The 575,831-nt window shown below is 40.0% G+C and overlaps 24 protein-coding genes, 1 long non-coding RNA gene and 1 other non-coding gene across 71 annotated transcripts in view; 11 read left to right on the forward strand and 15 right to left on the reverse strand.

The window, feature by feature from the left end:
- The window catches only part of celf5a (cugbp, Elav-like family member 5a), a 271,078-nt gene extending 172,365 nt beyond the window's left edge, over nt 1–98,713 (reverse strand). For 7 of the 8 annotated variants that reach the window (XM_077583355.1, XM_077583350.1, XM_077583353.1 and 4 more), the window contains exons 1-2: nt 98,200–98,713; nt 79,528–79,610 (exon numbers count right to left, since the gene is read on the reverse strand). In XM_077583355.1, the coding sequence (XP_077439481.1) occupies nt 79,528–79,610; nt 98,200–98,659 (543 nt within the window). In that variant the 5' untranslated portion in view covers nt 98,660–98,713. The remainder of the gene's footprint in view (nt 1–79,527; nt 79,611–98,199) is intronic. The other variant, XM_077583357.1, reaches the window with a different exon arrangement.
- An 18,132-nt stretch (nt 98,714–116,845) lies between these two features.
- Nucleotides 116,846–127,995, forward strand: creb3l3a (cAMP responsive element binding protein 3-like 3a). 2 transcript variants are annotated; one of them, XM_077584495.1, is made up of 10 exons: nt 116,846–116,988; nt 119,001–119,120; nt 119,228–119,471; nt 119,632–119,765; nt 121,307–121,417; nt 121,491–121,597; nt 123,921–123,989; nt 124,162–124,246; nt 124,885–124,978; nt 127,329–127,995. In XM_077584495.1, the coding sequence occupies exons 1-10, from the start codon at nt 116,968–116,970 to the stop codon at nt 127,631–127,633; spliced, it is 1,290 nt and encodes a 429-aa protein (XP_077440621.1). In that variant the 5' UTR covers nt 116,846–116,967; the 3' UTR covers nt 127,634–127,995. The 2 variants fall into 2 exon arrangements, with proteins under 2 accessions (XP_077440621.1, XP_077440619.1); XM_077584493.1 differs by having other exon boundaries at nt 116,851–116,988; nt 118,998–119,120.
- Nucleotides 127,996–139,590: 11,595 nt separating this feature from the next.
- rxfp3.2b (relaxin family peptide receptor 3.2b) lies at nt 139,591–141,906 on the forward strand. The gene has a single exon (XM_077584324.1). The coding sequence runs from the start codon at nt 139,847–139,849 to the stop codon at nt 141,038–141,040; it is 1,194 nt and encodes a 397-aa protein (XP_077440450.1). The 5' UTR covers nt 139,591–139,846; the 3' UTR covers nt 141,041–141,906.
- A 22,508-nt stretch (nt 141,907–164,414) lies between these two features.
- LOC144062245 (elongation factor 2b-like) lies at nt 164,415–171,587 on the forward strand. The gene is made up of 13 exons (XM_077583407.1): nt 164,415–164,581; nt 165,847–166,061; nt 166,955–167,136; nt 167,388–167,596; nt 167,805–167,983; nt 168,840–168,945; nt 169,151–169,403; nt 169,506–169,701; nt 169,787–170,153; nt 170,294–170,647; nt 170,725–170,907; nt 171,015–171,147; nt 171,223–171,587. The coding sequence occupies exons 1-13, from the start codon at nt 164,579–164,581 to the stop codon at nt 171,414–171,416; spliced, it is 2,574 nt and encodes an 857-aa protein (XP_077439533.1). The 5' UTR covers nt 164,415–164,578; the 3' UTR covers nt 171,417–171,587.
- Nucleotides 169,001–169,073, forward strand: LOC144063243 (small nucleolar RNA SNORD37). Its single transcript, XR_013296552.1, has one exon. It is a non-coding gene; the product is annotated as a small nucleolar RNA SNORD37 (small nucleolar RNA).
- Nucleotides 171,588–172,145: 558 nt separating the features above from the next.
- hmg20b (high mobility group 20B) lies at nt 172,146–178,509 on the forward strand. 2 transcript variants are annotated; one of them, XM_077583409.1, is made up of 9 exons: nt 172,146–172,298; nt 173,106–173,245; nt 174,419–174,619; nt 174,828–174,948; nt 175,029–175,075; nt 176,094–176,160; nt 176,532–176,747; nt 177,512–177,644; nt 178,010–178,509. In XM_077583409.1, exons 2-9 carry the CDS (start codon nt 173,165–173,167, stop codon nt 178,020–178,022), a joined length of 879 nt encoding a protein of 292 aa, XP_077439535.1. In that variant the 5' UTR covers nt 172,146–172,298; nt 173,106–173,164; the 3' UTR covers nt 178,023–178,509. The 2 variants fall into 2 exon arrangements, with proteins under 2 accessions (XP_077439535.1, XP_077439534.1); XM_077583408.1 differs by lacking the exon at nt 172,146–172,298 and adding an exon at nt 172,654–172,814.
- Nucleotides 178,510–179,465: 956 nt separating this feature from the next.
- Nucleotides 179,466–228,816, forward strand: unc13a (unc-13 homolog A (C. elegans)). The gene is made up of 42 exons (XM_077583317.1): nt 179,466–179,813; nt 188,746–188,775; nt 188,873–188,972; nt 190,682–190,799; nt 190,904–191,027; nt 191,129–191,199; nt 191,794–191,848; nt 192,361–192,390; nt 192,556–192,751; nt 197,164–197,994; nt 198,655–198,748; nt 199,215–199,261; nt 199,327–199,405; nt 200,503–200,508; nt 200,667–200,741; nt 200,875–201,094; nt 201,875–202,102; nt 202,181–202,322; nt 203,521–203,690; nt 203,767–203,882; nt 204,015–204,178; nt 204,265–204,418; nt 205,221–205,289; nt 205,479–205,568; nt 205,648–205,782; nt 206,583–206,716; nt 206,802–206,887; nt 207,942–208,068; nt 208,141–208,237; nt 209,236–209,379; nt 209,983–210,060; nt 210,156–210,233; nt 210,834–210,922; nt 210,993–211,139; nt 211,559–211,682; nt 216,889–216,945; nt 218,146–218,226; nt 218,792–218,939; nt 219,596–219,652; nt 223,077–223,169; nt 224,316–224,475; nt 224,559–228,816. The coding sequence occupies exons 1-42, from the start codon at nt 179,792–179,794 to the stop codon at nt 224,845–224,847; spliced, it is 5,355 nt and encodes a 1,784-aa protein (XP_077439443.1). The 5' UTR covers nt 179,466–179,791; the 3' UTR covers nt 224,848–228,816.
- On the reverse strand, nt 227,963–247,665 carry LOC144062212 (unconventional myosin-Va). Its single transcript, XM_077583316.1, has 35 exons — nt 247,474–247,665; nt 246,484–246,594; nt 246,253–246,421; nt 245,155–245,299; nt 244,927–245,083; nt 244,713–244,856; nt 244,249–244,330; nt 243,745–243,852; nt 243,551–243,663; nt 243,153–243,421; nt 243,009–243,090; nt 242,316–242,456; nt 242,095–242,226; nt 241,940–242,023; nt 241,756–241,872; nt 241,581–241,678; nt 241,428–241,514; nt 239,982–240,302; nt 239,701–239,857; nt 239,396–239,635; nt 237,909–238,127; nt 237,745–237,838; nt 237,417–237,565; nt 235,882–236,076; nt 235,681–235,781; nt 234,690–234,798; nt 234,460–234,556; nt 234,243–234,365; nt 234,006–234,157; nt 233,851–233,940; nt 232,752–232,884; nt 232,420–232,681; nt 230,814–230,988; nt 229,737–229,814; nt 227,963–229,016 (listed from the first exon to the last, which is right to left on the reverse strand). The coding sequence occupies exons 1-35, from the start codon at nt 247,498–247,500 to the stop codon at nt 228,855–228,857; spliced, it is 4,923 nt and encodes a 1,640-aa protein (XP_077439442.1). The 5' UTR covers nt 247,501–247,665; the 3' UTR covers nt 227,963–228,854.
- Nucleotides 247,666–248,055: 390 nt separating this feature from the next.
- mbd3b (methyl-CpG binding domain protein 3b) lies at nt 248,056–254,776 on the reverse strand. 5 transcript variants are annotated; one of them, XM_077584667.1, is made up of 7 exons: nt 254,630–254,667; nt 252,370–252,438; nt 251,240–251,399; nt 249,879–250,016; nt 249,710–249,800; nt 249,084–249,261; nt 248,056–248,928 (listed from the first exon to the last, which is right to left on the reverse strand). In XM_077584667.1, exons 1-7 carry the CDS (start codon nt 254,641–254,643, stop codon nt 248,775–248,777), a joined length of 804 nt encoding a protein of 267 aa, XP_077440793.1. In that variant the 5' UTR covers nt 254,644–254,667; the 3' UTR covers nt 248,056–248,774. The 5 variants fall into 5 exon arrangements, with proteins under 5 accessions (XP_077440793.1, XP_077440795.1, XP_077440797.1 ...); XM_077584669.1 differs by having other exon boundaries at nt 252,409–252,438; nt 254,630–254,658; XM_077584671.1 differs by lacking the exon at nt 254,630–254,667 and adding an exon at nt 252,637–254,623 and having other exon boundaries at nt 252,370–252,473.
- A 142-nt stretch (nt 254,777–254,918) lies between these two features.
- LOC144062678 (cytochrome b-c1 complex subunit 10-like) lies at nt 254,919–256,846 on the reverse strand. The gene is made up of 3 exons (XM_077584294.1): nt 256,755–256,846; nt 255,397–255,536; nt 254,919–255,092 (listed from the first exon to the last, which is right to left on the reverse strand). Exons 1-2 carry the CDS (start codon nt 256,802–256,804, stop codon nt 255,416–255,418), a joined length of 171 nt encoding a protein of 56 aa, XP_077440420.1. The 5' UTR covers nt 256,805–256,846; the 3' UTR covers nt 254,919–255,092; nt 255,397–255,415.
- A 201-nt stretch (nt 256,847–257,047) lies between these two features.
- On the reverse strand, nt 257,048–299,336 carry tcf3b (transcription factor 3b). Of its 9 annotated transcripts, none has more exons than XM_077585150.1 (21): nt 299,193–299,336; nt 278,889–278,985; nt 277,590–277,662; nt 269,785–269,858; nt 269,184–269,256; nt 268,769–268,809; nt 268,060–268,192; nt 267,675–267,721; nt 264,457–264,556; nt 264,271–264,371; nt 264,025–264,118; nt 263,885–263,946; nt 263,662–263,737; nt 263,359–263,420; nt 263,100–263,297; nt 261,536–261,644; nt 261,317–261,464; nt 261,056–261,109; nt 260,445–260,716; nt 260,208–260,359; nt 257,048–259,886 (listed from the first exon to the last, which is right to left on the reverse strand). In XM_077585150.1, the coding sequence occupies exons 2-20, from the start codon at nt 278,961–278,963 to the stop codon at nt 260,214–260,216; spliced, it is 1,938 nt and encodes a 645-aa protein (XP_077441276.1). In that variant the 5' UTR covers nt 278,964–278,985; nt 299,193–299,336; the 3' UTR covers nt 257,048–259,886; nt 260,208–260,213. The 9 variants fall into 9 exon arrangements, with proteins under 9 accessions (XP_077441276.1, XP_077441278.1, XP_077441277.1 ...); XM_077585152.1 differs by lacking the exon at nt 299,193–299,336 and adding an exon at nt 283,027–283,600 and having other exon boundaries at nt 263,885–263,943; XM_077585151.1 differs by lacking the exon at nt 299,193–299,336 and adding an exon at nt 283,027–283,600 and having other exon boundaries at nt 263,100–263,294.
- A 975-nt stretch (nt 299,337–300,311) lies between these two features.
- Nucleotides 300,312–328,285, reverse strand: zbtb7a (zinc finger and BTB domain containing 7a). 6 transcript variants are annotated; one of them, XM_077585159.1, is made up of 5 exons: nt 328,161–328,285; nt 327,601–327,639; nt 312,575–313,129; nt 309,125–309,993; nt 300,312–306,945 (listed from the first exon to the last, which is right to left on the reverse strand). In XM_077585159.1, the coding sequence occupies exons 3-5, from the start codon at nt 313,049–313,051 to the stop codon at nt 306,534–306,536; spliced, it is 1,758 nt and encodes a 585-aa protein (XP_077441285.1). In that variant the 5' UTR covers nt 313,052–313,129; nt 327,601–327,639; nt 328,161–328,285; the 3' UTR covers nt 300,312–306,533. The 6 variants fall into 6 exon arrangements, with proteins under 6 accessions (XP_077441285.1, XP_077441288.1, XP_077441284.1 ...); XM_077585162.1 differs by lacking the exons at nt 327,601–327,639; nt 328,161–328,285 and adding an exon at nt 326,031–326,221 and having other exon boundaries at nt 312,575–313,125; XM_077585158.1 differs by lacking the exons at nt 327,601–327,639; nt 328,161–328,285 and adding an exon at nt 326,031–326,221.
- Nucleotides 328,286–328,797: 512 nt separating this feature from the next.
- On the reverse strand, nt 328,798–340,282 carry map2k2a (mitogen-activated protein kinase kinase 2a). 2 transcript variants are annotated; one of them, XM_077585181.1, is made up of 11 exons: nt 339,446–340,282; nt 337,908–338,118; nt 336,761–336,907; nt 336,609–336,686; nt 336,436–336,487; nt 334,401–334,525; nt 332,117–332,315; nt 331,950–332,014; nt 331,486–331,547; nt 330,532–330,577; nt 328,798–330,451 (listed from the first exon to the last, which is right to left on the reverse strand). In XM_077585181.1, exons 1-11 carry the CDS (start codon nt 339,532–339,534, stop codon nt 330,341–330,343), a joined length of 1,185 nt encoding a protein of 394 aa, XP_077441307.1. In that variant the 5' UTR covers nt 339,535–340,282; the 3' UTR covers nt 328,798–330,340. The 2 variants fall into 2 exon arrangements, with proteins under 2 accessions (XP_077441307.1, XP_077441306.1); XM_077585180.1 differs by lacking the exon at nt 339,446–340,282 and having other exon boundaries at nt 337,908–339,424.
- Nucleotides 340,283–341,512: 1,230 nt separating this feature from the next.
- On the reverse strand, nt 341,513–349,567 carry pias4a (protein inhibitor of activated STAT, 4a). Of its 4 annotated transcripts, none has more exons than XM_077585175.1 (11): nt 349,440–349,567; nt 347,225–347,606; nt 347,007–347,091; nt 346,877–346,918; nt 346,642–346,732; nt 346,311–346,439; nt 346,108–346,213; nt 345,947–346,020; nt 345,072–345,232; nt 344,705–344,856; nt 341,513–343,707 (listed from the first exon to the last, which is right to left on the reverse strand). In XM_077585175.1, exons 1-11 carry the CDS (start codon nt 349,464–349,466, stop codon nt 343,436–343,438), a joined length of 1,521 nt encoding a protein of 506 aa, XP_077441301.1. In that variant the 5' UTR covers nt 349,467–349,567; the 3' UTR covers nt 341,513–343,435. The 4 variants fall into 4 exon arrangements, with proteins under 4 accessions (XP_077441301.1, XP_077441300.1, XP_077441303.1 ...); XM_077585174.1 differs by lacking the exon at nt 349,440–349,567 and adding an exon at nt 349,152–349,429; XM_077585177.1 differs by lacking the exon at nt 349,440–349,567 and adding an exon at nt 348,575–348,882.
- Nucleotides 349,095–354,584, forward strand: foxq2 (forkhead box Q2). The gene is made up of 3 exons (XM_077585182.1): nt 349,095–350,251; nt 351,873–352,395; nt 353,217–354,584. Exons 2-3 carry the CDS (start codon nt 351,991–351,993, stop codon nt 353,580–353,582), a joined length of 771 nt encoding a protein of 256 aa, XP_077441308.1. The 5' UTR covers nt 349,095–350,251; nt 351,873–351,990; the 3' UTR covers nt 353,583–354,584.
- On the reverse strand, nt 352,685–414,809 carry LOC144063165 (uncharacterized). 4 transcript variants are annotated; one of them, XR_013296506.1, is made up of 6 exons: nt 414,544–414,809; nt 373,241–373,364; nt 365,161–365,217; nt 364,938–364,978; nt 359,677–359,793; nt 352,685–355,016 (listed from the first exon to the last, which is right to left on the reverse strand). XR_013296506.1 is itself a non-coding variant. In XM_077585183.1 (6 exons), the coding sequence occupies exons 1-6, from the start codon at nt 414,703–414,705 to the stop codon at nt 354,962–354,964; spliced, it is 531 nt and encodes a 176-aa protein (XP_077441309.1). In that variant the 5' UTR covers nt 414,706–414,809; the 3' UTR covers nt 352,685–354,961. The 4 variants fall into 4 exon arrangements, 1 of the variants encoding a protein (XP_077441309.1); XM_077585183.1 differs by having other exon boundaries at nt 359,702–359,793; XR_013296505.1 differs by lacking the exon at nt 352,685–355,016 and having other exon boundaries at nt 359,199–359,793; nt 414,540–414,809.
- Nucleotides 390,930–417,346, forward strand: onecut3a (one cut homeobox 3a). Its single transcript, XM_077585178.1, has 2 exons — nt 390,930–392,196; nt 410,652–417,346. The coding sequence occupies exons 1-2, from the start codon at nt 391,140–391,142 to the stop codon at nt 410,942–410,944; spliced, it is 1,350 nt and encodes a 449-aa protein (XP_077441304.1). The 5' UTR covers nt 390,930–391,139; the 3' UTR covers nt 410,945–417,346.
- A 3,110-nt stretch (nt 417,347–420,456) lies between these two features.
- atp8b3 (ATPase phospholipid transporting 8B3) lies at nt 420,457–444,000 on the reverse strand. 2 transcript variants are annotated; one of them, XM_077583961.1, is made up of 28 exons: nt 443,700–444,000; nt 442,629–442,697; nt 440,386–440,477; nt 440,206–440,319; nt 439,813–439,911; nt 438,245–438,306; nt 436,498–436,570; nt 436,262–436,332; nt 433,587–433,678; nt 433,282–433,440; nt 431,208–431,296; nt 430,081–430,274; nt 429,793–430,001; nt 429,270–429,301; nt 429,012–429,168; nt 428,286–428,474; nt 428,067–428,179; nt 427,671–427,838; nt 427,383–427,494; nt 427,236–427,311; nt 427,030–427,153; nt 425,871–426,057; nt 425,562–425,785; nt 425,231–425,314; nt 422,821–423,045; nt 422,595–422,733; nt 421,831–421,961; nt 420,457–421,091 (listed from the first exon to the last, which is right to left on the reverse strand). In XM_077583961.1, the coding sequence occupies exons 2-28, from the start codon at nt 442,651–442,653 to the stop codon at nt 420,987–420,989; spliced, it is 3,345 nt and encodes a 1,114-aa protein (XP_077440087.1). In that variant the 5' UTR covers nt 442,654–442,697; nt 443,700–444,000; the 3' UTR covers nt 420,457–420,986. The 2 variants fall into 2 exon arrangements, with proteins under 2 accessions (XP_077440087.1, XP_077440088.1); XM_077583962.1 differs by lacking the exon at nt 439,813–439,911.
- A 4,266-nt stretch (nt 444,001–448,266) lies between these two features.
- LOC144062801 (uncharacterized) lies at nt 448,267–450,976 on the forward strand. The gene is made up of 3 exons (XM_077584518.1): nt 448,267–448,280; nt 448,721–448,765; nt 450,415–450,976. Exons 1-3 carry the CDS (start codon nt 448,267–448,269, stop codon nt 450,974–450,976), a joined length of 621 nt encoding a protein of 206 aa, XP_077440644.1.
- Nucleotides 450,977–451,251: 275 nt separating this feature from the next.
- On the reverse strand, nt 451,252–488,511 carry lingo3a (leucine rich repeat and Ig domain containing 3a). Its single transcript, XM_077585043.1, has 2 exons — nt 488,110–488,511; nt 451,252–456,926 (listed from the first exon to the last, which is right to left on the reverse strand). Exon 2 carries the CDS (start codon nt 456,864–456,866, stop codon nt 455,034–455,036), a length of 1,833 nt encoding a protein of 610 aa, XP_077441169.1. The 5' UTR covers nt 456,867–456,926; nt 488,110–488,511; the 3' UTR covers nt 451,252–455,033.
- A 29,584-nt stretch (nt 488,512–518,095) lies between these two features.
- Nucleotides 518,096–522,152, forward strand: LOC144062895 (uncharacterized). 2 transcript variants are annotated; one of them, XR_013296472.1, is made up of 3 exons: nt 518,096–518,251; nt 520,312–520,449; nt 520,613–522,152. It is a non-coding gene; the product is annotated as an uncharacterized LOC144062895 (long non-coding RNA). The 2 variants fall into 2 exon arrangements; XR_013296473.1 differs by having other exon boundaries at nt 518,096–518,235.
- Nucleotides 522,153–523,250: 1,098 nt separating this feature from the next.
- On the reverse strand, nt 523,251–526,046 carry org (oogenesis-related gene). The gene is made up of 6 exons (XM_077584257.1): nt 525,879–526,046; nt 525,698–525,772; nt 524,852–525,074; nt 523,775–523,935; nt 523,451–523,558; nt 523,251–523,356 (listed from the first exon to the last, which is right to left on the reverse strand). The coding sequence occupies exons 1-6, from the start codon at nt 525,933–525,935 to the stop codon at nt 523,309–523,311; spliced, it is 672 nt and encodes a 223-aa protein (XP_077440383.1). The 5' UTR covers nt 525,936–526,046; the 3' UTR covers nt 523,251–523,308.
- A 3,618-nt stretch (nt 526,047–529,664) lies between these two features.
- Nucleotides 529,665–535,959, reverse strand: oaz1a (ornithine decarboxylase antizyme 1a). The gene is given in 6 exon segments (XM_077584352.1): nt 529,665–530,163; nt 530,246–530,331; nt 530,409–530,584; nt 531,461–531,547; nt 531,549–531,615; nt 535,740–535,959. Coding segments are annotated over 6 exon segments (684 nt in total). The 5' UTR covers nt 535,859–535,959; the 3' UTR covers nt 529,665–530,014.
- Nucleotides 535,960–537,103: 1,144 nt separating this feature from the next.
- LOC144062113 (uncharacterized) lies at nt 537,104–539,234 on the forward strand. 2 transcript variants are annotated; one of them, XM_077583078.1, is made up of 5 exons: nt 537,104–537,196; nt 537,326–537,359; nt 537,452–537,586; nt 538,026–538,102; nt 538,875–539,234. In XM_077583078.1, coding segments are annotated over exons 2-5 (333 nt in total). In that variant the 5' UTR covers nt 537,104–537,196; nt 537,326–537,358; the 3' UTR covers nt 538,995–539,234. The 2 variants fall into 2 exon arrangements, with proteins under 2 accessions (XP_077439204.1, XP_077439205.1); XM_077583079.1 differs by having other exon boundaries at nt 537,145–537,586.
- Nucleotides 539,235–539,552: 318 nt separating this feature from the next.
- On the reverse strand, nt 539,553–548,503 carry amh (anti-Mullerian hormone). 2 transcript variants are annotated; one of them, XM_077583077.1, is made up of 8 exons: nt 548,352–548,503; nt 544,919–545,060; nt 543,316–543,612; nt 543,067–543,242; nt 542,885–542,990; nt 541,805–541,895; nt 541,314–541,723; nt 539,553–540,217 (listed from the first exon to the last, which is right to left on the reverse strand). In XM_077583077.1, exons 2-8 carry the CDS (start codon nt 545,058–545,060, stop codon nt 539,817–539,819), a joined length of 1,623 nt encoding a protein of 540 aa, XP_077439203.1. In that variant the 5' UTR covers nt 548,352–548,503; the 3' UTR covers nt 539,553–539,816. The 2 variants fall into 2 exon arrangements, with proteins under 2 accessions (XP_077439203.1, XP_077439202.1); XM_077583076.1 differs by lacking the exon at nt 548,352–548,503 and adding an exon at nt 546,344–548,342.
- Nucleotides 548,504–548,656: 153 nt separating this feature from the next.
- dot1l (DOT1-like histone H3K79 methyltransferase) lies at nt 548,657–574,025 on the reverse strand. 9 transcript variants are annotated; one of them, XM_077583072.1, is made up of 29 exons: nt 573,645–574,025; nt 566,034–566,077; nt 565,852–565,926; nt 565,574–565,637; nt 565,181–565,409; nt 564,992–565,086; nt 564,015–564,077; nt 563,884–563,939; nt 563,714–563,793; nt 563,259–563,327; nt 563,055–563,161; nt 562,722–562,763; nt 562,535–562,630; nt 562,060–562,273; nt 561,841–561,954; nt 561,677–561,768; nt 561,180–561,281; nt 560,744–560,881; nt 560,174–560,299; nt 559,642–560,072; nt 559,470–559,569; nt 559,255–559,404; nt 559,138–559,180; nt 557,233–557,846; nt 556,959–557,164; nt 556,110–556,183; nt 555,149–555,811; nt 553,233–553,894; nt 548,657–553,069 (listed from the first exon to the last, which is right to left on the reverse strand). In XM_077583072.1, the coding sequence occupies exons 1-28, from the start codon at nt 573,723–573,725 to the stop codon at nt 553,332–553,334; spliced, it is 4,731 nt and encodes a 1,576-aa protein (XP_077439198.1). In that variant the 5' UTR covers nt 573,726–574,025; the 3' UTR covers nt 548,657–553,069; nt 553,233–553,331. The 9 variants fall into 9 exon arrangements, with proteins under 9 accessions (XP_077439198.1, XP_077439196.1, XP_077439195.1 ...); XM_077583070.1 differs by having other exon boundaries at nt 562,060–562,276; XM_077583069.1 differs by lacking the exon at nt 573,645–574,025 and adding an exon at nt 568,026–568,307 and having other exon boundaries at nt 556,959–557,146; nt 562,060–562,276.
- Nucleotides 574,026–575,831: the final 1,806 nt, after the last annotated feature.

The raw sequence follows: 575,831 nt of genomic DNA on the forward strand, positions 1-575,831 counted from the left end.
GGAGCGGGCTATTTGTCTGGATCATTGTTTATACTCCCCGTCCCCCCCCCCCAACACCACCACGCTTTCTCGTCCCTCCCGCCTCCCCTCAGCCTCTAAAAGCAGCAGGTTTGCATTGGGATTTGAGCTGTAATTAAATTCAATAAATAGGCGAAGGTGAAGAAATAAATCAAGCGGAAACTGATGAACAACAGGAGATTAAATGCCACTGGGGTGTGCAAACAAATATTTCAATAGTGCTTGCAACAGAGGGCACTCAGGGCTCCTTCACAAACTTTTCAACGGGGACATATCAAAAAATGACTTTTTAATAGCTTATTTTACACATATTTAGTCTCTTGGGTACTTGCTCAACCAACAAGAGTCAGGCAAGTAAAACTAGTATTTTATTTTTTGTGAACAAGCTGTTAAAATAGTCTTTTTGAAGCAAGCCACTACAATTTTGGCCCTACCGTCATACTAACTTAAAGCGCTCAAAAGCTAGCCACGCCAGCATATGAAGTTCTGGTTATATTGTACTTTTTAAAAATAAAAATTCATACTTGCTCGATCTTCTGCCTTTCTCTGGGTGACGTGCGTGCACTCACAGCAAACACAGAGGCACTCTGAAACGGCCATTACAGCAGACTATCCGAAGGGATGATGCGGTTTCACGGTGTGGTCATAGCTAGCTAGCTAACTCCATGTCGCGATGTTGATCCGAACAAAGGCACTTATGATCTTATGTACTGGGGGAGGGTATGATATCTAATGTCTTAATGTTACGACTTTATTATGTTACAACTTTATTTATAAAAAAAGAGATCAAATAAATTGTTCCCTTTCCAAAGAAATGGCTTGACTTCCAGGTCACAGATGTGCTACGTCTCTGCTATTATACTAGCGTATACTATCGAAGCTAAACGTTCCTGTTTTATCTGATATATTCTGCCTACTTTCCATCACAACACTGTCTCCAATTGTCTAAATTTAAAACAATTTGTTTGGGAAACGTACTCCTTCTTGCATTGCTACGGTGCATCACTACCAGAAACTAGCTAATGCTACTAGCGCTCCCAGTTGCCAGATTCAGCCGTCAAAACAATACCTACTACTGGACTTCTACCGTTGCCACGACCATGACTGTGTTTTTTGTTTTTCATTACCAATTTCTATTTTATTTTTTTAAAGGAAATACAAATTACTGTGTAGCCTAGATGATACAGTACTCCATTTTTTTTAGCTTGGATAGCCGCAATTTTGAAAGCCGCATTATATGTAGGTGAAAGGATAATCCTGCTATGAGAGGGCGATTTTAGGGGTGCATATTAGATTTGTGCATTTCACTTGAAAAATTATGGTACCACATAGTTCTGTCTTTGCACATTTTCAGTATTTCGATACAAAAACGAAGGCATAGATTAGTACTAGCTAACGGCGTTTGCGGTAACTAGCATAGCCATGTAAGAAAAACCTGTATGAACTTTTCTGTGGCAGCCATTAGAGAGATCAACATCCCGAATGCAAAAAAAAAAAAACAGCCTGCTCTCAACACACTTTCAAAATATGAAATCTAATATTTTGTATTAAAGACAATTTGTGGCAAAATGGCATAATAAGTCTCATTGAAAAGTGAAAGGCAACTCCTCTCAGCTACCTAATACACAATTATTAGTCTGCCATTATCCCCACAGTTTTACTCGGCAGAACACAATCGGTGAATAAATAATCTTTTGAAAGACATGCTTTCTCACCTTAGCATCCTCCCGCCACGCATCATCGCTGATTCAGAGCCAAATCTTTATTAATGACTATTGAAATAACAATTAATGCTGCATAATACATGAAGTACAGCTGTGCAAATTTGAATAAATTCTGATCCGGTGCAAACACTTGAGAGGATTGAGGAAATACTGTACTGCTGGCGCATATTAATGCCGCCATAAAAAGGGGGAGTTTGTTTTTATTTTGCAAACTCGGGTCATACTTTCAACAACAACAATAAAAAATTGTTAGAATTTAGAATGAATGCTCCCCATAGGAAATAATATCAGTTTTGGGGTCAAACAGTCACCATTACCTTTTATAATATAACTTTTATTAGCTGCACGATGGGAAATTTGATACTTAATTTAAATTGAATACATTTGTAACTTGTACTGGCAATGTTGTAAAGGAAAAAAAGGACACTTTTTAATGGTTCGAATATAAATGGTTGGGTTTCTAGAGTGACTGCCTACCAAATTAAAAATGTGCCTCTTAACAATCATTTTTGTACTTGAAGAAATGTTGGAATTGGCAGTTTAAAACATCGAATTCATATTGACTTGAGCTTTACTTTCAAGCCTATAGTGCCAGAGACACTCAAAGGGTAGGGAGGTCATATAGTGGACATCCTCTCGTGAGTCATGGTGGCTCCGTCCCGCTTCACACTGCACTCAAGGGCCTGGCACGTGCGCAACATCACCGGAATGCAAATGAGTTTTTTTCCATTCTTTTTTGACAGGCACCCTGCAAGGCCACCCTCAATGTGCTGAAACCAACCATGTCAACCGCTTTATGAATTAATGAAGGATCCTGCTCAGTCCATCTCCGATTCACGCTTTGCATTCGCAGGCGTCACATGGCCCAGCAAATCTCATATATTGCGCCGTCTTTCTCGATCCATCTTCTTGATTGAGGGATGTTGTCCAAGCGCATGTGAACATGACAAAGACGGAATTCTTTTTGAGGATTTTCTTTTTTTAAATAAAAGAACAAAAGCTCTATATATGTACATCCAATGCTTCCTCCCCTCCTCACATCCACTTTCTTTCCCATCATTTCTGCTCTTTCGCCTCTCAATAAATCTTTAATTCCTAAAAATACAGCCTCTCGTCTTTCTACAATCTCTCCCTCACACTTTTACCCGCTTTCATTTCATTTCCCCATTTGTCCTCTTTTGAACAGCTGCTCTGCCTTTATTATGTTAGGCTCCCTCTCCCTGTCTGGCCTTTCACTCTAATCCTCCAAAGGCCTTTCACATGCACAATATTTCCTTCGGAGCCCTCCCACCCCTCCAGTCCTCTGACAGGTTTTCTCATATTTGCTTATTTATTTATTTACTCCAAACTATTGTCTCTGAAACTTTTGCCAACTTGATCTTCTCCAACCCGAAAAAGCTCCTGACCGTAATTTGGCGCTTTTTGCTGTCCCTCGGAACCAACACGGCGTCACATACCAATTTGGCACTTGTGCGCTGGCCTGCAATCATTCTTTGGTGCCAGTTTTTGCAGAGTGCTTTTTGAACACTGCGTCTAATGGAGGCGTGCCGCATTTTGCGGGTTCGCAATCACTCCCCGGTCAAAGAGAGACACGGCCGAGTAGGAAATTGGTTGCGCGGTCGCCCATTAAGCCGGCCACCGGCACCTCGGTCTAATTGTGGTAATGAAGTCCAGGCTGACCCGGATAATGCAAGGTCCACGCACGTTGCCGTCCTGACGCTTTTATGGACCTGACCTGAGTTATGGTCCTCCCTGTGATGGAGAGGGGTGGGAGGGGCTGAGGCGGCGTGGCTTGCTGATAGCGAGAGACTGTTAAAAAGTCATGCAATGACAGCAACCCAGGAAGAGGTTTCCATTAAATCATTTTAATGAAATGAGTCATTTACCTAGAGGACGGCGTAGGTCCGAGAGAACTATCTATCCTGGCCCGGCCGTACCCTTCAGCGTTGCCCCTTTGGCCCATTAGCCCTGGGGCCACCCTATACATTCAGGCCCAATCAGGAATCAATAGCCATGTCACAAGGCACCCGTGCTACCTTGACATCAAAAAAAAAAAGTCCATTACATTGCAGTTATCTCTATTAGTGCCCTGAAACTTGGCGTCTGAGAGGCAGATAGCAGGACTAAAGGAAATCAGTAAGGGTGGTGATGGTGCCAAAGTCTCATTCGGGATCCACATTATGCTTTTGGACTCCTAAATGAGCAGTTAAGTGAGTTTTAGCTTAAATGAAACTCAAAGATGGGAAATGGCAAATGGACTGTTCTGCGCTTTACGATGCCTCACATTCACCCTTCGGGGTTCAGCGTCTTGCTCAAGGACACTTGGACATGGTTACCAGGGGGTAAGGATCGAACCCACATCCTCACAGATGGGATACCACTCTGCCATTGAGCCATGCTGCCCCTGATGATGCCATACATTATAACTATTTGAATGAATGCATCCTCTGCGAAGGTAAAAAATAAAATGGAAAACCTAAGTCTTTTGAAGTCTTACTTGATAAATAAATAAATAATGATAATGTTCTATGCTCAACCTTTTTTACTCCTGCTATCTGCTTTTTTTTTTTTTTTTTTTTTTTTTTTTTTAAATGGAGGCTATGTGGATTGAACCCCAGCGGCGACCACATATCCAGTTTGGGAGCGTAAAACGCTACCAGGGAGCTAAAATTCTGGACCGCCAACACAACTTATTTTAACTCTCAGGATGTGAGGCACCGTTCATAAAAAGATGACCTTTTTTCTTTTTTTAAAGTACTTTTTAAAATATAACAATAATAACATGCACATGTCTGGGCAAAAGAGGACATTTGGTCACTCTAGTTTACCATCATTTACCTGCAAAATTAATGCCGGAAATATTGTAAACGGTGTCAATCCAAGTGAAAAAAACAACAAAGCAGGGCTGGTGAAAAAAAGTCGGCTAACTCGGTTAATTCAACCACAAAAAAATGGTCGACATAAAATTATGACTCAAAACTATAATTAATCATTTTAAAATAATATTTGCAATGCCTAGAATGAATGTTTGGCCCGCTTCCGGCGACATGCTAATACTAATGCTAATGCACAGGGCACAGTTGTCATGTCACATGTACATGTCATTACTGCAAAGCTGGGGTCGCTTGGAGTCGGGAGTCATGGGAACAAGGGAACGTACACACGTCAGCTGACCGGCCACCACTGCCCTACGATGGGTAGGAAGGTAGGATGAATTTATTTATTTATTTCTTTTACCTATTAGATAATGTAATCTATACCATAGCTAGTTACAGCATAAAACACTCTTTAAAAAGAAAAAAAAAAAAAAGAAAAAAGCATGTTCTATAAATTTTAAGTCTGGAGATTGGCTTGGACATTTGATTGAATGTTGACAATTAAAAACCCTGCAAGATGGAGCTGTCCATCGTTTCCAAAAAATGGATTCAGAATGCAAACACTTCAAAGGTCAACCTGCATTCCTGATTGGACAGCATTTAATCTTGGAGGTCGTTATTTATTTATTTTTTACTAGCATTTACAACCTAGCTATCAGTTTTCTGTTCTATTCACACCAAACTCATTTTTGGTGCTTGTCTGAAGATGACTCTGAGAAATATAGAAAAAGTCTTGTTTTTTTTTTCATTATTTGAGCAAGATCAATGTTGACATTTTTTCTGTCTGCGGTAGGGAGGAACCATAAAGCAATGTGACACTGTTCACTGGGCTTCACCTTGGCCCAGTATCCTTGATCAGTCAGGACATCAGTCAGTGTTTAATTGCTCAAATTTTATGTGCAGGACAGGGGGTGGGATGGGTCGGTCCATTCGGTGGTGGGACGAGGGAGGTGCTGGGACCTCCCGTAGCTGGACCTTGTTTCCTTGTTTGCCTGATTAGCTAAACAAACTTGCCCGCATGAACCTTGTGCTCTGTGCTCACGTGGACTGTTCCCGCTCGGGATGAACAATGTGCACGCTAGAACGTAATCAGCAATAAAAGTGCTCGTAAATCATCGCTGGCTCTGAATCAGCAAACGGTTGCATTAATCACTTGCTTTTTGCGCAGATACTGTACGATTAATGTAATCTATTTATCTTCATTTAATGTATATACATGGGGTGAGCATTGTAACGTATGGTCGGCAAACACCTCAGTAATGCATTTATCCCCGGTTCAATGTGAACTTGAACGATTGCATGTTTTCATCTGGCGCTTTTGTGCGCGCCTAGGGTATGCAAATGAGCCTTAAGACCCGCCCACTGTCCGAGAACGCCGGCGTAGCGTTTATCTTAAAATACAGCCTTTGATGCACGGCGCTTCCTCGGTAATGAAAGCAATAGGTCTCTGTGAGTGTAGATTGCTTCTGCGGAGCTTCATTTTACAGCCAGCCGGCCGTTCCAACGGGCTCCTCTGGCAACTCTTCCTGAATGTTTCATCACAAGAGCAGATCCCAGGGGTTGCTCATCACACATACATACGAGCAGGCCTCGCATCATGCGTGCGCCGGAATATACGAGTCAACTGGATGCCATTTCATCTGCTGGGGGAGCCATGTGATTGCATATTCAAAGTGGGTGGAAGCAAACATGATAGAATGTCAAGCGAGGCAGTAATCGGAGCCGCAGTCGCCACCTCGGTGTGTCGCAGGCGGCTTTTGGAGGTGTCACATGTGGCCAAAGTGGAACGCTTGAAATGCAGTTGACAAGTGGCGGCTCACATATGGTGGCGCTTGGGAGAAGACGCACACTTCTAAATTTGGGGCGGGAGGAAAAACTCACAATAAGATATCCAAGGGATGATTGCACTGGGGAACAATTTGAAAAAAAAAACTGTTTAGTTTGAGTTGTATGCTGGCTAAAACAAAAATTGGCATGCTGATTTCAAAATTGCAATCATTTTTTCCGCCCTAGCATGTCGAGTTTTTTTTTTTTTTTACAAATAAGCAAAATTCCACTGATTAGCTGTAGAAAGACTGTAGCAAGAAGAGCTGATTACCATTGGACTCATCAACAGCTACGTCGCAACTTATCCTTCTAACGACGCTTTATGCTGTTTTTTTAAGGTTTTCAAAGCTAGCAACAATTCCATTTTAACTCATTCACTCTCAGTCATTTTCACTGAAACAACCCCCTTTGTTCTCGATGTTTTACAGGCTTTTCACGTCACCACTATCATCTCAATCAATGTATGTTTCCCGTGTTTCTAGTTTTTTACAAGTTTTGCCTTTTTCTCTTACTCCGATACTACGATGTCTTGCAGCATATTTTCATTATCATAAAGCAAGTTACCATGCAATTCTTTTGGAAAGACAAAGCAGATCCCCACAAACATTTGTCATTGTCTATAATCACGGCCTTCATAGATGCTGGCGTCTAGCAATAGAATACCAGATGGTTGATTAAGGGATCGTGATTGTACACAAAAAAAAAGAAATATAGATCTGTCCTTTGAAACATTTGAAACCACCTACAGTACTTGTGTGTGTGTTCAGAAACTGTACATTTGAGCGTGTTTGTATTAGAGTCTTGTTAGCTTTGTGCAATGCATAAAAAAACAAAACGACTGCGTGGGCACTGAAGGGATTGATGGTTAGCGAGATGGAAACACGTGTATGTGTCCGCCTCTCTGGATTGAGAGTGACTGTACGTTGCCATTAATAAACACAAATACGCACATTGTAAAGTGAGGTTACTGTTTGAGGTCACTGTTTTAGTATGCGTTTGCAATTGTGTATGTTGTCAAGGGGAATATGGTGGAAAATTTGATTATTTTTTTTTAACAATGTAAATGAGCTCTGAGTTGTAAACCAAATATCAGAATTATGATGTATTTTACACTATAAAGTCATATTTTTTTTCTCATGCAATTTAGCATACTACAGCCAATAAAATCAAAAAATATTGTTCGATACCACTTTTTTATTACTCAACGCTAGAGTAGTCACCGATACCAAGTCCCGAATACCACTAGTACTTTTGATACATAACATTAAAAAAATAATAATAAAAAAAAAAAAGTACAGATAATTTTAAAGACCCTATATATTTCAACCAATGGCAATTTTCTAATCTTGAATCTGATGGTAAAATGGTCACAAGAGGGTGATACAAGTAACCATTTCAAGTACCCATACCTTGATATAAGGCCAGGTATCGGCCCGATCCCGATTGCTGGTGTTGGTACTTGCCCAGCTCTTCAAAAATACCGGCTCCCTCCCATCATCACCAACACATTGAGCAATTAAATCATTTGCTCCCAAGAACGTATAAATACATTCTATTTTAAATATTACCAGTGTCCCAAAAACATATTTATACTTTTTTAAATGTTTTCTATGCTAGAGCATACAAAAGGCTTTGATGCAGCCTCTCAACTGAAGAGAACGGTTGAAGTAATGGTAGTTATTACAAAAACGGCCAGCTGGTGGCAGCAGAGTATAAGAGATCAACTAGGGCCATATTGCAGAAAAGGCTGTTTTCCCCACAGTTTTAAACTAATTTGTTGGTTGGTGTGTAGTGGTTATGTAAATTAGCCTCAAATTTGTTACGCAACAACTTTCACTGACTTACAAATTTGCATACGAACAATAAAATTTAAAATTTTTATATTGTCCAGTTTAGATGTAAATATTTATCTATCAGATGCTAAAAGATAAATATATTTCATATACAGAACACTTATATTATTATTTTTAAAAAAAATAAGCATGCACAGTACAGTATTTGCATGTGGGATTGAATGGAAGGAATTGATGCTAGGATGCAAAAAAGACCCTGATGCTTCAAACATACGAAGACAATAAAGGGGCAAAAAGCGCTGAGCTTTTAATTAGCATTAGCCATATCAGCGTGCAGTCATTTGAAATTGTCTTCAGACTACAGAAGGCGAGCTGGAGACTTTAAAGCAATAAGCTCAGCTGATAAACCAGTCAGAGGCGTTGCTATCTCGCAATAATTTCATCTCTTTTGCTCTGTATTTTGCTTCTTAAAAAAATGGCAGGAAAAAAAAACACACGGTGCTTTCCTTCCTACGCCATATCCTTTTGATGCGCACCCTTTTGTTTCCACATTTCTCCTTCTTAAAAGCCTTCTCTTGTTTTTTTCCCGCCATTCTTTTTCTAGTGTTCTTTTTTTCTTCTTGCTCTCAGCTTTCTCTCTCCCCCTCTCTCTCTCTCTCTCTCTCCTAGCTTTTATCTGCACTTCATACGGAATAACTGTGCAACTGGGTGAGTATAATGAGGCGCTTTCTCTACCAACTTCAAAACGTCCGCATCACCCGTTTGCCGGGGCCTGGAAAAGCATATTCGGAACAAATATTTTGACATTCAGACACAGGCAACGACGAGTTCCTACTATTTGATTCATCACTTACCCTCTCCGAAAAAAGAGAAAATCCTCCCAAAAATGTTCTAGACTAAATGAGAAGCCAATCAAATCTGTGTAGTTCTTTTGTCTTGTTTTTAAAACTCCGATATTGTCTGCCCACTGTGGCGTTAGTAAGCGTGATTGTCAAGTTATTTACAGTGAAAGTCATTAAAGCCAAGCACAGGCCTTAAACGTGATGCTCTAAACGACTTAGTGTTGTCATGTATCACAGTAAATTGGTGTGGGCAGCTTATTGTGTAGCTCCAGAGTCAATGTAGCATGTTGGGGGACTGAAATTGCTCCAAATGAAACACCCCTGGTACCACATCGCATGTAAAGTTGATGATGACGCTGATTAGATCAGTGTAAAAAGCCCGTGCTCAGTATCGCAAATGCTATTATTGCCTGTTGAAAGCGTTGCACTGAAAGGCAGGTAGGAATTTTGCAGATGCTACATGTATGATCAGATAATGATGCCTTAAGGTGTTCTTGTGGTGAAGCAGCATGTGGCTCTTTGCCCAAGGTTATTTTTGTACGCTCTGTTCAAAGTAACTTAAACTAATTAGATTACACGATTTGCTAATGTGGTGTCTTTCAAAACACCTTGTGTACTGCATTCGGTGTGTCTGAGCTATGAAATCTCTAATCTTGTTGCAGGAAAAATACAACTTTAAAGGGACATTTAGTGATCCCTAGCGCCATCTATGGGTGAACTAATAATTTATTCATTTTTAAAAAATGCCAATAGTATGCAAAAAATATATGTTGTATCGCATAAACATATATTTTTTTATATAATCGTAGGTCTAGTAATCACTAATTATATGACCGGTACATGGCTGTAGTCTCGCCTCACTAGAGCTGCCATGTTTCGCCGCCATCTTCCTGCTACGGATGCCCAAAGGACAACTTCGCGAATGTAGTTATTAGATCGAGTGTCGGACCCAATGGGTCAACCGCAGGTTACATTTCACAGATGGGGCCTGTAGGTGGTCGTCATTAACTACGCTGATTCGGGCACTTTCTGTTTCGCAAGATTTTATTAGCTTTTTTTTTTCGCTAGCCGCTCCAGCCTATTGCTGCATTGGAGGATGGTTGGAAATCGGATATATCTGAGTAGTTTTTTACCAGTTCCAACCTGAAAGCGTTCGAGACGAAAGTAAACAACCAAATAGCGGACGGATAGTGATAAATTTTTTATTTAGGTTCTGAAAAATCATTTTGACCTCCAGGAAATGTGCCTTCTCTCAATGTTGCTTCATTTATTGTTTTTATCTTTTTTCATAAGCATTCCATGCAGTTCAGTAGTTCACTGTATAATGTCAAGCAGGGTGATAGCGGCATACTGTTACGTCCGTTGTGTTGTGTGAAGCGTCAAATATTTATGAATGAAGAAAGCGATCTAGTTTTATACTCGAGTAAATGCAAACGTCGCTAGTTGACAGTACATTATGAGTAGTTTTTTTTGGTATGGTTATACAGTGGTTGAATGAATCTTTTCCTAAAAAAAAAATTGCAGTTTAAAAAGGTATTATTATTGTGACATTTTCAGCCTGGAACAAATTAATTCACTTTTTTTTTTATATGAAATAAGAACAACTTGGAAGTCAGCCAACGTCACGGTTAGTGAACAAAATTAATCTTAGGAAAAAAATGTAACTTTCTTCCCATTGTGATGATAATCATTTGTCTTGCTCTACTATTAGTTTTTCTTCTTTGCTGATGAGTGTGGTAAAAGCAAGCAAAGTGGTTCAAGGCAGCGGGACGGTGGGCAAACGGGGGAGGCGGCCAGCTGATGAGCCTTGAGCTGCCCCGAGCAGTAATGAGGAAGCCGTAAAAGAAAAAGGAAAGGGGGCGAGGAGGAGACGGCATTGTGTTGTACTTTTGGGCACTTCATCTTGAAAATGAATAGTCCCCGATGGACCAGGTGGTTAATGCCATTTATTAATAGACAGACAGGGCCAGCAGTTTGGGCCGTGGCCCTCGGAGAGCCTTTAGTCAGGATGGAGAGCGAGAGAGTGTGTGTGTGTCAGTGACGGGGAGGTAAAAAGAACAATGGTGGTGGGGTGGCGGGTGTCTGTGACTGAGCTAATGAAAGAAAGAGCAGCGATTATGTTGAGTCTATTGATTGCAAGATTCAGCGAGAACAGTATTAGGAACTCTGAGATTAGCTTCAAGCATTTGTTTTTTTTCCATTAATAAGTAATCAAGAGAGGCTCAACTGGCATGATCAGTGCAAGGTTTCCGCTCAGTGAAAATACAAGAAGTCGTTCCCAATAATTCTACAGCAATTCATTAGATATTATTAATAAATTATATAATACAATCTATGCCAGATACTTATAGTGACAGGCAAAACAGTTAAGTGGTCTTCCACTAGAGGGCAGAAGGAACAATTAACCTGTGTATCCACATGTTGCCATTCATGCATCTGTGTTGAACTACCAAAGTAGGTATTTTGCTACAAGGTTAAGGAGTCCCAAACCAGCAGGCCGCAGACATCTATGAGGCTGGTACCGGGCTACATAGAGCGCCAAAAGAAAAAAAATAATTGATCGCCCTCTCTCTGAATATCAAAAACCTCATCTGGGTCACGTATGTGTGTGTGGTTGGGGAGGGGGGGGGGGGAAGTAACCCGCAAACCAGGAAAAAAAAAAATTACAAAAAAGGTCAGATGAAGATTTTAAGAAGGGAGTACAAAAGCTTTTTTTTCAAGATTTTCATTCTCTTGTTAAAATACAAGTGGGCAAACATGGTTACCAAATACATAATACACATGTGGTTGTATCTTTTAGTTACAGATACAGTAGTAAGTAATTTTCTAAAGATCAAATATAATAATAATATATAATAAACAGTTAAAGGAGTATGGAAGATGAGTCATAGATTTATGTTGAGGTAATTTTCTGCCACTAGGTGGCATTGGTGTTTCATGTTGGACATTGCTGACAAGAGCAGTACATTTTTCTTTTCAAATTCAGAGAAATTGGTACGTATTTGGAACATGGACTCCAGGCCATTTTGTTTATTGTAAATTATAACTAGTCACCAGCCCCCGCAAATACATATTTTTATCACATTATTATTGCTAAATTGTGTTATAATGACTCTTTTGTATAACTTTGTATGTAAAATATAGCATGAACATCAATGTTACTTATTATATCAACTTTATTTAACTCGTTAGTGCCTCTATACATTTTATTTAATGTTTTTTTTAATGCCATTTAAGGTCTTAATTTCAACCAAATCCATTTCCTTACTTTCAATAACCTGCAAAAACCCTGTAACTTAATTTACCTGTGTCTTAATAGAGGTTCTATGATGACAAGAGCGTCAACCTGGAACATATGAATTTAATGACCATTATTTCCTGTTGTCAAAATGGGTCCCAGAAGGAATTGTGTTCAACGTTAGCGGTAGCACTCTATATAAAAAACATTAGCGCATACGTGCCCATTATGTCCTAAGCATTGAGATGTATATGTACAGCGTTGCGCCCATGTGACCTGGCCTACTAACGAACCAACAGGCGTTACCTCCCTGTTAGCCCGCCCAATGCCCCACCATTTGTCATAAAGTGCGAGAGGGAGGGAGGCGAGGTGTCGCGAGGGGAACGCGCCACACCTGCCCGGGCTTGCTCTCGCCAAACGTCCTTCATTACACAGGAAGTATCGCTCTTGATGAAAGATCCAAACAAAAAAGCACGCGAGGTGGATTTAGTGCGGCGCTCCGGCGGGGCTCTGATAATATTGTCGGCGCCGGGCGTGAAATATCACAGCCGCTATTTGCACACATCTAAATCTCTGAGTGGAGACGGTGTCAGTGTGCTGCTAGCTACAGGCCATATTGCTATTGATTGGAGGAATGATAGAACAATTTCTTACCTGATGTTGGAGATGCATCAGAGACAGCGGCATGCAGAGAGAGAGAGAGAGAGAAAAAGGAGAGAGAATTTGATTAGTGTACTGTACACACAACGCGCTCAGTAGGGAAATACTGAGGCGAGACGCACTGTGTCATTACATGGCGGCAATCGAAGTGCAGCAAACGCCACCCTGAAAATCAATTCAACATTTTCTCTGTGGTTTCACCTAATTGGCGAAGTGATTGAAAAACATTTACCACGAGCACAAAATGACACAGGCGGTGATGGCTTAGTGTTTGCATGTCAAGTTTACCTTAGGAGGTAAATTGTACACAACATGATGTGGTTTAAAAAAAGGGGCCTCTGTAGGCTACTTTCTTGCACATCTTGTGTGGATGATTATGTGGAATTGATTCATCGTCCACTATTTGACTGCAACCAGCAGTAGGTTTAGTCTAAAATTGTTTTCTGCCTAAAGAAGGATGGCATGTGAACAACTTTTGCAAGTTGAGCTCTATCCAATATGGTACGCACAAAAGTGAGGGCACCCTTGAAATATCATCTCATGGAGAAACACGAAAACAAATGGCACTTATATAATGAAAAGTAGCCAGTGTACAGTTAATACAAAAGTGTAAATGTATTTTTCATTCGAAATACAGCTATAAATAGTTAAAAGGCAACCACTATGGGAAAATGTCAATATTTTGAGCAGCCATCATTATTTTCCAGCACTGCCTCGTACTTACTTTTGTGAGAATATTATGTGAGAGAACCCTACAATATAAATGTATGAATGAATTTTTGAAGAAGTCTTTTGTGGCAAATTCATCGCCTAAAGAACGCCATACGTACAGTGTAGGATGGTGGTGTTGGCAGCAACATGTTTTGGCGCTATATGAATTCAGCGAGAGCTGGGCCCTTCGAAAAAAAGCGAAGGAAATCTCAACAGTTCGAAATAGCAGTCAGTGTTGGCATAAACCATTCAGGCTTCTGCTAGAAAGCATAAATGAAAAAGGCAGGCAAAGCCTACTAGAACATCTGAATTTTGGTCGTAATCAGAGTACAGATTATAAATTACAATAATGGGAGATTAGGTTTTCTTCTTTTTTTTTTTTTTACATCAGCAAAACCTGGCATTTGTACAGGGGTGTGTAAACTTTTTATATCCATTTCCCCAAAAATTTTTGCTGTGATTTATCTAAATGAATCATGGCTAATTAGCCATGACGCTTGACCATGTCTTACGATACGATACGATATACTTTTATTTTCCCCGTGGGGAACTTTTTCCTGGACTGCGTCCAGCTGCAGTTTACAGCAAGGAAAAAACAACAGAATAGAAAGAGATAAAATCAAAATTAAATAAGAAGTGCAGCAGTAGTTTACAGTAAGAAAAACAACAGAATAGAGAGATAATTAAAATAAATAATAAATAAAATAAATATATAAAAAATAAATAATACACACACACTCCTATATATATATATATTGCACCACTTAGTTAAGACAAAGACATTATATGATCACATGTAGCAGCCTGCTCTGGTAAATTTCCATTAAAATGTTCCTTTAAAAAAAAAAATGAATAAAATAAAGGTTGACTGCCTGCTCAGTTTTACATTAAATGTGCGCTGTTTAATCATGCTCCAGTTGCGGTGATGAAGACAAAGACATTTTAAGCCATAAAGCCATCTGAATAGAAACCCTCATCCCTATAAGCCACACTCCAATAACCCCTGACACTCACTAAGGCTCCGAGTCCGAGCCTTGCCGGCCGATCCGCGGGAGCGCGAGTACGCTTTAAACACATCAATATTCACTGGCGTTGCACGTGAAAACACTTCCCATACTGGATGTCAAGCAACCATCTGCATTGGCTGAATTGGAGCCTGAGAGCGAAGCGCCATCCCCACCGACCTTCTACTTCGTATACATAAGTGGGAGTCCGGCCCGAGCCCAATCCGAGCAAGAGCAACCTACACTTGGCAGCTGATATGGCGGAAAAGCAAAGCTCGACATACAGTGGCTTTTTTTTTTCTGAATGTGGAAGGTTTAGTGGGCGTGTGACTTTTATGCTAGTTGTTAGCGATGCCTCCGCACGTTTTATAGTCAGGGGGATTGCTTGTGTTTTGCTGCTCTTTAACCGAAAAATTACACAAAATCAGTTTCAAATCAGTTAATTACCGGTGATGTCATGCCACCATTGCCATGCCCCAAACAATACATATATTGTTCTCCCAAGTTTGAGTCTTCTGGGAAATAGTGTTGTCTATTTCAAGGTTAATGTTTACCTCTTGATATCCTGAATATGATTTCATGCAGAAATGACTCACAATATTACAACTGTCCAGTCTGGTGCGCGGAAAAACAACATGTGCAGAACATCAGTTCCAGTTACTGAGCCTCGCATTTCAATAATTAATGGGAGCCGTTTTCGCTGTGCCACGTAAGTAAAACGGGCACAGCATGCCCTCAAATTCAAAGATGTCTTTATTGACCAAACTGCTGCTTCTTGAGTGCTAGCCAAGCGCGGGCTAAATACCTTACATATAAAAGGTGTGGTCAACAAAAAGAGGAACTGTATTCATATCCCAATTTTTGACCCCCCAATTTTTGACAATATGTTCTATGCAGCCCCACTAGTCTAAATATGTTAATTTTGTGTTATTGGAATATACGTTACGCAGCAAATTCCAGCTGTTATTATCCACCTCAGGGGGCGGCCATTTTGCCACTTGCTGTCGACTGAAGATGACAACAATGTTGCTCAGGTCTCAGGCAACGGCCAATCACAGCTCACCTGTTTTCTGAAGCTGAGCTGTGATTGGTTGTTACCTGAGCCCTGGGCAACTGTGATGTCATCTTCAGTCGATAGCAAGTGGCAAAATGGCCGCCCCCTGAGATGGACAACAATGACTGGATTTTGCTTCATAACTCATATTCCACAAATGTAATGTTTAGACTAGTGAGGTCACATATATTATTGTCAAAAAAGGTTTAAAGTTGACTTCCACTTTACAAATGTAGTTTAAAGCGTATTTAGCTGCAGAAAGGTGCAACTTCTATGTAAATACTTTTAGTGTAGGAGCCGGCTACATAGCCTTCCAGTGCCAATGTTACATAACCATTGGCTCGAAACTTGATTGGCTCAACTTTGGATGAATTGAGACAAGTTCAGCGGATTCTCCCTTGCTTTTTTTCCTTACCCAGATGCAGAACTTTTATGCTATTTTGATGCCATTTAAGGTTGAATTTGAGTTATTTTATAAAAGGGGAAGTCAACCCTCAACCCTCAACCACCAGACCCCCCCCCCCCCCGCCTATTTTTATTTATATTGCATTAGTGGAATATGAGTTAAGCAGCAAAATCCTGCCGTTTTGATCCATCTCAGGGGGCGGCCATTTTGCCACTTGCTGTCGACTGAAGATGACATCACAGTTGCTCAGGTCTCAGGTAACAACCACTCACAGCTAAGCTTCAGAAAACAGGTGAGCTGTGATTGGTTGTTGCCTGAGCCCTGAGCAATTATGTCATCATCAGTCAACAGCAAATGGCAAAATGGCCGCCTCCTGAGATAGATAATAAAAAAAAATGGCTGGATTTTGCTTCATAACTCATATTCCACCAATGTAATATTAATCAGAATGTCATGTTTAGTCTAGTGAGGTCACATATAACATATTATTGTCAAGAAATGTTTTAGGTTGACTTTACCATTTTATGTGCTATACTGCCCCCAGTGGACAAGTTACAGAAATTTGTATATTAGTGAGTTTGTGTCTATGGAGGGGCGAAACAAAATGTTTGGGATCCCCTGCACGAGAGAGATACTCAGTTTGCTAAAAGAATCCCCCACCCCCTACCAAAGATTACATTAGGCTTAAAGCAGCCATGAATACACACTCAAGATGATCGGCGCTATACGTTATCCAGCCGGCCCTAAGGAGGGGTTAAAACGAATTATTTAAAGGCCCTGTATTATAGAGCAGAGAAGGCAGGAATGGGTGGTGGGGGAGGGTTTTGGGGGTTGATTTTAAGCGCCAACGCAACTCCATGATGTGTGCGACTCCCGTATTTGCTGCAAGGTTGCAGTCGTCCACAACTAACAGTTGGCTCCTGGATGAAGGATGAAGGGGCTCCCTCAACCGACAACACCAACCACTACACGCACGTACGCAAGCATGCACGCACACACACTAAACAGCTGCTAATTCTGATGCAACAACCTGGAGCTAAAAATGCTCCGATGATGATAAACAAACAACATTTTGGATAGGGGAGGGACGCATAGAGGGCTGTGAGGAAAGGAATGCTGGGAAAATAAGACTCACTGTCTTTTTTTTTTCTTTTTAATTCCAACCCCTTCCCCCAACCCTGTACACGAGATTCCGTTTCAGTTCTTTTTAAATGTATGTTTGAAGTTGGGGCTCGGCTGAACGCGCTGTTTGAAAACGACTGATGCAAGAGGAGTGCGGGAGATGAGAGAGGGAGGGAGAAGCAGGGATGGGCAGGCGGGGGGGGGGGGGGGGGGGAAGCCATGAGGCGAGAGGCAGCTATAGTGAGAGAAATAAAAGGACACAAGGTTCGGTCGCGTGAAAAGAAGTGGCCTCCTGTGGTACAAGGTGCGCGCTGCAGAAAATTTAAAACCATTTGTTTGTTGTGTTTTATGAATATGAAAGCAACAATGTCATAATTTTACTACTAAGAGAAGAGCATTTTTGTTGTTGCCATGGCGACGTCAGATCACCTATTTTAGCTCTCTATAATAGTGATTCACAAACACTGCCGCTGCATGTTAGCGTAACGAGAAAAATCATTAGAATTTCACGTAACATAACGTGGATTTCAATGGATAGTTACACGACTACAATTTATAACAATGTATCTGTGTTGATCTATCTGCGTAGTAAACAGCAGTCCTACTTTTCTGCTAGCCAGGGCTTTGGTGCCATCTTGTGGTAACTTGGTGCAAAAAAAAATAATAATAAAAAATTGTCAGAGAGGTTTTTGTGCTCTTTATAAATATAGTTTATTGGCATTGATATGCCACCAAAGCGGTGTCTAATACCCATCATATTCCTGAAAGTCTTTTAAGTGGACCATCGCATAACAATCACTGCAATGAAAATCGTATTTTCTACTGAACCACAAAAACATGGCGCGATTGTCAAGGAAGAAGCGAATGGGCACGAAGAGGAGGAAACTTTCAAGCAACGGGTACATACCAAGCTACAATTGTTGCTGTTGAGTGGGCCTATGGGCTATCCAGTAATAGATACAGATCAGTGGTCGTGCTCCCAAACAGTCAAGCGGACCGCTTACCGAAGTCGCACTACGACGTTTACAGTTAAGTTCGCCTTATAGTCGTGAAAATACGGTACTCAGTACTTGAGTATTCTTTTCACTGAATACTTTTTTACTTGTACTTGAGTGATTTTTTTATGACTACTTTTTACTTTTACTTGAGTAATATTATTTTTGCTTTACTTGAGTACAATTTTTGGCTACTCTACCCACCTCTGCTCATGGTTCTAAGACCTTTGGAAAAGAGTTTCGGGAAGATGAGTGAAACACCGTTGACTTTTTTGTTGAAGTATTAAAGACTGTATCTGTTGAATCATTTGAATTAATTTATTAATTAATGTTAATGTATAAATTTAGCAATTGAACCATGATTTCGGGGTGGAGATGTGCTATATCATAGAATATAAGATCTAATACCAACTTAAAACATGTTTTTTAATTCATATAAAACTCATGAAAACTAGTTGCCGAATTAGTTACAGCCGCGTCGCTGTGGCGGGTTTGATAGAAAGGGACTACTTATCATTACTACATTTTAGCAGAGTTTTAGAAAACAGCAAATAGGTAAGTTTCTTAGCAAGTAACAAAGGCTAGTTTAAAAATGCGTGAGCGGACACTGCACAAAATGACTTTGTGAAGACAAGAGAAGCATTTAAAACACATTAATCCAAAGACATTGGATTCACTAGAATCGCATTGGTTCTGCTCGAGATGGACCCTCAGGTGGGAAGGTCAGAGATGACAGTGTTTTTTTTCCCCCTCCCACTTGTACAATCCAACAGTCTTTCTTCTTTGCACACACATACACAGAGAAACACACACAGGAACACATCCCCTTGTGCGACACTTTAATCAGAGCGTGGCATGCTCGCAGTCCAGACAAAGCCCAATCAGGGCGGTGATAATTTGGCCTCTCCTTCAATCAGCTGCACCGTAATTGCATCAGTCACAATCTCCATTTCATCTTTCATCTCTGCTTCGGGGTTTGGGGGGGGGGCAGGGGAGGCATGTGGGGGGGGGGCAGGGGAGGCATGTGGGGGGGGGGGTCAACTCATGATGGAAGGGCACACTGATGACCAAAGCTTTCATTGAAACGGACTGGCAGCATATCCAGACAAAGCAGGCATGGAGAACAAGAATAAAATTGTTGACATTTAAATAAGTCCAATTTGGCATCCTTCATCAAGGTGGCACTTGTTTTACTTCTCAGCATGGTAGCATTTAGATTACATTACAATTTGTTTCACGCTGTAATGTTAGTGCCCGTGATACGGGAAACTTGTTTAGGGACACTTTGCAGATACTGGCAGCCCATGTTTATAGAACAGCTTTAAGGACAAATTGTACGGTTTAAATTACAGTATGGAGCATTTATTCATCGTTTACTCAATTGCAGATCTGTCAAAATGAATTGATTAATTGACAAGTCATTGATTTGATAATCAATCGACAACAATTTTTTATAATTGAGTAATCGTTTGGAGCCTTTTTTTATTTTATTTAAATTGTCCAAATCCTCTGATTTCAGCATATCAACAGTAATTGTTCACTGATTATTGTAGTCCTCCACGAAATAATCAAATTATCAAAATAAGACATTTGCAAACATCTGTTTTTAATTTGGAAAACAATGACCAAACCGGTAATGTAGTACATCATCAATCCCCCCCTTTTTTTTTTTTAAATCACTATACAAATATGAAATAACCACCAATCACTGGTTAATAAACAGTAATCAAGTAAAAAAACTTGCTTTTGTAACACACTTTAATGCAAAATTAAATTGGGTCGGATGAGTCGATTGAATAATCGATTCTAAAAATATTTGATAGTGACAGCACTACTCAATTGTACCATCGGGCGGGAAGTATTAATTTATAATTAATTCCTTTTATACACTATTTGTTCATGTTTCGACAGAAAATTATACAAAACTTAGAAAATAATGTGCATTATATAGTAAAGTGAATGTATAATAGTTTACCCTGTTTGGGAATTTTGCAGGCCGACTTACCTGACAATTTGGTGACAGAAAGTGCTGTAGACTAGACTTCAGACCAGGTGAAACTAAGTCTAAGTTGTGGCGCAGGTGATATGTTTGATAAATGTCATTGTATTTCATTCATAAATAAGACAACAGCGTACATCGAACCCTGTGAATCATTGTAGAAATAAATTAATTGAATTCATTATTATTATAATTTATTTTTAATAGCACACCTCTACTGCAGGATAACTGGGGTGTGTAGTTCCTTTTAAACGTAGTTTGCTTGCACAGATCTACTGCATGGACTCCAGTGAGTCCTTTATGCTTTCACCATGCAGATGGTGCGTCTCTCCTACACTGAATTTAAAGGCAAAGAGGGGAGCCGCTTTGATTGGCCGGGAATCCAGCTGGCTGTGTTCAGTCCCACAATGGCACAAATGCAAATTTCGAAACAGTGCAGTATGCTGGAACCACCAGGAAGTGTCAATTTGACATTTATTTTTAGAAGAAGTATAGTATTCTTGGACATTCAAAAGTCACCTCATACTGCAAAAAAAACGGAAAAAGAAGTGAAGGAGGAAAGACATGGAAATTATGACTTACCCCTGCTGTTCTCCACCTTAGATATTTTGCATGTAGGCTAATGCATATGTCATGTACAAGAAACTGACCTGAGTGATTAAATGGGCCATTAATCAAATTTCACGGGGAACACGAGGCACTGAGAGGGAATCTATTAAAGTTCATAAGATGAGGATTCATGCCTGGCTCTATAAGCTGTTTCCTCCTCATCTATAGAGAATTTGCCAATATGCTAATTATTAATTAGATCAAGCTCCAGGAAAAGAAAAAAAAAAATCATCATTGAAGTCTGACTTAAAAAGAGAATGGAAACTCCTGCTTATGTAGCTTATGAGTTCAATGAGAATGCAAAAAAATGTGAAAAATTTGCTAATCACTACGCTATGCTGCATGTACGGGAATCTACTGATTTACTATTTCTACATCTTTCATTTCAATCAGTGTTAGGTTATTTTTTCTCGCTAGCATTGATGTGAGCTAGGTTGAATGCCCTCGGGCCAACTGACCTGTGATTGGCAGCTTATATCATGCAATATGTAACGCACTTTCCGATACTAAAAAGCAGGCAAGTCTATTTTTTATTTTTTTTGCCACCTTTCTGTCACACCACAAGGTGCTCGTTTGTATTAATAAGTTGAATCGTGTAACATTAGAAAACAGACGGAGCTGCTTTGCCAAGCGTTCAAACCGCACGATACCTAAGAAAATCTCTCAAACATTGATTATTTACCGTTAGGGATGAAACGATATTGGTATTATCGTGATATTGCGATATTAAAGCTGCCACAATATATCGTCGTCGTCATGTCACGATATTAAAAGCAGCACATCTGTTAAAAAAAGTCCGGTTGATTTCTAGCACCCTCTGGTGGCTAGTTTTTTTTTTTAGAGCAGTTTAATTTTTACAAGGCATGTTTTGGCCCTTCTATGTTTACAATCCACGCTAATGGTCAGATGAAGAGGAACGTAATATACAATGATGATGACATGTCAAATCGGTAAAATTACCGAATGAACAATACTGAGCTCTCCAGAAAAAAAGAAAAATAAATAAATGTAAAAAAAGGAACGTAATATGCTTGTGAACAGAGTCAATATGTGTAGGAACTCAATGTGTGCTTGCATTAGCAAGTAAGTGCCTCAATATATATATATATATATATATATATATAATATTTTTATATTTTTCATTGCTGTACAAAAGCACAATATTGTGTGTGTTTTTTAGTATGAGCTCTTTTTTTTTTTTTTTTTTTTTTTACAATATTGTGACCTTTTTTGTATTGACAACCTTCCCACAATATCGGGATAATTATCGTATCGTGACCTTCATATTGTGATAATATCATATCATGATCTTTGTATATTGTTACATCTCTATTGACCGTACACGTGCCTATGTGATGCTAGGCATATAAAACTAGCATGAATGCTACTTAGAAAAAGCGTAGCAACAAAAGTGTTACACAGCTCATCTCCGCCTGTCTCCCCTAGTCAGATATAGCTAAACAGACAACAAATAAAATATTAAACAAACACTACAAATAACTTATTTTTAGATTTCTTAGTTCTAAGAATTTTACTTAATTAAAGCATGCCCTGTACAGTTTTGTATAGTGGACCTGATCATGTCAACGTCCATTATTTCTCAGGGGATTTTTGCGGGGTGATTGTGGTTGCACTGTAACTTGATGTTAACATAAACATTGGCTCAAATTAACTACACAATTAATTATACATGTGCATGCATCACCTGCATTATAAAATCTGCTGCATCAGGTCTTTTCCGACACTACACAAGAGCAACGTGTGCCTTTCTCCAAACTCCATGCGCCTCCATGCTGGGCAGCATTGCCAAAAGCGGACAGAAGGATCAGTTTAGATGATGTATGAAAGTTATTAGTAATGACATTTATGAATATTTTATGAACGGTAGAGAATGTCATCATAAATTTTGATACAAGGAAATGAGGCAGGAATATAAAACAAACAGCATTAAACATTGAACGTGGCCCCCGTGTCAGAAAGATAATGTGCAGAATAATGGTTGCGCTAACGGGGGAGAGGGGGCCAAAAGAAAGGAAAGTGAAAACTCAATCGTCCACGCCATTTGTGCTGCTGTGCAGGGATGGGAAAAGGTCAGGCCCGTGGGCCGAGCGACCATTAGAGGCAGATCCAGGGAGCGCCATGTCGGACCTGCCTTCCGACACAGTAAAAGTCTCCATGATTTATTTATTCCTGATTTGATAGTTTACCATCACTTGTTTTGTTCCCTTAACTTAGATTAGCCTGAATTTTGAAAGAGAAAATTCAAGTCATGTCAGCACAAATACAGACTTTTCTTCAGTTTTGCTATGTGTAAACTTTTCATCGTTAATAACGCTGGGTGGATACATGCTTTTAAAAATAAATTGGCTTGTGGCCTCAGTTGTTTATGTCCTGCTTGGATGGGTATATCTGTGCATCCATTTTTCCCAAATCAAAATATTTCATAGATGTTTTTGTCTGTGAGTGTGCCAACTGCCAAGCATCTATCAAAATACTCTAAATATCAGTAATTCCAACAATCTCTAAACAGCCTTGTTAATTCATTCAAACCCAAAAACGTATAAATGTGTTTTTTAATACTTTGTCCTTCACTCCCCAAAATATATTTAGACGTTTTTTGATACATTGTCTAACATGAAAAAGACGCTTAAATCAATGGTAGTTATTACAAAAAAAACGGCTAGCAGGTGGCAGCAGAGTATAAGAGATCAACCAGGGCCATGTTGCAACAAGCTGATTTCCTCAGTGTTTTCAACAAGTTTGTGAATAATGATGAAACTTTGCTATATTCTAATGCTAATTGCTGCAAAAAGATAAAAAATATACTATTTTTCCTGATGAAAGAAGAGACTTTAATCTTTTTTTGGTAGGTTCCATGTTTTTATAGCAATAAAACGGAATATTCTGTGGCCCTTGCAAAATCTGTCAAAATCCAGTAAAACAGCAGGGAGCAAAGGGGGTTGCTTCAGTGAAAATAGCTGGGAGTGAATTAGTTAAGAACGAATTGATATGGAGGAAGTATCTTGTCTCATGGAAATGAACCACTGGTTACCCCGCCCTTACCTGTTTCCTGTTTTATGACAGGTTTCCTACAGACCAAACAAGTAACTCAATTTTAATTTATGTGACTGCTACCATATAACGTTTTATAGTAAGTGCCGTTTTATGTGCCGTTTATCATCATCAGAGCCTAACGGTTAGCTAACAACAAAAAGTGCTTAGCCTTTCATTTTGGTATATAAAGGAAAAAAGTTCATTCGTAGTTGTTCATGCCAAATGGTGCAGAAACTGTGTGAGGGCAGTATTATTTAAATCAGCTCACTTGTGATAGGAAATAGGGCAGAATCTGAACATCTTGCTGAAAGATGCATTTGGTTGTGTCTGTTCACACTTGATGAGTGGGCAGGCACTCCAGAGATGCAAATACATGTATACATGGTGTTCTGTTTCTGGGCCTATGGCGATGACGTAACTCAATTTGTATGCAAAATGGAATGTTTTAAAACCTTTCGCCAAACTACGCTAACACCGTATTAAAGTCATTATTACAGTAAATATTTGTCTGAAAATTATACCCCGCACATATAAAACTTCACAGCATGGTGCTGCATTCTTTATAGTTCATTGCCTGTCATCCCTAATCTCGGAAAATCGTATGTCAGTACCGTCGTAAACCGAGAAGCCCCTGAACAAACAACTAAAAAGTCACTTTCCCATAATATCCACCCTTTAAAGTTGTCCAACTCTGCTACTATTGGCTCTTATATTCCCAAATGTATGGCCCCCCTTTCCTCAGTACATATTTTCTCAATAGTAAATGGACCGGAGTGGGTCCTCGTGTGGATTCACATCAGATCTGCTGGGTAAAAAGTGCAACTCATCTCCGGCGCAGATGGTCTGGCAAAGGTAGAAATGAAGAGATATTGCCCATTTTCATTGGGATGGCACTCAAGCAAAGACAGTGAAATGCACTATAAATACAGGTAGGGAGGCTGACACTTTTACTCCAGACCATAGTCAAAGTGCAGCAGTCAAAATGGTAGGCACCCCTCCTCCCCCCCCAGTGGGTGTATATCACTTTAAAGAGGCTATATTTTGCCATTTAGCGCTGATGTGGGCAGATTTTGTTGGGGACAGCAGAGGCACGGAACATCTGGAGAGCGTTCGGGGCTGTTTATAAAGACAGGAAGTCCTCGCTGACCTGTTTTTCACACTTCATTTAATGCCATGGATTGATGTCAAATGTGTGTGGGTTTTGCACGCTTGTGCTTCCGTCTATGCAAAGCAGGCTCATGCAAACACATTAACATAAAGAGGGGAGGGTCAGCATGCCATAATTCACACAGGCGGGCCGACATCCAAAGTCGGAAGCAAAGATGAGCTTTACATGTGGTTTTCTTCTTTGGCTTTATTTTTTTGTGACTCCTATTTTGTGGAATAGGACACTTATTCCAAAAGAAGGGCCAGCATCAGTTGTGTCATTTCATTCCATGCCAAATCACCCCGGTGGTTTAACAAAGCAGAATTTGATTTTAATGAAACTTGGTGTACTTGTTAATAGTGATTGCACAACACTAAATCTCAAATTTTAGATCAATCGGAGCAGGGGTTTGAAAGCTACGGCCAAAAAGAGGCATGGTTGTTTCAGGAACTACTTTGTCAACATGTACCAATGTAGAAGCTATGGCTAACATATGTTTGTTTACAGTGCTAATGCTAGCTTAGCATTGCTGCCACTGCTATTTTGTTGATGCTGGCGGTGCGTTCTCAGTGACTATTTATCACTAATATGTTTGAGAATTGCACTTGTGCCTGTTAATGAGAGGCGTGACCTTTGTTGGAGACTCAATGGGGAGGAGGTATTAGTGAAGTGAGGCTACATTCAAATCTTGCTAGCAGTTTTAACAATGCAAACTCTTCCCTTAACACTACTTATTTTTATACGTGTATAACCATTTAAGTATTCCTTAAAAAAATCCTTCTAACATAAATGAAAGATTTATGATGGTGAGGCTCTAGCAAGGGATTATTTTTCATGCGAAAACTTAAGAAACTTTGAGGTTCAACTGCAAAACAAACATTCATCTGTGCCTGCCCCCGCACGAAAGCGCTACATTTCAACAACACTTGACATCCTGCAACTTGGACCGAGCGGACAGGCTAATTATTGCCACGCAGCATCCTTCCCTTCTGCCTGTGACAGTTGGCTCGTCAGAGGCCGGCCAGAAGAATAGCATGCGGCCGGCGAGGGGGAGTGGGGGAGGCGGGGGGGGTTGGGGGATTAGCGTTCACATGGCACCTGTTGCCAGCCAGTGTGCCCATGTAGGCCGGAGATAATTACAATGATTTTGTGCAGAAGAAGGGTGCAGGGGTAATTGAAGTCCTGGCACGGCGAAGCAGGCGGACGGCGCTTTCATATCGCTATCTGGTGCCACAGAACCGTATAGAAGAGAGACCCGTGCGGAACAAACAGCGGCTAAAGATGAAGAGCACATCTACATAAAAACCATAATTAAGCCGTAGATGCTACAGCAGCGTGTTTGCTGACAGATAACTGTGTGAAGCGAGTTCTTGGCAAACATTTAGAATGGTAATCAGAAGACCTAATGGCATGGATGCCTTGTGGTAGAGCAGCCAGGAATCTCAGCACGATGCCGCCATAGATCTTGGAAACAACACACATCTGCCAGTGAACACTTGTGCTCATCCACTTAGTAGCCCTGTTTTGCCATCACTTGAGCCTTTACAAATTAGGTTATTTAGAAAACGTCTACCGCGAGACCTGAGGGAACGGCAGCGGGGGCGGGAGTCGGGCAGGGTGAAGGCGACGTGTAGCATTACACCAAGTGTAAAGCTTCCGTGATTGGTGTTAAGGTTTTCATTACACAAAAAAAATGAGTAATTGCTTGTCATTGGGAGCTGACGTATCCCACAATCATCCTCACTTCTACGCCATCCATCAAGTGTTTAAGTGCCGATGACTGGGCTCACATTTAAAGCAGGCCAGCACAACCACAATGCACTTGGGGAGCTCATTGTTTGCTTCGTTACTCCTCGGAGTTCCTGGTCTTGGTGTGTGGCGTCTGCATATTTTTATTTTTATTCCTGTCAGTGAATGTATGTAAATGAGTGAAGATGAGGAAATAAGGCGGGGATATTCTGTGGTTTTCCTGCCTGCCAAATGTTTTGGGACACAGCTTTTAACTAACTAAAACATGATGCATTAATGATGAAATGAGTTGACTAAATTCCTAAAGTGGAGTACAGATGTACCAATTTTAACTCATTCAAACCCCAAAACGTATAAATATATGTTTTTTAATACTTTGTCCTTCATCCCCAAAATGTATTTATAACGTTTGATGTGTTGTTGTTTTTTTATGCTAGAACATACAGATTGGCTTTGATGCAGCTTCTAACCTGAAGAGGTTGCTTAAAGCAATGGTAGTTATTGCAAAAACTGCCCAGCAGGTGGCAGCAGAGTATAAGAGATCAGCCAAGTTGCAACAAGCTGTTTTTCCCAGTGTTTTCAACAGGTTTGTGAATAATGATTCAACTTAGCTATATTCTAATGTTAATTGTTGCAAAACGGAAACAGATGCAAATATACTTTTTTTTTCCCCCTGATTAAAGCAGAAACTTTCTTTTGGTAGGTTCCATGTTTTTATAGCAATAGAACACAATATTCTGTGGGCCATGCAAAATCTGTCAAAATCCAGTAAAACAGTTAGGAGCGAAGAGGATTACTTCAGTGAAAATGGCTGAGAGTGTATGAGTTAACAGACACAAATACATGCTTGGGGCGGCGTGGCTCAGTGGTAGAGTGGTCGTCCGCAAAAAAGTCCATAATGGAGTGGTAATGAAGTCTGAGAAAAAACTAGAAAACTAGTACTATGTAGATATTTTATAGCCAATTTGAAACATATCTTTTGTGACTCCAGTCCTGGAACCTTTCTGACCCGTAAAGACTAGTACATGGGCTTCATTTGTCCTCTGTTTTCTGTTTCTGCACCGAGGGTCATGACCAGCTTCCTGACTTTATGGAAGAGGGCCGCAAAGGACAGATTGTGACCGGCAAGGAGGAGGGAAAAGTGGAATAAGCTACAGGGATGTGATTTGACCAAAGTGAAATTATCTGAAAATTTAGCCGGGGGTCTGGGGGCCATGTATGTATGTATGTGTCATGGGTTTTCCGTGTTTTTAAGTACTTTCAATGCACTCACATGACAAAAAAATAGACAAAACAACAGCATAAATTTTCAATGTATATTGAACTATCCCATATAAAATGGCAGTTTTAGTCAACTCAAAATCAGTCACATTCAAAAACATTGGACTGCCTTTGCTTTTAAAAACTATCACTGAGAATATCATCATATCTAACTAATGTGATTACTAAGTTAACACATAAATAATGTTGAAGAGTTCAAATTTCATGAACAAATAATTGTATCATGACCAAATGAAAAGTAACTCATATTAGAGCATACCACAAATGTCTTTGTTATAGCAGAAGATGTTATCTGTCGGAGTCATGTGCATACACAATGAACTACTAAAAAAAAAAAAAAAAAAATCTGATTTTTTTTTGGGGGGGGGAGATAAAAAAAGCGGAATTCCGCAAATTAGCGGAAAAATCACATCCCTGAAGCTAACTTTTCATTGCAGCCTGAGCCATCAGCCATCTACCGCCGAACCTCATGACATTAGTCGCATGCAATGCAAAGCCAACATCGGTACGAGTCGAAGTATAACCCAATAACAGATATTGTACATACAATTTGCATCAAGATGCAAGTCTCCTCTTCCGCATGAACCAGCTCAGTCAGCATCTCGTTGCCGTTGTGTTGTGCAAGTGCTGCGAGCAAGCTGCTCCTCTTTGTCTATCTGGTTTGCACAAGAACAGAGTCATTCTGCTGCTGTGAGAATGGAGGAGAAATGCTCAGATGGACAGGCGGCATTCAAGCGAGCTCGAGAGCCCAAGGCCAGAGCAAAATAAACAGGTATTCATAGCCCATACTCGGCCAAAGCTTAGGCAGGCAGCGATCAATAGCTTAATGGAATTAGCCTGCCTTTGAAACATGACTGCCAATCATATTCACGGCAAGCTCCGTGCAGTATTGAGGTGCAGTCGGTATTTAAAAGGCTATATACAGAAGCTGACAATCTTCACTTTAACACAACGTCAGCCATCTGTATTCATTTGCCTCCAAAGCAACAGGAGCAAGATAGGAACATTTTCTATAGTAGCTTTGTGTGGTTTAAGTTATTCTCAATCTGAGAGACTTAATGCTGGTAAATAACACTTCACCTCATATGGAATACATTCTAAATGAATATTTAACAAATTCAAGGATATTGGGATACTATAACATCACAAGCCAGATTTATAATTTTGATTCACTCAAGGGAGTTCTTCACATTATCAATCTGGAACTTCACTCGGCAGATCCGTTCGGGGAAGGAGGGACTTACTGTACAATACTTCTAGCTGATTGGACAATGCGGCATCTTTGCACGTTTGTTTTGACCAATCTAGGCAACGGATGTCGTCTTCGGTCTCATGGGGGGGGGTTCTGTCGAAGCACGAACATCTTTACCAGATAAAAATGCACAAAGTGCCTCTTGCTGTTCAACATTCAACAAGGAAACGGTGAGTAGTTCTGCCAGAACAGAATTAATTGTGACGTTGATTTGTCTGTTAGGTGTGTTTGTTTCCCCCCCCGCCATCGGCGCTTCTTGGTTTCGTCCCGCCCTAAACATTGCCTGAGTGGTCAGACCTAAAAAAAAAGGTTGGTTGCAAACACATCAGCGGGAGCGGTACAAGATATATTCTCCAGAGTTTGTGAACTCACAAATACCGTGAGAATTCAGCTTGCTGGCAAGTTTAGGGATGCTATAAATCCACGAGAAAATTGGCCAGTAAGAACGGGTAGGAAAAGTTATTGTTAAAAATGAATCCATTCTTTCATTTTGTAACATTTATCCTTAGGGTCATAGAGCTTGCGTCATGATAAGTATATAAAAACCCCAAACCCAAAAGACCATGGTTTGAATTTGTACTATTCAGAGTTTTGAGACAAATGGTGCTGTAAGAGCATCGCCTGGAACGGCATTGACTGGAACGGGGGCACATGAAGAAGTCACTATGGTTGTGTTTGCATTCTGCCTACCATGCCATAGAGCCTGTTTGAAATGGCAAACTGTGTCAGTAATAGGATGATAAAACATAAAGCCATCTGTGGCGTACAGTTGGATGGACCATTGGGACAGCTGACCACTATGGACGACTGGAATGTTTGTCAGAAAGTCTGTGTCCCAAAACCTTCATCGTTTTAGGAGCAAGTCTTTCTTTCTGGATGACGCCCCTCACTCACATTTGCTACAATCTGAGTTTGAAAGTAAACAAGCAAATGTAGTTTTCTAACAGCTGATCGTCCGCTGCGGAGTTTCTTATAATAAACTTCATATCAACTCGACGCTTGCGATCCAATAAGAACCATTCCACATCAAAGTACAGTTTCCACGTAATTTACCCCAGACAGCAACCCAATAATTGGTTTCTAAAGTTACTGTACATTTTTCAAGCCTGAAACAGTGCACATGTCTTCAAGGCTATATGTGAAGGGTACAAAAGCAGTAACTTTAAAAAGACCACGACAGTGACAAGCCTTTGTAACCCTAAAGGTACAATAATGTGTTTTTTGGTCTGGAGTGTGTGTCCAGGATCTCATCAGCGAGTGAAAAGCAGCCTGCGAGCACAGTAAATCCCCCTAACCTCTGATGGGAGGCAGCAAAGGGGTGACCAACTGAGGCCCGTACTGCTCGGATATAAATACATCCCTGTGCACACATACACCATCCGACACAAAAAGCCAAGTTCACTGCAGGGGTGGTGGGTGTGGCAAGCGATTAAGGGCATGGAACAGATGCCCACCTGCTCCCCCTGAACCTGGCCGTGGCTTGGCGATGCCAGACTGCCCTCTGCTGCCCCCGGGTGCCTTAATACACTGTTTCCATCTGTTGCCTGGAAAGTGAAGGGCAGGGATGTCTAAGTACGTAGACGGCAGCAAAGCCTTCGCCTTCATCTCTGCTGCATTCATATAACAAGAACACGTTTGAAGATAAAAGCAATGGTATCGACTAAGGCTATGTTAAAAGTGAATCTTTAATGCATTTCTTGACACCACTCATTTGTCCCATATAAATTGGATGCACTCTAAAATATTTCTGTCCAACTCCTCAGTAACGTTCTTTCCCTTGTCCTTTTTTGCAGCTTTAGCTCTGAAAGCATTCCTCTTGAACACTATAAACTTCAGCTTTAAGGATGCTAAGTCGGCTATGGTATCAAAAACCAACCACAACACGTATTATGGAATATTAACTCTTTGACTGCCAAAAACGTTAAATAACGTTTAGTAAAATCCTATGGAGGAGTGCCAAAGACGTTAAAAGACGTTTGTTTCAAAACAGAGGTAACCATTTTCTATTGTTGATTACTCAAAAACGGAATAAGGTAGAAACAAACTTTTTTTTCCGATGAAAGATGAGAGTCCAGTCTTTCATTTGGTAGTATGTGTGTTTCCATAGTCCAAACACATAATTTTCTGTGGACCTTGAAAGATCAGTCAAAAGATCAGTCAAAATGCTTAAATCGGCTGGCACCCACGGCATCCCTTTTCTGAAAACGTCTGGCAGTCAAAGAGTTAATGAGGGAATTTACACCCAATGACTTGTTGACAGACAGAGGCTTCTCTGCAAGGCATCTCGATACCATGATACCATTCGTAGGCTCCAACCAGGACCATAAATAGTTGGGTTTTCCACATCAACTTAAGTGTGTAATCTTAACCAAGCCCCGCTGCATGAACGCATGAACCCTAGTCAGATGAGAACCCGAATGCTCTCTAAGCAGTCCAGTTGTGATTGATGCAATGCCCTGAGAATGAAACGACCTGCACAAATTATAATATTCACAAGCATTAGTGTATCCAATGTCATAGTAAAGGTAATACCTCATGGCACCACCTTAGGTTTTCTTTGTATCTCCTTGAGGTGAATGGGCTCTTTGCACAACTCAACTTAACTTCCTGAACTTAACACTCCTTTGTTTCCCGTCTTTCACGATTGGACAAATTGATTCATCCAGGTGTGTCTGGCCATTGTCGTCGTGGTTACGGAGGTCAGGCAAACCTGAATTAATCAGCTTGTCCACTCATGAAAGACAGGAAAGGAAGGACTTGTATTGAGTTTGGGAAGTAGTGGATTTGTGCGAAGAGCCCATTAGTTTATTCAAGAGGACACAAACGTGTTTTTTTTTTGTTTTTTTTAGGCAGGGCATCTATCAAAGTAGAGGCAACTATGTCAGGAAATTTTGAGTAGTTCCAGTCATGACTATCACTCTCTACTAAACAACTAAAATGATATTCATCTAATCTTTAATTTTCTATGCATCTTATGTTTCACATCTGTCTAGATCCATCCAAACTTCTGCTGGATCTTTTTGTTCTAAGTCTGCTATACTCACAATAATGACCAGAAGACCATATATTCTCAGTTGAGAAAAATACCAGAAAAGTTGTGTACACTGGCCCATGTAGCCTTCTCAGCAACACAGGTGTTGAAGAAGGTCTAATGTGTCCAAAATGATTCCCTTTACCACGTTGGCGACGTAGCCCAAATTTCCGCATAAGTCGGATTTTACTGCTAAGGTTGAAATTTACATCAAAATGCTTGTACAGTAATTAAAAAAAAAAACATACTTCCGCCACCTAGAAAATGCCGGAACCGATATTTTGTGTTTCCACACGGACATTTAATGCTGACAGACAGCAAAGCGAAGCTAATGGAGACTTAAACAAGGAACTGTGACGCGCTTGATGGTGAGCCAACCTACTCCATGGACGCCCGTTGCTGGAGGTAACAACAACAACACAACTTTACTATAGGAAATTAAAGAAAAAGAAGGTGATACGGACGAGGCACGGGGGTCGTAAAGTCAAAACATTGTAGGTCGCGTACATCGTAGCTCAAGTACTCCCTGTGCTGTCTTGGCCACACCCACACAGGTAGAAGCATAACCTAAACAATGTCTTTATTTTTCTCCATTGTCCTGGTCTAAGTGTGTTGAAAAGTGCAGATAATAGGAAGATGCAAGACCGTGGCGAGTAAGTTAGAGTAAAAATAGGGTAAGTATAAATCTAGTCATTAGGGTTAGCCCTAACTTTAACCCAAACACTTACAAAAATTACTAACACTCACAATCACACCTATGCGACAATTGAGAGTCTTCAATGAACCTAACATGCATGTTTTTAGAATGTGGGAGTAAGAAAATCCACCAAAGTACAGGGAGAACAAGAATTCAAGACTGAGGGCAGGATTCGAACCCCCAGACCTCCGCCCTCTGAGGTAGTTGTGCGAACCACTCTTTGACTGTGCTGCCTAATAAAAGACTAAGGATATGAAATCAATAGCGTTTGTGTGGACAAAAAGCCAAAACGTATGTAAACATATGTTGTTTGCATTTGTGTGACATATCACAACTATGAAAATCTTCCATTTTCACACTAAACAAGACAGCAGAAGGATTAAAAGTGATGGCGCGGCCCATGTGTGGAGCCTGTGAACAAACAGAATAAAACACCGTCCGTCAAGCAACAATAGTTCTCCATTGGCTCGCTCCTTTTCAGCATTTTCTTTTCTTATAATGATTATTATCAGCACAATGCCCGCCTTTACTTTAATTACCTTGCAAATAAACTTGCATGTCATTACTTTTCAAGCCAATTACAGGCTGCCTAATGGAAGCGCTTAATTAGCAGACACTCTAGCGTTAAAAAAAGAAGTAAACAGGGGGGGGGGGGAGGAAAAAAGAATGAATACAGGAGGGAAAAAAGGACAAAATGTTGGTTAGGAAAGGGACTGCATTCACCATGCAATTATACAGTCATAAGATAACCCCCCCCCCCCCCATCTCCTTTGCTGTTTGGCAGCAGCGCCGCTACAGAGGCCTGTGAGCTCCCCACCTCCCTGTGCCTGTTAAGCGGGCAGCTGACAATGGAGCACTCAGCAGGCGGTGACCCGAAACCCCTAATAGCACTGCGCCTGTCGTGGCCCTCGCAGCTGGAGGACAGGAAACAGCACAATTCAGCATGTTGGCCATCTCGCCCGCCCCCCACCGTATCCCCTACACAACGCCATACATCCGAATGAAAACAGTTCCGAGGCGCTACCGTCTTTTTTTTCTTATTACCATACAAACAGTCAGGACGGGATCTTGCATGTTTGTGATAATGGCAGGCTTTCACCTTTTATTATAATTAGAGTCCATTTACCATGACAGCGGGCTTTGTGGAGGGGAAGCATCCCTGTGTCATTAGCAGAAAATGTTCCAGGCCCCAGCCACTGCCTCCCTGAAAGGGTCGTGACTATCTGACAGAAAGAATAAAAGAGTTACCATGGCTTCCCTAAAGCCTTTTCTAACATAGCGAATATAGCAAGGGAATATAAATATGTGAAAGGGAATAGAAGATGGCACCATACGCTATATTTTGGTTGATGGAATTAACAGGGATGTGATTTGACCAAAGTGAAATTATCTGAAAATTTAGTCGGGGGTCTGGGGGCCATGTATGTATGTATGTGTCATGGGTTTTCCGTGTTTTTAAGTACTTTCAATGCACTCACATGACAAAGAAATAGACAAAACAACAGCATAAATTTTCAATGTATATTGAACTATCCCATATAAAATGGCAGTTTTAGTCAACTCAAAATCAGTCACATTCAAAAACATTGGACTGCCTTTGCTTTTAAAAACTATCACTGAGAATATCATCATATCTAACTAATGTGATTACTAAGTTAACACATAAATAATGTTGAAGAGTTCAAATTTCATGAACAAATAATTGTATCATGACCAAATGAAAAGTAACTCATATTAGAGCATACCACAAATGTCTTTGTTATAGCAGAAGATGTTATCTGTCGGAGTCATGTGCATACACAATGAACTACTACTAAAAAAAAAAAAAAAAATCTGAATTTTTTTTTTTTTGGGGGGGGGAGATAAAAAAAAGCGGAATTCCGCGAATTAGCGGAAAAATCACATCCCTGAATTAAAAATGAAGGATTCGATAATATGGCATACCAGTTCCACAATCACATTACAGATTACAAATTATGAGAGTAAGCGCGAATCGCATTAAAGAACTAGAGACAGTCATTTCTGAAGGAGTTTTGGAATTTTTGGTGGGTATTTTGATGGTGAAACTGTTGATTTTATGGTAATTTGGCATTGGTCGGGATAAGCTAAACAGTTTAAGTTCGGAATGATTTGAATCAGTCGAAAAATGTAGAAATTAGAAGAGAAGAAGAAAAAAATAATACAATTTGTGGGCATTTTAAGGGTGAAAATGTTGATTCTCTTTGGTGGGAATTTTTGGAACGTTAACATCCTTCCTAAGGTAAATCAAATGAGCTGAATGTTTTGAATTTCGAATAAGAACGATGGAAATGTGTAATGTTATGCCATTGTAACGGAATTGGGGAATTTGGTGTTGAAAAATGCAACATTTTGGAAAAAACGTGAATTTTTGGAATAAGAAAAATACAAGCTTGGAAGACGTGAATTTTTGGAACGTGTTAAAGTTGGAATTAGGTTGAACAATGTGGAAGTAGTAGCAAGACAAAAAAGTGTGAGGAATAAAATAGTTTTACTAATTTTAAGTAGAATATCGTATATGCGAGAGAAGGCCGCAGCCTTCACACAATGAAAACAGAAAACAGCTGTAACTATCTCTGAGCTGACAGGAGTGCTAGGGAGGGGAGAAAATGTTTCTTCAGTGGCGCCTGCATGGGTCCATCTGAGTGGAGGGAGCCGAGCGATAACAGCGGTGTTAAGACCCGAGCGCGAGAGAGAGAGAGCAATCTGTCACCACGGAGATTAGACAATCACAGGAAGCTAGGAATGGAGGTGTTGGCGGCGTAACGCCACCGGTGTGATACGAGAATGCGGCCAGCATAATTGCGTTTTTTTTGCCCCTTATCCACCCCTGAATCGCGCCCCGTTTGGCGACACTTTGGAGGCCCTTATCGGTTGCCATTCTCCCGCTATCCGGACCTAATCAAATTTGCTGCGGCGAGTGAGGGGAAAAGCAGAGCTGTGACAAACACAGCAACGATTAGGTCAGGGTAGCTTGTATTTCTTTCTTTTTTTGTGTACGTGTGTGTGCTTTTTTTTCTTTCTAATTTCAGATGAACAGTTTGCTTGGCGTGCTTATCTTGCTTTCATTAGTGGGCTGTCACGCTGAAGGCGGGGGCTGCAGGCAGGCGAGCAGGGAAGCTGGCAGAGAAGGACGTGGAGAAAGTACATACCTGTATGGTAGTGCACAGACAAAGCTATACATACACCTGTAGTCAGATGTTTATGTACACTCATCATGGGCACAGTCCAGTACTTTAAATTCAGCTCAATGGGTGTTCCAACAAAGCAATACTGTAATGAGATCCAAAGCAAATAGCATTGGTGCCTGTAGAATCCAAATGTAGCGCACTGGACCAGGAATAGTCGGAATTGACTTTTAATGACAACTGTGACTGTGTTCAGCAACAAACAGGTGAGTACTTTTTTTTTTTTTTTTTTTTTCTTCAGGAGAGCTCAGTATTGTTCATTCGAGTTGACATAATCATTGCTCTCCTCTTTTTTTTTTTTTTTTTTTAAAAACAACAAATCAATTAAAAAAAATTTAATAAATGTTTTTTTTTTTTTTAAATACATATACATATATATATACATATACACACATATATATATATACACTTTTTTTTTGTATGCGCGTGTGTGTGCGTGTGTGTGTGCGTGCGAGCGTGTGTGTATTCATCAGTTCACCTAAAGCCCATTAAAAAAAATCCCATACTAATAATATAATATAATAATAAATTGCCAAATGCAGAAACATCAATGTAAGTTATCACGATGTAGTGGCTCTCGCTAACAGACAGAATTAAGTAACCGGAATTAGGTTAAAAAATTCTATATACGTAGACCATGTTTCTATAAATTTTGATATTTGGTTTTTATTTGAGGCAGATATTTTTTCCATTAAAATGTGATTTATGAGGAGGTTAGACCATTGGTCGATATTCAGAGTTTGTTGCCAAACAGGTGAGTACTGACAGAGTCCCGCAATCCAAAGGTTGCAGAACCTGGAAACTTACACTTCTTTGTCGTTGTAGCAAAACACCAAGCAGCAAGCAAACATGCTAGGCTAAACTCATGGTCAGGAATAGAAGACTGAAGAGATTCTGGATTTCCTACCAAAAATCTGGCATTGAGTCAGTTATCAGGGGAGACTTCAATAGGTGGGCTTGACTGACTGGCAGAAGTGCGCGTGGCTGACGAACAGTAATGGGTGGAGAGTGCACTGGTGACTAATGATGCCAAACTGCTTCAAGAGTTGTATGCAAAAAATTTCCTTCGTTTTGATTATTGTATTTTGGTGTAAAACTTTTCAGTGGCCATTTTAGAGCACATTTGCTCCCCAAAACGTATAAATACGTTCTATTTTAGATATTGCCATGGTCCCAAAAGCATATTTATATGTTTTTTTTTTTATGTTTTTTTATGCTAGAGAATAAAGAAGGCTTTGATACAACCTCTGATCTGAAGAGGTCTCTAAAAAAATGGTAGTTATTGCAAAAAACAGCCAGCAGGTTGCAGTAGAGTATAAGAGATCAAACAGGGTTATGTTGCAACAAGCTCTTTTTCCCTGTGTTTTCAACAGGTTTGTGAATAATGATGAAACTTAAATATACTTTAATGTTAATTGCTGCAAAACGGAAACAGATAAAAATATCCTTTTTTTTTCCTGGTGAAAGAAGAGACTCTAATCTTTCCTTTGGTAGGTTTCAGGTTTTTATAGAAATAGAACACAATATTCTGTGGGCCTTTCAAAATCAGTTAAAAGAGCTGGGAGGGAAGGGTGTTGCTTCAGTGAAAATGGTTGGGGGTGAATGAGTTAAAGAAAATAAATAAATTGGTGTCATCTAAGCGGAAGGGATAAAATGTCATACTGTACCAGTGTGATTGTCAAACCAAGAAAACATGTGGACTGTAAAGTTACTCCCGTTTCACCTTCAAGTTTGACTTTTTTGTTGCCATGAGGTTTGCATAGAATAGCTGCGAACACTCCAAGCTATTCATAGCTCTCAAAGTGAGTGTGCAATTTGATGCAAGAGCACAGAAAAAAAAAATGTGCATGGCATGTTATCAACAGTGTGTCAGGGGGCAAAGCACTGCACGGATTACCGAGCGAATTCAAATGAGCTCGAAAATGAGCATGAAGTTCATTTTTGTTCCTTGGCCTGCAGTCGGACTATATTTGGGCGTAAGAACATTTAATAATGCAATCACACTGCGCAGTTGCACTTCAAAGTATTTACTGAATCATCGCCTGGGGTGAGGATTTAAATTCTGAATAAATGTGCGCGTGAATGAGGCAGGTATAGCGCCGCGTCGGATCCGACAGATTGCAAGAGAATATATGCAAGAAGCAGGTGAAGGTTAGCGTCGGCCCACAAGGCATCAATCTCCACGACGGAACACATGCAGACTGATGGAAGATGGGGAGAGTGGCGAAAGGAAAGACTGATATAGGCGGAAAAGTTGGAGCAAAGTGAAGGAGAGAGAGAATTTAAAGGAGGCCGGCTGGATCAATACGTTGCCATGACAGCAGCTCATCGACGACCATCATTCTCGAGCTTCTTCCTCCCACAAAAAAATAGGTAGAGGGCAGGGATGCTCTGAGGAAGAGCCATCTTTTTGGAGAATTGTGTATTTTCATAGATGTTCACCTACAATAAGATTCTGATAATTAGCAGAAATATACACATTTTAAATAGTTCCCAGCTGTCTGAACAGAATGCCTATCGCATGCTTTCGACAAAAATTCCCCTAGCACCAAGAATTATAGTTTGAGGTGATGGTCCTATCACTCGCCAATTAGCCACTGTTCACCTTTCTACCTCCACAATGGTGTTTGCCAAACCAATAAATCAAAACCTAATACTGTTAGCCAAGGCTTTTGGCTTTGACTTTTTTCTTAACAGCCCAGCAATTGCTTGAAGATGACGAATATTCAACCATCCGAGCTGGCAAGTCATGGGTGAAAAAATTGCTTTGGTCAAACACTATATTATGCAAATTATCCATTTTGTTTTGTCACAAACTGGCAAAATTTAGAAAACGAGGCAACAAATGATTTACAGTTGGCCCAGCATAATCGTAGATCGGCAGTCACAGGTTGGAATAGTCTGAGAATTTTTTCCAATTTTTTTTCCAGTATTTCTAAATATTTGTAAAATGTTGTTGTTTTGTTGCCCATTTCATCCCCATTTTTTTTATTGTATTCATTTTTTTTGCCTAATACATTTCAATGGCCGTCAATTATACACAGATTTTTGCTATTTGCTGGTTCCCTATCCTCCCACAAATAACAGAGATCTACTGTATTTTTACATGTGATGGGTGGGCAGGCACGTTGCATATACTGTATATATACAAGTAATTAAAACGTATATTGTCCATCATATTCCCCGTTTAAAAAAAAAAAATCTGTAGGTGAATAAATGGCTAAAACCCTCAAAAGGTTAAAAAAAAAAAGAAAAGTAATCATATTTTGTGTAATCCTGCTCGCGAACAAATACAAGGCCATTGTAGCAGATGGTAAGCATAAAGTAAACTACTACGCAAGGTTAAAGGAATTCCTAAAATTGACACATTTAAAAAGACAAAAACATTCATATTTATAAAGTTTTGAAGAAAAACATTAAGCACTTCTGGCGCAGTCCTGCTAGCTAACAAATGGCGATGAGTTGATAGAATCCTGTGATAAGCTAAAATAAATGCCTAAAATGTGTCATGTTTTGCAACCTAAAGGTGAAAAGACAACCGGATTCCTAGCAGTTTACCCTCCGCCAAGTTTTATAGTTTCTCAGCGTAATCCTGCCTGCTAACAAACAAAAGTGCAATTACGTAATCAAATCCTTAAAGCAGGTAAACAAACATGTAGAACACAAAGCACACAAGCTGACACATTTCCTAACAATGTGTCAAACCTTAACGAGATTACTGCAGATGTCCAATCCCACAACAGCGCCTAAAGACACCTTTTGTTTGTACGCCAAACAAAAACACATTTGTAAAACTAATTGAATAATGATGGAAATCAAATCTGCTCAAACTATTTATAGTAGTGAGTCTCCCAAGCAGTACTTTCTGCAGTTATTAACTACAAAGATTCATTTGGAGCGAGCGTGGCTCGACGGCGTGTACTGCGGCTGCTCTAATCGCCCTGATCTATGCGATCCATTTTTCAGCGAGAAGCTGCCGTCTTCCCCGGGCCCAGATGGTGTCATTACTGTGGTAAGGCTGAGTGATTATACGCCGCTCACACTGCGAGAAACGGCGGTTGAGGCTTCTATAGGCAGCTTTACCATCTTGCTCTTTGACTATTCCTTACACTTTTCACATTGCCTCTCTTGCAATGGACCTCCATTCCACATGCAAAGGGTTTCTACGGGGGTAAAAATGTAAGGCTTTAGGTCTGTTTAGATGTGCTATCGCTTCATTATACAGCACAGGGCTGTTGTAACTTTCCTGAAGTTTACTTCTCTAGTGCCAGGATGGTGGCTTCCATTAGAAACTGGTGAGCGGAACCATCACATTAATCTAACAAGTACAAGGCCCACATATGCGCCTGTGTGTGACTTGAGTGTGCTACGCAATTTTTCAATTTATTTCTAGTTGTTGCGTTTATTTCTAGTGTGTAAGGTGGTGGCTGTCATAAATAGCCGGGGAAAGGAACAATCAAATTAATCACGACATATAAATCCAATGTGTGGAGGTAAATGTGTGAGAGTCTTCTAGAGTTTATTTATTTCTATTGCACAAAATGATTGTTTTTGAATGTTTGATCATAACACAAACACTGCCCACGCGGTCTAAAAATGCTGTGGAATTTTTGGACTGTGGATTACTTCTCGTTCTGTTTATCTCAATTGTGCTAGATAGAAGTCATGAATAACTGATGAGAAGAATAGTCACATACAGTTGCTGCCCTTTTTTTTGTGGATAATTTAAAGCCTTAACTATCAAATTAACTTAACTTTATTCCTAGAGCACTTTAAAAACTACCATAGCTTCAAACAGACTGTTGTACATAAAACAAACATCAGAAATACAAAGACAAGACAAGACAGGAAAGGAAAGAAAAAACCCTGCCACAGATCGGCTTTAGCCACAGGTGCTTCTACTCAACTAGCAGGTAAACAAGCTCGACTCGACCTGCTAAAGCCAAACGTTTTTTAGTTTCTAGATCTGGCACCCAGGGACACCAAATATAATGAAAACAGCAGGGGCCCTAACATTGAACCCTGTGGAACTCCATAGTGAGGCAGAGTGGGACCAACCAAGGCTAACCCAAGAAGTCATGCCTCCCCAAGTACGATTAAAGCCATTATAAAAAAAAAAAAGAGAACTCTATCGTTTACCCGGTACATAGAATTTATAATAATATTTAGGTAGACTCCTGCATTTTTCATAGTCAAATGATTTTTAAAAAATTGCACGCCAAAATGTACAACAATACTGATTAACGGAGGCATCAGAATGCAAATTGCTTTGTCAGTGGTAGAATGCATTTATATTTGACCTAATTTCTTAACATAGAGATGATATGGTGATTTATCTACACAGCCGTTTCTGTGGTTGTGTTGATTGCGATAAAATATACCCAGCCTTTCATAGTCTTTTAGCATGTCAGCGTGCGAAACCGTTTTACTTTGCCAGACTGCTGCATCTTGGTAGAATTGGGAGGTACATGGATTCGCCCCATCGTGTGCCATTCCAATGCACTTGTTCCTCGTCAGTGGGCTGGAATTTCCTATTCCCAGTTTTTGTGGAATGCCGTAAAAGGTCAGGATGGTGAGAGAGCGAACTGTGACACGCCTCCGCCAAGGCGAGAGGATAGAAGATGGAGTGCAAGCGAGAAGAGAAGAGAGAGAATTGAACTTAAATAAAATAGGGGGGAAACAAAACGGTGTGGGGGGGGGGGGGTGTAAGCAGTGCCGCTGCTATATGTGATCCACAGGGAATTTCAGAGTAGGTGGATAGAGGCGAGTGAGGCTAAAGGGAGGGCAGATTTTGTTATTTTTTTCCCTTTCATGGTCTATTTGGTTTGCCAAACCATGCAGCTTAAATCCTCCCTTCAGCAGCAGTAGCAGCAGCATGTTCGAGGCCAAAGCACACAAGGAAACACACTCACACGTGTACATACACAGCACAGCGTCCCGCATGGAAACACACTTTACAGTTGCAAACCAAACATTACAGGGAGCAGTAGCGTTAAACCACTTTTTTGTCATTTTTGGTCAAACTGACAAGTAAAAATTAGACCTCTCCATCTTGTGCCTCTAATTTGTTTTAAGTTTGTACACAACTGTGCTAGCTAACTAGACTAGCTAACAGAAGAAAATACGTTTCTCATTTATTTTTTTTATTTTTAATTGATTGTACATTCCAAAAAAAATAACATTTCAAACTCATAACATTTAGTGTAATAGTAACACTCATTATGAAGAAGTCATGCTACCAACATGCTAGCTGTGGCTGATGTCGGCGTGTTTACAGTACAGTCCTAACGCTAGCTTAGCATTGTTTGCGCTGCTATTGTGTTGGATATGCTACTGAAGCTACTCGCTTTGATAATAAGCAATGAATTAAAACGACCCATTCCAAACTGTGACAGATATGAAAGCCTTATTCTTATATGTCCGCTTTAAATATTGCCAGCCCTATTTCAACTCATTAACGCTCAACTTCCCTCACCCACTTGTAATTGCTTCCTTGCTTCTGTAAGTAAATCCATCTCCTCCTCCTCCTCCTCCTCCTCCTCCTCCTCCTCCTGCGCGTCTTCGCTAGCTCCCTTCTGTTGACAGAGAGCCTCTCCCTGCAGTTCCCTAGCAGCAACATGTGATTGTATAATAACTCAAGTTTGTGTATCTGAGCAGCTACTTTGCTTCAGGTATTCCTAATTTCGTTTTGTTTGTTGTTTCCCTTTCAGAGCTTCCCTGTCTCAGCTGTTCCCACATGACATATACACGCCACATTTGTCCCTATTTGTTTGTCGGCGCTTCCTCTCTTTCTCTCATTTCAGCATCTTTTTGTATTACGGCTGTCTCTTCCTCTTTGTTATCACCTCGTCTTGTCAACGCGCAAACACACTTATTTTGCTGTCTGCGCTCGTTCTCGTTCTCTCGTTCATCTTTACACCTTCATTTCAGATGCACTCTCTTTCCCTCCCTTCCCTCCCTCAGCATGTAAGATGGGAATCGCACAATGCCGGTGGCGGGAGGGAGTGTAGGGTTTGGTTACGCAATAGTTTGAGAATATTAGAGAACTGCTGCATTACGGGTGAGAAAAATATGCAAATGTGTTTGTCACCACACTGGGCGATTATTCACTGTAATAAATATAAGTTGCTCAGAGGCTACTTTACATCTTCAAATATGAGGCAGCTCTCGCATACTTTAACCCAACAATGTGGTCATTTAACCTTAAAATAGCTTGTAATAGGAGACTGCCGCCTCATTGCCAGAACAGCCCTGGATCACCAACTTTAATGCCGGAAATTATTGGTAAGTCAGCTTCTCACAAAGTGCTAGTGCAGCGCTTGTAAAAGCTTGGTTGTACACTAAACTAGTCAGACATTGTTTATTTCATGTTATAAACAGTTGAGTTAGTGTTTAGCATGTGCAATACTGTGGTAAAGTCTGAGCCTGCCACTAGTTTATTGTTTTAATGAGCAACAATAATGCTACGACTTCCAAACACTAGCACATTGATTGCCTCTAATCAAACGGGACAATAGCAAAAAATGGAGGTCGAGGGTCTCGCGCAAGCTTTGTGTTTCCATGACTGCTGATACAAGAGAATTTCAATAAATGCTTACTTGAGTGTGTCTCTCTGCCACAACACTCGGCTGACAGTCAGTGCGATCATTATTTTATTTACTTTATTGGGCATCCTTAATTAGCAATTGAACATGATTTGGGGATGGCGTTGTGTTGATATTGGTGGCAACTGTTTGTGACGACGACAAACTGACCTCAACTACGAGTAAAAGAGACGAGCTAAGAGAGCTGCTACGCCACCACGCGTTGCCGGGAACAACATCAAAATAAAAGCAAACCAAGGCATTGCTGTTCATGTATTCAACTACGGACATCTTTGCTATTTCCTAATCGAGAATTAACTCCAGAAATATTTCAATTTCTTCGTCCCACCAAACATACCTTACTTTATCATCCACCGCCATTTTTTGTGACTACAATATCTACATGTGGCATAATATCTGGTCAAAACATTAGATGTGGTATCCGGTCCTATCATTCGCATTTTCTGTCTTTTTTTTTTTATATATACGCAACCCTCTGAGTGTAAATAGGTTTTGTGAATTTTAGACCTTTTTTTTTTATTTCTAGCCTTTCAATTCTAGTTGATTTATTTTCGCAATTCTTGACAATTTGAATCAAAATAGGTGGATGTAGGGCTGTGCAATTAATCGAAATTCAATTACAATTTCAATTACACTCCACATTTACAAAATTGGCACTTTTGTAAACAAAATAAAAGATTATTAATACTAATTTCGGGTTATGTAAATGTATATATTTGCATTTTTTTTAAATAACTCATTCAAGAAAAATCTTGGTTGTTCCAAAAAGAAGCTTGCTTAATAATTATAGTTTCAACAACAAAAAATATTTGTCTTAATATTTTTTTATGTTTAAACATTTTCTTGCACAAAAAACAAATCGCCCTAATCATGATTTCAATTATTACCTAATTAATTGTGATTAATATTTTCTTCATAATCAAGCAGGCCTAGGTGGATGGAAACCCACCTTGTGTTAATGAGTGTGTACTGCATACCCTGCATCTTCTGTCCAAAGTTGAAGATGTTAAAGAGGTAAATCAAGAAAATGCATTTCCACTATTTTCCTCCCTCATCAAGAGAATCAATTAGGAATCAAATCGGTAGGCGGCATCGAAAATATTATCGGAATGGTGACATTTTTTATCAATCCCATGCCTACTGAGTAGTAAAATAGTACAGTGAATATCTGAGTAAATTGAGATAAGATTATCATTATTTCATTAAAACTGTTTTATGACATTTTTGTTTGGCGGTGTGCCATTATATCGATTTTTTTATATAAATAAACTACCTTGGGCTCACTAAAGGTTGGGAAATGTAACTAGTGGCCACTTTTCAACTTTAAAGTAAGTCAAAATCCCCTTCCTTGCAGAAAAAAAAATCGGATTGCTTTTTTGTTGTTCTGATGAAGCAGTAGCAGAAGAAGGCACAAGCATTCTCCTTGTGCAATCATGGCCGAGTGCCTGGGTTCCTCACTTGGCTGTGCGGAGTGCGGAGGAAGAGGAGAGCGGGGGCAGAGAAAATGGTAATGCACTCCCCCAGCTTACAATGAGCCGCATGGAGAAGCCAGATAAGACAGCCTGGCCCCTGCTCCGACTGCTGGAGTAAAGCCTCTCCATCGACGCAAGCAATGACTGCGAGGCTTTGGCCCACGCCTCACTCGATCCACTCTTTCCCAGTGATGCCTCTATTACAATGGCCGCCCCACAGCTACGTGGGCCCGCGCCAGCCGCGCAGGCTTTATAATTAAAGGAACCATGAAGTGCCCTGGACACTGGCAATTGATCTGAGTGGCAGTCCAATATTTCCACCAGGGAAATAAAACTCGCTTTGCCAGTGAGGCAAAAGTGAGAATGGAAGGCAGGGAGTGATGGGAAAGTGAAGCGGTAGAAAGCTGGAGGGGTGGAGGAGGGGCGGTGGTTTGCGAAAACATTGCGCACTGGTGCACGTGAGTATGTTCGTGCACGAGATTGTGCACATGTTGGCAACCATACAAAAATTTGCTAGAAAAAGCCGGGTCTTCAGCCAGACTACATGGAAACGCCAAAGTCAACCACTTTTGACTTACTAGTGCAATTCTAGGGTTGCCTTACACAAAAATTAAAAAAAATACAAATACAAATTAAACAATATCCAAAGATAAAGCTAAATGTAGTTTGAGGACATCTTACGATATTTGGTACCATTTCACATTATGTTGGTTTGAACTCCAAGTTTTATTTGACCGTTGTTGAGGCATCATTTTCCCAAATTATTTAGCCATACAGTGACACTTCTCCATGCTGTCTGGAATGAATCCAGGTCAAACTGACTAAAGCATGGGCACGTCAATATTTTACTTGTTCGAATGCTTCCTTCCTGTTTCCTTCAAGGCTCCAGGGAGTCCTTTAGCTCAACAGCATTACTACATTTTCCACAAGCCCACAGTGAGGTCATAAGTCCCGAGAGGGAGAGAGAGGGACACAGCTGGAGAGTGAGCAAAAGAGATCATAACACTAAAAACACGATAAATATAGTCTACTTGAAGGGTGTGAAAACACAATGATCCACACACACAAAGTATCTATCTATCTATCTATCTATCTATCTATCTACCTACCTACCTATCTAGACAGCTAGACAGCTAGCCACTGTAGATAGCTAGTTACTGTACGTAGCTAGCAAAGCTATCTATTGAGACAGCTTTTTAATGTAGATAGCCACCCATACATCATCCATCCATACATCCACCTACCTATCTACCTATCTACCTACTGTACCAACCTACCTACATGTCTGTCTGTCTGTCTAGCTAGCCACTGTAAAAAGCTAGTTACTATACGTAGCTAGCTACCTAGCTAGCTAAGCTATCTATCGAGACAGTTTTCTAATGTAAATAACCATCCATCCACCTACCTACCTATCTATCTATCCAGACAGCTAGCCACTGTAGCTATCTAACTAGCTAGCTAGCTAAGCTATTTATCGAGACAGCTTTCTAATGTAAATAGCCATCCATCCATCCACCTACCTACCTACCTACCTACCTATCTATCTATCCAGACAGCTAGCCACTGTAGCTATCTAGCTAGCCAGCTAAGCTATCTATCGAGACAGCTATCTAATGTAAATAGCCATCCATCCATCCACCTACCTACCTACCTACCTATCTATCCAGACACCTAGCCACTGTAGCTAGCTAGCTAGCTATGTCTATCTATTCTGACATCTAGCTACTGTAGCTGTCCATCTAAGTATTGGTGGTTTTTATGCACCTTCTATTAGTGAATCACTTTTGTTAAATGCCCCAGAAGTTGTACAATTTGAAGATCCGCCACAATAGGGGAAATAAAATTATTCCGAAGACTCCCTTGTTTAAAAAAAAAAAAAAAAAAAAAAGTATCATTATAAAAAATATACTGCTTTTTACACTAACCTAAATGTTTTACTACTTTAAATGCTTCACCTGTGTCACTTACCGTACATGAAAGTTAAGAATATTACTTAAAACATTGCACATAAAGGCAACACATCCACTCAGATCTGCCTCTATTTGCTTAATTCATAGCAACAAAGTACGCATTTGAAGAGCATGTCTTGTCATAAAAATTGCAGTTAATCATGAAATACGTCAGCCGGGCTGCGCTATCAAAGACATCAACTTAGCAGAAAAGGCAAACGCACACAACAAATCATGAGGAGGAACACGGAGATCTATTTTAGAAGCATGGGGAAGTGAGAACACACTGGAGACACACTGTCCACAAAGGCGGCATTACCTCAAAGGTCGTTAAAAAGCGAGAGGTCCTGCTGTACACTGGCACGCTGTAGCGACGTGCAGTATAATGAGATGACATACTGTGCTGAGGGAAGGAGTATATTAAGTAAAGCAACCTTTGCTGGTAATTAAAAAGAGAAGCGGGATGGCGGTAAAAGCCAATCAGAGGTGACTTAATGAGAATCAATCAGCAATGTGAAGGCTGAAAGGTGTGCGCGAGGCTTAGGGTCTAAGCAAAGGATGATGGGAAACGCAGTTGTCAATAGATGATGTGGAGGTCTACGTTTGGTGCGATACTCAGTAAAACTTAATGCAAACAAAACTGACTTACTGGTTATAACATCCAGAACTAATTACACTGACAGACAGTAGTTCAACACCTAAAATGGAAATAGTCAACTTTGAATATATTTAAAGGGAAAAATAAATCAGTTTGTGTGTGCCTCAATGCATTGTGCAATGTACTAACAATATAATTTACTAGGGGTGTAAATCTCTCCAATCAAGACGATTCGATACGCATCTTGATACATACAAGGACGGTTCGATTTTAAAATGGAACGATTCGGTTCGGTTCAGTAGGATTACGATTCGATTCGGTTCGATTCAGTGCAACGATTATTTTATTACTTGACAACAAGTCAACTGCCAAATTCATTTATAATTATTTTTGATACTCCATTAATCGTTTGAATATCTTGTTTAATTTTAAATGATCTAAATCTCAAAACTTGCACATTTGCAAACATCTGCTTTTATTTTGGAAAACAGCGATCAACATTTTTGCATATGTAATGCTCCGACATGTTACAGACCAAATTAGTAAGCATCAGTCTTTTAAAATGCTATTTTAACATGCATGTGTCTCATAAAATGCAACACTTGTAAGTATTGATGGGCGAGTACCAGGTATCTGTGCCAATACCAGCCTTATGTTAAGGTTTTTTAATGTTTAGGCAATGTTGTTTTTTGAACATTTATTTGAGTATGATTTGAATTCAATATTTTTTCATATACTTTCGAATGTAATCATCACACTTTTATTTTCCTACATTCAAGCACAGTGTTAATGTTTGTTGCAGTGGCCTACAATAATAAATACTAGTTCATTTTAGGAATTCATCCTCTACCTAATTTTTAAGAACACTCAGCTCCGCTATGTTATTGTATTATGATGCTGGTCCAAAAGGTGATACAGTGACTTTTTATGTATTTATTTTTGTGTCTGTATACAGGCAGTTATCCCTGTATTTTCCTCATGCAATTTTATAAGAATACATATGAAAGCAATAACGTTTTGTCATGATTAATGCATTGCAACTGCAGTTGCAACTGTAATAACATTAATACGACAATCAATGACAATTATGTTACGTAAATCAGTGCTGAGTTTATATGGTGAACTATGTGTACTCAACGACACAAGAAAATACTGTACAATTAAACGGGTTCCAAAGAAGTTCATGACCACGTACCTGTTGATGTTCTACCTTCGTGCTTGTTATCCCTCCGCGATCCTGGCTGATTTACAGCTCGTGAAAGCGTCCGATTATCCTTCTTTTACACACTTTAGTTAAAATAAAGTTTGTGTATTCCTCGTCGTGTCAAAGCCAGGGGACGCTGCCAATCCATTATGATCTGACAAGGGTTGACAAGCGTCCTGGACGTCCTGCCATCTTTCGTTTCCCCACGCAACTTTCGAGCGAGCCCAGGGGGTAATTCAAGGTTGTTTTATGTGACTCGGGGGCAATATAGTTAATTTTTTTTTAGCAGAAACTGACACATTATTCCCGTTTTCATTCCTCTTCAGGTCGCGACAGAACGATTAAACAAACTGCTAATACTCGCTAGCAATAGCATGCCGCGCCGGCAAATATAATTGTAACCAATCACGTGAGTCACTGGCCGCATCGAGGCTTGTGGGATTTCTGTATGCAAATTACATATGGCCAAGTATTTTTACCCTCCTTGTCATTGGCGATGTAGCAAATGGGGAGCGCGCGCCCTGTAATTGTACCAGCAACATAAAATCGATTTATAACGTTTTGACCGAACCATCGGCCGTTTCAAGCTATTTTTAGACGGATTCGTTAGTCTGTGTACAGGCTCACTATCGTTAAAATCTAAACCGGATTTCCGGTTCAAATTGTTTTTTTGTTACACCCCTATAACTTACATATTCAGTTTATCTTCAAATTCCTTGTGGATGATGGTTTCATTTTCACAACTATTTTCAAGTAATGATTCAAAGGAAGCACTTTTACTTGTAGACATTGTATTTTGAAGACTGTGCCACGTTCACGTAGGTCCACAGATTTAAAACATATCGTCTGTACCAACAAACGTCTCTCCGCATTGATTTTCTCCATAGCATATCCAAGGGGGCTGTGACCAAGTAATAGTATCATTTTTTACAGGACATTGTGGAATTTATGACTGTCTGGCATCTCCATTTTGGCTTTTCCGGCGTTGCTACTTTCATAAAACTACCTTCCGCCTCTTTCATTGCTTACTCGTCCATTTTCCACGTCTCAATAGCGCCGCTGCTTTTCAAAGCCGCCGCGGTGACAGTAATGCACTTTTCCTTTTCATCTCCGAGCAATGGCTGCATTATCAGCGTGTGATACAATATGAATGGTTTTGTTCTTTGCTTCAGCAAAAACAAGGTAGCTGAGCAGGTATTTGGAAAAATCTATGTGGGCTGTCTCTGCTGGGTCAAGAGAGGAATGGCTTTTAGCAGCAAAGAACGCAGCCTTCCGGCGTTATTCATACAATGAGCTCTGTGTAGAAACATGCGGGCCCGACTCACCAGCCATGAACAAAGCCCAGACGCTCCACAGGATGATAAAGCTTAATGTATGCTTGGTCAGACTCTTGCGCTAAAGCAATGTTTGATGCTGACAATGCAGAATGTCTTAAAGATGAGCAATAAAGTCAACTGTAGACTTGATGTCCATGGGAACTAAGTAATGGAAAATATAGTTTGTGCCTGTTTTACCTTCTCACATGTTTGGACTGATTTTGCAAGGCCCACAGAATATTGTGTTTAATTGCTATAAAAACATGGAACTTACCAAAAGAAAGATTCGAGTCTCTTCTTTCATCAGAAAAAAAGTATATTTCTATCTGTTTCCATTTTGCAGCAATTAGCATTAGAATATAGCTAAGTTTCATCATTATTCACAAATCTGTTACAAACCGTTGGGAAAACAGCTTTTTTTGCAACATGGCCCTGGTTGATCTCTCTGCTGCCATCTGCTGGCCGCTTTTGTAATAGCTACCTTTGCTTCATGCATTCTCTTCTGTTCAGAGGCTGCATCAAAGCCTTCTGTATGCTATAGCATAAATAAATTTAAAAAACGTAAAAGTACGTCTTTGAGAGCATAGTACTATCTAAAATAGAACGTATTTATACGTTTTGGGGAGCAAATGAGTTAATTAATTATGGAACATCAGTTCATCTTAAATATTAAGAGCATGATCAAAACTCAAACAAACATTAAGAATTTTGAGTACATTTTGTGGCGGCAGTAACAGGTTAAATGATTTAGTATCTTAATGAAAGTAACATATTGCAATCAATTAAGTGTTACACAAACATTGACATCAGCAAGGATGAGATGAAAATGTTTTCATAATTCAAATTCAATAATTGTAAATATAAATTAAAAAGATTCAGAATTATCTTAAAGTGCAAATATGAGAAAATACTTTTAAATTCATGTGAACAGTAAATATAAAAAAAACAGTAAGATAAAAAAAATTGGCCTTGAAAATTCTATTTTCGTATGAATTTCTTGGAAAAAGAGATAAAATAATCGGTTTTATGAATCGATATCAGGCTCGAAAAGGAAAATCGACTTGATATCGATTATTCGATTTCTTTTCAACGCAGCCCTACTTTTTAGATTCATTTTTTCAATTTATTGATAGAAACAACATAAGTACAGCCAAAAACGGAGAAACTGCATAATAATGAAAAGAAGCAACCTCATTATGACAAATTTGCAATTGTTTGCAGATATTTGGAATAAGGTCCACAAAGTTGGAAAATGAGTCACATAATGTAAAGTCAAAGACATTATTTATTATGTGATCAGTTGTGCGTGTCCTGGTATGTTCTGTTTCATGCTACTGGAAAAACTTGTGATTATTTGGTATCAGTGACAACTCTTTCTGTTTCACATTAAGTATTTTGGTGAAGTTTTGAGGTTATTTGAGTAGATTCTTTGTCCTTTATTCATCCAATAAAACGTATCAAAAGCTTTCTGACCTAAATTCATTCAAGTTGTTCTTGCCAGCAAAAGGTATCAAGGCAAGCACATTTCTTGCTTGGTCTAATCTTTGACATAAGGCGCGACTTAGCTAAAGGAATACTGGCATTTATGGAGCGTAAAGTTTGTGCGCAAAGCAACTGGCTGTGCAGAGCATGCGGGTCTGTGTGTCAGCGGCACGGCGTGACTGAAAAGGACAGCGCTGTCTCTCCGCATCAGAAGCCAATGCGACACAAACTAAAAACTAAAAAAAGCCACTGCAGAATTTTTTTTTTAAAAAAGGAGACATTTTGGCTAGTAATATGGAACAAGTTTAATTGGAAACCACGGTGGATATTTCATATCCAAAATGCGGCTATTTTTCTCACAGTCCTATTTATGCAAATGGGAAAGGGTTAGCAAACGTACATTAATAAATTAGCTGTCCTCGCTTTGTCCATTCTTTTTAGAAACTACTTAAAGCACATGCTTACGTTCCTGCCTTGACATTTTAATAATCATTTACTGTCCAATAAATGCTGAATTCAGCTTTCTCTTCTGTAATGCACGGACGGCGCAGCTATGCAAGTGAAAGTTATTGCAAAAACACTAAACCATCATCTCTTTCCTCCTTCGCTCTCCTGTCCTGTTCTCCTCTTTCTCCCGAGAGCCTAAAATAAGACGCAACATCCCTGACTGACACGCACACACAAGCAGAGCAACACACTAGCCCGCACATCCACCCACGCATGACTATTTTTAGCACATTATCATAACAGTGACCTATTTGTTTGGCTTCTGAGCACAAGCTGGCACTTTGGAATGGACAAAAAGATCAGGAAACACCTCTTGTTTGATTTTGTGTCCCCTCTGAAAATCAATTCTTCAGCAATTTTCTGGATGAGTGGAGAAAAATTCCCCTCGACACACACTGGACAAAAAGTTTACAGAAGACGAAAACTTTCATTCGAGGGGGGGCGGGGGGAGACTTTTTAATTGCTTGTATACAAATAGTTGTGTCTGAAGTGCTTGGACACCAAACAAGTACAAAACTACAGAAATAATCCCAAATGTGTTTTTGCGTTTGAGTTTGCAGACTTTTTTGGACTCCCAGCTCAACATGCAGCCACCCCTAGTTGCCATGGTAATGAAAGCCGTACTCTGGATTGGTTCCACAGTTGAGTGGGTGGGACGAGCGTCTCATTTGCCTGAGATGAGTCGAAAAAGGCTAATTTCAGCAAGGCAAAAAAAAAAAAAGGTTTTCTAATAAAGGGAAAATAACCATTGTTTGATATGTCCTCATGTAACCTCTTATATAAGGATTTGTTGTTGTCCTGAACTGTTGTACGAATCCATTTGCCCAACAACTTGTAAACAAAGGGCGGAATCAGCCTGGGAGTGAATGCCTTGTTTATACTACAGTCTTCCCTGCTTCGCAAACAGGTTTTCGAGGGTGCCTGGGAGAGGGCTTGGCCAGCCCGGTTTCTCGCACTCACAACTTTTTGTTAACGAATAAAAGACGGAGCGGCACACGGTCCGGGCAGAGTCAGCTGTGGAATACGTACCATCGCCCAGCCGTTTTGCTGCTTAGCGTTGAAGTGTGTTGATTGCTGTTTGCGGGGAATAAAAGGCACCATTATTCTAGCAAAGTGAGGTGTGTTGATTGCTGTTTGCGGGGAATAAAAGGCACAATTATTCTAGCACAGTATATCAATCTCTGTGTATTCATTGTTACCGCCGATCACTCACGATCCTGCATAAAAATATAAAGGTGAAGTAGTGTTTTCCACAAAACATTGATATAGTTATCCTGATCCAATCGTGATCGTAAATCGTATCATATCATCATATGATTATCGATTGATTTTATTGGCTAAGAAGGATCGGATTTTTGACTTTTCAAGAATAAAATATTTTATTTGATTACTTGAGTTGAACTGCTGCTAACAAACAGATATAAAATAAGTTATTATGTTGGGATACTTTTATTTGAATAAAAAATTAAGAGAATTTAAATTTTGTCCAGAGGTGTTGATTGAGAAGGTTTTTATGTGTATACAACCATTGTCTATGAAGAGTTTATTTTTGAGTGAAAACTCAATGGGATACTTGACTCATTGAGCCATTTTCAGCTATAAGAAGTTGACATTTTGTCCAGAATTAATGTGATAAATTCATTATTTTTCATGTACAATTTATACCTTTAAAAACAAAATTTTCCACTTTCTGTTGACTGGAGATGACATCATCTGTGCTGAGGAAATAGGTAACAAGTACTAATCTAACTGACTAACTGATCCATGATTGGTCGTAACCTACTTCGTCTTGTTCAGTCGACATGAAGTGGCTAAATTCGTTTTTAAAGGTATTAATTGTTCATAAAAAATAATGAAGTTATCACATTCATTTTAGACCAAATATTTTCTTCTTACTGTTGAAAATGGTTCAACGAGTCAAATATCCCCTTAAGACCCCACCTTTAAAGTGTATAACATTTAATATGTGGTTGCATAATCCTTACTTGAAATAACCGCGTCAAGCCTGAGCCTCATTGACTTCACCAGATTGTTGAATTCTTCATTTGGAATAATTTGCCAGGCCTTTACTGCAGCCTCTTTCAGTTTTTGTTTTTTTCTGGGGGGTTTCTCTGCATGCTCTATTGGGTTACGGTCTGGAGATTTATCTTCAGTATGCAACAGAACAAAATAATTGACCTTGTTGTTCCAATACTTTTGGAGGCGAGTGTATATTTTTTCAGAACAATGTACTTGAACTTCAAATTGTACCCCTTTTGTGGTGGTTCCACTATACTTTTGTCCACCATATACTATAATCGCCCACTGCATTTCTTAACTGTCTCCCATGTCCTGAATAGAGGAAAAGATCATTCCAGAACAAGCCAGTGACACAGAATCCCGCAACTGCGCGACTGTACTTTATTTCCTGTGTGGCGCAAGAGCGAGCGTTTGTAGGCTACGCTTTGGCTCCAGGGAAGCCCGCGGCGCTCCAGCACCCATTGTCCCGAGAGGAGCTGCTGACGGAGGAGAAAAATGGCTTATAGAGGGACTGATGGAACAATGTAGAAAAGACAGGGAAGGAATGTTTAGTTTGAAAATGGGACTGTGCCTTCAGACTGCCAACAGTCGATCCCTTGCTGTTTACAGTCCTATGGGGAGGTTGCATGATGTTTTATCATCATACCACTCATTAAGCCACCTAAAAGCACATCTGTTGACACGCGAGAGTGTGTTAAAGCCGAACCCGTGAGGTAATCCGAAGCCAGGCAATACATAAATCAAAAAAGTATGCATTTTGCTGAGCTAAAATTACAGGTCAGAAAAGCAATTACTCTTTTCTGGGGCTGTCAAAGCACATAATAAATGTGTTTGGAGACAAAAGACGGAAAAGCGGGCGACTGGATGGTTGTCATCACGCGCGGCGGAATTGGCCCCAAAGCGGTGAGAATTGTTTTACCTTGCAAAAAAAAATATTTCTTTAGCATTTTTCATCACGCAGGGTCGCAAATACTAAATTGTGGGGCCACTGCTCTTCTGTTGCATATTGTTTCGCTTTCGCTCTCTCTCGCTCACACTTGTCACGACTGCACAAGGCCAGCTGCTAAATCACTAGACAAATTCATACAGTGGAACCTGTTAGGTTGAACACAATCTGATTGGAAGCAATGTTTGCTATAGGAAATAAAACAAAATTAGATTGAATTAATTTGTTTCAGGGTCAAATTGCCACCATGCCGATGGGCTATTGTATACTCTATTATTTGTTTTGCTGAAATTAGCCCATTTTCAGTGGCCAATGCCAAGTCTTGAGACTAGATCAAATTCCAGAATGTGAACGTGGGAAAAAAACGAGCACCCATAAAAGACAAAATAAACATTTTCACTCATGGATGCAGCAAATACCAGGCCACGCCTCCATGTCAAAAACATGTCAAGAACTAGTGACCTAACATTAGCTTTTATGATATTAGTAGTCCAATGGTCTTTTTTTTTTTTGCTTTGCCGAGCAAGCAAATATTTGATATATGAGAGGTAGATGGTGGCGGCGAACTTCACAACAGGCAGCAATTTTGTCAGACAGGATTGCTGTTTATTGCTGTTAATTAATCAAGGTTTCTCCGTCAAGCATTTACTTCGAGGCCCTCGGAATCCAGCCCTGCTCTCCTGTATCCCAAATCCTGTTTGTCTGTGTTTGGGTCCTAACTAGTGGTGGGCGGATTGATCCAAATATCGATATTATTGAAACCAAGTCATTATTGAGATCAAATTGATACTGGCACTATAACATCGATCTAGTAGTTTCAGTTTGGCTCTTTTATGTACTGCTGCTGTTTCGTAGGTTGAAATAAATCCACAAAAGAAGTGCAATGAAGGCAGAATTTTTTTGTTATTTTTTTGTATTTGTAGTTTCTGAACAGTATTTCATAAAGAATTCGTTTAAATTTGTTTCCCCACCCCCAAATTTTTTTTCTTCCTATGATCACTTTGTGCACTTTGTTTAAGAAGGTAAAACAAATATTTTGTTATGGTTGTAATGTTTCTGGAAAAAAAACATTGATAAAGTATTTTCTATTATCTACAAACTTTCTCCTAAATGTGTCATTTGTTTAAAAAGGAAACCACACAAAAACACTTACAGTAAATGTTGAAAATTGATTGTGATTAAGCAATTTGATGAAACAGCTACCCATCATTTATGAAAAGTATCGATATTGATATCTTTATCTGCGATGCTGACCCTGTATTTACTTGGTATCGGATCGATACCAAAATTGTCAGTATCGTACACCACTAGTCCTAACTCCACACCTCACGTGACATATATTTCCTCATAATATTAATTACAACTTAGACTCCCACTGTAAAAGAAACAGCTGCTGGCAGTTTCAGCACCACGGACAGCAGCAGTGACAGCAAGGCTAACATGGGGAGTGGAATTTGTTTTTGTTAAACCGCCAGACTGAAGTGAATGAGGCATAAAATCACAAACGATCACATTTTCAGAGTTAGGGGTGTCACGGATATTTGAGCAAGAAGCTTAAGAAGCAACATCTTATTTGCAAACTTAAGCAAACCAACAAACAAATTAAAATAGCACGCCGCAAAGGCACGTACGCGCCTGTGTTTGCAACTCCAGTTAAAGCCTCCATCTGTCGAGATGTATTCCCGAGGTGCTCCTAGAAACTGTGAACGCCCACACATACAGAAGACTCTGCCAGGAGAACAAAGACAAACATTTCAGAACCCCCGTGTACCTCTCGCACCGTGGCGCACGGAAGAAGAAATGAAGCTTTCTAAATATACGGCCTTGACGTGGGAGCGCGTGGGCTGGTGAGAAGCTCAAGACGCACCGCTTCGCCGCGCTAAGACAGCCGCGTCTCTCATCATGTTACCCCTCGCTCGGAAAGCTTCGCACGTTCCCGCAACAAGCTTTACTACCTCGCCGAGAAATCTGATGAAATTTATAGATTTCATTCCTTTTTAAAAGACAAACACTACAAAGAGATTCCTAATGAAACCGTAGTGAAATCCCACGATACAACAGATGGATACAACAGTTGAACAATAGAGCAGGTAATGTAATGGGCAAGAGGCATGGTACACCCTGTACCATGTACACCGTCTTCAATGAACCTGTGCTCATTGTGTAAGTGTAATTCAGCGGCTTGGTGATGAAGTGCTGCCACCATGAGGGAAAATTCAATTTTGAATCAACTCGCTCATTGATTTAAGACTCTGTTTCCACCCCCGATCCAATGTAACGAAAGTCATGCGCAACATATAGTTTCAGAGTAAAGGGGGGGCGGCAGTGGCTCATTTGCATAAAACAGGACCGCCTCTTCAAAATAGCCCAGTTTCACAGTTTCAGCGAGACCAAAAAAAAGGTGTTAAAGTGTGCTGTAATTGGGATTTTTTTTTTTCTTTTACGAAAAACTGTCACAGACAGTTATTGAGACACTTTGGAATTGTTTTAAATTGCACACAAAAAAAATATGCGTAATATGCCCTTCAAAATAACTTCACACTCAAAATAAAAAATGTTGGGTTGTTTTCCTAACCCACTCTCTGTGGATTTTGAGCAATTATTTTTGAACTAGCAGATTGGGTTGAAGATTGGATTTGGAAGATTAACTGCAACAATAAATAAATAAATGGGATGATTATTATTTTTGAACTAGCAGATTGGGTTGAAGATTGGATTTGGGCAGGCTAAAGAGCTCAACCTGGTAGCCATTTTAACCACCTCTATACTGATAATCTGGTAACAATTTCTTGGTAGATTTAACTCATCAGTATGGGTACTTTGTACCCCTTCCCTTGTTGGATCGAAATATTGGTTGGGTATAAAAAACCCAACATTGGCTTGGTTCATTTTGGACCAAAAACTGGGTAAGCTATTTGACCCAATTTGTGTTCCTCTTACCCAGCAGTTTTACGAGTGTAGTATGTATGCCATTGTTGGTTCCGTGGTTTAAAAAATAAAAATAAAAATAAAAATAAAAATAAAAATAAAAATAAAAATAAAAATAAAAATAAAAATAAAAATAAAAATAAATAAAAATAAAATAAAAATAAAAAAAAAATAAAAAATAAAAATAAAAATAAAAATAAAAATAAAAATAAAAATAAAAATAAAAATAAAAATAAAAATAAAAATAAAAATAAAAATAAAAAATCCAAAGAAGAAACAAAACTCTTGACTTTTGATGTAAATTATCCCAGAACCATTTAATATTGCAAATATTACGCTATGTTTTACACTGAGAGTAAACGTGGCATGTTGGCAGCCACGGCAATCACGTATCAGGACCCACTGCACCAAACAGGACAAATGGGACAACGCAGGCCCACATCAAGTGGCAGGATGAGCATTGAGTAAAAGTGACAAGCTGTGAATGACGTGACAGATTTTTATTGACAAACCTAGTAAAATGGAGGTAAACAAGAAAACAAAAGAAAAGTAAACTTAGAAGCAGTCCATAGTGGGGCAACTAGTTGACTCTTGCTAAGTTAGTAGGTAGTACAAAATGAAAACCCAGTACTGTAATTTAAAATGTAAAAACAACGCACAGATTACACACACTCTCAACTAGCTAGCTAGCGAGAAGCTAAGCTAGCAGTCTGGGTCTTCACACTGCGCACACAGATGAGACTCAAAGGGACGATGACTGGTTGATACTTTCAGCTAAGAGCTCCTATCAAGCCAAGAGGAAAAGGGAACAAAAACAGGAAGTATAACTTCCCAACCAGCGTGATAAACATGGCGTAACAGAAGCTAAACAAACCGAAGGAAACTTGAATCCAACATCCATTGCCCCAGTGTCAGTGTTTCTCTCCATAAACATTGACAAACACCTCCCAGAAAGGGGGAGGAAAAAAATCTATACAATAATAACAGCAGCTTCTGGTACATTCATATTTATAGTCCACATCAAAGCCAAGAGGCATTGCATTAGATTCCATTCGAGGGGGGAAAAACCATTTCGACACTTTCTCAACATGAGAGTAAAGCCACCCTCATTCTGTAACCCATGGCCATCACAAATAACGCTTCCACCGTGTTCTGCGGCCAAACAAAGACATTTCATTGGAGGCGAGGATCTTTAATTTGATCCGATGTGACGGACAAAAGGGCCCCTGAGGTGCAACTCTGCGGTCTTCAGAGACCCAGAACACACGGGGTCCACTTTGCGAACCTCTGCGATGGTTCACACTTGCTGTACAAGGGCAATATTATAGATTGGTAATTGATGTCACTGTCAAACCCTTCAAGAGAATAATGAATGACTAGGAGTAATTACCGGCGCTGCTTTTTTCAGCCTATTCAAAGCATGCAGCACACAATGTCCCATTTTTCACCCTTTTCTGTAAACGCTACTGAAATTATAAGATGTTGATGTTGCATAACGGGGTGTTTGCCGTCCAACTTCAGGGATGTTCGATACTACTTTTTTTCAGATTGATACCAGTATGAAGTCAAGTTCTGAGTTGTCACAGATACCGATACCAAGTACCAATACCAATTGTACTTTTGATACATAAAATTTCCTCCCCAAAAACAATGGCCGATCATTTTAAAGCTAGGCTTTTTTTTTAATTGCATGAAATTATAGGCAAATTTCTATTCATCTAATTCCTAGATCCTGATCGTAAAACGGCTACAACATTAAAATATGGCCGTGTATCGGCCCGAAGCCGATACCTGATATTGGTACTCGCTCATCCTTAATCATATCCGACATTCATATTTACATCACCAGATTGCCATGCATATATTTCAGGCTGAAGTAGTTTTAAACTGTAAACTGGAAAAGAAAAATATGAAGTTGTAATATTTTAACAATAGGTTTTTGGAGGCTGGCAATTTTTGTTTACAGGACAATATTTGTTTTAACGTTTCATTCCATAAAAAATAAAAATAAATACTTGTTTTAAGTGTTAAAAAATATGTGGGGGTCATGTTGTGGTTCTCGTCGAGTAAGCTAACGTCTTGTTAGCTTAGCCACGACTTCTAGCCATTGCCAAGCCACAGCCACAGCCACAGCCACAGCCACTCCACAGCCAGTTAAGTCAAGCCAAGTCACTCACCGTTAAGACACGTCCGATCCTGCCACGCCACGCTCAGTCCAGTCCAGTCACGTCAAGTCTAGTCAAAGTGTTGGTTTTCCTGCCCACTTGTCTTGGCAATAAATGACGCTGTGTTTACTCATTACTCTTGTCTGATCACTGAGCCTCCTCACATTTAGGTCCACATCTCTCACTCCGCGACAGTAAGATTTCATTAAGAATATGTCATGCTATCAACGTAGCAAACGTCGGCTTGGTCAAGTAAGGCTACATTCAAACCTTGCTAGCAGTTTTAAAACTGCAACTTAAACTTCAAACTTGTTGCTTTATAGAGACTTAGAATTTATTCACCTGTCAATCATTTCCACTTGCCTGACAAATATTTTCAAGTTGTTTATGGGCACTTTATTTTGTTTTGTTTACACCGTCCTGTCAGAGTAATGGATGTTCTGCTCTGTAAGTGGAATTCTAACTCTTTTATACTTTATGTAGATGTAGCAAAGTGTGATGAATAAATGATCTCTCTGTTGTTTTTGTGCGAATAATCAACAAGGCATTTGTGTTTTGAACATGACTGGCATAATACGTCAAGCAAAAGATATCATTACGACGCAAAAATAATATATGCACGTCCACCTATCGTTAAGCGTGCTATGGAGAGAAAAGCATTCACTTAGAGGACACTGGTTGGTGGGGGGTGATTTTCTCATTGTTCCGTTTGCAATTCACATGGTGACACTAAGCGATCCAATCCAGCGCGCTGTCAGAGCAAATGCATTAGTCGAACCCAAACGCCGGCACTTAGGATGTCAAACACACATGCGGCACATCATCTGTTTTTACAACAGTGTGATGGATTCAAATGGAGACGGAGAATGCCGCCTGTCTGTCTTGGAAATTGCACAAACAACCTATTCTATGGTTGGAGGGAAAATGAAAAACATGCAAGTTTAAAAAAAAAAAAAAAAAGAGGATTAAAATCTTTTTGACAGATGGAACAAAGCATGTAAACATAGTTCTATTAAAATCTTTAAATTGGTGTGCTTGAATGTTTCTAAATCCAACACCTTTTGTGAGCCAGGCTACCAGCCCACCCCCCACCTCCCCCTGCGGCTTTGTTGTTCCCCGTAATCTGAACGCTGTCACATCAAACGCAGGGACACGTTAGGTGCGACGCAGATAGTGTTAATAGAAACTTAGCCCGACGCTTGACCCCCGTGGGACCCCTCGCTTGTCTTTTTAGTTGGACGCAGACAAAGACATTGGCCAGCTTCAAAGGCCCTCCGTATCGACCACGCCGCTCCAACGCTCCTCCGGGCGTCCTATTAGAAAGGATTTGTCTTACAAGCACTGGGTGCTGCCACTCTGAAATAACACAACTTAGCGTTGGGGAGGCAAAAGATGGGATTGGGGAAAGCACGTTATTCAAGATGTGTTGTGCTGCGGTAGCCGGCTCGCTCGCGAGTGATTTCTTGTGAAATGTGCTGACCTGCTGTGCTGCGGAGTCTTATCTGACGTGGCGAGATATCACTCTATCTGCCTGACGGATCTACACGGAAGCGCCACGCAATATGTCATTGTCCCCATTTATAGCCTGTTTGTGGCATGTATTCCGCAGTCCCAGTTCGAAACATCAAATCAGCAAATCTTGCAAGACTCCGGCTCACCTGTGTCAAATGTTATTTGTATCACAGGCTACATCTCAGTTGTTTCTACTCAAAGGGCCGTAATGCCTGTGGAAATAATACAACTATCGGATTATCAACTGTCATCCTATTATCACATTTAAACAAATGTCTGTTTCATTGTTACAAATAACATTTGAAATGAACAGGGTTTCTCCCAGTGCTTTATAGGCATGGCGGCCCACCAAGAAGTACATTGCACAAAATAGAAACCAGGAAATATTGTAAGTCCATAAAATGTTCTAAAAAATAAAAAATTCTCCTTAGAAGAAGAAAAAAAAAAAAAGTAAGTCCATAAAATGTTCTAAAAAATAAAAAATTCTCCTTAGAAGAAAAAAAAAAAAAATTAAGTCCATAAAATGTGAGACATGTGACTTGAATCACTTTTTTTATTAATTATTTTATTATCAGTAGTGCTGTCACCAATATTTTTAGAATCGATTAATCTATAAATTATTAAATCGATTAATTTTGCATTAAAGTGTATTACAAAAGCATTTTTTTCCCTGATTACTGTTTATTAACCAGTGATCGGTGTTTATTTCGTACTTTGTATCCGTGTAGTGATTTAAAAAATAATAATAATGAAGGGGGGGGGGGGGGGGTTGATTGATGTACTATGTTACCGGTTCGGTCATTGTTTTCCAAAGTAAAAACAGATGTTTGCAAATGTCTTATTTTGATTAAACACATAAGATAATCAGTCTTCTTTCATGAGGAACTACAGAAATAAGTGAACAATTACTGTTGACATGCTGGAATCAGAGGATTTTTTAACAATTTTAGATTAAAAAAAATGGCTCCAAAACATTACATAACATGATTATTGACTCATTCAAAACCAAAAACGTTTTTAATACTTTGTCCTGCACTCCTAAAAACGTATTTGTACGTTGTTTTTTTTTAGGCAAAAGCATACAGAAGGCTTTGATACAGCTTCTGACATTAAGAGGTCGCTTAAAGCAATGGCAGTTATTACAAAAAACGGCCTGCAGGTGGCAGCAGGGCCATGTTGCAACAATAACTTTTTCCCAGTGTTTTCAACAGTTTGTGAATAATGATGATACTAGCTATATTCTATAGCTATATTCTAATGCTAATTGCTGCAGAACTGAAACAGATACAAACGTACTTTTTTCCTGATGAAAGAAGAGACTCTAATCTTTCTTTTGGTAGATTCCATCTTTTTATGGCAATAGAACACAATATTCTGTGGACCTTGCAAAATCAGTCAAAATCTAGTAAAACAGCCGGGAGTGAAGGGGGTTGCTTCTGCGAAAATGGCTGGGAGTGAACAAGTTAAAATAGTTGTCGATTTATTATGACAGCTCTAATTTTCAGTATCATTAAAGTAAGTGTTTCTTGCACAATTTGGATGAGGGAACGTTCCTTTTGTGAGTTGGGTTGAGTAAAGTGGGGATCTGGCAATTTAAGGAAAATATTTAATATTAGCACCTAGTTAGCACAACAACATCAAACAATTAAAAAAAAATAATATTAAGCTAGCCAGTTTTATAGTGCACTGTATGTAACCTTAGCTTTTGCATCTATATGGTACAGTATGTCCCACTTCTGGAAACCATAGCAAGTTCACTTAGAGCATCTACAATAAGGTTGAAAAAGAGTGCGGCAGTGTCAGGGAAAGAGCAAAAGAGCAAAAGAAAAGAGCTTTTATTTTCTCTTCTTTTGCCCCAATATCAAATCAAGTGAAGGCAGTGTAACTATAGCAGGGCGGCCAATACCCACAGGGCTGTGCGCTGCACATGGACACCATCATAAATCTGGCATTACCAGATTCTGGTCATTCAGCAAACTCGGCCTAAGTGCTTTTAGATGTGTCAGAGGACATGACAGACTTCCACTGGCCCACTGATGACTTCCTATTCATCTTGGCTAAAGTCAGCTAATGGCTCCCAGTAGGGTTGGAAACTGCCAACAATCATGGTTTTGTTTATACACAACATTTTTCACAAACACGCATTGTGCATCCTTAACGCTCGACAAATGCGCGGTGAGAATCTCCTACTTTCCAACCCCGAAACCATTATTGTTTCCTATTTTGAGCGTACCTGCTCATGGCTTAGTGCGCACTATGTCAGAACATGCCATACAAGCAATACAGAGTCCACTTATCAGACCTTTTTGCTTTACAGACCTCTGCACTCGTTACCCGCACGTCCGCAGGGTACCTTTAAGCCTGTCAAACGGTCAGACCGGTGAAGATTTGGAAGGAGTTGGCAGGATAAAAAAAAAAAAAAAAGGTTGTGAGAGCAGGAGGCTGGACTGACCGGGATTGGAAGAAGGCCACCAAAGTGTACGCTTTCAGGAATATATCAATAAAAGCATGCCCGCGCAAGCTGAGCCCCTCTAATTAATCTGATATACATTTGAAAGTCAATATTTAAGATGAGCTCAACTATGCTGTCACAGTCTGATAGGATTGTTGATCAAACATTAAGAAAAAAACACAGCAGCCTAAATAATAAATGATAGTAATATTTATAAATAATAATTATTAGTAGTAGTAGTAGTAGAATATTTTTTTGTAATCAGAATTACAAAATATGTTGTTGTTTGACTTTCAGCTTAGTCATATCAGACTTACTATACATAAACGTTTTATAAATTAGGCTTATGCTAATAGCATGTAACAAAACAAACCGTAAGTACAAACGGCAGGTATGAAACGTAGCCGAAATGCTGACAAGCACTGAAATAATTTTGCGTCTTCAGCTTCATCTAAATACCCCACAGATGATAACTGTGACACATGAGACTCCGCCCACCAAGTAGACCGTGAAGGCATACACAAAACGGCAGAACCGGCAGGCAGAAAAACGGGAACGGCGCATAAATAATGCCCAGGGCGTTTATTTACACAAGTGCAGGGAGGATCAGGTGGTTATTTCAAGAAAGCATCTATTCGTTTGCGCTCTGTGTCCATAGAGACAAACTAGCAACTTGGACGAGTATGACAGTAAAGAAATAAGATTGTGGAATGAAAAGTGAGAGAAATGATCAATATTCAAATGAATACCACAGTCTTGTTTTTCCGTTGTCAAGCCTCCCAAACCAATGTGGTGGCATGTCAGACTCTTTATACTTTTATTTACACTTCTACGTGCCCTGGTAGGTGCTGCTGTTTTGGTTAGCAAGTGAAGTCGAACTAAGCGTAAAAAAACAAGAGAATTACATGTTGTAGATTGAAACAAATGGCATAGATTTTGCCTTGAAGTCCATTTACTTAATGCTAACATGCAATGCTAAATGCCAAAGACGGGCTAATAAATAGCATCGGTGCAGTGGTATTACACTCAAAAGCATATATAAACACGAACCATGGGGCAACATATTTATATAGATAATATAACAATAGCCATAGGCATGCATTCCTGATCCTCCGCAAAGAACGACTAATATCACTACTGCTTACTGTAGAGCTTTGACCAGCTCTATCTACGGACATTCCCACGGAGCAGTAAAATTGGCAAATGGTAACAGGTTAAATTCTGCTCATTTATGTCATTAATGTACAAGGTGTTTTTATAAAGGCACCATTTGATTAGAAATACTTCTCACCAGTGATAATTTTGTCAACGAAAAATTTTTGTCTTATTTTTCACCACAAAATCTTTTTTTCGGACGAAAATTAAACGAAAACTAAAATAGAAGCCATTCATTGAGACGTAAGAATGAATCTCAAGAAGTGATGCGCTTTTTTTCATGTAGGTGAAAACTAAGTTAGAAGACGGCAGATTATTGTCAGTTCAACATGTTTCATTGAAACAATTAATAAAGACACCATTGTATTATACAGTTACAAGGGTGTGTTATAATTTTATGTCATTTAGTCGACTCAAATTGCTCTTTATTTCGTGGACTAAAATTGGATTAAAACTCTAATACAACCAGATGACTAAATTATGACTCAAACTTTAATTTTAGTCAAAAGACTAAAACTAAATAAAAAATTATTGTCAAAATTAACACTGCTTATTTATATATATATACATATATATATATATATATATATAATCCTTTTTTTTTAAATACTTTGTGACATTTGGTCTGAAAATGTTTTATTACTGCTTCTTTTACAAATTGGGAATAATTGCAATTACTTTTATGGTCCGTATTTTCTAGCTTTAAGAGGAATATCATGTGTCTGTCTTTTAAAAAAAGGCAACACATAGTGTTACATAATACTGTGTGAATTGTTTGCCTTGGTTATACAATATACACAGCCAACAAAGACAAAGATGTAAAAGATGATGTAATTTAACCGTTTCATACAGTATGAAGTCTTGGAGCCTTCGTCAAAACTATGCAATAATGTCGTGACAAAACCGGAGCTGTGGTTCTTAATGAAAAACAGAAACAAACCACCAAAAAAAAAGCATGTATTATCGAGGACGTGCAGAGATAAAAGCTGCATGATTGCTTCTCAAATCTTTTGTTCTTTTTGATTCTCCCCATATGATTGTAATCCTTTTTTTTTTTGCAGCCAGCCTTTGAATGCTATTCAGCTTGTCAGCGCCACACTGTCAACATAATGATTACCTCTGGGATGCCTTTGGACTTCACCGTGGGATTCTCCGAAAGACAGGGCGCAGCTGTGCTACTTTTCTCCTGATTCATATTGAAGAGGTTGAGAGAGAGAAAAAAAAAACGTGCCGATGAAGCGGTGGGGCCCTCCATCAATACTTCCCACTCTCCATTTCCCTCCGTCTCCATCTCATTTTTTAATCTTCACAACTCATTGATTCAAATATATTTCATCTATTTTTTTTCCTATCTGCTACCCCCTTTTCTAATCCACAGCTTCCCTCTTTTCCATTTTGCCTCTTCATACAAGCTAGCATCCGGTTTGAGGAAGCGCAATAACCCAACAGGGCGGTGCGACCTAAAGCCAAATCTGCAAAGCAACACGAACACACCCATTGCACATTCAGTTTGATCAATATTTCCCGAACACAAGCTTTTTAAGATGATGAATTGCACTTCCATCAACCAGTTTCATCAATATGACGCATTCAAAACTGGCACAACAGATCCCTCTTAGATAGCAAGTATATTGTCAGGTTAATGCCTCCCTGGCAACGGCATTCAAAACTGAGCATTAGCATGCTTGTATACACGCAATGCCAATAAGGATCAAGAACACCGAAGTCGGATACTTTACCCAAATGTAAACCCGCTGCCTGCAAGAATGTTGTTTTAGTTTGAATTATTGACAGCGGCTTCCCAATGCAGCCAAGACGAGAATAGTTTAAAGGCCTCGGGCTATAGCTGTTGGCATAAGACGTGCTTTCCTATTTGAAAGCTCTGAGGCCATGTCCATACAAACACAGTTTTTTTTTCTTTCTGCACAATATGGCCTTTTCGACCATATAAACCGTGTTGAATGCCAGGGTCACTTTTTAACATTTGTGTCTAAAGGTCAATCTTTTTGGAATGCAGGTTTGACTCATCCTTTCTATGATACAGCACAATGTGCTTTTACATTCATTTTGTACACCATTCAGGAGGAACCTTGTATAGATAATATCTCTTTTTGTCAGCGTTTTCACCACGAATGTGAATATTGATGAAACGTAGCTATATTCTAACGCTAATTGCTGCAAAACAGAAACAGATACAAACAAACATTTTTTCATGGTGAAAGAAGAGACTCTAATCTTTCTTTTGGTACGTTCCATGTTTTTATATCAATAGAACACAATATTCTGTGGCAGGGATGTGATTTGACCAAAGTGAAATTATCTGAAAATTTAGCCGGGGGTCTGGGGGCCGCTGGCACCCAGCTAGGTCCAGCGAAGCCCCCCGGAGCTCATGGGTTTTCCGTGTTTTTAAGTACTTTCAATGCACTCACATGACAAAGAAATAGACAAAACAACAGCATAAATTTTCAATGTATATCGAACTATCCCATATAAAATGGCAGTTTTAGTCAACTCAAAATCAGTCACATTCAAAAACATTGGACTGCCTTTGCTTTTAAAAACTTTGTTTCTTTGTTATAGCAGAAGATGTTATCTGTCTGAGTCATGTGCATACACAATGAAATACAAAAAAAAAAAAAAATCGGATTTTTTTTTTGGGGGGGAGATAAAAAAAGCGGAATTCCGCGAATTAGCGGAAAAATCACATCCCTGCTGTGGGCCTTGCAAAATCAGTCAGAATCCAGTAAAACAGCCGGGAGTGAATCGGTGAAGCGGTTGCTTCAGTGAATGAGTTGGAATTGTTGCTAGCTTTAAAAACCTAAAAAAAAACAAAGAAAAAAACAAACAGCATAAAGCGTGGTTAGAAAGGTTAAGTTGTGACGTAGCTGTAGATGAGTCCAATGGTAATCAGCTCTTCTTACTACAGTCTTTCTACAGCTAATCAGTGGAATTTTGCTTATTTGTGGAAAAAAAAAAACTTGCAATTTTGAAACCAGCACGGCAATTTTAATTTTAATCAGCATAAAACTCAAACTAAACAGTTCAAATTGTTCCCCAGTGTAATTATCTCTCGGCTATCTTGGGAGCGAATGAGTTAAGATGCATAAAGATTGATAATACAAGAACATCTCTTGATGAAAAGGCTACTCTCAATGTTCAGATTAGTTCACCAGTAAAGTTAGATTTAGTGGTAAGGGTTAAGGTTGGCTAGGGAAAGAAAAATATTTCCTAAAAACAAAGGTGAAAACTTTCCGAGTCGCGTTAGGGAAATGTTGAATGTGCATGATACGCTCGCTGCTATCTCAGCTGAAGCAGCAAAAGCCAGCGTCCCCGGTCTCCTGCGGGGCAGACGACAGAAGCCTTCACCGCGAGCGACGGCCCTGACACTGACTCCCTGAGAGAGCGCTGCTGACAGCCCTCCTCTGCAATGATAATACCCACTTCCACATGAACAGGCCCATCAGTAGCACTCCCCATGCACTTGTATTCCGTGTCATATCCCCCGGGGACCCTCGCACACACACACATTGTCCCTCTCCTCCGCCCTATGCCTCATGCTGCTTCCTTTATCCGGGTTGGGAAAGAGGGCTGGAGCTTCAAGATTGGAGGCTTCTCCTCAGGCTCTTTCCACTCACACCTCCTGTCAGTCACACTCCTCTGGTGCCCCCGAGCCATGTGTACTGTATTTCATTAGTCTTGATTTTTGCTGACAATCGGCTGGCTGTCGTGCTGTGCAAACCCCCCCCCCCCCAACATGCGCACGCATACCTTACACTCTCGACAGGCGCCCCACTAAAGGCGCCCGCATCTGCCTTACAAATGAGCCCCCTCTGGTTGCACAGTAAGTGTGCCATTTCAGTCAAGCTCAGATCGACGACGCACGCCGCGCTGGCGGCTATTTTGGCTCTGAAGGTATATGACTTCGAGCTGTCAACATGACCACATGCCCCCCTCCTCCTCGGATTTTTTTTTTTTACTTCCTCTCAAGGTCAGATGTCAGCTCCGATTAGTCGGAATGGGTGACACGTGATTGTAAGTGTACATGTTTCCTTCATTATTGCGTGAAGTTGCTTGTTCCCGAGTTACGCTTGCCTGCCAGCTAATCTGCTGGCTTGTCTGTTTGTGTGTGTGTTTTGTAGGCTAATCATTTCTCTTTCCCTACGCACACAAGGACACACACGTCCGCGCAAGGGAGACACATGCACAAGCTGCCCTTCAAGGCCAGAGTTTATCAAGCATGTCCACAATCCTCTATTGTTTTCTTTCCTTCCTTGTGCCTCCGGGCAGTGGCACACCTGTACAAGCCACTGCAGGGACCCGCTGATTAGGACCCTGCAACAAAAAAAGGGGACTCATCCTACAGGTAGCAGGTGCATGTCCAAAAAAGCGCACACCGCGCCTGTTCCACTCCGTAACCCAGATCGCGGCGGTGTCACATGATGGAATCTCACAGACAGATGGGCGAGCGGTCTCCAGCCACAACCAGAAATAGGTTAAACGGGCTAAAAATACCAAAAAACATTAATAATTCAGCCCTTTTGCTAACCTGTACCTCGGAAAAAATAGCACACTTCTCACTGTGAAGTGGCTTCGTGTGTGGGGAGGGTGTGGAGGAGATCATGTCGGCGTTTATAAAAAATGTCTTCCTCCAAATGTGGAGCATCTTAGTTTAAAGTGGAAGTCAACCTTAAACATTTATTAACAAAAATATGTTATATATGACCTCACTAGTAGAAATATGACATTCTGATTAATAATACATTTGAGGAATATGAGTTATGTAGCAAAGTCCAGCCATTTTTATGCATCTCATTGGGCGGCCATTTTGCCACTTGCTGTCCACTGAAGATGACATCAATGTTGCTCAGGGCTCAGGCAACCACCAATCACAGCTCACCTGTTTTCTGAAGCATAACAGGTGAGCTGTGATTGGTGGTTGGCTGAGCAACATTGATGTCATCTTCAGTGGACAGCAAGTGGCAAAACGGCCGCCCCTAAATAGATAAAAACGGCTAGATTTTGCTGCTTAACTCATATTCCACTAACGCATTTTTAACCAGAATACCATATTTATTTATATAGTAACTTGTGGAATTCTGCACATTTTTAAAACAGTAAAATACAACTTGACCCCAGTCTCCACAAATATATGCATTATTGTTAAATTTATTACTGCTAAATTTTGACATGGACATGTCTGCTGCGTTGCGACTGGAAATTTCCTCAGTACAGGCTTTCCAAATTAGGGGCGGTCATTAATCGCATTAAAAAAAAATGGTGGCGTTAAGGGAACTTTAAATTAGATGAAAATTAACGCACTAATTTTGACACTCCTAATTATTAGTCGAATGTATTATTAGGTAGTTTATTCTTCAAAGACAGACATTGAGTACAAATCCTTTCCTTTTTTCCCTCAAAAACACCAGGAAGCCCAATCCCAGGAGAGGGCTTCTCTAAATATGTTGCTATTCTCCTGTGTATGGCTGTGTGTATAGTGTGTGTGTTTGCCACAGTACGGTAGCAAAAGGAGCACTAGCGAGACGGACAGAAAATATTGCAACATTTTGACGGGACCAACGATTCAACATATATCTGTTGTAGTCTATTTCGAGCCGTTTCTTCGCTCCGGGGGGATGCATGTGCATGTGGATTCATCTGTTTTCCAAGGAGCACAGCAGCAGCGCATTACATCAACACGCCGCGGTCATGCCACACACACACACACACACACACACACACACATACAATAGAAGAATGGTTGTGTTTACACATTGTCACTGTTGCCACGTTGTCATACAGAGCAACACAGAGCCACCTATAAGAATCATACATCACATAGAACAGAGGAAATGTTACAGTGGCTCCCTTGCAGACTTCGCTAACATCACTGGGTCCCCCTGGCTACTAAAGTTGAATATAGGTCAGGTTACAACAACGCAGCAGAACTTTATTTGCAATACAGTGGAATCTCCAAAGTAGCTTAGTTACTTTTCTGATTACGTTCTTTTAAAAGTAATGTAGTTTCTTTCATGGAATTTATCTGCAACACAATGGAACCTCAAAAATAGTGATTACTTGCTTTAAAACGTAACCTAGTTACTTTAATGATTACTTGCTTTAAAAAGTAGAGTCGTTATTTTTCTGATTACTTTCTTATAAAAGGAACGTAGTTATAGTTACTTTCATGAACTTTATTTGCAACACAATTAAACCGCCAAAGTAGTGATTACTTGCTTTAAAACGTTTAGTTACTTTCATGATTACTTCATTTTTGCAGAAATGTATTTGCAACATAGTGGAACCTTCAAAGTTGTGATTACTTGCTTTAAAACGTAACTTAGTTACTTTTATGATTACTTCATTTTTGCAGAAAGGTATTTGCAACATAGTGGAACCTTCAAAGTTGGGATTACTTGCTTTAAAACGTAACTTAGTTACTTTACTAATTAATTGCTTTTAAAAGTTACGTAGTTACTTTACAGATTTTTTGCTTTTTGCTGAACTTTATTTGTAATACAGTGGAACCTCCAAAGTGGTGATTACTTGATTTAATATGCACCTGAGTTACTTCAATGATTAATTATTTTCAAAATGTAACTTAGTCACGTTACTGATTACTTGGTTTAAAAAGTAACTTAGTTATTTTAAAGATCATTTGCTTTAGAAAGTAACTTTACTGATACTAGATTTAAAAAAATATTTCAACTATTCCACTGTTTTTAGGCTGCTTGTAAAAAGGATAAAATATTTAAATGAAAAAACTAGAGACATCACCATGGCGGTTATGAAAAATGAAAACGTTGGGGCACTAAAGAGGGGCTTTGTGGTTTAAAAAGCAACATTATATTCCAAACACATGTACTGCTGCGAATTCAAAAGATAAATATTTTAAAGAAAAAGAAAGACCTTGCCAGGTTCCCCTTTGCCACAATCATTTTACTGATTACGAACACACGCAGACACAAACACACACACTCCTGCTTCCCAAAGGCTAAATTCTAACGAGTTCTCTCTCTAGCTACAAGGCTCAACATCCTGCCAGCACCAATTGGCTTCATGCTGACCAGTCCGCTCTATTCCCACCCCCACTCAACACAACACACACACACAATCCAAACGTACTACCTCGTACAACCTTCACACAGTGTAGCATTGAATAATTCAGCGTTTTGCAGCAGATCGGACGACACGCGGGCGAGCTTGGCTCACGAGCCGGAGAGGCAGATGGATGGCGGCGCGCATGCACGGTCACGGGCGTGCGTTTTTATAGTTTGCGCGGGCGCAAAAAGCTCCACGGCGTGTCGAGGAACAGCTCGGCGGCGAGGCTGCAAGGCCACGCTGCCCTGTCTTGTTCTGCTCTTCGCACAACCCATTATGGCCTCGCACGAGCGACTGGTGGAAGGTAACAAAGTACAAATACATATAAACATATCTGTCCTTTTCATGAGTATTTATTTTTCTGATTAGTTTATTACTTTAGGTCCTTACATTTTAATCCACTAATTGTTTTACTTCATAAAAATAGCTTTTTTCATTCAAGATGTTCCCCACCCATCGGCTTATTTGATCAAATTGCTTGATGCGTTCGACTTCAAGAATAATTTGTGATGAATATGTTGGGTCATGTTACAGCCTAAAACCCACAAGCATTCAAAAAATCTAATTCTAATTCTATTAAAAACTCTGCACAAGGAATAAAGTGTATTTTTTCTGTTGTTATCATTAGTTAATGTTTTTGATCAAGGTATTGTATACAGTGAACCTCCACCATAAATCCCAAATATAGTGAAAAGAAATAATTTGCGTCCTCCCAAATGTGTTTTTAATTGCTTATAAATGGTGTCAAAGCACCTAATGAACCCATGTTACATAAACAACTGTATTCAGTAGCAAAATTATTTAATACAAACAAAACACCTTCACATGAGCCTCATCAATAGTATTAGCTCATATATGAGCTGAAATAAGACGCTAGCACAAGCTAACATGACATCACGCATTGGCAAACAAATATGAACTTGAGCTCTTTACTGAAACTATTAAAGGAAAAGTCAAGAATATGTTATATGCACCCCCACTCCGAATGAATTTGATTACTTTATTATTTTTCTTGAAAAATGTATAAATTTAAACAATTTTTTTCTACTTGCACACTGGGTATTGCTCCTTAACTCATATTCTAAACACAATATTAAAGGGATACTTGACTCATTTAGCCATTTTCAGCAGCTAAAATTATTTTATTATTTTTATTATTATTATTATATTATATACATTATTTTACATGAACAATTAACAACTTAAAATAAAAAAAATTCCACTTGCTGTCGACTGAAGATGACATCACCTGTGCTGAGGAAGTAGGTAACGACCAATCATGGCTCACCTGTTTTCTGGGTTTGGTCCGCAAACTTGAGCCATGATTGGTCATTACCCACTCAGCGCAGGTGATGTCATCTTCAGTCGACAGCAAGTGGAAAAAATTGTATTTTAAGTTGTTAATTGTTCATGTAAAATAATGAAGTTACCAAATTCATTAGGGACAAAATATTAACTTTTTGCTGCTGAAAATGGCTCAATGAGTCAAGTATCCCTTTATTATTGTGTTTAGAATATGAGTTAAGGAGCAATACCCACCTGTTTTTATCCATCACAGGGGGCAGCCATTTTGCCACTTGCTGTCGACTGAAAATGACATCACAGTTGCACAAGGCTCAGGTAACCAATCACGAATCAGCTTGCGAATGTCACATAACCAAACTCAGGACACAGATGAACTGTGATATCATTCTCAATTGACAGTGACAAAATGGCCGCCCACTGTGATGGATAAAAAATGGGTGAATTTGGCTACTTAATGCATATTCTGAAAGCACAATATTAATCAAAATACAATGTTTACTAGTAGGGCTGCATAAAACATATAATTGTAAAGAAAGATTTTGTGTTGACTTCCCCTTTAATACATTACTTTTTGGCATTTAAACACAAAATTTCAGCAACTGTACTGTACTTTCTTTCTTTTCTTTTTTTACTTAAATAAAGATGTTGAATCAGTGCTTTACCAAAGTTTTACTTTTTCACATGTATCTGTACACAGTACCACACTTTACACACGAAAAACAGCAAATAAAAAAATGGAGTAAAAACTGAAATGGAGAAGGCAATTGAGAGGGAGGGGATTCTGCTTAGAGTGTTGACACTGCAGGAGTCCGTGTGTGTGACTGTATATGTGTGTGCGTCAGAACATAATCCCCTCGCTGCTCTCATTGGGGTTTTAATGCGGGTGCTATTTCCCATTTCCATAAACCTGCCTCCTACATCACTGCAACCCTCTCACGCTTGCACCCCCACACCCCGGGTCAAGTACAAACCCGCTAATACTAACTGTACGGAGCAGAAGCGTTAAGCGTAACGCTCAGGGCCATGTTATATCCTGCGCGATGTGGCACATGCATGCTGCAGCGAGATTACGTCGGTGTTGGATGGCCAGGATTTGCGGGAGTGGCGGTGAGGGAAAGCAGGGGATGTGTGGGTGAGATAAGCCTGGTTTTCGCCATGCGCTCTACCTTGCAATGTTTCTATGTAAATATGGTGTCGTACTATTTCCGTGCAGTTTCATACACAAAGTGGCAGGACTGGTCTCTTAGGAATGGGATCCTGAAGACCAGAGGTTGGAAACACGTTGCTGTGGATCATCATATGCACAAAAGTCAGGTGAATGCACCACTACGCCATCAGTGACATGAAATAAATCCAATAAAAGTCATTTAATCCTCCTCTCTCAACTCTAATCTACCAAAGATGAGCCGCCTTCTGACTAACATTTAATTGTAACCTCAGGCAGTAAGCAGCATGCTGCTTCACCAAGTATAAAGACAAAGACATCCGATCACATGTAGCGGCCTCTTGTCATAAATTGTGTATTACGAAAAATTACTGCAAATGAAGAATTAATGCATTCACAACCATGGGTGGTGTGGATCACAGCAGGCTACCATGTGCACATTTTTCACCGCTACCAGGAATCAACATTGGCCGCAAACAGATCCAAGCAGCGCACACCTGGCTGAACGACAGAGCTTGACGTTTTTGGCGTCCCCGAGGTTCCACATGACATCATGGCTACATTCCAGTCCGATGCGTGTTCATTAGGCCGTGCCACTCCTGTCAGCGGCTAATGTGCGACGAGATTAAAGTTAGATAAATAAGAACTCCCAGCAGGGTCCAAACATGGAATCAGAGTACGAGCTTGCCCGTCAGCAAAGTGCGGCTGGCCTCTCCGTGTTTTGGATCAAGCCGTCAAACCATCTGCGCCTCCTGTTTACCATATGGAGTGAACCGAGCAGGTATCCAGCAAATATACCATAGGACAATAAGTAAGTGTGAGACGTGATGACTTCCCTTGTTGGCGCCTACGAGGCCAGGGGTCAGCAACCTTTGGGCCAAATTAATAACCAAAAACTTGTCTAGAGCATCAAAACATTTGAACAATGTGATGAAGGAATCAGTGTGTTAGTGTTAGTCGAATGTACTGAGGGCCCAAGAGCTAGTTAGAGATGCACCACAACGCAAAAATAGCCAGTATGTAGACATCCATTTTCTTTTATCTTTCTTCCTTTGTTTTTGGATTTTTATATTTTGGGGGGTAATTTTTCACACTTCATTTTCATACATCTTTAGACTTTTCTTAATTTCTGTCAAATTTCTGACATTTTTGGCATTTTTTTGGGGACATATTGCAGTCATTTTCTGCTTCTCTTTCATTTTTGGGACATTTTAGGGCTTTAAAAAATATATTTTTTTGCATTTTTTCTGTATTTTTTGCTATCAATTTTCTGGAATTTTTGGCAATTTTTTTCTTTTGTTTTTGTACATTTTCTGGTTACTTTTTGAATGTTTTTTTCCCCCTTTTTTATTCAGTTCTTTATCATTTTTGACAATTTCATGGACATTTCGTGCTAATTTTCGGCTTTTCTTCTTCCTTTTTGGACATTTTATGGTCACTCTTTGGACAACTTTAGCTTAGTTTTTTTTTTTTTTTTTTTACTTTTTCATCCACCTTATGTATTTTTTTCGGACAACTTTGGACTCTCACATTTTTTGAATATTTAATGATTCAATTTTTGACAATTTCATGGACATTTCGTGCTAATTTTCGGCTTTTCTTCTTCCTTTTTGGACATTTTATGGTCACTCTTTGGACAATTTTAGCTTTTTTTTTTTTTTACTTTTTCATCCACCTTATGTCTTTTTTTTTGGACAACTTTGGACTCTCACATTTTTTGAATATTTAATGATTATTTTTTATTTAATCATTAATTAATTTAAATATTATTTTACCTAAAAAAAAAAGGTAAAAAAAAATATTAATTAAAATCCACAGGGAGCCACAATAAGGGGACTAAATGAGCCACATGTGGCTCCAGATCCATAGGTTGCAGACCCCTGTACTAGGCTAGGTGACATGCTATGCTATATATTATATATACTGTATATATTGATTATGAGAGTACGAACAAGGTGAACCATTTACCAGAACAGGCTGCTACATGTGATCAGAAAATGCATGTTTCTTTACACATGGTGAAGCAGCATGTGCCTCATTACTCACAGATTTCATTTTATATATTTATATATATTTATCCCCAAGTTTATATATCTATAAGTTCTAAGTAACCGTCAACAGTTACATGTTTGTGCCCAGGCTACCTCACCCCTCCTCGGACCACTGGTCCTCGCGTGCTCATGTACAAGTGAAGCCCAAGGGGAGGTAACAGTCGCCTCATACGTGAGGCCAACAGCCATCAACGTCTGCTTGTTCCATTTCTATGACATGCTCTCGCTCAGCAAGAGCCGGGTAAAAGGAGGTGGGAGTGGCGTGGGGGGTTTTAGTAGCGCGGACATGACCAAGGGAGGTTGAGGGGAATCAGCGCAAGTGGTGATAAAGCAGGATTGAAAGGGTACAAGAAAAAGGTTTTATTACAGACTCAAGTGGCAGCATGAAGGAAGGAACGTGGCATCAACTAGAAGTGACGTTTGTGTAAGCAACATGCAAAGATATGTTTGAAAACATGGCGACCTAAAAATGCCATCGCGCTAACGTTGCGAATAACATATCACATCAAAAAATGTTTTATTTAAACAGCAGGACAGACTGTCAGGAGGAGCTACAACACACTACATTACAGGATGATGACATTACATTCATTATTAATTAAAATAAAATAAATACTGCAGTTGTAAGTCGCCCCATCAACATTTTTACAGACATGCCTAAATAAATATTAATAATTTCTTTAATGGATGGGGGGGGGAAATTACAGAATGGGGTTAAATTGCCAGTTTGAAGTGCCAACAAACAATTAAAATTATATTACAATGGAAAAAGTGACACTTTTATTTTAACATTTAAGAGATTATATTTTGTAGTTTCTGTATGATTGGGGGTATCAACTCCTAAATATAGTTAAAACAGATGTCGCTGAGTAAAATCCCACTTGTGTTTTTCTTTAATAAATCATTTTTTACCAGTCTTGCCATAAGCCATGTATAAACCTGTAGACTTAAATAAATATTTTTTTAAGACTTTAATTTAGTATTGGTATGCTTCATCAGAGCAAATACATGAAGATGAATCCTTCTCATATAAGCTATCTTTTTCAGATATTAAGCCTTTAAGAACCATAGCCTTCTAAAAAGAAAAAAAAAATGATGGGGTTGATAACTGTTGCAATACTGAAACCTGAATTTGTTTTTATTTGTATTTGGGCTTGTCTTATAGAAATACTTTAAATGTTGGTCTCAACAAAAAGAAAGTCTTACAATGGTCCAAGAAACAAGATGTTTCTACATTGTATACCATGGTTAGGTACTAATGTTAAAATGCTAGCATTTAGTATGCTAACATATAGCAAGATAGCATCCTGAATACAGAAACCAGACTGAGGATAAGAATTTAACTCCATTGTCATGCTAACAATTAGCAAGTTAGCAACCTGGGTGGAATAAGGGTTGAAATACATATAGTAAGACTGTTAAATTTTTGCTTGTTCATGCATTGTATTCCAATTTGAATGACAATATGCTAACACTTGTTACGCTAACACACAGTAAGATAGCAACCTCTGTACAAAAAGCACTGAAGCAAAAATGATAAGAATGTTAAAATGTGTCCCAATGTGTCGTTTGAAAAACAAAAGCCAAATGCTAAAATATTAACTTTTGGTAGCCTATATGCAAACGGCATACGGCGACATGAGCGGAGAACGTGCCAGAGGTACCAACTGTTATGCTAACATATAGCAAAATAGCAATGTAAATAGAGGAAACGGAATAATTGGGTATTTTCTACATAATTTGTTGAGATTTTTCACTGGGAACAGTTTGTTCTCACAACCGAACTGTTTGAAATATGAATTTAATGTAGCACGGAGAAAACACAGATATGTTAATTTCCTATATGATTGAGGGAAATGGAAAAGCAGGTTCTGGACAAGAAAATAACAAAGAATAAACATCACAGCAGGCAACAGGGAAGTTCACCTACATCTACATGTGAAAATAAAATAAACTAGGTAAAATTTATTTCTATTTATTTTATGTATTTATTTTAGTGCAGACCCCAACAGCTACCAAATCGCAACAAAACTAAATAGTTTGGTGAGGATAACAATTAAAAAAGAGATTTAGACAAAAAAAGATTTTATGTGTTTTATCTGAAAGCAATGGCAGAATAAGTACAACCAATATTAATAAGCGCTAAGAATGAGGTAGCCTCTGTCCAATCAATGTGGAGAGCAAGACGGAGTGAAGCTGAGCCTTCAGAGTGTGAAGCTGCTGATTGAATTGCTTTCCTGTGTTTTTCCATCATCTCACATATTTTTTACGAGGAGTGGGATGCACATATACTGCAGCACTTACCCCTGGCAGTGTTTTCTGTTCATGGAGGGCGTTCTGGGCTTTGATGGCGGACTCTCGGGCGCAGTAGGTGAGGAACGCACAACCTGTAAAAATAGGCACGCAACGTTAGGAATAAAAGCAGGCACGCAACAAGGGTTCACACAAGAGCACTCAGTAGAGACACAGAGGCCACAAAATTGTGAAAAAATAGTGGTAATAATGCGCCGATGGTTGTACCATTTAGAATTTGAACAAAATGTGCTCTCTAAAGTCATACAAAACTATTATTAGCCTATAGCATAAATGCTTAAGTTATTTTTAATTTGGGGACACAATCGCAATAAAAAAACAAATCAAAATTTTGTTTTTGTGTAGGTTCTCAGTCACTGTCAGTCATTTATAAAAGTTAAACCGAGACTCTTTTGGATATTAAATTTGTTGTATTTTTGTTTTCCAAAAATGACTTATACTATTAGACTAAAGAAATATTAAAACCTGCATATATGACTCACATTCAGCTGTGAAGCTGTCAAAATGTGCTCTCTAAAGTCATACCAAACTATTATTAGCCTATAGCATAAATGCTTAAGTTATTTTTAATTTGCGGACACAATCTCAATTAAAAAAAACAAATCAAAATTTTGTGTAGGTTCTCAGTCACTGTCAGTCATTTACAAAAGTTAAACCGAGACTCTTTTGGATATTAAATTTGTTGTATTTTTGTTTTTCAAAAATGACTTATCATACTATTAGACTAAAGAAATATTAAAACCTGCATATATGACTCACATTCAGCTATGAAGTTGTCCCTTGACTTATCATACTATAAGATTAAAGAAATATTAAAACCTGCATACATGACTGAAATTCAGCTGTGAAGTTGTCCCTTGGAACACTTCGCTAGGACCAGTTAGCAAGTAGCATTTGTTGAATGTCTGCCACTAAACAAGCTGAAAGGCGCTGTAGCGCCACCTAGTGTAGCGGAGGCATAATGTGGCCAAGCACAGTTAAACAATGACTTGACAGATTTGTGTGAAAAGGGTGGAAAGATTTAATTATTTATCATAGTCAATATTTCTTCAAGGAAAACTTGTTCTAATGTTTTGCTATCGAAATAATATAGAAGCTTGGGACATGAGTGGACCCAAAAGGAACATGCCAGTAAAAAAACTATCCAAAAAAAAAAAAAGGCAAAGAATACCTAGTAAACAGCAAGGGGGATGTTAAAAAAAGAAAATCACTCCTGACTGTGGAGTGTGTGTGTGTGCATTCGCAAATGGCCGCCGCACTCGGGTGCGGGGCGCGCACTTCCACACAACATCTGTCAGAGGAGAGACGAGGGATGAAGAGAAAGCAGACGGAGTATTGAGGCAATCATTTTCCCCGCCACTGTCTGAATAAATAGATTTGCTTGTGTTCTATTAATGGGGTTCACACGGGTTACCGTACATCATTTTTTGCGACACTCCGACGGCGGTTTAGTGCGTTTTGGATCTCATTTCAACATCCAAATGTATTCAAAGCTGCTAGTGATGTATTGTTGTAGTAGATAATATTGTGTCTCCATGTTCCTTTTATACCAAACTTTCTCTCCAGCGACTGCTAGTGTGCCACAGCATTGGCCCTGTCAACTTTGACCCCTGTCACCCAATCTGAGTAGGGTGTCACTCCATTGTTTAACATGAAGCCATGTATGGTCTGCCCTTCTCTGCTTTAATTCTCTCTCTTCCCTCTTTGGTATACTTATTATGCATTTCATCACTTTCATCTACAATCAATTCAATGAGATACAAAATCTATATTTAACATTCTGCCCTTACAAATGCTGCATAATAATAATGTGTAGTTTTGATTCATCTCCTCAGGATGTTGGCTACAGCCTTAGTTAAACATATCATTCAATTCTGCTCCTGAATTTATTTATTAATGCATATAATCAAGTCAGTCTTTGGTTCAGTATTTAGTTTTTTCTGAAAAAAAATGACATATGCCATTTTTTGGGGAGTGACACCACGATATGTGAAAAATAAATCATTTTTTGGACCTGTCTTGTGCCTGTCATTTGATATACAATAACTGACAGAACCCGGCGGGGGGTTGATGGGGGGAAACAACCAATCAGATGGAGAAGGTGTGGCTTAAGAGGTACTATAACACTAAAGTTTTGAAAAAAAGAACTCTCCCCCCCAATAAAAAAACGAAATAAAATGCATAACTTTTAAAAGAGAATCTATAATTATCATCATGATCTTTATCACTATACTACATGCTATATCATTTTCTGGGATTGACATGTATAGTTTTTAAAATGTAAAAAATAAAACAATGCATAGCCTTAATGAGTTGTTTTATTTGTAAAACTATTTTAGGGTTGGTTTAAGTAATGTAGGTTTGGATAAAATATGTAATGCTGGTAACATATTTTAGAAATTTCATGTTAAAAGTAGTGTAAAAAATGCAAAATATGTGGAAAAAATTTAATTAAGTAAATAAAGAATAAAGTGCATCAAACTTTCATAAATATCATCATCATCTTGTTGTACAATTTTCTGTCATTAGAATTGCGTTTTTTATTAAAAAAAAAAAGAAAAAGAAAAAAGTAGTCTTTACTCAGACAAATGCAATGCTAACATTCTAATTCTAACATTAGGATAATAATTTTTTTTAATTTTTTATCTGAATTTTTTGTCACCCTCCCAAAATAATAATAATAATAATCAACCCTTCAATTGATTGGGAAATCCCATCAATTAGATCAGGTATAAAATAAATGCAATTTTATATTTCAGAGCTAGGTGAATATTGTTTTATATCGGGGGTCATTTCAGTTTTAAAATACTATACTACATGTACGACAACATTTTTAATTGTTTAATTTCATTGTTGTGAGAATTGTGTGGCAGTCCGCGTCACACGCGCTGGTGGGTCATATTATGGTCCACGAGCCTTTGGTTTGCTACACACTCTATTTCCTCTATCACCCCCACCTCGATGTGTGTGCGTGTCATAACCTTTCAGGTGACTGCCTATAAAACTCATGGCGGGTGGCCTCCACAGTGTCACTGCAACGCTAATGTAATGATTTCCAATGGCCGCCATGCAAATCACTCAATCACTCACTCCCCACTTGCACTCTGTGGTCTGCAAATGTTCAAATTCGCGTTGTTTTTTTATCTTTTTGTTTCCCCAATGGCTACGGGGTGAAAGGAATGAGAATTTACTAATATGTTCTTTTGCTGCTGACGCCGGCCGTATCTTGGATAAGAAACAAATGTGTTTTGCATTACAATCTCAACATATTTGTCAACGTGAGAATAAATTAAAAACAACGGCAAACAAAGGAGGGGGCGGGAACACGAACTCCATTTACACGAGATTCTGTGCGCTTTTAATGTATGGCTTGATAAGAATTTGCGGGCGACAGGCGAAAGTGCTTTAACGACTGCATAATTGGGAACCCAAACAGGCGCAAATTGCCAGCGCCGCGCTGCATACCAATTGTGCGAGAGAGGAAAATGATGAAATAGTTTGAAACCCGACAAAAAAAGAAAAGCCACAGCAACGGCAGCCTGCTGACAAAGCAATGGGGCAAGCCGTCCTATTGTGAAGAGATGATCCTGTGCATCATCTGATAGAAACCTTTAAGCAGCCTTATCTGCCACATTGATTTCACCTCCAAAGAGAAAGAAATACCTCCTCTGCTTTCTCTTTGTGGCTGCCAAATCTATCTTGTTCTCTTCTTTTTCCAGCGCCCCGGCTCCCATTTCCTAATGATATATTTTCAAGTGTGCGCCGTGTGTGTACTGGGAAATAGGGCCGAGTCGCTTCATCTGCACTGTGTTGAATTGCCGTGTAATTAAAATGTGAATAACTGAGTGAGACGGGAGGGAGCAGCTGAGGATGGTTTACAGCTTGGCGTCGCTGCACTTTCGCACCTGGAATATTCTGGTAATTCCATTTCAGATACAGTTAATATGTACGAAAATCGACAAGAATTTAATTCATTGTGCGATAAATTTTATGGGGGGGGAAAAGTTTGCTGTTGCTAAGTCATTGAAAGATGTAATACCAGTGTAGGGCTACAGCTATAGGTGTAACAAAAACCAGTTTGAACTGGAAAATTGTTTTTTTAATGTGAAAGATACGAGTGCACTGAACAAATCAAGATACGTATCAAATCATCTTTTATTGGAGAGATATATCTAAGAAGGAAATAGCACAACAGTTTTGTTTTGTTTTTGCTTGGTTTAACAATTATAAATACAGAAGACATAAAAACACATTTCCACATGAGCACGCACACTACGGTGGCTCAGAAAGACCACATTTCACAAGCCTACCACCAATTCTTATTTTGCGTGAACAAACGAGCATCTCGGGTGAGCGACGGTGACTTGGCAGCCGTTGTGAAGCCCGGCGAGCGACAACAAAAGACCGAGCGAGCCGGAATTAGCCGGAGCAGCTAACAAGAGCGGCTAGCGGGAGTAGCTAGTAATAAATAAAGCTAGTAAAAGCTTGCGAGAGCGGGAGTTAGTGCCGACCACCTGCAGGCCCCAGCTGTGAAAGGTAAGCTGCGGTCAACCCATTGGGTCTGACACTCGATGCAATAACTACATTTGTGACGTTGTCCTTCCGTAGCAGGAAGATGGCGGCGAAAAATGTGGCAGCTCTAGTAAGGTGAGACTATAAGCCATGTAATATTAGTGATTACTAGACCTACGATTATAAAAAAAAAAAAATGTTAATGCGATACTTTTTTTTGTTGCTGTTTTTAAAATGAATGAATTATTAGTTCACCACTAGATGGCGCTGGGGATCACTGAATGTCCCTTTAATAAAGAACAACTCCACTACTTTTCATTTTTAGATCATCAACATTTTTACTTAGTAGCACACTAATTTCCTCTCTAAAAATATTAGTGAAATTTCCCCACATAGATTTTGGTCTATGAGGCCAAGTGACGTCAGAACCACAGTAGCGATTTTGCCGGCAAAAACAGCACATTTGACTAAGCCTGCATTGTTAAAATGTGATCAGCACAGCAACTGAGTCAGGCTGTCAGCATTAAAGTGGGCACAGTTATTGACGCCTTTGAAAAGTAATCCGATAGCTCTCGCGCTTGCTTAGCGGCTAACGCTGCTAGCCGCTAACGCTGGAGCCGCCGCTAAACGCTGGCAACAGTATAACACAATGTCAGTGCCAACTTCAAAATCAAAGCGTACCAAAGCATTTATCTATATATTATTTGGTATGTTAAGGTTTCTTTTGAAGTATTATCACCACATGTTACCATCATACATAACAAGAAAAACTCTTCTCTAGTGCTTTTACTAATATTAGCATAGCATGACCATGAAGAAGAGATTACTCCACGCCATTTAGGCAACCGGCGGTTAGCATTGCAGTGGATCAATATAAAGGTGAGCACATCAATTATATATACTGCCGAGCAGATTTCACTCACTTCTTTGACCGTTTCCTTCTCGGTCTTCCTTTGCCCCTCCTGAGTACCAAGCTGCCCCGGAGTAATGAAAAAGTGTGAGCTCACTGGGGAAAGTGTGAAGCTAGCAGAAAAAGTCCCGCTCGCTCCCCTCACACGTCTTTTGTGAATGCTATCAGTGAGGCTAGATTACTTGCTTACTTCATTTACTCCCACCCCTCTTCATGTAGTGGGGGGGATGGGGGGGATCTGGGGGCGATGGACAGTCGAGGGATGTGAGCGAGGTTGGTGAAACCGAAACACACAACATCAGCACTGATACAATGTGATTATGACCTGAATCATTGGCTGGAGGGAAGGCTCTGAGGCGCAAATTGACCATGAGGGGGGTAATCAGTGTGGTCTCCAAGAAACGCTTAGAAGCACCCCCTTACCCTGGAAAAATAAAGATTCCCAATCTGCTCCCAAGAACGTCATTCAAATTCTCAGAGCGAAAGAAGGAGTTAAGGGAGGCGTAATAAAATGCTTTGACTCATCATCGTTCTGACAACAATATTCTCTCTGCCCGGGCCTAATGGCCTTGTAATGAGCGGCGTAATATAAGCAGTAGCCTAGCGTAACCTGTAAACCTTAATTAAGTCAGACAGCCACCTTAAAAGGAGGTGGATGGGAGTGGGGGGGGGTGCTCAGTCACCATCTCATCCTCATCGCAAAGCTGACTGCATCCTTCCGTCGGGCCCTCGTCAATCACTCGCGCGCCGCTCATCTTTCCAAATCCTCCCCCATTTCTCCTTTCACTGCCCCTCCCCGTCACCCCTCACCTTGTGCTACAGTCGGAATTAATGAATGCGAATGGCGGGCTCCACACTCGTGGAACGCTCCAAGTGGAATAGCATTTTTATTTCAATAGTGTCCTCCGCTCTAAAAGGCATTGTCCACTGAAATAGACATGCAAAAAAAAATAAAAAACACCACAAAATATGACTTGATTTCCCCAAAAATGCACACGTAAAGTGAACCCTGCATTTTACCAATTTGGCATTTAGCTGGTCTCAGGCCAAAACAATAAATATATTATTATTATTATTTATTATTATAATATAATTGAATTGAAAAGCTTCATGTAGAAAAATATTAGTGCAGTCTTTCTCAAATAGCGGTGTGTGACCCCAGGGAACCTTTTTTTTTTCCGTACCAGAGTAAATGTAGTATAAAAGTGTAATTGTACATCCACTACAATAGGTGGCAGTAGCGCTCTCATTGTTGTAGCGTGCACAAAGAGCATTAGCTCCTCTGCAGATATGTACTTAAAACAATTCTATAGACAAATTATATTATTTATAGTCGAAGAGTTGGTAAGGGGTGGGGGTGCAAAATGTTTTCTTCTTCCTGGGCCAGTGTAACAAAAAATAATTAAAAAGCACGGAATTGTGCGCCAAATTTGTCGTCCAGCAGTGAGCTATCTGCTGAGGAACCCATCTCAGATAACGTTTTGCTCAGCAGGTAGCTCGTGTGTGCCTCCATCTTGGGAATTCACTCCATCGCCATCAAATTTGAACCTAATATACTACATAATTTTACAAAACAAAATTGTAATAATTATGGATTTTTAAGGTAGGAGTTTGGGCCCATCTAACTCAGCTCAGCTCATCTGAAAACGTTAACTATATAGATCTCTTCCATTGTCCTAAAATGGTTAAAATTGCATTTGTAAAAATTAAGGTAACCTCTTAATAGTATGGATGGGCAAGTACCTAATATTACAAGGTATATTGTAATATAATGTCATATATGTAAGGATACCAGATACTTGTGGCTGTTTTACAAACAGGTACTAGAAATTTGAATAATAGAAAATGTCTATGAATTGTATGCAGTATTAAGAAAAAAATATTATTTTAAGATACGTAAGGTAGGGCTTCCTTTAAAATTATGTCTTTTTTTGGGGGAGAAATTTTATGGATCAGTACTAGTGGTACTTGGTGTCGTTATCTGTGACTACTCAAAAGTTGAGTACTGGCATCAGTCTGGAAAAAAAGTGGCACCGAACATCCCACCTGGCAATTAGCCTACTGTATGTCTGACTTCCGAGCAACCTCGAATGCAGCAATAGTCGTGGGACCCTCCCTGCTCTCCTCTCTGACCCCCGAGCAGGAGACCCGTACCATTGATTTGTTGCTCCTCACTCACATGGACTCCACTTGCCTCCGACGAGCAGTCAAGCAGATCCATAGGCGGCGCATCCCAAAGGAGCGCCCGTGTCGTGTACTTACACGCCATACACGTGTTGGGGTGAAGCGTGCGTGGCCTAATAAGGCTGACAAAGGCAATAAATTCTTTTTGAGATGCTCTGCGTACGCTCCAAGAAGGATCAATATTGGGGTAAAGGAGCCATCATAAAAAAGAAGGATGAACTGACACGACAAGGCGGGGAGTAATTCTCCCGATACTTAAGACTATACACTGCGGGGATAACAACATAACAGGACGGTCGGATTCCATTTCCAACAGGCTCCTAATAAAGTTGTCGGAGGATTGGCGCCGCTGTGGGAGTCGACATGACAGATTGAAGTGGGCATCCATCCCCAAGTGGGCCAGAATTCTTTCAATAGGTGACTCTGTTGGCCTTAGAGCATGCTGGAAACGTCTGCTCTGTGCTTTTTCAATAAAACTTTTTTTTTTTTTTTTTGTATACTCTCCCGGTGCGCTATCCTGCTTTTGCTATTAAAGTCGGCGCCAGAACTATAAATAAATCCAGCCACCCGCATCCCCGATGAGGAAGCTAATTGACACCGTTAATGGATGGACTTTCACAGAGCTGTAAATAATGTTGAGGTTGCCACTTAGCGCCTCCTGCTGTTTTACTTCTGGGAGGCCAAAGAGAGTGAACCTGCCAAGTCTACAACCCTGACGTGTCACTCCCTTCCTGCAAACGAGCAGGTTTTTGTTTTTTTTAGCACAAAAATCAATACACCGCACCTCCTTTTAACCCTGGCATGGAAATTCCGAAAGATGTGTCATATCTTTACTGTAATATGATGGTTCCTTGCCAGTTATTCACAATAACCAGAAATAAGCAGAATGACTACATATTATTCACTGTCACGAGAAAAAAAAAAGTCCAGGAGTGTGACATGAACCCAAAAATTAACATGTTCAAAATCAGGTAACCTTCCAGCAGTGTGCTATGAATAAATAAAGATAGTTCACTCAAAGCTACTGAACGCAGAAAATTGAATTACAAACCGCTACTGCCACCTGTGGTGGATAAATGAAAATGCATTTTCCCTCCTTCACATACACAACGCGCACATGACGTCACATCCGCAGACAGAGGGCGGGAAATTTGAACCAGAATCCGGACTGAAAGCTATCCGCCAGAGGCTTGCAGGAGTTCCCATTATGAACAACTAAGGTATTAATCTACTCATTAAAAAATGTATGTCATAAATGGTCACATAAAAAAAGGCCATTGTAAAAAATATTTTGGGGCAAATTCTGCAGCTTTAAAGAGCAGCATGAACAATTGAATTGATTTGAATATCTGGTGTGTGTACACACATATTTTTAGTTCTGTATTTCTATCGTGCAAGTCATTTTTCATTATTCATAACCAGAATCTAGGAAGTGTCCAGGTTTGTGGCTTGTGCATGAGCGTAATATATGTAAGAAAAGTCAATGCAGTCAGAAGTTATTCTGCATTCTTTGTGACTCTTCCAAACAGTCTCTCCTCATCATTACAAGAAAACGATAGCAAGACCACGCTTAATATTCCCCGGTAAAATATTATCACCCGAAATGCTATGACCACAGCGATGACAGTGAAAACAAACTGTGCATCATAAGCAGTGAGCCAACAGTGTATTCAGTTGCAAGGTAGGTTTATTAGATGTGACGCTCCTGCCGATGCTCGCCGCCTTTGAGCCGTTTAAACCTCCAAGGAAGGATCGATTGATCAGAGCGCAGGAGGCGCGATCGCGGATGACCGGCGGGCGTCAAGCTGTCTGCTAACAATCGGATCAGGTGCTCAGTCGCTTTGATTCCGCAAATTGAAAGTTACCTTTTAAAGACGACGCTTCAAAGATTGCATAGACGTGGGGGGAGTGAAGTAATAAGACTTGTGACAAAGAGGAGAGAAAAAAGTCACTAATCCTCCTGACTGTGTATCAAAAAAAATAAAAAAATCTTTTATTTATCTCATTTCATCATTGAGCTGGAGAGCAGTACTAATTAGCTCAAACGGTTGCTCTAACAAGCAGAATTCAGGGTGCTAATTGCATTGACGTATATTTCACATTCTAACAAGAGCGATCTCAAAATAAACACTGATCTGCCAATTATTTAAGAAGGATGGATGGATGGATGGATAGTGTTAGATGGAGAGTGTTTTGGGGAATGCTCGGAGCCAATCAGTGATGTCATGCCAGCAGCAGTGTAGGGACGGCAGCTTAACCCATTTTCAGAAATACCACACAATTTCTATTTATAACTGCACTGTGTAGCTTGGAGCCTTACACAGAGCTGACACTCATCTCAAATTGGGAATTTGCCTTGCTTACCTTAGTTACTCTTTTGAAGTCAGTTATATTTGGAGAACTGTCCGTACAACTCCATTAATATTAATTCAAAAACAGAAATTTACAATTTACATTCACAAAGCGCACTGAAGAATATAGCTTTGCCAAAGACGTTAGCATAGCTCGCACACAGCTAGCGAGCTTGCTAGCTAGAAGCTACGGTTTCAACTTCTGTCAAATTCCCATCTCTAGACTAACATTGCGTTCTCTTTTCTGTAGCTAACTTACCCCTAGCTGTCATCAGAAGGAAAAGAACTGAGCAGATATGTAATGTACCAACAACGTCCTGAAATGCCAAGACGCTGCACTCTGATTTGCTGTTGCTACATTTTAATGTTCTGATTGGCTAATGTGAAAACGCACACTCACTTTAAATTTCGTTATTTTAATTTACATATCAGTTTCAACATTACTACTTTAAAATAAGCACATTCTCAATGTAGAATAGTTTTCTTGTGTCAATAATATGTAAGGATTCTATCAAAATGTAGGATTTCAAACATTAATCTTCTAACCGCTCTTATTTAATGTCTAATAGTTTAGCCTGGAAATCCAGACTCACTCGTGGCTTTGCCGGACAGTGAGTCTGATCAACCGCATTTCTGAGACGAAAATAAGCTAACAAACAGTGGAATGAACCAATGAGCGAAAAGTGACTAATCGAAGTCTTTTTTTTTGGGGTAAAAATTCAACATGGCTACTAGCCGAAGAGAGACAGTAGTGAATGACATATGTGGTTGTTGCGGGGAAAACTTGAAAATTCATGGTGTCATGAGTCTGTTTTGATATTTGAACAGCGTGAGCGAAGACGACATCACGCAAATAGACAAATTGGCCGGCCAGTTTTCATCCGGTGCAGAATCGCTGTCTATGGACGCCTGTCCAGACCCACTTACTAATAATTACCCGCATCCCCTTTTGAACCGCGTTTGCCCTCACTGAGGTCATGGGTAAACCTGGAGTTTATCTCAGCTCACCCTAGACTGGTCGCCAGTTGATCACATTGCCCATACAACCTGTCACTCACATTCACGTCTATGGATAATATAGAAGTGAAGCCAAAAGAAGCCCTTTTTTGGGCAAACACGAGTGTTAGTGAGCCCTCAGAAGGCAAGGCTTTTTTTTTTTTCAAGGATTTATCGCATGACTTAAAAGTATACCACCAAACATTGCATTTAAAATCATCCCCCACTCCCCCTTGTTGCTTCATCTTCCGAAATGAATCAAGCCAAGCTCCAACATGACATTAAAGAGCTCACGCTGTTCTGGAAAAGCAGCACCCCACCCATCCTCCTCCCGCTCTGAAGGCAATGGGCCTCTCTGATAGGCCAACCATGCAAAACAGACAGGCTTCCCTTCTGTGTCGACGAAAGAAAACAGCGGTGACCTTTGAGCGTGAATGAGAATGCAGCACGCTTCTGCCAAGTCCACCTTCAGATGAGATAAGTGAACCGCCAAAAATAAGACAACCCGGCATCCTTTATGGTGGAATTAATTTGCTGTCCTTTAATAAGACACTGTGAATACATTGCAGAAGGTTATTTTTCACGCGCTGCTCACCACACTGTAAATGACAAAAAGGCACAAGCTGGGAAATGAGTCTAACTGTGAGTACTCTCTCGTTTGCACGCGATTGTCGCATAAAAAATACATCAAGCGGGCTGAATTCAAAAAAAGGGGCATGCGCATAGATGAGCCCAAGTGACACGAGACATTGATGAATGAGCCGGAGAAAATTCATTATTGAACATGTTGCTAGTGCCAAATATTCACTGGCAAGTTGTTTTGCAAATGTTTAAAGACAAGACAACGATTATGTTTGGAACACTATGCAGTTAAAAGAAAATGTTCTGGAAAAAATAAGAAGTTGACAGCATCACGTGTGACATTAGCAAATCTTATGAGACTTTAACTTGCTGTTGCTTTGCTAAGAACAGAAATAGGAAATGGAACTTGAACGGGTGTGGTTTCTATGGTCAATATGAGTGCTACAATTACATCAATAGATAGCAAATTTATACCAAGGTAGACACACATGCTCAGTAAGCTGCAGACTTGTCCCCTGGATGAAAACTACAGCGGGATGCTGGGTTGCCTAATTTTCACCGAGAAAAAAATCGAGAAAAATCGAGGCTGTCTCCACAGCAATGAGACGATATGCCTAGTGCATCTAGGTTTGGATCCGACGTTCCCTCCCCGTGACGTCACCTGAGCTGTGCCCCCCATGGAGATTTGTTGTAGTTTTACTTTTTCTTTTTCTTTTTTTATAAGGCAAGCAATATGGTACATGTGTATGCATGCATACATCTATCATATCAAACTTGATTTTCGACATGAAATTCAGCTTCATATCAACGTGTCACAAAACAGGCATGCATAAATCTTTCCGTGCATTCCTGTTTACATCCTCCATTGTTATTTGTGTTGGTTTTATTGGGAGTGGCAGCCCACAGAAAAGCTGCTATCCATCGCACTGGCTCAGAGGGGGGACAAAATAAAAAACTTGAATAAATATTTCATTAGATTATTCTATGATTTCATATGCTCCATCTTGGCTGCAGTCTAAGGCAATATCTCTGCTGGCTTTCCCTAATGCATTAAAACAACCACGGCCATCGTGGCCGTATATTGATAGCGCTTCATTTTCGCTCGGTCCATTGGACCCGTGCTGCCTGCCTGAGTGACAGCCTGGCCCATTGTCAGCCTGTCTTTCTACCCGACCGTCTGAAATGGGGCACGTGTACCTGACAAAATGACTTTGCCTTGGCCGGCATATCTAATCGGTTGATATCTATTTATTTATATTTTATTATTTTTATTATTTTTATTATTTTTATTATTTTTATTATTTTTATTATTTTTATTATTTTTTATTTGTTAATGTTTTTTAATGTATATATTTTTATATTGGTTTTATCTGTCAATATTTGCGTTCAAATATCGTTTTGTTTATCGTTAGTTTTGTTTTTGTTTTTTAACACGGCGACACCGATGCAATTAATTTGCCGTGTTTGTTAGCATTCGGCTAAAGGGGCGTAAATGTGGCTATGTGGCTGTTCTTCACTTGTAAATACCCAACATGTAATTCTCTTTCATGCTTCGCTGGCAGTGAACTTGGGGTCCCCACTGATTCTCCATCTACCGTATATAACTACCCTTATGTCTGTCTGCCTGCGCACCGGCCAACCTACCCACCTGGTGCCCTACCTGTTTGTCTGTTTGTCCCCCGGTCTGCACACGAGCCTGCTTATCTAGCTAACTGCCTGTCTGTCTTATCGTTGATCAAGAGTAGTTTGTCCCTCTCAGGAAAACCTCGTGCCTATGTGCCTTGCTATCGGCCTATATGTCGTCCTTTCAGCTGCTTGTCTCACTACCAGTGCCTGTCTAGCTTCCTGTCTGTCTTTCTGTTGTCTGTAGCTTTCCTATCTCACCCTGTTTATTGACTCTTCCTTCAAACCTGTTCCCTTTCAGTCTTTTTGTAGCCAGCTCCCTGCTTTTCTATCTGCCACCTTGGCTACCTACCTGTCTATCTTTTTGGTCTCACTTCTTCTGCTGCTGCTTATCAAAGCCTGTCTATCAACCCTTTTTGCTCATCTTCCTGTCTGACAGTAGACCCGTCTGGCTTCCTAACTGCCTGTCTATCCACCCTTGCTTGTCTGCCCACCTTGCTTCCCCGGCTTCCTGCCTGCCCATCTTCTTCTGCCTAACTGCCTGCCTAGCTACACGCCGTACCCGTCGCACACCCTGGCCTGCCTGCTACATATGAATTATATGTTACTAAGATGTGTACACATGCATGTTTATCGTAATTAATCTCCTGCGTTTAGCATGTGCGCAGATCCACTACATTCCGACAATTATAATTGGAGCCGAAGGGAGAGGTTTTCTCCCCGTCTATGATTTATTCTACATGAGGAAAGCCTTTACCTATTAATACCAATTGGGCAACAATAATTGGCAGGCCTCGGACGTCGCGGGCAGAATTATTCATCGGAGGAGGAGGAGGCAGACTAGACGGAATATTTAATTGGCAGAGGCAGCCACTGTTTAGGGAGGCAACCAGCTGAACACCCAAGGGAGCGCCGCTTCAGACAATGCACATTTGCTAATCCTCCCGAGTCAACTTATTATGGCCATGCATTATTATCGCGCTTTACAAACTAATTCCGTGTTCTCCCTCGTGGATTACCGCCGGCAAAATACACGCAAGAAAATCACAGACAAAAGGACAAGTTGGACCAAATTGCAATCAGAAGTGCAGAACTACTGCAAATTTGCTGATGCGTGCGTGTGCGCGTGTGTGTCCTTGTGAGGGTGATAGCCATTATTTTCATCAGGATCCATACCGTATAATCCATTTTGCATAATAACATTTACTGCACAAAAACACAATGTAAGAGATGGACAGCGACATGAAGGATTGATTGTGCATCATTAATTACATCAGGAAATGTAAGCCTGTAACAATAGAAAGTCACTTTGATTTGCATTCAGAAGGACCTTATTGTGCACGATTAACTTCAATTAGAGCGATTATCTATTGTACTTCGATTATATTATCCAAAATATATATCCAGAATAATATAATAAAACAATATCAAAGGTTGCTGTCATTTAAGTTTTTAAAAGACAAACTTTTTAAAAAAAAAATCTACCCCCGAATTACTTTAGAATAACTACACTAAGTGGGAATGCAGAAAGCTGAATGCTAATAGCTGAATGCTAAGATGAAATGCTTATGAAGTAAATTGAAAGATAAATTATGGGAAAATTACTAAGTATTAATTGTAGTTGAAAGATAAACGAATAAAAAGAACACACAAAGAAGCAAGTTGAAATTTATATGGAAAAGTGTTATTCGAAAGTACCCGCCATTCATTAAGATGGAAAAGTGGAACTAATGATATCCAATGGAAAAATGCAAAAAAAATAAATAAATCACACAGTAGCGCCACCTAGGCATGCAGTACCTTCCATTCATTTAGATGGAAAACTGGAACTATGATAGTCAGTTGGTATACATGTATAACCCTTAGCATAATGGCTCTATGCATATATTTGCAATGTAGAGTGGGAGGTGGGATTCGACCCCGCGACCTCCTGGTTACTGGACAATGCAATTCAACAACTCTCTTAAAGACCCTGTAAATGTTTGGCGCTGTTTCAAGTTACTCAAGTTATTAAGACTGGGTCTATTTCTACCACTACGGTGTGCAGCTAGCTAGCTAGCTAGCTACACCTGCGCCCTCAAAACGCATATTCCCTGAATGCCACAATTTATACAACAGCTTGGTGGTGTTATTTAATTGGCGGTTCCTGAGTCCGCAACCAGAATGCCGGCTGAGAACAGTCCTGGAAGCCTGTTAGCGCACAAGCTAGCTAATGGCTAGCGCTAGCGTCTCTAGTTAAGCCACTGAAAGGCCAGTGGGATATATTTTAACCACCAGATGCGTGGATGGAGTGGATGTATTTTCGCAACTCAGACTTGTAGGAATGTGTAAGACTATTTGTACACATGCAAGATATGTCTCTGACCTTGTAGATTTGAGTTATGCAACAATGGAAAGGGGGTGGGGGGTCTAATTCTTCGCAATTTAGCATCGCTTAGCTGCCTATTCTATGCGGTTCAAATTTCGTAGTGTTCAGACAAAATCTGTGGGGTCAAAAGAAATGATCAAAATGAGCCCAAAATTGTCGCTTCAAGCTAACATGGCAGACTTCCTGTGTCTTTTTGACCATGGCTTTTTAAGGCTTTGTTGTGGGTCTACTCGCGATAGACATGCCTTCCAAATTTAATTGTGCGAGGTGGAACTGGCTTCAGGGCTGGAATTTTCAAGGAATTGCAGCAATTTATAGTGGTCACGGTCACGCTATATTACTGTAATAAACTCTGAGAAACACCAAGAGTTGACTTTCTAGTGTATTCCTTGCAAGGAAGGTGAGAAATTGTAAAGAGGAGAATGCCCTAGTAAAAAAGGGCCTACATGAGCCACCTTAATCCCAAAAGTTGCTTGAAACCAATGTGGACCTCCTGTTGTGTTTGTTTTACAATGTTTATGGGTTACGTTCAAATGTTTAATCATCAAAAAATATCACAATGCAATGTTTTTAGTATTTAAAAAGCAGGCAAAGTTAAACCTTTTTTTTTTTTTGCTAGATTTTCCAAACGGGTCAATTTGACCCGCAACATAACAGGAAGGTTTTTGAGTAAGAGTGTGACCATAAAAATTAGTAAAATTAATAAGTATTGACGAGTATGGAGTATTTCCAGTTAGTTTGAACAAATTTGGGCACACTAAGTCTAAAAACATCATTATCAAATTGACATAGGTAGTATGTGCTGTTAGATGTAAAAAAAACAACACAATATGTCGTTATATCCAAATAATGTCCAACCCTTAGAGGTTTGCTTTTCAAAGCTCTATTTCCTCTCCTCTCCATCCAATCACACTTAAGAAGCTGAAGTTGGCTGGCAATGGAGCCACAATCACTCGACAGCTAAATAGTGCAATCATTACGCAACGCGGGGCAATGACACTTCTGTACGTGTTTGCACACACGCCGGCGCGCAATCACACAGCGATGAATGAATAAATGAAAAGTGTGTGAGTGCGTGTGCGTGGAATAGCAAATGCAGAACGAGGTCCTCGTGTCATCTAAGAACTTAATGAGATATAAGGCACGGAATTGGAGTCTGCTTCCGTTTTTGCTTTAGATTTGAGTGGCTTCTCCTCGGGCCTCAACCAGAACGTGAGAAAACAACAATATACTGTACGCAGGAAGTTATGTGACGTAAGCAGACGTACCGACAAGTGGGCCTGATTCGAACATTTTTCCGAAGCAAAAGCCCGATAATTGCTGTATCACTTAAACATCCCACTTAAAGGGGCATTTGCATTCTCCTCCCCTCTCCAAAATTGAATTTGTTAATTTATTTTAAAACAGTCATTATGATATTTAAGCTTGTTACCCCAGAAAAGCACTGTATTCATACTGGAATTTTACTACTATAACATAAAATGTTAACCCGAGGCCTTGTAAATCAGATCTTGGTTGTTTTTTCTCAGACATGTTGGTTTCTTGCATATCAAATTAGAGGCAGAAAAATGCGGCCAGAGACAGATGATTTAAAAAATATATGGATTTAGGGATGGGCAAGTACCGATACCCGGCCTTATTTCAAGGTATCGGTACCCGCGACAGCCATTGTTGTGGCCATTTTACCATCAGTAAAAAGAAATTATAAATAAGAATAATATAAAATTGCCGTTCATTTCAGCTTCAACTTCAAAGTACGATCTATAGATAAATAGACCTTTCTTCAAAATGATCTCTCATTGTTTTTTTGTGTGTGAAATTGTATGTACCAAAAGTGCTGGTGGTATCGGTACTTAGTATCAGTATCGGTGACTACTCAAGAATCGTGTACTTGTACGGTATCGGTCTGGAAAAAAAAAGTTGTCAAACATGACTAAATATAATATTTACTGTATCATGTTGCTATTAAGTCATTACAAAAAGTGTTATTATTATTATTTTAATATTATTATTATTTTTTTCAATCCAAGTAATTTCCCCAACACTAAAAAACTTTTTTTAAAGGGGGGGGGGGGAAGAAAAGAGAAAATGGTAATGACTGTTCACAACTCAGACATTTAACTGTTTATTTCAGCTCTGTTGCTAACCAAAACACCAGCACCAACCAACATGTGCAAACAGTTTCACAGGTGATGAAAAGTGTCAATAAGTAATTATATGTAAGTGCTTTGTACAAGTAAAAGCATGCCCCATCTGAAGTTGAGTTGAGAAAGGAAAGAAAAAACGCCTCCCAGTCATTATTTGCAGATTTGAATATCCTGCACATACAGTAAATTGTCTTTTTAATGTTGGCACCTCATACAAAAAAAAAAAATGATGATGATGGTTGCGGTGATGGAGAAGATGACAGCTACCGTGATGTGATAGACTACAAAAGGGGGTGAAGTCGTTTAATGAAAAGAACCCCCACCCGTACTCAAAGCCCCCCTTTGTTGATTTACACGCCGAGGCCTACCCTTGGTAACCAACTTCATTATGGAAGGTGGAAATTGTCAGGTGTGCGTACAGTGCAGACCCGCGTGGATTTACACCCGTGCTGCCTCCCACTCCCGCATCAGCAGCATGGGGGGGAAGGGGGGGGGGGGGGGTCCCATTCTCCGTGGAGACATCAGTCATGTTGTCACACTTTGAGGGGTGGAGGGCACCCTACTATGTGCTATATGCTTCTGAACTGAATTTAGAACTCCACTATATGGCGGGCTCGATGATGCTAAAGAACGCAAATGGATGAATAAATGATGAAAAGATGGCACTGGCTCTTTAAAAATGTATCCTTTCCAAGCGCCTCTGCCCCACTTAAGAGCGTGTTCAAAGGGGGTTTGGGGTGAGAGGGGTGGGGTGGGGGGTGGGGGGGTCAATAAAATAACACCACTCATCGCCCTCAAAAGGATATAAAAGATATAAAGGAACCGGGAAGAGCGTGCGCGTAAATTGTGCAAACGGTGCGTAACACGCCACGTACGTCACGTGATTAAACGGAAACATCTCGCTTTAAAAAAAAATGTGTAAAAGTGATATCAATGTGGTTTAAAAAGACATTTAACAAGCAAAAAGAGCTAGAGAGTCGCCCACGGTACCTTTGTGCATGCCGGTGTAGCGGTCCTTGAGAACTGTCAGTTCGTGGATCTTCCCAAACTGTTCAAAGAGGGGCTTCAGGTCCTTCTCCTCCAAGTTGCGCGGAATCTGCCCGATAAACAGCTTAATGGCATCCTGGTCCTTCATGGCGCCGCTCTCCGGATGAAGTGAAATGGGTTCCGAGCCGTTCATGGGTTTGGGCACTGTGATCTGGACGTACTGTTGCTGGTACTGGGACTGGTGGTGCGGGATCAGGAGCAGTGGTGCCGGGCTCGGTCCGCTGAGGAGCAGGCTGGAGGAGTGTGGAGCGGGATGCTGCTGAGGAGGAGGAGGAGGAAGAGGAGGAGGATGCTGCTGCTGCTGCTGCTGCTGCTGCTGCTGCCTTCTAGTTTCAGTATGAGTGAATCTGGCCATTCTCGAGCTGGGAGCAGAGTGGATAATAATGACAACACACACACACATAGACGCACGCACAAACGCGCACGAACTGTGTGAGAGAGCAAGCACTCAGCTGGAAACCAGGCTGACTTTCTATCCGGCACACACACGCGCGCGCGCGCGCACACAGCACACACATATACAGAAGAAAGCAAAGAGGAGCAGAATGGTGGAAGAGATACGCACCGAAGCGATATTAGACGCTCTTGGGCGACACCCAGTGGTCATCACTTATACTACAAATTTGGATAGAGAGATTTATGTTATCAACTATTGTTCCATTATGGCATTTATTGGTATATTTAACTTAGGGTACATGTACTACAGTAGTATGCTCTCACTAATTAAGCACAAAAGTAGAACGACTGTCTTACTAGTACAACACACACACACACACACACACACACACACACACACACACACATACACACACTATATGTTGTTCTTTTAGTTCACTAATTTGTCTTACTGGTAAGAACAAAGAAGATATTCGCATTAACATTAACATCAAGCTGGATACCAAGGATATTGACTGAGCAAATGCTCAGACAACTTTCCATTCTAGTAGTGTACAGTCATTTAAAGTAGTGTGCCGTTTTGGCTGACTAGTAACATGTAGTTGTCTCACTATAGTATGCCAATAACATACTGTTTTTGTTTTTTTTTACTCGTGAACATCCTAGTACATTACATGGACTTTATACTAGGCACATTGTCCTCACTATACTCACTAGTAGCACATTACATGTTACAAGTAAAATTGTGCTACTAGTGCTCCTAGCGACATTGTAATTTTCTACTAGTTAGCATCTACCGCTGGACTAGTTTTATTAGTAGCACACCGTGTACCATTTTGTCTCACTGATTACATGTGATTGTCCTTCTAGTATGAAGAAATGACATATAGAGGTAGAAGAAAACATTGCGGGTAAGACACAGTTTTGTTACTAGTGTGCCCATGTCGGTTGCACATTTACATGTTCCTAGTGAGGCAAACAATTCAATTAAAACAATGTATATTATATTGGGGTGTCAGGTGATTAAAATTTTTAATCGCATGACTTTAATAGTTAACTCATGATTAATCGCACATTTTATATCTGTTCTAATTGTACAATAAAATGTACAACAAAATATTATTTTTCATACTCTTGGAAAAATGCTGAACTAATAGAAATATGGCTGCATCTTTTAGTCATTGATAGTACAGTATTTTCATAATAATTCATCAAATGTTGTTAAAATTCAAAAGAAGTGTGATATTGATTTGTGTTTGTCATTTTTCTGTCACTAGGTGGCATAATTGCATTTGTAAGACAGTGACAGCTCAGTGCATTTTTCTTTTCATATTAGGAGCTATCTAGTCTTTAACATGAAGTACATTGTGGAATTCTGCACATTTTTAAAATACAACTTGACCCCAGTGTCCACAAATATATGCATTATTATGAAATTTATTATTGGTAATTTTTTTTACGTCTGCTGCGTCGAGACCGGAATTCCCCCAGTACAGGCTTTCCAATAAGGGGCAGTTAAAAAAAAATTGGTGGTGTTAAAAAAAGCTTTAAATTAACTCAAAATTAACTCACTAATTTCGACACCCCTAATAATATATGTCGGCAAACCTGTGTATGAAATGGTGACGCAACCGACTCAGTGGACAAATTGCTTGTTTTCAACCCCCCAAAAAATACAAGTTGTGTTTTTTACAGTGTAGTGCTCATGTGTCAACTAGCGCACAGTTTGGCCTCTATAGTGACATAGTTGTCCTGCTAGTATGCCAAAGTTGTCCTATACAACAAAGTCTCAGTCAGTTTGAAGAATGTTTTTCTGCTCCATTGAACGGATTGTAGAAAGACGTCAGCAGGCCGACATTGACAGTACAGTCGATACACAAGTGGTGGTCTTAGTTGTGTACGAAGGGGTGGGGGGGGGGGGGTAACTTCAATTGTAAATGTCTTCTCTTTAAATAGGAATTCCTTTAAACAGCACATTCCCAGAGAGCGCCACGCCAGACGCGCGGGCCGAATGTTCCAAACGTATTGATTAAAGGAGGCAGGCTACTCGCTCGGATGTGTCAGGCCCCTTTGTGAATGGGAGCTGGCTGGGTCGGGATGAAAGTGAAATGCGCTAAAGCGGACGGCTCAGCACGTTGGCCCGCTTACATGTGTCGAGAGCGAGCCGAGGCCCTGCGGTTGAACAAGAGCCCTGAGCTGTCATTGGCCGCGCAAGCTCTCTCTCTCTCTCTCTCTCTCGACTATTTTTAGGGAGGTGTTCTGGGGCGCGGGCGGGAAAGAACTTCCACTTCATGGTTTTTATTGACCAATGTCATTAGTGCTTTGCCGGCCGGGCCCAAGGCGGCGACAAGAAATCAATAAAGGTCACACTATTAGAGCGATGCAACTAAAAAAAAAAAAAGTTACATACAATTTGAGCAGCTGCCGTTTTATTCTGCTTGCTTGTTAACTAGCCAGTGCAAAGAAGCCTGGGTCGATCTCTTAAGCCCAGAAACACTTCAAAAACCCAATTGGGAGGCAAAGGCTGTCCTTAGGGGGGGGTCATTTTGCATCAAGTGTGCTCTGTGTGCACTTGTTGATATGCACACACTGACACCAGCTGCCTCATTTGTAAAATTATTCTATATTGTGATCAATACCAGCAATACCCGTGTAGATATCTGCAAATAGCATAACAATGGTTGTCAGTGAGGAAAGCCATGCAATATTACATCCATTCATTTACATAGCTGGAGCCTATTGTAATTTAAACACTGTTAAAATTGCTGGGTTAAAAGTAACCCAAATTAGCCCAGCACAAAGGGACACAGACATTGCAACCTGTCTTATTTATACCCAGCATATCGGGTCGACATTTTTGCTGGCAAATTCATTCAAATGTATATGCAAATACGCTTAAATGCATTTAAATACATTTGCAAGTAAGGTTGAAGTACTTATGGTCTAAATGCTAAAACCTTTTTTTCCCCATAAGGCCATGGGCATGGGCAAACCCCATTTGGAAAAAAACGATGGACAGAAATCTTACACCACAAACGTAATATAAAGCACAAAAATTCTGAATGAAGAATTTTGCTTACTTCATTTTTTAATGTATTGGTATAATGTAGACCAGATGCTTTTTTTTAATGCTAATTTATTAGTTAGCATTTAGCCTACAATTACATTTGAACGTAATTGCAAATACTTACATATTTGCAATTACGTTTGAACGTTCCTGGAAATATATTCAAACATATTTAAATGCAACGTACCTCAAAAATGTTTACTTCACATTGGCAGTTCCACGCTTTCATACACAGTAAATTCGGAGTAAATTTGACTCTATTTAGAGTGGGACCAAATAGAGACAGTTTTAGAGTAATATTTACACTTGGAACGGAGTAAAATAAAGTGGCGCGCTTAATAATAATAATAATAATAATAACATTGTTTATTTATATATTTTATCAACAAACTGAATTGGAAATCAGAAAGTCATAGAAAATGAAAAATGCAAATCTATAATAATTGTAAGCCTACACCTACTGTATTCATTTTATGTTAAAAATGGAATTTCCTGCCAAAAATAAAAAGAACAAATTAATTTACAAGTGAAACCTTTTTTTTTTATTTATGTATTTATTTAAGTGCATATTAATTGAACATTTGCATATACTGTATGCCAGACTATGGCCATGGGCTAATTTCCATGTGTAGCCCCTTGGCATGTAGATGTAACTTTTCATGTTTAAACACAATAAAAATAGAATAATAATAGGTTGTCATTGGTGGATCTCACTTTGCTTCATATATCCTTCCTTCCTTCCTTTAGTCCTTCCTCTGGTCTCTTGATGTTAAATGCACACAAAAAATAGCCGCAATTAGTTGAGTTTGACATCTATTCAGGGCCTTCAATGAATCTATCATGCATGTTTTTTGGGAATATGAGCGGAGACCACACGTAGGTTATTTCAAAAACCCGGCAATCTGGAGTGTTGAAAAGTTTTGTTGTTGTTAGATGTTAAATTAAAAAAAAAGTTCTGCGATATACTTAATGACCACGGAGCCTCGAAGTAGTGGGTTGCTCCTCACTTCAGACTTGTCTCACATCTCATCAGCATTATAAGTCAGTGGTGCATAAAGATGTCTCTGGTGGGATGAGGCGTCACGGCATCGCAGCCTCGATGTTCTCAGACGTCACCTCACAGTTGAACGGGCGTGTTTTGCAACGCTGAGCACCTCACGCTCCTCTCCAAAGGTTCACAATGATGTCATGGCGGCCCAAAGAGAGAGAGAAAGAATTGTACTTAAGTTATGCTCAAAAGGAGCAACTTTGTTCATTTAGCAAGTGTGATTTTGAAATTGAATTGAAATTTGCAAAACAGCAAACATTTATTATTTCCAGAAAACTATTTGTCCAAATAGCAAAACATGATGGTTTGCCTTCTCAAAAATAAATATTTGTGTCATTATCAACTCATTCACTGCCATGAATTCATTAAAAAAAAGAAGATTATTAAGAATTAGGAACGACAGGCGGTTAACATTTTTTATTGTAATTAATCGCATGACTTTAATTCTATATTTGTTCCAAATGTACAATAAAAAAAAAAAAAGGTTTTCATACTCTTGTTAACAAAAGTGGAAAACAATGTTAAACTAATAGAAATAGTTAAAAAGATTTTTTTTTTACGTCTATAGCCGTCAATGGCAATGAATCAATAAAAAAAAATGAAGAAGAAAACATTATAAAAAATTTGGGGCGTCAGGCGATTAAAATTTGTAAACATAATTAATCGCATTACTTCACTAGTTATCTCACAATTAATCACAAATTGTATATCTGTTCTAAATGAACAATAAAAAAATCTAGGTTTTCCTACTCTTGTTAACAAAAGTGGAAAACAATGTTAAACTAATAGAAATAGTTAAAGTTAATTTTTTTGACGTCTATATCCATCAATGGCAATGAATCAATAAAAAAAAATGAAGAAGAAAACATTATAAAAAATTTGGGGCGTCAGGCGATTAAAATTTGTAAACATAATTAATCGCATTACTTCACTAGTTAACTCACAATTAATCACAAATTGTATATCTGTTCTAAATGTGCAATAAAAAAAAATCTAGGTTTTCATACTCTTGTTAACAAAAGTGGAAAAAAATGTTAAACATATATATAAATAGTTAAAATGAATTTTTGACGTCCATAGCCGTCCATGGCAGTGAATGAGTTAAACATGTTAGTACCATCCGAGTGTCTGTGAAAGGATAACACAGACAAATTGCTTAGTCATGTTTTCAATATAACTGTACTGACGCAAACTGTCGCTTAAGCTTCGATGTCAGTATTTCTAAATTGAGAGTTTTACACCTTTCATGTATGTCGAAGATTGATTGCAAGAAATCGGGCAAGATTCACATTTCACTTTTATTGTTAGCACTGATTTGTTGACTTATTGTGATACAGAGAGGAAAAGAAAACACTGCATAGCACAAATAAATAAATAAATAAGCCAAATTTTCCAACTTCCTTTGGGCCACAACTTCTCATCCGCATCGCAACAATTATCTTCCATTGCTATGAGCTATTTCAAAAAAGTCACATTTTCCTTTGTTAGAAAAAGTCAAACGTTTTAATAAACACGACACAAGCAAGTGATATTTTGTCGTCCTTGCTCAGAAAATCAAAAGCACCATTTTGATCCTGATGGACTTTTTATTGCTATTGGAGGCAATATTGGACATTTTCCAAAATGCCATTTAACTCACCTAAGCGAAGCAAATGTATCTAAGAAAGCAATTTTCTGGCTTCTCATCCAAATGCATCCAAACAAATGCTATCACCGACTGTGACTGTTGTTTTGTTACACACGAGATAAACGGTCAGCGGGCGGCCCATTGTTGTCATCTCCTCCGGGTTACTCCTCTGAGGTGTGCGTTTCCTTCCAAACGCAATTTTCCACAAAATGTCACAGTGGACTGCTGCTGTTCGTGTGACATTAGTGTGATCTTAATCCAGATGAACACCTGCAGATGCATGATTGTTTTCCGTTTCTTATTATGTAAATCGTATGCATAGCCTATGGCTGGAAAATGGAATTAAGGAAACATACATTCATTATGTATGGTTCTCTTTTGCAAATTAATACAGAGAATATTTATTGTGCTGTTGTGAGGTGAACTGACAATTTCACCCTTCAAATTTGCCTCCTGTGTTGTAGTAAACTTTATGTTGCTATTCTCAGACCTTTATTATTTATACCATTATTACCTTACTCTTCTAATTTGTTTCCTTTCTAAACAAAGTACTGTATTCTGTTTATATTGAGGCGTCACAAATGCGATACTGAACAGGATAAGTCATACTTCAACGTTTACTTACGGGTTAAAACCACCAGGGGGCAGCAATATCCCATTATTTCATGGGTAAAAACCACCTTTCTTCATATTTGCGGTTCCCTCATACTCATAGCAACCAACAACTACAGTCCAAAAAAATTATCCACTCAGTTAACACTTTCAAGGTGGAAAACACACACGATAATAAACAAGAGCAATCAGTGAGCTATGACCTCTGCCAAGGAGATACATCGTTTTTATTGTTGTTGTTTTTTTAATGGTCATATAGGAATTTAATTAAATGTTTTATACGGAATTTAAATTTTGCATTTCACTATTAGGAAGCTAGCAAGTTTATTTGAATATACCTTTTTTTCCCTCCAAATGCCAATATCAATGTGTGGATTCCGTCCATAATTTTTGAAAGAACGGACCATGATCAAAAAAAGAACAAATGGAGGTTGATTAGTCAAACCCTGTCAAAGGTACAGAGGCGGGGGAAAAAACTGTGTTGGCTGAAAAAAAGAGGAAAAACTAGCCAATCAGAGAAATACTGTAATTACGTTTCTGGGCGATTCTACTGATTCCAACTTTTGTGTCCGGGCTTGTCATCAAGTCACATAAGGATTATGTTCATGTGGGGGAGCACCAGCTGCCTCAAACGGAGCCCAAACAAGCACTCAGGATTTGGAACAGCAAGTCATTCTGTTTGGCAGCCATCTCTCTGCCGGTAAATCCACCCAGTTGTGTTGATGTCACTCACTCTGCGAGATTTGCCACAGCGTGAGATGTCGTCGCATTTATTCCAGGAGTGTCCCGCTGGCTTTTACCAACACTAATACATTCACGACACTGTACACCTCTTAAAAAATAAAAATAAAAAGGTTATATTGTGTTCAGTGTAGACTTGGGTGTTACTGCATTCATTAGGGGCACAAATACAGCTGGTAAACACGTGTGCGTGTGTGTGTTTGGTACATGCCCATGATGCTGGATGCTGAAGAAAAATGTGTGTTTTTTTAATGTATGATTGATTTTTACTCCATGTAGGCTAGATCGCTTTCTTTGCAGCAATGGTTGTTTTATTTTATTTTATTTTATTTTATTTTATTTTATTTTATTTTATTTTATTTTATTTTATTTTATTTTATTTTATTTTATTTTATTTTATTTTTTTCTCACGGCTCTGGCTGGGTTCTGAAGTGTTCCGTTTAGGTGAACGGTATGAGATTTTTAAATAGGGTTTAGGTGAACTGATGAATACAGACTCACACTCACGCACACACGCACATGAACATACTCACCCACAAATAAAATGAAAATTAATTAAAAATATATATATATATATTAAAAAAAATAATAATAATAATAAAAAAAAGAGCAATGATGATGAGAAAATTACCGAATGAACAATACTGAGCTCTCTAGAAAAGAAAAGAAAAGCAATGGTTGTTTTATTTTATTTTATTTTATTTTATTTTATTTTATTTTATTTTACTGTATTTTATTTTATTTATTTATTCATTTATTTCTCACGGCTCTGGCTGGGTTCTGAAGTGTTCCGTTTAGGTGAACGGTGTGAGATTTTTAAATAGGTTTTAGGTGAACTGATGAATACAGACTCACACTCACGCACACACGCACATGAACATACTCACCCACATACAAAATAAAAAATTATTTAAAAAAAATATATATATTAAAAAAATAATAATAATAAAAAAAAGAGAGAGCAATGATGATGACAAAATAACCGAATGAACAATACTGAGCTCTCCAGAAAAGAAAAGAAAAGCTATGGTTGTTTTAAAGAGCACATACCAGAGTGTACACCGACGCGCTAACACAGCCACGTCAGCATACGGATAATATTTTACTTTTTAGTTTAAAATAACTTAGTTTGACCAAGTGGACCTCTGTTGCCGTGCGCTGGCTAACAGCAGAAATAAAGTTGTTCTGTTGGAGCAATTTTAAATCCATACGCTATAGCTTGCATCTGACCAGCTGCTAGCTAGCAGTAAGCTAACCTGAATTTGACTTGACTTGATACACTGCCTATTCATAATGATATAGATGTTGTTTTTTTCATTTATTTATTTTGTAACTAATTAATCGCACAATTTTCCATACTTAATCGTGATTAATCACATTTTTCTACTTCTGCTTCTATTTATTAATTTATTTTTAAAAGCTTGTAGCAGATATTTACTTGAGTAAAATCTTGGAATTCATGTAAAATCAAATAGAAAGTATATATAGAGTCAAATAATGTTATAGATTTATTTGATTCTTGAAGAAAATACATATAAAGAAATACAACTATTAAACAAAATGATCAAAACGGACTGAGCTTTTTACAGGCTATCTTTTTTTTTTCTTTGATACAATTCTCAGAACTTCTCGCTTACAGGTTTAGTTGTGCCCACCAAGTATCACACTTCAGAAGAGTTGATTTGTGAGGCCCGTAGAAGGAACTTGAGCAGGTTATTTTACTCTGAGATGAAACGGCAAAGACGTACAACTAATAAGCTATTTGAATTTGGCTTTGTAAAGTGCACAAATGACTTGAGATGCCTCCAACAAAAACGTCAAGTAAAACTAACTATAGTACGTGTTTGTCCATCTTCACGCCAGTGGCTACGTTTGGCTGCAGGTTATAGGCCGGAACAGGAAGTTAAAAAAAACAGAGTTAATTTAATTTTTTTTTTTTTACATATATGTGATGACTCACATTAAACATGCGTTTGACTGTGACTGGTTAATTGTGACCACAGCCACATCCCCCAAAATAAAAGGGTGTGCACACTTACGCAACTACATTATTTGAGGTGACACCGCCCCCCCTCCCCCCTTGATTTATGGTAAAAAAATAAAATTATATATATATATATATATATATATACAGTATATATATATATCGGGGTGCAGTAAACTTCATTGTATATATGGCCACTGTATCAAGCTTTAGAAGTTCCTCCTCATCTGCGGGAGCAGCCGTGAAAAAGGTCGAGCGGGAATTCACTGGTAGACCAAGGAAATTGGGTGCAGCAGATGAAAGTCTCATCAAGTCGACTTTGCTTTGAAAAGTGGAGCTGAGGCACCAGCTCCCGACTGACAGAAGCCAATTACAGGCCAAAAAGCCATTCCTTCATGGCGGAAACAGATCGTAGCGACTCACCTATTCATGAAGAGACCCGAGAAAAACTGGGGCGCACAAAAATGCCACTGTGGGTGGACTCTTTTAGGGAGAGTGAATCATTGCTACGGTGCACAGTGGAGGCTGGGTATTAACTCGGAATGTTTTGATTGATGCAGAATTGAATGACATTTTTCGGAAAGACCTGTGTTATATATGTTTGTAGTAACTTCGCTGTGTTTAATGGCCTCGTTTACGTTTGCCGCGCGTTTAAATAAACGTCATCGAGCTGCGGTGTTAAAAATAGAACGGTGCCGTTTACGACCCCTGCAGACGCTAATTATAGCTCTTATACGTACTACGTTGTATTTGTAATGAACGGAGAACGTAAAACAGGAAACAGAAATACAGAGCAGCCTTCCAAATTAAAAGCATGGATTTCAAAATAAGATATAACTAAACATCACACACTAAACAGTTTGAGGAATTCTTAACATAGTAGGTATTAATAAATTACTTGAAGCCCTATAGTATCGAATTGAATTTGTTGCACTTCACTTGAAAATAAGTTGTACAACCACTTATTTTGATTGGGACTTTTTATTCTGGCCACTGGATTATTAGTTTCATCTTTTTTATAAATTTTTTGGACATTCATTTTATTGTGTGCTCCATGCAAAATGACTTTTATGAGCAAATTGAAAAAATATAACTGCCAATAATTTCATTCGATTTTAAGGAAATTTGCTGCAGTTGGGATATATATGTATTTTTATATTATTTATTATCTGTCATTGTTTTGGGGGAAATTTGATGTGTCATAAGTACTAATGGTATCGGCACTTGGTATCTGTATTGGTGAGTATTGACGATTTGAAATTTCATGTATCATGAGTACGAATGGTATCGGCACTTGGTATCGGTATCGGTGAGTACTGAAGATTTGAGTATCGTTTCAGTCTAAAAAAAGTGGTATCAAACATCCCATTTAGTCATAAATTAAGCATTTTTGACAAATTATGTCATTGGTTGATCAGTTTAAAAAAGAAAGAAAAAGGTTTTGCATATAATGCAAGATATCTGTCGATACGATCCAGCAGATCACATCTGTGTTAAGTTAATACTAGTCTTGGGGAAATTAAAATTAAATGTATGTGTGTGTGCTTTTTTTTTTTATTGCGTCAATTGTCACCTAGTGAATGAAATGGAAGGATGGTCGGCTAACCATCACAAAAACACACCAATTTGACAATCATCCAACAACGCATGACTTAGTGAACTGACGTACGATTTTTTTCATTTTTTTTTTTGTACAAAGACCGGAAAGAAAATCACCTTTGAATGCCAATGACCCCACGCAAATTATCCACAAATATCCCACAAAGAGGCACAACAAAATGTAGTTTGGGTTGCTAGGTTACCCTCATGGGCAACAATGTTTCACGCGAGAACGCAGATGAGGCTCGTGTGGATTTGCTCTGGAGGACATAATGTGACAATTCTGAATGGTCAATAAAAAAATATTTATTTTTGATGACTGCATTATATATTTTTTTGTAGTGTACTGTAGTGCCGAATGAATGGAGGAAACATCATGTACTGTGGCCCAAATCAATGACACAAAACAGCTCAATACACAGCTGGGATGTGCTTGTCTTGTCTTAAAGGCAAAACCTTGCCTCCGCTCTTGTGTTTGTGCATCACTAATACGCTTAATTATGTTCAATATCCATCCATTTTCTGAACCGCTTATCATTAGTATAACTCATGATGATGAGGTCACCTCAGGTCACCACTTGCAAGTGTTTATGAAAAAACAACACGTTGTGGCAGCAGTGAGAGAAATTGCTAAAATCACTTTGCGCTATCATATATGGGTCAGCAGTTTTTGAGTCACGCCAAAAAAAGAGGGGGAAATTATATTGCCAGAATAAAGTCGCAATCTTCCAAAAACAAAGTGATTCTTATTATAAAGTTGGTCTTTTTCAAGAAATAAAAAAATAATTTTCTTATTTGAACACTAGTAAGATATATATATATATATATATTAGGGTTGTCAAAATTAACGCGTTCATTTAAAGTTCCTTTATCCCCACAATTTTTTTTAACGTGCGATGAATGACCGCCCCTTGCTTGAAAGCCTGTACAGGGAGAATTCCAGTCACAATGCAGCAGACACGTCCATGTCAAAATTTTGCAGTAATTAACCATTTATGGAGACTGGGGTCAAGTTGTATTTTACAATTTCAAAAAATCTGCAGAATTTCACGTTACATCATGAAAAAGTTTGATAGCTCTTGATATGAAAAGAAAAATGCACTGAGCTGTCACCAATGTCTTACAAATGTAATTATGCCATCTAGTGGCAGAAAAATGACCTCAACACAAATCAATATCACACTCATTTTTTACAGTACAGTACAGTGTTCCCTCGTTTTCCACTGGGGTAAGGTTCTAAAAAATACTCGCAATAAATGAAATCCGCAAAGTAGTTAGCTTTATGTTTTACATTTATTATAAAATGCCTCAGCACACAGTTTATACACTTTTCTCAGCAAGGCATTTACATTTTCTCACATTTCTCTCTTTTAAATACATTAAAAAATATATGTACATTACTGTAAAAAAAAAAAAATGCATACAAAATTGCACCCCAAAAAAAACAGCGAGACCGCGAAAAATGAACCGCGTTATAGTGAGGGAGCACTTAACTCACTTTTAGGAATTATTATGAAATTACTGTATCAGTGACTAAAAGATGCAGCCATATTTCTATTAGTCTAACATTTTTTTTCCACTTTTAACAAGAGTATGACAACTTAGAAAAAAATATAAATTTGACATTTTATTGTACATTTAGAACAGATAAAAACAACTATTGAAGTCATGCGATTAATTACAATTAAAAAAAAAATCGCCTGAAAAAAAATATATATATATATTTTTTCCTTTCTGACAGTACAAGAGTGGATCTTGACGCCGCGCCAACGCAAGAGTCTTACCGTGTGTGACATCACACATATCACAGAAGTTGCTCAGCCTTGATGTTGAGGCCAACTCACATGAGACGCTTGATGCAAATGAACCCGTGGCTTCGACCGGCCTGCACCATCTTGAACGGGCTGAATCGTGGCATGATGAACGTTACAATACCATGTTATTGTACACACCTGATATGTTTGGTAGGGAGCGGCGCAAAGTCAAAGCAGTCCGTGTTTTACCTGATTGGGTTTGCTGAGGACGTGTGGAGAGATCGCTGATGCTGATATTACAAAAGCAAAATGGGAGGATGGTTGATTAGACAAGTGTTATATGATCACGACAAGCATGCATGGCAAATGACTCACCGTGAAAAAATATGCAGTCTTGCTGATACTTTCGAGACGCATTGACACTGCTCGACACAACGAAACAAAAGAAGCTGGTGGTGGAAAATATGAATGCTATACACCGAGAGCAAAGAAAAATGTAACAGTGCATTTGCAAGAGATTGAATAAAGTGTTTGGGGGGGGGGCGGAGGGGGTGGTGGGGGGGGGGGGTGGAAAGTATATGAATAGCGCTGGAAATAATGGTGAAAATTGATCGACAGTGTTTGTGTATGTAACAGTGTCATTGTGTGTGTCTGTGTGCTTTTTAGAATCCTTCTGTTGCCCTCGCTCTTAAAAATGTCATCGTTGACGTATGTAGCTACATTTTCATTTAAGCTAGCTCGCAGCATAACACAATCGGACTCTGCGATCATATGTCTACAAGATCGATCGAATTACGGGACATGTTTTGTTCTGCCTCACACTCTGACATCTGGATTTTGGCCTGTTTTACTGCCACTTCTCCTCTCTCCTAACCTCCTCCTTTCCTGCTCGGAGAAGTGGGGCTACGTTGATGAAGAATGAAGGGAAGTTGTTGCCGTATGGATTCTGTATTGACCAACCATGACGGGTCTGGAGAATGAGGTGTTTATTTACTGAATTGCTAACGCATAGCATATGCTAGGAGTATGCCAACTTTTTTTTCTCTCGAGAAGATATATTTATTTGAGAGAATGTATTTTAAAAAATGGGTAAATAAATCCCTGAATTAAAACTACAAAGTGGTCATATTGTGGCTTCAACTTCTTTCTTTTTTTTTTTTTAATCCAGTACAGTATACAGTATTTGTTAGGTACAGTTCAGTTGTATTATAAAATGTATTAAGTACAACACAGTTGCATTTCAACATTTAGAATTGTTTATTTTCAATTTATTAAGGTCCAAATTGTATATATTTTTTAATGTGCAATACATTTGAAATCATTTACATTTTTTACAGTATGTACCTATACTTTAACTTTTAAGAAGTATTGGAGTATGTCTATGACTATTTTGATTACTTTTAGGAAGTATTACAGTAGATTTAAGTGTATTTGGGCTTTTTATTTTTATTTTTATTTTTTTTTTAAGCATTTGACTATACCTAAGAGTACTTACTGTATATGGGTAACTTTTAGAGAGCATTTTAGTAGGTTAATGTTTAGAATTTTTTTAAAGAGCATTTCCGTTCATTTAAGCACATTTAGGTAACTTAAGTAATATTATATTACATCAACTAGGAGTAGTTGGGTAACTTGGTGAGTACTTCTAAAGATTTAATATAAGCATACTTGTGTTACTTTAAAGAAGTATTTCAGTATATCTGGGAGTGTGTCGGTTACTTCTAGGTAGTATATTTGGCAGTATCAGGTAACTTTTATGAAGACATTGAATATATCTAGGAGTATTTGGGTTACTTTTATGGAGTATTTCAGTAGATTTAAGTGTATTTAAATTGCTTTTAGGGAGTATTTTATTGAATTAAGTTATAAGTTATATTATGTACATGCACAAGGAGTAGTTCAGTTGGGTAACTTGAGGAGTATTTCTCTAAATTTAAGCACAGTTCAGTAACTTTTAAGAAGTATTTGAGTATATTTGTGCGTAATTTTTTTTTTAGATATTAGTTTAGTAGATTTAAGTGTTTCGGTAACTTTATAGCATATATATGTGTATGTGTATAGTTGAATTTTTCGGTTATTTTTAGGGAATATTTTAGTAGTTTAAGAGTACTTTGGTAACTTTTAAAAAGTAATTGGGTACATCCAGAAGTGTGTCTGTCAACTGCTATGCACGTTTAGTTTAGACAAGTATGTTTTGAGGTGGTACTTGGCGTAAAACGTTTGAAAACCCCCGATAGTACTCTTGTACATCCAGATGATGTTCCAAATGACACAATGGGAATTCTCCCATCAAGGTCGCGCGGCTGAGAGGTCTTAAGAGCGCAGCACAGTTAGTCAGACTGGCATTTGGGGTATTGAATGGCATTTGGGCCTCAGCATCGCTACATCTCAGCGTGATGTTGTTTTTCAAAGGCTCCAAAAGGCTGGTTAGCATATTTAGAATTTGACCTTCATTTAACATATCAGGGATGAAACGACACGGGGAGTTGATGCTCTGATGGCGAATTGGGAGCTCACTGTCAAATGTCATATCAAGCCATCATCGACAGCTCGGCTAACAATGGAGCCATTATGCATGATCCCCCCCCCCCACTCCTTTAGCTTCCGTTAAGATTCCCTGAGGAAGTGAGACAGTATATACACTGTAAATGGTGCTGTAGGAAGTAAAAAGAAAAAATGCCCGACTGCTTCCTTCCAGACACTTTTGAATGAATATTTCACAATGCGGTCAACCTGCTGACCTTACATTTGGAAAGAAAGATCTCTCCTGAGCGTTTATGTGCGCAGGATGCAGTGTCGGATACAGCCCGGCTCACACTGTCCATGATAATGCCGCACTGATTTGAACAAGCGTTTTTTTTTTTAGAGGTTAAAATAATCATCTAAATAACATAGTTCAGCATATTTTATATTTACGAGTTGTGGAAAAAGACAAAGATAAAAATTCTGCACAGTATTGAAAAAATGATGTACTTACTCAGTATGTGTCATTTAGATGATCATATTGTTCTGTTGTATGAATGGCAACAAGGCAACACGGATGATAATTGTACCGTCTGCCATCGATGTGAATTCAATTGCACTGGCTGTCACTATACATCACTAGAATAGATTGATGAACAAAGATACAATATTCGCAGAAAATAAAATTGGATTTTCAAACAGATTAAGTTTAGTAGTAGAATTAACGCCTGATGAAAATGTGCCGCAGCTCAGTGGTTTGGAATCACTGATCTAATAGAGTAGGTGTTTATAATGGAAGCTACTTTGCTTGTTTGATGATGTTATATCGTTTATCATTAGAATCAATTAGATCAAGCCCGCAAAGGGGTTTAATCTTGCCCGTGAGACGATTTTGTAAAGTAAGAATTTCACAAGCAGTCCTCAGATGAGCAAGGCAACTTGGATTTCATTATTTCACACACAACCTAAAGTTACTGTTTGTTTAAAAAAATAAAAAATAAATCATAGACTGACATAAACGGGTTAAATTAGACACAAATTTAATTACTGGTAACACAAATACATATGACAAGGATTAACGTGTCCTTACAACTTCATTAACTGTGCCACACAATGCATTCTGGGAACAATATATATGCAAAATAGGTAGATTTAATACGTCCAGAACTCATACAGGCAAAGTGTTTCATTTGCATTTGTGTTATTTTTTGGAACAATATGATTACAGTTAAGCTCCGTAATTTAGGGCTGGCCCACAAATAGCGAAAATCTGCGTGTAATTGACGGCAATTGTTTTAACTTAGATACTATTATTTAACCAAATCCGGTCCATTTGATAATATATTTTCCTCCATGCGGCCCCTAAGCTAATATGAGTTTGACACCACACTGGATAATAAAACGCAATAAAGTTTAAAAAAAAAAATAGAAATAAATCTGCTTGATGCCTGGCAGACACAATAAATGGATACCATGTTTGTCTATTTGTTGTCTTTTAGGTGGAGGAATAACTAGCTAGCTAATAGCTTGATGATAGCTAGCTAGATAGGCTACAGTAGCTTGCTAGCTTGCTAGCTTGCTAGCTTGCCAGATAGATAGATAGATAGATAGATAGATAGATAGATAGATAGATAGATAGATAGATAGATAGATAGATAGATAGATAGATAGATAAAATAGGATAATTAAAAACAAAACTGTACTTAAATATGAGTCAATTAAAATAAATTTCACATAAAAGTTTAAATTAAATAAAAAAATCTAACCTAAACAAATGCTGCAAAACAAACAATTTAGAAAGATTAGATTTTAAAACAACAATAAAATTTAAATACCACTGAACTTTACTTCAGCAGTGATTCTTTTAGATAGTCTTACTTGTATGAATATATTCATACAGTGTGGTATACCACACTTTGATCACTGCATTAGATGCTCACTGAGTTGAAGAGTTGTGTTACTTTCTCTAATGTTTACAAATCAAGCCAGTTTGGAACACGCACCGACCTTCAATTAAACAAATAAATAAATAAATACAGCATACCGTTTATACTAAATCTCTTTTTTTTTTATACATTTTGTGCTGCAAACCGTTTTTTGCTTGAATTAAGCTTTTCATTTAAAAGCAGTGCTTTCATTTCGATGTTGTGCAGTTATTGCAGAGCCCTTTGGAACTAGCTTCCGAAAGATAATCAAGCAATTACGCAATGTTCTTTTTTGTATGGCTCAACTAGCCCAGGCATGACACTGTGACTTCTCGCTTTGTGCGGGAACATCTTCCTTATTCCCATGTTCACTTACTTGCAGGCCCAATTCTATGACCTCCATGTTCATATCATCTGGTGACACTTGCTGCCGCCTCCTACGTGTTCTGGCAACATTCTGAAGTTAAATATGGAAACACGCATTTGCTCCCTCTAAATTCTACCTCTGCCAAGGAGGTTATGTTTTTCCCGCTCCACTGTTTTGTCAGGCTGTTGATTCATCTGTTTGTCTTTTTGGAGAGATTGCAAAAAAATAGTTTGCCACTTTGTGCATGTGTGTGGCTAAAACTTTTTGCCCCCCAGCCACCACTGTGTTTTATAAAAAATATTTTGTTTTTATGTGTGTGTGTGTTGTGTTGCCGCTGCCATCTAGTTGTCGGGGTCTGAAGCACACGCATATTTCGAATTTGCTTGTATCTCAAGTAAAAAAAAAAACCTTGATTTGTGATTGTCCTTTTTTTCTGCATCACTTGTTCCTCCAAAGTCAAATCAAAATCTGCAGAGAAGCAAAGCAATTTTTCTATCTTCTAAAATCCCAGCACACTGATTATGTTGATTTACTACTTTGTGCAGCAGCTATCTTATAAGCCTCATCAACACTGATTAGCTCCATCAAAAGACACTTTGTGCTATTCCCTCAAGCTTTGCTAAAGCACAATTCTAATCAGAATCCAGTATTCTCTCAAATTGCTTTCTAAATCACTGGTGATTCGATAACTTTTACTGTTCAAAGTACTGCGGTTCACTGGAGCCATTTTTATTGCATTTCTATTGTCTGTCAAATGTATGGCAAAGGTAAAAAAAAAAAAGGCTGTATGTCAACAAGCTACCGAAATAAGAGAAGCAACAGACTTTGGTATCTACAATGTGTGATATATCCTCAAGTGGAGATACACTCCTGATGTATAGCAGTGCGGCTGTGTGCTTAGGCTACCAATCAGATCCTATCTGGTCTGGGCCAATGAGGGCCAAGCAGTCTGGCTGACTGGGCTTGGGTGTGCTGTGTTGGAGTTTCAACTTTGGACCCAACAAGAGCAGCTGAGTGATTCAATAGAAAGTCTTCATCGACAGAGCTTCTCAAAAAATCAGGCTATTGTGACCGGGATTTTTCGTCTTGGGGGGGGCCTCCTCGGTTTACCACCTGAGCAGGGAAACTATGGAGCACTACCCTGATCAGGTAAATGCTGTAATAGAATACAATATTTGCTGGTGGGTTCGATTTCTGACTGACAGTTAAGTTGTAAGAAAGAGCAAAGTCTTTAGCGTAAATATATTTACTAGTAGGTGGGACATTATACAGTACCGTTATTATGACATATATTGTTTTCTCTCCAGCTAACCATATATCAAAAAATATACATATTGTCAAGGGTCAAAAGTATGGAGAATTTCCCATGATTTTTAACACCGTAAAAGACAGATTTTTTTTTATGTCGCTCTCTTTTTTGGATCTTCTGATTGTGTGATACTATTTGTATAAAAATATCGTAGTAATAATGTTAATCTGTGATTCTAACCATGGGCAAAATATGGTGCGTAATGAATACCTGTATTTGAATTGATATGTTACAACTCTTGCATTGAAACTCTTAATATGATATAAATAAAGATGACTTGACTATTGTTGTTGTTGCACTGTGAATGGCCTAGCTGATAATTGATCAATCTAGTATTGGATCTTGTGATATTGTGCAATACTATCATTGGCAAAACAGGACAATAAGTTATCGCAATCCCACCCACCTGACATCCGTAATAAATTGTTGTTTATCTGAGAGTCAATCAAAACTGTAAATCATCACCTCTGTTAAGGAAGAATTTCAGATTCAGCTCTTGCATTGGATCTTGTGATATCTTGATATTGCTGCTATCAGTGGCAGGATATCACAACATAACACGGGTTACTCAGCAATTCCAATGACAAAGACAATAATAAACATATTAAGGTTGAGTCAGAAAAGACACATCATAATTAAAATTTTTGCTACAGTTTTTTTAATTCAGTGATACTGCGACACTGTTGACCGCATTGTCAAAATAGCACGTGACTATGGCTAAAATGTGTCAGCTGTCCTAAGACTGTTTTCTGATGAAGTGCTATACAAATATGACTTGACAATGCATCGTGAGTTACTGTCAGAATCAAACTATCACCCACACTTTGCATTTTTTCCAATGACTAAATCTCTGATACCGGCAACCAAAACTGAGCTTCAATTTTCAAATATTGGATGTAGTTCTAGGATAGGATTTCATCGCATCCCAGGTAGACAAAGTAATTTTTGATACAGTTCGTGTTCTTGTGATACCTTCATACTATTCTAGTATTATTATCAAATAGCAGGATGACATATTATAAGGTAGTTTGTGATTCTGACTTAAAAAAACAAAACAATAATAGTATTATTTGATGAATACCTATTATAGTGTCTATTTAAAATGAGCATTTTCTTTGTAATAGAATTTGAGGTATAGGATCTTGTGATATCATGATACTGTTGGTATCGTTGGCAAAACAGCACAATGAGTTACTGTGAAAGTCCAACAAACAACCACAATAAAAAAAAATGTTCAAGGATTGCCCTTCTGACAGTGTTAATCAAAGCTATTACATACTGTAAATACACCCCTTGTCCTAAATTATGCAATATCATGATACAGCTGGTATCATCACTATCATACACGAGTGACTCATTGATTCCCTACACTGATTGACTACACTACTGCAGTCACAAAAATGACAATTTGATTTTAATAATACCTTTCTGCCCTTGCATTGGACTTAGAATGTGCAGCTCATGATGACTTGAAATGGACAAAAATAATAACAAAGGTGTGTTTTTTCATGTTAATCACGAGCAGCAAACTGCAAACTTTTATTGACAATATGTTCTTTGCAGCCCCACTAGTCTAAATACGGTATTCTGGTTAATATTGTGTCAGTATTTATCAATATCAGAAGGCGGCCATTTTGCCACTTGCTGCCGCGTGAAAATGACATCACAGTTGGTCGGGTCTCAGGTAACGACCAATCACAGCTCAGTTTCAGAAAACAGGTGAGCTGTGATTGGTCGTTGCCTGATCCCTGAGCAACTGTGATGTCATCTTCAGTCGACAGAAAGTGGCAAGATGGCCGCCCCCTTAAAAAGCATGAAAGAGACAACCTAATAAATATCATGATGACAGCAGGCATATGATGACATGGAGCTACTCGATTGGCTGTTTGACCAAAATGATGGAATCCTCCGGCACGAGGAAGCGGGACAACATGGCAGCCAGCAGCACCACTGGCCTGTGCAGGAACCAAATGTGCGTAAGCCTGCCAATCATCTACAAGTAGCACTTATCTTTTAAATGCATCATCATCTCAGCAGTGTAAAAGACAAGAAAAACAATAACACCTTTCACCCCAGCAGATGCTCCAGCTGGCTGAGCAGGCGGACGCCGACTTCCTCAACGCCCTCCTGAGTGGAGGCGAATCCGTGTCGGGCTCGCCGCTCTGGTCCCCCTCGCCGAGCGACAGCGGGATCAGCGAGGACCCGCCCTCGGACCAGATGGATAGCCCCCAGCGACCTGAGAGCCCCCCCGGAGATCTTCATTGTTTGGGTCTGAGGTCACAGGCCAAAGCGGACTTGGAGGCCCAAGTGTCCATCAAACCCAGTGAGCTGCTTATTATGTCATTGATTGTGATGGAATTGTCTACAGCCCTTAGTGATGGTGTTAGGGGTATATTAAGTATAGTACATACCACTGAAGCTCTTTACATTTTCACTATTGTATCATTGTTTGTTTGTTATTTTTCTCGTGTGTGTTTGTGAAGACATGTGGGAGGGCGAGCTCCCCCCGGACAGGACGAGATATCCACAATATTCTTCAGACGTAAACAGAGCGCCACCGTGTTCCGGCTCGACTCTGACTGTTAAGGCTCTGCTGCTGAGCGGCACAACTGAGCCGGTAAGTGAGACAAATACACTTTTAAAAAGTAGCTTAGTTACTTAACTGATTAATTGCTTTTAAAAGTTAGATTACAAGATACATGAGTGCTACCAAACATCACTTAAAGGTGGAAAAATAATAACAAAATGTAAGCCCTTTAGACTTAAATCGTAGCACTCGCTAAGGCTAAGATAACATAGCACCGGATTTAGCATAGCATGCTAACACCACTTCTCATGGATACACTCCAGGCCAAGATAACTAATATAAATAACTGCGTTACTCTCAATATTGTAACTTATCGCTCTCCAGCTGCTTTACCATGATGTAATTGCAGCTATGGAGGACTGAGTAAAAGACAATAATCAATACTTGTTGTTTGTTGCCTTTGGCAGTTCCTTAGTCACCGTTCACGCAGTTATTGGACATGAATAATCTATTGTTGGAACTTTACTCATAGCATGTCCACTTTTTTTAGACAATTTAGACATTTTAGATATGTCAAGTTAAAGGTGGACAAAATAACGAAATGGGATGCCTATTTATGGACATAAATAGACACGTAGCACTCGCTAAGCTAACATAGCACCAATAGCATTCTAACTTAACAGAAATGACTTCTCATGGACACACCCACTCAGGATGTTAAAACTATGTGACTGCAAAGACAGGAGACTGCTATTAAGCAGCTTCTATAGTCACTGTTTTTGCAATTATTGTCTGGATCACAAATTATTACAATTTATTGGCTGCGGATAAGGTGCGCAACATCGCTTGGAAAGAAACAAAAAATAGTGGCATTCTTGTTTTGAATGTTTTAAGAACGACTTAACAAACCGCTCCATGTTTTGGTAGCGCAATAAGTATTCAATACTCGGAGTGAGAGAGGCAAAGTTGTTTTTGCCTCTGACAGCCAACCATGAAAGTTTTGTATTTTCCTTTGATCTAACGTTTATTACTTTTTAAATCCCCAAGTCTTACTCAGTGGCTGTTTTGCATTATTCTTCCATGTCGGATCAACATAGTAATTTTCCAGCTTGCACCATTACATCGACTGCAGCACGACTTTTCTTCAACAACACATGGACAGTTTTGCAGCGCCAACTACACTACACTATTTTTAGCCTCTGCTCATGGACTGATTAAAAGTGAACCGTCAGCCGGTCTCATCATTCACATATGAACCCCCCCCCCCCCCTTCCCCAGTAAATTTAAGTCACTGTCAAACAAAAGTATTAATCAGTAGATGCAGGCCAGTGTTTTTAATATTGGACTTATTTCAGTCCATTTTATCTTAAATTATTCAGACACGAGAATAGTCATGAAATTTCAAGTATTGATTCAAGCTTTCCAGCCCTGTTGATTAAGGCGAGTGGCAGAATGCCGCTTGGCTCGTCACACTCTAATTTTTTAGAGGGTTAGCAGCGAAATGAAAGCAATGGCGGCAAGTGCTCCTTGTGAGGCTGCAGGGAAACTGAAGGGAAGGTGTAATAGGGCGACGGCAGCAAGGATGTGTAATCAAGCGGCCTCACACATTTGCATTCCCGTCTCACCTCCAGCCTCCACAGCCTTTCCAACAGTCCATTCAAGAACTGATTCTCAATGAAGACGAGAAGAAGCTCCTCGCCAAGGAGGGCGTGACTCTGCCCAACCAACTGCCACTCACCAAGGTTTGTTATTACAGCTAAATAATTCATACCGCTTGTAACCCCTCCCCTTGGAATGTCTCTCTTTTCCTATCAGTATGAAGAAAGGATCCTGAAAAAAATACGCAGAAAGATTCGCAATAAGCAGTCGGCCCAGGAGAGCCGCAAAAAGAAGAAAGAGTATATTGATGGACTGGAGAGCAGGTAACATTTCCAATTACACATCACATTTCCATACGTTGCTGTGAGCATTTGAGCAGCAGAATTACTAAAATTCTGTTGTGCTTTTCACCGCTCCTCACTATTTGCCAATCTCCTGTATTTTCTTTTTCTTTTTTATATTTTAATCTCTGTTGGTCTCCTGAGGCAGTTACCTTGAGTAAACCCGCACAATTCACAACAGATTGAGCCTAGGCCTTGCAGAAAATAGCAAACTCAACACAAATTATTGTCGGCCGCCTCCCCACTTTCCTTTTTATTTAAATAATTGCCTAGTTTAGTGATTCTCAAAGTTGTGTGGTACAAGGACTATTTCTAGTGGTACGCAAAAGACTGAATTAAATGTTCAAACTCTGCATACAATTATAATGGCTTAAAAAAACTAAATAAAGTACAGTATACTTTCCAAGATCGGAGATGTGCACCTCCAAGAATCTGAACGAGCAAAATCTTGTGACACATTTCCTGTTATGAGTGGGAGTGGTTCAACGGCATTCTTCCTGGAGTCCAGGATGAATTCCTTTGTTTTTGTGATGTTTAATGCACAATTGTGAACTACATACATACACTCCACTTCCTCATCTCTGAGATGCCCAGGTTCTCCACCAGGATCTCAGAAAGAATAGTAATTGAAATCTATGCGTCTGCGGCTTAACCCTTGGTGGCGCGGTTTGTCCTGAAGGCAAAAAGTAAGGTTTGAAAAGTGTGATGTGCCGTTAGATTAGTCTCTCGAAGCACCTCATCATGTGTGAGTCATTGAAGATGACCACAGCTGGCTTTTTGTCGAAGAGGATTCAAATGGACTACTTCAGGCATGGAGGGACGACGGCTTGTGGCAGGAACGGGTTGAAGATTTTAGTGAAGACACCATCGTATTTGTCGGTGTATTTTCGGAGGTAACCCATCAGGACCAGGGGATTTACTAAAGTAACAGCGAGTATATTTACATGCAATCAAAACTCCTTCCACAACACGAATATTGGCAAAATTAGTTTTTTGAAAGACCATGTAAACACACGCTTAAACCCAATTATAACAATTGTGTTTCACTTTTTCAAACTGGAATTCTTGTTCATGTTAACGCTGTCAGTAAGGTGGGGGCTTTAGGACCCAGATGCGGGAAGGCAGGGCAAGGAGGCAGAGGTGCAGTCCAAAAAGACGTTTTAATATCTAATCAAAAAAAAACCTAACTTCAAAATACAAAATAAACTGAACTAACAAAACATGAAGCTAAACATGACAAAACAACTAAGGCGAGACTAACAACATGACATGGATCCTGATCAGGCGAAGAGGTCATCGTGACGTGGCAAAAGACTTACGACAGTTGCAACAGCAAAAATGAACCGACACAGACAGGAGGGAGACAACCGACTAAATACACCAACACTAATGACATGACAAGACACACCTGGCTGAGGGCATTGGATGACACATGAGGGTAATGGGGACACAGGTGGAAACAATCAGGAGTCAGGGTTGACACACACCACACGAGGAAGGGCAAGTGACCAGAAACAAGAGGAGTCAGACTTTTCACAATAAAACAGGAAATGACAAGACAAGGGGAAAACACAAGGAAAACAGAAGCTAAACATGACGGAGTAAACAAGACTGAAAATAAACATGACAAACGCATTCGGAATACCTCAATCGAATGGGGCATTGGTTTTCCTTCTGTGCATGCTCTATTCCACTTATTTCCTGGCTCAGTGTGTATTGATACGCACATTTATATGTGTCTATAAGTCCACCGGAAATACTCAAGCAGAGGTAAATAAACATGAAACACACTTTTGGAGCAAAGAGGAAACCGACTATTTTATTTAGCGCGGTGATTGACATAAATATATTCTAACGTCTATTTGTGCGTCGTGGTTTTGATCGGGTTTTCCAATTGAGCATGATGACCATGTATTCAGGAGCAACTCTGTCGACTCACGCATGCAAACGGGGTATCCCGAATGTTTCAGAATCTGGAATTTTGACCTTAACCTAAATCTTGACTTCATGTAAAGATAAACAACCAAGTTACCCACACAGCATGGCGTCAGTTCCCACAGAAGCTTGCCTCTGTCATTGGTGACGTGGGTGATGCCCTGCAATATCTTCCTCGTAAGCCTCACAATGTTGAGGTACTGTTGATTAATTGTTTGCCGTTGTCTTGGTCTCATAAAATCAATATGATGATGTGCCAATTCTAATTAAACCAGTAAATGTGTTGTTTGTGTACTTTGGCACGCCTTCCAATTTTGAGCGCAAGGGTGCGCCCAGCTTAAGCTTGTAATCTTTCTCTGTATGTTTTCAGAATGGCTGCATGCAGCGCACATAACCAGGAGCTGCAGAGGAAAGTGTCTCAGCTGGAGAAATGTAACATGTGAGAGATTTTAAAATGGGATTCTTCTTTTGCCATCTGTGTGTGAGCACTCGCGCTGTAATCCCAGAGTCATACACTTCCCAACTGCGGCTACATCTTCCTTTGCCCTCCAACATTTTTTTTAAGGTCTTGTCTTCTTTATAATTATTTTTTCATGAATTTGTCTCCACAGCTCACTAATGGAACAGTTGCGCCGGCTCCAAGCTCTGGTCATGAATACTTCTAACAAGCCGGCCCAGACTGGGACATGTGTGCTGGTATGAACTCATGTGCCAAGATGCAGCATTTTAGAAAAATAATAATAATAATAATAAGAAGAAGAAAAATCATCCCGACAGCAAGCCAAAATGTGAATGAGCCAAATAAAGGCCAATCATGACAAGACATCTCAAAAGACATAAAGGCACAACCCTCAAGTATAAAAGCTCCTTATTTGAATGGAAGCCATGTTCAGTTTTTTGATCAGCGCCGTAGCACAGCGTGGCGTGCGCCGCCCAGGGCAATGATGAGGGGAAAAATATTTGAAATTTGGGCTTTAATGAATATGGATGTGTGTCAGAGCCCAGTCACTGAATACATTATCGTGTCAACTGGGGAAGCACATGTTGCCACGGTGTTTGCTGTTGCTTATTAGGGTAATCAATTATTAGAGTAATTGATAATCCCATCATTAAATAACTACATAAACAAAGGATTCAAGTGAAGGCATTTTTAAATAAAATTCACGGAAATTTCCACAATACCACAGGAAAAATGAGGCTTCTTTGTGAGGGAGGAATTTATTTGTCTAATTAACAAATTCATGCATTTTAAGTAAAACATGCAAGCAGTGTTGTTGTTTTTTACCTCTCCGCCCCCTTTCTCCACTGCTTTTGACTTCTTTATCCCCCCTTAGGTGCTCTTGCTGTCCGTCTCCCTAATCCTCTTCCCGAGCCTCAAGCCCTACGCTGAAACCAAAGTCAGCCAAGGAGACTTCAGCCCAGTAAGAAGTGAGTAACCTTGAGTGGTAAATAGCTCCCAGCGTGCACCCACCTGACAACCGAGCCAAGCCCCCTGTGAGTGACAGCCCCCAACCCACTGCCGCCACCACCTTCCAGAGTTGACCGTTAAAGGTGACATGTGGCCCCCCCCTGGGGAAAGATTTTAAGCCGTCTGACGGTTTCCTGTCAATTTTCAAAATCGTTTACAATGTTCTGTTAAAATCCGTACTTTATTATTAGTTACTGATAATATTTTCTCAAAAAATATTATTATCAAAATTAGTGCGTTCATTTTGAGTTAAAGTTCATTTAACGCCACCATTTTTTTTTTTAACGGGCGATTAATGACCGGCCCTTGGTAAGCCTGTACTGGGGGAATTCCAGTCGCAACGCAGCAGACACGTCCACGTCAAAATTTAGCAGGAATAAAATTAATAATAATGCATATATTTGTGGATACTGGGGTCCAGTAGTATTTTACTATTTTAAAAATGTGCACAAGCTGATACTGCTCAATGGTGCATTTGGTAAATTGCCTTGTCCAGTAACCAGGAGGTCAGAGGTTCAAATCCCACCTCCAACTGTACATTGCAAATATCCATCTATCTTAACTGCTTATCCTCACAAGTGTCGTGGGGGGGCTGCTGGAGCCTATCCCAGCTGGCTTCGGGCAGTAGGCGGGGTACACCCTGAACTGGTTGCCAGCCAATCGCAGGGCACACAGAGAAGAACAACAATCCACACTCACAATCACACCTATGGACAATTTGGTGCGTGGGAGAAAACCAGAGTACCTGGAGAAAACCCACGCAAGCACGGGAAGAATATGCAAACTCCACCCAGGAAGGGCGAAGCCCAGACTCGATCTCACGTCCTCTGTACTGGGAGGCGGACGTGCTAACCAGTCAGCCACCGCGCCGCCCTATTGCAAATATATATCCGTGGCACTTATGCTAGGGGATATACATGTATATCAACTGACTGTCATAGTTCCACTTGGAGGGTACTGCATGCCTAGGTGGTGCTATTGAGTGATTTATTAATTTATTTTTTCCATTGGCTATCATTAGTTCCACTTTTTCATCTAAATGAATGGAAGGTATTTACTTCACACCTCCCGGGCTCAGGTGTTCTTTTTATAATTTTTTTTTTGTATTATTAATTATTAATTTAATTTACTACAATTATATATATAGAATTTTGTTTTAATTTTAATTATATTATAGAATTTTTTAACCTAATTCCGGTTACTTAATTCTGTCTGTTAGCGAGAGCCACTACATCGTGATAACTTACATTGATGTTTCTGCATCTGGCAATTTATTATTATATTATATTATTAGTATGGGATTTTTTTTTAATGGGCTTTAGGTGAACTGATGAATACACACACGCTCGCACGCACGCACGCACGCACGCACACACACACACACACACACACACACACGCACATACACACACTCACCCACATACAAAAAAAAAGGGCATATATATATATATATATATATATATATATATATATATATATATATGTGTGTATATGTGTATATATATATGTATATGTATTTAAAAAAAATAATAATAATTATTAAAAAAAATTTAATTGATTTGTTGGATTTTTAAAAAAAAAAAAAGGAGAGCAATGATGATGTCAAATCGAATGAACAATACTGAGCTCTCCTGTAGAAAAAAAAAATAATAATAATAATAATTTACTACAATTAATACTTTGTAATTTTCACATAATTTATCTTTCAATTTACTTCATGAGCATTCAGTTTAGCATTCAGCTATTAGCATTCAGCTATTAGCATTCAGCTTTCAGCAGAAATTGCACTTAGTCTAGCAACTACATAGTGGCCGTGACAAAGACGAGTTTGACATTCCTGTTCTAAATTGTCAGTAGGCCTGAATGTGAGTAGGAATGGTTGTGTTTCTATAGTACGTGTCCTGTGGTTGACTGGCGGCTAATCCACTTGTAGCCCATCCCTTGCCCGATGTCAGCTGGGATTGCTCTACCTCCCCCTTACCCGTGATGAGGATTCGGAACATTATTCATGTTGCTAGAATTTTTATGTGCAATATGGCGTGGAGATGGGGAAGCCTGAGGGCAAAAATAAATCTAATTGAATGAAATTTTATGCATGTCCAGGATTTTCTTTTTTCCATTTATAACTAAGGGGGAACTCGGCGGATGCAAGTGTTTCACCTTGACGGCAATTTATGCTCCACTGTGCGCTCGTTTCATTAATGTCTAATTAGAAATATATGCATTTAGTTTGCTTAACATGACGCCAGCCCAGAAACTGGAATAATCCGCTTTACCACCTGTGTTTTTTTCATCTCTACTTTTTCACAGTCCAGTCACGGTCCCTGCAGAACGTGCAGGCCTCCCGTGTGCTGCACGTTATCGATCCACCGTTGCCCGCCCAAGACGAATCCAAGTCAGCGCGCCGGCATTTCCCAAGAGATCCGGGTTTGGAAATCACCACCCTGATGGGGAACATGAAGTTGAATCGAGAACTGGATGCCATGTCTCCGAACCGGAGCCTGGAGGAGAGCCTGGGCCATTTCCACGTGGATCCGGTTAGCGGCCACATAGCCACGGTGACTTTGGATCCGAAACGCTCCGCCGGCTTGCCGCCGAACGCTGATGACATGTAAAAGTATCTTTGATTGCTTTGAATTGTCATCGAGCATTTTTTGTTTGTTTTTGTTTAATCGTGTCGTGAAGATTCTGTATCTGCAGTCTTGTTTGGTCGTTTCCTCATTTGCGATGTTCTTTTGTATCCGGGTGTGCATTTGCGATTGTTAAACTGAAATTGCCTGTCAACTTGCATCATTTCAAGTCATAAGCGATACCGGCAGTGGGAACTCACAGGGAAATTTCTTAATTATCTTTATCGTGGCGGATGTTCTCCAGACCCACACATGAAAATCAACAATATTCAAATCATATCAAACCATTTTTGTATAGTTTTACGCCTCCTATATGCTTTCAATATATTAAAACACTTTTTAAAGTATTTCTTAGCACCTTTCCTTTCTCTCACTAGCAGTTCTCCAAACAAGAAGCCAGGTGTGCTTGCTTCAAGCTGTTTATTTGTCACTCCCAGTTGAAGTTTACTGTATGATAAACTTTGAGGACAATGCGGAAGATGTTAACTCATTTACTGCCATTGACGTTTATAGACGTCAAATATTCATTTTAACTATTTCTATTAGTTTAACTTTTTTTTTTACATTTTTGTTAACAAGAGTATGAAAACCTAGAATTTTTTTATTGTACATTTAGAACAGATATAAAATTTGTGATTAATCGCAAGTTAACTCGTGAAGTCATACAATTCATTACAATAAAAAAAAAAAATCGCCCTATGCTGCTAATTTTTTATAATCTTTTCTTTTTTTTATCGCGTCAGGCGATTACAATATTTTGTTGTAATTAATCGCATAACTTTCTGATTTTCTGCTCTGACTTGCGAGCACAGACTTTAGCAAGTCGTGAACAATTCGGTAACAAATAAGTTTTAAACCGTTTAATGGCACTCTCAGTCGAACTTTACTGTCAAACGAAAAATAGAACAGAAGAATTACACCTGTATTTAAAACGGCCAAACTGCCTGAGGAAAGGACTTACTAGCTTAATGCTAACACTAACTAGCATTTATGTTAACAATTAAAGATGCAATATCATGAAGTGAGACTTTCCCCATATTTTTCCCTCCCTACTAAAATGCACATTACAACATTTTTCTTCCGTGGGAGGGCTGGAACGGATTAATGAAATTCCCATTCATTTTAATGAGAAAAGATGATTTGCGATATAGAATGAATTAAACTTTTATCTCAAGGCACCACTGTATTGTAAAACTCATAAAATATGATCACCTAAAAATCTGCAGAGCAAAATACACACATCAATATGTTTTTATCGATGATTCATGGATTGAAAAAAAAAAGGCTGAGATAAAATCACAAAATGGTACGGAGTTTAGACATTGCACCAGGCAGCATTATTTCCCCCTTTAAGCCTCAGCACTCTGAGGTTCTACCTGGAACACGCTGATCCGATTTATAGACAAGACATCTCTCAAAGGGCAAATATGTCACAAGGGACAACAGAAAAGCCGAAAACTAGGCCAAAGGTTGAATAGACAACCCCTTATCGCAAGACTTCATGCCCACTTATTGACATGTTGACATATTTACTCAATAGAAAAGGCTTGCGTATGCAGCATGACCAAGCAGCTTTGGGATAAAAGGTTTCTGGCTGCTCGCTGGATCGGAAAAAATCTTATTTCAGGTCCTAAAGGCGAAAGGAGGTTTAGGGTTGCATTGAAATGAGACAAAACGTTGTCAAATTGTGAGAAGAAAGTTCTAGCTAAGCAGGAAATAGAAGGTCACATGCAAGCTGTGGGGTGGTCTGAAACAAGGGTAGAAGGGTAAGTGAGAGGAAGACCTGAGAGAAGGTTGATGGGTTCAGTGAGGGAAGACATGAGGGCAATAGAGGAGGATGCAGGAGATAGACTTTGATGAAAAAGGATGACACGCTGTGGCGACCCCTAACAAACCAAAAGGAAAAGAAGACGGTCTTTAAGAGTAAACATCATTCACACTTGAAGCGCAAATACAATACATAACACCAGAAATGGATTCATACATCCTTAGTACATCTCATGCAAAGATTCCTTGGGAATACAAAGAACAAATTGTGTTGACCTTTTGCTAATGACAATATCGGCAAACACACAAAATCCCTACTGGGCTCCACTTAGCAACATGGTTCACCATTCAGCGCAATCATCACAGGCTGAGATTTTCTTACCTAGCGAAGGCATCTGTTAGTTTTTCATGCTGGCAAGATTTTTTCTTTATATAAATTGCCCAACAGATTTGTGTGCCAGCTGCCAGGTGATTCTATTCCACTCCAGCGCTGTAGTTGGCAGCTACATCTCATGGGTCACTAACCCACTGGACCCCAATGCAGTTGGAATGAAGCAAAAATGTGCATTTCTCGGATCAGCACCTTTTTCAATTTGTAGCAAAATCTTATAGTTTAAAATTTACAAATTCTAATCTCATGGAATCCCTATTGTAAATTACATATTTATTCCTGTTGAGATTATTATTATTATTATTTTTATTATTATTATTATTATTATTATTATTTTTTATTTTTTTTTTTTTATTTTTTTTTATTTATTTAAATAGTTTTTATTTTTTTTTAATTTTTTTTTTATTTTTTTTATTTATTTATTTTTTTTATCATTGTGTGGCCCTAAAAATCCACAGCAGTAGCCTGCAGTATTCCTGATAACTCCAGTCTTCTCCAAACCATGCATATGATATAGATTTCATCCATTTCAGCGCAATCCTTTCCATTAGATGGCAATTTTCACACCACAATGTTTGTATTGGGTCCCTTATTGCCTCAATAATGTTTCAGTCATAGGGTGTTTAAGCTCACATTTTCCATTTGGTTGGGAAAATGAATGCGGAGGAATAGAATCGATCCGGCAAAATATTATGATCATCCACAGAGATAACAGGTTCATTTTTCTATCTCTCATAGACATCTTTGTGTATCGCTATTTCTTTACTTTATCCACCCTTTTTCTTTCCGTCTTTGCCTGCTCCACCCTCCACCGTATGGCACATTGAAGAATGTTTTTTTCCCCTTCTTTTTAATCAGGGTGAAAGTGTCTCGGCCGCAAGGTTCTCCAATCAGGACCCTAACGCATTGCTTTGATTAAGCAAATTCTCCGAGGAGCTTCTCCACCCAGACGAGCACGCTCCAGGCGGGGGCGGTCCATAAGAAGAATTTTGTCCATCAAAGTGAAAAGGCCAAATCCGCTCATCTTTAATCTACAAATGGGATTAAAGTTTCAAGGTTGAGACAGTAAAAACTTGACGCTGTCTCAGTAACAACATGCCTGTTCCAATTACGTTGAGCCAAAGAGGGATTTGGAAAGAAAACAAGATGGATGACACCTGACAGAAGTGTGAAACTATTTTGAACATTTATGTTTTGCTCGCAGCAGCACAGCGGTTTTGCCCAACTTTTCAGCATAGTCGGCACAGCACTTTAGCATTTAGCATTAGCCAAATTAATACCGCAACCACCGGTCACAAGCTTGACTAGCAATGTTCAAACTTGCTAGGAGGATAACCTTCTCTTCACCGCTCAAAGCCACGCCCGTGTATCCGATATTTCGTGTCCGGTCTGAAGCTAGCATAATAGCGCTAAATCGATCAAATAAATAAACGGTACAATTAAACCATATGATGATTCATCTTAACAAAGATAATGCACTTTATAACCCGGTGTGCCTTATATATGAAAATGTATTCAAATAAACCTGTTTGTTGACATTAAGTAGGGACAGCTGCCTTGTGATTGGCTGGAGGCCACTTAAGGGTGAACACGGCCTCTCAGTTGGAATAAGCTGCAAAACGGTCCGGCGGAAGTTTGCTTGTCTGCTGCTCAAATCACACAACAAGGATTAGTTTATGCACAAGTCTCACCAGGATTTTCGATTTCAGGCTTTGGGATGTATGATGTGTAATTACGAGCTTTCAGCCCATTTGGTAATTAGACAGGATCAAGCTCATTAGTCATCCTCCGGAATTAACTTCTCCTCAATTGTCTGCCGCCTGGACGTCACTTATCGGCTTTGCTCAACTCTGTAGGCTATCCAAATATCAAACTGACCGCGTGACGTGAGACAGGAAATTAAGAAGTGACAAACTGGAAATTAATTTTGCTGGATTCTTTTAAACGGTGCCCATTTTAGGAGAGATTTGTGCATGTTACATAGTGCACACGTTGCTCTAATCAGCGAGACACATGCAGTCTTCTTGATGTCTGTGCAGTTGGCTAATATTACAACATTATTCTCATGAAAAATATTCTCATATCAGTTTAACTTTTATGTGTCTTGATTATAAATGATTAGCTCTTTTTTTGTTCTCATTAACTCATTCACTCCCAGCCATTTTCACTAAAGCAACCACCTTCACTCCGGACTGTTTTACTGGATTTTGACTGATTTTTCAAGGCCCGCAGAATATTGTGTTCTACTGCTATAAAAACATGGAACCTATCAAAAGAAACATTAGAGTCTCTTGAAAAAAAGTATTCTTCTAACGGTTTCCTTTCTGCAGCAATTAGCATTAGAATATAGCTAATATAGTTTCATCATTATTCACAAAGCTTTTTGCAACATGGCCCTGGTTGATCTCTTATACTCTGCTGCCACTTGCTGGCCATTTTTTTTTATAACTACCATTGCTTCTACCATTCTCTTCAGTTCAGAGGCTGCATCAAAGCCTTCTATATACTCTAGGATAAATAAATTTAAAAAACGTACAAATATGTCTTTGGGAACATGGTAATATTTAAAATAGAACGTATTTATACATTTTTGGGAGCAAATTAGTTAAGGTTACCACTTTGTTTGTATTATATATAGCCAAAATTATTATTATTATTATTATTATCAAATTAGCCTGTTTTTTTTTTCATGTTTGTGACTTCTAGCTGGTAATGGGAATTTTTTTTTTTTTTTAAAAAGGTAATATTAAAGTTTTTTCTACATCATGCATGCTCCACCGATGCCCGGATGAGTACGAAGAGGGGTGGAGTTTTTCTTACCTCATTTGAAGTCATGTCTTCGTTTGTCAACTGTGGTTGTCGCTTTAAGATCGTGGACGTACTCGCACGCGCACCATGAACGAGCCTGACACAGATGCTGCCGTTACGCTTTGGGCCAGAGGTGGCAGTCAAGAGTAAAAAAGTGACAAACTGCCCAAAAATGTGAAATAAAAAAGTCCTGTTCCTAATTCTGGATAAGAACTTTTTTTTTTAGCCTTGGTGTTTTCTCTTTGTTTTGAATGTGATGGAGCGTTTTTAAGAATTGTGTCTTGTACCCAGTAACGAAAAAAAAAAATAATAATCCACAGGATGCTTTAGAAAAACTTTTCAGTCTTCAAAACACCATGACCTTCAAACTAACACAATGGTTTCTCGTCTGCTCACGTGCTGAAAAGAGCCCTGCTTCAGAGCCAAAGCGTTTCAGTCTTTTTGTTCTCAGCTAAGACAAATTTCGCCAATAAAAATGGCCCCATGAAAAAAAATATAGGAATGCCCTTGCAGATTATTGTGCAGCAGAGAATGTTTTTAAAAAAAACCCTTCTGCCCTCAAAACACTATCAACATATAAAAAAAGCTGCAAAACAACTCAGCGTGTCACCGTTTTTAGTTTAAAACGGTCCAGTATCCAAGAAGAATGCTAGAGAGGCGGTGAAAAAAAAAAAACTCATCCGATGGCGCTTTTTAGTCATATGGCTTTGCAGGGACTACAATTACAGATAATGAATGTACATGCTTTCTAAACAACATTTATTACATTTTGACAGACAAACAAATGACTATTTCATGGCTCATGCTGCATCCAAGGATGAAACCCGCAGTTATTGATTTGCCAAACACAGACAAGTGCAGGCAGCTGTCCTAACAGAAATCCTGACACTAATTGGTGTGTATGGTTTGTACTTAGCATCTTAGGCCATGTATGGAAGGGAAAAAGATCTAAGTGGCTCTGTCACTAAAGTACAACAAAAGCTGAAATAAGCACAGACGGTGAATGAATGCATTCTTATTAAGGCCGCTGACAGTCTGACGATGTCTTCAAGTCACTTGAATTATTTCTGCCTCTGATCATTGTATCATAACCGTAGGCCGGATGAGACAAAATGTTATGGCAACGGATGCCGCATGGGAGTGGGAAGCGTTTTTAATCAGCTTTAGAAGCAGCCAATCGCCTTCTTAAAACATTTGGGAATGTAGACCGCATTTCTATTTAGTGTACGGTTAAACCGTGGGGGAGGTCATTTAATAGAGGTAATACTCAGATTTTGTTTTCTGTTTATTTTGCAATCAGCAGCAATATTCCAAGCACTGAAAGAGGTGAAAGATATTGTATTGCTGGTTTAAGCAAGGAAGAATTATCAAGTGCATACAACAGGATGGTCATTTTAATAATAATAATAATTATTATTATTATTATTGTTTTTTTAATATATATTTTTTTACTAATGTGCTAAACATGTTTTCCCCGTGTCTCTTTTTTATGGCTTGTCTTGCTCATTAGGTTCTCGCTTCCACCTGTTCTCGTCAGCCTTGTGTCGACCAATCAGGTCCCTCCAGCCAGCCAAGTCTTGTCCAGGTGTAGCTGGCTGTCTCGTTAGGTTGTTAGTCTTCAGGCCCCTGAAGCAAAGCCGGCTTCGTTCCTCAAACAAATCCCGTACACACAGAAGCATTTCAAGACTTGCGTGTGTCCCAAAAAAAAAAAAAAAAAAAGACACTGAGGGTGTTTAACGGCTGTAATGCATATGCCAAGTCTGGAGTGGCGCTGTAGCGGGAAACTTTATTGTAATCTACAGAACAAACGCGTATCAAAAAACATGAAAAAGACAAACACAGGAGAAATGACATTGGTGGGTGATTCAAGTTAAATACCGCTTGTTGAACGTTGGAATAAAGAAGCAAAATATTTTGCGCGAAGATCCTTTCAAGAATCAAAGAAAGCGTATAACACTTAATAGTACGTTAAAATACACAAACCTAATAAAAATCAGACAATCTAGCCTTTGTGGAATTCCTGTCTAAAAATAATGTGTTTTAAACTGCTTTTTTAAAAATATCCACTGAAAAGGAAGTGCATTGAAAAGACCGCGAGGCTCCACCACTTTAAGTTTTCAATCTCAGTTTTGAATCTTGCGTGAGGGACATGAAGTAAAAGGCAGTCGGCACACCGCAGTGACCTGGCAACATAATAAAATGGCAGCAAATGCAGCAAGTATAAAGGAGCCTGACCATTGAGGACTCTTTAAGTGAATGTCAAAAGGCCCGATGGCATATGATCCCGAGTTTGTACTGTATGTACCTTGTGATTGGCTGCTGACCAGTCAAGACTGCAGTTCACTCGTGACCCTGATGAGAACAAGTGCTATAGAAAATAGATGTACTGTATTTGCAAATGCGGTACTTTGTTTATGGAATATTGCAAAAATTAAAAAAAAAAATAAAAAAAAGCTTTCCCAACAGGACAGCATGATAATGAAGCCCCACACTCACACATACAGTATATTAATTTTGAGACTCTACAATCCGTAATGAATAATTAATAATACAATAACTTATAGTCTGTACTGAATAAAAGAACTTCCTGGTGGTATTTTGTAACTTCAACTTCCCATTCTACTCCTTTCTAGCCGCTTATATCAAAACCGATTCATCTAAATTAGTTTCCCGCCTCTGTTGGAGATCTATTGGCATCCTCTCATTCTACCGTTAAATAGGCAAGTCACGAATTGTTAACACAGAGGTTGTTTTCCATTATTGTTAATTATGATATGAAGTTAAGAAGCAAGTTGAGAGATTTCCCACAGGCCGGCAGCAGATAAGAAAAGACAGGCCTCACCTCAGTGCAGATGAAAAAGAAATGGGCTTTATCATTCTAATCAACGGTAATGAGTGGACAGGAGCTGACATGCATCCAACAACACAGCAGCTCTGCTTAATTTTTTGGGGTGATTCTGGTGTGTTTTTTTTGTAGGGCTGGTTATTGATTCTGATTTCAATTCACAAGAGTTCAATTCGATTCGATTTCAGCCAATTGTCATGTGACAATCGGGTCCAAATCTGAACAGTTTGCTTGAATAAGCATTTCCTGACAGTTTGCACAAAAACATATTTTGCAAATTTCACAGCTGGGTGGGCCGGCACGCCACAGACCAAAATATGTGTATACTGGACAAGCAATTAAAAAGTCCCTTTTTTCATAATGCAGTATTATGTTTTTTTGGGGGTCGGGGGTGTGGTGATTCGGACCGGTCTTTTTGAAACAGTGCATCGGCATTCCTGTTGTGTATATCGCATCGTTGGTTTCACCCACTGTCATAATGACATCTGTCTCCAGTGCGTTCACTGCTCTTCAAATGTGACACTTGATGTGATCAGTTATAAAGCCCCGCCCCCGCAATCCCATACTTGTCAGCAAGTGTGTCAAGTGGTTCGCTTGATAGTGAGATGATGCGGGTTAAAGTGCTTGCGGCGAGCACCTCTGGCAATTTACAAGAATTTGGCTTGGCAGCCTTTTTCCTCGGTCAGCGAACTTAAGGTGAAAAACAATGTAAAAAAATAAATAAAAATCTTGTCCTAGGACATTGTAACGCTCGCGGGCCGATCGGCTATCGGGGTCAGCAAAAAAACGGGAGAGAGCAACAAAAGGATTGGCAGTCCACGGATTCGCTTTATTAAGCCAAAAGAAAAACAATGGGCTCGGCGCCACCACGCGTTACAATGGCCGTAGCTTCCACGGCATCAAAAGAAAACATTCACCATCGAGAAAAAAGACGTGCAACAACATTATTTTCAACTTTTAAGAGCCTTTAAATGCTTCATTTGCAATGCCTTGCACCATTTCTTTCCATTTGCGCAAAATGCCACTCTCATGTAAATGACATTCAATCGAGGGTCCTACTTGCCATGCACTTGAGATAAAATCGGAGGAACAAATTGCAGGTCACACATCATAAACGGCATATGGTTACATCTGGCTCCATCCAGCCTTGTCGAAATGTCAATCACTACGGGTGCAGGTACACGAAGGGTCTATTTTAAGTGCTACCTCAAAGACCAAAGTTTCATCGACTTTTACTAATACATTTTACATTAAGATCCGTTATATTGAAAGTAATTAGCTCTAAGTTATAAAACATAGCACACCATACTCTATGCCAATCTACTTTTTGATCACAAGAGACTAGCATTAGCTAGTGTTAACATTGTTAACATTTTTAATTCTTTATTTTATATTTTAACCATTTTGAATTTAGTTATAGATGTGTAGAGCAGGTGAAATAAGGTTAAACTCAATATAACTCGACCTTAACCTATCTGTTATCTTGTTTTTGTCTAAATTCCTTTTCCCTTGTCCTTCTTGAGAAAATGCAAGATGGCATATTGAGATTCTGTTTTGGGAAGAAAGTACAAGCTGGCACACTGAGAACATGTTTTGTCTAAAATATGAAGAAAGTGCAAGCTGGCATATTGAGATTCTGTTGTGTTCTCACGTGAAAGATCAACATAGCTATGTGAGAAAGTAATCTGATTTTCGTATTTGATGGGAGGAGAAGAGGCGTTTTTTGTACAAACTAATAAAGGGCTGTGTCTCATGGGGGGGATACACACATTCTTGGATGACACTCTTTTGGTGATATTCAATTGTGTGACTGGAGATCTCTGTAATAAATCATCCTTGCAAAGACCCTTTTCACAAAAATCTCATCTTTGATTTATTTGAACACACAAAAGATTACAAATGATATTTTACGCCTTCACTTGCAAACCAGTTGGTGGCTAGCACAAGCAGCTAATGTAGCAGACTGAAAGCCACAACACCAGAGAGTCAAATCATGGTCATTTGTTAACAAAAAAAATAGTTGGTTTAAATCAAACACAAACGCAAAAACACAAAGTAGAAAATAAACAAAATAAAACCAGTGACATGGCTAGCTAGGCTTGAAAAGCTAACACAGCAATGTCCATCTTCTCCCACTGTTAAGTTCAGAGTCCGACAAAGTCATTGGGAATGGGAAGGAAATCAGTAAATAGAAAATTACTAAAAATTAAAAATTAATTTTTTTAAAAAACAGTGCCATGGCTAAACATGTTGCTAACTAGCGTGAATAGCTAACATCATTCACATAATATCTATCATTAATAAATAAACACCAAAATAAAACCAGTAAAAGGGCTTAACATGACTTCACAGAAGAAACGTTTCTACTAAATCATCAACGTCCCAGCCAGGGTGTCCTTGAAGAAAAGCCAATGGAAAAAGTTCTGTTTACTTCTAATGCTAGCTGAAAAGAGGTCGAGCGAGGCTTGTGTTGATGTTTTGAACCCCAAAATATGACGTGAACTTCAGGTTGTATTTTTCATCCAAATCTTAGTCGTGTGTTTTTCTCCAAGTTTGAAGTCAAATGAGGATAACGTTGCATCACGAAAAGCTTTGGTATTAATGCAAGCAGGTGGAAAAAACTTTAGAATACAGTCTGTGGCGTCCTTCAATATGCCATACGGTAATTGCTTTAAATTGCGTTTGAGAAGCGATTTGTATGCATCCGCTAAAATATTAACTGCTTTTACAGCTTCTGTGACTCATGAAGTAAAACCTGCCATGGCCTTAACGTCGACAAATGTTGATTTTTTACAGGTCGCTAAGATGACAAGAAATGAGTCACAATGAATGAAAGCGCAGCAAACTTAAAATGAAGGAATTCTATCCAGTAAGTGTGTGAGTTTCTTTTTTTAATGAAGAATGTCATCTGCACATGGCTTCCATTTTGGATCACGCTAAGCTTAGTTGACAAGTGTACATCCAGTTGAAGACAGCATGAAAAATATGATTTTTCAACAGCTTCTTAGCAGGCAGCATAACAACAACAAAGCTTTGAAGCAGTTTTTGGATATAATAAATTATGACATGCAACAACAAAAATCTGTAATTTTTTAATAAGACCGAGTTGCTCAGTTTTGAGTGACAATGTCAGAAAATAATTCGTTTGAAGATGATTATTATTGTGGTAATGCAATGCATCACACTGGAAAGTGTTCCTCTTGTTTGTTTGTTTCCTCTCCTTACAACCTTACATAGATAACCCTTTTTTCATTTTTTTTTTTTTTTTTTTTTTCTCAAATGCTCCATATACAGTGGGGCAAAAAAGTATTTGGCCAGTATCCCATAGACTTTGTATTGAATTTTGTATGTATATATATATATATATATATATATATATATATATATATATATATATATATACTGTATATATATATATATATATATGTTCTACTTATTTGGTAGAATTTTGGTAGGTTTTGAAAGTTGTCGTAGTGAGTGCTTAACAGAATTAGATAAACTGTCTTTCATATTAATCAATTGTTCATCTTCATTTGCCTTTATTTTAACATGGCCCAATTTATTAGACCAAAACATTTGTGTATAATAAATGTGTTTTTTTTTTGTTTGTTTTTTTTTGTAATACAGACTAATTTATCACTTTTGCTGTTCAAAAAATATATATGGGAAGAGGACTTTGAAGAAAATAATCATATATTAAATCACAATTGCGATATTGGGGGATTAGATAATTATTTTTAGATTATTTTGATATTATGTATTATAATTAAAAAATTAGTTTTATGTCCTAGTTTTTTTTTTATTTACTCCAGTGACCATTGTGTTTTCTATAATATAACAGAAGGCCATCAAATTTTCTGCCTAAATGCTATGTATCTGTGTTAAAATAGCTCAAAAGTAAGGCAAAAGTAGTGTAACTCAAAGGAATTGTGAGACAGACAACAACTCCTGTAATTACTTTCAAACAGCAAACAGATGTAAATTCTTACGTTAGTTGTCATCAGATGAGCCCCCTTTCAAAGGCACGCCCACGCAACACAAACAAAAAGCATCCGCTACCCCAATTGTTATTCCCTTATTACCCACCCCTCCCATAATGGACATGCCTGTGCACTTTGACGTAGCAATGAGACGGTGAGGAAACGAGCAGCGTCAGCGCTGGTGAGCTGTTGCGCGCTCCCCGGCAAAGCGATAAGGCGCACAGAGCGCCGAGTACACGAGGAGGAGCAGACGAAGATCACGGCAGCGGGAGGCGGCTTTCTTAACAACCTGACACGGATAAACCAACAATATGCAGTGCTTTGACGCCTTTTTGCCTCCTGTTTCCTGATCCCCGGCAGTCCAACTTTGCCCTGGCGTGGGGGGTATGTGACCAATTGGATCCGATATGAACGAGACCGGAGTTCAAACTCTGGCTCCGGAGCCATGTGAGCAGCAAATGCCGCCGGAGGACGACAGTGGCAACTGTAGCGCCAGTTCCAGCGGCAACCTGTCGCTACACTGCTGGCTGCAGCTGCTCAGCAGGGAATCCAGCGCGGAATTCCAAGGCGACAGCTCCAGCCTGGTGGTGCGGGTGATGATCGCGTGCGTCTACTCCGGCGTCTGCGCGCTGGGGCTGGTGGGGAACGTGCTGGCGCTGTATCTGCTGCACTCGCGTTACAGGCAGAAGCAATCGTCCATCAACTGCTTCGTGATGGGGCTGGCCATCACCGACCTGCAGTTCGTCCTGACCTTGCCCTTCTGGGCGGTGGACACGGCGCTGGACTTCCGTTGGCCGTTCGGCCGCGTCATGTGCAAAATCGTCAGCTCGGTGACGACCATGAACATGTACGCCAGCGTTTTCTTCCTCACGGCCATGAGCGTGGCGCGCTACTATTCCATCTCGTCGGCGCTTAAGATGCACAGCAGGAGGGCGGCGGCCACCCGGGCCAAGTGGACCAGCCTGGGGATCTGGGCCGTGTCTCTGCTGGTCACGTTGCCTCACGCTATCTACTCCACCACCGCGCAGGTGTCGGACGAGGAACTTTGTTTGGTTCGCTTCCCGGACACGGCCAACTGGGACCCGCAACTTCTTTTGGGTTTGTACCATCTGCAAAAGGTCCTGCTGGGCTTCCTCATCCCTCTTATCATCATCAGCGTCTGCTACCTACTTCTTCTGCGCCTCGTCCTCAGCCGCCGCGTTTCAGGGGCCGCCGGCCCAGAGGTGGAAGGCCGCCAAAAGCGCCGCTCCAAAGTCACCAAATCCATCGTGATTGTGGTTCTGTCCTTCTTTCTGTGCTGGCTTCCCAATCAGGCGCTGACACTGTGGGGGGTCCTCATCAAGTTTGACCTCGTGCCCTTCAGCAAGGCGTTCTACAACGCGCAGGCCTACGCCTTCCCGTTGACCGTGTGCCTGGCGCACACCAACAGCTGCCTCAATCCGGTGCTCTACTGCCTGATCCGCCGCGAGTTCCGGGCGGGTCTCAAGGAGATTGTCCTCCACACCACGCCGTCCTTCAGAGGTCTCACTCACCTGCTACGGCGTAAAGGCAAAGTGGCAGAGGCGCCACCCGTCATGGTGCTGGTCCAAATGGACGTGTGAGAGGCGGGCAGATGGACGGATAGATAGACGGCTTAGAATCCGTTTTCCAAGGGAAGGAAGCGGCTGTCAATGTTTATTCGCAAAGGATGGCCTCAGCCAGTAAATGCCAACACCTTTATTTATATTCCGCTTTTGTGAGAATAATCATCATGCCCTACGCAGCGGGAAGCGGCCCACTTTCCCCTTTTCCTCCAAGACTGTGCTGTTATATAATCACTCCTACTTTTTCTCGCCCTGTCTATTTGTCCCTCTGTGATAGACGCTTCTTCTTGTGACGGCCCCCTTGGAATGTAATCATGAATATGTATCAATGTCAATCATGAATGAGATTTTGAGAGACGCCGCACTCGGCCACTCATCCGGGATGAGCTCGAGGGTTACAACGTGTAATCCTCGCTTAACCTCTGCGAGCGGGGAGAGGTGAAGTAGCAAGATTTTTGCAGCAAAATCCCTCTGGGTTGAGGAGCGGGGATGAACAAAAAACTCAAGCAATGCAACGTTGTCCGGGTTCCTGCAATTGCGGTGTTTGTTCTTTGTCTTTCTCTGTGTTGGTGAGCATTGCTTCATGTTGTGAAATCGAGCGTTGCTTTAACATAATCAAAAGATGCTGTGGTGTGAAACGTACTAGATTTAAAGAGAATAAAAAGCAGTCAAAGTCAATGGACTTCATTCACTTAAATGTCGAGTTTATTATCAGAAACTAAGAACTTTGGAAAAGTTTAAACAAGGGCCATGAACAGTTTTTAAACATTGTAGTTCCATTCCTCTGACATCGGACAAACCGTAATTTGTACATAAATCATAATCACTCACCTACACTAAAACAGTAGTAAACTCTACTTGGACTTGAATATCCTTAATGTCCTGTGAAAAACACTTATGTCCATTTTTGTCTTTTTTTTTTTTACATGTTTACATTTATGGGATGAAACTGAATGCAGACATCCCATAAACTTGAAAAAAAAAATGGATATAAGTGTTTTAATAAGTGTTTGGGATGTCTGCATTCGGTTTCATCCCATAAATGTAAGCATGTAAAAATGTAATAATAATAATAATAATAATAATATTAAATGACAAAAATAGACATAAGTGTTTTCCACAGGACAGCAACAATATGAAATGTAAGCATGTAAAAATGTAATAATAATAATAATAATAATAATAATAATAAAAATAATAATAATTATAATAAAAATGACAAAAATAGACATAAGTGTTTTCCACAGGACAGCAACAATATGAAATGTAAGCATGTAAAAATGTAATAATAATAATAATAATAAAAATGACAAAAATAGACATAAGTGTTTTCCACAGGACAGCGACAATATGAAACAATCAAATCAACTGATCATGTTGTCTTGTGGGCTGTTTGTAGCATCAAAACCTTGTATTGAATTGCCTTACCTGAATAAACAATTGGTAAATAAATAAATAAAAGTAAAACTTCCAAAGTGTAATGCTTGATAAATAAAATTTGAGTTCAGAATGTCACCAAATCTTGTAAAACTTCAGCTCAGAATCTGAAGTTAGCTACAAATGTTTATGTTGTTTTTCTCTATTACTTTTCTGTCTGGTTTAAAGTTGCTGCTCTTTGGAACAAAAACGTGCCCAAAAATATATTTTTTACTATATGATTGAAACATCTTCTAATTAGGAGATTAACACCTTAGCTGTTCTCATTGGGTACACTTGCAAGCCTCTGGCCAAAATTTTTAGTCTTTTTTTTTTCTTTTTAATTAGTTTTTTTTTTTTGTACTACTCACATAAACACACATTCAAACGTGGTCTCCCAGTTGGGGAAGCGAAGCCACGCCACCCTGCATCGTAGGCAAGCCACCTGCAGCTCAAGCTTTTAGACTCCATTCGGGTTCGAGTTTCCCGCCCTTTTGTCTGTAGATGTGATGTGTGCATCGTGTATATGAAGAAGGGTGCAGTTTCATTTTCTGACCACAAGTGGCAGTGGCGATTTGAAATTGAATTTTCTGCGTTCAGCAGCTTTAACTACAAAAGGGTACCAGTGATGGTACTGTGGGAAAGTGTGATGATAACCAACTTACTGTATAATATGAGTGATTGTGTTAAATGCATGTCAATACATGCCAACAATAAATTTAAGAAAAACCCTGAAAGTGAATTCAGAGATGAATTACCTACCTGGCTACCTGTTTTGTGACTGGACATGGCGACGTTCACAATATGAACCCTTCGGCACTGTGATGTCATCTTCAGCTGCCAGCAAGTGGCAAACTGGCAGCCCCATGAGATGGATCATTTTGCTACTTAATTAATATGCCATAAACATAATATTGATCAGAACACCGTGTTTAGACTAGTGGGGGCACCCATAGAATAGGTTATAGATTAGAAATAAATAAATAAATAGTTACATAAATCAATCAATATTATTGTAACAAATTGAACAAAATTTTTGAGTTCAGATGAATTTGTATTTGTTGAATGGATAGGTTTTAGCTATAACGCTATAAATTGTCAAAAACCGAGTTAAAGTTAAAAAAGTTTCTCTAATGTGCTACATTATGAATAAATAAAGCTGATTATAGGTGTCTGCAAATCTGGCTGTCTGTTATAGTAATTTCACTATTGCTTTTTTTCCTCAAGCGAGCAATTAAAAAAAAAAAAAGTCAAATATGAGCTATTTCTTTGACAAACTCATTCTAAATCCACTTTCTTTGTATTTATTCATTTATTTATTCATTTGAGTGTGTGTGCAAATGTTTTACATTACACTCTTTTGTTGCTTAATTGTGTTTTTCCCAGCTAAAATATGCCCATTCACTAAATTGAAAATCACTTTGACTCAAATAAATTTACCATATAATTTTATTTCTTATTGTATTTATTTTGGTGTTGGTTAATGGAAGAAAAAAAACATTCATGTGTGATCTTTTGAATGAAAAGAGCAAATAAAAATCTTGTGTCAACATTGTGAGGCGTTATCATTGTGGACTCAGCTGCAGCCTATAGTTTGTCCGTTCTTGAGGAGGCATCGGGCTCCACTGTGCCTTGTTCAGTCAAACAAGACCCAAGGAAAAAAAGGAAAAAAAAGGAAAAAGGGTGCCGAGCTATAAAATGTGTCAGTGTTTCAGCAACACAATTCAATGTTTCCGCTTCTTTGTTATTCTGTGCAGCAAAATCCAGCGTGGGCCTTTTGATTCTACTCACGTATTACTTCTCACGACTAAAAATAATAAGGCTAATGAACGGTGCAGGGACTATCACCTAATGGGACTTTGGATTCCTCCCACATTCCAAAAATATCCGTCAGGTTAATTGAGGACTCGAAAGTGTCGATAGATGTGAATGCTTGTTTGTCATCAGCTTTTGAAAATGAATGGAAGGTTGAATTCGATTTTTTTTTTTTTATTGGATTGGCTTAATGATGTCAATATGGTGTGAAAAGTCACTGACCTTGAGCTGCATAGAGATGTGGATGGATGGATTTTCTGCATTCTTTCTTATTAAACTACATGAACAAAAAAGTAAACTGGAATCCATCTATTGAGAACTGTTACCGACAAACCTGAAATTGCGAATGTTCCACTTTATTCCGCTTTAACTGCAGTAAAATCTCCGAATATCCACATTGATTCCCGTGGGATGTGTTCTAACAGTAGCTTTCCCACCCTCGTTGATGACGTTGAACATTTTCACACATTTGCAAAAGATATCTATAACCTGACATTAAAGTGAGGGATAGGGTTTTTCTGATGGAAGTTCTGTTCATTTCGCTGTACGGGAGAATGACGAGAAGGTCATCACACGGTAAAAAGTGACACTAATGAGAGGCTGACTACATGTGTGAGGGGGAGTAGTGAATTAAGATGACACTTTTGTACTCAGATTTTGAATGACATATCATTTTCATTAATAAGACTAAAATATATATTTTTGAAGAATAACTGTAACTACATCTTATGTTAGTAAAGCTAACTGAAACTGACTATTATTACAACGAAAATGTCCTTCGTTTTCGTCTTTGTCGGTTATCATGCATGCTTGAGCTTTCAGGGTTGATTTTAAATTTGCAGAAGAATCCAGGTCAATTGTTTGAGAATTGTAATTTAATTTATTGTACAATACTTAGTGACCATTTTTTATCTTTCACTCCACAAATACTCCATATGAAAATAAAAAAACATTTTTTTTTAAAAAAGCATTTAAAAAAAAACTCATCTAAAACCATTTTTGAAAAAAGAAAAACTAAGAAACTTGCTTTGAAAGCTAATTAAAACCAACAGATTTTTTTACTACAATGAAAAATGTAGTGACCACTGTTTTGTGGAAAACACTACTTCACTTTTATATTTTTATGCAGGATCGTGAGTGATCGGCGGCAACAATGAATACACAGAGACTGATATACTGTGCTAGAATAATTGTGCCCTTTATTCCCCACAAACAGCAATCAACACATTTCAACGCTAAGCAGCATAATATAATCACATCAGCGCTTACCTTGACCTTGACACTAGACCGGAGAGCCGACGGTCCGGGTAGAGCGGGCTGCTCAACGGCTGGGCGAACGTACGCTTCCCTCAGCTGACTCTTTCCAAACCGCGTGCCGCTCCGTCTTTTATTCTTTAACAAGTAGGGATGAGCGTGAGAAGCCGGGCTGGCCAAGCCCTCTCCCAGGCACCCTCTCTATGAGTCCTGTCCTGCTTCAAAAACATGTTTTCGAAATAGGGAGGACTGCAGGTGTCCTGCCTCGAAAACATGTTCTCCAAACAGGGAGGACTGCCGTATAAACAAGGCATTCAACTTAAGAGTTCCCAGGCTCGATTCCGCCCTTGTGCTTTACAACAGTTCAGAACAACAACATATCCTTATATAAGAGGTTACATGAGGACATATCAAGCCATGGTTATTTTCCATTCAATCACTCTCCCTGAATTGTTTTAGTTGGTTTTCGTTGTTTGTTTTCACTTGCATAGAAACTGTAGCCACACCCGAGCGAAGTCACAATTTATGTTCAACATGACGACCAGGACCAGCTACCTTGCCTCTGGCATAACAGCCCAAAAGCTACAAAGAATGATCATGAATTAGTTGTGAAAAGTGGCTTAGGACTGACGTGTTTTTGCTTTTAAGTATTTACTCCCTTTGGACAATTGAATGAAAAAAGAACAAAAAAACAACTCATGTCATTACAATTGACCTGTATTTAACATGACCTCGTTATTTTTGTTTCCACGTCGACAGCCAACATGCACAAAGAGAATTTTCACATTACATTTTTTCCCTTAGCTTCCTCATATATATATATATATATATATATATATATATATATATATATATATATATATATATATATATGCGACTTGAACAAACACACTGAAGGCAGTATATAAAGTCTTCTAATTAACAGCACAGCTGCTGTCAAGAGTTGCTATACTATTGACCAAGAACAGGCACAAGCATGAAGTAAAAACTTAAGAGAAATCAATGACATAAGGCTATTTAATCAATACTCATTTAAGCTCCCCCGGGACAGGAAGCCACCATAGGAGGTAGCATGACGTCCAAGGCACTGACCTTTCTTTTCTCTGAAACCTAATGATGCGTCTAACACACATGACTGAAACATTTCATTAGTAGGACACCAAATAGGCTTTTGGATGCTGTGTTGAATTTTTCAGCTTTTGATGGAATAATTATAGCGGCAGGTGAGCATATTCATGGTAAGTCTGTCACGATCGTGTGCCCAGAATATAACCCCAATATATTTGTATTATTATTATTATTTTCCAAAGGGAGCAGGTGTGCGCCGGAGGCCCCGCCCATCCACCAGCCAGTCAGCCACAGAACATGAAAAAGTCATTTAGATCAAACAACGCATGCGGCACTTACTATATACCCTTCACATGTGAGGTGTCAAGCTGTTTGCGCTCTACGGGATGATGATGCCATGAACACGGGGAGCTTATTATAATGGATCTCTCACAGATGGCATCCACTTCCTTATTAAATCTACATTTGTTTTGTAAACTTCCTTCATGAATTCATTTGGAATGACAGCTCCCTCCCAGAGTAAAGTGCTAATCTTCTTAAATATTTTTCTTGATATCTCCCAAGGTAATACTCAATTAATCGTCGCAAGGAGCATTCAACTTTGAACCTCTATTCCCCATGATATCAAAATGTTGGACCCACAATGTAACAAAAACAAGACCACACACACACACACACACACACACACACACACACACAGGTTTGTTTTACTATATTTGTGGAGCCATCTCATAAAAATGATTCCCTGCCCCTATTCCTTACCTTAACCTCAACCATAACCAAATTCAAACCTAAACTCTAAAACCAAGTCTTGACCCTCAAAAAGAGGTCTTAACTTGTGGGGCCCAACTAAATGGCCCTACGCGGACAGGTGGGCTCCACAACTCTGTGAAATCCCGAAATGTTGGCCCCACAATGTAACAAAAACAAGACCACACACACACACAGGTTTGTTTTACTATATTTGTGGAGCCATCTCATAAAAATGGCTGCCTACCCCTATTCCTTACCTTAACCTCAACCATAACCAAATTCAAACCTAAACTCTAAAACCAAGTCTTGACCCTCAAAAAGAGGTCTTAACTTGTGGGGCCCAGCAAAATGGCCCCACGCGGACAGGTGGGCTCCACAACTCTGTGAAATCCCGAAATGTTGGCCCCACAATGTAACAAAAACAAGACCACACACACACACACACACACACAGGTTTGTTTTACTATATTTGTGGAGCCATCTCATAAAAATGGTTGCCTTCCTCTATTCCTTACCTTAACCTCAACCATAACCAAATTCAAACCTAAACTCTAAAACCAAGTCTTGACCCTCAAAAAGAGGTCTTAACTTGTGGGGCCCAACAAAATGGCCCTACGCGGACAGGTGGGCCCCACAACTCTGTGAAATCCCGAAATGTTGGCCCCACAATGTAACAAAAACAAGACCACACACACACACTTGGGAAGAAAAGTTTAAAGAGTTTCTGGCAACCGCTTGAAGCATTTTATTTTTGCACTTATACATTCACATCTTCAGCAGTGAATTACATTTTCACTGCCAGAGCCAGATAATATTCTTATCTGTGAATATAAAGAGGCCACAACACAATACTGGGCTGACTTCTCAACTTGGCTCGTATCTACTCTGATGCCACCTTCTTTCCTAAATACTGTAATAACTCCACTTGGGATGCTAATGTTCTAGTTATTTAAGATGAATTCATGCTTTCCACATCTGCATTTCCTCAGGGTGCTCATTGGTCACCCGGGTCCTCAGCAGTCTGAGCTGAGCCCTCTGCGGTCGATCGAGTGCATCCCAATTTTTGGGACCCATCTAAGCGTGGTGAACACACATGCACCAGATAAATGAACAACAACAACAATGGACCCTTATTATACAGTGTATATGGTATAATGTTACTCAACAATTAGCTTGTGATATTTATCTATTTTTTTAAACTAGACTAAAATCTTTTTAGCTTTTTGTTGACAAAAACCTATTATCACATGACTAAAATGTGACAAACAAACACTGAAACTAAGAAAAAAACTAAGATGGCTGCCAAAAACAACCCTGATCCTGAGCAACGAATGAGGTATAAAACATTAATGCTTTGACTTTGTACAGTTAAGAAATGTTTTATGATGGTGATAGTTTGGGCTCTGAGTGGGGAATAAAAAGTTTTTTCAAAGTTGATCAAATCAGACGTCAAGCAGCATCAAGCAACAGACGCTCCTCGTCCATATTTCTAACAACTATGGAGCCCAAAATCCGTTCGACACTGCTGGAAGATTCAAGATGGAATTTCCTTTTGGTCTCCTCAAGGGGATGAAACAAGTCTTTGAGAAGAGACTCCCTCACAGATACGCCATCCTCATTTATCCATCTCAGGGGGCGGCCATTTTGCCACTTGCTGTGGACTGATGATGACATCACAGTTGCTCAGAGCTCAAGCAATGACCAATCACAGCTCACCTGTTTTGTGAAACTGAGCTGTAATTGGTAGTTACCTGAAACCTGAGCAACTGTGATGTCATCATCAGTCGACAGCAAGTGGCAAAATGGCCGCCCCCTGAGATGGATAAAAATGGCTGGATTTTGCTGCACAACTCATATTCCACAAATGTAATGTTAATCACAATGTCATGTTTAGACTAGTGAGTTTACATGTAACATATTAGTGTAAAGAAATGTTTAAGGTCATTACAGTTGCTCAGAGCTCAGCCAATGACCAATCACAGCTCACCTGTTTTGTGAAACTGAGCTGTGATTGGTAGTTACCTGAGACCTGAGCAACTGTGATGTCATTTTCACACAACAGCAAGTGGCAAAATGGCCGCCTTCTGATATGGATAAAAACTGATGGATTTTGCTGCTTAACTCATATTCCACTAACACAATATTCACTAAAATACCGTATTTAGACTAGTGTGGCTACATAGAACATAGGAATTTTTATTTGGGTGGACTTCCCCTTTAAGTAGGTTAAAACTTTATTGCATCGTACATTTTTCTAAAAACATAAGAAACTTTGATGTTACACAAAATAACGTGTAAATAAATGTAAGGTTCTATTTCAATTTTTTTGTATACACTAGGAGAATCTTTAATTTATCAGAGAATTCCCTGCTAACCATTTTTAATGCTTAATTCCACATGTATTAAATGTGTTCCTGTTCACACAAAAGATAAACAATTTAATGTTCTGCATCGTATTGCCTGAATGTGAATCAAACCATTTCCTCCGTGCCGAACCAGGACTTTTGGCGTATCATTACACCCATAGTCAATTTCCTCCCAATGGCTTGCTTTCTGCTGAGTTGGATCCTCCATAGGCATACTGGTTCTATCATTGATCACATCCTGGCATTGAACTGCAGCGTTAACGAGTAGGAAAATACGCGGCAGTGGGGCTTGTTAAATCAGTTTTGTCTGAATGAAACTCTGCTGTTAGAAAGAGTGGAGTGGCCGTGCAATCCAAGAACTATCACAATAGAGTTTGTACACGTTGTCAATGGCAAGCTCAGTGTGTGAATATATTCATTTTACGACTGCATAAAAGGGAACATCAATGTTGATTAAAAACCTCCTGAGGTATTCCTCAAGGGTCAATGGCAGGGCCCATTCAGGTATTACGTTGTAAAGTTTAAGATTATTCTTCTTCCACTTTTACCTTGACACAAGTCTAACTCATGTTTCAGATTGCTACAGCCATCCATCACAAAAAAAAACTGAGGAAAACAAAAATCTACACAACTAGACACACTTACAATCCCAAACTCACAAGGGAACGTGCTTTATTTAGGAAATACACTTTTTTTTCTCCCTCTGCTGGCACATACTGTATGTTTTGCTGCTCTCCGTTGTGTGACCGCGCCCGGAGTGTTTTGTTTTATCGTCCGCTTTAGACAGTGAAAGATCAAGCAAGTGTGCCGGGATCTGTTTTGGCTGGGGAGATGCGAGAAAAATCAAGGTCAAAATGATTTGGAAGATGGATTCCGGCTATTTGCAGCAAGTTTTTTTGTTCTAAATAGACGAGGGCTCTGATTTTCTGTGTTTTCAGATTTTCACTTGATGATCTTTATTCTAATGGCATTTACAAGAGCAAGCTGTGATAATACCGCATTTATCTTTAGACTTGGAGTATTTTTTTTTACTTTATTATTATTATTGTTATTTTATTATTATTATTATTATTATTATTATTATTATTAATTGGACTTTTTTTAAATTTTAATTAATATTTTTATATCGATTCTATATTGAATGTGAGAAGTTGTTTGTTTACATGCGCCCTGAGAAGCTATAGAGCTATAGGAAGCGGATGGAAAGAGAAACTTTTTGACTGATCTCTTGGGGCTCTTTACTTTGGACTAAACTAAAGATAAAGTGCAGCAACCAAGGCGACTTTGGGCTCCTCATGCTACAATGCCTTTCTTTGACTCTCAAAGTGCAAAGTGGTGCGACAAGGCCCGCCAGCAGTTTGTTTTAAATCTTCTCACATTTAATTAGCATTGGTTTTTACTCTCCTTTTGAGCAAATCCGAAAATGAAGGCAAATTCCGCAGGAGTTAATCTATGCCGCCAAGGCTTTTAAACATTTCCCCAAATCAAGACGATTCTTGTAAATTATGGCGGTGAATTATTTGATCCAAATGAGTTGGGAAGCAGTGATTAAAGTGACTCACAAAGTAAAAGCTAAAACAAAGGATCAGCATAAAGGCAACAGACAACGTCAGATTAGGTTCTAGCGACAGATCTGAGACGTTGTTGAGGAACAAACACAAAGCAATTTGTTTCGGTTTCCGACAAATATGTGAAGACAACGCAATCAAATAAAGCTTGCTTTTGTAGTCTTGCGTGGGTGCTCTCTGCCAACAGATGATGATGAATCACATTTCGTAAAAAAACTTTGCAACAGCACAAAATATATATAGTGTTTGGCATTAATGCAGTTCTGCTTTTATTAACTTACTCCAAGAAAGCACAAAAGAAGGCCTTCGCCAACGTGTCGCCATTTTGTTGCTCACAGTATGATTGGTTTAAGTACTGCAGTAATGCTCACTCGCACATGTACACACACAAAAAATAATGAAAGTGTTCTTGTTTATAACTGGAGGAGTCTAACACTTATGGCGTTAAGAACGCTGGAAAGCGGCTAAACCAAACAAGCCAATTATCTTCATTCCAAAGGCTCATTTAATTGCTTATCACCGCAAAAGACGTGTTTGCTATTATCTCCATGTGCCTCTGTCAGTTTATGTCACATTTTAGTCTGTTTTTACAATGCAAAGTAATACCTAATAATAGAAAATGCAACAAAGCATTTTATTAAAAAAAAAATACACCACAAACAATGTATATTTTAATGACTACGTATTTGGCACGTATGCAACTATTTTGTCCATATTTATAATAGCCTTTTTGTCATACATCTGTTTATATGAAGTGTGTGTGAATCCCTGGTCTATACCATTTTGAAATAAAAGTGAAGAAATTGATTTTATATTTTTAAAACATTTTTGCTTTTGCCATTTTTAAATGGAAGTCAATCTTAAACATTTATTGACAATAATGTTATATGTGACCTTGCTAGTCTAGACATGACTTTCTTAGTTATGCAGCAAAATCCACCCATTTTTATCCATCTCAAGGGGCGGCCATTTTGCCACTTGCTGTCGACTGAAGATGACATCACAGTTGATTGTGAAGCTGAACTGTGATTGGTTGTTACCTGAGCAACTGTGATGTCATCTACAGTCGACAGCAAGTGGCAAAATGGCCGCCCCTTTTGCTTCATAATGCATATTACAAAAATGTCATATTAATCAGAATGTCATGTTTAGACTAGAGGGGTCACATATAACATATTATTGTCATGTATTAACAATGCACACGGGAAAATAAATTGCCAAAATGTGCTTGTGATTGATTGAATTGAGCACGTGTTTTTTTAAACATGTCAGCAGTAAACTTTCCGACTAAGGGTGAGAAATAAATGAATGATCCTGTTATTGTAGCACACAATTGCAAGCGTTTCATTCACTTGTCTGGAGTCCAAGCTGTCATAGCAATCATGATGGCCAATTTCCTTTGCCCCTTGACTGTGACCCTTAAAAGTCATATTTTTAATCTTTTCCCATTCAAATTCATAGCAAGGTTAATTAAATCAGTTTTGAATTGAAGGTGCCAAGGTCCTTCCATAGTTCACCTCTTCGTAGGCACACTTAATCAAGTGCTGTCATGGATCGGAGAGATCTAACAGACTATCAGCATTTATCAAAAAGCAACCTTCTAGTGGATGGAAAATCACATTTCTCACAGCCTCGCTCACTTTGCAGACGATTTTGTCCGACAACAAATGAATATAGTCGGCTCGTTACAGAATGACAGCACACAGGCATATGACACCCATCAGCAATGTCAAGGCATAATGTTGCATGTCAAATTAGACATAATTTCCCATAGGGTTGGACATAAAAAAAAATCTTACCTAACCTGGACGTAGATGTTATTTACTATTCATTGATGTGTCAGTAAAGTTATTTACAGAAAAATCCTGTCAAGGATGCGCTGACATGCTCCATAGTAGGATGAAAATTAAACCTTCTGGTTAAGATAACACTTGAGAGCGGATATCTCGTGTGTCCTTATCTTCTACCTCCCCTGTAACAACAGAACAGTGCATAGAACAGTGAATATGATGTCACCACAAACAACAGTTTTCATTATTATCATCAGACATGAGATAAAAGCTGTGTCTGTGCTAACAATCTAAGATGGTCCAAATGTCAGAGGCAAAATTAGACCTGAGGCAGAACAGGAGAATTGTTTATTCCATGATTTTCTTATTAACAATGAGTAGAAGTATTGAACCAACCATTTGGAATAAAATATTCATCATTACATGGTGAAGTAGCAAGCTATCGGTCAGACCGTAAAATTCATTCCAGCCACTTGACCAAGCTGATCTCATTGTGTCATTCGCCCATCAACCATGACAACCTCATTTTATAAACCTTGGCCTTTGTCAATTCATATCCATTTCTAGCATGAAGTGTTAAAAATGTAATCTGGCTTCTTCAAATGTCATTTTCAACTGCTCTCAGTTTGTTATCTCTGAGGATTTGAACAGTTCAGTTATTTGACTCCTACAACTTCTAAGAGTTTTGATTTTATAGTGTAGAATGGCTTACTTTAACCAGGTTGCCATGCTGCATTGTGGCCAAAGGTAGAACCCTGGTCAGTTTTTGTGCCTATTGATGCTGTACAAAATAACATTGTCGTTGTCATGGACCGTCTTCATCCTATAGCTAAGCTAGCTAGCTAGCTTAGGGCAGGCAGTCGCTCTGGGGAAAACTCCTAGTTTTGTTATTTACAAAATACATCGTCGTTGTCGTGGAACATCTTCATCCTATAGCTAAGCTAACTAGCCAACAAAGTTGTTAATGAACTCTGTGAGAGCAGGCGTTAATGTCAGCTTGTGCTGTAGCTAACGTTAATTAAACTTACCACAACACAAGCTAGGCTGCAATAGTCTAGTTGTTTAATAAATGTATTTACTGGCTTGCTGAAAACAGTATATTGATTTCCATTGTTGTTTGTCTTTTGCTTAAAATGGAGACACACATACACTAATGTCTAATCTGCTTTGCTGCAAGCTAATTGTTTGTTAATGCTGTTTATTAATTATATTTATATTGTATTTAGTATGTTCTTTCATTGTATTCTAAAGCCTTACCAGAGGCTAAGACTGAAAATTAGCTGAAGCTAGATGTCTTCTACGCATTACATTTTCCATTTTCTTTTCAAATGTAATGTATTTGTATTGGCCCTGTTAAATAAACATTAACTTAATGTTAATTTTGATTGGATGTCAATAGAACGTAACACACATTGAGCAGGCAAATTGCATTTTCTCTCCTGTAAAATCTCTGTCTGTGTCTCTCACTCTGCTTGTATCTCACTCTCAGGATCTTCTGTCTCTCTCTCCAGCTCTGTCCTCACTCTGAAAAATTCGTCTGTTACTGCTATTGTGATGCTTTCAACTGACTTCTCAAGGTCTGCCTCCTTGTTATTTGTCTTTATGGTGCCGAAAATCTCACTTTATGTTTTAACTGTATACAAAAACAGTGGAGTGACTGTCATGTTCACATTAACTCCACCCTCGACTATCTTAGTAGAATTTGCCGCCTGGTACTCATCCACTGAAGTCCAGTATGGATTGAAATATCTATTAGAGAATGCTGAACACATCCTTAACCTCCTGCGGTTTGTTTATCGAGCGACACCGCTGTTAACGTGCCTCAAAGTACAAGAAACCCCCCAACCACAACCCTTCCCCGTATTCTCCACATTGCACAAAATGAGATTTATTCATCTCTTTGCATGATCCAACCTCTCATCCTGGCGAGCAAGGCAAGGCGGTTGACTCAGTTTAGGCGAGATATAAATTTTTTGGGCTGGATTTTAAATCTTCATCTGAAGTCAGAATATTTGATATTAGTAACGGCTTAGATGGAAAACCTGCATGGCCCAGTTAAAGAAATTAGAAGTTCAAAAATAGCAACCTTCTGCGAACTATGTTGTCAAAGGAAAATATGAACCTTTTAGTAGACAGGATAGACTTTGAAAATAATGAGAGACACAAATGTATATATTTTTTCTATCAAACACCGACATTTTGCTTTGTCACCTACCAGGATCCCTATTTTCGTGCCCAGCGCAAGTCTAGCGTATGGTTGGAGGTAACTTTGTTTTACTACTTTCCTAAACAACACTCTACTGTAAAAAGAGAATTTTTGAACCAATTTAAGATTACAAATTGAATTGTTGACCAACTTAAGAAAATCACTTCAATTGGTAAAACACAATTGAATTAAGTTTGTCCAAAGTGAATATATAATGTTTAATTAATTCTGAGTTAATTAAACTTAATATAAAATGCACCTAAATTAAATTAATCTAAAGTGACTCCAATCCAAAGTATTAAGATTAATGAACTCATAATTAATTAAACTTAACATATTCACTTTGGACTAATTCAAACGTGTTTTACCAATTGAAGCGATTTTTTTTAATGCTCAACAATTCAATTTGTAATCTTAAATTGGTTGAACAATTATCTTTATAGATTGTAGCGCAGGCGATCATGCAATGCCCCTAGCCCCACACATAATACATTCATTGAATTGATTTTTCCATTTCAGAGGGATTGTCCCATATTGTTGTCATATTGATGAATGAAATACGATTACACCACCTGCGCCACAACTTAGACCTGCTTTTATTTACCCTGTCAAAATTGTAGTCTACTTCACAAACACGCTAAACTAGATTTGCCCTGGCACAAAAATGAAGATGTGCCCGGGCACCTTTTTTTGTGTGTTGATCTCCAAACAACATACCATACAGATAAGAAAGGCAACACAAGAAGAAGCCGTCACACGTCGGCTGTTCAAATATGACGAGCGTAATCAGACAGGAGGCTGTGTATGCAGAGGCACGCAAATCTCTCAGAGGTAAAGAGAGGCCAAGTCATAGAGAATCGGATTGGACGGGCTACTTTGTTGCAGAGATTTTGTTTTGAGAGATTGACTACAAAATGAGTCAGACTCAAAGGCGAGGTTTGAGGTTGGGTTTGCGAGCTATGCGCTGGAGACACAGTGCAGTTAGAGACTCATGATTTCTTTCAATTTCTTGTAACCATTTCCTCTGACTTTCTGGTACTCTATTGACACTATTGTGCTGAGGTTATGACCACACTGTCTGAGCAGTGGTGCACAACCGTAGTGTGAGGCAGTGAAGCAATATGTGCTTGTCTCTTGGACTGAACCACAAAGCCTTATCCTTAATATGTTCAAATGAAAACCAGAGTCCTTTTGACTGCATATTTACACAATAAGAGCATTTTGAAGCTTGCAAGGAAAATATTAAAAAACGTGTTGAAGTACTTTTGAATGAATGGATATTAATGCCACGCTCAAAGCGAACCAAAAAAAAAAACTATGATTAAAGTTGTTATCTTACAAGAATAAATTAATGTTTTGGAATGAACTTTACAGGGTGAAGTAAATGAATGATATCATTCATAGTGAGCAGTTGGTTTATTGTTTAAGGATGAGCAGTATGATCATCAAATTCTACTTTAGTGTAGGTTTAAAAAAAAAACGGTGAAATTACTCGATATTTTGACACATCAACATTCGATTATCATCATATCTTCTCATCATAGATGACTAGTGAATGAGTATTACCGATAATTGAAAATTGAGTGCATTATTAATGGATTTTGAAATTCACTTGTTTTAATATGACATTTAATGTACAAAACAAATACCATTTTTCTCTCAACATCTTGTAAAATTAATGACTTTTTGTCCGGAAAACATTCAATTTTATTCACGGTACATTACTATTTAAATCTAAATTTTTTTTATTTAACTCTTCTTTTTTTTTTTTTTTATCAATTTTTTCAAAATATACAATTTATAATATTATGAGTTATCTAAAGTAATACAATGAAAATATACAAAACAGTTGTATATAATTTAAAAAAATCCTACTAAACATACAACTTTATTCTTGAAAATATTCAACGCAAATTTATTTTAATAGTGTTTTTTGTTTGTTTGTTTGTTTTCCCCAATACTATTTTGTGCGTTTTAACCTCTAAAGTAGAATGCAATCTGTTCTGTGACCACTGTAAAAAAGTACGATTTTAATATTTGTACCTGTCATACAAGTAAAAAAAAAAGATTAACATTAATGATATAAATATAAATCGACACCTTCTTAAAATAATAAGTAATTTTTTCAGACACAAAAAAATAAACATTTGCATCATGAGGAGATGATTTAGGCAAAAAATAAGAATTTTAGAAAAAAATGATTTAGGCAATTATATTAAGAGGGAGATTAAATTTTTCCTTTATCGATGATGGCCTAATGTGAAGGCCTTTTTTTTTTGCATTGTAACTTGTTACGCAAACATAAAACAAACTAGTGAGTAGCAAGTTAGCAACGCAATTAACTTCAAAGTCCGGATAAAAAAGTATTTGAAGATTGGTAACGTTTTTGTGGCCAAGTCATGGAATGCTCTGTAATCCAAAGATAGCGGGACTGGAAAACTCACACTTCATTGACATGAAGCTGTTTTGGTCAGCTGCATAATTGGCTCATTCGTTAACTCTTTATTGTCTATATGTAAACAATAGTGTGTAAATAGACATTCAAAGGACGCTGTTGAATAAACCTTTCACATTTTTAAAATCACTACCATGTAAATGTAGTCACAGAAACTGAAAAATGGTTCCATTCACATTGAGGCTACAATTCATCCAAAGTAGTCCAGCACATCAAACAGCAAATCAGTCCTTTTGTGCGTAGATGAAAATAGCACCAAATTGCCAATGTGAGGTCGCCAGTCCCGCAAGGCAAACTTCTTACACGTCGAACAACAATCTCACTAACAATTCAAAAACACAGCCGGAACGCTCTGACCCACAAAGCCGCTTAGATGAGGAAAATGTGCAGCGTTTCTCCCAAATTGCTGCCGCTCTGAGGGTCTGTCGGGCTGACGATCAAATATCTAGGTTGCAAAGATTCATTCGGCATAAGCAAAAAGTGCAGCTGGCTACATTTTCAATTCGAAAACAAATTGCAGGGAAACACTTGACAGCACTGCAGTTTTTTGGGATCACCTTTTTTTTTTTTAAACATTATTATCTATACAATAGTATAAATTAAGTGATCTGTCCATTACATTAATGCCATTAATGAGTGCATTTTCTGTTTCAACTTGTTGACTAATTTTGCTGATTGTTGGCTTATTAGTCATAATCAAGGTAGCGGACATTGAGGTGTTTTCCCCTCATCTCTGCGGTATTGTTTCTGCGTATCTGGAAATCCAATCAGGCCTTTGAAATCAGACCTTCAGGTTTTAGGTGAACTAATGAATACACACACACTCACACGCACGCACGCACACACGCACGCACATACACATACTCACCCACATACAAAATAATAAATAAATAAAAATTACCGAATGAAAAATACTGAGCTCTCCAGGAAAAAAAAATTAATAAAAAAATAAATAAATAAATAAAATCAGACCTCTTCACATTTCCTTCCAGAATTATTGATTGCCACATTGTGTGTCGAAGAAGATGCTCCCAGGCGAGCGGCACACAGAAACAAATGTCTGCCAGTGGGAGTAACAGTTGGAGGTAAACTCTCCTCCTCGGTAGTTGTCAATAGCAACTCTCATTATAAAATACAAGCACCAACATGTCCCGGTGTGAAACTGCAGAAACAAGAAGGAAATCTGGGGGGGAAAAAAAGACTATAATGAACACTATTTCAAAAATCAACCTACATGGGACTGGATTCTGCAGATGCTGGCATACTGGCCTGTCTCATGCTATCGTTTCCAGGCTGTTGGCACTGTGCTGGGAGACGGAGCCATCATTCTGGCGTGCTGATGTGCTATCCGGGAGGAGCTGTTCTACTTGAGCAACATCTTTGGCCAGCGCTCCTTCCGATCCTCCATCCACAAAGGAGCAGATAGTCATCTTGTCTCCTACTCTGTCGAATGGATGTGCCATCCTGGAGAAACGATACCATTTGAACCATTCCTCCAACAAAACAGCAGGTAGGGTTGTTACCCTCCTATGGACCCCTCTGGTTCTTCTGGATTACTGGCCTGGATTCTCTTCCATACTCTTGCAACCATATGAAAAAAAAAATGTAGTTTGAGCAACTTTATTTTGTTTTTTATTTGAAAATTTTGATTCTTTGTAAAAGAGTATTTATTGGTCCTTTTGTACAAACCCCAATTATTATTCATTTTAATCAACTTCCACATATGACTTTTGATTTGTATCCTATTTGATACACCTGGTCACACTGCTTTAAATTTGTACATTTATAAAAAAAAATAAAAATAATAATAATAATAATAATAATAATAATAAACAGACATATCAAACATACGTATAAGTATTTCCAAAAACCTGAAAGAACATATGCCACTATTAATAAGTATAGGTGTCTCCCCTTTCCCATTTGGGGCCATCGTGCAAGGTCGCTGGAAAAGCCATCCTCTGGGTGATACTGCCCTCTAATGGATTTTCCGTGCACTGCACGTGTCAGATAATATACGTTTTTACAGGGTTTTAATGAGGAAAAAAAAAATTATACTAATGAAATAGAGGGCGTTTGGCTTTATAGGGTTGAGGAACAGACAGCAGTTAGGTTGTTATCCTCCCACAGCTTCTTCCAGCTATCCTGGGGTACCGGCCCGACTCCTGCTTTCAATTTTACTCTCAAAAAAAAATTCTAATAAAACGGATAGTGGCCCCGTTGCTACATCTGGCTCTTGCATCCTGGTACGTCTTCCACACTCTACTAGTGTCTCTTTCACGTTCTTAGCACTGTGCTGGAAGATGAAGCAAACATTCTGGAGTGGGATTATGGAGGAACCTGAACAATTTGAATGGCCTGTAGGTACTGCATCATGCTACCACCTCACTCCAACACACTTTTTAAGGCGAGGTTTGACCTATGCAGGCATCTTTGCGCTCACAACCATTAGCAAGAAGAAGCGGTGATTGAAGGAGGTGTGACATCAGAGAGACAGCGAACGGAAAAATGCCTGTCTGAGGACAGTAGAGCAAACTTAAAAAAAAAAACGTTTCTTTGTTTGCGTATTTGTATCAATAGAAAAGAACACAATCTGCCCTATGTATTCATATAAAGGTCAGTAATTTTGTTCCATTATCTTTCATTTCCAAATAGGAAACCAAGAATTCAGAGGAGGAAATGCCTTGTAGCACACTAACATGGTGTTCAGAGAGCTGTCGGGCTCCTATTTAGGAGGCGCACCGCAATCAAATTGTTATCGCCTTTTGCGATGATTCTATCTGTTTTGTCTCCACGTCTATTTTCTGATAACCAATGCTGCAAATGGACTGCGCACACCATTAAGTACAAGAAAAAATTCACTTTACGGGACATGATAACAATGTTGAATAAAATGGCTTCATATTCTCAGCACAGGCTACTATGCATTACGTGCAATGTCTGCAATGTTTTTATTTTACTTTGTTTTTTGTTTATGTGAATGGATTCCCATTATATATATATTTTTTTGCTTTCAGCGTTTGCTTTTAGGCCCTATTTTCATGCCTAGCGTAAGTCTAGTGCAAAAGCGCAGTCTAACTGTTCTCATGGGTGAAGTTTTCTTTCTTTTGGTATTTTCCTATAGACAAACGCAGGTGTGGTTGCGTAATTGTGGGAGGGAATGCAGCTGACTCCCGACTAATCAAAGCGGCTCCCCTCATTCTCTTTAAATAAGCAGTATGGGCGGGGGGACAACAGATGAATGATTATGCAGTATCTGATTAAGGAAAGTTAAAATGTTGATTTTAGGGATGCGCAATACAAATTTTTTTTTCAGACCGATACAGTAGGAGTGTTCAACTGTTGAGTAGTCACCCACTAGTACTGTTGATACATGCAATCCAAGCCCCCACCCCCCTAAAGACAAAGACTATTTTAAAGAATAGATAATTCCAAAAGAAAGACCCAATATAGCATTTTCACCAAAAATTGGCAGTTTTTTCATCCATCTTCTACCGCTTATCCGGGGTCGGGTCACGGGGGCATCAGCTTTAGCAGGGAAGCCCAGACTTCCCTCTCCCCAGCCACTTCAGCCAGCTCCTCCGACAGGATCCCAAGGCGTTCCCAGGCCAGCCCGAGAGAAGTAGTCTCTCCAGCGTGTCCTGGGTCGTCCCCGGGGCCTCCCGCCGGTGGGACATGCCCGGAACACCTCCCCAGGGAGGCGTCCAGGAGGCATTCCGAACCAGATGCCCGAGCCACCTCAACTGGTTCCTCTCAACGCGGAGTCCATTTTTTATTTATTTAATTTTTAATTTCTAGTTCTTGGTCGAGGTGCCGTTGTGAGTACCGATACCTGAAATAAGTCCCGGAATTGGCCCAATAACGATACCTGATATCGTTGCCATACTGCCCATCCCTAGTTGTTTTAAACATTGTCTGTTGATGAATAACAGTCATATGGCAGCAATGGTTATATTAAAACAATTGAATTTACTTGTCATTATTTCCAAATGGGGGTCCAGTCAGCATCACAAAGTGGATGTTGTTACACTTTCCGATGAGTAACTAAACTATAGTTGTTGATTTTGTTGATATTGACATTTTGAAACCTAAACTGATTCCATGATGTGCTTTGATTTTGGTAATATTAAAAGGGCTACCTTTTGCTACCAATTGAAACAAAAATTGTCCACTTTCAAATCAAATCATGTCTTCATTGATCCCAGTCACAAAATGTAATCTGCTCATAGCTTCTGTTTTTTGTTTTTTTTTTGTTTTAAAGAAGAAGAAGGTGCTATGGTATTGTAAGTATAATGAAGCACAAAAGCAGAGACAAACTTGGAGCAGAAGCCCCGCTTGGGAGCATCTACAAAGAGGAGAATGTGAGTGCGGAAGTTGTGACTACATGCAAGCATGACCTTTCAAAAAACTGGGTCAGTGGAATGTGATGGATGTTGCAGGTTGACTGTCAGTAAACACAGAGTAGCATGACACCCAAAAACACTTTCAGCACTGACAAGGTGTGTCTTAAAAGCTGCAACCAAAAGAGGAGGACGCTTGAGTGTGGGGCGTATTACATCAATGGATATTTTGCGAAAGGAAATGTGAGTATAGGTACAAAAAAATGCTGTCTGGAGGCAAAATACATGTCTATTTGTGGGTTTGCGTTTCACTTTCTGACACTCACAAATCAGGACAAAGTTGCTTTGTTATTCTTTGGCTTAAGAGCTTCTGCTACATTACAACTTGAAGGTCAAGGCAAAGTCAAACATGCCGTACACAAAAAACATCGTTTTTTTAAGCTGGCCTCCATCGTAAAAAAATTTTTGGGGAACATTATTGCAAGTAACACTTTTTTTCAACGCCGTGCTGCCATTTTTGTGCAAATGTGTTTAGAATGGTCAAAATGGCTCACTGGCTCATGTGAAGAGCTCCTAATTAAGTAGCTCCTCATGGACACTCGTGACTAATTATAGAGATGGAAATCATTTATGGTCTTTGACGTCAGAAGGTGGCATTTGTGAAAAATAGCAAGGCTCAATAAAGTCAATTGAGAGAATAGAAGAAACTCTCGAGCATAGCAAGAAAAAAATAATTAAAATCATGTGATGTGTTTGTGAATCAGATCAGACATATGTCATAATATGAATTTATAATTGCATTGTTGTTTTTGCTGTTGATTTTCTTTATTTTTAATTCAGAGGTAATTCTTGGAAAATTCCAGCTACTTTGACGTAAAATTGTATCCTTTTACTATTGTAAAAATTACATGTTTTTTTTCCCAACATCATTTTTGACTTTTTCTTATCATAGCAGGAATTAATTCTTAGCCTCATAATATTACACTAATCAAATCAAACTTTGGCACCACAATATTACAACTTCATTCTTGTAAACTTTTTGTCTATTATATTAAAACTCTATTCTCATAATGCTCCTATTTATTATTGTAAGATTACAACTTTTCTCTCATACTTCATGACTTATTATTGTATTATTGTGACTGTATTATCATTATATTGCTGCTTTATTCTTGTAATATTACAACTTATTACAACTATACTACAACTACAAAAAAATGGATCATGTAGTATTACATACATTATACCTGTAGTTTCCACCTCTCCTTCTCCTATTTATTTTTTCAGAGTGATCCTCATTAAGAATATTTGTGAATATTATATGCCATTATACATAATTTGTCCAGAGGCCATGGCTTGCAGAACAAAATATCCCTTGAAAATCATGCCATTCCAATTCATTTTTAATTACTCAGGCTGAGTTGCCTGACATTTGTCGCCGGCAATTATTCTGCATGCCATGGACAAGCACATCTGGTGTGGGGGGACATCAAATAATCATCATGAACTGATTCCTGTTTTTCTCAAGCCTTTCGCACTGTCACTTTCACACTGTTGAAGGCAATGCACCAAAAAAATCAAAACAATCAATAACTGTTTCACTGCATTGGAACCAAAACTAAATCCCATGTACTATTTTATTATTCCTTTGATTCCTTAATTACAGCAATATAGAAAATAAATGGGCAAATCACTACTAATTATTAGCATGCCATAATGTGCTTGTTTTATCGCCATGGTTACTATATTATTTACTTTGGTTTCCTTCATTGAATGGCTGGCCTGTTGCACTGTGGCCTTGAGTCACTGAACATGCAAGAGGACCTTTCTGCAGTATGATAAATAATGATAGCTTTTTTTCTTGTGTGGGTGTGTGTCCATTTCTTCTCCTCCATGTAGTCATCCATCAAACATAAAATAAAATGTAGATGCACATAATCATAATGACAACAAAAGAGCATGTCTGACATTGCATGTCTGCATATTAATGGTTGTCAATAATAAATATTATACTAAACTGACATTATTTTCATTTTCATTTCATTTATTTGTTTTTTAGCAGAACAAAAAATCTCAGCCGCCAAACAGCGCAAATGCATCAATAAACAAAAAAAAAAGATCAATGGAAAACTGATGTGCAGTATATTACATAAAAATGATAGTACATTATTTTTCAACAGTAATTGCACACCTACAATGGTAACTAATGTGTAGAATAAAGTAACTTTTCAGGCAACAAAGATGATGCAACAAACTTTTATTTGACTTGTGAAAAGGTTTTAAATTTACAGCGAGTGCTCCATCTACTGGACAAAACGATTAAGTGCCACTCTTGACAAAATCGAGAAGAGGCTCGGTGCGACTGCGCCAGAGCGTGATGACGTCACCATTTCGACGCATGTCTTATATAAACAATTCCTCTGACGTCAGCGTTCTCTTCCCTGCCTAGGCCCTCGTGTGGTGGGCAGTGTAATACTTGCTGTCGGCTTTTTTTCCACCGAGCGAATCCAAAACCATCCGTCAAAATGGTAAGTCGATTAATTTTTCGTGAGGTCTTGCGGATTATGTAAAACGGGACCGTGGTCTCACAGTTAATATTACCGCGTTGAGAGATTTTTAATGTGCTCGCGAGCGATAATGGCGTCGATTATTCACCGATGATAAATGGCAACCATTTTGTCGTAATTACCGCTTTTGAAGGTCAAGCAGTCTCGAGAAAGCTTGCCAGCTTGATCTGTTCTAAAGTTATATGAAAAGCGTTGCGCTTCCCGGCTGTGTCGCGTTCTTGTCGTCTAGGCCTGTAATTCGAGCGGCGGTTTGCTAGCGTACCGGCTCTTTCGCGTTGAATGTCGATTCTTTGTGCACTGACACAAACGGCCCAAGTAGCTGGTGGTAATAAGAAACGCCAAGCTGTCTTTAGTCGAAGTTCCGTCTATCGTGGCCGGTCGACGTACTTGTCGACCGAAATCGCTGCTGTCGTGGCTCGGTTTGAGAAGCCACCGGCCTTTTGTCATTCTCCCGTAGCCTGCGACGTTTAATTGGAATGCTAATGCTAACTCATAGCATTATGTCAAAGTCTGTACACGTGGCCTATCGCCGACATTTGATACCGAGTGACAAATGTTTGCATCTAGCGCCCCATACTTCAAGTGTAAACCCAAGGCATGTGAGGCCTACGTATCTTGATCAGGAAATGCACATTTGTATGCTTGGCATGGCGGATTCACAACGCCCTGACTAAAATAAAGGGGGAGGGAAAAAAGATGCGTCAGACCGTTTTTTCCCCCTCCCTACTGGTGAGGTGGCTTTATCTACACTACAGTGTTTAAAAATGAATGGAGAATGGCTCATCTCTTGAGCTTTATACAGAGGGAATGAGACAAGTGAAAGAAAGTCTATCTTGTTTTGTAAAGACTGACATGAAGAGATGTAACCTAGTGATCAATGATGACTAACGGACTCTTGAGAAGTTAATTTGATTTGTGTGTGTTTCACGTTTGCAAAGTCAAGCAAACGTTAGCGCTCACACTTAATGTTTTTTTTTATTTTATAGTTTGGATGCTATATTTGGGAACTGTTTTTGTGTACAGAGAATGATTTATAGGTTGTTGTTTTTATTTTTTACAAAGTTATCCAAACTCGTAGTGGGCGATAAAATTGTATTCACTATAACACTCAAGGACATTTCAGACTGTACACAGTGTGCCTACTTTAGGCCACATCTGTAAAGCTTTGGTATTAAATGTTGTTCTATGTCTGCGTATACAGCCCTAATCAGTTCTTGTCGTTGCAGGTGAACTTTACAATCGACCAGATCCGTACCATCATGGACAAGAAGGCCAACATCCGTAACATGTCCGTGATTGCGCACGTTGATCACGGAAAGTCCACCCTGACCGACTCCCTCGTGTCAAAGGCTGGCATCATCGCCTCTTCCCGCGCCGGGGAGACCCGTTTCACCGATACACGAAAGGATGAACAGGACCGGTGCATTACCATCAAATCTACGTAAGCGTTGTTGTTGTTTCTAATTTTTGAAAACAATTTGTTTAACTGTTGGCACCATAAAACCTTAGACCGGTTGGGCAATGTTGCAAGGCAAATTTTGTCTGCCATTGGGAGGTAAAACCGCACAGTTTGCAAGATGCCTGAAAGACTGGTAATTGAAAACAGGATGGTGTTTGTGGACAGGCAGTGCAAGAAACTGTATTAGGCTACGCTCACACACAGCAGACAAATGCAACCCAAATCTTTTTCTTTCTTTTTTTGCCTATATGCGACATGTTGTAGTTTTTTGCCAGTCTTAGCGGCTTGATTCAGATCTCTCGTCTCCTTTCCCTCGAATATTTGTATTTCCTTTCATATTGCTCCTCTGTAGATATGAGATAATAAAAAAGATGAGCTTCTACACGCTTTGACCAGATTTACTTCCGTAAACTAAGGTGTGATGTATTCTCTTTTGCACATGCAGGGGACACATTTAGTTCACTCAAGACAAACTGGTCACAATTATTATGCAATATGGACAATAACACAAAAATGAGTTTAATTAACCAAGATCTGAATTGAGCATTAAGACCTGCAGTCTAAACATAGCCATAGTTTCATATTCTAGGCCTGGGTATGCAGCCAGCCCGTCATAAGTCACACAGTGACGTTATTGCACTTAGCACTTTTTTCCTGTGGTTGTATCATAAACACCCTATTAAAAAAAGCACCAGAAATAACTTATTTTGGTGCTCACTCATTTGTAGTTTAGCAAATTTCTCAGGTGTCAAAGTGATACCCATTAGACCCTTGGTAAAAAAAAAAAAAAATCTGGAAAACTTTGATTGCACAAATTATACGACTGGTAGTTTTCTGTATTGCTCAGTTTGAAATTGCACGTCCCCCTTTTACAGCGCCATCTCCTTGTTCTACGAGTTAGCCGAAAATGACATGGCCTTCATCAAGCAGTCCAAGGATGGCTCTGGCTTCTTGATCAACCTGATCGACTCTCCCGGACACGTCGACTTCTCCTCTGAAGTGACGGCTGCTCTCCGTGTCACTGACGGAGCCCTGGTGGTCGTTGACTGCGTTTCTGGTAAGCATAACAACATGCAAGATGGGAGCAACTAGGAATGTAACGATATCCAAACACCATGATGTGATAATTAGCACGATATTTTGGGGAAGGTGACTATTATAAACGCTCATGATGCTAAATAAAAAGTCATGATATTGTTTTTTTTAACTCATCGGGGGAAGCACTATAATGTAAATCCCTGTACAGTGTTGTTTTTTTACAATGTTCAATAATATTTAACATCATTTGTAATTGTCTGTCCATGCAAGGTGTGTGTGTCCAAACCGAAACCGTACTCCGTCAGGCCATCTGTGAGCGCATCAAGCCTGTCCTGATGATGAACAAAATGGACCGCGCCTTGTTGGAGCTGCAGCTCGAGGCTGAGGAACTGTACAAAACTTTCCAGTGCATCATCGAGAATGTCAATGTCATCATTTCAACTTATGGTGAAGAAGATGGACCCATGGGCAACATCCAGGTGTGTGGTCTGTTTTTGTTGTGTGCTTTTTTTTCAACTCTTGTCTGTAGGCTGAATCACATGTCACCTTTCTGACAAATTGGAACATAAACATTACTATCAAATTTTTCATTTTTCCACAGCTGCAAAACTTTCAACAAAATTGGTTCAGTCACTTCAATCACTACAAATGTTTGGTAAATATTTGCTTTACTTTGCTAACTTCTAGATTGATCCAGTCATTGGCACTGTTGGCTTTGGCTCTGGCCTCCACGGATGGGCTTTCACTCTCAAGCAGTTTGCTGAGATGTATGCAGCTAAGTTTGCTGCCAAGGGCAACACCGAGATGACTGCTGCTGAGCGTGCCAAGAAGGTGGAAGACATGATGAAGAAGCTGTGGGGTGACAAGTAAAGACCCAAATTGCTTTTCAGATCAACTATGTGTAGTTTCATACACACCTATGGCTAGAAAGCAAAGCGTGTGTTGTAGTCACCAAGCCTCGCAAAAGGTTTCCGCTGTCAGCCATTTCCTCTTTATGCCAAGCCACTTTTTCGACATTTTTTTTTTTGTGGTTCGCTTTAAAGTTACACTAAAGAACTTTTCAACCTTAATAAAATATTTTCATACATCTTCTGATGAAACAACTTAAACCTAGTTGAATGGTACCTTTGCCATGGCCTGAGGGGGTCGGTATCATTATTACTGGCACCACTTTGAGGAGAATGGTAGAAACACTGCCACACAAAATACTATTATTTGTACTTGACTGCTTTATGGCATACGCCACTTCCCCTCTTAGCCATTCATTGGAGATGGAAGTTAATTTGAATGTTAACTCACAATTACTGCTTTCCTGGCAGAATCTGCTAAACAACTGAAAAGTTTTGTCTGAGAAGACAAAAAAGAAAAATGGAAGCTACCCGGATAAAAGGACAGTCAAGGATCAACATTGGCCTGGCTTTCACCTGTTGGTGTGAGCTCAAAAAACGATGCAATGCGCTTGTCATCATAACAAATCTGGTCTTCCTTCAGGCATAACATTATTGCTTTTGTCCACAATGTGCCGTCATAATCAACACAAACGGAAAGTTCTTTAGTGTTGCCTTTTTATAAAGATAAACATTGTAGAGGAGCAACGGTTAGTCGTTAAGATTTTTGTGTGTGTGTGTCAAACTCCACATTTTCAGGTTCTCAACAGTAAATAATCAAAATTTAAATATTGGAAGGCTATTTGTGGACTGAGTGCATGCTTTTCGTTTGCAGGTACTTTGACCCAGCAAGTGGCAAATTTGCCAAGTCTGCAAATGGACCTGACGGCAAGCCTTTACCTCGCAGCTTCGTCCATCTTATCCTTGATCCCATCTTCAAGGTAAAGTTTAATTGTGCACTTAATGAGGCCAGACTGCACGTCGCCACTAATACCTGCAAGTGATGACTGAACTACCATTCTTCACTTTGACCTGATGTTTAGTTGTGATGATTGTCTTGGGTCTGAGCAGGGCACAGAATGGCAATGTGTCAAGATTTTTCCTTGCAGTGTTTTGATATGGCGAGTGTGCTCTATCCCACCTCAGGTGTTTGATGCCATCATGAACTTCAAGAAAGAGGAGACTAGCAAGCTGATCCAGAAGCTGGATATCAAATTGGATACTGAGGACAAGGATAAAGAAGGCAAGCCCCTGCTGAAGGCCGTGATGCGTCGCTGGCTGCCAGCCGGAGAGGCCCTCCTTCAGATGATCACCATCCACCTGCCTTCTCCTGTCACTGCCCAGAAGTACCGTTGCGAGTTGCTCTACGAAGGACCCGACGATGATGAAGCCGCCATTGGTATGATGGAAAAAGCCCGTTGTGTAATGTAACAATTACAATTGCTTTTTTTTTTTTTTTTTTTTAGCCCTCCCTGATTGTCCAACTAATCTTTTCTTTCAGGTATCAAGACTTGTGACTCGAAGGCTCCTTTAATGATGTACATTTCTAAGATGGTACCCACCAGTGACAAGGGGCGCTTCTATGCCTTTGGCCGCGTCTTCTCTGGAACAGTTTCTACTGGTCTTAAAGTACGTATTATGGGACCAAACTACACCCCTGGAAAGAAAGAAGACCTCTACTTGAAACCTATCCAAAGGTCTGTTTTTTAACGTGGCCTGAATTTTGTTGGACCACTGTCGTTCAAATGTTAATTCATCCCCTCCCTCCCTACTTCCTTCCAGGACCATTCTGATGATGGGTCGCTACACTGAGCCCATTGAAGACGTGCCCTGTGGTAACATTGTGGGTCTGGTCGGCGTGGATCAGTTCCTGGTCAAGACCGGAACCATCACCACCTTTGATCAGGCACACAACATGAAAGTGATGAAGTTCAGCGTCAGCCCTGTGGTGAGAGTCGCTGTGGAAGCCAAAAACCCGGCTGATCTCCCAAAGTTGGTAGAGGGCTTGAAGCGTCTGTCCAAGTCCGATCCCATGGTGCAGTGCATCATTGAGGAGTCTGGAGAGCACATCGTTGCTGGAGCCGGAGAGTTGCATCTGGAGATCTGCCTCAAGGATCTTGAAGAGGACCATGCCTGCATTCCTCTCAAGGTGACTTATTTTAAAACACATTTTCAATGCTTACCATCAGAGGGCGAAATTAAAATTACCCTCCTGGTGCTTTGTTCAATGGCTGCTCGGCAGGAAGCAGTACATCAATACAATAATATATCTGGTGTCTTTCATTCTAGAAATCTGAGCCTGTAGTGTCCTACAGGGAGACCGTCAGCGCAGAGTCCTCAATCACGTGTCTGTCCAAGTCCCCAAACAAGCACAACCGTCTGTTCATGAAGGCACGGCCCATGGAGGACGGCTTGGCCGAGGACATTGAGAAGGGAGATGTCAGCGCTCGTCAGGAGCTGAAGGCTCGTGCCCGCTACCTTGCAGACAAGTACGAGTGGGAAGCCACAGATTGCAAGAAGATCTGGTGCTTTGGACCTGATGGAACTGGGCCCAACCTGCTGGTGGATGTGACCAAGGGTGTGCAGTACCTCAATGAGATCAAGGACAGCGTTGTAGCCGGCTTCCAGTGGGCTGTCAAGGAGGTATGAAAGGCAATTTGTTGAATCGGCTTTGATCAAAATGTGTATGAATTGGTGATGATCTTGATTATTGTCTTTAGGGCGTCCTCTGTGAAGAGAACATGCGTTCGGTTCGCTTTGATATCCATGATGTCACCCTGCATACAGATGCTATCCATCGTGGTGGTGGCCAGATTATGCCCACCACTCGCAGAGTTCTGTATGCATGCGAGCTCACAGCTGAGCCCAGACTGATGGAGCCTGTCTATTTGGTGGAAATCCAGGTAAGTCATTTAGAAATAAATTCATTTAGATTTGGTGCCATGGTAATTTTGGACTCTTAATATTTGGAATCACTTGGAACTAAAACACTCAATGTACTTTTGTGTAGTGTCCTGAGGCTGCGATGGGTGGAATCTATGGTGTGTTGACCAAGAGGCGTGGTCATGTGTTTGAGGAGGCCAGCGTCCTTGGTACGCCCATGCGTGTCATCAAGGCCTACTTGCCTGTCATGGAGTCATTCGGTAAGTGTTTCAGCGAAAACCCACCCGGACCCCTCGGCCTGGCCCTGATTAATCCAATTATGGCTGCGTTTGCAGGTTTCACAGCTGACCTTCGCTCCAACACTGGTGGCCAGGCCTTCCCACAGTGTGTCTTTGACCACTGGCAGATCCTCCCTGGAAACCCATTGGAACCCTCTACCAAGCCTGGTATTGTGGTCACTGATACGCGTAAACGTAAGGGTCTCAAAGAAGGTGTCCCAGCCTTGGACAACTACCTGGACAAATTGTAAAAGCCTGGACCACTATTTGCTTATTGCCTCATTCCTCACCACACATGTAATCTGCACTGTGGGACCGGACTGTACAGAACACAGTGAGCACCAAGGTTTGCCAAAAGGATTGACAATATAAATGATAAACCTAACAAAAAATTGTAAACAAATAAAAGGAAATAAAACCTATGTTGATGTGTTTGTTTTCTAACTCAAGTCACTTGATGTCACATCCTGTCCTATATAGTGTTTGCAATGTTTCTATTGATGAATAGTAGCTACCAGACCCGGACTGAGAAGGTGGACCAGCGGCATTTTTCCTGATTAGCCGCCAGGGGGGGCGCTGTTTATTTCGGGCCACGATTTGGTTTCAAAAACAGTGCAAGTGCTTTTGGTAGAGACCTAGCCAGATAAATTGGTCAGCATTTTTCCCCGCTTGGTCGGCCTGAATTGTACGCTATTTTGTGCAGAATGGGTAATATGCATTTTTTTTTTAAAGCAAGCCCCACACCCACTTACCAAAATTTATAGATGATGGCTGAAGTAAATGCAGATTTCCGCCTGAATATTAGATATTGTAATATTGTTAATATGAATGACATTAAAATTTGCGTGATTCTAAAATCCCTTTGCCAATACATTGATTTATAGAACTCCATTTTTTTATGTATGAGTTCCTGATCTGTCATTTTGAGTCCTGCCCCTAAATTAGGAAAAACAACTCTAGTTCTTTGATATGAACCATACTTCGCGACGTGTGGACAAACGCTATTACATGTATTTGCTTCTTAGGGACTGAACTGGGCATTTCTGATATTTCTACAATGTTTCAGGTCCACGGTGTATTGTATTGCTTTTGCCAGTTACTAGCATACATACCAATTTTCTAATCCAAATAAGGTAATCTTCACAATAATAAGAGAATCCTTTCACTGAGGAAAAATGTTGCATTCGTGGAAAGCAGGAAATTGGAATTATCCCACTTGGATTGTGTCAGTTCCGACTTCAGAGTCTTCGAGGCAAATGTAAATACAAGACATTTGTTAACGTGTCACAACGTGATTTGGAATGACTACATTAACCGTTAACCAGAGCAACAATTGATCGGAATCAGCCATCTTTGTTTACATTTGCCTGGAACGCTTTGATGGCTGAGCTGTGACTCCGAATGGGATAAATCCAACTTCGACCTCCTTGAATTAAGCATAAAACCGCCATTTTGAGTTGTAACGTAAACTCGTAATTAGTAATGTGCCTCAACTCGCAGATTTTTACTATCGAGAATCAGTACCTTAAAGAGGCCCGTCATTATAACCAATGAGGAGTGACTGTATTGACCAATCAGAATGAAAGGAATAGACCAATGACGCGCCAGCCTGGCTTTTCTTCCTGTTTTACAGAGCAGTTTTTTTTCCGGTGAGCGGAGTCATAATTAACCTATTGGAGTAATAATTGTATTTTATTTTTTTTTAAATAGGTTTATACAACGGTGGAAGTCCGTACGTTGGAATACACACCACTACGTCTAATTGTTTTTGTATTCGTTCTCCCCGCGTTTTTGTATTCTTCTCCCTGTTGTTTTTTTCCTTGTATATTGTCTCACTGGATGCTAGCAAGCTGTTTAGCAAGGGAGAAGCGGCGTCCATGCGGGGGACGTTGTCGCTTTCGTTTTATTTAAGTTTCGTTTGCTGCTCTTCCCTGCCACAGCACAGCGTAATTCTGACGGGATTTGCTTCGAGTACACGCCAGCAGGACTGACGGAAATCATGGGTGGCGTCAAACAGGAGCAGAATGATGCTCTGCAGCAGCCAAGAGCCTCACAATCCACAGAACAGCCTCAAGACGAGGTGGGTGCTTTGTTTTCACACACTGGAGCCTCCAACGTTCACCTGCTGGCTTCTGTTGTTTCACTTTTCCCCAACTGAAATCATGTTATTAGAATTAATTAATTCTCGCCTAAAACTGGCGCCATTATATAAGTACATTTGCAAGTATCCTCACTTTACGACGTATTCCTGTATCTACGGCGGCGAGCTAACCCCAACGTGTACGTAAAGCGGAACGCGTCGTAGTCCATCATCATTCCTACGCTTAGTCAGTAGTAAAGTCACAATTATAGTAAATATTTACATGGAAAAACACTTAAAGTGCATAAATACAAACCAATCAAATGAAAAACAGCCTTCTTGTGCAGCATGACCATAATCATGCCGCCACGTTAACTAGTACGTTACGTTAATAAAAAAATTAAGATGTTGAACTTAAGTAAAATAAATAAATAAGTAGTCTAAAAAAGCTTCAGTAATATTTGTGCAACGTGCAAAATGCAGTATAATATTGTTGACAGTGATATAATGATACATTAAATTTTAATATACATCACCCAATATGTAGGTTAGTAACGAAGTACATTTCATAAACTGTGGAAGCACATTCATTATGAGTCAATTGCCAAACATATCAGTATCGTTAAAAACTACACCGAATTCAAAGAAACAGATGTAATTTTCGGATTCAAAATTGCCCAGAAACAATTTAAATATTGTTGGCACCCTCCATTTTTTTATATATATAACTACACAGCCCTCAACTAATTAAACAGAGCTAACAAAATAAACATGACCTTAAAAATGTTTCTGTTTGGGACGTACTTGTACTTTCTAAATCTACTTGCGAATGACACTCAAATGTGTTCACAATAAATGATTTATTTGGTCTTCAATGAACTGTGAATAGTTGTTAGTGATTCCACAGCTTAAAGAATAGAAAATGATTCCTACCACTTGGGCAACACATTGCCTTGTCCGCCACCACTCTCTATAATAAAAATAAAATAATTATAATTAAATAATAATTCATTATTGCACATCATTTTTTGTTGGCCTTTGCAAGATTCAGTGTATTGCATTATTTTAGCCATGCTGTCACACTGGCAGTTTATTAATAGAAAAAGTGACGTTGCTTGACTACCACCACCACTACTACTACTACTACTACTTACCCTTCTGTTGCTTACTTAGCCTAAGAAGCGAGGATGGCCCAAGGGCAAGAAAAGGAAGAAAGTGCTGCCCAACGGCCCCAAGGCACCAGTCACCGGTTACGTCCGCTTCTTGAATGAGCGGCGGGAAGTGATGCGGGCACGGTATCCTGACCTTCCTTTCCCAGAAATCACCAAGAGGCTCGGGGCGGAATGGACACGATTAGCGCCAAATGACAAACAGGTAAATTCCAATCAATCCAAAGCCCCTTAAAGGCGATATTGACTTTTGAATTAGCCACTCCCAAAACACTCCAATTGCACAACCGGTTCCTCTACCCCCGTCCTGCGTCACTCGCATTTTCAAGACTCCTGGCAACTCTTAATGTGTGGGAAAATGCCATATTGTCTTCTTTAATGTTTAGGAAGTCATCTTGAGTGTGCATTCACAGCGTTACCTGGACGAGGCGGAGCGGGAGAAGATGCAGTATGCCCAGGAACTGAAGGAATATCATCAGACGGAGGCGTATCATATCACCAGCACGAAGATACAAGACAAGAGGATTAAGAAAGGTGGCTACAAAGTTGGCTCTGTTGCGTTACACATTTTGTTGTGCGGTGTCTCTTGTACTAATACACAATCTCTCTTTCAGAGGACACTCCGTCTGTAATCATCAGTGCCAGTTCAGGCTTGCCAAAGGTGCGTGGCACTCCCTTCACATGCCGTAGCAATCACTTTAATTATAAGTAATGCAACCTAACTGAAGCTTACTGAGACACATTTATGAGAGAGTCAAAACAACTCTGTATATACAGACGCTCCCCTACTTACGAACATTCGAGCTACGAACAACGGTACATACGAACATGTCTGCGCGTGTGTCGGAAAATGTCCGGAAAGAGATGCTGTAAGTTAGATTTTGTATTGCGCGCCTTTTTCCGAGTGTTTTCGCTCATAGATAAAGCCATCGCACTCTTCGAGCAGCAAGACCCAAATATTGAACGTTGCACAAAGGTTGCAAATCAATTGAATGATGCCATACAGTGCTACCGCATCATTTATGATGAAAAAAAGAAGGAAACTGTGCAATCGTCGTTGGATCGCTTCTTTCGGCCAGTTTCTAGTAAATCCTCCAAGGAAGATACTCATCAACCCTCATCTTCTTCTCCTCGACCCTCAACTTCTTCCTAAGTGTTCTTCCATTAAGTGTCTCTCGCTCTCTCTCTAACATACAGTACTGTACGTATTCTCTCCATTTTATTAAAAGTTTTTTTCAGTACAAACCAATGCAGGTTACTTGTACAAGCCTTAAACATACTTATATAAACCTTCAATATACTTGTATAGGCTTTAAACATAAATTATAATACAAAATTTAGCACTGAAGCAACTTACGAACGAATTCACCTTACGAACGATCGCTCGGAACGTAACTCGTTCGTAAGTTGGGGAGCGTCTGTATTTGTATTATTTATTACTATGATACAGTGTAGTTCTACATAAATGTAAAGTATAACCACAACCGTTTCAGTTAAGTATGTAAAGGAAAATTTAAAATGGCTTACCCAAGATTACCCCCCCCCCCCCATTTCAAATAACCACAAACAATGTCATGTTTGCGATTGGGAGGTGGTTCAATAATGTGGCAGCAGCTGCCGCTTTGGTCAGTCCGAGGTCCTTGTAAACTTCCATTATGAGATTTTTCTTTCCCATACAGACATCCGAGCTCCCGAGCAGGTTCGACATCCCCATCTTCACAGAGGAGTTTCTCGATCAGAACAAAGGTAAAAGAAATAACAAGTGAAACATCTGTTTTCAGGAATGATGGTAATGTAATGGTTTACATGGCTGACATTCGTTCTTCTTGAAGGGATCTGCCATTGAGTGGCGAGTCATTAAATTTGCCTTTTGCAATTTACACACAACGATGGTATTAAGTATTAGGGAATACAGGTCAATTGTACCAGCAAAGTACTACGTCTATTGAACAAAGCAAAATACTTCTCACGGTCACGTTTCATTTTTCGCAGGAGTACTTGTAATACCAGGCACTCAAATTAGAATTTTACACCAAATCCAGGCTCTATTTGTTTTCAAGACATCACGATGGTCTGTTAATTTCGATGGCATGACGATTTTCTTAATCCGACCGCAGCTCGAGAGGCGGAGTTGCGTCGACTCCGCAAGGCCAACGTGGAGTTCGAGGAGCAAAACGCGGTGCTGCAGAGGCACATCAAAGACATGTACAACGCCAAAGAGCGCCTGGAGGCGGAGCTGAGCCAGGACGAGAAGCGCACGCAGGCTCTTCACCAGCACTTGCTGGCCATTAAACACGCGCTGGTCAACAGTTTGTCCACTGTGCCGCTACCAGGTGAGCCGTCGCCTCCAAAAGCATTGGAACAGTGGAGCCAATTTCTTCATTTTTGCTGTAGACTAAGATGAATTATGGGGCAAGAGGTCAACATCAGCTTTTCTTGCCCTCGCAGCGCACAGAAAATGAATACAGCGCATACAAAAAAAAAAATAATAATCCAACCTGAGTTAGGGCTGAGAGAGAAAAAAATCAACCAAGTCAGATAAGTCACTTTAAAAATAGGTCGATTGAAAATGTCCGCCTTGAAGCGCAGCCGTTCATGTTTCTATAAAGACTTTTTTGGGGGGGAGGGGCAGACGCACGCAGTGGACACGAAGTTATTGAGCTCACTAAGAGGCAGTTCCACTCGTTACTCATGGACTATTGTTGAAGTGACTTTTAAGGCACTATTACATGTGTGTATATATAATGATGCGTGTACTAAATGGTAGTGATTCTTTACCTTAAATGGGAATCGCTAGTGCGCTAATGCTAATCGCGATTGCTAACTATTTAGCTTAGGCTAATTTTGTCGGTGTTTAAAAATGCTCATGCACAGAAGATAATAAATAGTAGATATAATGATGTATGTGTGCATATGCGTACCTCACTTTAGTCGCTACCATACAGCTTGCGTATCACCTGCTCAAGAGTAAGCAGAGTAAAACCTACAAGAATTCAAATGGGCTGTGATTAAATCCTGGAAAAGCATCGCAAAAATCTTGCTGATGTCAATTTCACGCGAGTTCCACAAGTTTTCTGTCTTCTGTGATTTAAAACAGGCACAGGCGAGACGCCGTCCCTCGCAAACCTGGATTCGTATCTCAGTCGTCTCAGCTGCGCGCTGGAAGGGAACCCACACAAGCACCGGGCCTTGCTTACGCAGCTTTGCGATGTCCTCTCTCACCTGGACAGGTAGACAATGTGGTTTTTTTTTTCTTACTGCCACACACGCACAAATACAAGAACATACTTTGAAGAAGCACTTACTATTCTGAGGTGTTAATTTGAGAGGAAGCCTTTCTTTTTCCAACTGCTTGTGTGGATGGAGCTAGCTACATTGTCACTAAATCAGCTTGTTAATGTTAATTTGAGGAGCTGCACTTTGTTGATTATGAACATCAGTGACATTTAAAGACACATGCATTTTTTTAAATAATTTAAATTAGTCCCCAAATTTTTTTACCACCCACACGCTTATACCTTTAGTTTACTAGCTCTTACGACACCTCTTATAAATTGTGATGTATTCTCCAAAAAACATGCTTTATGTTTTCAAGTGAGAAGTTGTAGGACAGTGACACGCCCCCTCCCGCCTTCCAAGTCATTCCTGCGCCAGGCGGGTGAGTTTCAGGTTGTTGGGTACAATCACCGGCATCTGGGCCGATGATCCGTCTAGAGGGATGGAAACAGCAGTGCCATGAACACAGTTTTGGTCAAAGTGTGCACCGCTCCCTCTTCTGGACAAATGTGTGAATTATTTTAAGTGTGCAGAAATTATTTTGTAATATGTACAGACAGTACCCTCTGCTTACATTGTCAGTAATGAGTTTACAAGTAATGCCATGTGGCATTGGTGGCTGGGATCATCTGATCATCTGTGTGTGTGCGCAGTGTTATTTAGGCTAACTACACATTAAATGAATTCTGCTTTTGACTTGTTCATGAAATATTGTCATATCATTTTTATTATTTGGTGTGAACTGTATTTGTATTTTTTTTCCAAAATGCTGTTTGAAACTGTGCTGAGAATATTTCCAATATAAGGTAAACAAGCTTGTCTCTTTGTCACCTTTGTTATCACTCACTCACGGGGCACTTTAGACTTTCTAATCTATTGAGATCCAATACACGATCTGTATTAAAATGGCTGCCAAGCTGTTTACAAAGATATTCAAGCTCAATTTTGGTTATTGTACTGTCACTGTTTGTAATATTTTGTCTCATAATTTAAGTATTGTAACCAAAATGTAGAGCAACCACGTCATTAATAAACATATTGCGCACACACACTATATAATTAGCTCTTGTATTGAATGTCATTAGAAACAAATAGACCCGTATAATTTTTGTCAGTTGTAATTAATGATGACTTCCAGCAGAAGGCGGTCACAATTTGGTAAAAAAAAAAAAATCACAAATCTATACTATTGGTTAGTCCACATTTTCTGAGGGTATTTCATTTTATTTTACAAATTATTGACCAATCTTTAGTGTTTTCTTGGGTTCTCCTGAAAAAAAATAAAGAAGAATTTAAGTATAATGCAGGCAAACAACACTAGTTGTGTCAATTGTGAATTTTATTAGGCACCCCCTGATTGTCCTCATGCATGTTTTTGGAATGTGGCACGAGGAAACCGGATTATCCAGAGAAAACCCACACATGAAAAAAGAAAAAAACGTAGTCAGACCGGAACCCAGATTCAAACCCCGAATTTAAGATCTGTGAAGCGGATGCGCTAACCATTTAATTACCGTGGAAAAATCATCAAAATTCGAAAATAACTCAAATCAAATCTTAAAATGTTTCCATCTGAACTTTATTCCTGCTTAAAAAAAAGAAGATATTTTAGCAATTAAACTTTTAAATAGCTTTATTCCCCAAAATTAGTGTCAGTAACACGCAGTCTAACCGGTAAGTGTAACGTTGTAAAAAATATCCGAGGGGCGGGGCTAAACATTTGACGTCCTTTCTCCCGCCACGCCGCCGTGACGTCACACCGGAGAGAGGGAGCTGTCCTTTCAGCGCTGGTTCTGAAAGCCCAACAAAGATGGCTGAGCGTTGAGGGCGACGGAGAAGACCATTTTCGCGCACCGACACCCTCATTATCTTTTAATTATCGACAGGTGGACTTCGGCGCTCGCCTTCAAGCGAAGTGCGAAGAAATTCCCACTCATGTTTTGCGTCACGACGCCCGTTGGGCCGCGGTGGTTGTGGCGGTGGTGTGGCTGCTGCTAGGCGGACGTGTCACATCTTTCTCTCCGCTTCGAAAGCGGCGTTTGACGGTCACAGGGAAAGTAGCGAAGAGGCCGAGAATTGACCCAAAAAGCCCCATCGAGAGATGTCCTTGCTGTGCGTTGGAGGTAAGACCCTCGTTTGTGATAGCGTTCTGCTGCGTTAACATGTTAGTCATGTGTGTGGAAGAACATAATTTCCAACAAAAAGGCTGTAATAGATCTCACTGCAATTATGGCAGAGCTACCAACGTTGATTTATGGAATGTATCAAACCCTCTAAAACAAGATGCAACCCACTCTCATGTCAGTCCAGGCACATAATGGAAGAACATGGCTATTATAGTCTATTATGAGTGTCCTGATTTCAACCATAAGTGGTCCAATTCACAGAAAAATCCTGCATGCCTCAAAAGTAAAAAACTCGGCAGTTCAAACGATGACGTCAGATTACCTGGTGTGATCTCAGCTCAGCGAGCATCAAAAGCAGGAGGGGGTAAAGTTTTCCACATTTGATTTTTGAAAATGGACAGATTGGCCTGTGGATGAGGTATTTAAAAAAAAAAAAATTAAACTGTTAAGTAATTTACTGCCCTTTTTATTATTATTATTATTATTATTGCTTTTTGGGCTCAATAAATTTTAACCTTAAAACTGCTGGGTCAAAATTGTACCAACACACTATCTTGGGTAATTTTCTGAGTTGTATTGTACAAATGAACCAAATTAAAAACAAATAAAAACAAAAGTTTATTAGTAGTACTGTAGAAGTGATAGTCCCCCAACTTTTCCGTCAGCTGCATTTCAAATGCGGCTCACACCCACTTTTCTTTTTTTTTTAATAGCATTGCAGTTCTGATATGGATGCAAGCTATGAAAAATTCATTTTTAGAATATGCTACGGGCCTTTAAAAAGTGGACGTCGTGCCACAAATAGCCCCCGGGCCATAGTTTGGACCCCATTTATTTTATTTTTTAAATACATTTTGCTAAATTTTATTATACAAAAAATATATATTTTTTTTAGGAATAAAAGCTCATTTTATATCTTTGATTGACTACTATAGGGATGAACCAAAAAAAAAAAAACAGAATCTGAAAATTGTTTTTTATTTAAAGATGTGAGTGCATCAAATCTAACCATATCAAAATGTTTCACTTTAAAATGTATCGAGATGTGTATTGAATCGTCTCTCATTGCAGAGACACCCCTCCCCTTATTAACTACTGTATTTTTTTTTATTGATTACGGTCATGATGGTGGTATTTCACATAAACATTTTGAGAACCACTGATGTAGTGGTTCACTTGGCTGACTTCTCTGCAGGCAGTGTGGGTTCAGCTCCCACTTAGTGACATTACCAATGTAGTGTGAATGGTACGTACCCTGTGATTGACTGGCGGCCAGTCCAGGGTGTACGTAGTCTTCCCAACAAGCTCCAGTTCCATGTGAACAGGATAAGCTGCATAGCGGCAGTGATGATGCTCTAAATGTGAAGGCCTTCAGTTCTCCGAAACCTCCAAGGAAGTATGAAGAGGCTCCTCCCCCTTTATGAAACTCTTCCATCTTCTCTACACTAGCTCCTGGTCCGCTCATTGCAGGGACATCAGGTTCGAGATTCAGCCTGGTGCCTTTACGTTGGCATGGCAACCTACTCGGCCACTCTGTGCTCCTGTGTTCTCATTAGGATGTTCTATCGTTGCCCTGCGGCTAAGCTAAATTGTGTTTTATGTTGGTCGGCTTAAGTGGCGATACGTATTGCGGCGACGGAGTTGTGACATCGCAACTCGACTTTGAGGCGATGGATTGTGTTGTCACACAAGCCGAATAAGCAGATTTCCGATGTGGACATCGCGGCTACATTAGCTGACACGGACATGAAAAAGACTCAGCATATATCCACATTAGAATGATTTTGTTTCAAGAAAAATATTGACCTATAATGGAATTTTAAGTTTGTTTTTCCCCATTGCAAAAATAATGAAGGCTGTGCACTAATTAAATAAGCTAATTTATTTTGCAAACTAGCTAACATGCTGAGTGAGAGTAACATACTTGTATTTCTACACACCAAAGTCAGTTTAGTTTTCTTTGAAGCTAAATATGACAAGAGACTTCAATAAACCTAAAAGAATTTTGTTAAAATCAAAGTCAATTTAGTCTTAAATGAACTTAATCTACATGTTGATGTAAAAGTTCACGGCATTTTGCAGTCTTAAATGAACCTAAACTATGTTTGGAGACATCAAAGTTTCAGTTTCGTGTTTGCTGAAGGTAACGTAACATGCATCAACATGGTTTTGTAATTTCAAAGGAAATGTAGTCTTTAAGGTACATAATTTGTGTTTTTGAAAAATCCATGTAGGTTTTTTTAAAATTTTATTTATAATCCTAATATACATGTTTTGATGAACAATAAAAGCAATTTTTAGAGTCTTAAATGTACCTAAAAAAAATTGGGAGACGTCTAGCTAACATACATTTTTATAAACATTAAATCCGATGTAGAAAATTTAAAGGAAATACTTTCGAAAAATCAAAGTCGGTTTTCCACGTCAAAGACAACTCAGGCTTGTAAATATCAGTCAACTTTCCTGAAGCTCATTTGTGTTTTTGCCAACTTCAAAGTCAATTTAGAGTCTGAACTGGATATAAGACACAAGATACTTTGCGTAAAACTCAAAATTACTTTTGTCTTCAATGAAGGTGACATATGTGTTTTTGTAAACTTCAAATACTTTAAAATGTTCAATGAATATCAAATTATGCTTTTTGTTTAAAAAATAATAATCTGTTATTTTTCGTCTCCTTTTGAAACCGATCTAAAAAAAAATTGTAAACATCACTTTTTTTAGGCTTTAGCGAACCTAACATACCCGTACATGATTTAAAAAAATGTAACTCACAATTGTCATCTATGACATTTCCATACTTGGTTTTGTAAACAGTAAAAACAGTTTTGAGTCTTCAAGGTGCCTTACACAAGATTTGGTAAACATGGATGCAAATTCAGTCTTCACTAAATAAAACATAATCACTTTGTTTGGGTGAAAATCACAAATTCAATTCAAATTCAAGCTTCCGATGAACATTTTGTAATAATTGAAGTCAAGTTAGTCTTGGTGGCTTGAGGATGGGCAATTTATTGTGAAAGTCCTTGTATTGGAATCCCATTAGAGTGTGCAGGAATGCTGTGATCAAGGGTTGTCCTGCAAATCTCCTCAACCTCTTTTTATTGCACATTTTCCGAGAATTTTGTAAGTGTTTTACACAACAGCAGTAATACGTCTATGCGAGAGAAGCTTTTAGTAGCTTTTAAGTGGAAGACATTACGATAGTCCAAGTAACAGGATGTAACAGTTTAAGTAGACCATATAAGGAAATATGCATTGCTTGAGCTGCCCTACATATGATTGAATTAATTTCCCCGGATTTCCTCAATTTTTTTTTCTTCCTGAAAACGGAATCAGCACATTTTTTCTGCGGAACCTATTTAGCACTCATCTCTTTTCTGCTTCCCCAGTAGTATGCCTTCCTGCGAGTGCACCCCTCACCATCATCCCCCCCCCCTCCCTCCATCCCTTTCCGGCACCCCCCAACCCTGTCACGCCGAAGTGGTTATTTTTAGACTTGGGGATGCAGCTCGCTGTGCCAGCTCACACACAGAGATTAATGGAGCACGAGAGAAAGGCAGAGGAAGGGTGCACACGTGCGCGCTCGCCACATGGCAGCAGGAGCTCGTAGGAGAGGGTGAGGAGGAGGAGGAGGAGGAGGAGGAGGGTGAGGGAGGACTAGCTTGGGGGGGGGCGAGCAGCATTTGAGGAGGAGTGTTGAAACGGGTGCAGCCCGAGTTGCATCTGCCATTTAGCGACGGTTTTCAAGGGAAGGGAAGCAAGTAAGGAGCTTCCAGGGAAAAATAAATAAATAATTTTTTATGGCTGGGTCCGCCGAGGGCGTGTGACCGCCTCGGCGGCAAATGAGCTTGTTTGTTCTCAAGAGAATTTAGGAGGAATTGCACATGAAATGTCATGTGCTGTAATTAGTAGCAACACAGCATGATGGCGTCTGGCGTTTCTTGAAAGGCTTTGCTTTTTAACCCCGCCGTGTCATTTTGCAGCCATCTCACTCTGGACTGATTTCCCGTCAATCACAAAATATTCACATCCCTACTAATTTTACGACGTATGTATAAACACTGCTTGGTCACAATATCGCTTTTCATAACATAACATTTATAATCCAGTGGATACATTCTCAAACTGTCCAGTTAAATCAACTCATTCATCTGCTGTAGCATTAAGACGAGGGCCGGGCTTCTGCTGTTGGCAACAAGCCTCAACATATCAAGACAAAGAAGCTCGTTGTGAGTCATTCTCCCAGGCGGTGACAGCGGAGTAGCATCATAATCAGTGTGGACAAACTGACTTCTTAAAATAGTCGTGTCAAGCCAGAAGGCCCCTGAGATAATAATGCCCATCAGTTTGCCCTCTGATGAATGAGTCAAGAGAGGTGGTGGAGAAAGTGCACATGCTATCATGCCTGCGGAGTTAAAAACCCTCTCTTCCTGTTGTCAAACTCAAAAGTTAAAAACAGACTATTATAGCAATGTGAGCATAGCCATGCTTAACCCTGGATAACCCACGGGGTCAAATTTGGCCCCTATAAATTCTGCTACTCAAACAACAAAGACCTTTTATTTTATTTCATTTTTTACAAATTTAACTTCAAAAGTCCAGAGTGCCACTTCTGACCCCTGCATGGGGCCATCTAGTGGATGAATATTGCACTTACATGAGCCAGAGTGGTGGTGACAAGATGGCTGGCAACATGCTGTTTTGTTGAGCTGGAAATCAATCCAAACAAAACCATCTTCTCAGCAAACCATCAGGTGGTAAAATTGTGTTTTTTTTGTTAATCTATTTCATATCATGTTGCAGAATGCCTAGGAGTATGTCATATATATATATTTTTTGATAAATTAGCAACTCTGATCTAGTTCAAAAAACAAGGGTTCAAATTGAAAAAACATATATTTTGGTGTTCAGTGAACTTACTGTTTAGCAGTCATTTAATGTATAATTCATAATTTTCCAAAGAAGAAAATGGTTCTTGGGTTCTCCAGGATTATTAAACAAACTGAGTATGTTTTAGTCTTGGCAATAAAGACAGTAAAAAAAAAACAGTACAAAAAAAATCATTCGGGTCAGGGTGTTAACACATATTATAAGACAAGTCCTGAGGGTCAAAAATATGAAAATGGAGACAGGCTTCGGGTTGCAGAGCTTCCCTTGAGAAAGCAATCACCCATGACATACTGAATCTCTTCAGTCTAAAGAGAATTTACCTCCAGGGAACTGATCCGTGTACTTCACAAACAACATTCATGACAAGAAAAGCACCACAGATGTGTGGCTGCCTCACAAAATGAAAGTTTCATTTTCAAAACAAGGCGTGTAGAGTTTGCATGGTGTCCTTGTGCTGTCATTCATTTGAAATACAACTAAATCTGACAACTAAATAGTCTTAGGGGTTTACAAAAAATATATATTTTTTTTAGATTCATTGAAGACTCTAAACTGACTTTGATGTTTTTGGAAATGTGTTATGTCAGTGAGTGTGAATGGTTGTTTATATCAGCGGTGTCAAACTCAAGGCCCAAACATGGCCCACCAAATCATTTTATGTGGCCCGCAAAAGCAAATCAAGCTTGTCAACTTCCATGATGCTTGCTAAAAAGGGATTTTCCTCTAAATTGTGGGCTGGTCTCTTGGGGTAAAGTAAAAAAAAAAAAATCAAATAAATAACATCGCATCCGTCCCAAAAGTCGCTGGCCCACCGGGCATCTGCCCGGAATGCCGGATGCCCAGTCCAGCCCTGACAATATGTTATAAAAAATTTAAAAATCAAATCTAGGGCCCAACCAATATGGCAGAAAAACAATACAATATATCCAAATAATCATATGATTAATATATATATATATATATATATATATATATATATATATATATAATAGCAGGTATCAACTGTAAATATATTGTTAAAAAAAATAACTTTTTTTTTCATATCCAGTTTTTTTTCCAGTGCAAAGGGTTTGCTTTCATAAAAATGACCAATTCAAGGACTACACAGAGCTGTTGAACAAGAGATCAACATTAAGAACTCATTTTGTACACGTTTTTTTGGGGTTGAGGTACTATGTTTGTCCTGCATATCATTCCAAATCCACAAAAAATAAAAATATTATGCCTACCCATGTTGTAGTATAGTATAACTAAGACATGTCTGCCATCTAGTGGTGGATGGTGATATTACAAATTTAAACTACAGTCATCCCCTGCATATTCGCAGTTCTGCACCCACAGATTCACATATTTGTAGATTTTTTTTTAAAAATCAATGTTTTGTTCATATTTTTATTTTTGCAGTTCTTTTATCCCCAATTCCACTCCCATTTTTCGTGGGAATCATATTTTGAATGTTCATCAGCGTTTTTTGAAAAATATTTTGGGTTTGTAAAAAAAAAAAAAAAAGCTGATTTATTTGGGTGTCTGATTTATCGGTCGGGCCCTAATAAAATCATAATTTTGATTTGAATTTATTCAGCCCTTTCTGTGACCCAAGCAAAGGACGTGTGCTGCAGAAAATGGATGGATTGACTAGAGCACAATGGCAACATAAAGATTATAGCGAGGGCCTATTTATTTCACCAGTTTATGTAACCATTTAAAAAGAAATGCTGTTATAATGTGAAGTTGCAGAGATTGAAGGCCAGTCATCCTATCACGACAATGCTGCTTGTTGTGCATGTTTGCTTGTACACTGTGTAACAGAACACAATGCCTTGTCTTGAACGTCGACGCAGCATCAAGGCTGTGAAACAAGGCAAGCAGCGGAGATGAAAAGTCAGCGCTGTGAATATTAATGCCTTACTTTTAAACGCTGGCACGCTGGTTATATGGCCACACTGCTGGATGGAATGAATAATAAATGGGCCCTTGACGTCACAGTGGTTTTAAAACGTCTGTCTGATGCCACCAGAGGTTCTTTGCGCGGGGAGTGCGCTGGATTTAAGTTCATTATACGACAAAGTTTCACCCAGCACTTGTCTCATGTCTCAGGTCGGCCATGGAAATTCGCAGACATGTGCAGGTGTTCCGCTGCTTAGTGTAGAGCTTCCTTCAATGCGACACACTGTAATTGCCAGCGCATGTAGGCTTCAAATGTGAGGAAATAATGTTTTTAGATTTAGTCGTGGTGAAGCAGCATGTGACTCATTGCTCATTGTCCAACAAGAACCAAGCAACTACTGGGTTATTTATACCTAGATATCTGGTTGAGGATTTGAAGATTTTGACCCAACGTAGGGTTAAAATTACCCAAAATGTGGTGAGCTGAATGAGTTAAAGCTACCAAGAAATGGGGTACCAGGCTATTAGTGTAGGTGTGCAGGTAAAAATAATAATAATGATAAAAATGTATTACCAACATTTTCACGGAAGAAGAAACTTTTCCTATCTTAACCCTGGAAAACCCACAGGGTCAAATTTGGCCCCTATAAATTCTGCTCCTCAAATAACAAAGACCTTTTTTTTTTTTTTTACAAATTTAACTTCAAAAGTCCAGAGTGCCACTTCTGACCCCTGCATGGGGCCATCTAGTGGATGAATATTGCACTTACATGAGCCAGAGTGGTGGTGACAAGATGGCTGGCAACATGCTGTTTTGTTGAGCTGGAAATCAATCCAAGCAAAACCATCTTCTCAGCAAACCATCAGATGGTAAAATTGTGTTTTTTTTGTTAATCTATTTCATATCATGTTGCAGAATGCCTAGGAGTATGTCATATATATATATTTTTTGATAAATTAGCAACTCTGATCTAGTTCAAAAAACAAGGGTTCAAATTGAAAAAACATATATTTTGGTGTTCAGTGAACTTACTGTTTAGCAGTCATTTAATGTATAATTCATAATTTTCCAAAGAAGAAAATGGTTCTTGGGTTCTCCAGGATTATTAAACAAACTGAGTATGTTTTAGTCTTGGCAATAAAGACAGTAAAAAAAAAAACAGTACAAAAAAAATCATTCGGGTCAGGGTGTTAACACATATTATAAGACAAGTGGAAGTAGCTGTTTGGCTGTCGGGTATGGAACCTGAGGGTCAAAAATATGAAAATTGAGACAGGCTTCGGGTTGCAGAGCTTCCCTTGAGAAAGCAATCACCCATGACATACTGAATCTCTTCAGTCTAAAGAGAATTTACCTCCAGGGAACTGATCCGTGTACTTCACAAACAACATTCATGACAAGAAAAGCACCACAGATGTGTGGCTGCCTCACAAAATGAAAGTTGCAGAATGCCTTGGAGTATGTTTTATATACTGTATATATTTTGATAAATTAGCAACTCTGAGCTAGTTAAAAAAACAAGGGTTAAAATTGAAAAATAGATAGATATATATTTTGGTGTTCAGTGAACTTATAGCAGTCATTTAATGTATAATACATAATTTTCCAAAGAAGAAAAGGGTTCTTGGGTTCTCCAGGGTTAATAATCTAACCAAACAGGCACAATCTCCGATTCTCCTTCATGCTTGTATTATGTTTATAATTGGTATGCTAGGTGCTAGCATACAACATTGCTAACGGATAGCGACTAGTCCAGCCTGCCTCTCACCCAAAGTCAACGGGGATAGGCTCCACTTCTCCTGCAATTATAATGATGACAAGCACTATGGAAAACGGCAAGATGGATAGCACCGCAAATTATGTGTTGTGTTACAAATATTCTAAAGTGTTTTTATGTAAAAAAAAAAAAAAAAAATCCTTGAAAACAGCAGTTAACGCTAAAGGTCAAAATAAAGTACAGACAACACTTGGTCATCATAAACCTCAAACACCCCAAAAAATAAATAATAATAAAACCAGACTTTGAGGAGTTACTCTTTTTTTTGGTGGTGTCACGTATTTTTTAACTTTGGTGCAGTTTTTCTGGAAAAATGTACATAAATGCAAAGAACATTTTTGGGTTTGATATTTGATTCTGTGTCTTTGCAGTGAAAAAAGCCAAGCTTGATGGACCCCAAGGTAAGATTTTTGCTCACACTACTCTAGCCGGTTTCACACGTGCCACAACTGTATGTATTTGGGATATTTATCTGTGGTCTTGTTACACATCCTGCAGAAAAATTCAACACTTACGTGACCCTGAAGGTGCAGAATGTCAAGAGCACCACCATCGCCGTGCGCGGCAGTCAGCCGTGCTGGGAGCAGGACTTTATGTTGTGAGTCTCTTTCTCTTTTGTGTAAAGCTTTATCAATATTTCGGTTTGTCCTCCCTTCTTGTGGAACCTCATCTTGACTTGCCACCCGCTATAAACTGAGCCACACGTTAGCATTGCTTGAAGCAATCATCATGTCTGTAAGGGTGACATGGAGCCGTTTATTTGGTGTTTTTTTGGCACTGGTTTCATACAGGAAATTGTCAGATTTTTATTTAGTGTCTTTCCAGTTCATATACTTGTGTGTTTTTGTTAGTGTTATGTATGGAAGTGGAAATGTCTGTAAAATATAGACAGCTTTAACACCAGATGGCAGATATAGGCATGTTGGGAAGATAAAGGGAGGGTGCTATAGATAACACAAATGTCACCCAGCGGGTAGGCTCAGCTGTGGCATTTATAAGGTATTCGTCATTAACAGCCTTTTTTTCTTCCCCATTCTTTTTTAATCATCCTACTGTTATTTATATTCACTCATTGAACTCTTTATTAGGGATACCAGCACACTCACCAAACTTGCAATCCTTTCAAGCTCACAGCAAGAAGTTTCCGCTGCACAGCATCAGTCCAAGGGCAATTTTGTCTTTTTTTTTTTTTTTTTGTGTTCAACTGCTCCTCCGTGTTCACAAACTTTGAGTAATGACTGGAAGAATGAGACGAGTGGGCGCGAGGCATTTCCTCTCGCTGGGCGGCTGTTCCTTTTGTGATTTAGCCAGTCGTGACAGTCTGTCATCAAAAGAGCTCTGGAAAGAACGCCGAGTTATGAACATGACATGACAACTTTAGGTCCATTTGTGGTTATAGCCAGAGATGTCTGCTAGGTACTAAAATGACCCATGATGGCCTGATGGAAGTCAGTTATCTTTTTTTTTTTTCTGTTTGTACCCAAATTTTGTAGCTAGTGTGTATTCATTGTTTTAGTAATACTATAAAACTATCATCTTAAATGTAAGTGATCTGCTATTTCTCGCATAGCAGATAAATAATGTAAAGTGAATTCATTCACAAGCACACACCTGTTGCCTCAAATGTATTTTTGTGTTATGAGCAGGCTTAAAACAAAAAGCAGGATATGAATATGGAAAATTCCAAAACAGTCGCTGATACATGCAAGGAGTTTAAGTAATTGAAATTTACAGAACAGCTAACAAGCTTTCTCTGTAAATACCCGACTGTGTCCTTCGCCAAACCCTCTCCTGCTCATTTTCCTCTCCACATTCCCCCTTCTTTTACGAACGGCACAGCATGCTGCTATTTACTAGATTATATCCTCAGCTTCCAAGGAAACGGAGATGCATTTTCATATCAAGGCTGCGGCTATTATTAGGATTTAGATCAGTTAAGACCGTGAGCCCGAGCCTCGGGAGGCTTGCCTGCTTGTTGACAAGGGATGTTACATGAGAAGATTTTTTCCAAATATGTACTTACCTGTCTTTGTTTCTCCATGGTGAAGCAGCATGTGACTCGATGCCCAAGGTTATTTTTCTGTACAAATAATTAATTTCAACATTGACTGTTTTGTCAACTTTGGGGGTATTCGTGCTAGCTTTTCTGGCCATTGCAGTAGAAGGAATGACTTCCCATGTGACACAATTGACCCAATCAGATCAACAGCTTTTGTGACTAGATACATCTCAAACTTAAAATATGCTTTTAAAATTTTTGATCTGTCCTTTTTAAAACGTCTCCTTCGTCCTGTCCCTGACCCATAGCGAGATAAACCGGCTGGATCTGGGCCTGACAGTGGAGGTGTGGAATAAAGGCCTGATCTGGGACACCATGGTGGGCACCTTATGGATCCCACTAAGTAGCATCCGGCAGTCCAATGAGGTATTTGGCATATTTACTATACACCCTCATATACGTTGGAAACATCAGGCAAATGGACACAAATGTGACTTTATGTGTTTACACTACTTTGCTTCCATTCCCAGGAGGGTCCGGGTCAATGGTTGACGCTGGACTCCAACGTGATCATGGCTGAGAATGAAATCTGCGGCACCAAAGATCCAACCTTTCACAGGTTGCTGCTGGACACGCGCTTCGAACTGCCACTAGGTTTGTTGTCGTTTTTTGGTCTTGATTCAAAACTCTTTGAATATTCAGTTGCCGTTCAGGTCAAATCAAGCGCATCATTGCAAATGTTACATTCACTGCAGACATTCCGGAAGAAGAGGCACAATACTGGGCCAAGAAGCTTGAGCAACTGAATGCCATGAGAGACCAAGATGTAAGAGCTTCATTTTGTGTCCGTCACTGTATTTTTCTCTGCCTGTTCATTTCTTATTCTTGCTCTCGTGTGTGAATCCTGGAAGAGAGAACATTTGCATAAAGTCTGCAAACTCAATGTCTTGGAAATCCCACTGGATCACAGAACTAAATGTGATCTCAGTGCTTATTAGTTATAAAACCATTTTTCTGCAAAGAGATTGCATGGCATTGGAATGTCTTAGCATGTACTCAGGGTCCAATCAGATTGCTCTAATGCAGAGGTCACAGGTTTTTTTTTTTAAACTGAAAGCTCCTTCTTGGGTACTGAAGGGCCACTAGTTTGATATGCACTTCTGAAATAACACATAAATCACCTTAAATTATTATGACAATTTGGTGACCGAAAGTAGACGAGACATTAGACCAGATAAAAGCAGGTCTAAATTGTGGTGCAGGTGGTGTATTGCGATTTTTGTGAATTTCAGAAAGGCACAGAAAAACAGATCCTGACGGATGATCACATTTCATTCGTTAACGTCCACGATGTGTAAACTTCTGACTACAAATGTATTCTCTATTAATCTGAGTTTTATTTTTGCATTTCAACCCTTAGTATGCCTATCAAGAGGAGCAAGAGAGGCCTCTCCAGCCACCGTCCACGCAGTGCTGTGAGTGGGAAGCATCCAGCCACTTCCTCTGCATCCAACTTGCCTTGTGGCATGTCGTGATGTCGACCCCTCCCAGGCTCATTTAGCAACTGGACAAGTGCTTGGAATTGGGCGGGAGGTGGTAATAAGGCTCAAGGGAGGGCGCTGATCAACTGAGAGCAGGCATAGTGTGACTGCTCGATGTGAAGTGACAATGAAGTGGCTCGTATAGTGTATGTATGTCTTTAGTATTCTGTCACGTAACTACTGAAGATGGCACAAACATGGAGCATTGAAGCAATTTGAAATTTCTGCTGAAATTGGCGAAGAGTAATGACAAGTTGTGCAACGCTGTGACATCAATAGATAGCCAATTGGGATTGAGTCATGATTTTAACATGAATGGCTCGAACCTTCAATCTTCTGCAGCGAGCAATTTCCATCTCATTTTTATAGTCTGGTTGTTTCTGGACTGCTGATGTACTTTGTTTATGACCCTGATGTGGTTAATGCATCCCTTTATCTCCTTGTAGGTAATTGGAGTCTGTGGGGAGATCAACAAAGTAAGTCTTTGATGCATCTGTGCTCATAAATCTGTGTTCACTGTCCCCATCTGACCTGCAAATAACGATCTCCTTTCCCCAGTATCTCTTTCTATTACTGCTTTAGAAGCCATTTGTGTTTTTTCCCCCCTGTCTACTCATCTGCATTTGTGTTTGTGTGAACAGACGACGACCCGGACAGCGCGGTGGACGACAGGGACAGCGACTACCGCAGCGAGACCAGTAACAGCATCCCGCCTCCCTTTTACACCACATCTCAGCCCAATGCCTCCATGCACCAGTATCCCATCAGGCAGCAGCACTACAGACACCCGTATGATGGTGACGTCCACGACATGGACTATGACCACGGGGACATGAGGTAGCGCATCACTGTCTGAATGAATCGAGTGCTTTTACGCGCACCCTTCAGGTTGCCATGGAGATTATCGGCAATGCTAATACAGAAAGAGAATCTACTCAGTAGGTACACCCACGCAATCTGATTAGATCTAACGCATGGACGAGAGCAACAATTGTATTCGTAAATGCACCATACAAGATGAAGCACTTTTAATTTCCTTGCACTGCCCGCACAGTGACCATGGAGACATTCTATTATTGTCTATTCTAGAATAGCACTCAATAGAGCACAGACCACCTCCAAGGCCAAACGATCCTCAATGTGCGGCACATTAATTTGATTGAAAACGGCAGGCATACTCTTTTGCTGTCCTGCAGTGTTGTGTTTTTCCATTACAGCTCCACCTGCTGGATACAGTGCATCACTGGCCCCAATGCAAGCGGACTGTAACACAAAAATAAAGAAAGAAAAATAATTTGAGCAGAGGTGGGCGTGGCAGTAAATTTTGCGGGTCCGCTAGTCATCATTCCAAGTGGCTGGACCACTTGTCCGCCATCCTCAGTCCGTCATTATTTCAAGATGAACCAAACTGTAATTGTCACTCCATCATGGTTATTTTAACTGTGCTTACATCATCGCTAAATGACAGTTTGACACCGCTATTTTAGGACTGCTGCAATAGCATCAGCCAATCAGCGTCAAGAATGTACAACTACATCACATGCATTGAGCAGCATAAAGCAGACGTAAAGCCAAATAAAGTTTTTAAATGATTTACAAAAAAAACTGACACAGTGTTGTGGAGAGCTACGACTGTAAAGGAATTTAGAGGGGAGTTGCTGGAGCATCTCATCCACACAAGCACTCAAGTTAAAAAATGTGTCCAGACTAAGTCCTAATTTAAAAGCTTCAAAAACGCCCACAGTCCGCCTGGTATTGTCTGTTATATTCCTATTCTATTCCTTCCTCACTAATATGGCCATGTGAGAGGAGCACACCATCGTAAATGCCATGAATACCACCGTGAAGGGCAAAAAGGAATCACACACTCCTTAGCTGTCAAACAACATGGCTGACGTAAGATACATGAACTGAGCGCTAAGATAATGCCTGCATAAAGTTGTCAGCTAAACGGGACTTGGATCAGTGACGGACCGATAAATCAGTTTCTTTAAGTCTCCCATCATTCGTCAGCAAAACGGGCGCCTTCCATTAGTACTGTTGGAATGCCCACCTCTGAATTTGAGCAGAGGTGGCAAATCCAGGTCCAGAAAGTAAAAACCCTGCCACAGTTTGGCTTTAGCACCAGGTACTAGCTAGCTAGCTCCCATAGTGCTTGTTTACCTGCTTGCTAGCTAGCTAGCTAAAACTGTGGCAGAGTTTTTACTTTCCGAACCTGGATTTGCCACCTCTGAATTTGAGAATATGAGCGCTGTATGGTGGCAGGGAACTCGACTCATCTCACTCACAACAAGCAGCAATTTGGTAGATAGAGAACAATTCTTCAGAAAGAGGCTCCAAGCTATTTATTCCCACTCCTAGTTGAAGTATACCTCAAAATCAAACAAGAAACAAAATGTTTCATCCAGCTCTTGCCCTGTATCTCTATAGATTGTCTTGGTGTACCTAATATTAGTGTTTGCTTTGTTCAAACACAGGAGGAACAAGCTTAGCTCATTCACTGCCAGCCCTGGTAAAATGGATCTTTGACGTCCATTGCCATTAATGGTAGTGAATGCGTTAATATGTAAAATCACAAAAACAAACACAAAAATCCCCCAAAGTATTCCTATATGAATAAGTTGCTTTGAAGTCTTCAACCATATCACCCCAAAGAGGACTTGGGCCCGGCGGCCATTTTTTGTTCCACTGTGTACATGCTTTCCCCACTGTGCTCTTCCTCCCTTAGAGAATAAGCCTCCAGGAAAAAAAAAAAAAAAAAAAAAAGACAATAAGCCTGGCTTCAGTGTATACAAGTGCGCTGGGGCGGCGGCGTGCTGCTCTTGTATACAGGTTGCGTATGAACTTGTCCCCGTCTTTTGTGTGTGTGAGTGAGTGAGGACCCTTTTTGAATCAATCCGATGTGGTTTCTTTGCCTAAATTGAGCTCTACTGATGCTCCTCTCCCACCTCTCCCCCCCCCTCCCCTTTCCCTGCTCCTCTTACCAGACCCTATGATAGTTTAGACTTGGCCACCAACGGGCGCAGCGATATCGACTCAGGCTCAGGGTCGAGCCGACGCACCAGTCGTCAGTATTCACTAGACAGTAGGCATTCGCTGTCCGATAGGTGGGTCTCTGTACCTCCTCTGAGCTCCTCCTCCTCCTCCTCCTCTTCTTCCTTCTGCTCCAGCCTGTGACTTAGTCTCGCTGTGACGTCAGTGGTGGACTTGTCCCGTCCTCCTCGCTCACTGTGCTTGCATGCATGCGCTCTTATCCTATCTCTCTGTACACACACACACACGCACGCACACACACAAATCACTATTAATGCTGATCCCGCATCTACTGTATCTTCAAGTCACTTATTCTATTCTATTCTCCATAATAAAGTGGAGTATAGCGCATGGGTGAGATGCTAATTGTGCTAAATTGCGTTCAGAATAACAACAGTGTTTTAAAAAAGGGAATAAAGATCAAAATCCTTGTAATAACTTTTATTCGCAATCTGTTTTCCAAATCATAATGTACCGTACATAAAATGTATCAGATTTGTTAATCCTTTACAAAATGTGAAGAAACGTTCAAGAGTCACAATCCTCCTCTTAAGTGCAACCTACCAGGTGTATTATTGAACGGACATGACAGTAATCAATAAGGGCAATACAATAAAGCACCAGTATGTGTCCAAGCGTAAAAAAGCACGTGTTTGTGTCAGACCTCTCTAAGACTTGGACTTGCCGCCTCGGCTCACTGCTTGCATTTTACTCGTCATGCTTTTCAGTCATACTTAAAAACAGGCTAATACAATCGTCACAATGTCCCAGGGTTGATTATCTTTTATTAACTCATCCATTGCCATTGACGGCCATAGACGTCAAAAATTTGTTTAATATTTTTTTCCAGTTTTGTTAACAAGAGTATGAAAACCTAGGGAAAAAAATATTTTACATTTAGACCAGATATAAAATTTGTGATTAATCGTGAGTTAACTATTAAAGTCATGCGATAAATTACAATTAATTGGCGACCTCATTTTTAATAATCTTTTCTTTTCTTTTTTTTAAAAAAACTTCTTTTTTTTAAAGAAAAATATATTAAAAATTAGGGCATCAGGCGATTAATTTTTTTTTATTGTAAATAATCGCATGACTTCAATAGTTAACTCACGATTAATCACAAATTTTATATCTGTTCTAAATGTACAATAAAACCTTTTTTCTAGGTTTTCATACTCTTGTTAACAAAACTGAAAAAAAAATTAAGCTAATTGAAATAGTTAAAATGAATTTTTGACGTCTAAAGCCGTCAATGGCAGTGAATGAGTTAAACAGATGTATTTGTTGCTTAGATGCGTAAACATTTTAGAACGTGAAGTTTTTTTATGACAAAAGAAAACAGCTCTGCATTAAATTGCACATACTGTACAATGCAAATCATAAGGGAAAAAATGATGGAACTAAACAACATAAATCAAGATAATTACTGTGTCTCTTCTTCCTGCACACTTTGATTTGATTTTAATTTGTCTCAAACAAGCACAGTAATAAAAACATAACAAAGGAAAGAAAAAAAGCACAATATGATAAGATGCAAGTTTGAGAAGCGGCAGAAGGTAGCAAAGCTTATCAAGTCTGTTTCCACTGCTAGGGAGTAGATTGGCTGTCTCCCAAACAGAAGTTGTGGGTTTGTTCCTCAACCCTTGAATGACTTTTTTATTTTTTTAAATTATTATTATTTTACTCTCTTCCAAGTGTAAATTGTACTCTATTTATAGTGGAACCAAATAAAATTGATTCTATAGAATTTACTGTGATAAGTTGAGTTTGCCTAGTGCTAGTTGAAAATAATAATAATTCTGCACTGATCTTAATGTTAAAAAAAAAAAAAATCAATTCTGCACTGATCCTGATGCCATTAACAGGTTTTACGTGCTGACAAAAGGATAAACGGCAGCTAGAAATGATGTCTTCATTGCAGCAGTGGGGTCCGATTTTGGTTAAGAAATCAGATTAGCCTGCAATATGAACAAGGTCGTAGATGCATTCCGAATCTAACACTTCCCACCTCCAACCTCCGCTCTCAAGCTTGCCGGCTTGTTGAAAGTCACTCCTCTCCCACTAGTAGCTAGCCATTTCCTCCTCTAGTCTCACGAGTCCCTTAAATGTCCCACAAACCACCACGTCAAGCCCTGCAAGTTTCTGGGTTCTCATCTTCAACAGATGTGTTGATATCACAGCTTTGTTTATGTTCTCCTCCTCTTCTCCCTCAGTCCAACAGACAGTCGCTACGCCTCGTCGGGCGAGCTGAGCCGAGGCAGCTCCCAGCTCAGCGAGGAGTTCGTCCCCGAGGACGGCGAGAGCTTGCGAGGCTCCGAGTTCTACGAGGAGAACGACTCGTACCACTCCTGCCACTCGTCCATCAGTTACGGCAAGGAGGACTTCCCGGGCTGGGACGGGGATGACCAGCAGGGCGTCTACAGCGACGAGGGGAGCTATGTTAAAGACGGAGGTGAGGACACAGCGCTCTTTGGCGGCGGGGAGGGCGAGATGTACGAGGAGGACGGAGAGTACAACTATGAAGATGAGGAGGACGTGCCGTACGAGGAAGACGAAGATATGTACCCAATGGACGGCGCTCACAGTGAGGAGCGGGAGCCGCCCTACCCCCCCACGAGCACCGCTGCCACCTTGGCTCCCCCGTCCGATAGCGGGTCCTCCAGCAGGCCTCCGCTGGAAAAGCAAACATCTTTACATCAGCAGCAGCAGCAGCAGCCTCCCGATCAGCTGCCACCCTTAAGCGTCGCCACGGTTCTCCCGCCGATCAAACAGGATGACACTTTGCCCACTTTCACGTCTGACTCTGACAACCTTCCCTTTGCACCCGCCCAGCAAGACTTATTTACGACCACCGCCACCTCCATCAACAGCACATCCACCACCACCTCGATATCACAGATTCCAGGATCCGATGACAAGTTCCAGGAGCCTGAGCCAAAGTCCGAGGTGCCCCTAGATGAGCCCCCACCACCGGAACAAACTCCGGCTGGGGAGAGCATCCCCACTCCCCCTGAGGAGAAAACAGAGGAGCCTCCTGTCCCCAGGTGAGTTCGTTTTGTGACGATGATGAGGTATTTTTCAGTTCAGTCCAAAGGTGAACTTGATCTGTGATGCTGGTTCAAGTTGTTCTACAATCAAAACAAACTTTCTCATAGAAAATTTGTGTATTTATTCCAAGCTCAAACTGTCACAAATTATCTTAAACTATATTACGAAGTATGGAGATGGTGAAGTTAATTGAAATGGAATTGAAATCAAATTTTATTGTCATTGCCCATGTCACAAGTACAGAGCAACAAAATTATTTTTTCTGTTTCAACCTGCTCAAAGAACATAAAAAAAGACAGTGACACTTAACTTGGAGGATAGAAAACAATGAAATGGCAAAACAAGGCTTGCCATCGACCGAAGATGACATCACAGTTGCAACAACCAATCACAGCTCCCCTGTTTTCTGAAGCTGAGCCATGATTGGTTGTTACCTGAGACTTGAACATCTGTGATGTCATTTTCACGCAATGGCAAAATGGCCGCCTTCTTATATTGTCAAAAACAGCTGGATTTTGCTGCATAACTCATATTCCACTGACACAATATGAACCAGAATACCGTAATTAGACTAGTGGGGCTGCATAGAACATATTTTTGGGGGGTGAACTTCCCTTTTAATAATATACATATTGCATCTTCAACCACATCTCCAGCTTCCCAAAGAGGGAACCCATGGAACCCGGTCCTGCCAGAGCCAAAGCCAACTGGCTGCGATTGTTCAGCAGAGTACGACTGCAGTTACAAGAGGTACGCCGTGAGTGTATGTTTGTCTATTTATGTGATTTGTTGCAATCATAAGTTTGTTTATAAGTTGTTGCATCTAGTCCTGCATGTTTTTTTTTACCAGCTTATGTGGAATGTTCCAGTGTCTCTCCTAGTTTTAACTTTTTACTTTGGATTATATTGTCCTGTGTTTTATTCAGTAGTTTGTGTTTACCCCGAGCCTTGTTTTGCCATTTCATTGTTTTCTTTTCAGTGGTTTGCCACACTCATAGCGATTTGCATGTAGTCCATTCTGACTCCTCCCTCTGGCTGGAGCAGACTCTCAGGTGGGTGTTGTGTGTTAATCCACATCATTTATTTGTAATTTGCATTTGGCCAGAGAGAAAGACATGCCTTGATAATCTTATTATTTTCGCAATTGCTCTAATGGCACCTGGCGACTTCTATACTACCTGTTTTCCCCACGTTCATCCTTTTGTCTGCTCCACAGGCCCGGGGCGAGAGCGTCGGCATCGCCTCTCTGCTGTTATCAGCGGGGTGAGTACTGGCGACCATGACGTAGAACATCTGAGTGAGTTCTCATGTGCGTGCTTTCTCTCCAGGATGGGCGGTGCTCTTTACAGCATCGACAGCATGCCAGACCTCAGGAAGAGGAAAGCGATGCCTCTGGTCAGAGATCTGGTGGGTTTAATCACTTTAAATGATCCGCTGTGCGTGTATCACTCGGCTCCAGAAGACAGGCTGGGCTTTTCTTTATCGTGTTCCATGGACACAGGGTTGGGAGGGTTACTTTTAAGATGTAATCCATTACAGTTACAAGTTACCTGCTAAAAAAAGTGTAATTAGTAACGTAATCTAAGTACCGTAATATTGAAGTAATGTAACAGGATTACTTTTGGATTACTCCAATATTGAGTATGCTCATGAAGACAAAATAAAAATAAATATCACCACAATATATATTCTATACAATGTGCCCCTGCTATTTGCGGGTGATAGGGACCCAGGCAGCCTACAAATAGCAAAAATCGGATGGATGGATAGATAGATAGATAGATAGATAGATAGATAGATAGATAGATAGATAGATAGATAGATAGATAGTCATCCAAAGAGGATGGCGATGTGTGACAACAACTGCAAAATGAACTTTTATCCCAGTCACAAGTTTAGCCGTGTATATGTTGTGTATGACGTTTAAATAGTGATTTGGTGGGAGCAAGATTTGTTTGGAAGGTGTAACACACATTATGGTTCTAGGCTAGCGGGCTAGCTAGCAATGCTAGCATGTCGCTGGACTCTCAGCTCAAACGTTTGCTCCGAGTAAGTTCCAGTGAATACCGGTGGTCGCCATTTCCTCCTCCCGTCCGTGAAGCTTTTTCAAACTGCCCGCGCGTGGAGGACACGACTAGTCAGTTTGTTCGTTCATTCCCACCTCCCCGGCATGTAGCAACTGTCCCACTCGCGCGGGCGTGCACGCGCTCTCTCTCGCTCTGTCCTTCTCTCTCTCTCTCTCTCTCTCTCTCTCTCTCTCTACCTGTAATCTGATTACATGTAACTGTAATGGAATACAATTTTAAAAAAATTGCAATCTGATTACGTAACGGCGCGTACTCCCCAAGCCAGCATGTACATCGTGGTCATGCTTCCTTAACTGAGGCACCACTAGCACATAAACACACTATAAAATCTTGTTTATGAATTTATTATTGTGCTCCTTTTTTAATTTTTTTCCCCTTATTCTCCCCTTTTATCCCGCCATCACATCAATGCCACAGGCTATGGTGAGTAATATTCTCACAAATGTAATGCAATACTTGATTAAACTCATTCGCTGCCATTGACGGATACAGACGTCAAAGATACATTTTTACTGTGTTGGCATTGAACGCGCTAATAATCACAATTTGGTTCATTATCTACTTCCTCCATTGTCAATCAGTCATTGGTCCAGAACTCCAGGAAGGCTGGCATCACCTCAGCACTGACGTCCAGCACCTTGCATAATGAAGAACTGGTCAGTATATCATTTCGATGATAATGCAGTGTGAATAGGAAAAACATTTTTTTAGTACATTTCATATTGGCAACTTATATATAATAAAGCTTTTAACTTTGCCATGACCATGTGTCCCCCTATCCCATCGCAGAAGAGTCACGTGTACAAGAAGACCCTGCAAGCTCTCATCTATCCCATCTCCTGCACCACCCCGCACAATTTCGAAGTGTGGACCGCCACCACGCCCACTTACTGCTACGAGTGCGAGGGCCTGCTTTGGGGTATCGCTCGCCAGGGCATGCGCTGCACCGAGTGTGGCGTGAAATGTCACGAGAAGTGCCAGGATCTGCTCAACGCTGACTGTCTGCAAAGTAAGAGATGATGCCCTCGCAGGCGTCCTTTTTGAATATTCACACCACACAACAAAGTCCCACGTTGCAACCCGTTCCATCACTTTGACTTTTTAATTTGCATTGTTTTCTTCTTTGAGTGGATATTAAAAGCTATTCATCTTTTCTTGCCATCCACTGCTCTTATACTCAGCATTTTCTTTTCTTTTTTTAAACGTGTCATTCATGAAATATGCTTTCATTCCCTTTGCTCTCTCTTTTTGTTGGATGTTACTCTTACAGTAGCTGGGAAATGCACTTACTCAGAGATGGGAAGTAGTTCTACTTTAGTACTGTACTTGAGTAGTTTTTTTTCACTACTTTGTACTTTCCAGAGTATTAATTTTAAAACCCTGACGTATATGATTTGGCACATGCATTGCACGGATAATCCATTAGAGGGCAGTATCACGCAGCTGATTGCTTTTCCAGCTTTTCCGCCCCAATTGAGTAAGGAGAGACACCTACCTATACTTATTAATAGTGGGAAATGTTCTTTATGATTTTTGAAAATATTAATATGTTTGATATGTCTGTTGATTGTTATATTTTTCACATTTATAGATAAATATAAAGGATTTAAAGCTCTGCGACCACATGTATCAAATATGACACAAATAAAAAGTCATATGTGGAAGTAAATTTTTCTCCCAAAACATTTTTTGTTTGTTCAAAAGGACCAATAAATACAGAATTTCCTCATATATTTCATGGTTCAGGCTTTATAAGGCTAAATGTTTCCTTCTTTTCACCGTCGTCCAGGAGCGGCGGAGAAGAGCTCTAAACACGGCGCAGAGGATCGCACCCAGAACATCATCATGGTCCTCAAAGACCGCATGAAGATCCGCGAGAGGAACAAACCGGAGATCTTTGAACTCATTCAAGAGGTCTTCTCCGTCCCCAAGGCCACACACGGCACCCAGATGAAGCAGATCAAACAGAGCGTACTCGACGGCACCTCCAAATGGTCGGCCAAGATCAGCATCACGGGTGCGTTAGACACGACGTTGGTCATCAGACTCACTCAACACCGACTTCACTTGTGTGCTCTTTGTTCCCTTTTCGTAGTGTTATGTGCCCAAGGTTTACAAGCCAAGGATAAAACTGGCTCCAGTGATCCCTATGTCACCGTCCAGGTGGGAAAGACCAAAAAGAGGACCAAAACTATCTATGGAAACCTCAATCCTGTTTGGGAGGAGACCTTCAATTTGTGAGTGGACACCCTACAACATATCCAAGCGACATGACCTGCTCTTTTAATGTTGTGGTTTTTTTTGTGCCGTCAGGCGATTACATTTATTTTTCCTTTCTTATTAATCTAATTAATTACAGGATTAGAAATGTGTTAATTTAATTAATCGATTTTAATCTCATATCTGATAAAGGTCCCCAAATAAAGAATTTGAAATCTAGGACATTACAAAGTTGTAGTGCATGATTAATCAATTAACTCATTCAATGCCATCCACGAATTAACTTGGGTTATTAAATCCAACTGTTAAATACACTGAGAAGAGAAGATTTTAAATACACATTTTATTGTTGAAGTGTGTTTCACAAATGAAATTCCAAAGAAAAAGTTTAAGCACATCAGCAAGCCAATTAGACCAGGCATTATAAAAAGATCATCTAAACTTCCTGTTTCTGGTTTACAGGTAGTTTAAGAGGGTTTTTTTTATATAGCAATATTTTTTAGAAAAATGAAAGGCAACATTTTGACACTTGCAACTTCAGAGCAATTTTTAACATTGAAAATATGATTGGACAAAATTCGCAAACGGCCAAATTTCAAATGCTTGTGCGTTGATTTACCACTCATGCGTTGATTTTCAAAGCAAGCTAATTTGCAGCGTAATTAATTAATCTAATTAACACGTTAAACTGACAGCCCGAGTTTTTTTTATGTATAATTTTGAGGTGAAAAATGAATTTAATCCATTGTGGAAAAAGGCTGTGTCTGTATCACACACTCTAAAAACTGTTGGGTCAAAAATGGACCGATCCTCTACTTTGAGTCAATAAATTGGTCTTTTAGTGTAAAACAACTCATAAATATTGGTCATATCCTTTACTTGGGCCAAAAAATTGGGTCATTTTGTATAAAACAACCCAGAAAGTTGGGTCAAATTGACCCATAAAGTGGATCTGTCCATTTTTTATCCATAATTGGGTTACTTTTGACCCAATTGTTTTTAGAGTGTAAAATTTGGAAAAAGTGAATACTTTAAGTAAATACCATACAGTGTTCCCTTGCTATAACGCCTCGCTCTATCGCGGTTTTTTTTGTGCAATTTTGCATGCATTTTCGTTTTACAGTATTGTACCTATTTTATAAATGTATGTAGGTTTGAACATTGAGAATGTTTAAACAAGAGTGAAATGTGAGAAAATGTTGATTGTGTCTTTAGTGAATGCCACAACTCTTCGGATCGCATCAAGGTGCGAGTTTGGGATGAGGACGACGACATCAAGTCCCGCGTGAAGCAAAAGTTCAAGCGGGAGTCCGACGACTTTCTCGGCCAAACCATCATCGAGGTCCGCACTCTGAGCGGAGAGATGGACGTATGGTACAACCTGGGTGAGTCGTACATCTTTACGATGTCCTCCGAGAGGCTCGGCTGACTTATTTTGAACACGTTTGTTGGACTCTTCAGACAAGCGCACGGACAAATCAGCCGTGTCCGGGGCCATCCGCATGCATATCAATGTGGAGATTAAGGGCGAGGAGACGGTCGCTCCCTATCACGTTCAGTACACCTGTTTGCATGAAGTAAGTGTTTTTTTTTTTCTATTGCACCTAATTTGGATTCATATACTCTTCAAAAAATATTCCAATATTGGTCAAAAACTGGACCATTTACCTCAACACTCGTCTCAATCAATTTGATTTTCTCTCCTGCAGAACCTCTTCCACTTTGTGACCGACATCCAGAACACGGGTGTGGTGAAGATCCCCGATGCCAAAGGAGACGATGCGTGGAAAGTGTATTACGAGGAGACGCCTCAGGAGATAGTGGACGAGTTTGCAATGCGTTACGGCGTGGAGTCCATCTACCAAGCCATGACGTATGCTCCCTTATGTTCTCAAAATGATAGTGACCATGAATGAAAGTGGTTCCAAAATGCACTTTTTTGGGGGGGGGCTCTTGCAGTCACTTTGCCTGCCTGTCGTCTAAGTACATGTGCCCGGGCGTGCCTGCGGTCATGAGCACCCTGCTGGCCAACATCAATGCCTACTACGCGCACACCACCCAGGCTACGAACAACGTCTCCGCCTCAGACCGCTTTGCTGCGTCCAACTTTGGGGTGAGTCACGGTACACAAATGCAACCAATGTTTCATTCACGGAACGTTATTGTTTTGTCAGACGCACTTTAGGCACTAGCAAGAGCCAAGATCACGAATAAGTCGGAATTTTATCAAGAATTTGACACAGTGGCAGCACTTTATAATTAGGACTTTTAAATTGTTCATAATCAGTGTTGGGAACGTTACTTTAAAAAAATAATTACTTATAGTTACTCATTGCTTGCTTAAAAAAAGTAACTGAGTTAGTAATTGAATAACTTCATAATAAAAGTAAAGTAACTATTTTCACTACTTAAAAAAATGTTTTATATCAAGTATTTTTTCATATTATTCTTCTTCTTATTATTATTATTATTATATTTTAAGGAATTCAAATTATGTCCAGATTGTTTTAATTTATTTTTGTGAATATTTATGTCACACAAATGCCTCCTCGCTACATAATGACATATCATATAATAATAATGATAATAATAATAATATCTACCCTATCCAGCCTGTTTTCCTCCAACAACCAACACAGGTGTTTCAAACGATCAGCTAATCAGCAAGCTCTGCATAAAGCCTGATAACGTTCCTCAGCTGTGTTGGCGGAAGGAGACATGGAAAACAGGCTGTATAAGGGTACTCAAGGACCAGGGTTGAGAAAGATTATGTAAATGTACTTAATGAATTTGCTACAGTTTTTAACAAGAGACAACGATTCTGAAATACATCTTAACTCATCATTTAATTCATCGCCACACACACCTGACAATGTTTTTGCTGCAAATTCACCGAGAATAATTTATATCCACAGAAAGAACGATTTGTCAAGCTTCTTGATCAACTTCACAACTCCCTGAGGATCGACCTGTCCATGTACCGAGTAAGATAGCAGACTCGTGTCCACTGTTTTGCATAGATGGATGAATTTATCAGTGGTGGTCTTGAATTCATCATGATTACCCATTATTTTTATTCAAACACTGTGGTGCCTTGAGATATCTATTATTTCATTCTGTAGCCATGCTTGCATCAAAAATCAAGTTTCCTTTTTTTGTGCGTGTGACTGCAGAACAATTTCCCAGCCAGCAGTCCCGAGAGGCTGCAGGACCTCAAATCCACGGTGGACCTCCTCACCAGTATCACCTTCTTCAGGATGAAGGTATCGCCTCTTCCTCGCTCTTCCTTGTTGTTCTACTTGTGGATTAAAAGCGACCCCTCTGATTCGGCTGTTTATTCAGGTCCAAGAATTGCAGTCTCCACCCAGAGCCAGCCAGGTGGTAAAAGACTGCGTGAAAGCCTGTCTCAACTCCACTTACGAGTACATATTTAACAACTGCCACGAGCTGTACAGCCGCGAGTACCAGACAGACCCGGTGAGCTGCTCAGCGAGGGACTAAAAATGAAGACGCGGATGCCAGCTCACGAATAGTGAAAATCCACATATAATTCACACAAATTATAAAAGCATTGAGAATTTTTTTTTTTTTTTCAATCCCCCAAAAATTATTGGGGGAAAAAAAACGAGGATAAACTTCCAATAAGCATAAAAACGATGGTGAAAATGAGGGTTGGCTCCAAAAAGAAAAAAAAAATATTGTAAAAATAAATCAATAAATTCAAAAATGCCATAAGGTGCTGAACCACGAAGATGTATTTCTAGTCAAAATGTTACATATTTACTGTATTTCCTCAAATAGAGGCCATTCCACTAAAAAAAAAAAAAAACATGTGTAAACCCTCAAAGGCCAAATTTGGTTAATCTATAATCTTTTCACAAATTATACTATTGGTCTTTCCCCTTGTCATGTTTTATTTTATTTAACAAATTATTAACCAATTTAAAGTGTTAGAAATAGTTTAAGGACAAAATTAATAACTTTATATATTTTTTTTCCCATGAAAATAATATCTCTTCCTTGAAAAAGGAAAACAAAATTATATTGCACAATTAGCCACATGCTGCTTCACCAAGTCTACTGGATTTATCATAATATAATATAATATAATATAATATTCAGTTTCACCTTCTGTTGGGGAAAAATGTAAAAAATTATTGTATCATCATGTCTTTGGGTTCTTCATCATGCAAAGCAGGAAACAGTATACTACCTTTTTTTTCTTTTCTTTTTTTTGATTGATGGTTCATTCATCCTTTTTTTTTGTCTTTATCCAGGCTAAGCAGGGGGCAGTGCCTCCAGAGGAGCAGGGGCCCAGCATCAAGAACCTGGACTTCTGGTCCAAACTCATCACCCTTATTGTCTCCATCATCGAGGAAGACAAGAACTCCTACACACCCTGCCTCAACCAGTTTGTCTTTACCAAATTCTGTATCGCCATCTGTTTTTATTATTTTTTTCCCCCCTCTCACTCTCTTCTGTTGTTTTCCATCCAGATTCCCTCAGGAGCTCAATGTGGGTAAAATCAGCGCTGAAGTGATGTGGAACCTGTTTGCTCAGGACATGAAATATGCAATGGAGGGTGAGTCAACACCGGGAGCCGCTACTCCTTGGAGTAATGCTGCTGCTCCACTCGACAGTATTAAACCACTCATGACCGTGAATATATATATACACTTTTTCTTTTTCTTTTTTTAACCATCATATATGTAGAATTTGCAATTTCAAAACAATTAGTGTGGGACTTAACTCCAACAGATGAAAACACAGAATCCTGTTTAAAACTTCAATTACAAATGACAAACTAATTGATTTCTATGATATTTTTTACATTAAGCAGTGAGATATGCTAGTACATTTTTTATTTTAATTCACGCCTAGAAGTTACTACCGTGTAACCTTTGAAGATTGGATATAATTATTTATTTTCATTAGATTTGATTATTTGTTTTAATAATACACAGGTATTTTTTAAATTTTAAACCTATTGCATACAGTTTTTTTTTTTTTTTTATTGGGTACAGTTATTACAAATACTAAAACTGGGGTCATTTCTAGTAACATTTCATTGTTTTTTATATCAAGTATTTGTTTATATTATTATTATTATTATTATATTTTAAGGAATTCAAATTATGTCCAGGTTGTTTTAATTTATTTTTGTGAATATTTATGTCACACAAATGCCTCCTCACTCCATAATGACATATCAAATACTAAAACTGGGGTCATTTCTAGTAACGTTTCACTTTTTTTTTTCATTTTAATTTTGTAACATTTTAGTGATGCACTTTTAATTCGTATTTACACATGTAGGATGCTTCCAGTTTGACAACGGGACAAATTATTGTAGATTATAGCTAACTTTTAAATTGTTCATCTTTATGTTAAGATAAGATAACTTTGCCTTATTGTCAATTTTTGGTCTTGATTCATTTTTAAGGTGCAAGACTTGTTTGCTATCAGGCAGATTTCTCCCGTAACAATGTGGCAGCAAAATCGTTTTATCAAAATTAGATTAGAACTCGTGAAGACGCCAGATAAACAAAACCCAGTTACAATATTCATATTATTACTAATTTTATCAGGCAAGCAGACTTACATCAGGGGAAAACTTGCTGTTATTCTTTTCTCAGAACACGAGAAAAACCGCTTGTGCAAGAGTGCCGATTACATGAACCTGCACTTCAAGGTCAAGTGGCTTTACAACGAGTACTGCAAAGATCTTCCTTTCTTCAAGAGCAGAGTGCCGGAGTATCCTGCGTGAGTTGCAGCCTGCGGCAATGAAAAGCAACGATGTTCACCGTAAATATTCCAACGTATCGCTCCCTATAGGTGGTTCGAGCCTTTTGTGATCCAGTGGCTGGATGAAAACGAGGAAGTTTCTCGTGATTTCCTGCACGGCGCGTTGGAGAGAGACAAGAAAGATGGGGTAAACACCTTTTCAAAGTCCCCCAAAATTGCTGAGCTGTTGTTCAGGCGGAATGACTGTAATCTCTCCTTTTGTGCTTGCTCAAAGCTATCACTTCTCTCCTCCCTTTCAACGCCTCCTCCCGCTCTTTCCACATCTCCTTTTTCAAAGACTCCTTGGCATTATTAACACGGAGACAGTGTTGTGCTTGCCGGCTTCAAATAGCTGCATGAGAGTTGTTTAAAAGGGGTTCTTATTACGGGAAACCGGGTTTAAAGACCTCATTCCAGAGATTTTGCAGCAGGAAAACTGTCCTTACCTCATTAGCGAGACTCCCTGGAGGGACACCTGAACACTCTGTTCGATGCATAAAAATAGACATTAACTCGTTCACTGCCATTGACGGCTATAGACGTCAAGAATTCATTTGAATTATTTCTATTAGTATCACATTTTTTTTCACTTTTGTTAACAAGAGTATGAAAACCGAAAAAACATTTTTTATTGTACATTTAGAACAGATATCAAATTTGTGATTAATCGTGAGTTAACTAGTGAAGTCATGTAATTAATAACAATTAAAAAAAAAAATCGCCTGATGCCCCTAATTAAAAAAAGAAAAGATTATAAAAAATTTGGGGTGTCAGACGATTAGAATTTTTAATCGTAATTAATCGCATGACTTCAATAGTTTTATATCTGTTCTAAATGTACAATAAAAAAAAATATCAAGGTTTTCATATTCTTGTTAACAAAAGTGGGAAAAAATGTTAAACTAATAGAAATAGTTCAAATGAATTTTTGACGTTTATAGCCGTCAATGGCAGTGAATGAGTTAAACAACAGCCAGTTGTCATATCAGGGTATACAAATGGTAGCATTTCCTAGTGGGTTTTACTTCTATTTTTATTAGCGCTATACAGCGATTACATTTGAATTATTTTTTATTTCAAATTTTCCATAATTAATTATGATTCATCACATTTTCCTACTTGTGTTTTTCTACTTTTGTCCTCCAGTTCCAGGTCACATCTGAGCATGCCCTGTTCTCTTGTTCGGTGGTGGATGTGTTTTCCCAACTCAACCAGAGCTTTGAAATCATCAGGAAGTTAGAGTGTCCGGATCCGCAGATCGTTGGACACTACATGAAACGATTTGCAAAGGTCAGTCATCCATAGTTAATTAACTCATTCACTCCCCGCCATTTTCACTGAAACAACCCCCTTCGTTACCGGCTGTTTCCACAGAATATTGTGTTCTTTTGCTATAAAAACATGGAACCTACCAAAAGAATGATTAGAGTCTCTTCTTTCATAAGGTAAAAAAGTATATTGCCATTTTGCAGCAATTAGCATTAGAATATAGCTAAGTTTCATCATTATTCACAAACCTGTTGAAAACACTGCAAAAAAGAGCTTGTTGTTAACATGGCCCTGGCTGATCTCTGCTGTCACCTGCTGGCCGTTTTTTGTAATAACTACCATTGCGCTACGCTTTCTATTCAGTTCAGAGGCTGCATCAAAGCCTTCTGTATGCTCTCATAAAAAAAAAAAAAACATTTAAAAAAAAATTATAAATATGTTTTTGGGGATGCAAGGCAAAGTATTAAAAACATATTTATACATTTTTGGGTTTGAATGACTTAATACATTTCTGCTTTGAATGGCCCCAGGACAGAGCCTTGAGGTACACCAGAGTTACACTTAGTAACACTTAACACAAATCCAAACTGTGGGTGTTTTTTTTGTTCTTGTATCCCTCTCCAGACCATCAGCAACGTCCTCCTGTCATACGCCGACATCATCTCCAAGGTGTTTGCCAATTACGTCAATATGGAGAAAGTGGTAAGACACTGGAGCCGTGTGTGTTTCAAGTTGTTTTTATGCTAAAATAATCATAATTGTGTCAATTATTAAGTAATTAATTTGATCTGTTTTAGCCCTGCATCCTTATCAACAACATCCAACAGTTGAGAGTGCAGCTGGAGAAGATGTTTGAGGCCATGGGTGGAAAAGATGTGAGTCCTCCATTTTTCCTCAATGTTGCTTAACTCATTCACTCCCAGCCATATTCACTGAAGCAACCCCCCTTTGCTCCCGGATGTTTAACTGGATTTTGACTGATTTTGCAAGGCCCACAGAATATTGTGTTCTATTGCTATAAAAGAATAGAACCTACCAAAAGATTAGGGTCTCTTCTTTCATTAGGAAGAAAAAGAACATTCCTATCTGTTTCCATTTTGCAGCAATTAGCATTGGAATATAGCTAAGTTTTATCTGTTTAAAACTGTGGGCAAAACGGGGGGTTTTTTGCAACATGGCCCGGTTGATCTCTTATACTCTGCTGCCATCTGCTGGCCGTTTTTTTGCAATAACTACCATTGCTTTAAGCAACTTCTTCAGGTCAGAGGCTGCATCAAAGCCTTCTGTATGCTCTAGCATAAAAACACATTAAAAAACATATAAATACGTTTTTGGGACCATGGCAATATTTAAAATAATGTTTTTATACGTTTTTGGGAGCAAATGAGTTAATTAAGGCAAATAACTAGTCGAGATCCATTTTACAATTGTAGGCTTGACTGTATAGTGACTTAAAAAGATGTTTTTGTGTTCAGCTCTGTGTTGAGGCCAGCGACATCCTGAAGGACTTGCAGGTTAAACTCAACAATGTCATGGATGACCTCAGTCGAGTCTTTTCCGTCAGGTACTCGGGGCTCACATTCTTGTGTGCACTCTGCATTGCACTCTCATTTCATTAAATTTTTTTCAAACAGTTTCCAGCCTCACATCGAAGAGAATGTGAAGCAGATGGGCGACATCTTGGCGCAGGTAAAAGGGACGTCAAATGTCGGCAACGCCAGCAGCGTGGCCCAGGATGCTGACAACGTGCTACAACCCATCATGGAGTTCCTGGACAGCAAGTGAGTCAGTCAACTATTTTGTTTTGAAAACAGCGTCTACAGGACACTGTGTCGTAGTGCCGAGTACAAATGAGATCTAACAGGACTGGACTGGTACAAATAATCGGCCACGGCATTTTGACTTTCTCGATTCTTAACCACCCTTAGCTACATAGCTCTACCACTGATGTTTTTTGGTTCAGTTAGATATCTATATTGTAAATGGATGAATGGGCTGCTCCTTATAAATTATAGGCCGGTCTCTCGGGGTCAAATGGAGGAAAATAATCATTGAATAGCACCACATTGGCCCCAAAGGACACGGACGGGCCCACCGGGCATCTACCCTGGTTGCCAGATGGCCAGTCCAGCCCTGAGATCTAATACAAACAGCTTTCACTGTCGATTTTTCATCATCATTTTCCCCCCTTTCTCGTCAGCCTGACTCTGTTTGCCAAGATCTGCGAGAAGACGGTGTTGAAGCGTGTGCTGAAGGAGTTGTGGAAGCTGGTGATGAACACCATGGAGAAGACGATTGTTCTGCCGCCGCTCACCGATCAAACGGTGAGTGCGCGTCACTTGAGGAACGCAAAAGTCATACAGGCATGCGCAGGAAGCCACGATGTAGGACGACATCCAAACTGCTGCATAAATCTATCAACCGTGCAAATCCACAGGGATTGTTTTGCCTCCTAAGCATGGAAGTTTGAATCAATCCACACACTATAAACAGTAATCGGGTGATTCAAAAACATCATCAACCATCATAACTATTTTTTAAAAAATGTTTTTATAGTATTGTCTTTACTAAGTATTTTAGAAAATGGGTGATAAAAGGCAAAAACAAACTCTCCCACCCACCTTTAACTAATTCACTGCCATAAATTCATTAAAAAAAAAGATTATTTAAAATTAGGGGCGACAGGCGATTAATTTTTTTTATTGTAATTGATTACATGACTTCACTAGTTAACTCACAATTAATCACAAATTTTATATCTGTTCTAAATGTACATTAAAAAAATATAGGTTTTCATACTTTTGTTAACAAAAGGGAAAAAAAATGTTAAACTAATAGAAATAGTTTAAAGGATTTTTTTACGTTTATAGCCGTCAATGGCAATGAATGAATTAAAAAAAAAAAAGAAAACATTATAAAAAATTTGGGGCGTCAGGCGATTAGAATTTGTAATCATAATTAATCGCATGACTTCCCTAGTTAACTCACAATTAATCACACATTTTATATCTGTTCTAAATGTACAATTAAAAAATTCTAAGTTTCATGCTCATGTTAACAAAAGTGGGGAAAAAATGTAAACTTATAGAAATAATTTTTTGGCGTCAATGGCAGTGAATGAGTTAATTTATTACCCCCACATTCTTGGGAAACTTACTGTATGTCTTTGCATGTGGGAAAGGAGAGACAGTCACCAATGCACTTTTCAATACATATGGAATTTTCTATACATTTATTACTTAATGTTAAAAAAAAGTGTGTTTTATTAGGTATGACTATAATTTTAGGCATATGAGACATTTTAATATTTTACTGTAAAAAAAAAAAATCTGATGGGCGAGCTCACATTAACTCCATATGCGAAACATTCATTACCTCATGCATTCTGTCGGTGCCATTTATACAGAACAGCGACATGAAAAAAGGTGAGAACATACACGCACACACACGTCCAGATGTTAAGTTGGCAATGACAAGAAAGGGAAATGGGGGCGGAGTGTGTGAGAAGGAAGAACAAAGGCGCCTTGAGTGTGCTGCAATTCAAAAATGGCTCACAGTAAAGGAGTGCATCATATCATTTGCATACCAGCTCAGGTCTGCTCTCCACTATGTCAACCAAAGGATGTGGCCCTCTTCCCAAAAAAAAGTCACGGTACATTTTGGAAAGCAGCCTGTTTTGTTTTATTTTATATATATGTGCTCTATTTGTGTTTGGTTATCATTTGAAGAGCCTCATATCGCTGTAAAAAAAGAAAAGAAAAAGAAATTGGTCACAAAGTATTAAAGTCTTCCTTACTGGTTTTTAATCCAAACAATTGGTTCCCTCCAGGACTTGCGGGGGTCTTTCTTTTTATTTGTGATGGATGTGGGGCTCTTTGCAGCTTGACTGACCTTTCTTTCTGGTTGTTGTGATTATTATGACCATCCTGCTCCCACCGCTCTCCCTCCACAGATGATTGTAAGTACAGCACTCCTGCGTGTGTGTCTGTCTGTCCGTCTGCGCTTCTTGCTGTATGTGGCTGTTTGTTTTTTTGTTTGTTTTTTACCCGCCCTGCCCCCGCATCTCACCAGCCTCTCTTGCGTCTTCTCTTTTCTTGCAGTGTTAATTAAACCGAACAAAAAGGCAGTGGTGAAATATGTCCACAATAACTTAAAAAAAAAAAAGTCTACCCAAAGCTTAACTGCAATCAAATAATCATTTAAACAATTTTAAATAAAAGACAAATTAACACTGTTCTTCTCTTCCTCTCCTCTTCTGTCCTTCTTTGTCTTTTTAATAGACAGACGCATGGTGCATTTCTATTTCTATAATAGGCCTCCTGTCCTTAAAAAAAAAAAAACATTCTCGACCAATCAGTGCTCTCCTTCTTTGGTCTCCTCTTCCTGAGTCCGCCCCTCAAACAGGAAGTGGCACTCCTTGCTCGTGCCTAGTGTTGCCTTGTTTCTTCTCGTGCACTGGAACCCCAAAGGTCGAGGGTCAGTCCAATCCCTCGGACGCCACCTTTCCCCCGTACACCTTTCTCACCTGTTTGAAGTGTTGCCCCCTCCTCCCCCTAAAACTCCCCCACTGTGGGTTTGTTGCTTGCATCTGATCTCTTTCAACACTGCAGTCTTCTCCCAGTGACGTGTACGACGCTATCCTGTGCTGTTTGTCTCTCTGCAGACCTTTCATGTTGGTCTGTCCTGGTTTGCTCATGTTCTGTTTGTTCACCAGGATGACTGTTAGTGATGGTTCTCGTCATGTCAGTATGGCTTCATAAGCACAGTGGGTTCAACATACAGACCGATAGATTGTCAAGCAAGGCTGATTTGGGTTCAAAAAGGTGCATTTGAGGTGTTTAAAAAAATTATCGCGATACAGTAATGTACCCATAAACCTCTAAGCAATGATGTAAAGGTGGTCTTATAAACAAACAAACAAAAAAAAAATTGTATTTTTTTGGGGGGGTGAGAAGTAGGTTTTAAAATATAAATAATGAAGACTAATCTGCACCATCACCTAAAGCTTAAGTTGTTTTTATCTTTATTTTCTTTACAGTAAATAATGTGGATATGTCTTTTTTAGATTTCAATGTATTTCCTCCGCAACTACAAATGTTGACTAGTCATGTACTGTATCTTCTAGACTAGAGAAATATTTCAAACAAAAAACAGCTAATTTGGAAAATATAATATAGAATTAAAATAAAATGAACAGATTTCCGTACTGCCTAACGTTTTAGTTTTAGTATCGTTTCGCTGTCTCATGTTAAGCTAGACAATTATACTCATTAAACTTCTTTTTTTTTTCAATGGCAGACTATTTGGAAAAGTAAAATATATACTGCGCCGGGTTTCCCCCAGCGTTTTATAACCTTGGTGGGCCGCCAGGATTTTCTGCTTATTCTTTTTATTTTTCCTGGTGGAAACCTTACTTGAATGGTCCAAAAAAAATATTTTATTTATTTTTTAGACAAAAGGAAGTTAATGCTATGAAATTTGCCCAAAAATGACTTTTATGGTGTTTTTTTTTTAATGTTTTTTTTGGGGGGAGTGTTTCTAGAAAAAACAATTCTCATGGTATTATACAGCTGCCTTCATACATTATTTCCAAAGCACATATATAATATAGTGTATTTTTGTCTCTTCGAGACAGCAAAACACATGCGTTTTTACATTGTGTACATTTTGTACATGTGAAACTTGAGTTAAAACAAATACAGCCAATAAAGCACATCACAAAACCCATTTGCCACTAAAGAGTGTCATTTGGGGATTATTACATACGGTTGCTTTGGCGAGCGTGCTAAATGAAAGGACGTGCCACTTCTGGCGATGACGAATTTGTGGCCCATCTTGCCAATGAGTGCAGCAACTGGCGAGTGCTCCATGTATTAACCACGTGCTCTCTTTCCAGGGGAGGCTGAAGAACGCTTCTCACAGCGACGTAAGGACTAAACCCCTTCAGATAAATGTCTCGTGTCTCTCTCTCCTCCTCCATGTCTCTCTCTCCTCCGTGTCCTTGTCTTTCCCTCAGCTGCCCACTGAAACAAAGTCATGGAAATATAGATTTGGATTTTCCCACACTTCCTTGTGTTTTCATACAACATTCCTCTTTTTGTAAAGTCAGAAACGGTAACTGCCTGCAAACACTCAGCTCTACTATATCAAAATGCAGTTGAATTTAGATGTGTTTGGACAATGGCTTAAGTTTTTTGTTTTGTATGATTTTGCCTTAACTCATTCACTGCCATTGACGGCTAAAGACGTCAAAAATTCATTTGAACTATTTCTATTAATTTAACATTTTTTTTCCACTTTTGTTAACAAGAGTATGAAAATCTAGAAAAAAGAATATTGTACATTTACAACAGATATAAAATTTGTGATTAATCGTGAGTTAACTATAGTCATGCAGTTAATTACATCAAAAAATTTAATTGCCTGACACGATTTAAAAAAGAAAAAGAAAAGATGACTTCACTAATTAGCTCACTATTAATCACAAATTTGATATCTGTTCTAAATGTACAATAAAAAAATCTAGGTTTTCATGCTCTTGTTAACAAAAGTGGAAAAAATGTTAAACTAATCGAAATAGTTAAAATGAATTTTTGACGTCTATAGCCGTCAATGGCAGTGAATGAATTAATAAACTACCACAGTGGATATGAAATCAAACAATCCAGATGTGATTGAAGTGTAGGCTTTCATCTTAAATCATTTTGTCTTGTTTTCAAGTCATTTTGCAAAAAATGGAATTTGCCATTTGGAAATGATAGACATTTTATGTTGAATATAGTAATTGACTTTAAATAACAAATGCATGAATTAATGAGTAGCTATGCAGCTAACTAAGCCAACCATAGTCCATACAAAGAGCGGTCAACTTCAAAGTCCACTTGGAAGGTGGAAGGTCAGGGGCTGACAGGGTCGGCAACGGATGATCAATTTTACAAAAAATGGCTAGAGAATCTTGCACGGGGGCGTACTGAACAATCTGGCAGAAGTCAATGATCAGAGAGAGGAGCAAGTGAGTGGAAAAGCACTCGGAAAGCGCAATAGTGACTAATGGTGGCGAATGAGACCCGTGCCATTTTGTTCAGGCTTTGATTCTTATTTGTTACTGTATCAATTGTTGGAGGCTTCGAGTGTCTCAGATCCATTGTGGTGGTGTATAAAGGCGAAATCATAACTCTGGCGTTGTCCAAACTGTAGTTTAAGGTGCAAATAGCGTTTTTTTTTGTTTGTTTGTTTTCCCCCACTCAGCAGAATGAAGATTATCTAGAAGAACTACGCAACACTGATGTTAAGCAGCTAGTTTGTGTGTGTGCATGGATGCGTGTACATCAAGTGCTTTGGAATATGGAGAAAAAAAAGTAGCCTGATATTTTGTAATGAGGTGACTGTTTATGTACTGTATGTCGCTGTCTTCTGTGTATTTCTGCCTTGTTCTGTACTTTTATCATGATCAGTCACTATTAGGCTCACATCATTACAATCATCCTCTCCTATCTTTTTTCTTCTTCTTCTTTCTGTTTCTTCCCGCAGGGCACTCAGCTCATCTTTAACGCTGCCAAAGAGCTCGGTCAGCTGTCCAAGCTGAAGGTACTGTCAAACCTTTCTTTTTAACGATGCCCCTCTTGTTGATGTGTTGTAAAATTCAGTCTAATTGAGCGCCTTGCTCTGTATCAATCAATCAATCCATCAAACTTTATTTTATTATTATTATTATTATTATTATTATTATTATTATTATTTTTATTATTATTATTATTATATTATATTTATTTAATTTTGTATAAGTAGCACCCACAAAATTTGCTCTGTTTTAAAAGCCACAGTCAAGAAGTAGCCAGTCAACAAGCTAAACTCAAGCTAATGCGGCAGTTCCACAAAGCAGAGAGAATATGTATTTTAGGATATGGATTAGCATATTGTTATGCCAACATAACAGTTGTTTGATGGTTTTAAATGACCGCAATAGCGATGATAATTTTTTATAGCTTCTCCATACGGTGTTTCCATTCAATGTTAGCATTAAGCTAGCAGACAACTGCCAGCTATCTGCTGAGCTAAACATCGCACATTTAGGGAAAGCGGAATACATGTGAATATGAGAGAGAGAGGAAGAAAAACACTGCCAGCCTTACTGTAGGAAATCGTACAAAATCTGCAATAGTTAGCTTGAGCTCTGTTTTAAAAGCCACGGTCAAAAAGTAGCCAGTCAACAAGGTAAACTCAAGCTAATGCAGCAGTTCCACATAGCAGAGAGAATATGTATTTTAGGATATGGATTAGCATATTTTTATGCCAACATAACAGTTGTTTGATGGTTTAAAATGACCGCAATAGAGATGCTAATTTTTTTAGCTTCTCTATACAGTGTTTCCATCCAATGTTAGCGTTAAGCTAGCAGACAACTGCCAGCTATCTGCTGAGCTAAACACTGCACATTTAGGGAAAGCAGAATACATGTGAATATGAGAGAGAGGAAGAAAAAAAACTGCCAGCCTTAGTGTAGGAAGTCATACAAAATCTACAATAGCTAGTTTGAGCAGAATACTAATCCAAATGTTTGTGAATGTGATTTAAAATTGTGATCAGTTATCAGTTCAACATGGAGCTCATCCAAACATTCACAAATCGTAAACACGAGTTAGAGAACGTGACGCTCCCGGGACTGGGAAAATCTGCAAATAAGCCGCATCTTTGTTTATGCCGCAGGGGTAAAAGCTTGCAATTCAGTCTTTTTCTTTTATTTATGGTACTTCATGAGTCTCCCTAATGGCACTGCTTCTTGTTCAGGAGCACATGGTTCGCGAAGAGGCCAAAGCGCTCACGCCCAAGCAGTGTGCGGTCATCGAACTGGCTCTGGACACCATCAAGGTAGGAATACACTGACTGTACGCAGACTCTCTTTTTTTAAAATTACATTTGAGCTAGTCCTTTGACATTTCTGATGCAATTGCCATAAATCAATCCAAATAAACTCGCAGAAGCAGTTACAGTCAGACCAAATAAAACATGATGAGTTTCAAGATAGTTAGTGATCTAATTTATCCTCTAATATTGTTTTCAAAGTCTTAAAATTAAGGACAGGTGAAAACGTGGCGGAAAGAAAAACTTTCCAGGAATATTTCTCTTCAGCGATTTAATTTTGGAGCTTCTAAATGAGCCGAGGGATGACATGGATCCAATCACAAGAAGGAGTCATGCCACTGAAAAATCACCTTTCACCTCTGAATTTCCTTGCACCACAATGTGACAATTGATGCTTGCCACTTGTACAACTGCTGCCAATTGCTACACACAAACACATCCAACAACCAAATTTCGCACCTGCTATTGGAATCTCAGAATTTCCATTTTACACAGAATTTTTGAGTATGGTTTTCCAGTTTGGGGCGTTGGTTAATAACAGCTATTCTCTGCCCGCCTTTGTATTTGTCAGCAATATTTCCACGCTGGTGGCGTTGGCCTAAAGAAGACGTTCCTGGAGAAGAGCCCCGACCTGCTGTCCCTTCACTACGCCTTGTCCCTCTACACGCAGGCCACAGACAAACTCATTAAGACCTTTGTCCAGTCACAGAATGCACAAGGTAACTTGATTCACCTTTTTTTTTTTCACTCTCTCTTATTCCGGTCCACAGTGTTTCTATCGTCTCTCTTTGAAGGGCCATTCTAGTGTTTCCTAAATGCGGCGCTCTTTTATCTAAAAATATGCTCTGTAACGCAAGCTCTCCTGGTCGCCTCAGAGCATAGAGAGGATTTCTTTTACACAGTCCAGCCGCTGTTTGCAATGAAAAGAACAAATATCCATCCTCCATCGTGTCCCTTGTTCACCGCTCGGTCTCCTTTTATTTGGCTGGCAGGCGATCACGTAACAGCGAGAAACACTGTTACAGTGTGGGAGTGGTAAAACATTTTAACAGCTGAATTTTTTCGCCTAATGTCAGCATTGTCCGTCTCCTAATTGTTTGGTCAGAACTAAATTGAATACAGCCAGCTGAGAGTAGTAAAACACGTGTTTGGGGATCACATTCCGGTGAGTATGATTTATTTTATATAAAGATAAATATTGGTTCTGACAATGTGCTGTTATATTTTTGTATACTTGTAAACACCCACCGAAGGCCCAGGCAGCAAAATCATGGCCTGCCACTGCACCCGTCCCATTGATTAAAGGACCTTCCAATGTTTTTAATGTTTTTTTTTTGTCTCCTTTCTCTGTGCACACCCTCCTTCCGCCCCCCAGTGTTCGGCGGCAAGGGGGTGCGGTTCACCGCTAGTGAGGACGTTTACCCAGAGAGGGGTACGTTGCTCCCAGGTTCAAAAGTTTTGAGACACCCAGGACATCCAGAAGGCGTCCAACCCCAATTCCCTACTTCCCCTGCACCTCCATGTATACCCAAACTCTCCACTGCCTGCATAGACTGAATAAACTCCTCCCCCTCTTTTCCTATCGGCCTTTCACCGTCCTTTCGAGTGCACTGACGCGAGCGTTGAGAACTTTTATGCATTCATGCATGCGACGTCCGCGCTGATGTCTGTATGGGTGGCGCTGCACTGAATACATACCCACTCGGTATGTATGAGCAGACACTAAAGCATGATGCGCGGACATCAGACAATCGTAATGCATCAGCAGTATGGAGGCGACCTGACGCAGCATGACGTCATCATGAGAGGCCTGAGGGGGGGCCGAGCGAGCGGATGCGTGACAAATTATCGTTTGAAGGGAAAGTCAATCTCAAACATTTCTTCCTGATAATAATATGTTGTATGTGACCTCACTAGTCTAAACATGACATTCTGATTAATCCGGGGCGGCCATTTTGTCACTTGACATCACAGTTGCTCTCAGGTAACGACCAATCACAGCTCACCTGAAGCTGAGCTGTGATTGGTCGTCTCAGGTAACGACCAATCACAGCTCACCTGAAGCTGAGCTGTGATTGGTTGTTACCTGAGACCTGAGCATTGATGTCATCTTCAGTCGACAGCAAGTGGCAAAATGGCCGCCCCCTGAAATGGATAACAACGGCTGGATTTTGCTACTTAACTCATATTCCACTAATGCTATATTAACCAGAAAACCGTATTTAGACTAGTGAGGCAGCATAAAACATATTATTGTCAAGGTTTTTTTTTTTTTTATTGCTTGTGCATATATATTGGGGTCTCTGAAATTTCTTCGCAAGTGCTGTAAAGAAGTCATTGAGCGAAAGATATGGAGAATATGTCTTGTTTTGTTACTGGAAGGCAAAAGAGGGGGTAGAGTTTTATATTGAATGCTAATTAATCTACCAGGACAAACTGTCTAATGTCCGTCCAATAGAATTTTAGGAGCAGTTCACTAGTCAAAACTAGTTTTATTTTGGGTGTCTTTTTATGCTGCATTCGAGGAAGGTGGGAAATCTGACGCATCCCACTTGGAATCTCCCAGTTCTGACCTCAAAGCGTTCAAATATAAACAACAAAGATGGCTGATAAATGTTCTTGTTCTGGTAAAGACAGTAGGAAATCACATTGGGTTACATAAAGTTACTTAATTAAATTAATTTTGGAATAAATAAATAGATACATTTGTTTATGGTTGTGTAAATTATGTTTTGCCATTCATGGTATTTGTCTCTATGGGGTTCGCCATTGTCGAGTGATGTCAAATTTAAACCGCTCAGTGGGGTCCTTTTCTTCCGACTTCGCAACTCGGATTTCCGAGCTCATAGGGTCGTTCCCGTGCATACTTCCTGATATGAAGTCGAAAAAGTCTGACTTCCCACCTTCCTCGAATGCAGCATTAGTCTTGTAACTGCACCCTTACACGAAGAGCTGATCCGTCAAAGTCACAATCCCATAAACTGCGTTGAACGTCACTCATTTGGTGGCAGCAAAAAATGCACTTTCTTGAATGTAGCAGTAAATGTTTGTGAGTCAATGGCATATAAGATCATAAGTCTTAGAAGTGACCCTTGTGGAACACCATGAAGCCAGCTTCACGGATCAAGTTTGTTGTGAAACCGGTGCATCGCTCCTCCGTGATAAAACCATGCCTAACACTACTTGTAAGAATGACTGCTAAAACAGGACTTCGATCATTGATCATTCTTAACTCATTCACTGCCATTGACGGCTATAGACGTCAAGAATTCATTTAAATTATTTCTATTAGCTTTTTTTTTTCACTTTTGTTAACACGAGCATGAAAACCTAGAAACAATGTTTATTGTACATTTAGAACAGATATAAAATTTGTGATTAATCGTGAGTTAACTAGTTAAGTCATGTAATTAATAACAATTAAAAAAATAATCGCCTGATGCCCCTAATTAAAAAAAGAAAAGAATATAAAAAATTAGGGGTGTCCGACGATTAGAATTTTTAATTGTAATTAATCGCATGACTTTAATAGTTAACTCACGATTAATCACAAATTTTATATCTGTTCTAAATGTACAATAAAAAAAATCAAGGTTTTCATATTCTTGTTAACAAAAGTGGGGAAAAAATGTGAAACTAATAGAAATAGTTAAATTGAATTTTTGACGTCTATATCCGTCAATGGCAGTGAATGAGTTAAAATAAGCCCCCTCTTTTTGCCGTACCGAGCCAGAAAAGTTTTCTAATCCTTTATGAACACTCTCCATCGAGTCGAGCAGTCCAGATGGACTCCTGCTGCTCTCTTTGGTCTCGTTAGAAGTTGGCAGCGAGAGCGACAATCCAATAATCCTTCCCGGAGAGCCGACGAGAGCCGAACGCGGGGAACATGCCAGGAACACTCTGCCGTCTAACTCCCACTCACACCTTGTTTAGTGGGCGGCCGGCTGAAAAAACAAACACACGCGCGCGCAGGCCGCTGCCGTCGATGGAGTGAAGACACTCATTAAAACATTGCAAATGAATATCCATCTGTCGCCGTATCCTTCTGGAATTGTTTGGTCGGAAGTACGAGGTGGTGCCGATGCCGCGGTGAAACAATGGAAATGTAATTGTCTGTCATTCCTGGGCAGACTCGGTGGTGACGTGGAAGGTCACCTTTGATGTACAGTGGGAATATCCGCAGTTTTTCCAACTCGATCCCGTGGGTGGGATGGACTTTGGGCAAAAAAGGTTGGGCTGGTTGCCAAGCAATTGCATAGGCAACAGATTGACTCGGAATAGATCGCGCAAGAGTAACCTCGGGCAATGAGCCACATGCTGCTTCACCATGTCCCAAGAAGAAGACATGGTCTGAACACGTTTCTGGTCAATTCCCATTCCAGAATTGACCATCACTAATTTCTCTTTGACTTTCTTTCCCATGTTGCATGTCTTGAAGACGGGGGGGGTAGCAACTTCCTTGAACGTTACCTTTTAGTGACCACCCTGCATCCGAACACATATCTTGCATCTATGAGTGGGCACTAGTATCAAATTGTTAGCGCTCGGGAACCTGTTTTGACGCTTTCTGACAAGGAGAAAATATGAATATGGAGCAGTAGACACCTTCCCACTGCGGAAGTGCCCACTCATAGCAGCTTTAAAATGTCCGAACCTCAACAGCGCAACACTCTGCTTAAATTCTTCCTCTAACGCGCTCATCATAATTATTCGGCCATTTCTAATCCCCCATCTGGAAATGGTCTTCAGCTTTGGTTATGATCGTGAGTCTTGGAGGAGGAGACTTAAAGCAGAGGTCAGGGCAGCTCATGCTAGTAAAACCTGACTTTTTTTTACCGTCTGTCCGTCCCAACCAGGCTCGGGTGTGGACGACGCGGTGGGAGAGGTGTCCATCCATGTGGAGATCTTCACTCACCCCAACACGGGCGAGCACAAGGTCACCGTGAAAGGTATCCTGTTGTGTTCGTGTCGTCATGGAGATGGTCTGATGTGTGAATCGGTTGAGCACATAAATGCAAAATGAAAAAACCTTCAAGAAGATGGTCTCTCAACGCAATTGAAGAAGAGAGATGGGAAGGGGGAACCTGCTTGTCCAGACGGAACGTTTGCTGCCGGCTACACTTTGGATTTCTGGAATGAGTGCAAGATGGTTTGCTTGTTTTTTTCTGCGAAGGATGTGACATTATTTCATTTTGGAATCTTAAAATCCCTGGATGTTGATGCTGCCGGACGCTGGAGCCCCCCTTTATCTTCATGTTCTTGTTTAGGAGCTAGCGAGGTTGTCTCCACGGCAAGGAGACGATCTGTTTTGGAGTTTTGATGTGTATTTATGTATTCCAACCTGTCTATCAGAATTTGCATTTAGAAATAGCTTAGGTGTACTATTTTTATAGATAGTAACCCTTTAAAAGTAAAGTGTTTTTTAAATTACGCAATACTTTTTCTTTGTTTTGTTTTTCTTTACATTTTTGGGGTGCATATCTTGGAAATGTTTTATGTTGGTGGGCTTTCAACTGATGTATCATCATATTTTATTATATTTATATTGGGGTGGCGTGACTCAGTGGTTTGGTGGTTGCCTCCAACCCACAGGGTTGTGGGTTCAATCCCATGCTATTGTGACCATGTCGAAGTATCCTTGAGCAAGACACTGAACCACCAGTTGCTGAATAAGTGAATGAGTAGTCGAATGTAAAGCGCTTTGAGGGCCTTTCAAGGTGGAAAAGCGCTAGTTAAATCAAGTAGCATTTACCATATTTGGGAACTCTAGTATGTATTTAGAGAGTTTAAGGCACTTGGGGCTTTGGTGGGGGTACAGGAAGCTCCAAATATGGCTATGCGACAAAATGACTATTTGGACTCCTTACTTGTTGGTCTGGTGGGCACATGATGGTAAACATTTTGAGCCAATAGAAACTTTGATTATCCAATTGCGTCACTATGAGCTAAGCTATTTGGGGATTTTTTTTTTTAAGTCCGGAAAGTAGGTCAACTGTTGTTTGAACTGCCTATTCACGTTCCAGGAAATGGCCGACAAATCACGTCGGTTTTTGATGTAGAAGACACTCTAACGTACCTTCTCCTCGCTGTGACAGTGGTTGCCGCCAACGACCTGAGGTGGCAGACGCAGGGAATATTCCGTCCGTTCGTGGAGGTCTTCATCATCGGCCCTCACCTCAGCGACAAGAAGCGGAAGTACGCCACCAAGTCCAAAAACAACAGCTGGGCGCCCAAATACAACGAAACGTTCACTTTGTGAGTCGGCACCATGATTGTATTACCCCAAAAAATCTTTTCTGGGCGTTAAAGGAGTTTTATGTGTCTTCCTCCCCCATCAGCACGCTGAGCAGCGAGGTGGGCCCCGAGTGCTACGAGCTCCAGGTGTGCGTCAAGGACTACTGCTTTGCCCGCGAGGACCGCACGGTGGGCATGGCCGTGCTGCAGCTGAAGGACGTGGCCTCCAAGGGCAGCGTGGCCTGCTGGCTGCCGCTGGGCAAGCGCATCCACATGGACGAGACGGGCCTGACCGTGCTGCGCATCCTCTCGCAGCGCAACAACGACGACGTGGCCAAGGAGTTCGTCAAGCTCAAGTCGGACCAGCGCTCGGCCGAGGAAGGCCGCGGATGAGCCGCCACCCCCCGCCCGCTTTGCGCTGCAAATACATTCCGGTGGGGGTGCGTCGTTTATCGGTATGGATCGCGGCAGGCAACATTGCGGTCAAAGTTGAATCGTGGGGTTGTCAGAAAAGTTCCAGGACTGCTGGCAGAGGGGTGCTTTGGGATACGAGTTCATTTGTCACGGTTTTGCTTTGATTTGCGAGCAAAATTTGAGATACACGTTTGCAGTCGACTACTAGCCTAATGCTAACGGGAAACGCTGTCGACGGGCTAATGATTAGCATTCACAGCATGTTATAGTGCTTAAAGCAATTTGAAAGTTATGAGCACACTGTATGGTGAGAAAAAGGTCCATAAAACACAAAAAACTATGGCAGACGATTCATAGCATTAACTCATTTGCTCCCAAAAAGCTATAAAAACGTCCTATATGAAATATTACCATACTCCCCAAAGACATATTTATACCTTTTTTTTTTTTTATGTTTTTTTATGCTCAAGCATACAGAAGGCTTTGATGCAGCCTCTCAACTGCAGAGAACGGTTTAGGAAATGGTAGTTATTACAAAATCGGCCAGCAGATGGCAGTAGAGCAAAAGAGATCAACCAGGGCCATGTTGCAACAAAGCTCATTTACTTAGCTACATTCTAATGCTAATTGCTGCAAAAACGGAAACAGATAGAAATATACTTTTTTTCTTGATGAAAGAAGAGACTCTAATCTTTCTTTTAGTAGGTTCCATGTTTTTATAGCAATAGAACACAATATTCTGTGGGCCTTGCAAAATCAGTCAAAATCCAGTAAAACAGCCGGGAGCGAAGGAGGTTGCGTCAGCGAAAATGGCTGGGAGTGAAGCAACATTTAGCTTTTGTACATTTACAGTTGTGCTCATAAGTTTACATACGTAAACACCGTTGTAGTCTTTAAAAAAAAAAAATAACGGCGTTTCTATTCATTTGAATGGGGAACAATGATTTGATATATGAGTGTTTACTTTTTTACAAATTAAACTCATATCTCAAGGCACAGCTGTAACATCAAGTTTTCCCCTTAGTAAGTAATCCTGCCAGAGTCTAACGCACATTCCCAGCCTTCCGTGCCACGCCCCCTATGAACTCCCGGAGGATTCTCCCGGGATCCTCCGCAGCTCCGTCGTCACGACCATCTTGATGTCGCCCACGTCTTGAAAAACGGATCACCCAGCTCAGCTTGGGAAAGAGGGAAAAAAAGTCATGTCCTTCTCGGCAAGGAACTGTCAGATGCTCAGGGCGTCGTGAGCGGCCACATCGTCTCTTCTCGCGTACTCAGGATCTAATTGTAGATGTGCTGGTTGACCCACACTGAAGGGGAAAATGCGTCCTGGAACTTTTCTGACGCACAAGTCGGCTGCACAGGGTTTTCTTTTTCTTTTGAAAAGCACGGCAGACTATTTCATTGTTTTCTTCCAAATTATATTTCTACCTACGGATAGAATCGAATCATGAATCATACGTGAAGTTCCAGTCTATGATGTGAGATGGTGGAATAGAGCACACTGCCTGACACCCACAATGCCTTCTGTCTCGTATGCCCGCCGTCTTTGTGATGACAAGTGCGCATCAGTGTGTGCGTGTGTGTGTGTGTGCGTGTGTGTGTGTGTGTGTGACTGAAAACCAACACAAGCCAAGATCATAGTGCGCTTTTCGTATCATGGTTTACTCCCTCTGTTACAAATGTAAACATTCCAAGTGGAAGGTGCCAAGTCCCCCCACGCATAAACACATGGATGCGGGTTGTCATGACGACGCCAAGCACAAGTCGTCCGTCAAGTGAGATCGCCGCTAAAAGGGCTGAAAATCCTCACTGCAACCGACTGAAAGAAAATGGACGACATCTTTTTTTTTTTTCACATCGGGGGGCCATTTTAGTTCCCCGTAGGCCAATAATGATGCAACGACCAAACTAACCTCTGAGGTTTTAGTTTTTAGAATCACATGGCGGGCCAAGGCTTTTCTAATCAGTAGAGCAGGTCAAGTAGTGTGAAGGTTACAGAGCACAGGGTCTTCGTTCCTGATACCTTCCCCCCCCCCCCCCCCCCCCCCCACTTATTCAATTTGGGAGATGTGTGTTGACTGGAACAAACATCCTCCATGATTCTTGCTTGTCCATGGAAAAAAAAAAAGATGAAATCATCACATAGTGGAGAGATGGTCGTCAGTCACATACAGGGTGTACGTTAGGTCGGAACTCTATGCACCTGATCTATGGAATCTAAAGTCTTTCATTTTTCAAGTTCTTATAATGTTTACATGGTGGATAATTCCTATTCTGGTGTCAGCACAAGTGTTGGATATATTATTTGGAAAATAAATGTACTTAATGGCCAGGGCCAAATGTTTGCTGCAGGTTTAGTGGAGATTGAATTTCTTTTTTTTTTGGAGAAGCTCAAGGTCCCTCATGGGAGTTGAATGGAGCCGTTTGAACAAAAATGAATGTGAGGTGACGCTTGTGTAATGTGTTAAAGGCCACACAGAGATGAAGGGAAATAAAAGGCAAAATGCTGAAGTTACGAGAAAAGTTATGTCAAGACAAAAGTCGTGTGGCTTTTTTTTTTTCATAACAATGCGCGTCTATTGTAATATTTTGACTTTTTTTTTCAAAATTACAACTTTATTTGTTTAATTAATATTGCTAAGTCTCATAATATCCTTTTTTTCCCCTCACCAAATTCATATTTTGACCTTTTTTTTTTTAGTAACGGCTTATGTTTAACTTTATTCTCCTATTTTTTTTTACTTTTGTCTTTTTCCTCACCAAATTGACGAAATGTCACAATAGTTTTGACTTTATTCTTGCCATAATTTTTAAACCCAAATTTCAACTTTGTTCAAGTAATTAGTCATTGTCACCAAATTAAAAATATATCACTATTGAAATATTTTATTTTTTTTTTACAAGTGACAATTTTAATCCCTATAAAGAATTATTCTGAATAATTATAATTTTTTCTAATAAAATTACTTTCTTTTGCCAAAATAAAAGTTATTCTAGGAAGAGTTCCACTTTACTTGCATATCAGAACTTTAAATGCCAAATTCAGACTTAACTTTTATTACAGTATTATTCACCAAATGTCAATTTATTCAGGTAAAATTTTCACAGTAATTCCATAACATTGCAAATTCTTCCTTGTCACATTGAGTGTATTTTAGTAATAATTTGACTTTATTCTCATAATTCTATTCATGTAATATTGTGAGATTGCCAAATGACACCTTGATTTTTCAATAATCCGACTTAATTGTGGTAGAAGCACAATTTTCTTCTTTTCCGCGTGGCTCAGGGGAGGCGATCGTTGTGTGGATGTTGCCGTCCTTCAAGCACGCGTGTGCGCAACTACAAGGACGAGTCAAATGAGCTCATCGGCGTCTCTACGGGGTGTGAACCGCACTTCCTCTCGAGAGAAAACGTGGACAATGCCCCCAAATTCCCCACCGTCCACAGCGACATCTTTCAGAGGCATGCGGGAGTTTTGGGATGGAAGCACAAGCAAAAAAAAAAAGAAAAAAGGTGGGGGGGGGGGGATAAAAAGCACACAACCAAGAGGACAGACGTGCATGTTCTGCCCCACGTGCACGGTCCTGTACTTCCACTCATGGTGCATGATAGGAACGCTGTAACAAAAAAAAAAAAAAAGAGATTTTAATTTTTAAAAAAACAAATGTATTGTGCCAGCACGCGTACCAATTTGATGTTGTCTCCTTTATTTTGATATCTTCTTTTCTATTTTTCAAATGTTTGTGAATATATAAATATTTATAACTGACGATAATGACGATGATGTGAAGTGTTGCAAAGTTGTCGCATGGGAATTTTTTTTTTTTTTTATACACAAGATGTTTATAATGTGTTTGTTTTTTTTATATTTATGTTTCTGGGAGTGACTGGGACGACAGTCTTTGATGTGTTCTGCTTCCAATAAAAGATGACAAATTTCAATGATGTGGCGTGGCGTCTGCTTCCTTGGACGGAAAAGTTCACACTCTGCGTAGAAAAGCTATCTTGAGGGAGTCCGGGATAACCAAGTTTTCCGCGCGGACGGTGGGCGGCGTCTCGTTGGGAAACGTGACGGGAAACACTCGCTTCACGTCTAGGAGGAGCTGGCGAGGTTGAGCGTCCGCGCGCTCTTTGAGGAGACCCTGAAAGAAACATCACTTTTTCCTCAAAGTCACATTAAAATAATCTGGATTGCGGTTAAGAGACGATCATAAAGCATCAACACCATGCTTCTAACAAGTACACAATCATGAACCCATGTCACATAAATTACTATAACTAAAAAAAAAAAACACACATAAAAAATTATACATATATTTATATATATATATATATATATATATATATATATATATATATATATTTATATATATATATATATATATATATATATATATATATATATATATATATATACATATATTTATATATATATATATATATATATATATATATATATATACATATATATATATATATATATATATATATATATATATATATATATATATATTAAAAATATATTTAAAAAATTATACATATATTTATATATTAAAAATATATTTAAAAAATTATATATATATATATATATATATATATATATATATATAAAAAATTATATATATATATAAATATTTATATATATATATATAACATATTTAAAAAATTATATATATATACATATATTTATATATATATATATATATATATAAATATATTTAAAAAATTATATATATATATATATATATTAAAACATTTATATATAAAAATATATATATACAGTATATATAAAAAATAAATATTTGTTTTCATGGAAAGCATGAAATTGTCACGTGAACATGCGTGGGTGGTGCAAGCGTTACCTGAACCTGGCGCAGGAAACTGAGTGAGACTCGTTCCTCAATGTCACCATGAGTGGAGTTGCTGAGAATCTTCACAATCTGCTCAACACAACACAGTGGTTTTTCAAATACGTTCCACCAAGAAAAAAAAATCCTATTTGAAAAAAAAAATATGGATGATACTGAAAAAAAAAATCACAATTATAAGGGAGGGGGGAATGAAGTCATGTAAAAAATAAAAAAATAAAAATAAATCACGTTGTAAAATCAGAATCTTAGTCTGTAAATCCATGATAACAAAACTGTAAAGTTACCAGTATGAATATATAATTGTTTCAAGAAGAACAAAGTCAGAATTTTATGGTACTGTCATAATGTGACAAAAAAAAAAGCAACATGACAAAGATTGAATCAAAAAATTATAAAAACTGCAATTTTACAAGAATAAAGTCAGGATATTATGAAGTTGTAATGTTAGTGGGAAATAAATGCAATGTTAGGACAATAAACTCATAATATTCTAAGAAAAATTGCACTATTGCATAAAATTATATTACAAAAGTGAAGCCATAATATAATTTTTTTTTTTTTAAGTCTAAATATGTCAAGAAAAAAATGGAACATTATACAAATTAATTTGAAATATAATATAAAATAATATAATGGAATATAATCTAAAAATAATGTCACCGGGAAAAAGTATGTTACAAAATAAAGAAAGAGGAAAGCCTAATGTTAGGTGACGAATTATGTAAATGAAACAATGAATGACGTGACAAAAATTTTATATTATTAGAAAAAGAAGCAAAGTTAATGGTTGGTAATATCATTCCATTTTTAAATTGATTAAAACATTCTTTTGCTAACTTTATTCCTTATTCCTGTGGTTTTGTTCTTGTGATATAACTTTCTTGTTATACAATATTTCAACTTTTCTGTGTAGTCTTTTTTTTCTTTTTCTTTTTTTATGTTTGAAACGTTGCAAAAGTTTTGATACCCTACTACTGGGTTACCCACACCTCAAGGTTGGACACAAAGCGCATTTGTCAAAATGAAGTGAAACGCATCTTGAGTGTCTCGCAAGAGCACAGATGTCACCTGCTGGCCGCTGAGGGCAGTGCACGCGCTCATGACGGCCTGCGCATCCGCGTCAGTGTTCTTGCCGACCTGCAGCAGCCGAGCCGCCTGGATGAGAGGCGTTAGCGAGGAAATGGCGCCCTCTGTCTGCAGACGGCGGCCGCGCAGCCACTCCTCCACATGACTCACGTTCAAACTAAAGCCCAAAAAAAAGAAAAGAAAGAAAAGAAAGAAAAGAAAGAAAAGAAAGAAAAGAAAGAAAAGAAAGAAAAGAAAAAGAGAATAGTGAGATCATACGAAAGCGTATAGCATTTACTAGAAAAAAAAAAATCCTGTTTTTCTGACAAATTTTGGGGGGGGGGGGGCTGTTGGGCTTCGTTTTTTTTTTGTATTTTTTATTTTTATTTTCTGTTTTTCTGAATATTTTTATAAATATTCAGAAAAATAGGCTGAAAAAAATTATTCAGAACAACAGGAGGAAAATTTGTCAGAAAAACAGGGGGGATAAATATTCAAAAAAACAGAAAAAAATATTCAAAAAAACAGAAGAAAAAAAATTATTCCGTTTTGTTTTTCGGAGTAATTATTATTATATTTTTACCTCTAAACTCCAAGTGACTTGTTGCAGACTCGCTAATAGCGGAAGCAGACACTCCCCCCAAAAATGTGTCAGAAAAACAGGACTTTTCTTTTTCAAGTGAATGCAATATGCTTCCGTAAAATAAAGAAGAAGCTATTTTAAAGTTTTTTATTGGTTGTAAAATGATAATAATCTGAGGATTAACAACAAAATTAAATGAGGAATTAAACATTTATCTATTATATACAAAATATGTGAACACATCAATATAATATTATAATTTGAATTAATGTATTTTTATAATTTTTATTTTGTTTAGTTTAATATAATTTAAATTAAAATAATATAATGTCATTGCTGTATTTGTGTCTGTTTTACAGGGGTTGATAGTGCACAAATAAAAATGTCTATACTACATTCATTTTTTTGAGTGTGGCATTGGGGAAAGGAAGAAAAAAAATCTTGATGCAAATTTAGGAATTTCTTTCACATTCATTTTTATTTTTATTTGGATATTGACAGTATCCACACAAAAGTACTTTACCTTATTTTTAAATTATTCATTTATTTATTTTTCTGCAAACAAAAATTTTCATTGGACAGTGTCCACATACTAAATAACCATGATGATGATAATGACGACCACGCCATCACTGGCATGGGTCACGGATTCCAAAACTGTGACGTGATTTAAATATTCAATTAAGTGCAATGACAGCTAGCAATTAAAATAATTACAAATGGCATCAATTTACATTGTTGTTTTCAGTGATAATAAACATTTAATCTTTAAATATGAACTTGATTTGAAATTTTCATTTAAAAAAAAAAAACATAAAATGCATCCAAAAAGCTTAAAAAATATATATAATGTAAAAAAAAAAAAAAGACGTTTTTTTTTTTTAATTATTTTTTCAAAAAGGAGTATTGTATTAATTATTATTAAAAGTAATTTATGTTAGGCTTAGTGACTTTTCTGTGCATTTCTTTTACCATATTAGAGTTTATGAAAAACTTTGCTTAATTATTGATTTGATTTTGGTGTACCGTATGTGTATGCCTCGGCTGCAGCAGCACACGTCCTTCCTGAGCAGCAGGCTGTTGAGAGCGGAGGCGGACATGAAGTAGAGCAGCTGGTGGAAGGCGCGCTCCATCAGCGTGGCGTGCAAAGCCTGATGGGACATGGCGGCGTGGAGGGTCCCCAGCTCCTTCAGCACTTGAGCCACGGTGGGAGCGTCCGCCCCCGCCGCGGAGCTCGCTCGCCTTCTGGGGCCCGCGGGAACGTCTTGGCCCTCCAACAGGGCGGCGGCTGGGGAGGAAGATGAAGATTTGAGATGAAGAAGATGACGGCGGGTTGAGGTCTGGGTTCGGGCGACCACCTATGAAGTTCTGCAGGCGTTTCTCGGGGATGGAGACGAGCTGCTGGTAGGCTTGGATGCGGAGCTCGCTCAGCGTGTGGATCACGTTGCTCAGGTCAAAGGTCAGCGGCGACGAGTCCTCCGGAACACATGGCTGATAAACACGACGACAGGCAGTCGGAGACAACATTCGGGATGACCTCTCACAAAATCACTACAAAAACACACTACCAATGTTGTTGTTTTTTTGCTCACATGCACTAAAACACTCACACGCACTACTGAAATTGTTTTCATTCGTGTGAATTACTGACACATTACACATCACACACTACTGATTTTGTTCGCTTCCGAATTCTGTTGAAACGCTATCACACACACATACTACTATAAAAAACATTTTTTGGTCACTCACTCATATTCACAATTGATTTTTTTCACTCATGTACACTGCTGAAATGCTCTCTAACACACACACTATTGAAAATCTCATACACATTCAATAAAATGCTCTTCGGTCTCACACACTACTGAAATTCTCCACACACGCTCTCACACTCACACCGACGCTCTCAAACACTCACACACTGATGCTCTCTCTCATACACACACTGACTCTCACACATGCATAAAACATTGACACTCTCTCTCACACACTGTCTCAATCACACACTGACTCTCTCACACTCACACACACTGACGCTCTCTCACACTCACTGTCTCTCACATGGTGACTCTCTTACCACTCTGACTCTCTCTCACTGACACACTGACACTATCTCTCTCTCACGCTCTCACACATACACTGACGCTCTCTCACATGCACTCTCACACACACACACACACACACACACACACTCTTACATGCTCTCACACACACGCTGACGCTGTCCCTCACACACATTGACGCTCTCTCTCACCTGCACTCTCACACACACACACTAAGGCTCTCTCTTACATGCTCTCACACACACGCTGACGCTGTCTCTCTCACACACATTGACGCTGTCTCTCTCACATGAGATTGTTTCATGAATGTGTGACTGTGAGAGGCAATCCTGAATTATTTTCCCGATGGCCCCTCATACCCCCCCCCCCCCCCATTACAAGTGTTTGTCACCTGTTTGTGGTCATATTGAGTCAGCAGGTCATGCAACAGGCTGATGTTTTTCAGCCACAAAGCAGTCATGTCCAAGTCGCTGCTGTGCTTCTGCATAGAAAAACACATCATGACATGAAAATGGCAACTTCTCAAAAGTGATGGTTTGAGGTCACCTTCAGCGCCGTCTTCATGGCAGCGACGGCCGTACGACACAGCGACGACGCGCCGGTTTGATCGCCTCTGCCGTCCGCCTGCCGGACACACAGGAAGATCACGCTGGCCGCCAGCCCGGGAGCCAGCGACACGGCCACGTCGGCCCGTACGTCTGGACACAAACACAGGAAATGCTTTTAATTTCGACACATACATGACAACATATTTTAGAGTAACAATTACAAAGCAAGTTTTACCGCTGATGAGATTCTTGATGAGTTTGCTCTCATCTCGTCTCCTGCATTCCAGCAGACCCGCCGCCGCGGGTGCTTTCTGCTGGGAGGGTAACGGGCTGTCAGTGGGAAACACTGATGGCAAAACTAGAAAGGGATGAAAAAAAACACAGCATCCGAAACTTTGAGTGAGTTTTGATGGGCGAACGTCAAGAAAATACATGATTTGGGGTTCTCTCACCATGAGTGAGGAGTCGCCGGAGCGTGACGGTGTTCCGAAGTTCCTTCAGTTCCCTCCTCAGCCGTGCGCACTCGTGCTCGCGGGCCTCCAGAAGCTCCTTCACACACAAACGTTTGCAGCGGCACAGTATGGATTAGACTTGATGAAGCAGCATGTGGCTCATTAGCACCAGTCACCAACAACAAAAATGTAGACCGCTTTGAAAATTGGATTTACAAAGACGAATGTACCTGTTGATGAGAAGACGAACCCGAGCTAACTCGAATCAGCTGACACCTCAGCCTCTCCACTTCCTCCTCCCACTGACTACGCTGACTCAGCAACTGGCTTTCCAAAAACCTCCAAAGGACAAACAAATTAATTGAGTTGGCGCTTAGTCTATGCCAGGGGTCAGCAACCTTTTCTGTCAAAACAGCCATTTTAGGTCATATAAATAACAACAACATTTGTCTGGAGCCACAAAACATTGTGATAAAGGAAACAATGTTAGTCAAATATGCTGAAGAGCCAAGAGCTAATTAGAGCTGCATAAAAATATGAGAGCAGCATCCAATACGTTGAAATTCATTTTCTTCTACATTTTTGTCTTGTTGTGTTTTTTGGTAATTTTTCATACATTTTAAGACTTCTTTCTGTAAAATTTCTGACATTTTTTTTTTTAGACATATGGTAATTTCCTGCCTCTCTTCTTCCTTTTTCGGATATTTTATGGCTATTTTTTTCTTTTACATTTTTTTCTGCCCTTTTTGTTATAAATTTTCTGACATTTAAGGAATTTTGTGGACATTTTATGGTAATTTTCGGGATTTCTTCTCTCTTTTTTAGGACATTTGGGTTTTTTGTTGTTGACATTTTTAGTTCATTTTTAAAACTTTTCTTTTCTGCTTTTTTGAAAATAAATGTTCTGTTTTTTTTGTTGTTGTTTTTTTTTAGCAATACCAAAAACATTGTATTGTAATTTTCTGCTTTTCCTCTTCTTTTTTGGACATTTTATGGTAACTTTTTAGGAAATTTAAAAAACTTTTTCATCTACCTTTTATCTCTCTTTTTCTGACAATTTAAAAAATTTGGACTCTGACATTTTTAGAACATTTAATTGTTTAGTTTTTTTTTTTACCTGAATCAATTTGTTTAAAGAATCTGTAAATAAATAAATAAACAAATAAATAATAATAACAATAATTTCTTCTTTTTTTCTTTTATGCAGAGATGAAAGCTCACTTGTTGGCCACTCGTACTGCGTCGTAGGCCTGGGCCAGGTCTTCTCCTTTCAGCTCGACCGCCGACTCTTTGCTCAAGCCCATCTTGTCCATCAACTGCTCCTGCAAGTATGAACCGAGAAGTCACGCTTCGAACAAGTACTGCAGTTTGAAAGGAGGATAACAATGCTGTATTGGAAAAAAAAAAAAAAGTGTCCCTGACCATGGTCATTTCCAAACTCCATTCGTTGAATCCTCCCTCCGTGGTGGGGGACGTCACGCTGACCCGCCGCACCTCCTCTGGGGACGGGAAGGCAGACGGGAAGGGGGAGAGGGAGAGCGGGGTGAGGGATTGAGGGGAGGGGGACTGAGGCTCGGAGCTCAGCGCCGAGTCGGATCTCCTGAGGCCCCGGGTGCCCTGCAAGGACGGGGACATGAAGCATACTCGGTGACTGCTCAGATTACATGGCAAAGAATGATTGGAAGAGATAGGAAAGAAGATCTGTGCCAGTTTGAATTTTTAATCACTAAAACTTTTTTTTCCCCCCACCATAAAATTTATAACATTGCAACTATTTTTATTTATTTTTTTAAATAGTGTCCAAATCACCTTAAAATTCTAAATTCAATGTTAATTATTCAGGCAAATTTGTGATGCTGAATTTTCATTTGAATGTTGAACTTTATAATGATGAAAACATGACATTGAGTTTTGGCTGTTATGATAAACTTGACACTAAATTTAGATATTTTTTGTACAAAAAAAATACTTAAAAAATATATTACAATGTAAATGAGATTATGTATGATAGGCCTATATATTTTATGTGGGGTTTTTTTCACTTTTGATTTATTCAAAAATAGTATTACTGCTAATTTGTGTCTCAGCATTCACACGAATAGCAATAGCATAAGAAAAGAAAAAAAAGGCACTAACATTACATAGTCAAAGACCGCAAGCCTTTAGATCGCACACATTTGTGGAAAAAGAAATATGATCTGGATTTCAGTCCAAAGCCAGCAATATATTTTATAGCACATATTATTATTTATATCTTTCCTGTTTATTTGTCTTTGACAAATATATGGAAAAAATAATCATGTATGAATAATAAAGTATAACTAAAAAAAAAATATTACATAATGAAAAATATTTACCTTGAATATTGATTTCATAGTTATCTATTTACCGGTAAGTTTATTTATTTTTACTTCATTTATTTACTTACTAGTTTTATTTAATGAGTTTAAATGATCAATTTTAGTTATCTATTAATACAAGTCTAATTTTTCTATATCATCACTGTCAGATGGAAACATACTGTGCCCAAGTTTGGTCAATTTCATACTCATACTACTACTTTCATACTGCCATATTTATGACTCAACTTACTGTTTTTTTGCCTTTTTTAAAAAGTGATAGTTTTGGAGATATTAGGAGTCCACCCAACACGTACAACAACATGAGTGGGATTGCCCGTCTCAGCAATCATATAAGAAAAAATAAATTATGCAAATGATCAGGCCTTTTTTTTTTTTTAAAGCGGGGCTTGACCAATAAATAGAGGGGCTGAATTATTTTTTTTTTAGATATAAATTTATTTTAAAATATAAAATAAAATGTTGGAGGGTCTTAACTGAGGACTATAGCAACCCCTAGCACCATCTCTGCATGGTATCAACGCTTTCCACTCGGCCTGGACGCCATCAAAACAAATATGTGTAACTTCCCCACTACGTTTTGTGTTAGTTCTGAACCTCAGTAAGCTGACTGATCTCCCTCAGGTTGTCGTATCGCTGCTCCAGTCTGGTGAACTCCCGCAGGAGGCCCTGATGCTTCCTCCTCTCGTCGTCAAGCTCCGCCCTCACGACCGCCGTGGCCTGCGACACCGCCTGCTGCACAACAGCTGCACGGGGGAGACAAGTTGGAAAATGTAAAAATAAAAAATAAATTAAAAAAATAATGATGATGACATCTCAAATCGGTAAAATTACCGAATGAACAATACTGAGCTCTCAAAAAAAAAAAAAGAAGTTGGAAAATGTACGAGAATGACGACAGCAAAGCCAAAGTGACACGTCGTACCTTCTTGTGCTTGCTCCTGTCGAAGCAGGCATGCGGACAGACGCTCGGTTTCTCCGCTGAGTGACGCCTTTTCTCCCTGCAGCGTCTCCACCTCCTTCAAGAGTCACAAGGAGTTCAAAAGCAATGAACTTTTGATCAAGAACAAAAGTTACAATTCTAGTTACCTGTGTCAGTTGAAGTATCTCGTGGGCAGCCTTTTCCTCTGCTCGCTTCCTTTCCTGCTCCATCTCCTGGCTCAGGACGGAAGAAGGAGCAGGGGACGGAGTTGCCTGCTTCTGACCTGCTTCTAGTTTTTCAATTTTGGACCTCAGAGCGGCCAGCTCGGCAGCGGCGACTTCGCGTTCGGCACGGAGACTCTCTTTAAGGGCAGCGCTCTTTCTGGCCTGGACACATCATTATTGTCATCATCATGCACTTTTCTTTCATCACATGAGTGATGCAACATAACACAAAAGTCACGGTTTGGATCGGATCACGGATTTGAGCCACGGATCAGCAAAAAAAAAAAATATATATATATATATATATAAATAAATAATACTTTCCCTTCATTTATTTTGTAAAAATGTTTTCCCATTTTTCAAAATTTCTAATCCATGTGTAAAATAAAGTATTAATGGCTTGTTGCGTTCCTAAAATCTAAACAGCTATGTTTGACATTTTGAGTTAAATAATGTTGTTTTTTTAATGGGCAAAAGTGTTATATAAAATAAATGAGTAACTTCTATTTATTAAAAAAAAAATATATATATATATATATATATATATATAAATTATGAAAAAACCTCAAAGTGCAATTTAAGGCACATTCCCTTCCTTTAAACATGGAGAATAAATTACAAAGTACAGTAATCTCTGGACAATAAGCCGCTACTTTTTTCACTTGCATTCGACCCTGCGGCTAATACAAAAGGTGCGGCTTATCCATCAGATCACAATGGAGGCGTAATATAAAGGAAGCACAAGAGCGTCAGGCAGAGCAAAACAAACCAAGTGAGCCCAAATACGGTAGGAGAGACAGAACAAGAGCGAGACAATTTGCGCCCTTATTATGGGAAAGAAAGTAGCGGGAACCTGGTGTGGTAACATTAAAACACTTGCGGCTTACAGTCGGGTGCGGCTTATATATGTAACAAACTCGAGTATTCCCCAAATTTAGCTAGCGCGGCTTATAGTCTGGTGCGCCTTATAGGCCAGAAAATACTGTAGCCTTGGTCGAGAATACTGAAAAAGCAATAAAGTAAGCCATCGAGTACCAGCTGTCAAACTCGTTTACAACTCTCAGCCAGACGCTCGTTGATAATGCTAACAGTTAGCCGTTAGCCACTTACCTCTGAAGACTTTTGCCGTCTTCTGGTGGTATAATTAATTAGCAGTTTCTTAGCTTCCTAAATTAACGATTGAACATGAGTTCGGGATAGCGTTGTGTTGATGTTGGTCGCAACTACAATGTCAATCAAAATTACGAACGTCAAGCTAACCATCACGCCTCGACATGGGCCAACTTCAAAGTAAAAGTGTACTAAGGCTATTTGCATTGCCGTCAATGTATTATTGTATTTGGTCAACTTTATTTTGAAGTTAGGCTTAGCGTGTTACTTTAGTATGTTTCAGCTTCCTTGACATGTCTGAATGGTGTCCATTGACTCACTTCCTGGTCTGCTCTTATCTGCAGCTGCATCAGTTTGACCTCCATGCCCTTGTTGAGCTCTCGGTACCTCTCCACCGAGCGGGCTTCGGTCTTGAGTTTCAGCAGCTCCTTTCTGGCCGCCTTACGACGTACGCAGCACTGCGCGAACACCGCGGCCGCCCGCAACCTCGTGAAGGTCGTCCTCGCCAACCACCCTCGCACTCTGGCCTGGAGCAGCGTGGCGGCTCGCTCGGCTACAAGCTAAGGAAATCACGGTTTCACATAAGAGCACTTTGTTTTCATGTTTGAACCAGGAAGTTACTAACCAGTCGGTATTGACGACGGGTCAGCGTTCCTCTGACAAAGGCCTGGATGGTGATGGCGGCTTGGCGGACCAGGAGGAACATGCGTCTGTACACCAGCATGCGGTAAGTCTTCTGGATTACTAAAGCAGCCTTGGTGTACCGCAGGGTCTGAGCCAAACTGCAAGGAGATGAAATTAAATCCAAAAAGCCGATGTGCTTTTGCAATACAAAAACCTTCATCATTCCATTTTCTGTTGCATCTGTCCAACAGATATGAAAAAAAGAAAAGTAATGAAGCTCACAGCCTGGCCAGAGCTCCTCGCCAGTATCTTTGTACAGTGACGACGGCCTGGAGGATTCTGCTGTAGTGAATCCGGGCCAGCCATCCTCTGACACAACTCTGAAGGATCACGGCGGCCGCACGTAACCTCTCGGCTCTCAACTTCTCCAGAAGAGCCACCTGCCCGGCCCGGAAAAAGACTTTGGTCTTTCCGAAGACGAACTGGTCTGGGTCAGGGATGAGCTGAGGCAAGGCCTGCTGGCATGCGAGCCGAGCGTCCTCCCAGCGCTGGGACCCTCGCAGCAGAACACGATACCGGAAGAAGAACTCCTCGTATGTCCATCTGGGGAAATCATTTTAATAAACTCTATACCATTGAAGGTTCCAAAATTGGTCAAAACTGGTAGAATTTGGACAACTTTACATTAGGGGCGCATATAAATATGTAATATTTTTTAGAGGGGGGGGGGGTTAATATTCCGAGAAGAAAAAAAAGAAAACTTATAAATTTGCAACATTAAAAAGTGGCAAATTTGCGAGAGAGAAAATTATTCTCACAAATTAGCAAAAATAAATAAATCGGAAATTTGAGTTTTTTTTTTTTTTTAAACAGATTTATGAGAAATAAACAAGAAAAAAAATCTGAATTTTTCTTCTTTTTTTTGTACAATTTCTTTTCCCTTCTGTTTGCAACATTATAAAGTGGCAAATTTTCGAGAAAAAAAATGCTCACAAATTTACAAGCAATAAACAAAAAAAAGGTAAATTAATAAGTTTTTTACTCGCAAATTCGCCACTATGTCACAAGAGAAAAAAACTCACAAATTTATGAGAAAAAAACTCATATATTTGCGACATAACAAAGTGGCAAATTTGTGAGAGAAAAAACTCGTACATTTACGAGAAATAAATTTGCAGATTTGTAACAAAGTGGCAAATTTGCGAGAGAGAAAAAAAAACATACATTTTTTTTATTTTTTCTCACAAATGAGCAAAAATAAATAAATCTGAAATTTGAGTTTGTTTTTTTAAAACAGATTTATGAGACGTAAACTTGCAAATTTGTGACATTATAAAGTGGCAAATAAGCAAGAAAAAAAAATCTGAATTTTTCTTCTTTTGCACAATTTTTTTTCCTTCTGTTTGTAACATTATAAAGTGGCAAATTTGCGAGAGAAAAACATATTTTTTGTTTTTTTCTCTCACAAATTTGAAAAAAACAACTTGTAAATTCACGAAAACAAATTCACGAGAAATTAACTTTTTTTTTTAACGAGTTTATTCCTCGTAAATTTGTGAGTTTTTTTTCTCTGAATATTACACCCCCTCTATAAAAATATTTAATACACCGTCGTAGTTAATCAAACTAAAATCCAAGAAAAAACAAACAAATTTTCTGCAAAAGTAATCCATTATTGGAGTTCTCAGTGACTCATTTGTTGTAGTGACGAACAAAGAAGTTATTTACCTGGAAGGAAAACCGGCAGCACTGATTCGAATGGTCTCCAGCACTCCACATGCTCTCAACTGCTGCACCGTCCGCTTCGGGTCAAACCTGACAAGTGAAATGTTTGGAGTTTAAAAGCAAGCCGTAAGTGATCACCTTAAAGTGAGCACTCACATAAAGGGCTCCTTGAGGTCGTTGGGTTTGATACATCGCACATAGTGAGGTGTGGTGCTGTTCAAAGTGTCCATCAGCATCTGCAAGGACTGACGGAACTGAAAAAAAAAAAGAAGATATTTGGTGAAAATGGAAAAAAAGAGAGACATTGGAGCAAGTCGTAAAAAAAGTTCACCTGGAAGCCCACGGTCAACTTGTGTTCCCTGTGGGCTCTCCTTCCTGAGTGAACACTTCCATTGGGCATGCTCGGCCCCTTTCCTTGCTGTTGGAACAAATCGGCCACCAGCTCCGACTGACACACACGTGAAAAAGTTTGGTTTGGCTTTACAACCTCATGGACGGCACAAATGCTCGCCTACCTGACTCGCTTTCAAAACGTTGACCAGCTCCTCGAAGACGGTGTCTCGATTCTTGTCCAGGAAGCCGGCGCATTCGTACTGCACCTGCGCAAACAAACGAGCGCGTCGCTTTTAACAATTCAACGGCAGAAGAGTGAGGAATGTGCGTCACGCACCGTGTCGGCAAAGTGCAAGATAACGAAGGCGCTGTTGGACATGCGAGGTTTGCGGAAGTGAGGGTGGCCTCGACTGCTCAAGTGTTGGTCGTACAGCTTCTGGACCCAACTGTCGTCTGATCCTTTGGGCATCTGGTCGGTCCAGATATCAACAAGAACATTACAACTGGCTCTCGACTGGTTGTCCCGTCAATTGCAGGGCCCAAATGTCCACCGCTGACCCTGCACTCCTCGTCCAACAGGTCCAAGAGGCCAAGCTGTCCCTCGATGAGATGGATACATTGCCGATTGTCGCTGAACTCGATCCTGCTCCACGTCAGCTCCTCGCGTACGTACTCCTCCTGCTCCAGGTGGAACACGTGCTGCGCACAACGTTGTGGAGTCAAGATACTGGCGGTGTTCCGCAGGGAACGATACTAGGGCCACAGATTCTACGGTAACGTTCGACATATATCCCAATAAAGAAGTCACAATTGCTTGTAGGCCGCAAATGGCCCCCGGGCCATAGTTTGTACCACTGCTCTATACTAAGTCCACAGATTTTACATTACAGTGGTCCCTCATTTTTTTGCGGGTGATACATTCCAAGCCCACCTGCGATAGGTGAATTTCCGTGAAGTAGAGGTCCTTAAAAAAATTAAATAATAATAATAATTTTATCTTTAAATAATACAGTTAAAATATTTTTTGTCATTAAAAAAAGTTTACTAATTGTTTGGATGAATAATTACTAATTTTATTTATGTTTAAAGGAAAAGTATTCTTGCTGACGTACTTCCGGTGTGCGAGCAAAACACACAGTGAAAAATTGGTGGCGTTCCACAAGGCTCAATACTATGTCCACGGCTTTTTTTTTTTCTTTTAACTGTATTTTTGTTGATACCACACTACTGATGAAGTCTCACGTGACTCACCCTGTTGAACTGCTGTTGCAGTTTTTCATTGGCGTAGTTGATACAGAACTGTTCAAAGCTGTTCCGCTCAAAGGTCTCAAAGCTGCACAGAGAGGAACACTTGTGAGATTTGTGTGCAAGAATTAGAAAATGGATGCAGCTCACCCATAGATGTCCAGCACCCCTATGAAGGTTTTGGCGCGGCCCGCCTGGCTGCGCAGGGCCGAGTTGAGCCTGTGCACGGTCCACTTGAACATCTGCTCATAGATATGCTTGGCCAGAGCATCTCGAGCCTCGACGGCCTGCTGGCCCGTCATGGGCTTGACCAGCGTGTCTCCCGCTAGCACCAACCTGCGATGGCACAGCCAATGGGCCATGTGGGCAGCCTCCACACTCACAAGTTTGGAGAAGATAGCCAAAGAACTGTCATCTGCCTGGAAGAAAACACTGCTTGATCATTTCTGTCTTCCCTTTTTAGTTCTTTTTTTTCTTCACTATACGTGTGACAATAGCTCCTGTGTTCAGGATCTTGCATCCTGAATTTCATGTGTCCAATAACTCACGTCAATGTATGAACGATCAGCATTTCGCCCGCTGCCTGAAATCTTCACGTTTCCTAAGTGGAGAACAGCTGCCAGGATCCTGAAAAGCTCCATTTGCTGATCTGGAAGCACACCTGCAAATTCAAAAGAAAAAAATACAAGGTGGATATCGAAATGTACCTTTTGTGTGCTTGTGTCAATAAACTACATCCTACCCAGGATGGTGAAAGCATTGCGAGTGCGCTCCATTTCCATCACATCATCAGTGCCGGCAATGTTAGCATCTCCTCCCTGGTTTGTGTAGCGGAAATGTTCAGGGGCAACTGGATAAAAAAAAATAATAATAATAATAATAATAAATAAAATAAGTATAATAATTATATTATTATTAATAATAATAATAATAATAACTATTATTTGTAATTTAATTGATTTTTTATGATAATAATAATAATTATTATTATTAACTATAATTTGTAATTTAATTTAATTTTCATATTATCATTATTAAAAAATAATTAAATTACAAATTATAGTAATTCATATTATTAATAATGATAATAATAATAATAATATGTTTAATTGATATAACTATGTTCAACAGATTGCTACATTAAGACATGGTTAGGCAAATTATGCATTAACTTGTCATTTTTTTATTCACTATTCCGAGTAACTGTAAACGTATGTTTGTAGTCACGAGGTGGCTCATGTCTCACCCAGTTTGAGCGATCTCATTTCAGGCAGTTGTCTGGAGGCACACAGCTGGTAAAAGATGTGGTAGTTTCTCTCTGCTGCTGCCTAAAGTACAGGAAACAATACAAAAACTAATTTTATCTTCAATATGGCGTATTGATTGAAATCTAAGTGATTAGTTAGTTAATTAGTTTCACACCTATTTCCTGTTTTTGTGCTCAGGCCAAAGCCGTGTCTAATAAAAGTATTACTTTGGCGCCATCTTGTCAGGCCTTCACCTTATCTAGTAGAATAGTGCTTGGCCGCCATCTTGTGGCAACTATAGGTTTTGCTAATCACAGTAAGGCTCTGTATCAATTCCCACAAATACCAGGAGAACACTGTATACATTCTATGTGATTTCTCTTTGTCCTTGCAAGGAACAAAACTACAAATGCAATTCTTGGCGTTTCCCACATACAGAAAATATTGCCACCAAAATGTGCACCTGAAAAACCACCCTAGACTTCTCCAGCAGGTAGGTGCTCATGTTGGCCCCGATGATGTCTCCTTTCCTGCCAAATCCGATCTGGATGTACTTCCCAAAGCGGCTGCTGTTGTCGTTCCTTGTGGTTTTGGCATTCCCGATGGCCTTCACACAAAATGTGTTTTATGGCGCAAATATAGTAGTAATAGAAAATGTTGTTGTTCCTGCGCATTACCTCCATGATAGGATTGGAGGCCAGCACTTTGTCCTCCACGCTGGTCTGCTGAGCGGCTCCTCCCACCACCGCGAAATACCGCATGGTGAATTTGGCCGAGACCGTCTTGCCCGAACCCGACTCGCCGCTGATGATGATTGACTGATTGTTCTCCTCCCTGTGAAAGGAAATGTACATTACCTAAAAAAAGCAAAGAGAGAGAGAAATGGAGCGAGAGTGAAGGCAGACCTGATCATGGTGCGATAAGCGATCTCGGCCACAGAAAAAATGTGAGGCTCCAAGTCGGCCATGTCCTGACCGCTGTAGGCGTCGATCACCTCCTCGCCGTAGATGGGGAGGTCATCGTAGGGGTTGACAGCCACCAGCACGATACCTAGTAACAATTATAGGTTTATTCACTGAACTGTCACAACTCTGTAAAAACACATCATTTCAGTGTTTTGATTAGTTTTATGGTGTATTCTAGTTAAACTTTTGACGGTGTGAATGCAAAATTATTGTATTTATTTATTTTTTTTTTTTTACAGAAATACACTCCAATAGGTGAAAAAAAAATCACCTGGCCAGCAACATTATTTTTTTGTAAATAAATTAGGGGTGTTAGGCAATTTAAAAAAAAAATTTTTTTATAGTAATTAATCGCATGACTTCAAACGTTAACTCACGATTAATCACAAATTTTATATCTGTTCTAAATTTATATTTTTTTCCTCAAGTTTTCATACTCTTGTCAACATAAAAGTGGGAAAAAAATGGTAAACTAAAAGAAATATGGCTGCATCTTTTAGTCATGGATACAGTAATTTCATAATAATTCATAAAATGTAGTTAAATTAAAAAGATGTACTATGCTGTGATATTGATTTATGTTGGTCATTTTTCTGCCACTAGATGGCAGAATTGCATTTTGTATCTTTAACATGAAGTAACTTGCGAAATTTTGCACATTTTTAAAATTGTAAAAGAAAACTTGATCCCAGTCTCCACAAATATATGCATTATTATTATATTTATTACTGCTAAATTTTGACGTGTACGTGTCTGCTGCGTTGCGACTGAAATTTCCCCAGTACAGGCTTTTCATTAATCACGCGTTTAAAAAAAATTGTGGCATTAAAGGAACTTTAAAATAAATCAAAATTAATGCACTAATTTTGACACTCCTAACATAAATATCTTTTCCCGTACTGCATTTTAGCACAACAATAGCAGTGTGAATATGATTATATACCAGATAAGAAATACACTTTTGCAAATCATCCCCCAAACTGTACTCACTATACAAATGTGACCAGACAAATCACCAGATAATATGGCACATATTACCACAGTAAGTGTAGATGCTGCTATAATCCAGGAAGCGAACGCGGAGGTTGTGCAAGATCGCAGGCTCGTGGAGGAAACTGAGCGCCGTCAGGTCATTCTCGCCCTCTGAGATGTCAGGGTTGGCCAGTGGAGGAAGGTTAGATGGCGACACCACCGGGTAAAGTGTCTCCTGTCAGAGGAGAAGATATTTTGCTTAGTTTTGATCAAGGTATTCATTTAAAAATGTCTCACCTTCCCTCCAGAAAGCTGCAGCAGCACATGCTTGGCATCAGGTGTGTAGTCCTGGACAAGCCGGGCCGACACCCACACAGCATCCGGGTCAGGAATCCACACGATGGCCCCCTGGTGAAGGGATTTGAGATGTGAGCCAAAACAATAACACTCGGACTGATTTTTATTTGATTGCACTGACATTCCTTCCTGGTCTCACCTTGATGAGACATTTGACAGCCATCAGCATAAAAAGCTCTTAAAAGTGTTAAAAATTAACACTGGCCATCCCACTTTAAAAGCCTACATGGATTAACCATTATGTAGAACTATAGTGTGATGTGTGTATGAATGGAGCAATATATGACCTAAAATATTTAAGAATATATGAGCCGATAATACACACTTTCACTAACCATATTCATGTATTAGTGACAACTACGCACTTCCTACCTATTGCAATTTTGCACAATGTATATTGTCCCTTAAGGATTTCCATACTCACTCAATCTTTAGATGCTAAGCTAGCAACTTCGAGCTAAGCGTCCTGATCTTTTAACTCAAACAGAGTTGATTTCGAAGTAAACATGAACGAACAATTCTGTCACAAAATTACACTTCATTAAAAACAAGCGACAAAAGCGTAAATGAGGGAATTTACTGCTCACAACAGCAGAGAGATACAGTTCTACTAGTTCTAGCTCAAAGAGCCGGCTAAGTGTAAGCACCTTACTTTCCAAATGGTGAGAACTGACAGAAAACTAATATTCTGCTGTCAAAAATCAACGCTTGAAAAATAACATCCATTTCATTACAACTAGCGTCATTGGTAATTCTAGGAGTGCTGGGTTGAAATTCAAATTTAAAAAAATGCAAATGATTAAAAACAAGCCACGAACATAATACTAAATATATATTTGATTTTTTTTATTTTAAATAATACATACATATTTATCAGTATGTAAAGTACATAAAAATGTAATGCAAAATATTTCAACACATTAGTCCTACCTTGGTGTACAGTTGCAGTGTTGTCATCTTCAACTAGTTAGGTGTACAAATGCATCCGAGCAGATTAAAACGGCATCCACACAGGAAATGGATTTTCCACCAAGGAAAATGTCCCAGTTAGTTCACGTGCACTTTGTCCACTTTAAACACACACATGCAGTGAAGACGACTGTCAGGTGAATCTGCAGCTGATTGGATGGGATTGTTACGTCAATATCTAGCAGGTGACAAACCTGTGGAGTCATCAGCTCATATACTTTCAGTCAGTGTTGTCAGAGAAGTTAATTAGAAAAGGTTTATTGCTGGCGTTTAATTAAAATAAAAGTAAAAGCAAAAATATTTTGTGTTAAAAATCCATCAATTATTTTAAATATAGCGCACGTCCAGGCCTATCCCAACAAACCAGAGAAGCCTCAGCCACTCAAGTTCACACTATTACTGATTGGGAAATGAACACGTAACTTGCAAGGATTTCAGGTATGGTATGCCACCTAGCAACGACAAAACTAACCCAAAAGTAATTTTTATTATTATCAAGTAATTAGTAAATTGCCGTAGATTTTTAAAAAACAACAACAGTGGTCTTTTGGCATAGACTTTTATTCAGCAATACAATCAAATTTCCTTTCAGCATTCCACCTGCTGATATTGAATGGACAATTTCCAGTGGGAATTAATATTTACCAACATAAACATCAAACAACTAGGACTTAAAAAAAAAAAAACATGTCAAACAGTGGCATTAAAAATGTATTGACAATGATTTTGACAACAGGTATTTATGCAGCCCCCGTGACATTTGTTTTAAAACAGAAAAAAACACACAAAAAAAGGGCATATGACAACGATGATACCAACACTGATGAATGTCCAACAACTTTCAGTTAACTGACACCTCATTTTGTGGTGCACATCGAGGCGCAGTTAAAATTTAAGACGGCAGCGAAATATAACTTTCACGTCAAAGCTCCATAAAAATGAGTAAGCGCCCGCACATTTCATTGACATGATTGTCAAGAAAGAATAATACTAGAAATGTGATGTAAAATGTTCATTTTATCCAACATTGACTGTGACATTTCCTTTATGAAAAGTTCTGGATGATGTCACGCGACGTTTTGGAAAGGGGACAATTTAACAAGTTGCTGCCCTCCAGTGGCCATAATGGACACTGCGATTGAGTCAGTCTGCTTGTGTTTGGCCGGAAACGACAGGAAAGGCTCGTGTCCAATGTCCATCAAGAAGAAGAAGACCTGGGGAAGAAAAAATACTAGTTGCCGTCCGGCCTCGCGGCACCTGCGCTATACGCTATCCATGTCTTCACTGCCATTGCCTTCGTCCTTGAGGGCGTCGCCCTCGCCGGCCACCGCCGCCTCCTCTACGTGCGCTAACATATCGGCCATGAGTGCCTCTTCCAGACGCTTCCTCACGCTGTACACCAGCTCCTCCTGCTTCCTGGAAGACGACAGCACGTCCACAATTTGTCAGCACATACAAGTCAAGCTAGCCATTTTCTGTAGCCACTTAAATACAGTAGAACTTCAATAGCATTGGCATTTGTGAATTATTTCCACTTGTTCAAAGTGCAAAATGACGGCGACCAAACTAACCTGATGTCCTCATCGGTGACGATGAATGCCTTGCAGAGCGGCTGCGTGGTGTTGAGCCACACGCCGGGGTTCTTTTCCACGGCCGCCGACAGCTGACCGGTGATGGGGGCGGCGCTGGTGTGGAGCGCGCTTGCGATGGCCGACAGAAGTGTCTTGTCTGTGCAGCCTGGACCCACACCTGACAGAGCAGCAGTGCAGAAGTTGGGAAAGCGTCTTGATGTGTGCTTGTAAAGCCATGAACGTTTTTAGTTGTCATTTCTATTATGAGGTATTAATAAATAAATATAAAGGGGGCCTAGAATTGAGCTTTGCTTAGTAACACCAGTTTTCCACTGTTATGACAAGCAATGGTGATATTTTCCACACAAAAGTATGATGTAAAAATACGGATTTAGAACAACCAGTGGGTCGACAAGAACTCTTCAGTTTATGACGGAGTCCCGTTCCAATATGGCGGCAGTGTAACGTTAATGTGTATGTGTGTTTAAAGGCGCCGTAGTTACGTAAACGCAGCCATGAAGTCACTGTAGTAAACATTTGAATAAAAAAAACACTTTGAGGCTGCTGATTACAGAAAAACCTTAAGTCTAAATGTGTCTTGCCAACAAAATAAATATACCATATACCTTGGAGACCTTTAGGCAGCTCCATCGTTTTCACCAACTCTTCTGCGATGTCGTACGCATTCAAACCGCTTAACTTCTTCTCCCAAAATAGCTAGAAACACACAAATGGGGGAAATAAATAAATAAGTGAGCTGTCCCCGTTAAACCAAGAAGTGTAAATCCAGCGCACCTGACGGGGCTGGTCTACAGCTTTCTGTGGATCCGTCTTGACTTTGTTGCTGGGATGGTTGGTAACCTTGGTAACGGGCTGCTTAAAGATGGAGGCTGTCTGTCTGACAGGAAGTGACGTGTTCAGGTCCGGTTTACCCTTAAAAACGGTTGAGATGACAATCGTAAATCCATCAATTCCAACCGCAAATGTTTGTGTGCCATCAGCAAGGAGACTGGCCGACCTGCGGGTTCTATGACTGACATGAAACCTAACGAAAGCCAATTTTATTTCCAGACAAGCTAACTGTTAGCCAAGGAGTTTGCAACCTGCAGCACTGGAGCCATTGTGGCTCTGAAGTCGTGTGGCTCTCTATAAGAATTTGTAGAAATTATTATTTTTCTACATATTTATTGTTATTTCTAACTACAATATTCTTTAAATGAATTTAGATTAAAAAAAATTAAGTATCTAAAAATTGTCAGAGTCCAATTTTTTTATTTATCAAAAAAAAGAGATGAAAAGTTTATGAAAGTTTAAAAAAAAGAACAAAAAATGTAAATAAATAACCATGTGTCCAAAAATGAAGAGGAATAGCAGAAAATTACCATAAAATGTCCATGAAATTGCAAAAAAATTCAAAGAATTGAATTATTTTTCTTAAAGGCAAAAAAATTTAATGTTTTAAAAGTATCCATAAAGTCAAAAAAAAAAGAAAGGCAGAAAATTACTATAACATACAACAATAGGAATTGCCACAAAAAAGGCAGAAAATTATTATTAGTTTTTATAAAAAGGCAGAAAAGTAAGCAAAAAGTGACTTTAAATGTTCAAAAATAAATAAATCCCGAAAATTACCATAAAATGTACACAAAATGGCCCAAAAAGTCAGAAATTTGTCAGCAAAAAAATAATTATTAAAAAATAGGAAGAATGCAGAAAATTACCAATGTCAGAAATTTAAAAAAAAAAAAAGGCAAAAAAAGTCTAAACATGTGCGAAAAATTACCTCCCAAAATTATCGAAAAATGGAAGACAAAAAGGTAGAAGAAAAAAAATCTCAAAGTATTGAATGCTGCATATTTTTCTGTTATAGTGCAGCTCTAATTAGCTCTCAGTCCATTAGACTAACACAGTTTTGTTCATCACAATGTTTAAATGCTTTGCAGCGCCTGACAGACCTATTTGTTATTTATTTGGCCTAAAATGGCTCCTTTAACAGTAAACGTTGCTGATGGGAGAGTCAGCATAAGCTTCTACTTTGTATTTTCCAGCAGTCTGGATGTCCTATGGCACCATGCTGCCTCCCAGAGGTCAGTCTTGGTACTACAATATATAAAGATGTTTCTATGGAGGCCGGAAAGCTCCGAGAGTTGGCTCACCTTATTCTGGTTGTTGTTGTCGTAGCGCAACCGTTGGCGGTTTTTGTTCAGCTTGCTCATCAGCATCTTCCCCGTGCGAAAGTCGAACGAGCTAAGGTCCATCTGGTTGCCGAGGTAACGAGCCAGCTGAGGCTTGCTCCGGAACTTCTTCCCAGACGGACTAAGCGAGGCAGCAGAGAAGGAAAAAAAAAAAACGTGAGGATGTTTTAAAAGATGATGCGTCTTCACATTGAACATTCAAAGGCGGGAAGCGGCGTACGGACAGATATACAACAACGACATGCAACAGGCACACATGAATCTGAATGGATGATTGAAACCCTGCACTCACGTCTCATAATGCATTAAAATGACCACTGCACACCACGTCCACATGATTTTTTTTTTCTTCTGAGGGGGAGCAAATGTAAGAAGAAAAAATGGAGCTGGTTGTAGCTCCACGCATGGGAGCGACAACTCAATGTACATGGGGTGTCAGAAAAGTTCCAGGACTGGAGTCTCAAAACAAACAAAAAAATTGTATACATCATGCATCAGGTGTCAAGCTGACAAGCAATAGGAAGAGAGAACCATGATGAGATCAGGGTTCCTGGAGAGAGTCATCCCAGCGCATTGCTCTTCAAGTATGAGCCAGAGACCAAACGCCAAAGACTTCAGTGGAAGAGTCCGACGTCACCACGGTGGAAGAAAGCTTGTCAATCGAAGTTGGAATCCAGTCGTGTTTTTGATATAAGGGGGGTATCTACCAAGAATGTCACCGTGATGGAAAAAAACTCAGTGTGATGTTTTGTCTTCTTCTTCTTTCCTAATCTCAAGGGAGTCATCAATTATGAAGACATGGATGACCTCAAGGTAGCCGCGACGATGGCGCTGTGGAAGATTTGGAGAAGAATCCTTCCAAGAGTGCATGGGAAGACTGGGAAGACTCAATGGGGTTACTTCCAAAGGTAAAACTCGTAGTTTGTAGTTGAAATACATCTTTTGAGACACCAAGCCTGGAAACCTTTCTGCCACACCTCATATGTTGAACATGACAGTTAAGAACCTGACCGTGCACGTCACTCATGCACACACGATGCGTCTTACGTCACACAATACAGGAAACAGAAGAGACAGGGTGGTGGGCCTACCACAAACTATACAACCGACCCGCCTCCCCCCTCTCTTGCCTCTGTTCCTCATCTGGCTCGTCTCCTCTGCTAAAGGAGAACACAATTCTGCCGTTGTTGGTTCGCTTCAGGTGAAAGGGTAGGGGGAATAAGGAGTGTTAACCGACGTCAACTCAAGAGGCCTGACGCTAGTCTTTCAGTCACCGACCCAAAACTTTGCACCCCAACTCCCCCTCTGAACAAAATAGTCCTGCGTGTATCCATCCGCGAACGCGCTCCCGCACACACTTGTAAGTTACGAAGTCGGATAAGTAAGTACCTAAAATAATAGACGTCGCTTTTCCCGGCGGACAAACCCGACTTTCTGGTCACTTCTTCCATTTTCCATCCCTTGGGGAGAGCAGTGCAATCCCACCTTTTCTTCTCCATTCTCGCGCACGAGTATAACTCAAGTTAGCAGTCTTAAAACAAAGTATTTTTCAGTTGTTAGCTTAGCGTCGACCATAGCACGAACATGCGCCGCGCCACCTGGAACGCGAGCTCGTCCGTGCTAGTTGGGGAGCTAGCTAACGTCTTCGTGCTCTTTGTCGTCGCGCAGATCGCTACGCCGCGGTCCTCGCGGCCACATCACTACCCCCTCCTCCCGCCCGGCTCGCCACAGGCCCCAGCGAGGAGCTCAGCTGCATCCGCGAGGAAAACAAGAGAACACAAGAACAGCCAAGGATGTCCCGGCTCAGGGAGGAAGAAGGAAAAGGACAAGAAGTTAAAACATAACCGATTTCGAAATAAAAGCAAATATTGAAACAAAAGTTGGCATTGAAACAGGAAAGTTCAGGACTGTCATGTGTTGACAATAGAAAGAAACGTCGATGAAATATAAATAAAAACAGCAATAATTATCACCACCCTACAGCATAATGTATTATGTAAAATGAATGTCTTTATTCTGACATATTCAGCAATTTCCATTTTTATCCCTGATTGAAAAAATTAGTAATAATTAATTACATTACAAAGTTACATTAGTATGGGGTGCATTACTCATTACAGTATGGCTATGCTAACCCAAAATGGGAAATGAGGTAGTTTGTATTAGAGTCAGTGGTAATAATGTAGATTTGAGGATAGATTTATCTGAAAAAATATAATTTACCCACCATGGTTCGACCATAGTTTCCACAACTGTAACATTGAATTTTTATTTTTAGGGAAATTAATATTTAGTTTTGTTAGACCTGCATTAGACAATGGAACTGAGTTATGTACCCTTATTTAAAACAAAACACCGACTTCCCAAGAGATCCAAAACTTTGGACCTTATTTTATGCACTCTTCCCACCTGACTTGCACTTTGCTATGAAAGTCTCCATCAACAGTCCACGTGGAAAAGTAATTGCCACAAATGGTAACTTCGTGTGTATATATTTTCTTAATTCACATGTGCATTTTGCAGAATAATTATGAACAACATACTGTAATAAACTAGCCTAGTAGTCCACAACGCGTCAATTTTTTTATTATGAAATACATTTCCGGAACTATCACAACCACTGTTGTTTACCTTGACGTTGGTGTCGGGTAGCAACAATGTTAACCGAAAGCAACATTTGTGATGTCTACTGCTCAAAATAGATGTGAATAGTCACGGTGAAGGCGTAGTGACAACAAATCACGCATATTTCATGTCAAATAAACGTAACAAGTGTGGATAAATGTGACTGTTTCGGTGCTCACCTTAGCTCTCAAGTTTCACGTCGTTACATGAAATTGGAGAGCCATTTCACCACAATGCCGACCGTTGTCACTTTCCTTTCCCCCCACTCATTTTATGAATGAACAAAGTGGATATTTTCCATCGAACGCGAGTTCCACGTTTCGTTTTTTTGCTCGAGGAGAAACACATCGTACATTAGCGCGTTTATTATACTGCGGAGGGGAAGAGGATTTGTTGTGCAGGGGTAACATATGCAGATCTGTCAAAATGGCACATTGTCGACGCGCCGCTACGACTCCACGCAAATTGCAAACATGAAAAGGATTACATTTGTTAACGTCGACATTGCAACGGTGCTAAACATACGTGAGCGAACACACCGTAGCATTGTTACTTGCACAGACATAACATACAAAACGCTAACACTATTCGCCGTATCGATGATCGAACATTCCTATTTACTGTTATTTCTGTATGACGAAAGGCATATTTTTAACGTTAAACGACACCGAGTCCGTTGCAAACCGTTCACGGAGGGTTGAAACGCCGTGCACGTTATGTACTTACTCGTTTTTATCCATCTTGAAGACTGAGGTTTTGTTCCTCTCGCTGTATTAAATCCCTTCTCTCCGTCCCCTCCCCTCCCCCTCTACCACTGGAGAAATTATCCACGCAAATTTCGCCGTCTGCTTGATAACGTAACTGTTGTGTCGGGGGGCAGAGGGAGGGGGGGGGGGGCAGAGGGAGGGGTGACCTTTATCAGTCCACCTATGTGACACAAGCATGTAAATGACACCAGTATTTATTTTTTGTTCATGCATGAAGTCAAGCTTCTTATTAAATAAGAGGACAGGAATGATGTCACATTTAACATTTATTCATATTGTATTGTATAGTCATGGATCAAAGCAGTTTTTATTATACAGAATGCATCATAACAAGTCCCCGCAGCATGTGGCTATCATCAACATCATCCCATTTTAAACTGGCCAAGTAGAAGGAAGTCCACTCTTGTCCACCCAGCTTGCTCCTGTAAAAGGCACACATCAGCAACACTGTATCATCGGGTTTTGCCTGAAATGGATTAATGGCATTTATATTAACTACTGCGCCACTAGAAACTGAATTTGATCACTTACTGTTGACTTTAAATTGTAAACATAAATAACTGCACACACAAAATGATTTCAATCCCATAATTTGAATCATTGTGTCCTATAATTTGAAATTAAATGTGCTAGTTTTGGAACAAATCCAATAAAATTCAGCGTATGTGATGATCAAATGTGATCATCAAAAAGGCAAATTATTTTTGTTTTGGTGATAAGACTCACAATTGCAATGAAAAAGTCTTCAGTCATCCTTGTGGAACTTGCCACCAATATATGGCACGTAGTCGAGGATGACCCGCCAGTCTGTGAAGTGAACCAGCGCTACACCTCCCACTGTCCCCCATGTCACCAAATTGGGTACCCTACATCAAGAAAACAATCAAAACACAATTTTATTTTTAAACTAGAATTAAAAAAAATATTTAGAGTTAAGGTTTGTAGTTTGCAATACGAAAAAGTTTCAGTGCACAACCACAAAAATTAAAAATAATACAGTTAAATTGGCAGTACGTTGGTGAGTGTTTAGCCCGTCTAACTCACAGTTGTGAAGTCAAGGGTTAGAAATAGGCCTTCCTGTTTGTAGTTAGTAGACTTTACGCAGATCTGATCATCTGGATCGGATTGGCAAATATTATGCATGTTATGCAGAATTGGTGATTGGTTATAATAATGCTATCATTTGCTGATATCGAGACGCAAAATATAACATTACCGCAAACAAAATCTTGTTCCCGCGTGGGATGCTCTGTTCTGCCACTGTTAATATTCCAAGAGTTCTCATCATATTACAGTCAGATTTGTCCCCAATTGCTGTGTAAACAATTCCCCCCCAGGTATTTCAATATATGCAAATCTTATCTATTCTGGGTCGGGCCTGTCCCAACCCCCCACAAACAGTAGGGGATTGACTGTACACAGTGTACAGTAAATAAACAACTTGTTTAAACATATTGTGAATAGATAAGTCTATCTTCTGATCAGATCGGTGATGGGTTTTCTTTTTTTTCCCTCTCTCACTGGCTTCAAAATCCTTCAAAATGTTTTCTCTGCAGTGGAACCCCAAATACTCACAGATCTTTGTCTGACAATTTTTTTTAAAACGTCTTTATTTTATTTTGGGAGGCAACCCCCCATTTTTCGTGGAACATGTATATTAGTGATCTATCAGCTTTATTTGTAGGATTTTTAAGCGTTTACAGTCTCTCCATCAATTAAATTGCCCAGCCCTACTCTATAGCGTCAAGCAAATCTGAACATAAGAGCAGAACATTTAAAAACATCTTCATTCTAATAACCTGGCAATCGACTTACAAGACAGTATATTAAATCGATATAATAATCACATTAACACCGAATATCTAATTTGATAACGACTACGTTTGTTACTATTCTAATGTTAATTATTAGGCTAATTAGCCACGCAGGCGAAATCGGTACGAATGTAAACAGGGAAGCTAAGGTAAGTTAGCTTAGGTGTAGATGGGGTCGCATACAAGGACACAGTCGTGTTCACACGCTTGCGACTACAAAATAAATCGCATACGATGCAGAAGTTCACTACGGTTATTGGTTATACGTACCACGTCCGTAAAATCGTGACGTTCCGGGCACCAAATAATTTATTCAGCATTTTTTTGGACTAATCTGACCTCCCCTGTAGTACTTCTTTACTCCACGGAAGTGTTTACGCTAGTCTGAAAGGACCCCGGGCTGCCCCATTTATGTGCCTGATTAAAATGTCTTGACTCGGGGTCGTTTCAGGTCGTCGGGTTTCCAGCACGTTTGACTGTACAAAAAATGATACTGATATGTTGGCTTCGAATGAGATAAGATGAACTATTTAGTTTACACATACCAGAACTACAATAGACCCTTTGTTAAAATGTTTTGCTTTATTTTTCATTTCAATGTACACAATTTCCAAAAACCAGACATAGGAAAAGGTATAATCTGTTATTAAAAATGGAACATTTATTGCTACATTACTGTTATATACAGGACAGTTCTCAACTATATTTATATATTTATATATATTTCAAGAGAGAGGCACTCTGGGGGTCGGGTGGCCCTGCCGGAGTCAGTCATGTCCTCGATCCACACAAGATGTCACGGGGCTGTCTTATGAATGTGATTAAAAATGGTTAAAAAAACAAATAAGGGAGGGACGAAACCAAGTAACAACTTATAACAAAAGTAGACCAAGCATGACATCTTGTACTGTGCAATGAATTGGAGTGTGTTTTGCTGTTTTCAAATGGTCTCCAAGTCAGATTTCTATCTTGAAACATCAATATTAAGTCAACCTATTGATGTTAGAATAATTCAAACATCATAGGTTTTTATCCCCCCCTCCCCACACCAAATTCACTAAAGAGGTTAAAATGGCATTGATTATGGAGTCAGTGCAGCGGTATGCACAGACACAGAAAATGCTGAAAGCTTCTAAAAAGCTACTTTTCTAAAACTAAAACAAGAAAAACACTCCCTTCGTTGAAAAACGCATGTCAAAAGCCTTAAGTTAATGACAGGTCAGAAAGACTTTGGACCCACAAAACAGCAGTTTGGACAAATAGAATCCAGTTAGAAAACAAAAGCAATAAAACAAGATCTATTAACACTTATTTTTATTTTATTTTAACTAGATACAGTGAAAGAAAAAAAATCTCTTATATAAGAGCTTAAAGTTCTTTCTGAAAAAACAAAAGCATTAGGAGAAGGGAGGGTGGGGGAATGAACAAGTACCTCTTTTAATCTCCTGATAAATGAAATGATATGGTTGACAAACGTAAATGAAAAATACAAGTTCAGGCACTGAAAAGGTATCACTCTCCCTTTATGACATCGTTAAGTCTTGAGGATGAAAAGGCCACACTGTTGATTTGTATAGGTCTTCTTTTTTTCTTCATCTTCGTCTTGTACACACAAAAGAACACCAAACAAAAAAAAAAACACAAAACGCTCTACCTGCCATCTGTGATTACATGTCGGTAGAACAAATTGACAACATGACATGACATGGGAATAACATCACAATAACACTGATTTGTTCTCCTCGTTAGCCATCACCTCACGCCAGAACGGCCGACGTTTGCCGCCTCTAACAGACGTGTGTTTTGCACTGGTGGAAGAAAAAGGGTGAAATGAAAAACAAAATTCATTGACACATGAAGGCGATCCACATTAAGTATGGTGGCTACATTCAAAGAACCAGTTGCATAATTACTGTTCACCCACACCGACTCCGCATTTATCCTCAGTGCCCCCCCAAAATAGGTAAAGAAAGAATTCAGAGTAGCCTTCTTCAACTCAAACAAGAATTAAAAACCTTCAAAAGCCTTTTCTCTGCCACCCTTGCTTCTATTTATGTTCAACATCCCCTTGTAAAGTTCATCTACAATACACTCTAAACTTCAAACTAATATTGCCATTTATGTAAAAAATCTACAATGTATAGGCTAACAAAAAATATATATTTTTATATATATTTAAATTTTTGAAAAAATGAAACGCATCAAGAGTAATGTACGGAGTGAATGTACACGTCACACTTTTCTCACTAAGAGGAGGAAGGAGGAGAAAGGCGAGGGGCGCTAATTCAATGGGAATGCTCGTTTCTGGAAAAGAAAGCCACCATGACACCAAAAAGGTCGACCAAAAGTTCCCTCCATAAAAATAAGAGAAAAAAAAAAGAATTTTAGTTTTTTTTCCAGAGTATCAATTCGGGGGCAAATGAACCATAGCCCTCAAGTTTGCTGGCATTGTCGGTGAGCCATTTCAAAGAAGTCCCTGCTTCTCTGTGAGCGCTTAAAATGGCTTCTTTTGTTTTTCCACCCAACTTTACACAACTGTGCTTTGTCTTGCTTGTGTGTGCGCTTTAGTTGCAAAGCAGTAGAGACACCTGAAATCACATTGACAGCTTTAACATTTCAATTTGCGCTCCCAAAAAAGTGGGGGTGGGGAAAATGAACAGTTTAGTGGTGAGTCCTTATTCCAGGGTGTCCAAATGCCTTGTGGGATACGAGCGGTCTTCGTTTAAGAGCGCTGCATTTGGATTGTCCAGAAATGGCCAAGCAATTGCTGATTAAAAAAAAAAAAAGGGGGGGGGGGTAGAGAAAAAAAAAAGTCACTGAATTTAGGCAATTCAATTATGGGCTTGGTTACATAACATATGTAAGACTGTACCATCACACTGGGAATGACATACATTAAAAAATAATTGCTCAATACACGTAAGCAATCCCTCACAATAAATGTTCCTCATATGTAAAGCAATTTGCTTGAATGTCAAATAGAAAACATTGTGTAACATTGAGGCACAAATCTATGATTCAATTTGTGTTTCTTCCTTTCTCTCTCGTTCACCAGAGCAACTCTCGGCAGTGTGTCAAAAGTCCCAAATTGTGGCAGGACAAAAAAAAAAAAAAAGTTCTCTGGTGTTCAATCGTATTGTTTTTGTACAGATATATATAAAAAAAAAAAAAAAGAAAGAAAGAAAAAGAAAAGTTTTTCACATTTGAGCTTGTAGTCATGTTGGAGTGCGACAAACAGGCTGTGTCCATTTTGGCAGTTTGCATGAATGTGTGTGTGTCTTGAAACTTGAACGGACAATACACAGACATGTCCACATATGCGCGCACACACACTGAGAGTTCATAGGTGGAAGAAATCTGTTAAGGCCACATCCTCTGGGAGCCAAGGAAACACCACCACATCTGGAAAAAAAAATACAATTTAAAGAAGCAAAGCTTAACACAGCACAACTTCTAATATCACCTTCAAATTCGGAATCAGGCCAAATTTCAACCTGAATAAGCATCCAAAGGATTATTTTCAACAAGTGTTTTGGCTTTTTTTTTTTTGGCTTTTGTATTTATAAAACAATAATAATAATTGAATATCGTTCCCTGAAATCCCCTGAAATTCCCAATGGCCACCACACCACCCTCGCATGGCATACAGGGATTAACTTTCTCTTTCCACTTGTATAAAGTTACAACTGTTAAAAAGTTCAAATATCAACACTTAAGGCCTACCTGGTGTTACATGTGACCAACTGGATTGTGGCCATCTCCTCCAATACTTGGGTGGCCTCCTGAGAGCTGCATGGGCGCATCACCCACCACCCCGGACACCTTTTCCTCCTCACGGCGTTTTAAACACGCCGCCTTGGGGTTCAGGTTACGCTCTGAACCAAGGCGAAAAGGTGGTACATTAGTGATAGATTTAAACAAAACAAAAATAAAACATTTGCAATTATGGCGGAAACTGACCTCTGACTTGTTGTTCTAAATTGAGTATGACGTTGACGGCTTGATGCAGGATGAGAAGTTTGGTTTGAGGTTTGTCGTGGCTGAGATGCAGCTGGCACATCCTCCCGAGTTCTTTGAACGCCTCGTTGATGTCCCGGACCCGCAGCCGCTCGCGGGCGTTGTTGGCCACTCGCCGTTCCCGCTCGCGCTCCATCTTCACCTCGGGCGGGAGGTCCTCGTCGTCTTCGTCGTCCTGACTGGAGGGAGACGGCGCGGTGAACATCGAAACAAACCTAAGAATGCTACATTTTGGTGACAGTAACATTTGGCGCCAATCTCCAGATTATGCATCCGGTGAAGCGGTGCAATTACAGCAACACACATTGGACTCATTTGATAGATAAGCAGGCCTCTGATATGCTTTAATTTACAAATCAAGTATGCTTTGTAATCTGTAAACCAATGCGAGCAAAATGGCCAATATAGTTGATCACATAGTATGAACCTAAACACGGGAGGTTCATCATGTTTAAGCAGCTTGAGACAACAGCTGCACCAGCGTGCGCTTTGCATGGACGTGCGGGAGGAGCCCACAAAGCACAAGAAAGGGATTTTCTACTTGAGAAACTTACTCATCTTTCGGGTCTGAAAGGCTAGAGAGCATCTGGAGGGTCAACGCCTCCTTTCTGAAAATTGTGACATAAAGGGAGGGGGGGGGGTGTCAACGGCATTAAACAGCTAACATTGCCAACCAGGGCGACACAGAATTTAATTTGAATGACTTATGATGCCCTTTATGAGAGACGGATACCAGGAATTTTTAGAATGTGGAGGAAAAAAAAGAAGAAAATCTCCCTTTTAGTTTCTTAAACGGTAAACAACTAACTACCTACCTTGTTCGACTGCGTGCTGCTTTGGAATCCTTCTTTTCATCGTCGGATTTGTCTGCGCTGGACGAGTTTTCATCATCCTCCTTATCTTCCCTTTTGATGTCCGAGCTGCTGGAGGAGTGTGTGGATCGCGCGATCCCACCAGGAAGACCTGCGCATGACAAGCGCACTTGTGTGTAATGTCATGCGTTTGCACTGTATTGCTGCTTGGGCCCGACTTACTGCTGAAGCCTTCCGGCTGGCCAACCGACGGCGTGGACCCGGACGCGTGATGACCGTGCAGAAGTGTGCTGCTGGGCGGGAGGCCAGTGGGCTCCTCATGTTTCCCTCCCTGTTAAATAGATGGATAGGGTAGCTATCATTAATCCTGTGAGGTGGAGAAATGTCTATGCTGGCATGTGGAGACACTCTTCCACTGTTTAGTACAGGGGACCTTCAGTTTATGACTAATGTTGACTTGATTTAGCTCAACTCTACTCACATCGTCTTCCTCATCAATTTGGAAAAGTAAGAAAGTGTGAAATCTCACTGCATTGAACGCAACTGTCGGAATGATTCACGCTTGAAACCCTGTTTGATCACATAATAAAAATAATACTTAGTAACTGGTCTACCTTAAGTGTCAAGAGCAAGCAGATATGTCCAAAGTAAAGTGGCCAAATTACAAAAATATACAACGTGACGTTGTGAAAATGATTATGTGGAACCAGCAACGGTGAAATTTGTACAAGTTCTATTTTCTTGCAGTTTAACAACTCTCCACCAGATGGCAGAAGACATTTGATCATCATACCTATTTCCTTCATTCCTTGACCCTTTTGAAACGGAATACAGTCAAGACTCCTTTTAACCCATTACGGCCGGGAGCGCGTGACAGCACTTCCACCGTTAAAGCCGGGAGAGCACCTTGCGCCCTTTTCCCTTTAAACTCGGGAGAGCGGATATGTCATTTTGTTGTGTTTTGACCAATTCTTGGTTTCTTAGCCGATGAAATGCATCCGAATATGCACGATAGGGTGACGTGGGCCTCATAGCATGTCCTGGAATTTTAATGCAGTGTTTATGGTAGATGCAGATTCGCGGGAGTTATTAAATTAATGACGCAATTGACGACGACGCGGGAGGAATTCGACTCAGTGTAACAAATCGACAGTGACATACTGTTAAGAAATATGTTTGTACACAATGAGGATGTTGAAAATTTTGACGACTTTGTAACGGAATGGACAACGAATAATTACCCCGATCCCCCGAGGTTATTCCAACTGCGCTCCAGTGTTGAAAGTATATATATATTTGGAGTTATACACCCGCAGATGCGACATTTGTTTGTTGATTTAAAAAAAATATATATTGAAGGTTTATAAAAATAAACTTAGGTTTGTGTGAACGCCACAAGTGAATTATTTTTCTATCTGCTTCAGGAGCTGAGATATCAATTATTTTTAATATTGTTGAATTTCCAGGAAAACTTCAGGTTTTCGGGGGTTAATTCAAAAGTCCTCCATAGGTTTTAGAGGCATGTTTTGCCAGGTGCTTTAGGCCTTAATGGGTTAAAAGGATATAAATTGCAAAATATGCTGCAGTTGGGTCTTGTAAGCGTGACAACAGTCAGTCTATTTCTTCAGAAGCTACCCCATCTGAATCCACAGTATGTAGTATACCTACAGCAATCTTGTCCTTGAAGAAAAGCTTTTTACAATAATCAACATTATGTACATAATAAACAATTATCTGTGGATTTGTCGAAATGTGCCTCAATAGGAAAAGCTAGTAGGTGGCTGACCATAGCAGGATGTCTGTTGCTGAGAGCGAGGCTGGCATTGGGGAAAGCTGGAGAGAGGGATCCAAGGCCCCCGTTGTGTACTGCAGACAGAAGGCTGTGCATGTCGGGGTGGGCACCATCTAAGCCGGGCCCTTGGCCTACAGCATGGTTCCGGAGCACATGGATGGCCTCCTCCAAACAGTCCTCCATTTTACTCTGCTATAGAAATACATATGATGTGGCTTGAAGCTATTGCATCAATTTTGATTCTGTAGCATACCAGTGCATGTGGTTGCCCTTCAAAAGTGGGTGTGGTTGGTCTTTGCCACTGGGATTGAGCTCCTGCACAGATAAACATTAGGCCAATGATAAATGCTCATTGTTAATGTTACACCAGAGGGAGCTGTTGAGGCATATCTGCTATACACAACATTTATGGTTGCCCAAATGACAAAGAATAAATCACTGTGTATTGAGAATAATTCACAAATCACAACAAAATAAACGTTAATGTAGGCTTAAAGATAACCAAATTACTACACGATTATATTATGCACATGTAGAAGAGTTAGTTAGACTTTACCTGCAATAGCCTGAGGAGATCCGGGAGTAGAAGGAGCCGAGGAGAAGTTATTACTGTTGTGGTCCGACGGATAAATCTGAAGCAAAACAAAAGCATTAGAAAGACAAACTAATAAATATGGACTTTCAGATCCATTAATCAAAACCAACTTTAACTGATTGCATACAAAGTGGAGCTATAAAGTACTTTCTACATGAATACCAGTGAGATTACAAAAGCTCACCGAGGCGAGAGCCTTTCCGATTTCGTCTCCGGAACTACCTGCCGTGGTGGCTCGGTTGCCTGCTGCAACAAATACAAGCAAGTCATGTGATCTGAAAATATCAACAAAAAAAATAATAATTGTAAGAATTAATTTGTTACCCATAATGGCTTCTCCGTTGATGGCGGGCGTGTGGTTGTAGGTGGTGGGGGCAGCGTGGAAGCCGTTAACTTCGCTGGCGCGCAGTGGATAATTCTGTGTGCACAGATGCAAGGAAAGGGTATATTAGGCCGCCCCATATGAAACAAACAACATACTCCCAAAAAAAAGACTTTATGTGTGACAGCATGGCTCAGAAGTAAGAGTTAGTATTGTGGTGAACGTTGAAGAAATGAAGGTCTACCAACCATCCTGTCTTGTGGGTTCAGTGATGAGAAGGAGCCTGGTGGTCCAATGTGAGGGGAGTTGCCTAACATGGCCGAGTAGCCAGTAGATGGCCAAAGGTCTTCTGCCAAGGGGCACACAAGAATTCATCCTCGTGATGCAAGAATGATGGAGTAGATCACCAAAAGGGACGTCAAGTGAGTTCCTACCTTGCATGTAGAAAGAGCCCGGGTAGACTGTACCGGGCTTACCGCCAGGATAACCTCCATTGTCTCTCGCATACTCGTCACCGGATGTGGACGCATATACCTAAAACAAGCACAGAGAGAAGTAACGGTGAGGCTCAGCTTATTATCGTTTTCTGCCCACACACTAACGCTAGCTTCCAATGGCCACAAGATGGCGAGAGGGAGTCTGCACTGTGGAGGAAACGCAGCGGCCATGGCACGCTGGGCACGGCTAAGGCTTGGATCCCGGTACACAGCGAGCGCTTCCTCTTCCTCCCAGGATCCCGATGACATCACACAGGCTGGCCAGCAGCCCTCCCCAGTAACACACGCATACACATAGCGTGTGTGTGCCCCCATAGAGCGCCAAGGCACGCGTGCCATTCTCTGAAACAAGCGCCATCGCTTTCTGTAAGGGTTGACTTGTAGAGGGGATCACAACTGACAACCCTGATGAGATAAGACTACAGTTCCTTACAAAACTGCCTGCTGAGTTTCTCAGTACTCTACACAAACTGAAGACAGACACGAGGAACCCCCAGATTGTCAGAATCATCGGCGACCTCTCAGTCCGCCTTTCCCCCCTTCCGATTGTGTTGCATATGGCAGGATACAGGAAGAGAAGAAGAATGGAGGCTACGCTGCTAAGAATGCTAATCCAGAGAAGGGATTTTTTTTCTGTAATTTGATTTAACAGGGAGAAGTGGAAAGGGAATGGAGAGATGCACTTCTAATTACAGAGCCATCTGCCTGTTCCTGGACCACATCCAACTCCACAGGCAGCTGGGCTGAGGAGAAGGAGCGAGGGGAGGGAGGGGGAGCGATGGGGGCTGGGATCCAGTCTGAGGGATAGTGAGAGAGAGAGACAGAGAGAGAGAAAGAGAGAGAGAGAGAACAAGCAAAAGAAAGAGAGAGACTGCAGTGGGTAAGGGGGTGAAGGCGTGAGATGGACGATTGGGGGGGGGATGAGGACCCTGATGATTTATGAAATGGGTAGATAGATAAGGGGTGTTGAGGGAGGGGGCCGGTAGAAGGTAATCTAAATGACTTAAACAAAGCTTGATATGGCCAGGGGAGTGTGAAGGAAACGGGGGATTTAACATGATCACTGTTAATTCGGGGGGAAAAACATGACTGAGATGGCTTCATCTAACAATGGGCTTTGAGTTGCGCTTTCATGGGGAACAATGTCACGTGAATCCTGTTGCTCTACATGGCAACGGAACTACACTATGACTGGTGCGATGCGCCGTAATTATATTCTCGGGAAGAAAAGGGATTTCTAGGCTAAAATCCTCAACTAATAGGGCTTTAATGCAATTCAGGTTATGACCGTACAAAAGGGGTTTCTGCTAGGAAAACACTGGTGGGAGTGGATTCAGATTAACGTCCAAATAAACTCAAAGTGCTTTATTCTTCCACCACACAGGGCGTTGTGGTTAGTTTAATGGGCAACAAGGATAGGTTCCTTCTCTCTGCTTCCAGGGAGTAAGAGAGCTCATGTGAAGCATGAATGGTCTTTACAAGGAGAGTGTTTCCTAATTTGCTAAATATAAAGTACAAATGGGGTTGGCATGGGGTGTCCACGCGAGGCAGGCACGGAGGCAGTGTGGGAGCACAGGATCATCATTGGCAGCCATTAATCTGGGCTCAGACACGGGGGCTAAGAGGCCTCGCAAGCACGGTGCCTCACAACTGGGTCACTCACAGGGGGGAGGCCCACCCAGGCCATCATGTGCTGAGGCGTAGTAGGCGGGTTGGCTGTGGTGGTGGTGGGGGGGAAGGGGGGTGGGGGTATTTCACACACACAGACATCTCATCATTTGCACTGAAACCACGCGGCCATCGTTCACACCGCAGGAGAATGACTGAGGTTCAGACAGTGAGAATACGGGTGGCGGGGTGGGGGTGGTTGCGTTGAAATCACACTCACTCTGTGTGTGATACAGATGCAGAGGAGAAGTAAGTGTGTGGTTTTCAGCAGCCACTTCAAACCGCCAGCACCCACAGGTGGAGGACCTGGGGTGGGGGGAAAGCGGGGACACAAAACTTCACAGTGTGACACAAAACTTCCTAATCAATTCGCTAGGTTGTACCAACTCCATCTCACAGCAACAACGAGAGACAAAATCCAGACTGTTTACGCTAGATTTAAACTCATGCCACATTATGCATCCATGGCTATGCAATTTGTGACCTGGCCGACCAGAAAAATCAGCTTCCTTCTCGCTCTGACAAAACACAAGCAAGTCAATTATCATGTAACCTCATGACAAAATGTGAGCAGCACCACAATATTAGCTGCACCTGCCCAAACTAATGATACAATTACTGATAAAAACCGTAACTGGGATTATAAAGATCTATTTTGATGTCCATTATTAGTGATGTGTTAATAATAAGTTAATTATTATGGTGTCCAAATCATACTGAGGGGCATTAGTTTTACTTTCATGTAGCTAAACAGGCTAAGCAGATCAAAAACACCTTGCAGTATGGATCTCATGAGTTTTCGGTATGTGTTCTTGCCAATCTCCCTCATCATCCTCAGTAGTGAGAGGCAAGAAAAATAAAGTGTTCTCTGTGCTAGGTTGGGCACAGTAAACCACCACGTGACTCGAGACAATTAAAAAGTAGCAATCCTGCGGCGCTGAAAATGAACTACAGTAGTTGAAGCGGTGCGACGAGGCCGCATAGTAATTAGCGCACAAGACTACACTCAACAGTCTATAAAAAGGGGAGTGATGTGGGCAACTGCCGATTCGCTGACTGTATAGTCAAACATGTAAACATGACTTGCATTTCCAACTATGTGTTACGCATCGTGCGCAAGCGCCATCAGCTGCCGGGAATTCTGGGCGCACTGACAAAATCTGGTACAGTGACCCGTTGTACAAATTTGGGGTTTAACCACACAAGCAACAACTGGAACAACATCTTTCCGATTGGATTGGTATGAAAAGTGCGAGAACGGTGAATGGATGGAAGACTCAAAGACGCACGTGGTAGAAGTTGAGCTTGATAAATGTTGATGTCAGCTCACTGTGGGTCTTTACCCCGTCTGTCACATAACTGCTCAAGCGGAGAGGAGAAAGCAGCGCATGTGTTGGTGTGTGTGTACAGAGAAGGAGAGACAGGGAGAGGTGTGTGTGTGTGTGAGAATAGAAAGAGAGAGCAGAGAGGAAGAAAGAAGGTCTCACCGAGGAAGGAAGGCCAGGGGGTTTCCGAATCTTCTTTGGCTGAGAGTCTGCATGCATGCAGAACGAGGAAACAAAGAAACAGGTAAAAAAGTGCGCCAATATACAAGCATCAATGTCAGCACAGGTGCTTTATCTTCATGGGCCTGCTACAATTGTTAACAGAACACAATTGCAGCATTGTGGCGTGTGCCAGTGTTTGTATGTCTGACTGTCAGAGAAAAAAAAATGTTGCCAGACATTCAATGGTGCATGGCATTGTGGGTTATTTTTTGGGAAGACCAAGTATTTTAATCAAAAAGGAAATGAGTGCAACAATGCAATTTGGCATCTAACTTGTACAGAATTTTTTATGATGCGATCTGTGACTGTATACTTGTTATCTTACCCAAGCCTCCATCAGGCGGCCGCCTCCGTGGATTGTTTGGGTAGGATTGGTAAAACTGGGAGCCTGATTTCAGACCAGAGGGGGACATGGCATCTGGGCTGGGCATTGCAATTTCGCTTGGGAGGAAACCAGGCTGCGAACACAGAGGTGTGGTTATATTCAAGGCATAAGATTGACGCGTTGACATGACACGTGGTCCAATTATGCATACGAGTGGGAAGCCTCTTTTGGTCGCATCATTACAATATTTGAGCAATTAATTTAATTTAATTTAATTAAAAACAACTAAAATAGTTAGGCAAGCTAATGTTAGCCTTGTTGTTGTTGCAATACTGGTATTAAACTCTATAGTCTCGATTCAGTTTTTCACTACCCTCAGTCTTCTTGGATTAAAATGTCTCCTAACTGTAGCCACATGATAAAAGGAAAATATAGAAGACTGCGTTCTCCTCCATTGTTACTTTATTTGTGTGTCGGCATCTGACAGATGTGGTTTTTGCAGTTTCATACAACACTGGTGGAAAAAAGTGCGAGGGTTTAAGGCGTGGAGCACAAGACATTAGTTTCCACTGACTGATTGACAGACACATTAATGTCCCGTGCTTTGTTCTGCTACAATGATTTACATAGCTGGCGCCGATGTTGCGATCACGCCCAAAACGCCAAACTGAATTTAGGTGGAAATGCAGCTTTAAGATGTGCAACTTACCTGGTTTGGAAATGGAGAGTATGGTGGCCGCTCATTTTTACCTGAAAGATCAATTGCTACGTCAATGTCTTACAACAAAACAAAGGCCAAAGGCAATCATTTGTGCTCAATTAAACGAAAAAGGGGTTTTGTGAAAAGTAGAAAAACTCCAGAGATGCCCTTCCCCTTCTTTTAGTACGCTCAGTTGCATAAAGCTGCCTGCCAGATAAAACCCGAGGGAAGCTTTCTGCTTCACTGCCCTGACACTCAACCAATGAACACACGCGCACGCATGTGGTCACATTTGCAAAGAAAAAAGTATTTCTGGTCATAATTAAATATTCCTAATATGTTGCATTTTATGAATTACAAAATACATGAATAAAGAATAAATTGTTAATTATCAAGACATGACTTCACAATATAAAGTTCATACCTGCAATCCCCGAACTTATGAAAGGAGAGGCCAAGCCTTCATGTTCACTGTAGTGGGATCCTTCCCCGTAGCCCTGCAAGGACACATAGCAGGAGTCGGATGAGAACATTTAAGCTCAACAGGCATGACAAGCACTCTTCCGGGCCATCCGCATCATGTTGGCACACCTACCGGGCTTCATGGTTACCCTTCCCTCTGCTTAACTCGCAGGACCAACGCCAGACAAATCTGCATTAGCTCGGGGGATTCGGAGCGACTTTCTTAATTATCGACGAGTGCTAATCAAAGCAATGCTGCGTGTACCTCAGCCCTTGTTCCTTATTTCTACACAGAGTTGTGCCAAGGCAGTTAACGGCGGATGTGAGGCAGGAATTACCGGTGGGCTTCCACAGAGGTTTTGGGCTACTAAATGGCTTGCCAACACATGAGTCTGAGCCAAGGTTATTAGGTACAAAGTAGAAGCACAACTTGACATCAAATGCGGCGTGTGGCTTCAAAATGCACTCAGCCGCCTCGATGCTTGGTGAGTGTGATTGGCAACAGCAGTGATTTACAAAATATGCGCATGTGACAAGATCATAAAATTCCATTTAGAGCTTACCCGTCCTTGGCTGAAAGAAGGACTGTTCTGTTCCGCCGAACCCCAGGAACCAGAGCTGCTGCGCTCATCTAATGCTAAAAAAAAAAAAGGGACATTTTGTTTAGACCAGTCAAATGCGCCAGAGAAAAGCAAACAAAGCCTGAACATTTTATTAATGAATGTGTCATTGAGGTTGGAATAACATTAAGGGACTGTGCCATCATGCTCTACTCAACATTTTAGGTCCTTAAGTGGCCACAATGGGCACACATGGAAACCATGAGAGAATCACTAACGACCAAATAAGCTGCTGTTGCTTTTAAGATGGAATGTAATGTACAAAAAAAAAAAAAACACACACACAGGAAAGGCTTCATAATGTAGTCATTAGCGTTCATTACAGCCACTGGAAAATAGGAAAATTAAACATTCCTAAATGCAATCTAGCAAAATGATATTACTTTAAGTGAGATGGACACAAACCAAAACAAGATGCAATGACAAAAAAGAAAAGAAAAAAAGAAAAGACGCCATGTGCTACACAAAGGAAACAGTCAAAGCCAAAGGCTGGTGAAGCTGAAAACTCCTCAAAATACCCCCATCATCCGCTTTTCCCAGTCTTGTGCACTAATGCTATCCAGGCTCTCTGGAGACACAAGGCTTAATTGCATGCTGATTTGCATAATTGTGCATATTAATGCAGCTTGCTTATGAATATTCATGTATTCTTTGATTTTTATTTTTTGGGGTGCCTAATTAAAAAAATGTGTGTGTGAGAAAGCAAGCGAGTGGAAGCAGTACGTAAGCAGGGGGGGAAGGCAGAGGGGTCTGGGCGAGATCAGCAGCCCGGCTGACGAGCGCGGGAATGAGTGATGAGACTAACAGAGCGGTGCAAGCACCTACACATGCTGCGACAGCCGTGATCTATGGCGCCCATGCAAGTGGCACGGAGAGACGGGCGAGCGGGGAGGAGAGGGAGACCTCGGAGGATCAGCCTCAGAGGAAAGGCCACAGCACTAATAAAAGCACCGCCATCAAACACACAACAGCGGATGCCAGGCAGAAAAATATGCCCGAGCAACAGAGGAATTCATATTGGCACGTTTAACTCGTCCATAACATATTTGCACTCTTTGTTCTAAAACTAGAAATGTATGGTCAACCATAATGCATCCCGCAGGGGATGTCGGTTTTACACTCCCAAAACAGCACAGTGGAAACTGCAAAAACTATGTACTGTATGTAGCAATGCACACAGTACTGGATGTAACAAGCCGCCAAAACGAGAACAGGAGTAGGAAGGACTCCTGGCGGGTACTACGACGTCAGAGCTAAGGCACAACATCATGTATGTGCCAATGTGCGAGCAGCACACGTTTACATCACCCGTATGCTATTAACTCTGCAAGTTTGGAAACCTCGCCGTTCGTAAAAATAGTACCCGCTTTTGCCAATAGTAAATCGATTACAATCATGCCAAACCGAGTAGATACCGCACATTGGTTTAATCAATTCACAACTGAGATTGGCACAAATAACAAAACATGAACATGTCTGGTGGCCAATGACTGTGCTCACACAATGTAACAGAACATGTTTTAATTGGTCACTGGGCAGTATCAACAGTACAAACATATTCACATTGCTCGCTTATAAGGTGTGATTTAAATTCATAACTTGTTTTTATTTTATTTTTTGTGTATTACGGCTGTATATGTAAAGCATCTTTTTGAAATTGCTTCTTAAAATAACAGCTGTGATCAAATAACTTGAATAGTTCGATAACAAAAAATTCTTATTAAAACAATTTGTGATTTCAAAACTTAGTATTCATCCAACTACAAAAGCTGCTCAACTACTTAAAAGTGTCATCGTAGCGTCATGTTCATTCATCCCTGCACTTTGTTTTTGTTAAGTACAAATTATGTTGTAATTATTATGCCTCTTGTATTTACTTATTTGTATATACACACACACTATATATATATATATATATATATATATATATATATATATATAAAAATAATCGACTTATAGTAGATCAATGTCAATTGACAATTGCTTGAACATTGTTGCAACTGCTAAAAATTTAAATTTCTCCGGAAATCCTGCAAAGTGAAGTTCTGCAAGGCCAACAAGTAAGAGCATAAAGTCATAATGATCTTTGTGTTTTGGATGCACCACCGCGCCACCTAGGACGCCTCCACTCAGCAAGCAGGGGGGCTGGAGTCAAAAGTAGAGTGGAAGCATGGCTGTGCAGTCTGACAACATTGTTTCACACTTACTGGGCTAATTAACTCGGAGGCAATTAAAAACAAGGTGGAGAACCGCTGAGGTGCCAATGACACTTTGCCTGCCAAGGAGAACCAGAGCTCAATGCCAGAGAAGAGATCTTTCTATTGTTGTTGACCTTTTGTAATCAATGCAAACACACCATGCCCAAACAGTGCAGTATGTGTGAACATTAAAAAAATTTTTTAAACCTACTGTCAAACAATCATATTTGTTTGTTTATTAATATATTTAAACTATCTCATGACATGGCCTTGCAAGTCACAGTGTAGAGTAGAGCGGAGGTAAAACATGCTAAAGAAGCTCGCGAGTGTCAACATGGATTCACATGCAAGCAAAAATTGGAAGTGTTCCAACTTTTAACAGTTCTTTTTTTTGTGAGTGGCTTCAACTACTAAAACAGAAAACGCATGATGCTGTGCTGCAGGTGTGCTGCACCACAACTGAGACAACATCAACAACACAGCTAGCATGGAAGCCACTGCAAGACCACTTTGTGTAAATTGACAAAGTTATTTGTTGTGGTCCAGGGGAAGTGAGCCGGTCACATCCCGTATGTGTGTGCGTGTGTGAGACAAGGGGGTTGGAGACATTGCCAGCAGCTGCAGAGGTGACAGAGAGGACGCCTGACTGCCTGCGTGCTTGGCCCACTCCCACCACCACACACGTCACACGACCGCCACTCCTCAAACATCCCAAATCTTCTTTGCCAGGGCTCTCCCCTCCACACGCGCGCACACACACACACACTGGCTCTTGAGGAAGGGAGAAAGACGCCTAATGCAATTAGCACCCCTCGGAGCACTTTTGTGTTAATGAATAGAAGTGGTCTGTAGGGCCACTGGGTTGCTTGCTGCCGTTCCCGCGCTGCTGGGTCACTCAATATACAAGCCGCTTAAGTGACGTCACACATGAACATTGTTCTGTAATGGCGACTATTGCGACAACCACATGAGCCCTTGCTTTGGTCCAACTATGGAATGCTTGCAATACTGACATCATTTTGCTTTTTTTCCATCCAAACAAGTCAAATGATTTTTGTCTCAGTCCACCTCACTTGACTTAACAGAGCAGCCGGATTTGAACGAATACAGGCATATTGTCATTTTAGTTGACTAAAACCACACAGCGTGTATATTGCACATTTTGGGAACGCAAGCAATTCTATAGTTTGACACAAAATATTAGTGAGGTGAGATAATTGATTAACTGAGGGTAGGAGGTGGTTGCAGTCCAATTTTTATGTAGTCATTTTTGTAGGTGTGTCATCCCAAAACAAGTGGCAGAGCAGCTAAATGTTAAAAATAAGAGGTAGTAAACAATAACAATTAGCTGCAAATTGGACCGCAACAGTATTGATATCTGCTCTGATGTTTGAGATTTTGAATCCTCCCTAATTATTAACATGTTAACATTCCATTAGCTGCCACAGTATGCACTACGCAGTGTCTATGTGGGCAGACTTCCTGGTGAGGAATTTGCATGGATAAGCATTTTAACACCATTGTGCTCCAGATCTCCAAAGGTGACAGCTTGCAGTGTATCGCATTAAAATGGGTGTCATTGACCGAGGGCCACACTTTGGGACGCGAGGACAAGAAGGGGAGGGTGGGTGAAGGAATTAACTCCTCACTTCTTAGTAATTGCCCGCTGTAATAGAAACAAACAGAATCCTGCCTTCCACAGACTGATCCCTCTATTCAACAATCTTCCACTCGGGCCACTCACTGCATGCTGGGCCAGTTTAAGAGCCGGCGAGCTGGGGGTGAGGCACATTGTCTCTGACTCAAGCCATTTCCTGCAGATCAGTGGGGGTAAGAGCCCTGCGCTGGGTTGGGGGAGGAGTGTTTTACACTTCAGGGTGGCGGTGGGGTGGAGGGGGGGGGGGGGGGTTGTCGTTTCAAGTCTATAAGCCTCCCTTTTTTTGCCTTTGTTCCTCCGTGGCCAAGTTCTCACTCTGGGAAACACTGGTGAGTGTGACTGGATTTCACACGGCAGGTTGGCAGGGTGACAGAGGAGCCAAAGGAACATGACTAAGTAATAACATTCAGCGAGAGAGTGAAAAAGAAAAGCTCCCTGGAAGTCCTCAAGCACTTCCAGGGGTTAACCAGCCGCTCATTTGCACTTTAAAAATTGGAAATAATAAAAACTGCCCAAAATGATGGCACAGATGTTTGAGCATAACTCATATTTACATACTTAACACTTGCTGGGTAAAGATGCAAATAAAGTGCTCTCTCACATTCAGTACATTTGAAGGTCAGTGAGGTGTTTAATGTTCCACAAAGACATGCGCACATCACGCATCGGTATCCCAAATATTTTTAGATGGAGAACCAAATTTGGTGCCTCTCCAGGACGCCAAATGACTCAAATACATCACACGCTGCCAAAATATTCGATATACAGTATACAGGGCAGGAACTTATGAGAAGAACACGAAAAAAAAGCGCCACTTGACACGACATTGTGTGACACTTCTGGCACAGGTAAGAGAAAAAAACATCTGTCAGGGGACCGGGACAGAGCACCCGAAAGAACTTTAAATGTTTACTAGGGGTGTGCAATAATCATACCTTAATACAATATTACTAGTGTATTTTTTTGGTGATAAAGATTTTAAATAGCGCAAAATGCGACATAGTTCATAGCTCTTCTGTTTCCACACAGCCCATTTAGCGGCGCACAACAACACGGGGCTCAGCCTTACTGGATAGGCCATAGCCGAGCCTGTGGCCAAATTCACAAAGCTGGGTCCTTCATAGGCCGAATTTGTCGGCTGCATGACGACACTCCGGACTCGACAGCACGCATGGACTTACACATGAATGGACTGTCAGTCAATGCGCTACCGACAAGCAACATTGACAATCCATTCATATGCAAGATCGTGTGTGCTGACGAGTCGCGCCGGGAGTGACGTCATGCAGCTGACGAATTCGGCCAGAGACTTTTGAAGCCGCTGGGCCGCCATCTTGGGACTCCCACGAAACGCATCTCGGCATACGCATTTGGTTGCAAAATGCCCACATGTGTAGCAGTAAACTGCACAAATCGCCAGTTTAAAGGCTGTGGACGAACTTATCACCTGTAAGTATGATTGAAATGGAAAGAAATTGAAAAATGAAAGAAAGAGATGATTTTGTTTTAAAGATGAAAGAAAAAGAGGATACATTCCGTCTACTTGTTATACATAGTGCCGACGCAGGCCCATAGTTTATAAATTATTCAGTTATTTTCACTTTGTTAAAATAAACTTTAAGTTAAAGCCAATTTGAGCTTTTCAAGTTCTGAAGCTATAATTTCTTTTTTTCTTTTTTTTTTTTTACTTATGTGCTGTTTATTTTAGGCAGCAACTTTTTAAAAAAAATATTTTCAGTTAAACATTTTCAAATAATGCTGATGTAATTTTTTAAATATCTATAACCGTAAAACCGCGTTTTTGTCTCAGACTATAATTGTACACCAAAATCTGAAAAACACCCCTAATCGCATCCCTGCATAGCAACAATATCGGCGAGCGAGAGCTGCAACGCAACGTCAAATTTGCCCTTAAATGAAGATTTAGTGCTCAAAAGTGGATTTGCCACTGTTGTGTGGAGGCGGTTTCTCTACAATAGGTCAGATACTGTACACAGCAAAATACAATTGATTTTTACAGTAAAACTGTTACCCCCCCTAAGATGGAGACACAACAAATGATTTACCACTGAAAGTTTAAAACACACGGCCGAATATGAGCATGCTATGAAGACACGTGAGGAAGACATGAAAACAGCGAGTGCACACGTTTCAACCAAGCATCGCTGCAGCACTCAATAGCTGCACTCTTTATAGCAAAAAAAAAGGATAAAATATTGTAAGTGGGGAGAGGTGTGTGTAACAACAGACAACGGGGCCAATGACTTTGGAAGGTGTATGTTCTTTGTTTTTATTTATATTTGGTTGTTCACAATATGCCTTCAAGAGCTACCAAAGATGTCAGTATCCCATATTTAGGCTTCATTCATGCTTACATACAAGTATATTACATCATTTCATATTTGTACAAATGAGATGCACTCAAACCAGTGGTGCGCCGGAAAAGTATGTGATCAACATCTGTCAATCAATGTGTTTCATTGCCGATCACAAAAACTGACCAACCGAGAGCCGACAGCCAACTAGAGACCGGCCTGTGTGCAGTGTAACGGTTCCTTGCCGCTATTCTATGCTTCTGCTGCATCTGGTATGATTATATTAAGGCTAACAACGCTCGGGCTAGCCGAAGTGAGTAACATGAGGCTAACCCCAATTCATGCCCGGAGTCCAGTCAAGCGTGCACTGGTCATATTTGTTTTTTTGCGCCATCGCAACATCCTGTTTCAAGCCAGGTTGTTTCTGTAATAAAAGGTCCAAATCTTAAAAACATACTTTTGGGTCATTTTAGCTGTTGAAATTGTGGCCTGGTCTGGCAAGCGTCTGACATTAAATAGTCGTCCAACATAGGCACGCAATGGCCTCCAGGCCCTGTAAATATCGAACCCTGTTATCATGCAATACGCAAGAAATTTGCTAACCTGTTTTCTGGGTGTGGTCAATGATGTTCGGCACATACCGCATTCAGGTCTTCAAAAGATTGATCTCGGATTTTAGCCGTTAGAACTTGTATTATCGAGCTTTGAATAATCTTGCTGTACGGCTGGAAGATGACTATTAAAAATAACTAGGAATGAAACTACTTAGATAAGCATAATTAGGGATGTCCTGATCATATTTTGCACCTTAACCAGTAAACCAGTCATTTAATTGCGAGTATACACCCGATCCGATCTCTCGGCAATACATAAATAATAATAATTTTAAAAAAGCATCATCATCATCATCATCATCATCAATTATGGTGGGGGGGTCCATTTAAAAACAGCAGTGCAGCATTGTTTAAAACCAAGTACAAAAATTAAATGTTTATCATATCAGTGCAGCAAAAAATTATGCTGCAAGCAAAAAAAGCTGCATCTTGAATAAACAACAATCAATTTTATGTAATCCCAGCACTTGTTTGGATGTGGTTTTCTGCCTCGTCTTTATTCCTGCCACCACACAAACCTGAAATGTTACGTTTTCCAAGATGAAACTTAGCTGTTCCATTTGCCAATATATTTGTACCTGAGAATTATTTTGTTACTACTATAAGAGCTTTAAAATATTAGGAAAAGAAAAACAAATCTGATCTTTGTCACATGATACCAATCAGATAAAAAATTATGCGATCTGCCCCAATGTTTATGGTTAGATTCATGGCCCTAAACTTGACATAATACTATATTATACTTTATGCATTAATTGTTAAACAACACAATCGGCTTCCAAAGAGTTCAAGAAAAATTCACAACTTAAAACATGAATTCAATTCAAGTTGTTATATTTTAAATATTGATCGAAAGCAAACTGCCAAAACTACGAATCCAATTACAAAAGATGACAAAAGTATTAAAAAAAAAAGAAACATGAGAATCAAGTGCGTATGTTTAACATGGCGCTTTGAAACTTACCTGAGCCGCTGAACTGGCTGCTGGCGAGGGTCATTGTTCTGTTCTTGCCGTTTGCTACAGGAGGCGCAAACATCTGCGGGGACAACAAAAGGGGAACGATAGCATTACTAACAAAAGCAAAGGAGGGCACACTTCACACATCCCATTTCCACTAATAAACGACATCATGTGCGCTTGTCACTCACTTGGCAAAATGTTTCACACGTCAAGGTATTCAGGGTAAGATGAAGGTTAAAAAAAGAAAGAAAGAAAAAAAACCTGTCGCTAGCTTGGAGCAAAAACCTTTGAATACTTTGAGTAATTTAAAATCACTGTTACAGAGGCCTCGGTTTGGCTGGACTGCATGGTTGAATTACCTACTGTATGTGGCATCCCCCCCCCCCCCAAAAAAAAAGCAAGACGTGCAAATCAGAGCGCAAGCTGGCGTAACAACATAACAGGTCTACGCAAACCATTTTGATCCCATTAGGTCTTGTAACAGCAATCTCAAACACGCCGAACACGCGCTTTCTTCCGTGTCCAAAACCTTGGGAGGATGTCAGGCGCGAGGAACAAACGAGGAGGAAACTTGTTTGTACAACCCTCGACACTTTCTCACACAATTATCAGTGTCGTATTTACTAGATGGAACATCTGCTGTTACAAATTGGCAGGCGATCAATCTGGACATTTTGATGGTGAATCCCACCGTTTAATGAGACACTCCCTTCGGGGAGTGTTGCTTTCTTTTCTTAGAAGTGGACTGCAGAACTCTACCGTGCGAAATACAAGTATTGTAGCTGCACACAAAAGGCATTCCCCAAAGCAACACAAATGACATAACTCCAAAGTGAAAACGGCAATCAACTGCAGCATAAGAATGGAAATCATTAGTGGCCACAATTACAGCAATAGCTTTGGCCTGAATGTAAATAAATGATACTTAGTGCTTGTCATTGAGCCTTGCCAACTATTGTTGTCTTATTTGTTTAAATCTTCACAGACACAAATTCAAACAAAACTCCAAACAATAAAAAGGTAATCCACTTTGTAAATTACAACTCAGAACTCGATGCTCCCCAGAGAGACGCATGCGGCAAAAATAAAAGTATTTCCATGAGAACAATTTAATTAGGCATGTTAACAATCCCCCCGTAGACAAAGAGCAAAATTTCCTTCAATTATGCAGATGTGCGTTTCTTATCATAACGCGCTTTTAAAAGACCGATTTATGATATCGTCAAGCATCAACCCGTCATTCTATCGCCGACATCTCCCACCTGGTGCCACCCATCCCGACTGCACTCCCGCTTCTCTTACCGCGCTGAAATCCAGGAGGTCGCTGAGTTCCTTGTCAGTTCCCACTGCAGCCATTCTTTGCTGCTGCTCGGTCATAACCTTCCGTCTCTAACAAACCCTACGAGAGAGATTTGCAGATACAGGACTTTAATAAATGATAATAAGGGCACTAGCAGGCACAAGGACAAGGGTGACAAAGCTGAGCATAGTGTATAGATGGCTCAAAATAATCATAATTAAAATAAAATAAAAAGTCAATGCATGATGAATACATTGAATTACTCATCCTACATAATGGATCACATGCGACTTCCTAGATACCCATGACATCAGTACACTTTACCACCATTTTTCTTTTACGAAAAACAACAGCTTTACTGTCAACACATAGTGTTGGTAATTCAAAATACAAAAAGTTTGAGGTACAATTACACTGGATACAATTTGGAGTAGCAGATACGCAAGTGTGTTTGTCCCTTTTTACATAGAAATATGAATTAATTGTGTTCATTTTGAAACTTTAATTTGCTCTAGTGTCACATAAAGGTACAAACCATTGCAGTAGAAAGCCCTTAAGCACCCCAAGTTTTTAGAGGGGGGGAAAAATTTTAAACTGAACTTGAAAATAAAGTGTGGTTGCGATGACAGGAGACTACAAGGACTAATCTTTGCGCGAGTGCAACATTCATTAACTTTGGCTTTTGTGCTTTTTTGGTCAATCACATCACAGAGGGATAGCCTACATGGCAAAGAGAAAACTATAAAGTGAACGAGGTACACGCATATCTGTCCAGGCTGCTCAGTACAACATGGACTAAGCAACAATGAATAGATGATAGCAAGCCAACTGCCCGTTGTTGACGTAACCTGATGCCACGTCACACTGGCCATTACAATTCCAAACACCGCCAAACGGCACTGTCCAGGCTGCTCGGTGTTATACGGCTAACTCAACAAGGTAACAATAGTCCTAAAACAACACATGACAACACTCCTTCCCCCTCCACAGCTGAGTTCAATACACCCCCCCCAATTGTATGACGAATGAATGAATTGTAAGTGTTCCTTAAAACACTGCCTGTTCTGTCAAAAAAAAAAAAAAATATATATATATATAGTAATTGCCTTTTAACCCAATTCGATTTTATAACTCGCTTTCTCTATTGAAAAATTTGTTTTGAAATGTAAACAAATCAAATTTACGACTTTTAAAAGATTCCACTGTACTTTCAAAGTCTTTCATTCAGTAGTTCAGTTTACTTTGTAGCTATCATATTTGTAGAATAAAATAGTTTACTGATAATTTCATCAATTGAATATATATAGTATATATATATATATATATATATATATATATATACAGTATATGCATTATTAAACAAATTTGTGAGTGTGTATGGCTGTAAAGGTGGGGTCTAGCCTGGTGAGTGACATGTGTGCCTGCAAATTCAAGTAAGATTGGATGTAGGGCTGGGCGATATGGCCAAAAAATAAAATCTCAATTTTTGCAGTCATTTAGGGCGATTACTATTTTAATCGATTTTAATATAATAAACCCAACAAACATTTATTTAAAGGTTTCATTTATTCAAAAATAATTCCTGTGAAAAAATGTTCAGACAACAATAATGTATACTAATTCTAAATTAGTTTTAAAATAAATTTAACATTCATAGTTTGTTTTTAAATGCAACAATTAAGTAGTTGGTAGCTATTGTAAAAATGTCAGCCCATCCAGCATTCTGCCACATGTGCAAAATTATAACTCACATTTGAATGTAACAGAACATGAGAACAACAGCTTTTAATAATCCAGAAGACAAAATTCGATTCCACAATTTAGCAAATTTTCAACTATTCGATTTTGAAAATGACGATGTATCGAATTAATTCAATTTATTGCCCAGCCCTAGTTGGATGTTTTTTTTTTAAATTATTATTATTATTTTTACCTTTCACTAGTTTGTGTTAATTTTTGATAAAGTGATTTTAAAAAGCGCGTTAGTGGCCGAGTCCTCCTTTGACGTTCTAACCAGCGCTAGTAGGCTAGAATAAACTTGCGAACCATGCTTACGTTAACTGATGTCATCAATCGTAGACATGCTGTATGTTAGTTAATTTGGCTTTGCATATTTTCTTTCTTTTTTAATTAAATAATTTGAGTTATTCGATTCTTTATTGCAGCACTAAAGTAACATGCAAATGGGGAAACTCGTGAAGTAGTAGTACTGCCATAAAAATGACATATGCAGCCTTGTGTCAAACTTTTTTTTTTTTTTTTTACTACAACTGTGGCAAAGAGCACAGCCATACGTCCATCACAACCACATGAAAGGCAAAACGTACATTTACAATTACAGCCATAATTAGGACCATTGTTAGCACAAGGAAATAGGGGTGAAAGGCAGAGCTAATGACTATATGCAAACACGTCATTACTTAATTAGCATACGTCAACGCAGGAGAGAAGCTTGTCAAACGACTCATTGAGTGGCAACGTCAGATTTTTCTTCTGTTTTGCATTCTGACGCGAGCCCGAGGCCAGGCTCCGGTGCCGGCCCGTGATTGAGTTTTGCGGGTCGTATGGGGGCACTTGGACACCAACAGGTGGTGTGCTTTTACTGCCTCGTTTGTAATAAGACAATAACGTGAGCTAAAAGGTATTAAAAACAACAACCCCCCCAAAAAAGATGGGAGCATAAATAAACGATGGCGAAGCACGTTGAAATCCAGATAGGGGGTGTACGTGTTTGGTCTTCAAGTCAATACCCAATTAGAATTGAAGCACAAGCAAATGCGGTATGTTGTATATCATAGCCCACCATCGAACATGGAAACAAACAAGTGTGGCAAACTCAGGCAGGCGGAACTAATTTAACCTTGAGACATGGAAAGGAAGTGACCACACACACACGAGCTGATCCGAGTGTGTCTGTAAGCCAGGAGCATGCCTCTCGGTGCTTGTCCCAACTTTTCAGTCTTCTCAAATGTTACCCAAGCACTGCGTGACATTGACTCCGGCATATGGAAGAGAGGGGGGCTATAACAAAATGGCATCTTGGCCTACTCGTGGATCAATAACTGAAGCAAGCAGATTTGGGATGGGGGGGGGGGTCTGTGTCAGCCCCCCCCACACACACGGGGCAAAGAAGCCACAAAGAAGCAGTCAATACAAACCATGACGATTGGTGGGTGACCTATGGCACGTGGGCCAAAAATGGCCCAGAGTCAGATCAAGACTCCAAGAAACAGCTCTAGAAAGCCTCAATGCGGATAATACGTTAAAGTTGGTTAAATCATTCAGTGTGGCATAAACTTGACTCCTTGCTCCACAAAACGAATTTACTATCAGTTAGTAACACTCCAAAAGCAAAATATACAACTGTTGATAGACTGTGGCGGAAATGCTAAATTAAGTCCACTTTGGGTAAGATTTCTATTAAAATTCATTGGCAACAAGCACCCAGAACTCAGGATAGAGCTTGCATCCAAAACTAATCAATTCAACACATTATTTTAACACCCCCAAATAACTAAGATGGTGGCCGCCTTTGGAGAATGACCAAACTTTACACATTCACTCCTTCCTTCCTTCACTCATATTGGGGTTCAAGTCGCATTATGGAGAAGGAGGGGGGCTGTTGGGAGACGGTGGGGGTGGGAGCGAGGAATTTCCTGCCAAATGTGCAATAAAATTAAAAGTCTCGCTGGTGGCCACTCACTCCCAAACAGGAATGTTTAAAAGGCGACCAAAAGAGCTCATGGAAAGTTTTGTCTTTAAAACACGGGGGGGATACATGGAGTAGGCCCCGAAACGTAAAGTTGAGCTAAATAGCTTCACCAAGCTTATACATTGTGTTTTCTGAAATGCTAACTAGCATAGACAAACGGCGGAACAAGAAAAAAACGAGGATATTTATAAGTCTTTTTGGATCATATTAGCGGTCGAAGTAGGGGAGTAGCATGAAGCTAGCTCGTCAAAGCAGACAAAAAAATTAACAAGCCCTCGCTTAAAAATCATCTTCCCGAAAAACTTTTCGGAAAAACACAAGGCGCCCTGCGCGGGTGTCAATAGGGGGGGAAAGCCGTCGAATTGGTGCAACTTTTCGGGGTGAAAGGTGATGGGAAAGAAGATTTTTTTTATATTTCTGTATTTTACCTCTTCTCCGGGGGTGTCGGCTATCCAAGAGCGAAGAAAAAGCGGCCAGCGGCGAGGGGGAAAAACATAAAAGTTGAGGAGAATTTCGAGCTCAGCGCACCAGACGCATTGGAGCGCCGTGGAACGTCTTTTCCCCCCCTCTTTGTCCCGGAAAGCTCACGCTTCAAGTGTCCGACTCCACGTGCTTGCTCCAGTGTCTCGAGTCAGTATGCAAACAAATCTATTCTACTCGCTTAATCTCGCGTCTTGCTCCTTTTTTCCCGTTACAACTGAGGAGATGATTTCATTCTTCTCGTAGACATCTTCACCTCCTCCGTCCACATTGTCAGACGCAACAACGTATCCCTCCGCGCGCGGAGTGAGGCCCTCAACGCCAGCGGTGTCCGATTTCAAACGCCTTTTGGAGACGGGCGCAATTCGTCCGTGATTAGTCGCGGTTGCGGGCGTTTTCGCCGCCTAAACGCGACGACTGTTGATAACCGAATCTCGATATCCTGTCTGCTGCCGCTGCGGTCATCAAAACACGAGCGTACTACGCGCACTAGTTTGCGCAGCGGAGGGCTATAGCAAGAAAGTTACCTGCGATTACACAGCAGCAGCTTCGACTAGATGGCACGATAACTGCTAGGGCGCTCCGCCAATGGGAAGACGCGTACGTTTGATTGACACCACGCTCGGCCACTCGACGGTTGAAAACACGGCGTTGCGCCCCGCCTTTTCCTTGACGCTCACTTTCCCTGCGTGTGCGTGTACTCAGGGAGGCTGGCCGAAGGGGGCTCCAGCATGCTCGCTGACATCATTTTAATTTTTTGTTTGGTGTGCTCACTTGCCTCGTTTCTCTTTTAACATTCCATACAGAAATTGCCTTGCAGTAACGTTATGCTTTGTTATTGTTAAATGTTTGTGTGTAATGCTTAATTTGTGATTTGAATCATTTTCCATATTAATATTTTAATTAACTACTATCAAGTGTGTGTGTGTGTGTGATACTGTGATTATATTAAATAAGTCTACAATTACTAACGTATAACATAGTTAAGATACTAGATATTATTAATATTATAAGTATTTTTTAATCAATCAATTTCCCACCGCGTATCTTACATAAATAAACAAATAATACAAAAAATGTTGGTCCGCTTACTTGCCCTTAAAAAAAAAAAATCTATACATAAATTGCCTTACACTTGCAGTAACATCGTGTTTTGTTACTGTTAGATGTTTTTGTGTAATCTATTTAGTGAGCCAACATTTTCAATATTAATATTTTAACTACTATTGGGCATGGGTGATTAAATGAAATTACTCCACAATTAGACTACTAACGGAAAATATAGTATATTATTAATAATAATAATAATAATAAAATTCGGAATAAAGTGGACCCCATGCAGGAGGATAAACCTCCAACAAGCATTTTCCACAAAAAAACAAGGGTTGCTCCGTCGCCCCATTTTTCCCCTTAAATATTAAAAAAGAAGGGGGGGGGGGGGTAATAAATCCGCAAATAGGTGAATACGTGGGTGCCGAACCGCGAGTATGCGGCGTCCACTGTAATACACTGGGGATTATTACATTATATTAAATGAGGCTTTTAAATGGCAGTGCCTGTTTCCTTGTCCGAAAACCATCAAACCAACGCGTCCCTGCTTACTGGCTGCTTCCTAGCTGAGCCGCCAAGAGGATCCCAGGGAACCAAGCTAAGATTTGGAACATTTAACGATCTAACAACAATCAACGCAGAAGCAATGCTTCACCCCCGCTGAAGGGCTTTTTGAAATCCTGACACCGACCTAAAAAGATTTACCTGCACGTGAAGACACACACATGGTATTCCCTGTGCACGAAAAAACACAATAACCCACTTTTATTGAAAGTTATTGGTTAGACAGCTGTTGCTTGCAGCCTGAGGGCAAAAAAAAAAAAAAAGCTTGAGGAGGGAAGTTAGGACACCGCCTCTTTTGTTTTCCCGTCGACAAACACAACAGCACAAGTCAGTCTACAGATTTTTCAGACCACATCTGAGGCGCTGTGTGAGAATGTAACATATATGACCCAACAAAGATGCAAAATACAAAATGTGCTTCAAATCACCTCCTTTCAGTATGTAAGAGAGTTAGTATCCTATCCTATCCTACTATATAAACACATATTTTTTAAGACCAAAATCTTCATAAATAAAGACTTTTCAACTTAAAAGTATGGTGAGTGGGAGGGGGGGGGGGGGTGATTATACCCAAGTAATCAATGGAATAATCATAGGATAGTTGATGTGGGCGGGGCATATGGTTTTAAAGAGTGGCGCTCAACTTCCTGCAAAAAGCAACACTTTCTATAACTGCTACAATGATCCAATCCTGTTCTTTTCTACTGATTATTTAAACTTGTATTAACTCCTACTTAAACTCTTTTTTTTAATGTTGTGAGAATACAAGGATGGATATGACCCATCAACATGCAAATCGTGCTAACCGCCTCATGTTGTCTGTTGGCACAGTGAAGATGGGTGTCAAGAGTGTGTGTGTGTGTTTGCTGTCAATAGGACATATAGGTAAATAATCCATTGGCTGTCCCCTGGGTGAAGGCACAGCACATTAATTAGCCCCGTGGACAGACTTAGGAATGTAATGGGGTTACTGCTCAGAACAAGCGCACATATGGGTCATAAATACCTTCACAAACATGCCGCGCACACACAAAGAAGAAGACAGGCGCTCGCCTGCGTCAGGAAATAAGCCAGGCTATCGCGAAAAAAGGGCATCTTCACTTTATCTAACAGCGCTTTTTGGAAGATATTCATCAACAAGATTAGGCATCGCAACGTGGCATCTGCTCAGGGGAAGATGGATTTATTTGTATTTTTCCTTATGGGAATCGCTGCCATTCTCACTTTTTCCTGCGGACGTTGCCTGGTTCTTTTGAGTAAGAATAGCGCCCGTTGTCAGTATTAGCAATGAGGCTTGTAAGCCCTCCAAGTAGTTTGTAGTAACAGCTGGGTTTGACATGGAGAGCATGAACAAGGGCAGGCAGGATGAGAAACAGGGAGGGAGGGGGTGGCTGGAGGGGGGGGGGGGGGGGCAAAGAAGATGAATAACACACATACACACAAAACAAAGATGCTGCTCATCTTCAATAGACACATGGGGTGAAGACTATAAAAGCAAAGTGACATGTGAACACAAGAGAATGAAGGTTGCTACTTCTTTAACGCAGATATGATCAGATGTGGATGAACAAGCGCTCGTGCCTTATTTTTTTATGGCAATTTCTTCAAAGGATCAAACATTGATGTTGTGCCCACAAGAGACAGACTAAAAAAAGGAATTCAAAAGTCTTATCTAAATGAAGTTATATATATATAACACAACATAAACATTGGTGAGTTTTCAAGCAGGCATGTTGAGGGCCACCCAAAAAAAGAAAAAGAAAAATCATAATAAACAATGATTCCAAGATGGCCGTCGCACTACCTAAAGAATGCAATTTATGTACATATGATTTCAATTGGAAGTGTCACCCTTAACTCACATCACAACTAAAGTGGGCCCGAGCAAGCGCCCAGTGACCTCCTCTATAAGCAGATTATAAAAACTAAACTGTTGTTTCATCTTCCGCGGGCTAACCTGCCACATGACAACGTCAAAAAGCTTTGCAGGGTTGTTAGACGAAACAAAGCGAAGGAAAAAAGACGAGCACGCCATTTAATCCCCGAGCACAATGGCGGCGCAGTGGCCGATTAAAAGCTCAATAGGGAGCACCTCTTTTGTCATTCTTCGCCGTGCTTTTATATATGTGTAATTAACAACAGATGCACAAGGCAAATTAGCATATGTTTGGCAGGCCAGTCATATATTTGTGCATATTGATGAAATATTTATGGATGTAAACATATTTTCAATTAGGGCCACCTGAGGTAGCAGCAGTGTGTAAAGGTGGCGTACAAATGGTTTTATCCGCTATGCTACAGTCCACGTTTGTTTTTTTCAAATTACATTCGCTTTTTTTCCCTTTTTTTTTTTTTTTTTTTTACAAATTACATTCACGCTATGTAAGAAATTCTAGGACATAAATAATTGTTTTTTGAGTAGTTTTGTGCACTTTTTTTGTACAAAATCCTTCTAGTTAATAAAATGAAATCCTCCAAAAATAATTAAAGCAACCCCCGAAATTTCTCAATTAACCAACATTTTTTCTAGCCTGGAAAAGGTCTTCTTTCTATAATAGAATTATTATTTCTGCTCTCTTAAATACAAAGATCCCCCCCAAAAATTTTGTACAAAATTCTATTGAATTAAGTTTTTTTTTCAAGTAAAAATTTTAATGTAAAGTGTATACAAAATTACATATTTTTGTGTACAAAAGTATATATTTTAATTCAAAATCCTATTAAATAAAGCTTTTGAACGTTTATGGTACCCTTACAATATCAGTTTCCCACTGAAGCATCGTTTCCACCGCCGGTATCTACTCTACTCTACTCTACTCCCCTCAGCATTTAGCCCCATTTCCACCAACAAATCCACTCGGCTCTACTCTATTCGATTTTTCTGGTATCTCCTCCCTTGTAGTTCTAAAAAATGTAGCCCAGTTCCAACGTATTTTAATGACGTAATTATTTTGGAGGCCAATGATTGGTTCGAGACATGTTGTCATCAATGTGCAGCTGCGCAAACCACCATTCCGGGAAAACACATAAATTATAATATATAATTTCACTGAAAATCAAATATACAATAGATTTTCACCACTAACTATTTATAACAAATTTAATCTCTAGTCAATCTGGTTGTGTTATTGTTTTAGCTAATGCTAAAGCTATCTTTAGTTGACAGTTCAACAGCTGTAAATAAGCCAATGCACTCACTATTATCCAATCTTTTTTGCTCGGTCGCAGCAGCTATTGGAAGCCGGCTGTGCCGTTTACCTCGCACTAGTTCTATTGTAAAATTGGAAATACACCGCCTGAAAAAGTCAGTTTAAATTGGATCTGAGTGGCAACCACAGCATTAGGCTAGTAGGACTACATTTCCCATGATTCTTAGACATAGAAGCAGGAAGTAGTTTTAGTTGACGTTTGATTGACATGCACATGGCCCAAACAAGTGGGTTGTTGATAGGACTAAAAAAACAAAAACAAAAAACAGGACGCCAGGCCTGGGACGAGACCTTCATAATAGTGGGACAAAAAAACGAGGCTAGCAAATCTGCCGGTGTCAGTACCAGATGTGATCGGGCTGCCAGATTGCATCGGGGTCACACAAACACGTTACGGCTACAGGATTGACCTGAAATTATCCAGTTGACGTCAAACATTGGAAAGAAAATATTAAAAATGTAATTTAAACAACAATATGTATGGACTGAAATTGAAAAAACGTAAATAAACCTAAGAATATAAATGCAATATATACTGAATAAACAATAAAATTGACTGAATAAATGATAAATACACTATGTGAGAAATATTGTCAGTTTAGATTGTTAATTGTTCCTATTATCATAAGACTATTTTTGTGATGTATTGTGATCAGCTAAAAAGGAAACCAAACCGAAGTGAATCGCGCATTTCGTTAGCGCTGCAGTCGTTTCGTCACCGGCAAGCGCGACGGCGCTTCTATCTATTTTATTATTTCTTCAATCTTTAAGTATCCTGCTTTTATATTCTTAGATTAATTCACGTTTTGACCATTTTAATCCATACATTTTGTTTTTTTCAATGACACCTTTAATAATTTTTTTCCAATGTTTTACCGTCAATTTGTTCATATAACTTTATTGCACAATCGTAAACGGACAATTTCCAGCTAATCCTGTAGCGTGACGTCATCTGTAGGCGACCGATACAATCTAGCAGCCCGATCACATCTGGTACCGACACGGCGACACCGGAACAACAAGGCTCAAAAACAGGACTGTTAGAACGTCAACAATTTCAACTAATTATGTGCAATTCCAACAAATAAACACTTTTTTTTTTTCATACCCAAAGCATGCCGGTTGTTAATCCCACCGCCTCTTGTTCTCTTTCTGCATCGACACAAAGCTTGTTATTGTCTGTTTCCTTGCCTTGGCTGTGTTTGGCGCTAGCTACCTGCCTTCATGTTCCACGCGCTTGAAGCGGCCAAACCACATCGCCGACTCTCATCTCACACAAGGATAAACACGGCGCGGAGGCAGCGGCCCACAAAAAGGCAGAGTAAAGGCGAGACGCTCGCCTCGTTCCACTCGGAGCCCCTCGCCGCGTGTAATAGTAGAGGCTTTAGGCCTCGGGTGGGGGAAGGGCAAGAGGTGTGCAGGTTTGTAGAAGAAAAAAACTAGGCCAGGAGTTTGGAGCGTCACTCCACAATAGACACTTTTTTTTTTCTTTCTTTTTTTGGGCTAGTGTCTATGTACGCATTTACAGGCCACAGAGGTGTGATTTATGACCCCCTCCAGTGGAAGCCATCGCCCAGTAGGAGTTGGAGACTGAAGGTAGAGCAGCGGATGGATTGATAGTGTTGGCTCAATGCCCGCGCTCCAAGTCTATCTGTGTAGAAGGGGAGGGGACTGGTTGGTGGGGGATCTATCTGTTGTACTCATGATAAACCAAGCCTCCCCCACCCCGCCGCAGCCCCCTTTCACGGCAACAAAACAGCCCAACTCAGTGTGTGTTTCCACAGCGACACACAAGTAATGACTGTTGTGCTTTTTGTTGTGTTTATTTTTGTTGGAGTGTAAAGTGAAAAGGCGTCAAGGGTCACTTTGACCTACAAAATTGATTGGGAATGTTGCAATGTGCATGCCAGGCCAGTAGGTGGCGATACCACTTTGTGAAGGAACACTTTGCACATGTACTTTTTAAATTGATTCATAATATTAATGATCCCTTTTTAGTCTTGTTTAGCGTGTTTTCTATCAGTTTTCTCTTAAGGTGCCCTTTTTGTCCAACTAAATTAACAAAATTCTAAAAGATGTCAGTTTTCTAATGACAGTGTACAATTTAGTTTAAAGAAAAAATTAATCTAAGTAACTATTATGTACGACATATGTTTTGCACAGTCTTTTCTAGTACAGTATTTCCCAAAGATGGCAGTTTTCTAACGATTACAGTTTCACGCTTTTACAACATATTATTGTGTCTACCTACAGTTTTACTAATTTTTTTAGGTCACATGAACAATGCTTTTCTATATATATATATATATATATATATATATATATATATATATATATATATATATATATATATATATATATATATATAATATTTATATATATTCCCTGCTGTGGGATTAATCCAGTCTTTTTCTTCACACAAAATTCTTCTAAATAAACAAATCTAAAATGATTTATTCACTCCGTGATTGTAGTGCACAATCTGAAATACACAATACTTAAAAAAGAAAAGAAAAATTAATTATGCCAGTTGGCTACTACTAATTAGCACACATTCTTTTGAACAAACATTTTCAAGTAGCCTCCAAAAATGTCAGTTCATCATAATTAAAGTCAGTTTTCTACTAATCTAGATTTTTTTTTTTTTTTTTTACAAAAGACTTGCCAAATCTTCGCCAAAATGTGTCAATTTTCTACTAATTAAATGCACTTTTCTTACAAAATCTTCCTAAATAAAGGATATGGATACAAAATATTCAGTTTTCTATTAATTAGTCACTTTTTGTACTCGTGTTACTAAAAACTTTTTTTTTTTTCAAATAACCACATGATGGCAGTTTTCTACTGGTTACAACAATTTCACAACAAAATCGTAAAAAATGTTTTGTACCACAAGGGGTCCTCGGTTCCTGCCGATTTTACGACGTACGATACTTTGAGTGTGCAATGAAGTAATTTGTGAATATCGTGGATATAAAAAGTCTACACACCCCTATTTACATGCCAGGTTTTTGTGACGTTTCGAAACTTCTTTGACTGTTAATGTGACCTTTAAAAACCTGTACTCATTTAAAAAACAAATAAGGGGAAGTAAAAGTAACTGAGATAAAGTGGTTGTATAAGTGTACACACCCTCATAAATGGGATTGTGGCTTTGTTCACTATTAGCCTGACTTTTCATATCCATGCAATAAATCATGCATCGTGACCGGTGTACTTCATGTTTTTCAAATGATTTTCTTTTTTCTTAGTTATGACCTAGAAGTGTTTTTCGGGCAAATCTTGTTTAACAACAACCAAGGTGCATGGACTCTCCCACAGGGTTACGCTATCCCCTGGAAGCAAAACAGCCCAGCTTGTTTGTGGAACAAGCGAGGACTCCGTATCTCGTCCCATTCAAGTATTCAAAACAAAGTCGGGCCGCCATGGCAAACGGGGCGGGGTAAAAACGCGCCGTTCTCTCCCGGCCTTATCCACGCAGTGTAATTCCCACTGAGCCGCACAGTGAGAAAGAAAATGAGTTTGAGGGATTGTCCCTGACATTAATCCGCCGCAAACGCTGCACTTCCACACGGGACGCGGCGCACACTGGCAAAGACAAAGCAAATCAACAATCTATTTAGCAGAGGAAAAAGTGCATCAACAATCCTTGTGGCTTCTGTCTGCTCTCATTTGACAACAGCTTCCGCCTGCCGGCCTTCTGGCTCTCCGCTCGTTTTACGGGATCCCCACTAACACCTCCACTTTGACCACTGCCATCATGCCGTCTTGGATTCCCATTAAAATTCCAATCTTTATTTTTTTTTAAATAAATTGTCTTTGGTGAATGAGATCATCTCTTTCAAGTAACCTCTGAAAATATGTCAAATAAATAATTAAAGTACTCTATGAATCATATGTAATAAATATTTTCACCATAATGAACACTATTAAAATACAGTGGCATGGATCAAAATTAATTGAGGTTTTATTCAGAAAAAGTAGGAATGGGCGACGCAGCTTTATTATAAGGTATTGTTACTCGTGACCTTTTGCGGCTGCTTTACAATCAAATTGAGAACTAGAAATTATAATTTAAAAGAATAGAAAATTGCCATTAAATTCATGCAATTTTAAGGGAAAATGTTGTCTTGGCATATAAACAGTAGGTCTTTCTTTAAATGATCTGTGTTTATTGGGGGGAAATTTTACGTATCAAAGCTCCTAGTGAAATTGGTACTTGGTCGATCGGTATCGGTGAGTTGAGTACTCATACTGGTATCGGTCTAAAAAAAACTTGCTTATCGAACATAGTATTTTTTATATTATTGTAATCCTTTATGCACAGTTTTATATGGAAGTCCATTACCATCATTCTTTTTCCCCCCCTGTCAGAATCCAATTCCTGGCAGTGGAATTTATTTATTCACTGCAAATCTATTTCCGCAAGTGGATTATTATTTTTTTTTTTTTTACTGTACTGTTTCGGCCGGTGCATATTTTTTGTTTATTTATTTATTTTTAATATGTCAGAAGTATGGAAGCACATCCGGCCAGGAAAAAAATAAATAAATAAATATATATATATAAATGTTATGTGTGTGTTTATAATGTGTGTGCGTTTTCTTACTTCTGGCAGTAAAAATCAAATAACAAATGTTTTAAAATGTTTATTATTATTATTATTATTATTATTACTGCCAGAAGTTTCCTTCAGTAAAAAAAAAAATATTTAAAAAGTTGTCCAAAAAAAACCACACTTGTATGCCATTAAAAAAAACATGTTTTTTCTTTTTATCATTTTAAACTGCCAGAAGTTTCCGTCAGTGGGCGAAAAAATAGTTGTTGTTTTTTTTTACTGTATGTATATATGTCAGAAGTATGGAAGCACATACACTGTGAAAAAATAAATAATAATAATAATAATCCACTAGTATATATATATATTTTAGTTTATGAAGAAAAAAAACAAGCTTCTGTTGTTGTGTTTGTCCCAGTTTTTATGCAGATACCTTTTCTGACATAACCCACCCAACTTGGGACTGGCAGTGGGCTGTGTATGGGGTCATAGGGAACCCACGGCATTTTCATGAAAGAAGTCGGTACCAAAACTCTCCCAGTGCAAATAAAGTTGATCAAGTAATCCCTCCAAGCACATAGTTTTGCTACTTATTACTGCACTTTTTTTTAAACTAAATCATATCTATTAACCAATTACCTGTTTGCAGTTCCCGTATAATATGTTATCCTATTAACTCATTCACTGACATAAATTCATTAAAAAAAAGATGATTAAAAATTAGGGGCGACAGGCGATTACATTTTTTTACTAGTTAACTCACAATTAATCACAAACTTTAGATCTGTTCTAAATGTACAATAAATAAATTCTAGGTTTTCATACTCTTGTCAACAAAAGTGGGCAAAAAAAAAATAAAAAATTTAACTAATCCAAATAGTTTAAATGAATGTTTGACGTTTATAGCCGTCAATGGCAATGAATGAATTTAAAAAAAGAAAAAGAAAACCTTATTACAAATTTGGGGCGTCAGGCGATTAAAATTTGTAATCATAATTATTCGCACGACTTCACTAGTTAACTCACAATTAATCACACATTTTATATCTGTTCTAAATGTACAATAAAAACAATTCTAGGTTTTCATACTCTTGTTAACAAAAGTGGGAAAAAATGTTAAACTAATAAAAATAGTTAAAATGAATTTTTTACGTCTATAGCCATCAATGGCAGTGAATGAGTTAAAATGTGTCATATCCTAAATAAATAAATAAATCCATAAATAAAGTGAATGCATATGAACAAAAAGTGGTGAAAAAGCAGATGTAGTTTATAACCAGCTGGGGACATTACATTATATAAATATTGACTTGTAGAAAGCAGTCAAGGAGTCTATTGTTGTCAACACAATTAACATAATCAATAAAGGTTGCGATCAGTTGAGAGATTACGCAATCTCTTTCTGTTTCCCAAACATCTAAAAAAAAAAAACATTCAACATCCTCTTTTGATTTTCTTTTGTTGTAAAAAGTATTCTGAGCATTTTGAAAGCTTATGATTTTTTTTTTTTAATGTAGTTTATATACAAGCATCTTATAAAATCTATCAACAAAGAGGGTAGAAGTATCTAACAATCAATTGATCCAAACATCATTTTCTTTCTTCTTTCCCGCCAAATGAACGCAATAATCAATACGAAGCTTTTCTGATGTAAAATGGGGCAAACGGCAAGCGTCTCGAAATAGCGCTGTGCTCTTGTGTGCACGATAACAATCAGATCAGAAGCACAATTGACTCTTAATCAATTGAAGTGGGCATGACATGTCAGGGCTGCCTGGGAGTAGAGGGTGCTTGGGTGCTGTGTGTGTGTGTGTGTGTGTGTGTGCAGGGAGGCAGATAGATGGATAGATGCGAGGCCCGGTGGGGGAGGGACAACAAGCAGAGATTGTTGGTGTCGTGGGAGCAGCGCAACAACAACAATAACAGCAGTGTTGTGTGTGTACGTGCGTGTGCGTACGTGCGTGAGTGGAAGTGGGTTGTGTTATTACGGCTCCCACTCAAGTGGTGAACCATTTTGCCTTTACTTACACAATGAAGATATCATACTTAGGTTAGTCCAAAAACTAAATTTTAAAATATTTTTTAACAATTTTATTGGAATTTTGCAATTTATATTGAGTGAAGAGCTGAAAACTAGATTGAAATTAAAAAAAAAATACTATTAGGGAGAAATGAAGAGAAATTATTAAGACATGGACATTATTGTTATTCTTTACTATGTCGAACAAAAAAAAAAGTGGTCGGATGAATATGTGCAATATCAATTTACAGAAACGGAACGTATGGTGTTCCACAGGGTTCAATTCTTGGACCTCTGCTGTTTTTATTGGATCTGTTGCCCCTGGGTTTCATCTTAAGAAAACTGATGGTTGCTTTAAAGTGCTCTATAAATATTGAGGAATGGTAGTCAGCATCCTAACGGCATAATTTGCATATACCATAATTGCAAGTTGTTTTGATTTTTAGAAAATGTTAAGACATTGCAAGGATTTTTTTTTTTTTAATTACCAATCCCCTTTTAAACTAAATATTTGAACAAACAATTTTGTCTGGCTTCTTGTTTTAAAAGTAGTTCATCATCAACTTGTTGTGTATATGTAATGTGAGACAATCATACATTTATTTCGGATTACAATTTTTTTCTTTCTTAATTTTTTTAAAATCGCAAGAAGTTGGTATTCGAACAGGGGTGTGTAGACTTTTTTGTAGCCGACTACTACTTGAGTATTACCGAATGACCCGCCCTGTTTTGATCTTTAAAAAAATCATTTTAGGACGAGGATCCTCCTATTTTTGTTGTTGTTGTTTTCACTGTTTCGTCTTCTTCTGGTGATTTTCCTCCTTTTTTCCCCTCCTCCCTTCTTTCTTTGCAGATTAGAATTCATTAGCAATCAAAGAGCCTCCAGAGAGCGCCGGCTCTTAATTACCTTCTCATTTGCATTTTTGCATATTAATGACTGCAGGCTTTCCCCCTCCACCCCCCCATTTTTTTTTTTTGCCGCAGTGGTTTAAAGGCACCTCGGTGCTCTTGTTCTCTGGGGATGAAGAGGAGGAGGAAGAGGAGGAGGAGATTGGCCGGAGGCGAGGCTGCAAGCCTGGACTCGGCCCACCAACCCCCCCCAAATCCCACACTCCCTCCTCTCACACACACACACTCACACACACGGCCCTTCCTGATGAGTGCTGGACAAGACGAGGACAGGGTTGGCTTGAGGCGTATGGAACGGGTGTGATGTAGGTGGTGGGGGTAGATTTGGAAGGGGGGGGGGGGTTAAAGTTCAATGTCCCTTATCAACATAAGAAAGAACACATGTCTTGCTCGCTGCCTAATTATTGTCATATTGAGCCATTTAAGCACCTGATGTGAACAAAACAGAGCCCGAGAGAAAGTGCTCGTTTGGAGGGGGACGCACAAGCAGAGGGGATTCTTCATATCCCCCCGAGAAAGGCGCACGCCGCTGAAAATGAGGCTACTGTGCGCGTGTGAGTGTCTTTCTACATTATTGCCTGCGAGTGTTCACTGTGGGGGCAGCGAGAGGCTCATTTGGCTTAATGATGCTGCTCTGCCTGCATGGCAAGTGACAAGATGCACTCCAATGTGCGAGCAAGACAAAAAAAAGAAGCCCCCTTCATAGATGGTGGTGGTCCGCTTGATCCAATATGTTTGGAGGGACCGTTGGACACGTGTTGTTTTAAAAAGGTAGCTCTCAAACATAACAGTTAATGAGCTGGAGCCGACCACACATCTGGACAACAGGTTCGAGCCACATCCAATAAAACGGTTACTCGTGTGTGTGCGTGCAGTGTTGTCACTTCCTGCCTAACGAGGATTGGAAGAAAGGTTAAAATAAGTCATTTTCAAATAATTTGAAAAAGTTGTAAAGTTACGGAAATATGTGTAATAATATTATGAGTAATGTATTATGAAAAACTAACATTTTAGCATTTAAGAAAAAAAAAATTAAGAACCAGCGAGAACAAGAAGTCGTAAAGTTATGAGAATAAAGTGGGAAAGTTACATCAATAAAGTTTTTTTTTAAAATTGTAATGTGTCAAAAATCAAGTTGTAATATTATGAGGAAAAAAATCGCTTGAAAAAATGAAAAGTGGTTATATAGCCAGAATAAAGTCATAAAGTTACAAAAATAAAGTTATATTTTTACATTTTGCAACAATCTAAACATGACATTTTACTATTATGACAATAACGAAAAGTTAAGTCAATAAAGTTTTTCAGGTCGTAATTTTTTATGCTTAAAAATTGCCGCTTAATTATAAAAGAGTGATATAGCAATAATAATTCTATAAAGTTATAAGAATAAAGTTGAAAAGTTACGAGAATAAAATGGGAAAGTTACATCAATAAAGTTTTTTTTGGAAGTTGTAATGTGTCGAAAATCAAGTTGTAATATTGAGGAAAAAAATAGCTTGAAAAAATTAAAAGTGGTCATTTAGTGAGAATAAAGTCATAAAGTTACAAAAATAAACTATTATGACAATAACGAAAAGTTAAGTCAATAAAGTTTTTCAGGTCGTAAATTTTATGCTTAAAAACTTGGTCTTAATTATGAAAGAGTGATAGAAGAATAAAGTTGAAAAGTTACGAGAATAAAGTTGTATTTTTGCTGAGTTGGACTATTGTGTCAACAAGGTAGCATTTGAAAAAACATAAAAAATTTCGAGACTTAAAAAGCAAGAATAAAGTTGTAAATTTCAAACAAGTACACAAAAAAGTTGTATACGAAATCTGATGAGAACTACAATAAAACAAATATTACACGAAAGATCTGCGAGAAAATGTAGAATACGTAAGAAGTTGCTTTCTTTTTGCATAACAGTGTGTCATTTTCCCGTAATCCTGCTAACAAACAAACAGCTGTCAAAACAATACCTCCTGCTGTTTTTGTGCTTGGCGGAGGTAAAAAAAACAACTACAACAAGACAGCCAATCAAGTACTTTATTGTACTTTTCGGGGTGTGACGACTTGTCACTAAAGGTGCCACTTTTTGACCCAAGCTTGGAGTACAATATTGAGCTCAAACCTGCTGCCATTAATATCTTATGCAGCGGTGCTTTGACTTACGATTAAAAAAAAAAAAACTGTTCCCCAAATGAAACTGAATGGAAATGACATCAAGGTTTATTTTTATTTGAGGTGTAAAATGTTTGACAACAACTAGTTGAAGGGTTTTTAACTACCACAGCATTGGCGCTACTTTCGTTAGCCGGCTACAGCATTTTGTGTTGTGTATTAGCATTAAGCTAGTGGACTTTTACAAGTCATGTGGTTTGTTTAAATTTACAATGTATAATTAATTATCTTTAGTTTAACAGTAAACTTACTGGGAGTACTTGATGGAACAGTCACAGTCCAGTCACTAGCAACAAGCAAGTCGATGTATCACTGTACATTTGAAGTACAAAATGGTGCCTCAAGCTTAAGTCGCCTCACTGCTACTAGTGCGGCATTATAAAGTATGTGCGTGTTTGTGTGTGTAAAACGTGTGGGCTGTCAGGGTGGGGGTTAATGAGCTGCTCCGTGACCTTTGTCACCTGGCAGGATGGCCCCAGGGAGATGGCGAGAGACAAACAGGAAGTCGGGGTGACAACAAAGCCCGCCCACTTCACAGCTACGCTTCTGCAGGGTGGCCCAACGCATACACAGTCAAGGGGCCAATAATAACTACATAATATGCCACACAACTTTAGGGCCCATCCGTTCATCTTCTATGGCACAAATAAATGTGAACTCAAAGGAAGGCTGAAGCGAAGATTTGAACCCAGAATCTCATAAGAGTGAGGCAGACGTGTTAACCACTAGGCCCAACAGGATGGCAATTTGTTTCACATTTGAATTGACGGTACAAATGTTCAAGGCACAGGAGGCAGTGAGGACTGAGGAGCATGCAGCGTCATAATGGTGGGAATGCTCCTCCCACTAAGGAATCTAAACACAAACAACACTGCCACCTGCCGGTTGCTCTCCGCACTGTCCAAAATACACGTCACGCTCCAATAAATAGTGGGATTACATTTGGATTAAGTTTAAATCAATTTAAAACTGCTATTCTACGGCACAGAACAATTTTAATAAAACATATAAAATAAAATAAAAAGGTAACTTGCTGTAAGAAGGGGGTTGACTAAACAAAGAAAATTCTGCAAAAAAATAAAGATAAGTACATAAAATGATTGACTCAAAATAACAAAAATGCAACTAAAATAATGGTATAAGTGTGAGAATAAAAATTACAAAAAATTAGAATATCAATATAACACACTAGCTATAATAAAAAACACATTGACAAAAAAACTATGTAAATGAAATAAAATTATGCTAACAACTAAAAATTGACTAAAATAAGGAAAACAAGTACATAATTGAATTGAAAGTATGCTAACCAACTTGAGAATGAAGGACAAAAAAAACTGTTGCTACTTCACTGAAATAAAAAACAATATATTAAAATATGCGAAAAGTGACACTGTACTGTGCTTTATTAAATTTCATGTACTCATTTTTTATTTATCACGCTATATGGAAAATTGACATTAACATATGTAGCATAACGTACATTCTTTAAAGTACAAGCCAAATAAAATGGTCTTAACAAAGAGAAATATCAGTTTTGATTGACACAGAGGTGCAGATTTAACAACACTTTATTATTGTGCATGTACTACTGCACTGTCATACACATGTATTGTATTTTTCTTTGAAAACAAACTTACCTGATTTTAGTCATTTTCTCATTGAAGGTACCTTCAATCCAGGTCATCGCAGGGGGCTTCTTGCGTCTTCTCGTTTGTGACGCCACCTACAGAGTGTTCTGGTAATAGCAAAAAGGAAACGTGTATGGATGGACAACCACAGAAGCACAAATTGAAATTAGCGTGACTGCTCAGTAGAATATGAACAACACTCCATTCTATATGAATTCCATATATTGAGTAGTTTTACCAAGAAGCTGAAACATGCCATATGTAGAAAAATATGTAGCAGTAGTAAAGGAAGGATATTTGCGCTTGCACTGGATCTCATTAGATCAGTGATTGCCAACCCGTGCTGTGAGAGATAGATCATCAGATATGCCAGGGGAAATAATCCAATTTCACTTAAATTGGTTCAAAAATGATTTAGGTTGATTGGTTAATTCTTCCAATTCCTGCAATTATACCAGCGTTCTGTTCAACTAAACAAGCAAAGATGTAAAGTAGGAAGTGGATTTGTGAGTATGATTGTCATTGTTTCAGTAAACAGTCGTTTAAATGGCACGTTTTAAAAGTAAAAAAAAAAAAAATCATTGAAAAACATTTCCCACCATTTATGTGTGTTGAAATTCTTTTGCACCGTGCTGCTGACTGATACATTCGAACAATTAAGATTCCTGATGCGGTGGAAGCTCTCGGAAGACATGCTTGCTTGTACTGTAAGATGCGGCTGCAAAAACGCCTGGAAAAGCCTCCTAGAACATCTGAACTTTATTTGGGCTAAATCAGTGGTGGTGTGTGTTGTTGGAAAGTTAGTTTTTTTTTTTTTTTTTGAACACAGACAGTTATGAGGGTGTCCACACTTGTGCAACCTAGTTTATTTCCACTGTCAAGAAAAAATAATTATATAATCCAGGTTAAAGGGACCAATAATGGTGGAAAGTTTAGAAATGATTCCTCAGACAATTTTTTTGTTTATGTGTAAATTTAACAAGTCTGTGTAGACTTACATTCACTGTACAGTATATTATTTTTTGCTTACTGGTGTGGTGTGAGATCTTTCTAATTGGAAATATGTGCCTTGGCTCCATAAAGCATTAAATTAGTTGAGTGAAATCAAGCACACAAAACATGCACATCAACTTTTGCAACCATTGTTTTTCTTTTTAATAGAAAGATTTGTATATTCTTTAAACCAGACAACCAGATGCCAGACATTTTTGGATATATTTAAAAAAGAAAAAAAAGAAAAAGAAAAAAAAGACAACATGAAATTACACGATTTTCGACTGGGTGGATGTAGTGGTCTCATATACACTTTTATTTTCATCACCAGAAAGTGCAAATTCTCCCCAAAATGATTCACCTGCTTGCAGCTTCATAAACAAGTGGAGCGAACTAAAGAAACAAGAGTCACTTCAAGCAAACAAACTACATGTCGTCACCTGAAACAACCAACTCATTTTTTAAAATATTCTTTATCATCTCCATTTTTGATTCAGATATTGCGTGGTCATGTATTTTGGTGCCTGACGTGACTCGTGTTTACAATTTAACATCCCAGTTTGACTGTTGGGAAACGTGACACTTAATTGGCCACTTCAGAAACTTTAATGATGCTCAAAATAAATAGTAGCCTACTGTCTATATTAATCTCCCAGGTTGTGTTCTGATCAATACCTTTCTTTTCCCACTGCAATAACATTGTGCTGATTTGAGAAAAAAAAAAGTGCTCAAGATGGATACCTGATCCAGCCTTGTACTATTCACCAAGGGGTAGGCAACTTTTTCCTAAAGACTGAGGCTGCATCAAATGCTCTGGCAGGCCGGAGGTTGCCCACCCCTGTACTACACGTGACATTCAGCACAGTTTGGAAAAAGTCTCCCGAAAAGAGAACCAATCACGTTTCTCCTTGATAAGCAAAGCAAGCAAGCGAGCAAGCGAAGGGCATCCAATATGGCGGTCCATCTTCCACGGTACAATTCAAGTGTTAATTTTCTCACGGCGGGAATTGAAATAGCATCACGAGGACATCATCAAAACACAAAATGGATGATGACCTTTTATCGCAAAAGTGCTAACGTTAATACAATCGCAGAAGCTGAGAGGAAGACACAAACAAAAGCTAAGTCGTCACGTGTGCGGAATATGAAAAGGGGGAATCACAGTATGAAGTTATGGAATGTTTTGCTTTTAAGTGGCTGCGTGACGCAGCGCTCCACTACTTGGTGCTACTCTTCAAAACTGAGACTGATGAGATGGCTCCCTCCCACACAAGGTACGAAATCGAGCCCAGCTCTCCTTTCCTTGTGTCTGCTAACTAGCGAGGCGACATATAGAGCATGTGATGACGCACGGTAACACGGAAAGCTAATGCATAGCAGTGTTCGTTTCCACCTGAGAAGTACTTGCAAAAGAGGCAAAAGGAGACCCGCAACATTCTGCATCATTTTCTGGACGTTTATGGCCAAAACGTTACGACCCACCCAAACCCGTAATGGCTCTCTTCCTCCAACATTTTTATGCTAGCCAGGAGGTACAAATGGTCCGCACTTTCGTTAAGACTGGATGGCCCAATGTCCGAAGAACTGAAAGACTTGCTAACAGGTCCTTTCTGGTCTGCCCCACAATGTCAAGACCTGGGAGCCGGACCCCCTTTGTAGAGCCTGATGATGGCCCATCATGTCGTAAGAACTATGGGCAATGGCAGCCCACCTGAGAGAGAGCACAACTCCCTAACATAAAGAGATGTGAAAACTCAAATACCAATCAGCTATGAAAGCTCAATTGCAAAGCAAAAAGCCGTCGCCCCTGAGCCAGCCCCTCCTGGTGTTTGTCGCCATAAAACAGTCACCTCATCTCGCCTTTAAAAGAAAAACGTTATCATGCTTGTTGGTCGTTTTATGGCTTTCTCAGATATATTCAGCAAAAAGTCTTTGAAAAAGAAGTCAAGGTCCATTTGGAAAAAAACTGTCAAACATCAGACGACGCACTGGCTGCAGAACGCTCGAGTTTAGCCACAAACAAAGTAAGAATAAAAACAATAAATTAATTCAAGTAAAGCTTAAACATCCGCACGATTAGCATCAGCTCGTAGAGTTTGGTCAGAAAACACGGGGCAGAGGGAAAAAAAAAAAACACAACCAAGGTGTTGTGGTCAAATGCAAGATGTAGCTCACCTAGTGGCTGTGAGCCGGCGCTCCGCTGCAAAACCATCTCAGACCGATGGAACGAATAAACTCGTTTGTTATCATTGAATAAAAAGTGAAATTGAGTGATTAATAATTCATCAGTTGGACTGAAAACGTGTTCTATTTCTTTGTACACTGTACGCCCTTTTAGAGCAGGCCCAAATATTTCCAATTTGGAGTCATTCCCAAAACAAAAGCACCCAAATTGGATTCGGTGGAGTTTCAAACTCTCATCATACAACAATTCCATTGGTACATCTTAAAAGATCTTATCTTTGTTCTCCTTTGGTATTAGTCAATGTTGGATGTATACATTACATATATACTATACATGATTACTTCTATTGGGCAGGACCGACTTTCTGAGGTCGTCTCCCACCAGCAGGACAAGAACATTAGACAATTAGTGCAAACGTTCGCGCTACGCTCAACTAAAGCACCGCTTCCAGTGCTATCAGGCTTGAAATCCAAAATACAAGACCCCCCCACCCCCACCCCCCGACCGACCCAGGCACCAGTTTAGCCCCGCCCTCCTGGCACTGAAGGCCCGTTAAACATCACCCACACTCAGGAGCCTAACAACTTCAAGCAAAGTCAGAAAATACTTGACATCCTTAAACCTGTGATTCTTGTCATTGGACAAATGACACCACTTTCACACAGCGCAGGCGCCGGTGCTCGCCTACGACAACATTTTGCCTTCAGGCTGGCCGGTTCTGAACCAGCACAGGCACCAGCCCAGTATTGAAGCGGTTTTACATTGACCAATGAGGGGACAATAGAATCAGGATGCTTTCACACCCATAATTTGCTTGTTCCGTATCAATTTATGATGTAGTAAAATTGGTCAATTTAATTTAGGGGTGAACCTGATTGCCTGTTTTGATTTCTCCCCATAGCCAAAGTACATTGGAGTTTATTCAAAACTACTCGGGCTGGTTGATTAGGTCCACAACCAAGTTCAATGGCTGTTTACACCTGACCAAGGAAAATGGATTACAATTCGGATTAAAAAAAAAAACTTGGAAGGATTAAGTGTGAAAGCACCCTAACAGTAAGACTGTACAGTAAATATTTAGGTCCAAATATACACAGGTTTAGATGGCTCAAACTCATTCATTGCCAGCCCAGTTAAAAAATGATTTTTGACGTCTATAGCCGTCAACGGCACTGAATGAGTTAAGGAACAAAACTGCTTTAGGGTCCATACTACCCAAGACAATACAGATTGTTTTTTCTCTCTGTTTTTTACGAGAATGGGGGACTCAAGAAAAATAAATAAAAGTACACTCTCAAGGCCCGGACAGCCGCCGACAATGACCAGCGAGGGTAAACCAAGATTTATGCAAATGTGCGCCAAGAGAGCTGTGAAGTAAACAAGCGACTGTCCGATGAGGTGTTTTACAACATTGGGGCCCGTTATCACCGCACGCTTAGGAGGGCAGCCGGGGAACAGCTGGGGCAACGTTTGTTTACACAAGCTTGTCCCGAGACCCTCCAGTCCGCCGGACAGTAAAAACACACAACGCTCTCCCCTCTACTTTAAGACATTTAGACAGCTCGCTAACGGCTAACTTCAAGTGCAATCAGTTATATTAATTTATCTTTTACCAGGCCTTTTTTTTCTAGAGAACTACACTTTTTTTTTTTGCGTGTTTGGCAGCTTGTCGTCAGACCTGAAAACCAAAGCAAAAGGGCCTTTATTTACCACCACAAAGAGAAGAAAGAGCCGATCTCATTTGCAACTTTTTTTCTCCTCAAAAGTACCCGTTTTGTTGACAAAAGTGCCCTTGCGTTGTAAAAAAAAAAAAGAAAAAGTGCTCGTTCTGATTAAGGTGCAATGAAGGACAGGAGGAGTACAGCAGAGATGTTGTATTGGGCAGGGAGGGGCCCTCGGTGAGGAACGTTTTGGGGATATTCCAAAGTAGGGATGGGCATAAAAATTGCTTGGCATTTACAAATGTGTCAAAATGGAGTGTTGCACTGTACTGTTGATTCAGGCTCAACTAGTTTGTGGTGTAAAGGTCGGATTTTTCCCATCCATTAAAAAATGTTTAACAAAAGAAAGAATCAATAGCTAATTTTTCCCATACCCAATCAAGCAATCTATTCAAATGCCCATCCCTAATTCAAAATGGCCAACTATGGAATACGACCATTCATTTTTGATGTCTTGGGCTCGTTTCCACCAAGCAGTACAATTCGGTTTAGTTCGGTACCTCAATGTAGGAAACACAGTTCGCTTTGGCGAATGGATCTTAAGCCACTGCTGTTTGCTGATTGGCCGAGAGACAATTGTTGGGTGATCGATCACCTGTAAGAATACACAAAGATGAATTTAGTCTATTTGCGTTGTGCATTTCCGGATCATATCGCCACTTACACTGCGCAGTGGAAACCCAAAGATGGCCGGCATTACCGATCCAGAGTGTACTTAAACTGCTTGGTGGAAACGTGACTTTCAGGAGAGACAGGGAAGTGCGCTGAGGCTGGCAGCTCAAGGTGCATGTTTGAACAGGCCGGGGCTGACTCACACGCTGATGATGTGGCCAGAGGGACCCTGGCTGCCACGCACACACACACACGCGCATGCACCCACGGTAACACCAGGCTCTATTATAATCATATCCCTTAAGGGCATTAGAGGTCCACAGGGGGCTGGAGGGGAGAGGGAGAGGGAGGCGTGATCTGATCCCCCACCCACCTCCTGCATGGAAACGTGGCTGAGCTGGGGGAGATTATTTTTTTGGAATGCATCAAACATGGCGAGATCCCCCCCCCCCCTTCTCCTTTCCTCCTTTCCTCCTGTGAACCAGCTGCAGCTGCACGCCTATTTGGCCTCCTGACTCGGACAGGTATTTAACCGCTCTCTATATCGTCTAGGTTGTCAGGTCCCGAAAAACAAAAGCTATTTAAGCAAGAAAAAACAAACATCTTTCTTAAACTATACCCCCATATCCCTCTTTCTATTATATGTCTTTAGTTTAAGTGTACAAACATAGAAAAAAAAAGGTGCTCATCTTTTCTCTTCATTCTCATTTAGGCTCCCTGTCGTTCCTTAAACCTGCGCCTTGTCACACAAGGACACACTGCACAAAGCGAAGCACATTCAATCCTTTCAATTGGTCATCTTGTTTTGTAGGCAGGAATGGTCAAGTGTTTCTTTTCCCTCCTCAGGTGACTCCACGCTATCGCTCAACAAACATTCATACGGGTTTGTTTGCCAACGTTGTGAGACATACGACATCCAGCCCACCAGGAGAAGCGGTTAACAGGGATGTCATGTCGGCCCATGCTGTATATACAAGTATACAATTATAAAGTGTCAAGTAGCCAGTCAACTCATAAAAGGAACAAACATAAAATGAAGACAGGAAAACTTAAATTGCAGGGGTGTGAGGGCAGTGGTAGCGTTTTCAAAACACCGAACCTCGTACTCCCTCGTCCTGCAATGCTTTTGAGCCCCCACCGACGTGGATTTGACTCATTCGCTAAGACAAACGATAGATTCTCATTTTTGTTATCGAGTAAGTAACACTTCAATCAAACCCTTGTCTATGACTCTTTCTGGAACATTTGGAGAGCGAGAGAGAGCGAGCGAGCGAGCGAGCTGTTGCATCACAAGTGTGGTGAGTTTTCCTTGCATATGCCATATTATGGCAACGTTGTTTCTATGGTAACTGTACATCTCTAGACTGCAAAAGAAAAAAAAAAAAAAAGAGCTGTTTTCTCTGGGAAAGATTTGTCCTCGCTTCACCCGTACGGCAGCCGGAAGGAGCTTCAGACACCTTTGCTCAGAGCTCGCCAGATAATAAAAACCTAAAATCAACTGCATAGTTTCTTAGTGTCCTTTATACATTATGCCAATGTATAAAACCCCCTATTATTATTGATAAGAAAGAAATGGCCCAGAAAGTGGACGTCGCGGGTTCGTGATTTGAAGCGTTCTTTGCTCTTAACACCGACTCAAGTGCTTTCACGTCTACTTTGTTTCCCAAAGTAAAAGGAGAAAGAAATGTTATGATTAAAATTTTGGTGACACCCTGATTTGGTTTATAGAGCCATAGTTAAGTTTTTTTTGTTTTGTTTTTTAAATATATGTGTTCTTTGAAGTCCGTCTTTTTCCTCCTCTGTGTAGACAGGCGTCCGTCAATTTCTTAAAAGTTTGTCTCAGGGTCCGCCCCCTCCTGCTAGTTGTGGGCTGTGTGCGTGGGCCCCCTCCACCTCAAACTTGAGAGCTTCCGAGAGCTGCCGTGACTTGATGATGTGAGGCTCCAGGCCGGTGTCTGAGCCGGGGCTCAGCAGGCCCACGGGGGCATCCAGCCCGGGTTCCCGCGCCCGCGGCTTTCGGCCCCGGCGGGACGGGATGCCGTTGCAGCCGTCCTTCTTGAGGTGGCGGTGCAGGTGGTCTGAGCGTACAAAAGTCTTAAAGCAGCTGGTGCACTGGTAGGGGCGCAGGCCGGTGTGAACGCGCATGTGGTTCTTCAGGTCGTAGTTGTGCGCAAAGGCGGCCCCGCATTGCGTACAAAGGTAAGGCTTCTCTCCCGTATGCTTCCGCATGTGAACCTTGAGCTTGTCCTGCCTGGAAAGAAGAAAGGAGGGTGTGATTAAAAAAAAAAAAAGGGGGCATCAAGAATAAACACTAATACAATCAATTTGAGAAACATCAAAACACATCAATTCTTACAAGGTCAGCTAAATACACTGTGATTGGTTTTATTTTCTGTTTAATGGCCCAACATTCACGTTCCAATGGTCCCCCCCGCCGCCGCCATTGTGAGGTCAACAAGGTTGACTGAAGCGAAACCATAAAGTCTGCATCTTTATCTGTGTAATTGCACTCAAGAGCACAACTGTAGCCCGACAATAAAGCTCAACGTTCACTGTGTTACCTGGCACTTTTTTTTATGGTTCCTTCTTAACTTTTCTGGGAGGAAAGCAACACTCAAGATTGTCTGATATCATTAAAAAACACACACACACACACAAACAAAAAAAAATTTGATTTTGAGATTTGTTTTCACAATTAGCACTAGTGTCAATTCAAGAAAATTTTGCATCCTAATTAAATCCTCCCCACAACCTGTATTTTTATTTGAATGTAGAAAAAAAAATCATTCCTAACAAATTTTTCCAAGGAAATTACATTTTCCTTGCTTGCAGGGTTAGGGTTAGGATAGTTAATGCTAACATTCTTAAACGTCTTGGGATAATGAAGTGAACCAAAAAACACTATTAGTAGTATGTTAGTAAGACTCAAAAACACTCTTGGAAGAAAAATGGCACATCACTGCCAGAACAGGACATTTATCTGCTTTTGCCTTTTATACAGAACCCAGCAAAGCGAAATACAGTATCGTACAATACAGGGGGTCCTCAGATGGATTTTCTACGGCAGCAACAAAAAACATATTTGTACATTAAAACGGAATGCGCCAAAGTCCACCGCTATCCTACTACTTAAAGTTATGATAATAAATATCTATATGTAACACTAAGTAGTATGAAGTATTCTACCATCAAATGAAAAAGAGTTGGGAGTGTGCGAACTGTGTCTTCCTGTGTCATGTGATGATGCTAATGTCTTTTGTAAATTGTTGTGTACTGTACTGTGAATGCAGAATTCCCCTGCCAGACAATTGAATGACATCTTTGGCGACAATGGCGTACAAACACAACATGGAAGGTGTTGAGCGTTTTTAAATTCCTACCTATCTCCTGTCATCGTGGAATTCCTTTACACACAGGCATCGCCAGTTCAGGTCACACGCCAGCTTCAACTAAACTTTATCAGGCCACCTTCATCGGGCTCTTGCATCTCCCTCCCCCAATTGGCAACATAAAGAATTTAAATGGATTAGCTCTTATACTAAACAAGGGTCCAACCATTTGCGCAAACTGTAGTCTAAATCTTAGCGGTGCACAAACATTTGTTAACACCAGCACTGACGGAGCTGAATTATTTTAAGGACAGGGGTGATTTATTACCATGTGTGCGGCACTCCTAACCCTGATCAAACAGGATTAAGATTACAAATAGCCCACTTCCCACTGCCGGTCGAATTTAACCAGGAGGCAAATTCAGTTCACGTTGGGCTCCCCTACCTCGCCTGCCAACAAAAGTTGAAGTTATTTGAGGCCCACTGCATTCTATTCCGAGCACGAGTGCTCTGATTGATTAATTACAGGAGGGATTTCAAGGAAAAGACGGCCTCCTTAATACAGGGAAATCACTCAAAGTGTCTTGCTAAACTCTGGTCGCATTTATCTGAGTGGCATAAGTCAGATTTCATTAGAGAGGTAAAGGAGCGACAAAGCAAGAGGAGAGTGGGGGCGTATAACAACTCTGCTGTGGGCAATAATCAACACAGGCAGAGATCAAAAGTTCAAATGGCAGCTCTGAAGCACACACAGCTCAAGCCAGGGCTTGTAACCCCCCTTCTGTATCACAACTTTATAGCAGCCCTCCACTAGATAACGGCGACCAGGCACAGCCTTCTTTTATAGGACCCCTGCGCTAGAAGACCAGGACTTTGCTTTGGAGAACACCACAATAAAAGCCACTTTTATCACCATGTTGGAGCTGGAGTATCTCTAGATGCTAAGCGATATAAAAATAAACACTGCGTTGGCCCCTTAATGCAAAGCCTAAATCTCCTACTCTTGACTTTGCAGACGCATCCCACTTGCTGGGTGCTCTGCCAAGTCCAAAAGTGTTAGTACACGTGACACGCTGCAGTGGCTTCATTAATTGGGCTTACCTGGTAAAGCGCACTTTGCAGATGGCGCACTCGTAGGGTTTCTCCCCCGTGTGTGTTCGGATGTGGCGGGGTAGCTTGCCCGCTCCTTGGATGACCTTGGAGCATATGGGGCACTTCTGAAAGGCCTTCGAGCGCATCTTCCTCTCCCCGCCGCCCCTCTCGCCGACCCCCCTCTCCCCTCCGCCGACTCTGTCGTGGCCGGTGTTGCTCCGCGACAACCACACCGGCGGAACACCTGTCGTCATGGCGGCAGAAGGCGTGTCCTCAAGCTGAGTGCTGTTAAAGTAATTGTAGTAAAATTCCATATCGGGGTCATCGCCATCATCCGGCTCCTCCCCGGCCGCACCGCGCTGCTTCTGCCTCTCGATGGAGTCCATCATCTGCTGCAAGAGGGCACTGGCCGAGCCCCTTTCCCTCGCCATCCGCTGTAGGGTGCCATCTTCCGTCTCCAGCGCGTCGTGCTCCGGCCGAGCCTCGGGGGGGAGGTAGAAGTTCCCGTTCTGGGAGGGTGGGCAGTAAAATGACCCGAGGCTTATTCCATTGCCCTGCGCCGCTTCCCCGTCCTCGTCGTCCTCTTCCTCGTCTTCTTCCTCTTCCGGCTCATGGATCGGGGCCTGGACCAAAGCGAGGGCCAGGGGGGAGTAGTACTCACCGGGGACACCGGGTGCTCCGTTGCTGGGGGTCCCACCGTTGCCGTGGTTAAAGTGCAGGTGTGTGGGCAGGTCCCTGAGCTCCGGCGTGCTGCAGCTGCTGCTCCAGTGCGCCCCTCTCTGAAAGTACTCCAGGAACTCCCGGGCCAGCGCCTGGTTCCCCTGCTCGCCTCCTCCTCTGCCCCTCTCCTCATCCTCGTTTCGTTGCTCACTGCCCGCCTGGACAAGCATCAAGAAAGAGAGAGAGAGATTTAAGCTGTATGTATGCTCGAAAAGCGCTGTATAAAAAGCAGTGCATAGTATTTGCCAATTCATTTACCAGAAAACTCAGTCCAGAGCAGGGGTCAGCAACCTTTTTTCATAAGGGCCCTTTTAGGCCAAATGAATAATCAAAAATCTGTCTAGAGTCGCAAAGCATTTGAACATTGCGATGAACAAAACTGTCAGGGTTAGTCTAATGTTGTTTTCTTTTTTACTTCAATTTATATTTTAGACTTGTAATGTGTTTTCTTTGTGATTAGTTAAATGTGCAATAAAGAACCAAATCAAATCCTAATGTACTGAGGTCCCTAGAGCTAATGAGAGCTGCAGCATACATTTTTAGACTTTTGGGCTCTTCTGTCAAATTTGTGATATTTCTGGCAATTTTATGGCCATATTATGGTAATTTTCTGCCTCTCCTTTTTTGGACATCCAATGGCTCTTTTTTGACATTTTTGGCAATTTTGTGGACATTTTATGGTAATTTTCAGGATTTTTTTCTTCCATTTCTGGACGTTTTATTTTATGGTTACTTTTCTTCTTTCTACTTCTCTGACATTTTTGAAAATTTTATGTTCTGCTTTTCATCTTCCTTTTGGACATTTTATGGTCACCTTTTGACATTTTTAGGTATTTGAAAAAAAACGTTTCCATCTACCTTAAGTTTCTTTTTTTCGACAATTAAAAAAAATATTATCTAATTATATAATTATTTATGTTTTTATTTCATCATTACTTCAATTAAAGAAGATTGTATCTAAAAATACAAATAAATGTAAAAAAAAAAAAAAAAAATGGGGGGGAATTTCTACCCCCCCAAAAATAATCGGGGGTCCACAGGGAGCCACAGTAGAGGGACCACTTGTCTACAGTAATCCTCCGCTATGAGCACGGGACCGAGACCTGCTGTGATATTATACGTGTATGTATTGAAATATATACCATCACATCTGACTATCATTAATTTCACTGGTCTTCTCTACGAAAGGTGTTAAAGGTTTTTATAGGCTGCGTAGAGTCGTAAACTGCATTGACCTCAGTTAATTCACTAAGGTCTTGGCCTACACGATTGCCCGGGAAGCGCTGCTGTGATTGTTAGATGATAACATCGAAAGACATGAGCCAATCGCCCGTCTCTATGCTTGATTATGTGGACGTGCAACTGTGATATGATGTCTGAAAAAAAACAACAGCGTGCTGTTCCTCCGCACAAGCAATTGGCTCAGCATGAGTAAGCGTTGAACTAAACCCAAGGCCGTGGGTGTGTTTGGCATGGTGAGAGCCACTGATAACGGCCTTGATCGGAGCTTGACGGGCCTGACTACACAACTTAATGAAGGGGAGTCACGAGGACCACACACCTTCATGGTAAACGGTTATTCTGGTTTGACGACATACAGACAGCAGCTTATATTGTCTAACTCCATTTCTGTTTCACATGAATGATCGGTTTGATTGTGAAATTATTATTACTACTCTTTGAAATTGATTACTGATTTTAATTTTACCACTGCCAAGACAAAAAACAATGGAGGGTGTTTCTAACCACCATAAATGAAAAACTGCTCATAACTGTAGTATGCAGTGTTCTTACATCTTAAGGCACATACAAGACTTTTTTTTAATTCCATTTGGACTTAAATTTAAGACCAATTTGACAATGCTCCCAAAGTCCCACGTCATCCTAAGCTGCTGCAGTACATAAACGATAACCGAAAACCCCATCACTGTGTTGTTGGTTCTGCTATTGTGATTAAACACAAGAGTAATTTGGTAAATTATTATTTTTAGAATGTTATTTTTTTTTAATTTGAGACTATTCACCATATTAAAATCATATTATGCGTTTAAATTGTTATAGGGTTTTGAAGGATTAAGGCGTTCCAATGCCAATTAAGGCCCTGTTCTTAGATTCAATGGCTTTTAAGAATTTTTGAGGATCCGCAGAAACTCCTCACATGGATGGTTGCTCTCAGAAAAAAATTAAAACGATGAAATGATACGCAGCTTCATATTTTTGTGGTTATCTAACAATGTATAATTGCGCGGAACCAGTGGACAAGAATATAGAAATAAGGTATTTTTGTTGATGTGCCTTGGATTGAAGGATTTTCAGTATTTCAAGTATTCACAGCGCTTCACTTTTTCCACATTTTATGCTACATTCTTATTCAAAATAGAATACGTTCCGGAAAAGCCGGACATCTCATATAACAGTGTGCTATGCTATACTACATTATGACAGGTAATGACATCAGCATAGACGATATGGCTAAAAAGTCTATCACGAAATAATTTGATCAATTTATTGCTTTTTTTTTTTACCTAATCAAAATATAGAAAAATTATTAAATTTGTTAATACAATTCAAAATATATAGTAGTAAAAATAATAGTCTACATGCATTACAGTTGACCAAGTCTACTTGAACTTGTTAGTGGCCTCATTATTGCCATTGGACATGTTACTGTTTTTCCGTCTTTTAAGCTAAACGTTTCTCTTTTCAATGCAAACATGTCATTATAGAATGGTGTCATACCGGCGGGGAGAGCACTTTGGTGTCCAGCAGGTGTGTACAGACGTCCTGAACGGGTGGGATCTCGAGGAGGCGTGCAGCTGCAAGGATGTCAGCCACGCTGCTGTGGCTGACGGTCAGCGTGGCCGTGTAGGCAAAGTCCAGCAGCGCTCCGAGCGCCTCCGCCGCCACAAAGTCGATGTTGTAGACGTTGCGTTGGTCGGCGGCCGCTCCCGAAGTGAATAGCTTGTGGAAGTAGGAGCTGCAGGACGCCAGGACGGAGCGGTGAGCTGGGAACTCCCGATCCTGCGTGATCAGCAGCACGTCGCAGAGCAGGCCGCTCAGCCGCTGCTTGTTGAGGTTGCCCAGGATGTCCGCGCTGTGCTCGGGGAAGGGGATCCCCACGGGGCCCTCTTCGGCCTCTCCGGCAACTCCTCGGCCTCCGCCGCCCGCCGTCCCCCTGAGCCGCCTTCCCCCCCTCCCGCCGGCTCCGGACGACATCTTCCACCAGCCTGCCGCCGAGCCGCCTAGCACAGCCCCCACCCGTGTATCCGTCCTGCCGTCCGTCTGTCTGCCTGTCTGACAGGGAAAAGACAGAAAACAGGCACATTAATAACAATACAGGAAACTTCAAAGCAAAGTTGATCAAAACAAATATGTTGATTAACATTCTTAACATCAAGCAAATACAGCAAAACGAATTAGAACAATTAACTGTACTATTCGTCCGTTTATGGCATTAATCAAAGATGATGATCTGACGTCTACCTTGCCTAGTCAAGTAAACGCCGGCAAAAATGTACTGAGCTTACACCAGAACATGAAAACAATTATAAAAGTCCATACTAGGAAGTTATGGCCTCAGTCAGAACCAAAGTCAAAACTCAGTAAACTTCTGTCATACAGGAAAAGAACTGCCAACAGAAAAGCGTCTCCACTACGTGTATATCAAAGTGTTGTTTTTACAAATCTTTGCTTAGAGAGAGAAAAAAAAAGAAGCAGATCAAAGACTCATGGCATCATAACCGTGTCACACAGCACAAAAGGCCCCTCCTCCACGAGTGTATTTACAACTACACATTTATCGGTACTTAAAAACATACAACATAACAACAAAGTGCAACAAGACAGAAGAAGCAAGACATTCTGCATGTATAATGTGATGTTCTCGTGGGAAACAATTATTTTTATGTCACGACAAAATCAAAACCCAGTCAAGTTGAGTTCTACCAAAAAATTCAGCCTCAAATATCAAACAAACTCCAAGAGCTCAAACTATCATCATGCTGGATAATATCGATGGCACTGGGCTGAAACCTTGTACCTCCAAAAGAGTCACTTTTCAGGAGACCCCAAAAACGTCATTGTTTGTTCAACGATTACAATTACATAATCAAACAGAGCAAGCCGTTTTCAACACTTTGGCTTGGTCATTTAATCGTAAAACTAACACCCACAGGTGTGGACGGACCAATAATAGATTTTTTTTAAAGAAGATTTTTTTTTTTAAACCAAATTATGACGTGAGGTTTTGGCCGAGGTCAGCAATATGCTATGGAGTTTTTTTCAGACCAACGCAGTACGAGAAATCAACTCAAGTCACCGATACCAAGCATCAATACCACTAGTACTTTTTGATAAATAAAATGTATTCCCCAAAAACAACTAAGTAGGAGTAGTATACATCCCATTATAGAATTTTCCTGAAAATGGCATGTAATTCTCATCTCAATTTGCCATCCTCATTTCTAGTTCCTGATCGTAAAATGTCCGCAAGAGGGCCATCGCGAGTACCGATACCTTGAAATACGGCCAGGTATCGGTACTAACCCATCCCTACTAATAATATAATTAACCTTTTCTACAATTACAAGACAAAAGGCACATATCCAGGCCTGTCAGAAACGCTGATCATGCTTAGTAAATGAATGCATTTGTTCACGCCGAGTGCAGCATTTGGCCTTCTTAAACGCCATGAGTGGGTTTTGGACTTGTACTACATACTGCACTTCCTGTATATGTGCAGGTGGTGTGTCTCCTTGTAAACACCTATACCTGCATGTGTGTGTGTGTGTGTGTGTGTGTACTCCTGTAAGAGGTCGTGAAGGACAGATAGGCAGAGCGCAGCGGGGATCAAAATGCATGCTGGGTGCTGGGCTGTCAGCCGGCAGCCAGGGAAGAGAGGTGGGAGAGTCAAAACAAAAAACAAAACAAGGTAGAAGGAAGTAGTGAGAGGGTTGGCGAGATCGCCACAGTGGACCCTGTGGAAAAACTCCACCAGGAAGAGGACACGCAACAAGCTGCGAGGGAACAGTATTAAAAGGGAGGTTGTCAATCCGGTCTGAGCTGGTTACCCCACCCTGCACTGTGTGCCAAGTTTCAGGAAAGGCTGTCCCCTTGCTCACGTGTGGGGGGGAGATTAAAATGATCGACTGAAGCCTGCGCAGTGGGCGGGGGGTTTCGGGAGAACGGACCAACCTCGATTCCTGTACCAACACACTCCCGTGCGCGCACACAAACGCTGTGCCATCACAGAGGCATCAATAATGCACACGCAGACACACACGCACAAACACGTATCGTACATCCACCGCCCACCCTCCCCTCTCCATCTGCCAGGGAGAGGCAGCAGGGGGTGAGACGGGGTGAGGTGGGGGCGGTTCGACTCTATACGAGCAAGCGTTGTAACGACTGTGCAGAAGATTAGCTTCTACTTGTATGTACTCTCGCACGCTGCAGCCCCCCCCCCCCCCCCCTAAACCCATCACCAAACCTGCCTAACCTGGCTGCCTTTCCTCCCTCACACATGCTCACCTGCATTCACCTCTCACGTTCCCCTCCTGCGCTTCTCTACCTACTACGCCTATCCGCCTCCACACCTTCAAAATCAGCCTTTTACAGTAAGGAGCAGGAGCAAAGAGCACACACCCCAATACTTAAAATAGTGGCATGCTCATAAAAAAAAAAAAAAGCAGGGTCATATAGTGCAATGAATGTAATAATAAAATGAAAATACAGCAGAAGCTCTAAGGGTAAACACAATCCATTCTGCTACGCTGATCAGGCAGTTTGCAAATATTTTGTCCCATTAGGAGTAAATGGAAAACAAATAATCAGAGTGGAATTGTCACAATCAAACAAGCCACATAAGACACATGTGAATTTAAGCAACATTTTAACATCCTTAACTGTTACACAAGATTAAAATGAACTTGATGAAGGTGTAACAGGAGAGAAGGATTTGTGCTTCTCAATTATTTGTCATTACGCCGCCCAACTCTCTGCCGCGGCTATAAATACTATCATTTGCCTGTCAATTTTTGTAAGTACTGTACATCTCTGCTAGAGCTGTCAAAATTCATCGATTAATCGACAAGTAGGAAATTAATCAACAACTATTTTAATAATCGAGTAGCCACTTAATAATTAATTAATTAATTTATTTCAAATTGTCCCAATCCTGATTTCAGCATATCAACAATAATTGTTCACAGATTTCTGTAGCCCTTCATGAAAGAAGATTATCTTCTGCATTTAATAAAAATAAGACTTTTTGGAAACATGCATTTGGAAAACAATGGTGAATATGAAGTACGAAATAAACACCAATCACTGGTTCGTAAACAGTAATCAGGTAAAAAATGCTTTTGTAATACACTTTAATGCAAAATTCTAATTATTCAGATTAATCAATTGAATAATCAAAGGATTACTCGATTCAAAAAATATTAGTGACAGCACTAATCTCTGCAGATGAGATAATACTTTGCGCACACTAACAATGACTGTCACCTACTGTAGGGAATGTGCAACTACACATTATTCTAGTATGGCCACACACAAAAAAAAGTTCCCTGAGGTGCCCCTAAACCTGACATCCATAATGTTCATCCTCGTTGGGGTCGCAGGTGAGCTTGACCCTCTCTCCAAGCTGACATTGGGCAAAAGGTGAGTTACACCCTGGATTGGTCGTTTGTTAAGCGCAGGGAACATTCGTTTGGAGTACACAGAAAGAAACTCATTCAACCACAGGGAGAACATATGAATGAACTCCACATAGGAAGGCCTCAGTCCAGGATCAACCCCGCAAGTCTTTTCTATGGCAAAAAGGCCAAAGCTCAAGCAGAGAAATGAGTTAATCCTTTTAAGTGAACCCTCGTGAGGTGCATAGGGGTCTTTGCAGGATATCATGCGCAACGGCTGTTTGAACTTGAACTTCACGGCCAATTTTTGACAGTGCTTTTGGTCAAATGATAAATTACACAATTTCAGGGGCGACTGAATTGCAAGCGTCCACTGATGGCGTGCTCGTTAAAAACAAGTCATATGATGATGCGTGTGGAAATACCATGACACCAGCGCATCCCCTCATTGGAGTCTCCCAACGCTGTCAATGACTTACAAAAAAAATTAAGACTGTCTGACAGGACATGAGCAAATTGTATTAGAGAAGGCCTCATCTGAATATGCAGAGGACGACAGGGAGGAAGCGGAGGACAAAGACAAAAAAGAGAGATGATGGCTCAGGATACAAGGGTGAACGAGTGAGAGAGAGAGAGAGAGAGAGAGAGAGAGAGAGAGAGAGAGAGAGAGAGCCCACATGGCCTCCGGTCACGTCCTCTGAAGGTGGAAAGTGATCTCCGTGAGCCCATCCAGACCTAACTTCAAGCACCTGCGCTAGACCGGGCTTTGGCTGCAAGCTTGTGTACACGTTATCCTCGGCACATACAGGAGCTGACCCTGGGTTGCGGCTTTGCGGGGGTAAAGACGCTGAGCTGAGAAGAGATAAAACACACACATGCACGGGCACGCGCACATAAAGTGAGAGCCAAAGAAGCATGGAGGGATTCCTCTGCATACCGGAGCCACTTGTCCCCAGATGACCTAACGTGGACTAAGAAACAAATGGCGACCAACCTGATCCCGGCACCTCCTTGCGGCTTGCTACATTCCCTATCACTAATTCATGCTTTCGGGCCATGGAGCCCAAAGCCAGGTACAAAGCGGGGCAGCGTCTGTGTGGATCCCTACTGTATAGCTTTGTTTCCAGGGAAGGGCCCAATCTTTAGTCCAGCCTGTGAGAACTTTGGTCCTGCTTTGCAAGTCAAACCGCCGCTCGAAAGTTGAGTGCTAACCCCTTGCCATGTCACTCAACCTTTTTCCACATGCTGTCGTGCTGCACTTCCCAGTTACATTTGATTTCAGACATGAAACGAAAAATAGTCTCATGGGCGACAGTTACTTGTGCATTTATGACCCAAACCAAATTTGCACATCGGTCACATGGCGATTTCTTTTAGGCGTATTGGACCTGATGTGAAACACAGATGAAAGATATCCATTGCTATGAATTCAAGAGTCTGTCTTTGGCTGATAAATACCAATCATGGCTACAAACAAAGAGGCAAAATGTTAAGTCTGAGAAACTTCTGATGTGCTTGAGATAGACAGTCAGCACTGAGTTTTAAAGAAATGAATGTCTGGTCGGCGCTGGATTTCACTTTCCTTTCTTTGATCCTTCCTCGGGTCACCTGACAACCTCAGCTGGCTAGCTGGATTCTGAAGTATTCGGTTTAGGTGAACAGTATGGGATTTTTAATAGGTTTTAGGTGAACTTATGAATACACACTCACACGCACGCACACACACACTCACCCACATACTAAATAAAAATTAATTTTTTTTTTTTTTTTAAATTATAAAAGGAGCGCAATGACGATGACATGTTAAATCGGTAAAATTACCAAATGAACAATACTGAGCTCTCCAGAAAAAAAAAAGAAAAAAGGAAATGACCCCAAGGTTTTTGTGAACATGAGGCATGTGCTTTAGTGATTTTCCCAAGAATTATTGTGAATCTTATTTGTTTCACACAACTCCTTATCGTTTAGTTTCCTCTGGTCTGTGCTTTGTTTACTTTGTGTAAGCGGCCTTAGGTTTTGTGAATGGCGATATATTAATCCAAGCTATTATTATTATAATTCTTCTTATTATTAACTGTCGGAGCCTTCACACTGCCGGATGTTGAACGTTTTTGCCACTGCATTTTTGGGTACAGGTGTCGAGGTAGGTGCAGGTTTTATTTATTTATTATTTAAAATTTATTGTGACAACTCTAGTGTAAACGGTGTGAAGTTCAACACCTGACACTCAGTTGTCCGCGGGGTGATGTCATCAAATTACCTGAGTGCTTGATACTATATTTGTGTGGAAAAAGTACACTGTTGCTTTTTCACACTGCAAATTTGCAGTATTTCTTAAAGACAATTGACGCCATTTTCTACATTCATCGCACTGGAAGCTGTTGCTGAAATACTGTATAAATATATTGGCTCTGCACAGGCTGATAAAATGTCACATCTGCTGTTACGGCTCTGAGATTTGTGGGACAAAAGAGGCTTATGAGTGACATAAGTGAATAATAACGCGCAACAGTGAGGTTTTTCATGTAACTTACTGTAATAGATCAATTTTCATGCTCCCACGCATTATTTTCGACCGGAGTCTTCGGCTACATTGTCAATAGAAATGAAACTTCTTATCTCTGCCCCGAGTGAACTGATAGGCTACACACTTCAAGGAAACAGCAGTGTAAGGGAATCACCTGGTTCAAATCAACAAGGGGGATAGTACAAGATACTAGGAATGAGGAAGGGGTGGCAGTTTCTAGGAAAAGCAGATTTTGAACAAGTTCCACAGCAGCGAAGTAACTGACCGCGGATACCAAGAGACTCGTGGGAGGAAATATGATTGGTCTTATTGGGAGACGAGCAGGAAGAGGGTGGCCGGCTGATAAAACTGACGTTGCGAAAGTGGCTCTGAGTCTCAAGGCGTTCGCTCGCAAGCGAGCAGGAAGTGCTGGTGAACGCAGAAAGTGAGTGAAGTGGTGGTGGGTGAGGCCCGCTTATTAAACTCCCAACCACTCATAACTGCAAAGAGTACGGAGGGCCTTGGAATCCGGCTCAGATGTCAATGATAAACTCAGATCTCGTTCGTGTAGCTGGTAAAACCTGCTTCAATAAGAGGAAAGCTCAACGCCCACAGGTGGGGCAAAGATTCATTTGAGTAAGCAGGCAGAGGGGTTATTAAGTCATTTTTCCCTTATGCAAAACCGGCACAGTCTAACAAGTACACTATGTAGACACCTGAGCAAGTGTCAAACGTCATATTTAAGTGTAGTACAAAAAATATGATTTCAAGCTGATGTAATTATTCATTTGAAACATCCTAAAAAGATCAAGATCAAATTAAATCAATCGCTAATAACTGTGTAATTTCAGGGATCGACCGATATGCTCACAAATGCGACCAATATGCTCACAAAAGGCGGACATTCGGTTATTCAGACTTGTGCCACAAAACTGGAATGCCGGAGAGCGCTCTGGCTGCTCTGTGTCAGGCAATACAGATGAAAATACTTCAAACATGAGATGCTGATTGGATGCGGTTGGAGTTTGTGTTGACTCCTTACCCGGAAGACGTTCTTCTTCGTGCTACCCTCTTTGACTAGAAGCAGCAGGAGAAGAACATCCGCCAGCTTTAAGGAAAAGAAAGCTTGAGGGAAATAAATTACTGTCGTATTTTGTTTCCCGAAGCGTGATTGATGTTGTGCGACCAAATCCTCAGTGCAAAAGTTAGAGCCCGAATCATCCACAGTGGAAAAACGGTCCTATTTTAACAAGGATGTTCCGGTAAAACACGCCTTGAAAGTGAAACCAAACTTGGACTTCAATCTATCATCATACATTATCATGCAAGACAAGCAAATCTCCAGATGAGCATCTAAAGGATTGACTCCACTTTTTTTTCTTTTTTTTTTATAAAAGGCTAGTAGCGATTAAAAAAAAAAGTGGTGTGATAACCATAAGACCATAACTGAAATATTCACCAATGATCTGACTGCTCAGTACAATATAAGCAACACAAGTCAATACCAATTAATTCCAGCAGTACTTATAAATCATTAGGTGACAGAATTTCCCTGCAAACAATGTCCTGTTCCTTCTCCACTACGTGTCAGTATGACGTAATTTTGAATATGATTATATCCAAAGGTTATTTGTTGGCTTCACAAGACGCCACAACTCTGAAGGGAGTGTTGAGAATTTACACAACAATGAAGGAAGCACTCATTTTAACCAAAGTGAAAGTATCTTTAATATTACCTGGTTCACTTGCTTATATACACTTAACTTCTTCTTATGACAATTATGAATGTAAACAACCAGTTAGATGTATTTGGCTGTGGTCACAATTTGTTAAAAAAATCATATTACTTCAAATATCTCTACTGTTGGTCATTTCACGTGTGTGTGTGTTATTCTTACAAATGATTTCCAATCTAAAGTGTTGAAAATGGCCTACTCCTCTCTTTGAGTTGGTTGAATTAACTTGCCATTTTTGGGGTCTCCTTGAAAAGTGAAGGTACAAGGTTTCGCCACGACACCAACGATTTGTGATGTGAGCCACCTTCATATTCTTCAAGATAAAATTTGTGTAATCTATTGTAATTTCATTTTACACTTGTATAAAAAAAATAAAAAAAGGTGTTACAGTGTTACCTAAAATATGTATTTGGTTTGAGTCTGAAACAATTAATTCACACCATTTTCTATGGGAATGCCAGATGCTTCAAGTAAGATGATCACTCTTCCTTTTTGAAATGAGAAATTAAAAGTCAACCAACGTCAATGAACGGATTATGTTCCACTTAAAGAGGTTCCACGAGACCGTTACATTGATTGCAGCGTAATAAAAACCACAACTTTGCCATACATAAACGTAGAATGCTCTTTTTATGCGTTTGTGTGTTGAGACCACTCTCGCTTCCTTTAAGCTGGACGCCGCCGTGCTACAAACCAGGAAGTGTGAGCAAAACACGTGTTTTAAGAAGGGGACGCGACTGTCCAGCAGAATGTTGGCGGGCCAGCGAGGCCACACGCGGACCAAGCGGGAAGGACTTCTTCCTGCAAGCCTATAACAGACATGTAATAGAAGCCGCTGTGTAATCAGATGACCAGCTCTCTGCTTGCTCAATCCCTCTGTCCCCACTGTCTGAGCCTCCCTCTTTGGCTGTGGTTGCTCCATCTCAGCAGCAACGCATCACCTCACTTCCCTCTCTCCTCCTGCTCTTCCGCTGAGGACGCAAAGCGGCTAAGAGCCCCGCCCGTCCTCTCGTGACGTGCCAACCTCGAACGCAACCCACCCATCTCCTCTCCTAAATCAACATCACCAGTGTCACATCGGTCACATGGTCGCCGTCCCGACCACTCCGCTCTGCTTAATTAAAAGGCGGCTGTGGTCGCTGTGCTAGTTATTTTAGCAATATCCAAATGGGCAGTGGGCATGACGAGAGCCTTTAATGAATGCGTGTTTTTGCGTCACGCCATGAACATTAAAAAAACAAGGTCTGTCCTCACCCCCAGCCTGAAAAACATCCCAAACTTCTCTCTTGCTCACCCTAATTTGATCAGGTTGCATTGCCCTCTCCATAATAAATGTCCCAGAAGAGAACAGAAGAAGCCCCTTTACTGCCCCTAGACACGAGCACAACAACAGGAAAACAACAGAGAGGGGTCTGTGTGGCTGGAAGGCGTGCTATACCGAGCAGCTGACCAGGGGAACCAAACACAAGGAAAGAAGTGAGACTGCAGTGAGGGAAGGGGCTGCTAAAGCTATTCGATTGTGACTTAGCATGAATTTACACGCAGCAGGAAAGAAATGACTCAGCTTGGTATGAAGCTTTAAAAAAAACAAAAAAACAAGAGGACTCCACCACGCATCATTTTGCATTTGCAGGGTTGCCTCAAAAAGGAAAAAATGTGGTCGTATCATTTGGAATTTGACCAAAACGGTGTCATTAATATGCCTTGAAGAGTAACAAGAGCAACGCTGGCTGCCAACTTCATATCAAAGGGTTTCATATTGATTTGCCATTTTACAGTGGTTATTTTGTTTTTTTAGCACTTGGGTGAGTTAAGGGCAAACAATGAAAACAATTTGTTCTGCATCTGTGAAATGACATTTTTACACCCTCAAATTTAACAAGCTTAATTAGCACTTTTCACACTACCTAACCTCACTCTTTTCCCTGCCTTTTTTTCTGTACAAAATACACAGAATGGGGGAGACCAAAGCGACCTAGTAATTGTATGCCTTTTTGTAACTATAACAGTGGGTCCTTGGTTTATGACATTCCCAACATACAATTTTTTGAGGTTACGGACAGTGCGCGGCGTAAGAATACCCTGTCAAGTGACACAAGAAGGCATGCTCAGATTCTGCCATACTGACTTGTTTTTCATTTGAGCAGTTTACAGCTCAAGTTTTTCTAGACAAATATTTACTAGTGTAATTTTGACTGCACTACAGTATAGGCACTATACTACAGTTCATTCCAACTAGAAATTTGGGTTATATTGCCGCCATGAGAACCCAGGAAGTCTGCCTTGGCCTGGCATAATGCCAACTCACTTCTCCTTTCCTGCTGTGTTGAAAGCAATTGTCTGCTAAGAATTGTAGACGTCACATCACATGCTGACACCGTCACACATCTAATTATCCAATTGCTGGTTGCCTTCCAAAGTTGCGCTAGTATCCCACCGACATTGGGTTCTGCCCAAAAGGCAAAGGTAACTGTGTAGCACCCTATAATGTAAATTAATCATATACTATATCTTATCGCAGAAGTCTTTGCAGCACAGCAGTTCTAATCAAGTGTGCGGTGCGTATTTTGATTAACTTTGTATAGAGTTGGTTCAACAATAAATGAATGAACTCTGTCAAATAACTCCAATACTGACCTCCATTCTAAACCAGACACTATTAAAAATTACACTGGGGGTTGAAATCAACTCTGAAACATTTAACACTAAAATTTTAACACACCAATTTTTTCTGTGAATGTAAATAAAAATTAAGAACTTTGGACTACATTAGCTGTCAAGTTTGACATCAGTTTTGAGAAAAAAAAAGACCCAACTGGAAATTATCAGTAAAAATATTACAATTTCAGTCAGGATTGTATTTTTTTGTATTACATTGGTGAAATGATTGGGGTGTATTACATTTTTGATCAAGTTAAATGTGAATTTTATTATATTTACATTAAAGTGTGTTACAAGCTGTAACATTTTCATTTCACTTTGTGGGATTTCGTTTGATTAAATTTTTGGAACTGTTAGTGTAAAGGTTTTATGATGGCCAAAAAGGATTATTTTTTATTTCCATTAATCCTTGTTGGAAAAAGTCTAAATTGGAGTTTGACCAGCATTCTGCAACGCAATGTGCTCAACGCTGTATAATTTCATTGATTTACGTGTCGCGAAAGCAACAGAAAAAGAAGCTTGTATGAGAGCTTGAAAAAAATTCAGGTGGAATCCATCTCACATCATAACGATTTACATTGAAGCAGAGTGTTATCGTGTACTGTACAATCGAGTCCAAAAAAAGCAAAACTTCAAGTTTTCAAACTGCCACGGCGACATCAGGAAAACCTGTCTTCGCAGTCAGTCGGAAGCTGCTCGTTTCGGGCTATAGTGGTAGAGGCACAAACATACAGGAATATCAAACTGTATTCAGCCTCACCGCCAAATTGATGGGTGGTGTCTTGGACCAGCCCACAGCCACTGAAGTCCCCTGCAATTCCCTTGGAATCTATTGTTGGTAACACAGACGCACACACATGCATGCGTGCGTGCACACTTACGCGCACCAACACATATGGCGTCCTAATTTAACCTCTTGGTGGGATTTGCTTGAGCCAACTATATGCCCGTGTGGTCCAAAGCACCACCTTGAGAAGTAGCATAAAAGGGTAGAATCGGGACAATCACAATGGCGGTATCTATTGTACGCCCTGACATTGAGCTCTGGGCGATAAAATAAATAAATAAATGTCCTTGACGCTTCCTTCTGAGAAGCATACCACACTGCTTCCAAGCAATTGGGCGTCTTCAAGTACCCTCTTCGTGTCCACAAAAAAAACAAAACGGGTCCAACGAGTATGTCGAGCCAAACAAATGTGTGCCTTGTTCCCATGTGAGGCATGCCGTTCAAAACCACAAGTAAGGCAGGTGAGCTTGGCGCAAGATGCTCGAGTATGTGACAGTCGAGTAAAAAAATAAAAACAAAATGCAACACTTATAGAGCTTTTTGTCTTAGACAAATCCAGTTACCTAACTAAGTTGCACATCATTTGCAACTTCCTTCACTCTTCCAGATAACTATTATTTGAGAACGGCATAATAATGTGTCTTCAAAGAAAAAAAAGCTGCATGAGAACAGAAGCAGCAGAGCTGTGCAGCACATTGACCCATTTGCCTTCCCTTACTTCATGTGCAAGTGGGTCAAGAACTCTGAACTCCTTCACTGGCAACATGATGTGGGTTCCATCCCTCCTGCCTGACTCACTCCTCAAGACAATGTGTGTGTGTGTGTGTGTGTTTTTGGTGTGCTTACCAAATAGGAGGTAAAGTGTCCCCCCCTGCTCTGCCTCCCCTGCCTGCCTGTGGGCCAGATCCGCTGCCTGCGTCTCTGGGCAGGGCTCGAGCTTCACCAGACAGGAAACTTGCGAGTGGCCCTCGTCATATAGGCAAGCCCTTGCCTGATCCCACACAAACAGACCCCCCCGCCCCCCTCCCTTTCCCCTCCAGCAACCATCACTACCCCACCCCCCTCTATTTTCAGCCCACAACTGGGATCTGCATGGGCTCCTCTCATTGGCCCGGCAGTCGCTCACACACCACACCTCCTCGCCGGGATAGGCTGGCGGCTGCTCTTTTTCCTGGATTGCCACGGGCAAGGCACTCTGGGAGACGGAGTTCCAACAACCCGCTTGACCTGTTTCGCAGCCCCGGCATGGAACTACGAGCCCCAGCTCCCTCGGTCCTCGCCCGCCCCCACTCTCTCCGAGCCTGTTTTAACGTAAGCACTCTGGGGCTGAATTATACACTGGAGTGTGTAGCTAGCGGGCTGCCAGGTATTAAAGTACAGATGAGGCATGAGGCAACAAAAAAAATTATAAAAAAATGGAATTCAAATAAAATGACAAATGTGAGTGGCGGATTCTGTCATGCGCTCATTATGGCATGACATTTCACACACACCTCAAACTCCTGACCTAAATAATAACAACGGAGCATGCTGTGCATCGCGCTGTCACAAAAAGTTGCTTTTGACTTGATTATTAATTCATAACAGTTCCCGCTCTCTCGCCGCCCCCCCTCCTGTAAGTGCTTCCACCTGCCTGAAAAGTCATAACTGTAAACTTTTAAGATTCTCCAGCAGTACAAGGGAAGTAGTGCCAAAAAGAGGAACCTTGACAGGCGACCCACCTCTCAGGCCAGCCCCCTCTAACACCACCACCACCACCACCTCTTCCTTCATTCCTCCCACTCTCCTCCACTAGCCCTGCTCCCCCCCTCTGCTTGACAGGCCCAGGGCAGCCAGCGAGGGGATGGCAGGCTGCCTTTTAGCTCACCTGCGATGGCCGTGGTGCTGCTTGTTGTGGGGTTAGCGCAGCCCTCCGCTCTCCTCCTCTCCGGAGCACTCTCTCTCTCTGTGGCTCTCTCTCCCTTTTCCCAGCCTCTGTCACTGTTGTGCAGGCTTAAAGCCCCCGTATGCGCTAACCAAGCAGCAGCAGATCAACTCAATTCCCTTCCTGGTTTCTGGAGGGCAAAGAGGTCCCTCCCTTTCTCTCTCTCCTCCTCACTCGCCCTCGCTCTTAAAGAAACAGCCTCCATCTCCTCACACCCACCTCGGCCCAACCTCCCCCACCCCGCCCGCCGCTGAGCAGAAAAAGTCAAGTGGAAATTTCTCTGCGCGTCTCCGAAGTGGACACTTGCTAAAGTCATAAAGTCAATCAGACAAATGATTAACCCGTACCTCTCCGCGCCGTGCTTTCAAGTCAGCCTGTGGCGCTGTGGGCTGCGATCACGTGTGGTTTAAGGTTAAATAAGGTTGTCCTCCCTTTTTTAACCGCTGCTCCTTTCCTCCTCTGTTGTGAGAAGTCGCACCCACTCATCCCACTGCCTGAGGTCATGGCGTCCCACCCCAAAAGCAAGCCTTGGCAGATTCCAGTACATATTGGCGGGGGCTGCCAGCGAGCCCCTTTGCATTCCCTGGCTTGGCCCCCGTTCGCGCTGCACCTAATACCTGCCAAGCTCCAACAGGTGAGCTATCAGGGAAGACATTAGCGTGTAGCAGTGTGTTCCTCGTGTCCAAATATGCAAAGCACTTTATGTTGCGCCACTACCCTGCCACCCACCTACACACGCACACCACCCAGAATGAGTGCAAGCCAGCCATTGTGCGGCAAAGAGGGAGCATTTTGACACACTGCTGTAATGCCCATTTAAGAAAACACATAGGACACATACTTAATACCACGTGTCCCATGGTCCACCATGCATGTGTTATGAGAAGGCAATGGCACAACCTGGACCTAGAGGGCGCTGTTCTTCTGCTGAAGTAAAAGGGAGTTGGGGCTACACTAAACTAAGATTACGACTTGAGTTGCATAGTGTAATTAGTACTTTTATTTATCTATTATTTACAACTACTTTTAAGTGCGGTTCGAATCCTTCTTAATACTTTTGGGAAAATCTACTTCTTTAACTATGTTTTGCAACCAAATGTAACTGCACAACATATACTTAAATGTTATTTTTACTGCTTAAAGGCACATACCAGTCAATCCAGTGTACCCTGTTGATTGTGACATTACATCATGCCAATGGGGTCTGTGCCACGGAGGAGGCGGAACTTCCGACATCCGGGTTTCCACACATCAGCTTGGTTTCCGGTTCCCGTTTGCGACGTGTGGGCCACGTCCCAATACTTGCGCTTCTCCCTTTGAGCCCCTTGGTTTCGCGTTCCCGTCAACGGGTGCAAGTGCGTAATGTGTCTGTCTCAGTTGTCCAAAGCATTTCCGAGAGCTGGGAATCGGTGCGAGTAATGGAACGCGGCCAGCAACGGCACTGATGTGTGAAACCCGAAAGTCCGTGGCATCTACCCCATAGTTGTAAAGAGCTTTTATGACCCTTTCTTACCTTTTGTCTCACAAGATGTCATTAAACTCTGGAGGGTGACTGCAAAAAGAGGCAAACATAATACTGTTATTTTATAACCTTCATTGTCAGGGGATAATTATAATACAACAGAACACAATTTTGTTTATTGACGGGGGGCATAATGTAACTAAACTAACATAGTACCATATATGTAACTAAGTGTTAGCTTTAGCGGGTATGACGATTGTCAGGTGTGACATTAGCTAAGTGAAAGAGCAAAGCATGCTAAAATACTAGCTAGGCCAAATCCAGTGACAAAATCTCAAATATTCAATTCTCCTATACATGAATGCAGTTTTACAATCCGCATCTGACTACATGGATTAACGTAATTATTTCTAATGGCGTCACATAGCTTAGTTAAAAAAAATAAAACAATCGTTGGCCTTTCCCTAGTGAGAATCGAGGTTAGCATAGTAAGCAACTTCCGTATGCTAGCTTTTAGCACCGTGAGTTAGCAACTCATGAATGCTAACGAGTTCACTTTCTCGCTCCTTTACTGTTAATTCGTTACTAATGCGTATCTTTTACAGACTTACTTGGAGATTTTCGACAAGAAATTTCATATACTCAAAGTATATGACACGAAGAGGGGAAAATTGCTCAAGTACTAGAGAAGAGCTTCCGGAAGGAAATGTTTCCCGCCAACTAGTGACGACACGAAACGATTTCTTTCCTCCCGTTTAGACATTAAAAAACAAACACAACACTCTAAAAAATATTTTGAGAAATTATTTGGAAGGGCTGTTAACTTAATACTTTACAGACCCAAAAGTGACTACTTATCTTAACTTTACATCCATCCATTTTGTAAATGTCCTAATTAGGAATCAGGGTAAATTGAAACTTGGGGTACAACCCAGACTGGTCACCAGACAATCACAGCCCAACACAAAGATAAAAAAAACATTCACATGTACGGCCAATTAAGTACAGTATTTAAGTAAGTTTTGGGAATGTGGGTGAAAGCTGGACAACGAACCAGGACAAAACCCACAGGGAGAAACTCCATATGGGAAGGTCGAAGCCAAGCTCTGACAGCCAATAAAATTAGTACAGGAAGGGGGATAGCCTCAAAAACTAATTATGTGGTGCCATTTCTGGTTAATCATGCAATTTCTAAATGAGTCCTTTGAAAACACATTAGCAATGATTGACAGACATACATCATGGAACTTACATTCACAAATAAGTTTTATTGTATCCTTTTATACATTAGAACCATATTCAACACATTTTTTACATTATAATAAATGACTTTTCCTTGTCATTTACATAAATCAAAAAAGTTGTATATTAAGACTGCAAAATAGTACTCCTGTGTTTTTTGTATATTTTGTACACATACAAGTGACAATGCATCCATTTTTGCTCGGAACGAATGCACATTGTTTGAGGGGTTTGAAGAGTAAGAGAGGGCAGCCAAAAAAGCAGAAAAAAAAATAAGAAATGCAAGAGCTCGAGCAAGGCTAGCAACACCACCAGCATGTGACCAACACTGACCCTGGTTACAATGCTCAGTTGAACCCTTTTTTGTACTACTTCAATGTTTGCTTCAAGCTTAACGTCCAATTATACCGCAACTTTGCATTAAAGGTGTGCGAGGTTTTTCCAAAAAGTGCGAGCCAAAGTGTGCTGGCTGCTTTTGGAGTGCCGCACATTTTTTGCAGTACAGCGGGGAGCGTAACCAAACACACCTCAGGGAGGGAGAAAAGTACAGATCAACAACAAAGAAAACAAAATATTAGCAAACAAAAATGATTCATATTGATAGCACAGAGGGTTCTCTTCAAAACACCGGCTGATCATCCGTACCATTAAAACAAAAAAGACACACACAGTATAAGAAAGATTAAACCATGCTATAGCATCCCATGAATACATTTTTGATCATTGATTTCTCAGCGTCATTAAAAGACAAGGTATATTCCTGGCCTCTCCCATTGCAAGGAGAGTGTGATTGAAATGTATGAGAAAACAATGTCAACACAACTGCACTGAATTTCTTCCAAAGTGCACTGATATACTGTTCTTCATAAATGTGCCGACACAAAGGAGGGGTACTGATCAGGCATTGATAAGTGCGAGTATCCTCTTTGGTTTGTGATCCTCAGAGCGATCAATCGTTTAACCCCCCCCCAAAAAAAGTGAAAATGACTGAATGTGCCCACCTCTCCTGCGCTCTATCCCCGACAAATGTAATTACAATATGGCAGATCATTTCGGGTCATTTGTTTGACAAAAGGGGTCTGCGTAAATGAAAATTGCTGCATTCATCTTGATCACAAACTATTTTCAGCCGTTTAGGTTTCCTCCAGTCCAAATCTCCGCTGTTATCAAAAAACATCCCCACTAGCCATCAACCGTTGCCATAGAAATGATTCATACAGAAAAGCTAGTATAAAACAAGTGTGTCCGTAGATCAAAGCATTAAATCCCTGCCCCTTGCAGCTGAGTGGAAAGGTGACACTGGCCTGGTGAATGAAGCTTGTGGTCTTACAGTACGACGACTCGAGAGCCCTGCAGCTGCTGCTGGTGAACAAATACATGAGAGGAAGCCAGAACCGTTTTTAAGCCCAAAGACAACATGAGAAAAAGTGTCAGCGTGTGTGTATATGTGTGCGTGTGAATGTACAAGAGAATGTATGTGAATATGCAAGCAGGACCCAGCGGTGTGACGAGGGCAGTGCTCCAGGAGGGAGGGGCGGGCGGGCGGTCTTCACTCAGGGTTGCGGGTGGGGGTGCTGGGCTGGTTGAGGTTCATGGTTTTGCACAGCCAGCCGGCAAAGTTCACTTCCTCCACTTCGGATCGCTTGATGAATATGTGACTCTGGAGGGAAGCGACGGGGAACGCGGATGGTTAGTAAAACGAGGGGAAATAGACAAAACAAGGTAAGTTGAGCCACTCACAATCAGCATCTTCAGATCGGCCCTTTCAGCTGGATTTTTGATCAAGCTGTAAGCGCAAAAATGGTCATAAACATGACAATGCAGGCCACTCTTATTTTTCTACTTAATTACTAGAAAAGCAATTGATAGCAATAGTTTTCAAAATATTGAAAAATAAAGCTTGTTCAAATTAGTGGCCCAAGCAATCTCACCAGGTGTCTTGAACAAAAAAAATAAATGACAGAACATAACTAGAAACACTTGTATGTCAAATCATCTTTAGCCATTGAAATTAATGGAATACCATCTACTAGGGATTGGTATGGCTCTGGGATTGAAATAAAAACTGAAGTATTGTTGAACATTTAAAATTACACAAATTAAATTTCTTTAGGCTATATGAACATTATTTTGCACCTTTGACCCTTCATCTCGTTTTTTTTTTATTTGCAACAAAATTAATATAAATGCGTCTCGCTATATATCACACCCCACTGCACCGTCATGCATGAGAAGCACCGGCGCCCAATGCCAGTGTAGTACCGTGTGATTATATTACAATATAATATGTAGTGCTAGATAAATACGTCCATTGTGCCGTATAATCCTTATGTTTTACGATGTTATTTTTAGCATCGAAGCGTTCCACATTAACAATGATTTATTCAAACAAGAATTACCGCATTTTTCAGATCATAAAGCGCACTTAAAATCCTTTAAAATGTATCAAAAATCTACTGTGCGCCTTATAAATCGGAGCTAACTTATGTATGGATGGATGTCAGCTTTTCAGTTCATCATTTTCAATTGAAAATCCTCAGTCATGTTCACATTCTCATCAACATCTAATCGCTAGCAGCCGTTTATCTTTTCGCCATAACGGAATTAAAACTACTTCCTGTTTCCGTGTCGAAGAATCATGGGAAATGTAGTCGGAGTTGTCACCGAAATGCACTGGTGCCGTCAAATACTCACCATTTTGTAACAAAGTCTTGGAAGTCATTAGTGAACACGCCATGTGGCAGTTTAGGAGGAGGCTGCAGAGAAAATAATAATAAAAAATAAAACAGGTCAATTTTTTTTTTTTAACTCTTTGACTGCCAAAAACGTTAAATAACGTTTAGTAAAATCCTATGGAGTACCAAAGACGTTAAAAGACGTTTGTTTCAAAACAGAGGTGAAACTAACCATTTTCTATTGTGGATTACTGAAAAACTGAATAAGGTAGAAACAAACGTTTTTTTTCTGATGAAAGATGAGAGTCCAATCTTTCATTTGGTAGTACGTGTGTTTCCATAGTCCAAACACATAATTTTCTGTGGACCTTGAAAGATCAGTCAAAATGCTTAAATCGGCTGGCACCCACGGCATCCCTTTTCTGAAAACGTCTGGCAGTCAAAGAGTTAATTGCTAAGTTTGTGCACAGTATTTTTTCAGACCTCATTCACAATATAGTCCAAAAGTTCAAAGATGGCCATAGCGGGTCGACAGTCCGTCCCGTGTCCTGTGCCAGAAATACACATGAAATCCAGTCACACTTATGGAAGCAAGTACAGTTGAAGAGAAATGTAAACAAAGCCATTTTTCCTACCGCTCACGGGCCTACCTGGTGGTCTGGGCCTCTGCACGTTGCAGTGAGGCTCTCCCTCGCTCCCGTCCAGCACATGCCGCCCGAAGATGGCCTCCAGTTCCTTGGTGTCTGGTGGGGGGATGGGGTAGCGGCCGATCGCCAGCTCCACCAGGGACAGACCCATGCTCCATACATCCGACTGAACAGAGTAGTGGGTGCCCTGCAGTCTCTCCGGCTGTTGAGGTAACACATGGTACAGTATATACGTCAAAGGGACTGAAGGGTAGAGCCAAGACCGAGACACGAGGCGTCACTGGCAGGTGGCCTGGGAGGTTGGTGGGAAGCGGATAATAGTGATAAAGGGGCAGGGATGCACAAACCGATATACGCTGATGTTAAACTGGACTCATTTACTTTAGACAGTTTTGTTTGAGATAGTCAGTGAGGTATTAATATAAAAGTATGCTCATTATTGTGGTTGTTATTTGTACTGCTTTATAATGAGAGCTGCTTCTAATATACTGTTGACCACAATCAATTCGAGTACAAAAAATAATAATATACAGTATACAGACGCTCCCCTACTTACGAACATTCGAGTTACGAACAACGGTACATACGAACATTTCTGCGCGTACAGTATGTCGAAAAATGTTCGGAAAGAAATGCTGTAAGTTAGATTTTGTATTGCGCGTAGTGCTTCTTTCCGCCGCTAATACCGACGATTGGCGCTGTGAGAGCTCATTGGAGGCTGAGCAACGTGGCGAGGAGGAGGAGGAGGAGGAGGAAGAAACGCCGGTCCCCATGAAGCAGGAAATAACTTTTGAAGCCGATTCCAGCGACGACGAAGAATCTCTCATGATATAAAATCCTCCTCTTCCTCCTCCTCCATCATCGAGTACATCTTCCAAAAGTAAGTTAAACTTCATTTTATTTATCTTATTACGTACATGTACATACTGTGTGTGTCTCTCTCGCTACAGTACTGTACGTATTCTCTCCATTTTATTAAAAGTTTTTTTCAGTACAAACCAATGCAGGTTACTTGTACAAGCCTTAAACATACTTATATAAACCTTCAATATACTTATATAGGCTTTAAACATAAATTATAATACAAAATATAGCACTGAAGCAACTTACGAACAAATTCACCTTACGAACGATCGTCCGGAACGTAACTCGTTCGTAAGGTGGGGAGCGTCTGTATATACATATCCAGCTCTCACTGTGATGCAATGCAATTTACTACAACCACAATAATGAACACATCAACCCCTGTCTGATGGTGTCAACCAAAATTGTTCTCTTTGTAAAAGGCATATTTTATAACTTTCTCACTTTGAGTATCAAAAGTGGCGCAATTGGGCCTAATGTAGTGGCTGGTTAGGTCAGTGTGTTTTACTGAAAATGCTAATGGGCCTCCTGGAAAATTCCAGCCTAAGGCCAAGAATTTCTCAAGCGTTCAGCATTTCGTCTCCTCTCTATGACATAACATCTAGTCTGCCACGATCTCTCGTACCGCTTCCAATTCCAAATGCCTGAGGTGATAGGTATTGTTTTGAACATCATTTGCTAGTAGGTTAGATATTTGCTTTCATGGACTTTGCAAAAAGTACATAAGAACTACTAAGACGTTAACTCTCCAGATTTTCCCAGAAGGCCAAGAAGAAGAAAAAATGTCAAAAATCAGTACAAGTTCCAACATTACTGGTGTCTAATGGATATTATTATTCCTTATTTGTGCACATCCCATACAATAGAAGTATCTATGTAGAGTACTGTGTGCATAGACTTGATATATAATTAAGACGCTTGGGCCTAATGTGAGTGCACCTGTAATTGTTTTTGTTTGTTATATTCAAGTGTGATTTTCAGAACTACAGAAGTCCACGTGTCATTTTTATCTTTTCTTTGCCATGGTAGAAACGCTTTCTTGGTCCAAATCGGCATTCTTTTAGGCATTACACTACCACTTGTTGCCAGTACATGTTGGAAAAATGTATTCCGCACCCCAAGGTGGGAGAGACATGACATACAGAAGAGTGTTCCGATTTAATGGTTGCTCAATTATGCTGATGGGTCGGAGAAGGTTTGCATAGGCCAGGTGTCCGCGGGATGAGAAAGAACAGCGAGGGAGAGCGAGAAAACAGTTGCCGTCGTATGCGCCAAAGAACGCTCTCCTGGGCATGGCCCTCGCCTCTTGGCAGGGGAGTGAGAAAGAAGGTAGAGGGCGGCGCCACTCCATGTGAGAAAAGAAAGGGAAGGAAAGTGGGGATGGGGCCAGAGGAAACGGGGTGGGGGCGCAGAGCTGACTCACCGACATGTAGGAACGCGTTCCAACAAAGGAGTTGGCCATGGAATCTATGAGCTGGCCGCTCACGCCGAAGTCACACAGCTTGATCTCTCCGCGAGAGTTGACCAGAATGTTGGAGGGCTTCACATCTATGTGCCAGGCGAGGGGTGGGGTAGAGGCATGGACAAAACAAGACAGAGAATACCTTCAGTTCAGGGGAGGAACTTATTACAAATTATTCCACTACTTCAAAAAAAAGCTGTGTATTTCTGACTTTGATTTAGCTTACATTTGACTGCAAACAGTACAGGTGCGAATAATGATGATCTAACATGGGTGCAAATACATGGAGGAGAAATTGTCAAACAATTAAATTAAACCCAAATTGACTAGAAAAATATGCCTTAAAAAGCGGTCTTTCACTAGGTTGATGTCCTGGTGTGAAAGGTAGGGTGCAATGTTGAAAATGTAAGACTCACTGTTCATGTCTGTTGAAAGCAATTGTCATTTTGATTAAGTCGCCAGGCATGTTTGCTGGAATCTGCATGAACTCCACTAAATTCATAGTTAAAGGGAAGGTCAACCCAAAACAAACAATTTCTCTACTATCATATGTTCTTTGCAGCCCAGCTCGTCTTAACACAGATTTTATTTAATATTGTGACTGTGGAATATGAGTTAGGCAGCAAAATCCACCCGTTTTTGACCATCTCAGGGGGCGGCCATTTTGCCACTTGCTGTCAACGGAAAACAACATCACAGTTGCTCTGGTCTCAGGTAACAACCAATCATGGCTCAGCTTCAGAAAACAGGTAAGCCGTGATTGGTCGTTACCTGAGGCTTGAGCAACTATGACATTTTCAGTCGAAAGCAAGTGACAAAATGGTGGCTCTGAGTTGGCTAAGTACGGGTGAATTTAGCTGCTTAACTCATATTCCACAAACAATATTAAACAAAATGTTGTCTTTTGACTAGTGGGGGCAAATACAACATATTGTAAAAAAAAAAAAAAAAAAAAAACATTTTGGGGTTGACTTCTCCTTTAAGGTAGTATTATTAACAGTGATAAACAACTTTATACACTTGTTTGATAAGAATAAGAATGTTCCTAAAACGTGAGGAGTGTTATTAAACCTTTTGATTTTGAGCATTTCCCCTCAACATCGAGTTGTTCAACGATTTTCACCTGCCATATCTGGGGCATGTCTCTCATAAAAAATAATTTAAAAAGTATGTTAAAAATCTGTATCAGTGAGTGTTTTGGTTTTAAGTTCTTATTATTACAGTAGTTAACATCTTTTCACACTTAAGTTTAAAATGTTGCCAGCAGCATTGCCTGTGCATTTAACAACAGTTTTTAAATGGCAGCAGGAACAATTTATGTATTTTTTATTTTATACAAAACCCAGCCAGGTGAACATGACCATAACTATGTGATTTCACACAGCAACACAGCCACCCACAGTCACACAAGCAGACTGTGTGACGTGCAAAATACTTGTTGGACTGCAACAGTTGCGTTCAACACAACCCGGGCAGGAGACGTGCGCGTCAGGTGGTAAACTTCACACTGTGTGCTTGTTATACAGAACAGTGACGAGATATAACAACAATATGCACACACGTGTATTTGCAGGAAGTATGGCAATGTATCGCGCGTCCCTGAAATGTGTCCTTTGAGGTGTGCGACTGTCTTCCAGCAACCAAGGTCAATTGAGTGAGTGACAAAGCGATGGCACGAGGAAGCGAGAGAACAAAAGGGGAAAAAAAAGCTATGGAGGGAGTGAGCGAGGAAAGGGTACACAGGGCGAGGTTGCTCATAATCACATTTGAGAGGCGGTAATTACCGCCTGAGCTCACAAACAACCCTGTCCCGGAGTACCCGCTCATCCTGAGGCAAGTCTGTGCACTTAAAATAAAGCTGACAATACACCATTGAAAAACAAATGACAAGTTAATGCCCGTGTATATTGTCACAATTAAGGTGAGTGAATCCACTTTGTGTGCGTAAACTTGGACCAGTTCCAAAATGTTCCTCTAGGAATCTTTTTTTTTTTACCTCTGTGCATGATCTGGTGCTTCTCCCTCAGGTAGGCCAAACCTCTCAACACCTAGTGAACAACAACGCACAGACATAAACAGCTGTTATAAACAACATGCCTGTTTGTCAAACCCATCCGTCATTAACCCTGTGGTCAATTTGAATAATATGTAAATGCTAATAATACATACAGCTATGCTAACTTTGCCCAAGACTTCCTCTGGAATTCTTCTGGCTTCCTTCAGGACCTGATCCAAAGATCCACCATCCTATAGCGACAAGACATGTAAATATCCAGAAAAAAAGCCTTACCAAACATTAACCGTATGTAAAGGCATCCCACCATGTGCTCCATGCAAATGCTGATCTCGCCGTCGCTGTAGAAGGCGCCGTAGAAGCCCACGATGTACGGGGAGTTGCACTTGTGCAGGACTTGAAGCTCTCTGATGATCTGGTTCCTGATGGCCGGCTTGATTTCCAGGTGGATCAACTGAGACAGAGACGAAGCAGGTTAATGCAATAATAAGGAGGATGGTGGGCTATGTCAAGGGGCTGGGTGGGGGTTCTGGCCCATGGCGACTGCCCAATTTCTTTGTATCTGCATCATACAATTACAATAAAAGCTTTTTGGTCTGTCTATTCCTGATACTGATAAAAAAGATACTGAATAAATCTTCCACAACTAACATGTAAACACACCCACCTGTACATTTAAACACAAGCAAAACGACAGAAATTCACTCCAACCTGCTCATACATGTTGAAAAACATACAAGTGAACACCTGATCCAGAAATATGGGCATGGATCGGTACGGTCACGCAAGCTCAGCATTTTTAAGAAGCAGACTAATGAGACTATTGAGGCAAAACAACTAAGTCAAAATGCGCCCCCTACTGGTTGCATTCACATACATAAAATCTGCAAAGCGCTACCTCAAATATCCCACATCAAAGAACCACACAATGAAAATCTACAAATGTTTCACTGATGAATCAATAACCTAATAATCATGTTATTATTCTCAATTCAATTCATTCAGACTGCTGGAAAATACTTAGAATTAGTAGTACAACAGTGGTAGAAAAAGCAATCGAAGGAGCTAGGCTAACTTTTCTCCTATTTATTAACATTGCAGTGGAAAAATATTGTCATTTTATTAAAGGTAATTATTTGTGATGCAGTCTATAAACACACAATAATATCAAACAGTCACTCAGACAGAAATGAATTAGAGTTTCACAATCAACAATTACTACTTTCCCATTAAGACATATTATCAAATTTTTGACTCAGTGACACATATCGTCAAATTTTTAACGGCATGGTGAGTTTGTGAATGTTACATCGCAAATCAGAGTAGGCTTTAATGTATTTTACTACTGTTTTCTGCGACCATCACGACTACTACTGAGTGGAAATTCTGGTCTGGACTGAGAAAGGTCCGTTGTTCACCTGCAATACAAAATATCCACGCTCACTCATCCTCACCTTGCGAGCCATGACCAGACCCGAGGGCTTGTGGCGGACCTTGTTGACCACCCCTCCGTTCCCGGCACCCAACTCGCAAATTGGTTCAAAGTCCTCGTCCTTGAGCTCCCCGACTTGCGCTTTCTGGGTGAGGAAGGCTTCCAGTCGCATTTTCTGTTGCTCATCCAGGTCCAGCTCTCCGAGTTTCTTTTGTAAGGCCTCGAGGTTTGCTCTGTAAGGAAAATGGTAAGGCACCGTTATGTAAAGCTTCACGGTTATCCATTTTCTGTAGCGCTTGTCTGCATCAAAGTCACAACAGAGTTGGACCCCATCCAAGCTGACTGTAGGTGAGAGGCGTAGTCCACTTTGGACTGGTCGCCAGCCAATCAGAGGGCACATCAAAACATCCATCCATTTTCCGAATCGCTTATTGGTCACAAGATTCTATCGACAATTTCAAGCACATATGCCACACACAAAGCCTTCAATCTGAATCCAGCCTGTCATCTCATTTTGAGTGGCCCACCAGATATTAACAAACATATCGTTGGTTGTCTTAAAATGAGTTGATACTTGACAGTATAGACATTTTATCAAGAGTAGACACACTTTTCTGTGCAATGTAAGAGGAGAATTTGTCCTGACCATGAGTCTCAACGAGTAATGTCTACTATGAGTAAGAGTTTGTGCCCATAATGTGAGCAATTTAACATATCAAAGAAAATAACAAGATGGACACTGTAGTCATGTTTTTAAATGTTGATTAAATAGTGATGTAATGTTATATGCATCTATGTAATTTTAATGATTGCTTATAATTCAAATCCTTGTTGTCATAAGTGTGTTTCTGTTTCCAGTAGTTAGATGTGTGTGATATTTAACCCATTTGTGCTTGATTTATGTTGCTCTGTTTTTATTTTTTCAAACAAACCGTGACTTTAGGTTGTGTAAAAGTTTGACATACAGGTTAAGTCCTTGCACAACTTTTTAGTTTGTTTTGAATGACAGGTCATAGACTATATACACATTTCATTATATATTTTTTTAAAGGATATGGTTATAATGTACAATTCTGCATACGAAATAATAAGACCTGTGCTACTTGTGTACAACTGTTGTAATTGGATTATGGTATTGTACATACAGGTAAAAACAATTGGCATTTAAAGAGCTATAATCGGCGAGCCGATTAATCAGTAGGGCCCTATAACAATTACTGCACTTTAACGTTGATCATGATGAAGAGCTAAATATTGCTGGTACCTCATAAATGGACTTGGTATAAAAAGTTTGAGGATTTTGCCTCATAAAAAAATCAGTTGACAACCCAATTCGAGCGTTCAATGAACCTAGTATAATATGCAGGTTTTTGGAATGTGGGAGGAAACCGCTGTACCCAGAGAAAGCATGGCAAACTCCACACAGCAAGGCCGGAGCCGAGATTCGAACCACAGAACTGCGAGGCAGACGTGCCAACCACTATCGCACAGTGCCTGTTGCCAGCTACGTAAAGATCCACACAGTAGATAAGATTTTGGAATAATTGTCATGGTACTCACTCAGATGCAGCATCAGTGGTGTGTGAGATGGGCTGCCCTTCTCCAATGGGCGTTATATTTAACGGACCCGGTCTTTTTTTGGCGGGCATGTCAGATAAGGGGTGGGGGGGAACTGTTATAAAGCTCAAATATTGTCCACAAAAACGCACTAAACTGCGCCGAGCCGAGGAGTTGTGGCTAGCGAGCAACAGGATCACGTCTAGAATGGCTAACGACTTAGCTGGCTAACGTCAGCGAAAAGATGACACTTTGACGAACCGTGTCACTCCAATGTTTGGCTAAGACGTAACATACCGAGACATTTCTAATGAACGGGTCCTTTCAATGTGTTTATAGTATTTGAGGTGAGCGCATTGCTATTTTTGGACGCTTCTAATCGGGGATATCTACCTGCTGCTAGTCATTAGCCACCTAGCTAGTGCTACCGGAAAAAGGAAGCCGCGAGACTCAGCGACCCGCCACGTTTCCCCCCCTCCCCCCCGTTTAACCGACGGTAGCACCGGTCGTCTGGCGTCCCTCCGCAAAGTTACAACCGGGTTGTGGGGGGGCTCTGTAGCAGGATAGCAGGGCGGCAGGGCTTTCGGCTGTGACTGGTGGTAGTGGTGGGGGTCCGTCGATACAGGAAGCAGAAGACCTGAGTGACACATGCAGGGAAAGCACGTCACTTCTGCGAGAGTACCGGGTCCAAACTGAAAAGTATTCAAGAGAAAGTGGGGGTAGGGGGGGAAAAAAATCACGATTCTAACGAAATATTGGAATCGCCCGTTTTAACTAATCATATCCAGATGACGCTGCTTGCATTCTTGCCAATTTATTAGCAAGTCAGTGGCATGTGCTCATTGCTGCCACCCAATGGTCACATGAGGGAACTGAAGGCTTCGACGCTACAGCGGTGCCTCGAGATACTAGTTTATTTCAGTACACGCTCGTCACTTAAAAAAAACTCGTATCTCAATAATGTTCCCCGTTGAAATGAATGGAAACAAACTAAACACTGTAATGTGTTTTTAATAAGGATAGTATCAGTAAAATATGGTACTTTATAAAAACATACAGATGCTACAGGTCATCAATGGTGTTTTTCCATTATGTTCTTGTATAAGCTAGCAGACTATAAGGCAAAGTTGTGTGGTCGTTTACTCGTACACAAAAAAATTGTCTTTTTTTTTGTTAGTTTGACAGTAAACAACTGGGAGTTGTATTAAACAGCATAAGCCGCTTTTTTTCCCAGAGCAATTGTTCACTACCTGCCAAACTGGCTTGTGAAATTCACGTCGGGTCACTTATACCCTAAGGCATCACTATATGGTTGTTTTGTTGGTGCATCGGCTCCCATAAATACAAAATGTGACATGATTTATTGTAAATTCTTCATGCGTAACTCCACGTTAGGTTGTAGGAACCAAGGGTGAGGGGCCCCAGTTTGAGAACCACTTTATCACTAATCTATGCTAACGCAGTAGTAAAGTCAAAACTAAATATTTTTAATATCTATAACTATTTTTTCTCTCAACATTGTAGCTTTTTCCTTTAGTTAGATTACGTTACAGCTTCTCTAAATGTTTATACTAATATTCTACCATTCTTGTTACATTAGGTATTCTTGAAGTTTTGATCACACCAATCAAGGTTTTGGGAGCTTAAAAAAATAAATATATATATATATATATATATATATATATATATATATATATATATATATATATATATATATATATATATATATATATATATATATATTGTAGTTTTAAAAAAAATATTAGGGGGGTATTCAGACAAAAAACAATACATATCACACGAGACATATTAAACTACCCTTTCTAACTTGTCTGGACCACAACAACAAAAAGTGGCGACATATAAAAGTTTTAAAGAACTTGACTTTAATTCCATACATCAATAACAGCCGTTAGAATTTGATCATCGTTCAACTGTACAATCGCATCCTCAAGGCTGAGCATCGGGAATTGAACCACACACCCTTTAAGTCCTCCATCAGGTAACCAACCTTGCTCCTTCCCTTCTGGTTTTGCCTGTTGGAACAACTGGAAGCAATTCGAGGCTTAATAAAATATTATTTAAATTTTATTGACTTTTAATATGAACATATAAAAAACCAACAACAAAACAAAAACATTTACATCATGGATTGTAAGCATCTGTCCATGCTACCTTATGCAATTTATCATTAGCGATGCCACAACATACTGTAGTCAAGAGCGATACTCGGCCTCACGCTCGCCCTCACCCAAAAAAAAACACACAAAAAACCCCATCTGGCTCAGTTCCATAGAAGCAAACCTACAGCTGACAAAGGGTGAGAAAACAAATTGGAAGACCAGATTTAACTCATCGTACAACCAAAATCCAAGCCGAGCATCAATGTGATTCCCGTTTTAAGCGCAACAAGAGACAGACGCTCACAATTTCCTGGTCCTTGTGCTGTGGTACGTTTGGATGGATACTCACTATACACAATGGCTTTAAAGTCATAAACAAAAGGTGTGCAAACGGCTCCGGGTCACACATTAAAAAATCTTAAACTTAACTGGAGGATTATGGGTAGACGGGGATGTTGCTTGTATTTACTGGTATGTTTTAAACCTACTTGAAAACAGCAAAGGCCTACGAAGCAAGACAGCTCAACGTCCAAACCGTCCACAAGATTCAATAACTGAATGATGCAATCAAAGACAAATGCAGGGAAAGGGAGGGAGGATAACAGCATTTGTGAATAATTTAGATACTTCCGCATAAAGGGGAACAAGCAGAGCAAAGCGGCTTCTCTTTTGCTAACTGTACAGCCAACAGCTGTCGTACTTGAAACGTTCTATGGTAGGGGATCTCGAAATGGATGACAAATGACAGCACTGATGCCCCTCAAGATGAACTGCATAGAATAATGAAATGAAATACAGAAAAGGGGGGAAACAATTCTCCAGTGTAAAATGGGCATCAGAAAGTCTTTCAATTGCTCCTTCTGTCAGACTGCTGAGTGTGTAATGACTGAGGTAGTTTTTTTTTAATATATATTTTTAAATTAAAATGGGCATGGTAACTAAAGAAAATGTAAAGCATCACACAACCACGCCAGTGACGTCCTATACTTTGAAAACTAAAATGGATCAAAACCTTAAAAAAACTAACAAAAAAAGCATGCCGTAGGAGAGGTTTGCATCACGTTTGGATTATTCTTTTGCCATTTGTTTCTTTTTTTTAACCTTTAACCAAGTAGCACAAACAGCTCAATTGTGCCCCAAAAAAATCAGAGACACGGTGACGTGAAGAGCTTTTTGTTCCTGGTCAAAAAGCAAAGAGCAAAGAAGATTTAGTCGGTCAAGAAAATGTTGTAGTTGATGGGGAGAGGGTAATCCAATGAATTTCGCTCACTGAGGAAAGTACAGTACAAATATTCGCTGCAGGATGAAGGTCAGCCAAAAGTGGTTGGCTTCCAGTGGTAGAGTCGAGTACAAACGAGAATCCTAAAGTCTGTATCTCACTGAGAAGCTAAAGCTTGTGAGGGTGTTCGCACGTATGGGGAATGTTTTTTATTGTTGTTGTAAGCGCTCGTTCAAGATTGTGATCGTGAAGCCTTTCTAAGAATTTTTTAATATGATTAACATTTCTTAGAGACAAGAAAAATGGTTTGCTACCATTATGTCTGACGTACGTCTTTGCGCCGACTTGCGACCTTGATCGAGCCTGAAAAAGAAAAAAAAAACATTCGCTATGTGCGCACACCCTCGTGTGCCTTTGCCGCTCAGTGAGATACAACCCTAATGACGCTAGACTGAAGGTTCTTTTCTGTGTGAGGAATTGCTAAAAGGCTGTGACGTTTTCTTATTTTTTTTAATTTTTTTTTGGGGGGGGGGGGGCGGGGGGGGCAGTCTAAGCGTATTACTGTTCCATTCTCCTTGCTTTCAGCCCCCTACCCCCCTTGTCACGTCCATGAGAGGGCGCGGGGAGGGGGTTGAAGAGTAGCTGCGGGGGTCAGTATGCGGTGACTAAGTCCTTGTCGTAGTTGTATCGGCCCCTCTTGGGGGCGGGGCTGTCCGCGCTATCGTCAGTGTCCTCGCTGTCACCACCGCCGCCGCCCCCTTCCTCCTCAGAGGACGAGTCAAGAGTCAGATCCACCACCACACCTCCGGGCGGCACAGGGGGCCCTCCGCCGACAACACCGCCCGCCGTTGAGGCCCCTCCGGATTTGCCCGACAGGCTGGTGCTGCTGTGGGCTGGTGAGTGGCCGTTTGTCTCGGGAACGCCTGGGCATAGAAGTTTGAGAAAATGGCTGACTCACAATCACAGATATTTCACATTCCCATTTCCCAGAATGCTTAGGATTCAGAAAAACGGATTTTCCCCCCAGCTCACCGTCATACGTTTAAAGGGACATATGATTGAAAATTGACTTTTTAATGTCTTGTATACATTAAATTGGGTCTCTGGAGGGCCTGCCCACACACTATGGGTGGAATTACCCAAACAAATACAGCGGTAGTTTGATTTACAAATGCAACAACTTCAGAGTGTGTCACTGCTCAAGTGAATTGGAAATTAGGGTGTGTGTGGTGGTGGTGGTGGGGGAGGGGTGTTCCCCTAGTTGTTTCCCATCAATACCGCTTGCATCGGTTTCTAAGGCTTAAAGCAAACATGCTTGCCTTTTATTTCCAACTTCATCTCAACTTCGAAGGAAGCCTCTGAGAGATGAAGCAAGAATACAGAATGACCCTGTAGGCTTCTGATACAGAATGGGGAGTTGGAAGCCAACTTGTAAATTTGCTGTTTTATGATATAGTACCAGGCGGACCGTCATCTGTACCGTAAACTTTGTACAGACCACAAGACAAAACCAAACACATTTCTAGCATCTTAGTTTTTAAAAAATGAGCTAGCTTCAGGTCGCTTTCTAATTGGCTAACATTTGAGTCCATGGCTCGGTGTTTCATGGCCATTCTCTGCTTTACACATCATACACCATGTGAGTCTTTTGCTTACTTTTCAGAAGGGAGCAATTGGGCTTAAAATAAGCCCGATTATTAATATCCAGCTTTTAATTATCTGAATGTGAAAAGCTACAACGACAGCCAAAACAATGTCGTGCTTCTGTGATTCCCCCCCGACAGGCGAATAAAAGAAACACGTCTGATCTGTCAATTTGATGGAAAGGATTTTGCATGAAAACCAACCAGGTGTCGCCTGCTGTGCATTCTGTGGAACTCTGTGCAAAATGGGAATATAGAACGAGTGTTTTTTACGTACACATATCGACCATCGAGTACTCTGGCGTGTCACTGCGTTCTCTTTCCTTTTCCTTCTCCTTGTCGTCGTTGATTGGTTGCCAGGAGCCATCTGTTAGGTACTCAATCTCCTCGATTTCCTCACTCGTCTCTTTTAGGATCTCAGACAACAACCTGACAAAGGTACGCACGCAAACACACAAACACGGCCATAAGTCAACATTGCTAAAATAGATGCAATGCTGTGCAACCACATCATTCTAACATAAAGACAAACCCCAATACAAGTGCAACAAGTGTCTGATGATATGGTGGACATTTCTAAATTAATTAATTTCCATTTCCAATACTTTAGAGTTGCAGGGTGTTTTGATTGGGGACAAGCTTACCCATCAATAGTGAGCAGCTCAAAGGGCGCGGGCTTGTCACACACGGGGCAGGTCCATGTGGGCTTCTTCTCATTCATCTGCAGAAAGAAGACTGCGTCGAAGCACTGTAGATGGGCGCAGGTTAGAACTCGACATGGCACACCAATGCGCATCTTCACCAGCTGAGGAGAAAAGGAAGTATGCAAGTATTTTTTAAGTGGGGATGCTCTGATCAGGGTTTTATCCCATTTAGGCCGGGAGCGTGTGACCGCGCTTCTACCATTAAGGCCGGGAGCGCACCTGCGCTCTTCTCCCTTTAAACCCGGGAGAGCAGATATGTCATTTTGTTGTGTTTTGACCAATTCTTGGTTTCTTAGCATTTTTTTTCAAGCTGTCACACACAGCATTGCAGAGTTTAAAAAATATATATATATTGAAGGTTTTTTTTAATAATAAAAGTCAGGTTCGTGTGAAAGTTGCTGCCAAAGGTGTAAGCTCCCCAAAAAATTTGGAAGTATGTTTCTGCTACAGGGCCTGAAATATCAATTATTTAGTAAGCATTTACAGTATTGTTGAATTTCCAGAAAAGCTTCAGGTTCCGGGGCTGTTTCTACATTCATCCATAGGTTTTAGAGGCATGTTTTGCCAGGCACTTTAGGCGGAAATTGGTTAAAGCACGCTCACATAACATATGCAGCACATACTTGCTACACAGTTAACATGGTGCATTTAGGTTACTTTCACAATGTCGGAAACCTGCACACACACAGCAAGTGTGTGCTTGATTACCTGCCCAGCCATGTACGAAGGAAACCCAATTACTTTTGCAAAAAAAAAAAAAAAAAAAAGACTATGTTCAATAGAAGATCTCCTTTAAGTAAACAACAAATACTCACTGGACAAATAAGAGAAACCCTGAGGCCTGTAGTGGCAATCTCACTCTCTGGGTCAAAACGTAGCTTGTCTTGAACTACATATAAATACAGGAAAAAGCATTATGACAAACAATTTGGGCAAAACAGCTCTTCAATAGAAGAGTAAAAGATGGAACACTCACTGCGCTCACGACAACGCTCTGCACTCTCCACAGAGCAGAGTTTAAGCTGGTTGAAGAGGTCCGACGCGGTGAACATCCTCACTAAATACACTGCCACAGAGTAACGCTGAAAGCAAACACATTCAAAAGTCATGAATACATGGCAATTAACAGGAGAACATTATTTCTCGTGAACAGGATGTGCGCTGTGCATAGACGTCGACCTTGCCGAAGTTGCCCCAGGTGACTGTGACTCTGTTGGTGACGGTGGAAAGATGCAAACTAGGAGTAATGTCTACAGGGCGACAAGGACGGCGAGGTTCCACGCCAGGCTTGTTAGATGGGTAAGAGCCCTGAAGAACAAATGACAATCAATGACTACATTGTTGGAGAAACTTTCTGGAAATTACTGCCCGGATTCCTTCAGGGTACTTCATTCAAATCAGAAGTTGGCCAAGAAATATGGGCAATATTGAGACCTGCCTTACACTAAGGCCGCAAAAGTGTTTTTAACAAGCCGGTCATGTTTCTGTAGTACATTATACTGTAACTTACTGGGACATGACAGTAGGTCTGGTTGACTTTGACAGCGATGTTGGGAGGATATTGGTCCTCCTGAACCCCAATTGAGTCTGTGTAACATATTCTGCAACACAGAAAAGATTGACATCATAATGAAACAAAATTTGCAGAATGACAATTATTTTGTTTAAGTGAATGATGACGAGTACGTGCTGATTCCTGGAAATGGCACCCAGAGTGTTAAAATTCAATGGCAGTTGATTCTTACCTAAGAACCACCTGGATTGATTTAATTCTCGGCCGAATTTCACTGCAATAATCAAAGTTCACAAGTTATAGCGCTGGCTGAAGAAGACACTTGCAAAAAGACATAGTTGGGAAACGCTCCACATTCCTACCTTGCGTTTCTGATTTGGTCTGCTTGACTTGGTGTTAACTCAAATATGCACTGACTGTCTTGCAATGTCTCGTTATTCTGGGCAACTGTTAAAAGAAATCAAACACCAATCATTTATTATATTGTATCTCCACAAACAGTAGCCAGGGGCGGCCCCTGCCAACCCTATCTGGTCCCTCACCCTTCACTATATAGTTACCGGATTAAGCGCATACTCACTGAGCTCTGTAGGTGGCAGCAGTGTCTCCAAAGTCTGATAGAAGGGCAGTGGCACCAGTTTGACCTCCGGCGCCGGGGTGGCTATTGGTTTGGAGATTCCGTTGAGGTATTCAACGCCCTGAGAGGTGGCAGACGGGGCTGAGCTGAGGGACGAGTAGGAAACCGGGATGCTCTCTGGGCGCCGCGCCGCAAGCCAGCCGGATGTTCTTGGGAAGCGCGACTCATAGAGCTGCCGCACATTCTTGAGCAGCTCGGGGCTGTATTCTGTCTGGACCAGCCTCAGCGCCCGGCCCACCAGGTCCTGCTTTAAGCCGCTCTTACTGCGGCCCATGGAGGCCAGCAGCGTCTGCAGGTCGGAAACCCGGAAACTTTTGACCATGTTCTGGATTGAGAACAAAACACAAGGAGATAGATTACATCACTGATTAAAATATGTCTTCCTTGAGATTGTATTCAAATTTGGTAAAAGACTACATTTGGGTGTGCGAAATGACTGATCTAACATCAATTCAGAAGGCACTCAAAATGAGGAAAACACCATTTGTACCATTTAACTAATAATTTCAGGGGGCAGACACCTGTGAGGAATGGATATCAGTATCATATTTTTGGTTGCTAATTGTTCATGTCAGCCTTTAACATCTTCTGAGGCATTTTGGCACCAGTACCGCCAATAGTATGAAAGCTTGGTTCTAAAAAATAATGGTCTCCAAGGTAACCAACACAAACTGCCTTGAAATTAGGTCTGAAATGATGAATTGAAATCCTTTATGACAAAGAAAAAAAAAACCCATAATCTTTTAACGCAGCCGACGGTGCACTTTCACTTAACAGCCAACTAGACTTTCATTCGCCAACGCATACATCACTCAAGTTCAGGACCCGTCTTTTAATGGCACACACTTTCAAAGTCACAGTTGCTACTGTGTAAATGGGAAGGTTATGGAAAAAACCCCACCTGCACCTTGTATGCACAATTTGTATTAGTATTGTTTAATAATGCCTATTCAAAAAATATTTTATAGCTGTAGTCCTAGTACTTGAAACTGCTGCATTTAACTTTTTCTTGCCTCATTTTACATCACTGCCAAAAGAGAAATATTAATGCGTAAATCTTGTATTACACTTTTGCACTTGCACCGCCTTACCTCATGCCACGAGTTAGTGCACATTCACTGGCGCATAATTTGTACTTGTGGTTATTGAGTGATTCTTTCCAAAATAGCGCTAGGTGGCGGGTTGCCGGGATCACATCATAACACAAAGTGCACGTTTTCAACACGATAGACAACTGTATAGCCATGACAGAATTTATGAAATTCCTATATGTAACAAAGCACTGTAACTTACTCTTTTTGACGACTTGAACTTTACGTACACTCATAGACTTCACTTGCCTCCAACACAACACACAAGCCATTGAAAAGCGTTCATATCCACATTGCAATGTTACTTACGTTGCCTGTGGCGTTTTAAGAAAAGCTTTGCTAACGTCACGTTGATATGATGTGACTTCATATATTTCTTATTTAACAACATAGACATATATTTCTTATTTAACATCATAGAACGCAAGGGGTGTTTACATCTAAGACTCTAGCATCGGAGGTGCTACAGCGAAAGTAGCATGTAAACAACGTCAAAATATTGACAATAAACAAACCACAAGTAACAGTTCGGTTGTTCTATTTGACGAGAAAGGAACACCGCGTTTGTTCCATTTCAATGCGTACCCATTTAAACATTATCCATATAAGCTGCGCTGCTAGCCGACTAGCTCTGCTGGGAAAACTGCTTTTTCGATGCACAATCATGGCGAGCGGACGTTTTGACAGGTGCACAGTTTAGCAAACTAAGCGCGTAACACAAGAGATCGAATGAGTTGAAATTCGACTCGAAACGCATGGAAGTCAGATAGCACAAACACCTCAAGTGCGTTGTGATGCCCATCATTCATTTTCGGCGTCTTCTTCGGAACCAGCGTGATGCTAGGAAGCTAACCCCTCCGTACTTGCTAAGTTAACTGGGTATAAAGCTACGTTAGCAAAAGAGGCTAGCCGCTTTCTCCGCGACTCTATTACGCCACATACGTGACAGTACGCGCTTTAAAGTCGCTTTCGTACAAAGCCGACGAGGGTGTCGCCGTCCGCGACGGTGTACGGCACACGCCCGTGCCGGCTTCCTATGAAAGCAAAGCGAATGAGGGTCTACTTGCCATCGCTTCCACCAGTTCGGCCGCCATCTTCACGCAGCAGTACCGCGAGAGTCCCAGCCGACTGCTAGTCTTTCACCAATGGGGCACTCTTCTTGCTCTGACTGACAGTTGCTTTCAGCCAATCGCAGAGTGGTAATCACGGGAACCCGGAGCACTCCTGTCTAAATAGGCGGGGCCAGTGTCTTTTAAAGTTACAGTGTAACTTTTTTTAAAAATACTAAGAGACGGGTCTCCTTTCCAAATTAGGCCCAGGTGTCCACTCGTGACGCGACCCGTGAAAATATTCCGATATTCAAGGTTATACGGATTTATAATGTCGTGGTTTGGTCAAAGCGGACGATAAATTTACTTTCAATCCGTCGTGGATGTAAAGCGCGGGATGTCAAGTGGATGAGGTCGCATGGAGCGATGGGATCCCCTCCGTGCTAAAAGATCCACTCCGGGCTGTGGAAATGTGGACTTGGTGCTTTGTCTACGATGCAGCCAACATATAAAGACAAAACACGGAATCAACAATGTAGCGTTCACTCATCAATGCTAACAAGTGCCACGCCGTGCGCCTAAACTCACATTTCAAGATCCGTCATGTTTATTACAAAAAAAGGATTATTTTAGAATATCAAGTTTTTAATCCATTCCCATTCCCTGAAGATCCACTCCTGGTTTTTAAACAGCACTTTGCAAAGATAGCCCCTCTCGTGCCGCTAATCAACTGATGGAATAGAAATATCATGCCAGGACATCCTGTGCTTTGTTTTGCCTCCACTCCACGTTCCAATAGGTCAATAAAAAGCAACGCTCTTCTTTCAAAGGTGTGTCATTGACACGAGAGCATGATCAAGTGCTTTGTCTCATTTATCATCCAGTATCATATGGATTAAATTTCTTCTCTGTTGTTTGCAATGTTTATGAATGATATTGACCATAAACAGTAATGCAGATGTGCAATAATTACAACGATGACTATGGATGACGGGCAAGCTTGCCTAAAATTGAAGTACACTTCATGTTCCTCATTTGAGACAGAAGAGGGCAACATGGTCCAATTCATGACTCGGGTTAAACTGGTACAGTAAATTGTGCGCTTACCAGGGGTAATGCAATAATGAATGCAGGCCAAACTCAGATATGTGCAATCCATTTTACAATTTAGGCGCTCATCACATAAATACAGACAAATACAACGTGTATAATTCGTTATACTATATAGAACTTCTCACTCACAAAGTGCTTAACATGATCAAAATACATACAAACACACAGCTAATAAATGAAAGGAAAAAAAAAAGTCTTATAGGAAATAAAGGTATTTTATTGACTACGTGGAAGATTCTGGATGTAATAAACTTAAAAACACCAAAATGAGAAAACCCTAAATAAAATGCAAAACAATGTTTGATACCACTTTTTTCTTCCAGACCAGTACCAGTAGAACTTTCAACTCTTGAGAAGTCACCGATACCAAATACGGATATCAATAGTACTTTTGATATATAACACTTCCTTGGAAAAAATGACATAATTTTTAAGAAAGATTTATATATCTCAATGTAGCATTTTTCCTTAATTGTGTTACGGCCTGATGAAATTAAGGTTGAACATTTTGACCATAATTCAAAAAGTTTTAAGACAAGTGCTCATCACTAAAAGAACAACCATCCTACAGTGATGCGTGATTGTGGCTGCATAAAGTAAATGGAAATTACCAACAGTTCCAATTACCAGTCATTGTTAGCACAATACCTTCAGTGAGAATAGCCAGGTTGTGTGCGGACTACTATTAAACATAATATTGAATATGATTGGTAAGTAAGCACTACAAGAGGGTGTGCACACTTTTGCAAACACATCTCTTAAATTTCTCCTCTCAAAAAAAAAATAAAAAATTTTTTTCAATTGAGGTTCACAGGTTGAGGGTCACACTAATGGTGGAAAAAGTTTAATTACTGTTTCATTGTAATTGCAGTAAGTCTTTGGACGGCCTCCCCAACTGGACAAAACAACTTTAACAGGATAACAGTGGCATCTAAAGGGCCTTTGACTCTACAGCATGCATCCCTGGTGCTCCGTGTCTCGCGCAGTCCTGAGTGTTTAATCTCCCGTAATTACACAGATTTGCTTAGGTTAATAAAAATAATCCGCCTAAATTGAGACCCCCTACCTCGACCTCCCCTGTGCCTCCTTTGCCCCTTTCTGTGAGGGATCAATTTGCGGTCATATAAATAGTGTGAAGCCCAACATTGATTCAGGAGGATTGTGGAAAGTAGGGCCATAAGAGGTGCCGACGCTTTGCCAAAATTTCGAAAAAGTCGCCGCGTTCAACCTCATAGACTGACGTCATTTCCACGCGATAGCGATCGAGTCGCCGATGAGCGCATCAAGGTTAACGACAGTTGAGAGGCTCATCTTTATCTGTGATCTTGTCAACGCTAGGACTCGGGCGAGAGCAGCAAGGGACGAGAGATTGGGCCATGCTGTAAAAGGGCTCCAACTTCTCCAAAGACCGCAGAGAAATTTCCACTGATCAGCTGAAAGGTACGATTTGTCAGTCATGAGTGGCAGTTATTCAACACCGGATATGACGACGGAGGACAGGAACGGCCGAGAGCGACTTGGACTGAGCTTCACCATCGACTACCTCCTCTTCAATAAGGGAGCCAAAGATTCCGCGGGGGAACCGACGGCCGAGCACAAACCCAAAAAGGTGGTCGCCGTACAGGAGAGGTCAGCAGAGACTGGTGAAAGGGACGTCAGAGGAGAGGAGGGGGATGGAGAGCGACGAGAGGAGGGGGAGGAGCAGGTGACCACTACCACAACTGCCGCGTCCGACGAAAAACCCAACCAGTCGTACATCGCGCTTATCTCCAAAGCCATCCTGGCGTCGGAGCAGAAGAAGCTGCTGCTGTGTGACATCTACCAGTGGATCATGGACCGCTACCCTTACTTCAAGAGCAAGGTATCTTCCATTCTAATCACGTGTTTCCCAACCTTTATTGAGCACATATACAATGGAAAATCTTGTGGCACACTGCCAAAGAAAAATGGTACAAAAACTTTATATACCCCCGTCCTTTGTTGGGTGCGCTGATTGCGACCTGCCAGGCTTCACGTTCTGTCTCCCTCTAATGGTCAATGTTATTTTTGTTTGGTGGACGGGTTGAGACTGAAGACAAATTCCTTGTGATGTTACACATACAGTACTGGAAGTAAAGATTATTTTTGATGTAATAATATAATTTGCATGAATAGCTTCCATCTAGTCTCGATATGTCGCTGGCATAGATAGATGAATGTTAAGTTGTCGTAAATATTTACATTTGGCACACGATGATCTCTCATGCCCTAGCGTTAAATTCAGATGAAGGAACTAAAGGGTTGTTTGGCCATTTTCGCAAACAAAGCGACCTACTTGGCACGAGTAATCTGTCTGAGTGGTTAGACAATTAGACGCGATCCCATTGTTGGCAAATTCGCAAATAATGTAATCCGGTTGCTAGGTTGCAAACCGCCTCCTGCCTTTAGCAGGTGCGCTGGGTGGCATGGCAGATTGAAGGTGGGTCTATTGGATTACGCTTGATCGCCCGGTTTGACGTGCTAAAAAAGTAACGCCGGGTGTCGTGTCTTGTCGAGATCATACTCGCTGTTGACACGCCATCCTCAGCGAGTCCTGCCAAGAACGGGACAAGGTGACATCCCGAAGGAGATCAACTTAACACCCGCTTATGCCCACTGTTTCGCATTAGCGACACCCGTTGTCAACTCTTTGTGTCATCGCAGGATAAAAACTGGAGAAACAGCGTGCGCCACAACTTGTCCCTGAACGACTGCTTCATCAAAGCCGGACGTAGCGAAAACGGCAAAGGCCACTTCTGGGCCGTCCACCCGGCAAACTACAAGGACTTTTCCAACGGGGACTACCACTGCCGGAGGACGCGACGGAGGGTCCGCAGGGCTGCCGGGCTGCTCCCGCTCTCGCCCCTCGGCTCGCCGTACCAACTCGCCCGCCAAAAGCGGGCGGCCTGCTGGTGCTGCCCACAAGTCCACACGCTCCCTTTAACCTGTTTGACCCCCCGACTCTACTGGCCTTGGTCCAGTGTCCAAGTGCCAGGATTTCACCCTGGCCTGCATGTCTCTGGACCTTAATACGTTTGAGTGGGATTGTGATCAATTTGGTATTGATTCACTGGAATTTGAGTTACGAGTTTACGCTATTCGACCCTGATAACTGTTCATAAAAAGTTTGTGTGCAAGAGAACAAGAGTTAAACCAAAAATGCATTACACAAAGTACTTGAAAAGTAACTACTTTAAAATACTTATTGTAATTTTGTCTCTTTTTTTGCCGCTGTTCTTTAATGTAGGATCATTTAAGTACTATGAGATGACTTCTGACTAGATTTTGGGTCTTTTCTCCGTGATACCAGGAATGCATGCATGTTTTCACTGCTTGAGGGAAATGTTGAAGATTTTGTTCCACATTTTGCTATTGACTTCCTTGGCTGGGTCGTCGGGTTCATTAAGCCGGTGACTTTTTTCTTTCTTTTTCGGGGCTGGTTTAAAGGAACCAGTCTATTGAAGCACAAAAATACTGGGAGAACTTGAAAGGCAATTACGAAAAGTTGTCGTCCAACACACAAGAGTTTCTTTTGAAATCAGTTAGCAGGATTCCTGGGCAGTTTGAGAAGCTGGTAGAACATTCTGGTGCTGTATTTAAATTGAAATGAAACTTCAATAATCTGATAATTTATAATAAGAACAATGCAATAATGTACTTCAGAATACAAAGTTGCTATTCAATCTCTGTAGGTCAAAATATGGCCAACAGTTCTCACGCGTGTGTTTTCAATTTATTATTATTATTATTATTATTATTATTATTATTTTCTATGTAGTGTGGCCCCAAAATGTATGTTTTGCTCTAATGCAGGTCACAGGCCAATAATAAAAGGAGATGGACAAATCAAAACTTTGCATCATCCAGTAAATAGCCCGTAAACTAACAGACAGATGGACAAACACTTTGTTTTGCCTTGGCTGAGGTATGTGTTCTATCAAGTGACATTTCGGTTATAAGGCTTTTGCACAGTGCCGCATGCTATCTTGTAAAAAATGACCAAAGTGAAAATATATGAAGCTAATTGCACTTGTCTGTACTAAATGTTTTTTTTTTTTTAATAAAGCAAATGAAATGTTTTGTTAAGTATTAAATCACATTGAACTGTCAAATTGCTATCACTGTGTGTGTGTGTTGTGTGTGTTCAGATGGTACTAAAAGTGAGCCCGCTGGAAACACCACCACCCGTCGCCACATGCTAATTAGTCAAAAGCTGTCGCGATGCAAAATCTCCTGCCGCATAAGAGACTCAAATCGGCGGCTTGTGCCGTGTGGTGGTGTGTGTGTGTGTGTGTGAGTGTGTGTGTGTGTGTGTGGGGGGGGGGGGGGGCTTTCAGAAGCCGACTCCTGAGTGTATGAGGCCGGATAATCTGGGCAATCCAAAGCAGTTTCAAGAAATAGGAAGATTATCACACGCCGTAATCTGCCACCACTGCTGAGGAAAGAGGGTAAGGGGCCCAAGGGCTGAGAAAAGGGAAGGATGGAGAGAGAGAGAGAGAGAGAGAGAGAGAGAGAGAGAGAGGGGGTTATTCATTTATTAGTGAAGATGGAACATAATAAAGAAACAAAAGCAAAACCACAACAGCTATGGTGGTTTATTGTGACAATAGTTAGTGTAATAAACACTGGGAAACACCAAGAGTTATTGATTGATACGGGGAGTACAAACATAGCCTTGGCCAATGAGCCACATGCTGCTTCACCAAGTCTTAAAACATCATCTGAGCGTATGTCACAAACTGCTCTGGCAAATCTCAATCCTATGTAGTGATGGGAATCACAAACCGTTTCTTTTTGAGGACCGGTTGCCAGTTATTCGTTAATTTGCTTGGCTGACAATTCTGCTTAGCGATTCTTCTCAAGTCACAAATGAGTTTCATTTCATTTCATTATATTTTTTTTTCATTATAGTTAGTTTCTATTTCCTTTTGAGTTCTGTTTTTTTAAACATAGTTAACTTTAATTAGTTTTCAGTGTGGCTCTGTTAGCTTTTATTAGTTTTCGTTATTTAAAAAATGCGTAGCCTTAGTTTAGTGTTATTAGTTTTAGTCTTTAAAAAAAAATGCTGTTTATTACTTGTGTGCAAGGAGCAACGTCATCTGAAGGTGCTGTGCTATTGGCTGCTGCTAGATGACATCACTTCTGTGTGACACACTTTGAAACGTTGATATTTTAAATAAATATACTTAAAATAACATTTGAAATCAAGCCCAAACGCTCATGTATTAAATTAATTACCACAGAGGAAAACAAAGGACATTTTCACTATAGTTAGTTTTAGTTAGTTTTGTAAACGTACAACTATTTTTATTTTATTTAGTTTTTTGAATTAGACTTTTAGTTATTTCGTTAGTTTTCGTAAACTAAAATAACCTTGGTGATGGGTAGCCAGTGGTTGCTGTGCATGGCCTGTGTCAGGGTCTCATTAAATAAAATTCACATATATCCAGAACCCCCAATCACACATAATTAAGTAGAAAGCAACATTTTGTTGAGTTAAATTTACTCGCTAATGCCATTTTCTTTGACAGCTCATCGCTTTTGTGTATTATCTCATCGTGGACTTCCATCTCATGCACCGATTCAGTAACTAACAACCAATCAGAGTGGTCATTTTTGTTACCGAAGACTGCCGCCATTTTTTTGGTCTTGTTTTGTTGATAGAATTGTACATCTGTGTGAAATTTGGGGGGAAGGTCACAAAACACAAGGGCCCCCCCTAGCCACCACATATCATACGCCCATGTATTAAATGATAATCACATCAGTGACATTGTAAAGTATTTGTATTAACTGTTGGTAAATTTCCATTTCATTACCTTGTATCAAAATTCCAAATTCTATTTAGTTTAGTAAAGAAAGTCCACTTTTAAAAGACACTTTGCAATACTGATGTCTATTTTACTATCAATAGTGAAATTCCTCTCTGACTGTCTGTGGTTGGTATTTACATCCACGCTGCCTAAGAGGATTAAAGGTTACGCGTTGACTTTTGTCAACTTTGTTTGTCTCGTCAAATGATCGAATATTCCAATAAGGCAATATTTGACGTGAAATTAGATCATAAGAGGACAAACAGTTTGCACGAGGGATTTGGATGAGAAGAGCAAAGACGTATGTGTTATGATGACCACGATGAATTATGATGTTCATTAGAACAATGACAAATCCGGCTAATTAATTTTTTAGTGGGTGGGATGGAGTTAGCCAGGTCCACCAAATCTCCCTATTCAATGTCAAGCGCTAATTGGAGACCTAATTTGCTTAATTCCCATGAATTGCCCTCCGCTTCAAATCCTCTTCAATTCACCAGCTTTAAAGCTTTAATTTGGTTGCATATGTTTGCTGTACACACACACACACACGCTTGACATAGTTATAAACCCACTGATTACGTTTTTTTGAATGCATTTTGAATATATTTGCAGACTTTGTAGATTTACCATAATAAGCAATTTTTTTGTCATTCATTTATAAATTAGATATTTATTAGTAGAATAAAATAAAATAAAAACACATTAATGGTATCCGTGAAAAAGTGTGACTTTACTAAGTGAAGGCTTTTCAAATCGTGAAGGCTGCAATCTGGAAAACAAAAAATGCTTCATTTGGGCCAATTGGTATGCTTCATTTTTTTTTTTTTCTGGACTGTAAGTCACACTTTTGTTCGCAGTTTGGCTGGCCTTGAAACTTATACTAAGGAGTGACATGTATATATTAAAATTAAAGCTCATTCCCGCTCTTGCTCCTCAACTGTGTTGACTTTCTTTTGGTAGTTGGCGAATAAGTTTCATGCATCACCGTCAGTGGCAAGAAGGTGGCGGTAATGCACCGAAAGCACCCAAAAACCGCTAAAAGAAAGTAGAAGAAATGTATTTATTTATTTTTTTACAACATCCTTAAGAAGGTGGCGGTAATGCACCAAAAGTGTTTGTCAACTAAAGTACCAAAGCAAAATATTTATGTATAATAAATAGCCTAATAACTAATGTGATATTGTTTATTGTAATACAGATTAATTTATTGCATGTTTGTTAAAAATATATATGTGAAGAAGACCATGAAATATAATCGCATAATAAATTGAAATTGCAATATCGAGAGACAAAAATCACAATTGGATTTTTCAAAATTGTTCAGTCATACTGCGATTATAGTGTGCTTTTTTTTTCTGTCATAAGCTTAACTTCAAGGCACTTCCAAGTCCTTAAAGCCGCAGATAACCCGTTGTCATGAATGTACCGAGCCTTGAAATCAACACGTTTCAAACAATGTGTAACTACCTTTCAAGACAAATGAGGTCAGGAGGTCTGCGCGTGTGTGTGTGTGTGTGCGTGCGCATGCCATTTTGTTAATCTAATGAGATGGGCGGAAAGGTGCAGGGGGTGCGTAGATTAGTGCACAAAGATGTTCCTGATTAGCAGAGAGTGAGCTAAGAAGATCAGCCCCGCTGAGATGGCGATGAAACATTATGGCCGTGTTTTAATCCGCAACATTCCAAGGCTGATTTCCTGTGCTTTGACCACACGCATGAACACACGTACAGAAGGCCCAAAATGGACCCATGAGGAACCATAACGAGTACCCGGTCAGTCGAGGTTCCGAGTAGTTATACTAAACATATTCTAAGCCGCCTTATGACCACACCCATACAAATGTTTACTTACAGTTACATGGAACACAGCATATATAAAAGAATAAAATTGGACAATGAGCCACATGCTGCTTCACCAAATTTTCACTTGGTTAGCATTTTGAGTGATGCGTTCACTGAGGCTTGTATTTCATAGTGGGAAACTGACCACCCCAAATATATGCATGGCATTGATTTAAGTCAATTACATAATATAACATAGTATAATATATATTTATATAGTATCAATATTGTCATAAAAAAGTTATCTTACATGGGGTAAGTTCAGAACTACACTATAATTCTTTATAGGGCATATAATTATTTATAGGAAAGAGCCATTTGAAGGGTTAGGGTTATATTTAGAGCAGTCAAACAAGTACTTTTTTTTAAATCAAGTTAATCACATGTTGGAATTTTGATTAATCACGATTAATCGCTTAATTAAACAGGCTTTTTTAATCAATTTTTTTTTTACCACCAAATTTAAAGACCACTTGTTATGTGTATTTTTTTTATACATTTAATGGACGTCTTAAAAAAAATTGTATCCATTGCACATACATGCATCAAAATTAATAGTGCGATTAATCTGCGTTAATAAATGATTAATGCAATAATTGTTTATGATTAATTAATTAGTCAACGCTTTAACTTTGACAGCACTAGTTATATTATGAGATTTTTCCGGACATACATCGGTCCATAGGATACAGATTAATATTAATATCCAACACTTTATCTTTATAATTCAAATGTTCACTTCTGCAGCATTTCTAGAAAATCACAATGCCTGGCAAATTAATCTTTTCTTCTTTTTTTTTTTTTAAGAACAGGTCCGCAGCTCAGTCATGTGTTCCTTGAGCACTACTCGGTACCCGCACACACTATGTTGGTAACCCCTGGTATCATATTAACATTAAACAAAAACTAAATTAAAAAAATTAAATTAATAACATAGTTGCCTTAATATGTGAACATTCCAGAAAACAAGAAAAACTTTTCTCAGCAAGTACATTTACATTTTCTTTAATTATTAATTTAGGAAACGCAAGATAAAAAAAAACATAAGCAATTTATGTTATAGATGCAAAAAAATTAAATAATTAAAAAGTCAGTGAAGCAAAATGTTTAGAGTAGCCTAGAAATTTAAAATTTATGACATAAAAGCATAAATCACAAAATGGCTGATGGATGACTCAAAAGTAAACCAAATAGCTGTGGACTAAGACTTGTAAGCATATAAAAGGCAGCAGGAGTCCAAATTGGCTGTCTATTGGGAAACATGATTGCATACAAGTAGTAGGTAGGTAGCACTATTTAAGGCTCCTCAGACCCAAAAGAAGCAGCTGCCATTTTCCTCCTCGTGTCCCGCCACGAACAAAAGCTCGTCTCCCTTCAAAGGCCCTTTAATAGTCAATCGATGGCAATGCGAGGCGCCTATTCTGCAGATTACTGTTAACAATAATTTGCCTCCCAGTGCACCGTTACCATCTTTGAAGCAATGTTTTATTGCCTTTTTTTCCTCCTTCCATCTGCATCTGTCATCCCCCAGGTCTGCCGTTTGATCTCTCCGCAGCCGCCCGCATCCCCACGAGCCGCCTTGACCTGTTGATTGACAGCTGCGATCAGACATATGGTAGGACGAGGCATCGACCCGAGGAGCTCCCCCGGGACAAAAGCAAGTCTAGTGGGCTTTTCGCCCCCCATCTCCTCCCCTGACAGTCTCCCACCTTCGTTCTCCTCCTGCACTGTCTTCAAAAGAACAGCGTGCGAGCAGGTGGTCTCCTCCTGCCACTAGATGTCGCAACATGCACGCATATGTTCATTCAGTGCGGTCGGACACAACATTAGGTACACTTGAGGTCCACAAGATAAATTGGTCGCTCTAATACTAGTACTGAACAGTGTTTTGCAACCTTTATTGAGCGGAAGCGCATATACTGCATTTGACATTAAACACAATCTCACATTACCAGATAAAAATGAGACAAATGCTGAAATAATGATTACAAATTGACGTGGTGTGAAATCGAAATCTGGGCCCTAAGCACAAAGCTAGTGGGCCTATGAATAAACGCGGAGTTTACGTCACAAGTCAAAATGGCGGCTCTGTGAAATGACGCTCTCCGCTTATTAAAAAGCATTGGGTTGATCGTTGTAATTTGATTTTAAAATGTGATGAAATGTCATTTGACTACTATAACAAGTGGTCATTAGTCACAAGCAAAAGCAGTACAAACCGCCGTTTGTTTTTTGCCCTATAAAGGAAGCATTTGCATTACATTGTATTGGGGAGATATCAGAAATGCCCGGATGTTCGGAATTGTCACTAGTTCCACACAATTTCATTTTTTTTTTTTTTACATATAATAATAATAATAATAATAATAATAATAATAATAATAATAATAATAATAATAATAATAATAATAATAATAATAATAAAGGGCGAGGCAACTCCCATCTTTCGTGGAAAATATTTATCAGAGCATTGTCCCCACTTATTCAATATTTTTTTAGATACAAAAAAATACAGTTTTTAATGCGTCAATTTCACGTAGATTTTCCCTCATTATGGTCCCTATACGTGCAATTAGTGGGGGTGACTGTGTGTGTGTAAATATATGAATATTTAAAAAAAAATTGAGTTGATTTTGTGAGTTACTACATGCAAATGACACCAATTGGGTGGAATGGCCCAATTATTGCATTTTTGTAGTATCCGCGGTGTGCCTTTAAGGGGCGTTGCCTTGTTGCTGACATCAGGCTAGTTCAGTCTGAGTGTTTGTGGCCTATAGCAGCTCATTGTTATTGTTCTAATTAATATTTGTGTGTTTGACTGTTTGTCCTATGCAATAAACGCCATCTATGACTGTGGCTCTCCTTGCCCATTTTCGAGGGCATTACAGTACATTAATTGCTCCATTTTTTTCCGGCTTGGGGAGTAGAGTTTGAGAACTGCTGATTTAAATTTAGGTCTTTGTGACCGTGCAACGTAATTTGTCCAAGTGGAGTTGCCATACAACTTCAAATGCAAAATTACTTCCTCTGTGTTTTGAGTTTGCACATTGTATAAGTTTGGATTCCAAGCAACTTCCAGACTGCCACTGGTGAAAACACAAATATGTGATTCTCAACTGTGTGTGGGTTTGTGTGTGAGATTTCAGTCCATGAGGCAAAAAAAACCCCGTACAACTCCCCATCTCTGGTGGGCTGAGTGTTGCCATGGCGATACATCTCCGGCCAGTGCTACTCCCTGCTGACCCTGATGCGTGACCTCTGACATTTAGGGCCATGGCCAGGGGGGGGCGAAAGGTCAGCAATGGCCGGAGGGCGACAGGAGCACTTCCATGATTTGCACCCCCCCCCTCCCCTACCCTCCCTTCCCCTCCTCTCCCTCCCCATTTCCTCCATCATTTGCATTTGACCATCAGCTGCAGGAAATTCATCTGACTGAGTCACACATTGCACTTTAGCAGGTAGTGTGTGCGTATAGGCGCGTGTGTATGTGTGTTCCTCGCTCACGGCAACAACACAAAAAAAAAGCAGCGAAAGCTCAATATCGTATAAATTTACATTCGATGTTGCTCCAACGGCCTTCTGGGTAAACTGCGGTGATCTCTGCCAGGCTAACACCGGCCACGGTGATGATTATGATCGCCGGTCGTAATGATCATCACTATATTCCCATGGCCTTGAAGGCTTCGGTATCTCATACGCTGGGATATTTACAGTTTCCCATGATTTTGATTCACCTCTCCTCGTGTGTACTGCCGGACACAACGTTGAGTGCGCGCACAAAATCGGATGTATTGTTTCCCAAACTTTATTGAGCACAAATTAGCAGGGATGTCCGATATCACTTTTGTTTAGACCGATACCAATACAAGTAACGATATCAAGTACCCCTAGTACTTTTGACGCATGACATTTCCAATAAAACAATGACAGATAAGACTTTATGTAGCATTTTTGTTTAAAATTACATGAAATTAATGGCAATTTTCTATTCTTTTAATTTTTAATTTCTAGTTCCTGATTGTAAACAAAAGAAGGTCGTCGTGAGTACAGATACTTTAAAATAAGGCCAGGTATCAACCCGATACCGATACCTGATGTCGGTACTCACTCATCTCTATCGAGTTAAATGTATTTTAAAGACATCAAAACTCACTATAACATTTTGAATAGCGCGCTGCTGCCTAGTAACTAGTGTGCGACTTTAATATCAAGCATCTGTGTAATTTTCTTATAATTTGATCAACACTATAAAAAAAAGTCTAATTAAGTTTTTTATTTTTTTATTATGCCACCTTGGTTTTATATGTGTCCTATTTTTAAAAAGTTACTGACTATTTAACATTTTAAAGGGGAAGTCAACCCAATTTTTTTTGACTAGTCTAAACATGTTATTCTGTTTAATATTCACGTCAGTAAAATGTGAGTTAAGCAGCAAAATCCAGCCGTTTTTATCCATCCCAGGGACGGCCATTTTGCCACTTGCTGTTGACTGAAGATGACATCTATATTGCTTAGGTCTCAGGTAACCAATCACAGCTCAGCTTCAGAAAACAGGTGAGCAGTGATTGGCCGTTGCCTGAGCCTTGAACAACTGTGATGGAAAAGTGGAAAAATGGCCGCCCCCTGAGATGGATAAAAATGACTGGATTTTGCTACTTAACTTATACTCCACAAATGTAATATTAATCAGAATGTCATGTTTAGATTAGTGAGGTCACATATACCATATCATTGTCAAGAAATGTTTAAGGTTGACTTCCACTTTAAGCATTTATAGTAAAGGCAATTCTAACTGACAGAACAAATATGGCAAATTGAAAGATACTTTTATAGTTATTATTGCATAATGGCTAAGTTAATGACAGCTTGAATTAGGAGTTTTTTTGTTGTTGTTGTTTTTTTTAATGGAAAAGGCATACTAATAAGAAACAGGAGAAAATTCCTATATATGAAAAATTGAACTAGCATCTTCAGAAAACATTTTGTAAATTGTGAAATTTCATTAGAGAGACATAACAGTAAAGACATTTTGACATTAAAATGTAGGAAAACATTACATGTACTTCATTTTTATTTATTTATAAAGGAACTATTATTTCTGTTTCAAGAACAACGGCTGTCAATAATTCCAACATATCAGCAAAATGTATTAATTTTCAAAGGGAAATTGAATTTGAATATCTAAAGTTTAATGAACATTAACTTATACTTACTTTGGATTAACTTAATTCAATTGTGTGTTACCAAATGAAGCATTTTTTTTTAAGTCAATACAAATAGAAATAAATATAAAGTAAATATACTATGTTTAATGAACATACTTGATTCAATCTTGTGGTACCAATTGAAGCGATTTTTTTTAAAAAGTGGGTCAACGATTCTCTTTTTAAACTTAAGTTGGTTCAACAATGCTCTTTTTAGAATGTTATAGCTAAATGAGCCAATTAACAACTGGCAAACAAAAAATTTCTCAAACCTTTCACAAAATGAGCAACCCAAATATTAGAAGACAGAGCAGGGATATTTAATTAAAATGGAATATTTACACACCTTATGATTCTGCCTGTGTGTTCTGCTTGTTCACTTGGTTCCTCGTGGGGAATAATTACAGAATGATGTGTGCTAAAGTCATGTGACCTGAGCCTTCTGCTACCCAAATTATTTATCCCCCACCCTCGGCTGATAGCTCGTCAATATCAGTTTATTAATTTAACAGTTGTGGACTGATAAAAGGTGGTGCGCGCAGTTAGCTTGCCTAAGGATGAATTTTACAGTGTGTGTGTGTGTGTGTGTGTGTGTGAATAGAGGAGAAGGGACAAAGAGTGAAGAAAAGGCAGTGATCAATGGCGTGCAAAAATGGGCCACCATCGCTCACATTCCAAGGCTATTGAACGGATGCTTATTAAAATTAATACGCTTATTATCACCATATAAAAAAATAAAGATTGAAGACAACGTATTTGGTGGTATTGATATTCAAACGCTTCCGATACATTGATCAGGCTAACAGTTGTGTAGTAGGGGAAGGGAATTTTGTTATTTTTTTCCCCCCTCACAAATATATAGTAGTAGAAGAAGAGTGGTCCTAATTTCGTGCAGCCTCTGCTACGTGTTTAGCCAGCTAGTCGCGGCGAGCTATGAGGCCTGAAAATGCTATTTTTTTTCTCCTCCCATGACATTTACCTGATTATGCACGTGTGTAAATAAAATGAAGTGCAGTGCGACCAACCAACGTGATGTGACTGACATACATCATACAGTCTCTTGAATTTCACACAAGGGAACATACAGTGGCCCTTAAAGGACAAAAAAACATTTGCCATCAGTATTGTAGTTGCCATTAGGCAAAAATGATTGTTTTAGTGTTAATTCATTTGTGTAAACTTTCAAGCGCAACTGTATTGACCATTTGTTAAAACCGAACTTGGGAAAATGCATTGAATTGCATCTGGATGTGGGAGCCTGCTGCCTTGGGCCCCCGAAAAATCGTATTGTGAAAACAAAGGGATGAGAGGAAAGCAGATCAACGTGACCCCTCTCCTAAAAAAAAAGCAAATGAATATACATCTGGCACGTATATCACGCGCCACAAATCAGCCAACCCGGAGCCCGAGCCAATTCCCCGAGCCATTACATAATATCCCTAAAGGAGGCTAAAAGGTATTTTAACAAGACCCACTGCACTGCGAACTCTGACCCCCATCTCATTTGACCCCGGTGACACTTACACTAGCCAGTGACAGCAACGGCAGATCTTGCTCACTTCCGGCTGTCGAAGACAAAAAAAAAAAAGAAGGAAATTTGAGTCCTTTGGATGATAAAGAACACAAGCAAGTTTGTTATCATGTATTATGAAATCATGCACCATCTGCAATTATTACTATGCAGTGTTAAATGGCAAGTAAACATTTGTACTGTGCAGCATATTAATACACCAAAAACAGTACTCACCCGTTGATGGCGTGGACGTAGCGTCAAAGCTAACGCAGCATTTCGAGGCATTCTTATCTGTAATATAGTGTAACAAGAATTTCCCAAAATATAAAATGTAATATTTGTATGTATTATATTTTACATGTTTTTCTGGTATATTGAATATTAAAAAACAAAATACTTTTTTTTTAACCTACCATGAAGACAACAGTACATTATGTTGGTTATATATACAGAATGATGAGAAAGATGCTATGTAGATACAGAATATATTTTTGTTTTATTTAAAAAAGCACAATTAATACTATTATTACCATTAAATATACACAATACCATTGCAATTTTTTCATTTTTGTTTATACTTTAACCATTGTTATTTGATTGCATTATTTATGATATTTATTGTTATTTATTATCCATAACACACTATCATTATTATAATTTTTTTCAACACTGGTTGACAAAGGCTATAAAGTACACAAAACGATCTTTGTCATTAATTTTCAGCTAATATTAGTATTATCAAATGTAATCAGAATGGTCATTACTAATCGTAGTAATGTTGAATACTTCACCCAAATTCATTGATTGGTTTGGTAAAATTAATTTTTTATGCCTCATCATTACATGAGGTCCTCCATTTTGAACACCTGCTTGAGTTAAATAAACGCGTACTCTAATGATAAAAGTTTTGATGTAATTACTATGTTATAACAATGTAATAAACATCCATCTTTACCTATTGGCGGTTGGGGGGGGCGTTCATCGTATATACAATTCCTACGGCCTTGGAGAGCTGCCCTGTGTGTGTGTGAGAGCTTGGGAGATGACAGAGCGAGGTTAAGAGGTGTCAACGTGACACACGAGTGAGGGGCTTGAGGACTCTTCACCAGAGATCGCCTGACACTCTCCTCAACCTCCTCTCTTATTAACCACTCTAAAGACGCCATTGAGACGCCGACACTTCACACAGAAAAAAAAAAAAAAACCCTCAACAACCTGTGACCACCTGCTCACACACACAGTCAAACACACTCATGCAGCGAGGTTTTCTCAGACAAAGTCTGGCAGCCAGGAATGGATTTATTACACCTCCGATGTGGCGTACATGTTCGGCCAAGTGGAAGACGGCAACAGTGCCATCCCACAGGGCTTCGCACCTGTCAACTGGTGTAACGCGACATGCGAACACGCACGACATACAGGACAGTGTCAGGAGCGCTTGTCTACACATTTGCAGCCAGCTGCCTCACGGCGTTTAAACTAATGGCTTTGGTAACTCCGTTCTTTTTTCATTTCATTTCATTTTTTAGTATTGGCACAATTTAACAATAAATAAAAACTTTTCCCCATTCATTTTCAATGGGACTGACGTTGAACTTTTTCTAAGTCCCACTTTCCACGCCCACTTCCATACATACAACTTGATCATCATTACCAGCTACAATTAATATTTTGTAATTTTCACATAATTTATCTTTCCATTTACTTCATAAGCATTCAGCTATTAGCATTTCCACGCGATTTCTGCAGAAATTGCACTTAGTCTAGTTTAAATTATTATTCTGATTGTTGTAGTAATTGGCAGTGGTAGAATCATTAGTCATTATGGAGTGAGACATTTGTGTGACATAAATATTCACAAAAATCAATGAAAACATCTTATATAGCCTGAACATAATTTGGATTCTGTGTATTAAAAAATAAATAAATCACATTTTTACATTGATATATTTTTTTCAAGTAGTGAAAATAGTTACTTTGCCTAATAACGAGTTACTTTTATTATGAAGTAATTCAATTACTAACTGTTACTTTTTTGAGCAAGTAATCAGTAACTATATCTAATTACTTTTATAAAGTAACGTTCCCAACACTGCTTTGCGAGCAAAAGTTAGAGAGTCTTGTCTGGTGGCAGTGAACTCAACTCACTTAACAACAAATAGCAGCAAGAAAGTAAACATATGATTTGATTTGTCAGGCCCATGAAATGATGTGGCGAGCCGGATCTGGCCCCCATACCTTGGGTTTGACACCTGTGATGACAAAACATATTGTATTGGCCACCGCGATTCAACAAGTTGCACTTTTTACTATGTGGCCTAGTAAGACTCCAGCATCACTTTATGCCACTTTTTTATTGATTGATTTATTTATTATTATTATTATTAAAGTGGCAAAGCTTTTTGTGTTCAGACACATTTTCGGAAATAGTCAGATAAGAAAAGGTTGACTTAGTTGTTTAATTTCACACTTGATGAGTGGGCAGCCACTCCAAAGATACAACTACTTGTATACAAGCAATTAAAAAGTCAATTTTATATAACACGTCCCTTTTAAAGAAGGTGTGCTCAACGGTGTCTCTGTGTCATTTCACTTAATTCCTCGTAACAGACTTTACAGCCAATAAACTGCTGAGTGCATTAGGCTGCAGTTTGAGTAAGATGCTGTTCTATTTAAGCAGATCACATTTCAGTCGTGTGGGAAGTAAATGGATTTGGCTTAAACTCAACAAGTGCGAATGTTACAACATTATATAGCACTTAAAGGGGAAGTCAAACCCCCGAAAAATTCTGGACAATAATATGTTATACGTGACCTCGCTAGTCTAAACATGACATTCTGATTAATATTACATTTGTGGAATATGAGTTATGAAGCAAAATCCAGCCGTTTTGGTCATTTCCATTTCAAGGGGCGGCCATTTTGTCACTTGCTGTTGACTGAAGAAACAACCAATCACAGTTCAGCTTCAGTAAACAGGTGAGCTGTGATTGGTCGTTGCCTGAGTTGACAGCAAACGGCAAAATGGCCGCCCCCAGAGATGGACAAAAACGGCTGGATTTTGCTTCATAATTAATATTTCACAAATGTAATATCAATCAGAATGTCATGTTTAGACTAGTGAGGTCACGTATAACATATCATTGTCAAGAATTTTAAGGTTGATTTCCACTTTAAATAACACATATAGGAATCAGTGGCGTTCTACGGGAACTTAAAAATGATTAAGGTAACATATGTGGCTGCATAAATAATAATAAGTAGCCTGCTTTTCATGATTAGGACAGAATGGTTTCAGCTGCTGAAGTTCTGCAAATAAAACAAAGTAAAGTTCAGCTAAATTCATTTTCATTTGATTGAACACTTTAGTCTCTTCTCTCCTTTCCTTCTTACAGTAATGATCCTCCACGAGCTCCCAGTTTGATGACGTGAACTGCCGGTGAACCCTTGTTAATTTCACATGGACTCGTTTTGCTTTATTTATGAACTGCAGACTTAATATTGCGATCATTTAATGATAAGGTCATTCCATTTGGCGTTGCGGTTTGTTGCTTAAACATCTCTCTGCGCTCTGCCACTCCGTCAAGCCGACTCACAGGAGCGGCTGTACAAAACCCAACAGAAATGGAGATATAATACAGGCGCCGCACGCGGGTTTGTATGGATCGCCCCGATGTGAGAACACAGCACGAGTCGATAGCCAAATGAAGAGAGATGCTGATGCGCATGACTCATAGCTGGAAGAGTTGACGTGCAGGCGTGAATCTTAATCAACGCAGATGAGAAGCCAGTTGCTTGTGTTACAGAGATGTGTCGAGCGTAATGACATTTGAACGCTCGGAACCGGGGAGGCCAACCTTTTTTCCTATTTTCCCTTTTTATAACATCCTCAGAGGAAAAGAAAAAATGCAGAAAATCTATATGATATGTTTTGTGTTGTATCTTGATGTAACATACGTGTAGACAATATAGTGTTTTTGATAACTTTATATACAGAGCACTTTAAAAACAACTATAAATGTATGCAAAGTGGGGGTAAATAAAGTCGAAGATTTGACATACAAAAAAAGAGACTTTAAAAATAAATTATGAAAACAATAAACACAATAAAATACTAAAACAATGCATTAGGAAGCTTCTTTCCCCCCCAGTCAAGATGTGATGCTGCATTTGAGTAAAGTTGGAAGTCGGACTTTTCTAACTTCATACCAGGAAGCAGGGCTCTAAATTAACTTTTTTGATGACCAGCTAACGTGCTAAATGTTTTCCCCAAGGAAAAATTTCCAAGATTTTTTTTTCTTTTTGAAGCCCCTATACATAAAATAACAACAATATGTCTACAGTATATCAGCATTGCTATTTTAAGAGATTTGTGTTAGGCCTAAGTTAGAGATGTGCATGTCAATTTTGGTGGTGATTGGTCGTAGTTATTAACATGTTAAGATTTTTATAGTGAACGTCTATGGGTAGGAAGGCTGAATGCCAATATAATCCCAAATACTGGTGGCGATTGTTTTTATTTTTTCAGAGGTTGAACTGGGCATACGTCTCTAATTTAGGCCTACATTAATCTCTTAAAATAGCAATATGGACGGTTTGTTTAAGATTGGTCGTAGTTTTCTGAAATTAAGCCAAGTACGAGCTTCCCCCCCCCCCCACTCTCCCCCCTCAGTCTCTCGTAAGGTACGAATGTAACCAAGTAGCCCTGGATGCAGAGTGCAGTTCGAGGTGTGCCTCAACGTCGGGTGGATTTAAACGTTTGACTCCGCCCACACGGATTTTTCAAAATGGTTTAAAAAAAATAAAATAAAAAAAAAATCGACAAAATTTGCGGATTTAATTATGCGCTGTCTTATGAAGTAAAGTTTTTTTGTTTTTTTTTAACACATTATGGAGTACGGAAGGTATTGCATTCACTTGAAAAAAAAAATCCTGTTTTTCTGACTAATTTTTTGGGGGGAGAGTTGTTTTTTTTTCCCTGTTTTATTTTTTTAGAATTTTTTTCCTGTTTTTTTTTTTTACAAATATTTTTTTCCCTGTTTTTCTGAATATTGTTTTCTCCTGTTTTTCTGAATAATTTTTTTCAGCCTGAATATTTTTTTGACAGAAAAAAAAAATCAGTAAAACTGAAAAAAAAAATTCAGAAAAAGAAAAAGAAAAAAAAATGCTCAAAAAAACAAAGCAACCCCCAAAAATTTGTCAGAAAAACAGGAGGTTTTTTTTTTCCAAGTGAATGCAATACACTTCCGTAATGGAGCATCGAAAAATGTCAAACACTCAAGCTTCAGTCAGCCGGGGCGGAGCTAACTAAACGGTTTGAGGAAGAGGTGGAAGTGCTGTTGTTTTATTTGCTGTGAACAACACAGGAAGTTGATGCGCACAACGATCACTTAGCTTCCGGGTTTTACTCTCGCATTACCAGCCAAATTGGCTAGTAAATATTTATGAGCACCCTCCAAAATGAATTTGAACCCGCAAATGGCGAGTTGGCGGGTGTTAGAAAATAAAAGCTCCCTGACTTCCCCAACCAGCTTCAATCTGACGTTACTCGATAATGGCGAGCCCCATTGAGAGACAGATCATAAATCGCACAACATAAATTGAAAGATTTTTAACAGATAACTATTTATATTTATCTATTGTTACTCTCATTTATTTATTTGAAATAGGCTCACGTAACACGACGTGATTTGGACTGAACAACAAACAACTAACCTGAATCGGCCATCTTTGTTCTTTACATCTTTGGGGTCGGAAGTGGGACAATCTGATTGGGATAAATATGACTTCCCACCTTCCTCGAATGCAGCATAAATACCAGGCTTAGACCAGGATTCGTGGAACATTTCTTAGCTTGTATCACTCAATACTAACACACTTTTAAAATGAGCTCTCCTCTAGCTAGCTAGCTAGCTGTTGTTTTAATATTAAATCCAAGTTGCGACTAACATGCTAACTGAGTCACAGACAGACAGAGTCATGGATTTGGTAGACATGCTTAGAAGGACTAGACACACAAAAAATGCATGACAACCAACAGGAAGTCAGCCATTTTGGATTGAAGCCTCCAATTGCAGCATGTTTGAACTTTTTTTGGGGGGGGGATAAAAGTTCTGCTAGGGTTTTTTTTTTTAGTAAAACATGACTAGCTCTTGCAGACCATAAGCGGCCCCACCTCCTCCTTTTATACAAATAGTCACATGGACGACGTTGAACAGGACCAAGCAACCCTCCATCCAAAAGCCTGTGAGGTAGAAAATATGGAGGACGGAGGCAGATAAGGCGAAGTCAACGCCCCTGCTCCTGACAGTGTTGTTTTATTAGCCCCCGTCAGGTTGTCATTTGCCCAACGGTAAACATACAGAACGGGCTTAATTAAGAATTTTTGAGCGGGGATACGGTCAAGTCCGGAAACATTAGCGAGATGCAACCGGGTGTCGTAAAGATTGATTGAGACCGAGGATGTGAGGGACGTGGCTGGAAACAGGAGGTGGAGGGAGGGCAGGGAGCGCCGGGGGAGGGTGGCGGTGTGTTCCAGCAATACGGGGTATTCTTGTGTTGCTCTGGACAGTTAGGGACCCAACGATTTTTAATGCATTAACAGCTCGCTTGCACTAAGACCAAATCGCCGTTGTTTGACATCCTGCTCCGGGGATCAATGCGCCCCGGACCGGACGCGGGGCCCCTGATAATACGCATGGCATACACTCACGCGTGCACTAGGCTTAACAAGGCACAAACGTTGGACGGTGCAGCCTTCGGAAAAACCTCTGAGCCGTGTGGAGAAAATAAAAAAAACAATACCTTTATCCACAACAATATCCGCAGGTAAAAGCGTCTTTAAATCAAAACAGAACGAGGACCAGTCGATTGCGGAGAGGTGCGCAGACGGCGTAAAAGGCCCGGCAAACTAAAAGAGTAATGAGCCCATCCATATCTCCCCGCGGACCTTAACTTTGCATTCAATACATTATTTACAGCTGAATTTTTACTGAGGGATAGGTTCCTCTCTGGGGGTGATTACAGAGTGCTGCGCTAACCGCGATGTAATGTCTTGTTTACAGACCTCACATACATGATGCAAATGTACTTGGTTTCACCCAGATGCTATCTAAATGGACTTTACTTCTTCTTTGCGCAAGTAAAAACTCCTTGTGGTGATCTTGAGTAATTAAAATGGCTCTTCTCATTGACACTTTGGATGGGACAGGTAATACACGGTACGGTCCCTACCTCGAAAGGACTGCGAGTCGTTAGCACTAAATACACGCGCTGCGTCGTTATATCATATGTGTATATATATATATATATATATATATATATATATATATATATATATATATATATATATATATATCATAGGTCACGATTCGATTCGATGCCGATTAATCCCGATGCGAATCTATAAATTGATTATTGCGATTTTTTTTTTTTAACTCAAATTTAGATAATACTAATCAGTAAACTTGTACATGTACACTGTAAGATTTGTATGAAAATGTATTTAATTATCTGGAAATTCAGGCTTATAACTGAGCCACTGCATTTAACAAACAGGTTGCAGTCTGTTTCATGTTTGAACAGCACTGAAGTAAAATATCAAGGCTTAACGTTCCATTAATATAACATTCTTCCATTCTTAATGTGTGAATCCTAACCCTTAGTAAGACGTTTTGTTGAATATTCCCCCAAAAATTTAATGTGTAAAAATCAATTCGGCCGCATGTCGAATCGATTCGAGAATTGCGCGCTGTAATATTGCGATATATGGGTGAATCGATTTTTTCTAACACCTCTAATATATATATATATATATATATATATATATATATATATATATATATATATATATATATATATATATATGTACCGGAAATGTACAATTAAACGAGTCTTGTTGTCTTTCTATTTTATTCACTGCAACAGGGAGTAACCTTAAAGAATAACATTGGGCGATGAGCCATATGCTGCTTCACCAAGGGATTACATGTTAAGGTTACACTGGTAAAATGCGACACTGGTCAAGTGTTCAGTGGTTAACTTGCTATTTGGCCAAAGAGCTGTTGTTATTCAAGTTAGGCAATTTGTGTGACCGTGAATGTATTTGCTTTTAATGACATTACATACGATGAAAAATCCTACGCCAAAGTCCCTTGGTTGGCATGTTGTCTGTCCCAACCTTTGCTGGATCTTTGTCTATAATTGGACTGTCACGATCAGAAGACTTTTTTTTCCCCCAGTTGAGGCTGTTTTAAAGATCCCAGGACCCTTGATTCACAGAGAATTTTTGTGTGCATAGTTTGACAGCGCCTACCTGAGGGAACGAGCTGGAAGGGGTGGTGACCAGGATGTGGAGGGTCCAAAGGAGTACTTTTCCGATGCGTTATTCGGATTTCCACTGTGTTAACTGGCACTAATTGCTGATGCTCACCTCTTAACTGTAACACGTAAAAGGGAGCATATTATTCCTATTCTTGTTAAATTTTTATTTATGTACAACACTTTGTTTCCGCTGTTAAAGTTTTATACAAATAACTTAAGGCTGAGTAAATGTCTTCTATCTCAATTTAATGTACGTCTACTCAAAAAAGTTCTATATTAAAAGTGTTGTCTCCAAACTGAAAGCGAGCTTTTTTAGCATTAGTAAGCAGACGGTGCCCCGTTGAGGGCGGCAGGGTTCCCTCACAAGCACGGGCTGGAGCTTTATTTATGTTTCAACTTTATTATATCTCATTTATGCCCGGCGCAGATGTTGACTTGACTACATTCGTAGCTCGGGTTTATGTCTGAGGTTTATGTGGGTGACTTTGAAAATAAACACTGCAAGAGATGGGCTGGGAGGAAAAAAAAAGAGATATTGGCAAAAAATTAAGGTGAAGTTATTAAATGCATAATACATATTTTTTGAAAATGAGAATTGATCCTATATTTGATGAGGGCAAATGTAGCGTCAGTTGAAGGATTGCCCAGAGGAAGTAGAATTCCTCTCTGAGCAAACTACAACCCAACACCGGCTGTATGAAAATAAACTATGTGAACCACTACATAGCCTGTGGTACTAACTAGCGATGCTGCAATTAATTTGTGGATCAAATCCCCCCACCCCCAAAAAAAAGAAAAAAAAGAATGTCAATAATTTTTTTCAAGTGGGATTTCTGTATTTAAGAGCAAGTGGGGCAGAATCAATCCCTCAAACCAAATGATGATCATAAACATACAATTGTTTCCAGTTAATTGCATCAGAGTGTACAAGAAGAAACTTGGCTAATGCGCCACATGCTGCTTCACCAAGTCTAATAACTGAGACAAGATCTGATTACATGGTAGCCATCTCTAGTTAAAATGTTATTCTTGTACGCTCTGTTCAATAAATTTAAACAATTGTATTGTATCTACCTTGTCATTCTGCATTCTGTACATTTGCTTTATGCAATCTCGTTTCTTCTTGTGAGGGTAAAACCAAAAATGACAACTCTTGGCGTAGCAAAAATATTGACATAGAAGTAAGTAAACATGCTTTTGTCTTCCTAGTTGTTGATTTTCAAAAAAAATGATATATCAAAGCAGCAATGTGTCAAAGACCGGCGTCTTTGTCTCCCTCCTTTCAAACCGACTATTTGTCATCTCTGCAATAGAGCATTTTAAAAATTCAACCTGGAGCCAATCCCCCCACACCCCCTTCGACTTGGACCACCTTCCCCCCTCCCCATTCTCACTCTCAATTCCCCAGGCTCGAGCCAGCAGCGATCAATACACTTATTGATCAGCTCTCTCCGTTCCCATTACACACCAGTGCCAAAAGAGCCCAACCATTTTCCCCGAAAAGCTGCATCTGGAGCATATTTGCAATGGGAAAGCTTTTCTCTCATTGCGCCGGCTTATTATTGAATCCTACTGCGTGAGAGTGTTTCGGTGCGCCGTGACGTCCAATTGAGAGGACGTACTGTAAACAAATAAATAAAGAAATAAAAAGGCTCCTTCAAAAGGGAAGGGTGTGAATTAAACCTGCAGGATCTTTTAGAACATTGAATTCACAATTTGCAGCGTTGCGACTGAACATCAAATTGGTGTCGAAGAATGCGCTCCACTTGTAACTCAAAGCTTCACATTGGATCATATTTTTTTATATGAATGTATGTGTATGCATATATTACCTCTAGTACTTTCAAAATACACGTAAACATAATGACAAAGACTTAGGCCGGTATGGGCTCAATACTGATACCTGGTATAGGTAGTTACCCATTTGTACTAAATATGGAAGAATAAAATAACTATACTTAAAATAATTCAAATCAAAGTGAAATAACAATTGTATATAAATAAAAGTTGGGGGGAAAAAAGCGTTCCTAAAGTTTCAATGCATATTCACGACGGTGTATTAGGCTCACACACAAAACTAAAAAAATATATATATATATATAAAAATTCTCAGAATATTCCCCCCAAAAGAAAAAATATATTTATACGTGGCCCTAATATGCCGTTGTACAAATGCACTGGACCGGAAATAAAATAGTAAATGTAATATTAAGCATACTTTAGACATTTAATTCAGTAATTCTTTGCGTACGAATCATTCACACTTTGAAAATCACTGATGTAAAAGATTCATTCCAATTACAATATTCAGACTTTCTCTCATTTGTACACTTTTCTCCTTTAATTTGTCACCCATTCGTGTGTAGATAGTAATTTGTTTTCTAGTTGTTTCCTACTTCATTTGTCTTTCCAGCTCTCTCTCTCTCTCTCGCGCCATAGACAATGCTTTGGGCAAAATCAATACTGCAAGGAAGAAAAAAAAAAAAAAAAAAGGAAGTCAGAAGCGGAGGCATATTTTTAGCCTGTTATTATACGGGCTTGTGTGAGAGGAAAACAGTGATGGTGGGAAAGCGAGACCTCGCCAAGGCACTCGCCGGTACGGGAACGATTGGGCGGGCGGGAGAGATGGCGTCGACGCGCGAGAGTGAGAAGGATTGGAGACGGCAGAGTCTAATGGAGATAGATCCAAGCGGGCTGCAGATAAGGTGCGGTGCTCAAGTGGAGACAAAATGGCCGGGCACTCACTGGCCACCAAATTAGGTACCTCTGGACAAGCTAATGAGATTCACTACAAGAGTAGCAATAATGATGCTTAAAACGCCATTGACGGGCTAACAACCTAGCACGTTGCAGTAATTACAACTTTTTAAGCAACAAATATTTGGTGTAGCAAAAAATGTAGACACGATTGCAAAACACAAATGCAAATATTCTTTATCCTCTACGAAAAACGAGTAATATTACTGCAGCTGACTGAGTCAGTTGTGAAACTCTTCTTTATTAGATTGTGTGTTTTATACTGCCCCCTGGTGACTGATTCGCACATACGAGGAGTATAATGTCATTGGGCATTATTTATGTTTTTACCGCTAAACAATAATCCTAGGTCAGAGATTCAAATAATCGTTTCTAATCAGAATTACAGTTTCAAACTGGAGTAGATTTTCAAAGTGAGGGCTTCACTTACAACCCATTATTTGGTTTTTAAAGTAGGTGTCTCAAGACGGGGGTTAGAGTTTGAAATGAGACTTTCAAACTTGGGTTAGTGCTTAAAAAAAAAAAGGTTTAAGTTTTAATTTAGAACAGGGTAAAGATTTGAGATTTGGGTTTTAGATCAAGACTAGGGCTTCAAATTATGATTAGGTTTTGAATGTAGGGGTTAGTACTTAGAGTTGGGGATCAAAAATCAGGGTTTCAAAATACAGTTTCAAGCCTGGATTACTATTTCAAACAAGGGTTAGAATTTGAAGAGAAGGCTTCAATTTATGGTATGAAAGTAGGCTTTATGCCAGGGTTAGAATTTCAAGACTTTTTTCCCCAAATTTTTCCATTTCGAATCTGCCCTAATTTTTTCAGGTTTTAATAATAATAATAATATTTAGTAGTATTTCTAAATTAAGGGTTAGGTCCAGCAACGGGTGGACATTTTTATTTATTTATTTTACTGTAACGTCATAGCTATAAGTGACAACGCATGGTAAAATCCGTATTGCTAAACCTTTATAGGTCAAACTTAAAGCAACACTAAGGAACTTTCAGTTTATGTTAATTATGGCAGCGCCATATGGACAAAAGCGGTATTGTTATGCCTGAAGGAAGACCACATTTTCCATGAGGACAAGCGCATTGCGTCGTTTTTAAGCTCACGCCAGTCAGTCAAATTGACTTCTGTCTTTGTAATGAATGGGTAAAGGGGGAAGTGACGTATGCCATAAAGCATCAGCACATTTGTAGTTTTTTTTGTGTGGCAGTGTTCTTACAATCCTCCTCAAAGTTGTTTAGTGCCAGTAAAAATGATACAGACCAAATCCAAAGTTTTAAACTTGGGTTGTATTTTCAAGACAGAATTAAGATTTGAAACCTGGTCCAATAGCATCATCACCTTTGCACAGTGTTACATTGAACTGTATTGTTGCATATGGAGTGCCGGCACAGCACCAACATAGCCGTGCTATAAATACCTCCTGAGTGTGTATTTGCGTTCCAAGAGGAAGGCCGCAGCCTTCGCTCCCGGCTCTCTGATGGTCTCTTCCTCTCGGCTTCACCTCTGCGCCGCTGCCCGTCAAACCCCACAGAGACTGCGCGCGATTGGCTGCAGAAGAAGAATGCTCTGGAGCAATTGATTTATCTACGGTATTAGTGGATCAATTAATCCCCATTGTGTGTGCCAGCACAGATAGCCTGATGTGTCTTATTCCTGCCGGGTCCAGATAAGAGTCGCTATCCTGTCTCTCGGCCGTCACTTCCCTACGTGAACGATAAATCAAAACGGACGTCGGAAAAGGGAAGAAGTGTCCCCCCCGCCTGCACCTCAACTCCAGTTGGGGGTAGGAGGGGTGTTGTTTGGTCACAAAGAAGCGTCGATATGAAAAGTCGTCGGGGCAGAATAAATGACGCTCGTTTGGCGGGAGGAGCCGTTGCCATGACGATAAAAAGGTGAGGATGTAAGCAGCTGATATGGATGAGTAATGGCTGTCTTCTTGCTGTATTGGCAGCACGTTGGAATGGAGAGAAGAAAAGCATGGAACAAGCATTCTCCCATTGGCAAATTTTAGAATTTCATATTTTGGACTTGAAACAACCACATAACTTTGCCTCAGGAGAATTAGCTAGCTTAACGCTGACGCATAATAGCACTGACTAGCTTCATTGTTGTGTGTTGTAACCCTATGAAAACGCAAGCATACGCAATATAACAAAACTCACATGAATATATTCTTTATCCTCTGCGAAGAACAACTATATAACACTTTAATGGCATTCCATTGATTTCAATGGGGAAAGAGGATTTCAGTTATGAGTGTTTTGACAAACTCCTCCCAAGGCACCGATATGACCTTGTTGTTGCCAGTTTGCACACTTCCGATAGTGGGAATGGATGATTACATACAGATGATTTTTTTTCTCACTAGTCAACATGCCAACCTTGGCGGAGGTCTGAACACATAATAAGGGTCATTCATTAGCATCTACTTTGCACACTGCTCATTGCAGAAACTGCAAATATGGCAATATGAGACTCTTTTATTTTCACTTTTGTTGAACCTTTTTATTTCAGTGAGTTTTTTTTTTTTTTTTTTTTACAATTTCTTGTTCAATCTCAAGTGTTGAAAATGTTGAAATACTAAATATATAATAATATTTAAGAAAAATGCTTTTGGAGATGCCAAGATTTTGCTCAACACAAGTGATATTGAAAAAACAACAACAAGTGGACATTTACAAAAAGGCAGTTAAGTACCCGGGGCTGTTTTACAATCAAAATCTAGAAATTAGAAGAATAGAAAATTGGCATGTAGGAAAAATGCTATACTGGAACATGCATGTCTTTCTTTAAAATGATCTGTCATTGTTTTGTTTGTTTGTTTTTAATTATATGTATTGAAAGCACTAGTTGTATCAGTATTTGGTTGAACATCTTTAAATATATTGTCTGTATTAAATTTTGCAAATATCTCTTTACCTATTTTTTTTGTGTTTAACGTAAACAACTAAATGCTTTGAAACAAATGTCAATAAATCAACACTTATTGACATTTGTAGACAAAATATAAAGATTTTGGATTTGAGGTTGAAAAGGTAATTAAAATATTTGCATATATGTCTGCTTATCACAAACCAAGGTTCATTATTTTTGTTGTGCGTTATAGTTTTGTTATATATTGTAAATTAATTCACATGAATGCTCATTGTGTTCAATTGCCCATTTGGTCCAAAGAAATACTTCCAACACTTTTTAGCAAAACTTTCCATGGATATTAATGCAAAAAATGTAATTTACTCATGAGTTTTGAGTATTTTGCTGCACAGTAAGCAACATACCAGCTGCACCTATCTATACGAAAACACTAAAATAAGAACTCTGACGGCATCGCCTAAAAACTGAGCCTTACTTGTTATTCAAATTCGGAAATGTTGACGCAGCTCTCATATTGAATAATCTAGATGTACCTAATGAAGTGTCCAGCAACCAAATATCCAAAAAGAGAAGAATCGGTGCAGATATTTTACTCAGGCTGGATGATGATGTGCTGTTGAGGAAAAAAAAGAAAGAAGCAGCAGAACGCTAAGCAAGAGAGAGACTTGGACAGAAGTGGGTGCTAATTCCTACTTTTCAGTTTAAATAAAGATTGGAGCTGGATAAAAGCCATTAGGGGAGAAATCAGACAGGGCATGCTATGTAGGACAAGAGCTGACTGCAGGGAGGTGAGTGCTGGGATCAATACTCAGTCGATGAGCTCAACACCCGCTGCCTAGCGCGCACACACACACACACACGCACGCACACACGCACACACAGCCAGCATGTGGGGCATGTGGTACATTGCAGGGCATCCGCATGTTTGTGTGTGTGCGTGGGCTACGGTGACTAATGGCGAGCGGCACACAATGCAAGTGCAACGAGAGGAGCGTTAAACGCAACGTGCTCGCTGTCGTTTGTTGTGATGGAAGTATTAAAAAAAAAAAATTATAAAAAGAAAGGGACGTGCCGGAGCGAGATGGAAGGGTGGACAGCCGCACAGAAGACGCATTTATTTTATTTATCTGCGGAGGTGCGCCGCCGCTAACAAAGATAGATGCTTGCGAGGAGACCATCTTGAGCCTCCTGTAACACCCCCCCCCCTCCTCCTCCTCCTCCCACCCTTCCCCTATTTTTTTCTCTCTCTGCAGAATTGATTGACTGTGTCTCCTCAATCCATCTCTCCTTCTGTCGCCTAGCAACGGGTGCTCTATCGGGTGTGGAGGGTGGGAGTTCCACTGTGGGAGTCGGGCGGGCGGGTGCTCGTTTGGGTGGTTGGTGGGGTTCATTAAGCAAAAGCCGATTGGACATTTTATTCAGGCTGATCCATGCTTCCCACAGTTGGGGAGTTGGGGAGGGAAACCTGCGGACCGGGGGCAATGTGGGGGCCAAGACAACTTTTGATTGGCCCACCATGCAATTATGAAACAAAGTAAAATGTGGGCTATCCATCCATCATCATCAATCTTCCATTCTTTCCATCCACATCATCCATCAATCCATCCATGCATGCATCTATCCATCCATCCATCCATCCATCCATCCTTTCCATTCATCCATCATCATCATCCATCCATCATCATCATAACCATCATCCATCCATTTTTTCCATTCATTTATTCATCCAATCACCCATCCATCATCATCCTCATCATCCGTCCATCCATTCTCTCCAGCCATCTGTCCATCCAATCACCCATCATCATCATCATTATCCATCCATCATCCATCCATCATCATCATAACCATCATCCATCCATTCTTTCCATTCATTTATTCATCCAATCACCCATCCATCATCATCCGTCCATCCATTCTCTCCATCCATCTATCCATCCAATCACCCATCATCATCATCATTATCCATCCATCATCCATCCATCATAACCATCATCCATCCATTCTTTCCATCCATCTATCCATCCAATCACCCATCATCATCATCATTATCCATCCATCATAACCATCATCCATCCATTCTTTCCATCCATCTATCCATCCAATCACCCATCATCATCATCATTATCCATCCATCATAACCATCATCCATCCATTCTTTCCATTCATTTATTCATCCAATCACCCATCCATCATCATCCGTCCATACATTCTCTCCATCCATCCAATCACCCATCATCATCATCATCATCATTATTATCCATCCATCAATCATTCTTTCCATCCATCCATCATCCACTCCCAAATGACCTCCATTTTAATTCATAGCTGCTGTTTAAAATGTTTCCAAAACTGCTTCATAGAGGACGTCGCTTTGTATTTGCAGTTGAGTAAATAAGCCTCCCCCCTCGACCCCCCAGCCACGATTTGTCAAAACACGGCAATAAACATTTGCTTATATATATATATATATATATATATATATATATATATATATATATATATATATATATATATATATATATATATATATATATATATATATATATATATATAAATGCATGACCTTTGGAGGGCTTTATTAGAACTGGAATGGCCCCTGAAAGAGGAACACCAAGTCGAAGCGAGCGTTTGATATCAGTGCCAGAAGAAAAAAAAAAGATGGTATTTTGCACAAAAGCTGACACTTTCCCTGCAGCTGTGTCACTGATTCATGTCAAAGAATAAAAAAAACAACAACTTTAAAATACATCTCTGCCTTCTCTTTTTTTTTTTTTTCCTGCATTGCACAAAACAGACAACTTCCAAAGCAGATGTGCACTTTTTTTCCCTCTCCACACTGTGACCTCCCTTTCCCCGCATAACCATAACAAATAGCTTTGCCGTGCAAGAATTACACTGTAACATGGAACAAAAGGCTGATTAAAAAGGCAAAGAAGGATACCACTTAAGGGAACGAGTAAGTGTTGCTCGTGAGGCGTTCCTTGCTGTTTTTAAGAGCGTATCTTTTGATCTACGCTTAATGTGTGATCCCCTTCGAGGAAGAAGTGCAGGCTATTGCTTAAGCCTAATAAATCCAGCGTTCGCATTAAAGAGTGGGGAGGAGGGGTTGAAGGCTGCAGAAGAAGAAGAAGACGCTTGAATAATGCTCTTAAGTAGCTCGCGGGATGGTACGCACACTTTACAATATCGAATGAGCCTAAGCTCCAACCTATGAGGCATTATAAATGTATAGATAGACCATGTGCATGTTTAATCCAACACATCCGCTCAGCTAAAGGAGACTATGGAGAACTCCATTGGGGATGCTCGCTATTCTTAAAATTCAATTATATCTATTTGTGAGCCATACATGCAGATTTAAAAAAATAAATAAAATAAAAAAAAAAAAAAAGTCTACACACCCCTGTTCTTCATATGCCAGATTTTCATGAGATAAATGATCTTGACAATAATAGATTTTTTTTTAACTTTTTGAAAGGTGAAATAAAAATACACTGAAATACTGTAATCGGGTTGCACAAGTGTACACACCCTCATATAATGCGACTCTAACCAATCACATTCAACCTCATGTTAAACCACTCAGAGAGGCTTAATGTCGGACTCTGTAAAGTGCCTCTGATTAACCCCAAATAAAGTTTTGTTCTTCTAGTAGGCCTTTCCTGACATATTTCCCACATGTTAGTGGGATTTGTTATGATCCGGTGAGACTAGGTTCAACTTTTTGACTGTAAATCCAAAAGTTAGATTTGGTCCAAGCACAACATGGACAATCTTGGCAATCTATTGTGAAGCGTGGTAGTAGCATCATGCGTTCAGGTTGTTTTTCTACAGCTGGAACTGAGGCCTTAGACGAGGGAATTAAAACAGATCAAAATTAGTCAGCGTTAGCAGAAAATCTTCAGGCTTCTGTTCAAAAGCAAAAACAAACAAAAAAACTAAACATTCTCAGCAAAAGCCTACTAGAACATCTGAACTTTATTTGGGGTTAATCAGAGGCACTTCAAATAGTGGCAGGTGTGTGCTGAATTTAATTTAACATGAGCTTGAATGTGATTGGTTGATTCTGAACACAACCACATTTCCAGTTTTAAGAGGGTTGTGCAACCCATATCTCAGTTAATGATATTTACTTTCTCGCATTCAACATTTTTTTAAATTTCAAATGTAATTGAAATGATTTAGCCTTTTTTTTATTATTATTTTTTATTTTTATTTTATTTTTATCACAAACATCTGGCATTTGAACAGGGGTGTGTATATTTTTTTGATATCTGCTGGATCGACCCTGCTTACTCTTTCTATTGAATATCAAATATATATGAAATTCAACTATTCATACAATATTCACACTCAATGGACACCTCAGTAGGAAGACTTGTACAATGTGCTTTGATCTACCACTGGATTATTGATGGTGCAAGTGTACCTAATGCTTAACTATCTATCAATCTATCTATCTTCATTCATCATGATCATTCATCTACAGTACTGCTTTATTACTATATTATACGATTTCTCTTTGCTATAACTAAATGTATGACGACCAGTATACTATGTCTATCTTCACATTCTAAATATGTGTATGCGTTCTATGTACTTATAGGCTGCATGAATTAGCTATACTACAATCTATACCCCTATGCCAATGGTCTAATGTATGTACATATACAACATGTGTTTACAATTTCAGTCTAAAGTGTGTCAACACTATTTGGACATTTCATTAGGAACAGCCACATGCACTGGAATTGACAGTACAAGCATACCCAATAGGGCCACTTTTTTTTTTTTTTTTTTTTTACTTTGAAGGTCTGTGTAATTTATTTAGAGTATAACTATATCTACTATAGTACTGTACTGAATCCATACTACTATTTATTTAATCGTATCCAACCCATTATTTCTATGCATGTATAGATTATTTGCACTATATTTATCATCCTTACTGTTGCTATCAATGCTCAATCTATACTGCAACCATCTAGTAAATACGTGTTATACTAATCTATACTATACTGAAGCAACAGCGTGCGCGCGCGCACACACACACAAAACTAAAAATACATGTTTTACTTCATTAAAAATAGATCTATTTTATTTATTCCAAATAGTAGTGTGCAGTTCAAATATACATAAATATGAAAACAAAATATCCTATGCATTTCAGTTGTATATACAACTCTAGTGAATCGGTAATTTAATTTAGTGAAAGGTGTTGTAAAGAAAAGACGGAGAGAGCGAAATTATTCGTGCAACATTCCGTAATCCACCCGCAATCGGATCAATAATGCATTGAATGTGTGTGCGAGTGTGTGCGTGTGATTAGTGCCTCAAACTGATTGAAGAACACACCTGACTGATGATTATTTCTTTCACCAACGGCCTGTCAGCATGCATGCAGTTAATATAAATATAAACGTGTGACCTTTGGGACTATGTGAACAAATATATATATATATATATATCAATAAAAAAAAAGATAAATATTTGATTTTGTGCTTTGAAAAAAAAATAGGCGGTGGTCATATAGAGAAATTAAACTAAATTAAATTAATTAAAAATACTGTATTTCAAAATATACAGGCAAATGGAAAATTACACTGAACCTAAAATATGGAAACAATTATTTTGCTCGTAATTATGTTCATGATGCTTCATGACTGTAAGAATGATCATTTGTGAATAAACAAAAACGAAAACAGGTCTTTTGCCAGTATAAAATCTGTTTTAAAATTATATTTGCTTGCCTTTTTTTTTTTGCACTATAAATGTTAGGTGTGTGTGTATATATATATATATATATATATATATATATATATATATATATATATATATATATATATATATATATATATATATATATATATATATATATGTGATTTAATTTCCCATGCATGCATAAAAAGCAAAGCAGAGGAAAGAAAAGACGCGAGCCCAATTCTCTCTGCCGATCGATCAACCTGCAGATGGGTCGATCTAGCACCGGGGCTATTGATCATGCGGGCTCCTCTATTGCCGGGCCTCGCTTTTCAAATGCAAATGCGCCTAAATAATAATCTATGGCAAAAACACTAATTCCTTAACAAACCGCAGCCAAACGCTCCACAAACAACGACAAAAGCGATTACAGGCCCCGCTCTCTCGCGCGCTCTCTCTCTCTCTCTTTCTCTCGCTCTTTTTTTGTTTTATATCAAAAATAATATAGGCTATACATATATAAAAAATAAATTAAATAAATCATGTGCCAAGTGAAGTATTAAAAGGACAGACGTGGGTATTGATTCAGCCTAGTTTGCCTGGTAAAAGTTCACATAAAACAAAGTCCGAGAAGCAGCCTGATTAGCGCATGCGCAAAAAATTAAGTAACGTTATTTTCCCCAAAATTTGTGCATGACACATAGGCGATACAGACCCGACATAATTTAAATTAAATGTATGCACAAGCAAACAAGAAGCCAGTGTGTGTGTGTGTGTGTGTACATGTGTGCTTCTCTAGTGATCAATGGCACATGACTAAACACTGCTACTTAACTTTTGCCAATAGTAAATATACTTTAGAATACATTAGGCGTGATGCATCAGTCTCTCAAGAAGCCATGAAAAGATTAGCGTGTCCACATGGACGAGGAAATATAGACTTTACAGTGAAGCTATAGCCTGGTAAAACTAAATCATTATAATAGTCGCAAAATTAACTAAAACAGCAGAAATGGAAAATACACTGAATAATCTTACTGCTATTAAAATATTTTACAAATATTATACATTCCTATGTCGTTAAAGTTATTACTTTGGTATTTTTTTCAATCACGAGTGTTGACATTAATATAATGCATAATCTAATAAATAACTTTTTTTTTTTTTTAATTTAGCCCAGAGCGCATGTTTTACAGCGCTATCGAACCTTCAGAAATGCATCGATCGAAAAAGACTGCGGCAGGGTTCATCATTGATTATGTGATCAGCAAACGACAGCAGCGCTTTAAGATAACAACAAAATGCTCCGAAAGTCCCCAAAAAATAGACTGCAGGAGGCAAACAGCTTTAAGCTAAAAGCACAAATTATAGGCTATAGGACTAGAAGTATATAACTTTTTTTTTAATAAAAAAAAAAAAAACAAGAACAAGAAAACCGTCTCGAGCGCTCCGTGTCCCAAAATAAAAAATATGTAATACAGAAGACCTTTATGTATAGCCTGTAACACTTATCCAAGGTCTATTTAAATAAATAAATAAAATATTTTAAGGGGAAAAAAAACATACATAGATGTTTACTTGTCATGTGCCAGTCAAAACTAAACCTAATTCTAAAAGATAGCTTAAATGAATGCCCATTCAAAACCAGTGAATAAAATAAAAATAAAAAAAGATTCAAGGACTTAATCGAATTCACGTCATGTACGACGATGTGAATAAAAAAATGAATACTACTACTAATAATAATAATGATAATAATAATAAGGAAGGCGAAAGGCCAGGTTCTAGTTTATGCAGTCGATGCATAGTACGAACAGTGCACGAGTCTTTTTGTTGTTGTTGATTGTTTTATATTTAGCCTATATGGACCAGAAGTGTGTTTTTAATACAAACGCTTACTTTAAAACCACGAATTTACCAATTTACTAATGTATTTGCGTTTTTGTGGTAGGACCCTTTTGTCGCGTTTAGACTTCCGTATCCGACTACAACATCCAATAAGAGCAATTATAGCGTATGATACCCACATCCGGTTTCAAAGTGACAAACTTTGCATTCGGCTTTAATTTGTCCTTTATAGCGAGACTGTGCGGAATGAGAGTTTCCATCCATCAAGTTGCTCCGCGTGCGTGGCCGTGCAACGCGCGCGCCTCGGCCGGCTGGCTGAGCACAGATGAAGGATTTCGCTGCTGCGCGGGGCCTCGGTAATTCATTTTCGATAGCGGCGGTGCTTTGCCAGGATCAATAGAGGGACATTAACCCGGGCGGACGCTCTTGTTGTTGTTGTATCCTGCATGGCGGTGGCGGCGGTGTTGGTGGTGGCACAAGCCAGAAGGTGCCATCAACATGTCCCTCCTCTCTTTTGGAGCGCCCGTGCAGGTTACAGATGGCTTTGACCTACACTGCTGCTAAACACCCTCAGACGTTATTCGAAGCGAGGCGTACATGATTAGCGATGCCAATTGCTTTGTTTGGGGCCATTTGGTTTTAACCACTAATGGCCTCATTATTTTTGCATAACATCGGCATACAGGCAACGCTCATTTGTATATAAGTGCCCACCACACCGAATGCACATATACAAGCTTCTGCACACAAAGCATAAGTCAACTTGAAAGTGTTTTGATTTTTAGCGGTAACTGCGGTACACAGTAAAGCAAAATGGTGGGCAACATATGGCCTGCGGGCAATTATATGGTCCAGCAAGATCATGTGATTCCAAAACAAACATAACATTTCCACAAACGCTGGTAATAGTAATAAAAACTTTGTGATTCACCCCCCCCCCCCCCCCCCCAAACAAGGGGTAAAAACTACCATAAAGACACTACACTATGCTACCTGGTCAAAAACAATCCAATTGGGGTCCATATGGGACCAACCTTCTGAACCCAACTTTTTGTGTTTTGTACAAAATAATCCAAATTTTAGGAGTCCGTTTGTACAAAACCACCCAATTGTATGTTGTTTTTTTATTAGGGGGGTCATAAAGTAGTGTACAAATTAACCCAAGTAATGCATTGGTCGCTCTTTGACCAAAATTGGGCTATTTTTGACCCAGCTGTTTTTGGAGTGTCACTCTATAAATAACCCTAAGAGTGTCACTTTTAAAACAGTTGGGTCAAAAAATAACCCAACGTGGCTAAAAAAAAAAAAGCAACTGACCCAACTTTTTGGGCTACTCATTTAACCGAAAAACATGGGCTGTTTTGTTCAAAACCTTCAAAAACGGGTTGTTTTGTGGACTAACCCAAAAAGTAAAGGTCAGTCCCTCTTTGACCATATTTGGGTTACCACTCGAGGTTATGGACACTGTTTATAGCTGTACTGTAGTTCAAAATATTTCTTTTATGACCAATATTTTCTAAGACTAAAAAGGACTTCTATTTCTTATTCAGGTTTGGGTCCAGCAGTTGGGCCTTTTTACGCCTACATGCCCGTTTAAAGCTGCTGGGTCAAAAATACCCAATTTTTTGGGTTGTTTTGTATACAACGAAAACAAAGTTGGGTCAAATATACCCAAGTTAGTGAGTTTGTCCAATTTTTGACCCAAATTGGGTTGTTTTTGCCCTGAAGTCAGCTGTGTTATCCATGCAGCCGCCACCAACCAAATATAAGAATGTTCACTCTAAAGACAGTTGGGTGAAAAATAATCTTTTTGGGTTAAAAACAAACAAAACAAAGACCAATCCAGTACTTGGGTTATTTAGACCCACTTGTTGTATTGTTTTGCATAAAACAATCCCCCCAAAATGGGTTGTTTTGTACTAAACATTGAAAAAAATGTGTATGTTTTGCGCAGAATTTTCGATCAAATTGACCCAAGTAGCCAGTTGATCCCTTTTTGACCCAAATTGGGTTATTTTTCTGAGCCAGTTGTATTCAGATTATTGCATTAAATTAAACAATAAAAAATAAAAAATTTAAATGGTGCCCACATTGAGCTCTTCAGCCCGCCCAAATCTAATCTTCCACCCAATTGCTGGGTCAAAAAAAATTGATTATTGACTAGCAAACAGTCAAGGGTGTTCGCCTCGTCTCGCCAAAATCAGCTGAAATCTGCTCTAGCTCATCCGCGGCCATAGAAAAGTGCTATAGAAAACGGATGGATGCTTCTTTTTCCAATTGGCTGCAGAATGGTCCAAAATGGGGCCAGGACCCTAACGAAGACCAGGCACCATAGAAAATGGATGGATGGATATTTTTACCTAAATCTAGGATGGTCCTCAGAGGAGCTTCCCCACCATGTATGAAACCATATTAGAGTATATCGACAGGTGAGTGTTTCTCCCTCTAGACAAACAAATGCACTACTTACTACATTTAGAGCCAACTCATTCACTCAGTGTGATCTCTCGCCTGGCACATGCGTAATCCATTTCCTCCGTCCCCATACGTGCTGCTGCATCTATACGAATAACCTCACCTCCTTACACACACACACACACACACACTTATGGCACCGGGCTATATCGACACACCTCCTGATCTATACACGCTTTGTCAGTGATGGATCACGAACCTGGATTGACGTCAGCCAGCAGCAACTTTCATATACGTGGGAACCTCCGAAATGGAACACATTTGGTTCCGTGACTTTATTGGTTGACTTTCAGAGTTGTTTTGGAATAACAGAAAGAGAATTTTTCATTTCCTGGTTCAAACTGTGTTATGTATGCTAATTTAAAAAGTAACATCAGCATTTGTATCATACAAGTGGAAGAATACAGAAACCGCTGTTTTATGAGATTGACAAAGTGTCATTTTTGTGTTACCAGTCAATCTAATCTGCCAAATTTGTATTCCCACCTCGGGCCAGAGTGCTGGACCTCAATGACGTCGGCATTTTCCCTCCCTCTGATTGGTTGATTAGAACAAAAGTAGTTACAGTGAGCAATCTTAATAATCATCGTCTCTGCTGAGTAGATATATTTGATTTAAATTCACATTAGATAAATATTGATTCAGATGTATGTACTGTATGTATGTTGCACATTTATATTGTATACTGTAATTGAAACGTGATAGTGGCGGTATTAAGGGGTAAATTAACGCTGCACTCCAAAAACAGTTGGGTCAAAAGTAACCGAATTATGGATCAAAAAAGGACTTTGGGTCAATTTGACCAAATTCCCTGGGTTGTTTTATACAAAATGACCCAATTTTTGGACCAAAGTAAAGGATCTGATCAATATTCACGAGTTGAAAGACACATTTCTCGACTCAAAGTTGGGTCAAATCGACCCAAGTATAGGATCGGTCCATTTATTACCCATAGTTGGGTTATTTTTGACCCAACTGTTTTTAGAGGGTGGTAGAGCTGTCAAAATTAATCGACAAGTAATCGATGATCAAATTAATTAACAACTATTTTAATAACCGAGTAATAGTTCATTTTTTAATTTAAAATTGTCCAAATTCTCTGATTTCAGCAGATTACAGTAATTGTTCACTGCTTTCTGTAGTCCTTGATGAAGATGATTTCTGTTTTTACTTTGGAAAACAATGACAAAACTGGTAACATAGTACAACATCATTCCACTTTTTTTTTAATCACTACAAGAATATGAAGTTTAAACACCAATCACTGGTTAATAAACAGTAATCGGGGGGGATTTTGTAATACACTTTAATGCAAAATAAAATTATATCTGATTCTTCGAGTAATCGATTAAATAATCTATAGATTCATCAATTCTAAAAATATGATATAGTGACAGCACTACTCTGGTAAGAACCCTCAGCCAGCCACCATCCAATTGAGTGTTTGCTGTGCTTACACTATATTGTGGTTAAAGGTCAGGCTTTGTGCGTTTAATGTGATGCATTAAGCGCCCATACACAAATCATCTTGCATGCATCTCGAAAATTCAATATTCACTTTTTAGCATAAATAAATGATGCGCCACGTTGGTGATTAAAGGCGTTGCAACAATAAATATCGAATGTTTAAAATTCACGTGGCCTTGGCGTTATTAATTTTTAACCTTTCACCCGCAGAACACGTGGCACTCTCATTTTTATCACAAAACAACAAGGAAGAGTCCTCCTGTTATCCTCCTTAAATAAACGTTGCTCAAGAGTGTACCTTTTTTTTCTCGTTTTGTTTATCATCGCGGACAGAGTCGAATAATGCAATCTTCAAGGCTGGAGTTCGAGTTCCAGTACGCAACCCGACGGCGTGACGTCAAATCCATCCCCCTAGCGAGAGCGCGCGCGTTCGGGGATACGCCACAGGGGCGCGCACATGCGCACAGGCTGCCTGCGTGATGTGAGCGTCCACACAGAAAGAGAGGGAGAGAGAGAGGGGTGAGAGAAGAGGAAAGCGAGCAGAGGTTGGCGCCACAAGGAGAGAGAGGACCATGCTGGATTGACTGCAGACAAGAAACCGCAATCAATGGCTGGGCTTTGAAATCGTTCGCAATTTATCGGCAAGGAAAGGAGAGGAGAGGAGTGAGACGAACGAGAGCGTGCGTGTGCGTGCGTGCGTCCGTCCGTCCGAGCGGGGTGGAATTAAACAATCCCCCCCTCTTAATTTCCTCCCCCAAAGATGGAGCTTACAATGGAGAACATTGGCAACCTGCACGGCGTGGCTCACTCCCACCAAAGCGGGGACCTCATGAACTCCCCCCACCACGCGCGGCAGCAGTCGGCGGCGTCGCACCGGAACTTGGTGTCGTCCCACGGCCGCTCGGCCATGGTGTCCAGCATGGCCTCCATCCTGGAGGGCGCGGGCGACTACCGCTCCGACCACGCGCTCTCGGGGCCCTTGCACCCGGCCATGGGCATGTCGTGCGACTCGGGCGGGATGAGCCTGAGCAGCACCTACACCACCCTGACGCCGCTGCAGCACCTGCCGCCCATCTCCACCGTGTCGGAGAAGTTCCACCACCCGCACCCGCACGCGCACCACCACCACCACCCGGCGCACCAGCGGCTGGCGGCGGGCAACGTGAGCGGCAGCTTCACGCTCATGCGGGACGACCGCAGCCTGGCCTCCATGAGCAACCTGTACGGCCACTACCCCAAGGACATGTCCGGCATGGGCCAGTCGCTGTCCCCGCTCTCCAACGGCCTGGGGCCTTTGCACAGCTCGCAGCAGCCCCTCGGCGCATACGGCCCCGGAGCTCACCTCTCCAACGACAAGATGCTCTCCGCGGGGGGGTTCGACTCCCACGCCGCCATGCTGTCCAGGGGCGAGGAGCACCTGGCGCGGGGGCTCGGCGGCCACGGCGCCGGCCTCATGACGTCCCTCAACGGCATCCACCACCACAGCCACCCGCACTCTCAGGCCAACGGCTCCATGCTGTCGGAGCGGGATCGGCAGACGGTGGTGGGGGGCGCGCAGGGGGGCGGCTCCGGCCAGGTGGAGGAGATCAACACCAAGGAGGTGGCGCAGCGAATCACGGCCGAGCTCAAGCGCTACAGCATCCCGCAGGCCATCTTCGCCCAGAGGATCTTGTGCCGCTCGCAGGGCACCCTGTCCGACCTGCTGCGGAACCCTAAACCGTGGAGTAAACTCAAGTCGGGCCGCGAGACCTTCCGCAGGATGTGGAAGTGGCTGCAGGAGCCCGAATTCCAGCGGATGTCGGCGCTGAGGCTTGCAGGTGAGTGACGAGGCGGCACTTGGACACCGGCGGCTCCACAAACGGATCAATCGAAAGTCAATGTGGCGAGACTGTCGATGGCGGCTCAAACAGACATTACGGCGAGTTATTAGTCGATGCTATCGAGTAAAACTTGGTTGGGGAGTTCAATGTTGGCCTGTTGTTTGATTGATGCTGTAAACCGATTCATAATCAGGCGATATGAGCACTTAAATAACTTGATTCTCCAACTCCCCATCTTTGCAAACAAGGATAGCCTCGAAGAGATGAGATGAGGATGGGGGGGGGGGGGCTGGGAGGGGGTGCGTGACCTCCCGTGGATCAATACTTCAGGTCCAAGCGTCCTCTTTCAGAGTGGCGCTCTGATAAATGATCGATTTGGATCAAGGCAGACAAAAACAGATGCGCGCATTCTCTTCAAAAACCGTTTGCAGGGAAACCCCCTCAAAACCTCCTCCGTTGTTTTTTTTGTGGTATCCGCAGCATTCTCGTCGATGAAGAGGACTTAAATAAAAACAATCGAGCTGGGCTTAAAAGCTCTCATCGACGCCTATTTGCTCTGTAAAAGGCCCCGTTAGACGTCAATCAGCCCCCCTTTTTTGTTTTTTTTTGGTGCGTCGTATTTCAAGGCAACACTTCAATTAAGGCAGGCTATAGTGGCATATTTTAGTTCCAGTCGATGCCTTATTGAAAAGCACTTAATTGGCATGTAAATTGTTCCTCGGCGCGTTTTTTTTTTTTCGGCCGGGGTTTCTGGTAAATAAAGATTTAAACGCCGCCCCGCAATTGTCTCTTTAAGTGCCACCGCAGTTAAAGCTAATTGGGCTGTGCGGGGTTTTATATCTTCAACACTCTGTATCGGGATAAAAGCAGCCGATATCCGTCGAGGGGGTGAAGAAGGTGTGCGTAAATCTATTACCTTGAACGAATGGGGGGGGGGGGGGGGGGGGGTTAATGTGACGTTATTTAACAAAATGCATTGTGAACAACTTCGAGCCAAAATGGCGCTCACGGGGACAAAATGACAAATGGCCGACATGCAAATGCGCGGGAGAATTATTTTACTGATTGCATTTAAAATTACCATGATGTGTGTGGGAGAGAGAGAGAAAAATAGAGCAGAGGGGAAAGGGGGCGGGGGGAGGGGGGCACCGTGCTGAAAGTGAGGCTCGCCTGGCCACATCAATCAATAACTTCAAATTACTATTCCAAATTCATCACAGTCGCACAAATCAATGCAAGCTGCCCTGCTTAGCTAATGCGAAAATGCCACTGTCTGTACATACACACACACACACTCACGCACGCACAAATAGTGTGTGTGCAGACATGGCCCGTTTTAGGAGAACTGTGCTTGCCCTTCACGCCTTATGGGGCAAACACCCACAGGCTCCAATGCAGACCCTAATCAAGTTAAATAAAATAGTAACATCTCAAATGAAGGCCTATTTTATTTTTATTTTTTTTAAATATGAATACCATTTAGTTGTAAACAAGACACGACGGACATGGAGGAGACGTTTAAAGATGGCATGAAGGCTGAAAACAATTCGTCTTTTGCATCTGTGTAGAATTCCACACTCCATCTCAATGTATTTGGTGGGATCAATACAGGCCTGATCAATAAGGATAGCCAGTGCATCTATCAATTATCCCGCCTCAGCACTCTCTCCCATTGGTCTCTCCCCTGCAGGAGAATGAGAGGGGTGGATTGTGAGAAAGGGGTGGGGGTGGGGTAGTAAAAAGACAGCTGTTTTGTTTTTTTTTAAAGCAATTTCTCTGTTAGTGTTGTCAGAATGTTTCATTTTATTTATATGTGGCGTGGTTCCAAATATGCCTTTTTCTGTGTCTCATTTAACTTGGATTTTGGGGAAGTATCACCAGGATGGTCATTTATATTAAAAAGATGTTTGCAGATGGCGGCGTACGATGGCCTCCATTTGTTCTTTAGAGGTGGGTCAATATTAAAAACAAATAAAAGCACATGTAACCCACAAATGCGCATAATATTTCATTTGTTCAGTCTTTGCATCCCTTTTTTTGTTAGATATACATTTAATATGGTTGGGAAATTTATAAGCAATTCCCTTGGAGTTTTGTTTAAAAAAAAACTGGGTTACAGGAGTCAACTTCCTAAATATTAAGCGCGGAATATTAAACATTTGTTCAAATAATGCATCAGTTGTTTCATACATTTAGTAATCTACAATTACCGTGACACTATAAATTAGGAAAGAACTGGGATTGCGGCATTAGTCAACTTCCTAAACTTTGGGCTAGGAACCAAAATTGGTTTCTTTAAGTTCTTTGGGAATTTTATAAAAGTCTACAGACCCCTGCTTATATGCAATCTTTGTGTGGTATAAAAAAAAAAAAAAAAAAAAAGATAAAACAAATAATTTCAAACCATTAATAAGAAAAAAAAATATATATATATCTGAGGTGGTAAATTAAAATAACTGAGAAAAACATGCAGTTTGCATAAGTGTGCACACCCTCTTAAAATTGAGATGCAACTGTGTTCAGAAGTAACCAATTACATTCAAACTCGTGTTAAATGGGAGTCAGTACACTACAACTACCATTTAAAATGCTGACTGAGCTCTGCCTAATCCCAAATCGAGTTCAGGTGTTTTAGTAGGCTTTTCCTGGCATGTTTTTGCTAAATCGCAGACACCTGAGTTTTGTGCCAACACAGACTGCTATTTGGAACAGTTCATGATTCAAGTTCAAGATGAAGAAAAACAGCCCCAAAACATGATTTCACCACCGCCACCAAAACACTCCAAAAATATTTATTTTTTAAAGAGGTCAACCCAAAAAAATGTCTTTACAATAACATGTTCTATGGAGCCCCACTAGTCTAAACACGGTATTCTGATTAATATTGTGTTAGTGGAATATGAGTTAAGCAGCAAAATCCACCTGTTTTGATCCATCTCAAGGGGGCGGCCATTTTGCTGTTGACTGAAAATGGCATCACAGTCACTCAGGGCTCTGATAACGACCAATCACGGCGCAGCTTCAGAAAACAGGTCGGTACCTGAGCCACTGTGATGTCATTTTAAGTCAACAGCAAGTGGCAAAATGGCCGCCTTCTAAGATGGAGTCGATTTTGCTGCTTAACTCATATTCCCCAAATTCATTATTATTCAGAATGCCAAATTTAGACTAGTTTAGTTTAGTAATTTTGGGGTTGACTTCGCCCTTATATCACAAACCTGTCAATTAAACAGGGGGTGTGTCGACTTTTTTTTGGAACCCATAAATGCACATAATCATGTATTTTTTACAGTATTATTAGTAGTTTCATTTCCCTGTTGCCTTATTTTAATTCCTCTACTCCACACACACACACACACACATTCTTGGCAATAAACCTTGGCCCCCAAAAAAAGCACAGTTGGCTTATTTGCATATGAATGGCCGAGGCACGTTCCAGGGTGCTTAGGTCAGGACTTGCCGAACAAAAAAAAAAAAAAAAAAGGTTGCTAGGAGGGGCGGTGGGCATTATTTAGGAGGAGAATGAGGGGTCTTTATTCAATGGAGTGCACGCCGGCACGCTTACACACACACACTGGCAATTAAAAGTCTCTGGCAAGTGTTGCAGTTAAGTGATCTATTAAAAGGGTTACAGTCTAGTAAGTTGATTTTACGACCTATTAGAAAGCTTGTAGTTTGAGTCGGGGATGCTGTCCGTGGTGCTGAACCAGTCCACATCTGCAGCCCCCTCCTCCCTCTTGCCCTTCAGTTTGAGGACAGTTCAAGGTGGTGAACTCTGGCTGCCTCAACACACGGTTAATCGCATTCTTGTCGGCCCTAAACACAATTATTTCATCCAACAGCTCCCAGTCATGGATCAATAACACAATCCACATTGGTGTCGATCACAACATGGATCCGAGCAGACCCGAACTCAGCCGATCACAAAATAAACAATCAGCAGTTCTTCTTTTGGAGCCATTTCGAGGCACGGGTTCTAATTGGATACAAGGTGTTAATATATGGGAGGGGGGGGGGGGGGGATCTGAATGTAAGCCGGCGAGATGATCGATCGCGCCACTTTAATAATTGATGGTGGTGGTAAGGGAGGCATGGGAGTAAACAGCGCGGCTGCGGTTTGGGCGCCTCGTCGTTCGTTAAGCACTCGCGCGGCGAGCCGACGTGCGATGTAAGTAGCGGGAGAGATGCCTGGCGTACAACCTTTCAAAGCCTTTTGCGGGAGAGCTGGGCCGCTCGTTTCACCGCAGGTCAAACCCCTGAGGCTGTTTGACGACACGTTGATGACCTCGCTGATGGAAGCCACGGGTGGATGTGGACTCCAAATTGGGGAGGAATCTTTATCTGACTAACTGAACAATACAAATTGTACCTTTCGGAATAAAGAATAGTCTTTCATATTTATAGCCTAGAAGTGGTTTTTTTTTCCATGCAATTATTTACTGCAGTTATGACTTCAATACGGCACTAGCTTAGCGCTAAAAGCATGGCAGGTGTGTACATTCGTAAACAGAGGACCCCTGTACTTAAGTTTTTTGTCACTTTTCTTCTCGGTGAGCCAGCGTCATAAGTACGGGTTCTAAGCATCCAAACGGAATCAAATGAGCCCCTGACCTGTGCATGCTGTGGGGCTCTCTTGCTCAAAACTAGCCTCAGCTGTGTGAACTACCACAATAGCAATCTATGCCGGGTTATTGGACCTTTAGCAAGGATCAATATGGAAATAAATCATAATGTGATCTCTCCAAGCCAGCAAACAAGGACAGCTGTGGCGAAAGACACAATCAGGTCCTCTTAGTCCACCAGTGGAGATTGAGCCTTTTTGACCCGATTAGGCCACCGTACTTCAATTTCATACTGGTTAAAACTAGTAATACTAATAGGCATGTGTAATGAGCTACATTGCATTTATTTGTAACAAAACAGCCGTTATGTTGGAAAGGGACTCGATCATGTTTTTGACATCATTGTTCATTTAATGCGAATGTTATAGCCATGAATTTGGACAAGGAGTTAAAAAACTTAATACACATAAAAATGGCCAGTGTTAGATTAACACTGATTAGTGTTAGATCTAACACTACCAATGAGTGTAAGTCTGACACTTTTCAAAGTGTTTTTTTTTTTTTACACATAAACAGTGTTACTTCAACACTGTATAGTGTTAAAAATCTACACTGTTAAACACTGAATAGTGTTGATTTGAGTTGAGTAGATAGATTTGTCAGTCTAATTTAATTTATATTTAAAAGACTTATATTGTTAAAGACAACTATAATTATCGATTAATTGATGAGTGAAAATGCTGTCGATCGTGTGGAATTGATTGATTCTCTGGTTTCAGGTTCATCTCATTTGCTAGTTAAAGAAGCCTAGCATAACGTCAGCATACGCTATTTGTTGCATAGCATTTCACGTTTAATTGTAAAGATATGTGCAGTGGTGCCTCGACTTACGAGTTTTTAGAGATTCCAGCCGTCGCTCGTACGATTTTGGGGTCTTGAGTTGCGTGCAAAAGTTTGAGTTTGCGCTGGACGGGGGGCAGGGAACTTCATAAAAGTAGTAGTTTCAAGTTATTTTTCAAAGTTTCAAGTTGAAAAAAACAAAACAACAAATGCATGAAATCATCATTTAAAATCAGTTTCTAATCTAAAAGTTATTACTGTATGCTTTTATAAAACACATCACAGTTGAGTGCTATTTTTATGAGTAAAATTAAAGACATTTACATTCAATCCAATGGGAAAGATGACTTGAGATATGGAACAAATTAAATTCAAAAGTAAAGGCATCATTGTATATATTAAATAAATTAAGAATTATATAAATAAAGAGGGTAGAAACATTCTTAAATGTAACTTTTAAAAAGTAACTGTCAGTTTTAAAAACAAGTAATTAGTAAAGTAACTAACCACTTGTCGTTTGTTGGCATCTGTTGAATGTAATTAATAAAGTAACTTGTAATCTAACAGTTACTTTCAAGTAATTCGTAAAAAGTAACAAAGTTAGTTAAAGTAATTAGTAAAGTAACTAACCTCACATCATTTGCCAGTATCTGTTGAAAGTGATTAAAAAAGTAACTTTTAATCTAATGTAGTTGCTTACAAATAATTAGGAAAGAAAGTGATTTTTAAAATCAAGTAATTACAAAGTAATTAACTGCTTGTCATTTGTCAGCATCTGTTGAGTGTAATCGTAAAAGTAGCTTGTAATCTAATGTAGTTACTTTGAAATAATTACACATAATGTAAACATCATATGTCCAACATGTTGGACAGGGACTTGTAATTGGGTAGTGGAAGGGCTGCTCAAAGTGAGTACACATGTTTTACCTTGACATTCTGTGCTACCCTAACATCTCAATAGCAATTTGATACCATGACAGAGATCGATTCATTGATAATAAAAATTTCTGTTGGAGTGATGACACAACCAATTTGCTGTCCAAAGACAAACTTTTTTTATTTTATTTTTTTTAAGTATCGCACTTGTTGTTTAATTGTAGGGGGGGGGGGGGTCAATATTGCCTTGGTCATTAACTCAATTAATTTGAACTATTAGTTTAACATTTGTTTCCACTTTTGTTAACAGGAGTATGAAAACCTAGAATTTTTTTATTGTTCATTTAGAACAGATATAAAATTTGTGATTAATCGTGAGTTAACTCGGGAAATCATGTGATTAATTACGATTACAAATTCTAATCGCCTGACGCTCTTAATATTTAATAATCTTTTTTTTTAATGTTTTCTTTTTTTTAAAGAAGAACAAGAAGAAAAGATTATTAAAAATTAGGGGCGTCAGGTGATTAAAATTAATTGTAATTAATCGCGTGACTTCACAATTAAAAACAACAAAAGATTATTAAAAATTAGGTGTCAATGGGAGTGAATGAGTAATGGACAAATAGTCCATTATTAAAAAAAAAGTGCCATTTTGTATTGATATTGATTTTTAATGATTAATATTTAGAGGTTTAAATTGAACTGAAGTCGCCATTACGCGTACAAGGCAAACCGGACGTTCACGCGTTGGCTTCCTGTGCTCCCTCGATGCGGGTGCGGATGCGGATGCGGATGCGGATGCGAGCCTGCTTCTGAGTGGCTCTTGCGACCACACATTGTTAGTTAGAAGGCCGATGTGGCCAGCCCTGAATATGTATCGATTTCCATTCCCCGACCTCTGCTTTCCATCCCTGGAGCCGAGCCACGCAACCCCCCTCTTCTTTTCTCCCACCCACCCACATTACGCAGACACCATTTCTGCATTAACCGCGCCGGCCGTTTTGGACGTGACGCCAAACAAAATTGCACCTTTTTTTTTTTTCCTTTCTTCCTGCCTTCTTCTAAAGTTCACGAGCATTTAACTTCTTCTTCGTTACGCACCCCACGCTGCTCTTATGGGGTCGTGTGTGTTATTCAAAACTAATGCGATTCTAATAGAAAGTCAAATTGGTGTGCAGCCGAGTCGCATGCACTTTCTCCCACGTGATCGCTCCAATTCACACCGGGGCCGCCGCCGCCACCGCCGCGCGTGCACGTAGCCTACAATTACAAATGCAACGGAGGAGGTCTAAACTCTGTACAGTCTCCCATACCGTCTCTTTTATTTCACATGATCAATTCCTACGCTCCCCCACTGGTCCCCTCCCCCCACGCCGAAGCGGATCGATAGGAGAGAATGACCTTTAAATCAAATTGCTGCCAGAGTCGACTGAATGCACGCGGATAGCATCAAAAGGGTTAATGCCTGCACACGCGCGCGCACACTTATTTCCAGGCAAATATACACAAAGGAGACCAGATAACCATAATTCAATCTGCTTATTCGTCCTTGTGGTGTGTGTGTGTGTGTGTGTGTAAAAAAACAAATCGTGACTTTTGACCCCCGGCGTGCAATCAGCATAAGTCCAAAGAACATGCAGGAAAAGTAAGTGGGGGTTGTGCAATTAAACTGCGCAATGTGCAAGCTTGCAATACCGCCGAATTCTTCAGATGAGTCTAAACATATGAGAATCATGTGAAAATATGGCATATTTGCGTCTAGGCGTCCAGTTTTGCGGTTGCAAGCAAAAATTATGGGGATAAAGTCGAGGGGGTTTGGCGCAAAAAGAGAAAACTTCCAAAAAAATACAAAATTAAAAAAAAACAATACGTGTCAGTATAAAATGTGTTTATTATTGTGGTTGTACCATGCAGTATTATTGTGATGCCACGTGAATTTAAATAAGGCAACCAAAGAAACAGCTCTCAGCAATAGCCTATATTTAACGTCACAATAAAACAGTTCGTTAAACGCTTTTTTAAAATCCAGTAGGCCTACTTATAATTTGGATGCCGTTGGATGTACCTAATATTGTGTCCGGTGATGTGTGTTGTCTGCTTATCTGGCACACTGACAGGCCATCGGTTATTAAAGGGCCGATAATGGCTTGCTTAATAGAACAAGAGGATCCAATCCAATTGAGCAGTGCCAGCTTTCCAAAGGCAATTTAATCTGGTATTAATTTGTGGAAATCTCCATAGAAGATTAAACGTTTGTGTGTGTGTGTGTGTGTTCAAATTCAATTATCTTGAAAAATATTTTAAAGCCATTTTAAATTGAAATTTTGTAAATGTAATTTTAATTAAATTTTCTATTTATATATAGGCCTACAGTATTTAATTTAATTTATTTAATTTTGCAATTGGGAGTTGACTTTTATTACGTCCACGCATTTACAAGCTTTCTTTTCACAAAACAAAACGCACATGCACACGCGCAGTTAAGGCACACAAGCAACAAAAGGAGCAAAACGAGTGTGAAATCAATTGATACATGAATCGATGCGGGTGGTAATACACTCGGAATCACATGTTCTTAAAATATAATAAGTAACCCGTGTTTTTGTTCACTATTTTGCCGTCTGCTCTACAGTATAATAATAGATTTGTAAATATTTGAATCCTTCCCAGCGTGTGCTCGTTTTGAAGACATAAACCAAATAAATTTTTGTGTTGATTTGAAAATTTCTGCACATATGCTTACTGTATTTATTTATTTATTTAAAAAATAAGACGGATTTAGGTTATAAGGATAAATATTAAAGAACACAATTTTGTGTACAAATATAAAGTGAATGCAATTGAGTGTACATTTCGTGCATAATTCCAAATGTATCCAACTAAACAAACTACAAATTAAATGACTGTTAAAAAAAAGTTTTGGATTAATTTAGTGCACACATTGAACTCTAATATAGGCACTTTTTTTTCTTTTACCGGATTATTTCATGGAAGAACTCTGAACCAGTTAACATTTTAATAGCACCCAAAAAAAAAAAAAAACCTCAATTAACGTTCAGTGCACGCTATACTGTTTATCACGTAGCTGCTTTAAGAAATGAAGTGGACGAAATCAATGTTTAATCTCACATAAAACGCGAGTTGCAAACGAATGGCTGCAAGATGTGCAATTAAAGCGGCGGTAATAATCATAATCATCGCGCTTCTTAAAAATGATGCTCCCTCAAAACGCTCGAGTGCATTTAATTACTCGATTGCAGAAGCTCATTAGTGCATGCATGGCTGCTACAGAACGTTACGCTCTCCTCACACACACACACACACACACCTGAGTGCTGTTCCTAATATTGTGGCGACATTCTTGAGTGACGAATGTGCGTGCGTGCAGGAGTTGGAGGAGTGATGCCTTGCAGGAGGGCCAAGCAACAAATTGTGTCCCGTTATCAGTGCATTAACGCCAATTCGCACTCATTACACGCGGCCGCTATTGAGCTGCGAGGATTTTTCTTGGCCCGCCTTTTTGGCCTGCAGCCTGTCTGACTGACACACACTCTCTCTCTCTCACACACGCACGTCACTACTTGGGCAAACTGGGTCCCATGGATTGAAGTTTACGGTTAATGCAAACTGTCATTTAAATTGGACCAACTTTGAAATGGAAATGGTTGATATTGATTTTACTGATATCTTTAAGCTTGGGTATAATATTTTAGTTCTGTCAACTCTTATTTCTTTGTTGTGAAATGTGGGAAAGCCACAGCAAAACTGAAAATATTTAATAAATTGCCTAATTTTAAATTTTATCAAAGTTTGTTGCCTTAAAATTTTGAGCTCACTTTATTTTTTACAGTGGACAAGCTATTCCCAATCACGTGAATATTTGACATTTATTACAATTGCCATAGAAAAAAATAACGACTTTAAAAAATTAGGAAAGGCGAGGATTGGATAAACAAATAAAGGGGGAGGGGTCTAAATTGATCTAAGAATTTCATTTAACACTATGTCAAAAACTTTGTAAGGCAGATGAGTCAAACTGCCACAATATCACGCCAACTACTGCTGTGGATAACTTATTCGATATCCAATTTTTTTTGGGGGGGGGGGGGGGGGGGGCTTTAGTATTGGTGGCTGGTATCGGCAGCTTCCATACCCAATACCTTAAAATAAGACCAATATCGGCCTGATACAGGCTTGCCCATGCCTAAACAGTACTCTATTGTGGCAATTCTGTGGATATAGTTTTTGAATGCATTTTGGGTAACAAAAGAGACTCACAAAACATATTTTTTCCAGATCGCACGAACCGATTTGGTTACATAAACATTTTGAGTAACCATGGTTACGTGGATTCTCAAAGACCGCATAGTGTTAAAAAGAAGCACTTCCTATAAGTAAAGTTCAGTTACATTTAACTTTAAATTCAACACATTTTCATTTCATATTTTTTATGTTCGTTTTTAAACATTTCGTATGGAACATTTTTTTAATTTAACTTTTAGGCTATAAAATGAACTTTAATTGAAACATTAAGAATTTGCGTAAAAAGTTTGAGATCCAGCACTGAAAATGTGTTCCAAGATGAAAAAGATGTATGCGCATGCGCAGTACGCCTTGCTGGCCGATTTGGTTGTATTCGCGATTACTTGTATTTTCCACCATTTCCTGGGCTCTCTTCCCCTCCATGAATCTCCACCCACTCCTCCTCCGGGCCATAATTAATTGGACCAAGTGAATTTCACACACGAATTATTCACGAATCCATCGATCGATTATTGAACAGCCATGTGCCTTTCTCTTAACCTCGCTCGGTGTGTCGCTGGGAAGGGGAATATTAATGCCATCGTGGAGATGTGTGGGGGGATAATAGGGCTAAATTATAAGCAATATTACCAGGAGTATCCTGCAAGACGCCATCGCTCGCTGCTTATTTCCCCATGCATGATGTCGTGTTCTAAATGTATTCTGCAAAAACATGTCGCCCGAGGGATAAGCCGCGGTCTCATGACAAGTCCCCGCGGGGCCGAGGAAGCAGCAGGGAGCGTTGCAACGCCGAAAATGCGCGCTCGTGTCCCGGCTGCTTCTTTGTGCACGTCCGCCCCCTCCGCTCGGTGGTGCCCACTGGAGCTCTAAAAGCTGCAATGATCGATTCCCCACCCCCCACCCCCTTTTCTACGCCGAGCTTGGTTCAGTAATCAGGGCCCCCTTCCTCACCGGATCGATCGATATTGATTAGTAAATCCAGCGCCTGTAGCAAAGGCAGCGCACGGTGGCGCCCCCCTGTTGCAAAAGCCGGGCCGTGGTGAGAGCGACACCGGGCGGCCGAAAGTGCGAGAGGCAAGCCGGGAGGAACAAGCAAGAACGTTGTTGGAAATAATAAAATAGGACAGCTCATGGAGGCCTATAGGCTACTTCAAACAAGTCATATAGGCTAATACACTATATTTTGTGTACAAATGTATATACACATGATAATTTTATAAAATGCCCCCCAAAAGGCATATTCTACTCTTTGTGAAGGGTTAAGATTTTACACAAGCAAAAAAATGCATATTTAAAAAAAAAATACATATATATATATATATATATATAATTTATTTAAATAAATAAAAATAACTAAATGACATTTTATTCAACAATTAAATACAAAAAAAAAATTCACATGGACTGAACTAAATAATAAAAAAAAAATAGTAGTTTTACTATAATGTAAAAAAAAAGAAAAAAAAAGTAGATACACAAATATACAATTCATGTCCTGATTTGAGTTTATCGGTTCTCGATACTGGTATCGACTGCACTCTTTTGATCAAGAACTATAAATTAGTAAAATACAAAATTGTCTTTAATTTCCTGCAATTTTAAGTGAAAATGCTATTTTTGGGCTATGTAGGTCTTCTTTAAGATGATCTGTCATTGTTTTTTTTGGGGGGGGGGAGGATTTATATATCAAAAGTACAAGTGGTATCGGTGCTACTCGAGTTGAGTACTCGTACTGGTATCGGTTTGAGAAACAGTGGTATCGAACACCCCTCATATCTGATATGTTGGTTGGAGCAAGTGGCAAGAGGTCTTCGGGTCAACTCGAATCTGCTTCAGCTAAATAGAGCGAGAGGCGTTGAGAAGCGTGAGAATAAATATTGAAACGGATGTAAATCTATATTGATAATATTGACAGTGGATGAACGTTATTGCGAGCAGAATGGGTGCAGGGAAAATATAAAAGACTAATCAATGCACACATTCTTGGAATGTCACACAAGGGGAAAAAATGAAATATTTGAAAATACAACATTTTCCAGTAAAAGTGCAACCATTTGCCTTTTCCTCATTTCCAAGTATGTTATTTAAAACAGACTAGTCTATAGATTTGGTGAAGCAGCATGTGGCTCATTATGCAATTGCTCATTTTTCTTGCAAGACATACTATAGGAAGATGATTTCCAGTAATGAAGGAAATATTTACAGCGAAAAGTGATTATTTTTTTCATCTTTAAAAAAAAAAAAAGCTTATAAAATTTGGTTCACTAGTGAATAAAGCCTGTTGTTTTTCCTCCTATTTCAGTGATGCATCAAAGGCATGAGTTTCCCTGTAATTGATTCCCATCTCGAGGCCAAAATTGTTGATATAAGACTTGGAAAGGAATTCAACGAACCATCCATCGTAACGAGGAGCCTTGTCATTACTTACAAAGTTGTTTGAAGTGCTAAAGAAATGCAATAATGATGTTGCAATGAGAGTATTTCTCATTATGGACAATGATTGTTTGGCCCTAAAATGCAATACAAGTGAAGCGGTGGAGTGGTATTGAAAAAAAAAATAAAGTTCAGTATTGTGGTTGCAGACAGAAGTGTCAAACTGCATTATATTGGGTTCACTGTATTTTCACTTTTGACCACTAGATGGCGGCACACTTTAGTTTCAGATGGAGTAAATTTGAAAGAAGAAGAAAAGCAGAAGTTCTCTATTTCAGCACAGCCTGTTTTTTTTTTGGTTGTAAATGTTATCAGCCGTAATCCTGCTTTTTAAGCCTACAGAGAGTTCACCTTGGGCATGGTTATTGATGTACATTGTGAGATAAGTGTTTGGAAAAACAAGTTATTGTTTGTACAATCATTTTTTTTATTCATTGCTCTTGCTCTCACTAGATTTGATTATATACATTTAAATGTATTTGTATTGTTCTAAAAGACCTTTAAAAAAAATTAGCACTGTAAATGCTATTGACCATTTGCACCGACGTCACGTGATCACGTGACTGCCCTATGACGGACAGCGGAAGGAAATGATTGTTGAATGGAAGTGGACGTGACCCGGAGCGACTTAGTGACTGCTATTTTACAAATAAAAAGTTAGTCCGTTCTATATTGAAACGCTGTGATGATGTTATGTTACTATGTTTACTAGCATGGAACAAATGACTTGTCGTGGCAAGCTATGCAGTAATTTCATGAATATGACTCCGGCTCCAGAGTGAAAAACTCCAAGCACAAAGACAAAATCCTTCATTATTAAACAGTCAAATGCACTTAATAGTTTTGAAGAAGGTTCATTTGAAACTATCTGGCTCGTTAATGTGATTTGAAACACGCAATTCGACACCTCTGTTACAATCTTTGTTAGAGTGTATGTTTACAAGTAAAATGTTTGAACATTTGTCTACTAACCTCGCAAAAAAATGACCGCTGCAAATCCGTGAATACTTTGTGGGCTGCCAGGCCAAAAGGCTTTGACTTGTGAATGCAGAAGTTTAAAAAATATATATTTTTTCATTTTTTTAAGCATTTGGCTTATTACCAATACGTTCGAAACGTAAGTAAACATTTAGTTATAATTTATTTTAATTTAATTTCTATTGGGCATTTTTTAACCATAATGCCACAGGGTATGCACATGTGCAAGACTACCCTGTGGCATTATGGGGAAAATGCTACTTTTTAGCATTTAGCCTACAAGTATGATCAAACATATTTGCAAACACATTCCAACATATTTTGTCAGTCAAAAATGTTTACTCCACATTCCATGGTCTGGAACATAACCCCCGTGATCGAAGGAGTTTTATTGTATCCTGGTCACAAGAACTTGGTATTTTAACAGGGGTGTGTAGACTTTTTGTAGCTCAATTAGGAGGTAGAACATTAGCTCCCAGTTTAAGGCAAGATGCTCCATTGATAATCTGTGAGAAAAGTTAGAGCACTTAAAAAAATAATAATAAAAAAGGTGTTTTTATAATGTGGTGCAGTTGCACACCACTACATAGGAACCACATGCATAAAATACCGTTTAAATGAAATAAAAGGGCAGATTTGACGCAGCACGAAACATGAGAGTTCAGGGGGTTCCTAGTGAAGTGGTCCGTAAATGTGTGTGTACACTACTGTATATAGAAATACATAGCTGCGGTGTCGATGTGAAACGTGAATATGATGGATGGGCCCGTGTGGAGGTTAGACGTCTGTAGTAAACAGATTGGACTGCAATGGCTGATCAATGGGCTCTGTTCCACTGTAATTAGACACACAGCGCCACTGCTTGACTCCAGCCACTTCAGCACAATCACAACCCCCCTCCCCCCCCCAAACCGGCGACCTCGCCAAAAACACACGCACACACACAATAATCCAGCCTGTGTACAAGTTGAACAAATTCAGTCTTTACATGCGCCAGGATGCAGCGCGAGGCTGATCGAAGGCGACGTTCACACAATGGCGGCAGCAGCAGGGGGAGACCACACGCGGGTGACAGATTTTGCTTTCATTCTTTCCCCTCCACTCCAATTTTCTCTTCCGTTTTAACCGGGACAGCGGGGAGGCCGTGGTCGGACGCGCGGCCCGTTTAGGCGAGCTTCGATCCCTCGGTCGGCGGGACATTGTTGGTGGCTGCAGAGGTGGCGGCGCCTTAACATTCCCGCTCAGCGCTCGCGTACACCTGTCTGCCTCTACCCACAATGCACCTCTTCTATTAACTATTAATCCCTGCCTTCTCTGCTTTCTGGCCTGGCTCCCGAGCGTCAAACGAGTGTTTTGAAATGTACGGGAAGGAGAGCCGGTCTCAAGTGCTTGTGTTTAGGGGGTGGGGTGGAAGGTTGGGTTATAAATACCCTCTCAGAGCCCAGTCGAGTGGGCTCCAGTGGGCTCCGTTTGAAGTAGCAGACTGTAGACCTGCTCGGGGTGGGTAGCGGGGGATAGTCTGACCTCAGTCCCAGAAGAGAGGCTCCCCCCCCAAACCCTCCCCCGCCTCCCGCCCTGCCGCCGGTTCCTACAGCAAAGTCGGTCAATATCTTTCTTTTCTCCTCCATTGGCCAGCCCCTCATCGTCCCCCTCCCTTCCTCTCTCCATGGCTGAAAAACACACAAAATCTCCACCGTCCACTTGCTACGCAATCTTTTTAGTCCTCATTTTGAAGCACAAAATGCTTACTTTTGCGCGGGTCCCCCGTTGTGACTCAAACTGCATTAATATTGAATCAAACAGTAGCAGCAGGAGCACCCCCAATCTCTGCCCACACCCACCTTTATCCTCACCCCATGTCTGCCCCCCCCCCCACCTCACCGCAGGCTGGCTCCCTGTCTGCACTCGGCAGGATGGAAGGAATATTCCCACTGGGCAGGGCACATGGATTTGCTTTAAATCAACTTTTATAAGCGATAAGAGCGAAGCTATAAGCGCTTCTCGTCGGTGTATGGACTACTTTACGCGCGTTGTTACTTTAGGACCAGTTGCCACCAAGCAGCAAAAGTTTGGGATGTAATTTTATTCTACTATGCAGGATAATTTGATTTTTCTTTTAAGAGTTTGATGCACACGTTAGGATTTATTTTTGGCTTTTACCAAACCAAATAAGGTCAAAATTACATTACATGCTAATGTTTGGTCAAAATTCCCTGAGCAACTTTTAACTTAACATCAACAAGTTTATGGCGTGTTGTAATTCTGGCTGAATATTTGACCACTTTTGGCAGAATGGGTGGACTTTCCCCACAATGGACAGAGCTTTTAAAGCATAGTGCACAAATGTTCAATAGGGTTGAGGTTAGGGGCCATTTCAGGTGCTGCTTGAGCCATTAAAAAACTAATTTTGTTGTGTTTCGGATGGATGTTTGAATTTCAGCAATTTTTTCCCACCTATAAATATTTTTTAAAATTATTATTTCATTTTTTGTACTAATTTCTAGTGGGAAAAACCATTTTGAAATAGTATGACTACTTCATAAAAAAATGCTACTTAGGCAAAGGGCAAAACAGAAATGATGAATTTCCATGTTGTGTAAGTAGCCACTTGCCAAGAAGAAGAACTCAAATGAGCGTGTTTCACACTAGTGGGGTTTCCGTCCACCCATTTTTATTTGAATTTTCAAGAAATGCGAAAATAAAACTGAATGGAAAGTCTAGAAATTCGAAAAAGGTCCGAAAATTCGTAAAAACGTTTTTATGCTTCGAGGGGGTGGATTTTGAAGAGTATTGGGGAAAAAAAGAAAAATGCACATTTTGGCTATGGAAACAGGTTTCGTAAATAAACGCTGACAAGACCGGATACACGTCACACGTTTTGACCGGATATTACAGGGCGGGCGATAAATATTTTTGGAATTAATTAAAGGAGCAAATATTAATGCAATTTTAGATGGATGGTTGGATGGCGCAGTTGCTTCCTGTTCTTTTGGTGGATCACATCTCTATGGTGTATACCGCCACCTACAGCGGCGGAGTCTCCTCTCAATATTCGCAAAAGAAGAACAGATGAAAACAGGCATAAGTCGCATGTCCGTTTTGCGCTTTCAGTAAATTTGCTTCAAAAATTCAAAACTATTGGATGGAAACCAACTACTGTCTTCCTGACAAATCTGTGAAATAATTAGCAATAATAAACCGATTACTCCTTCCAAAAGCCTGTATCCCATTGAGGGATGAATGTGATGCTAGCAAATGTTTCACATCATGTTTCGTTAGGGTTCGTTCAAGGCGGCAGTGTTTCCAAGACATTCTCGAAACAGTCGTAGTGGTCTTTATTGTCGCAAGCACGTACAAAAGGTCTTTGCGACAAGAAAAAAACATTAAGACTGCTTAGGAATCCATTAAGACTGTTTAAGAAAATCTTTAAGACTGTTTAGGGATCCAGTAAGACTCAAAACAGCCATAATGGTCTTCATTGTCACAATTGAGCATGTTCAAAATGTCCTTGCGACAAGAATAACCATTAAGACCGTTTGGAGCACATTTTAGGAAATGTTGCAACCTTGAACGAACCCTGACCTGAAATCAACATTTGTTAGGGTTGCAAATGTTCGCACCTCCTTGGGATACCTTCGCTCTGCGACAATTTAAAGCTCTAAAATGACAGAGATAATGTGAATCTATCTGCAGCCACTTTACTCGACAGCAATTCTAGCTGCCGACAAGGAAGATTTTGATATGCCAACTGGTGCTCAACCCAAACCGGTTAAACTGAAAAAAATATTAACTCATTCACTGCCATTGACGGCTATAGACGTCAAAAATTCATTTGAACTATTTCTATTAGTTTAACATTTTTTCCCCCGCTTTTGCTAACAAGAGTATGAAAACCTAGATTTTTTTTTATTGTACCTTCAGAACAGATATACAATTTGTGATTGAATCACCTGACGCCCCCAATTAAAAAAATATATACTGTATATTAAAAATGAGGGGCGTCAGACAATTAAAATTTGTAATCATAATTATTCGCATGACTTCAATAGTTGACTCACAATCAATCACAAATTTAATATCTGTTATAAATGTACAATACAATTATTTTCTAGGTTTTCATAAAAAAATGAAATGAAATAAAAAAAAAAAAAGTTAAATTAATAGAAATAGTTCGCATGAATTTTTTGACGTCTATAGTCGTCAATGGCAGTGAATGAGCTAAGTTGAAATGCAAAATTTTTAGGGGTCCACACAGTAGTTTACAGTATGTTTAAATGGTGTAGGGATTTCATAGGTACTGTTGAGCAAGTTTGGACAGCTAGCCAGTGGGAACGTCGGCTGGGTGGTCAATGGGACTTATTTTTCATTATCCGGTTATACGTATATGGTAATATTTAGGGTACCGCACTTTTGTATACTTACCTTGCTTTGTGTTCTTTCCCCTCTCTGCCTCCCACTTTCATCCCCATCCCTCCCACTGCTGCCATCCACGCCAAGCCTGCAAGCGCAAAGAACAGGAGCAACACAAAGACCGCAACACCGCGCCCAAGAAGCAGCGGCTGGTCTTCACCGACCTGCAGCGGCGCACGCTCATTGCCATCTTCAAAGAGAACAAGCGGCCGTCCAAGGAAATGCAAATCACCATCTCCCAGCAGCTCGGCCTGGAGCTCAGCACCGTCAGCAACTTCTTCATGAACGCGCGGCGCCGCTGCGTGGACCGCTGGCACGACGACCACGGCACCAGCCCCGGGCAGCCGGGCACCTCCGCCACCACCTTCTCCAAGGCTTGAGAGGAGGACGACGAGGAGGGCGATCCAGGTCTGGGCGAGCAGGCGTAGCAAACTGGCATTGAGACCCCCCCCACCGTCTCTGAAACCCCCTTCCTGGCCTGGACTGTTCGAATACGTCCTCTGTCTCTAGCCTCACAAAAAAAAAAAAAAAATCCTTTGTGCCATGCAATCATCTTTTTGTCGGTCAAGATCTAAACAGGGCGGGAAACGGTGAGGTCAGGTCCACTCTGTATTACTCACAAAAGGACAATCATTGATTCAGAGTCTTTGCAAGGAAATCATCCTTAGGGCATCTAAGTAAAGAGACACCAAAGATTTTTTCTGTTTGTTGTTGGACGGTATTGGGCACACCCGACGTAGCCACTGATCCCGATTTGCTTTTCGTTCCCGATTCACCCCTCTACGGAAGAACGGCAATAAATCTGACACAACAGCACATAGCCTTACTATCCGAGCCAAAGCCGGCATACCCCAAAACGACGACGATGCTCAACAGTACCTCCCCCCGGCTCTCTCTCTCATCCCTGGGCTGAAGGTATTCCCCGATGGCCGGCCATCTCACAAAGCAGCTCCGCCTGATCACACGGCCGACTAATGAATTGAAAAATGAATCGATGCAGACGGAGCGAGCGGGGGGGCCGCGACCTCTCCCTCAAGGTGAAAATGAAGACGCTCGGCGGCAGGTCTTCCAGGCCCAGGTCTCTATTTTTTTTGCACAGATGTTGGAGGGCCTGCCATTGGAAAGTTCTTTGACCACAACTGAGGGAGACCTGCCGACATGTCTGGACACGCTCTTTGTTCCACTAGGAGTTTTTTTTCTTCCCCTCCTCTGATCGATAAGCCGGAAAGCAACAAAAACACGCTCGTTCATCCGTCTGGTTTCTGTAGGGAGAGTAAAAAGAAGCACCCAGTGGAGACGGCGACACAAAAGGCCCCCCGAATAACAGCAGCACAACTCGCCTGCACACATCTAGCAGAGCAACAGTGCCCCCTGCCGGCCAAAGCATAGAAGAAAGAGGCACAACACATTGATCAATAAGCAGCCATTACCCTATTGTTGGTCTTCATCCAAAGCCGGAAAAGAGGGAGGAGGGTTCAAACCCAGTCGGAAAATTGCAGGGATCAAGGGAAGACGCAGACCAAAAAGTTTGAAAGCTTTACAAACAAAAACAGGAGAGGGAAAGGTACAACACACAAAAGGAGGTGCAGCGGCGGTTTGCGATTTATTTTGGGAAGCTTTGTTGTTCCATTCAAAAGAGTATTTGGGCCACACTGAAAGGAAAAAAATAATGATACCACAAACAAAGTCAAAATCGAAGACAAAGTTGAGCAAAACTAGCAGTTGGTAATTCCAACAAACTACATGCCAACAGATTGCTCCTTTGAATTCTTATCTTTACTGCACCTTGAAAAATTACAACTTTATTCTGGTCATTTTTTTTCTCCCTCTATTATTTTGGACTACTCTTGTCAAATGACTTTTCTGGATGATGAAAAATCCACTTTTTCCCTGAACAATTAAACTTAAAATATGGTTCCCAAAAAAGACTTTTTGGAAATAGGAAGACTATGCTTTATACTATTCTTGAAAAACATAAATTTTTAGTGAAAAAATGAAAAATATTTTTTCCTCAAATTAGACTCTCTCCTAAAATGCAACTTAAAGGGAGAGTCTGTGAAAATCCCCTTTTGTCACATTTTCTAAAACCGTCATTCTAATTTGATAATTTAAATATGATCTGTTTAAAAAATCAAATCAGCCATCTCCAGCCCCATTATGCGCCTCTAATTTGACATACAAAAAAACTACAAGAAAAGCAACCAATCAGAGACAGAAGACGAGACTGATAAGGTGTCAATGATAAAAACATTTAGTATCGTAACACTCCCTTACAAATAGGGCACTTTTTTGGAGTTTACAAGGTCATAGGTCAGCGTGAGGGAGTGAAACCAAATGATTAACACATTTTTAATCACACCTTCCGTCCTTGATTGGTTGATTTTCCTCAGGCGCGGCCATTTCTCGTAGAGCAAAATAGAGGCACAAAATGGCGACGGTCGTTTTCGCAGATCACATTTTTCATGTATTATTGTAAAGTTACAACAAATTAACAAATATGAAAAAATATTGCAAATTCTCCCTTTAATACTTTTTCTCCACAATTTATGTTGTCATTACCGTTTTTGCTAAAAAAATGACTGCAGTTTTCCTTTTCAGTGCGACCCCAAGACTCTCATCCCTCTACACCACCCACATAAATACACACAAAGTGGTTAGCTGTAACTAACACAAGCTGTCAAAAATGCTACAATAATTTTTGTGCCAATGCTTTACTGCCTTAATTCCAATCAGACAACACGGTAGTGGGCTTACACACACACACACTGGTGACAAGAGATGCGTGTGCGCCACAGCAATCAACAATCAGCTTTAATTCTTGCTCTTTTTTTCTAATTAGGATGGAAAGACAAACCTCAAAAGACAATACACATGAGCCGTATGTGTTGTCCAGAAAGTTGCTCATTGTTTGGTTTTCTACCTCCCCTTCACCCTTTCCTCTCTACAACGATGCGGGTATTCAATTAGTACCATAGACACAAAGTTTCTATTTCTTGTTTCTATTGTGCATAAAGTAAGGCACCTTGTTGATAAATCCCACCCCCCCTCCAAAAAAGTAGGACTTTCTAAAAGAGTGTCGTGGCTCATGAAGGACATTTTTTTTTTCCTGGGCATTCAGCTGGACTCCGAGGAGACGTTTACCACGAGGAAAAGGAAACAGGGAGCTGTTGGAAGAAGAAATAACTTTTTTTTTTGGCATCTTTATGTCAGAACTGTGGTACTTTTTTGAGCCCTTCAATCGAAAGGGACAACAACAAAAAAAAGACCTTGTTTTAAAGCTCGGGACTTTTCAGCGTATGGTCTTAAGATGCAACTGTAGCATTTCCAACAATGTAGTCAGAGTAGTGCAGAGCTTGGATACGGGAGTTGATCACACTTAACTTCACCTTGCTGTAAGCAGTGAGTTAAGGCCGCTTAAAAAAAAAGAAAAAAGGACGAGCTACAAGGGTGGTACCAAAAAAAGAAAGAAAAAAACAACCAAAAAAAGGGGGAGGGGTTTGAATAAGTGACGAATCAGCTCGAGTGTTGTGGGCTGACAAAAATGTTTGTAGTGAGAAAACCAATGATGGCTACCTCACTAAGATGAGTGGTTTGTAAAACCGCCACTAATACCAAAGATACTACAGCCTACCGCTCCCAAACTGCCTGGGGGGACGGGGGCACCCAAATACACACACGCACACGCACACACATAAACATTAGGGCTGAGTATCAATTCTAATTTCCTCAATCGATTCGATTTGATTTTTTTCTGATTCACTTAATTCGCTTAATTATGGAATTATGGAAAAATATTAAATTCCAAAGTCAATTTTAACCCAATTTTATCACTTAAAATGATACATTTTCAGCAGTAAAAAGTTAATATTTTGCCCAGAATTAATTTGATAACTTCATTATTCTACAATTAATAACTTTTAAAACTATTTTTTTTTTCCTGAGTTTGGTCAGCAAACTGCCATGAGTGGTCGTTACCTACTTCCTCAGCACAGGTGATGTCATCTTTGTCAAGAAGGCAAAGTTCGGTGGAGGATCCGGTCGCAGGGAAGCAGGGCAAGGAGGCGAAGGCGATGTACAAAAAAGGGACTTTAATTACTACAAAACAAACGTGAACTCCAAATGGCAAGAGAAAACAAAACATGGGGAGGACAACAAGGCAAAAACTGGTAGCATGACGGGAGGGAAATGATAATGAACCGACACAGACAGAGGGGAGACAGGAGACTAATGACACAACAAGACACACCTGGGGCAAGACACAAGTGGCTGAGGGCACTGATTGGTTGACACGAGGAAGGGCAGGATTACACTTAACAAGACCAAGGGAGACACACAAGGAAAAACAGAACCCAAACATAACACTCTTCAGTTGACAGCAAGTGGGAACATTTGTATTTAAAGGTATTTATTTACATGAAAAAAAATAAAGTTATCAAATTCATTCTGGACAAAATATTAACTTTTTGCTGCTGAAATGGGCTTAATGAGTCAAGTATCCCTTTAAGTGTTACACAGACATCAGCAAGGAGATGAAAATATGTTCATAATTCAGCATAAATGAAAGAGATTCAGAATTGTCTCAAAGTACAATAAATCAGGTCTTTCATAAATGTAAGAAAATACTTTTCAATTCATGTAAACCGTAATTTCAGGAAAACTAAGCTTTAAAAAAAGGCTTTTAAATTTCTATTTTCTTAAGAATTTATGGAAAAAAGCGATATTAAAATTCATGGTTTTATGAATCGATATCAGGAAAATCGATTTGTCATTGATTATTCAATTTTTTTTTAAAACCCAGCCCTAATAAACATACACAGAGGAGGCAAATCCAGATCCAGAGCGTAAAAACCCTGCCACAGTTTGGCAGGTAAACAAGCTCGTTTTTACTTCCTGGATGTGGATTTGCAGTCCCGGAACATCTCTGAACAGCGCAGTCAGACTGCAGTTGGCCACATAGGAGGAGGTGGTGGCCATCTTGCAGGACAGAGTTGAGTGCCTTTTCCCTTCAACCACGGGTGGGACTGCACTGGACACACAAACACATCCAACACACACGCGTAGGAAGGAGGGTAGCATGCCCTTTTTACCCCCCCGAAACAATGCGCTCATAATTGGATGGACAGTCGAGGGGGAGGGGAAGTGGGGGAGGGACACGGGCTGTGTCAGCATTTTCTCCCATATTGACTTTCCATCTTGATACACTAGAATACAAGCACTTTATCATGTAGAAAGTCTATAAAACAATCTCTATACGCTATTTATTTCAATTTAAATGATATGTTAGCTCCTTCATCTATCACATTCTTTTACGTTTTTAAACTCACGCGCTGCCCCTCCCACCGAGTGTGCTCCGCCGCCCTTTTGTGTGCGTGTTTTTCTTTTTTTTCTTTTTGCCTCTCTCGCATCAGAGATATTTTTGTGAAACAGAGACAGAGGGAGGCAAAAAGGCAAGAGGTGCCGGGCGCCCAGAGGGGTTTTTGTACTTGGTGTTTTCTTAGATCATCATCTCACTCCACTCGTGCAAGCACAGAGGCTGCACTGGTAAAAGTGTGGAAGACTCACAAAAAAACAACTTCTCCTCCCTCCTACCTTTGACCTTGTCCATCCATCCCCTCGTCCCTCCATCCCCCGCGGCGAGCGCTAAGAGCCGGTAGGCGTGTGTTTGACAATTAATTCTGAAATACCTCAAAAACCTTTCATGTAAACTTTATGTAATTTAAAAACTGAAAATAATACTGCTAATGATAAACGATGATTATGAAACTATGACACTATGATAGTTAGTTTTGAAACTTGTGACTTGAAGCTTTATACTGTTAAAAAAAAAGAAGAAGAAATAATTCCTTTTTCTTTGTTTTTGTTTTTTGCTCATTTTCTCCTCGTACGTTTGCTGTTTTTGCTACGGCATGTACTTGTTTTTCATAAAAGGAAAAGACACGGTGAATGTGAGGGATCTGTGAAGGGCCACAGAAGAGACAGAAGAGAAGACAGATGTTTAAATTACAAGGCACAACATTGGAATCAGAAGAAACAAGATTGGCTATTTATAGAACGCTTTTCGCATGACGTCAGACCACTTGCGCAGTTTTCTTCACTTCCGCTGTTTGTATTCAATCGTAAAGATGAAATAGTGCCACGGGCTTTCCAACACTATAAATATAAGATTTATGACCAAGGAGCTTAGTTAAAAAAAAAATTAACTTACTATTAGCATTCAGCTTTCAGCATTCCCACACAATTTCTGCAGAAAGTGCACTTTGTCTAGTTATTATTATTATTATTTTTTTTAAATATTAAATCTCTGCTATTGTTCACATCTTCAAATGATCACTTCTACAACATTCCGAGAAAACTGCAATGTCCTATCACTGGTAAGCTATTTTTTCAAACAGGCTCCTCAAGTGGTCCTTGACATCCCATTGGTGATTCCTTGCTTACATTATTCCTCCTTTTCCCCTCCAGAAATTACAGACAAAAGTGGCAGAAATGAACCCGCAACCCCTTTTGTATAGCTTATACAAGCTAACATTTTCCGCACCTTTTTTCGTTGTCACAATTCTGCTTCAGCGGAGAGGCAGGACATGCAAGAAACCGATACAATGTTCGGCGGCTTTTCTGCCATAAATAGCACGGTTTTAAGTATAATTATAAATGGGAAGTTTACCCAAAAAATGTATTTACAATATGTTATATGCGGCTCCACTAGTCTAAAAACGGTATTCTGATTAATATTGCGTATGTGGAATAGGAATAAAGCCCTCTGTTTTTAATCCATCTCCGATGGCAGCCATTTTGCCACTTACTAGCAACTGAAAATGACATCACAGTTCCTCAGGGCTCACATGACCAATCTCGGCTTGTGAACATCACATGACCAAACTCACCTGATTTCTGAGTTTGGTCATGTGATGTTCAAAAGCTGAGCCGTGATTGGTCGTGTGAGCCGTGAGCAACTGTGATGTCATTTTCTGTTGACAGCAAGTGGCAAAATGGCCGCCCACTGTTATGGATAAAAATGGGTGGATTTTGCTGCTTGATTCATATTCCAAAAATGCAGAATTCCGCAGAATGTTATGTTTAGACTAGTGGGGGCACATAGAACATATTTGAAAGAAAATTTTTGTTGACTTCTCCTTTAAAACTTGGTGATAGGTGTGATAAATGCTTCTTGTTTGGAATGACTACAATTGTAACAAAAACAATGACGGCGTTAAATTATGTCCTATTTTTATGCCTAAATACGAACAGCTGAAGTGAAGCAAAGTCCAGGAAGACAGCAAATGTGGTCTACCAGAAGTGTGAAAAAGTTCTATAACAAAGCAAAAACAATGACAAAACCAAAGGAAATTATTTCACTTATTAGCTTTCTTCTGTCCCTTAAGTTGACTTTTCTCTGGGGTGGGCGTGGAATTACTTTTGCGGGTGTGTTCAAGTGCTCCTGATGTTCTTAGAATAACGAAGACTAACACCTTTTTGTTGAAAAGGTGTGCTTCTTTTTGTTCCTTTTGTGCATGGATATTGTATAACTGTATAGAAACCAACAGGAATGACCTGTGATTTTGTGTGGGAGGAGGAAAAAAAAGGAGCGGGTGGGAATATTTTGGTTAGCTAAAAAGAAAAAACAGAAAACAAACAAAAAAAAACAAAAAAGGAGGATTGGGGTTTTCAGCATTGGAGGGGGTCCTTGTTTTTAGACTTTCCGTCACTGGTTGTGTGCATGTGTTGTTGCAACCCCCCCTTACCCCTTACCCGAGCCCCCCTATGTTTCTTTGATGTATATAACTCCAGACAGTAGGGGGCAGTGTGCGCTGGGGGAGGTCAAACTCTTCTCCTCCCAATCAATAGCATCCATTCCTCAGCTTTTGGCGGTCGTCCGGCTCGGGTCCTGGCCAAACGTGCGTCTTGCTTTTCCAAAGACAGGGCTGTTCACTTGGAGTTAATCAGAGGGACGCACACAGGCCCGAGCCGACCTTGAACTCACCTCAACGTCTGTCCACATGTTTCTCTTCGATCTGTGTACGAGTGTGTGCGTGTTTGTATCTTTGTGAACGACCAAGTGTTTCTCATGTTCTTTTCAGTATGGGTTGCAATATTTGTCATGCCGAAACCATTTCTCGACCAAAAACAAACGACGGCGGACCCGCGCCGGGCGGGCGGGCGATCGGTCCCGCGGCGGCGGCGACGACCTCGGCATTTACTGTCAAACAGCCTCACGTGCGTGTCATTTCGCCTCTACGGGATTGGTCGCCCCGCCCACGAGATGCGGGGGCCTGCCGACGTGGACGCCCCCCCCCCCCCAGTCACACTGTGCTCTCCCTCTTCTGTTACCTGTTAATCAATCAGAACCAAGTGTCTTTGTGATGGTAGAAGACAATCAGTTTCAAAACAAAAGGTAGAGAGAGAGGGGCAGTGGGGGAGGACAAAGGGGGAGGGCAAGGACTGAATCAAATCATGGGGGGGGGGGGGGGGTCAAAGAGGCTGTCTGAGTCACGACGGGCTGCCGTGTCCTACTGCCAAACATCTGGTGACACGTTCCGTCTACATGCCGTCATTTAAGACAAATCCTATGAATACGTGAAAAAAATTCACCCCCCTCCCTCACCCGCCGCAGGGGTGCTGTACCACGCATCCTATACACTTACATCCGCTGATGGGAAAAAAAAAAACACAAACAGTAAAAGGCTCCGGTTGGTGGCTTTTGCACACAGAACTATGCAAACACCTGACCCCACCCAATCTTAATCGTTGCTGCTGGGTCAGAGTGTAGAACCCTCCCCACTATCACCCCCCCTCCCCCCTCCCCATATAACCCCTACCATCCAACCACAGCGGGCAACAGAGCGCCCCCTTGCCGCTCAGGGTTAAAGTAGCGAGTGGCCGGGTGGGGGGCGACGCACTGATGTCACACAAAACTGCCACTCACACAAAATGGAGTCCATTTAGCGATGCTCGGCCGTCTTTGCGACCCCCAAAAAGCGCCAAGGAAGGGCCGCACACAATCAACGCAAAGACGCTGACATCGCAACTCGTACGTTTACAATGTGGTCTGGAGATGGTGGCTTGTATTGCACTGGCAGACACACGGAGGGAGAGGGCAACGTCTGCCTTTTGAAACCAAAGATGAAATCAGAGGTACGACAATCGGGCGAGCGAACCGACAACGACAAGGCAATGTTCAGCTCTCCACGCTGCTCTACGGGTCACGTGATATATAAGCGCGCCATTCCGCCTCGTACATACACACACTTTCATCAACTCAGCGAGTAGACGAGGGATATGCCCACGCGCAAACGTCTGTTCAGAAAGCCTCTTCCCCCCCCACGCCCCCCCTCCCACTGCAGAAGCCGGAGAGCCTGTGGAGGACTTTGTTTTCTTTTCTTTTCATTTTTTTTTAAAGTTTCACTCTTGCTGAGACTTTGAAAAGAGAAATGGAAAAATAACTGTTACGGAAAAACAACAGCTTAAAAAGGATAATATGGGTAAATTTGCGTGTTTTGAAATAAATTAACAAAATAAAACGATTGTAAAACAAAGGACGTGTCGTCATTGGTTTGTTGTGCTTGCCTGCCAACATTTATGAAATCTCTAATATACGTATATATACATATGTCTTCAGTAAGGAACGAAGTCATGGAATGAATTAAAACCATACAAACTTTTTCCTCCGAAAGCTGCATATAAAGGGTCACTTTATTATTATTTTTATTTTTATTTTAACCTAATAAACACAGTAAAAGCAATCCATCAGGAAATTATTTATTGTTATTTAACAAAATATATATACCGCTAAAGGTGATATATATATATGTATATATATATATATATATATATATATATATATATATATAAAAATATAAAATAGGATACGTTAGAATAGATCCGCCCCCTCCACTGATCACCAGCTGAATTCCATCTCCACATTTACAGTTAAATCAATAGTAATATGTCCATACTTGAGAAACATGTAAACTGTAATATGTTCCCGAATCGGACCTTGACATTAAGCAGAAAGTGGAGGAAACCATTTTTGTTTCTGAAACAGAAATATCGTGATTCTTCAAAGCTGTAAATTTCCATGTCACCTAGTTTTTTGACAGTTACATGACTAATGTGGCCCTTAAATAGGGTAAGAATGTCAAATGGCTCCCGGACCGTAGTTTGGATACCATTGCTGTAAGGTACCATCTTTCACTAATAATCTGCATTATATTCAATTCATTCAACAATTCACTGTACACAAATTCTACAGTTTATTTAAAAAAAAACAATTGTCTTAAATATGAGTGCGGGCTCAAAAGAAAATAATCTACAACTGCTCTACAGTGTTGCGGTACTTGGGAATTTTTTGGTTTCTTCATGATGTGTCCAAGTTCTTGTTCATTCATTGCCATTCCTCAACGTCCCGAGTTTACAACCCGTGCTTCAGACTTGTGCTTGAGTGGCGGCAAACGAAGAACGGCAAAGAGAAGTCTTCCTTCGTAACCGTGACGTCAGTTCCACGGGCTGGCGGGCTGACATGCTGTGAACCTGCATCACATCCAGGTAAAGACTTGTCAGCTGCTGCTAAACCATGATTGATAAAAAATGTGAATGGAAAAGGACTCGGCATAGCAAAATGAGTTGGAAGTTACACAAGTAGATTCCGAGACACAGTGGGAATAATGTTGAACAAAACTTCGACCTCAAAGTTTCATTTTCATGAATTAAACGTTGTTCAGTATTCCCGTACTTTTTAACCCTGCAGAACCCAAGAACCCTTTTCTTCTTTGGAAAATTATGAATTATACATTAAATGACTGCTATAAATTAACTCAACACCAAAATCTATGTTTTTTCAATGTTTTTTTCAATTTATTCCCTAATTTAGGATTAGGGCGAAATTTGACCCTTTGGGATTTAGGGGTATCATTTCGAAAAATCTGAATAACAAAAACTGTCAGTAAACTATTTAGAATTTAAGAAAATAATCAATCAAATACACAGCTACATTGAACAATATAATTTTTTTTTTTTATTTGTTGCATTTTAGCCATCTTGTCACCACCACTAGATGGCCCCATGCAGGGGTCAGAAGTGGCACTCTGGACTTTTGAAGTTGAATTTATAAAAAAAAAAAAAAGGTCTTTGTTATTTGAGTAGCAGAATTTATAGGGGCCAAATTTGACCCCGTGGGTTCTCCAGGGTTAAACATGCTTTTTTTTTTTTTTTTTTAAGGAAAACATAGAGATGAGCTCAACTGTACAGCTTTGATTTCTGAGCTTCTCACCTTATGTTTGTCGTGGACAGTTCGGATGACACTGAAGGCGAGGAAGGTCATTGAAGGCAACACGGCTGCGAAGGCTGTGAGGAGAGCTGTGAGCCACACAACTGGATCTGTGAAGGCCTCATCAGATGCACCTGGAGAAAGGCCCGCAAACGGTCAAAACCGCGCAGTTCAGTCCATCCGTTTAATCAAAAGAGATACAAGCCTTTTAATAAGCAGCTTAAAAAATACATTCATTTATTATTATTGTGAATCAGTGACATACTTTGTTCAAAATACCGTAAGTACTAAGATTTTTTTTTTTGTGCCAAAAAATGAATGTTAGTCACGAAATTTCATGCATTTATTATCTGCTGCGATTTATATTCCAGAGCAATTTATAGTCCAAAAAATACAGTATTCGGCAAGGCTACTATAGTTAACAAAAACAAACAAAATATCTCAAACTTTAAAAAATTATTAATAATAATAATAATAATAATAATAAAATAGCTAAAATGTCAATTTTTGTGTTAGCCAGTTCATCTCATACATAAACGTTCAGGGTTGACTATTAAATGTATCCATTTTGGCTGGGCCGATCCACTTGTGCATGGCTGTTCACCTGTTTGTTATTTTTCTTAATATCTTTTAGATAAGCAGGCACTCCAAACAGACACATACTTGTACTGTATGTACGTTCAAAAAAATTAAAGTTACTTTTCCATAACATGTCCCTTTTTAAATTGATAACAACTATGACAATGATCAGTCAAGTTGAATCGTACCGTAAAATAAATAATCAGCCGGTGCTCTCTGGAACAGGAACTTGCTATGTGTGATCCTGGAGCAGATGAAGTATAGCAGCAAAGAAACGCACACGGCTCCTATGTTGAACTTTGTCCAGTGTCTGGTCAACAAAACAATCTGATGGGAGAGAAGCGATGTCATCTTGAGATGAGGTCAGGCAAAAAATGATAATACTGGTGTTCTATTCTTTTGTGCAACTCTGACCTCTATGTTGGCAGTAAATACGGCTGCCATGGACACAGTGACCGCCATGGTCTGGTAGTCGAAGGCTGTGTTGTAGAAGACGCCACACGGGATGAAGAAGAGAACAAGTGAAGCGTAGAGGGCGTACAAGAGTGACGTAAACAACACCAAGGGCCCGGAAAGCTCTTGCCTCTGTCCGCACTTGTACAGCTCGGGCCACCTAAGGCTGTTTTCTGCACTCACGTCCTACAATGCAACAAGGACGTCACTTTGCAGTATGTGGCCACTATAGCTGTAGCCACACAAATCTAATTACAGGAACACTGGGCAATGGATGCACCTTTATTTAGACGTGGATGATTTAGATACACAAAAAGTAAGAAACACAGATCTGTAATTTAAATGAATTGCAACAATGTGCAATGTTGATGCAAAATTTATATGGTTGGTCATTTTGACCTCTTTGGGGCAATGGCTTAATATTTGCTTGCTGGACCCAGGTTGATTCTCACCTGTAATTAATAAAGATATTTAGTAAAATAATGTCCGTTTGATGTGAGATCGAGTCCGGGCTTCGGCCTTCCTGGGTGGAGTTTGCATGTTCTCCCCGTGCTTGCGTGGGTTTTCACCGGGTACTCCGGTTTCCTCCCACATTCCAAAGACATGCATGGCAGGTTAATTGAACACTCTAAATTGTCCATAGGTGTGATTGTGAGTATGGTTGTTCGTCTCTGTGTGCCCTGCGATTGGCTGGCAACCAGTTCAGGGTGTACCCCGCCTACTGCCCGAAGCCAGCTGGGATAGGCTCCAGCACCCCTGCGACCCTTGTGAGGAAAAGCGGTCAAGAAAATGGATGGATGGATGGAATGTCCGTTTGATAAAATCGGCCCAAATCCAAAACAATCTTTATTCAATTTCTATAATAAGATGCTAATTGTGAATACATTACAAACACATGAGTTACCTAATATTAATATTTCCTTGGGGCTGTAGTGTTAAAGCTAAAGTAAAAGTTAGCTCACAGTAAATTTAAAAGCTAACAGGAACAATAGCTTGCTAAAAAGCTTATGCTATAGCTAGCGCTACTGTTAAAATTAGCCGCTAGCAAAAAGAACGTATGTGGATACTACCTAAAAGTTACGCCAAGTGGATCTAAAGTATCAGCTCAGGCTGTACCAATACAACAGCTTTAGGCTAATGTTAGCAAGTAGGGCTAAAGCAGGGGTGTCCAAACTCGGTCCTTGAGATGTTTCCCTTCTCCAACGCATCTGAAGCTCATCGGCAAGCTCTACATAAGCCTGATAACGATCCTGTTCAGCGGAAACAGGTGCGTTGGAGCAGGGCAACGTTTAAAACCTGCAGGACTCCAGCCCTCGAGGACCGAGTTTGGACACCACTGGGCTAAAGGGAAAAAAATGACTTACCATAAAGTCGTTGTAGCCTTAGAGTCTGTAAACAAAGTTGGTTGTAATAGAAGGTAATAGAAGTTTCATCCAAATTGTAAATAGTGTACCATGAGGATTTCTAATTATCCATCCACCGTTGAGCTGCAAATTAACCTTCCTAAACTCTGTTGACTTAACTTTTTTGACCCAACAATGTGTTACCAGAAACTTATAACACAAGACATAGCATTATTAACCAGGAAAATAACAATTGTACATTAAACACGAAGGTTGATGAAGAGATATGACAAGCTTTTTTTCCCTTTTTTTTTCTTTTTGAACCATAAAAGTGTTGTGCCTTGCATTCATTTTCAGGTTCATGAAGATTAGAGGCAAATGGTGTGAAACGGGAAGTCAGGGCCTTATATAGAGGAGGAGCTAATTGGAACATACCAAGTGCCTGCAGTGTGAAAGGGGTTGAAATTTCCTTGCAGCATAAACAGGGTTTATAGGTTCAGTATATACATTATTTAATTTTATTTTTTTTAGTTAGTGAAAGTTTACTTCCATGTTTTTTTGTGCTGTATGTTTCCTCCATTGATACTTAAATTTTAAATAGTCCTGAGGTTTTGCACAACCAACTTTAGCATCAATCGTGTTTACATATATGATATATGAATAAATTATATACATGAATTTACCTTGTGTGTGACGACATCAGCAACAAAGAAAACTAAATTTTAGCAAGTTGGGATCAAACCAACATGTTATGTTATGTTATGTTATGTTATGTTATGTTATGTTATGTTATGTTATGTTATGTTTTGGTTATCCTAGCATAAACAGAAGATCAGCCATGGTAATGTGATGATTCGCATTGAGAAGATGAAGGTTTATTTTATTAGCCTTCCTGCTGAGAGTTTTACTTAAGTTAGTTTAGCTCCATTTAAGTGTCCTTGTAACAGACTCGTCTTATTGAATTATCTATCAGTATACCGTATTATTGTTAGCATTATGAATGGTAGACAAAAAGCCAACTTTCTCACCTTTTCAAAGAAGGCCACAAACAAAATCTGGGATGATGTGTAGAAGGTTGTGTAAAAGGCAATGAACCACGTCTCATACAAAGACTGCAAGACAGAAACATTACATTTTGTTGTTGCTGTTTTAAAGTGCTCTATAAATAAAGTTGAGTTGCAAAAATAGAAACGATTGAACTATGAATACAGTGAACTCTTGCTATTCACAGGGGTTAGGAATCAAAATTCTCAATGGGAACAGCAATTTTTGGGGGACCAATTCTGTAGTTTAAACCATAAATACACACCAAAATCTGACCCAAAATACTTTTGGACTTGACTTCACTGAACAATCTACCTGAGCACTGTAGCCGTTGAAGATGCCAAACCAAAGGTGCACCAGCGCAAAACTACACGTTTTGAACAGGAAGTAGCGCAGGAACAGGGAGATGCGCCGATACGACCAGCGCCCGTGGACCAGCAGAAGCTTCTGCAGAAATCTGAAACGGGACAATGAGAAATCTGCGTTCTGTACGGCTTGACCTCCCTCCACTCCCGCCAGTCCTACGCCGACGTGGGCTGCTAGAATGGACAACAAACATGATTCAATACTAAAGCGTGAGGAGAAAAAAAAAAACCTGAATCTTGTTTTGGAACTTCCACTCACTCTTGATCATGTTTACATCATTGGCGCCATCTCCAATGGACAACGTGATAGAGCGCGTGTGCTTCCTGACCAAAGTAACAATGTCGGCCTTCTGTCCAGGTGTTACCCGGCAGCACAACACGGTCTGACATTGTTGCGCTAGGCTCATGAACCTGGCACCCCACTCTGGTCTTTGGTCAAACTCTGTCTGTAGAGAAACACCAGGTTAACTTGAGGTGGTCTGTGGTCTAGGACGGCCCCAAAATAATGTTTGAGGTTTTTCATTTTGAAAAGATTTGAAGAGATTTTCATGCAAATAATTGCCATCCTTTTGACTTTACCACTCCATTATATTATGAGTTAGAGACATATGTGTCCCCCTTCCATCTTAAGCACAAAAACTGGAACTGGTGGTGTTCCACAGGGCTCTTTAATTGGTCAACTGATTTTTTTCATTACACAGTGATACCTTTTAGTTGCAAACCGTCGCCTGACAGCATATAAAGGACACATACTTTTTTTTCTTTTCTTTTTTTAGAGGTGGTGTAATACTCAGAGCGTGGAAAAATCAAAAAAATTACGAGAAATACATTTGCAGATTTGTGACATTATAAAGTGGCAAATTTGCGAGAGAAAAAAACATCAGAACAGCAGATCCAACACATCAATTTAGCGACTTGTACCCAACGCTTCAAAGTGTGAATGCTTAATATGATATGGTTAATTTCTGCTAAAGCAATTACTATTTCCTTATTTGAAAACCCAACCGAAAAGTATTGGCACAAACATTTGAGTACGCTACGTGTATTTCTCGCGAGTTTCTGAGTTTTTTTTCTCGCAAATCTGCGCGTTTATTTCTCATGAATTTACGATTTTTTTCTCGCAAATTTGCCACTTTATAATATAACAGATTTGCAAGTTTATTTCTCATAAACTTGTGATTTTTTTCTCGTAAATTTGTCACTTTATATTGTAGTTTGTTTCTCGTAAATTGGTGAGTTTTTTCTCGTAATATTACCACCCACCCCACCTAATTCATTATATATATATACACGTCGTACCTGAAGGATTTTTGTGCTATGAGCCACAATTTGGTATATAAGTGAGCTTTACTAATACCAGGTGTTATTTATGGTAATCCACGCTATAGTGCTATAGAAAATGAATTATTCATGTTTACCAGCTCAGGACCAGTCAGGACCACAGCAGTCTGTACTTCAGCTTTCTCCTTTTCAACAGCCCACAGTTCCGTCTGTCTGATTTTATGGAAATAGTCCCCTGGGTCTGGCAATTGGAGGACCTGTCTGTGGGTCAAAGACACAAAATCAGTAATATGATGCATTCATGTTCCCAATGTATATTTTTATTCTCCTCATGGTTGTTGACCTTAACTCTTGCCATTCCAGTAATCTCACGCCAGGATCCAGTAGTTTGCAAGCATATCCAATGTTGACTGCCGTCTCTTGAGGTTTGAAACAATGACAATGTGGAAATACAGTACATGAGTGTTTTTTATACTTGGTGTCGGCTTACCTTTTTTGTCCCCCGTAAGCACCCATACTTTAATCCCAGCCTGTTTAAGAAGAGAAATCGTCTCAGGAACGCCTTCCTGGAGTCGGTCCTCTATGGCTGTAACGCCTAGAAGCTAAAGTAGCAAAATCTATAGTGACAATGTTATTCATACACTGACAAATGTGTATCTTATATCATATAGACAAATTCGATTTTTTTCCCAACCTTTTTAAGTTTCAAGACTTCTTAGAGTAGTTCTGCATCACGACAGAAGTAAACACATTCACTTCTATTTCATAGCGAGCCCACCTGGAGGTCTCGCTCCATCTCATCATAAAGCTTCTCCAGCAGGGTGCTGCGGTCAAAGGTCACCATGGCAGCAGCCCGAGCTAAAGTTTTACTCCACTGTTCCCACGACGCCTCAGAAACGGATCGAACGGCAACGCACAAGGTCCTCAGACAGGCCTGGGAAAACAGCTGGGGAAAAAAAAACAGCATGAGTGCAGACCTCCGCCAAGGCAGGCCAATCCTTAACATGACTGTTTAAAGCCATATTGTTCAATGTAAACTCTGTACACTGGTTATTCGCTATTCACAGTTGCATTCAAGAATTCCCTTGGGAAATTAGCCACATGCTGCTTCACCAAGCCTAAAGACATTAGCTTAGAGAAGTAGATGTTGCACAAGTCTACTTCTTGCTTGTACCTCCAGGGCTTGTTCAGTGCTTTCCTGATGTGGACAGTCCCTCTGCAGCCTCTCCAGTATCGCTATGTCAGCTCCTTTGCAGTACAGTTTTAAAAAACCCTCTGGCTCCCGGACTGCATAAAATGGGAACAAAATCAGTAAACCTTGGAGAGCAACCCTCCCGAAAAAAATAGCAGTTGAAAAAGGGAGGATGAGGTATGAAATCATTGATTCCCTCACCCAATACTGACATCCGTCTTCTCTGGCTGGTGAAGTCAAGCAACGCCAGCAGCTTATAGCGGCGCGTGACACCCATCTCGGAAAGCACCATATCGTCTCGTGTTCGGGACAGGAAGACCCAGCCCAGTTCCCTGGCGGCGCCGACAAGAGCCTCCTCATCGGGAGACGCGGCTTGGTAAACTAGAGTGTCTGAAAGGAAATGAGTAAGAGAATACCGTAAACCACACCTTAGCCTGACAGCGTTGCACAGGTAGAGTTGAAGTAGACGGTCAGCAAATAAAACTAAAGCTAAAGATAACCCATAGTTGTTTCCACAGACCAGAGAAAATATGCGCTAATGAGTATTGCCGGATTTGTTTCTGTGATGTTTACACCAAAATCGCATTGTTTGATAGTTTAAAATGACCGCAATGGTGATGCTAATTTCAGTTAGCTTGAGTTTGTCATTGAATGCTAGCTCAGCATTAAGCTAGCAAACTTACTTTTTAGGCTAATAAAGGCAGTGATGCTATGTAAAAAGTACTTTGAATGAACATTTATGACATAAAAAGCTTGAATTTTTAATTTTTTAAGAATTGTTCGCCCAATCTGCCAAATTGCTGCTTGTTGTGAAATGTGCTCATACTTGTGACTGAAATTTTCGCTCCCAATTCAAGGCACAAAATCAGCCAAGCCATGACTTATGTTTAGTGAAAAACATTCGTAAATTGAGGTCTCACTGCATACTTTCTTTCCACTGGGCCATGACGGTGTGACACACAGTCAGTGCGGTGAAGAATCGCTTGATGGTGGGACACTGATGTGCTCGGAGACGCTCCACCAGGGTGGGATCCCGCATGAACAGACCGCCACGGGAGAATGGATTCCAGGTGAGGTCCATTGGCTATCCATGCAAATGTATGACGGAACGCACATTTTATGTAACACAAATGACATCAGGCTGTGGATGGTGTAAGAGAATTCATAGAAGTGATCATATGGTACCTCGATGTCCTCTGCTCTTGCTGACGAATCACCTGTTGGAGTTCAAATGAAATGTTAAAACAACCACCAACAATACATGGGTTATGTAGTAACAAATGCTGAAAATATACAGTGATGCCAGTTCAATTCATTCATGTGCAACACAAAACACTCATGTCTCAAATCATCTTTCCCTATTGAAATGAATGGGAATAACATTAATGAGTTCCACTCTTACAAAAAAATAGAGCTCTTCTAGAATTGTATTAACTAAACATTAACTGTTTGAAGTCTCTTTTTTGAAAAATCGCTCACTATCTATCAAACTGCTACTTGCAAAGTGAAATGAATATTTTGCCAACATACAGCGCTATCTAAAAATCGCACACAAAAAAGAAAAACAAACAAAACATCCATAAGATTCAAACGTGTCAAATAAAAGGTGACGAATATCAGCGTGGGCCTTGCATCTTTCAATTTTTCCGATGGCCTCTATTTGAGGAATATTGCTAACATTTCAACACAGAAAAAGGTGCGACTATACCGTAGATTTCCCCAGCTATGCAGCATTGCCGGAAGAGCAGACGATTTTGGGTCAACGTTCCAGTTTTGTCACTCAGCAGGTATTCCACTTGGCCCAGCTCCTCACACAGTGAAGTATTCCGGGCCTGTGCTGGACAATCTGTCTCAGACCAGTACATCTCCAAATCCCAATGAATAAACTTGCTTTGGAAAGTGTGGATCAGCTCAAACCTGCGCCAACACACACACGCAATCATCAGCAACTTAACATCCACACCACCAAAATACATCAGGGCATGTTGTAACTGACGTGACGTAGAGCATGATGGGCACGGCTGGGCTGAGCAGCATAAAGTAGCTCCAGAAGACCAGGAAGGCGGTATAGACCGGGTCACCGTTGATAATCAGAGCAGACAGAAACTCTGTACGGCTCATCACCCGGCTCGTGAACACCCCGCAGGCGATGGCCAGAAGAAGCACGGCCAGCAGCAAAAACAACATGATCTGTGGATGCCAAACACACGTACAGTGGAAACACCATTCGGTGTACCGTATACGTGCTTAACCCTGGAGAACCCAAGAACCCTTTTCTTCTTTGGAAAATTATGAATTATACATTAAATGACCGCTATAAGTTCACTGAACACCAAAATACATGTTTTTTTTTCAATTTTAACCCTTTATTCCCTAATTTGCTAATTTATCAATATATTTATATAAAACATACTCCTAGGCATTCTGCAACATGATATGAAATAGATTAAAAAAAACAAAAAAACACAATTTTACCATCTGGTTTGCTGAGAAGATGGTTTTGTTTGGATTGATTTCCAGCTCAACAAAACAGCATGTTGCCAGCCATCTTGTCACCACCACTCTGGCTCATTTAAGCGCAATATTCATCCACTAGATGGCCCCATGCAGGGGTCAGAAGTGGCACTCTGGACTTTTGAAGTTAAATTTGTAAAAAAAAAAAAAGGTCTTTGTTACTTGAGTAGCAGAATTTATAGGGGCCAAATTTGACCCCGTGGGTTCTCCAGGGTTAAATCCCAATATTAACGTTATGCTAATCATTGTGCTTGCTAGCTCGTCCATGGCGTTCTGCGTCGTTAGCATTGAATTAAACGGGCAAAGCTATGTGGCCGTTGTCAAAACTCAATGAGTATTTCTCTTTGTTTTAAGTTTAGTTAGATAGTAAACATTAACTGGTAGTGGCGATAAACATACAAAACCACATTTTGTTCAACCAATTCTTTGTATAGCAACAGTGTGCTAATTTTAGAATCCCTACTGGAGTCATATTTTAGACTTGGAAAAACACAAGAAAATGTCAGATGGGGTTTAGTGTAGCTGTGTACATGTAAGCAATTTCATATGTATAATATGTAAAATTGTAATTAATAACTAATGCATCTCATTAGATACTGCAGCACTCACCCCGATCACCGCTCTGTTGAGACTATTCTCCAAGCGAGTTCTCTTGGCCCGTACTTTCCCGCAGTTCCTCAGGATCTTCGTGTCGGCACCTGGGTCGGACGAGAGCGAGAGTTCAAGCCCTGCCTCAGCAAGGCGGACAGCCGCTGATGTGCCCTTGAGCAGGATGACCTTGCTGTACACAGGTGAAACCAATAGAGAAGTGCCCTCCCTTGCAGGCATGCGTGGACCGACTTGTTTTCATAAATACAACATACATTCTCAAAAACTGAGAATGGAAGCCCTCATTTTCAACGGGACTGTCATTTATGGACAAAAGTCTTAGGACACACCAATTAATCGAACAGGGGTTGGAATTTAGTATCTTTACTCTTCATGTTATGGAGACATTTTGGACGATTTAGGAAAGCTCCTCAAGGCATTCTTGAATGAGTTTGGAATGGAAGAACTTCAGAGATGACCTTGAACTCAACCCTATCAAACATCTTCGAGATGAACTGTGCCTCTGTGCCACTTTTTCAATGCTTTTGGCGTCTTCATCAGAATCACTCAGTCAAACACGGACATCCCCCCCCCCCCCCCGCGCCGCCACCACCATCTTTTTAAAAATTGAGATTTTTCTTCTTCTTTTTTTTATTCAGTGAATATGCAAATTTGTGGGTGCTGAACTGCAAATATGCATTAACTGTCGTTTTAAGTTGTAATATCACCATTCATCACTAGATGGCAGACATGGCTTGGTTTGCACTTACACTGGGTCTACCCAAAACTACATGAGTAGATATAGGCTTTATATATACACATATATATATATATATATATATATATATATATATATATATATATATATACTGTATATATATACTGTATATATATATATACATATACACATATATATATATATATATATATATATATATATATATATATATATATATATATATATATATATACATATACACACACATATATATATATATATATATATATACATATACATATATATATATATATATATACACACACATATATATATATATATATATATATATAATTTTATTTATTTTTTATTTAACATAGGACCTCAATGATATTTGGGGAGGACATGCACAAAATTAGTTTTTGCACTCAATGTCGGTTTGCTGGTCAGCAATTATATGCCATTCCTCAAATGCAGGAAACCCCCTTTACACTACGGGGAAAAAAAGAAAAATAAATCACAGTATGTAGTTATTTTGTTGTTTGGATAGTTGATCGTTTATTCATGCATTGAATTATATTATGAAAAAAATGAAATATAATATGAACACATATTTTGTCCATATCCAAAAAAGCTATTTTGTCATAACATCTGGTTAGGAAATGTGTGGTCCTATGTGGCCCCTTGAGTAGCACTGATGAAAAATTGTGGCCCCCTCCAGCATTTAAGTTGCCCATCTCTGATCTACTTAATAAAATGACACTGAAGGTCAATGGAAAATCTAAATTTTTGTTGGGGATGAAATCTTATGGTGATATTGGTTCAACTACAATCAATTTTGTGGGCCTTCCCAGACTAGTGCAAGTTTTCATAGCTGCAAAGAAGAGTGCTATACTTTCCCCTCATTTTCATTTGCCATGCCGTGTACTTTTTGTGTGAAAGTCAAGCTCAGTGGAACACGTGTGAGCCGGGTCACAATCGAGCTGTATCGATACACGTGATGTGACAAATGTCGTAAAAAGCCATCTGTAGAGGATTTTGACGTATGGATCGGCTTCTCCAGAACTGAAAGGGTCACGGCGCCGAGATCCGTGACACCTCCCGCTTGGTCCAGTAATATCCGATCAATGATCACTTAAAAAGACTGGACGAGCGCGCGAGCTGATCCGCGAGATGCGAGATGACCCACATTTCAAAGGCACTGTCCATAATTAGCCGTATAATGCATTCAATGTAACATAATTTGCCTTTGAAGCAAGTGGAGGCCACAACAGAAGGTGAGCTAAGGACATTTTGGATAACATTCTTGTTTGTGGTCTCCTTGCACAGACATTTTGAGGGTTGATTGTAAATGTATATAAACGAATGTAATCGTACCGGTGTATATGATCAAAGCGTAGGCGATCGGCGTGTTTCGTAGGACGGTCCCCCTGAGGAGGAGATGCTCGTTGTCCAGCAAGAAACGTTCCCCTCTCCAGTGCAGCTGCCCTCTGAAGGTGTACATGCTGTCATTGGGTTCCTCGCAGAACACCACGCCTGGAAAATGAATTCAAAGACTTGTTCATTTATGATTAATATCCGTACATTTTTTATAGCACTTGTTACAAGTCAGCTGGAGTCTATCCTTGCTGACTCGACACATATAGACAAATTGTTTAAAAAAATATATAGATATATTTCACCGTCAAAGTTGGCGAGCGTACACTCCGAGGGTTCGGATGTCAACCGGTCGTGCGTCGCACCGAGAGCCTGTCGACACTTCAGGTTCGTCTCGCTGCAAATAGGAGAAAAAATGCTAGTCAACATTATTTTTTAATTTGCTTATTATCCATTTATCTATTTTCTATCGCGCTTTGCAGGGAACAGAATTTTTACTCCAAGTGCCAACTAAAAAAAAAATACTTAGCTCTCCAAGAACGTTGCATTAAAAATACATTAGTTGGCTAAAGTATTCAAAAATAAAACTTCAGAAGTCACTGCAGCTTTAATGTACACTTTGAACATTAACACTACACTTAAATGGGAAGTCAACCCAAAAATGTTCTTTATAATACAATATTTTTTGTGCTCCCCTAGTCTAAACTGGACATTCTGATTAATATTGCGTTTGTGGAATATGAATTAAAGGTGCATTGAGCAGTTTAAAAAGGGAATATTAAAGCTTTTTTTACATCATGCATGCTCCACCAATGCCCAGATGAGTACGAAGAGCCCTGACTGTTTTACTTTGACTGCACCTATCTGCTTTTATTGGCCCTTTATAGTAGAATGTGCGAACCCACACACTCCATAGTTTATTTGGGGAGTGAAGGGGGTGGAGTTTTTCTTACCTCATTTGAAGTCATGTCTTCGTTTGTCAACAGTGGCTGTCACTTTAAGATGCTGCCGTTACGCTTTCGGCCAGAGGTGGCAGTCGAGGGTAAAAAAAAGTGACAAACTGCACAAAGATCCTTTAAGTAGCTAAATTCACCCGGCTTTATTCATCTCAGGGGGCAGCCATTTTGCACTACCAGTTTGATGCACACTTCTAAAATAACAAATTTGCTCAAATTATTTTGGGGATAGATCATCTCCTCATTGTCATTGCGCTCACTTGTCTCCACAAAGTCTACAGTTCCGTCATATACTACAATACTGACCTTCGAACTGTACAAGGTTTTTTATTATTTATTTATATTTATTTAGATTTATTTAGATTTATTTAGATTTATTTACATTTTTTATTTTTATTTGAATATAATATAAATATATCATATTTTATTTATTTATTTATTTATTATGAGTTATTATTATCATAACATTGTCTATTTAGAGTCATGACTCATGACAGAACCTAACATGCCTTTTTTGGAGTCTACAGTTCCGTCATATACTACAATACTGACCTTCGAACTGTACAAGGTTTTTTATTATTTATTTATATTTATTTATATTTATTTATATTTATTTATATTTATTTACATTTTTTATTTTTATTTTAATATAATATAATATAAATGTATCATATTTTATTTATTTATTTATTAAGAGTTATTATTATCACAACATTGTCTATTTAGAGTCATGACTCATGACAGAACCTAACATGCCTTTTTTGGAGTCTACAGTTCCGTCATATACTACAATACTGACCTTCGAACTGTACAAGGTTTTTTATTATTTATTTATATTTATTTATACTTATTTATATTTATTTATATTTATTTATATTTATTTATATTTATTTATATTTATTTACATTTTTTATTTTTATTTTAATATAATATAAATGTATCATATTTTATTTATTTATTTATTATGAGTTATTATTATCATAACATTGTCTATTTAGAGTCATGACTCTTGACAGAACCTAACATGCCTTTTTTGGAGTCTACAGTTCCGTCATATACTACAAAACTGACCTTCGAACTGTACAAGGTTTTTTATTATTTATTTATATTTATATTTATCTATATTTATATTTATCTATATTTATATTTATTTATATTTATTTACATTTTTTATTTTTATTTGAATATAATATAAATATATCATATTTTATTTATTTATTTATTAGGAGTTATTATTAACATAACATTGTCTATTTAGAGTCATGACTCATGACAGAACCTAACATGCCTTTTTTGGAGTCTACAGTTCCGTCATATACTACAATACTGGCCTTCGAACTGTACAAGGTTTTTTATTATTTATTCATATTTATTTACATTTTTTATTTTTATTTAAATATAATATAAATATATCATATTTTATTTATTTATTTATTTATTATGAGTTATTATTATCATAACATTGTCTATTTAGAGTCATGACTCATGACAGAACCTAACATGCCTTTTTTGGAGTCTACAGTTCCGTCATATACTACAATACTGACCTTCGAACTGTACAAGGTTTTTTATTATTTATTTATATTTATTTATATTTATTTACATTTATTTACATTTTTATTTTTATTTTTATTTTAATATAATATAAATATATCATATTTTATTTATTTATTATGAGTTATTATTATCATAACATTGTCTATTTAGAGTCATGACTCATGACAGAACCTAACATGCCTTTTTTGGAGTCTACAGTTCCGTCATATACTACAATACTGACCTTCGAACTGTACAAGGTTTTTTATTATTTATTTATATTTATTTATATTTATTTACATTTATTTACATTTTTATTTTAATATAATATAAATATATCATATTTTATTTATTTATTATGAGTTATTATTATCATAACATTGTCTATTTAGAGTCATGACTCATGACAGAACCTAACATGCCTTTTTTGGAGGGGGAGATATGGCAGGAAGTGAAGCAGACGTGCTTATCTGCATGAAAAGTCTCACCCATCGATGTCAGCCGTTTCCACATAGGACAGACTGTGTGGCTCGGAGCTGCAGAGGAGCAAAACATCTGCCTGAGAATGAACACATGAATCAATCAGTAGTGCGGAAAAAGGACTACAATCAAAGTCTTTTTGACTCATTAATCACGCGCAATTAAATACATGATCTAAAACATAATGTCATTTGCGCATCATTCTACTGTCATTATATTTCAAATGAGCAAATAAGCCGCTCACAGGAATGGTTTGGTCTTTATGGATGCGCACGATATCCCCCACGCACAGATCCTTCCACTGCGCCGTGCTGAAGCTGAAACAGATGGCACAAATACAGATATCGTGTGAATGCTGAGAGATGGTTAAAACATTACAACACAAAAATGAAAACTCCAGATGTCATTGCGAGATGCCCTATGTTTCCGTGTGCTTGTCTCAGCATGCATACTATCATTTTGTCTTGATTTATAACAGCACCAATGTTGATATGTGTGTCTCAGCATTCAGGCTATTTTGTGATTATTTGATGCACAATAGCGGTAACATGAATATTGCTCTCTAATCATTCATTTTTACACAACATTTGTCTAAGTGCTTATCACACAACATTCCACAATGTTTTGGGAACAAACATGGCACGACAATGGCAAAAGTAGAAATGTCAGTTTCTCATGATCTTGTTTTTTTTAGTATTACGACCATTTGTGATTGTTGGAATGATCGTCTCTCAGCATTCATGCAATTAGCTTTTAATGCACAGCTGCTATTTGTGTGAATGCTTGAATCAATCCTATTCTTTTTGGACGTACAATTTCACAATTTTTGTTGTTGTACATTTCTAATGCATATAAATAGGAACGCTTGACTCTCAGCATTTATACCGATTTGTACACATTAGCATAAGTGTGAAAGCTTGTCTCTTACCATTAACATTATTATTATTATTTTGTTTTAACATAAGCATTAGCATTCACATAATTAATTTTGTTGCACAGCAACATTTATGTGAATGCTCGTCACTCAGCATTTACATACTTTTTTGAGCACTTAACCACATATTTATTACAATCATTTGCATGAATGCTTGTTTCTCATATTTTACATAATTGCTTTTCGATGTACAATAGAAATACGCATTATATGTTGTGTTTTTAACATACGAGAGCAACAATATGTATGTGTATCTCTCAGCATCTGCACACATTTTTTGACATGCAGAAGATGTATGTCTTTCAGCATTCAGGCTATTTTTATTCATTCACAACGTCAGTGTGAATGCTTGCATTTATTGAATGCACAGTATATGTGCAGTGCATTCTTGTCTCTCAGCATTCATAATATTGTTTTTGAGGCAACAGCAACCGCGTGAATGCATGTCTCTCAGCATTTACACTGATTCAGACAAACACTAGGAACGCTTGTCTCCCAGCATTCACCAAATTTTTACGTGAATTAGCATTCGTTTGAATGTTTGTCTTCATGTTTGAGCATGTTTTTCCCCTACACACAACACCATTAATTTGAATACTTATCTCTCAGCATTCACATAAATCTTAAACGTCACACAAAAACAATAACTCTGGTGCAAGCGTTAAATAATATATAGGATTTCTGATTGTGTTCTTAATTTGACGTTTAATGCCTGTCTCTCAGCATTCACCCAACATTAGATTTATGAAACAACATAACACCTGCATCTGAGTTATTGTTTTCTGCTGCTATGAGCATTTATAGTTTATTGATCCTTCACAGCATTCTCCTAAACCACCGAACACCTCCCAGAATTAAATTGCATTAAAATGATGAAATAACAATAAAACCACATGCTGAGAGATCACTTGATCTTGTTTTTCCCGCGGAATGCCTCGTGCCTGGCCTTGGGGAGCATCCAGGCTTTCACTCATTTACACTTCATTAGAGCTTCATTAGAGGCCCGTTTGGCAGCATCTGCTCCCAGGGAGGCTCGCACCCTCCCGTCTTTGCTCACCTCTGGGAGATGAGTACGTCACACGGTCGCGAGTTGACCTCCGAGTCGCTGCGTCGCCTCCCCTGGAAACAGGACAGGAAGTGGTAAAAGTACGCACGTTCCAAGTAGAAGTGTGAACACGTATGTAGACAAAAAGAATGGTAAAGTAGGAGTACTATTTTTTTATTTTCACTTAAGTAACAACGGTTAATTATATAAAATACGGTATATGCTGTGCGGTAAACGGCTGACAGGGAATAATTAATGGGGAAAACTTGTACTTTTAACGTTTAATTGTTTTTTAAATTATTTATTTTGATGGTAATATTGCAGAAAATATCATTATCACGGTGACTGTTTTTATTCCACCTTGTTTGAGGTGGGTACAAGAGCACACCTTTATTTTGAGCTCTACAACAGCAAAACATGTTATGAATAAATAACTATAATAATAATAATAATATAATAATAAATGTATTATTTGCTTACTAAGCTCTATTGATTGGACAAGTGGGCAGTTAAAAGCGTTAGTATGTAACTTGTCGCTTCAACATGACGTCGGATGCATGTCATGCCGCTTGCATGAGATTCTCGGGATGTAACCATATCCAAATATACGAAATCATCATGATATGAAGGTCACGATGCAATAATTATCACGATATTGTGGCGATACAAAAAAGGTCACAATATTGTAAAAAAAAAAAAAAAAAAACAGCTCATACTAAAAAATACACACACACACAATATTTTGCTTTTGTACATTACAACAATGAAAAAAAATATTATAAATATTATATATAAAAATATATATAAATAAAATATACATATTGAGGCACTTACTTGCTAATGCAAGCACACATTGAGTTTCTACACATTTGTTTCTGTTCACAAGCAAATTATGTTCCCCTTCACCTGACAATTAGCATGGATTTTAAACAGAGAAGGGCCAAAACATGCCTTGTGAAAATTAAACTGCACCAAAAAAAAAAAAAAGTAGCCACCAGAGTGTGCTAGGACTGCGCAAATGGAAATCAACCTGACTAGCAGATAAAATCAGCAATATGTCATCTCCTCTAGTTGGATGCAATTCGCTTGTTTTAAAACACAAAAAGTTGCATAAAAGATTTCATATAGCAACAAAGTATTTGTACTTCATTCCTTCCACCGCTGCGGACAGGCGTTGAATGAAGGTGGCCGTGAAAAGGTTGAGACAGTAGAAAGCAGGGACGCCATTACGCGGCCCACCAGCGGTGACACCGGCCTTAAGATTTACACCCTTTGCTAAATGATTAGTCAATATGGAGGGGTCAAGCGAGCGTTTCAGCCGGAGAGCCGTTAACGACCGTAACTCAGCCGTGCACTTAACCAGAGAGTCGCGCATGCAAAACATCACCCTGGCATTTAAGAGGGAAAAGCTTTAATGATATGGCGGGGGAATTAATGCTACTGGGACGGCTGGTTTTAGTCAATGAGGAGAGGACGAGGAGTCAATGAGGACGACGAAGGAGAGTGTGGAGGCTTCTATGGCGACTCTTAAGAGAGTGTCAACGGTGCGTTGGGTGACCGGCGGGACGTGAGAGGCTCACCATGTCGTTAATGAGGTCCTTCACGCCTCTCACGGCCAGAATGAGGATCAACGGGATGACGGAGATGTACCACTGGAAGGACGAGATGATGGGGACGCACTGGGAGACACGAAAACACACAAACAGCCAGTGTGTGTGGATGAAAAGAAATGCTTGTTCCATTACTTATTAATACAACAAATCCCTCTGGTGTGCTTGACTTGACCACCAGGGGCAGTATAATACAGTCATGCAGACACAAGTGAAGAAGACTTTCACAACTACTCTATGTGACTTAGTAAAAGGCAATAATGATCAGTTTTTTGCACGGGATAAAGAAAATCTTGACATTTTGCCGCCCATTTATATTGCCAATGAGAAGACGGCAGGCTCAGAAGAGAGTCAATAACCAACCTGCAGCGCCATCATGAAGAGGAAGTAGAGATTGGCGGCGCGTTGGAACTGCTCATACAGCGTCAGCGGCACAAAGGTGAGGACCGAGTACTTATAGCTGCGCACCTGGTTGTCCTGGCAACAAGGAGACTTAATCAAGACGGACTCATTTTGATCTCGGAGGAGGGAGCCGCCACTCACCGAGCATCGCCCCCAACGAAAACCCAGGAAGGATTTCTTCTGCTGCTGCTTGTGGTAGCAACGTTGGTTGGCCCTCACCTGCCACGTCACACCTGTGACAAAACATGAAGCCGTGTCATGACATCATCACGCGTGTTAACATGTCAGCATCTCTCAAGGAAGCCTCAAATGACTCTAAAAGGTCCAGTCTCAATACCCTTTTGAAGTGCGAGTATTGGGACAGGCCCTAAAAGCGTCCGCGGCGGAAACGTGAGCCACGGAAACAAAGGCTGCAGTGGTTCACTAACTCGGGTCCATCAACTGTTACTTAAATAATTTGCAATAAATTATTAGGTTGATTAATTTGATGTATATAAAAAAACAACTACAAAAAACAACGTATAGCTATATTAGGGGACTGGCAATAAAACAAACTAATTACTGCTGTCTTCAGCTTTGCACCAATGAAAAGTTCCCACACGACATCTTTGTGTGCATGCAGTATTTCCAGTGCTCTCACACATTTTTCTCATATAGAGTTGTACAAATATTTGCTTCTTGGAAAGCACATACCACGGGTCAAAAGTCTCCAACATGTCAATAGATAATTATTTGGGGATGCACTTCGGAGAAGCAAGCTTTTTTATTCAACAGCATCACGGCTTGGTACTAGTTCAGTGTGCACTCATCATATGCAACTTTTTCTAGCTCACTTCTCTTTTTTTTTTTTTTTGATAAATGTTTTTACTGTACAAATGTTCACCGTTACCTAGTGTTTAATTTTCTTATTCTACTTTTTTTAAAGACACTTATATACATATATTGTATATATGTATATAAGTATATATATATATATATACACTTATATACATATATTTTTTTTAAATATCCAAAACATACCAACAATATTTTTTTTTTTTTTTTATTATTATTTAAAAAGAAAGTCACAAAATTTGATGATGCACACGTTTTACTATAAAGCGACAAATACATATACGGTCACTTTTGTTTAGCTGTTTTCTTCTTTTTCGTTCTGCATTCTTTAATTTGATTTAAAACACGTGGCAGCACGGTGGCTGACTGGTTAGCACGTCTGCCTCCCAGTGCAGAGGACGTGAGATCGAGTCCGGGCTTCGGCCTTCCTGGGTGGAAGTTTGCATGTTCTCCCCGTGCTTGCGTGGGTTTTCACCGGGTACTCCGGTTTCCTCCCACATTCCAAAGACATGCATGGCAGGTTAATTGAACACTCCAAATTGTCCATAGGTGTGATTGTGAGTTTGGTCGTTTGTCTCTGTGTGCCCTGTGATTGGCTGGCAACCAGTTTGGGGTGTACCCTGCCTACTGCCCGAAGCCAGCTGGGATAGGCTCCAGCACCCCGTGACCCTTTTGAGGAAAAGCGGTCAAGAAAATGGATGGCTGGATGGATTTAAAACACAAACTAAACAATATTCTGGAATAAAAAAATAATAATTCAACATGCTGTACATATTTGTTTTATTTATTTTTTATTCATCTTATTGTATTATATTCATTTGGATTGGCAATTATTTTTTCTTCTTTTTTTCTGTTCAACAGAATGGATTAATAGAATTTTGTATTTCTATTTATTTTTTAAATCTATTTTATTGATAATGAGCAGAAGCGGAGGCTTTGTGTGACGACGCCTTTTCAGTTTTTTCTTTCTGTCTCAGATTTTTTTTTTTTTTACATTTTCTCTAAGATTTTTGAATGAAATAACTGATTGAAAAGATAGCAACTGAAGACACTACTTCTATTAAAAAATAATAAATAAATATTTTTGTTGTATTTCTGGGAGGAAGCACAATGTGATCGTGTTTTTCATCAGACAACTGTCACAGTCATGTTTACGTACTTTTTTGTTATCGTTTTTTGTTGTAATTGTATATGTTTTCCACAATATTTTTGCAATCTCGTCATACGTAAAACAATGTGCAAATTATTATGCTCAAATTGCCTTTTTTCTTTGTGGGAATTAAACTTTTTTTTTTTTACTTTTTTTTTTTTAATACATCTATTTCAAATTAATTTGGTTAAGTTCCTTTCTATTAAACAGGTCAAGAATATTTAGGTTGAAAAAAAAAAGTCAAATTCTATGCCAGATTAATTGGCTTTAGGATTAGTTTGGGTCTTTGTAAAAATGACTCCCCTTTACATGGGGTTGAAGAACCCCTGTCTTACAAGACCACACAATAAAAGCTTGGATGTGGACTTGACTTGAAATGATGAGCTGAAAGAAGACGTACCTGATTGTGCACTGTCCTTCTTCATGATGAGGAGGACGACGAGCTCGTTATGGAAGTGCACGGCACGTACTGGGAGCAGACAAAAAAAACACCTTTTGACTCTGTTATCTTGTAACTCATTACAGCGCGTTACCATGCCAACGCATGAGCAGACGCTGCTCTGCAGTGAATAGTTTGTAAATTACTGCACACCCGAAAAGCAAGCAAGTCAACTAGAAGAACAATTAGAGTGGAAATGAAAGAAGTTGAGATTTTGAATAATATATATAGTATTATTAGATTAAGGTATGTTATTTAGATTTTTTTTTCCTCACTAAAGCTTATGCACATTTTTTTACATAGTTTTAAGACCGAATTATTCAACATTATGTTGTTGTTTTTTTAATACCATTTTCTCACCTTTTACATGCCGTGTTCAACAACATCATATTACCTTAGTTTTGTACATCTTGTACATACAGGGTGGATAGACTCAGTGATTTTTCGTAATAAACACAACTTTAACGTTATTTTAGGGTGGGGCTAAAAGAGTCTTTTAAATTGGAAAAGCTTTAAAATACATTTTTTGGACATTTATGGCAAAATCATTTTGGTCATTTAAGATGGAACAGCTTTGTTGCTTAAATGCTACTATAGTTAGCAAGTGTTTTGTATGAGGGTACTTTGTACTTTTGTGGTTTGACAAGTGTAATTATCTTGCTTTTAGGTTTAGTTTTACAACAAACTTCAACTGGGATGGAAATAAGCAACTTTTTGAAGAATTGTTTACTATCTGCCGTTGCTGTTAAGTACTTGGCCACTGTATTAATAAACATTTTGGTGAAACAAAACTGAATCAAAGCATTTTTGCCCAGATGTTATTGCTATTGTCACAAATTGTCCCACTGACTAAAAATAAATAAATAAACTTCATTGGCCAACTAATTCTTGTCAGGTGGCAAATAAAACATTCACATTTTACTTTCTTTCCCCCAATAACAAATACAGTACAGGAACCTCGTTAGCACATTCTGTTTGTGAAACAACAGGGGGGAAAAAAACAACAGATAAAGACAAAAATGCAACATTTACCTGCTCAGCGTGACGGTGACAATTCGCAAACCATCGTTGACACTCAGTTTCAGCTCATACATCCCTTCTTTCTCTATGCTCATACAGTAGTGATGTAACACAGCAACGCCTACCTCGCTTCCAGGTGTGTCCTGCATCACGCAATTTGTCCCCAATGCAACCTACACCTGAGAGCAGAGCAAATGGGAGTGGAGGAAAGGCACCAGCCTAATCTTAATGTTGTCAAACGCTCAAGAAAAACGGATCGAATATTCACTCATTCCAAAATGGGATTTTGTGAACCAGCATTTCTCGGGGAGGGTTTGTGGGAGTGCTGTACTGGATCACAACTCATTAGCAAGATGGATCCGCTTACAAAGCTTTGCATTCAGTGGCTAAATCATAAGCAGGTGTGTTTGAGTAAGCAAAGTGTAAACATGCCTTTAAATAAACAATACAAATGTACTACACTAAACGTTCAGGTGCACTTTTTTAAAATTTGTTGTTGTTGTTTTTTTTCAATTAAATGGAAATGTATAGATACTTTCCTTTTGTTAGAAAATTCCCTGCTTATCTATCTTTTTTCTATATCCAAAACACAGTCAAAACTTTTTTTTGTTGCTAACCAAAACACACAGAATTCTTGCTTCATTTTTGTCTATATTTTTCGTTTCATGAGGCTAAAAAAACAACAACCCTCACAACAATTACAGTAAAAATACCTGTTTTTATTGTAAAATGACACACATATTAACCTTGATGTGTATTTTTTAACTTACCATTTAATTCTGCATTTTGCCCTTTTCATATAAAACACAAAGCAAACAATAATCCTGGATTTAATCTAAAATAATAAATAAAAATAGTATTTGGCTATACATGGCCCGAGAGACGTCTCCTGTGTGTGTATATGGCGCCCTCTGGTGGAATTAAGTGTGATTGACTGTTCACTGAAATCGCAGGAGTGACGTCACAATGGTGTTATGTTGAACAGCAGTCCTTGTCCGTTGAAGGTTTCATTTACGGTATACTTAATAGTAAACATCAGGCATCAGGCGTGTGTGCACAGCTTGTGGTTAGGATGATGTGGGAGGTTGTGCTCTATAGACCAGATGTGGTTTAACTGTGTTTAGACAATGCCATGTTTTAAATGAAAATGTAAACTGTGGGCTTGTGATGCTGATTTTAACATTGATGTTATATGCTTTAGTTAGATTTCGTTTCACTCCTAATATATATGTATAGTAAGTTTATTTGTTGGATCCTTTATTGAGATGTTTTTGAGATTTTGATATTAGTTCCTGTGAACCCCTTTGAGATGTTTTGTGATCAACTCATTCACTGCCATTGACGGCTATAAACGTCCAAAATTAATTTGAACTATTTCTATTAGTTTGACATTTTTTCCCTTTTTTGGTAACAAGAGTATGAAAACTTTGATTTTTTTTACTGTACATTTGAACAGATATAAAATTTGTGATCAATCGTAAGTTAACTAGTGAAGTCATGCGATTAATTACAATTAAAAATGTTAATTGCTTGTCACCCCTAATTTTAAATAATCTTTTTTTTTTAATTATTATTTATTCACTGCCATTGACGGCTATAAACGTCAAAAATTCATTAGAACTATTTCTATAAGTTTGACATTTTTTCCCTTTTTTTTTTTAACAAGAGTATGAAAACTTTGATTTTATTTTTACTGTACATTTGAACAGATATAAAATTTGTGATCAATCGTGAGTTAACTAGTGAAGTCATGCGATTAATTACAATTAAAAATGTTAATTGCTTGTCACCCCTAATTTTAAATAATCTTTTTTTTTTTAATTATTATTTATTCACTGCCATTGACGGCTATAAACGTCAAAAATTCATTAGAACTATTTCTATAAGTTTGACATTTTTTCCCTTTTTTTTTTTAACAAGAGTATGAAAACTTTGATTTTATTTTTACTGTACATTTGAACAGATATAAAATTTGTGATCAATCGTGAGTTAACTAGTGAAGTCATGCGATTAATTACAATTAAAAATGTTAATTGCTTGTCACCCCTAATTTTAAATAATCTTTTTTTTTTTAATTATTATTTATTCACTGCCATTGACGGCTATAAACGTCAAAAATTCATTAGAACTATTTCTATAAGTTTGACATTTTTTCCCTTTTTTTTTTAACAAGAGTATGAAAACTTTGATTTTATTTTTACTGTACATTTGAACAGATATAAAACTTTTTTCCCCACTTTTGTTAACAAGAGTATGACAACCGAGATTTTTTTTATTGTACATTGAACAGATAGAAAATTTGTGATAAATCATGAGTTAACTAGTGAAGTCATGTGATTAATTACAATTCAAAAATGTATTGCCTGTCGCCCCTAATTTTTAATAATTGTTGTTTTCTTTTATGAATTTATGGCAGTGAATGAGTTAAGAGATATCGATAAATTCAATTGGGGCAGGCTTCTCTCATGATTTACATGCTCACACTCACTTCATGTTGCAGCATGTTCCATTTCCTGTCATGCTGTTATTGTCATACTTGGAGTGGAAACCCACTTTGGTTACTTTACAGAGCTCTCAGTCCGATTAGATGCGATATAGATACGCTCTACTGCAATCTACAAATACAATAATACAATGTAAACCCTTCACACCTGTGAACAACTTTCCAATAAGCCTAACGTGAGTCCTTTTGTAATACGTGGGTGAAGCCAGTGTATGACTCGAGAGAAAAAACAGAGCTGAGATTTGAACCCAACACCTTGCAACAACATGGCAGACATGCTAACCACCAGCTCACCATGCTTGCGTGAGCTAATGTCATCTGCCTCCAAACAGACTCACTCTAAAAACCGCAATCAGTATGCAGTGTGGCTTCGTGATTGAAATAAAAGCCAAATTTCCATTTGATGTCCGAGCAGACCGTTTCTTTCCGCTAAACTGTCCCGAGCACTTATTTATAGTTGTGGTCAGAAAGCTAGCATGTAGCTTTTCTTGCTGCTCATGGATGCTCTGCAGCTAATTTGAAAAATGGATCTCATTTATTGTTTCTTTAGCATAGTTAAATGGAAAGTTGGGCTGTCAAAAAGTTTAGCGCATAAATTAAGAGTGACAAAAATATGCACCATGTAAAATAACATGTTTTAATTCATTCTTGTGTATTATTTTATTGGGGAAGTCAACCTAAAAATGTCTTTACAATAATTTGTTGTATCTTCCCTCACTCGTTAAAACACGACATTCTGAATAATATTGTGTTTGTGGAAGGCGGCCATTTTGTTTGTTTGTTCAAAATTTACAAAGAATATATATATAGATATATCGTAACAGACATCCTGTCTATCATAACAATCAAACAAGCATCAAACTTGGAAACTGATCAATTCTGAATCTGAAGATGAAGCCTCTCCAGTTCCGTTGTGGTTTTTGGCCATGTGACAAATCTTTAACTCCGCAGCAACAGGAAGTAATAACACTACCGGTCTACTCGGCACACGGCCTCTAAACATAGATGCAAGGCCATATTTCCAGTGCGCGACTTTTATTTCCAGTGTGTGTTTTCTTACAAACTGCCTTCCAACGGCTAACGTCTCTCATGATGTCTGATTCAAGCAGGCCTAAAAAACTGTGGAAGTCCATTTTGTAAAATATATTGCCTCAAAATGTAACTGGAATGCCAATGAAAATGATGACCTTTCAGCACAGTCAATATAGAATCTCAGTTCTGATCATGTGGTTGCAAAAGTGTGCACACCCTCATAATTTAGGCTGTGGCTCACAATCAACCAATCACATTCAAACTTGTGTTAAATGGGAGTCAGCACACAGTTGCCATTTAACTCATTCGCTGCCATTGACGGTTTTAGACGTCAAAAATTCATTTGAACTATTTCTATTAGTTTAACATTTTTTTTCCACTTTTGTTAACAAGACTATGAAAACCTTTTTTTTTATTGTACATTTAGAACAGATATAACATTTGTGATTAATCGTGAGTTAAGTCATGAAGTCACGCAATTAATTATGATTTTAATTGCCCGACGCTCCTAATTTTGAATTGTAATTAATCACATGACTTCAATAGTCACGATTAATCATAAATTTTATATCTGTTCTAAATGTACAATAAAAAATGTTTTCTAGGTTTTCATACTCTTGTTAACAAAAGTGGAAAAAAATGTTAAACTAATAGAAATAGTTCAAATGAATTTTTGACGTCAATAGCCGTCAATGGCAGTGAATGAGTTAAAGCCCCTCTCATTAAATTCAGATATAGTAGGCTTTTTTAAAATATATATATATATATATATATTGTTTTGCTTTATAATGTTTTTTGCTAACACAAATTAGTAGTTGGAACTGTTAACTATAATTCCATACATATTTTCTAAGGACTCAATTGCAGTGCCTTCCATCTTGCCATCCTACCCCATTGAAGAAAACAGACAATCACATGTCACATGTTCTAAATTCCAGTACTTGCCAGAAATTCCTTCAATGTTGCCGTCGGCCTATTGGCAGCCACAGCATTAGTCAGAGGATGTTTTTACTTTGCGAATTGAAAATCCCCCCACCCACCACCATGTTGATCAAGCTGTGCGTTGGATTAATTCAAATGAAAAAATTCAAATGAGAAATATTTTAACAGCGGGGTGTATATACACATATACATATATACATATATATATATATATATATATATATATATATACAATGTATAATGTTACTTGTACATTTAGTAAAAGTTTTATGATGGTGACAGTTTGAACCTGGAATAAATTCATTTAAAAAAAAAAGTCAATTGGCCTTTGATGTCAGCTTACGTATACTAGAGCTGCAAAATGAGAGAAATGGTAGCTGGCTTAGATAACCAAAAAGCATCACTTTTACTGCATGGGTTCACATCATGATATAATTCTTTGATCAGCATTCACCGACTTGAATGATACTTTTGTATGGAGGTTGACAGTCAGGCTGGAGGTTGGCAATCACCACAAGATAAATCAGTCACAAGCGTTTCACAATGTCACAATCAGAGCAAGCATCAATGAAGTGCCCCCGTCAACAGTAGGAGACACAAGGTAAGGCCTCATTGCCAATTTCAAAAGATAATAATGCTCTCTTTTGACTGGCAATAAATCAATATGATTATTATTGAGGCAGTAGAACTGCACTGGATCACACCGAGAGCTGTTTTTTTTTTTTTTTTTTTTTTAATATCTGGTCCCTCACGCATAAGGCATATACATAAATATAGACAGTTTAATGAATCCATGCATTGTTATGTTAGTTTTTCCATGCAGCACTTCTATTGGTACCTCACGTAAAGTTCAGTCAATTGATTATCATTTTTTATTGATTGAGCATATTGATATGCCATTGCAGCAGTTTTTTTTTAGTAATTGTAATCCTTGTAGTCGCGACATATATTTTTGGTTCCAGATAATATAGACAGATATATAAATAAATATATATATACATATATTTATATATGTGCAATGAAAAATGTGGTATTGTGGCAATTTAGATCAGAAAAACACATTTTAAAAATTATTCTCTGTCCATTTCAGCTAAAAAGAAATGTAAAACAAAAAATACATGAATAAAGTATTTTTTTTAACTGGACAGTGACATCATAAAATAATTATATCATTATTATACAAATTAATTTACATACATTACATTAAAATTAAATACAAGATTTTTCTTTATTTAGTTTTCTTGCTCGTTGGCTTGTAAATGGCAACAGCATCATTTTTTTTTATATTTTTTATAATTTATAGTGATGAAACAAGTCAGGCGATACTATATACTCAACCTAATGAGATCGCTAACTAAAGAGTTACAAAAAAATATTAATGTGGACATTGAAAATGACAACAACAATTTCATTTCTAGAGTTTATGTTTTTGTTTTTTACTTAAATACAATTGTGCTTATTTTTATTTATGTTATTTCCATTTTAGTTTTGTAATTAAGCATGTCTAAAAAAATGGACAATACAAATAGATAGATTTTGTAAATGATTATATTTTCCTTAGTATCATTACTATAAACATTATCGACATATAATTAAAATATATAAAAGTATTTCTCAACATTCGCCAATCCAGAATATGTTTGCAATTGACACGAGCTGACGCGAGGACAGGAATGAGACGTTCACTTGTGCAAGTGTGTGTGTATTAATATGCTTCTTTCACATAGTCAAGCATGAGAAGATTTTGACGTCTTTTCAAATGTTAACCTCAAACGGTGTCGTTGTTGGACGAAGGTCACATTTTCTACCATGGGCCTAATTTGTTTATTTTTTTTGTCTTTGTTTTTTTTTTGTATGTACAAAAAAAAAAGGCCGAATTGTCTCAAATACCAACTTTTATTGTTGCTGTTCATTGTTGACGTGGGGCTGCCAACTGATATTTTCCAGAGGACGTTATATTAGCTAAGCACTACCAATTTTTTGTTTGGTCAAAACAAAACAAAAAACTGCTACATGTTAAATAATTATTTAATGATAAATTAATAACATGACAAAATACATGTTGATGAAGCAATTTTAGTTAATAAATCCCTCAGAAAAAATATAAAAATATGTTAACTGTAGTGTGTATTTAAAAAATTATAATTTAACACAAATTTTGTTTTTAATTATTTACAAGAAACCAACCAATAATAATACAAATCTCCTTAATTCAGGTTCCTAATTATTGGTCATGTCACTTCCTGCAAGCCCCCTCTCTCCCGGACGTCGTCGCACTAGGAAATTCACCCTGGAGGGTGAGAAAGATGTCATCTACTGGCAGAAGCGACTGAAGAATAACGTAGCGGCCAAACGTTCGCGCGACAAGCGGCGGCTGCACGACTTGATGCTGGAGCGCCACCTGGTGGCCCTCATGGAGGAGAACACCCAGCTGCGTGCTCAACTTTTAGCTATCCAAGACCGCTATGACCCCCTCTACACGGCCAAGCACCAGGGGTACTACTCGAACCCTGGCCTCGTCTTCCCCATGCATACCTTCAACAGCATGTCTGGCTTCTTCTTCACCCCAGTCGGGGCTTACCCCAACCACTTCTTAGCACCTCCTGCAGGGCCTCTTTTCAATCCTCCCCCTGTGGATGAGGCGGTCCAGCGGGCCGAGCAGCAGAGCCCAACTTGCACTGCTTATCTCCCAGATTCCCAAGTTGAGAGAAGAGCGTCTCCTCACGGGGACAGCATGGAGAACCTGAAAAGTATCCAGTCCTCATTTAGGGACCCAAGGGAAACGTCATCCTGGGGCCCTCAACCGCTTTAATAGTCATGTTTTTGTCATGAAAAGTGCCATTCAGCATCGTGCCGTTTAATCAAGTGGTGTCCAAACTAACTACTTTATGTAAAGAATAAATAATTGTTTGTTTGATTGGTGTGACCCTGAAAAAGGATGAAAATTTTAAATCAGCTTCTTTTTCTATGCTCCACTGGGATAACTATTTAATTTTACTCACCACCAAGATTGATCCTGAAAAAATAAATAAATATAAATATATATATATAAATATTTTAATCTGCCACTTTGAAAGTAATAGTGAAAGTAGATGATCACAAGCAGGACAAGCTGATGTGTCGTCCTAAACTGGAAAAGATACAAATGTGAATCATTTTTGTTTGGTCTGTTCACAAAATGTCATTTATTTTATACTCCCCTCCAGTAAATAAACAATAAAGACCCCATCTACTCACTGGGTAAATCATTCTAAAATGACTTTTTTTTTTTCTTTGTACAGTTGGACTCATTAAAACTGGACCAAGACAAATTTAAAAACAAAATCAAGTCATCTCACAGTGTTGCAGGTGTCATGATAAAAACAAAATGCAATAAAAATGGTTCAGTGTACATATCATCACATGCTTCATGAACACTGTGCTTCCTCTTTTCCGTTTTTGTTAAATATATAAAACGCCACCATACAAAACAGCAGCACAATTTACAATGACAGCGGTTTCAATATTTACATCATCATTTTAACAAAAGACAATGAAAAAATGCAATCGTTTGTAATTTCAACCTTGTTCCAATCTTATACAGCAGAGGGCAGCAGAGCAATAGAATGTGGATTTGAAGTTTGAGCTCCAGATGGAGCGATTTGCCTTCAGGTCAAGTCCCTCTTACGCTAAATCAAGTGTGTCACCTAATATTACATTTTTTTTTTTAATTAAGAACTGGAATCGTGAACTGTTTATTGCTAGCATCCTAAAATTTATTCTTTGACAAGATTCAATGAGAATAAATGGTATTTTGGGATTGATTAAAAAGGACATATTTCAGATTTGTCTATAAATTTAAATGGGGGGGGGGGGGCATCATAGGCACCTTTCTGTGATAGCATAAAAAAAAAAACAGGCAAAGAAAATGCTAAACACAATTGGTGATGTGTTTAACTTATCACAGTGGATGTCAAAAGTCTACACACCCCTGTTCAAATGTTGCATATAAGTGTAAGGTGACCTATAACCTATATATTGCAAATCCATGGGTTTTTGCAAATATTTTAGTGGCCAAAGTAAAAAATTAACTGAGAGAATGTGGTTGCATAAGTGTGCACACCCTTTTGTAGCTGTAATGTGGCTGTGTTTAGAACGCACCAATTACATTCAAACTTGTTAAAAGGGAGCTGGCACATGCCTGCCACAATTTCTAGTCACCTCTGATTAAATCCAAATCAAGTTGTGATGTTCTAGTAGGCTTTACCCTGACATAGTTGACATATTTACCTGACTGTTTTGCTTCAGCTGGAACAGGGGCTTTTGTGAAGGTGGAAGAAATTATGAACAGTTCCAAATGCCAGTCAGTTATAGCACAAAACATTTAGGCTTCTGCTTAAAAACAAGCAGACAAAAAAAAGACTACTAGAACAGCTAAACTTGATTTGTGTTAATCAGATGCACTTTAAATGTTGGCAGGTGTTTGTTGACATGGGTTTGAATGTGTTTCATTTTGAAGACAGCCACATACTAATTATAAGACGGTGAGCAAACTTTTGCAACCACATTATTATCATTTTTATTTATTATTACTCTAATTCTCTAACATATATATATATATACAGTATATTTATTTATTATTATTAGTATCATTTTTTTTCTGGAGAGCTCAGTATTGTTCATTCGGTAACTTTACCAAATATATATTTTAATGCACATACATTGTGGAAAGGTTATGAATGATTTATTTTGGTCTCCATATTTCTTTAAATATCATCAAAACCTGGCATTTGAACAGGGGGTGTGTAGACTTTTTATAGCCACTATGTACTTCACTGTGTAAGTCAATTCTCATTCATTCCTGTATAAAGGCTCCATCTTGAATATTCCTTAGCTGAACTTCCAGCGAAATGTTTTTTGTAAAAGTACTAGCAATTTTCTCTTGCAACTCACTTCCTATCTAAACAAGATTGCGGCCCGCTGAGCTCTTGTTCATCTTTTCATCACAACACTTTGTCCCCTGTGTACAAGGTCACGCTCTCTATGAGCTCGGGGGAGCGTGATCAGTTTGATGAGTAAGGGGGGGGTGTACGGGATATAGCACTTGCAAGAAAAGTTACAGCTGAATGAAGGAGCAAATGTGATTGCACAACAGTTGTAGAAAACAAGCCACGAGGATGCAAAAATAATGGCTAAACAGTATAGTACATTTTTATACACTATGTTCCCCAGCACACACTTTGATAAGGTCTCTTTAGGCAGTACATTAGGGGCCGGTTTTAGGGAAAATGGCTATTTATTGCTTGTATACAAATAGTTATGTGATTGAAGTGCCTTCCCTAGTTATCAAGTGACAAATCAAATCAAATCAATGTATTATCTGCCCTTTTTTGAAAATGCGTCCCTGAACGAGCCATTCTGCACGTTTCTGTGCCTGAGACATAATCAGATAGGCGGGGTGAAGATCCAGAGCCACTTTCAAGTGACTGCAGGACTACACTGTCTGGAACATTATCGCGGGGAGACCATCAAGACCATCTATGTGTGGTATGCTAAAAGGTTAGCATTGAGAATTCTTGCAATTTGGATTATTCTGAAAATGCAATCTTGTTAAAACAATGAATTGGCTCAATGTGAACATATCCAAACTTAAAGTAGAATCCTTAACGTAATGATGGCACGCCTGGTTTAAAATGCGGCTTTTAGCTTTGTTTTGGAAAAGAGCTATTCTTTTGTTATGGACTCTGCAAGAGTTCCTCAGTTGACAAGGGTCCCGACATTAGAGGTTCTTCAAACCTCGTTATGAACAGCACAAAAAGAAATAGTTTGCGCAATTACAAAAAAATGTAAAAAACTACTTTTGTGATAGACTAATTGTGTATTCTGACTTGTGTAGACATTCGGGTTATGGAAAGAGATCTCGTCGAAAACCTAAGACCTCGTGAAATCGGTGTAATTCGTAGTTCATTGGGAAATGTGGCCATTTCTATTCATTTCAATCAGGCTCAATTACATCATCAAAATCTGATGTTTCAATACTCATCTTATCAAAACAACCTACAGGTTGCCTTCTATTTCCGATAGCTAATGCGATAGTAAAGTCACAATTACGGCAAACATTTTGTATGAAAAACACGAGGTCAGAAATGTAAATCACCGAAAACGTACATGGTAGGTTAATTGAAGATTATCAATTGTCCGTAGGTGCGAATGGGAAAGTGGTTTGGGTATGAATGAATCATCAAATGAAAAATAGATTGTAACTAAGCGTGATCATGTATTTTCACATCACTTGTCTTGTGGCAGTTCCGTCGAAAACCGAGGTCCCCTCTAATTGCCATTGGTTGTTGTCTTCAGTGTTTCGTACAGAATTTGTGGTCTAAAGTGTACGTTTAAGGGAGATACTGACTAAAATACTAACACTATAAAACGTGTTTTCATCGGTTGTTTCCATTTTCAGTTGTAAAAGGACTGAACACAGAGAATCGCAAAGGCATGTTCAAAAGCTCAACTGTCCATTTTCATGACTTGCCATAAGAAATTCAACTCGATTCTCAACAAAGCGCGCACGGATGTTACATTTACACCTTAATAGTTTCTCACGACTGAAGTCTGTTTTTCTCCCAAAATGTCACAGCAATGTGTTAAATGTTGCAAGCACAAAGAGCAACTGATTAATGTCCATGACATTTAAAAACCGCGTTAAGGAAAGAACACTATACAATCGTGTGTGTGTGTGTGTGTGTGTGTGTGTGTGTCCTCTCAACATTCACATCTTAAGTGATCTCAAGCAAGACAGCTGCCATCGTTCAAGTGTCCTAATCTCCTGTCAGAGATGAGCAAAATAGCATTAAAAAAAGAAAGAAAGACGTAAAAGCTCTCCAGGAGGATCAAATCATCTTCATGTTGAACTTGCGGGCCCCGCCCTGCCCTCCGCTGGTGGTCGGCCCGTCCACCTTTCGGAACGAGTACTCAACAGAGAAATTATTTTTGTGCTGTCCCCTCCCGCGGCTCCACACAAAGAGCAGAATGAAACAGAAGAGGACCACCCCCAGGAACATGATGCAGCCCATCGCTGTGGAGATGAGGATGGTCTTCAGGTCCAGAGTGAACTTCAGGAAAACCCTCGTGTCGTTAAGGTTCGTGTCGTTAAGGTCTCCGGCGTAGTAGGTGCGGTTGGCCATGAGGGCGGCGTCTAACGGCAACCCGCTGACGGTGAGCGTGGCGAAGTACGTGTCGTTCCCTCCAGCATTACTGGCGATGCAGATGTAGGTTCCGGTGTCCATCACCTGGGCATACCTGATTTCTAAGGTGCCTTCCTTTAAGACCGTCAAACGGCCGCTGCTCTTCGTAGTGATGCGACGCCGCTGCGGCGATATCCAGAAGATCGCCGGCGTGGGCTCGCCCTCCGCCCGGCAAACGAACGACACCACCTGCCCTTCGCGAGCCGATATCTGCTGCAGTTTCCTGTTGCGGATTTTGGGCTTCTGGCAGGTGAAATGGTCAAACAGAGCCGAGTCTGAGAAGGCGCCCAAAGCCCGCCCCTGCACCTCCAAGGGTGTCGCGCACACCGGGGAGGCGCCGTCGAAATTCAGCGTCTTCCTACGCTGGAGGATCCAAAGCAAGCGGCAGTCGCAGGCCAGAGGGTTGCCGTCCAAACGGAGCGTCTCCAGAGTGTTGACCGACTGGAAGGCGCCCTCCTCCAGAGTCACCAAGTTGTTAGCGGAGAGGTTAAGCAGACGGATTTGTCGGAGACCACCCAGGGCGTACGGCTGCACCGTCACCAGCCTGGTGCCGACCAGATGCAGCTCCTTCAACCGCAGCAGGTCTCGCAGTGACCAAGACTCCAGGACTGAAATAGGGTTGAAGGATAGGTTGAGGCTGGTGAGGTGGGAGAGGGTTCGAAGGGCCGATGTGGGCACAGAGGTGAGATTCGTGTGCGTGACGGACAACCAGGACAAGTTGAGACCCTGCAGGCTGTGAGGGGTGATGTGTTTCAAAAAGGGCCAGTGATCGATCTCCAGGCCTCTCAGGTTTCCAAGCCTACGGAAGTTCTGGTCCTCTAACGAGGAGATGCCGAGGTAACGGAGCCGCAGGGTCGCCAGGTTGTGAAGGTACGACAAAGACTGACTGGACACCGAAGTCAAGTTGCACCTCTCGATGGTCAACTCTCTCAGTGCCAGCAGACCCAAGAAGGCCTTGTTGGAGATATACACCAGATCGTTGTCTCCAACTTCCAGGTTCCTCAGATTCTTCAGGTCTTGGAAAGTAAAGTCCAGAAGAATCACAAGTTTATTCCCACTAAGGTCCAGAGAGGTGAGGTTGGAAAGGTGGGAGAAAGCCCCCATGGGGATCAGTTTTAACTGGTTGGCCCTCAGCGAAAGCGACTGCAGGCTCTGGAGACTAGAAAAAGCATTTGGTTCCAGGACGCTAATCATGTTCTCGCTGAGATCCAGCTTCTCCACGTTGGGAAAGGACAGCAGGTCGCCATGCTCGACCCAGCGCAGCTTATTCGCACTTAGGTCCAGGATCCTGGTGTCCGCCGGGATACCGTCAGGCAACGCAGACAATCGCTTACCGTGGCAGGAGACGGACTTGAGCTTGGCGACACACTCGCACCGCTGAGGACATACTTGACCCCGGGTGGGCCACACGTTGAGCATCACCAGCAGGACGAAGAACGGCTGGAGCCAACCCACATCCTGTCTGAGGTTGACCCCCATGGCACCCTTTCTGCTTTCTCCTCCTCTTCCTCTCTTAGCTACAATCACTGGGCCAAACACCTGAGAAGGCAAGATGGAAAGAATTAGATGAGTTCATCAGTAACACAAAAAGAGCGCAGATCTCTCTGTCTTTATGTTGGCAGGCTAGTCCTTGGTATACATAAAATGATGTCCGTCACTACCGTACCAGACGGATCCATTGTGGCAATTGCTTAAAACACTTGATGTAACCAACACAACTCTCCTCCCCCAAACCAGATGCTTGTCGCAGAACCAAGACTGACCTGTAAGAGGCAGCATGGAGCCACAGGACAGCCACATGGGCAGAAAATTTAAAAAAAGAAGCTAGGCTAACTGTTAGCTTACCCGGGAACTATCCATTTTATGTCACAATCAACCAAAGTGGCTCGACCGAAATCCGCCTTTTGACCATACAAATGTATCTATCCGCATTTTATCCATGTTATCCTCAACGTTTCATATACCTTTGAGCTTAATCCTGAGTACTCCTGTAGCGATCCAAACAACATCACTTGTTTTTTTTACTTCACAAACCGACCTATCGCAGCAGGAGTGTGAAGTCGGCCGTTTACGCCTTGCAAATAGCTAGAAGGCCACTGATCAAAGCACGTCAGGCTTGATATATCACAGTCAATGCATCCCAGCTGAGGCACATACAATACTTAACTCGTCCTTTTATATCCTTTGGATAGTGCATTGACGTTTGCGCATCCCTTTATATGCACAACCCTCCCGAAATACCAACAGACACACTTTGAAAAGCATTCGTCAAAGGAGTTGACTGGCTGGAAAAAAATCTCCTTCTGCCTCTGAGTCGAGGGACGGAAACTAGAGACAAATGCTTTTAATGAGCGGATGACTTTGACATGATACAGCGAAAGAGAAAGTGTCTTTTACGGGCGTTCAAAATGATCACCTGCTCCCGTTTCAGATGGCTTAATAACTCCTTTAATGTCCTTCACCTCGGGCGCTAGTTTGCAAATCCTCCTGATTCAGAAATGATTATTAGCCAGCCTGGAATGAATGGGAAAAAAGAAGACAATGGCACCTGGTATAGGCACTCAAGGAAAACAATCCATTTTTGTCATCAGGAAGCTACTGCTTTTGGGCTCAATTTACTCAACTTTAACCAAAATCAATATTGCGAATTTAAAGCATGTAAAAGGTACAGGCCTGCCCTATTAAGCACATTTCCACATGAGAGAGAGAGAAGCTGGTCAGAGGGTGCCCGGGGCCCAGTCCCAGCAGAGGACAGAGAGGTTGACAGACACATTAGGTTACATCAGCGGTCACTCAAATACTGGTGACAGAGTGACTGAACCGAAGACTAAGGGGAACTGACGTGCTTTTGTTTATGTCGATAAAATGGAGGGAGTACACCAAAAACAAGATTCATCCAATTCTCTGTGCAGGAAAACTGTATTGACCAAAGGGCCCCTTTTGCCAGTGCGTGATGCGCATTGACACTGTCAGTTTGACACCATCTCGTACTGTCAGAAACTGCAACAGCCTTAAGGGCATCAGTCAGAGACATGCTACAGCTAGCATGGAGGACAACGATGGTCTCCCGTATTTACTTTGATATGTGGGAGGAAGCGAAAAACTGTGGAAACCATGGAGTCTAGTCTAGTCTAGTACTGCAGTGTCCATAGCTAAAGGTAAGTAAGTAAGCTTAAGTCAAAGGTTGTTGTTGTTTGTTGTTGTTGTTTATTTAACTTTAGTCTTGTATAGCCCTCAAATGGTTCAATGATTAGGTCACGACAAATCTGCTCAACCAATGGGAGACCAGCTTGTCCAGAAAGTAAAAACCCTAAACAGATTGGCTTTAGCCACAGGTGCTTCTACTCAACAGGTGGAGACCAGCTCGTTTAGCACCTGTGGCTAAAGCCAATCTGTGTGTTCTAGATACAGGACCTTGTAATAGCTGATTAGTTGTTAGTGCTCCTTCCTTGTGCTTTTTAAGATACAACCGAAGATTTGGGAAAGACCCTTGGAAAAACAGAGGTGGCAAATTCAGGTCCGGAAAGTAAAACCCCCAGCCACAGTTTGGCTTTAGCCACAAATGCTTCACAGGTAAACAAGCTCTCTCAGGGTCCTTTACCTGCCGGTTGAGTAGAAGCACCTGTGGCTAAAGCCAAGCTGTGGCAGGGTTTTTACTTTCTGAACCCGGATTTTATCATCTCACACTCACATTTAAAGACCAGTTATAGAGGGTTTTTTTGTTTTTCACAGCCTGGTTTCAGACGGGTCACTATTTACAAGACTACATACTTTAGGGATTTTTTTTCCACAATGCAAATTTTCCCATCATGCTCAGCTCCATTTTCGCCGGTGTTTCCCCACTTTTAAGATTTTTTGTAAATGTTCCTGGTTCTGGTTTTGTTAGAGCTCATCTATTGGTTTAGTCCCGTAAACTGCAAAGACTGAACAACTTGGAGACTAAGCCAAGACTACGAAAAGACTGACCTAAAGCAGCTATGATTAAACAATCAAGATGTGACTTCAGTAAAACTCTTAAAACTTCCTTCTGACTTTCAGTTTTCACCCTGAGATTGTGAAAACCGTAATTCCAGCAATAGCCAGATTCATCCTCAACATCACAACATTAATTACCTGTGACATTTTTCCCCACTCTTTTAACCCCCAGTCGATTATTACTTCTGCTTCATCTAACCTTTGCTTTGACGCGAGCAGCCAGCTGACATTTGTTTTTGGAGCAAAATCTCGGCCGTGTAATACGTTTCTGACATTCACATGCTCGTAATAATGTGATGAACTTTGATGATACCAGACATCTTCGGGAAACTGAAGCCCGGCTACCCACAATGCTGCGCCGACTCTCCTCCCCGAGTTTCCCGGTCGCCTTCCAAGAGCATATCTGGTAGCGCGTGGGGTCACACAGCACTCGGGCGCTGGAGCGTGTCCGGCGGTCCTCGAGGTGTATAGCGCATAGGGACCCGATGCCCGAGGACAACCTGGACGCAATACCGACTGTCTGCAAGAACACCGCGTGTTGACATTTAAAATGCTCATCTCATATCTCGGAATAATAATGCGCAAAGTTCCATTTGCAAATAGGAGTGGATGGACATGCAGCTATGCCTGACGTTGTCATAGCGACGTGTTCATATGTGCCTGCTCTTCAACCGTTGAGGCCATATGGTCTGGGCGGGAAGAAGACATTCCTCCAAAATAAAAAAAAGAACAGAATGCAGTCGAAACGGTCGTCAGCATCTGCTGACACACTTTTAAACGAAATATTAAGATGCATGGTGAAGACAATTAGTCCAGTTACTTGGAACAGGCTGTTCAAAATAACCTTGGATAATGAGCCACATGCTGCTTCACCATGATTGTCTGATCACATGTGGCAGCCGGCTGTTCCGGAACATTTCCATTACAGTCACGTTCACACACACACACACACACACACACACTCACTCACGAACTTGACACCAAAATACACACATACACACCACTTTCGCTCCAGACGCACAAAACACCACATTAGACAGATTTTGTCATGCACTCTCTTATGCTCTCTCTCACTCTCTTTCATTCTCATTTTTTAACTTTCTCTCCCTCTTTCTCTCATTTACTTACTCATACTCTCTCTCATTCTTTATCTCTGTGTATCTCTCTCTCTTCTACATTATCTCACTCTCTTTCATTCTCATTCTTGATCTCGCTCTCTCTCATTTACTCCTTTCTCATTGTCTCTCGTTTTCTCTCTTTCGTTCTCACCCCATCTCTCTCACATCCTCTCTCTCCTCTCTCATTCTTTCATTCTCCCTCTCTCTCTTTTTGTCATTCTCTCGCTCTCATTCTTTCTCTCTCATTCTTTCATTCTCCCTCTCTCTCTCTGTTATTCTCTCTCTCTCTCATTCTTTCTCTCTCATTCTTTCATTCTCCCTCTCTCTCTCTGTTATTCTCTCTCTCTCTCATTCTTTCTCTCCCATTTGCTCTCTCATTCTTTCGCTTGTTTTTTCATTCTGTCTCTCATTCACTCCGGCATTCTGTCTGTCTCATTCACCTATGTCATTCTCTCTCTCTCTCTCTTATTCTCACTTCTCTCTCCCTCATTCTTTCTCTCCCACTTTTCTCTTTTCTTTTCTCATTCTTTCATTTACTCTTGTTCTATCATTCTTTCTATAGCTCTCTCTTTCATTCTAACTACTCTCTCATTCTCTCTTTGATCTTTCGCTCTAATTTGCTCTCTCATTTTTTTGCTATTTTTTTCATTCTGTCTCTCATTCACTCCGGCATTCTCTGTCTCTCTCATTCACTCTCTCTCTCTCTCTCTCTCTCTCTCTCTCTCTCTCTCTCTCTCATTCTTTCGCTTGTTTTTTCATTCTGTCTCTCATTCACTCTGGCATTCTCTCTCTCTCTCTCTCTCCCATTTTCTCTCTCATTCTTTCGCTTGTTTTTTCATTCTCTCATTCACTCTGGCATATTCTCTCTCTTTCTCCCTCTCTGGCTCTCATTCTCTCAAATACACTCCAAATACTACATTATCCCCACACCTCATGCAATCTCAAGCACACACACCGCATCTGTGTGCCGTCGCCACCTGAACGTCTTGGCCGCCAACCACCTGCCAGCCCACCTGCTGTTCATTTGTTTTTCACAGGTTTCTCCTCTCCTATATATTCTTCCGCTCTCATTCCACAGCCGTGTTTGCCAAACAGCTTACAGTAAAAGGCGCACAGGCAGAGGGTTGACTTTAAGAGCTCATGTCTTCGCTGCTTTTAGGGCTATTTACCTGCACGATGTGCATGCAAAAACGCCGGCGACAGACAGATGGCGTCGGATTTTCACACATTTTGAGGGGTGTTATGTGGATTAAAAAGAATTCCCTCCCCCGGCTGTGATACCCTCACGGACCACAATATTAGGTACACCTGTACTTTCTCATCACAGGAGCTGAATCAAAGTATGTGTGATAGCAAAGAGGAAACCACAGAACAGGAAATGGGTCTCAATCATCAAAAATGATGTGTTAGCGCGTGTGTCTCACAGTGGCGAGCTTCTGAGTGTGAATCTCAGCTGTGGACCTCCTCTGTATAAAATTTTCATGTCCTATCCATCTATTATATTGTAAAGCTGCTTTGCGGCGGCTTGCATATTTAAAACACTAATCAAAAAAAGGTTTAATTGGGATGTCATCAGAGGGTGTAATTGCACCGTAAATTTTACAGTCAAGTCTTCAAAATGTCCACCGTTATGTGTGTCCTTTTGGCCGTCATAATGTATTCAAACGAGCGGAGTGCTTATTAGCATACAGCTTTAGCATCAGTGTTGAATTGTAGGTGTTCATTCAATGACATGATTAGGCTGATTTACCTTTCCTACAAAACATCAAAGAAAAACCCGTTTTTGTTTTGTTTTTTTGACTTACAGCATCCCAATGGAAGCACATCCAGATGGCCAAGTGGGCAGCTTTTAACCGCAGCCTCAATCACCATTCAAACACCGCAGTGAGGGATGGAGCGAGACTGAGAGGGAGAGAGGAGTGTCTTTCAAGTACAAGTTGAACGGCAACATAGAGGCATATTTAGACAGAAGAGTGGGCAGTGAAACTGCAGGGGGGCGGGGGGCTCCTTCCTCCCTCCACCCGCAACGCACCATTTATTTGCATCTCAACATGTGCTCCAGCCTCCACATCCTCTGCATGCAAGTCAACAAATTAGGCTCAAACACGGTCTTTAGCAGATAGTCGCTCGTCATCCACGGAGTTGCGTTTGACAGGAGGGCACTCGCTTATGCAAAAAGGGACACTAAACACGTTCTTGTGCTGATAATAGGCGGGCGCATAATGTTGTGAAAGTCCTGGGACGAACCGTCAACCATGTTTGTTTATATGAGTCCTGATGACATCAATGAGTCCTCCGACTTACAACAGTTAACAAAATCAAATCACGCAAGGGTAAATTGTTTTCTGTTTTCTATTTTTCTGTCGTAACTCATTTTTCAGACCCACCACTGAAACAACATTTCAGGCTGGACTATAGCCTACACATGAAATATTAATGTTATTTGGTGGGATTTATTATTGACTTACTTCCTAACACAGTGTGGACTTCTAAAAAAAAAGTTGAGCATAAAAGACAAATACAAGCATGTTCTTTTTTTAGCATTATCCAACATCAGTGGCGACAAACAGTTCATTAGTACTGTATTTATTAATATTATTTTCTTTTTCATCATTTCCTGTCAATTCCAGTGATGTCAATAACGCGTTTCAAAGTAACGCGGTACTCTAAAATAAGCACATTGTGAAGTAACAACTAATGTGTTACTTTTTCAAAGTAATGTTTCAAGTGTCCCAAAGATTTATTTATACGTTTCTTAAATTTTTTTTTTTTTAAATGCTCGAGCATACAGAAGGTTTTGATGCAGCCTCTCAACTGTAAACAACGGTTGAAAAAAATAATGGTAGTTATTACAAAAAACAGCCAACAGGTGGCAGCAGAGCAAAGGAGATCAACCAGGGCCATGTTGAAAAAAAGCTTTACTCACAGTTCTAAATATATTTGTGAATAATTATGAAACTTAGCTATAGCTTATATTCTAATGCTAATTGTTGCAAAACAGAAACAGATAGAAATATACTTTTTTTTTATCCTGATGAAAGAAAATACTCTAATCTTTCTTTTCAAGGCAACAGTGGCAACACAGATAACTTCAACTGCCATTTTGTACTATAATGCAGCACATTTGTATCTGCAAAGTATGCTATAGAAATAAAGCTTACATAATTACTTAAGATTAAACTTATTATTGTAGATAACAGTAAAAAGTATGAACAGATTGCATTCAAAATGAATTTTTTTTGTCATCTCAAGTTTTTTATTCTTATTTTTTTTTACATCTGACACTACAAAAAAATCTAAAGCAAGAAAATCCCATCTCACTTACTAATGATCAAATGAAAACTCGATTAAAAAGAACCCACCAACATTATTGTTAATAATTGATAGGCACATTTCAGGCAGTAGTAGTTTTAAAGACTTTTTTAAAAATGCATCATGTGTAATATTTAATGAGTGAGGAAAGCTAAATCTCTTCGACTGGATCTTATTGGATCGCGCATGTTCACCTAGCATGGCATGTAACGTTAGTTTTGTTTTCTTCGATACATTTTCCTTCGCTCTGTAGAGAATAATAAACTAATATTGCCATGTGATATTCGGCGAGAGAGTGCTCGAAGGTCTGACGAGTGTGGCGGTCTGCTAACGTCGCTGCAGGTGCACGCCACAAATGACAAATGAGCAGGAAGCTTGCTCGGGAGTATTCGTAGGTGTCGGCGGGCAAAAAAAAGGCTCCGAGGCCGAGGCGCAACATGCTCTGGGGCTCTTTAAATGGCTGCTCTCACACTGCGCTCTTGCATGCCCACTCGTCGCTACACTTGCACAACTACACAACTGATGTACAGTGTGTACGTGTGTGTGTGTGTCTTGTGCTGACGAATCCCTCAGAGGAACACATTAGTCATGTACATGGAGGGAAGTCGTTGCCTGTGTCCATCAATCTGAGAGGCCCTGCAAGTCGCTAAGAGTACACACACACCGCACACAATACACACACTGGAATTAGAATACATCTCGCCATCCAGAAAATGGATGAGGGGCATTGTGGAAAACTGAGCCTTTTTTTTCTTTTAAGTCAAATAAACAGTAATGTTGAGTTTGGAACAAATAAGATGTGTGGCACTCAGTAGGAGACTGCGGGCAGCACAAAACTGAGTGCTGTACCTAAGTGGAGACTGTGGAGTACACTGAATTGTCCAGCGCTAAGGCGCAGCAACAGGGTATCCTCATGTTGGCTAATGTGGGGGAAAATATGGCTCATTGCAGTTGAGAGGAGACTATGAAGTCTAATGCAACAGTCTCTAGCGCAATGGTACAGTGACATGATAACATCATGGCAACGTGTGTGTCATTCAAAAGGAGACTGTGGGCAGTCTGGAGAAAAAAAAGGCCCGGTGCAGCCAAGAGGAGACTATGGAGTATAATACAACAGCATCAAGCACAATGGTACAGGAGAATTACTTAACGTAAAATTTTTGTAACGTGAGTTGATTAAAAAAGGAGACTATGGGCAGTCTGAAAAAAATGGCCCCACTGCATCAAAGTGGAGACAGTGGAGTATAAGTCTGCAGTGTTCAGCACTAAGACACAGCAACAGGTTAAGGTTACATTACATGTGTTTTACCTCAGACGGGATATTGTGCAACAGCAAAACAGGGTGATGCAGCCAAGTGGAGAATGTGGAGCATAACACAGCACTGCAGTGTCCAGCACTGCTGCACAGCAGAAGGGTGGGTAATGTCATGTTAGCATGTGCGTTATTCAAAAAGAGACTTTGGGCAGCAAAAGACAGGGCACTACAGCAAAGTGGAGAATGTGGAGTATAATACTCATCTATAGATGATCTTTTAGTTTTCTTTTGTTTTTATCTTTGTTCCATAAAATGTTACAATCATGTATCTGGTCTACCAAAAAGAGCTTAGCAACGGTTTACACCAGCCATCAACACAACGTACTAAGAATAGTACCTGGTCTGGTTTTTGCCAATGGGAACGCTTCATTAGTTGGTAAATCTGTGCAGTGTAACAAGAAGCATAAGAAATGTAGTGTCCCTGGTACCCAAGTAATTGGTTCCCCATCCTATCTGTTTTTTTCTCCATAAGAACTAACTGATTGGAACACTGTATGCAAATTAATATGAAACAGCACTCCGAAAGGTCCCAAGTGGCTTTTTCATTATCATAATGGATCCTTAAAATTGCTCCAGTGTCCAATACGCAACACATGAGAGTGAAACCAGAGGACACAAAGGGGTGACTACCGACGTGTCTCGACAAGCAGCCATGAATCTTTAATTGGAGGCAACTGTTTCATGGCTTGTTCAGCTAAAGCCTCCGACCAGCACCGGTTCAATAACGGGGGAGGGGGGGGGGTTAAGTTACGCGGTGCGGTCGTGACCCAATAACGTGCACACTCTGACCTTGGCTATATAATTGGAAGCACAACAGTAACACGTAAACAGATTTCAAATATCTCTTATAATACAAGGCGTTCTAAAAAAATAACATCCTTTGTTTCCCCACAGATCAAGAGTATACTTCATATTATTAGTTAGTTCCGATCAAGCAATTTGATTGACCTGCTGTCACTTCACCTCACACGTTTGGCATTGAAAGAAACTTAACATTGTAAAGTTGGACATGAAAGTTTGAATGGTCATAGAAGAGAAGACCAGAGATGTCACCACAAACCTCCAGGTATGCTAATGTGATTAAATGACACAATCAGTCAACAGACATTAATTGTGCAAACAGGAGCAAACACTCATCCAAAACCCTTATAACGCTAATGACTACAAAGTCAATTGGTTTCATTTTTTTTTCCATTTCCGAACTACTTTGTGTAACTTCAACTAAATAAATGATATAATAGCGTGACGCAACATGACCTGAAATTAACAAATAGCTGATCTCGCTCAGTGAAAATAAAACAGTCAAACTAATTCATTTATTATTGTTGGTGTTTTAGCTAGTTAGCATGCCGCGCTAACGGCTATCTCCACTGTTTGCAAGGCTATTCGTGGTGGTTGAGCATGATAAATGAATAAATGAACAAATCATAATTATTCACTTATTACTGTTAACTGATAAAAGGAACGTGTAGAACTGTTGTAAGAGAGTAATATCTCATTCAAAGTCATAAAGTTGTACGATATCATCACGACTGATTCATTGGTGGGTAGTGTTGACATTTAACATTTTCAATTTATATTTTTACTGTTTATGAATTTACTTGTAAGTATATAGATGCCATATAACTGTGTAGTTAAAGGAATAACACTGTGATAATGTTGTTGTGAAATATATTGGAACTTTTCACTCCCTTCCAGCTCTTGAGATAAGAATGTGTATGTTTTAAAGGTAGTCAAGTTCTCATGCCATTACTCATTATGTCGTAAAAACTGAAGGTCCAAGGTCAAAGCCTGTCTACATAATTTCTTGGTGCCTGGTAGAAAGCTTCGATAATCGTATCAGTATCATCATGTCTGCTTATTAAGAACACTACTTCTTTGTCAAGCCTAAGGGCGGGAGTATTCTTTTTTCAAGTATAAAGCATCTGTATGTTTTCATATTCGTCACACACTTGAGGCTTAAACATCACCTTCGAATGTTAAATAAACTCCTTAAGGGAACTTTTTCATACGATCTCAATTCTGCAATTTATTTGAACACGCAAAATATTACACTTAATAAAGTAATCAAATAATGCCTTCAGTAGGAGGCCGCATTTTGTGTCTCTATCATTCCTTTTTTAATTAGTTAGCTTCAATTGTGTTTTTTTGTTGTTTTTTTTTTACGATGCAGTCCTGCAGGTCTTCTTATTAAAAGACATTAAATGCTGCAACACACTCTCCCAATTTGAAATGAGATTATCCCAAACACCAGCGATGGATTGATTCGCAAATGTCTGCGCGAGTTCTATTATTCCCTTGAGAATGCATCTGAACTAAAACGACCTTCTTTTGATAGAAGCTTATGCAAACAGAGTGGCTAACACATTAAACGTAATAATAAAAAAAAGTTGTAGAAGTATTTATATATATATATATATATATATATATGACTGGGAAACTCAGAGAGTTATATTTTTTATGTTGTGCATTTTGAGGCATCACTGTACCCTAGCAGACATTACTGACCACATAACAAACCTTCCCATTCGCCCCATTGCTCCAAGCGGAGTCACTGCGAGTTAGCATGAAGGAGGCGAAGCGAAGAAAGAGACGTAAATCTCGACGGCGCTTCGCTGAGGGAACGCCGAGCGTCACCGTAACGCGCACTGGCACAACTTGGCCCGCCAAGAAGGACACACAGAACCTTTTGCACTCTGCATGTTGTTGTAGCAGCAGCAGCAGCAAAACCTGACCTCACACACTGGCTTTCATTAGCATCCCACTTTGTAGCACTAACACACTACCACGCCCCATCAACTGAGAACTATTACACGGTTGGTGGACTTAATTGTCGTGGGAGTCTTTATTTAAAAAACCCCCATGAGACGTGATGGGTTTCAGTCAGCTGACTAATAGTAATTAAAAGTCCATTCATTAATCATAGGTAACATTTTTCTCTAAAAATGGAAGGTGGATAGGGGAGACAAAAATCGGACTCAAGATTGCTGTTACGGACTCAAATGAATGTAAAATGCAGCCTGTTGAATAATACAGTAAGAAGTAGTTCTGAAAAAGTGCCGTGAATACTTTCTGGATCCGCCTCATAATCACATACAGTTGAACAAAATTGTTTACAGTTATTTGTGCCCCACAGAGAGGCACGCATGCTCTTGACCTGCACGGTAGCTGTTTACGAAAATGTTCTCGGGCACACACACACACACTGTCAACAACATCAACATCGCATCCTCGCTCTTTTCTTGTCCTTTCCGCACATCCAAGGTTGAGCATCATAAGCCCGAGAAACGCGCTCTAATCCTTCTTGAAGCCTGCAGGCGCCCGCTGTCCTTTCTAGTTGGCTTTATTAACAGGACGCATGTCCTTTTCTACTTTCGTCTGGCTGCTTGCTACCAAGTGGCTGCCAATTAGAAGCAGTTATCAAGGGACAACAATGGTGCAAGAAGAGGGCAACTTCCATTTGCTTCGGAAAAAAAAAAAACAGTACGGACACAATTTGTGGGAAGAATTCCACAGAGTACAACTGTTGCCATCATAAAACCTTAATTAGCCGGAACATGTGAAAGCAACATTTTAATATTATATGAAGTCGCTGTCCAGTCAGTTATCCATTCATCCATTCTCAAAGGCGTTCTTATAAAGGATTAAACTGGTCGGCACTCACTTTCTCATCTATGTACAATTTAGAGTCTTTCGTGAACCTTACATGCGTGTTTTGGGAATGTGACCGGAAGCTGGAGTATTACCTCTAACCCGCCTTTAGTAAGATTACGCCCTTTTCACACTGCACTCACTAAGTGCCAAAAAGTCGAAATGATGGCTGGATGATGGAAGTCCAGGAAGTAAAAACGCAAACTTTTTTTTTAGAGGAGAAGTAGACCGCATCTTGACAAGAGGCATCTTTCATTGTTGAAAAGAGTGAAAGGAATCTCGTTCTTAAGCTACAGTTCCACCACAAGACCAATTTAAGGTATATTTCATACTGAGCAGGGAGGAGTGTCTTCCTAATATTTTTATCGTATGTCATCTCTTGTGTGTCCCAAAGCACAGGACACTGAGATATTCCATTTATTGAGGCTTCCTGCATTGTCTTCATGATGTTATGTATAAATAAGTATAAATCACTCTGCCAGTTCCCATTGGAATCGCTTGTCTGAGTTCACGATGAAGCCATTGTCGAATAAAACTTCTTTTTTTTCCCCATTGGTGGGGCCTTGCCATCTTGCGACGCCCAGCAACGCTCTATTCCGTGGTATCTGCCCCTCACCACATACACAATAAATGGGCTCATTAATGCCATGTGTCCTGCTAAGTGCAGTGTGAAAAAGGGCTTCAACATCTTTCATTTTTACTTTCCAAAATGAGTACGTAATAAAATTAACCATCGTTGTCAAATGCAGCTCTTGATCACAAGCAGCCAGAGGTTTGAGAGAGGCTAGCATGAGAAGCTAATATAGCATTGATACCCTTTCTTGAACTAAGGTACATATTTTCACTGTAAAAAATGTCACAGAAAATCACCCCAAAAACATGTCAAACATGGATGAATAAATGGAATCACTACCTGAGCATTGTTTCTGACACACTCAGTTCCTTGGTAATTCCTTCCTCAACCTTCATATATGATTGCCTAGCGTCGAGTTTCAGGCGCTAATCTAAATAAGACCCCCCGAAGGTCCCGTGAGGAAGCAGGCCCGACAAGTTCGGCGAGGGAGCGTGGGTAGCGGTGCGCAAATTGAAAGTAATCCTGTGGCGCCGGCCGCTCGCGGTGCTGCCCGAGTGGCAACCATCCATAATTCATGGCTCGACGGCGGCGAGGTGGAGAAAGTTGCGCGCGTGTAATAACGCGGCACTGATGGAATCGCTGAAGGTCCCAGGTGAGAGGGGTGCATCTGTTAAACGAGGCCAGCAGAAAGACTATTTCGCATGGTGTCTACCAACCTGAAGACGATTGGCTGACAGCAACTGTCAAGTCAAACTGACAGACAGACGGACAGGCAGGGATGAGGCCACGGAAACACCACTCCATCAATTACTATCCCCAAAAAGAACTCAGTAGGAGCAAATTACATTGCCTCCAATGATACGCTTACAGATACTGCAAAGACACCTGAAACAAAACAGATTAAAAAGAAGTGTTTATTGGTACTTTTGGGACAGCCTGTATACTGGAATAATCGGTTTACTAAGTGTGGAAAGTGACAACAGGTGGATCCTTAGGGTAGTTGTACAGTTTACCATCTTTAGGAAGAGCACTTGATTGTTACTATACATTGTTGGCATAAATAGATTTTTAGAACAATCGGAATGGAATAATTTCCCTGTGGAACGCCAGATGATCTGTCATGGCACAGTGGTTGGGAATCACTGGTCTCGAATACATTTCCAGGTTCGAGGAGGCAAGATTTTTGAAGGGGGGGGGGGGGGGGAAATGCCAGATTGGGGGCTCACAATATGCAGGACACAACTTTAAAACAAAAAAACAACAAGGAATTTTACCTCTAGGTTCTGAAGAAACACAAGGGCCAGCAATCATAAATGTTAAACCGATCCAAAATATCTGATCGCATTTTCTACAGCGGTCTGTAATTTGCTTTCATCCCCATTTTCCATACCTGCCCTATCTATAAGGGTTAGGGTGAGCTGGAGCCAAGAGCCAACAAGCATTCCCACCCACTCGTATTGTATTCATGCGTGCAGCTGTCCCTCGTTCCAAAACAAATTTCTCCTGAGGGAGACAAATAAAAGACAGACCTTGAACGTTGGCTGTCCACTGGAAAAGTGTCAATAGCAAGCTGAATCCGGGTAAACAGAGTTGTAAAACGAATTTACGCCTACTACCACAGTAATTCCCCGTTCGTCGAGGGGGTTGAGTTCCAGACGCATACGGCATTGGGGAAAACCTGTCACGTAGAGAGACGAAATAAAACATTATTAAAAAAAACGTGCGAGCATCTTTGCCTCGCTCTACAGCGGCCCTAGTTTGAATATTTGGAGAATAGCAGTGATCAGAATAGCAAAGCTAGCAAGGCTAACTGCTATTCTAATCCACTAACATCATATTTTCGTACTATCGAACCCATGCAGATGTCTGAAGACTGTCACTTAGTTGGCCTGTACCAAAGAGCGTTACGCCCAATTCACACCGACTGCGGAACGGACGCGGTGCGTTTTCCGTACGGTCGCCGCAAGGAATAGAACGCATTCGAGTCTGCGTGTCAATTCACACCAGCTGCAGTAGCGTGCGGAGGGGATGCGGCGCTGAGGAAGGTTTCCGCAAGCGTTCGATTTTTTCCCAGACGCCGCATGCGGATTTTCACAAAGCTACAGAAATTACACGAACCGGACAGGAATTTGAGCGTCGGCATCAAGGTAGATCCGGTGTATTTCAAAATAAAACCGTTTGCAAACTCATTTTCGGGGGGGAGGGAAGCTAGCTAACTACATAGCATGACATGAGTCGGACATTTAAGACAAAAAAGAGGTCAGAATAAATTATACATGACAAAATAACACTATTAAAACACAAAACGTACTTACCCATGGTAGAAGAGCCAAGGTAGAAGTCCCAGAAATAATGTCCAAAAGCAAATCGATGTGACAACAGGCAAGTGTGGCTATTGTTTACCAATAGGACTCTTATATACACGGTTGTTATCGCGTAAACTCTCCAGCGTGAACCCCCGTGATCTTGTGGTTTGGCGGGTACAGATTTACGGACACGGACAGTTCGCGCAACGCATCCTTTCCGCAGTCAGTGTGAATTGGGCGTTTTAGTCATGTGAGGTCAGAGGACAGGCGAGTAAATTGGCCCATTGGAGGACGAAATGCTAACGCGATTAATCAATTCCAAGCTATAAACGTAAGAGTAACGTCGACCCGTCTGTTCAACCCCTAAACCAATCCATATCATTTCATCTAATCACAGTCTGCTATCTTAGTTTTAATTTAAAAGTAAAATGTTAGCAACAGGCTAATAGAGATTAGCATGCTGTAGATGCTAGAGTTAATAGAAACCTTCAAACAGCAGCAACATACAAATAAGAGGACACATAACAACGATGTCTCTTCCATTAGACCCGAGTGCTGCCTGGCATGTCACAGCACAACGTGGTAGCTACTCCACTGAAGGTGCACAATTAAATTCGGACTTGCCCCCGTCTCCTGTAAAAAGAAAATCCATGATTTAGCAAGTCCGCTCCAGGCTCACTCAATATGATTTTGGAAGGTGCTGGTCAGTATCCAGCCGGAGTGAGGCGGTGAAAGTGAGGTGTGGGAGGACGTCTGTGAAGATGCATCAGAAGGTGAGATGTAGGAGAAGGCAATTTGAAGGGTGCGAGACGAGCTGGCAGTCGGACAAAAAAGCGAGTTGTGTTACAGCCGGCGCAACCAACGTCTTCACCCGTCAACTCGACATAATGCTTTACACTTTAGCTCAAATGTCGCGTGGAATCAGACATGAAAGCCCTCCTCCTTATGAGCAGATATGTGAAATTTGATCGGCCGTAACGCGACGCCCTTTAACCTCTTCATTCGCCTCCGCCAAAGGCCGACTCGCCAGACAGCAGGCTCACCAATTTCACACAGCCAAAGAAGAGGTCCTTGAAATGTCACACGAGGAAGGAATATTTTTTGCTCTCTGTCAATGGATGCGAGCTTCCCCTCTACAATCAGTTTGCTGTGCTTTACCGAGTCAAATTCTAGTTAGCGTTGTGGCATTATTTAGATATTATTGTAGTCAACTATGTGAACCACCCGACAGTTGTCTGTCTTCACGAGAAAGGCGAGATTGTACAGATGAGAGCAAGGAATACATGACTAGCATGGCAGCTGATGTCTCATGATCAAAACTTTCAAAATAATTCGTTATCAATAGTCCATATAGCATCAATGACATGAAATGTTTATTAGTTGACAAAATTGGTGGACCAGCCAGGACACCTCGAACAGAAAGTTGTGTGAAGTAAACGTAAATGCCAAACATGGTGCTATATTGCTAATTAGCTTTGTTAGCATTAGGCAGGTACATTTATTTCAAAAATAATGATTGTCTTTTCTTTGGTCCTTCCTTGGGTCTCCTGACGGCCTCACGACTCTGGCTGGAAGTGTTCGGTTTAGGTGAACGGTATGGGATTTTTTAATAGGTTTTAGGTGAACTAATGAATACACTCACACGCACGCACTTACACATACTCACCCACAAACCAAAAAAATTAAAATTAAAAAAACATATATATAAAATAAAAGGAGCGCAATGATGATGACATGTCAAATCGGTAAAATTACCGAATGAACAATACTGAGCTCTCCAGGGGAAAAAAAATAAAAAATAAATCAATAAATAAAATAAAAAATAATAATTGTCATGTTGCCACTATATTTGGTACTAGTTACCATCGTGACTTAAGTAAACATAAAATTATACTTCACTGCAGAGTTGAAAAATACCGTTTACCGTTTATTTTTTTTTACTTTTTCCTATAGCTACTCATTCAAAGTCTCCCGAATACTGACAAGACTGCACATTCGAGCTTCTGCCTTGGTGCCCCGAGGTGCAAAACAATATCCACAAGTGTCCCCAGCCAATAATTATCCCGTTATACACACACACCGCCAGCATGTATTGCAGGATTAGCGCATAATGACGCCCTGATGAAATGCGCCGCGCTGTCCGACGCCGTCTCTCTTTCATAGTCTGCTGTCCATATTTTCGCTGGCCTATTTCACCGACCCGGCCCCCTAATCCTGCGCCGACGGGAGCTGCCAACGCCACCCGGCCCGACTTCCCATCGCGCTTTGCTCACTTTGAATCTTGTTGCTGCTGAGATCTGAAGCGCAGAATTAGGGATGACCGGCAATTTCGGCTTGAATACATGCAATTCATTATGGAGGAGCGCATAAAGAAATTGGCTTATTTTGTGCTGGGGTACGACACAACTATTATTGGCTATAGATGCATTTCCACAGCCATTTATTATTTGGTATATTGGGTATTAGGTATGAGAAGAACTATCAAAAATGTCCGCTTTTAAAAAGACTTATAATAATTCTGGTTCGGTTTTGTTATAAAAAAAAAAATAATAATAATAATAGTTATTTACAGCTTCAGTATGATGGGAAAAAAAGTCCACAGCAGTGAATGAGATAAAACCACAGCAAAATGTTTTGATGTAGCTCTCATCAACAGTCAATCTCATTAAAAGTTGTTGCTTCCCTGCACAGGTGTTAAAATTCAAGTTTTGAAAGTCAGGAATGCTCATTTGAGAGTGTAGCTTACAGGATGAATTGCACGGCAATTAACCGGCACCGAGAAAGATCACAGCTGCTGCCGACACCTCATCTTTAAGCATCACATCCGGGTGCTCGTCACTCACGGCGTAATCGTGATCGAGGCATTTTGTCTGCTTGCGTAATGAGGGGATGTTTGTCTGGAAAGCGCCGTGTTTTCAGAGCTACCAGACTGTATCTGTGCCACGTCTTCGGAGAGATTAGCTCACGCAACAAGGAGCTCCGGCGCCATTCAAAGCGGGTTAAAACCCACGAGAATGGAACGATAGCCATGAGGAGGCGCTGACCTTTAACATGTTAAGTATAGTAGAGCTGCATCTCAACAAAAGACGAAAATGCAGCGACGAGAGATGTCGCCTCTTTCTGACAGCAGGAAGCAGAGATGTGAAATACTTTGGAGGAGGTGATGAGGGATTACACATCCTGACAGAAACATGCGGGGAGGAGAGCCTAGGAAATGGGTTGTGAGGCACTTTGAGCCCGGCAAAACGGCAGCCATGCGTGCACGTCGTGGTTTGGGTGGCTGACAGTTGCAACCTGTCATCTTTAAGAGCTGGAGAGATGTGTCATGGTTGTCTGATTATTAGGGGAGCCCATTATACGGGACGAGGGGACAAAAAAAAAAAAATCAAAATGCAACAACAGTAACATGAGAGTGAAAAGTGAATCTTGGCGTGTGACACCGGTTGTCAGCCGACTCGATGAGGCTTTGGTGACAGGAAACAGAAGGACGGAGGCGGAAGCAGATTGACGAGGAGAAGGGGGAGCGTCAGCTCAAAAAACATTTCGGTATTATTTAGCCGTTTAGCGTAGCAACTCGGCTTGCAATTATAGTGTTGAAGAAAAATGATCTTTTCTTCGCGTGTTCGTTTTCTTTCGGGTAGTGAGAATGTTGGTTATCCGAATGCAGGCTGGAGATCGATGAGCAGTCACTTCGAAGCTTTTATTTCTACAGAATATTCCGGGCACAAGCGAGTTCCCAGACAATGGTGGCAGCCTCTCGCAAGTGCGAAGTTACAGCGGACTCACAACATTCTTATACTATCTTGAAGGGGCGGTACCACAAAAGCCCCCACCAAACAGCCCACCTGGAGTTAACCGGACATGAGATAAGGCTTTAAAAACATCATTGATTACAGACACTTCAACCACAGACAATGGCCCATTGTTTTGGAAATAGATGAGGTCCCAGTCATGACGATAAGACTTTAAAAACATCATTGATTACAGACACTTGGCAGAAATTGCGATAACACTCACAAAGCTTTACTGAGGAAATAAGAAAAATTAAAACAGTAATGACTAAATCTGGGCAGAAGACCCTCTTCAATAGCAAAGTGACTTTTGAATTGCTTGTGTACACGTTTCAAAGATTTACTTGATTTCTAATTATTAGACAATCAAGTAAATCTTGTCAGCTGCCTATGTCAGAAAGTAAGTCTTAAAGCAAGAAGTTCATCCTCCCTACTTTCCTTGCTGCTCAGGAACTACTGGAGCAATGCTAGGCGCTAGGCTAACTTAGTTAGCGTAGTCGGCAGCAGTTATGGCTGGCTAGCCAGCGTGTCGAAACACAGTACAGAGCTGCCTCTTTAAGTCAGTAATGTTTGCCTACATGACGAGGAATAAGATACATTCCTGACAAGTATCACTTGAGGAGGATGAGTAGCTAATCGTGTGAATCACTAAGCAAAAACAGAGAACAGGAGAAGACGCTGAAGCTAGCACAGCCGCTAAGCTAACATGACATTTATATGAGTAACACCAGAAAAAAGTGCTAAAATATAAAAAAAACAAAAAAAATGTGGTACTGTGCATTTTTCAAGTTTGGCTTGAATTACGTTACAGGGGAGAATAACCAGCTATGAGCAGCGAATTAGCAGGTAAATGAATAAAGTGTTTGAAAATTTTAATACTACAAAGAATGTACAAAAAATTGGAAATGAGTCACTACGCATTTGAGAGGTAGGAAGACAAGCCAAAAATGTCAAAAGTGTGTATATCAAATATTTAAGTAGAATATCACCTTTTTTTTTGCATTTGCTTTAATTTAATTCTGAATTTTGAAAAGTGATCTTAAAATTGCATTGCATCTTTGATGATTTTATTTATTTATTGTTTCTTTGTTGCTGTTTTTACTTGTTTTTAATCAATTTAGCTTAACTAAGAGCTTCAATTTATTTTACACTTTTTTTTTTTAACAGCAAAAGCCTCATTAGCATTGGTTTATTATAAACGGCACTTAACACACAAGCTGTATAGAAGCTTAACCTACTGTACTGCCAACATCGAAGCAGTTTTTTTTGTTTTTTTTTGGTCATTACATAACAATAAAGCCATACTTGTGATGGCATACCCTGCAATAGTGGGTGACAGGACATGTAAAGCCCTAAACAAGACTGTTTGTGGCACATAGGAGCTGCTTTAATTTGTAAAAAAATAAAATAAAATACATAATTTTGTCTTTATCCCTGTGCTGACAAAACATTGTCCTCTTCTTGACACCTATAAAACATTTCTTGCCGGTAAATGGACCCATCCGGGATTCCATTGACTCAGTCCGCATGTATTATTCCCCTTACTGTGACTTGGGTTTCTCTTTAAGCAGACTGTCTGGACTGTCATTGGCAGGTTTTACAATCGCTCTTCTGGAACACACATCAATCATAAATAGCCTTAGAACTGACTAGTGTGTTATACACATTCCCACCTGTCAAATATATGTTCATTATAATGCTTTTATCCATCAATCCATCATAGTATTTTTCCCGTCGTCGTCACTCCCAACCGACGACGGGCAAAAGATACACTCAGATGTGGTCGCAAGCCAATCGCAGTTAATGTCATTCTAATGTTTGTTTGTTTGGGGCCAGATGATGAATAGAGTGTGGGCCTATCATGTTGTTTTGGCATTGTTGTCTTGTTAAAAGCCATCTGTGCGTTAATTAAATGTCATACTTTTACATTCTGCGGTTGCTTTGCGGAAAGTTACGCAACAGTGATGCAACACGTGAGAATTTAGAGACATTAAAACGGTTAGTAAAAAAACCTCAAATTGACAAAAAGTAAAAATGAATTGATTGTAATAATTTAAACTTAGTTGGATGATTGGGGGGTGGGGGGGTGAAGAGAAGCAGGAAGGCGCATCAAGTAGCTCCCGAGGGAGAAATTTAGCCCAAACTAAATGAGGAAATGCCAGTTTACGGGATGACCAATCTGTGTCACCGCGCCACTTAGAAGCAAAGGACAAGATGCCGGCGATGCAAAGAGCCCCCATCTAGGTATAGCTGAAGGCATTGAGTAATTGGGCCCCCGCCTGCATGTGAAACAGATCTGTTTTGACACCACAGGAACCCGGAGCCAGAAAACCCCACCGAGAAAGTCTTCGCCACCGCAAACGAGAGCGATTGCAGCCAGCGTGGCGCAAATTATTTACGAGCTCCTTTGAGACGATGCGCTACGACAACATCAGACACAGCCAGGGAGTTAAAAAAGAAAAGGAAAAACAAAGTGGCTCTGATTTGAGCGTGAGGCCGCGGGTGGGCGATGACAGCGGACCCGTCACAGGATCAATGTGTTTCTTGGAAATGAAAGCGTGATGACAGCGTGCGTGAGAGGAGCCGAGCGGCATTTGGGCAATGTCTGCCAGCAGCGCTTCTGCCGCCTGTCATCAATTCACAATGTTGTCTTCACGTCCACTCCGCTCATCCCACTCCACGTGCTCTTCAGCTCACCTGTCATGCGCCGGCTACGCGACGGCACGCCATCAAAGCCTCACTGACATGTTCGCTCACATACTTGCTATTTATAAGGCTACATGCTATATAAAACATACAGCATACAATTTATTAGGAACACCTACATAGTCTAATGACAGACAATACACAAGTTATTTTAAAAAGACTTACTATCTTCTATAACTATTATTTATTAGCTTAGCATGTTCTTGTTGTTGTGTCAATTTGTTACATTAGCAACAGGGCCAAAGTAAGACTCATTTCAACACAAAGGCTGTTAAGCTAGCATCATTCAGGCAGCTAACACTTCACTCCTAGTTAGCATTCTTTTTTGAAACTTCACACCACATCCGGTAGGCTTCTTAGCGGACTGACGGTGACGCTAACTTTGCGATCACCACAAAGGCTTTCCTAGCATGCTTTGTTGTGGTTGGGGGGGGGGGTTGTTAAACTTCCACATATGACTTTTGATTTGTGTCATATTTGATACATCCGGTCACAATGCTTTAAATTCGTACATTTATACACTCTAAAAACATTTAGGTAAAAAATAACCTAACTATGGGTCAAAAATGGACTGATCCTCTACTTGGGTCAATTTGACCCAACTTTGAGTCAAGAAACGGGTCTTGTAAAGTGTAAAACAGCTCAAAAATATTGGTCAGAGCCTTAACTATAGGTGTCTCCCCTTTCGCAATTGAATAAAATTCAGATTCGCTAATCGTGCCAGAGTCAAATTCCGGTGACTTAATATGGCATATTTTTGTCAGTAGGGGATATTTCCCAGATAATAATTAAAATATGATAAATAGTTAACGGAGAAGACTTTTATATAGTCCGTTTTACGCATTGTTCAAACAACGAAACATCTATTTGATGCCTACCAATAGTAATTGATGTTTAGTAGTACATTCGTATTAGTAAGCAATAAAACATTTAAATGTCATGACTCATCAAAACAGCCCGGCCTAGTGTGAAATCACCCGGTTGTTCAGATGACCCACTCCGGGCCTGATTACCAGCAGTGGTTGTCAACTTGCGACTCCGCAGGCCCAAATTTGGCCTGGCACCAAATTATATCTGGCCCACCAGATGATGTTGATGGAGGGAGAAAAAATGATAAAAAGGGATGTCAAAATATTCACTGTATTAAATGTGCCTAATGAGCTGTTCTGCTTAAAATGTAATTTTGTTTTTGCAGGTTGCTTGGAAAATACAAAAATGCACAGTATTATATATTTGAAGATGTCTTTTTGATTAAAACCTGTGTTGGAAAATGCACAGGCTGTGTGAGGCCAATACTGTGAGCCGTCCCAATCATTATCGTACCGTGGCATCAAAACCGCGATAAAACCCAAACTGTCGACATTGTGACATCTGTATTGATATTTTTAGTTAGAAAAGCAAGGTTTATCTGATGAAAATGTAATTTCACTGGAATTGCTGGAGAAAAAAAATGGCCTGGCAATGAAGCAAGCTGGAGTGGAACTGCCTACCCGGCGTAATCCTAAATTTCCAAACAAACGAGTCAGCCTTGGCGGAAGTCTGCGCTCTCATACATGCGACTGTAGATGTCTTTGTGCATCAGACTTTTTGTTTAGCTAGTGTACCTAATGGGGTTATGAGTGCACGCCTACGCACACGCGCGCACACGCAGCAGTTCACAAGCAGCCTGGAATAAAGCGAGAAGTTGACAAAAAGGATCTCAGCAGACGTCGTCTAATCAAACACTTTTGACAGGCAACCCCGATGAAGGAGGCGAGCGCGTGTGTGTGTCCGTTAGGCGCAATCTCATCACACCAGCCTGCCACGCTTACACGCGGGCGCGCGCTCATGCTGATTTATTAGTTTCAACGATGCAGAAAGCAAACGAGGGGGATTCAAGGATTTGACGTCCCTTTCAGATGACAGCTTGGGAAAAATATCACGCGTTCCTCTCATAATAGGACGGTTTTAGTGTGTCATCGAGATCACCCCAGAATATATATGTCATTCACATATCAGGGGATAGGATGTATTTAGGAATCTGCTTATGTCCACATGAGTTAGACGAAGCCATCGAATTCTGTGAGTGATCCCAAGTGAAAAGCAAGCGAAAGGTCAGCGGGAAAACAGCAGCCTAGCGCCAATTAACATTTCCCTAACAAAGTCAAATGCGACATCTTTTTTGGTCGGCTGGCAGCTGGTCTTCGTCAGCCTTTAAGCGAAGCGTTCAAAAAAGCCGTAATGAAGACAACAAGTCCAACAAGACTTTCTGACCGCCGCCTGACCTCCGCTTCGTTAAGCCCAACACGGAGGAGGACTAACATTTAAAATCCCTCGCGCTCAGCAAGATCTCATGAATATATAGCGTACTTGCACCCCTCCGAGGAGTTTAGGATCAATTAGAAGGGAATAATACAAACAATAAGGGGATCCAACAACTTGTAATTTAAACGCATAATTGAAGTTAGGCATCATATGCATTTTTTTCCCTCCAAATTCAAAACGGATCCCACGTGTTTCGATCAAATGCAAATGAGCCACTGTTTCCCATTGAAGAGGGTCTTCTGCCCAGATTTAGTCATAAATGTTTTAATTTCCTTATTTCCTCAGTAGAACTTTTATCTGTGGATGTGTCTTTGTGAGTGTTGTCACTATTTTTGCCAGCATGTCTGGAGGACCTCCTCTATTTCCACAACAATAGACCATTTGTCTGTGGTTGAAGTCAATGTGTTAGTATGATGTCTTTAAAGTATCTCATGTCCGGTGAACTCCGGGTGGGCTGTTTGCTGGGGGCTTTGTGGTACTGCCCTTCAAGATAGTATAAGAATGGTGTAAGCCCTCTGAAATCTTCGCACTTGTGAGAGGCTGCAGCCAATGTCTGGAACTCACTTGTGCCCGGAATATTCTGTAGAAATAAAAGCTTCGAAGTAACTGTTCATCGATCTCCAGCCTGCATTCGGATAACCAACATTCTCACTACCCGAAAGAAAACGAACACGCGGAGGAAAAGATCATTTTTCTTCAACACCATCTAATCAATAAATCCCAGGTCAACCTTGGAGCGGATCGTGTGGAGGGGGATGGAATATTTTCAAACTTTCTGCCCGTCAACCCACCTTCATATCAATCGCTTTGCTACTCCTCCATGTTGCAGTAGAAGAAACTCGCCATTGATTCTTGAGTGCAGAAGCTCAGCATGTGCCATATGTACTTATTTCACTTGACACTAACAACACTCCATTGATTAAAGCACCGTTATCAGCTTCTGTTTCGTGCTCAATAGAATGAAATTGGGATGATTCCATTTCAAAGACAAAACGAGCCCTTCCAGTGGTTCTTACAACACAAGTCCAATCTGGGCTGTAATTACATAATTGAAGAGCGCTGATTAAAGCGCTATCAAATGCACCGCGGAGGATGGGCAAAACTCAAGCCGGCCCGGCGGACGCAGCTGGTTCACGAGTGGGTTCGACAGGAACAGTATGTCGTGGTTGCCCGGCTCAGCTGCTGCAAATGCGGTCGGTAAACCAACTGAGAGGAATGGAAGCCTTTGGGCATTCACTCGTTTTATCTCTAGGGGCCAATATCGGGAAGCTAAAGCTCGTATCCCACTATAAGCGAGGAAGGTTTGCGAGTGTTTGCAAATCTTGATGTTTTTGTCGAAAATGACATCAGAAGTTGCTCAGGATTTAGGTAACGACCTATCATGGCTCAGCTTACAAATGTCACATGACCAAAGAAACAAGCTGTAATTGGTTGGTTTTTCATCAGGGTTTGTCCAAAGTCACAAAAGGTCACGAAGACATTCGGCCACAGTTTTAATGGTCGCAAACATTTTTTTGTCACAAGGAAGTTTTGAACATGTTCAAAATTGTGAACGTCTGCAACCTTGAACGAACCACGATACATGATATGATATGAGACATGATAGGTCGTTACCTGAGTCCTGAACAACTGCTTAATTCTTATTCCACAAACGTAATATTAAAGGGAAAGTCAACCTTTTTTTTTTTTGACAATATGTTCTATACAGCCCCCCACTAGTCTAAATATGGTATCCTTGCTGATAATGCGTTAAGCAGCAAAATCCAGCAGTTTTTATCAATATCAAAAGGCGGCCATTTTGCCACTTGCTGTTGAGGGAAAATGACACAGTTGCTCAGGTCTCAGATAACAAGCAATCACAGCTCAGCTTCAGAAAACAGGTGAGCTTCAGCCGGCAGCAAGAAGCAAAATGGCCGCCCCCTGAGATGGCTACAATGGCTGGATTTTGCTTCATAACTCATATTTCACAAATGTAACATTAATCATTATGTCATGTTATAACATGTTATTGTCAAGAAATATTTAAGGTTGACTTCCACTTTAATCAAAACGCTGCATTTAGATTATATTTTAGAAAATTTTTTGGGGGGGGGGTTGACTTCCCCTTTAAACTAGTCAAGAAGCGTCCGTCTCCAATATCATGTTTCACAAACTGTTTCTGAGAAGGCAAAAGAGAAAATGGCGCTTTGATCTAATTTAGTTGTATTCATAGATTTGATTCGCTAAGCATGGATCAAATGTTGCGCTTACGGGATGGAGGAAGACGACGTTCAAGCATGGATTGGCGCTGGCTCGGAGCCAGGCTGTTGAAAGGAGTGTCGGGAATAGTCGCACCCAGATGGCGAGGCGGGCAGGAGAGTGGCATTCCCGTCATGGCGGCCCATCCGCGCTACAGAATGTATTGTTTTACGGCTGCTTAGTCACAGCATTTCAATCTGCCAGCAGCTTTGGAAGCACATAAAGTGAAATGAACTGGAGACAGCGACAACAACGACAACAAGTGAATCATTGCGGGACAGCACTAAAACTAGACCACCTATTGATTGATTAGTTTGGCCTGTAAATAATATGACGTCATAGAAGTGTGACGTAGATGAAAGCAGATGTTGACAAGAAAACCATCTACACTGCATTCTGTGCATCGACACTTTGCAATTGTTCCTCTTCCTTGCAAATAAACTATTCTTGTTTCCTAGTTTATTACAGTAATAAAAAAAATATATATTGCCACCACAAATCGTAAATCCCGGTCTGTTTGAGTGGGTAACTAGAAAATCATAGCCTGTGTACGTAATTTGTCAACTTGGTGAAGCAGCATGTTGCTCATTGTCAACGGCTGTTTTAGTACTTCCTTTTCCAAGCAACTATAAAAAAAAAATAATAATGTTTATGGTCCTGAGGCGGAAGAACTAGTGCTATGACGTACGGGTTTTTCATTGGCCTAATTTTCGCTTGGACATGAGAGTAAAAATTTGAGATATGAGTATTGTAGTGTAGCCACACGCACTTGAAGTTTACTGTCAGGCTAAACCTAAAAAAAAAGAATCACAGGGTGAGAATCATAACAAACACATAGCGTTTGTTTAGCTTAATGCTAACACACAATGCAAAATGCCATACATGGGCTAACAAATAGCGTTGCTGTTGCTTGTTATAACCCTTTTCGCTATGACTGTTTAAACATACACGCATAATCAGTCATATTCTTTATCCTCTGCAAAGAATGACTAATATTACTGTGACTTACTGAGAGTTTTGACCAGCTCCATTATTGTTGTAACCTGAAAAAAAAAAAATAAAAAATATATATATATATATATATATATATATATATATATATATATATATATATGAAGAGGGCCTTGGAAAAAAATAACTGCATATCAAATTAGATATTTTTCAAAATTGCTCAGCCCTACTTAGGAGCATCTAAATTTTGCCTGCTTTCCATTTGAGTCATTACATAACGCCACAAATATCCCATTTTCTTTCAACTAAGGGGAACATGAAATATGCAGCACGCAGGACCAGTAGGACTTTCTCCTCACCCGAGCGGCCTCCTCTCTTGGCTGACCTGCAGCTTCAGAGCCCGTCAAGCCAATACCGTCAACACCTGACACTCTCTCTTTGAGCCTGACGGCCATTTACTTCAAAACAGGCCATTAAGCGCCAACGCGGACGTTGTCGGTTCGTCAAAAAAAAAAAAAAAAAAAGATGCAATATATTCATTATTCATGTAGGCTAAGATAGTTATGAATTATGTAGGCCGAAGCATAAATTACATCATCGCAACAAAGTGAAAACACATGACAACTCTACGGAATTCAACACGGGTGTAATTAAATACATTACGTCCAATGCCAGCGCAGTACTTTACCAACTAAACACTCTCTAGATTGTTTCCATTTTTCCATTAGACGCTCAGATCCGACCCCAGGGGTAAACTAGCAATTTGGAAACATTGGCAAATCTAATCTAATGTGATAAAGTTATAAAATATTCATATGCTCTATGCACGGTTGAATAAGAAAAGTACATTAAAACTAAATAACATGAAAGCATAAACAACTCAATATAAGTTTCATTTAATATGGGGGGATATAGTGCGAAAGGGCGGACGGGACTTCATTATTGGAATTATGAAGGAGGGAGGGGCAAATCCTGACTACAGGTGTAGTCTTTGTCTAGATTGGCACCAAATTGTAACGGGATCTTCATTTGTGCATGTGACAACCCTCAACCGAGTTAGCATTAGAATAGAGCTAAGTTTCATCATTATTCACAAATCTATTTAGAACTGTGAGTAAAAGAGCTTTTTTTTCCCCATCATGGCCCTGGTTGGTCTCTTTTGTTCTGCTGCCACCTGCTGGCTGTTTGTGTAATAACTACCTTTTTTTCCCAACCGTTCTTTGCAGTTGAGAGGCTGCATCGAAGCCTTCTGTAATAATAAAAAAAAAAACATTAAAAAACGTATACTAGGTAATACGTCTTTGGGAAACTTAAAACATTTAAAATAGGACGTATTTGTCCGTTTTTGGGAGCAAATGAGTTAAGTACTCATACTAGTCCGGGGGCGATCATTTTGTCTTGTCTCTACCGTTGCTGTCTACTGCAAATGACCTCACAGTGCCTACTCATCACATCACATGACCAAACCCAGAAAACAGGTGAGCCGTGATTGGTCGTTACCTGAGCACTCAGGCGATGCCATTTTCAGTCGACAGCAAGTGGCAAAATGGCCGCCCACTGAGATGGATCAAAGTGGTTGGATTTTACTACTTCATTCATATTACACAATTTACAAACACAATATTAATCATAATCTTATATTTAGTCTAATGAGGGCGCATATAACATATTGACTTGACTTCCGTTTTTAATGTTTGTAATGTGTGTGGGGGAAATGGACCCATATCGGCCAGTCCTTTTGAAAGTATGCTCTTATTTAATCAGCCCAGTTTGTCTTGTTTTACCATAATAAGTGAGTCTAATAATAAGTGAGAATAGTTTTGGCCTAGTAGTTTTTTAAAATGAATTATTTAACCTCTAGTTTAGAGCACTAGCTATCATCGTGACAAATATCCAGGAACTGGTGCTGCAGAACCTTGCCTTTAGGCTCCAGCACCATCCGATCGGAGTGGCGTGCATCCAGCTGGCTGTCTAACCTCCACAACGCGGCGGCGGGAAAGTCACAACGAGGCTCTAATTTCACCAAGAGCAGCATCATCGTCGGGCAGCCTGGTCTCTCGCACGCGCACGTGTGTTTTACTGCCACCGTAAAGCTGAAAACAATGCAGCTTGGCAGCGATATCGTTAAGTGGACTTAATGTGGCTCTCGAGCGCCGCTGACAGCTTTATGTGCAGCCGAGGGGATCAGAATGAGAAGAGCGGGGCGAAGAAATGGACGAGGGGTTCAACAATGCACTCTGAAGGACTAATTGACCTGTCAGCGGACATTTTATTACTGACATCATCGGCGCACCCCGCTGCTCCGATTGCATTCATTCCAACAGCCGATTGGTCCCGTTGATGCTACGAAGCCGCATTGGCGTCTCCTGACAGGTGCTTAACGATCCATACCGTCACGCTACAACAACCTGGGGCTGATAATGACATGCCGAAGCTGTCCGGGACGTCTTCAATCAAAACGAGAGGTGGCAGTGGCTCAATCAATAACGACTTGGCTTGGAGGGCCCATTTGGATGCTGTCGCTAACCAAAACAGAAGCACTATTTAAAGTCAGAGGAAGAAAATGTTGGCAGTGCACATTGCAGAAACACAACACCCGTGACGTACAAGGAGTGACAATAAAATGTTTTAAAAAACATGATAGCAGAAGCCAAGCTGATGACTCCATGCTAACTGGCTAAGTGCTTATGTCACAGTATTGGACCACATATACTAACTCGAAACACACAAATCATCTTTCCCCATTGAAATTAATGGAAAGCCCTGTAATCCGTTCCAGCCTGTAATGTACTTTTAAATAAGAAAAACAACAAGGTGTATTCACTTTGGCCACTTGGGGGCAGCATAATACAGACATGCAGTAATATTGGTTTCTCTTCGCAGAGGATAAAGATTATATATATATATATATATATGTCTGTGAGGATTGTTATATTGTCTACATGTTGTGTCACCATTTGTACTCAAATATCAGTTGCCTAAATGGTTAGAGCACGGCAACACTGATGCTTATTCGTTAGCTCGTCTATGGCGTTTTGCATCGTTTGTTAGCATTAAGCTACACAGACTTTAATAAGGCAAAGCAGAGTTTGCTCTAAATAAATGTATTTATTTACATTTACTTTATTGTGTGTGCTTTTTACATATGTATTTTATTATCAAAATAGAAAAAAGATCATTGCCATTAATTTCATGCAATCTTAAGGGAAAATGTTTTATTGGGATATCTAGGTCTTATGTCATTCTTTGTTTTGTTTTCTTTTAATTTTATGTATCAAATGTTGTTGCATCAGTACTTGGTGTCAGTGACTATTTGTAACTAGTGACATTTGAGAAAAAAAAAAGTGGCATTGAACATCCCTAATTTAAATATGTGTAATTCTCTTTAATTGATGTTTAGTTTCACAGTAAATGGAAGAGGAAATAAAAAATGTGACGGCTTTTTTTTTTTTTTTTTTGCTGATTGCTGTGAAGTGAGTCTGAAATCTCGGTCACTCGTACTGCATCTCAGGATTGGATGTGCCAATACCGCTTTCATGTTCGTCACTTCTCAGATTTTTTTTTTTTGGGGGGGGGGGGGTAACTAAACTTCATTCGCAAATCGCTTTTCTACCTTCAAAGTACTCCAATCGCTCATCCTCATTCACTTACTGACGCCGCAGCATCAGGAGCAACTGGTGGTCTAGCGTCTTGCTCAACGTGGTCAAGTGGTCAGGATCGAACCCACAACCCGAACCATCAAAGCCACACTTTCTACAGTCATCCTTGCTGCACTTGGCTGTCTCGCCTGGCTTCTTTCTCAGGCTTCTGTGTAGCGCAGCGCTGTCACCATTTGTCACTTCTCGCATTCTGTTTCGTCTTCAGGCTACCAAATGGATTCTTTGTGCCACGTCTGTTCCACCTCCAGTCGCGTGACAAAGCGTGACAGCGGCGCGACACGAAAAAAGAAGAAGCGCAAGTGATTAAGGTCAACAATTTTAGAACTGAATTGAACAATTTTGCAGTAGAACGGGGACAAAATTAAGCAGTCTCTTCCGTTTTTGAGACAGTAGATGCCTTGCTCAAGGGCACTCCAGTCGTGAGCTGTTTGCTGGTCTGGGGAATCAAATCAGGACTTTTGAAATTGAGAAAAGGTGGGCTACTTAGTACCTTTCTTTACTAAGCAGCACATCAGTGCCTCGACTGAGACATTAGTTGAACCCTCACAGAGGGTTCGGGCACACATGCCATCAATCAATACAGCACATAAAAGTGGGAGGGGGAGCTCATTAGGCACCTGCATCATGAATCCATTTTGGTGCTAAACGTATTGTTGCTATGGCAGGTGAGAGTAAAGTATGGTGATGTGGCACACCGACTGCGGGGGTCCAAAAACTGCGAATGCGGACGCACACATTTTCATGGCGCAAAGAAAAAGGATAGAAAGTGGATAAGACTCGTCTACGTGTAAAAAGTGTGCAAAATACGAGAGAGGGGCTCACCCGGGACGGGAACTTGAACGGCGCTCCTTCCACATCTGCAGGCTGCCGCGATGCTGTGATGTTGTTCTCGCGCAGCAGCTCGCTCTCGTTGGCTCCTCTAGTGCCTCCCAAAAGAAGCCCCCGACCCTCCTCCTTCTACTCCTGCCGTCAGCGGGGGGCTTCTCCTGCTCGTCGTCTCCCGGCGGGCTTCGTGCCTCGGCGAAGCGGTGAGGGGCAGCCACCGGCGGCTCGGACCGATGCTGCTCGTTGCATGTGTGTGTAGGAGTGCGTGCTTGTGTGTGTTTTGGAAACAGGACCCTGCTGCTGTTCAGTGAGGCTCATCTGGTCTCGCTCGCCCACCCACTCCTCTTTCTCTCTCTCTCTCTCTGTGTGCTGCATTCAAGTTCTACAAGAGAGAAGGGAAAACAAGCTTTTAGTCTTACATATTCATATCACACTTGCCTCCTGTCAGGAGATGCTCCACATTTAAACCTGTGCGTACGTGTGTGTGTGTGTGTGTGTGTGTGCGTGAGTGAGTGTGAGACTGAGTGAGTGAGTGAGTATCTGCATGCGAGAGTGAGTGAATGATAGAGTGAATGAGAGAGTGAGTAAGAATCTGCATGCGAGAGTGAGTGAATGAGAGAGGGAGTGAGAATCTGCATGCAAGAGTGAGTGAATGAGTGAATGAGAGAGAGAGAGTGAGTTACTGAGCAAACGAGTATGCATGCGAGAGTGAGTGAGTGAGTGAGTGAATGTGAGACAGTGAGTGAATGTGAGACTGTGAGTGAGTGAGTGAGACTGAGTGAGTGAGTGAGCGAGTATGATGTGAGAGTGAGTGAATGTGAGACTGACTGTGTGAGTGAGTGAGTGAATGTGAGACTGAATGAGTGAGTGAATGTGAGACTGAATGAGTGAGTGATTGTGAGACAGTGAGTGAGTGAATGTGAGACAGTGAGTGAGTGAGTGAGTGAGTGAGTGAGTGAGTGAGTGAGTGAGTGAGTGAGTGAGTGAGTGAATGTGAGACTGAGTGAGTGAGTGAGTGAGTGAGTGAGTATGCATGTGAGAGTGAGTGAATGTGAGACTGACTGAGTGAGTGACTGAGTATGAGCGAGTGAGTTACTGAGCAAACGAGTATGCATGCGAGAGTGAGTGAGTGAGTGAATGTGAGGCAGTGAGTGAATGTGAGCCTGAGTGAGCGAGTATGTATGTGAGAGTGAGTGAATGTGAGACTGAGTGAGTGAGTGGGTGAATGTGAGACAGTGAGTGAGTGGGTGAGTGAATGTGAGACAGTGAGTTAATGTGAGAATGAGTGAGTGAGTCTGAATGAATGTGAGACTGAGTGAGTGAGTATGCATGTGACAGTGAGTGAATGTGAGACTGACTGAGTGAGTGACTAAGTATGAGCGAGTGAGTTACTGAGCAAGCGATTATGCATGCGAGAGAATGAGTGAGTGAATGTGAGACTGACTGACTGAGCGAGCGAGCATGCGAGAGTGGGTGAATGGGTGAATGAGAGAATGAGTGAGTAAATGAGTGAGTGGTGTGCCCCAGCAGAAGTGTTCAATGCTCTTCCGCACCATACGGTAAAATAAAGAACCTGTGTATCCGCTAGTGCCCTTTTTGTTTAGTGGGGTGCCAGCGGGAAACGGTGACCAGAGTGGGACATTTAACACCACCACTCAATGGCCACGCCCCTTTTGGTGAAAGCGACTGTCCCTCGTCATAAGGTCGCCACGCATCTAATTATCTTAAAGTGGAAAGCCGTGTGAACACACTACGTACACTGCAATGTCCTGCTTCAGTGAATTCCGTTACACGTCTGATGACTAATGGCTGCTTATGAAAATATGGATCAGCACATATTATTTATGTTTGTGTACTACTTGTGGAAATGGCTTCTTTTTTCAAAGTCGATTGATCGTGATGCAATTAGGACTTAACTGATTCCCACTAAACACTGCGGCGGGCATTTTACAACTTCTCCCTTCGTTTCTCAGAGGATGAAACATGAATCTTAATGGCACATTTCAAAGTGCAGGTGGTGTACGTCGATGAGGGCGTACAATAATTTGGTGCAGGTCCAATTAGGATTGTTCCGCCTCTGCGCTCTCCTGAGTGCCTTTCCAGTTTCATCTGTTTTTTTTGTCCTTTCCGGCTTGCATGCTACAGTAGATTTGCTGCAATGTTTCGGGTTGCTGTCACTCGCATTGGAAAAACATCAACAGCAGGCAGCAGACTACAGTGAATTACAATGTAGAAACTCTTGTTTAGAATCGATATTCCCAGTGGAAACTATGGAGACTGGATTCATCTGTTCCAACTATGGCCATCATAGAAACTTTGTTAACTATAGACATTATTTTATGAATTGTCTCTTTGTTTTGGTGCACTTATGTTAAGTGTCTTTGGGTGCTTGTACTATACAAGGTTGTATTATTTTTTGACAACAGGTGGTAGGTTTTGCCAAAACCAAAATGTGCAATTTCCCAAGCAATGAGACTGTTCTCATAAATTATTCCTGTATTTCCCCCCCCCAACTGTATTATGATTAAGCTTCTAATAACACTGTTGCTAAGTTTCTTTGGAGTCACACTGAGGACCAAAGATGCCTGTAATGTCTGACACATGGAACTAATTGACAACTGATCCGCGTGTCTATAGCAAGACTGTTCATCCTGTATATTGAAATGAGTGCATTAACAAAAGGTGGTATTTCTTCAGAAATGTTGTGCATAACCTGATGTGTTGTCATTCATAAGCAAAGATTCCACCATATAAAAAAAAAAAATCAATGCCAGTAAATTGGATTGATAAATTACTAAAATGTCATTTCCAATCATTTTCAATAGCCAAGAACAAATGCTGTATTTGTGAAGCTTTGTTGTGTGTAAATATGTTATTCCTATTTTTCTTCCACCCGATATTTTGGCATGCATCTACTTCCCCCATAATTCATCTGATTCACATCTTACACATTTTAACATATTCCAAAAATTCATGCCTTGCAGGCTATTATTTTTCTCCTTACAAATATTCACTTGTTTTCTTCAAATTCAATATTTTCAACCCAAAATTTCCCATTCATTCCCAATGGGACGCTCCACATCATTCCTATTTAAAATTCAAAACATGCAGCTCATTCAGTTCACCTTGGGAACAATTTTCAACTCCCTTTCAATTCACAAAACTCCCTTTGACGAAAAATTCAACATTTTCACCAGAAAAATGATCCCCAAAAAAAACACACACAAAAAACATTATTCATTCCCAAGACACATTCAACAAAACAGATTCACGGAATTGTTCACAATTGAAAACTTTTAACACATTTAATTCACCTAGCTAACAATTTAATAATAATAATAATAATAATAATAAATTCCACTTCCTACAAAAAAGTCCTCATTCAATCTCATTTCATTCCTTATCCTTCTACATGCCTCTATGCTCATCTTTTCAGATTCCACAAGCAATGTCTCCAGAAATGGCAAATGTGTACAGTACAGGTCAAAAGTTTGGACACACACACACACATCTCATTCAATGTGTTTGCTTTATTCTCATGACTATTTGCATTGTAGATTATCACTGAAGGCGTCAAAACTAAGAATGAACACATGGAGTTATGTACCTAACCCCTGGGCGTTATTTGACCATTTTTTGGCTTTTTGTTGGTTCTGACCAAGCCATTTCAAAATAAAATAACGCCCAGGGGTTAGATTAACCAAAAAAAAAAAAAAAAAAAGGTTTTCGATTCTAGTTTCTTCAAAATAGCCACCCTTTGCCCCGATTCCTGCTTTGCACACTCTTTGCATTCTCACCTCTGGGAACTCCTTCAATACTGTTGGAAAGCCATTTAAAGGGGATGCCTAGAATGTGCAAAAAAATAATCATCATCAGAGCAAACAGTGACTATATTGAAGAAACTAGAATATAAAATGTTTTCAATGATTTCACCTTTTTTACATAACACACATAACTCCACATGTGTTCATTCATAGTTTTGATGCCTTCAGTGGGAATCTACAATGTAAATAAAGAAAATGCATTGCATGAGAAGGTGTGTCCAAAGTTGTGGCCTGTATTGTACAGACGCTCCCCTACTTACGAACATTCGAGTTACGAACAACGGTACATACGAACATGTCTGCGCGCATGCGCGCATGTCAAAAAATGTTCGGAAAGTGATGCTGTAAGTTCGATTTTGTATTGCGCACCTTTTTCCGAGTACTGTAGTGCTTCTTTCCGCCGCTAATACCGACGCTTGGCGCTGTGAGAGCTCACCCAGCATTGGAGGCTCAGCAACGTGTCGAGGAGGAGGAAGAAGAAGAAACGCCTGTCGCTCATAGATAAAGCCATCGCACTCTTTGAGCAGCAAGACCCAAATATTGAACGTTGCACAAAGGTTGCAAATCAATTGAATGATGCCATACAGTGCTACCGCATCATTTATGATGAAAAAAAGAAGGAAACTGTGCAATCGTCGTTAGATCGCTTCTTTCGGCCAGTTTCTAGTAAATCCTCCAAGGAAGATACTCATCAACCCTCATCTTCTTCTCCTCGACCCTCAACTTCTTCCTACATTGAAGTTACGGAGGAGGAAGTAACTTTTGAAGCTCATTCCAGCGACGACGAAGAACCTCTCATGATATAAAATCCTCCTCTTCCTCCTCTTCCTCCTCCTCCATCAAATCCTTAAGCATCGAGTACATCTTCCAAAAGTAAGTTAAACTTCATTTTATTTATCTTATTACGTACATGTACATACTGTGTGTGTCTCTCGCTCTCTCTCTCTAACATACGTAGTACTGTACTGTACGTATTCTCTTTAAACATAAATTATAATACAAAATATAGCACTGAAGCAACTTACAAACAAATTCACCTTACGAACGACCGCTCGGAACGTAACTCGTTCGTAAGTTGGGGAGCGTCTGTAGTTTTAAAATGAATATCCTTTAGAAAATGTGATCAATAGTCATTCAAACCAGTAAAAACACATTTCCTTCCCTGTACTCTCTTTTCCCATTCCCACTCATTGTTAACTTTCATTCCGGTAATCTGGTTGACTCCTAAACAAGCTCCGAGCAAGAAAAGAAAAAGCGTCGCTTATTCTGCAGGCATCCTTTTTTTTTTTTTTCGGGGAGATATAAAAAAATAAAAATAAAAAAAGGGAGAACAATGATGATGACATGTCAAATGATCAATACTGAGCTCTCCCCGAAAAAATTCTGCAGGCATCCTAACAACAGATCATAACTCAGCGCCCGAGGCGGTGCGGGAACGTCACATTCAGGTGAAAATGGAAGCTGTGCCGTGTTTCACTCTGTCTAATGTTGTCCCCCCCCAAAAGAGCATCAATGTCCCTTTTGTCCTTTATTGACTCTCATCCGTCTTTTAACGCTACCATGTCACACCGTACCTGAATCTGAGCATTATTGTTCTTTCTGGCACCCGAAGAGGTGCTGCTGCTCTACTTTGTTGTGCGCTGACCTTCATGATTGTCCTCCGCTCTTTCCTCAGGAGGATCCCCTACAGTAAAAGCGCAGCCATAATAATCCCCCCCGCGCACGCTAAGCACGCGTGCTTCACACATGCTGCCATCCCTTCCAGGAGCTTCCCCCAGTCTGCATATCGCACCGGCAGTAAATTATTGAGCAAGCGCATGTTGATAAATACGATATACATAAAACATGAAGGCAATGCGCCCCGATAACTGTGCAGGTTGAAAAGGCTGTACGTCAACACTGGACTCGAAAGTCGTTTGTCAGTTTGAAAGTGCCCTTATTACTTTCCCTGGAGCCTGTGTGAGAGCTGCTGGGGGGGGTAAATAGTGCACATCTACAATCAAGGGAAGGGACACACTGTGCTGCATTTGTAGACTACTGTATAAGTAACCTTTTTTTCTAGGCATTTTTTTTTTATGCCTTAAGAAGGATGACTGACAAAAATTGTATGCAAAATCTCATATCACCTTGAAAAATGCCAGTTCAAAACACATACTCAATGCCTTGCTCAAAGGCATATTTCAACCGCTTTTGTGAGCAGTCTATGCGAGAAAATGCGTCTTCAAGCAAAATATACAGTATATCCTCACACAATGATTTTTCAGCCATGACTTGGCAGCTACCTGTGCGCAATTTTCTTTTGACAGCTCAGGAGGGATTTTGGCAGGGGCAGATGTGGAGGATGGCTGCCCTGGACTCAAATCTTGGCCATGTGTGTGTTTTTGTCACATTTTCTATATTCCAGAAGTATGTTTTTTTATTTTTTTTTGAATGGCGGAATAATAATTAATGAACCGTAAACAATGGAGACATTTCTTTGAAAATGCGCAAACAAATTCAGCAGGGGATAAAATAATTATACTCAACGCTGTATAACGTTGCATGGTAGCAATGATGAGCATAGACACCACAAAGGCCCAAAACTGATTTTTTTTTCAACAATCATATTCAACATGTGTTACTGTGCATAATTATAAATCTAATGTATCTCCCTGGTGGTACGCAATAATACAAACAATCCAAAACAAGCTCAAGCCAGAAGCAATAACAAGATTTCAGCACCTAAAACCACGCCTCCTTCTGACCACAGGACACTTGTTAAAATCTGCAAAACTCTCCAGCTTTTGCAGACAATAACAAGCTAGTATGCCTTCGGCAAAGCAAAGCTGTTGGTCCCATTAGTGGACTCCCACACCACCAAAATAAAATTAAAACAAACTAGGGAGGCAAGAGTCAAAAGCGCCCACGCAAGAGTTCCTGAAAAGAGCGAGCGGATGAATGTTTGATGCAGGGGAGTAACGACTTTGATGAAGTCGTTGGTCTGTAGTCTCGCAACAAACTCCCTGCAGACATGTTTGTAGATAATACTCTCGTGGAAGTTTGTTTCAACAAGTTTCTGTCGAGGTAATGCTTGCGAAAGAAATACAATCGTCGGCCACATCTCACAGGGAAAAAGACTCATTGAACATCATATTACTTTTCAACGTCAGCAGAAACACGACTCATTTTGTCGCAATAAGAATTAAGTCAAGCAAAAACCCGGTACTGGAAGTGACTCAATCATTTTTCAAATATTAGTAGGTCTTCACAGAGGATAAAGAAAATATGCATGTGTGTATTGTTATATTGTCCGTATGTACTGTTGCAGCTTTTGTGTTCAACTATCTGCTGCTTAAAATGTGCTAACAACTCGACCTTGACCATCCAGGTCACGGCACCAATGGAAACGTTCCGAGCTAACTTTTACCGGTCCTTTCAGCTTTCATGCTCGCAATATTATCCTAACAGTAACAAGCAGAAGACTGCTCTCGCCCTTTTCTGACAGATGTGGAAGAAGGTCTCATCTGTTTTCACATTCAGGTCAGTCTACATGTGTGGATGCTATTTTAGTTTTTAAACAAACTATTGACCAATTTTAAGTATAAAAAAAAACGGCTTGCTCATTGACGATGCAATTTTAACTCATTCAAACCCCAAAACGTATTTATATGTTTTGTTTTTTTGTTTATGTTTTTTTATGCAAGAGCATACAGAAGGATTTGATGCCGCTTCTGGCATGAAGAGGTGGCTTACAGAAATGTTAGTTATTACAAGAAACAGCCCAGCAGGTGGCAGCAGAGTATAAGAGATCAGCCAGGGTCATGTTGCAACAAGCTCTTTTTGCCAGTGTTTTCAACAGGAATGTGAATAATGAAACTTAGCTATATTCTAATGCTAATTTCTGTAGTATAAGGAGGATACAGATACAAATATACTTGTTTTCCTGATGAAAGGAGAGACCATAATCTTTATTTTGGTAGGTTCCATGTTTTTATAGCAATAGAGCACAATATTTTTGGGGACTTGCAAAATCAGTCAAATTCCAGAAAGAAAAAAAAATGCCGGGAGCGAAGGGGGTTGCTCTGAAAACGGCTGGAGTAATGGTTGAACAAACTTTGGGGTCCTCCTGAAAACTGCTGATTCGGGAAGTATGTGGATTCTGCCCGACGGCAATGATATTAGCAGTTATTCATCTTTTGACTCATCATTATTTAATAATTAGGTCGTATTAAGTACCACATAGCGTAACTGGAATGACAAACGAAACATGACCTTGAGTTAATAATATAATGTGTATGTGTGTGTGTGTTTGGGGACTTGAATTGAAGTATCAACTGTCAACGTGTTGAATAGCGATCAAATAGCAGCCAACATTGCGATCACGCGTTGGCTAAAAACAGACCGCTAAGGAAGTCTTGACGGGTGTGTGTTCCAAAGCCTTGTGGAGAGCAACCGTGTGTGCTTACCTGCTTTGCATGCGCACACAGACAGTTTTAAGTGTGTGTGTGTGCGTGTTGAGGAGTGTGTCCTTGAGCCTGGCGGCCTCATGCCGTGCGCTGCCCATCTGGCCTTTGGCTGCAGAGCCTCGACCACTGTGATGGCACACTGAAAGGAAGAGCACACACACACTTCTGACTTGTGTATGTGTGATTCACGCGTGTGTGCGTGCAATCTCGTCAGGCCGCGTGAGTAATCTGCCGGCCACTCGGCGCGTCAGCCTCGGGGCGAGGCGAGTTGAGCTCATAGGTGGCACATGCACTTTTGCAAACACGGCGGACGTCTTCTTCTGCGAGCGCCTTCGTCACGGCACTTACACGAAACAAAACACACGCGCACACACGAAGCGACAAGCATGTTGGCGATCACTCATGGAGATATGACGGTGATGTAAATGGTGCAAAGGGACATCACAAGACCACAAGAGACATTTGGTTTAGGAGCCAGAAACAAAAAAGAAAAAGAAAAATCCAACAATTTTTAATTTTTATTTATTAATCCAACAGGAAGTGCTCATGCAGAACACTGGAGGTCTTGCAGGACCACGACTCCAGATCCAAGGGGACGTTTTTCCCGAAAATTGTGATAATCTTCCAAATGAGACAACTGCACTACACGTAGTGCATTGAGATGAGAGTTTAATTCTTTTCGTTATGATACTTGTAACTCAAAAGTATTTGCATATGAAATGAAAAAGTAGACAACAAAGAAGACATAAAAAAAGAAGAAGTAGGAAGAGAAATGGAAGAAGAAGATGGAGGAAAAAGAAAAAGAAGAAGACAAAGGAGGAAAAAGAAGAAAAATAAAGGTGGAAGAAAAAAAGGAAGAGAGATAAAGGTGGTGGAAGATTTTGATTTTGTTTTTGAAAAAATAAATTTATTTGCCGCTCTTATTTACATTCTATTCATAACACACAGCTCGGCAAGAGCAATTCAATGAATAGATAAAAGAAGAAGAAGAAGAGAAATGGAGGAAGAGAATACATTTTTAGTAGAAGAAGACAAAGAAGAAAAAGATTTTGATTTTGATTTAAGGAGGTGAAGAAAAAGGAAGCGGAGGAGGAGAATTTTTAGTAGAAGAAGAAGAGGAAGAAGAAAAATAAGAGAAAGGGAAGAAGAAGAAGGAGAAGGATGAGGAGAAGAAGGAGGAGGATGAGAAGAAGGAGAAGAAGAAGGATGAGGAGGAGAAAAGAAGAAGGCTGAGGAGGAGAAAAGAAGAAGAACGAGAAGGAGGAGGAAAAAAGAAGAAGAAGAAAAAGACTAGTTAGCTCGCCACAACAAGGATCAATTAACAGCAACAAAAGGCTCAATAACCAACCAGGATTCTACCTTTAACCACAATGCAACAAATCGAAACACGTTCGTTGCCATCACCACAACTAGGGAGCGTTTTTTTTTTTTTTTTTGCCAATCCAAGCTCTTATTCCAACCTGAGTATGAGTCGTAGGACCAGCCAAACTATTAAAAATAGAAAACAGTAACTTTTAGTCCAAATAAATGGACTTTTCCGCAATATTTGAATGCGCTTCACATGGTTTTCATTGTCCAGCAGCAACATACAAATAACATTCCCCATTAGATCCGTTCCTTCATGATGCCATTAATTGCAGGTGTTATTAGCCTTTTCACACCTTTCCTTCATGGCCTAATCCGATGACTTGAATTGAAGATTTGCATGCCGCGGCCTGGCAAGGGCAGGGTGAGTAAGCCGGTGCCCGAGGGGCGTTTGCGTGCCGTTGTTGTCCGTGTGTAGGTTTGCAGTCCCACGCCTACTAGCCCGGACGGAGGTTAGTGAGTCACCAGAGATCAGCCCGAGCAGGAATAACAACAGCGATACCGAGATGCATGGGAGTGGATTAGCGGGGCCGTGGAGTGGAGAGCGGATAACGGCAAGAAAAAAGCCTTGGGGGATATGTGTGGGCATGCAGGAGGAAGTCGACTTCCTCCTGTGAACTGATGGATGAAGAAGAGGAGAGCGTGTCAGCAAAGAATAAGCATGTCTTTGTCTCGAGGCTTGGTAAAGCAGCAGCATGTGGTTCATCACCCAAGGCTATTCTTGTCAACTGCGATCCGTCCATACATCCATTGTAAACAATCAGAGTCTATTATCTATAAGGCAGCGCAATGTTTAGTACAGGTGTGATGTAACGAGATGATTTGTCTGTAGTAGCTATTTAGCTAGCTAGCTAGCATAATCTATATATCTGTTCTATACAAATTATTTTCCCGGTGTTTAATGCAGTGATATACATGTGGTCAAAGTAATTCCGCCCAGCCACAGAATGTAAAAGCGTCATAACCCACACAGGGCGAAAAATGACCCACACATTATCCAGGCACAAAGGAGTGGAACAAAAGTGACCGTCAGCGGCATGTTTCTGGGTCAGCGCCAGTTCTAAGACACTCGAGAGATGGCCGGCAGCCTTCAGGGGCACGTCACTGGGTCAACGCAAACTAAACCGCCAATGTCAGGAGCGACACACATGGGGCACATCTCTAACGCTCGGGACCCATCTGTCATTAAGGCTGACTAATTTTGCGATTAACGTCTGCCTTGGCGGCAGTGCGGCGGTGATGCGCGCTTGATGGATGGAGCAGCGCTTGAATGAAATGATCAATAATTGATTGTTGACATGCAGACTGGAAGAAAGCAGCAGGTGTGCGAGGAAATAATATGCCTGGTCATGGCAGGAGGTTTAAAAACAACTTTGCTTCTGCTTTAATTGTGCCATATTTAGTATGGAGATAGACACGCGCAAGCCACATCGGCTACACTACAAAAACAATGCTCACTTTTGACTGACTACTCTGAATAATGTTTATTATTGCGGTATAGTTTACTCAGAGCTTTTTAAATAATTTTACTAACCTGATTGTATCATTACATCTTCATGTTAATAGCTACTAGGTTGTAGCACTTTTAGTAAAAGTAGGCTAATATCTTTTTAGAGGTCGCCTAGCCTAATGCTAACAAAAAATAATGTTTATTATTGCGGTATTGTTTACTCAGAGCTTTTTAAATAATTTTACTGACCTGATTGTATCATTACATCTTTATGTTAATAGCTACTAGGTTGTAGCATTTTTAGTAAAAGTAGGCTAATATCTTTTTAGAGGTCGCCTAGCCTAATGCTAACAAAAAATTATGTTTATTATTGCGGTATTGTTTACTCAGAGCTTTTTTAATAATTTTACTGACCTGATTGTAGCATTACATCTTTATGTTAATCGCTACTAGGTTGCAGCACTTTTAGTAAAAGTAGGCTAATATCTTTTTAGAGGTCGCCTAGCCTAATGCTAACAAAAAATAATGTTTATTATTGCGGTATAGTTTACTCAGAGTTTTTTTAAATAATTTTACTAACCTGATTGTATCATTTCATCTTTTTGTTAATAGCTACTAGGTTGTAGCACTTTTAGTAAAAGTAGGCTAATATATTTTTAGAGGTCACCTAGCCTAATGCCAACAAAAAATAATGTTTATTATTGCGGTATAGTTTACTCAGAGCTTTTTAAATAATTTTCCTAAGCTGATTGTATCATTTCATCTTTTTGTTAATAGCTACTAGGTTGTAGCACTTTTAGTAAAAGTAGGCTAATATATTTTTAGAGGTCGCCTAGCCTAATGCTAACAAAAAATAATGTTTATTATTGCTGTATTGTTTACTCAGAGCTTTTTAAATAATTTTACTGACCTGATTGTAGCATTACATCTTTATGTTAATCGCTACTAGGTTGTAGCACTTTTAGTAAAAGTAGGCTAATATCTTTTTAGAGGTCGTCTAGCCTAATACTAACAAAAAATTATGTTTATTATTGTGGTATAGTTTACTCAGAGCTTTTTAAATCATTTTACTGACCTGATTACATCTTTATATTATTAGCTACTAGGTTGTAGCACTTTTAGTAAACGTGGGCTAAAGTCTTTGGAGCGGTCGCCTAGCTTAATGCTAACAAACAACGCATAAGGTCGAAGATTGGCTAATTAATAGCTTTGGTTTCACAAAGTGATAACCCTTTAAGCAACTGGTTTCCTTTGCTTCTCTAACTCTATAACTGTGAAAGAGGTGTGCTAACCACTAGGACACTGTGCTACCCTATATGGTTTAAATGACACATAAATCACATTACTGCAGCAACAACATTGAGCTAAGCTATAAAAACATGAGCGTCGACGACCTCGTGTCTCTATTGCAGAATAGTTGTTCACTCAGGTTAATTGTCCTTTTAGTAACACTACATCTATCAGAAAAAAATATAGCATAATAAATTAATACAAACACACAAAAAAAAAAAAGACTATGAAGCCGATAACTTTTATAATGCTTCATTCTGGAAGCACATACTGTATGTGAGGAGGTGCGCGTTACAAAAAAAGATGAAGTGGAGCAACATGAAAACCAGAACGAGAAGAAATGACCTGACAAAAAGTGCGGCTGTGGGCGGCGTGACTATAAATGAAAAGGCTCTCACATATCATGAAGAAAAACAGCCAGCAGGCCTATGTCGTCCATCAACACAAGTGAGTGTTCCGGTCCCCCGACGAGCTGAGGCAGCAAACCAGGAGGAAGGTGAAAGATCAGTCATGGCGGAAGGGGAGGAAGCGAGGAGGGAGATGCGTCATAAAGTCAACGTCTCAGAATAGTACGTCTGGACTAATTAAATTGCATTTCATAGGACACTATTGCTATAGTGTTAAATAAAGTGTTCTACCAAGAATTGTGTAGGATTTCTCAAAGCACTGACTAGTCGACGACGACGTTGACTTTCATCGGTGTCTAGTTTGAAAAAAATTTGAGGTCATAGAACACCTTGTACGACGGCGTATTAGGGCCTCGTATAAATTTATTTTTTTTAGAGGGCGTCGGCAATATTCTGAGAAAAAAAAACGTGCAAATTTGCCACTTTATAAAGTGGAAAATTTGCGACTTTGTAAAGTGGCAGATTTGCGAGAAAAAAACTCAGAAACTTACGAGAACTACACGTGGCGTACTACTCGATTGTTTGTGCCAATACTTTTCGGTCGGGTTTCCAGTTAAGGAGATAGTAATTGCTTTAGCATAGATTAACCACATGATTTTAAGCATTCGCTCTTTGATACGGCCACTGGCCAGCGACAAAGACGCCTCGCTTTGTGAAGGTCCACACCCGGATGATCAAGCATTTAAGTTAAATTGTTAAAATGTATATTTACTTGTACATTTATTCTTCCAGAATGATTATTTACACGTTCATACTTTATTTTTTTTTTGTACAAGTTGATGTGTCGAATCTGTTGCTCTCCGTCATTCACTAGCATTTACCTAATGTATGCTAGCATCTGATTGGTTAGTGTTAGTCAGCTGATAGGGGATCAGGAAGTGTTGTCGCTTTACCTGCGGTGAATGACGAGTAAAGTTTAAATTTAAGAATGAATCCGTCTCCATCCTGCTGTTTTATTTTATAAACAGTGTCTCATTAACCACCAACAAATCCTCACATGATTAGACTATAGCTACGCTACGTGTATTTCTCGTAAGTTCCGGAGTTTGCCACTTCATAAACTCGCAAATTTCCAAGTTTTTCCCCCCGCAAAATTGACCCTTTATAAAGTGGCAAATTTGAGGGTTTTTTCTCGGAATATTGCCGTCAAACAAAAGTCTCCTGTCTTAATGCTAATGTATAGCGCGAAATGCTAAAGAGTGGCTAACGTAAATTAGCATAAAGGTTATTATAAATTTGTCACAGGCATGTATTCTCAAGCTTGACTGTATTTTGTAATGTATCCATTGGACATACCAATTAATATCCAATTATTAATTATTTACAATAATATTGAGTCACCAAACTTATACGCTAATAGCTTTTCAAACTTTTACTTTAATGTGATTTGAAACTTTTACGTTATGTGATTGCACAATACATTTGTTATTTTGGAACAACAGTCCTGGAAAACAGCTTAGTTTGAGCTTTTTGTACAATTTGCAACTATTTTTTGCACGTTGGTTTTCTATCTTACAGAAACACAGACAGGAGTAGAAAACATGGAACTATGACACTATAAAGAAGAATATCACAAATCAAGGGAAAATGTTTGTTTGTTGTCTGCCAAGGTATTTCTTGCCAGCTGAGAGTTTCACTTACTTCAGGCATTTTGCTCCTTAAAAATCTGGTGATGTAAGTTGTTATTCTCGATTTATTAGTCATTTTGAGTAAGTACATTTTCAAATAAGAATGACCACGATTCCATGAGTGTGGGTAGAATAAATTCATTAGTTTTAGAAGGGCTAGCCAATATTCATTTTCTACTATATTTGGAGATAACTCATCCTTTCATCACTTTTTTTTTTTAATTTTTACCACAGTGCAAGAAAGCACGCCCAGTGACATGTTGAGCAGCCTGCGGCCTTGTAAATCACATGGGTGCCGCGTCCATCTTTCAAGATTGTCACATAAACACGAGGAGGCTCGTTCTCATTCTCCTCGAGGGATGGGGAAGACAATCCCAAGCTTATTGGATTTAAATGAAGCTGATATCTTCCACTTGACATGCTTATTTTGTTGTGAACGCACAATGATTATTGGGCCCGAGGCTGTTGTCGCGTTCAGTATCCTGCTCATTGGGACTTCAGTTTCAAATTCCGGCCTCAGAAGGGATACATATACAGTAGCGGCCCTGCTTCTTATAATGGATCTATATAACTATAACCATTCTATATATAGATATATAGATATGACCTGAAACTGAGACGTTCACCCACTTACAGTATATCAACTCACCACAGCTTTGCTATTTGTACCATCTGCTCTTGGCCGTGTACAAAACATACAAGCCTTCCGCAGGGATTTGCACTTCTCTGAAGACCGATACACGCTATAATTACACCGTCCCGCAGCCCCCCTAGGCAGACTCGGCGTAGTCCAAAGGGACACACCAAGGTATTCGAATCAAAACAGAAGTTCAAAGTTCACGATGGCACCACAACAATATTCTACAGATTTACTATATCGGGGACTACGTGAAGCTTTGTTTGGTACTTAACTGTAAACCAGTCAAAGGACAATTACCACCAGAAATCCACCAATTGTCTATATGTCAAAAATAAAAATAAAAACAGTCAATTTAAATTTGTTTATAAGATGTACATACTGTATTTGCTGTGCCGGAGGTAGTAGCGTGACAACGAGCTGATTGATGATGTCAAGAAGTTGATGGTCAGTAAACTACAGCTGAAGCTAAACTCCAGCAGTTGTAATATTTCCATGTGGCAGAGAGGCTAAACAATTGTATGTTTTATTTGTATACCGTATGTTACTACGGTGTTTGTTAAAGTAAGTAAGTGTTGGTTGGTTTAAAATGACCACAATTACAATGCTAATGCAATCATTTTGCCGACTATACAGTAGCATTTCCTATTTGATGCTAACATTAAGCTAGCTGATTTATGTTATGCTAATAATAAAGGCAGTGATACCGAGTTGAAACACTTTGGAAACTTTTAGTGACAGTGGAAAATGTTCACATTATGAAAAATTATATAGTCGTGTTGACATATTCTCTGTGAACCAGGAAGCGTTATGCTAACTTGTTGAAAGGCCTAACACATGGCTTGAAAATGTATCCACTTATTCTTGTCAGTCAATTACTCATGGTGATGTAACCATCTGGTCCTAAATGTGGCGTCAATCTCCAAACAGCAATGCAGAGTAGTAAAATCAATTAGCCTGTAAGATAGCATCCACTACATTTGTTGCTAATCTTGTTTCTCAAGGACACTTCTCAAGGTCCAAGGATGCGGGTTGGCATGGCCGTGCGCATTGGCATCCGTTTGGGTTCCCGCGATCCTCTCTGCTCGCCGCCCCGTGTGCTACTGTGCCATCTAATGAGCGCTTGCAAGCGCAGCCAAGCGCTGGATGTGCTGCCCACAGCGACAGCGCAGAGCCGGAGCGGGCACGCACCCCGCGACTACGCCTGGCTGCGGTGGGCTTTAGGTGGGCTTTGTGTTATCCTCTTAAGAATGCGTTTGTGCACATTTGGCGCATGTGCCACTTGAAGCTCGTCCCCGCTGGGAATCAAGCGGATGTCTATTTAACGACTGCACTTGCGGGATGGATGTATTGATTTTATTTTTGGCTCATTTTGGGGATTTAGGTCTCTGTGACCTTTAAGCGAGTGTGTGTTGAGAACAATCCATCTGTTCCTCTCTGTAAATTTCCTCTCCCTGTCAACCCTGAAGGCACGCCTGTCTGATTCTGAAAATGTAACTTATGTGCAAACACGTCACCAATTTAGGCCTATATAAACCTTTTTATTAATTGATTAAATTAATGAAAATTAATAGATAATAATAAGCTTTTGAGAATTGAGAATCAATCACCGGGACGTCTCCAAAAGCTTACCTGGGCTGCGGCACCCACGTCACTCACCATGAGTAGTTGGAGTTTGAAGCAAAGCTTGGTGCGAGTTACGCTGCATCGGCTTGCTAGCAACGAGCTTCTGCTAGCTAGCAATGCAGCTACACACGGTTGCAGAGTCACTCCGAACTTAGTAATCATCGCTTCAGTGGCGGCAAATAAGCCTCATTTGTGGCAAGTATCATTTAAGGGAGCAATCATGCTAATAGCTAAGCTAATGTAAGAATGACACGGCTAGCATAGTCACATTATATTTAATGTTTATTTTTTTGTTTCATATTGGGGTTAAAATTAAGACTATGAGCTTGGTGACAGGGTGGACATTTTTGGCTAACGTTAGCATTTCATGAGCACATGGTGGATCCTTCACTTAGCAACATGATTCGGTTAGCAGGGTGACTGCTTACTGTTTAACAAATGCATTTCGAATTTCTGTAAGGTTGACAAATCAATTGATCGCTATGAAATCTAACTACACTATACGCACAAAATGAAAGTTATGAAAAAAGTGTAACTATTCACTGTGCAACAATCCTCTGTTTCAGCCTCCATTCTATAAAGAAAATATTGGTCATAATGTAATTGAAAAGAAAAGGTTTCTAAAGGAAGCAAAACAAATTGTACGCGTATGTGTGCAAATGGTTGGCCATTTATAATAAGACCTCAAGAGTTTCATTATTCTGATACATTTTTCTGATGAAGTCCCTTTATAGTAATATTGACCGATAGTCTGTGATTTTATTTCCAATTAAATAAAATGGATTATCCCTTCTAAAACGGACTATTTTATAAGTGCGTCCTCTGTAGCAGTGCTTCTGTTGGAGACTGCAAACATTAGGGGGAACAAAGGCGCTGTATTGATCTGCCTGGCAGGAATCAGTAGAAAATGGCCGAGTTGTCCACGCGTCACCCAGCAGTGGCTTTGATTAATCCACCTCTTGTCCTAATACAATCTCAAATCCACTCCATCCCTCAATGCGTCTCAACAAATGGATCGGTCGCTCCACTGAGAAAACAAAACAACGGCGGGGGTCAGCGACCGATGACTCGGGAGGAGGAGGTGGGGGGGCGGGGTTGGCGCTACTGAGCAATGGCGAGAATCGGAAAACACTCACTTGACTGGGCAAGCAAGTGCGTATGAAAAACGGTGTGGAAAATGTGATCACAGTCTCAGTTTGAGGCTGTCAGGAGTAAATAAAGACGACGGGGCCCACGAGGCGTTGAGGGCAGGATTAGCGAGCGGCGCTGATGCTGATGCGGCTCCGCTGCTCATTTCCACCTTTGTGCACCACCAGCACAAAGAGTGAGTGACTTTAAAGTGCTTAACGTCAGCAGCAGTATGGCTAAGCTTGCAAATACATACATAAACTCTTTGGACACTTCATTAGGTACGCATGTGCAATCCTAACAGCACTGCATCATTCTGACAGCTGTTTATAAAATTTAGTCCGACTCAAGTGACTAAACAAGGTAACCGGATTAATCTCTGTAAAGGCCGGATGTGATACAGCTTTTGTATTGGATCACGTTCCATTGAGCACAAAAGAAGTTCCGACTTCATTTGTTCATTATATAATGTCTAAAAATAAATCTGAGGATTATGAATAGAATTACGCCATTTTTTGGAAGGCTGATGCACGAGCGGCTCCCATTCCGGCAGATCACAGCGATGTCACTTCCTACAACTTGTGAGCCGAGACGAAAATAACTTCAAGAAAAGGAAAAAAACGTGGCCCGCCTGTTGAAGGCGTCAATTGGGATTACTGCATTTTAGGCGTAGACGTCGCTAGTGAGAGCAGGCTAGTTTGGCTGGATTTACCCTGAATGAAGTGACACTTCCTGTCTTTTTTGCTCTCAACTGGCACAGTTGGGATGTGAGCCGTGGCATCTGAGGGAGAAAGAGGCCTCTATAATCTGATATCTTCATATCGGAATTAGGCCAATGTGGATTCAAATCTGTTATGTATTCGATATTACTCAAAGTAAACAGGCGGATTGGAAATACCCTGCTTGATGCCAGAATGAAAAAAATTATCATTCATTTCAATGGGGGATTTCGACGCCTGGGCACCCGCCATTCATTTCAATGGGGGAATTGGACCCCTGGTTGTATGTATGAAATAAAAAAATAAATACGACCCAATACTTTGGCTCGCTTGAAAAGTGTGTGGCTTCAAATGAAAGATTCTCTGTCATGTGTTGTATAACACAGTATACAACAAAACCAGAAATTGACCTTAAATGTATTTTTTTGTAACAAGGTAAAAGTTCAGCATGAGGTGTCATTCCTACTTTCAATTTAAAATTAATTGGATCTGGCCACACAAAATCTAGCCTTAGAAATCTTCAAAAGACTTACATTTCAAAGAGGGAAAAAAAGCACATATTTCCTTCTGCGGTTTTATTTTGGTACGATGCAAGCGTGTGATTTCAAGCATGACACACGCACACGCCACTAAATTGGACGTTCATTTGCGCGCTTGCATGCAAACCTACAGATGGAGGACGCAAACTGCTCAGTTGGACTCCCGTTTGCCATTCAGGCCCGTTCGAGATAAGCAGAGTGGAATTAAAGCTGGGCCAAAAAGAAAATATGATCTGCACAATATATGTGTGTCATCCCAGCTTTTGTTTATATTGGAGACAACATATGTTTTAAACAAAAAAATGCATTTTGTCGTCTCCTTTCTTGGCGTGCGCAAAATGCTGCAGGCTCAAATGCAGCGAGGAGATAAAAAACATCTCCCCGCTCGTTTCATTCGGGGCTTTGATAGCACTTCTGGGCTACTTTTATTCAATGATGAGTGCTTGTGTGTTATCAGATGAGAGTGCACATAATAGCCTCCCACGTCGTATGCAGATGGAAGCTGAGGAGGGCACTGTGGGTGGATTAGGAAGCGCTTTTTAGTGTATCCTATGAAAAACAAAAAAAACGGCTAAATCCATATCACTGCAGCAAAATGGCAAATATTGGAAATTCAGCAAAGAAATAACCCCCAAAAAGTGTAATTCTATTTTATAAAAAAAAAAAACATGTTAAATTATTATTTATAAAAAAAATAAAGAATATTTACATAACTAGTCAGAACATAAAAAAAATAAATAAATTCCGCCACATTTTTTTTCATCAGTTCAATAGACATTGTGCTGCTCCTTGTGTGCGAGTTAGCGGCAGGCTCTTCGCAAAGGATAAAGAATTACACTGGGGGATAATTTTGGAGGGGAAATAAGTTACATTTTTATGCTAATTAAGACGTAAATTGCCATTGGTTCCAAAATGACAGCCATTTCCCTCACGTTTTTTTCTTCACAGCTAAGCAAGATTCCTGTAGTAAGACTGTAGTAAGCTCCCAATTGGTCAGTGCTATCAATATCTGCAAAGAAAGCTAGCATAGAAGCAATGAAGATGATTAGTGCTGGCTGTTCTCTTAACCTTGCAACCTTGGGCATACTGGTCTAAGTTCTAGTTAGTTTTTTTAAGGTGTTTCTTTTTGTTTTTGAAAGCTTGTATTCTATTCCATCTTAGTGTGTCTTCACATACATATGCGATTATTTCATATTTTTTTAAGAAAACCGGAATCCTATAGCTCAAAAACTTGATGTGCTAGAGAAAAACTTCCTCAAATTTATCTGTCTACATGTTGCTCCACCCTTTGTGTTCAAATATCCATTGGTTAACGGTTTATTCAACACTGCTGCTACTCGTTAGCCCTTCTATGGCGAGTCCTGTGATTGTTGCATTAATTTAGCCATTTTTGTTTGTATTTATTTTTTAATTCACATTTGATTCATTTATCTTAAGGTTACTTATTTTTGTATTAGTTGTAAATAACTAAAATATTATATATATATTTTTTTAATAACATGTATTTGATTATATAATTGTACATAAAAAATGAATTATTTTATTAAAAATAAACTATTTTTGTTCAACCTCATCTATGGCTGACCTGGGCTCATCGGTCCAATTTAAAAATCAAGTAATCACTCAAGTTTGCCCAACCTGCTTATATATAGAGTGAAAATCGTACAACACATTTTTCCTGGATGGACTCCCACATGTTATGAGTTTTAGGCATTAGACCTGGGAGACAGCACCGTACAATAAAAAGCAATAACTTGTACACAAAAGCGAGACTTTTATGTGGCCCTGGCCACAGCGACAAATTGGAATGTTTGAAAGTTTTTCCACAAGCTTAACGACACAATACCGCCAACGATACGGGCCTGCTTTATTTATATGCCGATTAGGAAACTATTCAGTTCATCTCCGTAACACAAAGCACCAATCCCCAAATATCTTCTTTTTTTTTTTTTTTTTGCTGACCACTGCTCCACTTTGCTGTAAGCTCGTTAACAGCGCGGGCCAGGAGAGCCGATTAGGATGGGTGGCCGCTCCAGTTAAGCTGAGCGCGGCCCGCCATGCACATAAACATCTCCAGCAAATGTCAAGAGGCCGTAGGGAGACCGGGTCATGTGAGGGCTGGATTACAGAGTGGAAAATGATGGGGGGGGGGGGGGGGGTCTGTGCCTAAAAAAATGTGGGGTGGGCAAGAGCATTTTCTTCCAAACAAAAACGTCTAAAGTGTAACCCACTCGTGTTTATAATTGCAGGTGGCACAAACTTGATTGTCTGACCTTTTTATGTGATTGTTGCATCAAATTCATTTTGGAGTCCTTAATTCTTTGTATTCGTCCACATCACACTGCACGTTTAGTGGGTGCAAGCATTGTTTGGTGCATGAATGCATTTCAGCAAGACACCAAATTCTATTGTCCTCCTCTCAGCACTTCAACACGCTTCGGGCTGCTCACTATTTTTACCTCGTCTTCTGCGTGGGTTTCTTCATTTTTCTTTCTGTCCTGTCCTGTCTGCAGTAGTTAGGTGATGTTTCGCTCTTGAATGAATACCTTCTATAGATTAGGGTGAGAGTCTTTTTTATTTTATTATTTTACTTTTTTTATTATTATTTTTTTATTATTATTTTATATATATATATATATATATATATATATATATATATATATTTTTTATTATTATTATTATTATTTTTTTTTTTTTTTTTAAAGAGACAACTTTTATTTTGCTTTAAAAAAAAAAACGATGTTACAACTTATTACTGTCAAAGCAGTTTGGAATGAATTTGGCTGCGCGTATGCAGAAGCAGCGGCGTGAAACAAAGGCTCATTAAGGATCTGCTACAGTTGACAGACTTTTAATATGAAATTGCATGGAACGTTTTCGTTCAGATGCTTAGATGTGTGTCACACATCTAACTAGATCAGGTTGTGATTTGTTTTCTTGTAGGATTGGACTTGATGCTTTTGCATTTGCTTGCGTTCAATCAAGGGCTGGTAACAAAACAAAAAAAAATAGTGGGGCAACAACCACTTAAAGTACGTTGGTTTTGAACCGGGTAGTCTTTTAAAACCATTTCAGCAACAATGTTATGGATGGTTGGGACACAGGTGTGACTCTGAATTAATGTCTCACAACAACGGAAATGCAATTTTAGAACAAAGAAATACAAAATAAACAAAAACACTGACTTGTTCATATTTTTTGTCATAAGGCCATGCATGTATGTGCATAAGTCGTTCCATTTGTCGCTAGGCAATTCTACTCATCCATCCAAAATATTTGGACTTATACTGCTAAATTATTTTCTGTTTTGCAATAAGTTGCAGAAGAGCTCTTTTCAATCATTTCAGGTATTTCTTTCCCCCAAATTAGGATCTTAATTGAGGATGTTCGATACCACTTTCTTTCCCCCCAGACCGAGCAATACAAGTACTCAACTCCTCACCAATACCAATACCCCGAGTAATTTTAACACAAAAAATCCACCCCACCAGAAAAAAAAATTAAAGATAGACCTATATCACAATATAGTTGTTGTTTTTTCATTTAACTTGTATGACCTTAACACTTTTCTACACAGTAAATACTGTAAATTTGACTCCATTTTAGAGAAATATTTACACTTGGAAGAGAGTAAAATAAAGAATTGGGGGGAATAAAAGTCACTCAAGGGTTGAGGAATCAACCCACAACCTTCAGCTTGGGAGACTGCCTATCTACTCCCTGAATCAAGCAGCTCTTTTCTGTGTGTGCCAGCTGGAATCTTCCGAGCTCCTAAATGACCAACAACATACATATTGAAGAGGAATAAAATTATTTGTCCTCTTTGCGTGTTCCAAAATTTGAAGACAGATTTAATGTAAGAAAAAACACCTTTGCAAAAATGATTTAAAAAAAAAAAAACAGAGATCTCTGGACATCGTGACAGACTCCAAACATCACATAACAGGTGGAATTTCAGAGTGCCGAATGTGTCTCTTCCGCGTGTAAAATGGCTTCTTATAGTTAAACAGACCGCCTCTCTTTCATTTGTAGACAAAACATACTATCTGGGTACTTTTCCGTGAGCGATGGCGAAAACGGAGTCAGGGGTGTGTGTGTGTTCGAAGCAGATTTTGTTCTCAAGGACTAAATGTGTTTTCGCACAGAACGCTGAGAAGGAATTTTTTTTAGACCAAACAATTTACCAGCTTAGGTTAAGGTCAAATTATACTGAGTTCAACACTACCTCACATCTACAAAACATTTCGACATGGTTAATATAAAGAATTAAAATGTTAATAATGTATAACAATGGTTAATATATGAAAATAAAGAATTTAAATGTTAATAATATCTAACAATATCAAACAACATATCTCCTCTTGGATATAAGCAAACAGTAGGAGTGGCATAGCTCAAGTAGTTCAGTGGCAGTCTCCCAAGCTGAAGGTCATGAGTGCGTTCCTCAACCCTTGAGTGACTTTTTCCCCCCCCAATTCTTTATTTTACTCTCTTTCAAGTGTAAATATTACTCTAAAACTGAGTCGTTTTGCTCCCACTTTAAATAGAGTCAAATTTACTCTTATTCTTTTAATTTCTAGTTCCTGTTCATCATGAGTACCAATACCTTTAAATAAGGCCTGGTATCGGCCCAATACTGATACCTGGTATTGGTACTCGCCCATCCCTACTTTAAATAATTTATACTGCATTAATTTAGGATACCCTAAATAAAAATTGGTTTTGACCTGGAACTACAAAAAAAAAAATCATTTAACTCACATTTTTAAGTTATTCACTGTAGGGCGCGATCCCGAACCCTTGCAAATAGCGGAGCATTGCTGTACAATTTTTCGACCCCGTATCAAATATAAAATCCACACTTGAACGAACACCGACTGCTAATCCTGGTGGGGTTATTGCTCTTCCTGCAACTTCTTAGCTTTATAAAAAATTCTAGCTCCGAATGAAACCTTATCTCCTTCCCGCTATTCAGATCTCACATTGAATCCGTTCTCTCATCGATTGAGCAGCCGGCATGTTAAACCCGTGGCAGAGGTCAGTGCTCGTTATCTAATGTAAGGGATAAAGCTGTGCCTGAGCCAGCCAGGCTCAGTCAATAAAGCCCCCGATTGCTCACCGCGGGTGATTTTTTGAGAAGTCCTCGCTGGCCCCGAACGAGCTTCTACCCACTGAAATCATTTCCTGAGTCAACTGCAAATAATAAGCACAACAAGGCAGACCCAAACACGCACAACATGAACGCTCAATAAGCGTCTGCCCTCTGCGACCTCGCGCGTGAATCAATCACACTGCCGGCGAAGAAGCGAAAGTACACAGTCCAAGGCGAGACGAAATGAAAAGCGATTAAACATCTCCAGACACCCGTAGGAAATATGTGACAACGGCGGAAATGTCCTCGTCGAGATACGGCGACCTCGCCGTCCAAGCTGCGAGGTGCGGCTCTCGTTTCATTTCCTGTTTGCCTGACGAGTGTGGCAGGACATGCCACGCTGCGATATGACTGGATTTTCCTCATCAAAAAACACATTCTAACAATTTGTGTTGTTCTTTGGAAAGCTCAGCTTGTGAACGTCACATGACCAAACCCGGAAAACAGCCATGATTGGTTGATATTGCGTTGTGTGTAATCCAGCAGTTTTTATCAATGTCAGAAGGCGGCCATTTTGCCACTTGCTGTCGACTTAAGATGACATCACAGTTACAACAACCAATCACAGCTCAGATTCAGGAAACAGGTGAGCTGTGATTGGTTGTTGCTTGAGCAACTGTGATGTCATTTTAAGTCGACAGCAAGTGGCAAAATGGCCGCCCTCTGAGACGGATATAAATGGGTGGGTATTGATACTTAACTCATTCACTGCCATTGACGGCTATAGACGTCAAAAATTAATTTTAACTATTTCTATTAATTTTACACTTTTTCTAATAAGAGTATGAAAACCTGCAAAAAAAAAATTATTGTACATTTAGAACAGATATAAAAATTTGTGATTAATCGTGAGTTGATTATTGAAGTCATGTAATTTATTACAATTGAAAATTTTAATCGCCTATAGGCAATACAATTTTTTTAATTGTAATTAATCGCATGACTTCACTAGTTAACTCACAATTAATCACAAATTTTATATCTGTTCTAAATGTACAATAAAACAAATTCTAGGTTTTTACACTCTTAACAAAAGTGGGAAAAAAATGTTAAACTAATAGAAATAGTTCAAAACAAATTTTTTACGTCTATAGCCGTCAAAGACAGTGAATTCGTTAATTTGTTTTCCACAAATGCAATATTAATCAGAATGATGTGTTCAGACAAGCGGGGGGGGGGGGGGGGGCACATATCTTGCCAAGAAAATTTCTGACTTGACTTCTACTTGAAAGTATTTATTTATTTTTAAGCATTTCAACAAATTTCTGAAGGAAATGTTGCATCAAAGGATTATCTCTGGAGTGTCGGTTATATATATATATATATATATATATATATGGAGCATTGATAACTTATGTTGTGAATTGAAGCTATATAAATAAAACCGACTTAACTTGACCTATATGATGGTGACAGTTTAATCCTTAGCTGTGAGCTGCTGCTTTATAAATAAGAATGAATTAGAGTGCCTGGAATGGAATGTACCTTTGATTTGAGCTGAAGAAGCACTGCAGTCTGCAAGGATGATATTACTGCCACTGGGCACATGAAATATGCAACTCTGGGATTTGGCTGTGTATGCCAGCGTAAGCGTAAGTCTCACAGCATTTATGGTACATCAACCAAAATGTTGTGAATTGAGTTTGGACGGTAGGAGTTCCGAACATCTGGGAATTTCTGATATTTCCGCACCTTACACGGGGAAAACAAACGCCATATTTGTATTGCTTTTGTCTGTGACTAGCATTCAAACAAGGCCGATTGTTATAATGGTCAAATGACATTTCATCACATTTTGAAATTTAAAATAACCCTCAATAATTCAATTACAAGGATCCAATGTTCACTGCTTTTCAATGTACGAGGAGCTTCCTTTCACCGAGCTAATGTTGTATTCGAGGACGGTGGAAAGTCGGACGTCTTCAAACTGACAGCAACACAGGAAGTGACCAAAATAAAACCATGATTGTTCAATAACATAATTGAAATAAAAACAAATCAAGGATTTGGGGGAAATTAATAAATAAATAACCCAAATTACAATAATTTGCAATTGTGTTGTTTTTTTTAACGTGCTACATTACAAGCTAATACAGCGGCACCCAAACTATGGCCCGGGGGCTATTTGTGGCCCGCCGTCCATTTTTAAGCGGCCCGCAACATATACTAAAAATGACATCTGCTACTAATACAATTCTTTTAAAAGACTGTAGCGCTTTTCTAAATGTGCAAAGATGCAAATTAACTATGTCAAATTAAACAAGTAACAATGTTTCTCCATTACACTGCGGTGAATAACGATAATAGTGTTAGCTTGTGACAGATTGCGTCTGTTTCGATTCTGAATGTAGAGATGGCTGCGGTTAAGTGCAAGGGCTGATATTTTCTGTTGGATTATAGGGTCTCAATCACCCCCACACACACAAAAACACTTATATACAAACAATAGGCTATTGCTTGATTGACTGATTTGTTTAAGCTCGATAAATTAAAGTTAAAAATTTATTTTACTGTATGTGGCCCGCAGCACGGTGGCTGACTGGTTAGCACGTCCGCCTCCCAGTGCAGAGGACGTGAGATCGAGTCCAGGCTTCGGCCTTCCTGGGTGGAGTTTGCATGTTCTCCCCGTGCTTGCGTGGGTTTTCACCGGGTACTCCGGTTTCCTCCCACATTCCAAAGACATGCATGGCAGGTTAATTGAACACTCCAAATTGTCCATAGGTGTGATTGTGAGTATGGTTGTTTGTCTCTGTGTGCCCTGTGATTGGCTGGCAACTAGTTCAGGGTGTACCCTGCCTACTACCTGAAGCCAGCTGGGATAGGCTCCAGCACCCCCGCGACCCTTGTGAGGAAAAGCGGTCAAGAAAATGGATGGATGGATGGATGGATGTATGTGGCCCTTCATGTTTGGACACCCCTGATCTAAACATAAAGACAAATTGCTTCAAACTTGACACTCTTTTATGTGAAACGTGGCCACTTTCCAAAGCTTAAAAATGCAACATTGAAATCCAAAGACCTAACATCGCCTCTGCCGCTGACAACGCAGCAGCTGGCCCGTTGACAGAAAACGGCAGATGACGCGGGGCTGCGGGGCAACCAAACACTATGAAATGAAAAGCAGCAGCTAAGAAAACACAAAACCACATCCCAACAGAGCCCAAAAACATCCGGCGGATGCACCAGAGTCCTAAACATCCCATCCTCCCATCCTTTCATGTCTCTGGCCTACATTGTGCGAGCAACATCAACAGCCCGAGAAGCGCAAACTCCTCTGGAGCAATAAACAGCCCCAACAAGCCAGTTAATTAGACAGCTGGTAATTAGAGCGGGAAGGCGGATGCGCTAACTTGGGGAGAATTTTAGGAAGGGGCTAATCATCTCAAATTGGCCTAAGAACACTCTGGTGTGATGAAGAGTACAAGAAAAGATGTCTTTGAAAATGGGCAGAGGAGTTTGAGTAATCAATAAAAAAAAAATAATTAAAAAAAAGTTGTGTACAAGTTAACAATAAATTTGTGTTTTTGTTTATCATGCGTTATCAGTGATGGTAAGTAACTGTAATTGAGTATACTTTTTAGGCATCTATTTTATACTTAAGTTGATTTAAAGATGCACTTTGTAAAAATGTCCCCATAAATATCTTTACAATAGCCTTTATATTTGACCATTTATGATTTAAAAAATGTTAATCAGTAGATTACCACTTAGCTGTTCATAACGGGAACTTCCTGCAAGCTTCTGGACAATAGTTTTCAGATAGGATTCGAGTTCGAATTTCCCGCCCTCTTTCTGTAGGAAAATGCAGTTTCATTTTTCAGCCACAGGTGGCAGTAGCGATTCGAAATTCAATTTTCTGTATTCAGTAGCTTTAAACCCTGGATTCGATGGTCATAAAATAGTGTCCAGTTCACTCGAACCGAAAACGCCAAATATGTTGGAATATGAGTTAAGCAGCGAAATTTAGAAGTTTTTATCCAAATAAGGCGGCGGCCATTTTGCCACTTGCTGTCGAGGGTTAGCAACAGAGTTCAAATGTGCTCAAAAGACAAAACTCTCTGCGTTTAAGGTCGTTAAACTTACTACCCATTTTTATTTATTTTTATTTATTTTTTCCTGATGGGAAAAGGGCGGCATCTATTTGAGGGACGCTTTAACTAGTCTTAAGTGAGTGACTCCAATTCCGTCTACAACTCCAGGATGCTGCAATAACACTTGGACTTTATAGCAGCAATGTACCACTTAGTAAATATTTATCATGGTTTTTCTCAGTGTAAGGCAATAACATTTCAAACGGCAATGACACTGAATAAATTGCACGTTTACTGTGCAACATTTGCAACATCAAACCCATCTCTCAACAATTTGAGAGTTGTTTTCTCACTTAGGGTGGAGTCATCACCACTTTAACTGCCGTCTAATTGGCCGTCTTGTTTAGCATCGAGGCAACAAAATGCACTCCAACAACACTGTACTGCAGCATCATATCAATTCATTGGGAGGATTTTTTGCCTCTTATGCCGTGCCGCAAAGTCCGCAACGTGCAGAAAATTGCAACTCAAGACTTTATTATACATAAAGTGGCAGTCAAAGCATCTTGTATTTAACTTTAACTTAGAATACCCTTAACTCATTCACTCCCAGCCATTTTCACTGAAGCAACCTCCTTCGCTCCCAGCTGTTTTACTGGATTTGGACTGATTTTGCAAGGCCCACAGAATATCGTGTTCTATTGCTATACCAAAAGAAATATTAGAGTCTCTTCTTTCTTCAGGGATTTTTTTTTATATTTCTACCTGTTTCTGTTTTGCAGCAATTAGCATTAGAATATAGCTAAATTTAATCATTATTCACAAATCTGTTTAGAACTGTGAGTAAATCAGCTTGTTTTCAACAAGGCCCTGGTTGATCTCTTAAACTCTGCTTCCACCTGCTGGCCGTTTATGTAATAACTACCATTGCTGCAAACACTCTTCAGTTCAGTGGCTGCATCAAAGCCTTCTGTATGCTCTAGCAGCATAATAAAAAAAACAAGGGTTCTGAAGTTTTCGGTTTAGGTGAACGGTATGGGATTTTTTAAATAGGTTTTAGGTGAACTAATGAATATACACTCACACGCACGCACATACAAAATAAAAATTAATTACAAAAAATATATATATTAAATAAAAATAATAATAAAAAGAGAGCAATGATGAAGACATGTCAAATCGGTAAAATTACTGAATGAACAATACTGAGCTCTCCAGAAAAAAAAGGGGGTAAAATGTAAACGTATAAATACGTCTTTGGGAGCATGGTAATATTTAAACTAGAACGTACAGCAAATGAGTTAATTTAGGATTTTCAATTAAGCTAACATGGCTGATTTTGGATGACAGATTCAAACCCCGAACCTCCCAACTGCGAGGTAGATGCTCACTTCCCACTCCATCAGACTTCAAGCAGCAAAAAGAGCAAATCAATTCCTCCGCTTCACCACCTTTTTAGTTGGGAGCGCACCACCAATCTATTAAGTATTTTGAAAATAGCTTTTGCCTCATCTGGTAAACAGAAGGCAATCAACACAACACGCCTTTGCGCTTTCCCGCTATTTAGAGGTCATTTGCTGCATGCTAATGAGGACGTCATGTGATGAAACAAGCTGAAAGTTACAAATCTGTGTGAGCAACATGAAAGAAATAAAAGGGATACTTCCACCCCCCCCCCCACCAAAAAAAAAAGACTCCCATGTAACGGTTGCCTGGCAGCACTCGGCTGGGATCATGCAAGGGATAGCTTAGCGGTTCCACTTGTTCAAACCCTCAAAGACGAGCCTGCGAACAGGTCAAACAAATGTGTTAAGTCAGCTGATGGAGTCAATGTTTGGCTTGAAAAACTGCTGAGGAATGAAGATTTGGGAGGATGATAAAGGTCGGAAAGTGTGGAGGTGAACCCGGACTTTCACAAGATTGACTTTTTGCCGATTAGATTTGTGCTTTGATGCTTTCTTTCAACTAGTAAGAAAACATTTATTGCACTTTTATTTAGTTTAATTGAAATTGGTATGCACGGAAAGGGAAGAAAAATGCCATAGAACAACAACATTTTCATTTCCTTTTGCTGGTAATGGCAGTAAGATGACAACAAAACGGATTACTGAGCGTATCACTTAATAATCGGCCTTGTTTTTATGTGACTCTCTTTTACAATTTGATGTATTCCTTCGTTCATCCTTTATTGCCTTTAGTTTGCATTTAATGCCCTACTTCGATCATTTGTGGTTGCCTTAATTCCTCTGGGCTTCATACATTAAAACAAAAACTCAGATTTTGCATCTTTTTATAAATCCATGATTACTTTATTTTTCTAATAATATTTCAAAACATATTTAGGAGTAATTCATTTTAGCGAAATTCCACTTTAGTATATATTGCCTTCTTTTTAGAGTAACTTATCACTTGCAGTATCCAACGTCTGACTAAAATTGCTATAACACAAAAGGAGACAAGAATAACCTTTGATCCCCTAAGCCACATGCTGCTTCACCTCATCTCAAGACAAAAAAAAAACATTGACAATCAATCCCATGTAGCAGCCTGCTCGGTTAAATTGCCTTCACTGTGCTCCTAAATCATCCAAACGCCTCTAATAAAAGTTGCTTCTGTCTTATAAATAAACATTTAAAACCTCACGCCGTCCTTGTCTGCAGCCGCCTCGCTGTCCTCCCTAGCGTGTCGTTAACGGTCAGCCTCAGAATAGAATCATAAATGTGCGAATGGATTCGTGAGGGGTGGGGGGGGGGGGGCATAAAATCGAACCGTTTGCGGGAGCCGCTCACTTTCCGTGAATCCAAAGTGCCGCTGACCTCAGCAAAGGACGGACGGCGGCAAACGCGGCGGAGATAGCGAGCGGCAAAGCTTTTGAGTCCCGCCGGTCTGACGAGAGACATGAAATAAAGTTGGGATAAGAAGCTGAAGGGTTGCTGACCAGCAGCTCACAGCATGTGAAGGAAACCAATAATCCTTGACCGGAGCTTCTCGCTCGACTCTTGCTCCTCCATCATGCCACAACATTGAATCGATTTCACTGATCATTAAAGACACATCATACCGCATGTTTACATACCGTTTCATGAAACGTTTAAGTGATAAAGCCACAGAATTGTACATAATGTTGTACTGCACACATACATACAGTATATTATACTCTTTATATGTTAAAGCTGTCAGTCAATTATGATTTTTAATCTAAGCATGGTTTTATTCATAGTTAACTCACAATTAATCACGTCATTTCTGTTCTAAATGTATTTTTCATACTTGTTAATTCACATGAAAGTGGACAAATGTTTAACAAATACAAATGTGACTGTACACTCTAAAAACAGTTGGGTCAAAAATGGACCGGTCCTCTACTTGGGTCAATTTGATCCAACTTTCTGGGTTGTTTTATACAAAATGAGCAAATTTTTTGATCCAAGTAAAGGATCTGACCAATATTTCTTGACTCAAAGTTGGGTCAAATTGACCCATAAAGTGGATCAGTCCATTTTTTATCCATCATTGGGTTAATTTTGACCCAATTGTTTTTAGAGTGCATCTTTCAGCTCATTGATAAAGTAATTTGGGTTAGGGTTAGGGTTAGCCTAACCCTAACCCTAACATTGAGTCATTTATTTGTGTTGATGCAATGTTCTGCCACTAGATGGCATTTGTGGTACATGTTGAACATTGTGACTTAAACAGTACTGTAAAATAATGTTTGTATCCCATTGCATTAAAATTTTTAATGCCTCTGGCCATCACATTTATTGCTTTTTTAATTCTATTTAATGCCTTAATTTCAGCAAAATCCATTTAATGAATTTTAATGCTTTGTAATGACTCAGCAATTAAAAATGGCCAAACAACTCTTATCTCGAAAAAGCCTTTAAAAAGCACACAACTCCAGCGGAAGAGAACAAAATGCCTGACTATGTCATGTCCTTTTTTTTTTTTTCTGCTTCAGACAATGATGAATGCTCCGGATGAGCGGGGCCAGCCGGTAATCAGGCTGGAGGTAAAGCGAGACATGCTGAACGAGCACGTTTTAAGGAGATGGGCCGTGAAGTCAAAACGCACGTGCGTGCGTGCGTGCGCACAGCAGGTGAAGAGTTCTTCTGCTGGCTGATGATACAGTGTCACATTGTCATGCAGCAGATAATAGCCTTGGGGTAGAGTCGGCACCTGCTGCCACTCATTCAGGTTGTCAGCAGGTTTTGGTGCTCACATACACTGTATATAAGAGTGACCTTTTTTTTTTTTTCAAGGTGCTGCACTCCTGTTACTTCCCAACCAAATCACTCTGCATCTTTTTATAACGCCACAAACTCTAAACTGCCTAATCCTTAACGACTCACCTGATGCCGAGCATTACATTTACAGCCCCCGACCAGACGCCACCATCTTCACCTCGCACTTTAAAAAGGGCTTAGGGAAAAAAAGAAAAGAAAAAAAGTTTGGCTTTAAAAAGCGGCCTCCAGCTGGCAACAAACAGCAGAGATGGAGGTCAACGACTGCTTCAACTGAGCAGGCTAACCTTCAAAAGCGCTTCAGACGGCGACAGAAGGCCCCCAGAGCCCACCCAGTGCCTTTGCCGGATCCACACACAGACTACTGCGCCACATGGGGCTAGAGTGACGGATTCCTTTGCAACTCAACGTCAGAAGATGAGAAAACATCTGCGAAGATTGAAGGAAGTCAAAAAGTTGCAGGTCTCAAAAACCCGAGGTTTGAATAAAGTTCGCTTAAAGTGCAAACACATCACAGTAATCCCCCGATATTCACGGAGGATAGAGACTGAGCTCTGCTGCAAGTAGTGAAAAATTGTGAGGATTTGACACCCACTTTTTTTTTTTTTTTAATGGAACAAATGCAACAGGAGTGCAAACAAATTGGCAAAGATTCAACTTAACTTCCACAACCAACCACTATAAAAAAAATTATAATAATGAAACATCTCTATGTAGGATCCTAAAAAAAAAAAAAAACTTGAGGTTAAATGATGCTAAGGAGCTGCTAATTTCACAGGCTTAGTCTCAGTCACGAGCAAAGCAGAACTTGAAATGTTTGAGTTCTCCATTAAGCATGCTGGATTAGAGCAGATCAGCCAGAAGCTTCCTTCGACATCTCCGGTATGGATAGCTCAAGTCTACATAAGAGATTCCATTTTGACGATTCAACTGCGGAGTGGGTTGTTGGTACGTACAGCCTCTGTCAAGAGGTTCACCGAACCCTTATACTAATCCTACCCACCCACTGTAAATACAGCTCTGCACTCAGCAGACTGTAGCCTACAGTACAGGAGACTGATGTATATACTGTATAGCATCTCACCAAAGCAAGTGCACCCCTCACATCTCTGCAGATATTTCATTTTGACGTTTTCACTTAGGGGTGTTCTCACTTTTGTTGCGAGGAGTTTACCTATTTATGATTACAGACCGTTTTGAATTTATGAGGGAACAATAAATTCACCGGCCGTTATATTATGGGAGGACCAAAACTGCCAAAATTCAAAATAAATGACAAAATAAATAAAGGACTAAAAGTGAAAATAAAAATTAATATAAAAATATATAATTCAAAAATGTAATCCAAAAAAATAAACAAAGGGAAATAAAAAATATATATATATATATATATACACACAATACATTTGTATTTAATTTTTTAAATTATATTTAATATCAGGTTTTATTATAGTCATTTACTTATACATTTAGGTCATTTATTTTAAATTTTGTTAGTTTTGGTCCATACTGCCAGGGTGAAATGTTATTCAAATGAGAGGGCTGTCCTAAGCATGTCTTGGGTTGGACTCCTGCCTTTCATTGGTCGAGCGAGCAGCCCAAAATTAAAAATAAATAAATGGCTAAAAGTGAACATAAACATATATACACACATTTTTTCCATTTATACTTTTTTTGTTTTCAATTTTTTTTTTTTTCTCCCTTGTCATTTATTTTGAGTTTTGGACCTCCATAGTAAAGAGCTAAAGTACAGTTCTATTACATAGACATCCTAGTTGGTCAGTACATTATGGCTTAAGTGGGGTACACTGTACATACTGACAGACAACTGCACCACATTTGAGCATTTTCTCTCCCTCCCGATGGAATTCAGCATAGGCCCGATTCTCATAAGTCTCTGAAAGATCGTTTCTGTGGTGCGGGGGAATCTTTTTCTGTTCATTTACAATTTCAAATCACCCAGAATGGAAGCCTGACAAAGCAGCTGTTTGCATTTCTCCCAATAAAAAGTATAGCCAAAGGTCTAACCCTGCAACTTAGCTAGCAGATGAGCTAACAGTTAGCCTAGCTTCTTCAATTCCTTCAACTAATGCTACGTTTGTTTCATGGATGCCAAGCTGATAGCCTACTGTTGTCATGACTTATGTTAATCATGCGAGTTGAGTGTAAACATCTACATTGTACCTTCCACCATATAATGGAAGCACATTTAATTCTTCTGTTAGTCATGGCCATGGACAGATTTTAAAAAGAAATGAAAAATTAAAGTAATAGTGTACAAAGCTGCTCATCAAGTTCGAGGGCCATTTGCAGATTTTGTTGGGAGACACCAAGGCATTACTGCCATCTAGTGGGCGGTTACGTAAACAGCAGTGAACTCAAGGCAGATGGTACTGGCTCATGGAAGGAAGGAGAGGTAATGTCAGCCAAGCTTTCAACCTTCATAGACGCCAAACGCAACCAAGCATTGCATCCAACTCTACAGGACTTCCAAGAGTAACTTGATGTGTCAAACTTTCTTTGGTTATTTGACTGTCATGAGGCACCCATTGAAGTTTTGTTTGCGTGGGACTTTTCTACTTACCCAATTGAATTGACTTAATTATGCTTGCTGACTTAGAAGCATGAACAATAAAGAGACCCAATTAAGGCGAGCCAGTGTTAAATTCAAGACATTTTATTGTGACTTAGAAAATGACAATATACAAAACATGTTAAAGAGCAGGGCAAGGGGCTTGAGAAGGTGTGGGCAACTGGACACCCTAAAGGTTCAAAAAGGTGGATAAACCGTATTAGGGTGGATTTCGATTCAAAACGCACATCAAATCGACGTGAATCAGCAAAAGCAAACCATACCATCTCCACATCTTCTATAACGACCATGCCTTTATCGTCGTGACCCTCGGGGTCGCTCTCAGTGTTGTGAAAGTGAAACTCTTCACTGTCCGTCTCTTCAGAACTGGGCTGAAGAACCGTCAGCATGAAGTGGTTAATTGTCACTTAAATCACTTCATTGGAATCAATGTTGAACAAGGCGTATTTACGCCTTGCTACACAAAACTTCAAACTGTATACATTCAAATATACCCAAGGGAGTAGTGTGTGTGTGTGTGTGTGTGTTGGGGGGTCACTCATCTATTCAGATTTTTTTTTTTTTTAAAGTGATAAAAATCAACAAACCTCATAGTCCGGATCGTCCTCGGAGCCTTCATCAACGATCTCCTCCTGCGTGAGCACCTCCACCCAGGTCTGGTGCTCCTCATCTTCATCATCATCATCCAAGTCATCCTGCTTCCTCTTGCTACCCTTCCCACAAGGTTTAGTGGGAGAGACTCGAATTTCTGTTGCGGGGAAACTGGCCTCGTTAGGATCAACAAAGCGGTCCCCATACGTGCATCACTGACAGACATCAGTTCATCCATTTTTGTGTGCTTTTTAGGGGGTCAACAATTAGGAACGTCCGATACATTTTCAGACCGATTCCACTAGTATTTCTGATACATAAAACTTAAATCCACCAGCAGCGGCGGTGATGTTTGACTGTCTTGGTACGACTACTGTAGATGAATAAAAGTTGGCGTATTCTGCATGTAGGAAGCGTATGTAGGAATGGGATTTATTGTATCATTGATAATGTTAAGCACTATTAACTCATTCACTGCCATTGACGGCTATAGACGTCAAAACTTCATTGAACCATTTCCATTGACGGCTATAGACGTCAAATTCATTTGAACCATTTCTATTAGTTTCACATTTTTTCCACTTTTTAACAAGTATGAAACCCTAGGAAAAAAAATGTATATTTGGAACAGATATAAAATGTGTGATTAATCGTGAGTTAACTAGTGAAGTCATGTGATTGATTACAATAAAAAAATTTGAATCACCTGATGCCCTTAATTAAAAAAACAGATTATTAAAAATTAGGGGCGTCAGATTAACATTTTTAATTTTAATCAATCACATGACATCACTAGTTAACTCACAATTAATGACAAATTTTATATCTGTTCTAAATATACAATAAACAAATTCTAGGTTTTCATACTCTTGTTAACAAAAGTGGAAAAAAATGTGAAACTAATCAAAAAAGTTTAAATGAATTTTTGATGTCTATAGCCGTTGTTAGATTACCTGTCAAAACCATCAATGGCAGTGAATGAGTTAAAAAGGTGAGTTGAAAGACGATCATGTGAACAAATGTCATTTCTTCTTTCATTTCATAATCTGACCCTGTGAGAAACTAGTATATACCTGGTGAGAGGGAGCAGCCAATGGCAGTGGACAGAGGGTAGCCCAGGGCACCCTGCACCCAGCGCGGCAGGATGGTGAGCAGCAGGCGGGTGACCGGGTGTAGCCGCTTGCGCCCGATAAGGCACTGGCGGACAGGACTGGAGGCACTAGTCACAACCTGCAGCTGCTGCTGCTTGGGTCGCCTGAACCCCAATACCCACCAGAAGCCATGATATGCATGGACCTGGGAAGAAAGACAGAAATTTGATATTTTAACCAACACATGTGTACCAAAATTACATGTGACATGAAAGAAACCACTCAATCCTGGAAGGCATTTTAAATGGGGAGCTCCACCAAGGCTATGCTTACCAAAAGTGGTTGAGTGGAAGGTTACATAAAGAGACACATACGTCTAGCTGAATTGTCATAACTCCAAAATCAGCACTTTACAGGAGACCCCAAAAAACTGCACTTTGGTTAAACCATTGTCTAATCAAAGAGAGCAACAAATGGCAAATAAGTATTTTAAACTCCAGAAATACTATTTTCCATAGTCATAAAATACCATTTAATAAAATAAATTTTCAATGCTAACATACTAGGCCAAACAAAGCTTTACCGTAATTCAAACAAAGGTTGTTTGCGGCTTACAAACTGGCAATAAAATGAAAGACGCTTGTCACGTGACAAAGCAACGTCGCCTGCAATAACGTCATTAAGAAGCGACGGGAAAAAACAGCTTTGAAGATATAAAGTAAGGCTATCTGACACACATTGGAGTCGTGTGGATACACACACAAAAAAACATTAATGTTAAGTTATGTCTTAAAGTTAAATGTAGGAAAATGTGCGCACGTGACGTACCACGATGCCAAACGGCCAGAAGAGCCCCCGCAGCACGGAGCGAAGCACCCCATGTCGCTTCACCAACACATCACCCTGTTCAGACGAGCAAACAAGTGAAACACCAGCAAACACGGCACACCTAAATATATATATATATAAAAGAAAAGAAAAACGGAACCAAAACGTTACGTTATGTTACCTCGGTACTATCGGGGAGCGCCACTGTCTCACTGCGGGGCTCATCCTGCATGGCCATCAAGCTTGCTGGTCGAACATGCGCTGAAGACCACGGCGACCGCCTGGCGACAAGGAAAAGGGGCTTGACCCACGCTAACAAGTAGACACAAATGTACTCTCAAGATTGTTGAGTTAAGCCAATCACAGCGCACAGGTGCACCGGTAGTAATCAGAGCTAGCCAATCGGCACTAGGCAACAATTAACGCCAGGCACGTGACTCAGCCAGGCTCGCAGTACCAGGAAGTAGTGATGTTAAAGGCGCCATTTTAAAGATATGAGATAGATAGTTAGATAGCTAGATAGCTAGATAGACAGACAGACAGACAGACAGACAGACAGACAGACAGACAGATAGATAGATAGATAGATAGATAGATAGATAGATAGATAGATAGATAGATAGATAGATAGATAGATATAACCTAAATATTCATTAAAAGGCAAAAAATCCACACAATTTCATCACAATAGTCATGTTAACAACCAAAAATTCCACAATATTCACAATTACTTTTTTTAAAAAAAACAAATTACAGTGGTACCTCGGAGTTTGAACACAATTCGTTCCTGTGAAATGTTCAAAGTCTGAATTGTTCAACCTCCAAAACATTTTTTCCCATGGGAAATAATATAAATACAATTAATCCGTCCCCAAGCTCCAAAAACAGAAAAATCCTATTCTAATTTCTGTTTATGTAAAAAAAAAAATGTTTTAAATATGTACACCCTGTACAGTATTTAAATAGATTAATCGATTCTAAAAACATTCGATAGTGACAGCACTAATTCAGAATCCAGTAATCTTATTCCAGGAACCTGAACTGTTTTCGTCACTTACTTGGAAAAATACGTCAGTCACGCCTTCTGTCTCTGACAAACTCCCCCTTTTTATGCTTGGATAGCAAAAAACAAACAAGTAGAACTTAATAAATTCATGTATTCGTCAAAGAGCGTTCTTAGCATATGAAGAGCTTTCGAGGAACGCTTCCATTGTTGACAGCGGGCTCCCTAATTGGACAACATTTCCGTTGCCGACTTTCGTCACATTTGCGCAAGTGCTGGGTAAAATATGGCGGGGGTTGGGGGACGAGAATATAAGAGTGGTGTGTGCTGGCGAAAAGGGAAGGAAGTCTCACAGGATGTCGAGGGACGCCGTAACGAGGACGTTCAGCATCAGGGCCATTAGCAGCAAAGTCAAGGCGGATGATTACACGGCGGCGCGCAGGCACAGCAGTGCGGGGGCGCGTGCGCTTCTCTGGGCCACAAGCAATGCCAGATCTTTCGGTCGCTCTCTGGGATCCAGCCGCGAGAACATCTGCCCCAAGGTCCTGACCCCGGACAGCATCCCGCCGTTCACCATCCCCAGCCTGCTGGTGCAGAACGGCCTCAGGACGCAGGAAAGCCACGCGGAGCCCGAAGAAGGCTGGGAAGGGTCACGGAGTTCTGGGATGGAGCGGACGGAGTCTTCCTCGTCCTCGTCCGGGTCCCGACTGGAGCTGTCGGCGCGCAAGGCCGAGCGTAGCGACTCGGTTCCGTTGCGACACAGGAGAAGACAGCTGCAGAGGGAAGCGTCCTACCCCTGGTGCCCCGCCGATGCTCAGCACTGTTTGGACCCGGCCAGTAGGGCGGCGCTGTCCCTGCCCCACCTGGCCAAGGTGACCACCCCATACGGCTTTATCACCTTGAGCCAGAGCCCGCAGATGGCCAACGAGGAGGAGCTGCTCTGTCAATCCGGGATGCGGCGGGGTAACAAAGACGAGGAGACCCCGGACTCGGAGACGAGGGCGGACGTCTGCCGGACCGATTCGGTTTCAACCTCCTCAATCAGACAAGACAAGCTTAGACGGCGCCTCCGCATGGCCATAAAGAAACGCATCCTCTTCTGCCATTAACTGACTCCACCAATGAGTGCCTTTGTAGAATTCTTGTGTCAAATAAAAATGAGAAACCAGCATCATCTGAGCAGCATTGTTGTTGTGTGCATCACTTGTCACTAAAACTGTGGAAATGCTGAGATACAAGCATTCCGACAAATGTTACTGTGCATTTAAAAAACGGTATCCTGCAATCAAGCATTCTCACTTTGTTTATGAATCACAAAATACACATTTGAAATGCTGAGAGATGAGCATTCCAACAAATGTTATTGTGCATTGAAAAATGTTGAGTGAATGCAGAGACATTTGCATTTACACTTGTGCTGTCTTAATGCTGAGACAGCTATGCCCACAAAAGTACATTAATATTGTGTGAATGCTGAGAGATATGCATTCACACAAATTTTTATATTTGTGTCATTTAAAACGAATTGTGCTGTGAGATGAACATTCACATGAGTGAATGCCAAGAGACAGTCATTCAGAGTAATGCTATTTTACATCAGGAACTAAATATGTAAATGCTGGGAGACAAACATTCACACTAATTACATTTTATGAATGTTGCATGAAAGCTGAGGGATGCTGAGAGATATGCACTCACACTAATGATCATAGTATCAATATCGAGTTAACGCTGCAGGCCAACATTTAGAATTTTGCTATTGTGTGTCAAAATGAATTGTAAGCACGCTGAGACGAGCATTTGTGCATTCAAATCGAGTGAATGCTGAGAGACAAACATTTACACTAATTTTGTATTTGGAATGTTGCATGAAAGCTGAGGGATGATCATTGAGGCTAATGCTTTTTTTGTGACGAGAACCAGCTGTGAATGCTGAGAGACAATACTAATCGACGTGCAAATGCCGAGAATCAATTCTGTCATTGCTATGATGTCATCCCATGTACAACTCACGTCCTCTAGGGGGCATAGTTGTTCATCCGGGGATTACCATCATGCGATGATTTTAATTTTATTTTTTTGCCATTTAGGCTGATGTAATCCCTCAGCATTAACACACAGGTTGGTCATTTTTAGAGTAAGCCTCCTCAATGGACAGTGTTTTATGTTAATATTTCTATCTTTTAAATGTCAGGCTTAGGTCTCCGTTTTCTTGCGTCAGTTTTAGCATTATGTAAGGCTGGAGTGAAGAGTCTCTTACGCTAATGATGCACCTGCGCCGGCCACGCGGCTGTCACCACGATTGTCCGTGGTGGGCCTGAAGGAGCCCTCCATGACAAGAGGGGGCGAGACAAGTGGATGTATAAACAGTCGCCACATTTGTTTATGAGCGTGACGTAAGCGTTTTTGCTGCAAAATGAGGGATTTCTCTTTGAATGCAATGAGCAGCAGAGTTCACTTCAATTTGAGCACATTTACGCAAAATATTTGAGCCAAATTTGATATAATGTAACCATTTTTAGACTAACTCCTACTCAATTCGTTAAAAAAAGAAGAAGCTAGATTTTCCATTTATATTTTTAATCTATTATTGTATTTCTATATACGTAGCTATTTTCTATACATGGATACATTTGGTCAATAACAGGGATTTTCAAGTAATAAGCACGTTCCGTCAAATATTGTAACTCAATGTAAAAGGTTCACTTGCTTTTAAGTTCAATACATTTGCATTTCATCTTTAAGAACTGTTTTTAAACATTTTTGGTACAACTTTGTTTGCTCACTTACAGATGTACTTATACATTTTCATTGGAATGTTTATTTATGGCCAAGTGTTTTTTTAAATCAATAAACTTTAATTCTGACTATTATACTTACGTACAAATAGAGGTTACATCGCACCGTCGTAAACGGAACTCCATCGTGTACTGAGGGAGCAAATGTCAGGAAAAGAGATCGGCGTGAGTATGAGGTGAGCACTTTTAATCGGTTCAGTTTCAACATGCAGATTTCTATCAAGTGAATAGGAACATCCAATGAAAATCATGCACACATAGAAAACAACAACAATCAATATAAACAGGAGGATCAACTCACGATGACTATGCAAACAAATCTACCTGGAGGAGTACGATGAATTCAAATTTAATCATAAATATCAGCTTGTGCGGATGATGACGATGGGGTGAACAGGAAGTCATCACTAAACATTAAAGGAAGTAAAATGCTAATACATTGGTGACTAAAGGAGACTTATATTTCCTCTTTGATTATAATACGTTGACGCGGATGAGAAAAGAAGGTTGCTCGTTCTAGTCGTCGTCGGAGGAGGAGGAGGAGGAGGAGGAGTCTCGCTCGATTCTGTAAGCCATGAAGAAAGCGTCGGGGCGGGCGGGGACAAGGGGATGGCCCGGTCTCACAATCTCAAAGCCCAGGAAACTGAATGTGCGCAGCAGGGATGCTGAGGAGGAACAGCAAACCATAAACATGAGCTCACGAGTCCGGCTCAAAGAAAACCGGTAGAGCGAGACTTTATCTCTCACCTCGATCGTCACGGCTCTTGTGGAAACAGATGAACACGTGCTCGCCCTGCAGCTGCTCCTCGGCAAACTCCAGCATCAGAGCAAAACTGTGTGCGCAAATGTTAAATGCGCCGTTGTGACGTAAATATAACGTATTTAAATAAAAGCCTATTTTCCAACTGACCTGTCTTTGCTCCCCTCGGGCAACGCTCCCGGGGGGATTTCGATGTAGAGGTTGCCCGCTTTGAGCGCCGCCCTCCAAACGCACTTCTTGCCTTCGGAGAAGCGCGGCTCAAAGAGCAGGAAGCGCACTCTGCTGTTGGCGGGGGCCGGCTCCTCAAGAACCAGCAACTGAGCATCCTGATGGAAGGAAAAGACCAAAACGTGGACATTTGACATGAGGCTTGAAAAAAAAAAAAAAAAAAAAAAAAAAAAGATACAAGAAGAAACACTTGAAAATCTGTCACAATGCGACGCATAAACAGACTCCAGAAATAAGGCAGGCAACAGCGGACACTAAGGGCAGAAAATAAAAAGCAAGACTGGAGACTGTGAAGTAGGGCCCAAATCAGCAAATACCAGACCATTTTTTTGTTGTATTATTTTTTTCGTACACTTTAATACACCATAAGAACAAAGATGGTGACGTTCAAATCCCCCCCCCCCCCCAAGTAAATAAATAAATAAATAAAAATCTGACAAATTAAAGTACCCGGTACTGTAAAATGGCCAATTAATCGGTTATCTGAATGATCATAATTGACCTAAAAAAATCGAATTGGTGAAGTATAATGCATACTTCAGTGTCTCCAGTTAAGGCAGAACAACAGGGTATGCTAACATGAGTGTATATGTTATCCAAGAAGAGACTAAGGGCAGCAGGAAAACAGACTGCTGTGGAAAAATTAAGACTATGGAGTATAATACAGCAGTGTCTGAAGCTAAATAATAGCAACTGGGTAAGAAAACCGAGCGTTATTCAGGAGGAGAATAAGGGCACCAAAAAATAAAATGCCTGCATTGACTGGCAACCAGTTCAGGGTGTACCCCACTTAGTGCCCGAAGCCAACTGGGTTAGGCTCCAGCACCCCTGCAACCCTTGTGAGGAATAAGCAGTTAAAAAAAAAAAAGCGTGCGTTGTCCAAAAGGACGCAGTTAAGAAAACAGACCGCTGCAGCAAAGTGGAGACTAAGGCAGAGCACAAACAAAATTCGTAAGAAACCAAAATGGACTTACGGAATAGAATAGCTTAGCTGAAAGATTGCGATCCCGCTGGTCATTCCCTCGCCCACCTGGGATCTTCAGGGGTGGGTGAGGGGCATCAGGAGCACCACAGAGGCCCCGGACACGGGTTACTGCAACAGCGGGAGCACCTCCTCGGATTGGAGATACTGCGGGAAAACATCAGCACGTGTGAACACGACGCCATGGGCCAGTGGAAAAGTTCTGGAGGTTCTGTTGCCTGACTACACACGCCACCTTATTTAAAGAACAGACTTGGCAGCCATTTTACGGCCTAGTCAGTCATCTGTGGCAAAAGACTTTAATGAGTGACCGTGTAAGAGACATTGCAGTAATGTGATGAGGAACTTTGAACAGGCAGGAAGGAGGGGGGGGGGGGGGTGTTGTTAGCACATTGTGGAGCTTGTGACTAACAGCAAAATAAGAGTAAGAAAAAAAAACATGATGGATATAGGAATACGGACGCCATTTTATCTGTGTGTTAACTACAAAAATAAAGGAAGAAGCAAACTTACAGTATCAGATACTGGTATCGGTATGCTTTTTAGGATTTTAGTTATTTAGATATTTAGTTTTTTAGATTTACACTTCAATTGTATATTCATACAATGTCTAAGCTATAACTTTATTTATTTTATTAATTTTCAATACAAGCTTGCTTTTATTATTATTCTTATGTTGTTTTTTTGTATTTATATTACTGAAATGTTATTTTTGTTTTAATGTGACCCAAGGACATTTTTATTTGGACTCGTATTTATTAAACACACAAATTTTTTTCTTTCTATGTATAAAAATGTTTATTATGCTATTTGAAAAACACCTATGTCCATTTTTTATTTTATTTTTTTTTTACATTTTTGGGATGTCATTCAGTTTTATCCCCAAAACGTATAAGTAAATAATATTTTTTTTTTAAATTGGAAAAAAAAAATTTGCACATAAAAGCGACAATATTATATTCTGATTTATTATTATTATTATTTTTAAAAATTAGCATATTTTAATATTTTATGTATATAATTATTTTATTAGCACATTACCTCAGCATAAATATATAATGTACTGTACATGAACGAAAAATAACTAACAGCAATTGTGTGGCAGCATAGTGAGTGATCAATGAATTAAACATTTTTGGGGGGGCTATTTTTCTACATAATGCGCAAAACGCACACTCCTTAAAAATCCTTGTGTGTCTTGGCAAGGCAGACATTTTCCCATCACTGCTGACATACACACAAAAAGTCTTTGTGTAAACATTAGCCCGTTTTAGTGGAGCACTAACGTGGGCTTTATGGCGGCCATGTTTCTGCCTGCAGCTGTGACACGCAACACTTGCACAACTACAAATGCAGTGCGAGCGTCGCTGCATGCGTGCACACTGTTAAGTGCTCGCGCACTATCGGGTAAACGGCTGCCGTGCCCTTGGCTCGTCCGCGCTTACGTAAATGACGCCGGCGCGCTATATGTGGTGCAGAGGCGTGAAATCCAAATGCAACGGATACTAACACTTGTGTAACGGTAAAGAATGTTATGGGGCTGGCGTTCCACAGCAGGTTGAGCATTCCAATTAGGATTTAATGCTATTGACTTTAAGTATGTGTGCAAGGTTAGGCTAAGTCAAACTGATTTGAGGCTATTCATATAGTTACTGACAGCTTGGAGCGCCTTGATCGTTTGCGTGTGTGTGTTTATCCCCAAAATGTTCCATGTCTTGCGCAACACTGAAATAGTCGCATACTGTCCGTCACCACACTAGTAACTCAATTGACTTGAATGTGAAATACATTTTCCCCCATTGAAATGAACTGAAACATTATTGATCCGTTCGCCCCCTTTTTATTACATTTTCAATAAAGCCAAGTAGCCCTCTAATGTAAAATATAAAACATAATAAACTGCAATAAAAGAGAATCTAAAGAAATAAACGGGTTTTATAAAGTGCAATTAAGCCCAAAGTCCATGCAAAATAGGAATTGGGTGTTGTAGTGTGCCTTCAAAGGGCGTGGCCTATTGAGTGGCATAAGGAGCTCGGACTCCAGCTCTGGTTGGCCCTTTACCACAACAGTGTGAGCATCTCCATGCTCCTTAAGAGTGTTTTCATTTTGTATTTCAGAGTCTGACTGTTTGTCCTGTTTAATAAACAGCTGGATCACAGACTGCCTTTTTTCCCCACTTATGCTTGCCATTCAAATTTAAACTATAAATCGACCTTTCAATTCATAAGTTTAAAAAAAAATACATATTACTTGGACACTGAGTCAACGTAGTGGTATCCGATTTTTTTGGGACCATCTATTTCCATGTGCACTACTACTAAGCGACCCATCTGATATGGCTGTGTTTAGTTACATTAGTTGGGTTTCCATCCACCTATTTTTATTTGGGAATTAATTAAAGAATTTAGATGGAAAACAGCAAAGAAATGCTACGGCTCATCAAGAATTACAAAAGCAAACTAATAGAATGTCATCGCACGGCGCAGTCACTTTCTGTTCTTCTTCTTCTTCTTTTAAAATACTGCTGGATTACATCTCTATGGTGTATACCGCCGAGTCTCCTCTCAATATTCGCAAAACAAGAACAGATGGAAACAGGCATAAGTCGCATGCCCGTTTTGCGCATTTTCAGTAAATTTGCTTAAAAAATTTGAGACAATTGGATAGAAACCTGACTATTGATGGAACACATAAAACAACTCCTATATGCAGATGAGACAAAATTGTACATAAATATCTCCACAGAAGTAACTTGCCACCTATGACAATTATTTTGCTCACTTAATGATGGACGCAAATCTAATGAATCATATTTAGACTATATTTAATTGTCTATTCTATTTTTGCAATTTACATTCATTTACAGCAGCCGTAATGACATCAAGCTCATATTGAGGTAAACATTTTTAGGTAAATTTACAGGGATTTGCATAATTGATGCAGCCCCAAATGTTTATCATTGAGTCATCATCATTTGAACGACAACAAACAAAATGGAGGTTGGTTAGTTTCTATGGACGGACTATGGACCTTTTGACTTGCTCCAAAAGTCTCAATTATATTCATTCGACAATCACACTTTAAATACACTGACACAACCAAATCTACCTTTTGCACGTTTAAGATGGTAGTTTGCGTTGTAAACATTACACACCACTCTTTGTATGAGACACTCAACTAAATTAGGGCTGTTTACAAACGACCAAAGTGTACCAGAAGAGAATAACAGGCCTCTATGTTTAATATGACATCACTAAATCAACCCCCCCCCCTCTTCTCCCTTGCAGTCGCAGTGCAGTGGAAATTTCCAGAGTCTTTCTCAACAACGTGAAACCAGAAAGACAACATCCAACGCCCCCAGCCGACTCCTGTCAGAATTCGACCCGACCAACGCAAGCTATACCTGGGTCGAGAGTCTCCCACCCCGCCCCACCCCATGTCAATAACAAGAAGAAGAAAAAAAAAGATAAAAAGTGGGAAACACAATGAAAACAGTGGAAACTTGCAACCCAAGCTCCTATATCGATTCCCTGCTGAAAAGGAGATTAAATGAATCCCTCGCGGCGATTTAATGTGTGCTAATGAGCTCCCTAGCCGGTCGTCTGACGGAAAAATACTGTACAGTACAACACAAGCAAGTACAAGTCATGTATAGATTAACCATAGCAACAAAAGCAACCGTCTATAGTAGTCTCGGGCGCAATAAAACGCATACAAAATGAAAATATTGTATTAATTATTATTAGTATTATTGAGCGGTGAAGGCAAAAACAAACAAACAAGTATTGTGACGTAATCACACCGAGGCCGTAGCTATGAGCTAACGCTATTTGTACTCATGACATTGACGTCAACACATTGGGGAATTGTATTCAAATGAGACATTTAAACTTTAAAGCGATGGCAGGGTTTATTTTTATATATTTTTTTAATGAACTATGTCACACTTTGCAATATAGCTTTAGCATTTGTGACGTACAGTAGCTGCAGCCAACTAAATTATCATAGCCAGTTACGAGCAGCTTGTTAAGTAAATATAATGTCCACTTTTAAGCAACATTATTCACTATTACGTTATATTTCAAATTGATTTAGTTGTCATTTTACATAAATGCTACATAAGTGTTGAGGAAATAAAAGTAAACAATAAACACACGTTATAGCCGGAGCCGCTCCAGGAAATAGACGGCCTCTTTTCGCCAGGCCCCGTTAGCTTAGCTTTAGCTCTTCTTATGATCCCGATGACGACACAATAAACAATAACAACGTACCTTTCACTTTCCGGTTTATTACTGGTCTGTTCGATGACGGGCATCTTGGATAAATGTCTTTCTTTTTCTCTAGCAAAACAGTGACTATTCAAAATCGTCTGTAGGTTCGATTTAACCATCCGGACTGCGTCCACACTTGCGTGCCGCTCGCTCGTCCTCCCACCTCTGCTCTGGCAGCTTAGAGGCGCTGACAGGCGGCCAGCAGGCTGCTGCTGCTGGGCTCGGGGGGAGAGGGGGGAGGGGGGGGGGAGAGCGGGGGTGTCCCATGTGACGAGACTCGTGCGAGACGTGATAAGAAAACGTACATAACGACAATAATCATGCACCTGTTAATTTTTATGATACAGTGACGAATGCTTTGAGCTTGTTTCATCATGTGAACTGAACCTTAAATATTTAAAAAAAATTAGCAGTTTTTATTTCATCTTGACTTTTATTTTTATTTGTTTATTTATCTAGTTTTTAAATTTAGTTTTAATTCGTTTTTTGGAGCGGGTTTGTTAGTTTTTCAAAAATGCTTTGGTTTAAAAAAAATAATGTTTTATATACACAGCATAAGAGGTTTGGATGATGGATGGATGGATATGGAATATTTGTAAAGACAGATAAAGAGAAAGATAATAAGAAAGGTCAATATTAAGTACGTATTGTGTAAGCAAGTAAACTACAATTCCCAAACGACTGTTCAACCGTCCTTCTTCCGTACAGTCGTTAAAAAAAAAAAAAAATAACAATCTACTTTTATATACAGTACATACACAGCGACAGTACACTAAATTATTATTAATGTAATGAATACATTAAAAATTAAATATATGATACATATATAAATATATAATACCAAAGATTAACGAGTTTTATAAATGTAATATGTAGTTTTTGTTGCTGTTGTTATTGATATATTTTTAATATATACACACTATCGTTTTATTATTTATTTTTCAACCAAAATTGTTTTTCAATGTTAGTTTTCGTTAATTATAATCACCCTAACAGCAAACGTAACTATAAATGTATCAATAAAACTAGCTGAGGCGAATACAGTATAAATGTTTATTTTTTCCCCCGTTAAAGAAATAACACAGCAATCGTTTCGCGACGTTAAAATTAATAGATTAACACCCCATCTCTCTCTCTCTCTCTCTCATACTGCACTTTTTTATGTTACAGTTTTCAAGATAAATAATTGAGTGTAAATATTGTGGACACCCAAGCTCTTCTGTTTCATTAGAATCAAAACACATATCTACAGGTGAATAATAGCTCCACCTACAGGTCAAACTGTGTCAATGCTGATGTTTTTTTCCTCATCGGAAACCGTTCTCACCTGTGCCTGTCAATCAAGCTGCCAACAAGCAGGGTGCGTTCACCTCTGCCCTCCCTGTGCAGAATAGTATTAACCAGTAACAAGTGTACTGACTGTGGACGCACAACTGAAGGCTTTTTTTTGACTCAAGGTATGTTCCTCTACTACTTCCTCTTTTGTGAATTTGACAACAAGCTCATTGAAACTATTGCAGCGTCCTATTTTATGCCACGTGTGCTCAAAGCAGTACAAACGTTATATCAAGCATTCTCATTTGCAGGTTAAGCTCCAAGTTCACAAACAAGCGTTGATAAGTAAGACTTGGCTACAATTGAAGTCATCCACTGTTTGATCATATCACATGCCGCTTTCAAAGCTAACTTAATATGAACGGCGTCTCGCTCAGTGTCATATGACAGGATTTTGTCCATCCAAAATCTGAACGAGGTTTCAAACCCATGGAAGGGCTTCACCATGAACCGCTGCCTGGCGCTGGCGCTGATCGTGCTGCTTGTGGGCGCGGGGGTCCATCAATTTCACAGTGAGTAACATATTGTATTGTGGATATAAAAAGTGTCCACACCCCTGTTCAAATGCAAGGTTTTTGTGACCAAGATAAACTATTTCAAAATTTTCTCCACCACTAATGTAAGCCATAAATTGTACAACTCAATTGAAAAAAAGAAACAAATGGAATAGTGTGGCTTGTTGCACAAGTGTGCACACCCCGCAATAGTGTGGATGCGTCTGCTTTTAAATTTGATCACATGCACAGCCATCTTGAATGAGTCGGCACACGCCGGCCACCATTTTAACTGCCTCTAATTCATCCCAAATAAAATCCAGATGTTCCAGAAGGCTTTTCCTAACATTTTTGCTGTCACATTTTACAGCACAAACTATTTTATCACAAAACGCGGCATTTGGGCGGGGCATTGAACTCCACTTTACATATTTTTCCTCAACTTTGTGTCCCATAGATGCTGTTGATGTGTTTGTAGAGGAGACGGGGATAAGATCTTTCATCGGAAGCATTCAAGATGGTTCCATAACTCAGGTGTTTATTGTCCGCTTATTAAATACTTGCAGCTTTTTGGGATCCAGCTTGACAACTTTTTAGGCTTTCTACTACTATGACTACCACATTCGTTGTCTATTAAAATATTGCACAGGATCTTTGTAACATTATGTTCTATAAAATAAATACCAATTATCAATATAACATATAATATAATACAAAATGTAAATTATTATTTTTTTTATACTTATTGTTTGGAATATTTTGCGCATATGTATGAATATTTGTTAATGTGAAAAATAATAATTCATCATATTCATATTTATAGTAAATATTTTTTACGGCAGGGACAATTTTTAGCACAAACAATACAAAAACATCTTAAGAAAGTTTCAGATTTTTGTCAACTTTCAATACAGTGAAATCCCCCCCCCCCAAAATAAGTTAATATTACATTTTACAGAAGCTGTTTACTTGTTTCATGACTATCAAAGTGTATTTTGGCTTTTTGTGGTTTGTTTTGACCTACTTTCATTTTCCGATATGTGAGTTGAGACACTTAAATCCTGTTGCAGGGTCAGTAATGCAAAAGTGTAGTCAGTTCAGTGATACGATGACGTTATTTTTCACCTCATTTACTCAAAGTGTACACATCGGAAAGTGAACGTTTTAGCACAGATTGAAACGTGCCAAAAGTGATACGATCTGAAAAACATGCCTTTTGACAACAAGTCAAACTAATCGTTGAGTCGATGATGATTATATAACTACAAATGGAATTTAGGAGTTTTTATATGTCTTTGTTCTCTAGATCTCCTTGTGGGACAAGTTCATGTCATGGTGGGGATCTGAAGAACTCGGAGCGATAAGGAGACGGAAAAAGCCCATCGGCAGTAAAGCCGTCCTGAAACCTAAAACTGCTAAACAATGACGGACTGAAAATTTCAGCAAAAAAAAAAAAAGTTCAAAAGGCAAACGACCCATTTTAACAATGTAGCGTACTTTAGATTTTCCATTTTAGCTCATTCACTCACAGCCATTTTCACAGAAGCAACCCCCTTCACTCACAGCTGTTTGACTGATTTTGCAAGGTCCACAGAATGTTTTGTTCTTTTGCTATAAAAACATGGAACCTACCAAAAGAAAAATTAAAACTCTTCTTTCATCAGGAAAAAAAGCATCTTTCTATTTGTTTCCATTTTGCAGAAATTACCATTAAAATATAGCTAAGTTTCATCATTCGCAAATTTGTTTAAAACTAGGGAAAACATATTTTTGCAATCTGGCCCTGGTTGATCTCTTATACTCTGCTGCCCGTTTGTGTACCATTTCTTCAACCGTTGTTTGCAGTTGAGGCTGCATCAAATATGCTCTAGCATATAAAAAAAACATAAAAACAAATATATCTTTGGTACACCAAAAATATTTAAAATAGAACGTATTTATACGTTTTTGGGTGCACTTGAGTTAATGACTACAAATGAAGATGATAATTTCATAGAATTATTGTAAAAAAAACATGATGTTCTGGTGAAACACGCATACAGTATATACACACTGTATTTTCGAACAATTATTATAAATACATAAGAGTAGTGTGTACTATAAATATTTGTTAGACAGCTACAGCATGTTCCTATATGCACTTGTGAACAAATACATGTAAATAAAAGAAACCCCTAAGAAAATAGTTTTCGTGGTCAATGAGTGAAGTGGACCCTCACACACCACTACCCGTATATTAGCCTTAGCGTTAGCGACAGCCACACTTCTTCGCCACCATATCCGGGTGCGTGTAGAGAAGCGTGCCGTGCTTGTTTAAGTCCACCACCATCAGGGGCTGGTATTCGAGTGGCACGCAGCACAGCGACCGCTCGTGGACGTTTCCACTCTCGATGTGCGAGTTGAGCAACACGGCGTGGTTGACGGTGTTCATCAGCGGGATGGTGCAGCGGCCGTGGCAGTTTTTGATGTTGGCCGTGTTGGGAAGTACCAGGAAACGCTCCAGGGACACGGTGAGGCTCTTCAGGCGGCATGTGGCTTCCCTGGCCGTGGGGCTCGGATTCGCACGGGTGGCTCGCAGTTGCGGCAACATCTCGCGACCCACCGTCTTCAAGGCTTTCAACAGGAGGAACGCGCAGTACTGGCTTTCTCCTGGGAGCAGGAAGACACATCGGCAATTAGTGACAACAATCATTTATGTGACATTGGTTCGCAATTGTGTACGCGCTAGGTCAGGGGTCAGCAACCTTTTTTGAGAAAAAGAGCCATTTTAGGCCAAATAAATCACCCAAAATGTGTCTGGAGTGGAAAAAGGTTTGAAGACTGGGACGAAGGAAACTGTGTGTTAGTGTTAGTCTAATGTACTGAGGGCCCAGAAGCTATTTCGAGCTGCACCACAACACTAAAACATGCAGCATCCAACACACAGAGATTTTTATTTTGTTTGATTTTTTAACCAATTATAAAGACATCTTATGGTGATTTTCTGCCCTTTTTCTTTTGTTTTTGGACATTTTATGATTACTTTTGGAGCATACTCTTTCCTGCATTTTCTTAAATCAATTTATGGTAATTTGGGGAATTTCGTCCTTTGCTTTTGACACTATAGTTACTTTTGGAACATTTTCTTTTCTGACTTTTTTCTACCTTTTTTGTGAGCCAATTCTAAAGACATTTTATGGTGATTTTCTGCCCTTTTTCTTTTGTTTTTGAACATTTTATGGCTACTTTTTGAAAGTTTTCTTTTCTGCCTTTCAATTAAATACTCTGCCATTTTTGGCAATTCGAAAGGCATGTTATGATAATTTTCTGCTTTTACTCTTCCTTCTGGACATTTTATGGTTCATTTTTGGACATTTTTAGGCAATTTTTAAAACTTTCTCATTTTTAAAACGTATACATTTGGACTCTTGCATTAAAAAAGAAAAAAATATATTTAAACTAAATCAATTCATTTGTAGTATATTTAATCTAAAAAAATAATACATGTAAAAATGTTATTATTTATTTTCTACTATTTTAAAGAGATCCACAGGGAGCCACATGTTGCAGACCCCTGTGCATCTATAGATTCATGGTGTTTATGATCCTCTCTATTTTGTAGGCAGTAACAGAACTCAATCCCACAACCTAATATCCTGATTTATTCCACAAATCCTACAATCCTTGTTCCAAACATCTTGACGTCCCCATGATCATTTTTGCCATTTCCCCAAATTCTCGTTTTCTATTTTTTTGTGCACATTACCTGATGGCAGGTCCACCATGGGAAAGGCGCAGAGTTCCCAGAGTCTCTGAAGCCTCTTGATGCTCCTCAGGCCATCCTCCTTGTTTCGTAGAACTTCCATCGTCTGCACAAGGTTCTGCTCCAAAGCGTGTTTGAGCTCGTCCAGCAGCCCGAGGGGCATGGCCAGCTCCCCCCGGTGGACGTGGTACGTAGAGCCCGTGAAGGAAAAGATGGTGGGGGCCGACGAGTTGATGAGTTCCGCCAGCATGGACTCGCTGGAGGACAGACCCAGCGTGATGGGGGGCGGAGCCTGAAGGGAGTCCAATCTCAGCGAAGGCACGTGGGGATGATTGTGAGGAAGGACGTCACTCAGGAAGCGGCGAAGCTCACACAGGAAGGAGAGCGGCTGGGATGAGCCGGAGACTTTGGTGCTTTTGAGAGATGAAATTTAGACTTCAGAATGATAGAAACATTGGTTTGCATTAAACGGGAAAAACAAAATGTGGAACAACCTGATATCGTCTTCACGAGAGAAAAGAAGAACTGGAGTCACGTTGCTGCTGCTTGTATTTCCGCCCGTAAGGAGTTCTTTCATCTTTGTCTCTGTGTCAAGTACACTTGGATGAGCGTGCGCACGGAAGAAAAAATAATAATAATAAAAATACCGGTACTAGTGTATTATTATTATTATTATTATTATTTATGATTTTTAAAAATACAGCTGTAATGTAATTTATGAGACCACGCTCGTTTCGGAATCATGTGGGACTAAATGAAATGATGCTGGTGAAATTATGTGCAATATTTTGGAATGATGTGGAAATGATATAGAATTACTTTTGCGTAGAATGATATTGGTGAAAAATGTGCAATAAGATGGTGAACAAATGTGGCTTGATTATTGAATGATATTGAAAGATATGGAATGATGTGAAATTATATCAAAGAATAATAGTGAAGTGAAAATAATATTAAGATGAATGAAAAGGGCATTATTCCGTTCTAACCCTACATTTTCCTCATTCTGGTCACTAGGGGGCAGTAGAGCACAAACAAAATTGATGGATGGTTAATAAACAATACAAGAATACATTTTATTTAATTAATTATTCAAATAAACACAATTTAAGCCTTTTATTTTTTAATATAATTATCTGCATTAAATTATATAGTAACAATTAATAAAATTATTTTCAAAACATTTTTTTTGGGGGGGTAAAAAAAAATTCAAATAAATGTTAAAAATTTCCCCCCCAATAAAAACGCAAATTTTTGGAAGGAGGTACAGGTAGCATTTTTTTCCAATTATTTAACAATGCCTTCCACCCCTAAAAAAAAGTTGTATATTTTCCCCCAAAAATGTCACCCCCACCACCAAGAAAAGTTAATTGCATTCATTTATTTATTGCAAGCAGTATGCCTTATTCTTTCCAAGAACACTTTCATCCTAAGAAAAATGTTGCATTTGATGTCTTTTCGCCTAAGAAAAGTTATGGTATCGAGTCCTTTTTTCTTGAAAAAAATATGAGAAATGGACCAAATAGTGTTATTGTACAACCCAAACAATAAAGAAAGAAAAGGAAAAGACATACTCATATCAGATGATTTTGAGTCAATGGAGAGCATCCATCTTTGGTGTTCCGTAGATGCTTGTCCTGTTAGAAGAACGTATTGCGTTCCTTCTGACATGCACACAGCCTGCAAAAACAAAACAAAAACACTGAAACATGGTGAACATTTAACATTGAATTGACCCAAGTGCAATGAAGTCAACCTGCGTGTTGGGCTGTAGCGAGCGACTGGTGAAGGTGATCTGGTCCAAGTCGCCGCCTCTGACGGGACTTTCCAAGGCCAAGAGCAGCACCAGCTTGTGTTGCGGCAAAGAGGATTGTGGGATGTGAAAGTTGAGCACCAGTGCGTCCCGATCCTCCTCCCCCTCCACTAAAAACACTTAAAATATATATATATTTTTTTTAAAAAGTTAATAAAAATGTTAGAATGACCTTTCTATGTCCCACATTACCTTCAGTGGGATGCAGGAGCTCCAGTCCACCTCCTCGCTTCCTCTTTGCGTGCTTCGCCAGGTCCAACAAGGCCGCGGGACTCCCAGATGACGGGCACATTCCGAATAAGGTGGCGCCGCCTGGCGTCAACTGGCCGTCGTCCCGGAGAGCCTCTCGCATGGCGGCCAGCACGTCGTCCAGGAAGCACGCTGTGCTGCTCCGGGAGGTCACAAGGGAGGCCACCGCGGTGGCACGTGTCGGCAACGGAGTCGGAATCCTTTCTCCGGCCTCCTCGGCGGCCACCGGCCTCATAGTAGCTATGGATACAAAAGTCTCAATTGAAAATTGGTCATCAATGGGGTATGGTGGGGTGGCCAGACCCCTCACGCCCACCCCTTTGTATGCCCCTGGGTGAGGAACCTTTTTCCTCCATCAAGGGTCATTTTTAAGCCATTATAATACATGGACGAACTGGTTTTGGTTAATTGAGATGTTTTAGTTGATTTTAGAGAGAAATGGTGGGCTGGATACATAGATTATAATAAAGCTATAGTAATATAGCTATGAAGTTTAGTAATATTTTTTTTTAGAATATATTTGAATATACTTGGATCTCTGCCAAAACGTGTTATAATAATTGTATTATCTATATATATATATTTTTTTTTAAATATATAAACATAGTATAATGTAATACTTTAAAGTTAGGACAATAAACTAACATTATTTTTGACCTGCATTAATATTGTCGAACTACACAGATATGTCTAAATACTAATAACATAAAATATTATATTTGTATTATGCTTAGAGGGTTTTTTTTTAATTGAAAAAAATATGTTTAATGTAAAATAATCTTGGATCTGGACTACTATATTCACTGTGTATAATAAATATAATACAATTTTTTGTTTATTATAAAATATATATAAGCATGAATGTTTAAATTGCAATCTGCATTAAAATATATAGTGCCCATCATTAATTAAATAATTGTGAAACAATAATATTGACAGTATTATTAATATTATATACAAGTCTGTATAAAATACACTTTCATTAACATAACTGTTTATTAATGTTATAAACTAATCATAGGACTGCTGTTCAAAAAGCACATAAAACAAAAATTCTTACAATACTTTCTGCTTTAAAAAAATAAAAAAAAATTGTCCCCTCACACGATCCAGCACTTTCAGCCATATAGTAGTATACTTACATTATAATTATAGGATTGCTTTCATTAAAAAAAAAAAAAAAAAAGGTATTTTATAACATGTTCTCCTCTACAAAAAAAAAAGTAGCTACATGTATGACTTCTAAAAACATGGATGAAAAAAAAGTTGTTTTAAGTTGGCTATGGCCTTGAAATAGATTGCTTATTATTGTAATTATTAGTAATAATTTATAAATTAATAGGATTCCTCCAAGCATTTGAAAAATGAAAGTTGATTTAAGAATTTGAAGAGATTTTTTTTTTTTTTTTTTAATTGAGTTATACAAATTTAAGACATCACACAGGACTTATCCTAGTCTCATTTCTAAACATGAAAACCTAGCATTTCAACAGGGGTGTGTAGACATTTTCCAAGTGTACCAAGCGAAGTATCCTGTGAGTCTGACCTGTCATCGCGGCTTCCGCCTGCCGTCCAGGAGAGTCGGTCAGGACCACGGAGCGGCAGCAGCCGATCCAGCAGAACATCAGCAGACCACGGAGGAAGATGCACGGCGACATGCTGTCATGCACTCGGACACACTCTGCCATCTGCATGTGCAACCAAGTCTTATCAAGGGGTGAGGCGTCAAAAGGGCGGGATTTCCACCCCCTCCTCACAAAACAACCATCCTTGCCAAAATAGGAAGATATTGTGTCCTTGATTCACTAGGAATCCAGTGAAGGGGCTGGGGGTGGGTGGTCGCGGGGGAGAGAAGGTCATATTGGGAATAAGGGAACGAAACACATTTAGTAGACTGACAGCTATTTTCACAAAGTGTATGGCGTTTCTTGAATTTAAAAATACTGGAAAACATTCTAGATTACCATCTGCAGATGAGACTTAAATTTAATAAAATATTTAAATAAATAAAAAATAAGATGATTATTTCTCATTTTTAAAGTATGTATAATTACTTATTTTACCAATTATTAAATACAACTACTAGATTTAGATATAATTTGTTTACAATAAATAAACAACTTCTTGAATTAGACAAATTAATAAAAAATATGAATACAGTAAGCACATTTTTATAAAATTGAATAGGGATGGGCGAGTGCCATTACCATTCATATTTTAAAGTGGAAGTCAACCAAAAACAAAAAAATTAAAGTTATGTTCTATGCAGCCCCACTAGGCTAAACACAACATTCTGATTAATATTATTTTTGTGGAATATGAGTTAAGCAGCAAAATCTACTCGTTACTTGCTGTCAAATGAAAATGACATCAAAGTTGCTCAGGGAACGACCAATCACAGCTCACCAAACAGGTATTTTCATCTATCAGCACAGCCATTTTGAGATTCTACTGCCCCTCTGCTGTCGATCCGACCTCAAGTCCAAGTTTACTCTGGGAACGTCACGTGCGTGAACCCAGAAAACAGGTGAGCCACCACAATTCAATTAATTCCAGTGCATTGCTGAGGGCAGAATTTCAAAATGGCTGCATCATTTGATGGACGACAACTGATGGGATTCTGATTCATATTAATCAGAACACCGTTGTTTTTTTAGACCTGGGGGTGTGCATAGAACATATAAAGGCAAATGTGTTTTTGAAGTGGTTATAAAAGTCGTGTTTGCTCCTCAAAGTGTCAACAAAAAAGATCTAGATTGTTTCCTCGGAGGTGTTGATGCTCTCACAGCTGCAGTGCAGTTATGCAGACAGTCAAGGTCGACAATTCCAACACAATCAGCCAAAGCTCATTCTTGGATGTCATCAAGCATCACCATAAAGCTTCTCTTCGCTGGGCCGACGCTCCGTATTTGTGTATCCGCTACATGATCTACTGTAGTCTGGAATTTTGGGGGCTACCATTAAAACATACCGTTATCGTGAGCACAGGTGGTAGACCTCCCTTGCACTGAGGTCCGACTTCCGAGGAAGCTCGTTGGGAGGTCTGCTCCAGACACACGTCGGCCTGGCTTCGCATTGCTGCAAAGGATACCACTAAAATCGGGAAGTTTGAACTTGGCCAGACCAAACAAGTCCCATGAAGTTGTGGTAACGATCATGAGTGATTGCAGTGGCTCGTTTTTCTGAATTGGATCGATTGGATGTGTTGGTTAAAAATTGTGCCTGGGCAAGCGTCAATTTGTCCTTCATCTTCATAGCAATGCTTCTGCTCAAATTGATGTTGCGACTAGAAAAAAAAATAGCCTCATCTCAATAGACAACCTTGAAATCACATGAATGCCTCATATACAAAAGAATTACACTCATCTACATCTGCACAAATAAATGCCTCACCTCAACTAAACATCCCCTGAAGATATAAATAAAGGCCTTACCTCAAATCAATGTTTCGTGAACAAATGTCTCACTTCAACAGATGCCTTGTTAACGAATCTACGCCTCGTAAACAAATTCTTCCTAAAATGGAAAAATCAAATGCCTGACCTCAAATACATGTCAAAAAACTGCCTCATCCTCAAATATAGCAATTGAAGAAAAATTTAATAAAAAAAAATAAAAGTTAATTGAGGAAAAATGCACCAGCTCAAACAGATGTCTCATGTACAAAGTGCCTTACCTCAAATAATCACAGTGGAATAAAAAAACAAAGTCACTTTAAATTGATGCCCTTGTTAACTAATATACGCCTCGTAAACAAATTCTTCCTAAAATGGAAAAATCAAATGCCTGACCTCAAATACATGTCAAAAAACTGCCTCATCCTCAAATATAGGAATTGAAGAAAAAAAAGAAAAAATAAATAAATAAAAGGGAATTGAGGAAAAATGCCCCAGCTCAAACAGATGTCTCATGTACAAAATGCCTTACCTCAAATAATCACAGTGGAATAAAAAAACAAAGTCACTTTAAATTGATGCCCTTGTTAACTAATATACGCCTCGTAAACAAATTCTTCCTAAAATGGAAAAACCAAATGCCTGACCTCAAATACATGTCAAAAAACTACCTCATCCTCAAATATAGCAATTGAAGAAAAATTAAATAAAAAAAATAAAAGTTAATTGAGGAAAAATGCACCAGCTCAAACAGATGTCTCATGTACAAAGTGCCTTACCTCAATTAATCACAGTGGAATAAAAAAACAAAGTCACTTTAAATTGATGCCCTTGTTAACTAATATACGCCTCGTAAACAAATTCTTCCTAAAATGGAAAAATCAAATGCCTGACCTCAAATAAATGTCAAAAAACTGCCTCATCCTCAAATATAGGAATTGAAGAAAAAAAGAAAAAATAAATAAAAAGGAATTGAGGAAAAATGCCCCAGCTCAAACAGATGTCTCATGTACAAAATGCCTTACCTCAAACAATCAGTAGAATAAAAAAACAAAGTCACTTTAAATTGTTGCCCTTGTTAACTAATATATGCCTCGTAAACAAATTCTTCCTAAAATGGAAAAATCAAATGCCTGACCTCAAATACATGTCAAAAAACGGCCTCATCCTCAAATATAGGAATTGAAGAAAAATAAAATAAAAAAATAAAAGGGAATTTAGGAAAAATGCCCCAGTTCAAACAGATGTCTCATGTACAAAATGCCTTACCTCAAATAATCACAGTGGAATAAGTAAATAAAAACTCACTTTAAATTGATGCCCAACCTTAAATAGAAACCTTGTTCAAAATAACTCACCCTGTGAACATACCTTTCCTCAAATAGATGACTCAAATACATCCCCGCAAAAACAAGTGCCTAACTCAGACACCTCATTGACAAAAGCTTCACCACAAGTAGGCGGTTCAAGAGCAAATTTCCTCACTTCAAATAGTGACCTCGTGAACAAATGTGTCACTTTAGATGCCACATGACAAAATAAATGCCCAACCTCAAATAGTTATCTAATGAAGAAACTCCTCACCTCAGCTGGACTTGTAAACAAATGCCTCGCCCTTTGTTTTCCACCCTAAGAAAACAGGAGGTTTAAATACCATTAATAGAATGTTCATCTTAAAAAATATATCAATTTTAAAATGTTTTTTTTTAATGCCATGTTAATTAATTTAATACAGCTCATTCATTAACTATCACGGTTGTGTACTATTTGAGGAAACATTAACAAGACCAGTTGGAATTTGAGATTTTACCTTTGACATCTGTTAGTTTGGCTCAAGAAATCCTGTAAAATAGAATTACTGTACGGGCAACAAAAAACGTGACAGCAAATTTCAAACATCTTATGAAACATTTTATTACTATTCATAAAATGCAGAGGGAAAAAAAAGCAACACTAATATTTCATTTGTCATGATTACATCTTAGGATAAAAGCACCATCACCACACTGTAGTAACACACGATTCCACGACAAGCCGGACTTTGCTGTAATTGCCCCTCCTCAAAGCTGCCCCCCTCCCCCCTCCCTTAAACAGTCAACACACATAACGGTGCAGGAGCACCAAATGCAGGAAAAGTCACGGCCATGTCATAGTTTGAAAAGATAATGCTGATTCACAGAGCTTCGCAAGGCTGAATGGATGTGCCAGTGAGAACGCAAGTGTGCCCAATTGGCACTTTTTTTTTTTTAAAGGACGATTGTCCTTTAAGACAGAGAGGGACCGAGTTTATGCCACAGAACAAGTGTGGAGATGCGTTAAAAAAGTTCCTGAGTTAAGACCTTAGGCAGGACTGAGCGACAGGATGGAAGCGTCATCAAACCCATCAACAGGGGGTTCATCTCCAGCCCCCAAAATGGAATGGATCTTTTATTGTCATCGCACATGCAGAGCAACAGAACAACTTAAGAGACACTACCCGTCCAAGAGTTGGACAGAATAGGATTTTAAAAATAATAATAATAATAATAGGGGGGGGGCTCGAGCTACACCGATTTCAAAAACAGAACTAAACGGATCAAAATTTATTTTCACACACACACGGGTCGGCTTTTTTTTTATCCCCTTTTTAAATTGTGCTGCTAAAACCCAATGACTACTTTTAGGTATGCTTGGGGAGGTGCAGCAGCATGATATATATGGGGAAAAAAAAGTAGTCCATTTCAGCTACATATTGAGTGAAAGGCGATTAAACATTTTAAGTGCAGGGCGACATACAATGCAGGCCTTTTGTTTCAGATGAAATGCACCATTTAAGATGTAAATATATAATATTAATAGGAAAAACAGTCCTACTATGAAAAAAAAATCAACTTAAAATTTCACTTTTTTATTATTAAAATTATATATTTTTTAAATATATATTTTAATTTAGTGTCTATATTGTTAAGCTTGGCTTATTACATCAGGTTCAAAGTAGAGAACATACTGGGAAACTGTTGGATTCAATGTCAAATACATTAACGTTAATATATATTTGAATCTTTTTTTTTTTTTTTTTTGCAAAACTAAAAAAATACAAAATTGAATGCCTAACGGGCAAAACGATATAGAAACGAGCACCACAGCATCAATAAACAGTAGCGGTTTTATGCTGTCAATGTCCAATAGATCACATTCAAATCCATTTCCATCTGAAACCCAAACAAATCTAACACTGAACTGCAATTGTTTTCAATTACGGCTCCTGTGTACATTTATTGAATATTTTGACCAGACATTGCACCTCGAAAGCGACAACAATGTACTGCGTTTAAAACACTGCATCCCTTTGATCACACTAAGCTACAAAAGGTTCTCACTTGCACATCCCGAAAAGCTGCCTGACGTGGAAGGTTTCCCGAGAGCGAAAACCACGGCAGAAGTCGCGTTTTGAACCATTAGCTGCAAACGTCCTGGTTTTACGTGCAGGAGAGCACCGAGCTGTCTCGTCTGACTAGCAGTTCTACAAACAGGACAGGAATCTGTAAGACAAAATTAAACCGCAGAGATATGACGCCAATGATTAGAAAAACAAAGAAGTGTTGGCTACAGAGAGACTACAGTGGGGTGGGGAACATCACGTCAGATTTGAGATACACACCACTCAAAGCTCAACATATTGGGCAATTTCAAGATGAACCTAAAATGCACTAAACCAAATGTTTCAATGCGCATGTTCAACTCTTCAATATTTCAGTACTTTTTGCACAATTTGCTGCTCTATAAAAACGAGCTGAATGGCAAATTCAAAACAAGCCAATACATATCCTGGTTCAATGGGGTCGATGCCACGGACTTTCGGCTTTCACACATCAGCGTCGTTTCCGGCCACTGATGGCCGCGTTCCAACACTCGCACCCAACCATCTGAAATGCTTCGGACAACTGAGACAGACACACTATGTTCGTCGACGAGGGGCACAAAGGCGGAAACGAAAGAACTGGGACGCGGCCCACACGTCGCAAACAGGAAACAAAGCTGATGTGTGAAAACCAGGAAGTCCCGCCTCCTCCGTGGCATATTCCCCATTATACTGTAATTGGTATTTAAACAGTCTTCTTCATCTTGCTGTTCACATTCTGACTGAGTACCTCGAAATTTCACGGATAGATGATGCTAACAACGTAGCAGCCGTGGCTAACTTCATCTTGAAATTTCAATCGAAAGTCCAATATCTCAAGCTTTTAGTGAGCAATGTGCTATGAACGTTTGTGGGGGATTTTTATATCAGCTTCACTGAAATTTTATAGGTGTTTGAATTTCAATGCAGGTGGCCCACGGTTCCTCACCCTACCGTCAGCATTAGAGGAGTCTCTCACACACACACACATACACATACACAAAACAAGTGTTTTACATCAGTGCGGCTCTTGCAGTACCCACAAAATCATCAAAAGAGATTCATCCGTAAAGACACGTCGCTTTGTTTGCACCATTAATTGTTCAATTTCATGTTTAAAACAGAAGCACCGTTTGTTTGTCTGTTTTATTCCTGCAGAGTTTAAGAAAACAAAAACAAAACAAAAAGACAGGAGAACATCCCCGTCGTGTTCGCTCCGCCACAGCACCTCGGCACGCTGTAGCTGCGTGTGCCGCCATGTTTGTTAAGGTCATGTGGTGGCTGAAGACTGAATGTGGGAATCACAATGCAGCACCGATAGATTTTTTTTTCTCATATATATTTAGACATATATAATTACATATTAAATATAGCTTTGCGTTGGTGCATTTGTACAAAACAGTGTTGTTTTTTCACTGAATGTTTTTTTTTTATCCAAAAGTGTTGTACACCCCAATACAATATTAAATAAAAGAAATTAAAGGCCAAAAAAGGGGAAAGTTAACAAATAAAGACAAATAATAATAATCCCTGTGTACAGCACAATGTGTTGCCTTTGTATTTTGGATGTTTGTCCACTAGAAGAATAAATAAAATCAGGCACGGTCCAAATTTAGCACCATTGTTTTCTGACAGCGAGTCACAAACTATATTGCATTGTACAACACATACAACAGGATTTTTTTTTTTTTTAAGAAAAGAAAGAAAAGGGAAATAGGGGGACATAAATATATAAATCTAACACAACTGTACAGTCAAGAGAATGAATCATATTCACAGTACAAACACAAAAACGCCAACACAAAAACAAAGGTGTGAAGTAGTCCAGTAGTTTGTTGTGGCAAATGGTAAAACGATTTTCCCAGTGTGAGAGGATGCGTGCGTGTTTGTTGAACACATTTTAGAGTCGTAAAACCTCGGTGTACATCCGCGGCGCCCAGCAGCTCAAATAAATATACAACGTTCATCTTAAGAAGAGGTTAAAAAACATCCTGCTTTGAGAAGATCTCAAAAGTAGTGCCACTTGGAAAAACGTAATAAAAATAATAATAATAAATAACACAGAAGCGCGTGCGGCGCTTCTATGTATTTTTTTCCTGTTATTATTATTATTGATATTATCTACCTGGATTTAGCTTCACTTAACTCGACAGCAGTGCCAGAGAGAACGAACACAGAGCACCATTTTGTAGCAGAATATTGAGTCATGTTCACGCCCCGCCCGACTAGGCAGGAATGAACGGCTTTTGGAGTAAACGCTCTTTCAGACGTCTGATGAAACAGGACAGGAACCTCCGCTGATATGTTACAAGTCTGATGTTATTTAGAGAAAAGGAAACGCGGAATTGCTTTGATTCAGTGAGTTAGGACATTAGAACTCTGTGAGCTTAAAGCAGCCGGATGAGTTCCAATGAAGTTTACTTTTGAATGAAACGACGGGTGGTTCCTAAAAAACAATTATGCTACAAATGCAACTGTATGTTGTTATCCAGTGTGAACTTAAAACATGAATTTCCTCATCTTATTTCATAGTTCAGATGTAAGAAAAAAACAATATAAAAGACACGCTTTGTGACATCTGGGTAGAAATCAAAGAGCGGGTCAAACAGGATGTGACTCCTCCAAAAGAGGAAGTTGTGTGCTTGTTGTATTAATCCATTTCTTACTGCTCTCTAAAAAAGATGCATCAAACAACAATTGACATCTAAACACGACCGGTTCCTTTGAATTCTACTCATAGTGATCACATGTTTGTGTTTATGTGTGTGTGTGTCCCAGTACAGAAGCCGGTCTTGGAGGCGGTCCGGTAGTACAGACGTATTAAAGCACCAATAAGTGAGGAGCAGAGTGCCTTGGGTCCACACCTGGACATTTGCATAGTTTTTTTTTTTTTTTTAATGTTGAGGTAGTTTTCAGCAATTACCTGAAAGGTGAAACAAAACAAAAAACACACTTAGAATTATTTTTTCCGAACCCATAAGAAAAGGCCAGTAAATCTACCCAAACCCGGACTGTGCACTGCAAAGACCTGCAGTCGTACTCAAAACAGATTTTTATTGTACAGTAATATTGTAGGAGAAACTTACCTTGTCCATTTAGAACAATGAACTCCCTTATAAGTCTCTCTTGCTCTCTCTCTGATTGCCCGCAACACACCACCTGCCCCATTCCCTCACCCCCAAAACCTATCTCGGTCGGGAGCCAGGGAGCGGGGTGGTGGTGGTGAAGGTGCCATGTGTACCCATAGTCCTCCGCATGTTCCCACCAGCACCTGAGATGCTGGCGGGAGGCGGCGGGGGCGGGGGCAAGCGGGGGGAGTAGTGCACAGCGTATGGACGTGACGTGGAGGACGGCAAAGAGGAAGAAGAGGTGGCAGAGAAAACGACAGAGGAGGAAGACGAGGAGGAGACAGTGAGGGTTTGCACCCTCTGGTGAAGAAGCGAGGAGTGCGGGAGACGGGACGCGTGGGGTGGCGGCGGGGCGTGGGCGGGCGTGGGCGCCGACGTGGAGGAGGAAGGGCCGCTGTGCAGGGGCAGTGGAGGGGGCAGAGTGAGCGTGGGATGGGAGGGGCTGTGCAGCACCGACTGGGTGCGACTATGCTGGGCTTGTGACGACGGGGAGGGAGGGAGAGGCGAGGAAGCGGGTTGGGGGGAGGAGAGACTGAGCAGAGAGCCGAGGCCTCCGGATGTGGGCAGCGACGCCCCGAACTGATGGGAGGATACTGAGGGAACCGCGTGGTGAAAGGTACCTGCAAATCATATAGCAGAAATGGAGGGAGCAGGGGGGGGGCAAGAAAGCAGGGAAGCAGATACAAGGAGCAAAGAAAATGAATAGGGAGCAGGGGGGGGGGGGGGAAGAGAGAAGCGGGGGCTGAGCCAGGTAGCGCTAAGCGAGTCTCCAGACAAGCACACACAAAGCAAAACAGAGTCAGACCACTATTTCTTTTTAAACAAGGACTGGGTTAGCTTTAAAGATGACAGTTTATCGTATGAAAATTGGCCGTTGAAAGTCAGGTGCTTTTATTAGCACTAGGGATGTAACGATATCCAAACGTCACGATATGAAGCTCACAATACGATAATTATCACAATATCATGGAGAGAGGCTGGGGATAAGAATAAAAAAAAAAAAAAACTCACAATATTGAGAGAAAAAAAAACACAATAGTGTGTTTTTGTACGTAACAGCAGTGACAAAAACAGGCTTGGCCATGTCATGTCACATGTCATCGTCATGTGCGCCTATCAACTCAGTGGCGCAAAGCATCATGGTCTATGTAGTTCACAATGTTGTGTTCGGCTTAAACGGGCAAAGAGTTGTTGTTTTTTACGGAGATGTTGCAAAGCATTTTATGGTACGACTGATTATGGGAATTATAACCACCGCAGTGGCCAAAACATTCCTGCTTAAAATTAAACTGCACTAATAAACTAACCACCAGATGGTGCTAGAACAGCAGAAATGGAATACAACCTTGCCTTTTTAATCATCATGACATGATAACGATATAGCGGCAATTTTAAGATCGCAATATTGCTGCTTTCCGTCATCTCTAATTAGGATTAGAACTCCTAAATTGTGAAGAAGAAAAAAAATCTATAATATATCTCCTTTAAAACCATGATCGGTTGCTGATTTGATTTTAGTGTACAAGTGAAATGACTCTGACACTACCAAAACATACACCCACAGAAAATGACAAAATATCCAACAACTTTCTGATTAAATTGATTCTAATTTCCAATTGTTTACATGCAGCATTTTCCAAGGGTGTTTGCAACTGCAGCCAAGCAGCCAGTCAAAGCGCGGCAGCACAGACAGCCAGAGGTAGCGGCAACAGCTTGGAACTCCTCCACTTACCTCCCTGTTAGTGGAACTGTCCTGTTCCCTTTCACAGGAAGGCTAATACTATCCCTCACTCTGACTGTTTAATGATGTTGAGACTGGGAGGGCAAAAAAAAAAAAAAAAAAAGAAGTAAAGAAATCAACGCTATTTACTCACCTCCTGCTGCTCCACCTGCAAGCCCAGCGCTAGAAAAGCTGCCCAGACCAGAGTGTCCGTTGACCAGCCGTGTGCTGGCGCTCGCCCCGGAGCTTCCTGTCTGGGCCCCGAAGAGCGACTGTAAGACCGAGGTCCCTCCGAGTGGGAACTGAGAGCCCAGGTACTGACCCACTGAAGATCCTGTTGAAACTGTGACCGGGCTGCCGCCGACTTTGCCGCTCAGAATGCCTGCGCCGTTGCTGGCGGCAGCAGCTATGAAGATGTTCTGACTGGAATGGCCGCTGCTTGTTTTCAGCTCCCAATCCCGAGGGGCCTTCTGCTTCTGTAAACCTTGGCGGGGGTCGGAACTGCTGGCCGCTTGGCCTCCTGCGCTACCATTGCTTCGGTTGCCAGGCTCTTGGCTCAGGAAAGGGTTGGGATTTGTGTAGCTGGATAAATCGCCATCGCTTCCCTTCCTGTGATGTTGTTTGTAATCGGCATCTGAGTTTGACCCAGCCATACCAAATGGAGAGCCTCCTTGTCTCAGGTCAGAGTTGGGTTGCTTAGGGTCAGAAATGGGTGAAAAGGTTGACTTCCATTTGCTTGTAGAGGACAATGATGATGATGAGGAGGAGGAGGCCTCACTGCCTGTGCTGTTGCCGCTGCTGCTACCCGACTTCCTGCCTAGTAAACACACACAAGGAATAAAATTTGAATAGGGATATATAAAATATAGATTTTCTTTAAATTACTTTTACATAAATAGTCAAGTCTCAGGAATGCCAAGTTTAATAGCTAAATTAATCTTGTTAGCCGTCTATTTCTGAAAATGTGCCTTTGAGCAAGCCGTTCTGCAATTCTGCCCTACTGTTAAGAAACAGTTGAGCTAATTTTGGGGTATTTTCACAAAAGCTTCTAACAGGCATGCTATTAAAACACATAAAAAAAAAAATATATATATTATTATTAAATTGTTTATTACCTCTTTCACATTCACCAAGTCTACTGTGTCCATCTCTGCTCTCCAAGGATATCGTAGCAATTTTCCTTTCAATCCTACAAAGAAAACATGCACAGAAAAATCCACATTAAAAACAACTTTTCTAAGGGATCTATTAAAGTGTGGTCAACAACACAAAATAAATGACAAATATCAAGGTCTGTGAGTAGGGTTACGAAAATAGCGAAAAACCCAGATTTGACACCGGGGACTATGAATGCCGGATTTGAAAAAATGGATACGAAAAGGACTGACGTTTATTTCCCAGGTGTTCGAACGACAGGTATTGAAATGCTTTGAACAACGTTAACAAGAATTTGATCTGTCTAAGAATGATTTTTACAAATATTTGCAACTAAGACATTACCTCCAGAGACATAGTGAATGGGAGAAAATATGCAAGGAACCAACTAAAGTTGAGGAGTTGTTCATATTATATTCAAAGGGACAATCAATAAAGGGGGTTATTTAATTTTTTTTTTTTATAAAGCTCTGCAAATTGATTTCAGTATTGATGTTATGGAGGTCAAGGAAAATTATTGCTATTAACAGTTTTAAACAAGTAAACACTTACCACTATCTCCGGGTGACTACAGATATGTACAGGACGCCGTGTGTGATTTTGCAGTCCGTTCCCAAAGCCAATTTGGCTGGTGCGAAGAAATGTACTAATTTTTTAACGTTGGTGAATATGTGACTGTGCCGATTTTAAGTGCGCCGCACCGTGAATTTTTCGAATTGTCACTAAAAACACAAATTAATAACACAAATTAAATGACAAACCGATACAGTATTTGGTACAATGGACTTGGCTGCTTTGAGCTGAATTACCGTGAGCTGGTGCTGTCAGCTGGGTATCCTGAGTCCTCATCATCAGTACTGGCGGCAGAGGAGTAACGGCCAGAGCCGTTCATCTCCAGGGGACGCTCCCTCTTCAGAACTGGGGGTTGGTCAGGGGTTGGCGCGCCGGGGCTGCGGCTCGACTGCTCCGGCGAAGAGATGGCGGCAATGTCCAGAGGCTGGTTAATGTTGTTTACCTGTTGATGACCATCATGAGCTCACACTTGAAGCGACAGGGTGGACTGCTTGTTAGTGGGTGACTCACCATGGAATTGATGTTGAGTGGGGATCCAGAGGAGTGGTTGTTAGCACTGACCCCGGGGAAGGACCTTCTCTTTGGTGAGCCGCTGGCAGTGACGGCCCCCGTGGAGCCGCGCTTCCGCCTCCCCCGCTTGCGTCCTTCTTGAGGAGCGAGGCCGTGCGCGGAGTGCGTCGATGGCGGCGTGTGCGTGGGGGGCGTGTGTGCGCGCTGCGTGCCGGGAGACTGGTGGTTGTGGTTTCCATGGTTACTGTGGTATCCCTGCTTGGTCGAACTGCCGGCGTGGTGGTGGAGGCGCGATCCTCCGGCCAAGCCGCCTCCACTGCCCGATGATGAGGAAGAGGAGGAGGAGAAAAAGATTCTCCTCCGCAGTTCATTGTCCTGGGGTTCCGTGTCGGACTCGGTCTCCTGACGTTCCTGGCCGTCTTCTGGAAGAATCCTCTGCGGTCCGTCTGCATAATGAAGAACCCCTCCGGTGCTGAGTGAGGGGCTCTGGATTGGACCTCTTCTGCTCATGGGTCCCGCCAGAGGCGTGTTTGTGTGTGGAGGCGATGGAGAAGCACCATTTTGTTCCTCTGGGTGGGGACCTCCATTCATGAGCCCTGAGCTAGATGAATATCCTGCAGTGAACAACAACGATAATGAAACAATTACAGTGCACTTGCTTTACATAAAAAAAAAATGATCAAGAAACACATAAGAAAATATTCACAACCTTTTTTCCACATTTTACATTGCAGCCTTTCTGTTTCCAAAGTGGAAAAAATTAAAAAAATTTCCTCAGTTCGACCTGGCCAAGGGGCTCAAGATTGAACCCACAAACAACAGGTTTTGGGACACTTGCCCAAAATACGCATATGATGTTTTGTTTTGACATTAAGAAACAAGTCCCGAATATGTGAGTTACTAATTGTACTTTTGCCAAAAAACACATCAGTCAACCCCCAAAATTCCAAATTGATTATGACAGCACATGTAGTGCACTTATATATTGCACTTTATTTTTATCATATATTATTTAAAGTAGGGCTGCCACAAAATATTTTTAAATAATCAATTATTTCATCAATTACACAGGTAATTGATGGAGTAATCTCAAGTGCTTTTAAACGCTCTAAGATGTGAATATGTAACAAATACAACCGACTGAAGTAATAATTATACAGGGATGTGATTTGACCAAAGTGAAATTATCTGAAAATTTAGCCGGGGGTCTGGGGGCCGCTGGCACTCGCTCATGGGTTTTCCGTGTTTTTAAGTACTTTCAATGCACTCACATGACAAAGAAATAGACAAAACAACAGCATAAATTTTCAATGTATATTGAACTATCCCATATAAAATGGCAGTTTTAGTCAACTCAAAATCAGTCACATTCAAAAACATTGGACTGCCTTTGCTTTTAAAAACTATCACATCTAACTAATGTGATTACTAAGTTAACACATAAATAATGTTGAAGAGTTCAAATTTCATGAACAAATAATTGTTAATAATAATTATATGACCAAATGAAAAGTAACTCATATTAGAGCATACCACAAATGTCTTTGTTATAGCAGAAGATGTTATCTGTCGGAGTCATGTGCATACACAATGAAAAACAAAAAACAAAACAAACAAAAAAAAAAATCGTTTTTTTTTTGGGGGGGATAAAAAAAAGCGGAATTCCGCGAATTAGCGGAAAAATCACATCCCTGTAATTATAGTAAATATTTATATGAAAATACATCTAGGGCCTTTTTGTACTGTGACAAACGAGTTCACAGCGAGCCATTCGCAATCTCGAAACATCGTATGTCGGGTACGTTTTAAACTGAACTAAACCCTTGTATACAATAACACAGTGGGATACAATTCATCAAGATTTATTTCCATAAATGTATTCAGAAGCCAACAGATTTTCCTTACCATTGATTTGACTGGCCTGAGACACAGGACTAGGAGTACTTCTCTGCAATGGAAACAACAGCATATTGTGATGCCAAATAAAAAGTGACGCCTTTCAATGTGTTTGAGAATACTGACCAATCTCTCAGCCCGACTGGGCAGCACCACGCTGGCCAGCGGAATGCTGACTGGAAGTTTGCTTGGGTGAACAGTGCTCAGCGGGATACTTATTGGAAGGCTTGTGATACTGCTGTCTGCCTGAACAGATGGACTCTTCTCCTTTCCGCCCTGAAGGGGAAATGACTGCTTAGAAACGGAACATCCCACATGCACACAACTAAAAAATCAATTACCCTCTCAGAGCTTTTTGGAGTATTCTGGGCATCGAATGCATGAGGGGATGGACTACCCTGCTTGGCTCCAAGAGGAAAGTTAAGGCCACCCATTTCCCCTCTGAAACAGAACAAATGGATACTGTTAAAACAAAATCGTCAAGCTTCAGGAGCTTTTAGCAGCTATACGCACCTGTGTGTGGGCAAGCCAGGGCCTCTAAAATGGCTAGCGGCTGCGGGTTCCTGGTTGAGGTGCCTGCGCAAGGCAATTTTGGCAGGGGAGAAGCGCGTGTAGTCGGGAAGAGCGTGGGAGACGTGCTGCCTCTGTCGAGCCTCGGGCATGGCAACGTCGTGGTCGGGAGAGATGGGCAGGTAGCGAGAAAGAAGCTCCGCCTTGTTGTTGCCGCGCTCGAAAGAGGGCGAGCCGATACCGTTGATGGGGCGTTCTGGGCTGATGCCGTTGAGAGCTGGGACTGAGGACAGGCCGAACTTGGAGGGGTCCAGGTCAGCGGAGGAACGGGATTCCAGGTTCTTTCGGTAAGGGGAGCCCTCATGAGGGCTGTAAGATTTGAGCTGAAGAAGCTCCTGTTGCCTTTGACTTTTCTCCAACTCCACAATGCTGATCTATAATCACCAGAAGGAGCCACTACATCATGTCAGAGAGAACATTATCCACTGAACAGGCAGTGATAAAAAAAAAAAGAGGAGACAATTGATGTCCTAACCTGCAACTCCAAGCAGTGTCTCTGCTTCTCAGAGATCTGTCGTCGCAGGGCCAGCTTCTCTTTCAGCAGACTCTCCAGACACAAAGAGCCCCAATCCAACTTCAGCTCGTCACATCGAGATTTTAGCTGCATCCCAAACTCAGTTTAAATTCAACTCCATGCCAAAAACAATACACTACTTTAAGGATGGCTTTCAACTACAGGCCAAAGTGACCAATTATGATCAAATGTCTATATACGATTTCTTTAGACTGTCTATTTCCAGATACATCTCAAGTGACACATATGGCTCTGTTTAAACTGATGGGAAAAAAAGGAAGCCTGCATGCGCAGAGGCCCAAATATGGCATCAAGCTCATATTGATCAATATCTAATACAAAATTTGAAACACATTTGAAAAAGGACAGATTCCAATTACATGAGTTTTCTTCACTTTATACTGCTATGATGCAAATCCTGATCGTGTCAGTTGAGAGCAAAATATAAATTAAAAATCCAGCCTTTAATTGCCAACTTGTACCCAAATTAGGAATTGAAAGCAACTTGGCAGCGGCATGGGCGTCTCTCACCAGCAGCACGCTGTGATCTCGCAGTGAAGCCATGTCTCTCTCAAGCTGTTTGGTCTGCTCTTTCAGCTGATGGTTGTGGGCAGATATCTCCTTCTGGGCCTGCAGCACGTCCTCCACAGTGAGAGCTTTCACTCCCAGCTAAACCCCACACACAGAAAAACACTATTACTTTTCAACATGGCAGACAAGAGCGTTCTTGCATGCAGTATGGGAAGAAAAAAAGTCTGGTTTTATGATGACAGTTTGGCGTCTGGGACAAATATTTCCAAATATAAATCGGTCTCAAAGGCAAAATTTGTTATGAAAAATTAGATGCGCCTTAGAAGGCACTAAATGAAAACACAACATAGCGAAACACAAAGCACAGTATTCCACTAACGACACATTTTTGCTTTTTTTTTTTTTTTCTGCCGTTTTAAATTTGGGCGGCACTCACCTCATCCAGTTTGGTCTGAAAGAGACCTTTGATCTTGTCCTTGTGAGACTGACAGATGGAATGAAGCTGCTCTGCCTGCATGGACAAATCCCTGTGTTTTTGCTAAAGACAAAAAGCCATAGCACAGGCAATAAGACATTAGACTTAAAATGGACAGTTAACTGAAGAACTACCAAAGATCAAAATCCAATTTATTTGGTCTGGTATAAGTTTGCCCAATATGCGATTTGTTCACCGATTGCAATAGCCCATATGAAATGCAAATCAAAAACGAGCATATCAGATTTAGGTGTCAATGTGATGTAGTACCTGCCTACTTTATGGTTGGTACACACCGACTCAATTTTAGAAAAATGGCAATAATATTTAACTACTTTGCACATTTCTAACCCACTAGCATGAACAATGTAGCATTTGCAGCTAAAAATAGACATCTGTATCCGGTCAGATTTAAGACCTTTATACAAGATGGGAAAAAAAGTACAGACATATATTACCTTCTCCTGCTCTAAAAGCTGCTGAAGATTGGATTGATACTGAGGAGTCTTCATGTAGGCCATAAACTGGAGGTATTGAACTTTGATGTTATCTGGTGACAGAGCGGTGACACAATCAGTTTCCCAAAAATACTGGAGTGGATTCACAGCTGTCCTCGGCTTACCTAGCAGTTGTTGCAGACCGGGAGGGGTTGGGCTCAGCAGCAGTTGATTGGCTGGATAGTGCTGAACCTTAGGAGGTAGCTGGTAAAAGGGACTCCGCGGTTGCAGGTATGCATCTGCGCACACACAACAAGAACGGGTTGGATGAGTTTTAAAGCCACACGCACAGATGACGATATCATCCCCAGCAAATTGTGTGCAGCGTTGCGTGCTCCTCTGACCCTGAGGGGGCGCTGCAGAAAGGGTCTTGGCATGCAGCAAATCCAACGCGCTCTGGTTCTTTTTCTTGCCGACAGCCGGCGCCGCCTTCTTGGGCCGACCCCTCTTCTTGTTGTTCAGCTTGCGACCCTTGGCCAGCAGTTTTGTTTGACGCTGCTTGGCGGCGGGCTTGACCACAGTCACCAACGGGGGGCGCTCCTCCTCCCCACAGGAATCCTGCTGTAATAGCAAAATAGTGGTCAAACATATCACTTGCCGTGTTGGTTATCTCGTATCTGTGATCCCAACGTACCAGGCTGAGCAGAGAGAATTAATTTTTTTTTTTTTATTGATCAATCTGAAGGAAATTTTGTTTTGAAACAATTTCATTTAGTGTAATTGTGAGTTATAGTTTGTGTCAAAAATATTGCTTTATACGAAACCATTCCATGGCACAAAAACGTTGAGTACTGCGACAATAATGATAGCACAGTCTACCTTGTTTAGTTCCTTAGTTTTGGTGGGCGTGGTGCTATTGCTTTTGCTGTCCTTAGTATCTTTCTGCTGACGTCGCCGAGCTGCCTCTTGCTCTTCCTGCATTGAGATGTTATAAGACTTTGACACAGAAACTTCACTAATTACTGGAGTACATGTAATCACACAGAGGACCAATATCGGGACTTACCCTGAGTTTAGGATTTTTGAGACTGGCAAAGTAGTTTTCAAGCTGAAAATGGGACAAAAAAAAAATCATTATTTTTTTTAACCTAAAACACAACAGATCTATTTTTGCTGTTTGAGAAGGAGCCCTGAGTGAATATTTAGCTGCCAAATAATTGTCCCCGAATGTCAGCCCAAAAGGAATAATCCACAATTTGATATATGCATATATTCATAAACTGACCATAAATTGAAATGAGGAGTTTGCGACACACTGGCTTTAGTGTTACAATTTGAACAAGGGCAGGATGTTGACTGAATAATCATTCCGTTCAAAGGGTAAAACAGTTCTCCTTACTATGGTGCGGTCTATGGTGTGCAGGTAATAGGAGACCGGCTTCCCAGTCCAGGACACGGAGCCCCTCAGTGGCGAGAGCTCTACCACACGCATTATTGTGCCTATATCTGCAGATGACAGAGATGACCGTCAAGGCGATCGTACAAATCACCGGCGAGTAGAGAGATGAAAAGGTACCGTCCAAAATAAAAGTGTGCCACTTACCACTCAAGTTTCGGCTGTTTATTCGAAAGTTCAAAGGTGCAAATGGTTTGGAGGATACAATTTTTCCACCTGAAAAATAACATTTTAGAATTTAAATATTGTGCAGTGCAAGATGGACAGTGACCGTCATAATGACGGCACAAAGCAAGACACTCCAAAAGTAAATCTTATGCTCCAATATGATGAGAATTAGTCAAATGAAAATATTGCAGTCTGGGGGAGCCAGTATTACAATTTATGACAAGTGAAAGTAGAGTTTAAAATAAAATATAAAATAACCTAAACAAATCTAAAATTAAGTTGTTTTTTTAATCCTGACTGGAAAAGGGAGGCAATTATTGTGAATGAAGCATTGGAGGGAAAGCCAGCATTTAAGAAAATATGCTAAAAAATACATGTTTTTTTTTTTATGTAATCTATTTGTAGTGAGTGCAAAGCAAAGTTTTGTTACTAACCTTCCTTCATGTTAGCAAAACGTTCCTTCAGCTGGTGATCTACCTCTGGACCAAAGGCAAAATTATTCACAAATATAATACTGCAAAACAGAAGAAAGAAGGACCAGTCAGAAAATGTCTGTCACTTTAAGAATGCCGTACGGCGTTTCCAATTTTTTGTTCACGTCAACCTTGTGGTGGCGATTCTTTCTTTCCATTCTTCAGACAGAAAATCTCCTCTCTCCAGCTGGAAATGCAAGACAAGGAAGAATTGATGAGTGTTTTCACCTCTAAGAATGACGTCTTAGAAAACACTACTTACAGTGTACTCCCCGTGTTTCTTCCCATACCACTTCATCCACTTTTTAAACTCTTTGTCCATGCTCTGTAAGAAATAAGGTCAACATCACTACACAAATAAAGTAGAAAGGCATTTTTGTTGAGAATACAAAGAAAGCTAACAAATGCGAAATAAAGGAGAGAGCGGATATTAAAGTGGCTCTTGGCAATGCCCATTTATTCATTGACCAGTCTTCTATTTCAGTGACTCTCCATGCTTCGCTTTTTTTAGCCACAGGTACATATGAAATTATTAGGGGTGTGAATTGCCTAGTGCCTGGTGATTCGATTCGATACCAATTAATCCCGTTTCGAATCTATAAATTGATTATTGCGATTTTTTTTAAAACTCAAATTTAGAAAATACTAATCAGTAAACTTTTACATGTACACTGTAAGATTTGTATGAAAAAAATATTTATTTATCTGAAAATTCTGGCTTATAACTGAGCCACTGCATTTAACAAACAGGTCTGTTTCATGTTTCTGAAAATAAAATATTAAGGCTTAATGTTCCATTAATATAACATTCTTCCATGCTTAATGTAAATCCTAACCCTAAGTAAGACGTTTTGTTGAATATTCCCATAAAATATGGATGTTTAAAAATTGATTCGGCCGCAAATCAAATCGATTCAAGAATTGCGCGCTGTAATATCACGATATATTGCCGAATCGATTTTTTCTAAACACCCCTAGAAATTATAATCATAAACATAGTCAAGTATTATTATGTTATGGCATTCTTGACTGGCTGTTCACCTGCAATTAAAAATGTTGAATCAAAGCAAAACTAGTGGCTGACGGTCATGAAAATTCCGGCACACTGCGACATAACTCATAAGCATTCAGTCATGGCGCTAGGGTGCGCCCTGGACTGGTAACCAGCCAATCGCAGATTATCTAAAACTCTCAATCAAAATAAAGTGTCAAATGTTTTGAGCTGTGTGCGTGTGTTACCTCTGCATAGGTTGCTGGAATGTCGGCTTTCTCGACACCGTAGTAGTGTTTACAGTTGGTCGCTGCTGCAACCTGCAGCACTACCTGACCCACGCCTACACAGCACAAATATTAGACTTAGTATTGACAAAACAATACCACCTTTGAACTGCCGCACTGGCATTTCACGCCGCCGCGCAGTCGGCTTACCGCTGCCGAGGTCCACGAAGGTGTCATCCTCCATCATTTCCATCTCGTCGATGATCTGCGCCACCAGGTCGAAAGAGGTCTCGCCGTAAACCTCGGGCGAGAAGGGCTCGTAGTTGTTGAGCTTCTCCGGGTCGGTCACCGAGTGGTTGTAAACCTGTTGGAGGATGTGTCGCAGCAGCCCGTTGGAAGGCCGCTTGTTCAACTTCATGGGCTGTGTGGTCCCTTTCCACTAGAGGGAGACGATTTATGTTCAGCACAGTACATAAAATAATCATCTGTACCTCTGATCACAATGGAATGTTCCTTTTTTTTTTTTAAAGAATTGCTGGGTTGGGTTAGTTCACGGTTACATCATTAGGTTACAGAACATTTCACATATAATTTGGTGCTTACCAGCTGGTGAATGCTGTCAATGGCCCGGTTGTATTTGTCACACAGTCTCTGCATACTCTCAAAACTGTTTCAATTCAAACAAACGATATACCAAAAAACAACAGAAGATTAGAAACATCATACTGGCATTTCTATGATTGATTGATTATTAATCCAAAAGGTAAGCAGATCTGCACTGAGCTTACAATGCATATTACATGATATACCTCCTTCAGTGGTGTTCACTGATCAAGTCTACATTCTTTGAAGTGACGCGCGTGTGCAGTTCTGACGCTCACCTCTTGGTGTCGTAGTCGATGAGCACGTAGTTTTCCATTGCCAGCTTGAGGTCTGGAATCTCCTCGCACACCCATCTTGGAAACACGCACGCACACGATTTAGTCACAAAGTGATGCACCTGACACAGCAATAAAAAAAAAAAAAACGGCGTGATGAGTCAGGGTGCAGAGGCGACGCTTACCGGATGGTCTCGATGATCTCATGAGCAGCATCGTGGTGTTTATCCTGGAAAGAGAAAGGAGTGACATTTACTAGAATGTCACTGTGAATTGGAACGTAGTAGGTGGAAGAAAAACACAACAAATGGTGAATAACCACTTAAGAAATGAGCTGTAAGTGAACAGGATTACACATGCGAACACTCATACGTCTCATGTAATTACTCATAAGCAGAGTGAGGCACTTAATAGGAAATGACTTCATGATTAAAAAACGCCATGCTTAATTTTCTCAAGTCATTACACACCGAAGCATGCTGCGGCGTTTTGAGTCCAACACAAACACAGCTTGTCATATTACGGGCTCTAGAAGGCACACAGGCATCCAAGTTTCTCAATTGTACGCAAAAAAAAAAAAAAAAAAAAACACAAGAGGTTGACCAGCAAGTCAACGGGTGGGAGAAGAAGGTAGTAGTGACTCTCACGTCTGTAGAGCACCAAATGTTTAATATTTTGCTTGAAGTGCAATTTTGTCTCTGTATATTTTATCTGTTAATATTGCGTTAGTGGAATAGGAGTTAAGCAGCAAAATTCTGCATTTTATCAATATCAGAAGGCGTCCATTTTTGCCACTTGCCGTCGACTGAAAATGACATGCTAAGGTCTCAGGTAACAACCAATCGCAGCTCACCTGTTTTCTGAAGCTGAGCTGTGATTGGTCGTTACATGAGACCTGAGCAACTGTGATGTCATTTTCACTCGACAGCAAGTGGCAAAATGGCTGCTCCCTGAGATGGATAAAAAGGGCTGGATTGTGCTGCATAACTCATTTCCACAAATGGAATATTAATCAGAATGTCATGTTTGGACTAGTGAGATCACATATAACATATTATTGACAAGAACTGTTTAAGCTTGACTTTCCCTTTAATACTGGACGAAAAAAGCAGCCGTCGATATTTCCACCAATCATATGTAGTGTTACATCCGGCCCCCTCCCCCCCCCACATCAAAGCTTGGAATTGACTCTACATCAATCGGGTGGATTAGAACAACCCGGAAACATTAACGCAATGCACGCCGTCTCTACAGAAGATAATTTGAATGTGATAAATGCTGCCGGTTAACAATATGAAAAAAAAGGTTTGAAGAATGGACTGTGGAACTTTATTTTTTTTACCATAGTTGTGTTTTTAACACTAGTAATTGTACTTTTACTCAAGCAGAGAATGCCAGTAATTTTTCCATCTCTGTTTACCAGCCAATATTGCCTAAAAAGACAGGCAGCAATTATGTTTAAAAAAAAGAAGAAAAAAAGTGTAATCCTATAAAACTGGTGTTGAATGTGATGCATTGGAAAATTTGGATGCACCTTACTTTTTGTGCTGGTGTATCAAAAAAATAAAAGTTGGACGCACCACTGTAATTTATCTCGAACCCTGTCTTAGTGGATAAAATGACTTGTATAGCCTATCCCAGCCAAATTTGGTAGGAACAAAACATTTCCCCCTTCTGTGTGTCGAATCTTTCCTTCAAAGTTGTTTAAAACAGCCCTGGTGTCTGTCCTCAGACATCCTTCATAAAAACGGTATCATCTGCAGGGCTAGATGGTAATCTTGACTGCAGTGCGCGGGAGCAACTGCAAGCTCAAGTTGCAGCGATGAGCGCAGGCAGCGTGAGCCCCAGCTGACCCACTGACCCACTTTCCGCAGTCACACTGCGGGTGCTCGTCCAAGGGAGTGCCTCTGGCGGAGGCGACGCGGGGAAGGAGAAAGTGAGAGGTGAAGAAAGGAAAGCGAAAGTAAGGAGAGGCGGTGGAGAAACGAAGGCGGTGGGCGAGGAAGGGAAAAACCTGCCATTTGTCAGCTGTTCTTGCGGCCTGGGCTAGCAGCTTACAGGCTGCGGCTTCCCGCGCAAAAACTGCCCGCCAACACTCCACAAGCTGCGCGCGCACATTCAAATGTGTGCAGGAAAGAATACTCCTGCCCAGTGCAGTAAATGATCAACTAGCTTACCTTGCAACTTACACCACACCAATAGGCTGACACGCTATTGCGACGGGACATAAATACATCGAAAATGTTCCGTATGCGTGCGGGATACCACACCAGGGAAGTCACATGATCGCACGGAACGGCACAACAGCAGAGAGCCGAGGCTAAAAATAATCTAGCGAAAGATCCCATCTCACTGTCTACTGTCAGCGCAGCCATACAAACCAATGGCGTGCGAGGATGACGGCGGCATTAAGGACTACAGACTAACTGACGACTCCAGGGAGCCATAAAGTCTTATCACATTTGCTGCTATCTCCACAATGACCGGTAATATATGCCGTGTCCTGAAAAGACCTTTAGTTCGATGTGTTTAACTGCACTGAGATGAACTGTCCTAAAAAAGGGACAACAAGGCCAATGCTCCTTTTTTTTTGGAGAACTAACATGCCATAACTAAACACTAGGGTTGTTCCGGTCTGACTGGAAATCGGGGCCAATGACATAACTTTCAGCTGATTCTCTTTTTTTTTGGGGGGGGGGGGGCACAGAGCGGCAAAAAGTCCTATTTGACAAAGCTATGGTCAAAAGGAACAGTAATAGCTTAGTTTTACATCAAACAAAATGTAGTGTGGCGTAAAAAAGACCAGATGTGGAAAAGAAGTGAATCGGACTGAGTGAGGTGCAAAAAAAAAAAAAGAAGTGACATCCCTAGCCAAAACACGTAGTATTTCATTTTGATTGTGAGGCAATGTGGTAGTTTTCTAGTACCGATACAGTACAATGCAAATCAAGCCTTTTATGGTGCCCATTTTGACCCTATAATTTATTCAAAATAAACAAAATCCGACGTCGATCAACAAATGATGGTACCTTTAGAAGTTCTACTCCATTTTTCTTTTAAGATGATACATAATACCATCATGCCATAGCATTGGGGGCGGCGTGGCTCACTGGTAGTGGTCATCTCCCCACCCAGAGGTTGTGGGTTCAATCCCATGCCATTGTGACCACGTCCAAGTATCCTTGAGCAAGATACTGAACCCCCAAGTTGGCTCCTGATACTGCATGATCAGTAGGTGAATGAGTAATCGAATATAAAAGTGCTTTGAGGGCCATTAGAAGCTTGGCTCCCACATCCTCCAAAACATGCATGTTAGGTTAGCTGAAGACTCGATGTCTGTAGATTTGTCTACACTAAGGAAAATGGCTGGCTAGATTTTAGGATCCAGAAAGCAACCCACTCCCATGTCTTCATATTTTCATTGTTTCAATAAGTTAACTCTTTGACTGCCAGACGTTTTCAGAAAAGGGATGCCGTGGGTGCCAGCCGATTTAAGCATTTTTGACTGATCTTTTGAATGATCTTTCAAGGTCCACAGAAAATTATGTGTTTGGACTATGGAAACACACATACCACCAAATGAAAGATTGGACTCTCATCTTTCGTCAGAAAAAAAAGTTTGTTTCTACCTTATTCCGTTTTTGAGTAATCAACAATAGAAAATGGTTAGTTTCACCTCTGTTTTGAAACAAACGTCTTTGGCACTCCTCCATAGGATTTTACTAAACGTTATTTAACGTTATTGGCAGTCAAAGAGTTAAAGTGACAAACAATGAATTATGTCAACGTGATGTCGTGGTGTGTGGGCATCCAAAGAGGTTGATAAGTGCGTGCCTTGTGCTACAGCACAATAGTCTTGTTGTGTGTGTGTGTGTGTGTGTGTGTGTGGAAAACGCGTTCAACACTGCGCCCATGCAACGTGGGTGAGAGTGATGCAATCGTCTGTCGTGTCGTGGAGTGGAATCGATTGCTTTTAGCTGACATTCAAAACAGAGCTTGGGAATGCAACTGCTACTTCCATCCCGCCCTCTGTAGTGTGGACCATATGGACACGAGGAGGAGAGAGGAAGTCTCGCCCCTTTGAAAACAGTTGGGGGTGCGCCTCAATGACATGACACAGGCGCAAAACCGTGTCTCAAATTCCTGCCATGCTTGTTCATGAGCGTGCATCCATGCGGGCCACAACAAAAGGAAGTTGGCGAGACGGTCCAGGCAAGTTGTGAGAGTGTTATCAGTAGCGTAAAAGGGGAGGGGCCAACGTTTACACGCAAGCGCACCCTGGAGTGGCTGATTGCGACGACTTCCGCACCCAACAGCGTAGGCGGAGAGGAAACGTTCAGAAAAGAACCCCCGCTCGAGTATTCTGAGAATTTCCACTGTTTTTTTTTTTTTAAGTCACTGTCTCACCGCAACCACTACAGAATAGAAACACCGTTCAGTTCATGAGTCTCACTAAAACGGTAAGACAAGCACTTCCTTTCCCGTCTCTTCTGCGGTCCTAGACAGCGGGTGCAACAACTACCGTCAACTAATGTTAAGACGCTTGATGATCAGTGAAAGCTTTCACTTTATGTCAACACAGTCTTACACTGTAGGACTGCAACCATTAATCGAATAACTCAATTTGATCATGTGAACAAAACAATTACCTCACATGCACATAATGTGTTTAATAACGCAAAATCAATACTTATCCGATTCCTCGATGGTACAATAAATGCTTGACTCTAAAAAATATTCAATAGCTGGAGCCTTGGAGTCATCGAGACAATGTGAATGGGAAAAAATATGGGATTGGATACAGGGTTTTTCCTGTGTACAAAATTCAGAGGCGCCCCCCCCCCCCCCCTCCAGCCTGAGCCACTGATATCGCTTAACACAGCACTCCAGCTGTGTTGATTGAGGTCGGCAGCAACGCATTCTAACTGCAGTTGCAGTGTTGCGCCATTATGGAGGCGCTATATCAACAGCAGTTTACCGGAAAGACCTGACGCAACAACCGCAAACAAGATTTCTTTTTATTTTTTACTTTAATGTACGGAAGAAGAAACACATCATAGAGCAACCATTGCACACGCCCATTTCGCGCTCCAGCCATCGCCTAAGTCATAAAAACACAATATATACAATAAACATAACAGTGTTTTACAGCAACGCTGCGGCTAAACTATATTTACAATTTAATATGTACTAGTGGATGAATTTTTAATGATTGTAGTTAAAAAATGGCAACTTTGTATTCATATAATTTCTCATTTCTAGTCCGTGATCGTAAAACGGCTGCAGGAGGGCGGCCGATAATGGTATTGGTCACTGTCGCGAGTACCGATAACTTAAAATAAGACTGGTATTGGCACCGATACCTGGTATCGGTAAGTCACCCGTTATAATCAGGATGATACCAGCTCTGCCTCATTTTTTAGGCAGGAAAAACCCTGGGATATCTTCTAATCGGAAGACATCTGATAAGTAACTGTGGGTGCAGATGAGATGTATACCATCAACGTCAGCTCGATGTCATCAAATTATATCAGTTGGTGACGAATAAACACACCTACCTGCACAAAAAACAAAATCATGATGATGGTGATTGTGATCTAAACGTGTCACTACTCACTAGGGGCTTATTCATGTTTAAATAAGTTAAAAAATTCCAGATGGCTTGGGTAATGCTGAGGGTTGTTAGGAGTCCGGATTCCTCCCACATTCCAAGAACTTGCATCTTTGGTTCATTAAAGACAAAATTCTCCATAGTTGTGAATGTCTAGGGTGTCTATTTATGCCATATGATCGGCTGCCGACCAGTCTTGGGTGTAGCCCGTCTTTCGCCTAATAGGATAAGTGGTACAGAAAATATAGGCATGTACAGTAAATATATAATTGGAACGTCTCTTTAAATATGTATGTGGAAATACAGTAAAAAAAAAAAAAAAAAAAAAGGAAATATATATAGGCATTAAATTGGGCTTGAACACTTGAACCAGTGGAAAACCACCCTTAAAGACAAAAACAGCCAAGCCACTGTGGCCATGTGCTATAAGGCATGTGTTAAGTCGAAGCAGATGTTCAGTCTCAGAGAACAAAAACAAACGTATATGCTTGCCCTGCATGCAATGCATGGGAGCAGCAAACGTACATTTGGGCACACACAAACAAGACACTCACATCTTTAACGTATTCCAAAGAGTCAGAGTCAGTCTAACATTTTAGCCATTGTGTTGACATTTATTGTACAGTATACCAACATAAGAATGGGCCGGTCCATTTTTTGCACCCGAGTCACTTGATTTTGATGTATCTGCCGATAGAGTCCCGATCAGACACCTCAGCAAAGCATTAAAAGAAAACAAGAGCACACGTTCAAACCGTCTTGATCACTTTCATATATTCACTTGACTAAAAGTCTCATGTATATATTTTTTTATGTACAGCTCCAAGTCTAGTGCAGCAATGGTTCTTCAAACCAAGTAAACAAAATATTTTAAAATATACTGTATATAAATGCAAACAAATTACATTTAAATTAAATTGCATTGAAATAGCCTAAGTCAAGCAGAGTTGCCAACCGTTTTAAAGCATAGCATGCTGACTGATCTTGCAAAATATTGCGTTCTGTGACGATGTAAACACCAATCCTACTACCAAAGGAAAGAGCAGACTTTTTTTTTTCATCAAAACAAACCGTTCATCAGCAGTCAAACACGGGGTTGGTTTCTCCAAAACCACCGATTTCTGACCAAGAAGCGGAGAACATGTCAACACAGAAAAACGTGACACCATTTTTGTTTTTTTGACACCTCAAATTATAAAAAATACAAAAACAAGATTCCGAAAACGTTTTTGATGGCAAAATAAATATTTATAAACGGGCTTTGAGCGATGCGGACTCATCTGTGACTTTATAACGTGGCGTTTTACATCAATCGCGTAATCTTTTCTTACATTTTCTAGTGTTTACCACAACAGTGTTTATACATATACATACCCTGCTAAAGCGTGACATGTTTTGAATTTTCTCCTCCATAATCAAAGTGACAAGCAGAAATTCACCACCTTCTCTTTCACCTCATTCCGTTCATTTTGACATGTCAACTTATATTTTTACTGAAACTTGTCAGGCAATTGGAGAAAGGGGTTCTCAAGTAGCAGATGAAATTAAAACGGTCAAGGAAATAATAAAGAAATACTTCTTATTGACCAGATTTTCTGTAGGTGATATCACACAATATTCTCCAAAAAGTATTTTTTTTTTTTTTTTGACAACACAAAATACTTAATTCCTCCAGAACCCATTAACTTGATTTGCAAAACTTATGAATCATTTTTGCTGCATACATTTGCCGCCTTGCCTCACCTGTCCAACTGTACATGAGAAAACAGTGACAGAAAACTACAACTGCTGCACGCATGCAAGGGACGACAGAATTACAGCAAATATCAACATAATACCAGAGCTTTTAATTGGCTGAGGTAGGAAAGGAGTAATTGGTCAAGTATGTTTTCTTAGTGCTCTATATGCAACGTACACTTGAAAACACATCATGGATTGCAAATTATTAATAAGTTACGACTCTCAGTCTCCAGTTTCGGAACCACTGCTTTAATCAACGTGACAACATTGCGAGGTAAGGTGACACAAGGTGATCGCGTGCCCAAGTCCTGAGTTGACACACCAGGGCTGTCCTAACCACACTAGCGTGCCCGAGCTCGGAAGTGGCTAGGCTAGCTAACAAAGCCAAAACACACACAACAATGCATAATATATATCCTACAGCATGTTGACAAATAACACTTACGTAAACCGGTAAGGGCCAAGGGTAGCCCGCGGCTTCTGCTCCAACCGGCGATTTGAGCCTGAGCTCCAGCTTTTCTCCCATTCTCCACTTGACGGCGGCTTGGGTTTGCGGCTAGCGAGCTAGGCTAGCTAGTAGACTGCTCTCCGCGAGCTACAGCGTGTGCATGTTGAGGCGGGTTCAAACGTGTTTTCCGGAAAAAAACAAAAACAGCGCCCCCAAACAAGGCGTCGAATAAGCACAAGGTGACGTCTGACTAGGTTCCCAATTGTCAATAAAATTGCCCCCTTTATGACCACTGGCAATAACACCTCGTCTGTGTGGCCGCCATCTTGCCCGGCATTGAAAAACTATGGCAGGAGGCCACACACACAGGGGAGAGTGACGTCAACGAAAGGGAGGGGCTTTGAGGTCGGGGAACCGTGACGGCGGGTGGCGGTGTGCCACTTTTACAAATGTTTTCCTTTTTTTTCCTTTTCTTTTTTTTGCCTGGCAACTATTCCCACATTCAAGTTCTTAGCGATTCTAAATATAAACGTAAATAAATAAAATATGTAAAAAAAAATTAATGACTGAACGTCACTCAGCGACGAGATTGACGCGATCACGTAAAAGAATTAACACGTCACAAAGCTCAACTAGATGCTTATTGCGTAATTCATAATAATAAATGTAAAAAAATAAAAATAAACATATTAAAACCTGTGTTTGGGTATAAGACTATTGATCTCACAGCGTTGAAATTCACTCATTTATTTAATAGGAGTAATAATAAAAGCTTTCAAGGGATCAAACCCAAAACTTCTGGAGAAGTCATTATTTTTGCCGTTTTGCTGAAAGGCAAGCACTTGGACAATATGTAAAATTACAGCAGATATTCTTTCACCCAAAATCTATTTGCAAAAAAAAAAAACACATCAATTGAATCAAATAAAAGTGCTTGATGAGGACTTCGTAGATATCTACTTATTATGCCAGTGTTACATCATCACATGTTGACACAATGGCACGCTGACCACAAACATGTCTCCTGACATAAAAAAAAAAAAAGTCGGCCATGTTCTCTCTTCAAATTACACAAATATATTTGCGACAAACCACACTGAGTCACAGCTCAAATTAAAGTGTGGAACGATGACTTCTCTGTAATTGTGACTGTATTACATCATATTAGTATGACTAAAAAAAAAGCCTGGAAATGTCATCAATTTCCTCTTGTTAAAGTGACACAAACAATTTTCACCAAACCACATTGAGTCACACCTCAAATGAAAGCGCTTGACAGATATGTAATTATTTTGTCAGTATTATATCATCACATGCTGAAAAAAACGACCAGATTATTATTATTATTTTTAATATCTTTCTCCTCCTATTCAAATTACAACAATCTATTTGCAACAAACCACATTGAGTCACACCTCAAATTGAAGTGCGGGATGACTTCCCAGATCTGTAATTATTCTGACAGTATAACACCATATGAAATTACAACAATCTAATTGCAACAAACCACATGAAGTCTCAATTCAAATTAAAGTGCTTGATGACGGCTTCCCCGATGTTTCATTATTTTATCAATACTCCATAATATGATGACGCAATGGCCAAAAAACATGCTTTTTCAATTTCAACAGCACAATGCACATCATCACACAAACACGTCATCAAGTAACACGCTGCGCATCCTGCGGGCGACACAGCCAGTTAAATCCAGTCAGAATGTGTGCCTAATAAAACCCAGAGAGGGGGAAGGAGAGTTCCAGCGAGCTTCCATATGTGTATAAACATGCCAGCATATACTGTATAGCTGCTGTATGCCGAGGGGAGACATGGCGGAATGCCACAACGAACCCCCTGACCGCACCCCCCTCCCGCACCCAAGCGGTGCTGCATGAGGCCAACTTTGGGGATGCGAGCCAGTAGCAGCATAACACGAGGCCCAGGCCAAGTGGAGCAACAGTGGCCATGTGGAATTCGGAGATCCTTCAGCACGGTGTCAGATTACATCTGGAGTCTTTTTGCTGACTGGTGCAATGCCAAAGGATCCTCACTAAAGGCATGTGATGCATTTAAGATATTTGTCAAGATAAGCCTGGACTACTTAATAGGAAAAGTTGATTCTGCCCCTCCTGGACAGTGTAATCATCAGTGCGTGTAATGCGCCTTGAAATGTTGTTGACATGTCAG

Source organism: Vanacampus margaritifer, chromosome 13 (genome assembly GCF_051991255.1).
Source record: "Vanacampus margaritifer isolate UIUO_Vmar chromosome 13, RoL_Vmar_1.0, whole genome shotgun sequence".
NCBI lineage: Eukaryota > Metazoa > Chordata > Actinopteri > Syngnathiformes > Syngnathidae > Vanacampus > Vanacampus margaritifer.

Excerpts from the sequence above, each read along its gene's own strand:
- org (XM_077584257.1), bottom strand. The coding sequence starts at position 525,935 with ATGGCCATGCAGGATGAGCCCCGCAGTGAGACAGTGGCGCTCCCCGAT. Across the intron at positions 525,075-525,697 it reads TCTGGCCGTTTGGCATCGTG|GTCCATGCATATCATGGCTT; the intron begins GTACGTCACGTG and ends CTTTCTTCCCAG. Across the intron at positions 523,357-523,450 it reads TTATAGAAGATGTGGAGATG|GGTGTCCAGTTGCCCACACC; the intron begins GTATGGTTTGCT and ends TTGAACCTTTAG.
- atp8b3 (XM_077583961.1), bottom strand. The coding sequence starts at position 442,653 with ATGAAGAAGGACAGTGCACAATCAG. Across the intron at positions 427,312-427,382 it reads GCTTACGGGGGACAAAAAAG|AGACGGCAGTCAACATTGGA; the intron begins GTAAGCCGACAC and ends TCAAACCTCAAG. Across the intron at positions 422,734-422,820 it reads TATTTACTGCCAACATAGAG|ATTGTTTTGTTGACCAGACA; the intron begins GTCAGAGTTGCA and ends CTCTCCCATCAG.
- foxq2 (XM_077585182.1), top strand. The coding sequence starts at position 351,991 with ATGAGTGGCAGTTATTCAACACCGGATATGACGACGGAGGACAGGAAC. Across the intron at positions 352,396-353,216 it reads ACCCTTACTTCAAGAGCAAG|GATAAAAACTGGAGAAACAG; the intron begins GTATCTTCCATT and ends GTGTCATCGCAG.
- LOC144062212 (XM_077583316.1), bottom strand. The coding sequence starts at position 247,500 with ATGACAACACTGCAACTGTACACCAAG. Across the intron at positions 239,858-239,981 it reads CGAGGAGCTCTGGCCAGGCT|TTTGGCTCAGACCCTGCGGT; the intron begins GTGAGCTTCATT and ends ATCTCCTTGCAG. Across the intron at positions 234,557-234,689 it reads GTTCGTCTTCTCATCAACAG|GAGCTTCTGGAGGCCCGCGA; the intron begins GTACATTCGTCT and ends TTGTGTGTGAAG.
- unc13a (XM_077583317.1), top strand. The coding sequence starts at position 179,792 with ATGTCCTTGCTGTGCGTTGGAG. Across the intron at positions 191,028-191,128 it reads GCGCTTCGAACTGCCACTAG|ACATTCCGGAAGAAGAGGCA; the intron begins GTTTGTTGTCGT and ends CATTCACTGCAG. Across the intron at positions 216,946-218,145 it reads GTCAGCTGTCCAAGCTGAAG|GAGCACATGGTTCGCGAAGA; the intron begins GTACTGTCAAAC and ends CTTCTTGTTCAG.
- rxfp3.2b (XM_077584324.1), top strand. The coding sequence starts at position 139,847 with ATGAACGAGACCGGAGTTCAAACTCTGGCTCCGGAGCCATGTGAGCAG.
- LOC144062245 (XM_077583407.1), top strand. Across the intron at positions 166,062-166,954 it reads TGCATTACCATCAAATCTAC|CGCCATCTCCTTGTTCTACG; the intron begins GTAAGCGTTGTT and ends CCCCTTTTACAG. Across the intron at positions 167,137-167,387 it reads GGTCGTTGACTGCGTTTCTG|GTGTGTGTGTCCAAACCGAA; the intron begins GTAAGCATAACA and ends TGTCCATGCAAG.
- LOC144062801 (XM_077584518.1), top strand. Across the intron at positions 448,766-450,414 it reads TCAACAGTAGGAGACACAAG|CCCCCTCTCTCCCGGACGTC; the intron begins GTAAGGCCTCAT and ends ACTTCCTGCAAG.
- tcf3b (XM_077585150.1), bottom strand. The coding sequence starts at position 278,963 with ATGACCGAGCAGCAGCAAAGAATGGCTGCAGTGGGAACTGACAAGGAA. Across the intron at positions 264,119-264,270 it reads TGAACCCACAAGACAGGATG|AATTATCCACTGCGCGCCAG; the intron begins GTTGGTAGACCT and ends CTGTGCACACAG. Across the intron at positions 261,645-263,099 it reads GCAACAGACATCCTGCTATG|GGAGGGAAACATGAGGAGCC; the intron begins GTCAGCCACCTA and ends TCTATTTAACAG.
- map2k2a (XM_077585180.1), bottom strand. The coding sequence starts at position 338,297 with ATGGATGTTTTGATGTGCCCTCTGATTGGCTGGCGACCAGTCCAAAGT. Across the intron at positions 336,908-337,907 it reads GTCTGGTCATGGCTCGCAAG|TTGATCCACCTGGAAATCAA; the intron begins GTGAGGATGAGT and ends TCTCTGTCTCAG. Across the intron at positions 336,687-336,760 it reads GCATTTGCATGGAGCACATG|GATGGTGGATCTTTGGATCA; the intron begins GTGGGATGCCTT and ends TTGTCGCTATAG.
- creb3l3a (XM_077584493.1), top strand. The coding sequence starts at position 116,968 with ATGGAGCACTACCCTGATCAG. Across the intron at positions 116,989-118,997 it reads TGGAGCACTACCCTGATCAG|CAGGCATATGATGACATGGA; the intron begins GTAAATGCTGTA and ends TCATGATGACAG. Across the intron at positions 124,979-127,328 it reads AGACTTCAGCCCAGTAAGAA|TCCAGTCACGGTCCCTGCAG; the intron begins GTGAGTAACCTT and ends ACTTTTTCACAG.
- dot1l (XM_077583067.1), bottom strand. The coding sequence starts at position 568,223 with ATGGCTGCGCTGACAGTAGACAGTGAGATGGGATCTTTCGCTAGATTA. Across the intron at positions 561,955-562,059 it reads TTCTGCAGCGCCCCCTCAGG|ATGCATACCTGCAACCGCGG; the intron begins GTCAGAGGAGCA and ends GTGTGTGCGCAG. Across the intron at positions 559,570-559,641 it reads CCTGGCTTGCCCACACACAG|AGGGGAAATGGGTGGCCTTA; the intron begins GTGCGTATAGCT and ends GTTCTGTTTCAG.
- onecut3a (XM_077585178.1), top strand. The coding sequence starts at position 391,140 with ATGGAGCTTACAATGGAGAACATTGGCAACCTGCACGGCGTGGCTCAC. Across the intron at positions 392,197-410,651 it reads GTCGGCGCTGAGGCTTGCAG|CCTGCAAGCGCAAAGAACAG; the intron begins GTGAGTGACGAG and ends ATCCACGCCAAG.
- zbtb7a (XM_077585159.1), bottom strand. The coding sequence starts at position 313,051 with ATGTCGTCCGGAGCCGGCGGGAGGGGGGGAAGGCGGCTCAGGGGGACG. Across the intron at positions 309,994-312,574 it reads CCAAAGTGCTCTCCCCGCCG|GCGGGCAGTGAGCAACGAAA; the intron begins GTATGACACCAT and ends ATGCTTGTCCAG. Across the intron at positions 306,946-309,124 it reads TGCAAAGTGCGCTTTACCAG|GCAGGACAAGCTCAAGGTTC; the intron begins GTAAGCCCAATT and ends TCTTCTTTCCAG.
- LOC144063165 (XM_077585183.1), bottom strand. The coding sequence starts at position 414,705 with ATGTTTTGTTTTCTCTTGCCATTTGGAGTTCACGTTTGTTTTGTAGTA. Across the intron at positions 365,218-373,240 it reads CTTCCAGCTCGTTCCCTCAG|ATAAGAATGCCTCGAAATGC; the intron begins GTAGGCGCTGTC and ends ACTATATTACAG. Across the intron at positions 364,979-365,160 it reads TACGTCCACGCCATCAACGG|CCGGAAGTGAGCAAGATCTG; the intron begins GTGAGTACTGTT and ends TGTCTTCGACAG.
- mbd3b (XM_077584671.1), bottom strand. The coding sequence starts at position 252,777 with ATGGAGAAGAAAAGGTGGGATTGCACTGCTCTCCCCAAGGGATGGAAA. Across the intron at positions 251,400-252,369 it reads GGTCGGTTGTATAGTTTGTG|TCCGTCTGGGAAGAAGTTCC; the intron begins GTAGGCCCACCA and ends TGCCTCGCTTAG. Across the intron at positions 249,262-249,709 it reads GCTGCCTAAAGGTCTCCAAG|GTGTGGGTCCAGGCTGCACA; the intron begins GTATATGGTATA and ends CTGCTCTGTCAG.
- pias4a (XM_077585174.1), bottom strand. The coding sequence starts at position 349,181 with ATGAATGATGGGCATCACAACGCACTTGAG. Across the intron at positions 346,919-347,006 it reads GACCAAATCAGAAACGCAAG|TGAAATTCGGCCGAGAATTA; the intron begins GTAGGAATGTGG and ends TGATTATTGCAG. Across the intron at positions 344,857-345,071 it reads GAGCTGCTCACTATTGATGG|GTTGTTGTCTGAGATCCTAA; the intron begins GTAAGCTTGTCC and ends TACCTTTGTCAG.
- amh (XM_077583076.1), bottom strand. The coding sequence starts at position 546,448 with ATGCGAAGCCAGGCCGACGTGTGTCTGGAGCAGACCTCCCAACGAGCT. Across the intron at positions 545,061-546,343 it reads CACCTGTGCTCACGATAACG|ATGGCAGAGTGTGTCCGAGT; the intron begins GTATGTTTTAAT and ends TTGCACATGCAG. Across the intron at positions 541,724-541,804 it reads TCTCGTGAAGACGATATCAG|CACCAAAGTCTCCGGCTCAT; the intron begins GTTGTTCCACAT and ends ATCTCTCAAAAG.
- hmg20b (XM_077583409.1), top strand. The coding sequence starts at position 173,165 with ATGGGTGGCGTCAAACAGGAGCAGAATGATGCTCTGCAGCAGCCAAGA. Across the intron at positions 174,620-174,827 it reads TAGCGCCAAATGACAAACAG|CGTTACCTGGACGAGGCGGA; the intron begins GTAAATTCCAAT and ends GTGCATTCACAG. Across the intron at positions 174,949-175,028 it reads AGACAAGAGGATTAAGAAAG|AGGACACTCCGTCTGTAATC; the intron begins GTGGCTACAAAG and ends TCTCTCTTTCAG.
- LOC144062678 (XM_077584294.1), bottom strand. The coding sequence starts at position 256,804 with ATGCTGAATAAATTATTTGGTGCCCGGAACGTCACGATTTTACGGACG. Across the intron at positions 255,537-256,754 it reads GTCACGATTTTACGGACGTG|GGTACCCAATTTGGTGACAT; the intron begins GTACGTATAACC and ends TTCTTGATGTAG.
- LOC144062113 (XM_077583078.1), top strand. Across the intron at positions 537,587-538,025 it reads GGGGGTCCATCAATTTCACA|ATGCTGTTGATGTGTTTGTA; the intron begins GTGAGTAACATA and ends TGTGTCCCATAG. Across the intron at positions 538,103-538,874 it reads AAGATGGTTCCATAACTCAG|ATCTCCTTGTGGGACAAGTT; the intron begins GTGTTTATTGTC and ends TTTGTTCTCTAG.
- lingo3a (XM_077585043.1), bottom strand. The coding sequence starts at position 456,866 with ATGGGGGTCAACCTCAGACAGGATGTGGGTTGGCTCCAGCCGTTCTTC.